The 449,984-nt window shown below is 43.7% G+C and overlaps 16 protein-coding genes across 40 annotated transcripts in view; 9 read left to right on the top strand and 7 right to left on the bottom strand.

The window, feature by feature from the left end:
* Nucleotides 1–48,183: 48,183 nt before the first annotated feature.
* On the top strand, nucleotides 48,184–60,536 carry LOC139588218 (plasminogen-like). The gene is made up of 11 exons (XM_071423717.1): nucleotides 48,184–48,232; nucleotides 51,040–51,175; nucleotides 51,813–51,919; nucleotides 52,964–53,078; nucleotides 54,119–54,282; nucleotides 54,847–54,976; nucleotides 55,099–55,217; nucleotides 56,677–56,839; nucleotides 57,696–57,826; nucleotides 58,656–58,815; nucleotides 60,329–60,536. The coding sequence occupies exons 1-11, from the start codon at nucleotides 48,184–48,186 to the stop codon at nucleotides 60,534–60,536; spliced, it is 1,482 nt and encodes a 493-aa protein (XP_071279818.1).
* A 7,359-nt stretch (nucleotides 60,537–67,895) lies between these two features.
* LOC139591550 (epoxide hydrolase 1-like) lies at nucleotides 67,896–77,198 on the top strand. The gene is made up of 10 exons (XM_071430241.1): nucleotides 67,896–67,939; nucleotides 69,248–69,271; nucleotides 70,173–70,386; nucleotides 71,186–71,366; nucleotides 72,166–72,396; nucleotides 72,770–72,899; nucleotides 73,220–73,434; nucleotides 75,295–75,403; nucleotides 75,743–75,862; nucleotides 76,800–77,198. Exons 1-10 carry the CDS (start codon nucleotides 67,911–67,913, stop codon nucleotides 76,999–77,001), a joined length of 1,455 nt encoding a protein of 484 aa, XP_071286342.1. The 5' UTR covers nucleotides 67,896–67,910; the 3' UTR covers nucleotides 77,002–77,198.
* A 1,829-nt stretch (nucleotides 77,199–79,027) lies between these two features.
* On the bottom strand, nucleotides 79,028–81,357 carry MAD2L1BP (MAD2L1 binding protein). Its single transcript, XM_071430252.1, has 2 exons — nucleotides 80,267–81,357; nucleotides 79,028–79,648 (listed from the first exon to the last, which is right to left on the bottom strand). The coding sequence occupies exons 1-2, from the start codon at nucleotides 80,450–80,452 to the stop codon at nucleotides 79,118–79,120; spliced, it is 717 nt and encodes a 238-aa protein (XP_071286353.1). The 5' UTR covers nucleotides 80,453–81,357; the 3' UTR covers nucleotides 79,028–79,117.
* Nucleotides 81,358–81,579: 222 nt separating this feature from the next.
* GTPBP2 (GTP binding protein 2) lies at nucleotides 81,580–92,321 on the top strand. Its single transcript, XM_071430200.1, has 12 exons — nucleotides 81,580–81,845; nucleotides 84,072–84,098; nucleotides 84,701–84,885; nucleotides 85,196–85,304; nucleotides 85,847–86,044; nucleotides 86,321–86,495; nucleotides 87,132–87,351; nucleotides 87,777–87,912; nucleotides 88,323–88,381; nucleotides 89,116–89,287; nucleotides 89,538–89,702; nucleotides 90,086–92,321. The coding sequence occupies exons 1-12, from the start codon at nucleotides 81,663–81,665 to the stop codon at nucleotides 90,281–90,283; spliced, it is 1,827 nt and encodes a 608-aa protein (XP_071286301.1). The 5' UTR covers nucleotides 81,580–81,662; the 3' UTR covers nucleotides 90,284–92,321.
* Nucleotides 92,322–94,397: 2,076 nt separating this feature from the next.
* On the bottom strand, nucleotides 94,398–104,023 carry POLH (DNA polymerase eta). 2 transcript variants are annotated; one of them, XM_071430180.1, is made up of 10 exons: nucleotides 103,742–104,023; nucleotides 103,509–103,643; nucleotides 103,175–103,416; nucleotides 102,745–102,914; nucleotides 99,438–99,541; nucleotides 98,476–98,595; nucleotides 97,723–97,846; nucleotides 97,027–97,092; nucleotides 96,198–96,361; nucleotides 94,398–95,415 (listed from the first exon to the last, which is right to left on the bottom strand). In XM_071430180.1, the coding sequence occupies exons 1-10, from the start codon at nucleotides 103,876–103,878 to the stop codon at nucleotides 94,548–94,550; spliced, it is 2,130 nt and encodes a 709-aa protein (XP_071286281.1). In that variant the 5' UTR covers nucleotides 103,879–104,023; the 3' UTR covers nucleotides 94,398–94,547. The 2 variants fall into 2 exon arrangements, with proteins under 2 accessions (XP_071286281.1, XP_071286291.1); XM_071430190.1 differs by having other exon boundaries at nucleotides 103,738–103,876.
* A 24-nt stretch (nucleotides 104,024–104,047) lies between these two features.
* XPO5 (exportin 5) lies at nucleotides 104,048–133,225 on the top strand. 4 transcript variants are annotated; one of them, XM_071430151.1, is made up of 33 exons: nucleotides 104,048–104,289; nucleotides 104,538–104,659; nucleotides 105,281–105,353; nucleotides 105,921–106,058; nucleotides 106,368–106,550; nucleotides 107,565–107,606; nucleotides 108,442–108,468; nucleotides 108,760–108,945; nucleotides 109,626–109,702; nucleotides 110,138–110,237; nucleotides 111,643–111,726; nucleotides 112,130–112,255; nucleotides 112,478–112,568; nucleotides 114,154–114,282; nucleotides 115,030–115,145; nucleotides 115,915–116,070; nucleotides 116,485–116,526; nucleotides 117,149–117,238; nucleotides 118,501–118,700; nucleotides 119,335–119,434; nucleotides 120,304–120,485; nucleotides 125,215–125,315; nucleotides 126,234–126,330; nucleotides 126,864–127,000; nucleotides 127,558–127,655; nucleotides 128,096–128,142; nucleotides 128,319–128,413; nucleotides 129,279–129,341; nucleotides 129,827–129,909; nucleotides 130,270–130,377; nucleotides 130,558–130,695; nucleotides 130,859–131,023; nucleotides 131,524–133,225. In XM_071430151.1, the coding sequence occupies exons 1-33, from the start codon at nucleotides 104,185–104,187 to the stop codon at nucleotides 131,662–131,664; spliced, it is 3,642 nt and encodes a 1,213-aa protein (XP_071286252.1). In that variant the 5' UTR covers nucleotides 104,048–104,184; the 3' UTR covers nucleotides 131,665–133,225. The 4 variants fall into 4 exon arrangements, with proteins under 4 accessions (XP_071286252.1, XP_071286242.1, XP_071286268.1 ...); XM_071430141.1 differs by having other exon boundaries at nucleotides 117,131–117,238; XM_071430167.1 differs by lacking the exon at nucleotides 107,565–107,606.
* A 1,246-nt stretch (nucleotides 133,226–134,471) lies between these two features.
* POLR1C (RNA polymerase I and III subunit C) lies at nucleotides 134,472–137,950 on the bottom strand. Its single transcript, XM_071430214.1, has 9 exons — nucleotides 137,828–137,950; nucleotides 137,674–137,745; nucleotides 137,319–137,426; nucleotides 136,653–136,785; nucleotides 136,429–136,548; nucleotides 136,073–136,225; nucleotides 135,759–135,908; nucleotides 135,111–135,227; nucleotides 134,472–134,787 (listed from the first exon to the last, which is right to left on the bottom strand). Exons 1-9 carry the CDS (start codon nucleotides 137,894–137,896, stop codon nucleotides 134,669–134,671), a joined length of 1,041 nt encoding a protein of 346 aa, XP_071286315.1. The 5' UTR covers nucleotides 137,897–137,950; the 3' UTR covers nucleotides 134,472–134,668.
* YIPF3 (Yip1 domain family member 3) lies at nucleotides 137,950–143,201 on the top strand. The gene is made up of 9 exons (XM_071430228.1): nucleotides 137,950–138,081; nucleotides 138,158–138,364; nucleotides 138,451–138,557; nucleotides 139,161–139,206; nucleotides 139,502–139,594; nucleotides 139,925–140,056; nucleotides 140,573–140,686; nucleotides 141,155–141,278; nucleotides 142,695–143,201. Exons 1-9 carry the CDS (start codon nucleotides 138,001–138,003, stop codon nucleotides 142,814–142,816), a joined length of 1,026 nt encoding a protein of 341 aa, XP_071286329.1. The 5' UTR covers nucleotides 137,950–138,000; the 3' UTR covers nucleotides 142,817–143,201.
* Nucleotides 143,202–147,728: 4,527 nt separating this feature from the next.
* Nucleotides 147,729–154,139, top strand: LRRC73 (leucine rich repeat containing 73). The gene is made up of 6 exons (XM_071430129.1): nucleotides 147,729–148,301; nucleotides 148,771–148,931; nucleotides 149,976–150,098; nucleotides 151,284–151,384; nucleotides 151,931–152,114; nucleotides 153,702–154,139. Exons 1-6 carry the CDS (start codon nucleotides 148,030–148,032, stop codon nucleotides 153,770–153,772), a joined length of 912 nt encoding a protein of 303 aa, XP_071286230.1. The 5' UTR covers nucleotides 147,729–148,029; the 3' UTR covers nucleotides 153,773–154,139.
* Nucleotides 154,140–155,420: 1,281 nt separating this feature from the next.
* On the bottom strand, nucleotides 155,421–195,654 carry TJAP1 (tight junction associated protein 1). 2 transcript variants are annotated; one of them, XM_071430106.1, is made up of 12 exons: nucleotides 195,476–195,654; nucleotides 194,432–194,506; nucleotides 172,696–172,790; nucleotides 170,543–170,596; nucleotides 168,275–168,433; nucleotides 165,211–165,239; nucleotides 164,393–164,554; nucleotides 163,716–163,782; nucleotides 163,226–163,255; nucleotides 161,872–161,979; nucleotides 161,094–161,177; nucleotides 155,421–159,412 (listed from the first exon to the last, which is right to left on the bottom strand). In XM_071430106.1, exons 5-12 carry the CDS (start codon nucleotides 168,398–168,400, stop codon nucleotides 158,096–158,098), a joined length of 1,923 nt encoding a protein of 640 aa, XP_071286207.1. In that variant the 5' UTR covers nucleotides 168,401–168,433; nucleotides 170,543–170,596; nucleotides 172,696–172,790; nucleotides 194,432–194,506; nucleotides 195,476–195,654; the 3' UTR covers nucleotides 155,421–158,095. The 2 variants fall into 2 exon arrangements, with proteins under 2 accessions (XP_071286207.1, XP_071286216.1); XM_071430115.1 differs by lacking the exon at nucleotides 163,226–163,255 and having other exon boundaries at nucleotides 195,476–195,653.
* A 10,018-nt stretch (nucleotides 195,655–205,672) lies between these two features.
* DLK2 (delta like non-canonical Notch ligand 2) lies at nucleotides 205,673–216,296 on the top strand. Of its 2 annotated transcripts, none has more exons than XM_071430094.1 (6): nucleotides 205,673–205,971; nucleotides 208,418–208,519; nucleotides 210,068–210,131; nucleotides 212,610–212,740; nucleotides 213,324–213,468; nucleotides 214,044–216,296. In XM_071430094.1, the coding sequence occupies exons 2-6, from the start codon at nucleotides 208,447–208,449 to the stop codon at nucleotides 214,819–214,821; spliced, it is 1,191 nt and encodes a 396-aa protein (XP_071286195.1). In that variant the 5' UTR covers nucleotides 205,673–205,971; nucleotides 208,418–208,446; the 3' UTR covers nucleotides 214,822–216,296. The 2 variants fall into 2 exon arrangements, with proteins under 2 accessions (XP_071286195.1, XP_071286185.1); XM_071430084.1 differs by lacking the exon at nucleotides 205,673–205,971 and adding an exon at nucleotides 206,114–206,270.
* Nucleotides 216,297–216,949: 653 nt separating this feature from the next.
* On the bottom strand, nucleotides 216,950–240,633 carry ABCC10 (ATP binding cassette subfamily C member 10). 3 transcript variants are annotated; one of them, XM_071430070.1, is made up of 22 exons: nucleotides 240,502–240,633; nucleotides 232,961–233,157; nucleotides 230,677–232,045; nucleotides 229,202–229,429; nucleotides 228,847–229,003; nucleotides 228,014–228,153; nucleotides 227,481–227,560; nucleotides 227,171–227,342; nucleotides 226,086–226,184; nucleotides 225,679–225,868; nucleotides 225,227–225,304; nucleotides 224,651–224,842; nucleotides 224,218–224,353; nucleotides 223,644–223,839; nucleotides 222,574–222,917; nucleotides 222,253–222,422; nucleotides 221,793–221,953; nucleotides 221,125–221,378; nucleotides 220,293–220,438; nucleotides 219,742–219,839; nucleotides 219,431–219,543; nucleotides 216,950–217,454 (listed from the first exon to the last, which is right to left on the bottom strand). In XM_071430070.1, exons 2-22 carry the CDS (start codon nucleotides 233,119–233,121, stop codon nucleotides 217,319–217,321), a joined length of 4,620 nt encoding a protein of 1,539 aa, XP_071286171.1. In that variant the 5' UTR covers nucleotides 233,122–233,157; nucleotides 240,502–240,633; the 3' UTR covers nucleotides 216,950–217,318. The 3 variants fall into 3 exon arrangements, with proteins under 3 accessions (XP_071286171.1, XP_071286162.1, XP_071286153.1); XM_071430061.1 differs by lacking the exon at nucleotides 240,502–240,633 and adding an exon at nucleotides 234,141–234,650; XM_071430052.1 differs by lacking the exon at nucleotides 240,502–240,633 and adding an exon at nucleotides 233,711–233,895.
* ZNF318 (zinc finger protein 318) lies at nucleotides 240,390–272,715 on the top strand. Of its 5 annotated transcripts, none has more exons than XR_011679648.1 (11): nucleotides 240,390–240,864; nucleotides 245,877–246,022; nucleotides 250,828–251,461; nucleotides 252,652–254,076; nucleotides 256,514–256,613; nucleotides 257,366–257,652; nucleotides 260,841–261,044; nucleotides 261,517–261,616; nucleotides 262,612–262,730; nucleotides 263,126–268,658; nucleotides 268,909–272,715. XR_011679648.1 is itself a non-coding variant. In XM_071430023.1 (10 exons), the coding sequence occupies exons 1-10, from the start codon at nucleotides 240,496–240,498 to the stop codon at nucleotides 265,868–265,870; spliced, it is 6,129 nt and encodes a 2,042-aa protein (XP_071286124.1). In that variant the 5' UTR covers nucleotides 240,390–240,495; the 3' UTR covers nucleotides 265,871–272,715. The 5 variants fall into 5 exon arrangements, 1 of the variants encoding a protein (XP_071286124.1); XR_011679650.1 differs by having other exon boundaries at nucleotides 263,126–269,040; nucleotides 272,404–272,715; XR_011679649.1 differs by having other exon boundaries at nucleotides 263,126–269,040; nucleotides 271,320–272,715.
* Nucleotides 272,716–278,611: 5,896 nt separating this feature from the next.
* On the top strand, nucleotides 278,612–295,643 carry FAM98A (family with sequence similarity 98 member A). Of its 2 annotated transcripts, none has more exons than XM_071430008.1 (9): nucleotides 278,612–278,797; nucleotides 278,993–279,071; nucleotides 281,981–282,129; nucleotides 283,608–283,742; nucleotides 286,606–286,790; nucleotides 288,209–288,289; nucleotides 289,597–289,713; nucleotides 292,104–292,271; nucleotides 293,771–295,643. In XM_071430008.1, exons 2-9 carry the CDS (start codon nucleotides 279,019–279,021, stop codon nucleotides 294,521–294,523), a joined length of 1,641 nt encoding a protein of 546 aa, XP_071286109.1. In that variant the 5' UTR covers nucleotides 278,612–278,797; nucleotides 278,993–279,018; the 3' UTR covers nucleotides 294,524–295,643. The 2 variants fall into 2 exon arrangements, with proteins under 2 accessions (XP_071286109.1, XP_071286101.1); XM_071430000.1 differs by lacking the exon at nucleotides 278,612–278,797 and adding an exon at nucleotides 278,816–278,887.
* Nucleotides 295,644–303,103: 7,460 nt separating this feature from the next.
* Nucleotides 303,104–361,912, bottom strand: RASGRP3 (RAS guanyl releasing protein 3). Of its 5 annotated transcripts, none has more exons than XM_071429966.1 (17): nucleotides 361,747–361,912; nucleotides 331,772–331,964; nucleotides 330,155–330,255; nucleotides 329,446–329,510; nucleotides 328,146–328,277; nucleotides 327,011–327,158; nucleotides 325,284–325,457; nucleotides 324,750–324,866; nucleotides 324,174–324,449; nucleotides 318,547–318,624; nucleotides 314,517–314,633; nucleotides 312,193–312,308; nucleotides 311,275–311,422; nucleotides 307,813–307,849; nucleotides 305,231–305,356; nucleotides 304,344–304,708; nucleotides 303,104–303,831 (listed from the first exon to the last, which is right to left on the bottom strand). In XM_071429966.1, exons 2-17 carry the CDS (start codon nucleotides 331,839–331,841, stop codon nucleotides 303,823–303,825), a joined length of 2,079 nt encoding a protein of 692 aa, XP_071286067.1. In that variant the 5' UTR covers nucleotides 331,842–331,964; nucleotides 361,747–361,912; the 3' UTR covers nucleotides 303,104–303,822. The 5 variants fall into 5 exon arrangements, with proteins under 5 accessions (XP_071286067.1, XP_071286073.1, XP_071286064.1 ...); XM_071429972.1 differs by lacking the exon at nucleotides 361,747–361,912 and adding an exon at nucleotides 349,116–349,294 and having other exon boundaries at nucleotides 314,517–314,630; XM_071429963.1 differs by lacking the exon at nucleotides 361,747–361,912 and adding an exon at nucleotides 349,116–349,293.
* Nucleotides 361,913–375,714: 13,802 nt separating this feature from the next.
* The window catches only part of LTBP1 (latent transforming growth factor beta binding protein 1), a 189,435-nt gene continuing 115,165 nt past the window's right edge, over nucleotides 375,715–449,984 (bottom strand). For 2 of the 8 annotated variants that reach the window (XM_071429915.1, XM_071429938.1), the window contains exons 10-33: nucleotides 446,543–446,665; nucleotides 444,825–444,992; nucleotides 441,771–442,004; nucleotides 440,833–440,855; nucleotides 439,667–439,769; nucleotides 438,989–439,087; nucleotides 436,805–436,930; nucleotides 435,525–435,650; nucleotides 434,728–434,850; nucleotides 431,735–431,854; nucleotides 427,544–427,666; nucleotides 425,389–425,511; nucleotides 420,538–420,660; nucleotides 417,900–418,025; nucleotides 411,482–411,607; nucleotides 409,167–409,310; nucleotides 399,212–399,394; nucleotides 397,838–397,924; nucleotides 395,362–395,490; nucleotides 393,878–394,018; nucleotides 391,403–391,573; nucleotides 381,324–381,446; nucleotides 377,897–378,046; nucleotides 375,715–376,643 (exon numbers count right to left, since the gene is read on the bottom strand). In XM_071429915.1, coding sequence (XP_071286016.1) covers nucleotides 376,474–376,643; nucleotides 377,897–378,046; nucleotides 381,324–381,446; nucleotides 391,403–391,573; nucleotides 393,878–394,018; nucleotides 395,362–395,490; nucleotides 397,838–397,924; nucleotides 399,212–399,394; nucleotides 409,167–409,310; nucleotides 411,482–411,607; nucleotides 417,900–418,025; nucleotides 420,538–420,660; nucleotides 425,389–425,511; nucleotides 427,544–427,666; nucleotides 431,735–431,854; nucleotides 434,728–434,850; nucleotides 435,525–435,650; nucleotides 436,805–436,930; nucleotides 438,989–439,087; nucleotides 439,667–439,769; nucleotides 440,833–440,855; nucleotides 441,771–442,004; nucleotides 444,825–444,992; nucleotides 446,543–446,665 — 3,164 coding nt within the window. In that variant the 3' untranslated portion in view covers nucleotides 375,715–376,473. The remainder of the gene's footprint in view (nucleotides 376,644–377,896; nucleotides 378,047–381,323; nucleotides 381,447–391,402; nucleotides 391,574–393,877; nucleotides 394,019–395,361; nucleotides 395,491–397,837; nucleotides 397,925–399,211; nucleotides 399,395–409,166; nucleotides 409,311–411,481; nucleotides 411,608–417,899; nucleotides 418,026–420,537; nucleotides 420,661–425,388; nucleotides 425,512–427,543; nucleotides 427,667–431,734; nucleotides 431,855–434,727; nucleotides 434,851–435,524; nucleotides 435,651–436,804; nucleotides 436,931–438,988; nucleotides 439,088–439,666; nucleotides 439,770–440,832; nucleotides 440,856–441,770; nucleotides 442,005–444,824; nucleotides 444,993–446,542; nucleotides 446,666–449,984) is intronic. The other 6 variants (XM_071429922.1, XM_071429951.1, XM_071429931.1 and 3 more) reach the window with 5 other exon arrangements.

Below are 449,984 nucleotides of genomic sequence, written 5' to 3'. Positions count from 1 at the left end.
GTGGAGCTGTCAGGCGCTGCCTGCGGGCGCCGCGGTCCCTGCCGCTGCTCGCTCCCACACCGCCGGCACACAGAGAGAGAAGAACAATATTACTGCTGAGAGGAAGATGGTTTCCCTCAGCAGGTGCCCGATCCCTGCAGCCATGCTCGCCCCAAGTGCGGCGCCTGCGGAGGCTGGAGCGACCACGGCCGGATCCAGGGAGGTGGAGGGCGGAGAGACCCCTGAGGTCCCCTTTGGGGGCGTGCATGGAAGAATAACCTGCTGTCTTTTATGTCTGCTGCTGACAGAGTAACTTGTTTGAATTTATGAACCTGGACTTTTTAAACCCTCCAGCAGCGCTGGTTATCAGCCTCGGACAGAGAACTGGAGCCAGGTTATCCAGCTGGAAATACAGAGAGGAAAATGTGATTTCCTTAACTGTAGGTTGGCTGGAATATCAATATCGTTATTAACTCCCGTCAAAGGCAGAAAAGTGCCAAGGGTCGTTTAATTGTTGGAATCGGCTCTCGAGGGAGCCTCACCTTCTGGGTTACGGGACTGGAAGCACAACAACAAACCCTGGCATCAGTAATGTGTACACAAAGCACATGCATCATTTCTGATGGGTGAAATTTGACCTTGGACTAGAATCAGTTCTAGATTCTGCATTTTTGCACCAGTTCCTTCATTAGCTGTACAAGAAATTTGCACCTTTCTAGTCTGATACCAAAATTCAGCTGTGAAGTCACTGTTCGTGAAATAAAGTTGTCCACCCCTCTGTCAAAGTTTAGGAAACAAATTCAACAGTCCCTTGAAAATAAAATAATTTTTCTAAAGCTGAAATACAGGATATACTTCTACTGTATAATCTTAATACTATCTATTATTTATAATCTTAATGAATGCATGCTTTAAAATGCAGTACCAGCTAAATATCATTATGCAGGAAGCCACTTAGACTCTTTTCTGTAGGTCAAGATACCCAAATCACCATGACCCTGATGATCATGACATTGAAACATTAAGACATTCAGCATTTACAAGAATTATTAGTTAAGATACAGCATTATCAAGAACTATTAGTTAAGATACCTCATGTAATGGAAAAAGGCAGTATTTAGCATGTTAAAGACTTTTGCTAGAGTACCTGAGCCCAAAACCATAAAGCAGTTCCAATGGCAGATACACACAATACATTCCCACTAGTCTGTCATGGTGAACAAAACTTAGAAACCATAGCTGAAGGTCAAAAATTCTGAGGTGCTAACCTAATAAATTAGTTGTCATCTCCATAAAAAGCATGCATTATCTAAGGTAAAGCTGCTTACTTCACAGTATGCATGTGTTCTTTGTATAATCACAAATAACAAAGAGTCAATGCTACAGATTAAATTTGAGCATTCTTTTCAGTTAGGGTTCATTGTCTCACACCATCTCTGCAGCTGTTTGCAGGGCAGAGACGTATTTAGCAACCATTTTTCAGAGATGTATTTAGCAAACATTTTGCTAAATGTTTCAGCTTCTTGGCTTCTTCTATCAAAACCGTTTTCATTAAATCTGATACTGCATTTTGCCATAGATGGGATGGTGTGGAAGTGGAGACATCCCAAGGGCCCTCGACAAAAGGAGAAATGGATACTGACCACTGCCACTACTTTCTGTAAATATTAAGATAGTTTACTGGAGTAAACTGGGGTTCACTGCAACCTCTCAAACAAGGTGGTCCAGAAGTCTCTTCCCTGTACACATTTTCCCCTTTCCCTTTGGAGCAACCCAGCATATTGCATTGCATCCCATTCTTGCAGTATATCACAGAAAATATCCTAGAACTACAGATATTGGCCAAGCAAAGCAAGGCTGTAAATTTGATACAGAATGCTTCTTTATCTGCAATTGACCATAGTGAGGAACTTAGCTCCTGGCATCAAGGAGAAGATTGTAAGAGAAGAAGTTTATGAATGGCCATACAGAGAACTTGGGAAGAAATTAAGAGATGCAGGAATATTTGGAAGTGATAGTACAGGAAACAACAGATGACATAAGAATCTCAGAGGCTAGAAACAGATAATATTTGGCAAAGAAAAAATTTCAAGGCAATACAGAGGTCTTAAAAAATTGATATGCAAAAAAAAAATTAATTATTTTTGCTTATTTTAAGGAATATCATATTTCAAAGACTTCCTGACCACCAGTTTCTGAGTCTAAACGTATCAATATTTCATAGGTGCATGGAAACTGATAAATTTCACTTTCACTCTGGTTCTACTACTGGAACAGAAGAAGGCACAAAGTTAAAATATACATCACAATAAGTATCATCTGTCTGTAAGAAAATAGAGTTAAAATATTAGAGTTAAAAAATATTTATATTAAAATATAAAATGGATTTTATTGTCTGATGTGGCAAAATCATGACTCCAAAATTACAGGTTAAGAAAACAAACCAGGAAACAAGTAACTGTCAAAATAGACAAACTAATTTCAGTTTAACTTCTGTTTTCAGAAGTTTTAGAAATAATTTTCTTCTTTTTTTCAGGAAACATCTGGCTTTATGATTTAGCAGATGCTCAATTGCTTAGGAATTGCTTTTTATTCTAGCAAGATGCCTTTTATTACAGTGGCAGTCCTAGAACTTGCAATAGAAATTTTAAATGGCAATAGCATCCTAATAACAAAAATAGGTCTTTGAAATAGCATTTTCAAATTTCTACTGCAACTACCCTTGAAATTTCTATTGATTCCTGGGGCATATATTCTGTTGTTCCTTTCTCCTCAAGTCATCACAGGTATCAGGCACAATTGTACATGCAGCTGTGCTTTTGCCATCTGCCATTTCTCCAGGTGTTTTCTATATACAAAAAGTCCTAATGAAGACAAAGAAATATTTGGTCCATGTAGGTAAATAAATATGTTTTTAAAATATATTTGAAAATTTTTCCCCTGGTACCTGTCACAAGGCAAAACTTCCAAACTTTTTTTTCACGTTATGAATGTTGCACAGAATAAGGCACAACTTGATTTTGGGTTTTCTTAAGTCAGTAAACGAAATCTAGTAATCAGATTTTTCTTCACTGTGTGAACTGCATGCAAAAAAAAATCAAATTCTTGACAAAACTAGCTTTGTACAATTTGTTTTTCCTTCAAATAAGTTATTTATTTTAATTCTAATAAAAGCTATTTAAAAGTAAGAGCTAATTTAATCAGACATTAGAAAACAGCCTGCTAGGTATAGTTAGTCTAGTTTTAGTAAAATGTGCTGAAGACAGAATATTCTTTTTTTTTTTGGTCATAGATTAGAAATGCTCTTCTGCAATGCAATGAAGAGTAAAACATGAACAATACCTGCATTTAATATCTAGAACACAACCTGACACCATTTCTTATGCAGACATTGCAGCTTGCATCTCCAGAGTCCAAATAAAATACCAAGATGTGTTTCTACCTGGGCATATGCAGACTCACTCCTCCATCCACAGTCTCGTTGTTCTCACAGAAGATCAGGTTGGGGGTGGCATTGAAAGAAACAGAACTCACTTTTCAGTGTTATCTAACCTGAGCTTTGCTGCAATTGATTTGAAGTGTGAAGCTGACAGAAATTAAGGAGTCCCACTGTATATAGCCCTGTTCAATCACCCGTTACTGCTGTGATTCATTCACTTGGGAAGCTGGCATGGGAGCTGCCAAAGCTTGTTCAGCAGCATGGTTTAACACCCGTGCTGTAATAGGAGCCAGCTAACTTGACGGAGGTGGAATATTTCTGTCTGAGCTCTGTCATCTCACAGGCTGCATGTCAGATTGCACAGGGCTCAATACCATTAATTCACCACTATTAAAGGAGAATTTGTTAGTAAGAGTACCATGAGGTCAGATACATTCCTGTGATTATTGTTTTATCACTTCAACTGGGCATTATTTTTTATGTACTTCCTATCCTAAAAAGCAACTCTATGTAGCACTGCCTCTGCATTAATAAAATGGCACAACCCATATGAGAGAAGTACAAGATCCAGTTGTGCTTAAAGCTGTATGCTTTTACTGTGCAAAGCTGGTCTCTGGGCCCAGTGTTTGTAAAGCTGGGCATAGCTAAACCCACTGGCTGCTCTTCAAAGGTACCAAGGCACTGGACTTAGAAATTATCTGAAACTGAAAATGTTGACACGTGTATAGCAGTCTGGCTACAGCAGTTTATATCTTCACAATAACTGATTTTGGACCTGTGAAAATCAAATGCACTGAATTCAGTACTACTTGAACTTGACTATCAACAACAGAGTAAGCTTGCTTAAAGCTAGCTTGGCTCCTGCTAAATCATATTTTAATTCTTCCCCCAGCTGTATAATAGACACACTCAGTGAGCAGCCATGGGGCATTTATAAACAAAACCAAATGCTTGTCTGCATTTGTGTTCACTGCATTAATTTCGTGTTCAAAGAAGCTCCAGTGAAGAGCTGGGGCCAATTCTTTGAAACCCTATTTGTAGGCCCAGAGCATATCCATCTGTCTTCTGTGTGTGCCTGACAGTGCAATTCAATGCATTGTTGCATGCAACTCTTTCAACTTTTCAAGCATCTTGCAAGTTTGACTAGTTGCTTATACCAAATTTTATAAAGTGATGCTTCTTATTTTCATCAGCCCAGAAAGCACCAAAAAAGTTCCAGACTATATCCTTTTAAAATATCTGGTTGTGCAGCTGAGATTCTATGCCTGCCTTACAGCAGCTGCATTATCCCAGCAGAAAACAGCTGTGAGATTTGTATCAAACTTCCCTCTCTAGGAAGACAGGAGCTGTCTCCTCACAGCTCTTTTTATAAGTGAGAGTAATCACAGAAAAGCAGTGTAACTGGCATTTTCCTTTACCCCAGCAGGTCCTGGCAGTTGTATCAGCTGGACGGAGTTATAAGCAGCCATGAGAAAATTTTAGTCTTCATTAAATGTTAATCCCTGCAAACACTTACATACACATCAGTTCACTTATATAATAGGCATACTGAAATCACTGGGACAACCCTGGGAGAACAGTTACTCATACATACAAATGTTTATAGGATTCATTTCCTCCTTTTGCTCTGAATCATCTGGAATAATGTCTTCCCCACAACTTCACAAGGTGAGTTTTGTGGTGTAATCCTGTTGATGGCTCAGTTCTGGTGAACATCAAAAGGAATTATTTGCTGCAAAGCCCTCCTAACTGGAACATAGTAAAATAGTATCTTAATCTACAACTCCCTGTTGTGGCCCATTCTGCAGTGCCTCAGGTTTTATTATTTTTTCATTTCATTTTTTTCATTACTTCAAAAAAGCTGTTCTCTCATTGTTAACATAATTATTTTCATCCTTCTAAATACTTACACAGCTCCTCCAGTACAAAACACTATAAAGAGGTAATTGCCTGCCATTGACATTATTTCGATGCTTTCAGAGCTTTTTATTCTCATTTGAGTCTTATTGGCCCCTATCATTATTTCTACAATTGATTTGTATTTCTTCTTCCTCACAGGAATTGATGCTTATTTTAAGGCACATCCATGCTAGGAGACATAGCACACAGCACTTGAAATAACTGTGGAATGATGTGATGTCATTTATATGCTGTCCTGGCACAGCAGTCTTTCCCGCTACAGCCAGTTGAGGAATCCAGATTATGACCTTTGTGTTAGGGAGCTGAGACCCATGTGATATTTTCTGCTGAGCTGTTTGTTTAAAAGATGGCTTCTCTCAACACCTTTGGGTGGATTTCTCTATGACTGTCAGGATACAATGGGCATTGATAAATTTTAGGAGTAGCTATTTTAATTCTTTATTTCAGTCCAAAGCCTCTCAAATCCACTGTGGTTGCTTTTCAGCCGTGGTGATAATCAGAAATACAAAGGGGTCAAAATTTTGTTGGTTTTTCTTCCTGTCCAAAGAAAATAGAATGAGATAATGTTTTGTTTGAGAACAATATGACCTTGCTGAAGCTGAGGGTCTGTAATTGCTTGGTTCCTCTCCTCTCTTGCAGGCTCAATGCTATGGCATGTTTGAGCCCTGCTTCTGCTGTTTATCTATGGATAGTGTGAAGTCCAGGAGGGAAATTTCTTCCACCCCTAAGCTCAGCAGAGCTACCAGTCAATTAGCCCTACTACTTGGCATAAGCATTGAGGCACTAACATAAAACAGACTAAACTTGCTTAAAAGGCTCCAGCTTTCCAACAGTGCATGGATGTTGTGGCACACAGAAAGGAGAAAATGGAGAAAAAGGAGAAAATCTTCTAGGAGAAAAATGCTGATCTGGAGATGCAGCACCCAGTTTTCAGCACGTTATTCATTCTGTAGTGTTGGAGAAGGACTCCTGGCTGGAGCATGCTTGTTCACCTGTTGGAAGCATTCAATATGGATCAGTTGCAAAACTTCATCACATGTTGGATAGCTATAACCTGCCTAGAGATGAGATCATAGAAGCATTGATCTTCCAGCTAACTCTTTAGATGGACATTTGGGCTATAGCCCATGTGTCTGAGGCAGTCATGGTCTTCATTAGGCATAGATGACTACTCACAGAACGAGGAGTTATGTATTCTATAAGCTGTGGAAGATGACTCTAATACATACTATATTTCTAAATGTACAGTTATGGTTAATAGAAGAATTGCATTGCTATTCTTACCTGGATTTCAAATGTCAACAATAATATTTCAGTTCAAACTTTTGCATTAAAATTTGTATTTGTACTTCTCTAAACCACCTCCAAATGAGAGCTTAATTCTGGGCTCCCTATCACAAAAGAGATAGAGACATGCAGGAATGAGTCCAGCAAAAGACCATAAAGGTAATGAAGGGTATGGAGCATCTGAGACCTGAGGAGAGAAGCTGGAAATGTTCAGCCTGGGGAAGAGAAGGCTCAGGAAGGATATTAGCAATGTGTATAAGTAATTGATGGGGCACAGTAAAGAAGATGGAGCCAGGCTCTTTTCAGTGGTGTCCTGTGAAAGGATTAGAAGCAGTGGATAAACCATGAAAAATTCTGTCTAAACTTGAGAAAAACTTTCTTTATTGTCAGAGTGGTTGAACAATGGCACAGGTTGCTCAGAGAGGTTGTGGAATCACCATCCTTAGAGATATTCCAAACCTGAGTAGTTGTAGCTCTGAAGTACCTGCTCCTGCTCACCCTGCTTTAAGCAGAGTGTTGGGATGAGGTGATCTCCAGGGGAACCTGTCCACCTCAGCCATTCTGTGACTGATCTCATAAATACTTTTGAATAACAAGCAATCTCTTAAACAGAAAGTTCCCTAGGAAACACAACTATTTAAAAGCACACAGCACCAAAAACTTTTGGTACTATTTATAATTTTGTTACCAATTGTGGTGATTTTAAATTAATGAATTTTTAATAAAGAACTATTGCTGGTAAGAATTAAGTTATTCTAAAATATATCATTTATAATGCTGTTAAGTAGCCATTTCTGCCAGCTAAATTGTAACTTTCTGTCAGAAGAAGTTCACACCAAATATGTGGGTGAAATCACAGCTTTGTGAGCACCTTCCTTTCCAAAGTTGTACCATTTCCTACTAAGGAGGTTTTACAGCAAGACCAATGATACTGCTTTTTAATTTTTTTTTATTTTATACTTGAACAACATGGATTGTTTTAAGAAACTTCTGAAAAACAAGTAACATTAGCCATGCTTTTGCATTTTAAGTTATACAAAATCCTGATATTCAAACTGTATAAATCATATACCATTGCATTTTACACGTCAAATGAACCAAGCCTGTCATTATTTGGTTGTGGTCAGCTTTACTGCTCTGCAGAGAGTGAATGTGACACCCATAATCATTTGTACAAAGCCAGATTCTGAAAATCTTAGACTCCTTTGATTTCAGCAGTTGTTTTTTCTCAGTGAGGTTTGCCCAACCAAAAGATAAATGTCTCTGTGCCATTCCCTATTCATGGCACTGTACTTCTGCTGAGATTTCTGATGTATTTTAATTATCACACCACCTGTATTTGAAAATAACCTGTAAGCACTTTTAGTGTGGCAGGTACAAAACATCTATTGATATCACCATTATTTTTCAGTTACATTTCATGCTGTGATAATTGCAGCTATTCCAGATCTCCTGGTTGTATCCACAATAGTCTGCCAACCACGGTGTTGAGGATGTTGAGTAAAAGGACTTAACTGTGAATGGATCTCTCTCCCTGAAGTAGAGCTCAGATAGCCTTCAGAAAGTGATGTTTTGCCTGCCTCATCACTTGTCTAAAAAGGATAAGGGCAGAACTATCAGAATTACTCTGATGTAATGCAGTGAGAATGAGTGTCCTAGAAAGTTGCAAGCTGTGGGTGTCACATCATCACAGAGTCTTGTTTCCTGTGAGCTGCCAAATGATCTTTATTTGAATTTAAAATATTTTTGCCTGAGAAAGCAGTAACAAGCAGCCTATTAAATATACCATTGAATGTCTTTCCTACTTGATCATCAGCATTTTGGTAACTTAAAGTGAACTAAGTTTACTTCACATTATACAATTTGCAATTTTTAGCACAAACCAGAAGTGAATCTGATTGCCAACTTCACATTCATGGAGCCTTGCATTTCTGCATAAATATGAAAGCTCAGTATAAAATGTTTGTGCTCATATTGGCCATCAGAGTCCTAGAAGATGATAATGAAAATGTGGCTGTGGGCATATAAAAATAATCTGAAAGTTACTATTTAAATGTACAGTTTGTGTACTCAGAGCCATAAGGAATCAGCCATCTTACCTACAAGATGTTTACAAAGCAAGTCTACTAGGTTTTCTAACAGCATCTTTGTAATATATTTCGTCCCTTTTAAATTTTTATTTTATTTTTATTTTATTTCATTTCATTTCATTTTAATTTAGAACTGTAATATTTCTGTTGTAGAATATGGGGGCATGATTAAGAAATATGTAATAAATACAATTACAGCCATGACAGGGCACATCTAAGTGGGGTATTTAGTGGTAGGTTCTGTTAGTAGTCATAGTTATGAGCAGAAGATATAAAAAGGATGGAACAGCAGAAACAAGAGGATGTTGTAGGCACTGCCATTCTGGTATAACTGGAGCCTAATCTTAACCTGGGTTAAGTATTCATTTAACAATGCTTGCTTGAGCTGAATTTAATTGATTTTTTTTTCAAACTAAGAAGTCTGCCTTAAAATAACTGATTGATTATTGTTTAGATTATGTAATTTATTATGATGCCTTTATGAACCACGCTTCTCACCTCTGCATATTGCTAGATTTTTTTCAGCTTCCACATGCTTGAATCACATAGCACTTTGTTCCAAAGCATTCTCCTTGAGAGTGATCTTTATTTCTGTGCAATCTGACAAGCTGAGAAAAGGTTTTCTTGGTGTATTTATAGTGAGGCAAACTGGCAGAGCTATGAATACAACTCCAGCATTGCTTATGAGCATAATTGAATCTCTTTCCATTGCAACATAAAACTATAATAATGTGTGCATTTTTTACCAGTATAACTACACCAATAATAGGGCTGCTACTGCCATACATTATAGACACCCATCATTAGCTTACTGTGAAAGTGTCATTTATTGTGCTTACAAGAAGGAAAAAAGTTTACTCTGGTCAATAAACAAAGTCCCAGCTTCAGAGCTAGAAAGATGCTTTTTTTTTTCTTTTCCAAGGGCAAGGGACTCACTTGCGTGGTTGAGCTGTTGAATGCTTCTCCAGCTGCATGCTTCCCATCAGCCAAATATATTATCAGAGCAGTACCCAGATTCTTTGCCTATAAACAAAGGCATGCATGTACTTTTTTGTGCCACTAGCGACCCTTGATGTTCAAGGTTCACATTTCCTTAAAGTGCTAGATTAGAAATTTTTCCAGCCCCCCCAGCCTCCATCCATATAAGATAATTAATGCTAACAATTTCATTCCAATTCAAGGTCTTTAAATTAAGCTGGTCTGATTTTCATTTTCTGTGTAAAATGGAAAGACACAGAGGCACAGAGGGAAATGCAATGTTTAGTATCTGTGAACGCCTTTGCAAAGGTAGGTAGGTATGCATTCAATCTGCATTTGATAGGGCTGAAGCTCAAACAGAACATTGGCAAAATCAAAGAACTACAAATTCAGCAGTGACTGGGCAAGAAATGCCCGTGGTTTTGCAGGAGGGTGAAGTTGCAGCAGGAGAGTGAAGTTGCAGCAAAAGGCCAGGCTTGTCCTGGGCCAGCTCATGTTTGCTGCAGGCTGCCTTGCTCCTGGCCTGTGGAGTGCTGACCTGCCAGGAGCCCAAGGGGAATTGTGCTGCAGAGCTTCTGCTCGTCCCTCCTTTGCACAAGGGCTCCGTCCCCTCCTCCGTGGGTCGGGGCAGAGCGCGTGGCCTGTCCCAACCTGACCTTCAGGGTGCTCTGGGCTGAGTCACAGCCACACCACAAACTGGCTGGAATCTGCAGGGTAGGGCACACACAGTGTGACAGGGAAGGGCTCTGCCCCTGGTTGGACATCAGCACTCAGCCACAAGAAGAAAGCCCAGAAGAAAATGTTCAGGGACTCTGGTTCTTACGTCCTGGCTGTCTAGAACACTAGGAGGAGCATTCAAGTTCCACCTGTTTAGGGAAGGTGTAACCTCTGACTTGGGCTGTCGAGCTGGCTCAACAAGCAGGAACGGGTCAGGGTGATGCAAGCCCTGCCCTTGCCCTTCCCTGCCAGACTATTTGTTTCCTCAAAGGTATCAAGCAAACTCCAAAGCTTTTAAGCTGGAGGGAGGGTTAAAGCAGCACGCAACCATCATTGAGAGCTGCAGGCAAAAATAGCCCGGCGTTATTTTTACAGAAATGCATTTAGTCAATTTATTAAGGCAAAAGGATGCCCCTGTAAAGTAAAACATGTTGCTCACAAGAGCGAGCAGAAATTATAACAGGTATTTGATGAACCAATAACAGATATTAGGTGCTAGGACAAATTTGTTAATTTTCAGCAAAGACCAGTTTGCAGTACAAAGGAATGCTGGAAGTATTTTATAAAAGAGAAATTTGCTAATCTGCACTGTTGAAAAGGCCAGTATATTACCCATGTATGAATTTGGTTTTGAGGTGTTTCCAGGAAAAATACAATAGTGAATGAAGGGTACTTTGTCCACAAAAATATATTTGCAAGGGCTCTTAGACATGAGAGAGTCACCAGCTCTTGTGACACTGATTGCTTAAAAATGGGTTGTTCCAAGGCAATGATGAGAAATGACGAGACAATAAACCATTCTTGCAGGAAGTCTCAGGCAGTAGCAACACTGGCCAAGTTTAAAATTTGCTGGGAGTAGAAACTGAGGATGTACTAAAACATACTGGGCTTAAAGTTACAACTGAACAAGCAACATATTATTTTCCTTTCACTGGACAAAGACCCATATTCTGCTTATGAACTGCTTTTAAAATTGCAAAACAAACAAAAAAAAACCCTCCCAAATGCGTCACAAATTAGAATTACTTGTACAAAACATTCATCAAACAAGTTCATGCAAATGCCTGTTGTAAGAATTGCTCAGAGTATTTGACATTTGTGCCGCAGAGTTCGTGTGCTGTGTGACACTGAGGATGTGTTTCTGCTCTATGAGCGAGTGCCTTGCTCAGAGGGCTGTTGCTGCTCTGCCGTGGGCTGTCAGCCCTGCAAAGAGCAGGCACTGAGCTCTCCTCACATCTCATTTGTGAAGACAAAGGAAGGTGGGAGGTGAATGGTGTCTTGGTCCTCTGCTGCTCTCTCTGCTTACTGTTTCCAGTTTCGATTCAAGAGACTTCAGCTACTTTTATAACAAACACTTAGGCAGATGACAAAGGAATTATCTTGCCTCAGAGCATCGGGAATAATTTTTTTTAAGTCACAGCTCCAGGAACTGTGTGAATTAGAGACAAATACAAATTCAGATTAAATCATTGTGTTCAGTTTTGTAGAATTGTTCTCGAAGACATGATCCAGAAATATTCTGAAGTTTCAGTAAGCAAACCAGAGTGAAAATAAAAAAGGATTTACATATACTTAGGCCAGTCTTTTCATTTTGGGGACCTGAATCATGACTTCTGAATGCCTGGATTAGCAATTCTCTATTTAGCAGTGACCAAAATATTCAAAAATAGCTTCTCACTATTTGTGCAGTCTATATTTATGCTTGGTAAAAGCCATCTAAGCTGCTAAAAAAAGAAACACAGACCTTGGCAGTTAGCAGGGCATGTCCACAAAAACCAATATGCAACATTGCCACTTGGGTCTGAAGTTCTCTTCTGTTGCCTCTCAGCAGCAGCAGCAGGACTGACTGGAGCTACTCTGAGAGACTCTTCCTCATCTTCTATCACTTGTCCTTTAAGTGTGATGCATAAAGCAACAGTATTGAAAGTGATTGCACTCCCAAAGGGCAGGATCACCAGGCAAAAACTTCTTTTTTTTTTTTTTTTTGAAGTGGAAAAAACCTGTGATCTCAGAAGCCACATATTTGGGAAACTGTGGGAGGTGTTCCTGATTGAGAACAGACCAGACAAGCCTTAACCACTTACCTGCTTTTTCTGCTCTTTTCTGACCAGGTCTGATCTATTTGTTGATTTTATCCAGTCACATATGTCTTATCTTTTAGACAGTTCATCCTTTGGGACAGAAACCACCATTTACTTTTTTTTTTTTAATAACAATGCTGGATAATCTGACTGAAGTTTTTCACTTGCTATACTGTAAATGTTAAATGAATAACAATTTTGGCCAATTCCAATTCTCATCTCGCCCCTTTTGGGCTATTGTAGCCCAAAGCTATAATAACCAAATAAAGCAATTTGGTCAGGCTTCTATCTGGAAGAAATCCTCATTCCAGAATACAGAGTTTTAAAGCTGACATCTGGAGTGATACAGGTAAGTTTTCTTATTGTCCATATGTGCCTCCTGACACATTTATGTACTTTAGAAGTAAATTAAGACTATTATGTTTAAAATGTGCCCCTCCTTTTCTGCTTTGTCAGCCTCTACACTACAGAAACTCCTTACAGCTCCTCCAGTACAAATCCCAAATATGTGTTCTTTAACGTCCAGAATCAGAATCTGTCCAACACTTCCTCAGAGCAGCAGCCAGCCTCTCCCACCTGAGGATGGCTTGTGTAAGTGCCAGCCACTCCCAGCTGCACCCCACAGGGCACCAGCTCTTCCCTGAGTGCTAGCCCAGGAGAGCAGGACAGACCACAGGTAGGTCCCTCACTGTATTCATCAGTGCAAAAAAAAACCTCTAAACCACAAACAAAAAATTCTAGAAAAAAAGGATTTACAGTGCTTTAATCATAACAGAGAGTCCTTGTGGGAAACTCTTTCTCCAAGATAAAACTGAGGAATATTGCAATACTCTGGCCTGTAAACAAGCCTGTGCCCATGCTGTTGCCTCAGAGACACTATGATGGACATTTCTCCATGTCTCATTTTCATTTTAAGTAACTTATTCTGCCTAGAATTCCTGTGTGTGCTTCCTTTCTAAAACTTGTATCATCCTGTTTCTGTGGTGCAAAACTCATATGTGATGTTATTTGCTACTTATTGCTATCTGTACATTTCTTATCTGTACATACCCCTATGAATATGTTACTTATACTTTAAAAGGATGTGTTTGTAAAATACACTGGCATGTGCAACTCTGGTAATGAATCTAAAGATGAACAGATTTAAAACTATGCCCAAGGTGGTTTGGATTACTGCATTTGCCAAAAGTAGCTGGCTGTGTTGTAATGTTTTAATAGCTCCTGCATAGCAGATTCTTGCACATTATTTAATAGTCCTTAACTGAACTTTTCATTAGGTGTACACAGGAAGAACATGGAAACATTCCTTATTTTTATCTGGAGTGTCCTCCAGGAATCAGCTACCTGATGTGGGAGAAATTATCTTAGAATCACTTCATATTACACCATAAGTGTATCAGTGAGAGGTTAAGACCTCACATTTATCCTGTTAGTGTTAGAAACTGCAATTATGTGTAAAATGAAAAATTATGCAGATTGAACTATGCAATGACAATGCAATGTGACCTGCCAGAGCAGTCCTGCATCAGTTCCTCCAAAGATGATCTGTAACCTGACAATCTGCACTTCCTTCCCACTTTCTCCCTTCTCTCAGAGTCAGCAAGCTGTGCCATCAACGAGAAACTGAAAAGCAAACAGACCTGAGCCCTGCAAGAAATAAAAGGGGATTTCTGTCCTTCTCTGAGTTTTGTCTCTGTAGAATTGAAATCCTGCCCTTCAGTCAACATTCACACCAGCTGCCTGGGTAACCATATGTGATGTCCCACACTTCCAAGACAATCTAAAAACCATAAGTAAGATTTTTTTCAGTTGAGTTTGTTCAACCTGATGCTGAGATATATATACAGGTATAATTATATACACACATATATATGTTTTAGCTATGTAGAAACCGCAAACTAGATATAAAGAACTGCAAAATACTTGGTTGGACTTTGTTTTGATACTTGCATATTCAGTAGTTCTGTCATGTTAAAGAAAGACAAAAATAATTTTATTAATGGGAACAGTTATTATGCTACTCAGTTGCCTAATGAAATGCTTTAGAGTGAAATGCAAAACTCACATGTTCATCCAGAGGATCTAAAAAAATGTGATTATACTAACACACAGTCTGTTTGTTAGTCCATCTTCCAACCCTGTACCCAGCAGAAAAAGTCACAGTGAACACAGTGAAAAGAACACAGTGAAGCATGGAAAAAATATGTAAAAGGTCCTTGCTAGTGTTACATTTGTGCATCTGTAGGGACAAGCATGACAGTTAGCCAAGAACCCTGAACACTCAATTTCTCCTTTGAGAGAAACTGCGTTCATGGGTTTTTCTCTACAAAGACGCCTCTGAACTTGGATCCTTTCCTCTGATGCTGAATGCCAGCTTGTTCCTTGAAAAGGAGGGGATTTAAAAGGTCATAAAACTAGAAGGACTTCTTCTGGATAGACAGGCAATTAGAACAAAAGGATATTTGCATCATATATAGAGGCAGAACTTCTTACTCTATTTCAGCATGTGCACAAAATAATTTTATTTCTGTTAAATAATTTCATTTGTTTGTAAAGCCCTTCTTATGCCCTAAAGACTACTCTCCATGTAAAACCAAATAGCTATTAGAATGGCAGAGAAGGCTTTCATCAAAGTTGCATGACTCATCTTTTTTTTTTTCATCTGCACTAAGATATGATCCAGAGAAACTGGCTGACAGTGTAGAAGCCTTCTCTGCCATTCCTGATATTTTGAAGTGTTTCCAAACTTGTTTGTAAATTTTTTGGCTTTACTGTCTGTGTTAGACCCCCTCAGTTCTCTGTCCCTTTTTTCTTTCCTGCTTATCCCTGGCAGAGGAGCAGCCTGAGGCATAGCTGGCTCCAGCAGCTCAGGCTCAGTGTAAAGCCCTTTCTTGCTCCTCAGTGAAACGGATGGATGGGCTCATTGGTTCAGCTCATTCACCAAACTCCCTGATCAGAGCAGCCTATCAGGCTCCAGGAGCTGCAGCTCTGTACTCAAACCAGGAGAAGTTGCACCTTTTTCTGTGTCCATCTAAATACATCACATGCTGAGCCCAAGTCATTTTCCTCCAACCCTATCACAAGACAAGTAAAAACCAGGCTTGCTGTGTGTTTGCTTACCACTCTCCAAGGAATGATTTGCTGCCTGACTTTTTATGGGCAGAGGAGCCAGCTGGGGCACCCCAGAGAGAGAGACAAGCATGGGTGAGCCATGCTGGGGCAGGAGCCAAAGGAGCAGCAGCAACAGGACACTGGAAGAAAAGACGATTCACAAAAGGAGACTGTGCCTTCCCACGCTGGGCTGCAGCTGGGGGCTCCATAGCCAGCGGCAGGGCCAGACGGAGGTGACTCACTGAGGTGACTCAGAGGTGACAGAGCTTGTCTCTCACAGTATCTGCCCTTCTGACCAGAGTTATTATGGATGACCGGCTGAGAAGAACAACTGTGGGGAATTCCTTGGTACTGATGGGAGCTGTGGCATTGTCTTTGGGGATAGGGAGACTTCACCTGCCTTTCCCCTTGGCTCACCAAAGCACCCTGCTTCTGCTGCAGAGCAGCACTGGCACCGACTCTGCCTGGTGAAGCAGTCCCTGTGCCCCGAGCCCGCAGGTTTTGTGTGGGCAGAGCACTCAGTGATCCATTGCTGACAAGCACAGAGAGGTGTGGGAGCTCACACCAGCCTGTGAGAAGGCAAGCAGACGTGTGGGAAGCAGTCACATCTCTGGCCATCTGAGGATGGCCTCATCCCTACCAGCCTGGCAGTCACACAGCCAGGGACTGACTGTATGGATGTACCCAGGCACATCAGTACCACTGCAGGTCCCAGCTCCCACTCTCCTCTGCTGCCTTAGTCACATCACTGTGCTCCATAAAGGAGAATGAGGTGAACTCTTATGATGAGCTGGATGAAAAGGTTATCATCCCAGCTGTCTGCTGCTGCCTCACCACCCAGTGCTTTTCCTGCCCAGCTCCCCTCTTCCATTACATTGCATGAGCAAGAAAACAAACCAGCCCGTTAATGGCAGAATGGAGGGGTGGGTCAATTGTGTGAATAATCTGAGGTGTGATCTAGTCTCAGGGACAGCTGAAACATTTTATCTGGCTGCAATCTAAATAGGTTTTATTTGGGAACAGCTGTAATGGCTTGAAAAGTGGCCATTTCCGAGCTGTCCCTTGCACTGCAGGGGTTGCTGCAGGTGACTGCTGCCAGTCTACCCAAGTGTCACTGGCAGCTTTCTCGCCTGAGTGCATGGCTGAGCCCCAGCACATGGGGGCTTTTCAAATCAGCCAAGCAGCTTTGCCCAGAGGCTGGCATGATGTGCCCAGGGCTCAGATGATGTGCTCTTTTAGGAGAGTGACCCCTCAGAGCAGACAGCTGAAAGCAAATGGTCCAACGCTGGCAATAGTATGTTAAAGCACCAAAGCTTTTTGTATTGTGAAGGTTAAGCCATCCTGTTTAACACTTTAAATTCCAGATTAGCTGAATTTTCCATGTACTTGGAAAATGAATATTTTACTAATTAATCAAAGTAGATTTAAAAATTAAAAATATTTTAAAATTATTTTTTGGTATATAAAATGGGGTTTTTTTATGTTTGCCCTCATATATCCCCAAAAATTTTAAATTTGCATACGTTAGATACATAAGAAAAGCTGCAGCAGACCATCACCTTGGTTTTATATGCCAGCAAAATCATCTCTCAATACAGAAATTATTTAAGTTCCTACTACACTGAGATAAGCTTGATGTAAGTAGCTGTAATATTGTACAGTAATAATATGTAAGCACTTCAGTCAATTTTTCTCAAATCCAGACAATATTGATATCTTCAAATAATCCAGTCTAGTTGCCTGTTCTCATCCATAGGATAACAAATACACATCCCAAACACCAGGGAAAGAAAAAAAAAAAAGGAGAGAAACAAAATTATTTTTTACTTCCCCTAAGATATAGCTCCCAGCCTAGCCTAAAGCACCTCTGATAATGCACTAGACCTTTGGGCTTCACAGATCAGGAAAGCATGAACAAGTACAAAATAAAGTTTTATGACCAGAAAAGGAGAACTCACTTTCTACTGAAAACACAGAGGTTGTTTTATTTTTAAGTTGAACTCAGTTCTACAGTGATCTGGACACAATCATAGAGGCTAGATACTTAAAATACCAACTGCTCCACATATTCAGTGGGAGCATGCCTTGAGGCTCACCAGTAACTCATGTAACCAGAACTCTCAGCAGACAGACAATACTTTTCATTTCTAAAGCTGTGAACAAGCAAAACCTCACTAATCACTAATCAAGGAAGCAGATAAGCACGTGTTGACACATCTGCCTTACTCTCAGGAGTGCAACAAACTCTGCTTTGTGCAAAGTGGGTCATCTGGAGCTGGGGTTCAGTGTGCAGGACTGGGGGTGCCATCCCACAGGGGTGTCTAGGCCAGGGGCACATGCAGAATACAGCAGCCCCCCTGCTCCTCTGCAGGCTTCCAGCAGAGATGGAAAGGTGGGTGGTATGGCATTGTCATAGGTGCTATGTAAGGAAGATGCACAGAGCTCTGCAAAGGGTGTAAGTGATCAAGGCTTTCCGCCTTGCCACTCTCTTGTTCCCTAAACTTGATCAAGATTTTTTTATCCTTTCTACTCCATTTTACCTCCAAGGCCCTTTCTCCTGCCATGCTGGGCTGGATGGCACCAAGCCCTGGGTCCCAAGCACTGCCAAGAGAACTCATAGCAATACTGATCAGGATGATAGTCACAATTAATAATAAACAGTTCTTTCAGATCTTGTACAAAAAAAAGAAAAAAAGAGCTACCAAAGAAATCAATAACCCCAGGCAAGACTGGAACCTAAAGAAAGTAAACCACAAAAGTTAAAAAAAACTTTTCTACTTACTGCATATATAATGGCCTGTTCCAGAATTGTGATGTGTCGAACGTATAACAGGGTCCAGTGGCTTGGGTGGAGTGGCAGAGGGTAAAAAACAAACTGCAGAAGCAGCAGAAACAGATTTAAAGGTCACCAAGCTCATTCACTTTGGAAAACAAGTGAACACTGCAACACTGTGAACAACACTGTGCCTACTGTCTGTTCCACCACTCCCCATGACTGCTATCCTACTCCTTTTTCACTGTCATTGCAATATATTTATCAGTGGAGAGCTGAGAAACATCAGATATCAGAAGGAAAAAATGCAGATTTGGGAAGAAAATAGCTTTGCCTACGTGTACATGGTGGAAGGAAGCTGTGCAGGTACTTGCACTCCATGGAGACCATGACTTCCTGCTGGCTCCGTGTAATGTCAGCCTGAGAATGTATGAAGAGCTGGGTACTGAAATGATTTTTCCTACCCTAATAAAATACATTTACAATGGAAGCTGTGTGTCTAATTTTCCGTTTACTTGTCTAATAAAAACCATTGTTTCCTTTCATGTTCCCTACGCCTGCTTTCATCCAGTGCTGGTTTTGACTGGGATAGAGTTGATTTTCTTCACAGTAGCTGGTAAGGGGCTGTGGTTTGGATTTGTGCTGGAAACAGTGCTGATAACACAGGGGTGTTTTGGTTATTGCTGAGCACAGCTTACAAAAAGCTGAGTCCTTTTCTGTCTCTCCCACCAGCCTAGCAGTGAGTGGGCTGGGTGTGCACAGGGAGCTGGGAAGGGACACTGTCAGGAGAGCTGGCCCCAAGTGACCACAGGGATATCCTGGGATATCCTGTGTTATGTGGAGTCATGCTCAGCATCTAAAGCTGGTGGAAGAAGAGGCAAGAGGCAACATTCAGAGTGATGCTGTCTGTCTTCCCAAGTGACTGTTACATGCGACAGAGCCCTGCTTTCCTAGGGATGGCTGCACACCTGCCTGCCCATGGGGAATGGTGAATAAATTCCTTGTTTTGCTTTGCTTGCATGTGTAACTTTACTTGTCAAGCTGTCTTTATCTCAGCCCACAAGTTTTCACCCTTTTACCTTGTGCCTCTATCCACCACCTTATAAAACTCCATTTCTGCTTTTTGAAAATGATGATATTTTATTCTGTGTATGGAGGTTTAAGCGCAGCAACTGGAGTGAGACCACAGGTCATACTAGCACAAAGAGCAGTGAATGTACATGATGTGTGAGCATGCATGTCAGTGCATACATGGTGTACATGCTGTGTGCACAGGTTTTTTCTGTAAAATATGTTTGCACATTAAATAAAATGTTAAGGCTTTTATAATTACTGGATACTGATGTCTTCTAGATCATCAAGGTTTCACATCTTCAAGTGGATGTGAAACCTTGATTTTTGTCTTGCTATTTAATGAATTTCATAGCATATTCACAGCTTTGTCTCTTATTGTCCTTTTATTGCCAATATTTCTGTCACTGCCTTCTTAAGTGTTTAGTCTTCTGCTTTTTATTTTGTGTCTGCACCTATTTTTTCACCTGGTTTTAATGATGCAGGAATCCTTCAATACACTTGCCAGGGTCAAACCTTTGCAGCCTCAAGAGTAGGATATATTCAAGGCAAAGCTATTGTGAGCTGTTCTTACTTCAATAACCAGTTACTTTCCTGGGAAGAGAAGGAAAGTGCCAATGATTTAGTTATCTGTCTCACAAGCTGCAAGATAAGAAAAAGATCTTGAATTTTCTTACATTAACTCATACCTTCCTTGTTACTCTGTTTAGCATTGCAGGCCAGTTCAAATTAGCAAGACACCACTCATATCATGAGAGCCATCCAGCTCTGGAAATAACAGCTACAGTGCTCTGCAATGTTTCTGTAACTTTGCAAATGAAAGCAGGTGAAAATCTCTCTCTGGGTATCATGTTTAAATTCTCCATTGCACAGCTCTCCTCTCCATCAGCACTGACATTTCAATCTTGAGTCACTCCTCTTTTTCCTTTCTGGTCCTTTTAATCATTCCAACAAGGGAGAAAGAAGTGAAGGGGAAAGAGAAGGGACTAGAGTCAAGTTTCCACATAAATTTAGCTCAGTGCAATGGGCTAGGAAATACCAAAGGAGTTGGAAATTAACTCAGTTAGAAACCGAATGCCTCCTGCCTACATGCAATGTTGTGGTTACCAGGACCTTTGTAATTTTTGAACTTGTTCTGTTAATGCCTTTTTTCCAAATAAAAATTCATAAGCAGCACTATTCCATGCATCCACAGAACAGCCCTTTCTTAAGGAAAATTTATGCAGATGTGTTGTAAGATCAAAGGGTGGGTTGGATCAGCAAAAGTTCAGTTTCAGTGCTTTTAAAAGCAAAGCCTACTTTAACTTCCATCCCTTTGGCTGATCCAAAGACCAAGGCAGATTCAGGAGCAAAAAATGTTTCAGTACTATCTTCTGCCCAAACTGAAGAATGATTTCAGATCACATGTCTGTACTTACACTGTATGGCTTTCTGCTGCCTAAGGACAAAAGGCTGCCTCCCACTTTTCTTATAGAATGCTCATTAATTGCAACAACAGTAAAATATTTTGTAAATTGGAGGTAGAACAATTAGAAGGTATATGGAAGGTATGCATTTTACTCCTCTTTTTGCTTTTTTTCCTCAGGAAATGAAAACAATTTGTGGAGAAGAGAGAAATTTTCATTGCTGTTACACATTCTGGAGTGGTGATTTTCAGTCCTCACTGTCTTGAGTAATAAACAAGGATAGTGAGCATGACAAATTGATATAGTTAAAAAGAGGGCACTATTGAAAGGAAAGAGTACCAGTGGAAGTTAGCATGTCAGTGTTACTATAATATTTGTGCAGCCTTAAAGAGCCTAAAGGAGAGCCTGAGAGCTCTCCTGATTCTTTGAAAGGAGAGGCTCTTCCTTATAGTTTCACATGATGCCTGCTACAAAAAAGAGCTGAACTTGTGATGTGTATGTGTGTGTGTGTGCGTGCGTGCATGCGTGCGTGTGCTTCCAATGGCAAAAAAATTACTTTCTTATGTTATTCTTTGTCCTCAGATATTATTACTGGATGAGGAATTGTGAAAACTTCAGAAAGATGTATGTAATTTCTCAGTACAGTACCCCAAGTGTAGAGTAAAACAGATTTTTTTTGTGAAGTTTGACTTGAGATATCTTGAAACATGAACTGAATTCATCCACAAATAGAAATATTAATAATATTCTGGTTTTTTAATATCAGCATGTATATTCTCAACAGTAGCAATTTACACAGTTATTTTAAAGAAATAAATGATGGGTGATAACATCAAAGATATTTCAGTAAACTAATCTGAGTTTTAAAAGTGTGCATGAGTTTAGACTTAGATGCCATACCTTAAGCAAATATGTTCTGGAGAAAATCTTTTTTGTTAAGCTCATAACAATGCTTTAGAAGAATCACACAAAAAGAAGTTATGTTACTTTGACCTGAAAATATTGATAAAGCACTACAAATAGACCAGCTATTATTCAGTTTCTCTTCTTTACACATTTACATTTTAAAATGTGGTCAGCTATCTGTACATTGCCAGTGATGATATTTTGACTACATTGAAGTCTGTGACAACTCCCTTTGATTGCAGCAGCACTTGGATGATCTTGTTTTCACGTACATATTGAATGAAACATAGCAGTAGTTAGTTCATTTGCCTGTTTAGCTTTTTTGTTTTGGTTTGTGAAGAGGAAAGGATATCTTACCAGTTAATGACGGGACAATAAAAGCTAAATAATAAAAAGAATAAAGCAATGATCAAAAACCTGTTTTGATAGTATGAACATGTCTGTAATATAGAAAATAAGGAAACTTTGTCAAAGTGTGTATGAGGGCTACTACTAAGGAAAACTGCACAAATGAATGCTCTATCAATTTTACATCCTGACTAAAGGCTTTGAGTGGCAAAGCTGCTTAGATATTGCGATCATCATAAGTAATAGCCTGCACCACAGGGCCTCACAGGTCATCACAAAAAAAAACATCACAGGCATGTACTGTCCTGTTTCAAGAAAATGTCAAAATGCTAAAACTTCTGAAGCAGCTTCTGAGAATCATCAAAGCCAGCTAGGTGACTCCTGCCTATAATGAAAAATATCTCTCACTCCTGCAAATATCTCTTCCTCAGAGTCTTTTCCTTTTCCAGGCAAGGGAAAGTACTTCTCCTTTTTGTTTTCTCAGCTGTCTTTTGCCACATGATTGTCAGTATTCTTCCCCCAAACTTAATGAAATGGCTGAAACATTAGGCTACCTAGTTATAAAAAAAAAAAGATATGTCAAAAAAAATAGAAAGGTAGCACACATAAGAGTCTGTAGCCATATATAAAAGCTTGCGTTATGGTAGAAGAGATTCTTCTTGACTGCCTGGTTCAAAGAAAGCATGTATGGTCAGCCCAAACCAATTTGATGAGAAATCAGTTCTTTCACCTAGTATCTCAGCAGGAAAAAAAAAAAAAAAAAAGTAAATTAAAATGCCCAAAGGTTCTCAGCTCTTCCCACCCCATTATTGGGAATATGGTGAGCATGTTGAAGTAGGATGAGAACTTGCTCAGCATATGCTTGGGAACAAATGGAAATGAAGCAATGTAACTATGTACACTGTAGGTGGATTTATCTGATCAAATGCAGAGATCTACAGGGTAGATGTCTCCTGACAAGTTCATCACACTAAGTTCCTTTTGTAGTCAATGAGAGAAATGAGAATTCCCAGGATGTGGCTCATCCCAAAGTAGACATATATGTGTAGTCAGACAAACTGTTTTGAAATATCTATTCCTCAGCTGGTTGGAAAGGGAATCTGAATGGTGACTAATTAGTTACAGACTAATTAGAAATCAGTATTTACCTAATATCTTAACTTTATCTAAAGTGGGTTGAACTCTACATTTCTTTTTTAGTACAAGTAAGATGCCAAAAGATTTTACTGTATATCCCCCAGGTGCTGCCATTTCACCTGACTGAATGCTGGGGCTCAGGAGAGGTCCTGAGTTTCAGAAAGTCCCTCTATTAATCTATCTTTTGGACAGTCCCTTCACCCTCCACTTCATTTTGGGTAATGTTTTCCCTCTAAAATTCTGAGGTGTCACTATTTGAACTTAGTAAGTAGGATTTTTTTAAAAATCTTATTTTGGTTGTCCATTCCAAAACTCAAGTCCACCTCTTCTATCCTTCTCTCCTACAATAGTGCAACTTTTTCTACATCAGTCCTATGAGAGGTTTGTTACCTATACTTAAGATATCTTTTCAGCTGTTTTAATTCAGAACTTTCTTTTTGTGCCATGACAGATCACAGAATCACAGAACATACAGAGTTGGAAGGGAGCCCCAAGGGTCATCCAGTCACTCTCCTGGCCCTGCACAGCACCACCTCAAAGAGTCACAACAGGTGCCCAAGAGCTTTGTCCAAACTCTTCTTGAGCTCTGTCAGGCTGTGCTGTGACCATGTCCCTGGGGAGCTGTTCCAGTGCCCACCCACCCTCTGGGTGAAGAATCTTGTCCTAACATCCACCCTAAACCTCCCCTGACACAGCTTCAGGCCATTCCCTTGGGTCCTGTCACTGGTCACCACAGAGCAGAGATCAGTGCCTGCCCCTCCTGTTCCCCTCACAAGGAAGCTGTAACTGCACTGAGGTCTGCCCTCAGTCTCCTCCGGGCTGAACAGACCAAGTGACCTCAGCTGCTCCTCACACAGCTTCCCCTCAAGGCCCTTCACCATCTTTGTTGCCCTCTTTTGAACATTCTAATAGCTTTATATCCTTCTTACATAGTGGCACCCAAAATTGCACCCAATGTTCGAGGTGAGGTCACACCAGTGCAAAGCAGAATGGGACAATCACCTCCCTTGAACTGCTGGTGATGCTTTATGTCTGCCTTGAGTCTTCCAAATTTAAATTTAAGCATATCCATCATGAAAACAGAGCCTCTTGAACATCTGAATATCTACCTACCCACTGCCAAAGAACTGCTAGTTTTGTCTTAATGTCAAGAAACCTCTGACACAGAACTGCTAGTTTTGTCTTAATGTCAAGAAACCTATCTTGCAGGCTTTTTTCACAAATAATATTTCAAGATTATTGACCATTCTTAGCATCCTCTCTCATTTCCATAACTCCCTTTGGAAATGTTATGTCAAAACTGGATGATCTAGGTACTAACCCTTCTTCAAGTTGTGAACAATCAGAGTGATCAGTCTCCTTTTCACACATTTCCTATACATCTACCTATTTTCCACTAAATTTTCCATAATTATTTTATCTGGATAAAATCAAGGCCTTTATACTGCCCTTTTCCCCCTGATTGCATCTCCAGCTTGTCAAGATAATGTGGAATGCTATTCCTGTCCTTGGGTGTGCCTGAACATGGCCAAGCTTGTGATCAATGTTAATTATTCCATCATACAGCCAATCCATGGAGACCCTAAGTGCTTGAGGGCCTGGCTAGTAAGTTTGACCACTGAGGTCAAAATGACAGGGCTATTGTGCATTTTGCAGTGTTTTCTGTCCCTCTTTCTAGAAAACTGCAGTTGCAGAGCAATTGACAAGTCAAAGGAGAATTAAACCTTATGTGCTGCTTTTTCTCCCTCTGGTGAACTGGTTTTCACCATCTGCCATGAGTTTGGTTCCCAGGTGGCACCTACCTCCCTAGACTAAAGCATCTTTCCTCTGTTCATGGAGCTAGGAACTTCCACAAGTGAAAGTCATTTTAAATAAGCCACTGGGACTCCAGGGAGTCAATACAGTGCAATACTAGGCATTGCAGGCACTTTCAAACAGCTTTCAGCACACACACTTCTGTTAGGAGATCCTATCAGAGAAGTTTAAGTTAGAGACTGCTTCCCAGTTTACCTCAGTCCTTGCTTTTGTGGTTTTTACCAGGTCTGAAAGAGTTAAAAGCAGCCTTCCTGCTTAGAGCAGTATATAGGAGATAAGATTTCAACATACACCATTTTACAATGAACTTTGATAATTTTTTTTTTTTGTATGATGGCATGATACAGCTCTCCAATTGCAGGGAAATAGATTGAAGGTCCTTTTCAGTCCTGTGTTCCTTATCATGTTGGTAAACCTTTTATAGCACAGACAATCAGGCTTGAACATGCAGAGACCAGGATTCTGCTCAGAGGCATTGTCCATGATTTTCAGCAATATTATCTGTATTTTAGTTAAGATAAATAAACATATTTAGTAAGACAAAAGCACCTTTTACCTTTCCCAACACCTAGTGCAAACATTTAAATGTTATTTTGTAACATCTTACATTCCAGGTCATGTTTGGAGATTAAAAAATGGAGATTGGAACAGAGGAAATTATTAACTTCATTTATCACACTTGTTTGCTGATGCATAACTCTGGTGGGAATCAATAAAAGTTTATGCACTCACACACACAGCTTCAAGCTCAGCCAGCTGGGCTGAAATAGGGATTAAGAAAGCTGTCTTTCTCTTACATTTCTATGCTCAGGAAATATTTATTTGCCCTTACATTTGAATTAGTAAAGTCAAACCCAGGTATTTTCACTGTCAAGTTTGTGAACTCACATTGTGATTTTCAGATTTCCTGACCAACTGCAGTCACTGCCAGAGCATCGGACCTATGGTAGCTGAGACTTACAAAAATCAAGAGTCTTTATTAAATTATTCATCTACTTTCTGAAAATAGTCATATATAGATTTAATGCACAAATATTAGTACTTGTGTTCCACATTAAAGACTTGTCAACAGAATCTGCAGATATAACTTTTTCGTTGAGGAATAACTTTTGGAGGTGCTGGCACAGGCATGAAAATGAGTGCCATGATCCTAACAAGCTGCTGCAAAATTCTCTGTGATTTAAGGAGGGGATTAAGATATAGATATAGAACCCAAGTACCACTAGAGTAGTATCAGGCTTGAGAAATTAGGGTGTAATCACACTGATATGAAAATGGCTGAAAAACTGTCCTATTTGGATACCCTGTTATGCATGGTCACTGCCTGGTTATCCCTTTATAGGTGCTTTTGGGGAAAGGATACAGTCTAGATGCCAGTGTGTCCCTGACATTCTTAGAATGAGACTTTCAAAAGTCTAAAACAAAGTTCTATTTGCTCTCAGTTAAAATGACACCTATTGAACACCATTGAAATGTGGAACTGTTCCTGTATCTGCTCATCTGTTGCTAAGAAATGTTTCACAATTTAGCAATCCTAATTTTAATCCTCCTTTTCTGAAATCCAAGCTTTTAAAAAGCACTATGAGTAAAGGCACAAAACATTCCCTCTTTTCTATGGCTACATGTTAATGAAGATTTCTTATTGCTTATAAAAATAGGACCAAAATAGACTTTAGAAGATTTTAAAATAATTTTCAGTTATCAAAATCTTGCAGGATTTGGTTTTTAGGGAAATGTAATTACCTTTACAAAATGCTAAGTAATCTGATAAACTTTTAAAAGCATTTATATTTTATTTAATTATATTTTATTATTTATATTTTATTTTATAATCTGTAAAAGTTTTGGACATTTGGGGTAAATAGTTCAGTAAACACAGTACACAATCATCTTTCATGTAGCATCAAAATGTATGTTTTCATTTAAACATTAAAAAGCCTATTTTGCTGTTGTAACTGCATTTTTAAGATATAGCAACAAGAAGGTAAATACATTTTGTACAATTCTGTAATAATTCAGAAATACCACGTGACAAAAGTATAGAAAAAGTTGTAAAGCATAGCAAGGATGTGCTCTGTGTACTTTGGGTTATTAAAAACTGTTATTAAATTTTATTATCCTTATTACTTCCAGTTATTGCAGTATTGTGCTGCTTAAATATCTTTGATTACCCCGTTTCATTTCTAAGAGAAGTGTCTGCAAAGCAAATAGATCCATTTTTTATTTTTGTTGTTGTCCTAATCAATTTTCCTGTGCCTACAATGGAATGGGCTTCAAACCACGATGATAAGTATTGCTGGTGTTTTGAAACCAGTTCTTTACATTTTTATTTTAAAATCCCTGTCAGACAGGTGTTTAAGCCACATTTTCCTTTTCTTGCTGCTGCTTAGAGATTCAGTTAATTCTCTCTTCCACTTGAGTATGCATCCCACCCAAATACTCTTCTGTTCAGCTTGAACCAGATAGAATGTACATTCTTTATGAGAAAAAATGAATGAGTAGATGAACTGGAACTATTTTGAAGCACACACAGAATTTGAGATTAGAGATTCAAAGAGTCACAGATGGCTCACAAATTCATTGCTTTATAATCCTGTAAGGGGCTGTCAGAGAAGTGTTCTGCCTCACTGTCTACATCCTTCCAAGGCCCTCCTTCATATCACATTTGATTAATTTATAATTTTGCATATATTTATCCTCATGGCTCTGCTGTGAGCAAGGCACGCCAGGTAGCTGCAAGTGAGATCTAAAATGGCATAGTGCAAAGTGTCAAGGCATTGATTGGGAAGAGCCCTCTGCTATGCACTAAGCTAATATTCATCTTCAGAAGCAATACTCTGTGCTGCTAAAGGCTCTGTCTTTGCCCTGCCTTCTCCTGTGTTCCTCACTACCTATTCCAGCAACTTTACCCTGTACCACTCCCAGGAGGATGAGCTTCATTCTGTTTGTCACCACTAATGCAAATGAAAGAAATAACATTTTAATGCAAATGCTACACGAGAAGCTGGAGATAAAGTCACATGTGTCAGAAGCAGCAGCAGAACAGCTTGAACAAAACAGACTATTGAATTTCATGTGTTTTCCTCTCTTGGTTTCAACAGGGTCTTCCTGTAAAAACAATACAACTTTAATGAATTTCCTTTCCTAAGTACTCTGTTAATATCTCTAATTTTACTTCATTGATGGTGGTGGAATAACATGCATGTTTCTGTAGGATCAGGGTTTGAAATTTGCTAAATATGTTACAACAAGTGCAGAATGTCAGTTAGGTAAGGCATATATAAAGTGATACTGATTCATCAGTGGTGTATTTTGTTTCACTTTATCTTCTAGAGTGGAAAAAGAAAAAAAAAAAAAGAAAGGAGGGGGCAGGATATTACAGAGGAATAAAAGACAGAATTCTGAAGAGGGTGCTGCGCCAGAACTGGGTGGGTAGCACAATCCACACATCAATGTTTGATCTTGTCATATTTGTCTAAATATTATGAGTGATCATTTCTGAAATATCCATTATTAGCATACTTTAAGCAATACTATACCATGGATTATCAAAGACAGTTGCTTTTTGCTGAGGTCAATTTATAGTGTATGATTTCCTCCACATACCTCTCACTCTGACTTTTATCTCTTACCACAAAAGTAAGAAAGACAAATATGCTTTGAAGAGACTGCAATTCACCCCATTTTGATTAAAATATGCTTCCAGTTTTGTGGTTCTTGTTCACGCAAAACACACACTTGGAAAAAATACCACTCACTTACACACCCTTAAATGAAGACAGGATTTTTTTGGTTAGGTAACAGATATTATGCAAGAAATGAAACTGAAATAGTATCATTCTATTGATGCACCTTTTTCTGCCAATATGTTGAGATTACTATATGAGAAGCATGCAAGAAGGCCTGTTTGCTCTTCAGGTGGACTCAAACAGGTATGATGTGTGTTACTGGAAAATTCTGTTGTTTAATTGGTTTCCTCTCTACATCTTCAAAAAAAAAAAAAAGTCAACAGTTCTTTATGTGAACCTCTTTTAAACCTTGTAGGTTAGAACAATAGGTATGGCAATGAAAGTCAAATAGCTGAACCTGCATGAAAATATAGAAATAATTGCATATTACTGTATGCAATTACTGTTGCATACAGTAATATAAAACTAAATAATAATATAAATAAATTAATTTATTTATTTAAATAATTAATACATTTCTAATTTAAAAAATACAGAAGAGACTGTTGAATTTCCTGTAAACTGTGGGTATGTGTCTGGTGGTTCTTCCAGGGCAGGCAATGGAGAGACTTTTTATGCCAGCTTATCTTATGGAAAAATATTCAGGCAAACACAGCGGATCCACAAGGGGACCATCCATTTTCTTGGCTTTCAGGTTGCATGAACTGAGCCACAAACATTTGGAAAAAATAAAAAACAAAAAAGCTTCACTTATTCTGTAATTATATTTTCCTTTCCATTACAAATTTAGAGATTAAATTTTCATTCATGTGGGGTTTAAAAAAAAGTACTGCAGGAAACCTGATGGGAATGAAAATAGACCATGGTGTTTCACAACTAGTCCTGACACCACACTGAATTACTGTGGCATCCCAGAGTGTAAACATGAGAGCAAGAAATATTTAAAAATGAAACAACATTCAGATCCTTCTGTGTTTGTTTTATTTTGAATCAGTCATTTGCTTTACATGTGAATTTAGAGCATTTTTATTGTTAAGACTAGATTTATTCATATGAATCACTAAAATGTAGTTTGACAAAGTCCAGTTACAATGCATAGAAGAAAGGACTTAGGTTTGGCTTCTACTAAGGATAGAGCACTTCTACTTCTCTGTGGCCTGTAGTGCTTCTTGTCATACCTTTTCCTTGTCTCTTATTCTCACTTTTTCCTGCTCTCTCCAGTTTTGTTTTTCCAGCTGACTTTTCACATTTTTCTTTTCAGCCTCTCATTCAACCTCCCTAATGCTACAGTTCTCAGCCTGGTGGAGTGGGATCATGTAAAAGTCTCTGCTAAAACTCTCCTCAGCACCATTGATTGTTTATTGATCTTTGTGCATGCTGCAAATCATTCTCAGCCAGGGGTAGAAAATTGAGACTCTATCACTGGGGCATGTGACGCTGAAGATTTAGAGTCTGCTGATTGACAAATTAGAGGCTTCTACTTTTCCTTTTAGCTGTAAGAAAATATAAGAATTTGTCATAAAAAATACAACTAAAGGTAGGTGGTAAAATTAAACTGCTGGACTCCAAATTTCTTATTTCATGTGGGTTGGGGGAAAGTGAAAATGAGGAAATTAAAAAAATGATTTTTTTTTTTAAAATCCTGGACATTAATGTCCTAAATCTTACTCATGAAAAATTTTATTTCAAGAAATTTTTTAGCTGTATGTGAAGGCTTTGCATACAAACAAATGCAGCATGCTAAAGTGAAATTGAAATGCAAGTGCTCCTGCCAAGTACCATCTGTTGCATGAAGTTGTTCCAGACACCCTTAAAAATGCCTTCTGGTCTCTGTTCTCAATCATTCCTGTGACTGCTTACTAATCTGTATGCTGTTTCTAACTCACTTTTACATATTTCCTAAATACTGAGGGGGCAGGGGGGATTTTTAAAATTTAAATAATAAATGAAATTAAGGGACTGATTTCTACTGTTCATTACACATGTTGATATGTCAATACAGAAATTTGAATTACCATGGGTCAGTTTCTTTCCCAGGAAAGAAATGGCAAGCCTGGAGCTTGGTAGATGCCACATTGTCACAACAGAGCAGTAAGGGGTTTCCCAAATGCCTATGTTTGGTTTGCATTGTTTGTGTTATGTTAGCCAGCTGCTCTTACTTTCCACACAATTGCCTTACAATACTTAAAAGTAGAGAGTATGTGCTGGATTTAAAAAAAATCATGTTTCCAAATATTAAATATGACCCTTCAGTTATTTTTTTCACAAATTGTGGACTAAATGTAAATGAAGAGGATCCCTTTAAACTGCCCTTGAAATTTTAAGAGTTGTCATTACTCTTCAGGAACATATTGAAGAACAGCAATTCAGACATATGGCAAAATAGCTGTCTACTTTCCAAAAGCATCTCTTTATAAATATTTGTGAGAACTGCAATAGCCTTTAAAGTGCTTTAGAGAGCAATAGATGGAAAAATTGAACAGCTTGTCATTCATCAGTGGCCTGGACTGTGTTTTAGATGGCAAAGTAATCACAATTTGTAGCAAGGCTACCATTAGCTGTAAACTGTAACAGCAACGATAAGACAAATACTGTTAATTTAACTGACTCTTTTTCAGCTTTCTCATCAGTCTTTTTTCCCCAAATCCTCCCCGTGTGTTCTGACTTCTTCCTACATAAATCTCTGTTCAAACCTGCCAACAACTCATGTCTTATTTTATGTTCCATCCTAAATCACTCTTTTCTGATCAACAGTTTTTTTGTGTGTATGAAATTATTCTGTTTGTGAAACTGTTGGAGGTCCTGTCCCTGTTCTGACTCAGGATGCAAAAATTAATTGAGCTCTTTTAATTCCTGGGGAGAAAAAGACCATTCCCCTCACTGTCCCACCCAGTGATTGCTGTCCTATCCAGTCATCACAGTGCAAGCTCATATGTGGGGAAATGCTCACTGAATTCATTATAACTATTGTTCATTGGGAGTCCTCACTCAAATTCACATCCATATGTGCTCATGTGTCCTTCAACCTAAAAATTATACAGGACTTACCTTTTGTTTTCTCAGTTTCTGATAAAGAAAAACCTTTTTACTTTTATGGCAAAATCCTACTTATGAAAAAAGTGGTTCCATTTAAATGGGAATTTAAAAGAAAAACAAAGAGAATTGGTTTCTACAGTTGCATCTATGTTCTCATGAATGTCAATAAGCAGGAATGCCACTCTGTGGGGCATCACTTCTCCAGTCAGAACATTTGCACAGCCGGTGGTTAAGGCTCTACCATCACTGCTGGGTTTTATCAAGAAAGAAGTGAACAATTGCCCTGCTCACTGAAAAGGCCCCCAGACCCTGCCAGCTCCCAAATCATGTCTTGTCACTCTGTGAGACCATGCCTGGGCCAGAGCTGTGCCAGGGAATGTGCTAACATTTGAACAGCTTGCACCATCACAGGACAGCATGCAGGTCCGGGCTCTGGTCACGTTTCGTTTACTTGGACAGACGTAGTCTTTGTCCCCTCTTCAACAAAGGACACCCTGACACTGAAATCATTACCAGCTGGGCTGGGGGAACTAGGATCATTACACAAACATTCCAGCATTGGGATGAGTGAAGTACAAGGAAAAGAACATAGATATTTATCTAGGGAGTTAGTGGTACACCCGGTTCTGGGCATGGACACAGATCACCCTCTGAGATGGGCTGTAGATGTTGCTGCTGAGGAGAAGATGGTCATTTGTGAAATTATCTGAATCAACAACAGAAAGTATGATCCTGGCACTGTGGCAGGTTATACCTGAGGTCTGGCAAGAGTGGCAGATGGTTTAGGACTAAGGAGAGGACTAGGGCAAGGGAGATGTCATAAGGCACAACCACAGATTAATGAAAGCAAATTCAGAAACAAACAGAAATCATAGTGCTTCCTCAAGTTCACAGGATTAAAACTCTCAATGAAGGGGAAGAGGGAGGTAAAATTATCTGGAAAAGGAAAATTCAGCTAACAAAAAATTCCCTTTGAGTACTACAAAAGAAAAATTTCTCAAACTTAGTCTTTCTTTTGCACACTTATTTATATGCATAATTATTTATAATTGCCCACCTAGCCAGTACAGGTACCACTGAAGAGTAGGAGGGAACAGAGACTGTGGTGTAGTCATTGTTGCCCTTTGGAGGATACATCCTCAGAATCTCCTCTAGAAAGTGGATTGACTGTAATGTGGGTAGATGGTGTGATAGAAAATGCACTAAAATAATTTAGGAAATATCTAGGTCACATTTCCTGATAGAAAAGCGAACTGAGATTCAATTCAAAGTTTCACACATATTCCTAACCTAATAGTGCCTTGCCAATAAAAACAATGAGTACACTTCTCTGGCAGTGAATTCCTCTGTTCTTCATCTCTATGAAGTTTTTCACCCTAGCCCACTGACAATGATAATCTTTTTCTATCCTTATTACAAGCCTGTAGAAAGTACATTGCTCTTAGAAGCTTATTTTTCTAATAATTTGATCTTGTCAATATATTCACTGACTTGCTGTACTATTGTTTATGACCGTATTTCAAGTTTCTGTTTGATTCTCCAAGAAAATTAAAATATTCTGTCAGTCTTTACAGTTCAATTCTTAGATTATTACTCAGGTGATACATGCTTTAGCCTTCAACTAAAATGCAAGAGCTGAAAGGTATGTACCATGCCTTGACCTTCCTTTTACAGCACTCTAGCTACATGACTGCACACCCCATTGTGCCATTCCTTTTTCTGTAACTGATCAGGATGACAGGCTGCAGAAAAGGACGGCCCCATTACATCCCTGACCCTAAATGAGGTAAAAGATCTGTCCAAAAATTTTTAGCCATTGCAAATCAAAAAGAATTGTAGAGACATGATGGGGACTCAGGAGCCAGAATCCCTTGTGCTCCATTGGTGATCCTGGGCAGACCACTTGGATGCAGAGGTCCAGACCAAGAGGTGCTTCACATGCCTGTGTGTAGGAGCATGAGCAAATGGGGTTCATGAGAGAATGAGTTTGAAGGGCTAAAATCAGCTCCTTTGACATTTTGTGGAAGAAATCACCTTCTCCTTCCTTGAGTTTTATTACATTTGTAAATTACATCCTGCAGTGCAGTGCCACAAGAGCACTCACTAGCTGCTGCTGAGCACCTCAGTGGTGCTGCCACCCCAGCTCAGGAGTCAGTATCTGCTGCAGATGTCAGAGCCCATGAGATGCCACACCTGAGCACACTATCTCAGACAAGCTGGGGAGTGTCTCTCCAGACTCTGGTAAGGCTAATTACTTTAGCTGCTCTATCTTGTTGATGTGGCTACCCTGCTTTTTACTCCAGAGCAGACTTCAAAGCTCTCTTAGGTGAATCACATACCTGGCAGAGACAAATAGAAGGAGCACAGGCATGTTTGTAAGGGAAGAAACACAGTCTGACTCAATACATTGTGTTTTCAGAAAAAACCCTGACATTGTTCTGTAAAAATATGAAAAGTAATGAAATTCATTGAAGAATGAAATTACAATTAAATGAAAGTCCAGTCTTAGCTTCTGTCTGTGTCTAGAGCTTTAATGCCCTTATAGATTCTTAGAATCATAGAATATGCTGAGTTGAAAGGGACCCAGCAGGATCACTGAGCCAAATCCTGGACCAGTGCAAGACACCCCAAGAGTCACACCATGGGCCCTGAGAGTATTGTCTAAATGTTTCTTGAACTCTATAAAGCTTAGTGCTCTGACCATATCCCTGGAGAGCCTGTTCCAATGCCCAACCACCCTCTGGGTGAAAAATCTTTTCCTACTATCCAACCTAAACCTCTCCAATTCAGTTTCAAGCCATTTCCTCAAATCACTGGTCACCATAGAAAAGAGATCTGTACCTGTCTCTCCTCTTCCCCTTGTGAGAATGTTAAAGAACATAGTGAGGTCTCCCCTCAGTCTCCTCTTTTCCAGGCTCAAGGAACCAAGTGACCTCAGCTGCTCCTCATAAGTCTTCCCCTCAAGGCCCTTCATCATACTCATGGTTGTTCTTCAGACATTCTCTAGTAGCTTAATGTCTTTTTTACATTGAGTACATAGAGTCAACAAAGATATCATGCTCCCAGCACTTGAGGCGAGGCTGAGTGCAGAGCAGAGCAGGACAATCCCTTCACTTGGGATTGTGGCAATGCTGTGCCTGATGCTCCCCAGGACAGGGTTGGCCCTCCTGGCTGCCAGGGCACTGCTGGCTCATGTTCAACTTGCCATTGACCAGAACTCCCAGGTCCCTTTCTGTGGCGCTGCTCTCCAGCTTCTCATTCCCCAGTCTATACACACAACCTGGGTTGCCCTATCACTCGTGCAGAATCTGGCACTTGCCCTTGTTAAACTCACACTAACTATGTGATAGAGAGAACCCTTCCCTGGCCAAAGTTCTGATATGGCATTCATTAGCCCTTGTCCAGCTGTGGTTATACATTCATTCCACTTCTGTGCCTCCTTTCTGCACATTACTGGTTACTGATGTACTTCCAGTAGCATATTTGCATTCTTTCTTGTTCAGGGAGACAGTGGAGAAATTTAGTTTTTCTTATCCAAGACAGCTTTGTATAAAATGCAGCCACATTCTGGGGTCTTGGTTGTGCCCTGCCAAAAAGAAACTTTCTGTCTTTGGACATTTCTTGGATTAAGAACGTGGTGGGAGGCAACTGATCCTGGGAATGGACTGCCCTCTCCTGGAAAGCAGTATGCATATTCAAAATATAAGATTTCAACTGCTACAAAAAATTACATAAAAATCGAAGGGAAAAAAATAATCCATTATAAATTAAAATAAACTGACATTCTAATAATTAGCCAATGAGATAGTTTGTTCCCCGCTTTCAGTATGCTCTGTATTTCAGTGCATTCTACAATAAAAACAGATGAAGCATCCATTTAAAACACCCCCTTCTCTGTGCAGCTGAATCTCTCACCTATTTCTAGCTCTCATAAAGTCTGTATTTGTTCTGGGTCCTTTGTGCTCTCAGCCTTTTTCACTGATCTATATTATTAATGGCCATACTTCCAGTTTTTTCTCAGGGACTCCCATAGGCTGTGAAGACATCAAGCTAAATTATGGGAGATGTTCTCCATTGGCAGGCTGTGGCTGTGAATGCCTTTTAGACAGCAGTATGTGGCTTTGGTAGCCTCCATCCCCTAGAACGTTTAGTATGTGGCTTTGGTAGTCCCCATCCTCAGAATTTACCTAACAGCCATCACAGCAACTGCCAAGCATGAGGATTATCTTCCCCTCCAGATGCTATGCAGGCTAAATAAAATAGTCAGCAAAGAAGCCTTCTGTTTCAGAAGTTTCTTATACTTGGCAATTGGCACTACATGTGATTTTTTCAGGGTCTGATTTGGTGCAAATGGAAGGGACTCTTCCTTCAGTTTTGTGTATGGCAAATTCAGAACTGTTCCTGAGTCTCAGCACTGGAGGACACAAGATCCAGTAATATATGGGGTGTCAAAGACACCAGTAACATATGGGGTGTCCATATGGGGTGTCAAGGACACCAGTAACACATGGGGTGTCCATATGGGGTGTCAAAGATGCCAGTAACACATGGGGTGTCAAAGACTTCTCCATTGGGCAGGTTGAGGCAAGTCTTCAGAATTGTTGTTGACAACCAATTACAGTGCAAAGCAAAAATGGTATCAGATCCTCAGTACCCACCTTGTCTCAGTCTGTACACATCAGAGGTAGGATTTAACTACCCAAAAAGAAAATGTTTGGGTCATTTAGAAATCTTCAGGTTCTTGCCAGCAAAAAAGTTACAGGATGTGAAGGAGATCCAGTTCTTTCTCAAGTGACAGCTGGAGCCTCATGAGAATTCCCTAGGGAGTCTAAAATAGTAATAGGTACTTTGCTTTAAAAAGTCATATCCCAGCTTATGGAAATAGTTTATATCACAGTGAGGCTGTGAAAGGTTGTCCCATTATCGGTTAGGATACATAAATAGGTTTTACTTCTTCATCATTTAAGACATGCAATAGAGGAAAAGAAAACAAAGAAGCTATAATGCATTTAATTCTTTGCCATGCAAATCAAAACTTGGTATAGTTATTTTAATATTTTGTTTTGCACTGGCACATTAATTCTTCAGTGCCTCATTGCAATGACAGTTGTCCCTGTGTACAAACAATACCACTCCTGGAATGCACCACAAGGAGCATTGCTTTTTTTTCTGAGAACATAATGAAGGATCATCTTTAAGAAGAAGACTGACAAGCTGTCTAGAAATGTCAATATGCCCAAAAAAACATCTGCACTCATAGCCCCAGGAGTAATTTTCACCCTGTGTTTAAGTAACTACTACTCTGGACTAGATTCAAATATCAAATGCACAAGACTTTCATCCTCTTGATCTTCTTGGAGAACACACAATATTTGGAAATTTTTTTTTTTAACTTTTCACTGAGTGGTGAATTTTGCTGTTTGTAACATTATTTTTTTTAATGCATTTTTTGTTAATTTCTCTGTAGAGTCAACAAAGATATCAAAATCCAGCCTGACTCCTTTTTTAATTCTTCGGCATCTGCTTTTTAAATTCCAATGGCCAAATTTTATTGCTTACAATGACATGTTTGGATAGAAGTGCACTATTTCATTGCAGTCCTAAAGCCAGGTTAGCTGTACAATATTATCAGTTAAGAAGTTGCTGCCTTTTATCCACTGTCCTCATTTGCTACTTCTGCTTCAGTTCAGTAGAGCTGAAAAAGCTTTTGAGCAAACCCCTTTGTTATTTCCCACATTGCATATTTTGTACAGATGAAAAAGAGCAATTGAATGGCTATTCCCTAAAAATATGTATAGGGGTTATTTACTGTAATAAATGCACATTTGTAGACTAAAAAGGCATAGGACAGGTGTTATTACCTAGTAAGTTTTCAAAGAAAATAAAAACCTAACACGTGTTAACATCTTAGCAAGAGCTAAGCAGATGTTATGTATCAGAGAGAACACTAGTGCAACAGTTCACTTTATAACTGAACACAAACTTGAAGTTTTTACCATTAAAGATTCCACTTTACACATGTAATATGCATTAGAGGGTATACTCAGGAGACTTTCATTATCTTATTTGACTGGATAATACTGTACTTTCAGCACTCCTATTATTAGAAGAGTAACAGTAGTTCAACAGGAATTTTGCAAGTGTCTTGACTTCATTAGCTCAAAAAGATGTAAGACTAAAAGTTCTTTCATTACTTGACTTACAAAGCTTTCAAACTCAAAGCATTAAGGCATTACAAAATTAATTATCTATATTACTCCCCTAAAAATATCACTGTTCTTTCATCTTAATTACTATGCACTTAATGTCTATGGTTTCACTCATGCTGTGCTTAACAACCTTACATGTACGTAACAGAAACTGGTAAAACTTTTAACTAGGTCTTTCAAAAACTTGCCTTGTTTCTATGCTGATTTTACCTCCCATTTTTACTAAAAGACTTATTCTAAGTAACAAACAGTGCATAAATACTCATTTTACTTCTCATATGAAAATCCTATAAAATGGGGAGCTTGAGAGAGAGAGGGATAAAAACCCAAACAACTCAAATAAATAAAAACTACTTTGAAAACCAGAAGAATTTGATAAAGGATGATTTACTTACCCAGGCAGTTTTTATTATCAGTATTTACAATTCAGTAGACAATTAGATTAGTTTAAGACTACTAATCTGATTTGGGTTTCTGTAATTTTTTTTTCACTCTGTTTGGTCTTCAGGGATGGTGCACTTTGTTATGATAGCCAACATACTTCTCTGTTATATACTGGTTTAGAAGACATAGGTTGCATAACTTTATAGTTTTTGATCTATAGTCAGAAATATCTTGCATGTCAGGTAAGATATTAAGGATTTTATACCTTCCTCGTAAAACCTTTCTCCATAGTAGGGGTACAGATACTATACCATCAGTAACTAGTTTATTATTAATTATTAAACTCATTTGCTAAATTCTCAATCTCACCCTTGCCTGTGAACTAAGTTTTCTAGTTTATCATGGTTCTAAATCTGAAACATACAAATATTTTTAATAATAATTTTCAGAAGTTGGTGGTGGCTTTTAACATAATCAAGATTTTTTTAAAAAATTAACTGATTTGTTTCAACCAACTATTGTACAAGAGTCAAAAAATTGTTCAAAATGCTGGTTTGCTCTTAAACAGAAATCTTTTTCAACCAGATGTTCTTGTTTAAAAAATTTTGTGTTAAATCCAGTCAGCAGTTTGGTGTCCTGTGTGTGAGAACCCTTGCATAAGGGAGAAAATAAGAATCTGTTACAAGTCCTGCTTTTCTTACAGGAATAATGAAAAAAAAATTAAACAACATTTCAATATTTCTAGATCATCTGTAATTCCAGGATCATATAAAACATATTGATCTCTGCATATTTATTATAAAATGGAATTGGTTATCTAGGTTATATTTTAGTATTCTGATTAAGCCTGTACAAAAAGACTTCCTTCAAAGTAAATAGTAAGCTCTTGCAGTGTGTGTGAACCAACCTGCTCTGTCTCACCCCTGTGCATCTCTTGATTCTCCTGCTACTTGTTTTATTGGCCCAACCTATTTTTACAGCTGGCATGGCTGTAAAAATTAGATGAGCTTTAAGGCCCAAGGAAGGACTTGCGTGCACAAAACTTGACTTATTTTTTCAACTGTAATAGTGAATCTAAGAGAAAAATACTAAGTCCACCTATAAATCTTGTCTTGCCCATGTTCTTAGACCACCATTACAGCATGAACAAGCAAATAAAGTCTTTTCTACCTTGATTTGCAAGGGGTGGAGCCCTGAGAATCAAAGGATTCTCATTCTCAAAATGATTCCCACATCCCCACATCTTCAGAAGGTAACTGAACAGACAGACTTTTTCCACCTTAATTGTTATCATGCAGTTAAGGTGACAAAAATACCCCAAAATAGATTTAGTTATGGAAGAGTTCACAGCAATACAGGTGCTGGCTGTGCCCTGCCCAGCATAAGCTGCATTTCTATATATGTTCTTTAGTCCTCAAGCCCTGTTTTTATGGATGTTTTTACTGATGCTGGGTATCTAAGCTTTCTAAAGATGATCTGGTCATAGCTTATCTATGCCTTTTTGCTTAAGATGTACATATATAAATTGCTAATCTGACCACTAAAAGTGTGCACCATAAAAGTAGATGAAAAAGCCTGGTTTTGCTCTGTGTGAGGAACAATTTGTTGAACAAGCCACACAGCTGAGCTGTTGAATTTTAAATAGTGTTCTGATCCAACTGCACACTCTATCTGCCAGACATATTATCCAGCAATACCAAACACCCTTGACTGTGAACAAAAGTATAGATGCTGCTTTAGTAGCAACCTTCTTTTCTCTTTTCTTCTAGCAGTAGGCAAGGTTGCTGAAAGAAAAGATATTTTTCAAACATAAGCAACAGTTTATCTCCCTGTGAAAAGGGTGATAAAAGCTAATATGCTTCCTGGAAGGATTCCCAAGATGGACAGCTAAATTAATTTCTGGTTCTCCAGATCAAGTGGGCTTGTTTTGCATTGTTAATGTGAAGCCTGGCTGCAGAATAGAAATCACATTTGCACAATGTCTCTGAACATCAAGGCCTCTTTCCCAGGGTACCTAAGTATGCATTGAATTTGCAAATGTGAGGCTAAATTTTAAAAAGGCATTTGCAAGTCCCAAAATCTGCAAGTTTTGCAGATGGTTGAGAGGTTGCACTTCTTTATCATTTACTGAGCACTCTGTCCCTGGATGTGTTCTCACACATGGAGGTTTGATTGCAGGGGAAGAGGAAAAGAAAACATTTTCTGTAACTGTCCCAAGGGACATCTTCTGGACTTGTCCTACCTCTACATAGGTAGGTATCTCCTCACTCTCACAACACGCAGCCAGTTTAGATCCTTTTTTACACAAATACCTCCTCTGGTGTCTCTAGCCAAGAAGCAACAGAGCTAAAGACTGGATTGTTTCAGTCTCTGCTGTTAAAAAAAAGCACAGTGTCTCAAGGAACAAATCTGCATCATCTCACAGTCTGAAACTCCAGAAGCAGGGGAGAAGCAAGAGGAGAACCTGGGCAACAGCTGCACAGAGGACAGAGGATTGTGGTGCTAAGAAGCTGTTTGGTAACTCATCAGGGAAGAACGTGGCATGACCTTACATCAGAAGAGGGAAGAGTACAAAAATAGTTCATTACAGCATGGAATGGCCAGCATGGCCTAATAAAAAGGGCAGTGGCTTCTGCTGTAGGAATTTAATGTCAAATAAAGTTGTTTCCAAGGAAAACAAGACTGCTATTGAAAGGAACTATATCCAAAAGCATGTATTCTACGGGGGTTTTAAAGGTGAAATAGTTTCAGCTCTTGTGATTTCCTAAAAACTTATCCTGTACATGAAAGATACTACTATTTTATTTTTCTAGAAAACCCAGTTGCCAACAACACAAACTAAGTTTCAGATTTGCTGGAGAGCAGAAGCCATAGACATCAGACAACCCTTCACACCTTAGTTACAATTGGACAAACAGTATATTGTCTTTGTTTTGCCAGACAACATTACCTGTGAACTCATTTGACTGCTGGCAATTGATTTTAATTCAACGTATGTTGTATATCAAACTGCACTTGTTTGGTATTTACTTTATGCTGGTGACTCTCAGTCACTGACAAGTGACCTATGACAGCATATGCAGCTGATCACTACCATGTCTGTCAGGGAGAAAGGAGAGGTTTGGGTGGGAAGTGTGCTTCTCAGATGAGAAGGAACAAGATTTCCCTCACAGGGAAGCTTAATTTAGGACAGAAAAACTGCAATATAACCTGAGAAATATGAAGAAAACAAGGTGAAGGTAAGCTATGTAGCCTATACAAAGTGTATGTAAAATATTGTCCAGCATTGAAGCTTGTTTTGTTCTTATGGGCAGTTTTGACATTTACTTGAAACCAAATAAAACACGTACTAATAGATGTCATAGCAGATTTTTATCTCTTTGCCCAGTGAAATGTCTCCACAAAATGAGTAAGTTCTTCCCGAGGGCTGTAAGAGGCAATTGCGCCAGTTTTCCCTGTGCCACTCCAGATCCCTGCACAGCACCATTCAGGAAAAGTCACAGTAGACGTAGGCACAGAAAAAAATCAGGGAAAAAGGTCCTTTGCATTTGTACAAGCAAAGATAAGAGGCAGTCAGGTGTTCTGAACTTTCAGTTTCTCTGCTGAATGAAACTGCATTTGCAGATTTTTCTCTACAGAAATGCCTCTGACCTTGGACTCTTTCCCGCAGAGCTGAATGGCAGATCAGTCTAGGGAGAAGTGCAGAGGATGGCATGGGTGCTAGATGGACTGAAATGAGCTCCTGTTTCCTCAGTTCCCTGTCCTGTAGCTGTCAGGTACCACGAGCCCTGGCTGTCCCTGCCCAGGCACACAGGGCTCCCCCATGCTCCAGGACATGGAGTGCTGCAGCAGGGCTGCTCTCCAGGTCCCCACAGCCCTGACCAGCCCTGGGCCCCACAAAGCCAGGCTCCCCAGGGATGTGCCAAATGTCCAGTGCTGGGGCTGCCCTGGTGACCCCCAGCTGCTGCTCCTATCTAGAGGTGGGGCAGACCCATAGGGAGTTCCTTAGGGAGCAAAACTGTTTTCTCCATGGTCCTTGCAGCAGCAAAAGGTTTGTGCCTTGCTGTTTGATTCCCTGCTCCTACCCTGGTTGTCTCCAGCCAGTGATCCCTGCAGCAGGGAGGGTGCAGGAGCCAAAGCATGGGAGGTGCCTGCCTGGCTCAGGCAGCTCCCCAGCACAGCCTTCTCCTGGCTGGCTGTGCAGACACCTTCATGCTCTGCAGGAGCTGCCACACTCCCTGCCTGAGAATAGTTCACAGCAGGGCTAGGAGACCTGCTTCTGTAAAGTCATCCTGGGGCAGGCTTTTTTAGGAACTAAATTTCTGGAAGTGAGCCCTTAGCCCAAGGTTTACCGTCTGCCAGGAGGGGATTTATCATCTAACATGTCAGAGCACCACCAGGTCTCTGGCTTTGTCTGTGGCTACTACGAAGATGTTTGAGGACCACTTGAAGGAGAAGGATAGACAAGAAAAACACAGTAAACATCAGGGATGCAGCCCTGGCAGCCCTTCTTGCATTGCTTGTGTGAAAGCTTTGCTGGGATAAGGAACAGCATGGCTGGTACAACTGAAGCACAAGTGAAGAGTCTCGGGCCAAATGTCACAGGGGTGGCCATAAGGCTGTGGCTCTGTAGGGGGCTATGAGACACTCTGAGCAGTCAGCACAATAATGTCAGCTCAGATACTTGTTATTAAACAGCTTTTTGAGGCACTACCATCATATCCCTGCTTGCTTTAGCAGTGCTGATATTTATCATTAATATGGAATTAATATTAATAATTTACATGAATATTAAATATGTGTATTATTTATGTGTGGTTTACTTGAAGTATTCTGAATATGCTTCAAACTTAGTATTGCATCCAGTTGTCTGCATTTCAAAAGAACCAGCCATTATATTTGCTATATTATGTAAACCTAACCCATCCATGCAGAGGAACTAGTAGAAACTATGAGGCGTGTACTATTCTGGATTGTACTATTATTTTTTTTGCAATTCTGCTATTTGATGCCTTGTTAATTTCCCACATGCTGTAAGATATGAAAGAACTATACTAAGGCAAAACCCTTTAGGTTAGACATAGGAAAATCTTAACAGTAAGGATAGTTGCTAGTTGCTTTCCTGAGAGGGGTGTCCTGGGAGGTTTTTAACCTGGGGTTAAAAGCAGCAGTCAGGAAGGATATTATAGAGTTGATTCTGTTTGAAGGAAGGGAGACTGATTAGGTGGCTTCTGGGGCTCATTTCTTCTTCAGTTGGTATAGGAAAGGGCCCAAACTTGGGCGTATAGACTACATTTCAAATTAAAGATTCAGTTGTTGGTATTCACATGCAGGGGAAGAAAATACAAGAACAAACAATTGCAGGAGGAAATGAGCTCTAGGCCTGCACCTCAAACCTTCCTCAAAGGTAAAAAGCTACAGCAATGTTCAGTTTTGAAAGGAGTTTTGCTTGGACAGCAGCTGCTTATGTGGATAAGGGACAAGGGCATCATTCCTCTGAGTACACTCCATGAGAATACTCAGTCCTTTGGGTGGGTCTCATTCATTTACCAATATGTTAGGGCCATATAAACTAAAGTATCAGTCTCTTATTTAGTAAGGTCATGTTAGTCAAGATGTTTTCCTAAAGTATTTTATTATCTGATAATGCTACTATCCAGCTATTCCAAGTGAAGAGCTTTCAGCAGTGCTGGGAGCAGACTGGTAATGCCTGTGGTGCTGAGAAGCTGGGTGTATGAGAGCCTGAGGCAGGAAAGCAGCTGCTGGGTGAGAGCCAGAGCCCAGTCTGGTGGATGCCAGCAGGACACAGTCTCCCTCCTCAGCTGCAGAACTGGCAGAGGCCAGGAATCAGGCCTAAACAAGTCTGACTTGCATCCCTCATCATAGCTGGGGGGCACCCCAGCTGAAAACAACAGAGCTGTCAAGGTGAGGTAACTCCAGAAGTTGCAATTATGTTGTGAAAAGCAGGGGCAAACCAACTGTGCTTGGTGTGCCCCTGGGGCAGAGGAAGCTGTCACTTGAGTGAAATGATGTTGCTTGTAGGCTCATACTGGAGATGTCTTGAGAAAGGAGATTGCTGTCTGTTCCCAGAGTGATTTGGAAAAGATTTTTCTTTCTTTGAAGCAAGTTATTCTGATCAGTCAGTCTTCCTGGAGCAAGGATTCAGTGTGCTGTACTTTTCCCAAAGGAAACCAAAGTGCTCTCTGAGTGACTGAGTGACAGACCCAGAGCACAGAGCTGCAGCCTGCCAGTTGAGCAGGGCATGTAGATATAACCAAGGCAGGAAATGGGCACAGTGCTGTGGCAATGCGAGCATTTCAAGAATCACAGAATATTCTGAGTTGGAAGGGACTCACAAGGTTCAAGCCCAACTCTTAAGTGAATGGGTCTGGAGTTCTGGAAATGTGATTCTTCTCTTCATGTCTGTAAGCTGAGTGTATCAGTGGAGAAGGAAGACAGAAGGTGCAAAAGCCATTCAACAGAGAAAGAAGCATTATTGGTAATGGCTTATGGAGAGTTGTCTATAGGTGTGCTGAGGAATTGTTTAGGTGTGACAAATCAAATTCACAGAATGAGAAGAAAAAGGCAATAAAAAAGACTATTGAGTTCAACCATCATGGTGTAAGAACATGTACAGATCTAAAATGGTCTGTCAGATGTTTATCAAACCTGTTTCTGAAGTTTCTAGTCATGAAGATCCAAAAACTTCCCCAGGCAAAGTTTCAGGTCTTCCCTGAGCCTCCCTTTCTCCCAGCTAAACACCCCCAGTTCCCTCAGTCACTCCTCACAGGAGTTATGTCCCAGACCCTTCACCAGCTCCATTGCCCTCCTCTCGACTTGTTCCAGGGCCTCAATGTCCTTCTTGCAGTGAAGGGCCCACAGCTGGACACAGCACTTGAGGTGTGACCTCACAGTGCCAAGTACAGGATGATGAAAACTTACAAGGCCTGTCTAAAAGCCCTGTGATCCCACTGACAGCATTGACTGAATCAGTGGTTGGAAGTAGCACCGTGATTAAATAACAAATCCTCTGCTCAGCTCTTACAGAAAACACACACTCCAAGCCAGTGCAGCAGAGCTGCATGATGTTCTCTAGCAAAAGTATAGAATGAGCAAGTGTGTACAAATCTTTCTTTCTCCAAGCTGAAAGCCAAAAGAACGTATTTTATAATTTGATACTGGACATTCAAATCCTTTTTTTTTTAATGTTTTCATTATTGTTCAGCTCTATCTGTGTTTTTCCAAATTAATTTTAAGAACATTATGCTGAACTTATTCTCACTTAATCTTACTTATTTGTTTTATCAACATTTATTTTTCTTTTCAATCTAGTAATTTCTTGTCCTTCTAATTTTCCTAATTTTCATTAAATCTGTGCTATTTTCTCACAAAATTGTGGGCTTTTCTCTGCTCCAAAGAGACTCTATTTTTCATTGCATCATAACCTTTATTATGTTTTTGAGTACCTTTCAATGATAATATTACATTTGGCTTTTTTCCTGTCATTCTTTCTCATTCTGTTTTTAATCTATTTCACACTTGCATGCTGTTTTTCCTACACAGAGTATTGCATTGAGAAAATAAAGCTTTTGAACCTATTTATATAAGTTCAAACCAATCAATTTGAAACCTGTTATATTAAGGTAGGAAGGAAAAGGGGAAAATGAGAAAGAAAAGCAAAGCATATTTGTGAACAACAAATTTCCTTATAAGCTTTGAGCTACAATATGAGCTAGTTTGTGGACAAATATCACCTGACAACGTATCCTGAGTGTGGTCTGACACTTTTTCCATGCTGGGGATTTGATGTCACTCACTTTTTCCAAAAGCTATCGTCTGCTGCACCCCTCTGGACATTGTCAGCACAGCACGTTCTCCAGAAAATCTCACACAGCCTGAAGTGGGATTGCAGAATAGTTTAGAATAGTTTTCATCAGCAAAGATGTGATTTTATTTGTTGTTATTAGAACATGGGCATAAAAATCTCTCTGCTTTTGATTGTTCTAAGATTTAAATTAACTCCAAGACAAAAGACATTTCCATGCTACTTGCTAGCAGATCTAGAGTGGTTTCAGACTTCTGCATCTGTAATCTATGGTATTTGCAACCTGAGGACAGAGCAGTAGTGCTGTCAATGACAGAAACAGCGAGGCTTGGCTTCCCGTGGTTCTTATACCTGCTCATCACGTCCCACTGCATCTCTTGGTAATCCCATTTCTCTGCTGTATTAAACTGGGGAATCAGGTCCTGCATGCCCTTCTACCCACCTCCCCCAAATGGTCCCCTAGTCCTGCTTCCTCCCATTCATGTCCCCATAATGGCTCTGTGAGCAGCTCCTGGCTTCCATGAGGACAGCCTGTCTCTCCCACAGCCATGTGGCCCTGGGATTCACCTATGCATGTGCTGACATGCTGCTTGGAGGGTACAGAGTGGCTGGCTGGCCAAGCAGAAATCAGTGGTGATTGCTTCCACCATGAGGGTCTTCAGAGAAATTTTGGGTTCTTTTCTCTGTTCAACCACTGATTTTCTGAAGCCTTGTAGGATCATCCCTGTAGGAATATCCTTCTGTCAGATGTGACACATGTTGAATGATATGCTCAAACCCTGACTGTGTAGGTTGGGATGTAGATGAGCTGTGGATATGTTGGCATATAGACACAGCTCAGCAGAAAACAGTTAGGACCAAAGACTTGTTCTCCTGCTAGTGTCACTCCTGCCTGTTCTCACTACAGGTTACACATTGGCTAAGAGCCCTCTGCAGTGTGACAAAGCTCAGGCAAAAAGCCCATTAAAAGGCCACTTCCCTACTGCCTCCTCAGCAGCCCAGGGTGCATGTCCCACCCGTGCCCTGGAGCCATTTACCTTTTGGCCACTGCCGTTACCCGGGTGACTCCCAGCGCAGAGGGGAATATGCAAGGCTCCCACCTTCCTCCCACCCAATCCCAGCTAAAGGCTACCCTGACTAGCCAGACAGGCCAGTGGAAACTCCTGAAGGCACTATGGCTGGCAATGCCTGGCTTGCCTTAGCTGAGCCCCATGGGGTTGACAGATGTGACAGATGTTGCTGAAATGCATGGGGCACCCTGCACACACCCTGAGGTCTGGGCAGACTTGAGATATGAGCAGCTTTGCCTGGAGGCCAAAGGCACATCATACACTGAACCTAAGTTATGAACAACCTCCCAAGTCATGAACAACAAAAACTAAACCAGAAACAGAAAAGGCCTGAGGGAAGTATCTTTTTTCCTCCAGAAAGGGCATGGGAGGGTGTTAAAAACAATTCTGATAAGACGTTAGCATTCTCAGGGTCTGTTTTGGGGGACTGACTTACACAGGAGCACAAGTCAGCGGCAGTTTCAATCTAAAGCAGTCCAAGTCTCTGACTGGAAATACCATTGAGACCTAAAGCTGAATACCCAGGACTATATAGAATTAGGTGTGTGGACTGTGTCTTGTTCCCATACTTTCCACCACTATGATTCTCATCTTTACCTTAACAAAGTGATGCCAATCAATCTGAGAAAAAAAAAAAACAAAAAACAACAAAAAAAAAACCAAACATGTCCCAGAAAAGAAGAAAGTGCCTTCACATTTCCCAGTATACAGTAGAAATTATTGAGCCTGATTTGGTAATCCATCCAATTCAAGGTTGTTTTGATAGCCACACCATGGCAGGGGGGGCACAGCACAGGAGAATGATTAACTTAATCCTCCTGTCTTGTTTGTTTGATGCTGCCTCACTCCAGTGCGAGTCAATAAAACTTTGTGCACCCACAGACACTTCCAGCACCCACCAGCTGGGCCAAAATGGGGATTAGCAAAGCTGCCTTTCTCTTCCTTTTCTTGCTCAGCTCAGGTAAGAGCCCTTTGCCTTCTGCTTGCCTGGTTGGGACTGGGGCCAAATGCTAGCAGGCTCTGTGTGGTGAAGGTAGGTCCCCAAGTCAATGTGTCACTCCTTTCCTGGACAACGATGGGTTTGGGCCTAGCTGGTCAGAAAGAGCTGTTGTTGAGCAAAGAGAGAGCTGTGGTTGCCCCAGGGTTGTGTTCATTAGCAACAGCAGAAGACCAGCTGCCTTGGTGCCTGCATGGGCAACTAATGGCCCCAGGCAAACCTTTCCCATGGCCAGAGATGTGGGCACCCTTGGGAAGCAGCCTGTCAAAGGCTTGTGCAAAACCCACAGCAGTCAGTCAGAAGTTAGCTCTAATTTCAGCAGGCTTTGGATCAAATGCTAAAGGTAAAGCTGTGTTTACTGCCAAGCATTGTTAAGCACAGTGATACTGATTTTCATCCTTTATGACAGGAGTTTTAAAGCTTTGAAATGGAATATTTTAAACAAAATTAAAAATTAACAGGCTTCTTTATATTCAAACAATTTCACATTTGCTGTTGTCAAACACAATGAAGTGTTCTCCCTTATTCTTCCTGAGGGCACTAGGTAGAAATTTACTCCCCAGTAACCTAGATTACCTTCTCCAGGAATATGTCCAGAATTCTTTCTTACAGTTCCAAAAGATGATAGGTGTTCCACTGATGGTAATATATGGATTTCAAGCTTATCAACAAATTCTGTAAATAAATACTCCATATGCTGTAAATATTTCAATCAGATTTCAATCAGATACCATACTCTCTTGTACTTTGAAATTATGTATAATTGCATGGCACTTAAATGACTTTTTAAAAGTACTGATAAATACATATCAGTACAGTTTTTATGAGTTTTTAATAGTTCAGGTCAGAATACCAGGGACATATCATTGTGTGATTGTACAAGGTGACAAAAGACAACTGAGAAAGTGGGGGGTTTTATTTGTTCATTGTTATCAGCTCTAGCTGACTTGCTCAAAAGTGATGGTCCACAACTGCCTTAAAGCCAATTTTTATATCTTCTGTGTTAGTATTGGTCAAATCTGGAAAGATGCTTATGGAAATTAAGAAATTTGTTTGTTCACATGCATTTGAATATTCTGTTCAATTATCCTATGCAATATCTGGGTTTATATAGATTTTTGTTGGACTAATATACTCTCTGATACATTTAAAATCTCTTATATTCTTTTCTTAAGTTTCCATTTTGCAGTGTTTTTAAGGCAACCAGCATCACCTTTTCTTTTCTATTATCTAAGTTTCTGCCAATCTATGTTGACTTTTATTTTATACATGTCATCCAAATTCCCACATATTTATTCTCAATCCAACTGCAATAATTTTTTTCTTATAGTCATTGAAAAGGAATAATATCTAAAGTAGAGCTCTTTGAAAAAATACAGAATTTTAAGATGAGTAAATAAAATTTGGAAAAGAGAATTTTCTTTTTCTGGTCCCCTGGAAAAGTGGCCTCAGTTAAATTAGGAAAAAATTCAGGAAAGGAAGCACTTGTCTATTAACTCCATCAGGAGAAATTAGTGGGCTAGGCTATTGGTGCTCTGCATAGCCCTACTGTAACAGTAAGACTAGACAGGGGAAGCCTCAGTGTCAGGGATTTCTTGAACCATGCAGGTTTTATAGCATTGAGCCAACTCTGCCCTCAGGCAATGCATAATCTTATTTTCATTAGTGGCCAAAATATCTTTTATTTTGTGTGAATCTGTGTCATATGGAGGTAGGTGATGAATGGCCCATATATCATGGGAATTAGTAACACTGGAGTGATGTTGCAGTGAATTCAGCCCTAATATGAGTGTGTAAATGAAAAATTCACAACATTACCTGTGAGCATGCTGTATAAAATTATGAAGTTCCTGCATCTGTCAATAATAATCTATATTGAAAAAAAATGAAATAATTAAACCATATGACCAATTAAACTCACTTGTGCAACACTGTAACCTGATGCTGGAGATGGAAATAAACTCTTGTAGAAATTAGAAACAGAAATATACAATCTTTTTAGACATAAAAAGAAAAAATCAATTAGGTGGTAAACTCTATTGTGAGCTACAGTATTTTAGAGGTGTGTTAGAATTATTAGCACGTAGATAATATAAATTTTATGCCTATGTCACTTTCAGATCTAATAATACTAACTGATTTACTAATTTAAAATCTTGGGTTAATTTGTTGCAACAGAGATGTAGCCTGACAATTTCATTACTAAGTCTGCTCAACCCATTGCAATAAAACAGTGGTGGGCATTGTAAAAGGCTGTATAGTAACTTTGTGATTGAGGTGTCTTGCTCTAGGGCAAGACATGTTGGGACAAACAGCTAGGCAGTGACCAATGAAGCTGCAGGGATTGCACAATTCACAGGTCATAATCTTCCATCCACCTAATTCGTGCTTCTCCAAAACCTTGATATGGGTATCACTTCCCTTCATCTTTCTCTGGTTGGTGTTGACACCACTTAGTCTCTCTCTCCATTCCCCCTCACTCTTGTTTCCCATTTTTTGCTTTTAGCTTCAAACGCATGCATAACTCTAATCAGAATTGCCTCTACATCTTTCTTCTGCCTCTTTCTTCCCATGACATGTTGCAGTCATTCAGCTGTGACTCTGTCAAGAGACAGAAATAACCGCAGAGTTTATCATCTTTTACCCAGAATTATGCAAAATAAATTGTCTTCACCTGTCCAAGCTACATGGAAAATGGGACTGAAATACAGATATCTTCTTAACTGCAGAATTCTCATTTGTAATGTCTGATTCCTTTCCTTCCCTTCTAGTGAAAGGAGATATACTGGATGACTATTCAAGAACAGATGGTGTTTGGATACTTACTCGAAACAAACAGTTTTACGAGACAAATAATGAAAAAGAATGCGCAGACAAATGTGAAGCTGAAAGAAATTTTACCTGCAGGTAATTTCTGTTCAATCTTAAGACTGTGCCATTGCGGGTGTCTGCATATCAATGATATGTTCCTACCTTTACTCAGAACCTCATCCCCATTCTGCTGCAGGTCTGCCTACAGCAGTGTCTCCCATGCTGTGCCTTTAGCTTGTGACTTATCTCCAGCCATAAATTACCACAAGATCAAATAAAGAGTGGATTTACAATGTACTGCTCATTTTATAGTAAATACTCAAGTTCCCATTCTTATCCAACATTACATGGAGAGCTGATTGACCCTCTCTAGCTGGATGCTGCTTTGTTTCACAAGAGTGCAAGGTTTCTAGTTCATTGTAGGGACAGTAACTAACCTGAGCAGCTAGGATGATGTTGATAATGTTTTGCCAATGCAGTTTCTAGTTCCCCACACAATAATTTATTCATGAAGTCATATATCCTGAATAAGTGAGCCACTTGAGAGTAGTAGATAAACCTAACCTCTTACTTGTCTAAAATACTGAGTGCAGTATCTGAAAGATAAGAATGAATATAAGACAGTGCTAGCAAATTAATAATTTATAGAAAAATACTTATAAGTTTAATAATTTGAAATTAATTTAAAATATTGCTTCCTATGTCAATATTGCTTCCTTCTCAATTTCAACAGGGCTTTCCTATTCACCAGGAAAAAGCTACAGTGTTTAACACTGGCTGAAAATGCTAAAATGACAGTGACATTTGCCAGCACAGACACAGTTCTTTATGAGAAGATAAGTATGTGTACAGTAAGACGTAACATATTTACTCATCAAGCCTATTCTAATGGCATCCTTCTGTTCCCTGCTGCAGTGCTGGAGCAAATCCCTCTCTAGGGCAGAAAACTAATAGAGAATTTGGGGGCCAAACAGGAAGAAGCCACATTACTAAAAATGCTGTTCAAGAGGGATCAAATACCTAGGCCTAGATCCATGGTGGTCTCCATGTGCCATTTGAACTGGGAAGTTACTTGTTGCCTTCCTCCCAGACCCAGTTATATAGTCTTCATCTCCTCTCCCTGGGTGTCAGATGTGTCCAGCTTTATTATTTAGACAGGCTAAAATAATTTAGGAGGAACCCGTTTTTTCCTAGCAGATTGGTCTCCTGTCCTTGCTCTAACATTTCCATTTTATATTTTGAGGTTTGGGGAGATTCTTCTTGTACAAACAAGAATGGGGAAAAGGAAGGGGAAATCAAGATCACTGCCCTCAATAACTGGAGATTTACAGTGTCTGTTGCCAATAAAAGCACCATTGACATGATTTGTATGCTCTGTCTTGGAATCCCACTAGAAAAACACCTGGGAGAGTCCAAGGCTAAGATGAATCAAAAGTTTGGGGTCCTTATGTGATAAGTGCATTTTGATAACTAAGTATTTTCTGACTTAAAGGGATAGCTGGATGACACCCACACTGCAGATATGCTTATGAACAATGCCTATCCAAGAATCCCCAGCTGCTGCTGAAAGACATTCCTATTTATCCCTGTATTATGATAGTATAAGCCTGCATTAGTTTGCACATCAAAAACTTGATATAGCTGTCCTCTTTACTTGATTATATAGCTTTATAACAATGCTTCAGAATGTCTATCTTTAGATGCCTAGTAGCTGTAACCAATTTATTTTAAAATACATTATAGAATGTTTGCAGGCACAAGAGGTTCAAAACATGAGTAAAACATGGTCCATCATGTACAGATGAGCCTCAGTTATATCTGCAGATTTTTGGTACCAATGAATGTTGTAACACCACTGAATTTACAAATTTGATTCCATTTCAGTTTACCTTATGCAGTGTAAAAGAGGGATTGGGACAGACTACAGAGGAACAGAAGCCAAGACTCAGAGGGGTATTCCATGCCAGAAGTGGGCAGAAAAAATGCCCCACAAACCAAAGTATGTCCCTATTTACATTTCTTTTTGCTGTTCTGAACCTTTTCCAAGTTTCCTCATCTTCATATATATACACAGATTTATAGTGCAAGTTATCCAATCCTGTTGTCAGGTGACTTTTAGAAATAGCTTTATCTTTACCTCTCTTGTTACTTTTGACTCTACTGCAATGATCTGGATAAGGAAAGGATGCACTGTCAGCTAGAGAAGTTGTGACTAAAAGTGAGGTGTCTTAAGCAGATTAAATGCTCCTTCTCTCAACACGATGAAGATTTTTGGTATTGGTAACAGTGGGGTCAGAATTACTCTCCTCTATATAAAGTGATATCTGTCCAACTCTAGGCTCCTCCTACCTGCCATACAGATAGTAAAAAAAAAAAAAAAAAGAGAAAAGTATCCAAGGACCAAATGGATCTGGCTAGGTAGAGTCTTCTCAGGGCTGGTTGCCATTGGGCTCACTGAAGCAAGTGGGGAAGCAGAGGACCTCTGTCCTCTCATCTATGTTGAAGTTTTTTAAAGAGAATATTTTGGTTTTATTCTAATTAAATACACTCGGATACTCTTGTTCAGATAATTTAAAAGTAATTTAGTCTTCTCTGGGAAGGTTGCTGTAGGAAGAAGCCTAGCTTCACTTGCTTCAGATCTCTGTGAGACCTAGTTGTGTTTGGTGGATAGTCTCTAGAAACACACAACTTATAAAGCAGGTCCACTAAGACAAACACATGACAGAGCCACAGGTTGCAGTGAGCGGATTAGATCAACTGGATGCACATATTAAAGACAACAATTGTCCTTTGAGACTGTCATTGTCCTTACAGGCTGTAAGCTCACTTGTTACCAGCAATTGGGGCTAGGGAAAAAGCTACTAATAATTGTAGTTAGGAATGATTTTTCAGTTTTCATTTATGGCTTACAATGGGAAACCAGTTTCTCTCATTTTTACTGTGAATGAATAAAATTCCCAGCTAGATGAGCAGGTTGAACTTTTCCCTTCCATGCCACTAAAGTACTGGCATTAAAATAGAAATTTAATACTATTACAGTTATACACCTGAAAAACACCCCAATGCAGGGTTGGAAGAAAATTACTGCAGAAACCCTGATGCAGATGAAAATGGACCCTGGTGTTACACAACAGATCCTGCCACGAGATTTGATTACTGTGCCATCCCAGAGTGTGAGGACCAGGTCATGCACACTGGAGAAGGTATATTTACTTTTCAGAGAAGGGATGTTCAAATCGGTAATATTATTCCTGCTACTTTTTTGTGCTTTATTTCTACAGATTTTTTCAAATTAGAATTTAAATCAAGATGAACTTAAGAAGTTCTCAACAGAGAGGTTGTTTTCCTAATTGGCTTGAGTTATCAAAGTTATTTTGTAAATATGGAAGAACTAAATTTGCTGATATTGTTTGCTTTATCTTTATCTGTCTTACTACATTTTACTCTACTGGCAGAGAACTGCAATGATCTGGATAAGGACTATATTGCTCTTACACTAGTAATTTATTTAATTGTAACAAGGGTAAAGACTGACCCAAGTGCCGTGCAACACACTGAACTCCCATTGCTAACAGTACATACAGATACATGACAAATTCCTCCCTGCAAGTGAAACATACTCAGAAGCATTACTGATTTGGCCAGGCTGTAATGCACAGCTTTCTGAACTCCTTTCATTGTTAGCTGGAGCAAACCCCACTTGTCCTTTCAGCATAATCCTCCATGAATAGGCTGCTCTGTTCCTTGCTTCTTTTCCTTCTGCCTAGCACCTCTGGGAGAGTGCATGCAGTGTAATGGCGAGGATTATCACGGAGAAGTTTCCAGAACAGAGTCTGGACTGGAGTGCCAGCGCTGGGATGTGCAAGAGCCTCATATGCATGGATTTATCCTGAAACAGTGAGTGACACTCAGCACCAAATTCATTCCCCCAGAGCCTGGGAGAGCCTGCCTGCAGACAGCCTCATTGCTGCACGTGGCTGTTGTTGACTCCCAAGTTTCTCTCCATTTTCAATGTACAGCTATCCAGAGAAGGATCTGAAGATGAATTATTGCCGCAATCCTGATGGTGAACTTCGGCCCTGGTGTTTCACTACCAACCCGAATAAACGCTGGGAATATTGCAACATTCCTCGGTGCAGTGAGTCTGATTTCCTGAGATCACTCCAGAGGGTAGCTCATTAAAATTATGCAGGGAGGGGAAAGAAAAGAAACCGCAGTTCTGAGTAACCTACAGGTATCTCTGTGAATCAGGGAAAGTGCACATAATTAACAGAATCACTCATTAAATTTCTATAATGTAAAATCATGTATGGTCAGTGAGGCTGAAGGTGTCATAAAGTGCAGTACGGCCAAAGATGTTACGGGAAACCATAATTTGCCTTTAACCATTTTATTTTTCATCTTACCTGGGAGGCAAGACATTAAGGTTAAATCAGGTGGTAGTTTACTGTTGATCTGCTAACTCATAGAAATCATCTAAATTACCATGTGGCTATACTGTGATATTTTATCTGGGTCTGATCTGCACAGCCAGCACTGCCTTTTTCTTAGCAAGGTATGAATCTTGAGAAACAGGTTCAGGCCTCAGGAGAAAAACCTGGCTTATCAGTGAGCTAGCTTAACCCATTAAGTTGAGCACACTAAATCTGATATTTCCAAGGCACTGAATTAAGAGGTAACATTCCCTATTGTAGAACTAGATTGCACTTCAAGAAAAAACAATTATAAGTGTGTCTTTTCTCTCTAGAGGTTGCTTTCTTATGTATCTGCACTTGCCAGTGCTCTAAGCAGTGGTGTGTGTTTGCTATATGTAGTTCTCTTAGCATGCTCAATTACTGATGACAGAATAACTCTTTATAGACTTTTCTATGATAAATTGTGACAGTTACCATAGCATTTCCATCCTGTGCATAAAACTTAAAGTTTAAGGAACATACCAACCTTTTAGGGTCATACTCATGTCCTTAGGGAATTCTGTATAAGTATTTGCTGTAAGTTCATTTTCCATTTGCCCTCTGCAGGTTCTGTGCCTCTGATCATTACTCTTGTTTTATTTGCTGTTCCCTACATGGCAGACCATCTCACTTTCTTACTTTTTTTCACTATTCCTTCTGTCCCTCTTCCCCAGTACACCGACTCCAGAGGTTTAGCTCTGAAGGCTGCTCTGCTTTCTCTCACAATTTCTTCTTGGTCCTTTCTGCCCTTCCACACTACCTGTGTGTATTGTATTATTGTTATACAATACTCAATAAAACTCCATCTCACTCAGGTTTACAAGACTGTGCAAGACTACTCACTGCCTTTCCTGCTCTGCTCTCAGGGGACAGTGGGCACAGAGTCTGGCTCAACCCAGCCAAGTTATTTACTGGCTGCTGTAAAAGGGCACACACAGGACATCCATCTGGCAGTCTGGAGGCCCATAAAAATGTCCTCTTTGATTTTAACATGGCTTTTAACCAGTGCAACCTCTGCTGAAAGAAAAAAATACATCTTCAACATTACCAAAACAAAGGCATTTATATATTTTTGAAAGCACTACTTAACAATATTTTCCTCCCCTTCCCTTTCCTTTTCTTTTTCTTCTTTTCCTGTAACAGTTACACCCCCACCAGTGTCTGGCCTGGACTCCCAGTGTCTTTCAGGGAGAGGAGAAGACTATCGAGGAAGAATAGCCATCACTGAGTCAGGAAATGCCTGTCAACACTGGAACACGCAGTTTCCTCACAAACACGGCTGGGTTCCTGACAGATACCCCTGCAAGTATGCTGAGCCTCATCATTCTAACAAATACCAAAGAACAGTTGTTCCCTACTAATCCAGATGCAGAGGCAAGAGGAGGACAGGTTTTCCTCATTTATGCTGTTAAGTTGTAATTCTCACTGTTTGTCAGTGCTCATTACTTCTGTTCAGGTCTTGCTCTTCATATTTTTTCTGCCTCCCTGTTTATTCTGATGCATTTTTCTCACTTGTCTCCTCCACATCCCACAGCAGAGCTATAGTTAGTTCACTACTTTTATGCTAAAAATCCTTTGGCTGTGTTTTGGCACATCTTCAATGCGTTACTCTTCTGAAGAGTGATGATCCAAGGACAACATACTCCCATACATCCTTGTGCTCCAAGGTCAGAGGAGCTGGGTTTGCAGAGCATTACTGATGTGCAGGAATAGCTGGAACTGACCTGGTTTATAGCTCTGTAGTTTAATCCTGCAAGTTTTCCTAGGGAGCTGGAACCCTGTAAGCTCTCACAGGGCAGAAAGCAGCGTGCACCAGTGCTCCTATGTACACATTCCAGCCTTGCCTGGCTCTTACTGTAATCTCAGGGATATCAGTGCCTTGTGTTTTGAAGTCAGCTCTTACTGCTGCATCTTGACCTCAACAGCAAGAGCAGAAAGTGTAAGCATCAGAAAAGTTCTTCCTATACCTTCAGCATTCAGACTGCGAAGTTAAAGACCATTGATTAGTCCCAGAGGAGTGATGCATGGGTTAACCAATCTCCAAAAGGAATAAATATACCACTGAGTTGAATTCTGCATGCAGTAGTTCTAATAGTCATGCACACAACTCTTCTGGATTTCTGTGACTGGTTTAAAGTCAGCATTCCTGTTTCTTGTTTAAGGGGCTTAGAGGAAAACTACTGCAGAAACCCTAATGGAGAGAAGAAGCCTTGGTGCTACACCACTAACAGCAACATTAGATGGGAATATTGCACAATTCCTCCCTGTGACAGAACAGAACAAGGGATTGCTGGTATGAATAGTGGACTGTAACTGAGATAAGGACTTTAAAACAGTGAAAGATTCATTGTTTCATATTATAAATGTGCTAAATCTCTTTTTTTTTCAGTCACTTTATCACTCTTAATGTTTGTCTGCCTGGCATGTTGCAAAATCTGCCAAATATTAAACTTTGAGTGGTTAGGGAAATACAGTAAAAGATACAAATCACAAGCGGAATTGACAGAAGAGTTACAGGATGAAAGATATTTATGTTTTTATATTCCTTTCTTTCCAAAGGTAGGCCATTTATAGCAAATTCAATGAACAATTAAAAGGTTTAAAGGGATAAAAAATTGCTAAACAAAATTAACTCCTATTTTTAGAAGTTAACCACAAATGAGGCAACAAGAGCTTTCAATGCAATTAAAAATCACATTGAAACATCCGTTCATGTAAGCACAAAATTAACAAGAAAGTCTTACAATCAAAAGGATAATAGAGAGACTGAAGTTTAACATAATGTCTGTTTGAGAAATATCATGGGCAAAACCACCAGTATCTAATCTTTGAGGATTTTGCATGAGAACTTTCTTATCTTTAATTCTGACACGTTCACTTACGCCAAAATGAAAGTGGTGAACCCTTCACTGAAAAACATCTAATGTAAGATGTTAAAACTGAAAGTTTTCTCAGTATCTTTGGAAATGCCCTTCTGCTGCAGGTGTGATGACTTCACTGGATATTGTCTGCATAAACGAGTCATTCATTTTGTCATCCTGTGTGTTTGAGGTTTCTTGTGCCTGCTCAGTAAGAACATTAAAAATACGATGCCAAAGACCAGTTTCTGTTGTTTGCTGCAGATGTGCCTGTACAAGCTCCCCTAGCAGAGGAGTGCTACCGAGGCAAAGGGCAGAGTTATCGTGGCACAACTTCTGTCACTGTATCAGGGAAGAAGTGCCAGGCCTGGAGCTCCATGTTCCCACACAGGCATATAAAAACCCCAGAGAGATTCCCGGACGCGTACGTTTATCTCACCTTTTCTCGCTTTCTCTGGCAATAACTGCTGCTGGTTGTATTATCCTTGCACAGCTATGCTTTAAAACACTGCTAGGGAATATATCAATAAAAGAGAACTTTTCTAAGATACAGAAATGTTTTCTGTTAGTCTCGTTTGTAAGAATTGTGTTTTCTTGTTATCTAAATTCTGAGTAAAATACAGCTGTGTCCCTTACTCTTAAATATGATCTTCTGCAAGCAACACCAGGAGACTTGCATTAAGAGACAAGGCATCTACTGAAATATGTGTTTTGTTTATGAATTTGAGACTTGCTGTTGTGGCCTTTCTAATGATTTAATCTGGGCAGGACACATCATTTATGATACAAAAAACCCAGTCAGGTCATGCTTAGAAATGCCAACTAAGTGTTCTTTGCCATTGGAATTGGGCACCTAGAATTGTGTGCACTGAAATTTCCCCTTGATTTATCCTCTTCAGATTAACAAACTGCACCAGGAATGACTGCAGCAGTGACAAGCTAACCAAAATCACTAATGTGCCAGTTTTGAGTAAGGGCAGGAGAGCAAAAGGATTACAGGAGCAATTGTGAGGAAACCTATCATGCTTAGTGGATTATGAGTAGGAAGATTGATACTTTTCTAATTTTTTGCCCTTTTTATGCTGTCACCCTAAATAATTTGAAATTTTCAGTTCTATTTTGGCAGAAAAAACTGGAATATCCTCAGAGGGGATGATATCTTTCAAAAACATTTTAGGAAATTAAAATCAAGCTGGGAAAATGTGGAATTTATGTGTTCTGTCATATTCAGAGAAAAAGCATTTCAGTTATTTTTTATTCTGAGACCATGCTGTGATTTAAGAGGGGGAAATACTGCAATTCTGCAAATTATTGAAAAGAGAAATTCTACTCCCCCATGCCCCAGCCAGAACAGACATGGGATTCCTCTCACTGAAGTCAGTAGAGGACTACCCCATTCAGTAGAAATGGGGTTTTGGGGTGTAAGAGGGGATCAATTGCATAAGCATTTGTTTGCCATTCTTCTGAATATGAGAAGGAACCTTTTAACATTTAAAAATTTTTGGAAAAGCCTAAGTTCCCCGCAATAGTATGAATTTTCTTGCATATTTATTACTAATTCACACATTCTGACAATTGTGTATGCTTACACACACCTACTTGTAAATTTTTTTTAATTGCCATGTAGGGTAATTATTTAGGTATTAGTACATTGAAATATTATAGCCAGATATAAGCCAGTAGCTGAATTGTTTCCTTATGCATAAATATATTCAGGATTCCAATGCACATGTGAAATACAACTCTTCACTAGCATCACAACCACTGATGTTCTTGCTGATAATAGGATATCTGGCCAAAAGTAAAACCAATAAATCTATTGGTATGTGCATCTACTATTTGTACATAGTAGATGCACATAGTACATTCTTTTGTCAAGATATTCCTGTGCTTACTTTCAGTCTTATGCAGCATGACTGTTGACTTTATTCGTGCAGGGATTTGAGGGACAACTATTGTAGAAACCCAGATGGTGACAGCAGCCCGTGGTGTTTCACCACTGACCCCAACACGATATGGGAGTACTGCAAACTCAAGAGGTGTAATGATCATGCACAAGAGCCTGCATCGAATGCCTCCCCTGGAATGATGGAACAAAACATTGGCTGGACTACACCCACCACATCTGGTAACAGCTGGCTATAAGCATCACCTCCTGTAGTGTCTATGGTAAAGGAAATAGCAACCTATCAAAATTATTCTTGAGTGTCATGGTTTAACCACAGCCAGAAACTAAGTACCATGCAGCTGCTCATTCATTCCCCCATCCCTTCGTTAATGGGAAGGAGAATTTTGAAAAAGTAAGACTCATGAGATAAGAATAGTATAATAATTGAAACAAAATGATGTGCAATAACTACAATAATAATAGTGGCAATAATAATAGTAATAATTGCAATGAAAACATGGGAGAGAGATAAAACCCAAGGAACAAAAGTGATGCCCAATACAATTGCTGACCAATGCCCAGCCTGTCCCTGAGCAGCAATTAGTGGCTCCATCCAGTGCACGTAATGCTTATGCATGTTGTTCTATGGGATGGAACATCCCTGTGGCCAGGCCAGGTCAGCTGTCCTGGTCGTGCTTCTGCCCAGCTTCTTGTGCACCTCCTCACTGGCAGAGAAGGGAAGCTGAAAAGTCCTTGAGTAAGCACTACGTAGTAACAACCAAAATATCAGTGTTATAATTGCTATTCTGATACTAAACCTAAAACACAGCACTCTACCAGCTACTAAGAAGAAAATTAACTCTATCTAAGCCAAAACCAGTTCACTGACTAGGCTTGCAATGTAACAATTACATCCCTCCTGCATCTCTCTGATCTGTACTGCTGCATTTTGCAGCAAGTGCTCTCTAGTTAGTATAAATCCTGTAGCCTATGTCATTTTACAGTGCATTCTGAAGGAATTCACCTTTTTCATTTAGGTAAACAAGAGGAAAAAAGACATTTCTAGTATTTCTCCAGCTGTGTGCTATTGAAATATGTGACTTTTATTATCATAAGAATTTTGCTTGTGTTGTGCTTTATGTTTTCAGGAGGGTGACCTTAGCTTGTATTGTTCAAAGGCAGATTTGTTTTTCAAAATTAGATAAATGAGGTTTTGCTCTGTCCTGTTTTGTTACTTCTTTAATTGACAGCTCACATTTGTCAAAGTGGTATGACATTTCTTAAAGTATAGTGGAGCTTTGCATGAGTTACTTATTTTGCAAATAAAGGTGGTAGGGCTGAACAAAAGAGACATTTCTAAATTGAGTTGGGTGCTCTTCTTACATGCAGCAGAAAAGAAGAACCTGTAGCAAAGTCCTTGGAAGCAAAAGTTGCTCCTTCAGTCTAATGGGCTGCTGAAATATGTTTCTCTCATGAAAGTGCTCACTGATACCAATTTAGCAAAAATCTTGAAGTCTTTCCTGATATTTGCAATAGGTTACAGAAAATGTTTAGCCTAAAGTTCCTTGATATCAATATATAATCACCCTGGATTTATGAATGGAAGTGTTAAAAATCATTAATTTTGTGGTGAATTTACTTTGGGAAGCATAGATAACTGTGGGGTAAGAATAATCTAACTTTGACTATAAGCAGGTAAATGCATGTAATTTGGACTTTCAAGGCTCAGAAATAGTTTCAGAAGCTCAACATTTCTGCATGAAGCCTAGGAACTGAGGTATACACAGCATTTTTTTTATCCTTAACCCACACAGTCAACCAGAAAAGCAGGAAAATTGTGTAAGGTAATATCTTACTCATATTAGCCCAGTGTTGTGAATATCCCACTCACCCAAAGCAAAGCCTGTAATATACTGAATATACTGTATATATACTGTAATATACTGACTTAGAGACTGTGGGCAGTGTGTTCATTGGTAGAGTCAAAAATCATCAGACACAGGTATTCATATCCTGCCATGCCTGCATTTCAAGGAATTTAAAGCATTCAGTTAAATTATTTGTCCAGATCACATAGATCGGGGATATGGAAAATTAGGAAAGTTCCATTTTTTTGTGTGTAATTGATCTCACAGTGATCTGAGGATGTACTCACACCCATGACTGGTGGATCTTCAGACCAAGAGCATGGCCTGGATGCTTAGAGACAAGGGGGTTTTCATCCCCAATTATTTTACTCCAGCAAGTCTAATAAAACACTTTCTCTCTCTACAGTCCTTGTGTCAGTCACATTTTAAAGCCTTTGGAACTACAATATTATTCCTGCCAGTGTTTTGCTGTTTGCATGGCTAGTGTCCCCATTACTAGAGAAGTTACTTCATACTCTCTTTTCCTCCCTAGGCTGAAGTTGGAGAACATCTGGTCTGCCAAGAGAAGAACGGATTTGTCCAATATGGAGTCACCTCTTGGGGACTGGACTGTACCCAACCATCAAAGCCTGGTTTTGCCCAATTTCCTGGTTTTGTTTCTTGGATCAAGAATGCAGTGGCTTCCCACTGAATCTGGATGCTGGCTAATTTTTCTGGAAAGTAGTCCCTGTGTCAGAAACAACATTCCAAGTATGGTTTTATGACTGGTTTTAAAAAGTATGTAATAATTCATACGAATTCTAAATAAATACCTCTATTGGCTGAGTGTAAGTAGCTATTGCAAAGCAGTAGCCAAGCTGAGCAATTGTTACTGTCTGTCAGAGTGTCCCAGTTGTACCTGTGTGATTCAACATGGTTGCATGTCACAGCAGCTGTAAGGCTCCTACTTCACCCCTGTTACACCCCAAATACTTAATCCAGGAATTAAATTGAAGGTTCCTTTACACTAGTTGGCACAAAGAGAAATCCCAACCAGATACTCTCAAGAGGTGAAAAATCACAAAAAAGCTCACTGGCAAAAGCACAGAAAATAAAGGGACCTTGGCAAAAGAAATAAATATGACACCATATTCACCTATCATAGCAGTACTTAGCATTTACTTAGCCTGTTTCACCTAGAAACCTTTAAAACTATGAGATCTTACATTACCCACAAAGTTCTGTGAAAGGAGAATTACGATAAGAAAGAGAGAGAGACAGAGAAAGAAAGACAGAAAGACAGAAGAGATTTAGAAGAACACATATGGAAACCTCCTAGGATTCCACTGGGGGTGAGATAGGAACTCCAGGAAGCTGGCAGGGTCCAGACCATATGCTGGCCCTGTGCTCCATTAAGCCTCCATGGATCTTTCCCCTGAGGAGAGACTTCCAGTCGCTTGGCCAGTCAGGGGCTGGGTTAGCACCACACTCCCATGTCAGTGATTGATTGATTGATTGATTGACAGCTCTGCCAGGGCTGAGGGGGTCTGGGGGCAGGGCAGGGCACCACCTCACCTAGCAGCACATAAGCAAGCATTTCAAGCATCCCAAAAAGTGGCTGAGGACGCTAAACTTACCCAGCCTCTGACAAGGATCTTGCATCTCAAAACATCAACGAAGACCACAGCACTGGGACCTTTCCGCTTTTGGTCTCATTAGGGTCCCATCTAGCAGGCAGAGTAGAAAGGAAAGAAGAGGAAAGCATATTGAAACTCATATAAAGGGCAATTGATATACCAATAAAACATAATTAACATCTTTTTATACAGTTCTTTTCCCCCCACCATCTCATGAATCCAAAAATCACAGGATAATCAGGCTCCAGGGGGTGAGTTCATGCAGCAGTCTTTTAGCACCTAAAGAAATCCAGCAGATCATCTGTGATTCCCTGTGCTCCTGGAGGCATCACTTTCCTACTTTGAGGTTTAGCATTCTCTAACATTAGATAATTCATACAACTATTTGTGATACTTGTTGGACTTGTAAGCCGAGTTCCAGAAAAAGCTTGGCGAATTCAATTTAGGCTACCTTGACTTTTGGTCTCCACAATCTTCCATGTCCAGGTATCCCTACAACCCAAACAAATACACATGTCCCAGATCACCACCCTTATTCTTCCCACCAAGCAGGTTTCAGGGAGATTCCCAGAACCTGTACTCAGGGAGAGAGAAAGGTCAATGGACATCATGGGAAATGACATACAGTACGATTTTACTACTAAAATGATCCAGACTGCCTCAGGGGTGGGAGTTAAAGAGAAAATAAAACTTATTCATGCCAACCTCCTCAGCATATCATTTTCAGGGTCATGATTTCAGACCACAAGCCTTTTCAACTTAACCAAGCCCTTCAGTGGCTCTCCAACTTAAATCTTTCTTTTAATCCTTCCCTGTCGACAGCTGGAAAGAATCAGAAGCTGGGTTAGTACGGCCTCTAGTGATTGATTGATTGATTGATTGAGAGCTCAGCCAGGCTTGGGGTCTGGGGGTGAGGCACTGTCTCACCAGAAGCAAGACCTGACCCAGCCACACACCCAGCCACACAGCATTGGTTTGAGACACTCAGCTCATCCAGCCTCTGACAGCCACCCCATATCTCCATACAACAGACCAGAACCCCCGCACTGGGATCTTTCCTGCTCCCATCTAGTAGATAGAGAAGAAAGGAAAGAAGAAGAAAGCATGCTGAAACACCTGTAGGGAGGCAGCTCTATTCATAAATCTAGTTAATATCCCTTTATGAAGTTCATTCCCTCCAGCAGTTCTTGAGTCCAAAAACTGCAGGACAATCAGGCTCTGTGGGGGAAATGCATGCAGCAATCTTTCAGCACCCAAGGAGTCAAGCAGATCATCCATGATTTCCAGTGTGTTCTTGGAGGTGACACTTTCCTTCTGTGAAGTTTAATATTATCTAATATTGGATAATTTACACAACTATTTTTGATACTTGAACTTGTAAGTTGGGGGTGGTTCCGAGAGGTTTTTTTGTCTGGGGCTTGATCTCTACATTTTGGAACAAATAACAATAATCTGGGACAAGACCGACAGGGTATCAGCTCCTTCTTGGGCACTGTTAGGAAGCCCACTTCCCACACACTTCCAGTACTTTGATCACATGTTGGAGCAGGGAGAGGGATCAGTTCTCCCCCCTCTAACAAGCTTAAAATTTTCATGCAACAGTATGAAACAGTATGCTTAAAAGACTAGAGTCCTTTACCATGTGCTTTCTCTTCAGAAAGCTTTATTTCATTTCCCCAGTAAAACCTTCAAAAAGTCTCTGTCCTTGTAACTTAATCAATTCTGTTGCAGGGTGTGGTATTATCACCTTCAGCTCTGTGGTTTGGTATGCTAATTCCTTAACAAAAGGGTAGGGCTGAGTGTGAATGTCCAAGGGCACATAGTGATTATAAAATCAATAATGAGAAATCAACCACATGCTAAAAAATTCTTGAGGGCGGTTTGAATGAAAATGGCTTGGAGAGTGCCTATGCACATCTAAAGTGCTATTCTGCACAGAAGCTTCGACCACCCCAAATTGGTCAGTAGCCAATCAAGCTTCACATGGCACCTCAGAGTGAGAGGCGCTGTGAGTAATAATGGCAAAGTGACCATGGTTCATGGCAGAAGGCAGTAATGGTGCCCCTTCACATCTGGAATATTTGCATCCAATGTCATCCATGACACATCCTGATGGCAATGTAGTTGTTCAAATCCAAACTCATGTCCTGAAGCCAGGGAAGTCACAGAAGTTGCAGCAGAAAGGACACCCAGGTTCGTGCAGTCTCAGAGTTGCTGCGCTGTGCTGCAAGGAGAGGCAGGCAGGCTGCACAGTACTCAGGGGTTGCAGCACAAAGCAACAAAATGGGAGCAAGTTAGCATCAAGAAGTAGCAATCATCAGCTCTGGAACCTGCCTGGATAATCAGAGGTTCTTCCAGTGTTCATGTGGAAGAACTTAGTACACATTTCATTTTGAACCATTGTTGACTCCCCAATTGTGGAGATCTTGGGAGTGTTTCACGTGCTTTTTGCCACGGAGACTGGATTCATAAACATTGGTAAATAACTGAAGGCATAAACATGAGTCACTACTTAGGCACATTACAAATGTTTGATTTAACAACATTTTGATTTAGGAAACCCATGGGGTTATTGTGGATTTTATGCAGTGTAAATGCTTCTTTTGCTATATACTTGCCTGGGAACATAAGCTGTCAACATAAAAAAGCTAGAAAGCTGTAGTTCATTTTTGTTCCTCTTACTCTTGTAATTCTCTCTTTTGTTTATAAAGCCTTCCACTAATGTATTTTATTTGGAAGCTTAATAACAGAGACAGCACATTAGAAAGAATCTTTAACTAGAGGCTTCTGAGAGGCAGAACAAAGCAACAGAAGGATGAATATCATTCTTTCTTGACTGTAAGCAAATAAAACCCTGGTGACAGTCTCCCTGCCACTGCCCTTCCACTTGTGGAAGCAATGAGAATAGTCCTTACTGAAGTACATGTTGAAAATGTAAAAGGCAAAATACTGAGCATGGTGCATAATATGTCAGTGATTCATCTTCCACTTTCATGTATGTATTCTTTTTTCCATACTGCTCTTCTGGTCACTTTCCCCCCACCCAATACTCCTTAGGCTTTGAACTCTCATTTACCCAAGTTGTCAAATTCCTATGAAAGAGAAGCCTTTATCCAGGACTATTTTACCAACCACAAGGAAAATGAAATCTCAGCACCTGAACTAAAACATAGCATTGATTTCTGTAAAAAATTAAAAACTGAACTTTTCCTTTATGTTTCGGCTGCTGCACATCATGGGTGCACCTGGAATGCAGCCAAGTGATGTACAGGTTGTGAGGGCCACCTGGAGGTGAGCTCATGCCAACACCTGCTCAGAACAGGTTCAGCTCTGTCAGACTGCTCAGTGCCTTGTTCCTGTCAAATTCGGAATGCCCCCAAGGGTGAAAATCCCACATCCTATCTGGGCCCATGTCTCAGCATCTGAATACCTCGGTGGAGGACTAATTTCTCCTCATATCTAACCTTAACTTCTCTTGTTACAATTTGGGTTCTTGCCTTTTATCCTTCACTTGCTGCTTCTCCGGGATGAGTCTGGGTCCATTTTCCCTCAGCTTCTCACTGGTTAACTGTAGACAGCAATAAGATCCCACCCTTTACTCTTTCGTCTCCAGGATGAAGATGCTTCTTCACCTTCCTCATACACCACATGGCCCAGCCAGCAGTTTGGTGGCCCTGCACCTCCAAAGCTGGGCCCTCTCCAGTCTGTCTTCAACCAGCAAGGCCAGAAGTGGCTGTGGCAATCCAGGTGTGGTCTCAGGAGCGCTGAGGAGAGTGAAGAATCCTTCCCTCAGGCTGCTGGCTGTAGATCCCGCCGCAGGGCTCTGTACGGGCGGCATAACCCAGCTGGCCTTGCTGTGGGGACGCGGTGCTGCCGCAGCCCGAGCCGAGGAGCTCAGGGCAGCCTCGGCAGGGCCGCTCTCGGTGTGTTCGGCATCCAGCGGCACTGGGGCACTCAGGGCTGTTCCTGCTGCATGCAGGGCTCGGCCTGGACGGAGCTCGGTTTGCAGCTGCACACTCGGGCCATAGGTGGCACTGAGGGACGATGTGGTTGCGTTGTCCCCGAGAAAACGTCACTGCGGAAGAGAAAGCCGGAGAGGAGAAGCTGGGAGTGTGTCGGAGCAGCGGCCAGGCAGGGAGCAGCAGACATGTGGCGGGAGAGCCTTCCAAACGCATGGTGAGATCTCCTCGGCACGGGAGCAGGGATCCAGACTGGGCTCCCCGCGCCCGGGGCTGCGTGAAAGCCCCGGGAGGGTCGTGGGAGAGTGGGAGCAGGAGCTGAGGTCTCCTGAGCTCGAGTGCGGAGAAGGTGCTGATCCACTGAGCCTTGTTTGTGTCAGAGAGCTGCTTCTGGCAGCTGGCTTTGTTAGAGCGGGGTTTAGTGCTGCTGCCTTGATAGCTGCTCTCACACCTCTGCTCACCGACCTCCCGGATGTAAGTGCAGGGGGATACTCCTACCTGTTGCATAAGCTATTTGTTCTTAGGAGCCCTGGTCTTCCATGCCTGGAAGTGATTTGAGGGAAAAAAAAACACGCATAGGCTGTTTCAGCAAGTGTGAGCAAATTGCCTTGGAGGTTACTGAGATATCCAGTACAGGCTCCAGGTTCTGCACTTCAGACAGCAGAGGGAAACAATTCTAGGGGATAACAAACACTCAGTGAAGTTGGTTTTTCATGGATTAGCAAGTCTTTTTCCTTTTTGGCATTTGTTTTGGGTTTTTTTCTCAAAGTACTATAATTATTGTACCAAAGAACTCCCTAATGTAGCTGCCTTCCGCAAGGCAGAGTAACAAGACTTGCTTCTATTGTTGCTAGATTTTAGATTGTGCTTTTGTACCAGAAGCTGCTAGGCTTAGTGAACCGAGGAGGATACTTTCTTTTCCTAGCAGACAGGGGAGACCTAAAGGCTTGATATCCAGTCAGGAGTAGCTAGAAGTGTCAAAGGTACAGCAGCTCCTTAAACTCTGGACAGGGAAGGGTCCACAAGCATCTGCTGGTGCCAGCCCTGCAGCACGATCAGCACCACGTGGCTGGGAGCAGAACAGCCCTGGAGCTCGGAATTGCCCTGCTGAGGCTGTGCACCTATTGCAACACAGCAGTCAAAGTAAAGGATTTTCTTGGCCGAAGTTACACAGCTGCTCACAGGATGAAACACTGCAAGGACACCAATGCAGCTGTTTACTGCCTTTCATCTAAGTTGTGCTGAAGGAGGGAATATTATGGCAACAAATTATCTAGTTAAAGCACAGCCCAAAAACACTGTCTCTTTGTACAGAGGCAGTGCTTTGTGAGCCCCTCTCTGCCTATCCTATCCAAAGAGTACAAAAAATAATGGCAGATGTTGCCAGGTGGCTGAAGAGCTTGTGATCACATCCCTAGGAAATGAGTGGTGCTGGCAGGGGGCATTTTTTGCACCATCCAGAAGGGTTGGAATACGACAACACTATCAGACTGTAAAGATCTTTCTGTTTTTTCCTTTTTTATAGGGAGAGCATCATGTCCCGGATCAGGTGAGTGGAATAGCTGTTCTATGCTGCAGTCTCCTCTTTTGGTTACAGCCCTGACTGGGGCACAGTGTCATCTCTTCTGTACTCTGGATGACAATAACAACAAAATCTTCACTCACAGCCCCCTTGCAGCCCCCTGCAGGAGCCCCCAACACCTCTACTAATCCCCAAGGGAAGCTGGGGAACTTGAAACAAGTCAGAGGGGTAGGAAGGTACACTACATTTAGGACTGCATGTCTGTCAACTCCAGCTCTGGCAGCTTGGCTCCCTCACCTCAAGTATGGCACCTTGCTGTTCAGAACAGAAACAGGGGCACCAGCAGACACTCCTTACTTGAGAGCTAGGGGGGAGAGCCAGGATTGCCCTAAGAGATGATTGACTCTGTAGGGCAGCTGTGTACGAAGCACTGGCAAGAGGAGCATGTCCAGCGCATCTAGCTTTCTTCAGCAGATGAAGACTTTTGTTTCTCCTCCTGCTTCTCAGCCCACTCTGGGAATATACAAAATCAGTTTTTATTACTGGACTGTTACGGTCCAGTAATAAAAGTCCAGCTGTTACTGTCTCATTCACTGCAGCACCTGCCTCTAAGTAGCTTGGCCCATATCCTATTGAACTTTGTCCCCCTGGGCATCCTGGTTCACAAGGAAAGGGACAAAGTGGACTTGTAATCAGCAAGTCCTGATCAGCAAGGACTTGAGACCCCTAAGAAGCCTTGGTAGATAGAACCCTGCCCCAAATCTTACCTGTGATCTTCAAAAATAACAGAAATAACCAATCCCTGCTGACTGCCTGGGATCTGGAGGTTTTTGTCCCTGCTCAGCCCCTATGGATGTGCAACCAAGCCTCAGCAAAAGTCCCTTTGACACTGCTGTTGTTGAACACAATCAATTTTGTGCCTCCCCAGGCCTTTTGACTACTCTCAGAAGAATGCAGTCCTGGTCCCTGTGGCCGCCCTGGGGGTTGGAGGGATGCTGCTCTACTGGCTCAGATCTGGACGCAAGATCAAGACTATTGACATGGGTGATGGGTGGTGGGGCGCAGGAGAAAGGCCCCCCAAAGGGAAAGAAGACACGAGCATCCGTCCCTTCAAGATTGAAACATCTGACAAAGAAATCGAGGTACAGCTGCCTGGGGGGTAAGGAGGGGCAGAAAGGGGAGGCAGTCCATCACCCACCCCACTGCCTCAAGGTGATGCCTTGGGGCTGACAGCAGGGCACTTCCATGTGCCAGGGCAGCTGCCCAGCTCCATTAGATGATGCTCTGGCTCACCATTCTTTACAAAGGGGATTTGAGCTCTGGTACATTGCAATGTCCCCTAAAGACTTTCTGAGACAGCAGCCCCTCTGTGCAAGCTGGGGCTTCTCCTGCAGAAAGGCCATGCTTTGAGCAGCAGACTTCACAGTGGGTCTGTGGATGGTGGAGCAGGGAAGGAGGGCATTGGGACAGCAGTGGCACCAGTAGGAAGCCCCCAGGACTGAGGGGCTTCCACAGAGGAAAGGGCTGTAAGGCTGAAGAGGGATGGTGTCTTGACTGAGTCATAGCTCCTCCATCCCTGCATGCCTGTCTCTATCTCACCAAGCAGCAGCCAGCAGCTCAAGGTGAGATTCTTATTCTCCCAGCCAGCAGTGCTGCCAAGCTCATAGCACCAAAAACCCTGAAGTGAGTTAGCAGCAAGCCAAGAATAGGACCCAGTTCTCCTGGATGCCCATGGGGAACTTGTAACCTGTAGAAAATTGTATTCCACATACAAACAATTCAGATGGTCAATTAGAGTATGGCACTTCTGCAGGAGGGCTTGTGGTGTCCCAGAGAGCAATACAAAAGCCAGCAGAGCCAGGAGAGCCTGTCTGTGCCTGCCCTGGCATAGGGCACATGGCAGCAGCTGGCCAGCCTGACAAGAAGGGCTCCCTTCCACAGGATCTGCACCAGCGCCTGGATCGGTTCCGCTTCACACCACACGTGGAAGGAGCCGCCTTCCACTACGGCTTCAACTCCAGCTACCTGCGGAAGGTGGTGGACTACTGGAGGAATCAGTTTGACTGGCGCAAGCAAGTGGAAGTGCTGAACAAATACCCCCACTTCCACACCACCATTGAAGGTGAGGGGGCCTCCGTGCCTTGAATGGGTCTCACTTGGAAATGCACAGCAAGACGGGGGAGATGTAAAAAGTGACGATATTTGAGATAACCTATGCATAACAGCTTCATGATACAAGTGAAATACAACTAGTGGAGGCTCTATTATTAATAACCTTATAGGGATTAAGTTCATTACACAGTGGGAATAAGATTAGGTCTGCTTCAAGATGGGCTTCATCTGGCTAACCCATGCTAACTAATGATGACGTGCTCTTCGGTGATTGCCTTGAAGCCACCTTTGAAAACTGTGAAATTTAGCCAGACTGAGGCTGGAATATCCCTCCCCACCACACAGTGGTTTACCTAGGTGAGCTTAGCCAGACCTTACATAAATTATCTCTAGATTAGGGTAGAAAGACTTTACATAATTGATCTCTATGTTAGGCTTCTATCATGCCCTTTTTCATGTTTCACCTTTAATTACTGTAATGTTTTTGCATGTATCTTACCCCCATTGTGCTGCGCATTCAAGTGCAGTTCTTACTTATATACTGTGAGTCCAGTTTCTCAGGAGATGGATGCTAATCTCCAGTGACCCCAATATCTGTGGCTGGGGTCAATATCTCTGTGTGTATGTAAAAAATAAGACAACCAATACTATGCCAGGCATCCCCTTTCAGCCAGGTATGTTCTTGCAGCGGGCTGATTGTGGAACTTCTGCTCTATATGCCACTTACAGTTTTGCCGCCCTCCTTCTACAGAATACCGAGCAGAAACTGGTCCCAGAGCTTTAATTTTTCTTTCTTGGATGTGTGGCAGGGATTGATATCCATTTTATCCATGTGAAGCCATCCTATGTTCCTCATGGTCAAGCTGTTCGACCTCTGCTGATGGTCCATGGCTGGCCCGGCTCCTTCTATGAGTTCTACAAGATCATCCCTCTGCTCACGGAGCCAGCCAAGCACGGCCTGAATGAGGGTGATGTGGTGTTTGAGGTCATCTGCCCCTCCATCCCAGGATATGCTTTCTCAGAGGCCTCTCACCAGAAAGGTAAGCAATGAAAAGGCTCTGTTGGAATTGCAGTTTTTGGAGTAACAAACACCTCAACTATCCCAGGCAGCTCTGGGCACTGCAGTTTGTAGTGCAAATGCCTGGCTCTTCACTAAGACCCATGTGGCTGAGGCTCTGGGGCTGGCTGTGGAGATTTGCAACACAATGGTAACAGGAAGTCAGGTCTGATTTTGTTTTCCACTGGATTTCTTTCATCTTGTGTTCACTTTCTTTCCAAGGAGTGAGGCAGGGCAGCATTGCACACTGTCCCTTCCCACAGCCCCACACACACGTGCATCAGTCAGGTCACAGTCTTTGGCCAGGGGAGGAACACTAGGACCAACGGTTCTCCTGTGTTTCCCTTTACCTACAGAGTTTGACTCCATAGCAACTGCTCGGATATTCCATAAACTGATGAACAGATTGGGCTTCAAGGAATACTACCTACAGGGAGGGGACTGGGGATCTCGCATTACCACTAACATGGCCCAGATGCTGCCACAGTAAGTAGCAAAGGAAATCAGTGCAGAAAAGCTGCCTCCAATTCCTACCCTACCTTCTGGCTCCGTAGTCCTACCTTCTGTTTGCCCTGCTTCTCATTCTCTTCTGCTCTGTTTCCTTCAGGGACAACCCCATCCTGTATATTCAATTGCATTCATATGCTTTGCACTGATTTCTTTTTAAATCATGATTAATCTGAAGGGCTTTGTGTATTTGATTCAGTCCAGTGTTTATCTCACAGCTGCAGTCAGACTTATTTTCTAGAAAACTTGGAGACAGAAAATTGTTTGATTTAACCCTCTATTCCTTAACTTACTTTTAGGTCTGTGAAAGGGCTTCATCTGAATCTTGTTTTCATCACCACACAAGGTTTGGGAAAGATGATTCGTACAATGCTTGGGGCTTATGTACCGTGGCTTGTAGGCTTCAGCAGGGAAGATGCTCGACGTTACTACCCTTTCATGCAGAAAAATGTATATGATGTCCTACGAGAGTCTGGGTACCTACACATCCAAGCCACCAAACCAGACACTGCAGGTAACGTACCTTCTCTGTATCCCTGTGAACATGCTACACTAATCACCTGTGGTACATGAAAACAAAGGGCAGCCAAATTTGAGAAGCAATGACTTCTGGTGACATGAGTGCAAGACTCATGGCAGTAATGAGTTTATGGGGATGAGAACTGTATAAAATGAAGGTAAAAGAAACCACTCAAGAAAAGATGGAGATTTCAAGTATATCTTTTCAAGGTCTTTTAAATAGCACACCACTTTCTTTGAGAATGAGCCCATTTCCATAGAGTCCTTCAAAAGTAAAACACAGGGTTCTGAAATTGAAGCTTTGAGAAGTAAATGGGGGTGAAAACAAGGAAAAATATCACAAGCAAAGAGGTGCAATGTGAAAGTTTCAAAAAGGTAGACAAAGTTCAAACACCTGAAAAGCCAGAATGCTGACGTCCTGGGGCCAGTGGATAAGGACTGTGAAGAAAGATACGGCTATTTCATAATGCTAAGAGGAACTCTTTGCATCAGTCCCCACTAGAGAGGATTCTGGGGTATTGCTTTATTGAAGTCATCTCTCATCAGGAAAGACAGCAGAGCTGTCTCAGGCTGGTGTCAGATTTGGACACCAGAGAACAAACAGTCCCCCATCCCAGCAATTCACCAAAGGAGAAGCAGCTCAAACTGGAACATCAAAGAATGCCTAGACTATTGCTTGAAGTGATTGCAAACCCCAAGAAATAAAAGAAGATAAACAATATACCAAGTGGGAGGGAGTTGTTGTGGTGGTGGTGTTTCTGGTTGCTTGGGTGTTTTTAAGGGCCAAAAAGTAAAGGGATTCACAAAAAAAAAAAAATGAACACTAGTATGTTTAGTCTCCCTCTGATCAGAAATCTGACAGAATTTTTTAAACAAGGAGAATTGATTTACAGGGGATAATATCACAGGGAAATCATGCTTCAAGAATCAGAGCTTTGGCAGAATCAAACAGCTGTACATTCACTAACTTATATAAGTAATTTATAATAATATTTTGTTGAGGCTCCTTCCCCAGAATTCTTAAGAAATTGAACTGCCTTAAGAAAAGAATTAAAACTAGTCAACATGAGAATCCAAGCACAGGAATAAATCCACAAGTTCCAGGGGAGGGAGAGAATCACAAAAATCTGTGCTGACATCTGTACCCTTTAAGAAGATCCTAACTTCTCTATGAATAAGTTAATAATTAGATGTAAAACTGACAGTTATCCAAGCTTTGGTTTATAAGTGACTGGTTAATAAAACCAGCCAAAAAAAACTGATATCAACAAAGCTCAAAGGAGTTTAAGTGGGTTCAAGTTTGGCTGCTCCCATATGAGAGATTCCATGAGTCAAGGGTAGTGTTCTCAAAAATCAGCTGGATCAAAGATTAGGGCAATTTTGCAAACTCTAAAAAAAAAAGAAAAGCAAAAACACAGAATCCATTATATTCGTGACACTCTGAATCTGATGTATTCTTGTTAGCCCTGTTTCATAAATATATTTTAGAATCAGAATACATACCATACTAAGCAGGATAATGCTCCCAAATATTTTATCTGAAATTTCTTTTCAGACTGCCATCTCTTTACATCTGATTGTGCTCCTTCTGCCACACATCACCAAGAAGCCAATGGAACTTCCCTAACTCCCAGCTCCTTTTGTATAGGAATTATCTGAATTTGTAGTGCCCTCAGATACAGCCAGAATTCCTCTGCAGGGAATTTGTCACGAATAAAGTACTATAAGGGACAGATAAATACAGACTCTCTACTGAATTCTCTAGAAAACTCTGAACTCTTCATGAAAGTCTAGTTTAACTTGCACTGAAGTATTGCAATGCCAGGCAACTGCAACAGCTCTTCTCCTCACTTAGGTTGTGGACTGAATGACTCCCCAGTGGGGCTTGCTGCATATATTATGGAGAAATTCTCAACCTGGACAGACAAATCGTTTCTGAATAAAGATGATGGAGGCTTGGAAAGGTAAGATGTTAGGTTATGATGTTATTTTGTGAGAAGTCTCATTAAAAGAATGACTGGTGGGAACTAATATGAGGATACAGGTAAGATACTAGCCTGTCAAAGCTGAAATTTAGGGAAGAAAGGCTGACATGACAAGCACCAGTTTAAACTTAGGGCAGACTGCCTGCACACTACTGCTTCAGCACCAGGCAGTTTTGCTCTGAACACACAGGTGCCAGCTAATCTGCTGCTTGAAAATAAGTGGAGATTAAGAGGGACAGCAGTTCTTCAGGGCATGAGCCCAGCATAGAGCACTGAGGAACAGCTTCCAGTTAAATTTCATCCTCTCTCTCTCAACAGCAAATACTCTCTTGATGAGCTTTTGACCAACGTGATGATTTATTGGGTGACATCCTCCATTGTGTCCTCAATGCGATACTACAAGGAAAACTTTTCCAAGGACCCAAGAATTCATAACAGGTAATTATGTGGCAAGTTGCAAGGCAAATTTGCAAATGAGGTTGAAACATTTGCCTGTATCAACAGTTAGATCACTTACAACAGCACATTTAACTCTGAGAAAAATGAAAGTCCAAATTCTTACTTGCTTTTGATAAATATAGTTAAGGGTCACTTTTCTTTTGAACCTATAATGCACACAAGGTAGCTTGCAGCCAAGACAATGCAAAAGACTTAAAGCACCAAGCAAAGTCTTGTGTTCAAAATACAAGTCTATATACTTATTCACCAAACAAATGTGACTTGTAGCCCAGTTCAGTGAAAACAAAACAGAAGATCATGGGCACACCTAAGAGAGAAGTATAAACTGAATTAGGAAGGCTACTGCTTGCTGCAGAATAAGCTAAGAACTACAAGAGTTAAGCACAAACCTGGGGTAGCAACTTGAGCAGTACTTGAAACCCAGCACCTTGTGACAGCTGGTTCATTAAGATGATGCTAAGAGAGGCTGACCACAAAATGTTGCTGAGCAGACAAGTAACTGATCATCTGAACAAGTGGGGGGAGTCTTTTTCTTGGAGGACTGAACCAGCCCCTTTCCTCTCCAGAGAGTCATTTATTATGCATTTGGTATCATATTCTAAAGCAAACAGGAGCTGGCTCATTTCTCAAAGAGGTGTGGTATCTTGCCATGTAGCACAACACTTATGAAAGTTAAACTCAGAGATGGGGAACATTTCAAGATCAACCTGTATGCAAACTTGGCTCTACTTTGCACCTCTACAGATATCATCTTCTAAAACTCAGTGATACCTGAATAGAAATTAAGCTCCTCAGTGTGCAGATCAGGGGGTGCACTGCACAAAGTGGGGAAACTTCAGTGAATGTGTTCCCAGAGACAGAGGTTTTTATAGACTTCCCCCAAGACTTGTTTCAGCAATTACCTTATGTCTTCCAGGGTTAGCGTATACGTTCCCACAGGGATTGCAGCTTTTCCTCAGGAGATTGTACATGTACCACGTGTCTGGGCAAAGGATGTCTACAAGAACATTGTCACTTACACTTACATGCCACGTGGAGGCCATTTTGCTGCCTTTGAGGAACCAAAGCTCCTGGCACAAGACATCATGCAGTTTGTCCGAAAAGTGGAACAGCTGTGAGCCTGCTGTTGAAATATATGCATAGAATGGAAACAAGTGGTTCTAGCAGTGGCAGAACCTTTAGACTGGATTTGTTTAATCCCTCAAAATAATCACATATAGAAGCCAGCATTTTATTTTGATAATAATTACAGTCCTGATTTTTAAAATCAATTTGTAATGTTTTCATAAGAAAAAAAACTTAACAAAAATCCAAAGAGCATCTTGTGTTCCTTAGTTCCCAGCACCCTATCATTGCTGCATTCATAGTTCAAGTATAACAGAATATGTAAACAGTTTATTGCAGTAACATTGCACTCAGCTGAGGAAGAGAGGTGAAAGGAACTGGCCAAGGCTTCTGTTAAACACTTGGGCACCTGCATTCTTAAACATGTGTTACAAGCAGCTTTGGTGGAAGCATAAAAGGTTTTCATCTCCTGAGCACAAACACTCCTACATTCAAGTTATATTTTTCCTTCAAGAGGGCCTGAGATTCCATATTCAAGTGGGCAGCTGCACATAAGGCAGCTTTCATCACTCCAAGTTTTTCCCCTAGAACAAGCTTAAGAAGCAGCTACTGCACACTGTAAACATATATTAATGGATACTACAGCAGAGAGGGCACTCTAGTGTTCTCCAAGCTCAAAAATTCCAAATTAAGTTCCTACTACTTCTATCATCTCATTCCACCCAAAAGGTCAAAGTTAAAATATGCACCAAGTGTAGAGGTTTACTTCAACCTTCATCCTCTTCTCAAAGGACTTCTACCACCCCATTGTGCATTTTTGACTAGTAACAGCAAGCACCCTCACTACCAAGTAGGCTCACCTTTCTCTTCAAGTGGGATGGAGTTATTTCAAGCTACTGAAAGCTCATTGCAGCACAGATAATAGCCCAGCTGACTGAAGACAATTCCAGCAGATATCTAGTTTAACACACTGCTCCCAGGGCTTTTCTCCCTGTCCTGTTCTGCAGTAGACACCAGCCCAGAAGAACAGACTCAAGTTCTGACTCTAGGTAATACAGTCTGACTAAGAACACGAATTTGGTAGGTAAAAATAGTGCTAAACTTGATCACATTCCCCTGATTTCTATGCATTTCAGGAACGTTTAAGTCGAAGTTTCTTCCTTGAGTGAGAGTAATCTTCCATTATTGCAGCAGCACTTCTAACTTTCTCTGAAGAAGGTTAGCAAAGAAACTGCTTACTTTTAATCTTATATCTAACCAAATTGCAGGGCTGTTAGGCAAAAATTAGTAAAAAAAAATAAATTGTTTACTGCTACCCTGCCTCCACAGTACCAGTCTCTTTCCATCTCCAAGACAGCACTAGTTACAAGATCTTTCAGTTGCTTACTTTGGAGTGTTAAGGAACAGAAAGTGAGTTATAGGAAAGTGTAATTTTACCAAATAGATGGACAAGCACTTGAGTACTCAAAGGAGGTGCACACCACGGCTGCTGAGGCAGCTTCGGGAGCTGCGGCTGTTGCTTGTAGAGTTGCCAGAGGGCCCCTTGAAGCGGCTCCGCCCATCTCCACAGCAGCCCCGGCAGCTCCAGCCCTTTGCAGAGGAACTGCCTTCATCCTGCCCCATTCTTTACTAGCTGGGAATAAATCCCTCTTCGGCAACAAGGTTACCTTTGTGTGCCGGTCCGGTTTTGCTCGCTGGTTTTCCTGCTGTGGGGAGCCTTTTAAGGACTGCAGGATTTCCTCCCAGAGTCATTCTGCAGGAAGTAACTTCACCTAAGACAGCCTATGGGTAACATGGCAAAGGCAGGGTCAGAAAACGGCGATATTAAAACTCAGGAGGAGATTGTATGTATCCAGGTCAGCAAGCACTCAGCAGGGAAGCTTTACTCCCGACACATTAATTCATCCCAGGTCATAGATCAGGTCCCTAAAGAATTAATTGCTGGACCTCTGTGCAACTGTGCCTTAAAGTGGATTTGCCTTCAACAACAACTCAGGAAATAAGGACAATAGAGGAGCACAGCAAGATACAGGAAGGCAGTAGACACCATGAAGAAAAAAAAAATTCAGGCAGACATGGTTCAAAAATACATGGTTACATTTGCTAAAATTAACACCTAAAGAAAAAAAAAAGTATTCAATATTCCAGTTAAATTTCTACGGAAACCATTCATTCACTAAAGCCTTTGAGGGTCACTGGTGCTTGGAACCAGACATAGTCCTCCCAAGCAGGTGCTGTGTGCCGTGGAGGTGAGGCACTGACGTGGAGGTCTCCATCACAGGACAACTTAATAGTCAGCTTCCTCCCTCGGCTCGGCACTTGGTAGTTGAGCTTGGGCCGGAACCACTCAACACCACAGTCACGGTGGCCCTGGACCAGGACAAGAGTGCCTGTCACAGGGAGAGCCTTAAGTTCACTGAAGACATCAGCAACAAACAGGCGGTGAAAGAGCTGGCGAACGCAGGGCGCGGTCTGGAGGCTCTCTTCAGCAGAGCCCTCACAGAACCCCTCCAAATTCAGCTCATAGAGCTCCTTGGGGTTCATGACGTTGCCTCCAAGTAGGAAAAGAACCCGAGGAACCAGCGTCAGACTAAACATGACTTCCAGGTGCTGGAACAATCCCTCCAGCTCCGTCAGCAACTGCTGGCACTTTCTGCTTGCTAGGCCCAGGGAATGTGGTTTCTCAATTCCATCTCCACCCTCGAAAATAAAAATTCACATTAACACATTTAGTTATAAACATATATTATACTCTGCAGAAAGCAGGGCCCATCCCAGAGAGTGAAGGAACAAGCAGTTTGTGTTCATTTTGAGAGCTACAGGTACCCAATTGAGGAAGACACACATCTTCTCCCAAATGAGGAGATGCAAGAAGAACACAAAAGCACAATCCATAGCTACTCAGTTAGAATCTGAATCGCGCTACTGATGAATTCCAATAGAAAGTAGAAGCCCATCTTTCAAAGATCAGCCACTCCTGAAATCTCTTAACAGTAATTTGTTTGGTTTTTGTTTAGAGGTAACAAAGCAGCGACATGCTTTGAGCGGAAAGCAGGAAACAATCAATTAAGAGCAATTTGTCGGCACCTTCAGCAGCCTGAACTTACCGCTGCTTTTGCCTCGTTTTGAAAAGAAGAGGTAACATTTAGAGATGCAGCCACAACAAGCTCTTTACTTTAAAATGAAAGCGCATTGCCGTGCGAATCCCCGAGCGAGACCAGGAGCTCACAAGCAAACCTCAAACGCCACGGCCCTCCCAATCCCGGCCCAGAGGCCGCCCCCGAGCACGGGTCGGACCCCGCGGCCTCCGCGCCTCACCTGGGCCGCCCGCCGGCAGAAGTAGGCCAGCTGCTCGTAGGGCAGCGGGAGCTGGTTCCGCTGGTGCAGGACGTGCTTCAGAAGCTCGCAGGCGAAGCGGTAGCCGCTGCCCCGGCACACAGCTCCCGGGAAGGCCACGGCCACGGCGGGGCTGCCCAGCACCGCCCTATCCCCCCGAGGCCCCATGTCGCTGCCGCGATCCAGGCCCGCCAGCGCCGGGAGCGAAAAACCCGTGGCACACACACCGCCCCTAACGGCCGCCGCGGTTTAAATGCCGCCGCCGCCGCGCAGCCTCACGGGAGCGGCGCACGGGCCGCGCCGCGCGATGGGCGTGGTGGGAGGCGGGGTCTCTGCCTAGCCCCGCCCCTCCGCTCCCCCGCCCGCTCCCGTCCCGGGAGCCCCCGGCTGAGGCTATGCCGGGACCTCAGGCTGCTTCCTGCAGTGCTGTCCGGGGATGGCTGCAGGAAGCGGCTCCGCTGTCCCCCGCCCCGCTCCCGGCAGCCCTGGCGGCTCCGCTGTCGTGCAGAGGAGCCGCCTTCGCGCTGCCGCGGGGAGGCGGAGAGTGTGCAGGGAGTGCCGTGTTTGGAAACATTGTGCCTGCCGCCCCATTGGGTGCTGCCTCCAGCACACGGCGAGTGGAGGGCGGGATGGCGAGAGGAGCCGTTCCGAGGCTGCTTTACAGGAACCGCGGCCACCTGCGCGGAGCGCCACGGAGGGTGTCGGTTGTACACGAACAATGATCCAGAGTCGCTCTCCCAGGGCATGCGGCGGGGAAAGGGAAGGCGCAGTGGCCGTGGAACTGGAGACTGGGAATTGAGGGGATGCGGCGCATAGCTAGAGGTTCTTTTGCTGTTCCGGCCGCCCCCTCGGTTGGATCTTAATGTGTGCTTTGGGATCGCTCTGTGTCGGGCTGCTACCTCTGCGTAGTCATGAGGTACCTCCAATGCCAAACAGCTTCGAAAGTGCCCCAGTTTCCCGAATCCAAAATGACTGATCGCTCGATGTCAATAACCAGGGAACCCGGGGCTGTGAACTGCGAAAGGGATAATCCACGGGCGTCCGCAGATCCCGGCGAGCGGGGCCCGGGGAGCGGTGGCATCCCGCGCGTTGTCAGCCGCGGTCGACAGGCGGCGCCCTCTCCCTTGGACTCCAACTCCCATCAGCCCCCGCGGATGGAACCCGTACGGGAGCGAGCTGGTTGCGCCGCGAGGCACGCCGGGAGATGTAGTTTCGAGCGGGAGGCGAGCGGAGCATTCTCGGCGTTGTGGGCGGGCGGGACTCGCTTTCCCGGGGCGCCGCGCGGCGGTCGGTGACGCCGGGGCCGGAGCCGGGCCGGCGGGGCCGGGCGGGGAGCGGAGCGGGCGCTGCAGGGGGCGGCGGGGCCGCGGTGTCCGCCATGGACTCGCGGGTGTCAGAGCTGTTCGGGGGCTGCTGTCGACCGGCGGGCGGCGGGGCAAGCGCAGCGCTGCGCGGGCGCGGGGGGCCCGCGCCTGGCGGCGGCGGCGGCTCGAAGACGAAGAAGAAGAACGGGCGGAGCCGCGGAGGGAAGGCCAACAACCCCCCGTACCTGCCGCCCGAGGTGAGCTCCGGCAGCCGCCGCGTCCCGTCAGCCGCGGAGGGAGGGAGACCAGGCCCGGGGCCGGGGGCCGCTGCCGCTGAGGGGCGGGAGGGGCCGGAGGTCGGTGCCCCCCGGAGCGGGTCGGTGCCACGGCCGGACCCCACAGGTTGGTGGAGGGTCTGGCTGGAGGTGCCGGCAGTGCTGGTGCGGGGCCGTGCCGGAGTCGGTCGGGTTGACAGCAGCCCTAGGAGCTATCCTGCAGCCCCGGTGTGCCCGCCTGCCCCGGGCTCTCCTCCGGGCCCTTCTCGCGCCCCTGGTGCTAGCGAGGTCCCTGCGGGCTCCACCGGAGCCTGTCCGTCAGTCGTATCGCACTGCCTGGCATCTGTCTGTGGGCGCTTTGCCGCCTGCCATTGAAATAGCTTCGGAAAAAAAGCTTTGCTCGCCTCGTAGTTCCAAACATCCCGTTTGCATCTCTCCCTCCCCGAGAGACGATCTGGTGGGTCTGAGCCCCTTTCCAGCTGCCAGACGGGTCCCGGTGACTCCCTTCCCAGCTAATTTGACAGCTGGTTCCTTCCATAGGGCTGCAGGTGCCATGGACAGAGGGTGCGGCACTTGTCTCTTGCAGCAGGAAGAAGTGGCATTGGTAGTACCGCGGATGTGTGCTCAGCTGGGGCAGTTGTCACCACTCTCATAGAACTGTCACTGTGGGCAGAATGACGTTGGCTGAGACTCAATTGCTTGGCCCCTGTCAGTGAACTTTCTGTAAAATATATAATAGCCTGTGCTGGGAGGGAGCAATTCCTCCACAAGGCAGGCCTGGGACTCTTGGGAAGATGTGAAAACAGCACTTTGCTACTGTTAGATCTTCTCCACGGGCAGGACTGTGCCCTGTAGCCGCAGTTTAGTTCTTGTTCCTTTCAGCTGGAGGCTGTAGAGTCCCCTGTGGTTTCAACTCAGCTTCCTGTTTCTGGCTACCCTGTGCGGTGTGTGCCCCAGCAAGTCGAGGCTTGTTTGCTTTTCTAGTCTCAAGTGCCTTGGAGAAGACCCACTCCCTTATTTAGATGACAGTGCAGTAGGTGAATGGGTTTTGCTTAGAACTGGAAAGCTGGTAGATGGCAAGAGAGGAAAACCTGCTACAAGTACCTTCGTCTCACAGCACAGCTCTGCTGCCAGAGAACTGAGCTGACAGTTGAGAACTTATGTTGGCCTTTTGCCACTGTAAGCACCGCTGTGGTTAAGAGCTGAGCTGGAAGGCAAGGAGAGGGCTGTTGCCTCTCCTGACATGCAAATAGGTATCCAGAGGAAAAGGAAGTGCTTACTGTTGCCAGCTCCATTTAGTCTGACAGAGTATGTGGCTGCCTGCAGGCTCTAGCCCTTTCTTAGTGGTCCTTATACTGAATCACTGGGAAAAATTACTTAAATATTGTATATCTAATTGTAAAATTAGATATTCTCTTTGATAAGCTGGAGCCTGTTTTGGTTGAATTGAGCTTGATGAGTACCCAGACCTTTCTGTTACAACCCGATCTGGCCTTCCCTGAGAAAGTACTTCTGAGCATATTGTGTACAGACAGTCCCAATCAGGTCTGGTTCTCCAGAACTTTGGCCAGTGACTAGCTGGCAGATGAGTCATTACCTTGCTTCTTTATGTCTGTAGTCCTTCCTTGCAGAGAGAAGATTCATAAAGTTGTAGAAGGAAGTCAGTGAAAAACTAATTGAGTGAGGGAGAGTATCATTGAGCAGGAGAGGAAGCAGAAGCTTTTGTTCTCAGGGCCCTGTTTATGTGCACATTGGAAGTTGCTGGATAGGGTGGGAGTGGGATGCTGTGTTTGACATTTTGTGGGTCATAGATGGCTGAGGGGGGAGACTTTAAATCATATGCTGGCCTGTAACTTTTAAAACTGGAATTCTCTCTTTTTCTGTGACTGTTAGACTGGCCCTATTCTTTACTGTCCAGAAAAAAATTTCCCCCTGGATAGTATTACCCTTGTGCCCCAATCTAGTTTTGTCCTTTGGTGTTCATGATGTGGGATACAAACAGCACAAACAAACAAACCATAAGGAAATTTCTAGTTGAGTGTAGGAAAGAATGGCAGAAGGCTGGGACCTAACACAGTCTCCTTCTGCCACTTTCCCTCTCTTTGAAATCTTCAGCACCAGTTTCAGAATATATGGGCAGCTGGTGCCTGTAGAAGTCCCTGTGGGCATAGCATCTAACTCTTCTGTCTTGTTTCATTCTCTGACCAGGCAGAAGATGGGAACATCGAGTACAAGGTGAGTCTTTTGAGGTTGCAGAAGGAGGTCTTCCTCCCAGAGGATTATTTTGCATTGAGTAACTTCACCAAAGACAGCCTATGGGTAACATGGTTAAGGAAGGGACGGAAGAGTGGACGCTACACTAAGGAACTACCATTCATCTTCTGTGTCTCTGTGCCAAGCTTTACCCAGTCTGCTGAGCTGGAAAAGCTTGATCTCAGTACTGATTTTTAGGAATCTCTTATAGTATGTGATGCTTATTGTATTGTTCTTGAGAGAGAGATGCAGATATCCCTGAAAATGATTTGCCACTTTCTTGTGGCTGCTCTGCCATTTGCACTTATTGGTTCCTGGATCACAGATTGGTCCTAGAGTGCTGTCTTTAACCCTGCAGCAGACAGGGTACAGATCCCTTTGTCAGGATGCAGGAAAATTCCTCTACCATATATTTGTACCTTTGTGAAACCCCTTCTCACCAGTCCCATGGCTTCTGTTCAGACACTGATACAGGCTGTGCTTTCTAGGGGTGGGTCAGAGTTGGGAACATTGCTTCACAGAATTGGGCAATGGGATTGCCTCTGCATCCAGGCTGTGACTAGAACTGCCCCTCTGTTAAACAGCTGAAGCTGGTGAACCCCTCGCAGTACCGCTTTGAGCACCTGGTGACCCAGATGAAGTGGCGGCTGCAGGAGGGCCGAGGGGAGGCCGTCTATCAGATCGGCGTGGAGGACAACGGGCTGCTGGTGGGCCTCTCGGAGGAGGAGATGCGAGCCTCGCTCAAGACGCTGCGCCGCATGGCAGAGAAGTGCGTGCTCCTTTTGTCTGCAGGGCCACCAGCGTGACTCCCTGGGGTCCCCCGAGCAGCTGGCAGCTCCATCCTACAAAGCCCCTGTATGACTGACATTCCTTCAGTCCTGAGGCTCATGAGGAAAGTTAGAGGGCTTCTGTCTAGAAGCTTGAGGCTCCTTCCCTGTTATCCCCAGCCTTCATCCCATTCACTTAGCTGTTATCCTAGAGGTGCAACTCAGCTATTATCCTAGTCAGCTGTTATTGCAGAGGTGTAAGAGCTGTTAAGTACAAATGTGTCTCACTCCTTCCTTATGTCTTTGTGGCAGGGTTGGGGCTGACATTACGGTGCTGCGGGAGAGGGAGGTCGATTACGACAGTGATGTTCCAAGGAAGATAACAGAGGTGCTTGTCCGAAAGGTGCCTGACAACCAGCAGGTAGGGACCTGTGGTTTGGCTGTCTTCTCCTGCTGGAGACCTAGAGGCTTTGTACGAGCAGTATGAGCAGCTTCCTTTTGGGATGGGAGCCCAAATCCTAGAGGCACTTTGTCATAGTTTGGGCCATAGCAGATGCTTTAAAGGGCTGCCAGAGGGAGGCTTGATGATAATGCTTCTTATCTCTAAGACTGTGATTGAGGCAGATGTCAGTGCAGAAGATTGCCTGGATCAGAGGTGAAAAATTATTTGGCTTCTATTGCAGTGGTTCTAATGCAGACCCATGTGCAAAAACGGAAGGATTTAGAGATCTGCTGCAACAAATAGCCTTTTTTGTGCTGTCAAAGCCTGATATGTCACATCTCAACTCTAGAGAGTGTATCATGACTGCTGGGCAGTGGTTTGCTGGGAGCAGAATCTGAGCAAGATTTAATTGCACATTGTCCCTGATGTAGGGAAGCTCTCTGAGCTGCATCTCCACTGCCCAGTAGTGCTTGTGCACTCAGTGGTTAAGTGTAATGATTTCTTTGTTCTTTTTCCTGTAGTTCCTAGACCTCCGAGTAGCTGTCCTAGGGAATGTGGACTCAGGGAAGTCAACACTATTGGGTGTCCTAACACAAGGAGAGCTGGACAATGGGCGGGGCAGAGCACGCCTCAACCTCTTCCGGCATCTCCATGAAATCCAGTCAGGAAGAACATCAAGCATCAGCTTTGAGATCCTCGGCTTCAACAGCAAAGGAGAGGTAAGAGAGAGCAGGTTGCTGAACTCAGAAAGCTGGAGGAGACTAGGATTACCCTCCTGTTAGACCTGTGAGTGGGACAGGAGGGAAGAGAGGTGGCACAGTTCTCTATACCTTAAGCTGAACCTGAGTGTTGGTTGTATGTTTGCAGCAGACACTGTTTCTTGCACCGATGGTGGATAATCTCTACTTAGTAATTCTGCCATCAAAGTGGATAGATAAGGGTTTTCTTTACATGCCTGCTGGGGCTGCCTCTCTCAAAAGCTCCTTATCCCTTAGGTGGTAAATTACAGTGACTCCCGGACAGCAGAAGAGATCTGTGAGAGTTCTTCCAAAATGATCACTTTCATTGACCTGGCTGGCCACCACAAGTATCTGAAAACAACCATCTTTGGCCTCACCAGCTACTGCCCAGACTTTGCCATGCTGGTGGTTAGTGCCAACACTGGCATTGGTGAGTGTTGCCCTGCCTGCATGGATTGAGTGCAACATGTGAAGAGGAATGGAGAATGGGGGGCAATGGGTCCTTGTGAGCTGTGAATGGCTTTCAGAAAAGTTTATTCATTTGTAAGCTTCTACTGATACCTTGTAAGCCAGTGTCTATGAGTGCCTGAGAGGGGAGTAGATCTGGGATCCTCTTACCAGCTGTAGACCACATTAAACTGTACCCTGGACTGAGAGGATTTGTTTGGGATTTGGGGCAGTGTTTCTCAGAAAAGAAAACAACTTTGAATATTCTTAGGGGTGCTGGATCCCAAAGTCTCGTAAAAAGGCATCTGGAATTCTCCCACATATATCTCAGACATTTTTGTAACTGTTCTCTGGCAAACTTTGGTCAAAGAATGCAAACAGCTGCATCTTTCTGAAGCAGACAGATCAGTCACAAAACTTCTTGGTAGTTTTTATTTTTCTGGACTGATGTTTAGTTTTGTTTAAAAGAATAACTGTGCTTTTTCAATGTATCATGAAGTAAGCAGTTACAGTGAAATCTCTAGAGTGGGCCCGTGGGATAGCCAGGAGACAGCTATCAGTATAAAGAAGCTACAGGGGTGACTGCTGCTGCACCTACACTCTCACTTGTCTCCTGCAGCGGGCACAACGCGAGAGCACTTGGGCTTGGCCATGGCCCTCAAGGTCCCCTTCTTCATTGTCATCAGCAAAATCGACTTGTGTTCAAAAGCCACCGTGGAACGGACAGTGAAGCAGCTGGAACGAATCCTGAAGCAGCCAGGCTGCAACAAGCTCCCCCTGCTTGTGAATTCAGACGACGATGCAGTTACAGCAGCACAACAGTTTGCACAATCTCCCAAGTAAGGGACTGTTCCTTTCTTCTGTTGGGAGCAGGCAATTCAGGCTGGGCTGCCATGCGGAGCTGGGGAAGGGTGAACACAGGGAAGGTGACTACATCTTGAACATCTCTGCTCCTTGTCAGGTTTCCTACCTAGGCATTCTCCAAGAAGGCATTTTCTGCTCCCAAGCTTTTTTCTGGGCTCTGGGAGCAAAGGCTGCATTAGAGTTACTTCTTCATGAGTAAAGTGTGTGTTGGCAAGGGATTGGTGCCTCAAACAAACATTGAGGCAGGGGTTACTGTGGAGTTGTATCTAGCCTTCCTGCTTTAGCCACTTTCTGGTACAGTATCCATCTTCCTGTGGGTCTCAGTAGATTCAGAATCCCAGAAACCTTCTGGAATTGTGCTGTGGCCTTCTGCTTATTTCTGTCTACTTGTGTCTGACAGCATCACCCCAATCTTCACACTGTCCAGTGTTTCTGGGGAGAACCTGGATCTCTTGAAAGTCTTCCTCAACATCCTCCCTCCACTGACCAACAGTAAAGAGCAGGAAGAGTTAATGCAGCAACATACAGAATTTCAGGTGGGTAAGGGTCATTTGTTTCTAGCACTGATACTGGACTTATTGCTGTGCCATGGGAGAGACTTTTGGGGAATTTGGACACCATGGGTAGAGATGTGGTGAACTCCTGGACTGTTGAGAGACATTAAAAAAAGGACTTGGTCCTTGATAAAAGCCTGATAGGCTGAATCTGTCGTAACCGTGAGATGTCTGTCTCAGGATACAATCATTTCTCTGGTTGATATTTAAAAGGAAGAGCTTTGTTCCTCTAATGGGTAGGTAGTGGGAGCTGGTGAAGCTCTGAGATGGTATCTGATGACCAGCAGAGAGATCACCTCCTTCCACCCAAGGGGCGGGCTCTTTGTCCTCATTCTGGAGTGCTGTTTCATAGCTGTCTATCTAAACAGCTTATTCTTGGTGCCTTGCTGCAGGTTGATGAAATTTATACGGTGCCAGAGGTGGGGACTGTTGTGGGAGGAACTCTGTCAAGGTAAGTGAGCCTAGGCAGATATGTGTGGATGTGAATGGTTGCTGGAGTTCCCACAAGGTTAGAATCACCTGCTGCAGAAGTGGAAGCCATGTGAGGCTCAGTTCTGATTGTTGCCACTGACTCAAGTGAGAGTAGAGCCCTACAGGGTGTTGGGAAGTGACATGAGCAGACCATTGGTCATGTGGTGGCAAGCAGACAGTCTGCTCTAAAGTTGCTGGATAAGGAATGTGTCCTGAAGCAAGCTGAAAGAAGGCATGCTGGAATCTAGAGTTGGCAGAGGTTAGGCATGATCCCAAGGAGTTGCTTTCTTCCTTCCTCAGGTGGGGGGGAGGAAATGTAAAAGGTAGATCCTCTGATTCCAGCAGGGGTTAACTGCACACTACCTCATGAAGAGGCAGCTGTCCCTCCATGTTCGGGAGCAATCAGAGCAGTCTGGCCATCAGCACACCCACACTGAAGGAGTGTCATCTGAGGTCTCTCCACCAGAAACAAAGCTGTGGCAGAGCACTGGGGATACAATGGCCCCCCTCTGTACCTGGGATTCATAAGAGTGCTAGTGTGACTTTCACTCCTGCTGTAAGAAATCCTGATTCTCAGCAGCTTTGTCTCCCTGTTAGTTGGTCCAGGGTAAGAGTCCAAAGACTTGGCCCTGGGGAATTTGTTCAGGTTGATCTTTGAGGGTGAAATGTCTTTGTCTCCCGATTAACTGTGTCCTGCTCTTCCACCCTGGGCAGTGGGATCTGCCGAGAAGGGGAGAACTTGGTGGTTGGTCCCACTGACGATGGGAAGTTCCTTCGGCTGAAAGTGTGCAGCATCCAGCGGAACCGCTCTGCCTGCCGTGTGCTGCGGGCCGGGCAGGCAGCCACCCTGGCCCTCGGACCCTTTGACCGCTCCCTGCTGCGCAAGGTTAGTCCTGCTCTTGCCGTGAGCAGGGCTGGAGGCTTCCCTAGGCATCCCCCAGTGGTAGGGTGGGAATGAAGTACAAATGTTTGCAGGAAACTTGCTGGAAGGGGAGGAAATGGCCAGGTTACAAATTACAGTGAGTACAAAGCTGAGAATGGGATGTAAGCCCAAGTCACAGAGTGGAGGTTTTTTTGTGGTTTTGGGGGCTGTTCAGAAGCAAGGGGACTGGTCTAAGCCTTGGGTTTTTCTGCAGGGCATGGTGATGGTGAGCCCAGAAATGAACCCCACCATCTGCTCAGTGTTTGAAGCTGAGATCGTGCTGTTATTCCATGCCACAACTTTCCGGAAGGGGTTTCAGGTGACGGTGCACGTGGGGAATGTGCGACAGACAGCTATTGTAGAGAAGATCCATGGAAAGGTAGGCCATGGGAAGAAAGGGGAGGAAGATGGACCTCCCTGTGGGGTTTGTTGGGTTTGTTAAGATTCCACTAGACCCTCTAGTAAAGCTGGGGTCTGCTGGTATTTTGAGTAGCTGTGTCCCTTCCTAGAGCAGACTTTATCCCTTTATCCTGCCCATTTGGTTGCTTTTCCTCCAAACATGTTAAAGAAGAGAGGTGAACTCTATTCTTCAGGGCTTGTGTCTTCCTGTCTCTTCTTATGTATACAGTAATGGGAAGGGCTGAAGCCTTGCAATCTGAAGAAGGCTGCTCATTTGCCTCATCATCTTACCATCCACATGTACCTCTGCCTGCATGCATCAGCTTGGGAGATGGGTCTAAGCTCTCCTGTTTTTCTTTTCAGGACAAGCTGCGGACAGGAGAGAAGGCAGTTGTCTGTTTCAGGTTCATCAAGCATCCTGAATACTTGAAGATTGGAGCCAAACTACTTTTCCGTGAAGGAGTCACCAAAGGCATTGGGCATGTCACTAACCTCCAAGCCATCACCACCAAAGAAAACGGCCTGGAGGAGTCCCTGGGGCCTGGACAGCTGAGCTTCTGACTACCAGTAGGTCAGAGAAATCTCCACTCACCAGCACCTGGGGAGAAGGCTGAAAGCTCCTGTGGCTTTCTGAGCAATGCCTGGAGCTGCTGCTGTCCCGTTCTAGTGTGGATGTCCCTCCTCTGCACTGTGAGATGGAGCATGAGAGAATTTCTTCCATTCAGTGCCATACGTGGGACAAGTTAAGCATGTTCTCCACATCGCCTGCAGCTTTCATTTGGAATAGATTCCTTCAGAATAGATCAGAGGTACCTGCAGACCTGGGCAAGCAAGTATTGGCTTTGTTTACTGTTTGAAATTGCTGGTTGGGAGGTGCAGCAACCTTGAAGACAAGCAGCAAAGGGATGCTTTTCCATCTCTGACACAAGGTCTGGTCCCATTTTTGCTGTCTGAGCACTGAGTTGATAACAGCATTCTCTCAAATGATGCTTCAGTACATCCTTCTGGGCAGGGGATGGAACAGACCATGCTACCCACATCAGGGGCTTGGCTGAACCTCTCAGAATGTGTTCAGGACACTTTTTAACCGTTTGAATCTTGGTTGGCTTTAATCTGCTGTGCGTCCATTCGTGCATTGGTTTTGCGTTACTCCAATCTGAGTGTCTTACTGTTGGACAGATGTCCTGTTCCCCACTCACATGTACACATTTCTTCAGCATCCATCTTTATGACTTCCAGGAAGCTGTGGCTGCTCTGAGTGGCACAGCCTCCTGACATAACATCATGAAGAGAGAGTTTGTACTTGGATCTGTTCCTTGCAGCAGCTGGACAGGAGGCCGTTCTGTGGAGCAGAGCAGGGCCCAGGCCTGTGCTGGTGTGAGCAGGTTGTTTCCATGGATGTTCACCTGAAGGTGCCATCTGCACATTGGTAGCAGTGGTTTGCCGTGGGCTCCCTGGTGTGGCTGCTCCCAGCCCACCTTGTTCCTCACACGCTTGCCTTAATGTGTGAGGAGGACAGGCTGCTACCTACACAAAACCAGGTAACTTCTGTTTTGACAGTGGCATGGTTTTATTTCTCTTGGAGCAAGAATTCCTTTCTTTCCATTGCCACCAGTGTTTGTTGTCAGAGGGAAGCTGATGTTGCCAGCAAGGACTCTGTATGTAGAGTGGAGCACTCTGTATGTAGAGTGGAGCACAGGTCTCCCACTCTGTCTTGCAGCTCTGCTGTGGAGCCTGGAGGGTGCAGCAGGGTCTGTAAAGCTGTACATAGGCTTTTGGTTTTATTGTTGACTGTTAGACCAAATGTGTCTGCTGTGAGCAAAAGGCCTTCAGCAAGCCCTGCTGGTTGGTGTGGTGGCCTGCTGGCCCTGACTGAAGAGAAGGCTGAGGGCCTGTGACAGCACTTAGACACCCAAGTGGCCCTTGTGCCATGCTGAGAGCAGTTCTGCTGCTGGGCTGCTGGCACAGGTGCTGCTGTGTGGGGCTGGGGGTCTCTGCACTGGGCGAGGCTGTTGTGGGGCAGGAAGACGGGGGCTGCACCCTGCCAAGAGCGTGCTGAGGTGGGGGGAAGCCTGGCAAGTGGTGGCATAAATGAAGGAAAGGCAGCTTAATAGTTGCAGGAGTGACGTGTCCCTTGGAAGGAGCACCTATCCAGCTGAAAACTGCTGCATCCCCAGCAGAGAGAAAGGAGTTGCCTGCTCAAGCAGGATCCCTTTTCTCCCCCATTCTGGCAGTGGGCTGGGTATTCCAATGACACAGTCTTTTCACCAATGCCTGCGAGAAGGACAGGCCCCAGCTGCCAGCAGGCTCTTCCCTTTGGTGCTAGTGTCACAAAGAGAGTTGGCTGGGGATGGGGGACTCCAGCTCTTTGTACTCTTCTGCACTGGTGTTTTCTGCCCCAAAGGGGGGTGCTGTGACCTTTTCTGAAACAGCTGATGGCTGGTCTCACCTCATCCCTGCCATCTGTGGCATGACAGCTGTTCTTGGTGCCATGCTCTTCATAATTGCTGTTTTGTTGTCTTGAATTTTTCTAATGCTGGGGATTGTCCCTGTTCTCCAAGCATCTATATAAATGTACAGAATAAAGATGTTTTATTGAGCTTGCTGGCTGAGTTGTACAATGAGTGAGGGTGGAGCTGGGCTCTTAGCCTGCTGCCCTTGGAGCTGGGTCACAGTTGGAGCTGGCTACCCTTCACCCATTCCTAAGCTTCCTGCGTTCAGCCCTATAAATACCACCGTGGTGTGGAAAGAATGCACGCGCTGCTGTTTACAACCCTGCGCTCCCAGCTTATCTGAGTAAGCCTGGGTGTGCAGCCTGAGGTGACAGCAGCCACGTCACCCTGAGCACAGCACTTTGGGCTGCCGTGGGCGGGACTTTGGGCTGTGGCAAGAGCCTCCTCACAGTCACAAATTCCCCCAGAGCCTAATTAAAGAGACGCTTTCTAGGGCACACATCTAACTGGTGATTTGTTTCTAAAATAGCTTCGACCTTATCAAGGGGTCATGACTGCCGTGTCTCCATGAGAACAGGTTGTTTCCTTGGGACAAGTAGAGGCAGAAAGGTTTCCCTGCGGAGATGACTTGTGACCAAAAGGATTTGCCTCTTCTAGACTTGTTTTTGTGTCACACAGTGGCATCTGCAGAGTCCAGTCCTGCCAGACACTTAGGAAATGAGATGTGCCACTGTCACAGGAGATGAGACAATCCTGCCAGACTGGTTCTCTTCACGTGAGGACTTTGGAAAATTTGTCACTTTGCAATGTTAGGACTGTCATTAGTGGGAGTGACTTCATAATTCCTTCCTCTACTTATTACCACAGCTGCACACACCAGAATGAATTTCTTGTTGTTCTTGAAATTTCATGACTGTGATGTCAAGTATTAGACTCCACTGACAATAATGCAGCAGCATCCCAGCACAGCATGTCTGCTGGAAGGAGAGAGCAGCTCAACAGCTGCATTTAGGATGATACAGTTCAGAAAACAGCATATAGATACACAGCTGCAGTTTGCATCAATTATCTGCTGCCTGAAAGGCTCTCTCCCCGCCTGCCCAAGGAAGGGAAGCCCGCAGCTGATGAAACTCCCTGAAATTCGATTCCTAACCCCACCCAGAGCTGCCTTGACGTGGCACATTCTTCCCCCCGCCCAAAGAGCCACGTTCAAATTATTGGCAGCAGAGCTTCTGGCGGGCTCCAGGCAGCTCGCAGTGTAGCAGAGCTGAGCCCTGCCAGGCAGCTGAGGGCACTTCTCTTGCCCTGGAGCCAGTCTCACCCTCTCAGTGCCTGCTCATACCCTCCATGATACTCTGCTTTGTTGGCTGTTGTAATCTGTGGAGCTCTGGAGTGGCCACTGTATTGTGGCCTATGGCTCAAGGAGCTGAAAAGTCATTTGGCAGAGCCCAGTCAGAACAGGTACCTGTCAGCAAGTTGTGTCTAGTATCACTCAGAGTCTGGGAGGAGGAAAAATGTGGTTATGCACTCTACACCAAACAAAAGCTTTCACAGTGTTCTTTGTGACTCTTGGCATGTTTTCTCTCCCTTCTAGCAAGGGCTCTAACAGTAGACTTGTTTATGTCTCAATAGCAATTATTATGAATTAGTGCAGAGTTTTCAAAGAGCCCACCAAAAGGTGTGCCTCTGCAGCAACCACTTCCTTAAATCTTTTATGACAGGAGTAGTCTTCCTTGTGTACTCCTGAGCTGCTGATAAGCATAATGCAATGGACTGCTACACAGAGGGAATTGTTAAACCATCTATAAAATAAATCCTGGGGTGTGGGAAGGAGGGAATAAAAATCACTGTCTTCCAGATGGAGGGGAGAAGGAACAATTGGCCTAAGCTATCACATATAAATTACACAGTAAGGACAAGGCCTGCAACTGCAGCCAGAGTAGAACCACGAGTTGAAGGTTTTATACAGAGTGATTAGACAGGGGTTCAAGCCAAGGCTTAGCTGGAGATTCCCTGGGATAAGCTGCTGCACTTACAGTAGCTGCTTTTATAGGAGGAACAGAATTACTGTGCAGTGATGGCATGCAAATACCTATGATAAGAGGTGTAGGTGACAGTACTGTGCAGCTTCTAGTAGCACCAGGCAGGCAGAGGCAGGCTTAGCTGCCACCAGCTAAACAGGCTACATCTACACAATTCATAAGTTCCAGTTCCTCTTACACTTGGGGTGAAGATAATTTACTAAACTTTTTGGCATTAAAACCTGGCAGGCAGTATAAAAACTTCAAACTGTATTTAAAAGCACCGATTCTTTAAAAACACTGATTATTTAAAAATACTGATTCTTTAAAAACACCCAGTGTGGTTGAGAGTTAAGGAGGTGAGGGCTTAAAGAAAAAATCTAAAGTTCTTGTCACACCTTCTTTGGGTCGTTTTGTACTAGATCCTGCTGGAGTCTTGGGCTTGTTCTTTGCCTTGGCAGGAGACCTGGAAGCCACAGCCTTTGCATTGGGAGCTGCTTCTGGAGCCATGGGAGGGCTGGGCTCCAGGAAAGAGCTTTGCAGCTCCAGAGCAAAGTGGTAGTCCATGTGCTCTGGGAACTCCCACACCAGCACAAGCTGGCCACACTTCTCACAGCGCTGCTGGTCCCCCGGAGAGGCAGGGGGCAGCAGGGCGAGCTCAGGAGAGGGTGGCAAATTCTGCTCATTTCCCTCCACAGCTGGCTGGAATTTCAGAAGGGTCCTGGAGCTGGGTGGAGTTGAGGGTGTTTGTGTGGCATCTGATGGCAACTTCTCCCGGCGAAGCCTCTTATACAGAGAAGTAGGGCTGGCATCGCTGGGATCCTGCTTCACAGGGGACTCCAGGTCACTCTGTACAGAGGCAAATCCAACAGGCAAGGCAACAGCAGCTCTCTCTTGCTGCTCTGGGGAGCTGGGCACAGCTGGCTCTGCAGTGGCAGCAGTGGGCAGGCTGGGTGCTGCCACTGCCTGTGACAGCTGCCGTTCTGCTGCCTTTTGGAAGAAGGACTCAATAGCACTAGCTGGCTTCTGCCGAAGCTCTTTGCTCGGGCTCCTAAAGAACTTGACCCTGGCCCTCCCACAAGACATGGAGTTTTGGCTGGTGGTGGCAGTGCCATCAGGCTGGGCATCACCCGTCAGGAATGTGGCAATGCCTGTAGAGAGGGTGACAGGCTCCGAGAACTTGCTTGCTGAGAGTTGCACTGAAATCAGCGGTGGAGACCTGCAAAGGACAGACCAACATCAGCTCAGACACCAGCCTGGAAAGCAACAAATCTTTTGAGGTAAGACTTCAAACAACACAAAACATTCACAGACAGGGGAACTGTAGTATCTGGCAAGGGCTGGGACAGATGTTTGCTCTGACAAAGTTAGTATTGCTACCTCCAGAACAGACAAAGCAGGCTGTGCTGGGCAAAGCAGAACCCCTCTTTCCAAAGCAGCAATTCCCAAAGGAAGGGCACTGGAGCAGGAGCAGCCAACTGCCAGCCTGGACTTTCAGTCCACTACAGGCTGAAGCTGCTCTAAGATGAGAGCACGTTAAAGGAGCAGCAGCCTTGTCAGAGTTTAACAGATGGGACCTTCTTGTCTTCACTGCAGAGCAGAAGGAAGGAAAGAAAATGCTGAAGGAGTTGTGCACTTTAATTTTTCTTCCTGCCCCAACGGCTTCCTCACAAAAGCTTTGTCCTTAGGATAGGACAACAAAGCTTAGCTTATTTCTTCAGCCCAGCAGGGCCAGGACAGCCTCACTTCAGCTGGACAAACCCCAGCCAGTGGCAATCCTAACTCCAAGTACAGAAGTGTCTCACCAGATGTGGGGCTCAGAAGAGGCCAGGCTGTCCTACTGCTTAAAGGTCTCTGCACTCTACTGTGAGGGTGCTGGGAATCACTTTTCCTGCCACTCAAATTAACTTGAGTTCCTTCCCAATAGGTCCCTGGCTTGTCCCATACCTCCCACATCAGAACCAGTCCTGACAGAGGTGTCCCACGTTGCCCCACACTCACCATGCTGCTTGGTGAGCCCCAGCCGCATTGCAGGTTTGGATGAGGGCGAAGGCGTCATTGCACATTTTCTGTGCGTCGTAGCGGGACAGGGCACACAGGCGTGACACGCGGGTGTCCCCTTGCTGGCGGATCACCACCATCAGCTGCCGGGCCACGCGGTGGTTCTGCCGGGAGAGCAGAGCTGTGCTTCCAGCGACTCCTGCAGGAAGGGGCAGGAACAGCCGAGGGGACTGTTCCCAGCCTGGAGCCCTGCCCAGCCCTCCGCCCCCTGCCATCTCCCGAGGGTGGGGTGGGACATGTCCTGCCCGGCCTGATTGCCAAGGGATGGGATACACAACAACAAGTGCTTGCACAGCTGTGCCACACAGGATGGGAAGCAGCTAGTCCTTGCTTTCCCTCAAAGGCAGCTCCACAGTTTTTTTGGCCCTGCTGCAGTGCCAAAGCTGGTGGATTGCTCCCACCCTGGCCTGCAGCCTACCGTCAGATAGCAGCACAGTGCTCCCTCTCTCTCACAGCCCATGGGCACACCTGTGTCAGCAAAGGGCTTGCAAGGGAGCAGCAGTGCAGCAGAAGGAAGGTGCAGTGGCTTTCAGATCCCTTCGTCCTAAAGCATGGGACAAGGACTATTCTTAACTCTGGAGTGTCCTGGGGCAAAACCATCCTGCCTGGCCATGTTCCTGCACACCTCTCTTCTTGGGACACCTCAGCACACAGGCACACATCTGTGGGTGAGCAGATTTCCTCCCCTCCCACATACCACCCTCAGACTCCTGCAAACCACTCATGGTGCAAATGTGCCTCCTTGTGTCCCTGTGCCTCCCCTCCTTACCTGGTTCCTGTCCTTGTTTAGTCTGGACTCCAGCTCCAAGGCCAGCTGCAGGAGCCAGTGCTGCACCTGGGCAAAGCAGGGGTAACAGACAGGTTGGGCCTCTGCTCACAGCAGTACCACAGTAAAAGGGGAATGCTGGGGGGGAATCAGACTGGAATGGACAGACTTTTGTAAGGCCCCATATCTGTAGTAGACCTTGACAAATCAGCCCAGCTGAGATTCAACACCGCAGGCAAGGACATTATAGATACCATACAAGCCCTGCATTACTACTAGACTTTGCCAAGTAACCTAGGTTCCCTGTCCTGGATTTCTCTTTCCATCTTCCTACATGGGAAGCGTACCCCACCTAATAGCTAAAGTGCATCCTGCCTCTTTCTTTGGGCTAGTTACCTTCCTTCTAACATCCATGCTCTTGAAGCTTGGAACTGTGAATAACTTTCGAACAGCACAGGCCCAGTTTTGCTCATGGAAGTTACAACCAGGATGGACCTCTTTGTGCAAGAGTTTGTCAATGCATTTCTGTCAACAGGGACTTCCAGAGCTCAAACCACCTTCTCACACTGAGCCTCTAGTCTGAGTTTCAGGGTATAATTGTGCAGAAAAGCAGCAGTTTTGCAAGCTAGTCTGTTTTTAGTATTCTTATCTTCTCCAGTGTGAAAGCCAAGCCTTATGCTAGATGTAGGCTTCTCCTACCGCCTTCTGTGTGGCCAGGGCTGACTTCCCAGGGAAATTCTTGCTGCAGCCAATAGACTGGGGCAGGTACCGGTTTTTGACAGGTTCCTCTTCAATTCCTCTGCACAAGTCATAGAGCCAAGACCTGAAAGCCACAGGGAACCGATGAGGTTAAGGCAGCTACAGACAGGCAGGCATCAATGGGCAGCAAGTCAGTCTCCTGCTGAGCCCTGCTTTCAACTCAGTGCAAGCTGTCACTGTCTCTCATCCTCAACTCTAGAGTCACAGCCACAGCTGAACAGGCAGGAGTCTTTCAGGCCACAGCTGCCTGTCAGCACAACTCCTCCACCTCTTCTCCTCAAGTGGCAACAGTTCACCAGTCTGCAGGGCTGTCCAACTGTTCTGGGCCCAGAAATTGTGTTTCTGGCTCCAGCCTGGCCTTGTAATTTCCTCTATGATGGAAATACTTGAGACTGTCAAGACTGCCCTCTTTCCAGCCTGCAGAGAGCCAGCCCTTTGACCCCACCCTTGGATGCCGTAGAGGAAGGCTGAGGCACTGGCTGACAAGCAAAATATGATCCTGGGGAGGGTGCGTGCCTGGGAGCAGGCAAGACTGGAAACCTGCTGTGGGCCCAATAGATCAATGCTTCCCAAAGATATCATTGAAGTTTTACCTTCCAACCTTTCCTAATCACAGCAGAACAAGGTTCTGTGACTGAAAGGAAGGCTCAATTCCTGCCAAGAGCCAAGTTGTGGTGAGTGGTTCATCATTACCCAGTTTTGTCTCCAAAATGTGTCTGGAGCTCAGTCTCACTGAAATGTGTCAGCTCCCCGATGTACTCCACTCCCAGGATGTCTGTGATAGCAGTGCCAAGCTTGCCTCCCAGGTTACGGCTACGGCAGAGAAACAAAGGAAAAAGCACACAGATGAGGCATCATGTGGACACTGTGACAAGTCTCATTGCAGCAGCTGTTCCTAGATAAGGACAACTAGAAGCTGCTAGGAACTAGCAGGACAAAAGGAACACCTGGCTCTTCTGATCATAGTAAAAGGACACATAGGAGTTGATGTAGGAACTGCTCCTTAGGTCCCCCAATTTTAGTGCTTCTCCCTCAGCTCCATCTGATCCCAAACTATGCTCTGAAGAATGCCTCACATACAGCTTCCTTCTTCTTACAGAGACAGGACCCTTTCCCACACATATCCTTCTCCATCCCTTGCAAGACACAGAAAGCAGAGAGCAGCAGTGCAGGCCTGGAGAGCAGGATTAGGGATCCATTCCTCTGGAGCAGCAGTGCTGGTAACACTTCCCTACACCAGGAAAAGTACTTGTGCACAGTGTGGATGCTAAAAAGCAAACCACATCTGCTCTCTGTGAGGACAGCTGTCAGTCACACATAGTCAACAGCTATGGCCTCCTTGCTTACAGTTGCTTCTGGCTTACACCTAGGCACCCCAGCAGACATCCTGAGCACAGCCTTACCCTGGGAAAGGATGCCCACAGGCTGCTGGTGGGATTATGGACTGTGGTCCGTTCACCAGCAGGGCTGTACTTCCCAAGCACACTCCCCCTGAACTGTCACTCACAGCCACAAGAGATCACTGGCAGCATTCCCTCTGTTTGTTAGGAGCATTGCCAAGCAGTTAGTGTGGAGCTGAGAGCCTCTGCTGGCTGCTGTCAGTGAGCTCCCATTGCTGTGCTGAGGAGAAGCAGCAGCAGCTCCCTGGTACTTACATGCTGCTGACGGGCAGTTGGCTGAAGAGCTGCGGCACAAACCGTGCAGACACCAGCGTCTGCCGGTTGGGCTTGTTCAACCCACAGGCCAGCTTTGCCAGTGTCTGTAACACAGAAAAGGGTGGAAACTCTGTTATTATACACTGTGCACTGGCCTAATGTGACTCTACTTAACAGCTTGTGCTACATCACCTCTAAGAGCTTGGAATAGCTGCTAGAAATATGTGCAGGGTGCACCACTGCTTGCTCTTAGGCAGTATCCACCTCATGGTGTGACATGCATTAGCTGCTTCCAGGCTTTAGTTCTGTGAATTGCTGGACTCCTGCTCCAGGCAGATAAACATCTTTCATCTGTTGTGGTTGCTATAGTTTTCCATCAGGCAAGCATGCTAGAGCTTCCACAGCATGCCCATGGTCCTCCCCCAGGCTATGTCTCTCACTATGCCTTTTTCCTTCATCTTCTGTGTTTGTCTTGCTTTTTCTCTATGTCACTATTTTAATCTTCTCTCTGTGAGGTCTGCAACAGCATAGTGCTGCAAAAGGAAACCTTTAAAATGCAGAATTGCTAGCCTGGAAGGGCTGCTCTCCTATACAGCTTCCTTTCCCACTCTAAGCTACCACAGGGTCAAAAATACACAGAGCAGCTTGAAGTGCACTTAGCTGGGTGTTTGAGGTTTTATTGAACAACTCTAATAACTTTCTCTTTCAGTGCTTTGCCACACATCCTGTAACTAAGCAAAATTTCTTGCCTGCCTATTGAGCTATGGCCTTTATTGACAGCCCATTTTACAGGCTTACATACATTTGAAATCATTTCTAGACAAAGTAGATCCCTTTTCAGATGTCCAATCACTGTTTTTCTTGTCTGGCTGGAGACTTCCAAGTTTACCCACCTCATAAAGTGACGTGCTGCAAGCGAAACCAATCACTGAGACTTCATGGGGAGAAATCATTTACTCTTTCTGACACCTTCTGTAAACTGCACATGCTGAAACAGGATTTGGCATTTCTACAAGACCACTTATATTACTGACTCATCCTGCTGCTTGTCCACAACTCCCGGCTACTTCCTGACTTACTGTGACTCAGCCAAAATCCTGCTGGTTGCTTTTTTTCTATAAACCACAAAAACAGTCAATGAGCATAAGAGGAGCATAAGAAGCGCTGTTTGGTGATTTCAGACTGACTCTAAGGTTTTTCAAGTTCAGAATTTTCAACTCTAATTTCATCTCAGAATTTTCACAGCCCAGGCCCTGAGCCCCATCTGTGCAACACCTGAATTCATACAGCTGTTCCCTCTCTGTAGGCTTCAGTGAAAATGCTGGCTCTCAGCAGACCTTGGACAGATCCCCCCAGGATCCCACTCTGAACATCCCAATTTGAGGGCACCTCATTTAACAAAGTCATTATGGGAAACAGTAATGTTTTCTTCAGCTACATGCATGCCCTTCAGACAACTTCAGCCACGTTGTCTGCTACAGTGTCATCACCAGGTTACTCAGCTCAGGGTGAGGTGTGTTGGAAACTTTAAGGTTGACACCTCACATCTGTAGTCTTTCCTGCACATTTGGCCACTTAGGCTGTCAAGGAGGGCACATAAAATGAATTGGCATGAGTGGTTCTTGAGAAAGCCATGCTGTTGTCCTTCAGGTGCTTCCTAATTTTTTGGTCTCATTCATCATCTGAGTTCCTGGTGTACTCTAACAAGGTACCTCATTGGGAAAAGCAGTTCCTTGGGAGAGTTTTCTGTAGAAAAAACACAAGGATAACACAGATAATCTTCACCTTGAGTTTCAGGCAACAGTTGTTGTAGCTTGAGAATGGTTTTTACTGACACAAATTCCCAGCAACTCGGTGGCAGAAGACCAAATTGGGGCACTGAGGTGAGGGGGGTTGCTTTTCCTCTTTCTGGTGAGTCAGCATTTACCCTGCTGGCCATGGGGATTTGGGTGATGCTCAGCCAGCTGCCAAGAGCAGCCACAGGAGCTCTTGGTGCATGACAGCAGCTGCAGAAACAAACGGACTTTGCTGACTTTGATGCTGTAGCTACAGAGGGTTTCCTGCTGGGTGGAAGGTGGGCTGGTTTGCTGAGAGCACTCTTCTGTTCTGCAGAAAAGGTTTGTACCCACCGAAGTGAGCTGGCTGTGGAAGCACAGCACAGTGTTCTGCACAGCCACAAGTATGCTGTGGTGATCTCTGCACTGTGCTTGCTGCTACAGATACACAGCTCTTCAGGGATAGCACAGTACATCACAATGTCCTTACTCTTTAAAAAAAAACCAACAAAACGCTGGCATAGGAAATGGAAGCTGGGAGAAGCTGCTAGGAATATCAGGAAAGTTCTCTGTTACTCTTGACTAAAGAAAGCAAAAAGGCAAATTGAACATAGCTTCCACTAGAAATTTCTGCACCAGTGACATTCCTCAGCTAGCTCATTTCTGCCTCACAGTCTCTGCTAGTTTCAGACTAAGCCAGTGCAGAACCAGTTCCAATCCCTGTGTACAGCTGGCAGTAGTACCAGCTGTTTCTGCAGCAGTCAATGAAATATATCTTCCTTGAACTCCAAAGCATCCATTTAGCCTTCACTTTCTTTCCTTTTTTTTTTTTTTAAGTCATAGCTTGCCTTTATAAAGTCATTACTGTATAATAAGCCCCTCTTTTGCAGAGCAAAAGGGATGCCTCAGCAAACCAGCCTGCATTTCACCCAGCAGGAAACCCTCTGTAGCTGCAGCATCAAAGTCCGTTTGTTTCTGCAGCTGCTGTCATGCACCAAGTGCTGCTGTGGCTGCTCTCGGCAGCTGGCTGAGCATCACCCAAATCCCCATGGCCAGCAGGGTAAACACTGATTCACCAGAAAGACAAAAAACAACCCAGCTCACCTCAGTGCCCCAATCTGGTGTTCTTCTGCCACTGAGTAAGTGGGAATTTGTGTCAGTGAAGCTGGCTACAGTGACTGTTGCCTGAAACTCAAGGTGAAGATTACCTGCTTTATGCTTCTGTTTTTTCTAGAGAAAACACCTCCAGAGGACTTAAACTCCTTTTATTCCTAGTGAGCTCTCTCATTAGGGTACACCAGGAATCCAGGCAGTAAATGAGGGGATTGCTGACTGCCCAGGCCACAGCTCTGGGGAAACAACTCCTCCCATTTCAAGATGTCTTATAATTTCTCTGAAGGTGTGATCACACATGGTTGCATTCCCAACTTGGTTCATCTTCTGTACAGGAGACTCCTAAGTATAAGAGACAATCTACAGTATGTCCTGACTCTGTAGCCCAGAAGATTCAGGCTGATGTGTTATGCACGTACCTTGTTGTGCGAGATGCCAGCTGAACACCGGAATCCAGTAGCTTCTTCCACTGCCACCCTAATTTCTTCCACAATTACTGCGCCCATGGTCAGCTGCAGGTCAGGACAATCTGGGTTATCGAAAGACAGCGACGCCAGCCACTCATCCAAACCACGCTGCCGCAGCTCCTCTAGAAAAGGGATACAAAAGGGATCTCAAGGGGACACGATATGGCACTTCTTGCTGAGCCCAGCCAAGGGACCCGCAGCAGCCAGTCCCAGCCAGCAGCCGCAGGCTTCCGTAAGCGCATTCCAGCCACAGGGAGGAGAACGTGCACCTTAAAAGCCATTCACTGCGGAAAACGCAGACCCCATTTACAAGCTCTCAATTGGAAGGAGTCAGAGCAGGCAGAGCGGGCCCTTCCCGGGGGGGGCGGGGGTCGGTGCGTACCCTTCCCGCCGGGATCAGCTCGGTGCGCGCCCTTCCCGCCGGGCTCGGGGCCGGGCTCTGCGGGCAGTCCCTGCACGAAGGTGCTGGGCAGCAGCGCGGCCGCCAGGGGGCTCCCGCGCAACTCGCGCAGCCGGTGGCGCGCGCTGCCCGTCAGGTCCAGGTACGCCTCGTCGATGCTCGCGCGCTCGATGGCGGCGAAGCGCGACAGCACCTGCATCACCTCCGCGCTGGCCTCCCGGTACCTGCCGGGCGGCGGGCACGGGCTCAGCCGCCGCCCTGCGCCACCAGGGAGGCCCGCGCCGCCGCCGCCGCCGCCCCCGGCCCCCGCTCTCACCGTGTGAGGTCCGCCTTGCCCCGCGCCTGCGGCACCCGGGCCAGCGCCAGCTCGGGGCACAGAGCCCGGGCCTCCGACGCCCACATCCCGCGGGACACGCCGAAGGCGCGCGCCTCGTAGCTCACCGCGATGATCCTGCCAAGACACGGAGGTGAAGCGCAGGGCGGGCCCGGCCCCGCGGGGAGCGGGGTGGGACGAGGAGTCGGGGTCGCCAGGGCGGCTCGCCTACCTACCCGCCGCCCTGCCATTCGGTGTACTGCACCACGGCGCAAGGGCGGCCGCGCAGCTGCGGGTCGAGGCGCTGCTCCACCTGCATAAAGAAGCAGTCCATGTCTACCAGGGCCACCACGCGCTCCCGGCCCCGAGACATCCCGCCACCGCCACCGGCTCCCGCCCGACTGAGTGAAGGATTGAATAACCGCCCGCTCTGTGGGGCGGAGAGCCCCGCCTTGGCCCGCCGCTTTGCGGCACCCGTACTTTCCTCGTGGGGCACGCCGGGAGTCGTAGTTCTCCAGGGTGCGGTGGGGCGTGCGCGTGTCCCCGCCGCGACGGTGCGCGGCGCCCGCGTTCTCTCCGTGTCCCCGTGTCCCCCAAGGCGCATGCGCGGAGCTGCGTCCCGGCCGCCCCGCTCGTCCCTCCCGTGGGTGGCCGGTGGCGCGCGCCCGCCGCCTCCGCCATGTCCGCCGAGCAGGTGAGCGGCCTCTGCGAGCAGCTGGTGAAGGCCGTGACCGTCATCATGGACCCGGCGTCCACGCAGCGGTACCGCCTGGAGGCCCTCAAGGTACGGCCCGGCCAGGGAGGGAGGGAGGGAGGGCGCCGGGCTCCGGCCACGCGGGCACCCCGTCCGCACGGCCCCGGGGCGGGCGAGAGCCTGTGCCGGTCCGGGCGTCCCGTGAAGTGCCGGGAGCCGTCAGCAGGCGGCGGGGGTCGGGCGGCCGCGTGTGCCCGGCGTGCTCTGCCAGGGCTGGGGCTGCCACCTCCTGCCCCGGTGTGTAACTGCGTGTGCGCTTCCCGGCCCTCCTCCCCTAGTTCTGTGAAGAATTCAAGGAAAAGTGCCCCATCTGCGTACCCTGCGGGCTGAAGCTGGCGGAGAAGACGCAGACGGCTATCGTCCGGCACTTCGGCCTGCAGATCCTGGAGCATGTGGTCAAGTAAGTCAGCTCGTCCCGTGCCGCCAAGCTTGGGAAGGGTCCTAGCCTGCCGCCACCCAGCTCTGGCGTGGGATCTGTGCCCATTCCGGCACCTCCCACCCCCGGGAGGCACTTTCAGGACGCAGGGAGTTTGTTCTGCAGCAGAGGACAGTTGCAGTCCTGCTCTGGATTTTTTTCTTATTCTGTAAAAGAAAGAGAGACTTGCTTTCCGGCAGGTTGGGAAGGTGAATTCACTGAGCTGTAAGACACGTTAACATCAAAAGATGAAAACAAGCACTGGGTTTCCAGTAGGTCTTTGCAGAGGTCTGTCGCTGGCCTCCTGCTAACAAAGAGGCTTTGTATTAGTTCAGTCCTGAGATTCCTTTCTCTGCCGCCTCTACAGACCTGATGCTTTGTGCTTTTGCTGCTGGTTCTGGTGTCTGTTGACCTCGGTGGGGCATGCCCATTTGCCAGCAGCAGTTTTAACTCAGCCCTTTCATGAAGGGATTGGGTGCTGGCAGAGGCAGGGAGGTGGTAGTGTCTCTAGTTTAGGTAAAGAAGCAATGGTTCCTTGAGAATTAAGTCAGAGATCCTTACAGATGTTTTGACTTGGTTTCTTTTTTGTTTATTTATTTTTAACAGATACCGTTGGAACAATATGCCTCGCCTAGAAAAAGTTTATCTAAAGAACAATGTTATGGGCCTCATATCCAGTGTAAGTACCTGCTCCCGCAGGCTGCCCTGAAATGTGAGAGCAAAAGTAAAAAATACTCCAGTTAATTAGCACAGAGGATCTGAATTCAGTTTTTCTTTTCATTGCTTTTTCACTTTGTGTCTCTAGTTGTTTCAGTGCTTTTCTCTGTCTTGTTAGGTGAACAGCTATGTTACCTCACATGGCAGGAAATTGTGAGGCTTGTATAACATATGTAGAGTATTTTTCTTTTCTTAGAAGGAAATTCAGTAGCTACAAATGTTCTTATCCTTTGCAAAAATACTAAAGCCGTTATCTTAGTTGTGTTTTCTCTGTTGTTGTGATTGCTGTCATGACCAAGGGACCTTCTTTTGAGGCGAATCCGTCTGGTTCCCAGAGTTTATTAGCTGTGGATACTTGGGAGCATAGGAGTATCATCTAAGGTAGTTGCAATGAAGAGCTGCCCAGTGTTGTGTTTTGCTTTGGTTTTAGTTTCTGTGGTTTAGAATGTTTGCAAACACTGTTTCCCAGGTCAGAGTTACAAATGCCTGATGCTTGCTGTTTTGTGTAACTGTCCCCTTTCTGTTACAGGGAACTCAAAGTATCCTGGAGGAGGAAAGTCACATTAAGGATGTGCTGTCTCGCATTGTGGTGGAGATGATCAAGCGGGAGTGGCCTCAGCACTGGCCTGACATGCTAAAGGAGCTGGATACCCTTTCCAAGCAAGGGGTATGAAACACAGCTGTCTGGTCTCTTTTGCTTGCTCTTAGGGTGGGGTTCATTCTTCCATCATCCTGAGAAAAATCTAACTCACTCATGGTCAAGTGAGACAGGTTGGTGATGGACTCAAAAATCCCTGTGAGATTAATCTATCTCGAGATGACTAGCAGGGAGAGCGACATCCTTCTGTTTTACTTTCTCAACATGAGACCTCTATCTTCATGCATGCTTGCTTTCTCTCCACATCTTTGAGCTAGTCTCTAGAAATTTTAATGTTTGGACTGTGCTGATGGAGTGTATTTCACTTTGGGACATCAGGAAACTCAGACAGAACTGGTGATGTTCATCCTCCTACGTTTGGCAGAGGATGTGGTGACTTTTCAAACTCTACCTACCCAGCGGCGACGAGATATCCAGCAAACCCTCACCCAGAACATGGAAAAGATCTTCAGCTTCCTACTAACTGCCCTGCAGCAGAATGTCAACAAGTACAGACTCATGGTAAGAGTCTCCTTCCCTTGGGTTTAGTTTGTGCTGGAAGCATTTAGGAATTGGGATGCAGCTGGCAAATTGTTGGGGAAGCAAGTGCAGAAACTGAAATCTGTTGCTGCCGCTCTGAGGTAGGGATCTGCTGTGGCCTGGGAAACTGGTGCTGATCAGAGAGACTGAACACACAAGGCTGATAGCATTAGTGTTGATACTTTGATTTTGCTAGTGTAAATGGCTTGAGTGGATTCATGCTTCATCCATGCTGTTGGAATGTGTGCTGGCAGTAGGGCTATACAGCTTAGCAAAATGAAGGTGTGGTTGTGGCAGAAACAGGTAATTTGGGATGGTTTATGTAACACACAGTGATTAAGAGATGCCATTCAGGAATCGCGTCTGCTCTCTCATGCTGCAGTCCTACATTTGAGGTGATGCACCAAAATGCATGAGTTTCTCATGTCTCATGTTTCTGGGCCTCTGGTCCTTTTCTCCAAGAGCTCAAGTCAGGAAGCCCTTTTTTTGCAAAGTTGCAGTGAAGAATGCTCTTCCTATTTTTGTGTAAACAGACTTCTTCCCCGAATTCTTACCTAGAATCAGAGATGTGCAGGTCAGTTACAATGGATGATGAAGGAGAGTCTCTACCCCCATCTGTTCCTGTGAAAAGGAAGTGGATTTGAGAGTGAAGCACAGTCGAGAAACCAAACTAGAAACTAGTTGCTTAGTCATATCTCGTATTCTTTTTTTCCATGAATTAAAATCCAGAGTTATACTAAATGTGAAACTGGGAAGCAATGAAAAACCCTTTTTCTCCGTGTGTTCTGTACACCTTCCTGATGCACTGTCAGGCAGAGCAACCCCCTATCCTGTAGAGCAGCCAGTTTTCTGTGCAGTTCATGGTGATGGGAGGGTGACCCTTGTGTGTTTTGTAGTCTGGTTGAAATGCATTTCCAGGTAAGGTTTGCATTGCAATGCTTGAGGCTCTGAAGTGTGGCTGCTTCCGCTAACGGTGGAATCTTTCTGATTGGCAAGGTTGGAGCACCCCAGGAACAAGAAGTCCTCACCTCTCCACAGGTTAGCAGATCTTTGGGCTATTTGTGCACAGGGTCGTTTCTGAGGGTTGGGTGTTCACCTGTCTGCACACAGACTGGGGGAGATGATGGATAGGTCCCCAAGCCCATAATAGTGTGCAGTGCTTATAAGTATGATGGATTAATAGATAAACATGTTTGTAAGGTGGGTCATATATGAGGTGTTTGGGACTCAAGCTGATTAAAAACATCACTGCAGTGAATAGGCCAGACCAAAAGCTTACAGTAGAAAGAAATACTTGTGGTGTCTTTGCAACTGAAAACCAAATCAAACAGTATCTGAGGGACTAGTTTGCATTAGACAAAAAGATGGTACAGGCAGTGCATTGTAGCTGTTAAGTGTCCTAGGCCTCAGAGTCAGGCTGTAAGTTGCTGCTCCAGCTCTCTCCAGCTGCCTTTCTGACCATGAACAAAACACCTTTTCAGACTTGAATCTTAAAAGCCACCAGCATCTTTTCAGAGTCTGGCTTTTGGGTGTAAGATGCTCTTAAAAGGACAAAAGCTTCTTTCCTGGAAGTCTCCAGGAAGTACCAAAATGCCTTTACTTCTTGTCTCCTGTGTCTCCCTGGTGCCTGCTGACTGGAGTGTTACCTTTTGGATGAGAAGGGAATTGTGGCTTAACTTGGCAATTCAGAGTCCTCTTATCTTACCTAGCTGGTGGCTGCAGAGGTGACTGTTGGCTGCAGCAATGTTCTGAGTGGGAGACTGTGATGCAGCCTCTTTTTTGGCTGTGTCCTTGAGGATAAGCCTGTACAGCAGTGGCTGGGTGGAAATGTGTGCTGTAGCTGTTACTTACCCTCTCTTATTTTCTTTTTCAGAAAACTGATTTGGCTCAGGAACCAAAGGTGAGTGGAGCTACATGAGAGTTAGCTCATTAGTAATTCTTAAGATTTAGGTTACTTAGAACTAGACTTTTCCTAGGCTTTTGAGTTGTTGCCTGCAGTTTCACACAGATGGATTTGTTCACACTTAATACAAACCCCTTGAGAAGAGACAAGTGAGGAGTGGCAGAAGGGTCCAAATCTCTCACTTTCTCAGGGGGGTTCTTGGTACTGTTATTTCAGGGAGTGGGTGGCTTTAGATGGGAATTGCTGTTTTTCTCTGGCTCTGACCTTGTACCTGCTCTCTGTTCACAGGCCCAGGCAAACTGTCGTGTGGGAATAGCAGCACTCAACACTTTGGCTGGCTACATTGACTGGGTAGCCCTAAGCCATATTACAGCAGACAACTGCAAGCTCTTGGAGATGTTGTGTCTGCTCCTAAATGAGCCTGAACTCCAAGTTGGAGCAGCAGAGTGCCTCCTGATTGCTGTCAGCAGGAAAGTGAGTTCTTCCTCTCTGACTCTTCTGGCTCCCTTTTATTATTCTCCTATATAATTCTTTAGACTGAGCAAGGCTATCTTTGCCTTTTTATCTGAGAATCAAAATTCAAATTTAGCTGATTCTGTTAAAGATACTTGGTGTGAATGTCACACCAGCACTATACACAGAGCAACCATTAGAACCCTCTCCAAATTCTGTGCTCACTTCTCCTTGCAGTTTGAACTTGGAGGTCTTCACTGACTTTTTACCCCCCACTTCCTACAACTGTGAAGTGGAAAATAGTGTCATCAGCTGTGTCACCTGGCAGCTCAGAGAAATGACAGCAGGATCTAAACAGGTGATTTTGACCCATTAATTCACAAGCAGCTGAGTGTCAAGGCTGAGTGTTTATCAGCTGCCTATAAATAATTAGCCAGTCTTCTGTGAATAAAAGATAATGTCTCAGGGTCAGTTTTGACATTTAAAGTTCCTGTGGTGGGATTGCTTGGAGACATTTTCTTAGATCAGATACCTTGGAATTTTGGAAAGTTTTTACTTCAGTCATATGTGGACTGTAAGCCCCTCCCTAGATGGAAAGAAAATTGTGACTCTCCTAATTTTGCTTGCAGATGGAAATAAATATTTATGTAGATGAGAATAAATAAGTTCTAATTGAAGCATGCGTTGTGTTTTGTGCGTAGGGTAAGCTGGAGGATCGGAAGCCTCTGATGGTCTTGTTTGGAGATGTTGCCATGCACTGCATCCTCTCTGCTGCCCAGTGAGTACCCTAGTGCTGCTGTGATTTCACACAATACTGCATACAAATGGCTTTGTAGGTGCAAAAGATACTGCTGCTTAAGCAAAGGAAGAGATAGGAGAGAACAAAACCACCATTTCTTTTGCAAAACCTGGAAAACCAGGGGTTTTTTTTTTCAAAACCCATAATTGAAAGACAAGGAGGTATAAATATCACAGCTCCCCGACTTTGTTTTAGCCTGAAGCTGATCCAGAGCAAGGACTCTTTCAAAGAGGCAATTTCAGAGGTTTTAGATGCCAATAAAGCAGTACTTCTTGATAATAGCAAAGAAAATCCCACTGTGATAAAATCAAATTGCTCTCGTCCTCTTTCTGTCTACAAGATAGACAGCAGTGTGGCTGTCAGCTACAGCATGAGTAACTGTGATCCTGTTTTTCCCCCTTCCCTCATTCCCAGGACAGCAGATGGAGAAGGCCTGGTGGAGAAGCACTATGTTTTCTTGAAGAGGCTTTGCCAAGTTTTGTGCGCGTTGGGCAGCCAGCTATGTGCGTTGCTAGTAAGTCTTTATTAATACCAACAGCAAACCTGGCAGGGCTAGTTTTTAGGGCTGGGGCTTGAGGCAACCCTGATCTAAGGTAGGACCAGGGTTCTCTCCCTGCATTTCCAAAAGGCAGAAATGGCTCTGCTTTTAAGTGGGTTAACTGTGTCCTACCAAGTCATAGGAATGTAGAATGGAGGGACCCTGATTGATGCTAGGGCTTTGCTGTCATCAAGAACCATTTCCTATAACCTCTGTAAAATGCTGAGCTTCACTGAAAATTGGTCAGGTTTTTAGCTGACTACTGCTACAGAAAATCTAGTCCAGGAAATTACTCTTCTATTGGAAGCCTTTTAAATTTCCCAATAAAAATAACTCAGAGAGTAGACCTGTCTGTTCTTCTACCAAGACTCTCTGAAGCTGAAGGAAGAAACAGGTTTTGTTCCTGCTGTTCATCTTTGTAATGCTTTGTGTCAATGTTGGGATGAAGATGCAAATTCATACTGTTCATGCCATGCTGGTGCTGAATTCCCACTCCCTCCATTCAGCTGAGTGCTTCTACAGTGAAGAGGGCAGGCTTGTTGAGAGATGTTATTTGTGAAGAGATTGAAGCAACCAGTCTGTAAAAGGGATAGAGCAAAGTAAAGTCTCATAGGGAGGGAAAGAAAAAAACAAAAACAACCTTTGAGAATTCATCCTTAAAATGAATGGACAGCATACCGAGTGCATTACTGCTTGCAGTGACTCCACTTGCTGTTAGGCAGTAGGAGCTGTTAATCCATAATGAAGTAATGAGATGGAGCTTGCTAATTCGGATTCACTTGGGAGAGGCAGCACTGAGCTGTACAATTTCAGGGATCTTGAGGGCACCAGATCATGTTATAATTTCTGAGAAGCAAAACCTTGAGTTTATGGCTCTGGGCAAAACTTAATTTCCTGACAAACTTCCAAGAAAGTTACTGGTCATGGATACCCATATACTAAATACACAAAATGGAGAAAATCTGGAGAAATTTAGTGAAATTATCTGGGTGTATTTTCCTGTGAAAATCATTGGTTTGAATTGTACTACTTTGGTACTGCTGTGTGGGTTTGACCCGATAGAAGTGAAATTGTGACTCATGATAGCAGCAGTGGTTGTAAAATTGGTTTTAATGGAGCTCCACTATGTGAGAAGTCACCTGTTACTCTTGAATGAGGGTGGTGGTGTCTCCAGCACCTCCAGGCTGGTCAACAGAACTTGATGTTCCTCGGGCTATACTGGTTTCAGAAAAAAATCAGTTGTTCAGTGTTTCTGTCTCTGCTCCTTTACAGTCTATGGCCTTGGATGTAGTGCTCCTGCTTTACCCTGAAACATACCATTTGTGAGCCCAGCCTGCCATAAAGTTAGTATTTTGTCTGAAATACTTCATGTTCCTCATAGGGCTCAGATTGTAATGTGGAAACGCCAGCCAACTTTGGGAAATACCTTGAGTCATTTTTAGCCTTCACAACCCATCCCAGCCAGGTATGTAAAGGGCTGAAAATTTCATGTGTGTCTGTGTGTGTGAATGCATAATTGAGCTAGCCTGTAGAAAACTACAGAACTTCAGCTGCTAAATATTGCTCTCTAGGCTTTCCATTTCAGCTGAAGGCCTGGAAGGCAGAGTGTTTTCTAGTCCATTACCACACCATCAGGAGCACTTCCTGACAGAGAACTGAGTAGAAAATGCAAAATTTGCAACCAGCCCTAGTATTAAAGATTTTTGGCTTTCTGGGAATTTGCAGTGTGCCTTCAATGTGCCTTGGCCTCAACTTAATAGTCAGTATAATTTGCTGTTGCTTTCTGATAGCAACACTTAATGTTAGCAGTGGAAATTCCAGCACTGAAATCCTGTTCTGCTTCTCTCTTTCCTCTCTTCTTCCCCCAGTTTCTGCGCTCTTCCACCCAGATCACATGGGGAGCCCTCTTTCGGCATGAAGTTCTGTCTCGTGACCCTTTGTTGCTGGCTGTTGTTCCCAAGTATCTCCGTGCATCCATGACCAACCTGGTGAAGGTATGTGGAAATCACAGGTGGTTTTGGGAAGGTGCCTGCTGAACATGGCCTGTGGTCATGGGGGAAGAAATGACATTTTTGTTGTGTTGTGGCCAAACATGAGCTCCAGGCTGCTGAGCACAGTTGTTATCTTGCTCCTTGCCTCCAGCCTTCATCTCCTTGAAGCTGGTGTTAGCTGTGATGGTTGACTTTTTTTCCTGACCTTTTCCACTTTGTCTCCAGGTGGGCTTTCCTTCCAAAGCAGACAGCCCCAGCTGTGAATACTCCCGTTTTGATTTTGACAGTGATGAGGACTTCAATGCTTTCTTCAACTGTAAGTTGCCATGACCTTTTCTGCATTCTGTTGTCTATCTGTCCTTCCTGCTTTTACTTCACTGGCTGAGCTTGGAGCCTAGCAGATTGGCTTGGCAGCTTCTATTTGTTTCTCAACTTTTTAAGTCTGGATCTTGGAGTAAATTAAGTTAGGATTTTCCTGGAGCAGCTCATGTGTTTAATTTTAGTATTTGCTGTTTTGCTGGCTGGTCAGATAGATGGCCTAATAGCATACTGGTGTCAAAGCACATGTGTCTTTTGGTCCCCTAGAGGAGGAAATTAAACAGCCTCAAGTCATGCTCAGGTTAAGAGAGGAAGGCAGCTTATAAAAGACTTTAGATGTCATTCCAGAAAGAATCTGTCTTGGTCCTGGTAGGAAGCTTCTGGTTTAGTACCAATAGCTAGAGCTGAGCAATTGCAATAGCCTAATTTAATAAGGATCTTAAACTAGTGCTGGATATTAGTGATTTTACTTTTTCTTTCATCTTCCCAAAACTGAAGTTGGTTCTCACTGGCTGGTGTCATTTGGTACTAACTTGGTGGGTGGGAGAATCCACGGAAGAAATTACATAAATTTTTACATTTTACATTTATGTCTAAAGATTTTAAGCGTTTCATTTTTATTGCTTACTAGATAGTTTTACTTATTCTAAGAAATCCTTTTGGATAGAAAATATAAAGTAGCTAAATGCACAAAGCCAGAATCTGAAATAGTTTTAGAGGGTTAAGTTATATTGAAGACATTACATATATAAGAATATATAACTAATTTGAAACACAAAATAAAATTACTTGGCAACGCAACTTTAATTAACAATGCAAGTTGCATTTGTGTAGTTAGCAGAGCTGGTTCTTTTGTGTGATCTTACACTGGAATATTTTGGAACAAGTGAAATTCTTGTTCTGTACTTTGTTTTTAGTATCTTTGAAACTGAAAACTAGGCAACTGGGCTTTGAGATCAAGTTTGTTTGTCATTAGTTGAATAATCTAGGGAAGTGTTTAGCTAAAGGAAGTGATAGTTATCTAATGGTGGTATTTAATCTCAGTATCTCCAGGTGCTCTGTAAGCAGCAATTGTTTATAGTTTGAAGCATATTTTAAATGAAGAATAGAGGCTTAATTGTGGTAAATTTGGTTGAGCATTGATGCCTTTTCCTGGTCTTAAAAAACTCAGAGCCAGACACTGTTAAGGGATAAAGGATTTTTACCGTGGGAAGGTAAAAGGTGCCACAATGCACCTTGGCAAAGTGGTGCACCAATAAGGATCCTTATTAAACCACCAAGGCAGAAACCCCTTATCCTTTAACCATGTCTGGCTCTCAATTTTTTAAGACCAGGAAAAGGCATCAGCATAGATTTTCATAATTCATACTGCATTTTAATTGTACCTTTTTTTAATGTTAGTATGTCATTTTTTCAGTCCGCTTAAATCACTTCAAAAATTGCCCATCCTGTTGTACCTGCTTTACTGGTTGTGTATCTGTGCCCACTACACAGCTGTTGCCAAAGCAGAAGTCCATAATGTTCGTGGCTCTGCAAAATTTGCAGCATCAGCTGGTTTCTTGGTGTGTGCTTTTTCCCTGCAGCTTTCCGAGCCCAGCAAGGAGAGGTGATGAGGATGGCTTGTCGTCTGGACCCTCTAACTGGCTTCCAAATGGCTGGTGAATGGCTGAAGTACCAACTCACAGCTCCTGTTGATACTGGACCCACGAACTGTAGGTTACCTCAAACATATTAGGGATATGGGATTTGTTTTTGTAATTAAAGCCAAGAAGAAATTTCTTGGCCTTTTTTTTTATTGATGTTGTTGGAATATTTTAAATGGTAGCCAAGACTCCATGGTAGATTTTAAGGATTTTAAGGTTTTTGCAAGTTAAAAGCAAAATGAAGTCAAACCCACCCCTTCCTTAATTTATCCCTTTGGAGTCTACATATGGAATAAGTAATGTAAAGCCTCCCCTTCTCCTTTCCTTCCCCCAAATCTCTCTGCAGAACAGGTACAGCTGTCCCTCTGATACAATTTTACAATTATTTGGGCCATTTTGTCTTTGTAACATATTTATTACTTTTGTTAGGGAAATTATGCCTATCTGGCAAATTCCTTGTCATTCTCTTTGCTTTCCCTGCTCTGAAGGAAGGCTGCTTGGTGCTCTGCAGAGTCACACCGAGGGCAGTCTTGCCTGCAGTGCTGAGTCTGGGCATGTGGTCTCCCTTCTTTTCCTTTCTGTGATCTGTTCATATTGCTCTGCACAGTACCTCAAAGGTTTATGCCTCAGGAGCCTTCACTTGAATTAAGCAAATCACACGGGATTACCTTAATTGCTCCCAGTGCATCCCTGCCAGGCATCTGCAGGGAGAGCTGTGTGCTTAAAATACTTGTGAGTGCTAAGGTGTTGCAGCACAGGAACTTACCAGGCTGCTGTTGAGGAGCGTGGTGAGAGCTCTGATTCTCTTCCTTTCAGCTAAGACAGGCGAAGGTCTCTGCTCCATCTTCTCTCCATCCTTTGTGCAGTGGGATGCCATGACCTTCTTCTCGGAGAGCGTCATCAGCCAGATGTTTCGAACCATGGATAAAGATGTATGTGTATCCCATGCTCCTGCCTTCTCTCCTGCCTGCTTCTGGGTCGACACCAGTGGGGTTTTGCAGTTCTCTTATCCTTGAGCAATTTGTAGTAGCTGGTTACCTCCATGCAAAACCCAGAATGTTTGGTGAGCCGTTCTCATGAGGAATAATGACCCTTCTTTTGATGACAACAAACTCATACTGTCTTAGTTTTGGACACTGTGGGATGAGAAGTCACCGGAGAGTGCTCAGGTGACATGCTTTTACATAGTGCCTTGCTAGAGGAGAAGAGATTACTTAAGGAAAAATTTCTTGAGTTTATTTAATTATCCTCTTTTTATTTCTAAGTAAATGAGAGAAACTATGCCCAGAGAGTAGGAGATAATTTCCTCTCTCTTGTTCAACAGCAGACAAATCAGAAGGATCAGTTTGATGTAGACTGACTTGATTTTTTTATTAGATTAAACTGCTCATATACTCATCAATCTAATCACAGTAGAGTAATTATATAGGTCAATACAGTTGGTTAAGCTTGAAATCTGTTGGACAATGTCAAGAGGAGAATTGGGAGACAGACTGAGAGAGGAAATTTGCCTTTCCTAGAAGTGTAAGCAATAGTATGGGGACTAGAGACTGACGTCTCCAGAGTGTCCTATCAACAGTGGCGATGCTGCTGTCTTTTTTGCCTTAGCCTTTTTCCTAGGTTTTGTAGGAAGTATGCTAGAGGTTGAAGTATTGAGTGTTGCCTCCCTTTTTCTTCCCTTTCTTTTTGCTATCTTTGTAGGAAATCCCTGTGAATGATGGCATAGATCTGCTGCAGCTTGTCCTTAATTTTGAAACAAAAGATCCTCTGATCCTGTCTTGTGTGCTCACCAATGTCTCTGCTCTCTTTCCGTTTGTCACTTACCGACCAGAATACCTCCCCCAAGTACTTTCCAAGGTAAGTACATGCAGACCCTGCTAAAATCATATCAGCTTTTTGTGGTGTAGGGCTCTTGGACTAAACTGTAGGAGTCAATCCTCTTGATGCTGCTGTCAGGGAAGGACTGTTCTTCATGTTAAAGATGGGAGAAACCAAGACTGAGGCTTGTCACAAGAAGAGTAATGTCAATTAACCCAAATTTTGTAGTTTTTACCCTTAAATCTTAGTATTAATTACATGCTCTGGCCATGTTTTATTTCAAGGCGTCACTGTATTGATGATTCATATTTCAGCTCACTCAGGGGTTCTTCACTGACTTCAGTGAAATTGCATTAAAATCCTTATTACTTGTTCCTTGAGCTCAAAGAGACATGAGTTCTAAATATTAACAAATGATACAGTTTTTTTAATTTTTCCTCCCTTTTCTCACAGCTATTTGCTTCTGTTACCTTTGAAGTTGTAGAAGAAAGTAAGGTACGTCTGAGTTATTATCTACTAATGAGTTGTAACAGTTGGATCAAATCATATTCTAGTGGAGAGAGCATCCTGAGTCTGAAGACTCTGCTGAAGTAGGCTTCTCAAGTATAGTTCTGCTCCTGAAAAAGCTGGGGGGTCTAGGTATTGCTGATCTCTGTGGTTGACATAGCCTACTAAGCTTTGGCTCACAAACTTAGAAGGGCACAGGTGTGCTCTAAGGCCAGTGCACTTAGTTCCCCAGTCATTACTGGCCTTCCTGAGAGTGAAATCCCTTCATTAGCTCTGGGTATTCTTTCAGTACTTGGCATAAATAGATGGCATTAAACCTGCCAGTTACCTAAGGAGTGCCTGGAGTCTTGAAGTAGTGAGTAAGAGCTATGGCATCCTCACTCCTGAAGTACAGCTTGTTTGAACATGGGCTGCTTGAATTGACTACTGCTTCAGAGGAAATTTGGTTAGTGCATGATTGTTTGGAGGGAGCAGGGCAGGCATGGAGATGTTTTTTTGATCTATGCTCAACAGTGCAGAAATTTATATGTAATGAATTTGTCTCTTGAAGATACCCTGCATTTGGCTGAACTTTTGTTTTGTTGCATTGAAGTTTGTTGTGTCTGTCCAGGCTCCTAGAACTCGAGCAGTGAAGAATGTCAGAAGGCATGCGTGCTCCTCAATCATAAAGATGTGCCGGGATTACCCTCAGCTTGTCCTGGTATGTAAATGCAGCTGTCACAAAGAGTCTTGGCCTCAGTTTCAGTTGGATTTTGTGGGATCTTCAACTTCCTTGGCTACAGTCTCTGCTTTCTTTGCAGGAGACATTCCTCCTGCACAAATGGCAAAGTGGTTCATTCCCTGTACTTCTTTTCTTCCCCACTGAAAAATTTTCTGCCTGAGGAATTGAATTGTAGATTGGTGGGTTAAATGTGAAAGGGGTGATACAAGCAGCACTGCATTGGTTTTATGGGAATGTTTGCTGAATGTCCATGTTATCACCTGTGTTGGTCTCAGTTAATTCCTTAGCTGAAGACTCTAGCATAGCTAATCACTAGATTTTCTTCTGTTACTTAAAATAATATAGGAAAAAAAGGGGAGCATTTGTTTTCTGGACGAGCTTGAGGATATTAGAAGACAAATACGTTTAAATTCCATGAGCTGTGTTTTGTTCATTTTTCTGAAGTAAACAGTCTCTGCATCCAACAATCTTTAGATGTGTTTCTGTGGAGTGGGACCTAGGATTATGGGAGGACCATAGGACATTGCTAGTTTAAACAAAGACATTTTTAAAGCATGTTAATTAAGGTAATTTAGAGGTTCCAGTCTGCATTCTGTAATTGGTGCTAAGAACTAATGGGTTGGTTTTTGTTCCACTTTATTGGTCCTTGAGCTATAACTATCTCTTTCCCAAACATCCTCAGTAGAAGAGCCAAGGACCCAGAGTTGCCCCAAAAGATGTTCAGAGGAGTTTGCTGAAGAGGATGATTGCTGATGTTTGTACAAAATTACGGATAGATATGGTGGCAACTGGAGAAGGAAGGGAGGAAGTGCAAGAATTCCTGTGGCACTCATTGTAACCATATGAGTTGTTACTTACCACAAGTAAAGAGATGGATGAATCCTGAGTCTGGCCAAAGAAGCAAGGTGCTTACCGTGAGCAAATAAAAGCATCAGAACTGTTTTGAGGTGTGACACTGCTGTAAGGGATAGAACTGCCTAGGGAGAGATTTCCTCTTATTTCAATCATTCTGGAGAGTTAAAGTAAAATAAATGCAGGATAATGATAGAGGGGTAGGGAAAAATGGAAGTTCTCTTAGACTGAACATGCAGAGAAATTTGAGTGTGAGGAGGAGATGGCTATGTTGAGAAAAGGTAACAGCCATTCTTCTCCAGCTGTACAGGACACCCCTTCTCTACCTCCCCCATGGCCCTCCTCCATACCAGATGCATGATGCTTTTCCACTTGGATATGTTTTCTAGCCAAACTTTGAGATGTTGTACAACCACGTGAAACAGCTGCTGTCAAATGAGCTCCTTCTGACACAGATGGAAAAGTGTGCTCTTATGGAGGCCCTTGTCCTCATCAGCAACCAGTTTAAAGACTATGAGCGACAGAAGGCTTTCCTGGAGGAGCTCATGGCTCCTGTGGCTGGCCTATGGCTCTCCCCAGAGATGCAGAGGTATGGGTTACTTTTCTTTCTGTTGGTCATTTCTTCTCCAGCTTAGAGCTGCAGGTGTTGAAGAGGTAATGCCCTGCCCAGTAAGGAAACACACAAGCCATAGGAGGGTGGTGGGCTGCCTCTTGACCTCCTCTGCTAAGGGCAGTGATTGTGATAATAGTTCTGCAGTTCAGAAACTGCCAACAGACTAAATGCTGTTTGCTGAAAATTTCTGGGTAAGAGTTGCTTAAGGTAATGAAGGAACATTCCCCAGCATGCTCAAAGCATTTGCAGAAAATAAGAAATAAAAGACATCCTTGCTCATCACCAGGAGAAGTGAAGAAGCCGAGTTCTTATTAAAACTGAGATGTCTTGCAGCTCTGGGTAGCTGGGCTTGCACAAGAGTTTTCCCAGAAGGGCTATCTTCATAAGAGATTTGAATCTTTTAGATGTCCACAGCCCAAGAGAACTGATAATGTTTGGAGAGTATACCCATCTCTGATGCTTTTCAGGCATGTTCCCATGTACAGGATGGAGTGCTACCTAGCCTCTCTAGCCTGCTCTGTATTTGTGAGGTGTTCATTGCCAGTGCAAAGCTCTGCTTAAATTGTCTGGTACAAACAATAATCCCATTGCTGTCTTCTGCTGCTGCCAGAGTCCTCTCAGATCCTGAAGCCTTTATATCCTACGTGGGTGCAGACAACAAAATTGCTGATCCAGTGTTGGAAGATCCTAGTGGCCTGAACCGGTCTAGAGTGAGTATCATTACCAGGAGAGGTGTAATCCTTAATGAAAGGAGACCTTCCTCCTTCCATCCCCATTTCTCTTGTGATTGCACACGTCTCCTGATCATGTACTTCTTTAGATTGCAGAACAACAGGCTGGCCTTTGCTCTTCTAACTACAATAAAGAGCATTCAGGCCATGCAAAATGACATTATTTATCAGAGTGAAGCAGACTGTTTTCTGCTCTTTGCTTATAATAGAGTTTGCTTTTTGGAGAAGCAATTCATTTGCATGATTTTTAGAAATATGGCACAGTGAATTGTGCTTTTTAAACCAGGCAGTATGGAAAACATTGTGCTCAGACTGGAGCACAGAATATAATTAAATTCATCTGAGGAGATTTGTGTTGAATTTTTAGTGTAAAGTCTTCACTTGAACAGCAAATGGAGTTGCTGTCCTCAGATCTGTAGAAGACACTGAAATGTAGTCCATAGAGTGATTTGGGGCTAATGCAGTTCTGTCATCTCAGAACCTGTATCTGTCCCAGCACTGCATCTTCCCTATGAAGGACACGAGGAACTGATGGTCTAGACCCTTACTTTTAGCAGCCTGCCTCGCTGCTTGCATGCTCTTGAGATGGTATGCATTGGTGCTTTGTCTGATAGTGAATTCCTAGGCCATCCTGCCATGGCCAGGGCTCTCTGAAGGTGATGGAGTACAGCATGATCATTTGCTGCATTTTCCTGGCAGCAAACTCACCAGAGTTTGTTCCTATCACCCGGTTAGGCTCATTCTAGAACATTCCCTTTGAGATGGGACAATGGTGTGTTTCTCTGAAAGCCTGTTGATTCAGACTGTGATTTGGCTAAGAAATCCTTTCTCCACATCTCTTGCTGCAGATAAGCTTTTGTGTGTACACTATTCTGGGAGTCGTGAAACGAGCTCGTTGGCCTGCTGCTACTGAAGAGGCAAAAGCTGGAGGGTTCTTTTTGGGATACCTGCCCAGTGGAACTCCAATGTACCGTAATCCCTGCACTGAGCAGGTCCTGAAGCTTTTTGACAATTTACTTGCTCTCATAAGGTGGGTCAAGTTGATTTGAAATCATTTCTGTTGGCTCTGAAAGCCAACCTGTGATAAATAAGTGGAATGCTCAGAGCATGGTTTGCCCAGTGAAGCCAGTGGGAATAGTGCTGGTGCCAGTGCCCAAGTACTGTTCCTGACTGCTCACAGTGGGGAATGGCACTGTGCAAACTGGTGCCTTCTGAGTGTTCATTGGCCTGGCCTGCAGGAGCCATCAAAGCTAATGGGAGCCACTGCTGTAGTTCTACCCCCCAGTTAATGATTTCTCAGCTAACATCTCTGCTCTGCCCTCAGCCCCTACAAGGCCACCTCTCCCGTCACCACCAGGGCAGTCCCAGCTCTCATCGCATCCGCTCGCGTTGTTCTCTCTTCAGTGTTAAATTAAGCTGGCTTGGCTGACCGTGAGCAGCAGCCTCCTGAAGCACTGTCTGCTCTTGCAATCAGTGGATGCATACTCTCAGGCTGTTGCTACCATGCAGTGCCTCTCTGCCTGTCACCAGTGGTGTGTCAGTCTGGGGCAGCAAGAGAAGGCAGAAAAGGGAAATCCTGAAGAGCATAGTTCCCAGAATTACAAAGGAGAAGTCTCTCTCAGGGCAACTCCTGACTCTGGGAGTTTGCCAGACTTATGGGACAATTTTGTGAGATAACATGTTACATACTTGAAAACTCACTGCTCTCTCCTTGGCAGGGGCCTCTTGAGAAAAAGTGTTTTCAGATCCACTTGGATTTTTCAGCTCCTGGGTTTGTAAGGGAAGGGGCTCTGTTGCCTGAGCTCTGTCTAGTCAATTATGTTTAGTAGTCACTGAGCTCAGGAATGTGCTGCTTCCTGAGAGAAGCAACATGCTGGACTGTTGGGACAAGCACATGCTGTCTTGGCCCACACTGGCAGTGTTCCTCATCCTCTGTAGCACAGTGTGTGGTACTTTGGCCAGTGACCAGGTAGACCTACAGACTTGTGCTTGAAGTGTTTTTGCCTTTTATCCTGGAAGGCTGAAGATCCTATTGATGAGCTTTTGGGAGAGGTTAGGTAGAGTTGTCCTGAGTAGTGGTAGCCTCATGCCATTTCTTCCAGTGCCTGCCACGTGTCATGTTGTGTGAGAGCAACTAAACCAGTGCCCAAGGTCTGAACAGGCTGCAACAGACATTTTTTCCTTGTGCAGTCACTGTTCCTCTCAGAACTTGTGCCTCAGTAAAATCACTTGGGATCCCTGTTGCAACAAGCTTAGGAAACTGTCATCCAACTTCTGTCACCGCTTCTGTGAAGAAGCAGAAACTCTGTGCCTGGATTTTAGCACCTCCAAAAGAACACAGGAGCTATATTCTCTATCCAGGATATAAAGAGGCTCCATGACTGGTTTGGTTTTTTTTTAAGATAATGCATCTGTGGTGTTCAAGCATCTCACCTGCAGACCAAAATATTTTCTGTATACATGATAGTAACCTGTACTTCACTCAGAGGAATCTGGGCTTTTCTTAAGCTGGATGCTCCAACAAGAACTAATGAATGATGTATTCAGAACAGTGGATCTTTATGCTTCATATTTTTCCATTGCTGCTGTTGGATATATAGGCCTCTCTTTGACAACTGCAAGCTCCTAGTTGTTCAGTGCAAGTGTTGATGATGATGCTTAAATCTTTTTGGCAAAGCTGGATCTTGTGCTGTGGAGATCCTGTTGTGTTCTTTGCTGACTTCAGGTGCTTTTTCCATGTATGTGGTCCTCAAGCCCTCTTTAATATGGATCACACAGGAGAATATGGAATCTGTAGCTGCCTGTCAGCAGGCAGGAGGTATGGGGATATGAGGAAGGCTGCCTGGCAGGAAAGCTGCCTGTTTTTAGGATGCTTCAGGGATGTAGTTACATTACTACCTGGGGATGGATGCTTCTCTGAGATCTGTGCCATGAGGCACCTTTCTGTATGGATAAGCAGCATCCAGTGTTGCCCATGTGCAACCCTGGGACAGAGGTATGGAAGTCCCTGCAGGCTGTGTGGGTTCTGTGTGAGCAGATGTGCAAGTAGCAGTAGCATGGATCCTGCTGAGCAGCTGGACTGGGCACCAAGTCAGGCACCAGTGTGCTAACAGAGGGGGTTTCCAGGCTGAGCAGGTGCTCTCTGGGTAGTGTGTGGCATTCTGCTGCTGTGTTAGCAGACAGAGGCAGTGAAGCTGTTAAGCCATTGGGCCTTTGCCAGGGTAGTAAGTAGCCTGAAGGGAGGTCGTGGGTGAGATCAAACTGAGAAGAACGAGGTAGTCCAGGTAATGGAATAATAAAGTAGCTTTGAGTGGCATCTTATTGTGCCTACCTGTATTTGTATCTGTGTTGGTAGCTGTGTTAAATGAATTATTTGGAGGTTGCTTTATTAATCACTGCTTGCAGTTTTCAGAGTAAGATTCTCCTGTCCTCTGTGGCACCTCATTTCATTTAGGTGTTTTCTAGCTTCTGGCTTAAAATGTTCACTCCTGAATTTAAACCCAAATCATGATTTTCAGCCACCTTGGTGCATTTCTGCAGTCAGTAGCTGCATGACCTGATTGGTGCAGAGCCTTTATTGTGCTGGGATTTTGCTCATGTTTTGTTGCAAATTAGGTGCTCAGGCTCAGCAAATGCTTTACTTAGACAAAGGCTTTTTTGGAACTCCTGATGATGAAATGCTGACATTGCTAAAGCATTAATGCTGGTGAAAGAATTCTTGGGTAGACATGGATGCTGTAGGCATTTTCATTGTAGGCAACTTTGGAAAAAGATTCTTCAGTCATGGACTGTCCGAAAGGACTCATCTTCTGGTTTAGAAGCTGTTCTCTCTAGGCATCAGATACTCTTTCTAGCAGAGCTGTGACCATCACTGAAAATTCCCCAAGTCCTGCCATATCCTTTGCTTGTCTTTTTTAAAGCATAAATGTCTCTTGAAATTAGTTTGTTGTCCTGTGTGTGGGGTGCCCAGGAGTGCTGATAAGTCTCAGCTGGAACATGCCTTGGGGCTACATCATCATACATGAGGGCTGTTGGATGCCTTTTTAACTCCCATAGGGAGTGGGTGGTTGGCCATCTTCTCTCCATTCCTACTGGGAACTTGCTAAAGTATTAAGAGAGCTTGCCCTGTAAGTGGGCATCTGCCTCCCAACTCTCCAACTTAAGAAAACGCTTCAAGGACTCTGGAACAACTAAGGACCATGACCTCCAGGATATGGCTGTCTGGCCTGTCCTGCTGGAGTTAGTGCTCTGTGATTTCAGGGTTCACCTTTGCAATTGCAGTCCCTGCATTTGCCCCACCTGCCTTCTGCCCAGCATGAGGCAAAGCCAACACTGACATGGAGTGGACAGGAGACATACAAGAGATTATTTTAGTGGATAGGTTTCAGGATAGCCTCAAGCAGAAATGTACAGCTTTTTGAGTCAGTGGGGCAGCATTAACCAGTGTGGAAGCTGGGCTGTTCCTTAGCCCTTTTTGGTAAAGCAGAATCAGCTTGTGCCCCTTTGAGGCCTGTTGCATGGTATAAGATCCAGCCCAGAATGAGAGTATGAGTCATTAAGAAGTCATTTCTATAGCTCTTTCTCATGAAGTTCACATACTTGCCTTCCTCATGTGCAGTGAGCAGGGGAGTATTTAACACTTGCAGAGAGAAACAGGCTAGCTGTGGTTTTGGAGCTTTCTGCAAAGGCAGGCAGACATCACTGCATCACAGTTGCCAGAATGATGAACATAGACCTTTAAAAAAAACCCCAAAACCCAATAATTACTACATGAGTGAAAGCTGAGACTCTGGAGAACATCCTGAGGTCTGTCCACCCTCCCTTCCCCCAGCCATTCCCATGTACCCCCTGCTTTGGGAAACGCTGCTGAGGGGGAGATACTGAGTTGCCCTTGATCACCTCTAGCAGCAGGTACAATGGCATTGCAGTTTTGGAGGAGGCTGCAGGATTTGTGCTGTGTGCAGCTGGCGACACCCAGAGTGGAGGTCTGAGATCTCAAAGGAGAGAGGTAGGTGAGAGAGACACCCCTGCCGAGTCCAGCTCTGAGTGTCAGTACCCTGGCTGAGAGAGGGGACCCATTTTGGCCTGGATGGCAAGAAGCAGCCACCCATGGCTGAATTGGTGGCCCTTGCAGACAGCTGACAGTGGCCACTTCCTATGATTTGGAACTGTTCCCAGCTGGATGTGTTGTCCAGGGCGCAGGTGTGCCTGCCATGAGTAACATCTCATCAGACTGATGTTCTCACTAGAGTCTCTCCAATCCCACCTGCCATTCTGGGGGCTGTGACCCATCCCTGAGGGGCAGTGTGTGTATTTTGGAGCTGAAGCAACCCCTCCCTCTGCAGGGGCCTTAGGTGCAGAAGACCTTTTGAGATGACAGAATCCGTGTCTTGTCAGTTTTAAAAATACATTCTCGGATCCCTTTGGCCAAGCTAATAAGTTGTTCTCAGCATCATCTGGAGAATTGCTGGGAGTTTTTGCTGCCGGTGCTTGCAAGGGGTGGGATGAACTGAAATAAGTGGAAGGGGCAGCCAGGAGATTCAGGACATGAGGTGGTGTCACTCCATGTCTCTGTTGGGTCAGCTTCCCCAATATTTTTGCAGGTGGGGAAGGGGGATCCCATGCACATGTGCGTGGTCTCACCTTCCTCATCATCTGCCTCAGAAGAGCTGTCCACAAGCTGAAGGAGAGGATTCCACTGTCAAGGGCAAAAAGGGGTTGATTTACATGAGTATAAACCAAGTGCTCTTCTGTTTCAGGACTCACAACAGCCTCTACACGCCAGAGATGGTGGCCAGGCTGGGGGATACATTTGCAAAGGCCTTGGACATGCTGGAGGTGGAGAAGAATGCCATTCTAGGTAAGAGGCTTCTCTTCAGGAGGAATGTGTGGGCAGATTTTTAGAGATATTTGAGTTAGTGATCTGTCCATAACAGTGGAAGTGAAATAGGGCTGGAGCTTCTTCATAGTATTTGCAGCTCAGCTGTGATTTGAACCAGCTGAAACTAAGATATAAATAAGTTACTGGTCTCAGACACATTGGTTTCTTCTGCATGCATTGTAGGGTACACTACCAAACTGCTTATCCCATCTGTGGGGTGATGGTGGTCTCTGCAACATGGCATTTCAGGCTGCAGAGGCTGGAGGGTGCTGTAATTGTCTGCCTTTGAGCAGAATTATTGCTGAGAAGGAGCCCTGAGTGCTGCTGCAGAGACCTGTCCTGGAGGGCAAGAGCCAAGTTGTGCAGTGTGGCCCTGGCTTTTGTTTCTAGACAGCATATTAGAAAGAGGCCTTTGGAGCCTTCTTAAAACAGGTTTGAGCTTGTGAACACAGAAACCTTTGCAGCCAAGCAGAAGTGGGTGGCCCCTGCACATAAAGCAGCTGGGCCATGATCTCTGCTCTCAACTTTTTAATATCATAGTTCAACAGTAGCGTGTATCCTGGCAAAGAATACAAACCTGGAGAGATGAACTATTAGAGGAGCTGCAACAACTGTCGGCTTTGCTGCTGACTGGGTTCTGACAGCTCAAGTAAGTTCTACTTCAGAGAAACAAGGCAGCTGCAACAACCTCAGTGGAAACACCTCTGCTCTGGGTGCAACCATCCTGAACCTGGCTGACCTCTGACTTTCTGCCCCAGGGTTGCTGCACCACTTTTTATTTGGCTCTTGCCAAGAGCTTCCCTTGCTGTTGCCAAGCTGGCTGGGGCCTGCCCATCATGCTCTGAAGGTGCACCGTGCTCTCTCATCAATGTAACTGAAGCTTATTCCTTCCCACAGGTCTCCCTCAGCCTTTGTTGGAGCTTTATGACTCTCCTGTTTACAAAACAGTCTTAGAAAGGATGCAGGGCTTCTTTTGTACCCTCTATGACAACTGGTAAGAGCACCACATCTCAGCACAATGCAGCACTGCACAGCCAGAGCAGCAGGTTGTTGTGGGGTCCTAGCTTCCTTTAGAGTAGACCTTTGATGTGAGCTGTATCTTGCAATACCCAAGTACAAGCTGCAGTGGTGGCATATATACAGTGGTTGTAACCTGCCACACAGACATGGAACAGTCTGGAAAAAGTACCTCAAAATGGTGATCTGCTTTTAGCTCTTCTGCAGTTAGGTAGTCAGATTGGAGCGCTTCCCTGATATCCTGATCTAGTTTGTCTCTTTTGCCACTCCTCATTATGTGTCAGAGTACATCAGCACTTGAAAGCACCTTGTAGTACTTAAATGCTTAATTCATTGTCCCTCTGCAGGTATCCCAGAAAAAGAGATGCTGTGCTGAAATTCCTCTGTAGTATTTGTTTAGGAATGTGACAACTGTGTAGTCTCAAGATGATAGTACTTGTAGCCTTTGCAGATCAGAGACAGGGTACTTGTTATCTGGTAGACGAGTAACTAACTTGTTTTTTGTTGAAGTTTTCACATCCTGGGAAATGCAGGCCCCTCCATGCAACAGGATTTCTACACTGTTGAGGGTCTTGCCACCCAGCTCCTCAGCTCTGCTTTCAACAACCTCAACAACATTCCTGATTACAGACTGCGGCCCATGCTCCGTATCCTTCCATCACTGTCTCAGGCCAGCTTGGGAGGCTCTGAAGACATAAATTTAAACCCTGCATTGTTTTCAGTATGGCCAAGACAGAGAAGGGTGATTGAGGAGGCAAACAAACAGGGATAACCTGGTGTGGGTGAGGTGTGATGCTAGGAGGGCACAAGCGGAGTGAGCAGTGTGTGGGGTCAGAATAAATGCCAAGGATTTGTGTGGTTCTGGAGGCACTGTGAGAGGTGAGCAGTGCCTTCTGAGGGGCAAGGAGGCTTGGATAGTGAGGAGCTTGACATTAGGATGTGCTTCTCTGGGAGATCATGTGGGTTTCCCAACCTGCTTTCATTTCAGCTGGGAAGTGGGTGCTAAGCACCTTTAACTTTCTCAGCTGAACTCTCAGGGAAAGAGCTGAATAACGGATGTTCTTGCTGTTTAGAGATGCCACTTGTTAATTCAGGGCTGTGAGAAGGTGGCCTTCCAAGTGCCTGTCCCTTGGCCTCCCAGTGGAATGGGCTGCCTTGGGCACAGCTGGCTGTGTTGGATCTCTTCCTTAACCGGTCTGTGCAGGTGTGTTTGTGAAGCCCTTGGTACTTTCCTGCCCTGCAGAATACTACGAAACCCTTGTCTGCCCCATGCTGGGACCACTCTTCACCTATCTGCACATGGTAAGAAATAGCTTGTTCAGTGCCTGTTCCTTGGCAGCCCTGACTCCTGTAGCAGCTGGCAGCAACGTGTGGGAATGTCTGTCCCTACAGAGCCAGCAGAGACGAGGGCAGAGCTTTGATGCTTAATGATTTTGATGATGTTTAGAGGGGCCTTTAAAGTGTATTGAGCCCTGGCTGTTGCACAGCATCCCATGCTGTCAGTTCAAACCTGTGGACATGAACTCCTCAACCTGCAGCCCTGATAGTTTTTGGGTTTGTTAATGGGGTTTTTTTGCATGTCCTCTCATTTTCATGACAGCTCATCCACATTCCAGCACACTTGGTACCAGTTCTCCTGCCGTTCAAAATGACATTTAAAGCTCTTGTGCTTCTGCCAGCAGATATTGCTTGGGTCTCTTTGCATTGTGTCCAGATTTAATCTTTCCTTCTGTCTTGAACAGAGGTTGTCCCAGAAATGGCAGGTGATCAACCAGCGAAGCATGCTCTGGTAAGCTTCTATCCCTTGGTACAAAGAGGGAAATGGGGTCTTTTATGTGGCCCTTTGCCCAGGGGCAGCCCTGCTAGCAAGGGCTGGAAGACACACTGGTGACTCCTTCCCTGTGTTAGGGTGGAGGGGTACTTAAAGACATGGGCTCCTGTCAAACTAAAACCTGTTCTCCTCAGTGAGGATGATGCTGCAGATGACAACCCTGAGTCTCAGGAGATGCTTGAGGAACAGCTGGTCAGGCTGCTGACTCGAGAAGTCATGGATCTTGCCAGTAAGTGAAATCAGATTAAGTCTCCTGAGATATTTGGGAAGTTTTCCCTGGAGTGGACAACTAATGTGGAAGTTTTCCCTGGAGTGGAATTCCTAATGTGCAGTAAACCTAATTAGAACCATCAGTAGAATGTAAAATAACCATGAGAATGCAGATGTGATACAGCCTGCCAAAATCTTTGCTAAAACCTAGTTTTAGATAATTGAAAACCTTCAGAAGAGATATTCTTCCGTTTTTTAGCTTTTAGGGCTCCATGGTTTTGGCAACATTCCTGTAGGAATCCAGTCCTGCAGAGAATTGGGTTCTCCCATTCTGTGCTTTGGAACCCTGTATGGGACATGGATTTGTGGACAAGCCAAATGTAGAGCAGTTTTGTTGCTGGCAGTTGCCATGTGTCTAACCAGACATAAGGGAGGAGTCTGTCCCCCAAAGCAGTCTTCCTTCTGTTCCCTTTCTCCAACAGAATTTTTGTGTCAGCGTGGCTTTGTACAGGAAGGCTGGGGAAATTGATTCCATGGAGATTACAGATCTCAATCTTCTGTCTCCTTTCTTGACTGGCCTTTTTGCTTTAAGTCAGTGTTCTTCTTGGGTTATGGGTTTCAGATGGTTTTGCACGTTCCTGGTTCTCAGTAGTAGGAAGCAAGCCCTCCCACTGTGGGGAGGTACTGTGGGTGGGGTGTTACAGCCTTCCAGGTAGTGCAGTACTGAGCTTTTATACTGGGGTTTCTGATTCTTCAGATTACCTGTAAGAGCTGGGGGAGCTTGAAGCAGCTGTGAGCCCATCAGAGTCTGTAGGATAATCTCTGCATGTTCTGCAGTAGCATCTTCCCTTTTCTGCTCCTCTGACCTGCAACTGTTTTTGCAGCTGTTTGCTGTGTTTCTAAGAAAGGTGTTGAACAGAACACTACTGCTGCTGTAGATGGAGATGGTAAGTAAATGCCTACCTTTGCCTTTCCTGCCCCTGGTGTACACCAACACTGTTCCTTTCCTGTTTCTTGAGCGGGAGGCTGGGATGATGCTGGAAGTTTTGCATCAGGGGTATAGGCTTGGAAAGAAGCCTTCAGCTCTGTCCTGCCCAGCATGCCTGGGAGCCATAGAAAAACCCAGTCTAGCCTTGAAATGAATGTGCTGCAGGGTTCACAGGTGCCATATTGGAACAGCTGGTTCTTAAGGTTCTGAGAATTGGGCTGAGGAGCAGAGGGGGATGTGAACACTTTCCCAAGAGCTGAAGGTAGCCAGTTGCATGCCCCTCCTGCCCCACCAAGGGTGGGTGCTTTTTGCTTGAAAAGATGTCCTGGGTAAGCTGTGCCAGGACACTGATTATGTGTGCTGTCTCCTGGCTCCCAGCTTAGTTCTTGCAGCCTCCCTCAGTCCTTTGGAGGCCACATTCACAGTGCAGCCTTTGCTCTGCAGATGATGAGGCGATGGCCACGGAGGTGACTCCCCCTGCCAACGCAGAGCTCACCGAGCTTGGCAAGTGTCTGATGAAGCAAGAGGTAAGAGGGTGTGCTCTGACTGCCACCATCCTTTCTCTGTACTCTTTGTCACACTTGTCTACTCTGCAGCCAGACACTGCTGCAGAGATCTAGGCTGCTGGAGTGTTAGGAACATGTATGGTTTCTAAGGGCCTTGCAGAGGCCACAAAGCACATGGGGTTGGGATCCAGTTATAACACACAGCTACAGAGCTTCATCCCTTCTGGGGAAGAGGCCCTGGATATTCAGCCCTCAGGGTGCTCCCTGATTCTCAGAAGCTTCTGCACATTCTCTGGATTGCTTCTTGGCTCCCATCAGGTTTGAATGCTGGAAGTAGAAAATAGTTCCTCTGACTGGTTTTCCTCTCTGACTCCTTTTCAGGATGTTTGCACTGCAGTGCTGATCACTGCCTACACATCCCTGTCCTGGAAGGACACCTTGTCCTGCCAAAGAACCACAACACAGCTTTGCTGGCCACTGCTCAAACAGGTACCTCTGGGAGGAAGAAGGGATTAGTTCTGGCAGGGTTGGAAGAGAAAGCTCTCAATGTTGTGAGAAGTGTGGCTGCTTCACCGCTGGGCGCCTTCTCCCTCAGGAAGAGCAAGCTGTTGCAGAAAGGTGGTTATGTACCAGTATCTTGCTTCAGTGCTGACAGTGCTTCTTCCCCAGGTGCTTCCAGGAAACCTCCTTCCCGATGCTGTGTCCTGGTTTTTCACAAGTGTGCTCAAGGGCTTGCAGGTGCATGGGCAGCACGATGGCTGCATGGCAGCTCTTGTCCACTTGGCTTTCCAGATCTACGAGGCCTTGGTGAGAAATTCTGTTCTTCATCCAAATGTGAGGTTGAGGAATGTGAGGGGAATGGTGAAAAGTGATCCCATGCCTAGTGGGTAGGGGCAGAGGAATTACTGGCCCCAGTGAGGGCCAGGCTGTTACTGTGGCAGAGCTGTGTTAATGGTACTTCTCCATGCAGCGCCCTCGCTATGGGGAGCTGAAGGCAGTGATGGAGCAGGTCCCAGACATCCAGCTGGACTCTTTGGAGCAGTTTGATTCAAAGCTTCTCAACCCAACACTGCAAAAAGTGGCAGACAAGCGCCGGAAGGATCACTTCAAGCGCCTCATCTCAGGTTGCATTGGGGTAAGTGATATCCTGGAGGAATATTTCACAGCTGTATGCTGCAGAAGTGATGGGGTAGCCAGCCTGCCTCCTCTCATCAACCACCCCCCTTCCCAGCCAGGAGGCTGTTGCAGCATGTTCTTAGTGCTTGTTCTCTTCACCCTGGAGGTCCTGAGCAGCCCCTCCAGCAATGGCCTCTCACTAAGAGGCAGCAGATGGGTACCTTGCACAAGGGTGCCCGGGGAAACAGTGTTAAAATGTTTGGTTGAAGCTGCTGGGTGGACATTGGACTTCTGTGAGGATGGTGGTGATAGAGCCTTTGACATTGAATTAGAAGCTGGGGAGCTGGTAAAGGTTACCTCAGGCCAGGCCTGAAATTCCTCAAAATGCAAGCACAGGGTCTGGGCCTAGGGATTACTCAGAACCTGGGCTCTGCCTCTGATGTGCAAGCAAGCTGCCCCTGAGCTGTGTGGGGGTATGAAGACAGAAATGATTGATGCCTGCCTGTCTGTCCTCTGCAGAAGCCCATTGGGGAGCAGTTCCGCAAGGAGGTTCATATCCGAAACCTTCCGTCTCTCTTCAAAAAGGTGAAGCCATCACTGGAGACAGATGTGCTAGAAAACGAGGATGGAGAGGGCTTCAATGTACTCTTTGAACCCTGAGCCTGGGATGCTGCAACCATCTCCTCCCCTACCTTTTAATTTGTCTCTCCTCATAGTAAGCACATTAGATTCTCCTTGTCACTGCCTCCACAAGCATTGTCTGAATAAAGCCCCTTACGGGTCCTATTCCCTTCTCTTCCATACACTGGGATGGGGCCTGCAGTGGCATTTGAACCAGTCAATATTAAGCTCTTCCTGTGACTCCTTCCCTTCCATTGGATGAGCATCTTTAGACCTCTGCTTCTCTGCAAGGTGGGAGCTGAGTCCATAGACCTCTTCAGGGTAAAGCCTGTCATCTTGTAGCCTCGGGTCACTCTTGCTCCACCTCTTCAGCCCTTGGGGTTTAGGATTAATGCAAAAGGCAGAGTAGTGTGCCATGTGAAAAGGGGCTACCCTAATCTAATCTTCCTCTGGGTGCTAGTAGCCAGGCTTTGTAGGGAACACGTTGGACACTCCTGTCATGCTTATCAGCACTTGTCCCTAGCGGACTGCAATTCTGCTGAATCCGTTTCGCTCCAGGATGCTGAGCCTTGGGCTGAGGGCTGCGTGCCAGGAAGCCTAGCAGTGCTCTAGGATCTCCTGTGAGATCAGCCTTTCTAAGGTGCAACTGCTCTCTAGAAAGAGGCAGACACTGTCATATATATACATATGTATGTATAGATATGATCATACAGCTTGTTCTACCCAGAGCCAAATGGAAGGCTTTTACTTTGTGCCAGCCTTTCTTGGACATCTCTCAGGGGGAGCAGGACATATTTTTTCTTAATATTTTTTTTTTCATTTTTCCATGCCCTGTAGACTAGAACTTGGCCAGCACAGGGTAGATAAAATCTGGACCAATACCTGAAGTACCTGCAATCCAGAAGGGATCTCCTTGCCCTGTTGCAGTGGAGGTGACAGTAGCCCCTGTTTTTACCCAGTCTGGTACTTCCCAGAGAATTACATGGTGGGGCAGGAGGGGTGGGCTTGATACTGCAGTTTACAGGGGGGAGCCAGGTCAGAAACTGGGTTTTAGATTGTGGTGGGACTCTAATGAAGCCACTCCAGTCTGCAAAGCTGGTTCTTCTTACATGACAAATACTACACAATCTATCCTAGAATTAGCCCAGGAGCTAGGAGGGTCTGTCCAGAGCTAGCTGGCAGTTTTGCCATCCAGGAGACAGAACAAGTAATAAACTGTGGTAGGTGGAGAAGTGATGTCTCCACATGGACAGACTGGACAAAAAGGCTAGTGTTGGGAGGTGTGGGAGTGCAGATAGGAAGAGCAGGCCTTGGCCATCCACTCACCCTCCTGCCCCTGCTGTTCCACCAGCACCCTCCACTTTCTTCCTAGCCTCAAACTTTTTTAACCTCTGAGCTAACATGGCTCCTGGCTCTAGCAAAGGCTGGGTGTATTTATTGTGTTGTGATATTTTTAACATTCTGTGACTTCATGCTAGACACAAGGGGTTTTTGTAAAATGGATTTTAAACCTTTTTTGTAGGAATGTTTAAATCCGAAGCTGTCTCTGAACTGGTTGTGTTACACCTGAATGTCAGTAAAGCTATTCCAGTTTCATACACATGGTGTCATGTTTCATTTTTATTCTTTCATCTGTTTCAATAAGATCTGAGGCCTCTGGTCTGACCAGACTGCCTGCCTGGAGATTTCTCAGCATTCCTTATTCCAGTTACCAAAAAGGGGGCACCTTTGCTGGTGGTTAGTACACTGTCAGGGAGGGGGTGAACCATTCTGGACTATATAGTTTAATTAGGTGAGGGGGAAATTGCATTTTTAAAGTATTTATTTGTCACTGCTAATTTATTTTAATTCTAGGTCCCAGCTTACAGCTTCAGGGGTATGTGCTGTCAAAGCAAAACCCTTAGGCTTTTCAAGGGTCTGTCCCATAAGCATGTGAAGCAATAGCACAGAGAAATAGATAGATAGATAGATAGATAGATAGATAGATAGATAGATAGATAGATAGATAGATAGATAGATAGACAGACAGATAGACAGACAGAGATAACGTGTGATAGGCACATGCAGCATATGCCTGGGTCTGTGGCATGGCATGGGACAGGTTGGGTTGGAGCCAGGATGCCAAGTGTACCTGCTCCCTACAGCATGTTCACCCTAACAGGATCTTTACACTCTAAGTAATCCTACCCCAAGGAAACAGAACTTTCATTCTACTTACTTGCTGAGGTCTAGCACTATGGTGTGCTTTGACTTCAGCAACTGGGACACACCAATACTCCAAGACATTTTCAACTCTTAATACTCAACCATGTTGCTCAATGCCCCATCTAACCTGGCCTTAAACACTTCCAGGGATGGGGCATTCACAGCTCTGGGCAACCTGTGACAACTTGCCTCTATCCTCATTGTAAAAAATATCATGTTCAATATAAGCCTACCTACCTTCTCAAGTTCAAAACTGTTGGCCCTTAGCCTGTCGGTACAGACCCTGGTAAAGTCTTTCCCCATGCCCCCTTGATATACTGAAAGGCCAGAATAGGGTCTCCCTGGAGCTTTCTTGTTCTCCAGCTTCTCCAAGCTCTCTCAGTTTCTTCATAGGAGAGGTGTTCCAGTCCTCTGACAGTACAGCCTTTTCTCTGCCATATTAACTATCCCTGAGCTGGTCTGAAACACCCACGAAACAGCCATGCTCTGTTAGCAGCTCGTTAAACCGCACTGACCTGCTGTGAAGTGCTTTACTATGCTGCCATCAGTCCTCCTCACTGCTGTTACTCATCTTTAGACATGCTGCCACTTTCTTCTCCATGTATTGTGGTTTCACAATTGTGAATGGCACAGGAGACAGCTTTTAAAAAAATGAACCTTTATTTCAGTGCATCTTCTCACTGTGTTTCATTACCAATAGAAAAATCCAGAGATAGTCCTTGGACTCCTGGCAAGCTCCTAACAAGCCTCCTGCCTATGGAAGAGGAATTCCCCTGGAGGCAAGTGCAGGAAGCCCAGAACAGCAGTTCAGGTTTCTGCTTTCCCAGCTACAGCCTGGTCACTCCATAGACACAGAGTCCAGCTCATTGAGGAAACGCTGACACTTTCCCATCAGGATCTTGATGGCTTCACTCACCAGCACATCTGGAGGCAAGATACCCGTCGACTCCACAGAAACTGCACAGAGACACAGACACAAGTCAGCAGAGCTATGAGGCGGCCTCAGTCTCCATGCACCTGGCTCCATGCTGCTGTCCTTCACCTTCCCTTACACCTCACAGCAACAAGCCAGATCTTCACAGCCAGAAGCAGCTACCTTTGCCAGCAGGAAGCACCAACAAATTCAATTTCCAGATTCCCAAAGCAAGCAGTTACCCATCGCATTCTGAATGTTTGGATGCTGAGGGTGGGAAGAGGCACAGAGCCAGCCACACATGCTGGCCAGTCACTGCTTGTTCTCACAAGCCATGTCAGCACTCTGTGGAAAACGGGGCACTTACAGATGTAATGGTTCCGTACTCTTGCCAGGCGCACAAGGTTTTTCAGACCCTCGTGTCGGAAAACTTCTCTGCTGAATGTGTCCAGACGTGCATTGGCTACTCTTGCCACCTTTTTTCCTAAAGGGAAGATGAAACAAAATGGGCAAATTGCAGCAGGTGGGTGCCTTATGGATACACCACATGCTTACCTCAAACAGGCACTCCCCCCTCACCAAAGGCTGGGAGACACCAATATCAAGAATTAGCATATACCCAACATGAAACTCCAACCTGGCAGGAAAACCCAAACACTAAGCCTACATGCACCCCTGGAAGGACACAAGAAGTCTCCACACTCAGCTGCTTTTCCAGCTCACTAGCAAGCTCACTACCCAGTGTCACAACTGAACAGCACTGGAAGCTGCAGTCAGCAGCTGCAGAGCTCTGTGGACAGGTATCCAATTTATTTCAGGACATCCCTGTTCATCACCCAACATGTGTGCACATGGCAGCCACTCATCCATAAAACCAGGCTCAGAAGAGCATGAACCATTGATCAGCAAGGCAACATCATGATGTGGTTTTGTCTCTGCTAAGTTTGGCTCTAAGCTCCAATCCTCTCTACTAAAGCTCGCAAGGAACGAGGCACTTAGCACAGGAAAAAAGTACCATTGATATTCTGGATCTCAATGACCCCAGGGGAAAAGCACTTCTGCAACGTCTCAGCTGCCTCATCCTCAATAGGCTGCAGGAGAGTAATGTCAGGAAGCAGTCGATAGCTGGCTGTGGCCACAGGAGAAAACTTGGCATGATCCTTACCTGTATGAAGAGTTAAGAGTGAAGAATGAGAGCAGGCCTCAGGGAACAAGGATGCTGGGGCCTAAAGTTCCAGGGGAAAAGCCAGTTCTCCACCCTTCCCCATCACACTACAGTGCCCAAGCACTCCCATTCCTTGTCCCACTGCCCCAGGAGCCAGGACTCACCTATTCCCTTGACACAGTGCATAAGCACATCTATTTCCTGTCCGGGTCGCAACAGTGCAATGAGGATGTCATCGTGAACAGGTCGGAAGTCAGCATCTGGAAAAAGGTCTGTCTGATTCCCCAAGGGCACCCATGTCATGTGTTTACTGTACACTGCAAAGAGAAGCCAAAAGCATCAGCCAGCTGCTGCCTCAAAGCAGGTCACTCACTTGTACAAGACTGGAGATAGCAAAAAGTAAGTTTAGCAGAATGAAATCAACTCTCCCTGTGAGCACACAGGGCTGAGAAAACAGCCCAAGTCCTGTCTTCCAAGACCAAAAAGAAAAAACAGCACCTATTTTTAGGAGCAATCTCACCTTTATGATTGAAATAGAGTTCATCGGGATCAGATGATTCCTTGGCAGCCTGAGGGTTTCGTTTGCATTTGATTTTCAGCTGAAACTGCAGAGTATCAATTTCAGTGCCTTCCTGATCTCCTGGGAAGAAGCATAGGAAATCACACTTCTGCTCAGTTTACACGACCCTGATTTCCTACTTGGAGAGAAACCTTCAATATTTCTATTCTATTGAAGCTTCTCACCTTGGTTTCTGTACTCAAAGAGCCGGGGGTCAGCTCGGATAGGGATGAGGCCCAACCGATGAGCCAGAATTTCATCCTGCACAATGGATGTGTTGTTGTACACAAAGACCTTCTCTACAGCCATCGTTGGCACCTCAGGGAGACAAGAGATCAAGTCAGCCTAAGACAATAGCTGAACTACATGCCAAGAGATATCCAGCTCAAGTGTCTCTCCTCTCCCACAAATAACTGCCATGCAGACTATTTTGAGTGGTATGTCTGCCAAATCAGGCTATGCAATATACCCTTACACCCCATCTACACACAAACTCCCATCCCCGTTTTTTCACACAATCTATCGCAAGAGATGAAGGGCAGGAGAAAGGGCTTTGAGGCATCCTCAACCTTTTAGTACTTGGCAGCATTATGTGGCTTCTGTTGGGATGGCAACACAGCTGTGTGAAAAAGGCTGACCCGCAGCCACCACCAACAGCACCTAGGACCAGCAGGCGGTATCGCCCATGCTGCTAAAGCCCTAATTCTCTTTGGGCTCCTGGCACACACGCGGAATGAACGTGTGCTTCATTCCAAAACCCGCAGCTGTCCTCAGGGGCTGGCAAGGCTGGGCATTCCACGCTCCCTGTCAAGCAAGTCGTAGGCGGGCACCCCTCAGGTGAGCACGGGTACCTCGGCGAGCAGGATGCGGCGGAAGGCGTTGGCGATGGCGGCGTCGATGCCCACCATGTCGAACTCCAGGGTGTCCTCTTCCTCACGGATCACGTCCACGCGGAACGCCTGCGGGAGCCGCGCACCGCGGGTCAGCCGCCCGCAGGGCCCGACCCCGCACAGCCACAGAGAGCCCCGGCCGCAGGGCCCGACCCCGCACAGCCACAGGCAACCCCGGCCGCAGGGCCCGACCCCGCACAGCCACAGAGAGCCCCGGCCGCAGGGCCCGACCCCGCACAGCCACAGAGAGCCCCGGCCGCAGGGCCCGACCCCGCACAGCCACAGAGAGCCCCGGCCGCCGGCGCCGCTCACCCACCTCCTCAAAGCGCCGCTGGTCCCAGGCGTCATCGTAGCCGGGGTAGTTGCCGGGGAAGTCGGTGGTGTGGACCTGCGAGAACAGGGCACAGGCGGGGCCGTGAGGAGCTGCGGGCGCCGGCCGCCCCCCGTCCCGCCCCGCCGGGCTCGCTCACGTTGCGGACGCCGAACTCGCCCAGCACCACGCGGTCCCGCATCTCGTCCGTGGCCCGCCGGGCCGCCATGAGGGCGATGGGCGGCGCTCCTGGCCCTGCCTGCGGCTCTACGGCCGCCGTCACATCCGGCTCCCGCCCATCCGGGCCAGCGCGGCGGGGCCGGGACGGGCATCATGGCCGCGCCGGGGGCGGCGGGCGGTGGCAGGAGCGGTGCCCCCGCCGCCGAATGGGGCGGCTTCGAGGACAACATGCAGGTGGGGCCGGGCCGGGGGCGGCGGCGGGGCCTGGCGGGGCCGAGCGGGTGCTGACACCGTGTGTGCCCCGGCGCAGGGTGGCGGCTCCGCTGTCATCGACATGGAGAACATGGACGACACATCGGGCTCCAGCTTCGAGGATATGGGGGAGATGCACCAGCGCATGAAGGAGGAGGAGGAGGATGAGGCGGAGGGCGAGGCGGGCGCCGGCGAGGAGGAGGACGGGGAGTTCCTGGGCATGAAGGGGCTGCGGGGGCAGCTGGGCCGGCAGGTCGCTGACCAGGTGAGTGCTGCCCCCCGCCTGGCCCCGGCCCCGGGGCCCCTGCCTGCCTGCCCGCCCGGCCGCTGCCCGCTCCCTTCTCTCTGCAGATGTGGCAGGTGGGGAAGAGACAAGCCTCCAGGGCCTTCAGCCTCTACGCCAACATCGACATCCTCCGGCCCTACTTCGATGTGGAGCCCGTCCAAGTGCGAGCCAGGTGGGCAGCCCCGGCGCGGGGAGGCAGCGGCTCCGTGCCTGCAGGAGCCTGGCTGCCAGCTCCGAGCCAGCGAGCAGCAGAGGGCTGGCAGCCCTGCAGGAAGACTCACATATGGGCAAACACATTGTGCGTTGTCCTGCTCGCCTTAGTGAGGTCCCATGGCTGGGCTGGCAGCCCTGTCACCTGGCATTGCTGCTCAGGGCAGGAGAAGGGGCTCTTTTTCTACTTGGCTGCCTTATGTGGTTTCTGTTGGGTTTGCAACACAGTTGTGTTCAATAAGGCAAGGTTTTGTGAGCCTTGTTGAGGAAAGTTACCTTTCCTTCCTGCTGTTCTGTCAATGATCTCTCATCCCTGAGTGGGTTCCTAAACATTTTCATCGAATCCGCCCCTTCTCAGCAAAGTTAACCCACTGACAGTAAGGTTTTCTTTCTTTAATGACCTTGACTCACCCTTTAGAAAGAATCCTCTGTGCCTCAAGGCCTGTCAACACAATAGCAAGCACTGGTAAGGGGTATATGGCATCTTTTACTTATGAAGCATTTTGTTAACTATCCTGTTGTTCTTCCTGCTCCTGTTGTCATTCCCTGTTTTCCTGTGAGGCAGACTGCTGGAGTCCATGATTCCTGTGAAGATGATTAATTTCCCACAGGTGAGTTCCCTTTTGCTGAATCAGACTCCATGGCCAAGTGACTGTCCCACAGGCACCTTGTAAAACTTGCCGTAATCCATATTATTAAGGACTGAGTTTCTTAGGTGTTCTTCTCCCTGAAAATGTTTGTAGCTCCTTTCCATGGTTGTTCCCAACCTCAGTGTGCTGTCACCTAACCTCAGGTGATAACCTGGGTGATAAACTCCATCCAGTGCACTTCTCACATCGCCTGTGGTGGGGACCATGATATTCAGAGGCTCTAACCAAACTTTCCCTCACCTGTCTCCTGCTGCAGAAGATTGCAGGCGAGCTGTATGGACCCCTCATGCTGGTTTTCACACTGGTGGCCATTCTTTTGCATGGAATGAAGACCTCAGACACCATCATTGTACGTCGAGTTTCAGTGATAAGTGGTGGTTTGACTGGGCTCTGGGTTGCTGTACTGACACTAGAAAAGGGGAGGAAACCTCTTCTATAACTGAATAAGCATCTTGCTGAAAAGCAGATTGATTGGAGGATGTTGGTTTGGGGGTGGGAGGAAAGATGTACCAGAAACTCTTGACACTGCTGCTGGGAGAGCTTGGAGCGTAGGTCCTGTGGCCCCCTGAATGCTGCTGGCCACCTATTTGATAATTCCTACAAAGTGTCTGGGACTCTCAGGGGTTAATTTGGGTGCTGGCAGGTCACTGTTCTCCCCATCTTGATACTGTCTCCACAGAGGGAAGGCACACTGATGGGCACAGCCATTGGAACCTGCTTCGGTTACTGGCTGGGCGTCTCATCTTTCATGTATTTCCTGGCATATCTGTGCAATGCCCAAATCACGATGGTGCAGATGCTGTCACTGCTGGTATGTACTCATGGAGCTACCCTTTGATGTACATTGGCTGTATGGTGTTCCAGAACAAGCTTTTCACAAAGAACAGGAAAAGTCTTTGTAAACTGCTGGTAACTGCAGGTAACTGCACTGTAATAACCCAGAATTCCAGGATGTTCTTCTGACCTGCCCCATCCCAGGCACAGCAATAGTACAAAGAGGCAATTCCTTCATGCAGGTCTCCTGCTTTGCACTTCCTGATTTGAGAACCTGGTGGTTAAAAGCCAGGAGACTCCAGTTTCTCTGGGATTGGAGGATCTTTCCTCTGTTTCCCACCTTGTTGCAATCTCTGACACGCCTGTGAATCCTTCAGATCGATTATCTGTGTGTGAGATGCCGTTGTTGTTCTGGTTGACTGTTGGGCAGTGAATGAGTGGTTTGTGAGGCTTTGCCATGGTGAAGTGTTGCAGGAATAGGCTGTTCTGCTCTTCATCAATGGCCCTTTGTGTGGGACTGGTGCTTGTAACATGGACGTTTTTGTTTTGTCAGGGCTACGGTCTTTTTGGACACTGCATCACTCTCTTTGTCACCTATAACATCCACTTCCACTCCCTCTTCTATATCTTCTGGTTGGTCATTGGTGGACTCTCTACACTACGAATGGTAAGGGACAGGCAGCCTGGGGTCCTCCTCTTCCTGGGACAGAAAAAGGGAGGGAAGTGGAGTTTGCTTTCTGTTCCTTGGCCTGGTGGTTCATTTCACAGCCAGGCAAACTGCTGTGGAGAAAACTATGCTCCTGCATAATTTGGCCACTGGTGTATGGAGGTGCTGCTTCCATTAATATCCTCACCCATTCTAACAGCTACAGGAGGTTCGTTTACTCCCTTACAGCCCTTGCTGCTGTGGAGAGCCATGCCTGAGCATCCTGAACTCTCGGCAAGACTGGGCACATTTCACCTACACAAAACAGTGCCAAATTACTCCAAATTTGTTGGTGAAAACTGCAAAAAAGACTTAGTGCAGTGTTCCTGCAGATTCTCGCTGCCTGACCTGTTCTTCCATGTGTTCCTGACTGCAGTGCCAGAGGCTCAGGTACAGGTGCCCTGTCTCTGATCAGCTCCTCTCTCCTAGGTTGCTGTGTTGGTGTCACGCACCGTGGGACATACCCAGCGGCTCATCCTGTGTGGGACTCTTGCTGCTCTGCATATGCTTTTCCTCCTCTATCTGCACTTTGCTTATCACAAGGTGGTAGAAGGTAAGCAAGGGAGATACAAAGACATCCTGTTAGATCCGGGGGAAGAGAAGTTGTTTTTTCTCTCTCTGAGAGAAAGGATGGACAGTTGAATCTGCCCTTAGGGCATCTGTGCCAGTTTCCAACTCTAAAATCACTACCACTAGCTTTTTAGAAGAAACTGTTCAAATAGGGCAGCAGGTAAACATTGGGGTAGTTACTGTGCACTGAGTTTTAGCACTTAAGACCCAATTTGTGAGGCAGGACCCTAATTATTTCCGCACAAGTGAAGTGTAACAGCACTGACTGTTCTTTCATGCAGATGTCCAGGCCTTTCCTGAATATTGTTGAAGTCAGGTTGCTTTTCTCTGATCAGGAAATATGTTATAAGTGTTTTTCCTTCTTTGTTTAACATCTTTCTGTATCTTCTACTATCTAGCAGATAGTAGAAGCTGTATCTTCCCCAGCTGATACTGTTAACCAGGCCATGCATGTTCACGTCCTCCTTCTATCTCTTCTTCTTTTCTCTTAACAAAGTCTCAACTTCCTTGAAAAAAAAAAAAAACACCACAAAGCAAAATTCTTCTCCCACCCCATCTCTAGAGAGTTTCCAGATCCCTAAATATCCCTAAATATGCAATTCTGCAAGTCTCTTCTATGAGTTTAGGCAGCCAGACCCATTTGTGATATTTCTGATAAATCTTCATAATTAGCTTAATAGCATTACAAGTCCTTTTGGATATAAATCTTGTCTTTTCTGAATCTGTTCTTATGGCAAAGGTTCTGATCTGCAGCTTTTTGGCGGATTAAATAGAATAGAATATACTCCAAGCAATTTTCCTCAAAGCACTCCAAAACTGATTATCAGTCTTAAGAGGGTAATTGACAGAGACTTGAGGACAATTGCATTGGTCTGTGTATTTCCTGCCAAGCATGGTCTGTGCATTGCGGTGACAAAAATTCCACATTGCAGCACAGCTGCAGCTCCTGATGTGAGTCTGCAAGTGTATATATCAGGATGAAAGTGACTCTTGGTCTAAGAGCGAGATCTGTGCTGGGATGAAGTAGAAACAGGATTTTATCAATTTCCCTCAGCAGGGCAACATCTCTGGCAGTACCTGCATTCAGGTCAAATGGCAGGGGACTGGATCTGACACTCTCAAAGCAAAAGGGTCTGTGTTCCTTTTGGGAACATGCAGTTTTTCTGCCCCGAGCACAAGCTCTGATGTGTATGTACCCTGTGGTCTCTGGATGGAAGTGTTTACTCCTGTTCAGTCTTTGGGGCTAGATGTCTCCTCCCATTGCCTGCAAGTGCTTTGCCTGTTCTGAGCCTTGCCACCCTCAACCCCTACCTGGACAGAGAGGAAAGCAAGAAGAAATGTGCTATCTATTATCATCTGAACTAACTCTTGCCTCTCTCCCCTTTTTTCTATTCTCCAGGTATCCTGGACACATTGGAAGGACCCAACATGCCGCCCTTCCAGAGAGTTGCCCGAGACATTCCAGTTGTTTCCAATGCTGTACTGAACACAACAGCCAAAGCCATTGCATTGACCCTCTAGTTTTACAGACTTGGACTTGCTTCCTTCACTACTTTTGGGGCTGCATAGGGCCACAGTAACCTGCTGCCTGTTAGGAACAGGACAGAACAGCAAGAAGACAACTTGGTTTTGTTTTCCTGGACCTGTCCTCTGCATTAAGGTTTTGGGCAGCTGAGTGGACTCAGCAGAGGCGAGTCACACCTCAGTGACTCAGAAGAGCTGTACTCTTCCCCCATCCAGGTGTGGGCTATCTTGAATAGAGTGGTTCTGTTGCCTGCATGTTTAGCTGGGATTTCCCAGCACAGTTTGTTCCTTAGCCCTCTTTCCGCTTGCTGATGTAAACTCCAGGAGTATCTGCCCTGTTCCTGTCCTGAAGAGGGAAGAATTAAATTGATGTTGGTGCTGAGTGATGTCTTATGCTTGAGCCTGCTTGTCTAATTGGGAGCATGGTGTTTGGGTCTCTGTGCCTTCATCTGTCCTGTCCTAGACTCAAAGCAGGATTCTTTGCAATTTTCTGCTGTCCTTCTTCAAATGTTCTGTGAGACATGTCCTGTTTTGGGCACCTTTTTCAAAGGCATAGTAGTTCAAAAGGCACAGGAACTTCACTTTCTCTGGTGATTTTCAGGAACAGCACAGTGTTTAACCACATGCTATTTCTTGTCATACTCCCTATTGATCTCTCTCTCTTCACTTGGTCCGAGCTGCTATCTCACCTCAGCATCCCTTCTGCTCTGGATGTCAGAAATGTATCTGTCCCCACGCTTTCACTATACCCTTTGTTCCTGCCACCCTTCTGCCATGTTGCTCTGTGGGACATGCAGGGCAGCACATTTGTGCATGGTTTTCAGTGGATATTTCTATTCGGAGGCCAGTTCAGCCCACCCTTGTGCTGCTGGCCCTCATGTCTCCCAGCCATGGGACTGTCACCTCTGGGCAGGAGTGGCATTCTGTTCCCCAGACACCCATTCTGCTGTGTGCTGCCTGGCTTTTCAAGCTGAGTCTAGGCCTTTGTTTGAAAGGACTCTTGGGGCCTTGAGAGTCTCTGGCAAGCTTTCCTCTGGTGTTTCCATTTAACAAAGGGAGAAGTAGCAGAGTGTGTAATGGAAATAGAGTGGCCATATTAATCTCCAGTGTATTGATGCAGGAAATCTCCAGTAAGGATGGGTAAGCAGAGCAGCCCAGTCTAGGCTTACCTGCACTGCAGTAACTCACAACTGAGTAGTTCAGCCTTCCCTCACTGCTCGAACTTCTATTGGTCTGCTTTCATCTTTTCTCTCCCTGTGGTTCTGGATGTCTGGGGGAGGAAAGCCACCCCTCAGAGAAGGTCATCTTTACACTTAGGCAGAAAAAAACCCAGGATATGGCCCTTTCCTGGTGTGCCCACAAGTGCACAAGGCAGTATGTCAGAACTGCACTGTTTGGTCCTTTGTTGATATTAATGGGAGAGGATGCAGCTGTAGTGGCATTCAGACTAGTGCCAAGGTGCAATGAAAGAGAGGAAGACAGTGCCAGCTACTGTGATCAGGTTTTTCATCTGCTTCAGTTGAAAAAAATGTCACTGGACAGGACTTGATTATTTTCAGTCACAGACCTACTTTCCACTATTTGTTTATTCCCATATTCATAATTTGTCCCCCTTTCAAGAGCAAAAAGCTTCTCTGCTAACACTCACACGTATAACAGACAGGTTTCCTCACTCTCTTCTCCCCTGCTGACCCCCCTCCTTAGGAAACATTTTGTCTGAAGCACTCAGAGCAAGCTACTTGGGGGAATTGTTAATTATTTTGGCTAGTAGTCTCCATGGGGTTTTTTGGACCAATTGAACCACTTAAAGCTCCTAGAATTTCTATTACTTCAAAACTTGACAAAATGGAAATGTCAGTTTGTAATGCTGCTTCTGGTATTTCCCTCTTTATATCTCCATGGGAGGTTGGTTTCTAATTCCAAGTTCTTGCCCTGGCAGCCTAGAATGGATCTATTTTTCTTGGTGCAAACTCTGGAAGTACTGGCAGGGGGGAAGGAAAGGAGAAGGAGACAATTGTCACTGGAGTAAGTTCAGCTGAGAAAAAAAAATCATTCTGCACCAATCTTGTACCATTGCTGATTTATGACACAATTGGAGAACAGCTGTGCTCCCTCCTGCACTGAGCCACTCAGCTGAACCAGAGGGGTGAAGCTGTGCCCTGTGTTTTCACTCAAAGCACAGAGAGCAGTGAGTAAACTCCTCATGCTTCCCCTGAGCAGCTTGTGTGTTGTGTCAGCTGGGGACATGATCAGGGTGACAACCAACCACCCTCTTGGAACCTGTGGGGCTTGCTCTGCTCCAGTTCTTCAGCCCTGATTAATTCTTTGTGCAGCAGCAGCTGGAAGCTGAACTGTTCTTTACTGCCAGAAATTCAGTGCTCGGCTGAGAGCTTCAGCATTGCCTTTCACTGACAGAGAAGGACATGTTTTTTCAGAGAAATGCATGCATGCTGCAGTTCCAGGGAGCATGCTGAGCACGCAGGCTTAATGAAGTCCTTGTGGGAGGGCATCTCAGTGCTTACTCAAGTCCTCTAGTTAGCAGAACAAGCCTTACAACCCTATCGTGCAATACTATCTCTGTCTTTGTTTCCTGCCACAGCTCTTGCAGCAAATCTCAAATAATTTTTGCCCTTCTCCCTTGCAGCAAATCTGAAATAACCCACTCATCGTTTCCCCCTTTTGAATAAAGGTAGCTCTGTGTAAGCCCCTCTATTAAATATGGAACAAACATACAAAGCTGTCAGATTAGAAAGAGAAAGCTGTATATTAAAGCTGAAAATTAATATTAAAGCATCTATGACCTCCTCTTCTCCTATGCAGTACCTGAGTGTCCAACTCTTCTTACAGTCTATCCTTGTACTAATGGTCACCTTAGTTGTGATTTTGGGTTACAGGTGGGCTCTTTATTCTCCCATTTGTTTCCTATGTCTACTCTAACTGTAGTTGCTGTTCATCCACTGTTTTTCTCTGTTTATGTGTTAACTCTCAATGCCATCACTCTTTCTGCCCCTGGTAGGTAAACAATAAATGACCTTCCTCATACCTGCTGCTAACTGCACATGACAAGGAAGAAATACCTAGTTCTACACAAAATAGCATTGCCAAAGTCCCCTCTTCATAGCCCTGCATTAGGTTTGGTGAGCCAAAGCTTTGGACCATTAGCTCCTGTGCCACTTTTTCAATGAATTGAGCATAAAGTAGGTGGGATACTTGTCTCCTCAATGTGCTCTGGCTCCTGACAACAGGCAGTGAAGAGGCACTAGAGCATCTTCATCAATGTTTCAGGACTGCTGCTGCAATGGAAGTGGGACATGTCCCAGGGGCTCTCCTCCGAGCACCTCTCTAATAATAGTCTGTTTAAAAAAGCGTGGGTTGAGTAGTGCCTGGAGGTAATTGAGAGGTGAGTCTGAGTGTAGCCTTCTAGTTGACCTGCATGCAGTAGCAGCAGCTGGGATTTTCTTGGCTACCCCCTGGCTATAACTCTGAAACCTCTGTCCCTCACCATCCTGTAATATGGAGGATTGCATTCTCACCTGGGTCTTTTAATGTGACCTTAGAAATGAGCTGCTGCATTTCTGAAAGCCACAGTACCACAGCTGTACCACATCTGGATGCTTGCAGCTGCTGCTCATATTGCAGCAGAGATGAAGTGCGAGGCCAGTGGTCTGTTCTTGGTGTATCTTGCAGAACAGTATCAAGGTCATGCATCTCTGTGCAACAGAGAAAGAAAGTGGAGGCTGTGTAGGTACTCCAGAGAGCAGCCACGGGTTGCTCAAAGGGCGTGGTGATACCCACATTGCGAGTTGAAGCCAAAGTCTTAAAGCTGCTGCTCCCCTTACCTCATCCAGGACCTAACATGCATCCTCAGCTCAGGTGATCTGCTCCTCCATTTCAATGGAGGAAAAGTACTCCATATCCCCCTCCACACCCTATTTTTCTCTTCCCTTTCCATCCCCTCTCCTGGGCCCTGGCCTGCAAACCAAGCAGAGGAGCCTGGTTTTGTCCCAGTGTTACCCACTGGGCTGGAATTCATTTGAGCACTGCTATATGCAGCAGCCAGATTAGTTACGTGCAGAAAGCTGCCTACTTAGGCGGTTTAACCTAATTTCCACATCACTGCCTTCCTTTTTCAGCTCAGTGAAGTTGAAAACGCAGGGGCCCCGCTTCCTATTTCTCTCCAAGTACAGGATTACTCAATGGGGAGAGAGGGGACAAATCCCTGTGATCCATACCTGTGAATTAGCAGGAGGTGGGGTGCGCCCCATATACCTCAGGTCAGGCTGAGGGCAGAGGCTGTGTGCTCAAGGATAAGGAAGTTTGTGGCCCTTCCCCAGCTCCCCAACTTTCACCTCCAGGCAGCTGCCTCCAAGCACTGGCTCTTGCACACTCTGGGCCATGAGGAGCAGATCTGACCTCACCACTAAGTCATGGGTCAAGGATTCAGGTTTAGTGAGTTTAAGTATTAAAGGCAACTGAAGCCATGGAACACCACAATTTCTCGGATCAAGCCCTCAGAGTGCACCAATTGCTTGGGCCCCTTTCCCCAGGTGGGAGCAGGGCTGGCATGGAGAGCCTTTCCCAGGTGCTTCTTACACACTCCCTCCCCTCCTGCACCCCAGTGTCGGGGACCCAGCCGGGCCGACCCTGGCCCCGCCGTCTCCTCAGGGCAGCGGGCAGGTGCCAGCGGGCGCGGCCGTCGCCCCTCGCAGGCTTTGAGGGGCGTCGGGGCCCGGGATGCCGGGCGGGATGCCGGGGTGGGATGAGGGATGCCGGACCCCCCTCCACGCCTGCTCCGTCGCTCGGGGAGGCGCTGGCCGGGCGGGGAGGAGGGCCCGGAGCGGCGGCCGGGGGAAGGCGGGGCGGCCCGGCAGGTGCGGGCGGAGCGGGGCGGGGACCCGCAGCGCTGCCCGGCCCCCGCCCGGCGCTGCGGGGCGGCGCGACCCTGCGTCCCGGTGCGGATCAGCCCCGCCGATGGCTGCCCTGGGTCACACCGACCCGCCGGGCGGAGCGGGGCGGCACGGCGGCCGCCGGTGAGGCAGCGCGGTGCCGCCCCCGGGGCCGCGGTGGGCCGGGCCGGGACTGCCCGGCAGCGGCGGCGGCAGCAGCGGCGGCGTTGCCCGCCCCGGCCCGCAGCGCGCAGCGCGGCTGTCCCCCGGCTCTGCCCCGGGCTGCGCGGCCCCGGGATCGGCGGCGCTCCGAGCCGGGGGAAGATGCTGCCGGGGTCTATCCAGATCTCCGGGGAGACGCTGTCGGGGGCGGAGATCCGAGACATCTGCGAGAGCCTGCGGGAGAACTCGGTGCGGCTGCTGTCGCTGCGGGGCTGCCAGCTCTCCGAGCGGGACTTCGGGCACGTCTGCCGCGGGGTGGCCGAGTCCCGCTCCCTCGCCCAGCTCAACCTCAACCTGGGCATCGTCTCCAACATCAACCGCGTCAAGCAGCTGGCCGAGGCCCTGAAGACGAACCGCTCCGTTCAGTCCCTCTTGTGAGTACAGTGCGGCGGGGGCTGCCGAGGGCGTCCCGGTCCTCTCCTGGGCGGGCACGGCTCTTTCGGGGGACTATCAGCTCGGGGCCAGTCCCTGAATTTGAGTCTTGTCGGAGGGAAAATGCCCTTGATGCTGCGGAGGATAAGCCCCTGCCCATCACCTGGCCGGGAGGGAGCCACCTCTGCCCCCGCCGGCTGGGCACGGCCCTGCCTCTCAGTCTCGGTCCTCCAGCCCCGTGGTGGGGCTGCCCCTACAACGCTGGCATCCCCTGCGCCCCTCGTCCCGGCCGGGAGAGAAGGGCCACCGTAGCGACCAGCCCACCCTAGCGACAGAGGCTTTCCAAAGCTTTTTGTCCACTTGGGGTTAGTATTTGTCATCCACCCCATTTTGTCTGCTTCTTCCTCCCTGTCAGGTTAGTTAGCCCCCAGGAAGAAGGCTCCGTAGTAATTTTCCCTTTTACCTGCACAGCCTCCATGGGAGTCCCCTGACAGATGCAGGCTTGGCCCTCCTCAACCCTGCTCTCTCCATCCACCCCTCGCTGGTGGCTCTGGATCTAGGAGACTGCATGCTGGGTGATGAAGGCATCAACCTTATCTGTGGGCTCCTGCCGCCTGATGGGGCCAAGTCTGGTAAGCACCAGGGGCTGTGGGCTGCTCAATGACTGGTGGAGCTTTCACATAGATCAGATGTATGCAGCACTAAATCCTCAGGCCTGGAGGAGGCAGGCTCTATGGTTTGCCAGGGCTAAGGATTTCTTTCCCCTAACTTAAGAAAAGCAGATAAGCCAAGCAATAGACGAGTGGTTCCCTTGGGCAGGTTTGGACTTTCTGCTACTGATCTGTCCTGCTGGCAATTTGGAGCTCAGGGACTAACAGGTTGCTTCTGGTTCATGTCAGCAGCATTTGAAACTGGAGGAGAGGATAGCTTGGACTTGGAATTTATTATTTTGCATTTGTGTGTTGATAATCACTGTAGATAAATATACTGTGCGCCCCTACCTCAGCACTTAGCTTTATTATCAGGGCCTGGGAGTTGTCCCTGTTTGTGGTGCATTCCATGAGTGTGTAGTTGCATGGTCACAGCCTTCATGCCAAGGCTCAGGTCTTTCCAGGGAATGATCTTTGGTGGTGTGACCCACTCAAGCTGAGAGCTGGCATGTGCTGAGGTAATACCACTCCTTCCTTCTGACTCTCCAAAGTGCTTTCCACCTTTTCCCAGCACCTCCTCCTCTGTGTGCGCACAATGCCACTGATGCTGTTATCTCTGCTGGCCACCCCTCTCAGGTGCAGGCTTTGGAGCCTACTGTCCCTGTTATCCTCCCTCCAGCCTGTCACCTCATGCCACCTTCTTTGTCCAATCAGTTGTCTCACACACCCCTTGGTTTCCATTGTGTTTTCCATTGTGTTTGCTATTTAGGGTAAGCAGGATGCAGGTTGGGAGGGCAGATAAATGGGGCAGTTGCAGCACAGTTAGATGAAGGGCACAGCTGAAGGCAGTGAAATATTGCACTGATCACTGAAATATGTCGTGACAGTTGTCAGAGCAAACCAAGCCCTTAAGCCCTACAGAGTACAGAGGACACAACCCAAAGCTCTTCTGGTGAGCTGAACAAGTCCTCCTGTGACTGCTCTGGGGACCCTAAGGTTCTGGTTTGGCTTCTCTCTCTTCTCCAGGCCTCAAAGAGCTAACACTGAGCGCCAACCCAGGCATCACAAGTAAAGGCTGGGGACGCCTGGCCATTGCAGTGGCTCACAGCTCACAGCTCCGTGTGCTGAACCTGGACTACAACCCCCTAGGTAAGCTGGGGGCCAGGGAGGAGGAGCACTCCTGCCTCTCAGCGTTTGTGTGACCTGCACCAGTGGGGGGCCAGGGACCAAGCTCTGGAAAGGTGGTAGAGCAGGATGGGGAAGTTCCTTGCATAGGTGCCCTCCGTTCCCTAGCAGCAAGTTCACCCTGCCAGGCACCTTCAGCTCTAGGAGAAGCCACAGTCACTGCTCTGCTTGTGTGAGGTGGCCACATGCCCTGTGGGGAGGTGCAGAAAGGAGGCTGTGCCTTGCCTACTCCACTGCCTTTGTCGTCACGTTTGACCCTCCATGTCTCCCTTTTCCCTGAAGCCCTGGGTGCTGAAGCTGGCTTGGCAGATGCAGTATGTCCCCGCGCTCCCCCCTTCATCTTCCTGGGGGAGCAGGGAGGAGGAGGAGGAGAGCCTGGCACTCGTTGCCATAGAAACAAACTCTCTCCTGCTCTGCTGCAAGGTGGTGAGGAGGAGATCCGGCCGTGCCTGAGCATCAGGATGACGCTCCCCTCCTCAACCTGTCTGCCAGCAGAGCCTCCCCCAGGCCCTCTTCTCTGACCAGGTACCTCCTCTTAGACAGGAAAAGCCCCAGGTGTTACTTGACAGCAGGCTGGGTTTTGTTCCAAGAGAAGGTGTCACGGTTGTATGGCATCTTGACACTCAACAGAGAATGTCAGAACACATTCTGAGTCTTATCTCTTCACCAACATCAATTTTCAATGCTCCTCATCCTGCTGCATCCCCCATCAAAGTCCACCCCCTTTCCAGGGAGGCAGTCTGCCAGCTGGTGCAGAGTCCTCTGTCTGACTCCAGCCTTTCCCTAGACTGAAGTATTCAGCTCCTATTCTGTGTCTGGGATGCCCTTACAGGGACTGTTAAAGGCCCTTGCCTCCTTGAGTAGGAAGGAGATTTGGGGAGATATGGTTCTTTGGGGAATAAAACCAATCTCACAGTGTTCCCCTGATAATCAGTGACTGCTCCCATAACCACAAAATGGCGCACCTTTCCTTGTCTCTTTTCTCCTTTAACAGCTTTTTTCCCACCATGAGGTAACAGATTTGGAAGGTTGTCTGATGGCAGAAATACTCAGAGGATGTTCCCATGGCAGCCTCAGGTGCATGAGGGCATGTGGCATTACAGAGGGAAGGCAGGCTCTGCTGACATCCCTGGTGTGCTCCTCCCACAGGTGACCAGGTAGCCGGGATGCTCGCTGTGGCTGTGGCCTCCAGCCGAACCCTCGAAGTGCTGGACTTGGAGGGAACAGGACTTACCAACCAGTCAGCTCAGGTGAGCAATTCACAATTACCCTACAGCATCACTGACAGCTCAAGGGCCCAGGGCTGGGGTGTCTGCAGAGGCCCCAGGACCCACACCTGCCTCCAACCACACCCTGGAGTCTACAAGCACCCCCTTCCCTCCCTGCACCCAGGGGGGTTCTTGCTTTCCCCTGGCTCTTTTCTTAGAAGAAATGAAGTTGGATTTTTGGCTGAGAATCAGAACTAAATCTCTGTGGACAAACACAGGCCAAGGTTCAGTTGCACAGACTCTCAGATCTCCAGCTTCTAGTGGTAAGAGGGAATGGACCTGGATGTGTGACAGGAACAGTGTAGAGCAGTCCCTTCTTCTTTAGATAGAGCCAGAAAATCCAAACTCAGCTCTTCCCACAGGAAGATGGGAAGTCTTCAGTCTCTCATAAAGCCTGATGAAGGGAGGTCAAGGGAAGGCAGAAGCAAGGAGAGGGGGGCTGGAATTCACAGGTAGACAAAGCACTGACACTCTTTCTGCTCAGCCCTTGTGATGCTTGTCAGCCTTCTTATCTTACTCTCCCCCTAGACCTTGCTGGACATGGTAGAGAATTACCCCACAGCCCTACGGACACTCATCCTGGCAGAGAACAACATTAGTCCTGAGCTGCAGCAGCAGATCTCTGATCTTCTCTCAGAAGGCGAGGAAGAGGAGGAGACAGAGGTCCATGAAGTCACAGCCAGGGAGAAGAATCCCTGGATCTGCCAGAACAGTAAGAGCTCTGGGAGTGGGGGGTAGGAGCTGAGGGGCTCCTGAGGTGTCAGGTGTTTCCAGTGGCACTGACCTCTTGCAGTGGGGTTGGTGAATGCACCTGTCCCTTTTCCCCATGAACTGGAATACATAAAATCTCCATGGAATGCATACAACCTCCATGGAATACATACACCTCCAGGCATGACCTTCATGTTAAACAGCGTTGGCTGCGCCTCTCTTGGAAAGGCAGCCTCCAAGGACAATGCGGCTGCTGCAAAGAGACTAAACGGTACCTCTGAGGCTTTTTTCTGATGCTGCAGAACGAAATCTCAAAGTCTTAAAACTCAAGGGCAGGAATATTAAAGATCTTGGGAGCCTTTGCCAGATATCCTAGCCAAAACTTGTGTCATTCCTCACTGTTTCCAGAACCTCTTTGCAATCTGCACAGCATCAGCTGTTCCTATATCTCTACATCCCAAACATGTGAAGGGTTAGCCAGGTGCCACTGTCTGTTGCGTGTAATGGAAAAAAGGTGTATTACAGAGATAGCAGTAGCCTGTTCTGTGTAGTTTGCATATATGATACTGTATTTTGTCATGCCTACCTTGTGATCCAGCTAGTTTGAGGGTTTGCTTTTTTTTACCTTCATTTGTCCTTCACCCCTCACAGTTCTCATATCAGACTACCAGTAGACAAGCACAACCAATCCTTGAGCCTCAAAACATCTGGATCCTCATCTATTAAACCCAGAAAAATAATTTAGTGACAGTTTGGCCAAGTTTTGGATCTTGCTTACAGAAATTGATTCCTGAAATAGAGATGCCCCTGCAGCAGTTTTGAATGTGCAGAACTGCTACGAGAGATCTCCCTTCCACCCAGGAAAAAACAGGGGTTTTTTTCGGTTTCAAAAGGCTTCTGGATGGGAAACTGGTACCCTGCTAAGTTTCTTACTTGCTATGCAGGTCCATTCTCCTTGCAGTTGATTCACTTGCTGTGGGGAGAGTCACAGTGTTCCTGGCTGTGGCTCTGAGCCATGGCAGAGCCAGCAAGCTGCCCTCACCTCCCCGAGGCAGGCAGGCGAGGGCTGCACAAACCCTCCATTCATGCAGTGCAGAAAGTCACTATTTCCAGGCCTCTGCTGCTGTAACATGGCTGATTGCCCACAGCATTCCCTGCTCTTGGGAAGGCAACACCACCACCCTGTGTGGCATTGGCTGGTTTGCAGCCTGAAGCCTGCCCCACCTGGACACTGTCTCTCTGCTGAGAAACACTCGATGAGTGCAGATTTAAAGGCCTGTGCAGGGTTGGGTAAGGGCACGGCTGGGCCAGTGCAACCAGGATCACCTGCATGTCAGGGGTATTCAGACCTGCAGTTCCTCTGGCCTTTTGCTGCTGTCTGTGCTTTCTCCCCCTCCCCAAAAATCAATTCTGTTCTGCTGTGTAGCCAGAGCAGGCCTAGCTCCCACTTAATCTCCCACTTCTCTCAGCAGTTTTCTTCCCACCCAGCTGTGTTTTAATTCCTCATCCTCACCTCTGGATCTGGAGTACAGCCCAGCACTCTCCGGCAGCCTGAACGGCTCATGGTTCTCTCCCTCTCTCCACACAGATTCCAGCTCCCAGATGGTCCTGATGACATCAGGCCTCGGTGACAGCCTCTTAGCAGAAACAGAAATGTAGCTGGGCTACCCTGCCTGCTTCTGCCGAGGAGAGCGCCGTGCTCCGCCAGCCCCAGCCTCGGCTGGGCTCCCCAGCCCTCTTGTCACACATCTCAGCTCCTGCCGATGCCTCCCTGGGCTCTGAGCGCAGGAGCCTGCTCCAAGCGAGTCTCTACACACGTCTCTGTGTCCTCACACGCCTCCTCGGCCGCTTGTGATTGTCCCCGTCGCCGCATGTGTAGCTCACGCCGCCCTGCCACCCCCACGCCCGGCTGCGCCCGCAGGGCGCTGGCTGTATTTATTCAGATGTGTATAAGAGATGTCCTTTCTATCGCTTGTACTGCTGTCGCGGTGAGACTTTTATAAAGGTCACAGATGTGGTGGCACCACTCGGCAGCGTCCGCCTCCGCCACTGTGCGACCCAGGGAGGGCGGGCGCCGGCAGGGACAGGCCGGGCCCATCTGGTAAGGGCAGAGAGCGGCAGGGTCTGGGGGGTGCTGACAGCTACCGGCAGGGACGGGCAGGGTCTGCGAGGTGCCGACAGCAACCGGCAGGTGCCAGGCGCGGGCAGACGCTGTGGGCCCGGCCAGGCCAGGCCCGGCCAGGAGCCGCGGGCCCGGAGCGCCGGCAGGGGGCGCCAGCCCCTCGCCCGCCGCCTCACGGCTCTGCCGCGCCTCCCGACTCGGCGCCGGCCCTGGGGACAGGTCTGTGACAGCCCAATTTTCTGTCCTCCAGGCCCTCCCTCGGGCCAGGAGAAAGCGGGCTGGGCTAATCTAGCTCTGCAGGGAGCTTGACACCAGCCGTGCACACCCTGGTGAAGGCTTCAGCCCGCAGTAGCACCATGGATTGCGCTGCCTGTGCTTTGCCAGGCGTCCTTGCTGACAAGGAAGATCGTGTTTCAAGGCTCAGATTAGGCTGGAAGATTAAATTGTGGTAGCAGCTGCTACTCAAGGGAACAAGGAATAAAATCATTAATTACGGGGACAAAGAAACAAGACACTCTTTCTAGTGTTAGGCTTGCATGTAGCCAGCTCAGAAAGGCACAGGCAGCCTAACTTGGGAGACGGAGGAAAATTCATCACAGCCCTGTGACCTCTGCAGCACCCTTCAACGTGAAAAGGAAACACTTCCAATTGTCTGTATCAGAATCCTGCAGGAACTCTCTACCTCATGTTTGGAAGGCTTCCAGACAGGGGTATGTCCAGTCACCCCTGATCCTCCCTCCTCACATAATACTGAATCTAGAATTATAAACCTCTTAGGAACCCCAGCAAGGGGGTATGGTATTTGGTTTCTGAAGTGAAGTGGTACTCTCAGATGACTCCAAAAGCTGGGACTCCAAGAAAACCAACAGCTATTAAAAAGATTAGCTACACCTTATCCTATGCTAGATGAGAATGTAGAGGTCGGCCAAGGCAGATCAGCCAGTACAGCCAGCAAAATACGTGAAATGGGGTCGGCAGAATCTTACAAGTAACACTGAGGGCTGCTTACAGCACCAGCTCACAGATCACAGGATTGCTCTCTCTGGACAAGACAATGGGTGGCACGCACAGTTCAACAAACTTGGGACACTGTACCATGAGTAGCTAGCTCTACACCTTCACATGCTCAGGATCATTCCAGTCCAGGTCTTAGCCACTATCAAGTACAATATAGCCATTGCCATCTACTTTTAAAATAGTTTATTTCTGGTCTTAAAATATACATCAGTTTGAAAATCTCAGAAAAAACCCCCACATTAGTTACAGATTAACAGTCTGGAGTTGGGACACTGGAACTCAGATGGGCTCAAGGCCCCAGAGCCAATACTGCTGGAGGTGGGCAGGAGTGCAGAGGACACAATGCCCACAGGTCAAGAGAGGGCTCTGCTGCTGCTTGAGGCCACCAGTCCCCCTCAACCTCTGCCAGCATCCTAATGCTGCAAAGCACAAGTGTCTGGTGAGGTGGTGGGCATACCTTTGCCACCCCTCCACTTCACTGTTTTGCTTTTCAGTCTACCTTGACCAAAAGCAGAGCGAAGCCAGCTCTGTTCAGCATCATCAGCACCAGTTACCTCAGCAAAAGAGTTCTGTCCACTGACCAGCATGCCAGGGTTCAGGGGAGATGGGGCTGAGCCCTGGTGGGCAATGCCTCCCCCACTGCAGGCCACCAGCAGCCTCAGAGCCAGAGCAACTCAGTGAGCAGCCAACCCCAGGTGACATCTGTGAGGCAGGATCTGGCAGCTGCTGCAGATGCAAACCCTCAGCAGTGCTGCAGAAGAACAAAAGAAATGCAGCAGTGGAGTGGCTGATGGCAGCAAACACAAGGACAACCCCCTGCTCCTCCACAACTGGGACAGGGGAGATAAACACTCTGCAGGCTCAGAGGAGGCTCCCACTCTCAGCCTGTCTGCACAGCAAAACACTGCAGTGAAATACTGAGTCCCACTTCCCCACCAGAGGGTGGCATCCAACTCTACAACTGTTCCAGGTGGGAAACAAGGTGAGTGGGAAACAAGGCAGCAGCTCTGCCTAGGGTACATAAAACAACCTACACAGCTTGCCAGAGAGGCCTGCAGCTCCCCTTCACTGGCCCTGGAGCCTCCAGGCCCAAGCTGAAGCCCTGGCTGGCCCCAGCTACAAGCTGCAAGCCCTTTACAGACAGGGGTTTGGGGAGGGGAGCAGGCCCCCAAGACAGCTCTAGGCTGCAAATCTTGATGCAAGCATATGAACAGATGCTCCCTCCTGGAGAGAAGGATGCTCTCCTCCAGCCTAATGAAGAGCCCACATGGTGTAGGGTGAGAGGACAACACAAACCCAACTCAAAAACCAGACAGCAGGCTGAGGGCAGGGTTGAAGGGGCTGTGGTGAAGGGAACTGGGCTGTTCTCTGCCCTGCACTCCCATGGAAGCCAAGAAACACCAGACAGACAAGGGCACAGGACAAAACTAAAACAGGAGGCCTGGGCTTTGTAAGCCCTCAAAAAAAATACCTACATCTACAGACCTCTCCCCTTCCCTCCCCCCCAACAAGACACTGAGCACACAAGACTGAGAGGAAAAGTCACACAGTATCACACTACGCTAGGAAAAACACGCAGAGAGCCCTACCCAGGAAGGGAGGCCCCAGAGAGGCCCCAGAGCCTGGAGCCCCCCAGAGAAGGGGCCGTGCAAGGAGACCCTGGTGAAGGGCTGCTGCCGAGCCATGAGGTAGTGCATCTGCAGGGAGCAGCTCCGCAGCACGCTGCCCTCGCATCCCTGCTGGCCCTGCACCAAGCCCTTCCCAGAAAATCCGGTAGCATCCTTCACGCCTTGCTTGCCTGGGGCAAAACCTTGTTCTTAAATCTGCAGGGGTTTCTGCAGGCTGGAGGCCAGGATGAGAGGGAAGTGCAGCTCTGATAGCCGAGACTCCTCAACACACCCTCAGTGCAGGCATCAGACCGGCTGCCAACGGCTGTGTCTGTTTATGCGGGGTGGGGGAAAGAAAAAACAATACACCCCAAAACCAAAGGCTTGGAAAGAAGAAAGAAGCCCACCCAAGAGCAAAGCATCAGCACCGTTCAAACAAAACAACAGCACAGAGAACAGGGGAAGAGGTGTGAGGGAGGAGACACACAAACACAAACCCCAGAGCCCAGCAGGCACTGCCTCCCCAAACGACCTCAGCAAGCAGCGCCCATACCCCACAGCACAGCACCAGCCCCTGTGCATTGCTTCAGTGGGGACCAGGTGCCAAGCCCAGCCATGGAGACACACGACAGTGACCTGCAGAGGCAGATTCTGAAGACCCACCCAGTGGGTGGCTGGGGAAAACAAAACCAGGAGGAAAATGAGACACCAGCAATCCCAGCTCATCCCCACGGCACACAGCCATCTGCTGGGAGAGTCCTCGTGCCCCACTCACAACCACTGGGGCTCCCAGGGAATCGGACACCACCACACAGGCACTCTGCCCTGTTGGCACAAGTTAAAAAAGAGCAGAGCAGCTGTGGGGAAACAACAAGAGAGCACCCAGGGCCTCAGGTACCTGAGTGGGAAGGGGGATGAGAGGAAAAAGAGGCACAGGCACCAGGACAAGGGGTACCAAGAACTAGCTCTGGTACAGGCACCAGTGTGAGGCTGTGGAGAGAGCTGTGTGTCAGGGCAGTGGGTGTGCTTCTGCACACTGCGTGTGCTTGTACTGAGGGTCTGAGGTGCCAGGCAAGGGAGATCCCAGCTCTTCCAGGTAGCAAAAGAAGAGAATAAATATAAAACCTCAGAGCAGATTTCCCCTGGGAGGAGGGTACTAAGGGAGGCTTCTCCCTCAGGTGGACTGATGGGGGGCATCCCATAGCTCTGCTAAGCATGGCTGGTTCTTGCTGTGCCTCAGGTGAGAAGGTTGCCCTGTTCCTGGGCTTGTGTCAGACTGTCTTTGCGATGTAAGTGGTGCACCCCCATCCTCTTGGGGCTGCGGTGCGGCCGACTGAAAGGAGGCTTGACCCTGCCTTCTCCGCTTTCCTCTTGGACACCTCCTTGGCTGCTCTCCTTGTTTCCCTGGAGCAGCATTTCTCTCTCCTCAGCCGGGCTCTCAGGCAAGCCAAGGTCTACATAGTCCTTGTGCTTCTCTGGTGAGGGGCTTTCAGGCTCAGCAGTGCCTCCACTGCTTTCAAGCAACAGCTTCTGGGCTTCATCCTGGGAGAAATCTGTACCATAGTCTGAGGAGAAATGGCTCCTGCGGGCTCTGGACTCGGTGCTGTCTGTGTCCACGCTTGAGTCCCGGCTCACGGTCCAGCTGCAGCTCTGAGCAGACTCCTCACCATCCGAGTAAGCTGAGGCTGCCCTACCCAGCTCCTGCATGGAGCGGCTGAACCTCTTCTGGAGCTCGGGGGCCGTATCACGGCTGAAAGCCGTGCGGTTCATCAGCACTCGCTCCGAGGTGGGGGGTGCCTTATCCACAAACATTCGCTGCCAGTTAGCCAGCAGGTCCTCCTCAGAGCTGGCAGAGCTGGCAAAGGCGCTCGGGATTTGGGGAGGGCTGCTGAACGGGCTGCTCTGGGAAGAGCCGTGAGCCCTGGCTGCTTTAGGGGACTGCTGGCAGGAACAGCTGGAGGCTGAACGGTGCCCTTCGGAAGCAGGGCTGCTGGGGAGTGTCCGGTGCCTGTCACAGCTCTCATCTTCGCTCTGCACCAGGCTGAGGGAGATGGCCTGGCGTGTAGCATATGTACAGTTGGGCAGGGGGCTGTTCTTTGGGATCCTTACCTTGTCCTCAGAGAACTCAATCACTTTGCGCCCTGGGTACATAGGATGGGGAGGTGAGGGAGTAGGGTATGGGCTTAGCTTCTCGAAGGCAGGCACCTCCTCAGGCACGCTTTCCACACTACTCTGTGGCTTGCAGCCACCATTCTGCTGTTTCCCCGCATCTCCTCCCTCCTTCCCCATCTGCCCTGCACTGTTGCAGGCATCAGGAAGGGCTCCGCTCATGTCCACATGCACAAAGACATCCTCAGCCATGGGACAGCTGCCACTGCTAGACTTGGCTGAATTCAGAACCAGAGATTCTGGTTTCTCCAAGACTCTGGCGATGACTGAGGTGGGCACAACATCAGATGGAGCCAAGGTGTGGGCTGCCTCTTGGCCAGGGCCTGCAGACTCCTGCGCACTGTGCAAATGCTTATTCACCATGTCCTGCAGCTCATAGGGAAGCTAGGGAGAAGGAAAGTGACATTAGAAGGGGGCTGCTATGCAAGTAATTTAGTTTCATATAATCTACTTTTCTAACCAACCTACATGTGTATTTTGTAGTCATTATCTTGACCCTAACATTCACCTACCTTGCCTTCAGAAGAGTATCTTTTTTCAAAGCAAACCTGCCCCATGAGTGACTAACAAGGCTCTCTAGCTGTCACAGCAGTCATGCTTCTAGGCCATGGTTCACAGGCCCCATGTGGCAAAGCAAACAGGTAAAGACAGCACATGGGCTCAGTCTCACATGCCTGTGAGCACAGAGAAAAGGCCCAGCCAGCACATGCACTAGGGGTCTATTGATCTGTGGAAAATCAGCGGGTGGTTGCACTGAAGTGACTGTACAGCCCCCACTGCTGAGATCCACAGTGCTCCCTGAATGCATAATTGCAGCCATGCTGCCTTGGCAGCTTGCCCACAGACCAGGATCGATGCCTTCCTGTGTTCTACCAACTCCAACACGTCACCCCGCTCCCTCACTCTCTCCATTTCAGAGAGACAAACATAGGGCTTATTACCAAAGTTGTTGGACTGGGGTCTCACCAGGGGGTAAGCACTACCCCTCATCCTGCAAATGGGCACTACTGCTCTCCCCACTGCCCTGCCAAGCTATCCTCACCTGGGTCACCACAGGCAAGTGAAGCACGGAGAGCGGAGGTCCCCAAGCCACTCAGTGGCACAGCGAGGTCTGTCCCATCACAGCCAGAAGGAAACTGCACCCACATCTGGGCGTGCAGGGCACAGTGCATAACAGCAGCTGGGTGTGAGGCAGGCTGTGTGCACAGCTGCTCAGCACCAAACTCCCTCCAGTGGCAGCCACGTGGAACACAGTGCTTTGGGGGGCAGAATTCAAAGCTCTAGAGAGGGGGGACAGCTGGGAGAGAGGTCAAGGTTACCTCAGCAGTAACTGATACACTGACCTCAAGAGTGCTAATTTGAGACACAATGGGGGAGGGTGACAAAGTGGTCACCTGCTAAGTTAAAAAAGACAAGCATGTAGTTTTGCTGAGAGGAACACAAGAAGGGACAGAGACTAGAGGTATGGCAAAGAGAGAGCTGGGCTAAGGGCCTGGACAATACTTTCAACTAAAGAATTGATGCTACTAATGCGAAAGGAGATGAGAGCAGGATGAGCTAAGCTGCCCACACCCTCATCCCTCCCCACAGGGGGCAGTGAGTTGGCACCAGCTTCTCCTGCTCAGAAGGCCTAGAAAACCCTGACTGCTGCCTCACGCATTTCTCCTCAGAGTAATAAGTGTCATCGGGTCAGACTACTGCTGCTTCTTATGAGCAGTATGGCCCTTGCATGTGGCCAGGAGAGGAAGGAAAAAGGATGGAGCAGAGTAAGAGAGAGGTCTGTCCTCCTGCCAGCTACCAGCATGCACCCAGCAGACTATCAAGTTCAAGGTTATTGTGCTCTTTATAACAGCTCCTGGCTGAACTGTGAAATGAAGCTCTCATGAAAGAGGAGCTGGCAGAAGCTCTGTGCTGCCTTCTCAGTAGGAGTGGGAATAGGAACCTCCCCCCACCTCTGAGACTGAAGGATGAGAGGCCAGCAGCCCTGTGGAGAAAGCTGGAGAAAGCAAAATGCAGTCAAAGCCCATGAGCCCTTCTTCCCCACCTCAGCAGGATTACTACTCACATCAGCAAACTTGTGGTTCCTGAAGTGCGACTTGTTACACTTGAGCAGCTGTACTGCAAGGTTACAGTCCTGTCGATAGCGTTCCTGCAAGAGAGGGCACAGGTGTGCAACACTGTCAGACTTGCCCAAACTCTTACCCAAAAAGGCACCAACTGACCAGATACTGTTTGAACAGAAGCCAGAAGAGGCATCTGATGAATCGTTCATGAGGGCACTGCCATTCCCTCTTCCCTATACTTTTATGTATTTTCTTACAACTCAGCCACGGTGTCCCTTTTAACTCCAGTCCTTGTTCCTGGCTTATCCTCTGTCAGTGTATCAAGCCCCACTCCCTCTGGGGATTTTAAACATCCCCAAAAATCACACCGTTTCTCTCCCATCCCACAGTTCAGCTATATCTAATGATGCAAACAGACTGGAAGGAGTTGAGAGCAGTTAATAGAGACAAGCACTGGATCCAGGAACTTCTATATTAATAGTGTAGAAAAGGCATCAGCTCCCTCCCAGCTCTGGAGTGAATGACCCCTCCTTAGGTACAGTCCAGACTCAAGTCAAACCCTAAGCTCAAAAGAGCAAATATATCAAACTTGAAGATCCGTTCTTCCCTGTTCAACCCCTCGTACCCTCCTCTGTTTGTCTGTCCCTGCTATCCTGTACAGCTCCTGCACTTCCATACACACTGGAGTCATTCATGTGCTCCTTTACACTAATGACTTTGAACAAAAGGAAAAGCCCACACCTCACACAATTTCACAGCCATTTGCAGACTGACACTTACATTGAGTTCCTCCAGCTTATTGATGGTGGTTTTGGCATCAAGCAATTTATTAGTGAGCTCTACAATCTCCCAGTCCAGCGTCTTGCGGTCCATTTCCGCCTTTTTAATCTGAGATGCAAGAACACCAGGTTTAAAACTCCCTAGCACAGAACCTGGCTTTACCACCCACCTCAGCCCAAGCATAGCAAAATGACATGTTCAGCTGGGACACAAAAAAACTTCCAGACAGACAGACAGACAAGGGAGACAACCCTCTTCAAAGGAAGGTGATTCCAAAAGCCAAATGGGACCAGCTGCTCTGCTAGCTACAGAGACAAGAGGTTGAGTCAGAATCTCCTTAACGCAGTATCTCTTCTTGCAGCACCAGCATGTTTCCTCTCCACCTCTGGTTCCCATGGTGCCTCACAAAAAGCTAGTGGTTTTGAGCAATCAATCTCAACCTGACACTGAAAGCAAAGACCTCTGAGATTGTGACACCCAGCCCTCCTTCCTGGGGGGGCTTTCCTAGGGAAACCGAAACAAGAATACTGCCTGAAAAGATCCAGCAGTCAAAACTGAATGGACAAAAGGGGGGAGGAACCATCTCGCAAGAGTTTAAGCCTTGCTCTAGTAAGTTAAAGGACCTGTGGCTTCATTTGAATTTCAGCTAATGTCCTCCATAAAGCAGGGAACCTTGCCTCTTCAGACTCCCTAACAGTTCAGGTACAGGGCTGCCAGAGACTCAGAGGTAACAGCAAAGAGGGACAGCAGCTCAGAACAACCAAGCTGTCGCTGTCTCAAGAAGTTCTTCCAAACCGCCCAAGGGTGCTGTGAGGCTGTGACCAGCAGGGCCAGCTGTGCATCACAGGTACAGCACAGCAACAGGCAAGTGGATAGGGGAGCCAGTACTTCACCAGTATGCAGTCTCTTCAGGCACCAGCACAACGAATAATTGGTAGTGAATATTAACCCAAGAAATTCAAGTTCTAGAACCAAAGAAATCTCATCCTGGGCTACACAGAGGCAATCAGCACCTCAGCTATTTGACTTGCCTGCTCACAGCTCAGAAAGGGAAGGAAAGGGAGCAAACAAGGCTCACAGCCATCCACACCTTATGCAGTGCTGCAGCTTATGGGCACCACTTCCCAACATGTCATGCTCCAGCTGGCTCAGAGTCAAACACTCTTAAGATGGAGCCCTGCAAGCTAGGACCTGCTGCATCTGCGGGCAGCTGCTGGATACCAGGTGAGCCCTTGGCTGGACGAGAGCTGGGGCCCCTCCATCTGAGATGGGGTATGTGGGATTGACAATGAGACCAACAGGCTGAGACACGTAAAGAGGAAAAAGGAAAAACACACAAACGAAAAGACGCAACTGCAAAAATCCAGCTTTGGCTGAGAGAGGCCTGAGAGGTGAGTGCGCCCAGAGTGTGCCAGCGGCAGCGTGGGGAGGAGAAAGAGAAAGAGAGGGGGAGGGAGAGAAAAGAAACAGCCATGAGTGTTATGAATGCACACAACAGACATACACGCACATTGGCTCTGCTCTGACTGCCCCCGTCCTCCCAGGATGACCACCCCGGACACATCCCTGGCACTTTGAGAGGGACTGAAGCAACATGACGGAATACCATGCAATTATGTTGTGAGGAACCAAAGCTCTTGTGCATGACCAAGTACAGGCTCAGTAAATCAAGAAAACCACTCATGACACCAGCCAGAATGGGTAGTAGATGATCATGGCCAGAATCTCACCCCTCACCCACTGCCACATCTGCTGGGTAAGGACAGGACCCCTTCCCCCATCTGCTCCTAACACAGACTGGTCTCTTCCACCTCATCTCTCTAGTGACTTAATAGGGCACTCACCAGGGCATGCAGCTTCTCCTCCAGGTCTTGGTTGGTTCTCTGGGAAGCAGTGTAGCTGTTCTGCAACCTATAGAAACAAGTTTGTATGCTTGGGAATGGATTTCAGGCACCTACTCAAGTTGGCTCCATAGGTGCCAAGAAAACCACCAACTCCAGAACTCAGAAAGACTGCTACTAAGACAACCAGGCATATTAACTATGCCTCTCCTCTGACACATGATGGCTTTCAGACCCCAAATTACTGGAGGCAAGATGAGGCTGGCAGGGTGAAAGGATCCTGCAGGAGGGGATGTAGATGACTTTGGAGGACTCCTCTGAGCTATGTCTATGCTCATGCCAGTGACTGGCACTGATTTTTAACTGAGGTACTTTTCAGGTGAAGCAATGATGTATTTTCTTGCAGCCACCAGTGGCTTTTTTTGCACGCATGCTTACATCCAACAGATGAAGAACTCCCTGTCATCAGCCTTTCATGCTGGCAGCATTCCTACCCTGTACCTGGGAAGAAATAATGGCTGCAGAGCCTTTATCTCCCCTAGAGCCTGGAGGTGCACCTTTTCAAGGATACAGCACACCTTTGATTTGCACAACAGGGCACAAGCTGCTCACACCAGCTGAGGGAGTCTTTGGTGTGAGGAATCTTTCTAACTCTAGCCCTCTCATTTTCTTTGTCGTACCTACGGAATTTGTCCTTGAACTTCTCCAGCTCCTCACGGTTCTGGCCCAGTTCCATCTCCAGGTAGTCCTGACCTGACTCCAGTTCCCTCTCCATTGCCTCCATTTTGTTAGTCACGTATGTCAGCCGTCGGCGAAGCTCCTCATTCTCATGCTGCAGTAGCCTGGGGCAGGAACCAGGAGCAAGGAACCACTGAGTGCACAGGGAGGATTCCACACCAGCACCCCCACCCCACTCGCCTGCACCAGGGCCCAAGAGCCCTCACAGGGGCCCCAGGAAGTCAGGAACTGAACACTCAGGAGACTCCAATGCATGAAGCAAGAGGTACATCTCTGTCAGGACAGACAGACAAACACTCTTGGAGCAGGGGCAAAGAAGTACATGCCAGCCGGCCAGCCATGGCTCCCAGCTCCCTCTTGGGTTACAGTGCTTGCATAAAGACAGATGAGCTGCACAGCTCCAGTGTCCCTCACTGATGAATGAAAAGCAATCAATAATTTATCCCAGTCCAGGATGGATGAATAGAAGGGAAAAATCCTCTCTCCATCTCTGTTAAAGACTTAATCTACTTTCTTTCACACCCACCAACTCCTCTGCCTGCACCTGCACTGGGGATCCATGTTCCCTCCTCCTCCAGCGGGAGGGACATGCAAGGCACAGACCAAAGCTCTGCCCACACGGCCCCAGGAAGACTGAAGATCTGAGAGGAGCCTGCAGGGCCAGTCAGCTTCACTGCACAGGTGGCACAAGCAGGATGTGAGGAATCAGCACCCACACAGTTGCAGTATGACAGGCATAAAGGGGGAGCAGGACACTTACTTCATCCTTTCTGCATCCGTCAAGGGTTCCTGCACAGGGAAAAAACAGCTGTGAGATTCTTTTAGAAGAGGAGTTGGTCTCTCACACTGTCCTAAAAGGCAGTCTTGGTTGCTAGACCCTAGCTGTGACTCCTTCTCCCCTGCTCTGACAGTTCATACTAGGCAAGTTTAGAACTACAAGGATTTGTACCCACTGCTCAGCTGTCTGATACCAAAACACGCTGTGTGCTCTGCTTCAGGGTAGAAGACTAGAAACCACCACACAAGTTAGGTAACTTTACCCTACCATGGTGCAATCTCAGCATCTCTTTGGTAACATCACCACCTTAGCAGGTCTTTCAGCTTCCTCCACATCCACAGCTGGTGGGCAGCAGGAATCTCACAGGCCAGCATACACAGGATTCACTAGTCACCACAGCAATCACTTGTGGGGCCCTGAAGCCCCACAAAAATCATGAGTGAGAATCATTTGGGAGCTGAAAAATGTGGCTACCAATTATATGACCCAGATTGTGCTGCAAAAAAAGGTTTCTTTCTGCAGACCTGAAACCAGCCACTGTAACTATACTGGGGTAGCAGAAGAAACACTAAAGGTCAGGAAAGCCTGTAAAAGAAAATGTTATGGGCAAGATCCCCAGAGACAGCTGGAGCAGGGCCCTGCAGAACAAGAAGGCAGAGAGCAGTGACAAGAGCACACAGCTCAGCTATTCTGAACTCTCTGTGCTAACCCATGAGATGGCTGCTGCCTGCCAGGATGGCTGGGAGATAATTAATTAGCAGTAGAAACAACTTTTTTTTTTTTTGTGAAAGCCAAGACTCTGACCATTCTAACAAAGTCCAAACTGCCCATGGATTATTTCTGGTGGTTGATACCAGGAGCACTTCACAAACCCAAGTGCAGCCACGCTTCAGACAGTCTATTAAGTGTCACAGTCAGCTCTGGGCTGAGAGACCATGTCAGACAGTCAAGCTGCTAACAATTCCATAAAGTACACCATCCCAGTTCTGGCCCTAAGACATCATGAGGCTGCTATCTTCATTAATTCACACTTTAAAAGAATGGTCTTTAACACCTGCATACACCCTCCTGTTCCTAAGGGCAAAGCATCAATCCATTCTTTTCTTACCTCCTGACTCCACATGGCAATCAGTTAATTCACACAGAATTATCAAGCAACTGCCTCCCCTGCCCCCACAAATACACAAACAGCAGATGATAGTGACAAGGCAAAGGGGATAATGTGATTCTTATTAATACAGGGTAATGGCATTGCCTCAAAGCAGGCTACAGAAAAGAGGAGAAAGCTTAAAGGACCTGAAACAGCCATCATACAAAGATCAAGTACCCTGAGGCAGACAGGCACAGGGCACACACAAAGCACTAGGAACATCCCAGCACCTCCTGACAACGGAGCTGCCTGCACACACCTACTACTCAGCAGCCTGAAGGGCCTCAAACCAGCAAACAACTGGGAAGTTTGCAGTGGGGAGAAAGCACCAGTTTCTACCTTCCTTAATTCTTGGGGCCAAAGGGAAGCTGGTTACTCCTAGGAAGATATACCCAACCTCTAGCACAGCCATGAGTGGCATCCACAAGAGAGCAGCCTCTGGTGATTAAGCACCCACAACATGAGGCCTGCTCTCAGTCTCTGCCCTGGCATTCCAGACTAGATGAGATCCAGGTAGGGGTTTGGCCTTTGTGAGAGCCCTGCCTGCAAGTCGGTGACCCTGGCACCTACCTTGTTTAGTGCCAGGTTGAAGGAAGGGGAGGATCTAGATGGGGTAGGTCCCTCCTCCCGACTCCAGCATGTTGGAGTGGAGCAGGATCCTTTCTCTGGGTAGTTCGGCTCCACTGTATGCTTCTGCCCAAGCTTAGCACACTGATGGTGTGGCTGTATTAGCTGTGAACAGGGACTGCTTTCATCCCTTCTGCCCTCTGCACTGCTTTTCCAGGAAGACAGTGAATGCTGCTGCCCAGAGGATGTCCCTGCCAGCCCCACGTCTGCCAGCTGCTGCAGCTCATACTGACATAGATCTACTACCCTTCTCTCCAAGGAAAGGGGTTTTCCCTTACTGTCCTTCCTCCCAAGGGCAGGTTTCTTTCTTAGTCTGGAAGCTCTCTCAGCTTCCTCAGCATATTTTCTCTGGCCCGAAGCCAGTCCCAGCCCCTCACTTTTCTTTTCTGCTTTTCTTCTGCTTGGGCAGGGGGATCTTTCAGTTGCATGCTTGGTTTTGACCCCTTTTAGGCGACCTTCCCCTTGGCCTTCTGGCACGGAGCTTCTGGGGAAACGGGGAGAGTTCTGGTCTTGTTCTGCTCCCCTGGTCTCTCCCAGTGAGCGCAAGCGGCTGGGACTCAGCACCCGCTGGGTAATCTCATCCAGGAATTTGGAGAACTGCAGTTTTTCCTCTGTGAGCTTCCCCCTGCGCTTGACAGAGCCAGCGGCCCTGCTGCTGCTTTGCTCCAGGGAGCGCTTCTCCCCAGGGCTGAGGCAGAGCTCAGGATCACTGTATTTGCGTGAGCCACGACCGTGGCAAAGCGTCTCTACTGAGCGGGACTTGCACAAGCTCTCAGGGCATGAGCCAGTCATGTTGGTCTGCTTCAGGATCCCTTTGAGAGGCAGGTGTGTAGAGGAGATACGAAACTTCCTCGGTGTCAGGACTTCAGGAGGCTCTTTAAATATAAGTGAGCGTTCCAGGCTTCTGCTCTTGAAGGAGCAAGTGGGATGGTGTCTTTCATCTCCAGACACCAGAACTGTCTCCATGCTACGGCTCACAAATTTGCTGCGGTGCCCACGACTGCGGTTCGGGCACCGCTTCCCACTTCGCTGCCCCATCTTCCCACCACGCTGAAGCGCTGGAGAGGCAGTCTGGCTCTTGACGTTCAACTCTGCTCTGCACCCTGCCACTTCCTTCTCACTGCTGGACTCCAGGGACCACGATGAGGAGAAGTTCAGGTTGCAAACCTCAAACCCCTCTGCCTGCTCGAGCTGGCCTGCCTCGGTGTAACTAAACCCTATTTGCTGGTGCAATGGTGTTAAGCCCTTTGTCACCCGGCAAGTTGTTACCTGACTCTGCTCAGCCAAGATCACTCCATCCTGGTCGTCACGAATGATGGGCACCTCATGTCGGATTTCGCGGTGCTGCGGGGGCGCCTTGCGGTAAGGCTTCTTTGACGGGGCCGTGCTCGACATCCTCCCACCTGCGTGGCTCCCAAAGCGGGTTACCTACCAACAGCAGAAAGGGCACACAAGACAGAGTCACGGCTGCTCCATCCAACCCTAGAAGTGACCCAGCAGGAATCTGGCTCCCCTGGAGTCCCAGAGCAGGTCCCCATGCAGAGTGCTAATAGAGCAGGTAAAGGATGTAGCCACAAGCCTTGAGCAGCAGCTGCAGGAGAGGGAGCAAAGTAAGAGGCAGCTGTGTCCTTCTCCCAGCTAGTGAGAGCAGAGGGCTGGCACATCCTCTCCCCCCTCTACACACGCTCACTCACGTAGCTGTGTGTCCAGATTATATATAGCAAATGAGAACAGACCTCACAGCAGCATATTGATTAGGCTCTTTAGGAAAGGCCTTTTTCAATATGGAAACTGCAAGCCTTACAGGCAGCACTGACAGCTGGAGCAGGAGTTATTGATCATGTCCTGTCACTGTCAGCAGGGACTATGTGGGAGGAGACTTTAGCCATTAAAGAGCCCAGAATTTTTTGGCTTACACTGGGACCAGTGCAGCAGACCACAGGAGATTTGTTAGAAGGAGAACTGATTACTCTGGCAGAAAAGACAAAGACAACCGCCAAGTCACAGGTGGCATCAAATTAGGGAGTAGCAGTTTTGACCCCTTGGTACTTAAGGCGAGATTCTGCAACACAGAATCACAGAATGGTTTGGATTGGAAAGGACCTTAAAGATCATCATATTCCAACCCCCCTGCCATGGACAGGGACATCTTCCACTAGACCAGGTTGCTCAGAGCCCCATCCAGCCTGGCCTCGAACCTTCAGGGATGAGGAGTTCACAACCTCTCCAGGCAACCTGTTCCAGTGCCTCACCACCCCTAGAGGGAATAAGTGCACATACGTAGACATGCAGCTGTACCACTAGTGGAAAGATTAGTTCCTTCACCTAGCTATGCTGGGATTCTTCCTGCTGCAGGAACAGTACAAGAGCAAAAAATAGGGTAGAAGAAAAGCAGCTGTCTTGTATACAAGACAGCTTTCTTTCCATCTTCTAGGTCTGCAGTTGAGGACAGGAAGACTTCCCTACAAGCAGCCAAAATGTCAACCACTCTGTTGTACACAAGACAAGAAGTCTCAGAGCTATCAAGCAAGTGCTGCAGAGCCCAATTCCAGACTTTTCCCAGTGACAACATATGCATCATTCATAGCTGTCCTATATTTGGAGTAAGTGCCCAATTCTCATTCCCCTTGCAAGACCCTTACACCCAGCAAGCCCAGCATCTCTGCAACCCTCAGCACCTGACCTGCAGACCTTCAAAGTGCAGGCAGGACCTGTGTCCACTCAGATCATCTCCTCTCCCCACTTCCACAAGCAGGGCCACACAAGTCCCTTTTGCATACCTGCAGTTGATGGCTGCCACGGGGCCTGTGACCCAGCAGACTTCATTTGCTTTGTATGTAGGACAGTGGAGTTAGATATGGTAATGGTCTAACAGAGCCTTGAGAATTCTCCCCAGTTCTTATCCTCAAGAATTCTCTCCAATTCTTATCTAGCTGCCTCTTTTGATACCCAGACTGAGTCCCCTGAGAGGAAGGCAAGTGGGAGGTGTCTGCACCAAGCACAGAGCAGTCCCAAGCCATAACAGGCTTTACACTTCACAGGTACATTTGCAAACCATCCTTCACTCTGCTATAAACACAAGCTCACAGAAGTTTCTCAAACCTTTCCACAAACACAAACAACTTCCTAGGACTAACCTGTAAATCTCTCCCATCAGAATGCTGGGAACTTCCCCTTGCTGCAGTCATTCCCTCAAAGTCCCTTCACCTAAAAAGACTCAAGTAGATGCAGAGATCTCTAATATCTTAGAAAAATTACATCCATAATACTGAATGCACATTTCACTGCATCCCTAAGCGAAACAGATAGGTCTGTGTTGTGGTGTTAAACTGCATCAGGTCTGATTTGCTGGGAAGACATTTCTCTTTTTCAAAAAGAAAAGCCAGAAGAAGCTTTGTAAATGGCCCGCTATCAAACAGGTGGTCTAGGGGACTCTTCTCTCAATTTCTGCCAGCCTAAGGACAGGAGATGTGCATGAAGATATGCCCAGCTGAAATCACAATCATTTCTCTAGTTCATAAGGACATGAGCACTTACCAGCCTGGGCTCAAATTCAAAGCCTCATGAAGCCAGGACACTCACTCAGATAACCTGAAGAAGAGAAACAAATAGCTGAGCATCCACCAAAACAGCCAGCTTGAAATCTCATCCCACAAATATGTAAGGGATAGGGAATATTTATAGCCAAGGACAACTGGGATGGCCACCTCATTCCAGGTACCTGCCTAAGCCCACATCAGATCTTCTGAAAGAAAATGAACTTAAAAATACCTGGCCACATGGCCCAGCAAGAGCTGGAAAGGCACATGGCAAGGAAATGTAAAGGCACTCAGGCAACTGGAATAACATAAACTCAAAATTCATGAAGCAATGGCTTCAAAGCAACACTGGTTGCAGAAACAACTAAACAAACCTCCTCTAGAATGGGACCCTCCCAGCTAATCTTCCCTGGCACTGCAGAGGGATGCTAACTGTGAAGCCTTCGGAACAGAAGTTTGGTGATGCTAATAATTATCTCACTCATCCTTTTAAGTCAGTGTTTTTCACCCACAAATGAGCTGGCAATTATCAGGCTCTTGTTTAAGGCAAAACATTTGTGCCTAGAGCTGTGATAACCCACACCTCCACAAGGGAGAGGAAGGCAAGCTACCCTCTGATTGCCATCAAGCAGCATATCATACTCTACCTTGCTGTTAACAGGCTTCTGTAAAATATCCAGCCAACCATGGACACAAAACAGGTTCAGAAACAACATTCCTCTCTGGTCAAAGCCTGGGGTATTTAACTGGTTTTGCCTGGGATAGAGTTAATTTTCTTCCTAGTAGCTAGTAAGTGTTGTGCTTTGGATTTCAGATGAGAATAATGTTGATAACACACTGATGTTTTAAATGTTGCTAAGCAGTGTTTACATTAAGGCAAAGATTCTTCAGCTTCTCGCCCTATCAGTGAGTAGGCTGAGGGGCACAAGAAGCTGAGAGGTGACATGGCCAGGACAGCTGACCCCCACTGTCCAAAGGGATGTCCCACAGCATATGGTATCATGGTCAGGATACAAACCAGGGGGAAAGGTGGCCCACAGGCCACTGCTCAGGAATTGGCTGGGCATTGGTCAGCAGGTGGTGAGCAATTGCTCTGTGCATCCCTTGTTTTGTCTATTCTACTTATTTTATTATGATCCCCTCCTTTTCTATCCCATTTAACTGTCAGTATCTCAACCAACAAAATTTTATTTCTTTCCAAAATCTCTCCCCATCCCACAGAGGGGTAAGAAGTGAGTCAACAGCTGTGTGATGCTTAGTTGCCAGTGGAAATCAAACACAACAGGTACCCATCACTACAAGAACAGAATTGGGTTAATCTGGGTTAGTCAGCTGTAAGGGAGTAGCTTTGTAGCCATCACTCTGCCACTGGCATGAGTAAAGGCTTCAGTAAAGCCTTCCTTTCCCTGAAACACTACTGCTGCTATGTTACTTTTTCCATGTCAGTGGCATGAAGCCCTGGGAGGTGGGACAGGAGGCAGGGTGGAGCAGATATACACACGCAGGGAGAGTCAGACTGAAGGTGAAAGGAACAAGCAGGCAACCAGGACCATGCAAAATCAGGTTCTGCCAAAACAAACTGAAGAGGTGCCCCAGTGCTGGCCCTGCCCCAACAAGCTGTCTGGCTACTTTCCTTGCTACAATGCTGGAGTCGGGTCTCAACTAGCACACGGAAAAACAGCTTCACAACAGTGCAACTGCTCTGTGGGGCAAACTGCAAAGTATGATGGGATAAGGAGGGAGAACGTGCACCTCCAGGAGGGATCAGATCAGCATAGTTTGAATCTGCTTTCCATCAACTCCCAGCAGAAGGTGGTTCAGCATCATTGCATAACCACCAGCCACATGGCAGACAGACAGAGGTTTCCAGGAACAGCTGCACCCATGGGTCCATGTATGTTTCCATTGCAGCTGTGCTCAGAACGAACTTGCCAGGGGCCTCCCTGTCTCTCAGCACACTGTTCCTCAGGCTCAAACAGAACTCTCCTGCTTCCTACCCTAGAGGCAGTAACTATGCTACCTGCCATCTCATTCCCACTTACCTGGAAAAAAACCCAGGATTTGAAATCTACCCTCATGATCTGAGAATTTCCATAGATAGTTAAAAACTCACAGGGCTGCCAGACAACTTTCCCTCAAACAAGGACTTACAGATCCAAAGTGACGACGTGTCCAAACATTTCTGGTCGTTTGTCTCCGAATCAGCTTTCTCCTGTCAGTATTCCGCAGCATCTGGCCAACAGCTCCTGAAACATGAGAAAGGAAACTTGGTGTCAGTCACCTATCAGCACAAAACATGGAAACAACCAGGCATGCTCAGAGCAACCCATAGCCAGGTGACAGGGCAGAAGTCAATAGCAAACTGCTGCACCATCAGACTATCTAATGCCAGGTAAAATGGCTTCACTGTAAAAGCTCCATGCCTTCACTGTATCCCAGAAAGCACAGCTCTTTTAGCCATCTCTCCACCGAGCAGGATGCCTGTGCAGACCAGTAACTGACCTTGGAAAGGCAGCTGTTTTTTCTCCAGGGGTCCCTGCTTCCCCACCTGCATTCCTGTCCACCATCAAGAATCCAGTCACTGTCATTCTGCTCCATCCACTCTTCCACACCAACCTAATTTTGTTTTGCAGACAACCCTGCAGTGAACAGCACAGCAAAGGCCTCCTCATCTACAATACCTGAGCATCTCTTGCTAGCACAGTGAGAATCCCGAGGTGGTTCAATTCACCACACCTCTGTTCAGAGAGGAGCAGATACTCTCTGCAGAACAGATGGACCTTGTGCTCCAAGGCAGAAATGGATATAGGTAATATCCAGAAATAGAAGAAGACACTAATTCTGCTCATCACACTATTCACAAGTGTCTCTCTGAAGGAGCTTGCTGTCAAGTCCACATTAAGACTACCCTGCAGAAGCTCAATTTTAGCCTGGAGCTACAGCAGGAGGCAGCTCTTCAGCTATTTTAATTAGCCCTGTAATACAAGAGGAAACTTAAACTCGTGGTTCTTTTTATCCTTTCCACCTCTCATCAGTAATGCTCCTTGACATTTACAGTCCTCTTTCTACCAGTCTATTACCTGCAGTAGGTCCAATTCTATTGTCTTCTAGCTATTACCCACTGTTGTTCCAGTAGGATTTCTAAGATTACTGACAATAACAACTTCACTGGATTGGCTTACAAGGGCCACAAGGCTCACACTGACAAAACACACACAAACTCTTTCTTCACAGGGACACCATGTCCTGGTTACAGCTGGCACAGAGTTAATTGTCTTCCTGGTAGCAAGTACAGAGCTGTGGTTGGGATTTGGTATGAGAATGATGTCGGTAACACACTGATGGTTTAGCTGTTACTATGCAGTGCTTACTCTAACTCAAGGAATTTTCAGTTTCTTGTGCCAGTGACAAGGTGCATGAGAAGCTGGGAGGAAGCATAGTCAGGACAGCTGACCAAGCTCAGAGGGAGCACAGTCAGGACAGCTGACTCAAACCAAGCAAAGGAATATTCCATACTTAATGGCATCATGCTCAGTACATAAACTGAGGAGAGCTGCTGGGAAGGGCCAACTGCTGCTTAGGAAGAGGCTGGGCATTGGTCAGCAGGTGGTGACCAATTGCATTGTGCATCCCTTGTTTTTCTTGGGTTTTATTCCTCTCTCCCTCTCTCCATTACAACCTCTCGCCATTATAATTGTTATTATATTTTACTTTATTTGAATTATTAAACAGCTCTAATCCCAACCCACAAGTTTTACTTTTTTCCAGTTCTCCCCCCCATCCCCCTGGGGGCAGAGGGGAGAGTGACCAAGTGCCTGCATGGTACTTGGTTGCCAGCTGGGATTAACCACAACGCAGTGACAGAGTGCAGCTGCACAGGCAGCACACAAACCTGACTCTAGCTGACTTTACCAGAGAGCATCCCTAAGTGTAAAATCCACTTACAGGGTAGCTCTGCTCTCTGTGTGATCTGAGAAAGGCAAAACCTTTACCACACACCACAAACAGATGTCATCTCGCACAGAATTGCTTAAGACAGTTCTGTGGGCCCTGTACAGAATAAACAGCCACTTGGCATGCATACAAAACCACACCACCACCCATGAGCATTGCTTTATCTTCAGTAACAAGACAGAGACAGAGGTCCCTGGCAGAGAAAGGAAGGTTCAAACAGGAATGCTTTGGACAAAAAGGGCAAGAACAAGAGAAATAAAAAAAGGCAACATTTATAGGCACCTAGTGTCTTCCTCATATTTGGCAAGCCCCTTGAGGCCTGAGGTAGCCAACACTTTGGTTCTAAGATGCACACAACTTCTGCCTGCTTGTAGTTGCAGCAGCTGAACACTCCCTTCAAAGAGGCAGAGGACTTTTAGGCTTTTCTTCATCATCACCTTTTCTTGTGTTGCCTTTTCTGACCTTATAAAACAGCCTTCTGACCAGTGCTGAGTGTCCCTTCCTCAAGGGAAATACAGTGATTATGATGCAGATGCAGTTTCTTATTTCAGGTACTGTATCACCTTTCCAGCTTTTCCTCTTAACAGCAGCATTTCTTTAGCACTGCTTTTTACTGAGAAAGATAAACTTGCAATAATGTAAAAATACATTCCATAACACAATCACAGTTACATTTGTTTCTAATGCAACACCACAGAAAGATTTTTTTTGTGGCTATCAGAGTCAGCACACTCCAAAAACTTGCAGGTACAATACCCACAAGTAACAAAACCAAATGTCCTGTGACACATATCTGATCACCACAGTTAACCTGGACTATTGCTCTCTGTGGGCCCACCTATATTCTGCATGCCTATCCAATACAGGATATTGGCACATCCTGCTTTAGGAGGTATCAGTATTTCCTGACTAGCTTCATGAAAAGCAAACACAAGAGAGTTTTGTCTAGTTGCCTTCCTGTGCTTATGGACAGAGGAAACTTTAGATTTCAGATGTCTCAAGCCAGACTACCTGAGAAGCTGCTGCAGAAAGCCTGGCCAAGACAACTAACCAGGGAGATGGACAATGCCATAGCTGCACCAAGGGATGTCTGTCCAGGACAGGAAAACAAGCTGTGGGAAATTAAAAACAGCACCTGTAGACTGCTGGTGCCAAGCACAATAGAAAAGGACTGCAAGGTTATTAAAGGGCCCTTTAACATTTAATGAGAAAGATCTTTTCATTCAGAGAAGGCATCTCAAAAGAATGTTCAGATCCATTCTACTGCTGGCTATGTTGAAGCTCATTTTAAAATAAAAGGATGACAGCTCCAAGTGCAGACTCACATCTCAGTTCTGCCTGTATGTTAATGCTCAGGATTCAGAGCTGAGTAATAGCATTATAGTGACTCTTGGATTAAAATAGAATTTCAGGAGGATTATTGCTCATTCCTGCTTTTCCATACCAATTGACCTTGACTGTTAGGCAGAAACCTCTGTTCTCTGCATGGGAACAATTCCAAGAGCTATCAAGAAAAAGGGATCAGGCTAGATGTTGGACAACAGTCCATGTAACAAGCCCTACTTAACACCTAACACATTTCCAAAGAAAATGAAATCCCTGGACTCCAGTCATACATAGTTCCTGTTGAATGGAAATACCACAGGACATATCATGTATCAGTCACATCCACTGCACCATGCAGAATTCTCTTAAAAATTATCAGAATCACACTTTTCTTACAGTCCTGCTCTCTCCTTCCACAATACAAAGATCTCAGTCCCCATAATTCAGTTGCACTCCACACCCTTAAATGTGCATTTTATTATCTACTCTCTGCTGTGTTAAGAGTAGCTCAGCTTCCCTAATTCTTTTATAGAAGCGAGGACTGGTCAACATTGACCAAGAAATGCTAGCATCACTAACATGTAACTGGAATAGAATGCAACAGCTGATTAACATCTGAACAGGAACAGGACAGGAAGCAAAGGACCAGAATTCAATCCCCAGAAGGAATGTTAATGGAGAATAAAAATACCCAGGGGAGATTTTGACCAGGAAATGAGCACCAGCTTTTTAATACATATAAAACATAGAACCACCATTAATGACTACACCTGAAATTGCACAAGAACCAGCTCAGCAAAAGGTCATTTACCAAGCTACCTTTAGCACAGACAGCTACACCAAGGGCTAATGACAGCTTCTCATTCAGAACTGCTGACACACCACAAGCGTGTTTAGTTTGTTCAGTGATCCTTCCAACTCTCACAAGGTACTTTAGGCTACAAACTTTCAGAGTCTCTTCATCTTAGCACCCTGGGCTTCATGTCCTTCCTCACTCTGTCTTCTTTCCTGTTCTTTTAAGATTTCCCATGAGAAGACTTCTGGAGTACATTGCTCAGAAATTTAAAGAAATACCAGAACATTAGATAAAAACTCATGGAGATTAGGAGAACTCTCAAAAGTTTCTGGGAGTGTCTAGACCCAGCTAGAAAAAGTAAATCTTGATACTCTAACAACATGTATCTGGATAAAGCTGATACTTCATAAGAGGGAAATTTGGGAGTCATGGCCTTAAACTTTCTCTAACACAAGCAAGGGAATAGCTACCACAAGCAAACATTTGAAGAGAAGTGGAAGAGGGGGATTTCTGTCAAAAATCATCATGCAGGAATTCCTTTCCCAGACCTCTGTCATATCCTGTGCTGTGTAGGAGGGGAAGAAGAGGGGGAAAATTCATACATTGCCTTCCCAGAGCATAAAATCATAAGGCATTTAATTAGGACAAGGTAGATCAGCTTAACGTTTTCAACTAATGAAAGGCAGATTCTCAGCCCCTGTAAGTATTCCCTGAGTCCCACACAACCCCCAGCAATATCAGCAGTCCTCTTGTTTCAAACTTTAGTTCAGAAGCTCTGGGCAAACGGCAATCTCCACCTCTTCAGTGCCAGGAACTGAATGTCACTGAGCTGCCACTCTAGCACAGATACAGTAATGCCAGAGAATGCTCCATTGCTGGAGCATTCAACGCTACACTTGCCACAATCCACTCTCCAAAACGTGCCCTCTGTCCGAGGCTCTCAGTGATGCACAGATGGCTGACACACTACGCACTATCTACACAGTGGGACAATGGAGCAGAGCACATTATTTGCATTATTTACAGAGGACAGATGGACAAGTTGCTACAGTGACCTAGCCTACAGAGCATCTGCAATGCTGAAGAGGCGCTAAGTCCAGCCCTAATGCTTGCAGGTGCTGACAAAAACAAATTCAAGAAATAAAATGGCTGTTTACAGCAGTCAGCTTTATTCTGAAATGCTATCACTACAACCACACTTGCAGAGTAATTCACATGCCAGTTTTGTTCCCACAGAGCCTTTACCAGCAAGCAGAACACAAGATGTATTGACTAGATTTATCCTTTTCAACCAGAAAGAGAACTGACATCTGCAGTATTTACTTATTCCTTGGCCATAAGTTCTGTATGTGTGTAAGTCACCACAAATAGCAGGTGGCACATACTGTTGGGAGACAGACCAGGAAAGAAACAGCATCAAAATTGGGTGACATTTATTTCAAGCTATGGATGAAGAACAGTAGCAAAATTCAGCTCAAACCTGCTCAGCCATCTGAGTTTTTTCAAACATTAAACATTTGTGCCAGGTTTTAAGATGTTGCTTTTGCTGACTGAACAGACAGGACACTAACCACATTGCAGGTACTTTTATTGGTAGGCAGAGGACAAAACTTAACATTATAGGGGTCTCACATCTGCTCTAAATAGAAAAAGGCCTCACTTACAAGGAGGATCAACCTACTTTAATTGAACACTACAGCTAAGAATGACAGAGTTGTACAAAGGCTACAATGATCAGTTCACCCATCCTCCACCAACACGCACCACAACAGGCTCTTTCATTCCATGATCACATGGCTGCAGCCAAACATGACAGACTGTTCAGCAAGTAATAAAAAGGATCAGCTTTTTCCCCAAGGTCTTGTCTACATATACACTGTACTAAATTAAATTGACTTTGAAAATAATATAAAGCAGTATAACGCTCCTGGGCAAATGTTCTTAATTCAGTTTAAGAGCACTTTACATTGAAACAACTTAAGTTAAATAGATAGATACAAGACACAAACTAAATTAAGGATGCCTATACAGGAATGCTACACTAATATAATCACAGCTGTCTCTAATCTGATTAAGTTAAATCAGTCCAACTTCCCTGCAATGGCAAAATCCTTACTGATATTGATGTTAACCCTTTTTTGCACTTTTCTACTCCCAAAGGTTTTGTTGGTTTTGTGTTTGGTTTGGGGTTTTTTGGAAGAAAAAACCCCAAACCCACAACAGTGTGGCCTCTCTCACAATCAAAATAAGCTAACTACACTATACAAGGTATATTAAGACACTAAAGGTATTGACATATAAATGTCTTGAAAGTTTTATTAATCCTATGCCAAATAAACATCATAACAATGCTCAGACCAGTGCAGCTTAGTATTTTCTCTACTTTCCTCAAGCAAGATGGAAAAGGTGATCACAAATGCTCACACTGTACACTGTTTTCCATACTCCCATACACAGCTTTTGCTTGCTGATGTCCAGCATCCCTGAGGCAGTTCTGGGAAGCCAATGGTCCCCACTTGCCCATTCCTAAGGGTATGGCTCACCAGCAGTTTATCTGAGCCAACTGGAGTGTGGAGTTAGAGCACGTTACCTAACTGCCCCAGGCACAGTCTCACTACTGACCCTCCTCTACCAACATGTTCTCCTGTTAACTGTGGGGCAAGCACAGACACAAACCAAGTGCCAGGTCACAGACCTAACATGCTACAAACTCACACTCTAACATCATCTCTCATCTCCTCAGTTCCCACAGCATTTCCCCAGGAAACATATCTGTCAAAATTAAATTTCAACAATTCTAAAATTAGTAGTGTTCTTTCCATTCCTCATTAAAAACTATTCGAACTCTTCCCCCTGGATACCAAAATTAAATTTATCTTCACTCTCTTGGCACTCTTTCATCTCTACCTGCTTTTTCAATTGTGTCTCTTCGAGCTTTCCAGTCTTCTTCACATCCATACCAGCAACACAATCATTTCTCTCTCCTCAGGGCCACCTTCCACTGCTGCCTCTGAACTACTATGTGTACAACTAACTTCCTCTTCAGTGCAAATTTTCCAAGTTTAGCACAGAAAGACATCCTCAAGAACCTCTCAGAAACCCTTGAAGAGAACTAAATCCCTCATTGGCCTTCAGAAACTAAATTGTGCCACAACTTCGAATAAAGTGGTGAACTGTCACTTGAGTACACAGAGCAGCCCTGAAATCAACCTGAATTGTAAGTTTTTTTTCTTTTTTTTTTTTTTAAAGAGCTGTTTTGAAGCCCAGACCACATGGCATCAAAGATTGTAGGTATACAAAAGTTTGGCTGCTAACCTACACATTTTTGGTTTTATAAGATTTAAACTTCAATTCTCAAAGGGTTTCAGATATATTTTTGCAATAAACTGGTCTTAAGTCTCAGCTTCACGCTGATGTAACTATACAGTTATGTGGACCCACACCAAGTCTAGGATTCACTGTCACCATAAACACATGCAAAGAAGGTAGGAACAATTTCGTTTCCACAAGTAAGTAGAGGAATTGAGGCACTAGGACAAAAAAACAGTCTGCTGCACTGGTTTTTCATTAAGTTGCAAAGTTAAAGAAAAACAGATTCAGCTGTCATAAGAAAGATCTGCAAAAAAAAAAAAATCAGCAAGACAGTCTTATTTCTTGCACTTAAAACAAGAATGATCTGGGATAGAAAATAGAGAGGAAAGTCTGCATGAGCTAAACACCAACCTGACAGCAAATGAGTTGAATAGCTGCAATTCTTTATAAGAACAAATAAAGCAGCAGCCCTGATCCAGTAGTAGAACAATATTTGTACTATACTCAATTTTTTCTGCTGCTGGGGTTTAATCCCAGCAAGAATCGTTTTGGTTTAATTAGCTTTTCCCTAGCAGATGGTCAGATATGAGAGGCAGAGAATGGTACAGGCTTAACTGTTGGGTGATTGTGCAGCTGCATCTGTAGCTGAACAGTTAAGCATGTCCAGGGGTCCAGCTGTAGCTTGCATGACACAGGCCATCTCTGCCATTAGCCAAATGTCAGCTTCCTCTTTTTCCAGATTATGTATCAATCAGAGGCACATCCAAAGGCAGGCAAACAAATTATATGCAGCTTCACCACCATCCCCTTTCTCATACAAAATCCTCAAATCTTCATTATCTGGAAGTCCCCCTTTCTTTGATGACAGAAGCACATTCAGAAGCATTGCCATGGGAACTCGAGACATCCTCTGTGCTATTCATCAGAGAAGACCCAGCACAGAAATATTTTATGATCTCTGTGGCACTGAATACATACAGCAGTCAGCATAATGAAGTAGAACCAGTGACACCAGTGTTGTGTGAGGACAGCAGTGGGGTGCTCTTCAACCAAGCTGCCTGAACCTTGCATCACCTACAACGAGCAGTAACTTGCTGTAAACTGGCAGGGAAAAGCAGAGCAGCACTGAGAGATGCAAAGTGATGTCTGAGGAGTAAAACTATCCAGCCAAAGGGATGAAAGAAAAAAGGGGTTATCACAGCCCTTTCCCAAAGCTGATTATATCCTGGACCTTTCTCTTCCCAGAGGTTACAAGTGGTATTGCTACTGACTCCTTGGCAAAGCAGGATTCCTACCAGGCACAGAGATCTCCCACTTAACCCATGTCACAGGCACTGCGTACTTTGGAGGCTAAAACAAGTATTCCTCATTGATTTCCACTCAGCCTCTGTATCCAGGCACAATGCTGAGTGTTAGAGCATCCACTCCTGTACACACTGGCAGTAGTCATCTCAACAGGCAACAAAGGCAAACAAGGAGATGGCTTTCATATCCATGCTTTTGGCCTAGCAGATTCAGAGCCTGAGCCAGGGGCAGGAACAGGCACAAAACTTGTCTCAACTCTGTCAACAATACAGCAGCATGGCTCCTGAAGCAGCATGTAACCCTGGAGCTTCTTCCCTCTTTTTTGTGGTGTGGTCCTGTAGTTAATCTGCCTCAGTTTGCCTCATTTGTTTGGTTTGGGTTTTTTGGTTTTGGTTGGGTTTTTTTAATGGTTCTCTTAGTCTTCAGCACCACTGAATTACTGAGAGATTTCATTCTGAGTTCAGTCACAGAAATACAACATGGCTTAATCCAGCTTAGGAAAAACAAACAGATCCACCCATCTATCTTTCACTGATGACCTGTGTAAAGCACGCAACTGACTGCAGCTCCTCTCTCCCTGCTCCCCTGGGCTCCAGTCACTCCTTTTAACAGCAGGACCCCAGCCACAGCAGAGGGGACTCACACCTCCACCCCCTGCCCTGCACAGGGAAGCTGCCTGTCACCAGCAGTCATGGCCTGCACTGCTTGTCCTTCTGTACATACTGTAGTGTACCTCCTAGTTCACCTTCCTCCCTTGGAGGGGGATAACCACAGATTCCCCACTTGTGACCAAGTTGGGTTGCTTCAGCTCTTCCCTCAGACACAACTTCTCTTTGTGGCAGATGAGTCAGAGAGAGTTCCCATTAACTGCCTCCCTCCACATCTGTCATCATTGCTAGCACCAGTGCTGTTATTCAGCTGAAGCTAATTATGAGCATTAATTGTCTCAAGGGGCAATTGCAGCAAAGGTCCATCACTTCAGTTTTACCACAAGGTCAGCTTCTCCAGTCTACTTCACATCCCCTGCCTGGCATTGCTCTTGTAAAACTGAAATGCCTTTACCACTGTTGTCCTTTGGGATAGCATAAGTCCATTTACTATTCTAAGGTTAAGGAAAACCACTCCTTTTTAGTAATGCTAAACACACAATCTCCTCCCCTACCCAGGGCTCCCTCCTGTAGATCCCCCATAAATAAACCCTATGCAGCTCTTCAGAGAGCAAGCAGGGAATGAGAAACAGTTGAGCTACAAGTGAAATCACCTATCCTCAAAGGGGCTCTAACTGAGGACTAATAAACCCCAGATATCTTAAAGAAAGCAAGCCACCACATTCCAGGTACCTTTTTTTGTCAAGCATCAGACAAGAACCCGAAGAGCCAGTAGCTCACTGCTAAGGTAAGGGCAAAGGCCACGGAGGAATGCCAGCACATAGCCAGGCAGATGTTGCACAGGCCAGGTGTTTGCTCAGTAGTGAGCTGTTCACTCACGCCTCAGCTTCGTGCAGCTGCACGAGCGCAGCTCTGCTGAGTCTGTGACTCTGGACTAAGGAATGTCTCAACTGGACACCACATCTGCTGCCGGCTCAAGGTGCCCAGGATCAGACCAATTCCCAGTTTTACCGTCCAGCCGTAGCAGTGCCTTCTGCTCTCTGTTCCACCAGGGGGAGATCTAGCTACTTGGGAGGGTTACAGCTCTAGCCAGAGCAACACACTGCCCGGATACAGGAGCACAGAGGCCTGGATTCCTACAGCCTTGCAGTCCAGAGCAGGGAAGCCAAAAAAAGGACTTAGTGACTTTCTCTCACAACATATTAAAACTCACTGACAGGATGGAAAAAGGCCAATAATCATCTGTACTTCCCCCTTGGCCAACATCACATCTATTTCATTTTTGCTCCCTCACTCCTTTCCTGGCAACTGGAAAGTGTCAGCAGAAGCAGTATGTAAACAAGAGATCCATCTTTGAAGCCATAGCCCGTATTGCATGACAAAGCTGAAACAGGCAGTATGGCAATGATTATACACACTTACATGTTCTATCAGTAACCTGATTTTAGACTTATATTTTGCTACCACCTCCTGTTGCTGCAGGGCATACTGTCCAGCCTGCCACTACAGAACAGAGGAAGGAAAATGAAGATACAGACAACACACTCTCTCAGCATCCAAGCCCTAATAGTCACATATGGAGTCAGTGGCAACTAGTTTGAAATGAAAAGCACAGTTTCCATGAAACCAAAAGAGAAGAGATCCCAATGTGAATAATTTCCAACTGTTTCACAATGCTATGAGCCTTGGAACAAGTAACATTCCCTTAAATACCTATCACTGAGATCCTGCTTTGAAAAGTGACACGGACTTCTGGAGAGAGCGTGACATGGACCCCTCTGCAGTGAGCTCTGCGGTAACTCATGGGGTGAATGTGGCGACAGCTAAAAAGCAAAAACTAAGCTATACAGCCAGAGAACTTCTGAGAGCAAATTCTTTCATTCCTGCTACTACCTAAGGATGGCAGTAGGGAGGTCTTCTGCAGAAGACTAAGTTTAATAAGGAAATGACTGGCAGGTCACAGAATTTCAGGCTACTAGAAATTGCCAAAAGGGAAACTGCAGAGGATCCAAGCAAATGGGGTAATGAACAGCCCAGGGCTTACCCAGAACACAGAAGATGATCTGCTCGTACTTCCACAAGCCTCTGTGCCAGGCAAATGAAAGACTTGCATAGAGGACAAGGACGGCTTGCATGATAGGTGCATAGCAAACTAGTGACCATTTGTCAAAACAGATATCATGTCAAGGATCCCAAAATAACAGCTACATCCTGATCTGCCATCCTTCAGCAAACTTCCTGTCCTCAGCTCTTGGGGTACCAGCTAGAAAAAGAAAGATTTTCCAGAAGAAGTTGGAACAGAAACAGAACATTTACCCACTGACTGGGGGAAGCACTCCTGCCTGGGTTAAATCCCAGAGTCATTCCATCTCCAGGCAGACATCTCGTGCACTGAGCAGCGAGCTGCATAGCACGAACCACTCAATCATCTACTGATTGCCAAGAGCACACTGGCTGCAGGGGGGACCAACCAACCTTAATTGGCCTTATCGGTGTAAATTAAACCCTACAACACACCCAAGCAAACAGTCAGTTCCTTTGGAGAAGCAGGCATGAGTTATTTTGCTGCAGCTATAAAGGAAACATTGCTGCTAGGACATGCCCCTGGAGTGACTGTGCCGCTCAGCTCTCCCGGTGCATTCCTGGGGTTGTTTAGCATGGATTCAGCTCCAGCCTTTCCACAAGCAAAAAGTCTGAACCCTGAATGCCATCTGCAAACACAGCCAGACTCCACCTCCTGCATGCCTGCAGGCCACCAGGTGTGGCCAGGAATGGCACAAGCTACACACAAAATACACCTTTGATGTGGAGCTGAAAGCATGTAGCCACGGGGCATGAACAGCACGCCGCCCGCCGCCGTGCTGACTCCCACTGCAGGAATGCGGCTGCAACCACAGGCCAAGGAAGGCAAACACATTGCATTCCTCATCAGGCAGAGAAGGAAAACAAGTAGCAAGCCCACACACCCACCCTGCTGACACCCGCCATGCTCCCTCCCCACACTGCCTGCACAGCCACTGTCAGGACCTCAAGGACAGCTTCAGCCCCGAATTCATTTGTGTGAGGGTGAAGTTCTGCCGGCAATTTCTTGAGCCAATGGGACAAGAGAAACAGAGCAAGGCAGGAGAGTTCTCAATTGGGCACGCAAGCCACAGGGAGAAGTGCTGTCACCCGGGCTGGAAAGTAGCCACAGTCCAGGGCAGGAACAGCTCTGTGCACTAGCCTGAGAAGGGAATTTCCCTGACTCTTCCTCTAAGACAAGGGACAAATATAACACTGAGACCTCTTGAGCTGAGGGGACAGGGCTGAATAAGAAGTTGACTTTGGGGAAAAGGGATGCTTGGAAGGATCCAGGTTTTTCTCTACCCCTAGAAAACCATTCTACCTTAAGTCAAGTAGCTTTTCTGGGATGGAGGCATTTCTTCATTACCCCAAAATCCTTCTGTAAATGCTTGTCTCCACTGCCCACACACACAGATTTGACCTTCACTGTACAACATTCTTCCACTACAGCACTGACACCAGGTCATTTCAGTGATCAAGAGAAGAAAAACTTAATGTACAAATATCCAAGACATCAGGTAACCTCTTATCTCAGAACCTCATCATTTTAGAGCTGCAAAGAGACTCTGTGCTCTAGTCAGAAAAAACATTATTCCTCCTTCATACGGCACTCCTACAAATCCTAAAGCTTTCCAAAGAATTCACATTCTCAAATATGAAGTTACTCTGAAGGATGCCTCAGATGTGAAACTGTCAGCAGAATTCTCAAGACTATATTGTGAACTCCCCAGATTCACACTGTGAATCTGCACTTACTCCGTGCAACATAACTAAACAACCCACTCCTAAAAACCTTAAAAATCCATCCCAGTGCTAAGGACTAACTCTGAGATTCAATAGCCGGTGTTCTCACAGCACCAAACAGGAAAACCAACACTCTCAAGAGCACTGCAGCAGGAATATATCTGACTTGAACCTAACAGACACGAAACAGTGTCAGGAAATTCAGAGAGAACCAATTAAGGGCTGAAACACTGTAACCTCTAGGGAACCTCAAAGGGGAAAGATCAATGTAGCCATAAGCTCCACAGACATACCCATGCATCTAGCAGGCTGCTGGAGCAGGGATGATTTATAAGGCTTGTGGCCCAGCTGCTCCACACCCCACATGTGCATTTCAAGGCCCTCACAGAGGCAAATGATCTGATATTAAGTAACAAGACCAGACCAGACTGAGGTCCAGTAGACTTTCTCATGCCTGTTGAAATTCAAGGCCTCAGGCTACCTGTTCACTTCACAAACTGCAATAAGTCCAGTACTTGGAAGAATGAGGCATGGAAGGCCAAATTTACCAATAGATTTATATCCAAAGATATAAATAGAAGCCCGGCAGGATTTACAGATTAGGTGTCTAAATCACTGCATGCAGGAGAATGGGCTTCTCCCCTTCTAACCACTCCATACCTCTCCAACCCCAGCCACCAAAAGAAAACACATTTCAAACAGGACAGAAGCCCCTGCTGTCCTACACATTGCCAAGGGCCATCCCTGTGCAATCCACTTCGATGGCGACGGCACCCGAACTCCACCAGTCTCAACAGTGCAACCTGCAATGGCTGCAGCTCTCACAGAATGTAGGTCTGCCTGTTTCCCAGAATAGGAGCTGCCTCTACAGCCTCTCCTCTCCCTTCCCCCACTACATCTTTGCTTTTCATAGACTCAATACTGTTTCAAGGTACCCTCATCCTGCCACCGGTGGGTGGGTGAGTGGGGGAAAGGGGCCCTTTATAATTGTAGTGTTGCAATCTGCCAGCCCGGCCAGGCAGCCTGTTCCCGCCTGCACTGTATTAAATACCTTATAACTGATTACACCCCCATGGGGCATGATTAGCAGTCTTCAGAGAACAAAGTCTACTTTCATAAGAATAAGAACAGACACGTACTGCTAACCTACTACACAGCTGGGCAGGTGAGGAAACAGGGAAGAAAGGAGGGTGTGGGGGGGGGATGAGTTAACTGTACTAACTCTATTCCTCTCCTTCCCTATCGTGGCTGAGTTGAGATTTCCACTGCCCTGAACAGTAGTACCCCTCAGACCCACACCTAACAAAAGCTCATAAACAAACTGTTGCCCGTAGAAGTCAGGCAAAGTCCTAACCTGGAGGGGCAGGGCCTCAAGGCAAAGAGAATTGAGCTTTCCTCTGGGTGACAGCAATTCCTTCACATCAGTTCCCAGGGAAAGGGAAGGGTGAATTCCAACTTCAGTATCAAAAACACGGAGAAGGAAGGAAAGCTTAAAATACGATCACATATCCACACCCCTCTCTAACCTCTGTATACATCTGAAAGGTCTACATAAGTAACAGCAAAACATCTAATTCAATCTGGAGGTTAACAGCTCTCCAGGTGAGGATTTTTTTCTTGTGGGGAGGAGAGGAGGTAGCAAAGAGAAGGAAAGCCCTCTCCATCTGAGATAGGTAATAGGGATCCCCAAACATACACAGTTCATATGCATTGCCGCAACAAAGACCCAGCTCAATGGAAACTCAGCCAATCTGACATGAAATGACCTACAGCTCATTAGCAAAGTGCCTTCCAAATCTCAAAATGCCCACACAAACAGCCACAAATATATTTGGTGCTATCTGGCCTCCATCTCAGCAGATGACGCCTTTCACCAAGAGCAGTAAGAAATATAAGCCTAGGATCAGGCCTTCCAGCTACTCTCCCCAAACCTCCAACAGAAGCGAGCACAGCAGAAAGCTCCAGGAACATGGTCTTACTTGAGAGAGAAGCCCATGTAGAAGCTTCAATAAAATAGTAAGAAGTCTCCTAATTGTGTTGTATTGGAAACAAACACCTGCTTTACCCAGAGCCCACTGTCTTTGCCCATGGCCCCAAGGATGCTCATGGTACAGTCTGGAAGCACTCACGTTCAGCTGATGCATATAGAGGGGACACCCTGCTGACACATTCCACCTGGATTCTTACCAAACCCACCCAAGAAAGAATTCCTTAATGAGTAACCAACCCAGCTGAAAATGATCTACTCATATGTGCTTTACTCAGCAGCTGGTCCTTCAGCCAGCACACAGATCTCTGAACTGTACTGCCTAGTCCCATCTGTACAGCAAAACCTCCATATTCTTTTTATTACAGCAAGACTTGAAGGTACCACTTGACTTTGGGCTCCAATGTACTTGCCATTGATATAAAGCATCAATTCATTTAGAGTTATATTACAAAACAGAATGTGCTTTCAGGGTTTGGATAAATGGAAGCTTTCACCATAAACATGAGTTAGTCATTAGAAGCTCCAGGAGGTAATTTAAATTATCGCAGCCAGCACAAAAATAGTTTTCCTTTGGGAGCTGAAGTTGCAAAGCTGTAGTAAATCCAAGTGGCACAGTAAAACTTCTTATAAAAGTTTAAAATTAGTTGTGAAGCCCCAAATGGCCTTGCATATCATTTGATTCTGCTACCGTGGGCTAGCAAAAGGGAAATCACTCTTCACACTGTAAAAAAAAACACTAAAAAACTCTATCATCCTTCAGCTCCTAGGAGACAGAAGAGGTAGGCTTACATTTTGTGTCTCTATATATATGTGTAAAATACATAGAAATAATAAATCTATAAATAAAATGTTAAACCCACAGAACTAACAATGACTTGTTCAACCCCACACAGTGCTGGGCAGCTATCAATCAGGCTTCAGAGCTCAAATTGGAGCATTGCAATCCAACGCTCTCTCCTGGCTGCTGCACCCCCACAGATACGCTGTACCCACCCCCATTCCCAGAGTAAATTGCCCTCCACTGCTGAGAAGCACTCCTGCTATTCCAACACTGGTATTCACCACCAAAGCAAGAGACCCTAATTTAGCCCCGCACGGGCCTTCTGCAAACTGCTAATCCCCCCTCCACAGCTGCTTCTCAAATGTACGGGCATGAGCAAACCATAAACGATTTATGGCGCGTGGCAGGAAGGCTCCTGGCTCCCTGCGTAGGCGGGGCTTTGGGACAAGATCATGCTTGGACTAATGTTTATATTGCGAGTTGTCAGTCAGGCAGTAAATCACCTCTGGAGCTGCACAATAATACAGCCCCATCCAGCTGGGGCCTTGATGACACTGAATTCTGTTCTAGCTATTTCACTTACACCTGGGAACCTATTTGCAAAGGCATCATCTAATCATGGAAAAAATGAATATGCTTATAAGTAGAATCTACCAAAATTCTGCAGCCCAGAAAGGGTGATTTGCTTTCAGGAATCAAACCAAACTGGTACGAGACGTGTGCCAAAAATGACTCTCCACATCAGTCATAGAAGAAATTGGATTGAGTGCCTACACAAACATCTAATAACAGAGTGTATCTCTAGCAAAATGCAGTTACCTGAGACAACCCTTCTGAGCAAAGTTTTCATCTCCCACTATTCACATAACTGTAGTGTAAGCGATGCTTAAATTTTAAAAGTGAAATAAAGATATTTTGCATACTTTAGTGCACAAGACACTTTCTGCTCAGAAAAATAAATGCACTTAAAAGCAGGATGTAAGCTTGAAGTCCATTCTCAAGAAAGGTTACTTAAAACAACTTAATTTTAAGCACAAACATCCTGTCATTTTCCACTTTTTTTCCCCCACTTGAAAATGCTTTTCATACAATACACTGGGTGAGAATCTCCCACCAATAAAAGAGAAGGGAGAAGAGTTCTCCATAATGAAAAAATTATAAATAAAATACTCAAGGGGAAAAAAACCCAGAACAGTAGCTTTAACTGCAATCACTATTCAGTTGTGAGAGACCAGATTTCAACTCATCTCCCTAGAATATTTTTAATCTTCCTGCTGGGCAGCAGCAGAGTCATCACTAATGAACACTAAAGCTGCAGGAAGAAATCTGATGCAGGAGACAGAGCAGCAAGGCATCTTTGAGAACTGCAGAGAGCTTGTGAAGTAAGACATATGCAGGTCCAAAACCAGTTACTCTAAGTAGCATATGCCAAAATAATGGTCAAAAACCTTACAGCCACAACAATTATCTAATTATTACCTTGGGAAAATAACTTATATTCTTTTGAAACAAATGCTATAAAGTAAAACTTGCCTAAGGTTTTTTTATGAGTCTATGTGTAATTCCTCAATAGTTAGAGAGACTACCTTATCTGTCCCTTTTGATTTCAGAACCAGTTGTGCATGAGTGTTACATTAACACAGCTGGACAACTGAGACTGTAACACAAGAGTAAGAAAATCCAGTTATAATTCCTATAACATTCCCAATACAAATACAGAACTCAACCAAAGACATAGAAGTTGCTGTGGGACTTCCAGGTCTGAATTTGCTAACCCTTAAAAAATCAAAAATTTAAACCAGTTCTCTCTTGCCACCAGAAGCTGGTCAGATGCTTTCTGCCTAAAAATCAGTCTAAGCCTTGCAGGAAAACTTACTTTCCAATCCTGACCATTTCACTTTAACAGCAATACAAAACTTCCGTGAAAGTCAGTAACTGTTTATTCTCAGCTGTTAGCCCTGCCACAAAAGGGTTAAGGTCATGTGCCCTAAAGCATATGTTGTTCCCAAAGAAGCCCATAGGGCCCATACCAGGATCTTGTGCTGCTGTCTTTGCAAATACACAGACTCTTTCCTTCAGCTCCCCTTGCATTTAGGCAAACATTACAAACACACAGCTTTTTCATATACATATTTTCATGCCACTGCCACCTATCTTTATTAGCCTATACATCAAATTGAATTTATACCTACTTGCAGCACTGATGATTCTCCTGATCCTCAACAGATTGGACATGAGCACAGGACACAAACTGTCTTCACAGACATTAGTACATTGAGGCTCATGCTACAACATACCAGAACTCACTTGAACAGCCTTAAAGCCCTGCCTTTCAGACACCTTACAGACCAAAGTCCACACCAAGACTGCAACGTGGAGAGGCCAAACTCCACACATTCTTTCCCCTCTTATAAACAAAGGGAAGAAGCAGCAAGTGCTCTGCCTGACCACTCAGCATGAAATGACAATAGCTGCAGTCTCCATGTTTATCATAAGACAGTCCTCCTCTAGGAACCACACTATCTTTCCACAGACCCTGCTCTTCACCAGCTTAAAATCCTCAACTACCAGGACTAATCAGAGCAGCTGCAGTGCTTTGTGGATTTGTTCTTTGGTTGGTGATTTGTTGGGCTTTTTTTTCCCCTAATGCAGTTACCACAAAAAGCAAGGTCAGTGAGCAACCTAACATAGCACGTAAGTGATTCAATACCTTGCCCCTGACACAGACCAATACATTAAGGTGGTTTAGTAGCTGGAGCAAGAAGCCTCAGTGACAATTATGGAACACACTGCCATTTCTTCAAAATGTTAAGAGATTGGATTAGGTCTGAAAAATATACCTTCTAAAACAAGTTCTTTAACTACAGCAAGTCTGAACATTTCCACTCCTAAGTGCTTGATCTTTCTGAATCCCACTCAGCTCTTAGCCTCAGCGCTATTATGTGGTAGTGAATTTCCACAGATTAGACATCATGTGAAAATACTTTAAAATCATTATTCAGTTTGATGCCTATCAGTTTCACTGAATTGCATTCACCTCAACTGAAGAATACATTCCAGCTCCTTTACCCCTGCACAGCAGTCTTCCTTAGGCTTGGCACCCAGCATTGTTGAAAAGCAGAGGAAAACTGAGCCCACCCAAGTGATGCTTATACTGCATTCCAACCATTGCAAAGCTATTCTCACACTCCTACATGGTTTTCCACGCCATTTCCTTCCTAAGAGCAGCTTGTCCCAGGAGGACACTCCAGAGAGGCTGGCTCATGTCATTCCAACTACGAAACATCCTGCAAGCTGCTGCTTTTGGCCCTCTCTGGCTGAGCATACTTGGAATAAAACCATACATGAACATCCTGACAATGAAGAGCACGGTTTCTGAGAATGGAACAAACAACTAAGAGAAAACTATCCCAGAAGTCAAAAATATTCAGGCAAGGTTAGATGTGAGCAAAACAAGCAAACAGCTCCTGGGAAGGCAAAAACGTGAGGTCTCAGAGTGCCCACTTGCCTTGAACAAGGCAGGGCCTGACTTGCACTCCACAGCAACTTCACCATGCCACAGAATACACAGGACAATGGATCACACAGGGGTCTGCTTCATTCTGAAGTCAGAGCTTGAAATACCCTTCTCATTTCTCCTCCACTGAGCTTTACTAAAGCATTCAACACCACAGTATCTAAGCATCTACACACTTATGGGTTCATCCTCAAATCCCTAGTAAGACTGGTGTTAGTCTTTTCCAAGCAAAGAATGAAGAGTAAGAAAAGTAATGATCTGAACACAATAAATCTGTGGCAGAAATGAGGTATCTTTCTGACCATAACATCACCCTTCCCCTCCAACCAGCTGTAAAGGTATTTCAACTTTAAAAAGTAACATTCTTCCTACTACAGTTACAGACTCAGCCAATCTAGATCTAAGGAAAAGCCCTCAGGTAGGGGAACTGGCAGGGAAACAGGATGGATGATTCCATGCCCTAAGGCATTTGTCCTGTTTGCATAGGTTACACACATAGTTCCTCTGCAGTCCTGCGTAAAAGAATCTCAGAGAGCATGGTATTTACCTGTGATCTGAAATACACACTGCTGGCTTGAATGCCAACAAGCACTCTCTCTCCACAGCTCAGGGTGTCATACAGAAAGGAGATACCTTGCCAACCAAAAACCCTCTAGCAAGGAGATGAATATACCCAGTTTCAGGACCTTAAATTTCCTCTCAAAGCATTAATCAAGTCAAATGGTCAAGAAAATCTGCTCTATTATGAGAATTCCAGGTCCTGACAAGCCCAGTAAAAGAAGCAAGATGAATCAAAATGGTGTCAAGCCAGATCCTCATTTATTAGCAGAGGAATCCTACCCTCAATGTCCATCACATGCAGGCTCATTTGAGACCTCTACATGTTGCACTTCCCCCAGCAACACGTAAGGCATAGAGTTCTGTTGTCACTCTGTGCTGGAGAAGCGAGGCCCATGACAACAAATACATAATACAGTAAATTAGTCAGGACATAACCTCCAGAACTGCTTCTTGGGTCTACACTGTAGATGTGGTGACACATGGAAACCTCAGAATCCAGTTTTCAGTGGATTCTCCATAAAACATGGCAGACATTTTAAGAAGTTAGGGAGCTCACCTTCAGAAAAACCATCAGGCTCTAAGACTCACAAGCATCTAATCAACTACCAAAAAATACAGTTACATTTTACTAAAACTTGTTTTCTTTGCTACCTCTCAAATAGCTTGGCTTTCTTCGCCTTTTTAAAAAATTTTATATGCCACAGCAGCTGCCACAAGCCCTTTTTCCAAGCCAGCTCTGATATCATTCAGACCAGCAAGCCAAACAAAAATCATTTGTCCATCTGACTTGATTTGCTTTGCTCTGAGACAAGAAGCAGGCAGACTTGCAGAAGACTACACCTTCTTCAAGGCTTTAGCCTATCTCCCTGACAAGCTATACCATGACTGTATTTAGGGTGGATAGCAGAGATAAGAACTGAGGGTTTGTTGGCTGCAAAGCAAGCGACTTAGCAGCAGCCAACAAACAACTTGAAACAGAGTGGAAAAGCACGCAAGGTCATCTTTAGTTCAGAAAGCTGGTTTGGAGAGTGAAGAGGCAACAGGTCTTGGCAAGTAACTCATCCCCTCTTGACCCAGTGCCTTGTTAATATTAAAGATGAAGATAACCATGGGCTGCCCTTTGGAACTCCACTGGCCCTGCTGAAATGCATTCACAGGATTCCAAGAGCACTGGGTGCCTGGGAAGGAATGAAAAACTCCTCTTGATACCACAGCTAAGACCTGGTAGCTGAAGTGCTGATTTAACACCCAGAAGCTAAAACACACTGTATGCAAAGCACTGCTGGGATGGATATAGGTGCTTTCTGCAGTGATCCACTGGGAAGTGAAGAAGAGAGCAAGGAGTTGTTATAAAGGTGATCTGACAGTGTACAATCAAAAACCAGCTGCTGGGTACCAAACAGCTGCTCCTCTAAACTGGATCTCAACAGTGAGCTCAGGTACATCTGCACCACCCATCACAGGAATAGCTAAAATTTGTGTGGAAACAAATAACCTGACAGAACAGAGGGCCACCAGAACCACCTAACTTTGACACTGCCATTATTGCAAGAGCAGGATCACCAGAAAGGATTTCATCTGGATTATGGCTGGGCAGATCCCTTGTGAATGATACAGACAGCATGGCTACTTTGGCACTGATAGAGCACATTAAAGATTGCTTTCCCAGATGGCATGTCAAGAGCACTGGCTTATATCTTTAACTGAACCTTTCTTTCCAGAAGCTCTTGCTGAATTTCTCAGGGTCACTCCCATTTCACTGACACCCCTGGCCTCTCAATTCTGGCAATACAGGCCTACTATGATGCAGAGAACACCACAAAGAAGGCCACTGTTTCAGGTATGTGGTTTACATGTTCTCAAAAATTCAGGTAGTGATACAAAAAGAACACAGTCTGACTCAGCATTAGATCATTCCTGGCTTTCTTACCTGCTCTCTGAAGATTCAGTGAGGATTCATGGCTTCATTTTATATAGGCCCTTTATCCCAATTCCTTCTCCAAATCTGTAAAACAGAAATGCATAGCTCTGAAAAGTTTTCACTGGCACAGAACTATCTTCCTGTGATGGATGATTCTTTTCAGTGGACAAGATCCACCTGGCATCTCTCAGATCTAGGTCATTCTCAGCCTTGGCAGATTTGTGTATCATTTCCACACCCTGATGCCTACCAATGCAACCTCATGCACACCCAAAAATCTGTGTATTAGCACTCAGCCCTTTACTCTGCTCTAGGCAGAGTGCTCAAGCTCAGAGCCAGAAGCAGTACAGCATTTACTATTCATCTGTTTTCCTTTAAAGTCTCCCCATGTTCCCAGAGGCTGCACACTGGTTCTACAGGGGGAAGCACCCCTTGCACTAGAGAGGATGTCTAGGCTGGCAGAGAATTTCCCATTAACCCTTGCCGAGTCTGACACCAGAGGAATGCTGATTCTTCCCTTCCAACCCGGCCTCTGCCAGTTACACTCCGGCTCTTTAACACTGGCCCAGACTTGTTCTGCTTTGCAGCTCCTACTCCCTGCAGAGATGTTGCTTTTTCATTCCCCACACCACCTAACTCTCCATCACTCAGAAACAGCTATACTCTGCATGCACCAGGTTCTGCCTGCCGATCCCGTGCTTGCGCTGCTCCCTGACACGGGTCTCTTCCCGGGAGGAAGGGCTCCGTAACGCCCTGATGGCTGAGGCAGTGGCATCACCACCCTTCCCCACGGAGCCCGTCCCTTCCCTGGGGCCTCGCCGTCCCCCCGCACCCGGCCCCCGCCCGGCCACGGTGCGACCCGCCCGAACCCGCTGTCTTCGGGGAACTCTACAATTCCTCGCCACACACGTGGACAGAAAGGCCCACCCCGCTCGCTGGGCACCGTCCGAAGCCCGCAGAGGCCCAGGAGCGCAGGGGGCCCCGCCCGGGGCTTCATCCCCAGCCGGTCGCGCTCCCCGCTCCCCGCCCCCGGAGCCCCAGCCCGGCTCTGACCCGGTCGGGCTCGGCTCCACCAGGGGTCCCAGTGACTTTGCGGCCGGTTCGGCCTCGGTTCGGCTCCGCCTCGGGCCCGCTCCAAACTTTGCCCCCGCCCGGCCCCGGCCCCGCTCTCTCGCCTCAGGCCGCCATTTTGCCGCGGGGCACGCCGGGTAATCCGGCGGAATCCCCACGTCGCGGCGCGGCTGCGTCATCGGACGGCACGCGCGGGGGGCGGGGCGGGGCGGGGCGGTCCTGGCAGCGCGAGGGGCGGTGGGACGGGACGGGACGGGACGGGACGGGACGGGAGCTGAGCTGAGCTGAGCTGAGCTGAGCTGAGCTGAGCTGAGCTGTCCTGTCGCCGTCAGTGCCGGGAGCCGGGAACCGGGAACCGCTCCTACCCTTTCCCGCCTGCCCCGGGACCCGGGAACATCCTGAGAGGCGGTGGGATGGGAGCTGGGAACCGCTCCTGCCCCTTCCCGCCTGCCCCGAGAACTGGGAACACCCTGAGGGGCGGTGGGACGGGTACTGCTGCTGTCAGTGCCGGGGCCCGGGAACCGGGACCCGCTCCTGCCCCTTCCCGCCTGCCCCGGGACCTGGGAACACTGAGGGGCGGCGGGATGGGAATCAGGACCCGCTCCTGCCTCTTCCCGCCTGCCCCGGGAACTGGGAACACCCTGAGGGGCGGCGGGACGGGAGCTGTCGCTGTCAGTGCCGGGGGCCGGGAACTGCTCCTGCCCCTTCCTAAGTGTCCCGAGAAACGACCCGACGGCCTGGGGCGTATCCCAGCCTGTCGCTAGGGAAATAGAAACCCAGTCTTGGGAGCAGGTGGAGAGGGAGGCAGAAAGGTGGAGTAGTAAATGGAGAAACCCACCTGAAACGCCCCAAGGACAACTGCCTGCTTCTTAAAGGAGAGGTGCTGAGGACAGCGTGTGCCAGGCAAGAGCTAGTCAAACCCTGACACAATTTGTGAATGTGCTTTGGAATTTATTTGCAAAATCTTCCACTGTGTTGTTCTAATCTTGGGTCTTTGAAAACTCAGTACATTTTAATTTCTAACCAAATCATCCCATTTATTCAACTCTGAGCGCAGACAGGTACTTTTTCCATTGCTTTTCATGCCCAGTCTGTAGACTTACTCACCCACTGCTTCCATTTCCTGTTATCCTTTCTTTCACAAACATCTCATGAATTGATGATTCACACAGTAAACAATGGAGCCTAGTTCTGAGGACATTTGCCCGGTTCAGAAAAGTCCTGATAGAACTTACATGATGTTCTTCAGGGTACAGCTACATTTACAAAGCCTTCAGATTTACATTCAGGTAGTACCAGGCTCACAGTACTGCAAACTCTGCCCAAATGGTCTCCTCTCTTACACAATAAAAGACAGGTGCTCAGCAGGACCCCAATTCCATGACCTTGGGAATATTGTCCAAAAACGTCTGCACCACACCGCGCGTCAGCCAGGGATATTTCAAGAGAGCCTTCGGTACTTGTGCCCCCATAAATTCTCCAAATCCTCCCTGTGCTGGAGTCAGATAACAAGCAGAAGGACAATGGCTCCAAGAATCCAGGCTGCCCATCTGCTCTGCACTTCCAGATTCTTGCTTCCACAGCGCCAGCTGATGAAATTTTCATAGCTGATGAGGTTTCTCATTTCCACCGGGCCTTGCTGCCCTGGAGCCTTCACAGCTGTGGTCTGTTCAGGTTTCCGTGGGTGAGCACTGATAGCAGCAATGATTAGAGTACTTTGCTCTCTTTTAGTGATTTGTCAGAGTAGGATCTTCAAACTTTTGGCAAGTCTAGGTGAAATAATCCCTGAATGAAGAAGAGAGGCTGATTTTCAGATGGTCTTGTCATTGACTGCTTCCATTAAACTCAACTCTTCTCAAAATCAGATGTCAAGGTCAGACCACCAAAGGGAGACAGGAACTCGACTTGGGCTGGCTGAGCACCTGCTCTGAGCACCAAAAAACACTCTTCCCTCAGATCCCAAAGGCCTTGGTTCCCAATCCTGCTTCCTCTGCACATACATCCGCCTTGCCTTTCCCCATATCCGGTATGCCTGTGAGCTGGACTCAGCACTGCCCTGAGCCTAGAGCTGTGACATGATGCAGAAGCATGACGCTGGGTTACATTAGATTCATTTGTACAACACCATTAATACCAAAGTGCAGCTCCCTGCTAGAGCCAGTTGCTCGCTAAAGCCTCTGAAGTTCAATTAACAAGCACCAGGTAATCTAACACTTGACTCCCAATAATCCTTTTATTTTAAGGGGCCTCTGGCGGATGTAAAGCCCTCAGCAAACAGTCCTGGAAGTACATTTGAGATTCTCTCAAATACCAGCTGAATTTATGACCCTTAGTGAAGAGCAGGGAGGAATCTCTTCAAAATACTTTCCAGCTGGCAGCACTTTATATAGACCCTTGTAACTGAATAAAATGAACCCCTGGAGGGGCAGGTGCCACCCTGTGGAAGGACAAATCCCTCTAAAGTGCCTATGGTCTTGGCTAGTGAAAAAGAAGATGCCAGAAATAATGTCTCCCCACCAGAAGAAGGCAGTGCAGGCTTGGTCCTCTCAAGTTTTCCATCAAACCTGGTCAAGTGAGGAAGATGGCGGGTGCTGGACAGCCCCTTGGTGGCTGACTTGGAGGCTGTCACCTGCCTGAGAGTTGCCGTGGTGAAGGGACCCCTATGAAACACTTGCCTCCTCAGCTACTTCTCTAACTCCAGTTGCACAGAGGATTCCCCAGTAGACATCAGCTGGGAAAGCCTCATAGGCAAAAGATGTTTCTTGGATGGATGAGCCCACCAAAAGACCAGAGACTTAGTTTAAGCAGAGTTTTCACTCTGGGATAGGCCAATACAAGAGGAGCTCAGCACCCAAAACTAACAGCATTTCAGGAACAATAAGATCAGTGAAATACTGCCAGCCTGTGACAGTCAAACAAGTCTGTGGATGCCGAATTGGACAGCCAAACACATTCTGCCAGTATGCCTGGAGCATACACCTACCAGACAAATACAGCCAACCCGCCAATAAAACAGTTGCTAAAAACATACCCACGTGTATAGTTCAGGCCATCCCACCACGTAAGAGTGAGGGCTGGGACTCAATTTTGAGTTTAATAGAGATTCAACCCTCAAAAAACCACTGGAGTCTTTTCACAAGCAAACACGTTCCCCAGCATCAGTGCCTGAAGAACAAAAGTGTGCTGACCCAACCCAACCCAAAATGCTGTTTGTCTTATGGGACTGCCCAAGGCACCCACTGTGGCTGGGATGTAGCTGTGCTGGGCACTGCACAGAAAGACAAGCAGACACAATATCCTGCCCTCAAGGCTTGAATCTCTGAATCTTTTGAATCTCTCTCAAAGCACCTCTGTGAATATGAAACGGAAGATGAAGGCAGAACTGGGGAGCAATGACAAAAATCCACCATTGCAGCACCCGGATGCTTGGCACAGCTCGGTGGTTTCATGCCATCACAGGTTAGAGCAGAGCACGAAGCTCACACTGGTATTTCAGACATACATAGGGGCACTTTCCCCCAGCCTCTGTGCTTGAAGGATACGCTGCCCATCAACACTTGCCCATTACAATTGCTGCCTATGCAAGTCTTCTATATATTTATAAAGGCGTGTGTATAAAAATAGAATTAAATAAATATATATCAGTGACCCCTACTGGCCATTTCTAACTAGCCACAAAAAGCCTCAGTGAGCTCTTGCTGAGGTGCAGTATTTTGATGTGAGGCACAGAGCGCAGAGCCTGGCAGTGGTGTGTTCGTGCTCTCTGCACTCACTTTGTGCTGGCTGCATCACTCCTGGGGGCAGACAGCTGAAATTGGGATTTTCTGACCTCAAGTATTTGTTTGTGGCATCCCACTCATTTCTCTGCTCACCGCCAGCTCCATGCCACGATCCCAGCTCTCGCACCGAGATCTGTACAGGTGCCTCCAACTCTTACTCTGCACAGTTGCAGGGCTCTGCAAGGGAACAGGTATTGGGCTGTGACCTTATTCAGGGTATTTTTTCCAAAAAAACTCAGTTCCCAGCTGGAACCCACACCACAGCTCCTCGAGGTCAGCTCCCTACAGAAGGAGCTGCCCAACACTGCACAGTTTCTCCTCCTGGCAGCCTCACCTTAGCCTCACCAAAGCTCACTGTAAATTCTTCACCCCACTGGGTGCTAAATCCAGCATGAGTGCTGCTGTGCAGCAGAGACTGAAGGGCCCTCCTGGATCAGTGATTTACTTTGGTGAAGGAGTGGAGAGAATGTGCCTGACAGGCAGGATGGCTGCTCCAATGGAAGGCAAAACCCTGTGGGAAGCAAAGGCTGGAGTCACTGTGTCAGCCTCAGACCAAGACTCAAGGGGCTCTGCCTCCCTTCCCCTTCGTCAAAACTTGTTTAGCTTGTCATGCTAATAAAGTGTTTGAAATGAACTGAGTTAAAAGTATGTGGAGAGGAAGGGGGAGGATGCCTCCTGGAGCGTATGGGGAGGTGGCAGAGGGCTAGGTGTAACACCAGCTCTCCTTGGTGTGTGCAGGCAGACAGGGCTTCATCCAGGTTTGGGCACAGAGCTTGCCATGTGCAAGGGGAGGACACTCCACACGGGGGTGCGGGGGTTGGCACTTCACCACGGAACACAAATGGGGAGGGCTTGATCCCCCAAGCCCTCTGAGGCAGAGCAGGGACTCGTGGACTCTTATCATGTAGACACACATGGCTGTGTGTTGTCTCTCAAAAAGCCAAAAAACCCTTCTGTGTGGCTAGCATGCGCCTCCAACTCACAGAGACTTTTTTTTTTTTCATGAAATCTGCAGCACTGCTCTCCCCGTGGAGCTCTTGCTGTTTATAGGGACGGGTCCAGGCAGGCCAGGGAGGAATTACCTTTCCCTAGGACACGCTTGGTGCTTGGCTGAACACACCGCTTCTCGCTTCACGGGAGCTGCTGAAGGCCAAGGAGACAGTCAGTCTACAATTAGCCTCCCTCCCAACACTCGTCCACATCCCCTGGGGCTGCTAATTATGGACTCCTCTGCAGCCAGGGTTCAAGTCTTTCTAAGCACAGGCCACAGTTTCATGAAATGACCTTGACATTCTCTGCAACAGGCTCTCCTGCCAGGTTTCACTGCAAACACCAAGATATGCCATCCCCTGTAAACACCCAGGAGCAAGCTCAGAAGCAATCACCAAGAAAGCACAAAAGATTTGCTTCAAGAGTCTTCCATTAAATGCTTGCGTGCTCCTGGTGAGATTAAGAGGTTTCATTGCTAGAGCTGCCAGCTGGAAAGGCAAAGGGAGACTGCATAGCTGGAGATGGGCTTTGAGGCACCCATGGGTGTGTGCCAGCAAAGGGAAAGCCTGGCAGACATCTCCTTCCCACTCCAGCCCTTCCAGAGCTCCTCCTGGCAGCAGGAGGCAGGTGGGGGGAACGCGTACACCCCCTGAATCAGTGCCCTTGGGAGAGCCCTGACATTACCTATTGTACATGCACCCAGAAGGAAGCCAGAAATCACAGGGCAAAACAAGATCCTATACCTTCTCATGAACTCCTGAGGGTTTTTTGAAGGGGGTTTACTCAGCCTTTTGAGCTGTGGGGACACAGGTAAAACCTCTTTTCTCTAACTGCCCGCCATATATACATCACTCTCCTTTCCCCCCTCTTCAAGTCTAGGTATTTTTCTTCTAGTATTTATTCTTTCTTTTAAATTTTTTTTCCCCTGGTACCTTTATCTTGTCTTGGATTGAAGTACTGAGGGTGGATTTGAGGAATCTGTATCTCAAAATAATGTGTGACTTAAGCTTACTTTTGCTGCTCCTCACAGCAGGTTTGAAGGCTGTAGGGTACTGAACTCAGGTCCATCACAGTGACACATGCATTCTCCCACATTCAGAGGATCTGTTTCAGTGGAGCAGTCCAGCAGGCAGTCAGATTTTAGTCAGTCCCAACAGAGCAGCTGCCTGGAGGCCAGTGGAGAGTGCAGACCACCCCTCAGGAAGCAGCAGCCCTGGTGATGAGAACTCCCTGCATCTGGCTCTGGGAGGAGGAGAAGCAAGCTGATGATCAGAAGCTTGGATGGAGGCTGACACTTGGCTTGGAGCAGCTGGGAATCACCTCTCCAGGACATCTCACAGGCACCACCAGGGCATCCACAGACTTCATCCTGCCTCGGCCTTGCTAATGGTAAATGTGTGCACTGGGTATGCATGGATGATACCTACCCATGCCAGCATCCTTTGTCTCCCAGGGCTGGGCCTGCATGGCTCAGGGAAAGGTACAAACATTGCCCTGCACAAAATTACTGCAGAATGTGCCCTTGTGGAAAGCTGCTCCTTATACCATCACCTAGAACTTGTCTTCAATGCCCTGGAGCAAGAGGGTTTATAGCTCTTTGGAGTTCATTCCTTTTTATTCTCATTGTCTATATAAATATCTAGTCAGGTTTTTTTAATGAATGCCTTTTCTTCTTACCCAGTGGCAATGAGTTCACTGGATCATCAGTGTTTAGGATGAAAGTAATTCTCCCTGTCATTCATTCGGATTGCACTTTTTTTCTCATTTTGCCTTATATCCTGGCAGGTCACAAAAGGAGGAAATAAAAGAAGCTCATGCCAAGTCTAGGCAGTGTTCCCAGATACTCTGGGGTCACAGAGACTGTGATATTGGACTTGGGCAGCATTTCTGGAGGCTTTGGGCAAATACAAAATACATCTTGGGGTAACCCAGGATGGCTACTCTTAGTGCACTACTGGAACATAGGAAGGTGAAACCAAGGGCAGCTCCCATTCCCTGAGGCATCCCTTGCACAGCCACCAGGCCAGGGGAATTTGGTACCTCCTAATGGCATTTCTGGTGGTCTCAGCCTAGGAAGATTTGAAGAGTTTTTAGAGGCTTAAGAGCACTTTTGCCACCAGAGAGCAAAACCTGGGGCAAGGTAACACCAGGTACAGTCACCAAGACCACAGCTTGTCCTTTTCTCCATCATTCCCCAGATATGCCATCACTTCCACTGTTGAGTTCATGCATCACTTTCTGCCAGCCTGGCCATGCTCCACAGTGTGGCAGAGCATCAAGATGGTGCAAATAGCGAGAAAAGAGCCAGGAGGTTTTCTACCTTTAACTCCCACTCCCTCCCTGCTTCTCTTTTGCCTGCCCCCTCCACTTCCCCGCTGAAGGCACAAACACCTACTGCCCATGGAAGCTATTCCTAAGCAATCCCGGGCATCTGGGGAATGAGGCTCTGAACAAGTATCAGAGCGTGTGTGTGCAGAGAGTGCACACACATGCACACACACACACACATGCACAGCCACGGTGCTGCTGCAAAGTCAAATATAGACCTCGTGGAAGGGAAACAATGGCTGGGGTTGGGTTACATGGCTGTAGGGCCAGCGAGCTGCTGTTTGTTGTGGGCTGGGGTGGAATTGGAAAAGCAAGGGGGGTGGGATGGGGGAGAACATTTGTTTTAACCTAGAGACCCTGGGCTGGTGCTGTGCGTAGGGCGGAGAGGGTGACCCAGAGCAAGAGCTGAAGAGGATGATCATTTGAGTTGGCAGCTCAGAGGTGTTTGCAGTCTTTCTCCAGCTTCTTTGTGCTGTTTTTCTGCCTTTCTTGAGGAATTAAAGTGAGCAGGAAGGGGTGAATTTCTCTGGGCTTCTGCACAGGGAAGAGTTTCTGCTCTGGAGAAGGCTTCTTTGTGAAGAAGAGGCAACATTATCTGTTTTCTCAGCCCATCTGCTTCTTGTCCCTGATGTCTGGCTGCCTCCAAGGTGCAAGTTCCAGACTCCGGAAGAAAGGGAAGCAGCTTCAGCTGGTTTTGACAGGTAATTCTTCCCTCTGTCTGTGAGTGGTGACCGTTTGTTGGGATGATGGTGGGGGAGGGAGTCTTCATCTAGCATGCATTGGAGGGAAAACCATGACAAGAGGTTGCTCCAGTTCCCACTCCAGGTCCCTGCTTTGTGGGATTTCCTTCACTGGAGGGAAAAGCCATGGAGGGACTCTTATGGCTAGGAAAAAATCCTTCCTAATTCTGATCCAGCAGCTGTTCCATCTGAGACGCCTCTAGGGATGGCACGGCAGGGATCAGAGCCTAGTAGAGCAGGGTATAAGCCAACCACAGGAATCCCTTCAATGCCCACTTCTTGGGTCTGCAAATAGAGCTGCTCTGAATAAATAGTACTGGGCAGTCCACGGACTGACACAGCGAACCTGAGACACAGGATAGTGCCTGGGAATGGGACTGGAGCCCTTTGGTGTGGAGGAAGGAGTGCATCCAAGGTTCATATTGCATGAGTCTCTTCTCCCTCCTCTGTACTCCCCTTTTACTCCCATCCATCCCCGCCTGCTTCTCTCTGTGATACTCACATTCAAAGCCAAACCTCAAGCCACAAAACACATAATTTCCTCAGATATCCCACCTTCTGAAATCCCACCCTGGATTTTGTTCTTCATTCCCCTTCCTTGGAGCTCAGATCTTCAGCAACCAACTTTATCTCCTCAGCCTGGACAGCCCTGACTTGCTGGTACATCTCTCACCTCCAAGAGAGGCAGCACAGGGAGAGCCAGGTGTCCCATTCTGCTGGCTGCACCCTAGCCCCATCTCCCTCTCTCACAGTGCTCGTGCTGCGGGCGCAGATGCTTACGGATATCAGCATGTGCCAGGGTCCCTCCGCAGGCCCCCTCCTCTCTGCCCATTCAAATGTACACACAGCATCCAGAGGGTTTTCTCAGGCATGTTTAAGCAAGTGAGGTTTAAGGGCACCGGGGCATGGCTGTGCAATGACATTGCAGTGCAGTGCGGTCAGGACCAGGGCAGATCCCAGCGAGGAATGCGGGAACAGATGAGGATGTTGCAGGAGGTGGTGCTCTATCTGACACAGTTAGTGAAGGTAGTAGGATGCCAAGGAGGAGGTGAGGGTGAGCAGCCTACACTCAGTGTTGAAGGTGTCACCAGTAAACCTTTGGCCTCCAACCATGACTGGCAAAGAGGCAGGGTATTGTGGGTGTCAGAGCAGAAATGTGGATCATTCCAGGTCCTAGAGCTGTAGTGATGGAAGGAGAGGCTGTATGGTTTTAAACCAAGTACCAGAAGCTGTGCTTTGCCCTCAGCCTCCCCTCTCCTTTTTGCTGTAATCTCCAGACATGGTAGGAATCAGGGCTCAGAAGCAGGCTGAGTAGGGGATGAGAACGGATGTAGAATTACAGGAAGCATTTCAGGACAGAGCTGGTGCACATCTGTCTCGCAAATTTCCGAAGAGCTGATGGAGCAACCTAAGCAGGAGGTTTGGACTTCTCTGTCCCTCTGTCTATGGGGTTATAGAGACAGGAGGAGGAAGAGGGCAAGGAAAGTAACAGGGTTCCTGGCTGACAGGACAGCAGGAAGGAGGGAGGAAGGAGGCAGCTCCTGCAGAGGTAGGCAGGGTGGTAGGCCCCCATTTTATCGCTCAGTCAGGTTGTGTTGTCCAGGCATGCCAAGGATGAGCAAGGAGGGGTCCCTTCTCAGAGCTGGCAGAGACCTTGGCTTTGATGGAGTTGCACCTGGGCTCTTACTGGGTCCTGGGACCTGCAGAGCTACCCATGGCTGCCACAGGGTGCTGACAGGGCTGTCAGGAATTGCAGAGAGCTGGGGGGGACTAGAGAAGGCGAGAGCAGGGAGAGGTTAAGCTTTGTCTAATGAGATGAGATGGAGTGTGAAAGCATCCATTAAGTGCCTGTAGGACATGGTTCTTCCTTCCTGGTGAAAAAGAGCAAACCTTGTGGGATACAGGGGTAGAAAAGAGCTGAGTGATGTGAGCTTGTAATCTAATTAAGGATTGCTAGGACCTTTGAAGGTGACGGCTATGATCTTGTCAAGCAGCAGAAAGGCCATGCAAGGTGAGGAGGAGAGCAGGCAGCTGTTTCATCTGAAGATGTGGCAGTCCAGATCCTCTCCCACGGTTGCCTTATTGTTCCCTATTGTCCACTGAAGTGCTGATGTCCACATCTCGTGAGTGGCAGCGAGAAAAATGCTGGGGACCACAGCTTCTCTGGATGGCTTCCTTTTTGGGGGGTGACTACTACAAGCTGAACCTTTATTTTAAGGATGGGGCTTCTTAATCCTACAGTGGAGGTGTTTTAGTGGACCCCGGGGACATCAGGGAGGGGCTGCAGGAGGTGGTTTTGGTTATTCGTATTATTTCACATAATCTGAGCGAGACGAAGGCTCGGATCATCGCGCACCTATTTCCGAGAGGGGCGCCAGGCTGAGAGGCTCCGTGCCCCGCGGGACCGCGCCCCAGCCCAGGCGAGGGCGGCGAGCGCTGCATCCCCCGAGCCCCGGCCGGGGGTACCCCAGCGAGGGCGCGCCCCTGCGGGATCGCCGGCCCGGGCACCTCTCGGTGCTCCGCGATCGCTGCTGGGGGCCGGGGCCGCTGAGCCCTCGCAGCCGCGGCTCCCCCGGGGCGGTGGGGGCGGGCGGGGCCGTGCCGGGGTCCCCCCGGCCCCGGCGGCGGGAGCAGGGCAGGGGTGAGCGGGCAGGGGTGAGCGGGCAGGGCGGGCCGGGCCGGGGGCTGCCTGCGGTTTGGGGCGGCGGGAGGCGGGATGTCCCGGGGAGGGAGCGGGGATGTGCAGGCACACGCAGCCGCTGGCAGGCGGCCGGGGCTGCACGGCGGCGGCGGCGGCGGCGGCGGGCGGAGCGGCGCGGCACACGCGGCGGCAGCTCCCTCCGCAGCCCCGCGCCTCCAGCCCCGCCGCCGCCGCACCGGGCATGGCCGCCCCCCGCCGCCGCGCCCCGCGATAGCCCCACGAGCCGCCGCGACGCCGAGGTGAGCAGGGGCCGGGGAGCCGCAGCGCCCCAGCCCCGCCGGGCCCCCTTTCCCCGCCGCCGCCCCGGCCGCAGGGGCACCGGCGGGGCTCCGCGGAGGGTCCCTCCGGGGCAGCCCTGGGGTGGGGTGGGGCTGGGGGAAAGGCGAACCCCCCGTGGCCGTGCCCCTCCGGGGGGCACCGGGACTTGGGGTGGTCCCGAAGCCCCGGGGGGAGGGGGTCGGGGGGACAGGCGCAGCGAGCCGCAGCGGCGCGGCATCCCTCGGGCTTCCAGCCCTGCCCCCGGAGCCCAGCCCGGAGGGGTCCCGGTAGCCTTCAGACTTGCAGCAGTGCCTGAGAGCCCGCGTCCTGGGGATGTCCCTGGTAGTCCCCAAGCGCACAGAGGTCCCTGATACCCTCGAAAGGGAGGTTAATGGACTCGGGGATCGTCCTCGCAGCACCCGGAGGTCTGGTAGCCCCCAGCCCGGCCAGGCAGAGGCGGACGAGTGGGACGGAGGGAGCTCCCTCGCCCGCGTCCGTGTGACCCAAAGCCAGGCCTGCCCAGGTGCAAGCTGCTCACTCCTCTCCCGGGCACCAGCTGCCAACCAGGATGCCGGGGTCCGGGTCGAGGTGCACCTCTGCCAAGGTGCCGCGGGAGCAGCACCCACGGGGTGACTAGGTCAGGAGGCCTGAGAGGCTGTGCCTCGAGTGGGGAGCTGTGGGGGAAAATCAGCCTTTGCAATGGGGAAAACACAGCCTTTGCAATGGCATATGATCGGAGCTTGTGCTTCTCACAGTCCTGAAGGAACATGATACCACTCTTGAGCCCTAAATTATTTTATAAGTTTCATAGCAATTGCTTCGCCCTCCCGTGAAATGCAGCAGCTGTTTGCCACTGCCCAGTATTTAGAGGCAGGAGGCAAAGGAGGGTCCTGCAAGCATGTTGTCAAAGGGACTGTGGGGAGGGAAGATGCAGCAATCCATGGTGGGATTTGGCTGGGGCAGTGGCAGTAACATCCTGTAGCCCCTCTGAAAGTGCTGCATCCTTAGTTGGTGGTGGTTTGTTTGCTGGAGAGATGCTTCAAGCAACATCATTGCTTTTATGGGCTATTTTGTCCGGTCCAGGGAGGTGAAGCTCTTAGCAGGGACCCCAAAACCTCTTCCTGCAATGTATGTGTATGTGAGTGGGAGGACTTATGTCCCCATCTTAGAAGTCTCTCACACAACTATGGACCAAACATAACCTTCCAGAGCTGAAGAGTCAAGCTGAAAGTGGAATGGCCCCTGTTCATCACACCCACGCAGCTGGGTAGAGTCTGCTCCATACCTTCACCATTCTCTTAACAGAACTGTTTAACCCCTCCCATCTCATTACAGTAATATATTTATGATATCACCCTCGAATTTCCTGCCCTTAACAACCCCAGAAGGCTGGGAGGGAATGAAGCGTTTTTGGAAAGTATTTAATGCTACTTCAAGAGGGCAGGAGGCGGTCGGAAAATAGATGGGTGCAGGAACCTTGGGCTGACGGGGCTCTCTGCAGGACAGCTGAGGAAAAGGACCACACCTAGTGAGAGATGTGTGTTCACATTTCCTGCCTGGGGCTGCAGCCCCGCTCTAGTGCCTGTTGATGCACTCTCTTGCTTGGACAGTGAAAGAGGGCTGCTGTTTTGTGCCTGCTCCTCTGCTAGATCCACTGGACTCCCTGCTCTGCTGCAGGGTTTGAAAAGCAGCCTGGGCACCGTCAAGAACACTGAGCCCATCTATTCATGCAAATGTGCACAGGAGGACCTTATTTAACACAAAGCTGAAGTGTCCCAGATCTAGGGAGGGAAGGTGAAGGTCCCCACAGCTGGGTGGGTGTTTCTGGGTTTCTGATCTCCTGACAGCAGCTACTGGGGCAGATGCTCCAAAGTGTGCTGTAACAGCCTGAGCTATTACACAGGATTGAGTCTGCACTCTAGGTTCTCCTGTACACACATTTTCAAAAGCTTTTTAATTCTTAGTGCCCCAATGCTGACTTAGAGGAAGGAGTCTGGATGGAACAGAGGGGAATGTGGTGACAAGGCTGTATAAAACTGGATGTTTCAACTCAAACTCCCAGGCAGTAGAGAGGACCTGTGGTGTCAGCCAAGGGATTTTCCTGAGCTTGCTCTTTTTCTCTCTGTAGGTGTTCATCTCGGTGGGGCCACACTGACCATGCTCAGGAGCTTCTGTCTCCAGCTCATGTCCTTGATTTGGATCCTCCTGGCCCATCACCAGCTTGTGCAAGGTGAGTCTCTGTAGACATGGGTTCTTCTCTTTCATATCCATTTTTCCAAACCTGTCCTTGGCATTCCTGAAGTCTCCTCAGTTTCCCATGCAAAATCGAGATGTTCTGACTTGGAAAAGCAGAAAATGCTGCCTGGTTGTTAAATCACCTGGGGTGTGACACTGGAGGCACCTTAGAAACTCTCGCCCACAGGGGTGGCAGTGCCTGAGCAGACTGACAGAGACATCCCTGCTGCTCTCTCCCCATTTGGTTTGGGAACCCATTCACCCTATGAGCTTGCTCAGGGGAAAGAAGGTCCCAAAAGTGAACAGCTAACCCTGGATCCAGTGAGACAAAATCCTTTCCCAAAGATTAGTTTGCTCTATCCCTGCTCTAGATAAGCAGCGAATTCCCAAAGCCATGTGCCAGGAGAGATGGTTACAAATAGGAAAGGTGGCAATACCCAGGCTTGGGGCTGAGCAGTCCCAGGATGCTGCTCCAGCTCCATAGTGACTTGTTTAAAGGAGGTTCTGACCCTGTGCAGTGGGACCTGCTGCTTCACTGCAGCAAAATTGCATGCACAGGGGATTTCTTCCCCTGCTCATTTTCCCAGGCAGCACAAAATGCTGCTTGGGTAGCCTGAGCACATCTCAAGGCATGGGGGCTTTAATCTGTTTCAGTCCAGGCTGGAGGGGCTCAGGTAAGGACATTCACCTCCTGGGCCTGGCCTGCACAAGATTTGCACAAGTCTTCTGGAGAAACCCCCTGCTTCTTGACATCTGCTCTAGTTCTGCTGCTCATGGAGCCAGAGTGAACCAGCTCCTCTGTGGAGCTAAGATGCAAGCAAGTGATGGGGAAGAGGGGAAGGTGGAGATGAAAGGGAACACCTGCACAAAGGAGAGGATGAGAAGCGGCACAGAGAGGCCATGGCTCAGTTACAGCTTCTGTGGCTTTTAAATAAATAAACAGAACCGGATACCTGGCCCCATGTGAGGCCAAGTCCTGCTTCCCTGTGCTGGAAGGGGAGTGCTGGCAACCAGGTCCCAGAAGAGGACAGGAGCCCCTGTCAGACTGCTCAGTGCCAATAGCTGTCCTTGGAGACAGCGACATCCTGGGAGGTGAAGAACCATTCTTTCCATTTCCATCCTTGGCCCCTTTGTGCCCCTTGCAGTACTTGGCCCTGAGCTTTCCCACCCCACTTACTGCAAGACCGGGGTCCCAGGTGGGTCAGTCCCTATTACACAGGTTGTCTTAATGCACAGGCAACCCCAGCTCTTGCCCAGAAGGGCCCAAAATTAAGGGAGGCAGCAGAGAAAAGGTGGGGAAGATAACCAGAGGCTGGGTAGTTTTAAAGCAGAGCCCCATTTCTCAATAAAGACAGAGTTATAGACAGTGGACTGTGAAATCTTCATTTCTTGTGTGACATCAGTGAGTGAAAGGAAGGTGCCCCACCTTACAGTTTGGGGACAGGTAGGGTGAGCACTTGAGGAAACACCCAGGGCCATGGAAAGATCTGGAATAATCTATAGTCTCTGCTTAACCCAAGTTCACATGTCTCTTGTCTTGTAGGGGATGACTGCAGTGAGCGCTGCAATCTTGCCCACGGGTGCTGTGACCAGGATGGGAAGTGCAGGTATGGCTTGTCTGGCTCTCTGCTGCTCCTGACTGTGACTGCTCCCCTTGATACTGTGTCCCTGGTGCCTACACCCCTGCCCAGAGCTGAAGCACCTCCTCCTCCACTCACCCACATCTGGAACCAATGACTCTGCTCTCTTCTTACCTGACACACTCAGGAGTGAGAGATTCCTCTAGCCTTTGCTCCAGTGCCTCCCTGCCCACCATCACACACAGAGCACTGTTATTCTGCTGAGCCCTTTCTGTCTAGAGGGAAGCCTAGGACAGCCTGGCCGTGCCTGGGTGATGGGAAGCAGCCTTTAGGCTCAGATATGATGAGGGAAAGTCATCAGGCAGCAGAGCAGGCATGAGGGTTGGCCAGTTTGCTTGGCCCCCTCACTGACTGAGATGGAGGTGCTCTCCCCCGGGCATGGAAGAGAAGGCTTCCAGCCATGCATATAACTGAGGGCCTCAGGGGTCCCCTCTCAGAAGTCTGAGCTGTGGTGGAGATCTCTGGATGTTTTTCATAAAAGGTTTACCAGTAAGCTGTGAGCTACAGCAGCAGAAGTGCATATGTGGTACTTGGCATCCCAGCTCCAGCTGGTGCCCAGATCCTGCAGGGTCAAAGCTCAGAGCCTGAGCCTGCACTTCAGCTTGGGAAGCACCCATATAAGTGCTCTGGGCTGCCACAGACCCACTGCCTGTTGTCCCACTGCAGGGCCATCTGCAGCCCCTGCTCTACAAGTCAGCACCAGGGGGCAAAGGCTGGCTTTGGGCTGGCTGGGACACCTTGGGTGCAAGGGGACAGACTACTCAATGCCACCCCTTTCTCCTCACCAGAGCATGGTCAGTCCCCTTTCACAGGACAGCCCCTGGTGTCACACCACCACTTGTTCTTGCTGACTGCTGCACTGGGGAGTGTCCAGCTCTGGTTTGGCGGGGCCCCGTTTGCGCAGAGCTCCTCCCTGAGCCCCTTCAGCAGCTGTGGCTGCCTGGGGGAGCAGGATGCTGCAAAGCCCAGTGAGAAAGGCCACATGTCACCATGTGGCAGGTGTCCCAGCTGCAGACCTTTCTGCACGTGAATTGCTGCTGCTGATTTCAGGCCTCCAGAGCATTTACTGAACCCTGTGGCTTGGCAGTACCTCAAATCACCTCAAACTCAAGGAGACTTAGCTGCTTGCCTTGCCCCCTTCCTGGCAATTTTTAGGTTGGCCAGCTCCCTTTTGGAGAAGTGGAAGAGTTGATAGCACCTGCTCCTTGCAGGTACTGGGGGGTGGGTGTATCCACATCCCTCTGCTCAGGGCTGTCCAGGTATGAATGTAATTCCCCAGAATATACCAGGCACATGGCATCACCTCCAGTCTCATAGAAAAGCCTCTAATTAATATATGTGTGTGTGTGTATATATATATATATATATATATATATATATATATATATATAGACACACTTTTTTTTGACCATTTTCCTCACTCCTTATCTCTTTGGAACTACATACAAGTGACCACAGCCAGCCCAGGTTTGAAAGTGCAGCTGTGGCCCAGCCCAAAAAAATTGCAGTCACCACACTTTGTGCTGAAATGAGCCCCAGCCATGAAAATGAACCCTTCCTTACTCTAGAAACTGTGTTGTTTTTGTTGGGTTTCATTTTGTGCTGGTTTGAGTATATCTTTTGTTGTGGCTTGGTGCCACCTCCTCTCAGCTCTCATCTTGTTATCACTTGCTTTCTGCCTTGGAGCTGGCAGGTCTGAGGGATGCCTGCCACGGGAGCCATGCAGCTTGGCTTTACTTAGGCATTGCCACTGCCCTGCTCTTCTGGGGCCAGAAGGCTCCTTGTGTGCTGCAGGTTCCCCCATTGTGCTGCCCCTGTGAGCTGGCTGAGGAGTCTGTTCTGTGCACCAGCCATAGCAAGCAAGGTTTCACTGCTGGCTTACAGTGCACTCCAGACAAAAAATGATACACATTATAATGCAGAGAGGAGCAGTGAAACATACAGACCTCAGCAGCCTCTTGTCCCTTTCCCTCAGGAAGCTCAGAGTTAGGAATGGGCTTCTCTCTGCCTGTCAGAGTGGCTGCCTGCTGTGGGAGGCATAGGAATTCCTGAGCAGGGGTGTATATAGAGTGGCTGGTTGGAGGAGAGCAGAGGGATGTGGGCAGTGAAAGTGAAGCTGCTGAGCTCTGCTGCTGGCCACTCACCCACCCTGGCTGCAGGGGGTGTCTGCTCCTGCTCTGTCTGCTTGCTTCTTTGGGCAGATGAGATGCCAGTACTTACCTCTGGAGGAGGGAGCTAGGAGGTCCATGGGGCCTTTGGGAAGGTTTCCGAGCACTGCCGTACCTGTAGGAGCCCTGCACAGCGCACAGACAGCTTTTGTGCAGCCCCTGCTTGGATTTGATTTGATTTGATTTGATTTGATTTGATTTGATTTGGTTTGATTTGGTTTGATTTGATTTGGTTTGATTTGGTTTGATTTTGGTGCTTTGCCCTGTCCTTGTGCAGGTGTGACCCAGGCTGGGAGGGGGAGTACTGCGAGGAGTGTGTGCGCATGCCGGGCTGTCTTCACGGCACGTGCCACCAGCCTTGGCAGTGCATCTGTCACTCTGGCTGGGCTGGCAAGTTCTGTGACAAAGGTGAGTCGTGGGCTTGACATCCCTTCCTCCGGTGCCCAGCACGCCCTCATGGATATGTCAGCCAGCGTAGCCAGAAGCCACCTGGGTGATGCCGTTTTGGCTGCCTGGGAGATGGGATGTTGCCTGGCAGCCACAGCTGGGACCATTCTCTTCCTGCAAGAGGTCAGACTGCTGACACGTGTTCCCTGGCTGTATGGCAAGAGCTGGCATGACACTGGCCAGCCTCGGGAAATGGAGCAGATGAACTCATTGCATTTCCCATGCTGCATCAGGACTCCAAGCAGCATTCCCTGCTTTTCCCAAGGCTTCCTGCCTTCAGCAGGTGGCTGGAGGGCTCCCCTTCTCCAGCCCCAGGGACTTGTCTGTACCAGGGGGTCTCCACTGGTCAGACAGTTGGCATGCACTGCATCTTCACAACCACACAGGCACTGCACTTCTGTTGCTGCATGTGCCTATTGGAGGGGTGAAGAGAGAAGCTCCAGCCATTTCTCCATCCCCAGGGGGTTTGGTGGGTTGTGTTTGCATTGAGTTGGCCACATCAACCCTCTTGTCTCCCTAATTCACACCATTTTTTTCCCCTCAGACATACACATCTGTGAACACCAGTCCCCCTGCCAGAACGGGGCACAGTGCATCTACGATCGAGATGGGGAGTATTCCTGCTTGTGTCCAGAAGGTTTCCACGGGAAGGACTGTGAGATGAAGACAGGGCCATGTGAGAAGGCAGGGTGAGACACAGACACCATTAACTTTGGGTCACACACTGCCAAGTGGAGGCCCAGCTTGGCTTGTTACCTGTGAATTTCTGTACAGTTATGGAGTTAAGCCAAAATCACCTTTGGCTTTGGTTTAGCAGCGTGCAGTGCACGGTCCCACCAGGAAAAGGGCTTTGTTGCAATCTGAACAGATTCCTGTCCCTTTTGTAGGAGGACAGGAATCTGTTCATCATGCGTGGGACATCCTATCTCCCAGGCAGCCATACTGCTGTAGGCATGATGAGCTAACATCCATGATGCCTTTGGGGAGCATCAGGAGGGCATGTTTCCTCTTCAGGTCATTTGGCTGAAGACCTTCCCTGGTGGGTGGTGGGGCTGTGCACAGCCAGAGCCTTTGAGGAGCTTTGAGGAGTGCGGCCTCTCACTCAAGGAGACAGAAACTCCTACCCAGTCTTCTCCTAGAGATAGCTGCCCACACGGAGAGAGCTGGACACACTGACCATGCAAGCAGCTCTGTTTACCTCCCTGGGGTAGGGGAAGCTGCTTGGTCTCCAGGGCCATGACCTATCCTTGCTCTCTCCACACAGGTCTCCATGCAAGAATGGTGGGCAATGCCAAGATGAAAATGGCTTTGCCAGTAACTTCACCTGCCGGTGTCTGGCTGGCTTTGTGGGGGCTCTCTGTGAGCACGACGTGGACGACTGCCTGATGCGCCCCTGTGCCAACGGGGCCACCTGCCACGATGGCGTCAACCGCTTCTCCTGCCAGTGCCAGGTGGGCTTTGAGGGGCGTTTCTGCACCATCAACATCAACGACTGCGCCAGCCAGCCCTGCAAAAATGGGGCAAAGTGCTATGACCGCATCAATGACTATGACTGCTTGTGTCCTGACCGTTTCACTGGCAAGACATGTGAGATCTCCGTCCCTGAGCCCACCTGGTCTCCTCCCTACCACCCTGCCAACCATGAGAATGCTGGAGGCGTGAAAAGCACCACAAGTGAGACGCCGGGAGTGACGCAGCCAGAGCCCATCAGGACTGTGGTCACAGGGCGGCGTGTGGCCAACCACAGTGAGAAGGAGCCGGGGGGAGGGTTGTTGAAAATCTCTGTGAAGGAGGTGGTGACCCAAAGGGACTCAGGGCTGAGTGAAGCCCAGCTGGTGACAGTGCTGGTGTTCGGGGTGCTGACAGCAGTGCTGGTCCTCATCACTGTCCTGCTAATGCTGAGGAACTGGCAGAGAGGCCGTCAAAGGTCGAACTGGTGCCAAAGCCCTTCTCAGGCTGCAAGAAAGCTCCAAGACCAGGAGTGTCAGGTGGGCATGCTCAACACCATCTTGATTGAGCCAAGGAAGACCACAGAGCTGTGAGCTGCGAGGACTCTGAACCAGGCCCTGGCAGGTCATCGTGCTGGCAAACCCCTTGAACTGCACCCTGCGGAGCCACACCGGCACCCACTGGGCAGCGGGGAGGGGCTCCCAGGGCAGCAAACACGTCAACAAAACCCTGGGTGTTGAGCATTGGTGTGATGGCCCTGCCTGGGTCTGAGCTGTCTCCTGTCTGGCTGGCTCAGCTGGCACTCATGGCATTTGAAGGCAGGGCTGTGTTGGGCCAGCCCTGCAGGGGAGCAGTGGTGCACTGCCTGCAGCAGCCCATACCACACAGGCACCACTGTCATCTGATCCAGCTCTCAGAAACAGGACAGGTAGTGCTGAGGAGGGCACAGCCCTCCTGCAAGCCCAAATACTGCCAGACCCTTTGTAACTCCTCTCTGTGACTACGAGAAGGGGATTTATCCTCATTTCTGCTGGTGTTGGGATGCTTCTTCTGGGGCCTTTGATACAGTTGTGGCTGCATGGGTCTCCCTGCCACAGTACTGTATGGGGTAGTTCCTGGCTGTTTCTGGAGGCTGTCATTTCAGATGCCATGTCCCTAGGGAGTGAGCAAACACCCTTGCTCCCTGGCCTTGTGGTTCTGTGAGCCAGTTCAAAGAGACTTCAAAAATCATTGCAGGTCTCATGCCCTTCTTCTGCCCTGGCTGATGCACCCTCCTCTTGCTGTCAGACTTGGGGGTTGCAAACACATTCTGTACTTTCCTCCTGATAATCCAGGAGTCTCTCTGACTCACTTACTAAGCCGTCCTTTCTGGTATGGCCACAAATGACCAAGATCCTTTGCCTCTGCAGTGTGCACTTCTGCCTCACTATTTGCTCTCCTCTGGGCCTGAGCTGGTCCTTCTCATATGTCCTCATAGGTGAAGCTGGAGAGGGACAAGGCTGTGCTGTGGCTGGTTCAGGAGCAATACAGGATCCAGGTCCTCCTTTCCTCTCCCATTCACTCTGAGGCAGGCAGCTGGCTCTAACCTCAAATCAGTCACTGCAGCGTTCCTCAATACACCAAAGGCTGAACTCCCCACAGTGGATGTGAGCCTGGGATGAACACAGGAAGCAGACACAAAACTGCCTTCTCCACCTTTGCTAAAGCATGGCTGAGAGGCAGCAGATGGTCAGGTCACTTAGCCTTTGTACAAGATCTGTTCCTGCCTGTGCTGGTCTGGTGTGCAGCATAAGGACCTGAATCTCTCTCCCAGGACCAGGGATTTCTGTGCCTCCTCATGGGCATGAATAGCTAAGCAGTGGGGCAAAACTCCCCACAACCCAATCCCTACTACTGGCTTGTAGGGTTGCAGAGCTGGGTCCAAGGTGGTGTGAAGTGAGCCAAGTGACTGCTCAGGCCAGGAGTGAGACCTGGGAGAGGGGACTGGGGCTTCATCAGAAAGATTATTTTTTTAATACATGGATGGATTATGTACCTTTATCAAATAAAACAAGTACAAGCTCAGAAACAGTGTATCAGAGAATCATAAAACAATTTAGGTTGCAAGGGACCTCTGAACACCAACCTCCTGCTCTCAGCAGATCCAAGTAGATCAGGTTGCTCAGCAACTTGCTGAGTATCTCCATCACTTCCCTCAAGAAGGCAAACCCAGACTGTGGCACAGGAGTTGTCCTGCCTTATTCTCCATCTGCAGGGATGGGGACGGCTCCTACAGCTTCAGGGAAATGAATGGCACCTACCCCTGGACAGCATAGCAAAGGTGTGGGCTAGGCATTTCCTTAAGAGTGTTGGGAAGAAGGAGTCCCAGGTGCCTATGGCAAAAGCAAGATCCTAAAACTGAAAGCAGCTGTGGGTTTTGTGCAGCGGGGAGCAGGGCAGGAGGGATCGAGAATTTCCCTTGAGGGAGTGGTCTTCAAATAAACTAGCCTTAGAAGCCTTTAATGCAATTGCATTCTAGCCCCTCCAGGGAAAGGCCTTCTCCACTGAAAACCAGAGGAAAAGTAGCAAGGTCCCTGGGTGCAACCTTCTGGGCTTGGAAAGGTCTTCTGGGAATAGCAGAGGTAGGTAGGGCTGTCTTCATGTAGAGAGGGCACCACTCTTGTATCTCATAAGGAAATAAGTGTCTGGTGAGGAAAAGGGCCAAGGACCTCAATCAACAGCTTCACAAGGATATTACCACTTTATTTTACATTGCATACATCAGACTAAGTCTCAAACTAGGAGTTACTGATTCTTCAGTGAGCAGAAAATCCCTCTGTGATCTCAAAGGGAAGCCTTGGAGGGGAGCAGGATCCCACCAACCAGGCTTGCATAACACTGAACAGCAGGCCACATCTTCCCTATTAAAGGAAAGGCCACAGTGCCATGCTCCTGTCCCTGAGGACACACAACTGCTGCCTGCAGGCAGGAATAAGCCCCTCCCTCACCTCAGCAACTCCTGGCCCTGCAGGGCCAGGGCTGGTGTCTGAGGTGTGAGGAATGCCAGGCACCCAGCTGGAAGGGCTGCCTGGGCTGAGCCCAGGAGGGAGATCATTGCTGCCTGCTGTGCAGGAGGTGCTGGAACAAGGAGCCATCTTTCTGGCTGAGGTGGGCGGGTGAATCCAGCTCTGCCACTCTCCCAGCCTGCATCACCAGCACACGGTCCGAGTCCAGGATGGTGTTCAGCCTGTGGACAACAAATGCCAGGACACACGTTGGTTGGATCTGAGGAGAAGCTCTGGATACTGCTTCCCCTGCTGTTAAGGGCGGCCCAAGACATGGCCAGCATCAGGAGCTGTGCAGGATCTCCCTCTGCGCTCAAGGCCACAGTGCAGTGCAGCTCCCCAGAGAGCCTCTGCTCACTGCTGAAGTGCAGCACCTCTTAGGAGAGCACAGTGATGCCTTCCAGCTGCTGGGCATGGCAGGGCACCAGGAGCACAGAGGGAAGTTCTGTGGGGGGGAGATCAGGGCATGCCTGATTCTGGGGTTGCACAAAATGTCTCCATCCCCGCAGGGGTTAATGAGTTGCTTTATTTGCCCCAACATTTCCTCACCTGCCACCTCCCAAGGGCAGCAGATATTGTGCATCAGCTGTTATTCCTCTGCAGTCTAGCACCTTTGCTTATACTACCACCACCACCAGATTTGTACTTGCCAGACAGCCAACCACAGGACCCACTGCACACATATGTGCCTAGGTCTGCCCAGACTGCCAGCAGAGCAGCAGCCTCTGGCTCTGGATAGGAAACACAGGACAGCAGGAATGTTTTTGCAGTCGTGCATCATTCAGTGTGAAACTACAGCCCTGTGAAGCTGCAAATCACAAGGAAGACACTACACAGGATTTGAGCAGGTAAAAGGCATTATGGAGTTCAAGACTCTGGTTACACCTTCATCTCCAAGAGAGTGCAGGCTGCAGTACTAGAAATTACTTGGAGGGGAAAGAGACAAGTCCAGAGTCACCTCCCATCCTGGATTTTACCCAAAGCTGAATGGCATGGAAAAACCATGGATACAAAACAACCCCATCATCACCTCTCTCTCCTTACTGCTCTCCCCCATTGCTCTTCATCCCAGTGGAAAAGGGGCTGGGGCCATCTTCAACTCAGTCTTGCTGCTTTGCCTTCTGCCACTCCTTCCTCTGCTGTTTCTCCTCTTTAATTACTCCCCCATCAAAGGTGGCCTCCCCACACCCAACCCAAACATACACGTCAGCCCACAGTGCCCTTGCACTTCTACTTTATTTATGCCTAACATCCCTAGAGTAGGAACCACATTCCCTTCACACCCCTCCTGCCTCCCTCCTACATAATGTATTTAACAAGACCCACTTGATTCACTTGCCAGGCCCAGCCCACCCTGCCTGTCATCCATCACTCCCACTCCTGTGCAGCAGGACACCAGCCTCTGCCATCTGCTCATTTGATTTTTATTTTTGTGGTAACCTCTGTGCTTTGAAAACACCCTCCATACAATTGCATAACCCTCCTCCAAAGGCTCCTCCACTTGGCAAGAGTAAGAGCAGAGAACACCACCTAATGCTCATCCATCCTTTCTCTGCAGTATTCATGTTTTGCCCTCCTCCCTCTGGCTGCATCCATCCACTGATTCTACTCCTAATCTCTCTGATGGGAGGCAATCACTGTTGTCCTGTCCTGCCTGGGCAGTGTCTATCTCACTGGCATAAGGTGCAGGCTAGAACTAAAACTCAAAAGACAGAACCATCCAGGAGCTGGCTGCAGCCCTTTGCTGCTGGCTGTCCTGCACTGCCCTCTACTGAGCCAGGGACACCGGCTCCTCCCCTGTCTCCACATCACCCCTTTCCATAGGATAGCTCTCCATTACTCCTCGCCCTAATGTGGCAGAACCACAAGGAACGATTCACCTGCCCTACCAGCAGGCAGTGCCCAGGAAGAGAAAGCTGTGATATGATGCTTCATTTTGCCTTTTGCTGACACCAACTTCTGGGTACAACATTTTCCTCTTTTCACATCCAGTTGTTTCAGCACCCAGCAGAAAAGGCAAAAGGCAAGATCAAGCTTTGGCACATAAAAAACTTTATCACAGAGACCTCCATGCTCAGCTTGAGGCCCAGGCATGGCATGTGAAGCCACCTCTCCCTGAGAGTGGCAGGATGATTTAGGCACCGAGGTTCTTCCATACCTGTGGGCAATTGTCAGAACAGTTTTGTCAGCGAAGCGCTGGCGGATGGTCTGCTGCAGCAGCTGGTCTGTCTTCTGATCCACGCTGGCTGTGGCCTCATCGATGCACAGCACCTGCCAGGGACACAGAGTGAAGGCAGCTCCCAGGCACCACAGCAGAGCCCTCCCTCTCTGGCTAGAGATAGCCTGAGAAGTTAGCACGGGATATCTGTTCCCATTACACCTTCAACTCTGCACACTCTCCTCTGGTGTCCCCAGGCAGCCACCAGCAGGTCACCCTCCCCCTTGCTGTGATGGGGGCAGGGCACTCACCTTGGCCTGCGTCAGGAGGGCTCTGGCCAGACACACCAGCTGCCTCTGTCCCACAGACAGACTCCTTCCCCTCTCTCCCAGCTTGCTGTCCAGTCCACCTGCAGGGATCAAGATCAGCAGTCACCTGCATCACCTACACAGGGCCCCAGATAGCTCCACCAGTCCAAGGTTTTCCCAGTAACACACAAAATCCCAATTCTGCTCAGGCCCAGGCCTTAGGAACTGGAGCCTTTACACTTAGACACGAGCAACATCTGGCACAGTTCCCTTAGAACTAAGGCAGGGCTTATCTCTCAGCTGCTCCTCTAACACCCACTGAGGCCTGATCTCATCAGCAAACTTCTGCCACCCAATCCATCACCTGCCAGTCCATTTGCCTCCAAATGTCAGGTAATGCCACCGGGTCCCACAGACCTGTTCCCACACTGGTTCTAACCTTGCCTAAACCCCTTCCCTACTGCATCCACCTCAGCTCCCTGCCTGAGCTAAGCCCTTCCCTCCTCTTGCAGAGCCCGCACTCATCAGCTGCTTCTCGCTGGTTTCCATCTCACCCATCTGAGTAACAGCATCCCACAGGTGGCACTGCTCCAGCACCTCACGGAGCTCAGCATCCGTCCGTTTTCCCTGGGGATCCAGGTTTTCTCTGATTGAGCCACTGAACAAAAATGGATCCTGAGGGATGATGGCCAGCCTAGATCTGCAAGCAAGCAAACAAAAGCTGAGGGCTCATGGGATAGGTTCTGCAGAAAAGCAAAGATCTGCTACTTCTTTTTTCATGGGGTGTCTTAGAGCAATGTTGTGATGGCCTCGACGAGGGGAGAGAATGATGTATCTGACTTTATTGATATTAGAAGGTTAATTTATTACTTTATTATACTATATTATTCTATACATCTAAAACTGAATCTGCCAAGCACTCAACTGCACACACTGTACTGAATCTCGTGACTGTCACCCGACAGTACCAACATACACACACACACACACACTCTTGGCCCTAATAGCCCAAGGAAACAAAACACCATGACTTTGCATAAACAATCTTCATGTTGTATTCTACTTTTGCACAAACACAGGCACAGCAAGTGAGATAAGAATATTCTTGGGAAGAATTGTGCCTTGCTTTTCTCCGTGAAGAGAAATATGGCTACAATGTCTTAGTTTGCTATGAATCTTAGAGGCACAGAGACATGGGTCACATATTCAGCCTGGTTTCCTTAGCACAACTGTCGAGAAACAACAGAGAGACTCATAAAAAGCTGCCACAATCAGAGAAGAGGGGGCCACAACAGTGAGTCCTTTGCTCCTCACTCTTTACTTTGACATCCAGCCACTGACAGCTCTCAGCCACCATCAGCTACCCTTCACTCTGCTCAGCCATACCTCAGCTCCTCCAAGCCCACTAGCTGGCTGTCAACACCATCAAGGAGAATCTGGCCTGATTTCATCTCCACCATACGGAAAAGGGCCAAGAAAAGGGTGGATTTCCCAGAGCCTGTGCGACCCACAATGCCCAGCTTCTCTCCAGGGTAAACAGTGAAGCTCACACCATCAAGTGCATTAGGCAAGCCTGGTCTGTATCCCAGGACCACCTGCTGGAACTCCACAAGCCCCTTGCTTGGCCAGTCAGCGGAAACCTAAGAGGGATACACAGGTAAGAAAGGGTGTGATAATGATTGATTGTCATCTTCAGCATCACCTCCCCACAGTCCAAGCCCCACCCTTCCCTTTAGATGGTTGCTTGGCTTCTGAGAAGAACCAACACACAGCCCAGTCCTACCTCCAGCCCACTCCTAGGCTTGTTCTTCCATCACAGCTTCTATCTAGCACTCGTTCTGCTTCCCTACTCCTTCCCATCACTCCCACCTTCACCAGTTCCTGCCAGAGATTCAGCCTCCCCAGGAAATACACTAGTAAAAGATGAGTGGTCAAGGTGGTTTCTGTGGTGAGGGCCCTCCACCCATTCACTGGAACCCTGTGATCTCCCTGGGGGGCAAGCGCAGGGAAAAGAGCCAGAAGATGGGCTCCTGAGAACACATTTGAGCTTTTACCTGGACAAATTTATCCTGAAGCTCCATAGGGATGTCTGTGGTGTACTCCTCTGTCCGCTCCACACTCACCATCATCATCTCTGTGTGAGTGAAACTGTCAATGAGGCCTGAGAGCAGGTGTGTGACAGACAGGGCATATGAGAGTGCCAGGCCCACAAGTCCTGTGAGGACAAAAGCATAAGCAAGAATGTTAGTGGCAGGGAAGGAGCTGACATCTGGGCAGAAAAAAAAAAAAAAGGAAAAGTCACAACTCTGAAGTCTTAGGGTCACACTTGAGGTTGGGGACACACAGGAGCAGAGACAGGAATGGAAGCACAGCATTGTGGGTGACTTGCTAGCAAGGAAGCAGGAGCTCTGGATCTTACCCCAGCGTAGGAAAATGTGTAGCTCTGGGCTGGGAGTGGAGGAACCCCTTGGGCACAGCCTAGGAGTGGACATAGATCAGTCCCTGGCAGCCTACCTGGATTTCCCAGCTGCTTCTGGTGCTGGATGATGGCAATCCCTGCTATAGCAGTAACCACAGCAACCCCAATCATCTGCAAGCGGATGTCCAGCCACTCCATCACTGTTTTGCTGGCAAAGAGACAGCGCTGGTTCTGCTCCAGATGCAGCTGATTCTCCAACTCAAACCTGTCAGGCACACAACAGAGGTTTGCATCACTCAAATTCGTCTCCTGTTGCCCTGGACAAAGGGCATTTTGGCCATCCTATAACCAGCCCCACAAGAGGAAGGCCTTGGCTCTGAGCTCTGTCTCTCTGGGTGCTTGTGCTCCCTGCTCACCTCTTTGTTGCCCGCATGGCTCTGATGGTGCTCAGTCCCGAGAGGGTCTCTGAGAAGTGGGTGTAAATGGGAGACAGGGTGATGCTGTGCAGGCGCTTCAGCTCCCGCGATGTGAATCGGTAATAGCGCTGGATGAAGAAGTAGACTACAGCCAGAGGCAGCAAGACCAGACCAATCCAAGGGAGGCCATAGGTCATTATCACCAGCATGCCCAAGAGCCCGTAGATGTTGGCTAGGAAGATGTTGAGGATGAATGGCAGGCTGTCATCCACACAGTACAGGTCTGAGGAGAAGCGGTTCAGGATGCGGCCTGTTGGTGTGCTGTCAAAGAAGGTGACTGTGGCCTGGCAGTAAGGGAATCAGACAGTAAGAGCCAGTCAGGTGCCGTGAGATCCAACCACAGAACAGTGTGCAGGAGAGCAGCACCAAGGGGAGCAGATAAGGCCACAAGGAGGTGGCCACCACAACCCACTTCCTTACCTCAGCCTCCAAAGCCAGCATCCACTAGCAGCCAAACAACTCACATACTGTTTGCATGGAAAAAGGAAGCACTCCCTCTGTATTGAATGGCTGACAGCTACTGAGAAAGCAGGCACTCAGACACCATGATGGCCCAACAGCAGCAAGGCAAATCTAGCCTCTAATCTGAATTTCCAATCTCCTAATCCTAACTCTAGCCTGAGGACCCAAGGAAACCAAAAACATAAAGTTAACTGACATATGCCAACATCAGCCCCAGATCTTGCTTAATAACTCCTTCCAATCTCATCTAAACCTGAACTCACCATCCTGTAAAAGCTACTTTGACTTGACTGGCTATACATCTAAGGCTAATGAGTGAACAGATGCAGGTGGGAGCCGTAAATCATCCTTCCATGGAATGAACAGGACACATTTTGAACCCCGCTCATTGGCCCCTTGTGCTGGCTGTGGTGCAGCCCTTTGGAATACAGTCCTACCAGCCAATACCAACAGAAACCTTAATCTATCTCCCACACCCGTACTCCCAGCTATGAGAAGAATGGCAGCTTGCAGGAGCCTCAGCCTGCTCTGGACTTTGTGCCCATTACCTTTAGAACCCTTTGGAGCAGGCGGTTGTGAATGACAGAGGCAGCCCGGAGAGCACCATAAGCAAAGAGGAATGCCCGAATAATGGTGAACAGGGAATTGGCCCCTGCAATGCTCCCATAAACTATCAGGTAGAAATTCACATCCACTGAGCCATTGGGAGAGGCTGGGGTCTTGTCCAGATCTTGAATGGGGGAACTGGAAAAAAGGAGGAAGATTATGAATCTGCCAACATCCTCCTGACAGTAAACTTACAGACAGGGCACGAGAACCCAAAGAGCATACTCCAGGGGAAATCAGGATACTTTAGCCTGATACTCCTGTTACGCACCTTTGGCATGTTGGGACAAATACTCTGATTACTATGCAGCTAGGGGTCTTCCATCAGCCCCAGACAGAAGCCTTTCTGGCACATTATCAGGTCAGGGATTTTGATTCTGTTTGTCAAGGCAGCCACACACATCCCCTGAGGTGAAGTAGTCAGTTTATCTATCCCTGCTCTCCAGGATCTTCACCCAAAATGCACTTAAGGTCATTTCCTGCTCCCTTTGGTACCTCTGGACCATATTTACTTACACAAGCCCAGCAGTGGAGAAGAGAAGCAGCTCTGGGGAAGGCAGGGAAGCTGAGCAGACCATCACAGAGGTATTTGCTGTCTGGGATATGCTGGAGATCCAGTATGACAGCCACCAATCCGAGATATTTCTAGATGCTGCAGAGAAAGACAGACTATGTAAAGAGAAATTCTGCTTCTGAATCAGCAAATATGAAGCTGAAGGGGAAGCTGCTGGACAACTTTTGCATAGTCTCACTGCCCAGTAGTCTTTCCCCTGTCAGTAGCAGAGCAGGAGCAAGTGAACAGCCTTGAGGGCAGCAGCAACACCGCACTGCTACAGAGGTGAGTGTTCAAAGCCCTGGCATCTTTCCTTCTGGACTCCATGCAGCCAGGGAATGAGACGAGAGGAGAGGAGTGTCTAAAGAGAGATGTGCTGCTGGGTCACTGCCTCACCTTGCATGAGGAACAGTGAGAAGAGGATTGATATTGCTAAGCAGCTTCCCATTGCCATCCAATAGGCCTTGTACACCTGAAAAGCCACCGCCCCTTCTTTCTTCTCTTCCTCCTTGTGGATGAGATTATGGTTTTGGGTTGGTTCTTCTGCCTCTGTCTTTATGGTCTCTTCCTGTCCCTGATTATTAGGGGCTGTGGGTATAGATGCAAAAGTAAAGGTCAGTTCAGTGTTAAATTCTTCCTGCAGCTGTTCCTAAATGTGAACAGAGCAAGTCTAAACTATGAGGGACACTTTTTTTCCCCTCCTCTCTCCTCTTTCAAGACAGGTGCACCAACCCTGGCAGTTCTTCATCCAAAACTGGACTACAAGTGGAACAAGAGGTTCAAATACTACTCCAGACCAATACCCAATGATATGTGGGCCTTCTGTCCTTCTGTGTATACACCACCCACATATCAGCACTGCCACAGCAGAACAAGATGATGGGAGTTCTGCTCTAAAGCCATCAGGTACAGGTTCTGTCTGGAAGGTCAGCTGTGCTGCCCCAGCTACCCTTAAGCTCATCAGGAACAGACCTTCATCCTTATCCGACTTGTCTGTATCCTTGAACTTGGGGAAGGCTTCAACAAGTGGCAGGATATCAGTTGGTGTGCCTGCAGAGAGAGACATGCAAATTCTTCAGCATCTGTGAGGAGCAGGTGACAACTTTCCACCCTCTCACAGCCTCTTGCTCTGAAATGACCCAGTTTTGTTCCCTCATAATATTCCCTATGTTGTACAGCAACTGTACCATTGAAGGCTCCGCTCCATTCAACCTGTTACTCTTTCTGCCTTATCAGCTCCCCACATCTAGAGCTGTCCTGTTTCATCCATACATCTGCACATCCTCTTGCGCCCCATCTTTGCATATATGCAGTGTTCTCAGTGTGCTCTTTTATCACTGGACTCCCCACTAGTCAATCCTAGTCCCCTCAAGCCATTCCAAGACACAGGCACAAGTGAATGCCTGAGAAGACAGACAGTGTACCTGTCTTAACTATCCTGCCATTGTCCATCAGCAACAAGGCATCGGCCTTCTCCAAAAACTCTGTCCTGTGAGTGCAAAGGACCCTGGTCTTATGTTTGAGAACTCCGAAAATGCATTTCCACATAATATGTTTGGCTACATCTGCATCAACAGCAGCCAGAGGATCATCAAGGAGGTAAAGTTCTTTCTCCTGGGAGGGGGACAAAAGAAAAAAGGATACAGCTGCTGGCCCTGCTGGAGCAGGCAGTGCTGTACAGAAAAGTCCAAGCATCTCTGTGTGGCAGCACCTTTAGGCTAGCACAATGTGCTTTAAAGACATGCTGCCAGAACTGTACAGCTGAGTGCTTCCAGACTCTTTATATTTGACTTGGCAAGATCTGCCACGCAATAATGCCCTTGTTATTTACCTGGTAAACAGCTCTGGCAAGGGCTATTCGAGCCTTCTGTCCCCCACTGAGTGTCACACCATTTTCACCCACCTCTGTCTGGTCACCTGCTGGTAAAATCTGAAATATTCAAGAAAAAAATTTAGAAAGGGACAAGAAACTGCTGGGGACTCAAAACCAGGATACATGGGCCCCTCTCCAGTCTCTGGCAGTAATTTCTAAGGCTGACACCTTACCAACAATTAAACAATGCACCAATCTATGCACTGGTTCTACAGACAACTGGCAAGGTTTATTTATGCAACACAAATCTCTGACACTCCAGAATAGGGTGGTCACATCTTAACTACCTATTGAGAGCAACTTCTGGTCCAAGGTAATTGCACACAGTAATTTTCTGTGAGAACAAGGGCTGTGTCTGCATCAAAATTATGTCAGGGTCCTTAAAAACAGCATTGCAGTAAAAACTACCAGTTTTCAGTACCTGGAAATAAGTCTCCTCTCAGTTTGGTAGCATAGGTGTATTTTACAAAATCTCAAATAAAAATCATGCCTTTACAGAGTATTTATAGTTCCAGCCAAAATAAACAGGAGCTGCTAAAGCTTGGTACTTCAGAAAATCAGAAATTAGCTTATAAACTGGGAGAAGGCTAGATTCCTATATATACCATATGTACAGCCAGGTTTACTGGCTAATACAGTCATAAACCTCAAATTTAGAATATATGTCAAGAGCACTGACTTAGCCCTTCAAAACCCCAAAGAAGTTGCTTCTGATCCTCCCCCCAAAAAAGCATCAGCTGCTGACAGGTTCTGCCTGAAAAACACAACAGTCATCAGCTCTGCAAGAACAACTCCTTTCCCCAGCATGAAAAGCTTTTGGCTCAGCAGCAGAAGAAACCACCCAAAGTGCTACAAGACTGACTTCACACCTTAAAGAAGTATGGGCACACTAGGAATGGTGTGGGCTTGGTAATCAGAGCAACACTGTGTGATGGGACATTGGAGCAGCAGTCTGAAACAATAAACACTGATCCCATGAGGCTCAGGATGGATGCAAAAGCCTGCCAAGAAGGCCCAGGCAGGTTTCCAGCCTAGGCACTCACATTTAGGTCCTCAGAGAGGGCACAGGCCTCCAGCACCTCCTCGAACAGCCTGGCATCATATTCCCGCCCAAAAAGGATGTTTTTGCGCACAGTGGTAAACTGTATCCAAGGCTCCTGTGTGGCCAGACCAAATCCTTGCTCCAGGTCACAAACATACACTCGTCCACCTTGTCTGCAAGCACAACAGAAGTGGGCATAAAGGGCAACAAAGAAAAACAGCTGGCAGATCCAAATTACCCACAAGTTGGGATAGCACTGGACAATTCCCACATAGAGGGACCAGGCAGGGAAAACTCTTTAGGCTACTTACTTAATGAGCTCTCCAGTGATGGCTGCAAGCAGAGAGCTTTTGCCAGAGCCAACCTTCCCAACAACGCCCAGGAGCATTCCCTGCAAAGGGAAAGGAAAAGAAGCAACCTAATGTTCTAATGCAGGGTAGCTTGTCCAGATTTCTTGAGCCACACGTAGGCTGTAAGGAAGCTGACTGCTAGGACCATCTCATGTTCAGCAGTGCAGCTGGGTACAGTTGTCAGACTCCTAATACGACAGGACACAGATTTGCAAGGAGTGTTAACTCTAGAGCCCTGCTCTGTTCCCTGTCCAGTTGTCTCCAGCAGCAATAGTAGAAAGCAGAGAGAACTAGTTAATCTCCTGTCTGTAAGGCATGGATGCTCTCTAGTGCCTTTCAGCCTTTCAGTGTCTTGTGTCGCTTGACCTAGAGAAGATTTTGATGCACATCTCCTAGACTGAGGAAAACATGCCATCTCTGCTCCATTATTTCTAGTTTCCAGTATTTTTTTCTCGAATGCATTTTTCTCTATTACCTCCCATGTCCTTGCTCACCTTTCTCACTGACAGGTTCTCGATGTGCAGTTGCAGAGTGCCTGTGGATGAGGGCTGCCTGGTGCTCTCCTCCTCAGCTGGCACCCATGAGAAGTCTGCACATTGCATCTCCATGGCAGTAGCAGTATCTGAAGGGCTATCTACAAGTGAAGACCCGAACAGCAAAGCATTGCTATGAGAATACCAGAAAATTAAAGACACCTGGCATCACAAATATCATCAGCTTTGTTCCCAAATGCAGAGACCATGAATGAGGCACTGCATGATGCCCCTAACCCAACAACAGAATGAGACTCTTGCCTACTGACTTGTCCTTAAACTTATACATCCCTTCTTCCAACCCTTCTGTCTCCAGCTCACACCAGACACATGTGGCTGTCAGGGAGACACTGTAATGATATAACCTGGTTTTATTATTGCTGAAGGTAAAAGAATGGCAGGGAGCTGGCTAAAGGCAATGAAAGAAGGAAAGGGAGCTAATACGGCTTAGGAGAGGGGCAGCCACTCAAGCCTTTCTGCCATGTGAAGCCATGTTTGTTGGTGGCTTCAGTGTCAGAAGAGCTTTGGTCAGAGGACAGAGCTGCTTGTTCTACTTGGACATTAACGGCTCTGTTGGGACAAGCAGTGGCTTATGGTTGGTAAAGTGGAATGTTACAGCCTTATCTCCTGCTTTCCACAGAAATTAAGAGAAATGTATCCACTCTGCCTCTACCCAACTGAACATCCTAAATCACAGGGTGACAGCCAGCTGCCCTCCAGCACTGCCCCTGGGCCTTGCACCTCAGCTCTCTGCTCTGAATGTCTGCTGATAGCTCAGATTCCTTAACCATTACCTAGGGCATAATAAGCTTCCAGGTCCTGGTCCATGAGTTCAAAGAATTGCTGGATTCGATCCAGGGAAACTTTGGCCTCCAAGATCCCATTCAGCACCCATGGGAAGCTGTTAAGGGGTAGAATAAGCATCCCAACAAGGGCCAATGCTGTGAACACCTGCATGGGTAAGCAAACAGCCATGAGCTGGAGCTAGCAGCTCCCCTGTATCCTCCAAACAGCTTCACCAGTGAGAGCCTGAAGAGCTGTGGAGAGACATGGGCTGGGTTTATTTCCCAGAGAAGATGCCTCAGCATTGCAGTTCCAGTGTAGACTGTGTTCTGCACAAGTTTGAAGCTCTCCCTACTACCTACTCACCTTTGTGGCAGTGAGCTGGTGACCCAACAGGACATAGGTGACAAAGATGGCAATGGAGATAACAACAGGGAGTGCTGCCCACATGTACACACACAAAGCATCCAGGTAACTGATGGCCCGCAGCTTCTGCAGCTCTTTAGCCCGGCAGGATTTTATCCTGGTGCTGAAGTGCTGCTCCCAGGCGTAAAACTTGATCACCCGAATGCCACACAGGAACTCTGTCATTAGCTGCAGGCAACAGAAAAGAACATCAGGCAAACAGTGCCCAGCCAACCTGGGCTGTGCCTGGGTGTGCAGCTGTCTCCTGCTAAGGGTCAAGCTAGAGATGTCAGGAACCATCTATTGCTAACAAAGGCATAAACCTAAGTGACAACTATTGGAAACTTTGTGCTCATCCATCCCACCAGCTTCTTCATCCACCCACGCTGTGCACAACCAAGAAAAAGGCAAAATACTACACTACTTTCCAAGTGAAAGATAAACAACACAGGTGAAGGGATGTGTGGAATTGCTAGCTCCAGCCTGGATACTATTCACTTGACAGTGCCTTGAGATAACATCTGACTCTCGGGACTGGTCCTGCCCTGACACAGCTGGTCTGTATCCAGAGCCTGGCTGGCTCATTTCCAGAACTCTGGTGTCCCTGCAGGATGCAGTCCTCTCATTTCTGTTCTCAGGTCAGCATATGTAGAGCAAGCTGACTGTGTCTCTGCCCAACATTAAAGAAGACTAACAAGAGACTTTATTCAGCAAACCAGTCTTACAACAGTTGGAGAAAGTTCAGCATCATCAGATACAACTCTAGTAGATGCACCTACTGTTGGGAAAATATGTATTTTTAAAGCTGCCAACAGTTCTGGCAGGGAGTTGACATGAGTTTCATGCTTCAAAGCATGAGTGAAACTGCTGTCCCCTCAACTTAGAGATACAATGCTAAAAGGTGGGAATCAAATGTGGAGAGGAGAGATGGCACTGCAAATAGGAGAAAAGCAGTGGAAAAGATGACTGAGAGTGCCAAGCCTTGAGCCATATAAAATTACATCCATGATCATTGCCCTTGTCCAGACTGAAAGCCACTTCATCACTGATGGCATCACTGGAGCAATAGGATGGATGCAAACCTAGAGGAAGTCATTGGGAGTCTGACCTTTACTACACAGAGAAAAGAAACTTGCAAGGGAACCTAAATTAGTCCAGGGGACAAGACAAGCATTAAAGGTTCACGATCTTATGGGAGGTGAAACTACATCACCCTGAAACACTTTTGACCAAAGTGTGTGTGTGTGTGTGTGTGTGTGTGTGTGTATGTATGTGTGTATGTGTGTGTCTGTGTGTGTGCCCCTTCTGGCATTTTTCTCAACAGCTGTGATTCAATTAATCTGCTTTGGACCATGACTAAGTGGCAAGAAGCCAATGTTCTGGGCCAAACAGGGAAAAATTACAAACTCAGAGAGACACCCCTGCCCCTCACCCACCTTAACTCGTGTATCCTTGTGTTTCAGCATCTCCTCGTTGTTCACCATGATGCGGTTAGCTATGATCTTGTTGATGGGCACTAGCAGCAGTGCCAGGGCCATGCCTCCCAGGAAGGCTATCCCCACTTGCTGGTACAGGAGGTAGAGGGTAATGGCAAGCTGGACAGGCAGGCTCCACAACTCATGGAAGCTGTAGCAGAAGTTGACCAACCTATCGGTGTCCGTGCTCATGAAGTTGACAATTTCCCCCACAGTGAAGCGGGCAAGGCTGGTGCTGCTGACGCGCAGAGCCTTGCGGTAGATGGCGGAGATGACGGCAGCCCGCACCATCAGAGCCACCTTGTTCATCTCATACCTGAACTGGCTCCGCAGGAGAGCGCCCAGGAAGGAGCCAGCAAAGAGCCCAAGGGCATACAGAATCCCATGGCTCAAGGGCTCCTGCCGTGACTCCATGAAGTTCACCAGCAAGTTCAGAAGCAGAGGACCTGAAAAATCCAGCAGACTGTCAGCCAGCTTGAGAAGTCCAAGGGTGTAGAAACGAAACCCGAAGGCCGCGTGAAGGACTGACAGGAGGCGCACAGCTTTCTGGGCATGGTGTGGGCTGTCTGGAGCACCACTGCTCCCATCACCTCCAGCAATGATTGGGCTGGTAAGAGACTCTGTCTCCTCCTCTGCTTGCTGAAGAGCTGCCTTCTTCTGCCAGCAAGAGTAGAACCGGTCGCAGACCCTGGCAGCCTGGAGCTGGTGAGGAAGCACATAGACGTCCTGTGGCTGGTTCAGCTTCTGCTGGTAGCCACGCTTCATAAGGGGGTTCATCCAGGTGTAAAAGAAGCGGGAGAGCCAGCTCTCACCATCCTCTGCCACTCTCTGCTGGTCAGGCTCTGGGATCCCTGGCTCTGAGACGGGCTGGTCCTCTTGCCAGGAACAATTGATGGAGAGGAAGTCTTGCCTGGCAGCAGTGGGGAAGAGGTAGCTGACCACATAGGCAAGCAGAGAGGCCAGCTGCAGACACAGAATGGTGAACCTGGCGGAGGCACCGGGGTGGGCAGGGGACCAAGCTGTCCCCCTCTGGCAGTACCACAGCAGGGTGATGATGGAGGAAGGTAGGGGTAAGAGAGTGAGGAGAGCCAGGGCTGCAGGGCCCCTGGTAAAGCCGTGAATGGATCTGTGGAGCATGAGAAGAGCAAAGCCGTGCACCAGCCATGCCAGGGCAGCGGTGCCATTGGCCAGCACTTCCAGGTACACGGGGCCCAGCTCCTGCTGGGAAATGGTGGCTGGGATGGTGTCAGCAAGGAACAAGCCAGCAAGTATGAAGGAGGTAGCGATTCTCCACCCCCAGCTTGGCCTGCAAGGCACACCAGAGCCAGACCTTGAGGAGGAAAGAGCAGTGAAATAAATTACAGTTGGAATTCCTCTACCTCTCCGTCAGTACTGTCCTTTCTTCCTCTCCTCTTCCCCATGTTTATACATCCACTCCTACTTAACCTTCTGGATACACCTCCCTAGATCTGTAACTTTTTCTGATTGTAAGCATTGCTAAACGACATCAGGTCAATATAGCCCACTCTTTGGTCAACACCAGAGATTTAGATGCTACCAAAGAAAAGCATTTCTTTACAGAAATTTGTTTGCAAACTATGATATTTTGTGGTCAGGTCAGACTCCAATCCTTGAGGATTAATGCAAGAAAAAGTATATTTAACCTCTTTAACACAAATTTTGGATGATGAAATTCCCTGCATCACATCCTTGATTTCTTTGTCAGGTATTTTTTCTAGAAACGTTATTTTTATCACTGTGAGTTTCAGTGATGCTGTACTTGTAAGGTCTATAATCTATTGCCCATCAAAATACTTCATTATCACTGGATTCTTTGTGGCCTTTCAGTATCAGTGAATGTTGTCATGTTTAGAAATTTCAGAAGAGGGTAAAAAGAAAAACAATTCTGCATTTCTCTAAACTCCTTATTGCCTTATATATATCTTCTCTGCCACTTTGGATTTATATCCTCTACCACAATACTCCCAGTTTCCCCAGTCCTCACTCACTGAAAAAGTTTCTAATTACTTTCTGTGATTTTTTGCCTACAATCCTCTCTATTCTTTCTGCATTCCTTTCTGTACACTGAATTAAAATGGATGCTGACAAATATAATAGCATTATAATATTGTGCCCTTCCCTAATTACATATTCAGCACGTGATAGGGAGATACAATTTCCAGCCTTTCCACTCCACCTCCAGTCCTGCATAGCAATCAAGAGCCAGACGAGTCAGTTGTCATACCTCGGAGTGCCAAGGAAGCAGGCACTGACCACTGCAAGGATCACATGAGGAATCACGCTTAGTGTCAGCTGGTTAAAGCAATGGCCAACGCTGCCACGAACCCACAGAGGGAGTGGATCTTCTGGGCTGGTCCCACACAAGCTAGCCAGGATGTTCTCCATCCTTTGCTGGTAATTCAGTCTGAGAGACAGGATGTCCTAGGGTAAAGAAAAAGCAGCATGAGGTAAAAAACATAAGAACTGCAGCCCCAGTCGAAGATGGAGTGACGAGTAATTAACAGAGCTAGGAGCAAGTTCCTGGATCATAGTCCAAGCCCGGCTATTGTTCACTCACTATCATATAATCTACTTAAGAAAATGATCAAGGGCCAGCTGAAAATAAATTATCTTGTTTATTCCCTTAAGTCACCCCAGGACTGCAATGCCCTGTGAGTTTGAAGCTTTCTTATTTTCAGGTTGATTTTTTTTTTCCCATGGCAAGTTTATCCTCTATAAGTAGGATAAGGAAGTATTTTCCCGTCTATGGATTGGCATGAAAAATATTTTGAGCTGCTTAAACAATAACCTATTCATTGTATTTCCATGTTCACAACACTTCCCACCAAGGTACTCCTTGAGGCAGCGTGTAACATTAAACATCCCCCAAACGGCAAGGGAGGATGCTGGTGCCCATCCTGAAGCAGGCGGTACCCGTAAGCTACACCCGACTGGCTCGCCCTCTCTGTGTGCCGCCCCGCGGACTGAAGCACACCTGGCAAGGCCTCGGCTTTACAGGGATTTCTGCTCACACCAGCCCGTCCCATCTCCAGCCCGGGGCCGGCCGAGCGCCACGGGCCGGGCGCTGCACCGAGCTCGGCGCAGCGGGGGCACTGCAGCACCCGGGCACGGCAGCACGCCGGCACGGCAGCACTCCGCCACAGCGGGGGCACAGCGGGGGCACTGCAGCACCACGGCAGCACCACGGCACACCGGCGCTCGGCACAGCGGCCCTGGGCACAGCAGCGGCCCTGGGCACAGCAGCGGCCCTGGGCACAGCAGCACCCCGGCTCGGCTCAGCAGCACCCCGGCTCGGCAGCACCCCAGCAGGGGCCTCCCAGCCAGGCCGGGGGCGGCGCTGAGGCCGCCACGTGCCCGGGCCGGGCGCGCCCCCCGCCGTCCCCGCCGCCCCCCGGGCCCGGTACCTCGGCTCCCCGCGGCGCAGGGCCCCGCCCCCTGGCGGCCCGGAGGACGCGGCGCAGCCCCGGCAGCGGCGAGGCGAGCCCAGGCCGGAGCAGCAGGCCGAGCTGAGAGGCAAGAGCGAGCCAATGCAGCACGCACAGCCCGCTCAGACTTCCACCTTCCGGTTAAAAAATATAAATTACTCAAACTAAAAGCTAGGCTCCAGCCATGAACGTGATTTTCCCCAAAATTCCTCTAGTTCTGTCCTGGTGATCACATCCCTCCCTTCCTTCTCCTATGATTTTTGGCTCACAGCATCTGAACTGTTTGCACACTGTGAAAAACGCCAATCACTTGTTTTTAGAATTTTAAAAGTTTAATAGTAATAAAATTGTTATAAAAGTAGTAATATAATAAGAGTAATAAAAATTTGGACAATTAGGATTTAGGACAATATGAGACAATAAAAACAAAGCATTACGGAGAGTCCAGGTACCTCTTTCTGGGCAAAATAAGCCCAAAAAAAGACACACGTTAACAGAGGATTAACCCTTAAAAGCAATAGCCTGTTGCATATTCATACATCTCATACGCTTATGCATAAATTCCATTCAAACACAGGATCCTGTCTGGTCAGTGTCAACTTCTTCCTCTTAATCCTGATGGTATCTTCAGGGATGAGGGAGGCAGGAAGAAGTTTGTTTCTTCTGATAATGGAGCAATAAATTCTCTTTCTCTGAAAGATTTAGGTGTCCTGTGGCTGCTGTCTCAGGTGCGAATACCTCATTCCTTTCTTTAAAAAAAGTATCTTACATAGTATAGTTTCTATTTTAACATTATGTTATAACCTAAAACTAGAACACACCTCTTAAGAAAATTAATACAGTATAACTTTCTACATAACACATATAATATTCATTTTAATATTTGCAAAAAGCCAATCATAAAATATGCATTTTTCATACACACTGACAGACACTGGATGCACATTACAGACTTGCAGTGTCACTGTGTCAACCAGGACGGGAATATTTATGGACCACTGTGTTACCCAAACATCAGCAGGTATAGCCCAGGCAGTGCTTTTACAGGTATAAATTTACTTTTACAGGCACAGCATTCTTTGCTTGTAAGACAGAAGACTACAAGATGAAAATAACATTACTATAAGAGCACCTTGCCAATAACACATCGGTCTACTCACAGTGGCAGAGCTCTCCTGGCATAGTGAGAGATCATGATGTTAACCTAACACAACCATCTGAATAACACAGGGTAAGCAAATCCTCTCTGATTCACCTGTGTTGTGTTCAGTGACTGTCTGGAGCATGAACACACATGCAAGCAGCACCCCCAAATGTGACACTCATTCTTTACTATAAGAGTATGTTGCATTGGGGTGGGGGGAGTAAATGCACAACTTTCCAGATGAGAGAAAGCAAACTGGAGAGGATATCCAGCTCCATCTGCTCTGGACTATTATACAGTAACAGGAGGGTGCTGTAAATGTCACCACACTACCTAGCAATTTTAGCTGCTACTGGTGATTTTTATAGCAGATGATCTGAGTGTTTCAACTGTCCCAAACCCTTCCTCAGTGCTCCTGCCAGGGAAAATAAGCATATAACCACCACAGGTAGAAAACTTTACTTTCAACATGCAGCTCACCAGAGATACAAAAAGCATTCTCTGAGCTTGGAGTGTTATCAGTGCAGTGCTGAGGAAGGAAAATATCAGTGACCTTCCAGAGAAAACAGAGCAGTCTGGCTAAGGGAGTGTGGAACAGCAGCTAAGAGCAAGAGCTCAGTGGCCACACTACTCTCTAATCACAGCTTCCTTGAAAGGAGCAGGAGAGTGCATTTTCTGCAAGGCCCTCTCTCCCCCTCCCTCCTTGTTTAATAATCTTTTCTCACATGCCTGACAGCAATCTTTGTGTGTCAGAGTTACAAGGTTGCCTTTACATGACCAAGCTACTCACACTGTACACTGTATTTGGCCAGTCTGCTCTTTTCCACAGGTCATCCAAAGGTTTCTAGACTTAACTTTCCTGAGGAGGCCTTGAGAGTTGAGTTTTATGTCCTCTCCGCTCAGGGAAGCTTCCCTTCAATGAAAATGCTGTGAAAGCAGCAAACTCTCAAAACAGCAAGTAGGGGTTGTGTGAGGTTGAAGCACTGAATTGCACACAAGTGAAGCTGATTTCAGATTTCATGGTTCTGATGTCTTATTTCCAAATGAAAACAAACAAACCCAAACAACTTAAAAATGTCCAAAACCAACCAGATACCCTCAAAATACCCACAACACCAACTACACAAGTACTTTCCACATCTTAAGATACCAGAGAAGTTCTTGGATATCAACAAAGAACAACCTTTCTCCCCTGAACTAATCACTCTCAGAGCTTTTCCATTCAGCCACTCTGTATTTTAGCATTCTCTTTTTTCATGTGCTGCATCCTGCTTGCTCATCTCTCCTAAACTCTTCAGGTTCAAAACCATGAACTTTATCACTTCACCTGAAGGATGGAAAACTTTCACATGCCACAGATTCCTTTTTGGTCCAGACAGCATTGCCTGCACTCATATGGGAAAACAAACACAAAGGGTATTAAAAAAGGAACTACAGGAAAATACCAACTCACCTTAACTGATCTGAAATCACTTTGCCTGTTCTGCGTAAGTGCATTTAAATAGCATCACAGCAAGAATTTAAGTAGACATTCCTCCTTTTCCACCTTCCTTTTGGCTATTTCTCCTGCTCCTGAATATTGCTGCCTACACCATCTACTGCTACATATCTGACAGATTTAAGATGTGCAGGCACGTGGAGTGGTGGCTATATTGCATACAAAGTTCCTTGCACACTATAAATAATCATACACCTGGCAATTATTAAAAAAATCAGAGCATTCAAAATTCAAAAAAACCCCACCAACATTAGGTTTAATTTAATCCACCCCCACAGGCCATGCAGGCCAGATTTTATTCACTATTATCCAGAGTTTTTTAATGCTCTAGATGGATAAATCCCCAGTGAGGAAGCACTATCTGGCAAAGGGAGACTGCCCCCCCTTTTCTGATGAGTTTGTTTTGTAACAGATTACTTAATACCAATCCCAGGACTCAGGGAATCAGTGTAGGCTGCATGCCCATTCCACTTCCCAGCTATAAGTAAATATTGAGCTGAAACAGAAGCCAGCCTAGACAAGCCTTAAATTCAGAATTATCAACCTTGTAATTATAGCTGTAAAATCTCTGAAAGCAATTGTCTGTTTGGATGTGTTTTCTGTGCTCCCAGCCAGGACTCTGCTATCAGCTGAACCATCCTCAAATTCCATGACGACACAGCCGAGGAAGGTTTGATTACTCGGCTCAGTCCAAAATTTTTCATGAACACGCTGATTTGCCTGGACCTGAAGGCACAAGATAGATATTATGCCCTGTTTTCCAGGGAAAAAAATTAATGCCAAGAAGACAGATGAGTATCTTCTACTGCATCTCCTCATGAGAACACCAATTCTGTCATAGAAACACAGAAATTGTCTTTGTTGTTACTCATAGCCAAGCCATTCCACATCAGATGGTTGTCTCATGCCCCTGGATCTAGTCTTGACTCATACAAGAAGGTAAAAAATCACAATTAAAATTTTTTACCTTGTACTGGTCTGCTTCTTAACCTAATGGTTCAACCTGAATTAACTTCAATTCTGATTTCTGTTTACTTGTTTATACAAAGCTACTCCTAACTTTTCTTATTCTGTTCTTTCTGAATACCATTTGCTCCCCTTTGTTATTTGGGGCCTAATGAGAATTCAGAGATACCTTATTACCCCAACATTGACCTCAGCATCCAATTAGCTAAAACCTCTCCAAGCAGCAGCTAATTGCAAGTTCAACTATGAGCCTTGGAATTCCAAAGAGGAGTCCAGGAGCTGAACTTCTACCAGAACAGACTGACTGGCACCTCTGTCATCCAGTGAGAGCCTAGAGCACCAGTTGCAGAGATGTTACATAAACCTCTGCAAAGCAGGTAAGGACCTTGCCTAACTTTTTCAATCCCTGAGACAAACTGTAGTGCTTCCTCTTCCTAAGATGTGAGAAGTCTCAATTTGCTCTGCACCATAGGGCTCAGATTTCAGTACTGATTTTAGGAATAATTTAACTGGATCCCCACTAGGGATGCTCAGTCCCTTTAAAAACTTAGCTTTGTAAGGCATGTGGTTAAAAGATGATACTACATCTAGTTGGAAATGAGTTTATAAATTGCAATTATAAATTGTAATTGTAGGGCAATGCTCAGTGAGATGACAGGGTGCTAGAAAATGTTAATGAGCACTGGTCAGTCTCCAACAAATAGAATGTTTCTCTTAGGAACTCTTTTAACATCACAACACAGAGGATGTTTGCTTTCTTTCTACCACTTCTCCCATGAGCAGTTTTCTTATTGGTGTGCAGATAAGACACTTTAATGAACTTTCTCTTCAGTTTTTATTATCTGGACTTTTTCACCTTCCAAATGCCACTAAAATCTATGATCAGAAACCAGCAGAATACCTGCTGTAGACCTCCTTTGGCTATAAGGCAAAAAAGTTAGAAAAAATTATTTTCTGACATTTTGCAAAGCTTTTAGGTATTAGATGCCCAACTATTGTAGAAAACTGAATTTAAAAATGTTTTGCAGAGTTTCTTAGGTTTGTGGCTTTTTACTTGTCCATTTTAAAATCAAACTATAGTTAAAAACTAATGCTGTTAACATCAAAAACAGCAACAGCATGGAAGAGATGTCCAAAACCAAACAAGTAATTTTTCTCACACTTTTGATCACACGCAGCTATTTTTATTTACTTCAGTTGGTCAAACTGAGTGCTTGATGCAGACACCTGACACTAAGGCATGAAAACATGTTCCTCCTTTGAATAAAGTAACAGAACATATTTGGGTAACAGTATATTCCTTACAGGGATAAGCTACTTGCATGTGATCTACCGCAAAAAAAAAAAATAGAGGGGAAGTTCCAAAATACACATCAATTTTGTGGTTATCTCAAAGTGTTTTGCTTCTCTGGGTGTCACTGAGTCTGTTGCTTAGGGTAGTTAATTGGAACAGGCTGAGCATCCATTGGTCCCACAGGAAGTAGATTCACAGCCTGCTGCACATCCTCAAAGATGAAGTCCTTATCCCAGGAATTCTTAGTTGAATTAAGGTCGCTGAGGGACACTGCAAGCCTTAGGACAGAATGGAGGTGAGAAGAGGACAATGGTAGCAGAAAATAAGTCTTTAAATAGCTCATGTTTATTTTGATGACTGAGTGCATTTCCTGAGCCTGGGTAGTGATGCACTCATTCAGAAAATCTTAAAGGGGCTCAGTTTTATTACAATTGTAGTAAACCACTCCCAGCAGAAATATCTTATCAGACAGATCATCATCCTGCTGCTCTTTGTTGCTACTACTTATAAAATAGCATGCTTCAAAATGGTGTGATGTTCGAGCAAATACATTTCCAAACACACAAGCAGAATTGCAGCCAGAAATCAACTGGCTCTTCAAATAAAATCCCTCACATGTCATTCAGCTAAGAACAAATTACAAATCAAGATATAAAAGCTTGTGGATTTTGGAAGTGAAGCTGAAGAGTTTTAGGAGAACCTTCATTTCTCTATCACTTCTTTTGACCGCTACCCCATTTTAGTTAATTGAAAACCAAAACCCCCTTCCTCTCTGGAGACAGCCCCAGAACAGAGTAAGAGAAATGTTTCAGCCGCGGCAGAAGAGTCGCAGCTGTCCCGGCCGCTGTCCCGCAGGAAGCGCGGTCGGTGCTCAGGTAGGAGAGGGAGGAGGCGGGAAGAAGCCATTTCCTCCCCTGCCATCCCTGCTCCCGGCAGCCCAGAGCACGGGAGTTGGCTCAGGAGTTTTCTGAGCTGGAGGCTCAGCCTCGGCACCCCTGATCGATCAGGCAAGGCTCGCTTTGCAACACACTCCTGCTTGAAAACAACACCACCTGTACCGACCAGCTCCGCAGCACCGTGCGTGCGCGTAGGGGAGCGAACAAAACCCAACAAAAACAAGTAAACAAACAACCGAAAAAAAATCCCAAACAACAAAAAACCACCAAAGCCGAGCATGCCCCAGTCACGGCCGCTGGGGCGCGGAGCGAGGCAAAGAGGAGCCGCACGACCGAACACAGCAGCAGCACCTCCCAACTCCCACCCAACCGCCGGCCGCCATTTTGTGAGGGCGTCCCCAGGCACCGCCCCCCCCCCCCCGCCCGGGCTCCCCCTCCCCCGCCCGGCTCGGGAGCGCGCAGGGCGGCGGGGAGCGCGCACGCCGGGGGGGGCCGGGCCGGAGGAGCCGCGGGACCCCCGGGCCGCTGGCGCCATCATGTACCGCTCCAGCAGCGGCCGCTCCGGCCCTTCGTCCTCGTCCTCCTCCCACCGGCTGAAGGAGGGCGGCTCGTCGGCGTCCCGCGCCTCCCGCTTCAGCACATCGGGGCCGGGGCCAGGCCACGGCCGGCCTCCCCCGCCGATGCCCGCCGCCGCTTGTGCCGCCGCCTCGCCGCCGCGCTCCGCTTCGCCCCGTCCGCCGCCGCTTCGCCGCCACCGCTCCCCATCGGGCCACCGCGGGCCCTGCCGCCGGTCCCCGTCGCCGCACCGCAGCCGGAGGTTGCCGTCGCCGCCGGGAGGAGCGGGGCTCGGCGGGCCCCGGGGCCGCCGGGGCAGCGAGCACGGAGACGGCGGCAGCAGCAGCCGGGTAAATACTGCGGTGCACCCAGGGGGCTCGGCGCGGGCCCTGCCCCCGCCTGGGCGGCTGTCAGAGCCCCTGACCCGGCGCGGCCAGATCCTTGCAAAATTACACCGGCCCGGACTCTCCCTGTGCTGAGGGAGAGCGGCAATTTGCCCCTATTCCTTAGAGAGCCAAATGGGGAAAAAAAAATTATTTCTATTTTAAGTGATGTTTTCCCACTAGTTTCCATTGCGTTTTTATTTGTCTTACTGGCTAGAGCCATTTTAGAGAAGGTTCGAAGATGATGCTGTCTTTTCGCTAAGGCAGAGGATGTCATTTTCCTCCATTTAACACATTGGGTTTAGTGTATAAATATCGTTTAACTTACGGGAATATAACTTTTTAGACAGCATGTTGAATGAGTACTTTGTCTGAATTCTTCCTGCTGTCACGGCGGGTGTACAAAGAGGGCTCTTACTGATTTATGTCTTTGAGAGGGATTCTTTGGTAGGCACCGCTTTGTAGCTGGGGCTGTACACAGGGTCTCCCAGTCTTCTCACTTTGTCTTGGCAAAGTCTGATTTGGGCAAGCGGAGCTCTGTTTTGGTGTCTGTGGTGGATGGCATCTTGGATGCAGACACCTTCGTCATAAATCAAAGTGTGAAGTTTTTTTTGGTTTTTTTTTTGGCGTGACTTTTTTTTTTTTCTTTTTGCGGGATTGGCTCACCTAGATTTTGTCTTCTTGCTCCTTGGTGCAGTGATTGTTTTGTCTGGTGATTCTGAGCTGTGGTGTGTAGAAAGTTCATTGTGCATTTGTGCTACCGTGAAGAAAAGATTTCCGTATTGGGGTACTCTAGGCAGTGGTTGCATGGTCACTCAATCCAGCACACGTGCAGTTGCAAAGAACGGTGTACTCGCCTTTCCCTCTTGCTTTGCAGTATATTCTGCCCTCTCCCGTGTGCTCAGACGTGGATTTGTGAGTGGCAGGGTGGGCTGATGTGAGGAAGCAATGTAGCTGAAAGTCCAACAAAAGTGTGTTATCTCCTGGTCCATTGCCTGATGGGACTCTCCCAAGGGAGAATGGGGATTGCCCTTTATCATGGTGATACAGGTTCTTACCGGATTTCTTTGGAGCCGCAGCCATAGAAGAGGTCACGGGTGATTGTAGCGGCATTAAAATTCAGGTATTGGTGTTATTTCTTACTGAAAGGTGAGTTGCCCTGGAGATGCAGGAAGATAATGTTATCTTGGACAGTTAAGCCAAGCCAGGCTATGAAACTTGCCTCTGGCCATTTGTTTTCACCTGGTATTTCACCCTTATCTCCATCCTCTTTAGTTTCCTTTGTGTACCCTTGCAAATTGCATTACTAATAATATCCACGATGAAAATAAGTAGTTTTTAAAGAGGAAATGTTTTTCTGTCTGATTCATGTCAGTTTGTGTTGTGGCTTGATGGACAGTTGCATGTTCACGACTGATGGGTGGCAAACCTGGGATACAGGACAGAACTTTCTTAAGCTGACTTCATCAGTCTCCCATTTCATTGTATCCACGATAGGCTGTGAACCCGTGCTGGCTGTAACAAAACTTTCAATGCTGCTGACTGTGTTGGTAGTCCAGACTTGGAGAAATTTGATCTAGGAGTTTATTACTAGAAGCCTCCCATTCCCTCTTTGATTGGGGGAAGGCCACCAAAAATGTCCACTTTACACGAACATTATTTTTGACAAACGCTGCTCTTCATGTGTTACTTTACACCCTCCTGGCTCAAGTTAAATCAGTCATCTCAGCAAATTGTTACAGATTGATGATTTTTTCTTGCCTGTTGAAACTTCGGAGAAGGATTGAAAAACTATTTATCCTAGAAATTAGGCGGCATTAGCAGGTTATTAGCAGGTTAGCTAATGCTGTACTGATGAGCCAAATGGATTTTTTGTTTATTTACAGGATTACTGCATTTAAGGAAAGCCCTTCTGTAGGAAGCAATTGTCACAGTAAGAGATCTTGAGACAATTAAATAGAGTTCTTCAACCTATATTGTGCTGACTCTTGCGTTTGGTAAAGCCCGCTGTAAGTAATTCTTAGAGTGTAATATCCACATTTTTTCCATGGAAGCTTTTGTTCCCCAACAGGTGTTTGACTGAGAACTGACACTACTTCTTCTTCAAAGTGATGTTAGAAAGCATAAAATACGTATTTAAGTTTGTTTTATTTTTTAAGAGTACTGTTTACAAAAGTAGTGTTAATTAGAGAAAGATAAAAGCTGGGATTATGCTGTCATTTTCCAACGAGTGGCACTAAATGTGATGGAAACAGAGCAGACAGCAGATATGTTGGGTTATCATGACTGGTCAGGGTAAAGTTTTAATTAAATTTTTAGGATTTTATGACTTAAGACTCTTCAGAAGCTTGAGAATATGAAATGTGCAGATGTGGGAAGTTACACAAATATATTAGTAAGTGGGATTTTGGAGCTGTCACTGAGAGGACATGAATTCAGAAGCCCGAGGAAGAGGAATTTAGGTTGCAATGAGGAAGGAAGACTTGAAAGAGGGGAATATATGCATAAGGGTGGGAGATGTAATATGTAGAATGAAGACACTGATGGGATAAGGGCATGGGGTTGAAATGGAGAAAATAAATTTGAGTACAAGTTCCAGGTCATTGTCCCTATCCTATATATGAATTGAGGTATGAAAGCAGCAGCCTCAGAGATTTCTTACTAAATTTTCTTATTTCTGGGAATTGTTTTGGTTTGGTTTTTTTGTTGTTGAGATTTTTAAAAAAATTATTATTATTTGTGAGATGGAGTACATGCATTTCCAGGTTACAGCATTGTTGCACAGTTTGTTGTGCATAACTGGGTGCGGGCAGTGGAGCCCTGTATTGGATGTTGTAAGTAGGGATGGTGTTAGTTTCTTAATAGCTGAGGAAAACTGTGGTGATTGGAAGAACGTGGAATGACAGCAAAGGTTTGGGCTGAGTACTGAGAAATGTAATGGAGAGGAAGGTCAGGGCTTTACAGTGAGAGATTTTGGCAGACTTTCATTTGTTCTTGCAAGGCTGACACATGCTGCTTTTATTTATCCCTGCTGACCTGCGTGCTTGTTCTTTTTAAAGGTTTGTTTTAGCTTCTTTGCTTTCTTGTAAGAAAATTGGCTGAGATTAGAGGACTGGAGCATGTGGGGTCAACAGAGGATGGAGAAATGACAAGCAGGTATGCCACCTGTTCAGTAATATGGCAGTGGTAACTGTGGTTTAGGTGGCAGAGCAGGAAGGAAGAAAAATGCAGTGCAGTGTACACATAGGTATGACTAGTGGTAGTGTTCAGTGCTCCAGACACAAAAACCTTTTAAACGTGGAGCTTCTCCAGTTTAAAAAAAAATATAAAAAAAATCATGAAGTTCAAATATTTACTGCCCTAACTGCTGTCTCTGGGCAATTTGTGTAGATCAGTCATAAGCAATCCAAACATCCCAAACATTCTGAATGTAAACTATTTCTTTCCTTTGCTCAGAATTTGTTCTGAGATGTAATCATCACTTCTCTGTCTTCAGTGGAGGTGATTGTCATTTGTATGCCCAGTCTTGATGATGAGAAGATGGCCTTGAAGATAGTAATTTCTTGAGGCAGCCAGCAAAATTCAGTGTTACAATGGGCACAAGTCAGAATGTGTTTGTATGAGACACATGCACCTTGAATATGTTGTTTCTCAGCCAGGCTGTTGCAGGATCAGGGCTGGACAATTGTGCTGGACAGGGCAGTTGGTCTTCAAAAGTAATTAAAGTGTGTTCTGATAAATGCTGGGATTCAACTTAGTGAACAAAACAGAAATCACTAATATGTTAGCTTAGAATAAAGCTATATGCCCAATGGATTCTAGTACAGATTTGTACTGCAAGTGAATTTTATTAGGTAAACTTGTAAAGCAATTCTTTTGCTTTTGTTGGAGATTATGTACTGTTCCTTTGGTCTCTTGGAGGATTGAGCTGAACCTGCTGCATGCTCTCAGGGTGGATGTGGACACTCAGTGCACCTGCTGCTTGCTACTGCAGTTTTCAGCAGTAAAAGCGGTGTGCAGTGCATGACTGGTTTGGCAGAACTGAAGCTGGTTCACTGCTTCCTGTTAGGCAGAATCTATATTGTGTTGGTTTAAAAAAGCAAATCAAGTATCTCTGTCTTTAGGCAGTCTCACCTGTTTTTTATGGAACTCCCCTTAACTCTGATCAGTTCTGTATTCTGGTGCTATATTCTAGAATAATGTGAGGCATAACTAGTTAAGCATAATTTAACAGTGATGGTGTTTTGTGTACTGTGTATGTGTACAAAGGAAGGTCTGTGTAGAGGCAATGAGCTCAGGTCTTCTCTGCTGTAGGTTTTTCCAAGGCAAATTTATTTAGTTTACTCTGGTTTTCTTTACCAGCTTTAAATAATGATAATGGGAATTTTAGACACCTATAGAAGGTGTTTCTAGTGGCATTGGTTTTTAGTATTATGTTGTGCTTATCTGCTGAAAGCAGCATGAGGTGAGGAAAACTGGTAAAAACATCACTGCTAGGAAAATCTTTGTTTACACTGGTTCATGTTGTTACTAAAGTTGTAAAGGGCCAGAAATGCAGACACTTTATTCAGAAATTCCTGGCACTGTTTTTTATGCAATATTTATTTAGCTGCTTCTTCTCTACAAAGAAAGGAGAACAGCAGTAAATTTGGAACTTTGTAACTTTCTCTTTGGTTTTACATCTTCCAAAATGGGGATTTATGAAATGTATTTTTGAGTTGAAAATTTTTAGGTAATTTCAATATGGAGCATGTTGTTAGCACCTGGGATGAGAAGTTAAATGCAGTCAACACCCTCCCCTTTATTTAGTAACTAAATGGAATTGAAGTATTTGGAACAGTTGTTCTTCTAGTCTGATTTTTTTAATTGAGCCATCTCCCCAGGTCGAATTTATTAAGCAGAGCAGAATCACTTTCCTTTCTGTGGCTGAGATTAAAATCCCCTGATTGATGGGCTTGCACTCTCTCTTCAATTTACAGAGGCGCTCTCCGAGTCTCCGCTCTGAGTCTTCCCTGGAGCACAGTTTGCGGATTACTGTTGGTAATGACCGCTATTGCATTGGCACGCCGGAGCGAAGGAGGCTGCCTGATAGACTGGGCTCACCAATTGATAACCTGAGTGACAGGTATGCTCCTCTGCTCGTGGGGATTCACCTGGGTGAAACTGCGTGGGAATGGCTCTGTTGGATGAGATCAAACATCTCATTAGCCCACTGAATGCCTAGGGAATGAGGGTAAGCATGTAGTGGTGCTTCCCAGGAATATTTCCCCAGCCTCTTGCAAGTTGTGGTACAGAGAATTCCTGAACAAAAGTCTCTGCCTGTGTAACTCTAAACAGATAGTTCTTCAATTTTGTCAGCTGCTTCTAAATCCCATATAAACTAAGCATGCACATGATATATTGCAGAAGGGTATGTGGTGTCAATCCCTCCAGTGCTTCCTTCCCCTTAAGGGTGGATGTCACATGGAGACACTTCATTTGACATTTCACTGCTTCAGCCACCTTCTGTTTCTTATGAACCTACCTAGTCCTTACTGAAAGGAAGGTTGTTTAGTATAAAGATGGTGTAAAGCTTCAACTTCCCCATTTAATTGTCTACTTTCCTGTTTTTTGAGACTAGTCTAGAAGAAAACTCTAAAGCAGCTTGAAGGAGATTATTATTTTGACTTTAAAAACCTTGCAGAAGAGAACATAGTCAGACAGTCTCATACATTATAAAGGAAGTGTTAGAATTCTTAGGATCCCTTGACTGAAATTGGAGAGAAACAGTTAATGGAGAGAATTCTTTTGTGTTAAAATACTTCACTGCTGTGAAGAGTGAAGTGTAAATATTAGAAATAGAGTTAGGAGCTCTTTGCCTTCAGTAGGAGAACCGGTATAATCTGGGGAAAGAAAATCAGAAAACTGTGCAAATAATTCTCTTTGTTTTGAATTGCAAAATTAAAGATGGCATAGCTTGTGCCCTGGAGCATACAGTTGCACTTTCAGGTCAGGGATAAGCATCCAGCACAGCAAAAACCATTACCACTTCCATTTTTGATGCAAATATCATCAACTGTTAAAAAAAAATGAGAGAGAGGGAAGTGAGCAGAAGAAATGAATTTCCTGTCTTTCTCAGGTATAAAGTTAAGTTTCAGCAGGTGTAGAAAACCAAGTGAGAGTTTGGGTTTTGGTACTGTCACTTTTATGCCTTTACCTCAGTTCTCCTGGCATCAGTGTTTGATTTGTAAATCCCCTGTGCAGTCTGCAATCTTGTAAATGAAATGAGTATGTATGCTCAGGGAGAGTACAGTGGTTGGAAGGAAAAGGAAGTGATATGTTGGGAACTGGCACTTCTCTGGCAAATTAGGTACATTTGAGGGGCAGTGGATGGTAGTATTTATCCCATTGCTTCATGTTCTCAGGTGAGATTTTAGATTTAACCTCTTCTGTGGTGCTGATGCATGGTTAGAAATAACATCAGGTATAGTGCAGTTTATTTAATGTAAGAGTGAGAAATCACAAAAGTTGACTTCTCTATTACAGAACCCATAGATGCGAAACAGAATGGTAAGAATAGGCTCCAGAGAAGGTTTAAAAGTGACAGATGAGTTAGAATGAGAAGAAGATAAAGTGAGACCATGTAGAATTTAATCATTAAATGACTTCCTTGTATTTGTAGTGTAAGTATGCAAGAACTTCATGTTGTTACATTTGGTTTTTTTTGTCTAATCTGTGCTGGCTGCGCTTTTCTGAGTGTTGCCCGTTGTCCAGAAGCTTAAAGTATGTGACAACCAAGTCACCTGTTAGCTTTTCCTAAATTGTCTAGGTACTGCTTCTGAATTCTAAGTTTCTTCACTGCTAGCCATTTTATTTGTTTTCAAAAGACACTTGGGTTTTGATTAAGAACATTGTTTATCAGGTATTTTTCATCATGTATTTTTTCCCTTCCCTGAGAGGCTGCCCTGGTACTGGGACACTGACTTTGTCTATCACGGGGCTGTAAAATGGTCTGTTACTGCTTCTATCACATTTTTATTTTGTATGTGGTACATTCTTACTCTAATTAAAAATAAAAAAGACAAAAGAAAAAAGTGTTTCCTAAAGTATTTTGACGTAATTGGAGCAAATAATTCTGAATTTAATTATTCTCAGCTATTTTTGCTAACTACTCTACTTTGATATTTCAAGCAATCGCTTTGACACATTATTCTCTGTAATTTACAGGGCCTTGGGATGGTAGAGAGATTCATTAGTCTATAAAGGAAATAAAATACCAAAGGAGAGAAATCAGGGAGGCTTTTAGAGTCTCCTGCAGCAGTGTATGTTCAGGATGTCTGAGGAGACTTTCTAAGGGTGTTTGTTCCCATGCAGGTCTGTCCTAAAACATCTGTAAGAGCTTGCCCCATGTTTCTAGGGAAGCTGGTCTCCTGCACACGTCTAAATAGGCACACTGAATGCTGCTGGACTGTGAGGTCAAGGTCACCTAAGCAGCTTCAGCTTCCTGCTTGGACCAATAAGTGTTTTTTTTGTCTTCCAGAACCTCAATCTGTCAAAGTGAAAAATAAATCTTTTTCTCTCTCCCCATCTTCCATCTGTACAGCTCTCAGTATTTTTAAGACATTCTACTACTATCTGTGCTGGCACAAGCTCTAGAGAGCATCCCACCAATTCTTTCATCTGAGGTTAATACAAAAGATAGACCAAATCACTGCAGAGACTTGGTCTGCATTAGGCTGTGTTCTGAAATAGCGTTTTTTTGGCATGATATCAAGAGTAACAGTTGGCTGGAACATGAACAGCTCATCTGACTCCCTATTCAAAGACTGTGTATTAAAGTGGAGTCCTGTGGATTGCTGACAGCAGAATACCACTATTTATTTCTATTTCTGTGTATGTGAATAAATACACCACAAAGTAAATTACCTTACACTAGTTGTAGGTCTCTGAGGCAGCATGTATGTGTAGCCTGTGGTCTGTTTTCCATCTCTGAAACTGCAAATTCCAGTGATTCATGGATTCTTTGTTGGTGAAGGAATTGGGATGGTCACAGTGGTACCACCTTGTATCCTCTCTCGAGGATGCAGTAGCTAGTAGTGAACATCACTGGCTGAAAGCATGCAAACCAGTTAAGAGGGATGTAACTCTATTGGACTGTATGCACAGAAAACATGTTTCAAAGATTTCTGTAAGGAAAGAAATAATTTTTCCCACAGCTGTATTTAATTTTCAGGTTTTAAATTTGCATTTTAGCTGTTCAAAGTGTATTTGGAATGTCTTGCTAGTTTTAAATACAGTACATTTGCTGTTCCTTTCTTTCCAAAGTATGATTAAAAATTCCTGTGCTTTGTCACTGCAGTCAGTTTGAATTGTAGGCAACAGCTGTCAGACATGCATCTAAATAATTTTATTTGCACAAAAATCAGCTGAAGGTATATGGTGAAACATCTGTTACTCCATCAAGTGCGTTCATGCAGCTTGTACAGGTTTAGCAGGCTCTCAGAAAACGTGCCACTGGAAATAGACATACCTTTATGTAGGTGGTGAAACCAACATTTATTTATGAAATTTAATTTAGCTATTTGTAGATGTTTTTGTGCTTTTGGAGGAGGTGGATATGTGTAGTTTGCTGAAAACTGGAAAGATACCATGTAATACAATGGGTACAGGTGCATGCCAGATTTGTTTTATAAGATGTGTTGGACTGATAAAGTACCTAATAAATGCTTTGCAATGATGCAAGGTAAAGTGAAGTTTTGTGTTGATTTTGTTCTTAAATATGCATGTGTAAACTATGAAAATACCCAGGAAAAAGACCTTGTCTGTGCATCTCTGCTATTCTTTAGTCTGTTGTGAAAAACTGGGGCTGTAATTTATTTGCAGATTTTTTTGACAATGTCTTCTGGCATGACTTGATTTTGTCCCTTCTCAAATCTATGGAGGGACCTTTTGGAGTAGGAGGAGGTGATTTTTGTGGATTCAGGCCATTATCCATAGTTTATCTCAAATTGATTCACTCAGGAAAGAGTCTTCTGTCTCATTGATGTCACTTAGGGAGCACATTTTCTTTCTTGGACGATCTTGCTAGATTTTGAAATATCAATAAGTAAAACCAGCAGATTATAGCTTTTAAAGTGGTTTGGTTTGTTTCTGCCTTATCTGAAGAGAAGTTGCAGAAAAGTTTTTAGGCATCAAGGAAAAGGCCTTAGCCAAAACAGTATCCCTAATTGTAGGTGTCTGTAGGAGTTGGTCCAAAAGTAGATATTCCAAGAGAAGAAGCTGGTTATTCTGATGTTGTGACAGTTGCACCATCCACTGTAATAATGCAGAGAGGCTGGCACAGAAGAATGGTACCATTACACTTAATCTCCTTGGTTTATGGATACCAGAAACTGTGCTTCTTTTTAGTTATGGGGTTCATGTGATTAGTGACAGTGCTGTCTGCATATCTGTTGCAAAAGTAAATGTTGGTAGAATTTGTGGTCCTTGTCCACAGCTGAAGATAAAAAAAGGATCTGGTTGCATTTGCCAGTGTGAAACTGAATTATACCTTGAATAATTCATAGGAAATCTGACCTTGGCATCTGACTGGGAGAGGCGAGGAAGGGGATTGTGGTCTGAAATATGATAGTAAGGGTTTTTTAAAATGTGTAGTCTCTCACATTCACAGAAACTAATCCATCCTATCAATTTTTCAAGGCTCTAATTCCTCAGTATGAGTTGAATTGTTCATGTCACTGCATTTGCAGGTAACGTCCTAGGAGGGATGTACAGTACCATTAAAAAGAATTCTCCCTCTCTACCCTGCATTTTAAGTACATAAAATGTTGGTTCTGTTTAGTAAGAGAGATGTTATTTTGAAACTGGTTTGGAAATTTCTTACCCTTGAGTAGGAGTAAGACTTTATTTAACCTGATTCAAATACTTCTGTTCTGTGTTTCTCTCACACAGGGATGATGTGGCTGATGGTCCAATATTCACTAGAGGCCTCACGTGTCCTCGCAGCCTTGAGAGATACCCAGCCCATGAAGATCAGCCTTTGAGTCCCTTCATCCCGAGGCACAATGAGGACTACCGCAGCCGAGATGTTTTCCTGCACCGCTCAGATTACAGCCCGCACTACGGCCGCCGGGAGGAGCTGCCTCGCGCATCTGACAGAGATGGTGACAAACTGAGGAGATCCCCCTACCCACTGAGGGCAGAGGAGAGGGGCCGAGAAATAAAGCGCCCACGGTATGAAAAGGATGAGAAGATGCATGGTGTGAGCGCAGAGCATCAGGGCTTCTCATCAGGAACGCGGAACTACCGCAGGCGAAGCCGCAGCCGGAGTAGAAGCCTGAGCCCGTCATACCTGAATGAAGAATTCCGAGAGCTTGACCGTGCAAGGAGGAAAAGAGAAGAGGAAGAGCGCAGCAGGAACTTGAATCATGATGTTTCAGGCACTGGCTACACCATCCCTGGCTTGACTAACACACTACAGACTTCTGAGCCTCGCTATACATACAGGCCTGAAGAAATCCCACCCATGCCCAAAAAATCTATCTTGAAGAAACGAGTAGAGATGGAAGTAGAGTCTGCTGTTCAGGTTTGGTCTCTTTATGTCTGTCTATGTGCTTCTACTTTCCAAAACAGTTACTTCATGAGACAGAATGTTAGTTTGCTTTCCAAAATACGAAAGCCAAATCTTTGTTTCCCTTTCCTTAAGAGGACAGGTATCTTTCTGCAGGGCTGTAAAAGTTTGAAGTGCTTTAGAAGCTTTAAATGGTTATGGCATTTAATCAGGAATCATATATATATATACACCCCTATATAAATATATATATATATATATACACACACACACCCCCATATATATATATAGTCTGAGACAGAATAAAATGTCTCTGTGGAAATTCAACCCATGATGCAGAGATCTGGGCTAGCTTTCAAAGAAAAACTGGGTCTCATAGTCTCATAGTACCACAGGCAGTCAGGATATTGATTGAAGCTCTTCCCCTGTAGCAGTGTCTCTTTCTTGTCTCTTTATAGACTTAGAGAACTGCCTAATGCTTCTTCAGTACCTCTGTTTGAAAACTTTTAAATTTCTTAATTTTTTTCCATTTGAACTATAGGCTGGGATCAGGTTTGGAACTATAGGTTTGGGACTTAATTTGTACCAAACCTATACCAAATTTGATTCTCCAAATTAGAACAATGCACAGATAAATGTCTGTGACTACTGTGATAAACTGACTTTTTGTGTTTTAACGCATCACTTTGATTTGCCTGTTTTACTGATCAGTGTTGGTTTGATAGTGACATACTTATCTCAGGAGTGCTCAGATACTGAGCATCCCATTCCATACCTATTACTGGAAATGCTCTTTAATATGGCATTAATTATGAATATCTGAAGAAGTGACTGAGAATAACCTCAATGCGGTAGTTTTTATCTGACTTAAGGTATTGAAATCCTATGTGACTATGACTAAACTCAAAGCATATCCAAAATGATGTAACAGGGTTTCAGTTTTTCATTTTCAGTTCTTATGCTTGCAAAAAGTTTGAAATATAGTTGTGATTTTGTGTGTTCTCTGAGATAAGCATTCATTGTTGGACAGGGCATTCCAGAATCATCGGGCAACTTGGTTTGTAATCTTCTGTGTTCTCTTTCAACTGCATATTGTCTCTTCTAACACTTTTATTCAGCTGTGAACTGAAGGAGAAATGAACATGTTCCTTTGTTCTGTGAGGTGCATAGTGCCTTAGAAGTAAATAGTATCTTCTCTCTTTCAGCCCGAGGGCTTTTCAAGCAGTCCAGCCCCCAGCAAGGATCTTCCTCTTCTTTCTAGTCAGTCTTCTTTGCCCCAGAGCAACGACGTAGCTCCTTTTGCTTCTGAAGTGGAAAACTTTCTCAAACGGTTTAACCAAGGCTCTCTTGTGGAGGCTTCAGACAAGGAGTTGCATGAAGGTTTGTGTGAGTGGAACCCACTCTCTGGGCCTCCCAAAGACACTTTGATATTTGAAGAGAAGTTTGGAAGCTTCTTAAGTCACAAAGAAAAAGTAGAACCCAAGTCAGAGCCCACCGATCGCCATACTGACTTCCTGCTGCCTCATGAGAGGGCCAGTCAGGATGGCAGTGGTTTCTCCCGAATTCTGGGCATGATGGCTGATTCTGTCAGTGCTCAGGAGAAGAGGAGGCGTAGCTTTCCTGACATTGAGGACGAAGAGAAATTTCTTTATGGTGATGAGGATGAAGAGACCAAAATTGAATCTCTCCCCATAGAGAAGCCCCCAGTGAGTTGTGGCAATGAGATAATAATACAGAAAATGAGCCCACCTCCTTCTCCTGCTCCAGCTGTCAAGATGGATCCTTTAGAAGAGCCAAACGCAGAGTACGCAAAGATCCACGACTTGCTCAAAACCATTGGACTTGACATTGGTGTTGCTGAAATTGGCAAACTGGCTGTCCGTACCCAGGAGCGCCTTCATGGCAAAAAGCTGGCGTCTCGTTCTCCGGATCGCCGCTCCTCGGAGGCTCGCAGGCTGGACGCCTGGGAGCTGCGCCGCAGCCGCAGTGACACTCGTTCTCCTGAGTCAGGCCAGCAGCGTTCAGCGTCACCTCCGGGCTCCTTCCCACAGCCCAAAGATGCGTCCTCTCTTCACAAATCAGACTATGCTAAGAGCAACCCAGTGGGACAGGAGATACCTCCACACACACCAGAACAGCCTCTTCCTTCTGTCTCTCTCATTCCTTCAATTCCACCAACTCCTGCTAGTTTGCCACCTACACCTACTTCTGTTTCCCAATACCAAATTCCCAACTATTCCCACTACACTGCTGCTCAAATTTCCCAAAACTATCCCCCTCCCACAATGGCTCCTCCAGGATATGATGCATATGGGCACTATATGGCATATGCAGCCCCTGGCTGGCCTATGTACCCCCCTGCCCAGCAGCCTAATCCTACGCTACCAGAAGCTCACGGTCTTCTTACTATGGCCATGTCAGCGAACCCCACGCGTCCCAATCTCCGGGTGATTGAGACAGTCTCTCTGGGAAAGGATGTCCCTGACGTAAAAAGAGATGGTTCTGTGCTTGTTCAAGTCCCTACCACTCCTTCTCATTCCAAAGCACCCCTTCGTCTGTCGTCACACTCTCTGAAAAATACCACAGAAAGGATGTCGGATGAAAAAAATCGGGCAGCTCAAAAGCAGAAGGTATGTTAGGAATTCTGATACTTCAGATTGTGTTGGATTGCATGATTGGTGGGGTAGAAGCTTTTTCTCTAAAGGTGCACTTTTTTTTTTGGAGTTGCTTCAGTTTAAAAATAGTTCGACCTAGTTTACTCCCGTGAAATATCCCTAAGCATTTGTCTGTAATATTCAATGACTCCTGTAAAAAATGCATTTTTAAATCTCCCAAAGTTGCATGCCATTGGCTATGACAGAACAGATGGAATCAAATACAAAGTTTAATTTCTTTGAACAAGCCAAAATCTTAGAGAAAACACATGCTGGCCACAGTTTGGCTTTATTTTGCTGAGATTTAGATATTGAAATACCTGAAGATATCTGGGGATATGTAAAAATCTGAAGGGACAGTGTAAAGAAAATGAAATGGCTTTTTTTACTGGTGTTCAGTGGCAGAACAAGAGGCCACTGAAACACAGGAGGCTCCATCTGGACATGCTACATTGTACAAAATACCACAGTTATATCTGTATTAGGCATTCTTTAATACATACTAAAGGGTATCATCATTCACCATCACATACAATCTTCCCTCTACATTTATATTAATTCTCTTACAAAAATCACAAAACTAGAAGAATTTAGGGGAAACTACTTGGAGGCTCTGACTCCAAGTATGACTCCAGTTTGGGTCATATGTATTAGTGTTTTCCTCTTCTAATTATCTTGGTTTGTACAATAATTAGAAAGTAGTGGGGAAGAATGTATTTTAAAATAGGAAACTGTAGTTACACAACTGTCAAAGAACTGGATGATTCCTAAAAGTTGTTTCAGTTTTCAGACTGGTGTCCATTTGGTCGTTGTTGTTAAAATAAGAGCATAGAATTATTTGGGTATGAGAGGACAATTAAAAATCATCTCGTTCCAACCCCACTGCCACAGACAGGGACACATTCCACAAGACCAGATTGCTCAGAGCCCCATCCAACCTGGCCTTGAAGACTTCAGGGCTGGAGAGTCCACAGTCTCTATGGGCAACCTGTTTCCATGTCTCACCATCCACATTGAAAAGAAATGCTTCCTTTATATCCAGTTTAAATCTACCCTATTTTAGTTTGAAACTGTTGCCACTTTTCCTGTGACTACAGACCTTGGTAAAATATCTACCGATTTTTCTTTCAAGCCCCCTTTAGGTATTGAGGCTGCAATATCATCTTTTATTATAAGAGCCTTTTCTTCACTTGTATGAAGTGCTAAATCAGCAAATAAGTGAGCTTCCACTTCTTGCAGGAATAATAATTTCTTCAGCTAACACAGCTGAAATTTTGTTCTTAATGTAATTTAGTACTTTTGGAAGAGCTCTCTTGGCTTATGGTGTGTGCTTTTCTCCTGCCCTGACATACCTTGGTAGCTCATCTGTGCATCTTGGTAGAACTTCTAAGGCTTTATCTGCACTACAGAAATCTTTGTCTAGGGCTTAGTCCACTGGTTTTTTTGTTGGGATGGTTTGGAGTATAAAAATTTGCATGTTCCACTTGATGCCCCCATACTGCAGAAAACTCAGAAGGAAAGAATGGTGCTTTGATGATAAAAAATAGCATACAAAGCCAAAATAATAATAAAAAAACACTTCTTATGTTGTTTAAGATGTAGCTTAACTGTGTTGGTAGAACTACTTCAGGAAGGATTCGGGGATCCTGCCAACATTGACATTGCTGTGGTAGAAGTGATTGTCTAGGGAAGTCAAGATCAAGGTGACTTGTTTGTTAAGGGAGGAGTCTGTAGTAAGCTTTAAGAGCCTTGTGAAGGTAAAAAAAAAGGGATTTGTTTCTTGAAGAATGAAGCTGGAAAAGAAACTGAAAGAACTTTTCAGGTTTCATTTTAGCATATTGCTTTGTTTCCTTCTATGAGAATCAATGAAAACCAGTGAAAAAAGGATTTGTGAGCTCCTCATGCCACAGTTTTTACCATATTGAACAAGAAACAAATTTCATCCTGATGTTTTGTGTCAGATTGAAGCAAAACCTAACTAACAGCTAAAAGGAGCCAGAGTCAAAGCAGGAGGCAAGGTGAAGGGCTGTGTAGGCTGATGGAACATGCCAGCTGTAGAGATTCTGCATGAGTTTTGAACAGCCATTTGTCTTTGATCTCGATTAGCCCTGTAGATGATAGTCAGCTGAGCCTAAGGGCCTTGGGAAGTGTTGCAACAAACAGAGCAATTTGGAGGAAAACACTGCCCAAAAGAAAAAAAATTGCCTACAAACTGGGTTTAAGCATGACCACACAATACAGTTACTTACAGATACAGAGGGAGAGGTGTATTTATTGTGTTAAAATACTCAAGAACATTTTGGGAATACTGAGCAGTGTTCTGTGTCTGGAAAGCTGAGGTCTTCCTGTTATTCTTGCAAGACTGTTTAACTTGGGAAGAGAAGAAAATCCAGACACCTTCCAATTTATTTAGGTGATAGAAGAGAGAGAAAAACTGAAGACTGATCGAGAAGCACGGCAGAAGAAGCTTTACTATCTCAAGACTGAATTGGACAGGCTTCGTAAACAACAAGGTAAAGTGCATTACCACCCTCCCAGCCCCTGCTTCTTTTTTCTCCCCCACTGGGATGTGTCACAAGTCTTGGTATCTAACAGGAGAAGGAGAACCAAAATAAGAATTGTCCATAATGTATTTTCATGCTCCTGGCAATGCACAACTCATGAAAAAGGAGTGACCTAGTTACTATATTAAGATCAATTACATCAAAATTTGAGCAGACAGTTGCTCTTGCATCTTCTTGCCTTGATAAGCTAAAGGAATTGTACTTTATGCATTTTAGTGCTTCTTTAGAAGAAGTGAGAAATAGTGACTGAAGATGTTATTGTGCCTTTCAATTTTTCATGAATCTTATCTGGAGATGGAAAAGTCCTCTCTCAAGAGAGCTAATTTTTTGTGTCTTTAAAACTTGTTTGGTCCAAGTAAATACTTAATTCTCTCATCTTTGGAAAATGATACTTTCAGGTTAGAACAGGCAATTTAACTTTTGCTTGTTTGGCACACAGGGAAGTAGTGGTGCTAAATTTATACTCGGGAGAATTATGGTGCCTCTCTTAGGGTGTGTATTATGATAATCCTTATGGATGCACATCATGCAGATTTAGTGATGCTGTACCTGAGAGTCAATTCCATCTTTACAACTTTATAGTGAAGATTTAGCCTTAATATTTTGTATTAGTATTTTACTTGTTGCTGGAATTATTGTACAGATCTAAAGTCAGTTTTCCTCTTGCATTTCTGACTCTTCTGCTTCCTTGATTGGCTCAGGCGAGATGTTGAGGAAAAAACGTCGTGAGAAGGACGGACACAAAGACCCCTTGTTGGTTGAGGTGAACAGACTACAAGAGAATATTATGAAGGAAATTGCAGAGCTGCATAAAGAATCTGATGCAGCTGACAAGAAGCAGTCTGAGCTTGACAAAGTAGCACAAATCCTGGGGATTAACATATTTGAAAAACCCCGGAAACCATCTGTGGAAACTAAAGATTCCTCGGAAAAGAACAGCAAGTCAGAAAATGCAAAAGTTGTAGAGAAAACATCTTCCTCCAACAAGGTAAAGTCTTCAAGTTTGTGTGCTAATGATTTTCCCACTAAGAGAAGAGGGCACTGGGCAGACAGCTGGTCCCAGATATTTATTAAAGGATCATTTGGTGTCATTTGTTACCACATCTCATACACTGGCTTTGATGGTGCATGCAGGTGAGAGTTGATGTATCAGTGTATATAATGTCCCTCAGGTTTTGTGCAGTTCAGCACCACTTACTGTTGTTGATATTGCTGAGGTGTTGGTTAAATTGAACAGTATCATGAGTGTATATAGCTATTTGGTCTCAATACCATGCCAGGGGGACAGACTTCTTTTTTCTCTATATAATTTCTGTCATGGCCTTTCAGACCATATAGGAGTGTTTATAGCAACAAAGCTCTCTCAAGTTGGGAGCATTGTTGGTCTTCTTACTTGGTAATAATAGTAACAAATCACAAGACTTAAAGATGATGGTCAGCATAAGATGTTTTTTATGTACACATGTTCTCTCTTCAGAAATGTCATTATGCATCAGTATGGTCTGTCTGGTGTGGTCTGTACTACTCTGGGCTGGATGTACCAGCATTCCAGAAGATAGTTTTACTTTGAAAGTAGTATGGATACTACCATTTGAGAGGTTATGCTTGTATTCAGGAAATCAATTATCTTGCTTTTCAGATGTTTATTCGAATATGTAACAGAAATAGCTAATGCGAAATTGTAGATTAATTTTGTGTAGATCTTAGCATATATATTTTTTGCAGAGAGGAAAACATTAGTAGGGTAAGAGATATAAGAAAAACTGATATGGCACCTCATCAATTTATCTGAAGGGAGGATGTCAAGAGCATGGAGCCAGGTTCTTCTTCTCAGTGGTGCTGAGCAATAGGACAAGAGGCAATGGGCAGAAACTGATGCACAGGAAGTTCCAACTGAATGTGAGGAAGAACTTCTTCACTGTGTGGGTGACTGAGCACTGGAACAGATTGTTCAGAGAGGTTGTGGAGTCTTTTCTCACTGGAGATATTCCAGTACCATCTGGACACAATCCTGTGCCATGTGCTCTGTGATGACCCTGCTTGAGCATGGAGGTTGGACCAGATGACCCACTGTGGTCCCTTCCAACCTCACTCATTTTGTGATTCTGTATTTTCTCCAAAGCCACTCAAATCTGTTTATCCTGTAAAATTTTCTTTATGCTTTATTGTGGTCTGAGAACTCATTAGGTATCTTTAATTTAAAGACTTGCTTTTGTTTTTTTTTGTTGTTTCTTGAAACATCTCCGAAGTTTACTGTTCACTTACTTTAACAAATTGTTTGCTTCAGTCACCACTTCATAAAACTAAAGTAGGCAAAAATGTTTAAGTCCTACATTGCATTAAGTTATATTGTTTTCTTTTCTTGAGATATGGCATGTGTGAATATACTTCTCATTATTTTAATTTGCATTGTCTGTGTCGTCCAAACCCGTAATGACTTGATCTCCTTTTCGTAGTTCCTTATTTTAACATGGAAAATTGTGAGTTCTGGACAGGAACATTGAGTATTTTCATACATATGTAGGCACATGGGACATGGCCTTCAGCCTCTACAGAGCTACAATTCATGTTGTAGTTCTGATTAACTTTTTTCATGAAAAGAAGGATGGTGCTGGCCTTTCAACACTGAGGTTGGTTGACTCTGCCAACCTGAGGGCAAAAGCTTTTGCCTTTCTGCTTATTTGCCTTTCTGCTTATTTGCAAGGCACCTTGTGGTCCCTTGCTGCTGACCCTGTGTCTGTGTTGTAGTTATACAGTCAATGCAGAGGTAAAGCCAGTGTCACTGTGCTAAACAGACAGATCACCCTGTCTGGGCTCTAAATAGTAGCAAATTATAGAGGCATCTTTGAGCTGGGGTAATGCACAAACTGGAGTTAAGAGTGGACTGTCACCTGTCTGTCTGAGAAGTATTGTATTTTTAAAGTTTTGATTGAGATAGTATTTTTATAGGTCTATGTCTATAAATAACATAAACATTGATGCTTGTGTGACATTGTGAACATCCTTCCATGCACCTCCTGCAGATCATAAGCTGATCTCATTGTTCAAGAGAATGTCTGCTATGTTCTTGCTGACAGAATATGTGCAAATATTCCTGAGGTCACTTCTTATTCTGCTACCAAGAACTAGAATATATTGGGATATGGATATCTGTGGGGTGCATAGTGGCCTGGCTGTCTCTTCATTCTTTGATTTACAGTGCATGTTGTGGGGGATGGTGTTAAGGAATTTAAAGTAAGGCAGATGTTATTTGACAATTTTGAATCTGCTTAAATAAATTTGTTCAGTGCTGGTAGTGAATAACTTGGAAATCATGCAACCAACTCGAGTCTGCTAAATTAACATGCTGTTCTTTCCAGACTGCCATGCAAAATGATAACATTTTGGACTTTATGCCATTGAAAATGTAACTCAGAACTCAAAATACATCTAGTAGTATTGTAATCTAAATTACCAGGGCTCATTCATGGTATATTTCAGGTAATATTTGTTTTGCTACAAGTTTAGTTTGGTATTAATTTTGGATAGAGTCCTGAAATGTCTGTATATCACTATATGGCGTCTTTCTGTACAGATCAATGTAAGTGCAAACATCACATGTTTAAATCAGAAGATCCTTCGCCCTATATACTTAGGTAATTAACAAAACACCATCTTTCTCTTATTATTAAACAATAAGTTTTCTGGAGAGTTTAGGAACACTCAATCTGATAAAACTGATGGAGTTAAATACTTTTAGTCACCTGATTTTTGCTTCCTTTTCCATTCTGCTTTCATCCAAACTACTTTTACAGTAACTTCTGAATGCCTCTAGGGGAACTATTTGAGGTCTTCTGGGCACTGTTTGGCTAGTATGGTAAATTGGAACTGTTATGTGAAACCAATAAAGTGGGAAGGGTGCATGCCACAGGGAATTTGTTCATTTGGTTCCTTGATTACCTGCAACCATCCAGCCATTACATCTGGGACCCTTATTGGAACCTCTTCACTGCAGCCACGCAGCATCTTAGTCGGCAATACCAGCTCTCTGAAACAGTGGAATTAACCTGGGCGCTGAAAAGCAGGTGATATATTTTTTTTGTGTGTATGGCTTCTGCTGGAGGCAGGTTCTGAATTTTAGAGCATTTTGTCTGTCCTGCCTTGTCTTAGAGAAGTGTTTCCTTCTGTTCAATTTAGGAATCAAAAACTACTAATGAAAAATCGAGAGGTAGAAGCCCGAAGCCAGCAGAATCCTCTTCACAGTCCTCCAAACATCCTTTCCAGTTGGCCAATATTTATGAATATTATGATGCAGGGAACCACTGGTGCAAAGACTGCAATACCATCTGCGGGACCATGTTTGACTTTTTCACACACATGCATAATAAGAAACACAGACAGGTATGTTGCAGGCTTCCTTCACTAAGTGCATTTCATATTGCTATGAATATTAACACTAAAACATACATCACAGAACTACATTTTACAAGAGAACCTGAAGTAATAACAAACCGAAGAAGTAACTTATCAAATTCTTTTCCCCTAATGTTGGACTTGAGCAGTTGTACAGCTACTGGTGTATTCCAAATAGTATAAATGGGGCCTGTGTTCAGTTTGCTCAGGTTTGCCGCTTGTGTTTCACATGTTTACCTGTTCTTTGCAGTCATTTACATTTTACACTTTTCACAGGTTATCTTGTCATTGTAAATTGCAAAGTGGGAGGGAAAAGCGAGGGAAATAAGTTGTTGTAAATATTTGCACGTTGATTTTAATGTTCAGTGTTCTAAAAGGATATTAAAAAGGAAAAAGACAAGTGTACTTGCCTTGCTAGTGTAATATATGAGCCTATATACCTCTGTCACTGTGCAAATAGACCCTGGATCCTTACAACAGACCTTGGGCTTCGAAGACCCAGAGTGAGACCAAACAAGAGTCCATAAAACGCATTGATAAGATAACGGTTCCTGCCAAAGGTATGTTGATTTTTATTAACTTGGCTATCATCCCTCTTTGCCCTCCAGCAAGTCCCACTTGCTCAGAGAAAGGAATTTCCAAAACTTTACCTTGGTATATAGATACTGTATTATTAGGAAAAAGGCAAATTATTTAGTTTCTTGACTGTTCTTGTGTAAAAGGTCTTGAAGCGAGAGTGTAGGAAAAGTGTGGTTTGTTCTCATTTTAGAGATTAGTTTTTTATTTTGAATACCAGTTGTCTTTCAGTGTAGTTCTGAAATAATTTTTGCCAACATATTAGAATTCAGAGCATGACCACAATAGTTGGCAGTATTTGGGTAGAGCTTGCACAGTATTCCACACAGTCTTGTAGCAGACTTTTTCATTCAGTACATTTTTAGCAGAGGTCTCCCTGAAAATTGACCAATGAGTACTTGTTGTAGTGCAGATACAGAGAATCTGAGACAGACATTTGGAAGGAGCTGTAACTGAGTTGAAAATTAATATAGGATTTAAAATATGAATGTCTAAAAGGCCTGCCAGTGATCAACTCATTTTATTAATCTGTTACATATTTCTGGTAGTGCCCACTAAAGAAGAATCTGCAGTGTCTTAGATAACTGTAGCAGGTTCTGTAGGCACAAGGGTGCAATCTTCCTGAACTTCAACAAAAATATTTGTGTTCTGTTTATAAACCAGGTATTTAGTATTTGAGCAGACTATACCAGAAAGATGGAAAATAGATCAAGGCTGTAGGAAATGTCAACCTACTTGAATACTCAGTTACCTTAACATGATGCAGAGCACTTAAATCTTGAACTGTAGTAATAAACTTCTTCACTTTGCATGTTTGTTCCTGGTAGTGGTGGTTCCTATGATACTGTAAGGAGACCAGCATTAACTCTTCCAAAAAGAACATTGCTTGAGGTTTTGCTGTTGTTCTTTGACCAACTTTGTTAAGAGCTTGGCATTTATTAGGTTTTGTTTCTCTGATAATTTTCTTTGGCCTTTTCAGGCTCTGAGTTTCTGATTCCCATCACTGGATATTATTGCCAGCTCTGTCATGAATTTTTTGGAGATCAGATCTCAGCAGAGCAGCATGTGAAAAGTCATCCCCACAATGAGAAGTATAAGGTTGGTAACTGATGTGCTAGGAGAGAGACATTCCCTACCCTAGCTTCTGTTTGTTCTGTCTTCCTTTGCTGAAGAATGACATTTAACTTCTTGGAGTATATGTATTTGGTTATCTTCACTACGTTCTACTGAACTAAATAAGCAGAACTTCCCACTACACCAGTACATAGAGATATTTTATCTGCATGAAGCTGAAACAGTGTACTGTAAAGTGACAGCACTGCTGCAAGCAGTTTGTAATACCTCAGTTTCTTGGTAGGAAAAAGTTCCCTATTCTCTTAGTGTTGAGATGGCACTTACTGAGCAAGTCAGAATTGTCAGAGAGCTGCATTTATTTATTTATTTTTCATGGAAATGAAAATTGGTGGCTAAAATGTTGCTGTTTATTTCCACAGAAATACATAGATGAAAACCCACTCTATGAAGAGAGGCGAAATCTAGACCGTCAAGCTGGATTGGCTGTGGTTCTGGAGACAGAGCGCAGGCGGCAAAATGAGCTGAAACGGAAACTGGTTGAGAAACAGAAGGAAGAGAAGGATGAGAAAACCCCAAAAATAATAAAGAAGGAGGAAGTAAAGAGCAGCCCAGAGTCAGGAGAAGGGAATAATGAAACTCAAGGCAAAACAGATTCTTCTGGGCGAAAAATGGGTATTACGGTAAAGCTAAAGAAGGAAGAGAAGGCAGAGGAGAAGAAAGAAGAAAAGAAAGAAGAATTGAAAAAGGAATCACCAAGCCAGACCTCCTTTGGGAAATTCAGCTGGAAAAAGACTGAGAGAGAGGATAAAACCCCAGGAGCTGTTGCAAAGGAAGAGAATACAGAAGGAAACAAAGAGGAGAACAAGTGTCAATCTGTGAAATCCCACATAAAGCCCATTGAAATCAAGCTGTCTGGGAAAACTGTTATTCCACACACTAGCCCATGGATACCAGTTGTTTCTACACCAACACCAACAAAAATTCTTCCCAATTTACCAGTCCCCACCATGATTTTCAGGAAGTCCAATACTCCAACAGTTAGTAAACCACCGCCTTTGAACACCTTTTTATCCATAAAATCCTCTGGAACTACCACCAAACCACTGCCAGTGGTAAAAGAAACAAATGCAGATCTTCTGCTGCCTCCAGATATCATATCAAAAGCTTTTGGAGGAGAAGAAGTAATCTTAAAAGGCTCAGAGGAGGATTTGAAAGCAGCAGAGAAAAATGAGTCTTCTCAGCCTGCAGATAGACTACCTCCACCTCATGCTCCACCAGCAGTCCAGCCAGCAGCTCTCATCCCCGCAGATGAAGTAGCTCCAGGTGTGTCAGAAAGTGACCAGACAATGTTGGCAATGCCTGTGAGACCACCACCACCTTCAACTGCTTTCAGTGAACAAGCAAAAAAGATAGAGAAACGAAATTCTTGCTTGGCCACAGCCAATGCTAAAGATCTCTATGATATTTTCTACAGTAGTGGTGGAAAGGGTTCAGCTGACAGCAAGCTTGCAAGTTCTGCACTTCCAAATGGAGAAAACCCTAACATAACAAAACCTGCAGATTCATCTGCAAATCACAGAACAAATAGTAGCTCATCCTCGTTGAAAGAGGATTCTGAGACTGTGGATTCCTCACAGTGTAATAATCAAGTGACAGGGAGTTTGGTTCCTGTTGAAAATCAGGCTGAAATGAGCAAGAAATCACTTCAGCCTCACCTATCAGAAATGTCAGTCACAGAATTACCAGGAAAAAAAACTGTTTCTGGTATCCAGATGCCTGCAGAAAGTGGACTTGTTGATACAGGAGGTGGAGAGCAGGCAGGCTGTCTGGAATTCTGTGATCTACGGAAATCTGAGGTCCAAGAGAAGGCTGGACAGGAAAATGGAAATAAAACTCCAGTTACAAACACAAATGTTCCTGGTACCTTGGAGACAGAGACAAAAGACTGGGAAATAAAAGCAGTAAAGCCTAAGCATGGTCTACACACAAAGACTTTGTTACCTGAGACACAGAGCGAAATTAAAAGTTTGGGAAATTCCCATTTGGTAAAGTTAAATGATAACTGTAGAACTCACTCAGAAACTGATAGTCCAGACTTGCTCTGGGGCACTTCCAGAACTAGTAATGGAAAAGAACAGATAGTCACAACTCATTCTTGTTCTGAAAGTAGTTGGGATCTATCAAATACTCCAAATCCAGAAATAAAATCTGGTTCTAATGAGGTTGATGCTTCAGAACTGACAGAGGGACAGACAAAAACTAAAAGTACCCTATTAGAAGCTCAAGAAAAAGTTAAATCTAAACCTTTGGGCCATACAGTGTTAGATAACCAAACCCAGAAGCAGGGCATTGAACAGTTAGTCAATACCTGCTCGAACATTGCTGAACTCAGATCCAATCTAGAATTAGTAGCTGAAAATGAAAAAAAATCATTAGGACACACTGGATCTGATGCAAGATTAGATAATTTTCTTTTCAAGAGACCATCAGAGGATGTGAAACACATGAAGACTCCCTCCCAGAAAGCAGATCTTGAGTTGAAAAGCACTGATTTAAATCTGGGAGACAATAAGGTAAAACATGAATGTTTCAGCATCCTTTCAGAAGGACTTTTAAAGGAAAATACAGAAGAAGTCACAAAAATAGAAACTATTGCGTCCATTAGGCTAGAGTCCAGTAAAGTTAAAAACGTGGGCATTGACAGAACAGTGAATGAAACAGAGATTACTGATTTTACTACATTGACTTCTGATAGTTGTGAAGATAAAATTTGCACACGGATTTCTCAGAAACCTATGCTGCAGCCTGGATCACAGACCTCAAATAGTGACACTACAGAAGTGGTCATGCCAGTTCTAGAAATGCAGGGCATTTCTCCTACGTCTGAGATACTTGTGCAAGTGAAGGAGAGCAAAGTTGGCACTGTTGAAATGCTGTCTCTGAGGTGTGACAGAGGCAGCACAGAAGGTCAGGCTTCTGGGTGCGTGGAAACTTTAATGCCTGGGCTCAAAGAAACACATGGGAAGGTGGGTGGCTCAGGAGGCAAGGGAATGTGCACCATCCTGAGCAAGAAGACTGAGCAAACAGAAGCTCCTGACAGTAGTTTGGAAGCTACAATGAAATCAGGAATTTCTGAAAGCATAGCAGAAAGCCCAGTGGGTTGAAGTAAACCCAGCCAGTCCCAATATTTGAGGAGCCAGAGCTGGGATTATGTATATGGTTTTTGTTTGTTTTTCTTTTTGTTCCAGCTGAGAGTTTTGGGTGTATTTTGCATTCTGTGGTAGGACTTGACTAAAGTGAAACGTACATCATAAGAAGGCAGTCACATACTTTATTCTGTACATAATTAATTGTGTAAAATGTGTTTTCATGTGAATTTTGTTGCCAATTTCTTTTCTACACTCTGCTATTAAAATGGAATCTCGTTTATAATGCGTGCGTCTTCTTTATTTTGGGGGCTTTTACTCTTTGACCATTCCTGGTGAAAGATTTCCAGCTCACCCAGTTTGTGTCAGTAGCACCATGAGTAGCCCAGCTGCTGAGACAAGCTCAAGAATAGCAATTTAGAACTGAGGAAATGGAGACTTGCAGAAGAACTAAAACCCAAAATTTCTTTGAACTGTAATGCATGGGTTCGATTACTTCTGTTGTTTTGAAATGCAAGAATGTGTTCAGAGTCGATTTTGTCTGTTTATCTGTCTCTGTGCTTTGTAATTCCTGTTGTATTACATCTGTACTTAAGGTGTTTCAGTGTATTGTATAAGCACATGTATGGATGGCACATCACTAAGCAAGGGGAGAAAATCTGTCCCGACTGGCTTTTGGAGAAGAAAACTAATCGGTAAGGCTCTGTGGCCTGACACCTGGACCAGACATATTGAGGTCACTTACGTGATTTGAAATGGGCTTTCTTTCATTTTATTGTGATCCAGTAACTATTTGTGTTAAATCATTTAGCAGCTGACCAGCTCTGAAGAAGTAGAAGATCAGAACCCTGGTGTCAGGAATTGGACTCGCTTCATGTGATACAGACACATGCATGCCTACCCTGAATGGTCCTTGAGCTATTGAGTGTGATGATTCTCATTTGTATAGCTTGTAAAAGACTAAAGTATTCAATGTGTTTCCTTGGATAAATATAACATTTTTATTTGTAAATTGTTTAAAAAAATAAACATATGGAGGTCAACAAGGCTTTCTTCTTGGTTTTCTTTTTTTTCCTTAACTCAGTAAAAGTGGTTTTTTTTTCAATTAGTTTCTGACTCCTGTAGTAGTTGATAAAATTGAGAAACTGTAGAGGATGAAGATACTCAACAGTTAGCCTGCTCAGTAAAAACCAGTTTATTTCCAGCTGAAGTCAATGGTAGAACTACTGTCAACATCGTCAGTGGAAGTCTGCTTGGAGTCCTGAACCCTGTGTAAAACCAGAGGTGGGGCATCAGGGAGGGACCCCAGCAGAGCTTGAATTTCTGTAATCACTGCCTGCACATGGACCTTTGGAGAAGGCAAAATCACCATTTGTCTTCGTTTTCCATGACTTGTATGTGTGGAAGGTATGAAATGTTTCTGAGTCTTGCAGTGTTTTCATACAAGAAATGTAAGAACTGTCTAAGCTGAATTTGGAAATCTGGTATAAATGGTCAAGTCAACAGTAAAAAAGTAATTAAGAAAGGAAGAGAGTTTTGAGAAAATCTCTGAGCTGGTTTTATGATGTTAAGCAGTTACTGCATTGAATATAGGAAATCTTTGTTAGTATTGTTGCCCTACTTTCATCAGATAGCTGATTGACTGTCAAAACCAAAGCAAGCAAGGTTTGAAATGCTTTGATAGTTTAAAATGGAGTTGGGCAATGAGTAGAGATTGCTTAAATCCTGATTTATAAAAAAGTCCTTTGTAGTTGCTTCTTGGTTTTATCCTGTATTTTTTATCATACACTTGAGTTTGTTTGTTTACATTTGACAGATAAATTTTCCCCCTTGTTTTCTTTCCAATTTTTTCAGTAAAGTGCTTGGTCTCTTGTAAAGAGAGGGGGAAGAGGAAGGAAGGGGAATTGATTTTCTTACCTGCCTCGTATTGAGAGATATAAGTGCAGGGAAGGGAAATATTAAAGGGAAGGCTGAATTTTTCTAGAGTTCTGCACTTTAGATAGTGTTGTTTTGTAATACGCACATGCTTTCTGGTTAGTTTCCTTCTGCAGATTGGTTTTCATGAAGGTTTCAGTGCATACACTGGCAAACAGCAATCTGGACAGTCTTCAGACAACCTTATTTAATGCTGTGTTATCTGTGTATACCTTAATTTTTAAAATTACCTTTTATTTTTGAGGAAAGGACAATATAATTCTGTTATCCTTGTTCTGTGCTCTACAGTTGCTTCTACAAGTAGTGGTTGTGGTCAGTGCTGAACGTGGCTGGCCATGAATGGAGAGGAGCTAGTGCCAAGGGCAAGCAAGAATTTTGCAAAGGAGAAACTGGAAGTTGTTACCCCATATATGTCTAAAGCTTTCCAGAATATGAATTTTCCTGTGGTCCAAATTAAATACTACTTTTCTTCATGCCCTTTAGTCTATCTCTGAGAGGAGGTAGGGCTCTTTATTTCTGGAAGGAAGATTAACTTGGTCTCTTTTGGGGAAGAAGTAAACGGTAATCCTTGAACCTCTGGAATGGCCAAGAACATAATAGGTGGTGTAGGTGATGACATCTAGGCAGATTGGCATACAAGAGGCATTAACGCTGTAATTTCATGAAATGGCATGTATTTTTATTTATGTATTTTTTCTTTTTTTTCTTTCTTTTTTTCCTGTTTTTTTCCCTGTGGTTTCCAGAGGCTTGCAGTAAATGATTTATCCACTGTGCTCGTTCCCTGTGCTGACAGAGCTGTAGCATAGTGCACTGACTGGGAAGCCTTATTTCTAGGCTGGCCTTGGACTCTTCCAGATCCTCAGGAGGAGGGGTGAGTTAATGGGGATTTACTTGTCTGTTTGTATGGTGCAATACATTATCTCTCCTTCCTGACATACTTCTCTAAAAACTGCACAAAGCACAAGAAGTTACCTTTTTCCTGGTTTTCAGAAAGCTTCTGATAGGAAGGAAACAAATATAGTTTGAATGTTTCTATCTTTACTTCAAACCAGGCACAAATACCTAGTAAATTTAAAGAAGAGTGGATTAACTCTTAAGTGATTTGATGTTGTAACCTTTAGTTTGTCATGATGGAGGCTGGCACATCCTTTCTCCTGCATGAAGTTTGTTGGAAAACCAAGCTTGATTAAGAAGCAGTGGGAGAAGAGAGATAGAAAAGCTGCAGTCATCCTATCAATCTGTTTTAAGGCCAGGTGGGTTTTTAATTCATCTTCCAGTCTCTTTGAATGTACGTTTGGAAAGGAGAAGAAATCTTCAAATGTTTTAGGCAAAATACAGTAATTTTTCCTGGGGTAGTCAGTTGGGTAGGTAAACCTTGCTTCTAGCTTGCTGGAATCTTGTCTTTGACTAAGTTTTAACTAAGCAGTAGATAGGCTTTAGGGGGGATTTTTTGTTTGGTTTAGAATTTTAAATAGCGTGTGAGCAGGGAAGAAATGTAGCAACAATCATTTTGTTACTAAATTTTTTCCAAATGTATTTGTGCTCTAGTGGTAAAAAGTATAAGAGATTATACTTTATATTAGTAGATTAAGATATGAGGTCTCTGCTGTTTGACAGAATTATCATGCTGTTTCTGGAATCATCATCCCTGGAAGTATTCAAAAGACATTTGGATGTGGCACATGGGTCAGTGGTGAACACAATGGTGCTGGGTTAATGGTTGGATTCAAACATCTTAGAAGTCTTTTCCAATCTTTGTGGTTTTATGATTCCTTAATTTTTGCCAAGGGTGGAAATAAATGCCTAATTCTTATCTAAGAGAAGCTTCACAAAGAACTTAAACTTTCTCATGGAAACAGTAGGGAATGTGGGCAAAGGTCAATTATTTTTTTACCCTGGTAAACCCCAAACAGTTTTTAGAAATACCTGTGAAAGTAAGTGATGGTAGCAGCAAAAAACCACAACCATCCACCAAACCAGTGCATCCCAAAGCATGACAGAACTGTATTTCTTTAGTGTAGAGAGCAAGAGGAGTCACTTGAGACAGGTTTTCATGTGGTGCCTGATGTAATACTGTGCTAGTTTATTATTATTATTATTATTATTACTATTATTATTGTTATTATTATGTTCTCTCAGAACATTACAAAAGGTTAAAGGGAGCAAAATTATTCTCTGAGACAGACCTCAGTCCTTTTGTGCCTGCTGGGTTATGTGCAAACAGCCTACGTGCCAGCAGTGTGGGAGTACAAAGCAGCCATAAAATTTATTTCACTTGACTCCTCTCTTCTGTCTGGCATGAAGAAGAGGGAGATGCTAGTTCTGGTTGCTAGACGATCCTTTCTGTCAGCTATTTTCAGACAATATGGATGTATTCATGTTTGTAACCAACTTGAGCAGAATAGCCCAGCTGCAGACTGTCTTAGAGCAGAAATCCAAGGCTCCACAGTTAGAATTAGTTTCTGGGTTTTGTTTTCTGATCCCACCTCCACCTCTTCTTGGGCTGTCATCTTGCTTGTGATGAGAAGGCTGATTACTGTATGTTAGCATTCTAGGCTCTGGTAAAATGAGTCAAGCTGCTGCTACAATTCCCGTGAAGCTGTCCATCAATGGTGGATGCAGACAGCAGAGCCATTAGAATTGGTTGGGCAGGTGGTGGTAATAGTTGAACACCTGCAGGAAATAAAAGCTGCATCAGAGCTGCTTCAAGGCAAACAGTATTCCCTTTTCCAGCAGCCTGACTGAAGAATCTTCATTTTACAGACAGTAGAGCACACAAGATAATGTTTTCAATTCTTAATCAAATACAGTTTTTCTTCAAGAAGCTGCTTTTGTGGGGGAGTTTCAGCCAGAACCTAAGTAACACTGAAATACTACAAGCCATTTGTGTTACCACCCTGTTTAATTTCCTTACATACTTTAGATGAATGTAGAAACAAAATAATGCTTTAGGAGCCATGGTAGCTGTGGTGGATGAAAAGCCCTGTAATAGCTATCTGGTAGAGAAATTATAGGGATGGTCTTCATATCAGATCTCACATTAAGCTGTATTCATATCCTGTCAGAGATGAAAAAAACAGGAATTAAATGTAAGTGCCAATAATTAGATGAGAGGAGTCTTGTAGCTAGGCACCTGCAAGATGGGTATTTAGACATGCTTGATTAGTGGAGAAAAAAAAAGTCCATTAGCAAAGGAATATCTGTCACTGCATTTTCTCTTAAGAACTGAAGGCTTAATGCAATTAAACCCATTTAATGCGTTGCTTTCCAGGTACTGTTTAAATTTCATGTTCTCTGCTAGTTAGTTTCACACATTATATTGCTTCACCAAGGTGAGGGAATGGTTCAAAATCAGTGTGTCCCTGTCATATCCAAGCTAGGGTTACAAAAGTAATTCACACTTCTGTTGTATGTATTCAGTGGAATGAAGTCATGCAATGGATTCAGTTTGGCTGGGTGAAAAAAAATCCCATATTTGCATTGCTATAGTCCTTCATCATTCACATTTGATCTATCTGGCATTTGATACAAGATACAGGCATGGACGACCTGCCTCAAGCTGCTACAATGTCTACAGAAGAGAGCTCATCCAAGATAGTAAGTGTAATTACTTCTCCAAGAGTCGAATTTGTGCTTCAGAATACAAGAAAGGCTTACAGGTTGAAGGTTTATTTCAGGTTTGTAAGATGAAACCTTACGCTTTATATGTTTAGCATCCTAGACTAAAGCATCAAATACATGGCTTTTAGTTATCCTACTTCCTACAAATCCCTTCTCCTAGTGAACTGTCTACCTTCACAGTGTTCATTGACAGCTGTTTTCATTTGTATTATGCTTGTGTTATGACCTATCCCTGAAAGTGGGGTAACTGAGGTTCTTGTTAATAATACATCCCTTGGGGTGGATTAGAGTGAAATGACACTAAATTACCAGTGTGTATATGTATATATCTGCCAGGGTTATTTCAGAACAATTTGGTTGTCAAGGATAGGTGGTATGTAGGTTTGATTATTATCTGTAGAAACATAACAATACAGACATAAAAATAACATTCAAGAAAATGTATAAAGAAAAGAAAAAAGAGAGAAAGGATAGGTGAAAGCCTCAGAAATTAGTTTGAGGGCACTTTGGGGGTCTCTGTGGTTTATGACACCTTCTAAGACATGACAGCTGCCTCTCATGACAGCCTATTTTATGCCCTGTCTTGAGGGATGAGCATGAGGCCTATGTGTGAATGTCCCAATGCCTCCCCAGCTACCCCACTTCCAAAGGGTCTTTTTATCACCCTTGTCCCTCATCTGGCTCAAACCCCAGCTGTGCCCCCTCTGCACCTGAGCTGTGATGATGCACATCACAGCAAAAGCAGCCAAGTGGCTGACTGTCTGAGTCATTGTCCATTAACATTCCAGTCTAGCAGCTTGACACATTCCTACCAGACCAGCTGTTTAGCTATTGAAGGGTTTTGCTGCAGAGGGGAGGGAAACAATTAAAAGGGCCTAAGATTTGGGATTGTAACAGTCAAACCCATCAGATGCTTCAGCAAGTGGGATTTTAGGATGAACATCTTTTGCTGTAACAAGTCTTTCCCTCTTTGTATCTTGGATTACTTTCCACAGGAGCTAAGAAAATGTCATCTTGAATTACCAGACTTCTGGAAACCTGTTCTGAGAAGGTGAGTGCAGATTTGCATGACTGGAATGGTATCTTTTGCTCCTCTCTTTGGAGGGCACATGCTTTTTCTTAATATTAATGTGACTAATCAGTGAAACTTTCTCTATATTCTTACTGGTTAAACCAGCTGGTCATGGGTATATCTCTAATTTAAGTTCTTTTGCCAGCATCCAAGAAGACTCTGTATGTGTGGATTCCTTTCTCTCGATTAAATAGTGTTATTTTTAAAACAAACATTAAACTTTTATGAAATTATACTCATTCCTGAGTGTTGTTGGTTTAAAAATTATTCTCTAAAGAGGATTTAAAAAGTGCAGTCTACTACGAGGTATTAATAGTGGCAAGAGAGGGTGCTGGATTCTGAAGCTTCTTGATTCATAGGGCCTTTCTGTATCCCTTGGAAAAGCTGCTTAAAATAGGGAAAAAGGCTTTTTAAAGCTCCTGTCTCTATACTTAATTTGGAATCTTGCAGCTATTTTTGAACTCAGCTACCCTGTTAAATTATTCATGCAAACTTCTTTGTCATGTGTTCACAGAAGTGCCTTGTTAACTCTTGTCACAAGTGTTTCATCTCAAGGGAAGTGGTGTTGTGTTTCACCAACAAAAATATCCTGACAGCAGCTGCCAGGCATGTAAAAGAATAAAGACAGCCAGTGCTTATTTTTTCCCCCAAAGATTTATTATAACTGTTGATTATTCTCGAAAATCGTGTGTGAGAGATCACTTTACAGTGTGCAGATAGATTCATCCTGCTTTATATATGACTAAAACCCCACAAACTAGCTTGTTGCTGCTGCTCAAGGAAGAACATTTTAGAAATTCTTATTTTTGCCACACAAACTTCACACAGTCAGTCATACCCATGAGTATAATACTAAGTATTGAATTGTCAGCTCTTAGCCTGTTGTGTTATAGATCCACTTTCTCTTTCTCCTTCCTTAATTGCTGCTGCAGAGGCTGACTGATAAACTAATTACTGTAGCACTGATATCCTTTGGCCAACAGAGGTGTAATCCAGGGTGGATTCAAACAGCCTGCCTAGAAGGGATGGCCTCTACTTTAATCATAATTAAAACATCACGGCAGCAGAGATCCGGCTGCTCCAGAAAATATTCAGGAACATGGTCTGTACAGCTAGTGAAAAAATTATTTGCCACACAAAGGCTGCATTTTAATCGTGTTCTTTAGCAGAAATGACCTCTTGCCTGCAGCAGAAGTGTTGGTTGGAGTTGATAAACCTGGTAGCCCAACAGAAGTGAAGCTGCCTGCATCTTTGTCTCACCAGGTCCAGGCAGCATGAAGGCTGTGTGTGTACTCCCAGTAAGCACACAAACACACCTGTGTGTGTGCACATGGCCAGGCACACAGACAAACACATAGAAAACCAGAAAACAGCACTTCTGCAAATGGAAACAGGACTAATGCCATTTATCAGTAGAAACTGCTTTCTTGTAACTTGATTGGAGGTCAGGTGTTGCCATGCCACACCCCCTAAGCCCCAAGCTTGTCCATTCCCAACTGCCCCAGGTAAGGGATACATGTGCAGCCTTTTTTTTTACCTGTCCTAGACAGCCCCACTTGTCTGATGGCAACAATACAGGGGGAAAAGGGAACTATGGGGAGAACAGAGGACATCTAAACCACAATAACATAACTATACATCACTAAAGCCTTTCTTAATATTCACACAATAGTTAATTTTTAATTGTGAGAGCCAGTCATCTCATCCATCTATAACAGAAGCACCCACCGGCTGTGGATCTGCTCAATAACCAACCTTGGGCAGTCCCCCTGCCAGCTGGCCCTGGTACCCTCTGCTCTCTGATCCTCTCAGGCAGAACCTCATGGCACAGCAGTAAGGACTGAAGAAAGTCCAGAGAGATGAAAGTAGTCAAAAGGTGGGTGAGTAGTAGGGGAAGTGTCATTTGTCATTGTCCTGCTCTTGGTCTTTCATGGTATCTGCTTTCCTTCAGTATCACCAGCAGGCCTTTTGGCTAACCAGAGCATGCTCTGAGCCAGAACTGGCATTCCTCAAGAGCTGGCAAATCCAGCTGGCAGACACTGGGCTTTTAGCTGCAGCACAGAGGCTGGATTCTGTTGCATCCACACACTGAAGAAGCTGCAGCATCCTCAGGGAAATTAGTAAAAAAAATTGATTTTGATACTAAAGTGCTTAGCAGCACTTCGCTACTCTGCACCTGGTAACACTCATGTGTGTTTCATGCTGTTCTGCAAGTACAGATTTCATATTTCATGTCTCTCTCATGGGATTTTTGACAGCCACAGAGCCAACCTGAGATGGGGCAAGACCTGAGGTGGGGTGGTGTAAACTATGTGAAAATAGTTAGTCTGTAATGAAATAAAGCCTGCCTTAGAGTTGTTGGTTTTGGCTAGCTTTCCTATGGAAGTGAGGTTTAAACCATCAGGGTGTGTCTTCAGTGACCTGGGCGAGTTCAACAAGCCTCCTCCACACTGGTGCCAGGTACTTTTGGTGCAAAGCTGAAGGAGGGGCTACAGCCTTACTTTATTAACTGTGAGAGAATATGCACAGGAGGAAGTAGTTTATCTTCAGTCAGAGCTCACAGCATCTCAAACACCAAAACCAATCAATCACAAAAGGCAAGTACACACGAAACCAATTGTCTTTGTTTAATGACAATTGGCATCCAAGCAGGGGAGCACCTCATACCTCTCAGAATAAATATATCTCAGGCCATACATGGGCTGCCAACTTCCTTAACCTGTACTAACAGCCTGGGAGCACCTGACCAATATCCACCAGACACAGCCCCATCCCTCCAGGGCTAAAGGGGCCAGGAGGGGTTTACAGGGGTCCCATGAAGAGGAGAGCAGCAGTCTGGGCTGGTTTGCTTCTCCCCATAGGAGAAACCAGTAGTACCTGGCTTTTCCAGTGGTGGCACAGTGCAGGGAGTCATGTATGGCTCCAGCCAGGACATTGCAGTCCAGCTGCCTGAGGGACACTGGACTCCCAGTCCTCCAGGTCTCTGTGAGTGAGGGAAGTAGGTGTAACAAACCTACCCCAGGGAGAGAACAACCCAAGGGGAGCTGAGCTCAGTTCTGCAGCTTGACAAGTCTGCAGAGCCTTGTGTAGCCTAAGGAAATCTACCCCAGTTACAGCCCTTCCCTGAGCCAAAAGCCCAAGTGGCTGCTGCTTTCAGAAGTAACCTGTCTGCAGATTACTCTGCATCTCACTGTGCAACAGCAGACTGCTCAAGACAATATAATTTTGTTCAAGAAGCACTTGTACTCAAAAACTGTCCAGTGTCAAAATTAATTTCTTCTAGGGGGGCCAGGATGCTGTACAGTGGCCATTCACACCTCCCATGCCTCCATAATTTGTGTGGTGAAAAACCTTATGTAGATAGGAAAAGAAAAAATCACGACTGATAAGAGACAATGACAAAGCAAAGCTCTCATTCCTGTCCCCAGGAGAAAATTGTAGCTGCCTGCTCCGGGTTAGCATCACACCTCCAACTGTTCTTCTCCCCAGCCACAAAATCCGTATGTTTTTCAAGAAACTGCTGGTCCTCACAGCACAGAAGGGACATTAAAGCAGTTATGGAACTGAGTGATAAGACTGGAGAAAATGCCTTCCAAACTGTCCCTACCCTGCAGTGTTGGCACAACTGAACCAAGAGAGAAATACATTTATTTGTTTCAGAAGGCAGATGTCATCAGCTGGGTGCCAAGATGAATATGACCCTTCTGTGCCAATGCTTATCTGAGCAGTAAATATAAGATGACAGCAAATGTCCTCATGAAATTAGCACAAAATCCTTGCTTCTCAACGTGTGCAGATTCAGGAGTGGACACAGGAACAGTGTCAATGTGTCAAAATGAATTATTTCATGTACTGCTTGCTCCTGTGAATGCTTTTAAACCCTATAGAAAAGAAAAAAAAAGGTTCAGAAATAAGGGCTAAACATTTTCATGACCGTGAGCAGCTGAGCAGGGTCAGACTGGACTTACTGCCCAGATTTGTACACTTCCACCCGTGCAAGCAAGGTGAATTCAACCATTACATAAAAATAAAAAAAAACCCAAAAGCAAAACAACAAAACAAAAACCAAACAGAACCCCCCAAGTCAACCAAACAAGCAAAAGGTCACAAGCTTTAAGCAGCAGTGTTGAATTTGTGAGGAAAATCCCAATTGCCCAGATCTCCAGTTTAGACTATCCACCCAGGCAAGGCTCCCAAGCACAACACCTGAGATGCTTTGAATTGAAAATGAATGGATTAAAGGAAAATCAGGTCATTCTCCCAGCCCAGCAGTGATTAAGCAGCTTGCCAGAACTCTTTATTTCTTTTCTTTTTAAAAAATTGAAGCAGGCTGTGGCTACACTGTACTAACCACTATGCAACTAGAAGCGATTACACAAAGCAGAATGCTTGCATTATTCCTTTGACACTAAGCTTTTAGTCTTTAGGAGACAATTTTCCTCCAAATGTGTAAACTGACATGTCTTTAGTAGTAGAACTGGTGGCTAAGATCCCTACTCTTTATCCTCCTTTACCTTCAGGCTACAAGATCCTTCATATTTTGAGTGCAGCTTTTCTGCTTTGTGCCTGCCAAGGGCAGTTTCGTGAAGAACAGGACTCCCTGCAGCACCAGCTTGCTGCTGGTGACAGACTGGGATCATTTTTGGCACTAGTGGTTTTGGCTTTCCCTAGCATGGTGTAGTCATCCCAACATAGCCTTTGGTCCGTGCCTCCTTTCCTGCCGTGCTTTCTGTGGGTCTGCTGTGTCCCGGGCAGGCGGGCAGGGCTGCAGGGAGCGGGCGGGATCATCCCCTGTGGCCCAACTGAGCTCACTTTCCTGGGCATGGATCTGCACCGACGTGCACGGCTTTCCCTCTGTGAAAAACGCCAATCACTTCTTTTTAAAATTTTAAAAGTTTAATAGTAATAAAATGGTTACAAAAATAACAATATAATTAGAGTAATAAAAATTTTGGACAATTTGAAATAGGACAATATGAGACAATAGAAACAAAGAGTTATGGATGTCCGGGTACCTTTTCCTGGGCAGCATAAGCCCGAAAAAGGACACACATTAAAAGAGGATTAACCCTTAAAAGCAATAGCCTGTTGCATATTCATACATCTCACACATGATGCATAAATTCCATTCAAACACAGGATTCTGTCTGGTCAGTGTCAACTTCTTCCTCTTAATCCTGACGGTGTCACTTGCCCGAGCGAGGTGGGAAGAAGTTCATTTTTTCTGATAATGGAGCAATAAATTCTCTTTCTCTGAGAGATTTAGGTGTTCTGGGGCTGCTGTCCTAAAGGACACTGCGGGTCCTTTCTTTAGAAAAAAAAAAGTATCTTACATAGCATAGTTTCTACTTTGACATTATGTTATAACCTAAAACTATATTTAACACACTACTTAAGAAAATTAATACAGCATATCTTTCTAAGACAACACATATAATATTAATTTTAATATTTGCAAGAAGCCAATCACACAATACGCATTTTTCACACCTCGGAGCATGCTGAGCAACTGGAAAGAGTGAACGCTGTTACACCTCTCCCCTGCCTCCCGAATTTAAAATATTTTTTAAGGAAGCCTCCCCAGCGTCGCTTCCAGGAGTTTCTGTGGTCGGGCAGCCTCAGCCCGTGCAGCTTTGCCTTCAACCCCCCTGAACGCCACGGCCCGGCCGGGACACTCCTGCAGCCCGCGCCGCCAGGCCACGGAGCAGAGGGAGAAACGAGACCCGCGGATTCCATTTAGTAATTGAACTGAAAAGGCTTCCGGTTATTGATTTTATTATTTTATTGATTTTATTCGGCACCCGGCGCCCCTGGCGAAAGGCTGTGTCGCGCGCAAGGCATGCCGGGATTTGTGGTCCTGGCCATGAGCGGGGTCCTGCAGGGTGGGGACGCACTCTCGCTCCCTGGCGCGGTTTGACCCTTCCGCCGCCCCGTCCTCTCCCCGTGCCCCGCCCGTTGCCGCGACGCCGCTGGCCGCAGCACATTCCTGCGCGGGCTGCGCGGCGGGGAGGGAGGAGTCCTGCTTCCGGGTCTGCCCGCGCCGGCGCCTGAACACAAAAGTGAGATTCTTCGTTCGTCCCGGGCTCCTCTCCCACAAAACCGGCCCGTTCTCCGGCCTCGCACCCGTGTCCCAGTTTAGCAATGGTGCTCCGCTCGGCGGATAGGCGGAGACCGTCGCGGAGGGAGGTGGCGCCCATCAGGCATCGGTGGAGGCGGCCCTAGAGAAGCCGGGTGAAGAGGGAGGCCGGGGGCCTGCGGCGCCGCTCTCCCCGCCCTGAGATGCCAACCCGGCAGTCGGCGGCGCAGCTGCGAGCGTGGTGCGTGGGGCCCGGGGAGCCGGGCGGGCATGGGCGGCGCGGGGACAGGGGCTGCGGTGCCGGGAGCCCTGCCTCGCCGCACAGCACGGGGTGAGAGCTGAGTCTCTCCCACGAGGCTGGGATGGGCGAGAGGAGGGGGGAATGGCGGGCGGTGGGAGTGTGAGTACCGGTAGCGCTGAGTGCCGTGTCGCGCAGGTCCACCCGTCGTGCCCCGCCGCAGGATGGAGTTCGAGCTCCTGGAGAACGATGTGCTGGAGTCGCTGGAGGACCTGGGGTACGTGTCCGGGTCTGGGGGTGCGGGGCGCTCCCCGTGCGGGCCGGGAGCAGAGGGCGGCCCCGGCACGGCGCCGCTGTCCGCACCGCACAGGCGGGGCCGCCCCGCTCCGGAGGGCCGCGCCTGGAATGGCCGCTTTCGGTCAGAGCCTCCCCCAGAGCCGGGCTGGTGATGGTGCCCCATGGCAGCTGGGCTGGCTTTTAGCTGCACGGCCTTGTCCAGTGAGTCCCTTCTCCGTGCGAGCTGATCCCCCTGATTCTTGGATGCCATCTGGTCTCTTGCTGCTCTGTTCTGCACAGCGGCCCTAGCTGAGGGTGGGACAGGATAAAGAGATACGTCAGACAATAAGAAAACTTTCAGGCTTCATGGTTTTTTTTGGGGGGGGGGGGGGAAAGAGTAAAAAGAATTGCAAATGAGCAAGTGTTTTTCTTCTTTACATTTTCTCAGGGTAATATAGCACAGGAACCTTTTGCTGTTACTGACCTGTTACTTTGTCAGAGTCAGGAAAGGTTGCATAAGTATGAAAGGGAGAGCGTAGAGAATACGTCCTGCTTTAAGCTCCGATGTCTGTAAACTGTTGAGAGTTCAGAGGACAGGCAGCTACAGTTTCACTTCTCCTGCTGGTTGCATGCAAACAGCTGTATTTACTGACGTTGGCCCCATTCCCATAAATCACTGTGGCTAGAGTCATTATGCTCCAGCAAAGATTGTATTTCCAGGCTAGGTTGGTGGTGGTAGTTGCAAAGCTTGACAAATAGGCTTCTGTCTTAGCAGGTATTTCTCTGACTGAAATGTGAAAAGGCAGCTCTGCCACAATGAAAATATTGAAAATTATTGATTTTAGTGATTGGCTTCTTTTTTCTGTCATATGTTTAAAAGGATACTAGTGGCTTGAAGGGATTGTGATTTGTGCAATTATAGACAGAAGGTGTTGTTGACTTTTGGCATAAATAAGTAAAGCAAACAGTGAAAGTAGTTGAACAAGTAAGTTATATGAAGCACAGTTGGCAATAGTGAAAAAAAGAAAATCTGGAGGATGAAAGACACGAGACCTCAGCAATATTGGTAACAACTGGGAAAACTGCTGCATGTGTCTAAATGACTTCTGATCCTTGGTGTCTGGAAAGACTGGGGTGTTTGAGGCTTTCTGCTTTGGCAGTAGCTCTGTGGTCTTCATGGTTCAGCTCATTTTTTCCCATCAGATACTGAAGATATTCCTAATATATCACTTGATTTTTTTTTTCTCATAGAGAGAAATGTTAGAGAGCTCTCATGTTAGAGAGCTGTTTTTTTTTGTAATTGTGCTCGGGGTGTTCAGATGGTGGCCTCTTGTCTTGTGCATCAGTTTGTTGAACTGTTGAAAAAGCAAACAGATGGGATAGCACAATGTTACCAAAGAGAGCATAGCTCTGGAACACGTGCCATTGGCAGAAACAGAAGGAAAATGCTGCTTGCAGTTAGGAATCTGCAAGTTGGATTATTGGCCAGATTGATGTGTAGCTGAAGTCATAATTATAAGAAATAACACACTCAAGATATTACCTCTGTTAAAGAAGAGGTGCCTCTGGAGGTTTTGAGCAGGGACTTAAATCACAGTCCTGCCAAAGCACAAGGCTTGCCATTGCTTCCTTTCTACTTTGACCTATAACTGGATGCTTCTGTTCTGAGCCCCAGCTGTTCCCAGACCTACACATGTAGACCTGAGATGTCTGTGGGATGGGACTGGAACTTGCTCTGATTATCCTCTTGAAGTGTCTAGCTTGCTGTGGTCATGCAGTAGGGCTTTGAGATTACAGCTTCCCACCAGCTGCCAGTAGATTAACTGTGGCACCAATCGAGCTGCTCTGTGAGGTAAAAGTTATTTTTGAGTGAGGCTTCTTCATCTTCCTTGGCTGAAGTAACAGGCCACTACAGTAAAGGCCAAATCCTTTGTCTGTGGTATTAAGCACAGGAGCAGAGTGAGGAGAATTACATTTCAATTTGAGATGCTTTTTTATTGCTGAGGTTTGCCAAGAGTTGTCTGGACTCGTTGGATTGTTGTGAGGTAGTGGGTGACTTTACCTGGAAGTTTCCAGGAGAGATTTCATTTGGTTATGAGCACTCTTGGATGTCTGTCTCTTTTGGGGGCAGTATATCAAAATAATATTGTACATGTTTTTCCTAAAATACTGAGGTAAACTCTGACTTGAGCTTCTACCTGGTTGATAAGGCAGCCTTCTCCCTACTCTTCATTCTCCCTCTGAGAGATTATCAGTACACAGATGTCCTAAAAGCTATGTTTTCTAAGATCTCATCTATAAACTCATGCTTTCTTACACTAGGTCTGATTTTTGGCTTATTTCGCTTATGCAAAGAACCAATTCCATTAATTTTTCTTGTGTATATTTAGGGAGGTTGGTTTTCCAAGAGATGATATTTTTATGCAGATCACTTTTGTAATATTTCTGTCAAAGGCTTTGTTTTGTAAGGAGCCCTTTCATACATGATAGGAAGTGACAGAAAAGATGCACTTGTTCAGCAGTAATTATCCCACATGGAGAGCTCAGGAAGGATTCCTGAGGACTGCAGTTGCCCTGGATAGGTCTGTTGTCAGTAACATCTTCGGGAGGTGGAGGCAGAGAAGTTGCCACTGTACATGGTAACATTCTCCAGGAGGAAACCTCTGATGATGATATTTTGTGGCACAGTCTCTGTGATGGTGAGTTAAGGTGCACACAAATTCTGAGTTTGCTCTGATGTTTTCAGTGTGGTTCTTGCTACAGTTCAGTCCAGGAGTCACCATTCCATGAGATCAGCACTGCAGATGTGTTGTGGTTGTAGCTCTCAATATGTATCCAGCATAGAATAAATCTGTCCAAGGACACTGCTCACAGCAGAGATTAATAAACTGTGCTTTTGTTTTCCCTCAGTTACAAAGGTCCCTTGTTAGACGACGGAGCGCTGGCTCAGGCGGTCTCCCATGGAGCCAGCTCCCCTGAATTCACCAAACTCTGTGCTTGGCTGGTGTCTGAGTTACGGCTCTTCTGTAAACTGGAGGAGAACGTGCAGGCAACCAACAGTAAGTAGTCACAACTCCAGCACAAACATGCACTTAGTGTGTGCTCCTGCATGCCACAGAGATTAGGGCTGGCAGGGCTGGCCATATCTCTTGTACCAGGGAGTGTTGCCTGCACACTGCCAGATTTTGGATATTTTCCACGTCAAGTTTGCCTGATGAACAGCCAGTAGAGATTGAAACAATAGTGGTGATCAAAGAGTCTTTCTTCTGAAATTAGCTTTTTATGTTAATTTTTCAACCATATTGTTTTTTAAAGTTCTTAGATGGATTTAGGGAAACATTAATGCTAGTTGGGTTTTTACTAGATTGTGGGAATACTTTTATTTCAATGCTTCTGTTTGTAATTTTGATGTCAGTAATACTACTGTTCAAGGTAACATTCTTGTGACTACAGTAACCATATCTTCTTTTTAATGTTAGTTCTCTTAACTCTGTGCTTGCTATGAATTTTTGGGAAGGAGCCTGAAAATGATTGTTTTTCATTTTGGTAGAGGAAGCAAACTGTAGCCTTCAGAAAAAAAAAAAAAAGTTAATTTTGGTCAGCTAGTCCTGACAATCTACAGATTAAGTTATTAAATTGGTGTGATAACCCACATTCCTGAGTATCTAATATATTAACTCATAATGCCTTTATGAGCTTAGCTTTATATTTACTCAGTGGCCAAAGGTTGCTGCCTTTTACCTCAGCATCTGTTACTTTCCTTTCTCTCTGTTTTTGACATATTCATTCTTTCTTCTTTGAGTGTATTTCATTTAATTTCTTTCTCTGTAACAGCACAGTATCTGACCCCTTCTAGTAGTACAAGGTTCCTATTCTTTGTTTTATGTAAAAACACAATCCAGAAGTCTTCCAACACCTATCTTAAATTCTTTAAACACAAGTGACAAACATTTTAGCTGGAGTACCGTGAAGTCCTACCTTCATTTTGTATGTCTTGAGTTTAGGAATAACAGACATTTGGGGGTGAAGTCTTTTTCCAAAAGATAAAAAAAATGTTATTTCTCATCACTGTTTTTTTTAACCTAACAAATTCTGATTAGTTTCAGTAATTTTTGACAGAAATATCAGTCAAAAGTTTGGGTTATGTGACTTCCTTATTTTTAAAGGATATTGATATGAAATAAAATCAGTTGACAAATGTGAGCTTACAGAAAAAAGTGAGAACTCGTAAGCCACATTTATTATTCACAATAGTTTTTAATGTCCCCTTTCATTTTAGAAGTTGCCAGTGTCTGTCTGTTGTAACTTGGAAAAGCTGTCAGTGAAACATAATTTTATATTAATGGAGCATATCATGGATCCAAATAGGTTGCAGTGTCTTGGAGGAACCCAGGAAACGCACTTGGCCTCCATTAAAAATGGGACTTAACTTACTTTGCTCGAGTTGCTATTTAACATTTTCTTTTAAAATAGCTAATTCATTCTAATCATACCCCCTATATATTAGCAGTGAATGAATTATTCTTTTCTTTCTAAGGTCCAAATGAAGCAGAAGAATTTCAGCTTGAAATGAGTGGGCTGCTGTCTGAAATGAACTGTCCATATGCATCATTAACATCAGGAGATGTGACAAAACGCCTTCATAATCAAAAGAACTGTCTCTTGCTGCTTAGTAAGTTAAAAGGGTGCTTGCAAGCAAACCTGATTTTCTGCAAGATTTATAGTATTGTTTCTTACACTTAATGAGATACTGGTTACTTTATCACAATGTACTACACTGTAGTTACCTGAAAATATGCATTATTTTTACTGTCATTTACAGCATCAGAGTATTATACTTGTGGGTTTACCAGTCAATATGTACCCAGTATATGAGGGAAAATAACATAACCTTTTTGACATTCACGAGCAAAAAGCCTGTCCTATCACTTCTCAAAAGACACAACAAAGAGGGAATTATTTGAAGACTTCTGCCAGAATTTAGCCACTGAACTCTACTTAGCATGGTTGTAAAAATGACGACTAACATCAGATGCATCATAATTTTAGAGGCTCCCAGTGTGATGACTTGCAAGGTGCAACAAAACTTGCATTTTCCTACACTGACAGCAGTCAGAATTGTTATGAAGGAGAGAATGTTTTATCCCAGCTCCCAGTTCTTTTGATCAACATCCTTAATAAATAGCTTCACTGTTGCTTTCTGCTGATTGAAAGGAAATTAACATTAGCAATGGTGACGTCTTTCCTTTTCCACTTGTCAGATCTCAATAGCTGAATTGTTTGCTTTTCCTCCTTATGAAATGTTAGAGGAGAAGAAATAGTACTTGAATTTGTAAAAGGTGTGTCGTATTAATTCACATTACAATAAAAAAAATGTAAGCTTGAGTTAGAAACTGTAGTACTAATTTTAACCTAATTTTAAAATCAAGATGTAATGTTTTATTTGCTTCCTCGGTTGCTGCTGATTCTTTAACTTTTCAAAACAGAAATTTAGTTCTGCCTTCTGAGATACAAGAAATTATTTACAGAGTAGGTTCCTGTATTTCAGCAGTAGGAGAAAGATGATTAGACTTAATCTGAATATTTCTTATAGTATGTTTAAAAATGTCAGATGAAGTGAGGTAGTTGTTTCATTTGAAATAGTTTGTTTGAGCTACAATCTTCTCTTCAGCTTGTTTTCTGTAAGCCAAGCCATTCAATAAATTTGGCTTGTTTGTGACACACAGTTTACCCCAGAGGTCCTTTGGGATGTACATTTTGGTAATATAAGGCCGCGTTCAGGAGCTGAACTCTGGTATCCCATCTGGCAGGAATGCTGTGTTTACTGTCAAATGTGAAATTGCAGTAGTGCCAAATTCCTTTTTAGTGTCCCACCATAGCAGCATACTTTCTTTAGCTGTTTTAAGTGAACTTATTAGGTATCCTCTTGTATGTGAGCCATAAAACTAGTTTTTTTCAGGAGAAACAGGATAACCCTCTAGTGAAATGTCAGGGTATTTTACATTTTAATGAAATGCAGCACAGTTTGTCGTTTGGAAGATGTAGCAGTATTGCTGGGAGATGAAAGCACCAAATAAACCCAAGTAATTAGGATTGATTGTCCTAATGTACAGCATCACTAGAATGCAATGTTAGGCACTAGCATCTGCAAAACAAAAAGTACAAGAGATTCAGGCTGGTTCAGAAAAGTTGTGCAAAAAAAGAATGCCTATCTAAAGAACATTCATCTTAGTGATAGACTTTAAAATTTCTGTCATTGTTTGAGGAAGTTAGAAGATAGCTTAAATATGAACTCTAAATTTGAGACAAAATTCTCCTGCTAGTTTCTTTTCTAGTAGGCCTGAAAAGTGTAAATAATTGAAAGTTCAATGTGAGAAAAACCTGTATAAAGGTTGCTGAAGAACTTACAAAGGATGCTTCACTGTTTTACATATTCTAAGAATTTTTTTATTTATAAGGTATTCTGTATCTTCAGTAGACGACATTCTAGAGATCATTAAAATGCTGTGTTCTTTTCTTAATCTTTTTATCTGTCCCAGTTTTATAAATAATAAGCTTCTTTTGTATATCTGTGGGTTTACTTCCCTGCTCACAAGTGTCTGCAGTATTAGTTTTTCTTATTTTTAGAAGTGTTTATGTATGTTATTGCTATGGTCACTCACTATGATTAATGAGAAAAGTATTGTTAAACTTGTGCTTTTTTTAAAATTCAAACCTTAATCTTGTGACACCCACAAACAAAGGCTGTTTATATAATTGTAAATTTATATCACTGTAAATAACACCTGATGCTGAAATTCTGGGCATATACTGTGTTCAGAAATTGTGATTTAGATTTTTCTCTTTTTGTTTGGTGAAGGAGTTACAATGTAATGGTAGGCTCTCACAGTTCTGATATTGAAGAAAACTTCAGCTATTCTAGCTTCTATTTCATCAGTTACAGCCTTCCTTTCTGAAGTTATTGTAAACATGAATTCTCAATAGTACTTCTCAGTGGGATTATTCTTCCACTCTATATTTTGTGTGGGGAAGTAGAGGAGATTCATCTGACATTTCACTTCTCACTACTCGTTACCTTCCTTGTTTCCTAGAGCCTCAAGAAGTGCTTGCTTGTCTACCCTAAAATGCACATCTCAGTCCCTCATCATGCTTGTTTCCATGTTCCTAATTTCCTGTCTTTACTGGGCAAAACCTGAAGGAAAGGAGCTGTGCTCTGTTGAACTCTGGGATTAATACTTGCTGGAATCATAGGGATTTTTTCCAGGCTTTAATTGTACTAAACCCGTCCTCTGTTTGTTGTGTTTCTAGCACTGAACTCAGTAATTGTAAATATGAGTGTCCTTAAAGATACAAGAAAATTTAAGATACAAGATATCTTGAAGATATAAGAAGTTTTGTAGATACAAAATTTCTAGCCCTCCTTCTATCTAAAACAGTCAATTTGCACATTTGTTGGTTGTAAGCACTTGAGTTTTCACTGGCTCTAAAATAAGTCTTTTATATCTGATGGTCAAATCTAACTTTTCTTACCCCAGCATACCTCATCTCAGAACTGGAAGCTGCCAGAATGCTGTGTGTGAATGCCCCTCCTAAAAAAGCCCAGGAAGGGGGTGGCAGTGAAGTCTTTCAGGAGCTGAAAGGCATCTGCATTGCTTTAGGCATGTCCAAGCCTCCCGCCAACATAACGATGTTCCAGTTCTTCAGCGGAATTGAAAAAAAAGTAAGATCCAAAGGAAGAAAATTCTGAATATTTATGATGTTATTGTTTTGATGGAAAATAGTGCTGCTACCTGGGTGAGATTTGCCTCTTGTGAAACTCCAGTGTTTGGATTGTGAAGGAGAGTTGAGGTGTTTTACTGCATATACAAAGAGTCAGAATTTTGAAAATTATTTTGAAGGCTTTTTCCATGCCAAGGCATGAGGTCAGGGACTGTTGCTATCATTGCTTTTCAGGGTGACTGCTCTAGGTTTTGATGCCACCACTTGTTGCAGAAGACATAGAAAATGCTAATCTTAGGCCTCAGGAAGAATGTTAAAGAGAAATGTTTTTCAAGAAATACACCTAAACAAATTTGTATGGGAACCTAATGTTTTAAAGATGTTTTGGTTAAAAGGTGGTGTAACAAAAGTAAAACTTAACACCTTCTCCCTAAGACTTCATAGTTTCTTGTGATTCCATTTATTTTTATTCCTTGCATATGTGTGTTCTCCAGGCTTTTGTAATTAAAAAAAAAAAAACAAACTTCTGAGTAACTTTTATAAATCAGAGAAAATAAATGGAATGGACTGTTCCAAGGGCTGGGGACAGAAAACTTTTAAATCACATGTAGTGACTTAATTTGCAGGATAGGGGAGACTAGAACAGCAGATAGGGAATGGCAGAAGACAGCCCTTAACTTTAAAGAACAGATATGGGTCCCTTCCAGTGCAGAATATTCTGTAATTACAAAGCTCCCCAAAACAGTGCTCTTTGAAGGCACTTAGGTTTAAAATCTTAAATAAATTTGGCTCAGTATCATTTGAAAACCAGGTCACTGAATGTGTTAGGTCACATGCTGGAATGAACAGGTTGGTGGTTTTTTCCCAAACTGCTTTGGAAGTTTTTGCCACTGCCACTCCATTACTTCCCCCTTGAAGTCCTAAGAAATTTTGAGATGGGATAGATAATTTGTGTCCGATCTCCTAAAATGCAAGATAGTTAAAATTTCATACTAAAGATTTTTCTCCTTTTGATTATAAAGAGGGGTCCTTCTTTGGATCATTTTACATTTTACGTCATCTTAAAATAAGCTTTTTGATACAAACGTGGGTTCTTTTATGGATTAAAGAGATGATATGTAGAATAATCCTTATGGCTTCAAGAGTAGCAGTACCTCATGGTGTCTTTGTTTTTACTGCTGATCTATTCTATAGTCCCTTATCTTAATTTTTAAATAATTATAGCTGAGAGTACCAGAAATCTAAAAACAATTACTTTCCAGAAGAAGTGTGCTTGGCTGTCTGTTCCAGAGAAAATAACTTGATATTGGAGGTTGCAGTGTCATGCCTTTCACTGTCCAACAGTCCTCTCCTTTAATTAGGATCTTGAAAAACTAATTTTTTTAGCCAAAGCTTATATTTTTATATGTCTCCTAACAGCTGAAGGAAACTCTAGCAAAGGTTCCACCTAATCATGTTGGAAAACCTTTATTAAAGAAACAACTGGGACCAGCTCACTGGGTGAGTAGTTGCAGGTATTAGAGCCCATTTCCCTTTTCCAAGTGTACAAAGTATTGATCCTGTGTGTTGCAAAATGATTTTTCTCTTTCTGAAGACAAGAAGATAATTTCTTGCAGTATAATGTATATGTTGGTGCAATAAATGTACAGCAACTGCTAAGATCTTAGACTCATGAATCTCTAGGTCCAGGTGCAGGCTAAACTTTTCCAAAATCAGAGACCTGCAGTGGTGGTGCTGACCAGCATGCTTGTGCAGTAGCTTAAACCTTCCTCTTCTGCCCTTTAGCAGCACTGTCTGTGTGACCTAGTCCTGCTGAGATGGTGGCATGTCTGCTTCTGGGGCTTCTTTTTAGCTAAGCTGTGGGTCTGTTCATGATGTCCCCCTCTTTTTGTCACTTGGAGTAGTCTGCTTCCTTCACAGCCTCTCCAAGAGGCAGTGAGTATGCAGGTAGGAGCTGGGAGAGACATTGTACACCCAGGCTGCAGAGCTGTGATCTTTTCCAGCTGGGATTTGTCACCTGCTGTACTAGGAGCCTGGTGCCTGGGTTAGTCACTGCTGCTGCACCAAGCTCAAAGCTATGGCTGCTGCTGCAAGAATTCAGGTCTCTCTTGTTTCTCTAACTTCAGGCTGAAGCACATCTTCCCCCAGCAGTCTGCTTCCTTCAGTGCTTGTATTGTTGAGACTGAAAGTGGGCCCTGCTGCCCTCCCTCCAACCAGGCCTCTTTAAATATACATATTATTTCTCTAATGGTGCATATCTCACCTGCTGCTCTAACTAAACCACTGTCTGCTACCAGCTGTTTCTCATGATTATTTTTTCCTATAGGGCACTTTGTTGTTTTGGCTGTATGCAGACTATGCTTCAATCAGGATTCTCTTGCAGTACTGTACTTACTTTCAGTCCTTTATCTTTGCTCTATCTTTATCCTTAAGCTTTCTACTTTTTAAGAAGTCACGAACATCCTGTTTCTTAGGAGTTACATATGCCCCTGCTTCAGCTTGTTGTCTATAGTATCTTCTCACCTTTGTCTCTCTGTCCTGGTGGATGTTGAGAAGTGCCTCAGCAGTGTGTGCAGTTTTTGTGCTGTTAGAAATGTTAGAAGGCTGAACATGAGCCATGGAATCTTCAGGAAAGTAACGTCAGCAGGCACAGCTTGGCTGTGAGTCCATTTGACAAGGTAGATAATTGCAATCTTAAGACATGCATATTATCTCTGTGTTATTATCACTGTCTCTCTCTTCCATCCACATAGTTTATGAAGTAGAAACACTTTAAACTATAGATTGTTTGCAAATTTTTGTTTCAGGAAAAAATTGAAGCAATTAATCAAGCCATAGCCAATGAATACGAAGTCCGAAGAAAACTGTTAGTCAAACGTTTGGATGTTACTGTGCAATCCTTCGGCTGGTCAGACAGAGCTAAGGTACAGAAAGCTTGCTGTGTTGTCCTGGCTGATGGTAACCCTTTATAATAAGTATCTCTGGAAAACTGCATCATTGTTTTGTCCTTCATGAGTTAGAAATAATCATGGGAGTTGTCTGGCTTTGTTTTGATTTTCTAGAGAGGTTCATGACAATGGAAGATGAGTAAAAATATTTTACTTAAAACTGTTGGATTCTAAACCAGTCTATAAAATGAGAAGTCAGATTGTGTGTAGCTACACACCAAAACCACTGGAAAAAGTAGAGGTTACTGATCCAACTGTGTTCTGGGTACCATAATGTGAACTATTAAGTGCTGTGTCTTGTGATGGTAGAAAAGCACCTTCCTGTTGACCATCCCTTATCTTACTTTGTGCTGTCCGCAGCAATCAGATTTCCTTAACTCTAAGCGTGTGTGCAGTCACAACTCCACAGATGCACATGAGAAAAGCTGCTAAGGCACTACTTGTTCTTACCTTATAGACAGAGTAATGCTTGATGTGCCTCGTTTGTCTTTGAACTGTGCAAGTGGCTGTGACATGAGATCTGTTCTCCGTTGTGTACATGGTACATATTCTGCTTTTAGAAGTAATTACATGATTTCCCCATTTCCTATGTCTCAGAAATTACAGGATTTAAAAAAATAGTACATACAATTTAATTTCCAGGACTAAACCAGATCTGCAAACATAGTGTTAAGTATACTGCTGACAGTGTTTGAGACAGTTACTAGTGCTAAACTGTGACACATAGAATCACTGAGTGTTTTTTCTTGATAAGTGTTTTTTCAAAAAGCAGCTATACTTTAATAATAAACTGTGACCTTGTTTCATCTGAGTAGGACTTCTACTGGTGTACTCTCTATTAAACCTTGTATTGTTCAGGCTTTTTAGTAGATGACTGAAGAACTCCCTGATGGTTTAAATATTTTAGTAATGAATAAAAATGAGCAAAAGTGAGAATTATGTTTTAAAAACAGGGATTTCTAATTGTGTTACAGCTTTGGCATCTTCATCCATGTGGTTTTGTGTTTTTTCCTAGGAATTCTCAGATACTTTAGAACTTGACTAGTTACACAAAATATTTTCACCAAACCCACAAATATATGCATTTATATCTATTAAAATGCAAATTTTTTTTTAAGCATAACAATACAAATTTGGAGAATGTTGCTGTAGTATTCCAGACACACAAAAGAGTTTGTTTTAACAGTAACTTTTAGAAATATGATAATTTTTTTTTAATTTGAAAATTATCAGAATATAATTGTATGACTGAATAGCCACTTCTCCAGATAGTGGAAAAATCAGGTAAAAAAACCATTGCAGTCTACTATTAGGGATTTTTTTTAACTTAAAATTCCAAGTTTCACCTAAAACAGTATCACAAGACCAAATTATTGTGCTCAGAGCTCAGTCAAACTTAGCAGGGAAAAACACACTAGTACTAGAAAAACGCACTGGTGAATGCTTTTGCTTCTCCTACCTTTAGCCAGTGCCATATTCCAGTTTTCTGCCTTTGGATGGAAAACAAGATTTTTTAGGATTTTAAAATGTGCTTTTAAGTTTTTGCACTGTTAAGATATGTTGGAAAACCTGATTTGCCTGTCCCCACTGCCATCATCTGCATTCAGATGGCAGTGTGGTTTATCTTAACTGCATCACACACTACACTGTTGATGACTGAAGAGAGATGTAACTTGTGTAGTAACTCATGTGTGGTAGCACAGATTTCTCCTGTGTCTCAGCTGGAAAACTTTTGAGGTGTTCAAGAAAGCCAGAGTGGTTAATGCTGAAAGGCAGTAGAGGAAGAGACATTGCATACAAGGCAAAGTTGAGTGTAGGATCTCATTTCTAGCTCTGCCAGGCCTCTTGGTGCCTTGTCTTTGTGAAGAAGCCCACTTGAGTGAAGAGTGAAATGAGTTATCAGGGCTTTTTCTGCTGATAAGTGCTGGAGATGGGGTGATACTGGCCCAGCTGGAATGGGTGCAGGTCAGGGTGAAGGCACAGAATGGGATCTGGAGGCTAAACACAGATGTGTTTCACTTGCAGTGTCTTCTGGATTTTAGCAGTAATTCATGTAACTATATGGCACACTTCTGTTGTGTGTTGGCCTGGAAGTAATTCAATCTGATGTGTATGTTGAAATTGTCAGCTCTTTGGTGTCTTGGCATTTCAGTCAGAATTGTGTTTCCTATTTACTTAAGAAATTAATGTGACAACTGCTAGTTTGATTGAAGTAATCCTCAGTTATAAAGTGGTTCTCGCTGATTTTATATTAACTTTTTGTTCTATTTGCACTAGTGGCTTGTTATTCAGTGCTGATTTGATTCTTTTCATGAGATGTCCCATTGCTTTAACTGACTGGGTTTTATTTTTCTTTGCTCCGACAGAGTCAAACAGAAAAACTGGCTAAAGTCTACCAGCCAAAACGTGCCCTCTTATCTACTAAGTGCACTATATCAATTGCAAATCTCTTGGCAGCTCGGCAGGATCTGTCCAAGATTATGAGAACAAGCAGTGGATCCATCCGAGAAAAGACTGCATGTGCCATTAATAAGGTACCTTTGGGAACAAATGTTGTGTTCCTTTTAGGAATATTTAAGTAACTTGAATGTAGTAATAAATCCTACTTTTTTTTCAGGATTGTAAGTGAATTTGGAAATAAAGGATAAGAAACTTGGTGTTTATGTATTGCAGATAATGCATCAGTGGATTATGGATAGTGCAGTTTCAGCTTTTGAGGTTCACAGTGTCCCTTCTTTGGGGCAGTAAAAATTGCTGAAATACCTTGGATTACTTTCAGTGGGAGTAGGCCTGCTCTGTTTTACCAGAATTACTGAAGCCATTACCCTGTTGCTACCTGATTCTGTCACCATATCTAAAATAGCATCTCCATAGTAACTCTGTTTCTGGTCTGTGTAAATAGAATGCACTAAAATCACATTTTAGGCAAGACCCCCACAAATTAGATTGCCCTGAGTACATAAATAGATTACAGTCAAGTGTATAGTTCTAATAATGACACAGGAGAAACATGACTTAGACAAAACAATTTTGCTTTGTTTCAAAAATTATGATTTTACAGGAGTAATAGGCTCAAAAAGTATACATGCTGAACTTGCAGCTCAGTAGCTATGTACAGCAGCATACTTGGTGCTTTAAAATTGTGATGATAGGTGCATGCTCTTCTACCTTTTGAGTACCAGCTGTACCTCTGGTAAAGTTCTAATTGATTTAGGAGGGAATAGTGGTGTGATTTGGCCACAGCCCATCCAACCCAAATAATTTCTGCACCTTTTTAGTGTTGTTGGTGTGAAAGAAATTAAGTAGTAAGACAGGTTGACCCTATCATCAGACTGTATGTCTGCAGTACTGCCCTGCTGCTGATGTACAATCTGTTAACTTATCTCCATTATCAATATTAAAAGTTTTCTAAGACAGTAGCATAAAATAGCAAACTAACCTACTTCCATTAAAGTTCCTTTGTTATATTGCTTCAAAACTTCAGGCAGTACAAATGTCCTGTCCCATTTTGCCTTGCTAAATTTTAAGGTCACACCATCCTTAGACAGGTAAAGACCTCTAGAGTTTTGTTCCACTCTGATCAGTGCTCACACCTGTCTGTTGTTAAGTTTCTGCATATCCTCACTGAAAAATATAAATTTTTGCCCTTTATTTACCAAGTCAGTGGCTTCTACAGGAACTCAGAGCACTAGTTAGGAGAGAGAGTGTGTTACATTGTACTTGTGCTTATTTGAGTTTAGCACTCTGCACTAATAAAGAGTTAAGTGAAAGACTGTTGGGGCTGCCCATGGTGGTGTGCCTGCTGTTTGAACTCAAAGCACTGGTCTCCTGACATGTCTTGTTAGCAGTGCTTCAAGTACTAGATAATCCCTGTTTAACTTTGACTGGACACAGAGGTCTGTCACATTCAAACACAAAACTTGCCTGGATGTAAAAACCTTGGAGTGGGTGCTGTCTGTGGTGTGTCTCAGTAGATGTGACTCTAGTGTGAGGTATCACAACTCCTATGGCAGTTTTCCCTTTCCCTTTGCAGGTGCTAATGGGCAGAGTGCCTGACAGAGGAGGAAGGCCCAATGAAATTGAACCTCCACCTCCTGAGATGCCACCGTGGCAGAAAAGACCAGAGGGTGGCTCGCAGCAAGGCGGTGGCAGAGGAGGCAGAGGTGGCTACGACTCTTCCTACGGAGGGCGGGGAGGTTACGACCACGGGGGTCATGACCGAGGAGGAAGAGGAGGCTATGACTCATCGTACGGAGGGCGAGGAGGTCACGAACAAGGGAGCCATGATCGAGGGGGACGAGGAGGACGTGGTGGTTATGATCATGGTGGCAGAGGAGGAGGAAGAGGAAACAAGCTTCAAGGAGGCTGGACAGATGGTGGAAGTGGTGGCTACCAGGATGGCGGCTACAGGGAGAGCAACTACAGAGATGCAGGTTTTCAAGCAGGTGGCTACCATGGTGGTGGTGGCTACCAAGGAGGAGGCTATGGTGGCTACCAGTCGTCTTCTTATTCTGGAAGTGGCTACCAGGGGGGTGGTGGTGGTGGTGGTTACCAGCAAGACAACAGATACCAAGATGGTGGGTCCCACAGTGATCGAGGGGGTGGCCGTGGAGGAGGGAGGGGCGGCCGTGGCGGTCGCGGTGGCCGAGGAGGTCAAGGAGGCGGCTGGGGGGGCAGAGGTGGACAGAACTTTAATCAAGGAGGGCAGTTTGAGCAGCACTTCCAGCATGGAGGTTATCAGTATAATCAATCTGGCTTTGGACAAGGAAGACACTTCACCAGCTGAGGCTGCTAAAAATTTACACTTCAGCAGAGCTCACATAATAGAAACCTGGTTTCAGAGGCCTGACTTAAATGCTGCTTGAATTAGTACAGGTTTGTACACAGCAGGTAGAAACTCTTTGGGTGGGATGTTTTGCCTAGAGCAAAGCACAACTTTGTGTAGACCTCTCCTCCCCACCCACCTCTGCCTGTCTGAATGAAAGATATTGTCACTACCCCCTGCACCCTAAACATCAACTAATAGACATGCTTTTTGGATGTTGGACAGGTTCCCTCTGCTCAAAACACTTTTGTTCTAAATATGCCAGCTGTGTTTGCCTTCTATTTTGATTTGGAGAAATACCAAGACCTGTCCAATTTGTCTGTTATAGTATACACTAGAACTTCTGCATTTTTCCCCCCAAATCATTGTTGAGTTACACGTTCTAAGCCAGTCTGGAGTGTTGCTTTTCTTCTTGCTGACCTCTTGTTTCAGTCACGATGCTGTTACAGCGCGTGTGTGCGCGCACAGGGAACTCTGACAAACGGGGTTTTGTGTTATCTGAGCTCTACTATGGATGCCATGTTCAGTAGCCTTATCTCCTGCTAAACCACGTTTTCCCACCTGCTCAACAATGAAGACTGACTGCCGCCAAAATCTGCAAAGATCATTTCAAACTAAGCTAAATTGTGAACCGATAGTGTGTGTAGGCCTGTAGTTAGGTGTAGCAATTCAAACTGACCTGCATCCATCCAAAACAAGTTGCTCCTCCTCCAAACCTAATTTTTACTTGAAATCAGCTAGAAGAAATGACAAACTGAAGTTTATTTTATTTACAAGTTAAATACCACTGGCTCAGCAAATCTAGGGCAATTTGTTTTGGGGGTTGTCTTTTTAAAGAAATGCACTACGGCCTGGGAAGATTAGTTCCTGCCTGGAGGAAGCCCTTTTATTATTGCTGCAGAAAACAAAACCTGGCTGAGTTTGGTGTTCTAATGTTTGGGTTTTTTTCTTTACTGAAAGCCACATAATGCTTCTTGCTGGGTTTTTTTGTGTACATAAACATTGTCAAAAAGCTGTGAAAGAAAATGGCTGAAGGTGTGCTGTTGTATAAAAGGTGAGCAATAAAAGTATCTGTATGTTCTGTTTGCTTTAGTTTCTTTTCCTTGATAGTAAAAAGCAGTTGCTACTGTGGCTGGGAATTCATGGGGATTTCTGTCTTCTTCATCTCTTTTTTTATTGTAACCTATTTTATATTTTGTAGTTGTCCCAGCTGTACCATGCATTCTGCCCTTTGAGGGGCTGTCAGAACAGCAGCAGGTGGGAGGAACTGATCTTCAGTTGCTCTGACTTTGTTCTGTTCCTCCCTCTGACCTGGTGTAGCAGCTCGTAGTACTCTGTTGCTGTGTAAAGTTATGCTTAGGCTCTGTGAGCACGTGTCTCCTAGGTTATGCTCCTGCATGCCACGTGAACTTGCTTTGCTGCTTCTGGGAGCTTCCTGATGCTCTGCAGCCTTGTGGAAATGTAGGTTCGTGCTGCCATGCTCAGATCACTGTAGCAGAGGCTGTGATGATGGCAGAGTCTACCTGTTTTTTCCTTGGGGATGAATCCAGATAGATGCAGGCAGGAGGCTTACAGTAATGCATGAGTATCTGAGAGAATCTCTCTAACACTGGTGTTGCTGTAATATAAGGTAGTCGTGTAAATAAGCTAAAAAACATAATTTAGAATTGATTTGCCTGTATTTCATGCCACAGTCAACCTGAAAATCTGTTTGATTTATTGCAGCCACTAGATGCTGCTAGTGATTCACGGGTTTGGAAGGAAAGGTCCCTGAGAAAGGCACTTGGGAATCTGACTTAATGGCTTTTCTCCTTTAGTGTTTCAAATAAATCTAACAAGCCTGATGAGGGAAAAGCTTTCTGTATTGAATTCAGGTCTTTGAGAATCACTGATACACATCTATCTGTGCCTAACACCATTCAAATTATCAGCATCTAAAACTGAATGCTGCTTCACAAAGGTTTATCGATGATTTCTTACAGCAGCAATCTCCAGAGAAGGTGTCTCCCCTGTAATGCTTTGTCATAAGCATTAGGTGGTGATGAGCCGCATTCCTGCAAAAATAATTAGTGGGGCTTTTTTAAGAATTAGGGTTCCTACAGTGGGGTCAGTCCTGGACTAGCAAATGCAAAGAGGTTGACAAATTAAAAAGAGCCTTTTGCTGGGAATGTAATCTTTTCAAGCTGACAGCTTCTGCTTTTCTTCACAGTCCTCAGTGTAAAGAGGATGGTGCTTTCTGTCAGTGCATTAAGAGTGCTGTAAACTTGTTCCTAGCAAGAGGGAACTCAGGAGGCTCTTCAGAGAGCCCCTGCTGGAGTTACATCAGTGCCTTCAGAGATTGCTTTCTGTGCCAGAACTGCCAGTTCCTCTGCAAGGCTATAGCTGTTGCTGCAGTGCAGAGTCTCACCTTTGCACACTGTGACATGGTGAATTGATGCTGGGGTGGGGTAGGAGCTTCCCCTTCCTCCTCCCAGATAGCTTTTTCTCATCTAAATACTCCTCCTCCTCCTTCTTCTTCCAGGACTTAGGCCAAGTCCCAATTTATTCCTGTTTGAGGGGGAAAGTTAAAAAAAAAAAAAAATCAGAAGTCAAAACCAGGAGGCTTTACTCTTCCAACAGGAAAGAAAACACTTTGCTTCTGCCAGCTGTTGTTGTTTTTCCTTACTCTATTGTTTCCTCCTAGTGTGCTGTGACTTCTTTGTTCCCCAGAGAAAACAAGCTTTGTGTATGTGGAGAGAGCAGCTTTGATTAATGAAAGCAAACAGCCACTGCTTTGTTATTCTCTGTATGACGCTCTGATATTTACAGTTTTCCAAACATGATTTCTGCACTGCTGCACTGGGAGGAATCTCTTAAATAGAAGCTGGGAGAAGTGAGATGGGTTGTGGATGTTATTAGACTGTGGTGGATTGGATATGCATGTTTGATTTCATTGTGCATCATGATCAAAAGCAGAACTCCAGCAGATTAAAAAGGCAAGTAAGCAAGCCAGGGGAACAGTGTTCTTCCTCTTGGCCTTCCTGTTCCTTGCCACTCTTCTCCCACAAGCTGTAGGCATCTTGTTCTGTTTTTTCCATCTGCCTTTTTTTCTCTAGCAGCTTTTGTTTCCTAAAGGCTTCACTTGCATTGCCTTTCCATTCCCTGTGTTAGGATCACTGTCTCTCAAGCATTGTCACTGTGCAGTAACATAACTATGGGGAGAGGGGGGCACACTTGCTTCCCACATCAGGTGCATTACTACCTGACTTGGAATACCATGATGCATATGCACTGTAGTCATAGTTGAATTTTCCTTGCAGGTCTGAGGAAGAGATAAAAATTGATTTCTTACTGTGAGTAAAGGAGTACCACAACCAGGGAAAGTGGGTCAAACTGAGCTTGCATTGTACATAACTCACCCCAGAGAGCCTTTTGTCTTGTAGCTGTTCCATGAGTAGTTTTCTCTTTAGCTGGCTGGTAATTGCTCTCTTGATGAGATTCTTCTACTTCAGCAGCCAAAATCCTGAAGTGTGTAGTTCCATGGTGATGTGCCACGATGGCTGATGGCCCCAGAGGGGCTCCTCAAGCTATGGATTTGGCTTCTCAGCCAGAGCCTGTGGGTAACCTGCCTTAAGGCTTCAGCTGTCTGTCTCCAGGAGACTGTCACTTGCATCTGAATTGAGGAAAGTGGCAAGTGCCTCAACCAGCCTCAGGCTCAGTTAGAACCTAGAGGCTTACCAGTCAACTGTCTAAGATAGAAATGGGGAGAAGGGAAGCAAGATTCATGGCAGTAGATAGTTATGAGAAGTGGTTGGAGCTTGACAAGTCCTGTGGTGTAGGAATATTCCCTGACAGGTTATGCACCTAGAAAATGAAAATTAAACTGCTGAAGTGGAAAGAATGCAGTGGGGAATAAGGATTATCACTGGGATCTCATGGCTTTCGAGTGTCCAAAAGGCTTGTGTCAATTCTTGTGGTACTGGAAGTTGATTCAGCTCCCTGTGAGGTTAATGAAGACCTGCAAACAAAAGCTCAGGTACCTTTTTGTTGCACATAATTTAGTCTTAGTTCTGCCATATTTAGACTGCAGTAGAGAGTCCAAGTGTTGTTGACTGTTAGGCTTGTGATTCTGCTCTCTCTGAACTTCTTATTTCCCTGGACAACAGGAATGATATGGATGTATCAATGCATTTTTAAGGTGTTGAACATGATTTAGCAGTCCCAAGCAAGCTGGCTAGTGCTGAACTCCAAGTTTGCTTTATCAAACCCCAAGTTTGCTTTTCTAGCAAACCCTTAGACTACCTAAGTCATAGCAGTGTTGTGATTGGAGAGCAGTATGCCAAGGTGTTTCCCCTGTGTAGGCTCTTGGCATACTCATGTCCTTGCTTGGTTCAGGTTATGACTTTTCAAGGGGACAAAGTCTGAAAAAGCAAGTGCTGTTACCAGCTGTAAACATTGCCTTCTCCCCTCCTTGGCTGAAAATAAGTCACAGCTCTAATGGCTTGACAAACAAGGAAAGAAGGGAAAAAATATTTTTCCTTTGTGTTTACTTGGTGCTTTTTATAGCTCTGACTGCTGTCAGTGTCATTGTTTCCCCTTTATTGTCCAGTAATTTCCTCTCTTGTCCACGTGGGTCTTTCCCACAACACAGGAGAGAAAAACAAGTACAAAAAGTAGGAAAACACTATTGTAAAACCAAAGAAAGAGGGAGTCTGCCTGTGCTGTGGGCAGGTGGAAGGTCATAACTCGTTTTCACACATGGAGCAGAGATGAAGGTGATAAGGCCTCTTTAAACTTTCCGGCATTAGCTCCACTCATGGAAAAAGCAGACTTTTTGGCTAAATTTCATACTGCCCCAGCAGTAGCCTTTTGCTGATGGCTTTTCTGTCTCCTAGGACCAGATTGTCCACAGCTGTAAACAGCACTTTAAAGTGCAGTGCACGGATTTTCCAATGAGTTTACCCCGTTGGCTGCAATGCTTTTTTTGAAAATCCAGATCAGTGCTGATAACTCAAAAACTTTTTCCAAACTTGCATCCATTTCTGCAATGACCCTGCCAGCTCTTTTGTCAAGGCTTTCTTGAGAAATACTTGGAGCTATTTTTTGTGCTATATGGATATTTTCATCTGTTAGTAGGCTGATGTTGAATGAAGCAAACCTTGATTAGATTTTCTTTGTGCTATAATAGTCACAAAACAAACAAACCCTTGTTTCTCCTGCCTCTAAAAATCCTTCCTTCCTTCCTTCCTTCCTTCCTTCCTTCCTTCCTTCCTTCCTTCCTTCCTTCCTTCCTTCCTTCCTTCCTTCCTTCCTTCCTTCCTTCCTTCCTTCCCTCCCTCCCTCCCTCCCTTCATTGAGATCCCCTTCCATTCTTGGTGTCACATAGAGAAAGAGGTCTCTTAGTGTGTTTCTTCCTGCATTTACTCTTTGTCTGTCTTGTTATTTGTGTTCTCTGTTTTTGGTGAGGTTTGTTTTGTTTTGGGTTTTTTTGGGTTGGTTGTTTTTGTGGAGTTTGTTTTGTTTTGTTGGTTTTTCCCAGCCTCTGTCCAGTATACTCCACATGCAGCTTTCTTTCATGTGAAATCTGTATTTCCCATACAGTTGCCTAAAGCTTCTAGAACTAGTGTCCAAGGCTGCAAGGATCCTCCTGTGGCTGCACAGCCAAAGGCTTCTGGGCTTCCCATGAGGAAGACCTTGGGGGGGCATGTAGGGGATGCTTTCACTTTGACTTCTGTAGAGGAGTCCTTGAGCAACAGTCCACAGAGGTGACGGGCTGTTTAATTTTGAAAAAATGCTATGCAGCTCAGCTCATCTGCTGTACTGAAAGGAAAATGGCTCACCTTCCCCAGCTGGGGAAAATCCATGCTTCAGACTAGTTCTGGTCAGCAAGTATATTCTCCCTGCCCAAGACTTCACCTGCCTGAGGAAGGTGCCTTTGAGAAGATGGCTTCTGTCTAGGAAGATGTTTCTTTGTAAAGCTGGGTTTGTTCTTTTAAAGCCTAAAAGCTGAGTAGGACTGGGTGTGGGGGGCAGAGGAGGGCAAGACTCTGGGGAGGTTTAGAGCAGAGGAGAGAGCTGGGGTTCAAACCTGACCTTGCATTTCCCTGTGAGAGAGCCAGATGTCCCCCTGACTCCTTGAGAAGCACTCAAGCACTTCATAAAGTTGGAAGCAAAGCTGAATCTCTCTTATGTGCAACATGAGGCTTTGCAGAGGTTTTAAACAAGCACAGAAAGTCCTAGTGGGTTTGGCTCAAACAGCCAAATAATCTCTTACAGGGTCTATCCAAGCACTTGCATTTTTCACCTACTCTTATTGCTTGTATTCTTTGGCATTTGCAGACCAAGCTGTAAATAAGGTTTGACACAATCTTCCTTCTTTCCTCTGTGTGGTGTTTTGGAGAGTTTGTTTCTTAAACAATCCCTCAGTCTGCCCCCATGTTTTTTAAAGGATCCTGAGACAGGAGAGAGAATGGATGGGGTGGAAGTATCCAGCATCATTTGGGATTGTATCTGACTTTAGCTACTTCATTAATCCAGCCTTTTTGTCATTATGACACACTTTCTCCTGGACACTCTCCTGGAATTGCTGTACTTCTAGCAGGCAGGATTTCACCAAGACCAGCAAAGACACATAGATCAGGCAGGAACTCTGATGGCTGATGCTTTCTGCATTTTGTTAAGTTAGAGCAAACAAGAAACTCTTTGTTCCTTCGCCTAGATTGGGTAACTAAAATTGCTTTTGTGAAAATAAGTCTTTCCCCTGTTCAGAAAAAGATGTCCCCTTGAAATAAGAAAAGAAAAAGATTTTCTAAATTTCCTATATTCAGGCCTCCCCACAGGGGAAAAAAAAAAAAGCTCATAGCAACTTCTTAAAATGTTTGTTCAAGCCCTGTGAACTCTCCCTACTCAGATTCTTGTTGTGGACTAGGAGATCCACATTCTGTAAACAGCATGTGAATGCTTTTTTAATAAATAATTACATTTCTAAGATAAATCTATTCCTTTCTGGGCAGTGAGAGGTGTGTGTGTGAGAAAAATGGCTGCATTTCTACCCAGTGTCTTTCTTGTTTTCAATGGCCACGATCACTTGCTGCCAACAACACACTCTGTGTTCCCCTTCCTTAAATGCCTGAGGCAAAGGGTTTCCAGCTGTAGCAGGTACTTGAAATTTTCACCTATTCCTTCTCAATTTCATGAAGAATTTCAGGAAGAATTTCTTCATGGTTGGGGTTGTTAAGCATTGGAATGGACTGCCCAGGGAGGTGGTGGAGTCACCATCCTTGGATGTGTTCAAGAAACAACTGGATGTGGCATTTAGTGCCATGGTTTAGTTGACAAGGTGATTGGTCAAAGGTTGGACTTGCTGATCTTAGAGGTCTTTTCCAACCTTGATGATTTTGTGATTCTCCTCGGAGGCTGCAATATTTTGCTTAGCAGGATCAGTTGTGTGGGCCTGCAGACTATCCTTGATCTGCAACTGCTGCTGAGGTAAGCATATAACTGACTGAAGCTTCCAGGCTTGCAAGGATTTATTGATGAGATGAGTAAGTCAAGAGCTACAAATAACTTTTAAAAGCCTGCAAGAAATGAGCTGAGGTCTACAGACTAAATGCTGGTCAAAACTACGTGATGTTAAGAATGAAGTTGCTCTGAACATTTCATTTATAGAGCATTAAGAGGCTTATCTGAGCAGCTCCATCAACAGCCTGGATGGTAACCAAATTTCTCTATTCAAATTCTCCAGCAGAGCATTTTCACTGTGAGCAAGCCGGGCACTGTAACGGTAGCAGTGGCAGTGACCCGTCAGCTGACCCACCACAGGAAATGAACACCATGGGTTTGCTAATGCTTGCTCTTTGCCCACAGCAGCATAAGAATGAAGTGTGCTTCTGGCCCTCATCCTAGTTTGGAAACCTGAAGAGTGCTTATTTCTCTTGAGTTTACAACAGTAAAGAGAATGGTTTTAAAATTTTTTTTTTTGTCTCCACAGATTTACCATTTACTATTGCTACTGGTTGTGCTGGAAAACAAACATGCAGGATGCACACCTGAGCAGGTATCAAGTAGTCCCAGTGCAGTTTACAGTCAAATTACCACAGAGGAGTGCAGCTGTCAGTTTTGTGTTAGGGAAGTCTATGAAATTACTCTCATCTTGAAAGTTTATAACATGTTGAAGGGTGCAATAACTTGGATTTTGTAGGACATCTTATGACTGGGTTTTAAATCAGAGCGTGTGCTACATATGCACACTCCCTACCCCTGTTTTTGTGGGGAGATGGGATAAGAAGACTAACACGTGTGCCAGTTTTTCAGGTTTGAGCTTTGTGGTGTTTTGTTTTTATCTCTTTTTCCAGATGAGCGCTGTCCTCTTTCGATAACTTAACAGTTCTGGGAAATGCAACTTCAAACCAGACCATTATAATTCAGGTGCTAGATCCTACCTTAGCAATCTGCTGATTTGGAGATTGCTCTTCAGAACATTTAGTCTTAACATGTACAGCTTTCTAACCAGAGAAAAGTACCAAACTCACATACATACATGGACACAAATACACACACACATAAAACTAAAGTGTTTATTGCATGCTAATGTTACCATAATCAGTGCTGGCAAAAATGACCCTTCTCCATAGAAAAACACATAGTGTCTTGGAATTCCTTCACTCTCAGCCAGCTGCTGCCTCTTTGAAGGATTCCCCAGTCTGGGAACCGATATCACTGTGCTGAACACCAATATCTTCACTGCAGCAATGTAAACACGGCCAAAATTCAAAACCCCAGGTGCGTGAAGAATTTCAGTATAGAGTATTTTGTGAGAGATTTTTGTTTGAGATTTAGTCAACACACACACACCTACTTCTTTCCTTAAATGATCATGACAAGCCTCGGGAAAGGAGTGTTATTGAACAAACTTGGATGCTTGGCTTCTGTCCTCACCCTTGCTGTTGCTGGCAGACATATTGAAATGATGCAGTGCCTTTAAAGAAGGCTGAATATATCCTCACTGGCACATAGAGGAAGTTTCCATGGAAGTCATACAAGAGAAAACACGGAGCACAGAGATTCATTCTGCTGTGGCTGTGCAATATTCATCGAAATGGCTTACTCGTGAGAAAATAAATAGTGCCTTATAACACCTTTCAGCTAAGAAAACAGGGCAATGGTTGGCTTTAAAAGGATGAGGTATGGGAACACTCCTTATGGCCAAATGTGGTCTGTGACAGTCCATCAACACTTGCTGTAGTTGTCATCTTTAGCTTTCTGTGCTTCAGGGTGAGCAATCAGCTATCCTGCAAGCAGAAGAAAATAAGCATTTACATGCTGGCAGAGAAGGTCAATAAAAGCATGAGGCTTTGGAAGCATAAACTTTATGGATGACAGCAACAGACATCAGATCAATACCCTGCCCTGGCCTGGATTCCTGTATTTGTCAGAATGGTAATTGTTGTGGGTGTTGCTCTCTCATGGAGTCCTGAACTGTGCACTGCAAGAGTACAACAGGACAAAAGGTGGCCAGATGTCCACCAGGCTACTTTAATGGTATTCAAAATGAGAAGTACCGACTACTAAAACGCACACACTGACAGCAGGACCCAAACTGCCACTTATAGTGTCGTAGCACACGTGTAGTGCAGTGTAGAAAACAGGGATCTATGGATGATTTAGCATTCTTCTGAAAGTGACTCTTGTGCAAGAAGCAATGACAAATTTGAATGAAAAAGCACCCTGAAATCCATCAAATAACCTTATGAGACTTCAGACTAGCAGATTTTAAACTGCCTTGGCTTCTTCTGGAACTCACCTCGGATTCTTGTGTTTCTGGGAGAGTTTCTATTCCATTGTGATCCTGTATGTCTTGTTGGGCCTCAGCTTCTAGGTCCACATCAGCCTGCATGCTGGGCTTTTCATTCTCCCACTTTGCAAAGCCTTTGCTCTTCCCAGCTTTTCCGTAGAATTTGGACTTCATTTTGGGGAAAGTGTGGGAACCTGAATCATTCCAACCTGGCTCATGCCAGAGTGGTTCTGTCTGTGTTGCTTGGCTGGTGGTCACCCGCTGCAGCCGCACGGAAATTTTCCGTGAAGAGCCAGTGACGAGGGTGATAGCTCTGCCATCAAGGTCTTGGTGTTCTGCAGCAACACTGGGAAATTCAAATACTTCATCTTGGACTGAAAGAGAGGGTGGAATTGTTTTGTTTAAGTATTCTGCTTCAAGGTCTTTACAAAAAGTTAACAAACATGGGGGAGGGTGGGGAGGTAACCCCTTGTATGAAGCAGTGCTATAATTATCAATATCCATGTGCTGCTTGGAAACTGTTTCTGACACTGTGTGCACAGATCTTATTGTCTCACCATCTGTATGCTCAGGGCATAAGGCAATGCTAGAATTGTGCCCTACGTCTCCTTGCTCCTAAGTGATAAAAAAGGAGAAATACCATTTCATTTCTTTTCAGCTGGGATAGAGGTGCCAGTAAGGAGGATAGTGAGCCTTAGGATACCAGAACACTAAAGCCATCGCTGGAAAAAAAGGACGCTGTAATCTGAGGACTGAATACAAGCCATAGTGCAGAAAAAAGGACAAGTGCCTCTTTGTGTGTTGATGCAAAGGAAAAATTAAAAATGGCAGCAAGGACACTGGCCATTAGAGAGGATTCCAGAAATGGTTTAAAACAGGAAGAAAAGTGTTCTCACCTGGAGGCAGAGATGGACTGCTAGGAAGAGACCCATGGTTGCTGCCTACTGAAGTTCCTCTGGAAAATTTCCTGCATGCCAGCACAAGCAGATCTCTGCATTGCTTGTGACAGTTGGCACCGCAATCTGTAAAAAAAGGAATTGTCAAGTCATCAAATGGAAAGCCACAACTATCTGTAATCCCTCAGGGCTATTAGCAGGCAGATACCAAGAAAGGACTTTGAAGGAACAAAAAGTTTGACAGAAGTTGTGAAGGGTGTCACAGAAATGGATCATTTGGTGTGAAGGGCATTACAAAAAAAAATGGATCATATCCATGACAGCCATTAGTAGAAAAATGGCAGCAGAAGACAAGAGGGAAGATGATATTTTAACAATAAAATAGTCTCAAAGAAGAGATGTGGAATGATATGATCCTGTGTATGCCCTACATAAAACTTCTGCTCTTCTGCTCCCACCAAGAGGGGGGTTATTTATTTGGCTGGCTTTTATCTGACCCAGCAGGGCCCATTATAGTAAGCAGGTTTGGTTAGAAGACACCAGAGCATCCGTACCCTGAGCATCTGAAAGGACTGCTGGAGGTCAGTGTCGACTACTGTAAGTTAAAAATAGTCTAAGTAGCTCAGTAAGCAACATTAGCACATGAATGAGCTCTGTGGAAGTTATCATCCACTCAGAAAAGACTTTTTGAGTACCTGCACTCCAAACCTCTGCTGGGATTTAAATCACTGGATACATCATGACTAGGTACATTTATCTGAAGTGTGGCTGGAGTATGGATCTTACATGCAAGAAATGGCTGAAGGGTGGAGAATGTGCCCCAAACACAATCTTGCTCTCCTCTATATCCTTTTCCACTGTTTAAAAATTCCCATCTCCCTTATTTCTCTTCTGCTGCTCCACAGCCCGACATTTTGTTCTAGGTGAGCATTGTCAAGGTTTATTTAATTTATTTAAATATCAAGCATTTATGGCTCTGCTGTAGGAGCCTCTCTGCTCAGGGCAGCAGCACTGGCATGATGGATGAGAGTTCTGCTTTCTGCCAACACCTTGTCCTTATGACTAATGCAGCAGCCCATGCCCAGCTCTGCCCTTCTCTGCCTCAAAGGTAACACACTCCCTCAGATACACTAAAGATCTCTCTTGAAGTGCAGGACTCCTTCTATCACTTGCAGACTATGCAGTCTGGCTTTTATCTCATTACTCACAGTGCTGGAGTAAGCAGCACACCTGGGAGAAGGAACTCCCTCCCTCCCCCTGCTGTGTTCAAGCAGAGGATGGCAGCTCTGTGCTGAGGGCAGAGTTCATCTCTAATGGGTGTCACACTGCAGTGATGCTGGAACACAGAGCAGCTGGTAGCTGCTGCAACAAAGGCAGCACCCTCACACTTGTTGACCACTGAAGGATCTGAATAAGCAGCTCTGCTCTCCTACTTTCATGCTTCATTGCCTGTAACTTTGACTTTACAGAACCACTTTTGCTCAGTCTCCACTGGGCCAGTGCTACAGGCAGTGATGCAGGACAGAAGCTCAACTTTCAGATCTCAGATTGAGTTTACAGCTTGGTGTGACAAAACTTTACCTTCCTTTCCTCATCCTACCAATAAAACTATAGACTGCAACCAGCCCTTTCAGAGCTTCTAAGATGATAGATAAGTAATCAGGAATATCTGAATTGCATATGTTGATTTAGCCATGGACATTTTTCCCATCCCACTCTGAGGAAGAGAGGTTTGTGGCTGGAGAGAGAGAGACAGGAGTATGGTGTATCCTAAAAAAAATTACTGTGAATTCTTTTTCCTTTTCCTTGGAGTCTATGTAAGACTAAGTGAAAAGAGTACAAATGTGAGTCTTCCCCTTTGAATAACTGAGAGGCAGCTACAGCTATGAAAATCAACAGTGCCCTTCAGCCAGAATTGGGCTGCTTGAGAAACAAATAGGTCCAGGATTTAAAAGCCAATGAGGACCACTATAATGCCCTTTATGGTCTGACCTGCTTAATAGGGTACAAGTACTGCATAAGAAATTAAATGTTTATGAAGGCAAAGGAGAGGGATGTAAGAGCTCTAGCATTTTTTATGAGTTGAGTGTCTGAAGAAGGTCTTGGAATGAGACCTGCTGGGCAGTCTAGGAAATAAATATTTCTCTATTTCTAGCTCAGCCGCTATTAAATTGCATGTAGGCTTCACTACAGGTGCATGGATGTACATGGATGTACAAACTGTTGCCAGCAGACTTTTTCCTGACCCAAGTCTCAGGGCATATATTTCAGGATCTCTCAGTGTTAGGATAAGAACACTTGGTTTTCCAATTTACAAGGTCTTTACTGGTAGAAAGTTACAGCTCATGGAATCAGGGGCTGCTTTGGACCTTTATCCCACAGAATCTTTGCATTCCTACTGCATTCTAATGCAATAATGTGCATTCTAATGCAGTGAAACTTCATAGTGCTCATGGACAATACAAAATGTAGATGCAAGATGTGTTTGAACACATGCCATTTCAGTTAAAGGTATGGTTGACTAACTTGTACTACAACCCACCACCCATAGCTTGAAAAAAATCCTTGTAGTATTTATTTACCTTTACATTTGTAGCCTTGTTTGATTATACCCCAGAGCTGCAAAGAAAGACAAAAGAACGTCAAGGAATCAGAAAAGAAAGCTGGAAGGAAAACAAGGTCACAATGAGGAAGTACCAATGGCTACAAAAGCACAAACAGGATACAACTGCTCTTAACACCCTTCCTGTCAGGCAGACCTCCCCCTCTAGTTGTGATAAGACTTGTGTGGCTTCTCCTTTACTTCTGCTACTTACTTGTAGTAATGGGACTACCAGAGAAGGAGAGACATAGATGACTTTTGCTTCCAGGAATGGGTTAAAATGTGTTATCATATCAAGCTCAATGAAAACAGCAGAGCACACTCTGCTTCCAGGCTCCCTTAATGTTATCTGCAGGAGAATTTCCTGTGTATGTCCATTCTCCAGATAAATCACTGACCCAAAACATTCAAACAAAGCAGAAAAAAAGACCACTGGGGACAAAAACTAGGTTCTTGGTTCCCACTGGCTCCCAGCACACCTAGCCACAGCAATCTGATTTGTGCACCTGCCTTTTCCAACTTAAAAAAACCCCAACCCAAACAGATGAAGAATGAAACAGGCAGAAAAGCCACTAAATTCCATCTTTGCCTTCCCTCAGAAGCTGTTCTTGTCAACATACACTTGCAACTACCAAATGCTAAACATCCAAGGGCCAGTGCGTGTGGTCCCACTTTTGGGAAGCTCTCACTGCCACATGAGCAGGATTGCTTGGAAACAGGGAAACTCCCTAGTAAATTGTTTTCTATGTACTCAGCAGCACTGTATCTACAGCCACGGCATTATAAAAACAAGAATTTCCACTCTTGAGAGGCAGTGAGAGGAAGGAGCAGTTTTTCTAACTCCAGCATAAAAGGAAAAAAAACTGGGGACTCTGATGTTTTTTTTTTCCTGAACTCATTCACCAAGGAGGGTGAGCACATCCAGGCAACTGAAACTGTGTGTGGCTCATCACCAGATCTCTAAGTGTCCATGCACAGAGAGCAGGGGGTGAATATGGCCATTAAAGAAAGGTTCAAAAGGAAGAGATGAAGATCATTATGAATACAAAGGAAAGAGTAAAACAAACATAATGGAAAGATTCTGGGTGAAAAAGAAAACCACCCCACTCATTGCACAAAAGAAATAGCAAGCCAAAATGGGCTCTGGAGAGAGCAGAAACAGATTAGACAAGGTAGAAGAATGGTGAACAAAAGAACAGAAAGGACAACAGTGGAAGCTGGGTCCACAGAAGGCCTGTGGCTTATTCTTTTCTTGCTAATGCCATTTATGTGCACAGCAAATACAGCTGCTGTGCTCAGGCAGCAACAGGGGAGCACCCCAGTCCCTCCTGAAAAAGCAGAGATGACCTGTATTCTCAGATTTCTTGTTACTTATTTCATTTAAGCTCTAATCTGTTCCCACTGAAGGCCTCTCTAGTCATTCCTCACCTTCTTATCTCTGTACCTTCCTCCCCCTCAAATTTGCCACTACTGTTGTGGCTACACACCGCAGTGGAAGCTTAGCTGAAGTGTCATGTCATGAATTCTGACCTAAAGCTTAGAATGTGTCTGACACAGCTCTGCTGCCAAGGTAAGAGGATCTGTGCAAATTCAGATTATAAAGCTTAGCAGGACGGCCGGTCACCCACCCTGCCATGTGGTGCAACTCAAGCTTTGGGACGGAACTGCGACTGGCCATGGGCATATCAACTTTGTGCTGCTTAATGGCATTAGGTGTTAGCTTGACCTTCAGCATTTGTAATATTCTAATAACTGTGTGCATTGCACTGTCATGTCAATTCATCCTGCTGCATGGTCAGTGCACATTATTTTGACTGTGAATCAGTGCATCAGTTTGAAATTGGGTTTCCACCCGTGGATGAGTAGCACTGAAATGCAGAACAAATATGCAGCAGATCCTGTAGTTGGTTCCTGTCCTATCAGCCCAACTCATCCACAGAACAATGCCAATGACTTCAGTGAGCTGACAGGAAAAATGACCTTATTTCCATTTCCTGTACAACCCCTTACTCGTTTGCATTCCTGCGCTGGATGTAATCAGGGAGACATGAAAAATCTAACAATGGCCAATATAAAAATTGAAGTAGGAGAAAAATATCTGCAGGAGAGGACATTTCAGGGCAGTCCTTGGGCCTCACTTTGCTGTGGAAGCCTTCCAAACATGCACCGAGTGTCACGAATGCAATGACGTCTTCCCAAGGCAGCCTGGAACAGCAGGCTCAGGCCCCTGCCCCGTGGGTCTGCTGGAGCTGTCAGCCTGAGAGCCAGCAGCACACTCCTACGTCAGCACTGACCATGTCACCAGAAGCCAGGGCTTCTGCAGCTCCAGCGGAAATAGGCGGAATTCCTTCTTGCCCGTGGTGTTAATCAGCGGCAGCGGCTGCGGCAGGGGCTTCAGGCACCCAAGCAGAACTGACGCGTCGCAGAAGATGTGAGTGGAAAATGGGAGCATGGGCTAGAGCAGGAACACCAGGGTGGGGCTGAAAGGAGGCACATTTTTGCACTCTGCAGTGCTGCTGTTGCTACTTTCAACCATCATGAAGAAATATTGCTTAGTGGAAAAGATGATGGAATAAAGTTATCTGTTCTGGAGAGCAGGACAGGGCCTGAGTTTACAGGCTGTTATGTGAGCCACACACAAACAGAGGACATGGCCCTCTGCCCTACTGCTTTAGCTGCCTAAATGTGGACATTTGGTTTCAGCCAAGTGTGTCCATTAAAGTAACTTCGATATCACAGTGATTCTTTACTACATTTGGTTTGAAGTGGAATACTTAGAGAAGGTTTACAAGCAACACAAATGTCCACAAAACCAATCCTTTCACAGATATGTAGAGAGCACTCTAATAAATGACATCTGGTAAGTTATGGCTGAGAGAAAAAGCAAATTAAAAAAACCCACTCCAACTAATAAATTCTAAAAATTCTTATTGTAAAAGTGCTGGCAGCACTTTTGATTTCTTTACCAAATTAGAAGATCTGTTAATTCAATAGGGGGAAAATTAGGGCTGTTACAGCCATTCAGAGAATTATGAACATATCTAGGTTGCCATGTGCAATTTCCTGAGAAACAACAGCTTTTGCCTCATCTACATCCTCTGCTCCAGACATCTATTTTCCCTTGAGCTTGTTTACATGGGAAATCAAGCCAAATTAAAGAACTGAAGATAAACCAAGTAAGACTATTCATATAGTCTCTCACATCCTTTAGCTAACATAATTGTCTCCCCCCCAACAGAAATTCCTACAAACAGCAGTTTTAAGAAACCACTAAATCAAAACTGGATAGCACAGCTACAACACAAGTAAATGTTTTGTGCTTCTGAATGCCATGAGATAGTATTATGAGATACTTTAGCAATGTAGGGAGCCAGCTCCACCTTATATACTTTAAAAGCTAAAAGTTGTTTTTAAGATATGCTATTATTGAAATCATACTTACAAATCCTGCACAGTGCTCGCAGAAAGTTGGTTTAAGATATGTCATTTCCTGAAAGTTATGAATAAACCCTGGTCCCATTTTACACTGAAACTGTGATTTAGCTCTCAGAAAGTAAGCCATCATTTCTTCTTTGCTTATAAGACCATCTCTGTAAGGGAAATAAAAAGTAGAGTAGATCTGTCACTGCTCATGGCACTGAAAAATTTGGCGTTTTCTCACTGCAGAAAGCATGCAGCACACAAAGCACATCCTTTGAAAGAGCTGCAACAGTCCTGGAAGGAAAAAAGCCCTTACAGCCTTTGTGGTTCTTATCTTTCTTTAAACAGTAACACTGAACCTTGTTATCTCACCTGTTAGTGGTAAGATAGCACAGACCAGGCCACTAAATGAAGGAACTTGACTTACTGCTCACACAGAACAAGGTTATGCCTCCGGCTGGCCACCAGCCTTCACAGTCAAAGAGATTCTGGATAACAAGAATAATCAAGCCCAACTGGCTAGGAAATGGGTGATACATATACATTCTAGGGTGTTTGTTACCCCCTCTCTGCTGCATGCACTCATTTTCCATGTGCTGTACAGAACTCATTTGTTTCATCAGTTTGATGCTTGGCCTGAGCAGAGTATCTCCACCGTAATTGCACAGTACTCTAGGGTTATGAGTCAGTCCCAGCAGGAATTTGTCATTAAGCTATTACATAAATGATTTTTAAATTACCAGGTAAAGCAGGACTCCAACCTAGGACTTAAAGAACTGACTGGAGTATAAGAATTTAAATGATAACAGAATTCGGCTTTCAGTAATCTTGTCAGACACAAGAAATTTGGGAGCACTGCTTCTTCAATATATGTATTTTCTGAATTTTCAAATTGAGGAAAAGGGGAAAAAAGCCACCACAAAGAGATATCCAAGCTTACTGGTCTTTGTCCAGTACACAGAAAGAGTCCAAGAAGGGGAAGTTGGCAGCTATACTCTCAAAGTCTTCCTGAGATATATAACCATCATGGTCGTGATCGTAGTTCCTAAAGACAGACTGGGGAGAAAAAAAAGATATTATTGTACTATTATCTAGTTTATCCTGAGTCTATACCAGCCTCTTCAACAATATAATTACATGTAAACCAGTGTTTTATTCAGCTATTCAGATGCTCTGTTGTATCTGTTTTATTCCTTTTATTTTCCTTAGTATTTCAAGATGCATATTATTTGACTCTATGGGAAAAGTTGCTGATTTTTAAAGGAAACTTGACATCAGCATTTATCTCGTGATGATCCTCCACATGTCTTCACACATAATTATTCTTACTTTACTTTTTCTTCTTTGATGGAAATGTCACTAAAATTCTGCCCCAGGTGATGACATATTCCCTTTGCTTCATTAAGTATACTTTTTAATCATAAAAAAAAAAGGAAAGAAATAAAACAAAAACAACAGCAACTTTCCCATGAGTATTTCAGATGGTTTTGGCTTCATTTTTCTCTCAGGTGGTCACCTCTACTCTGCCACAGTACTGTTTCAATCTATTTTGTTTACTAATATTTTGACACCCCAATCATGAGCAATTTGTGCCTAACAACCATTCTCTTCCATCAACCCACCCCAACCCACCACTAAGTAAAAACAGACATGGAATCAAATTTAAATGTCACATACAGTGATGGGTGCCCTCCTTAGCTGCTAAGGAGTCACTGTATTCTGTCTTCCTGTTTGCAGAGATGTGCAAACATCTCTGGTGTTGAAGCCATGTGTGATGCTGATGGGAAAAACATGAGTATCAAAGTCAACATAGCTATCTGAGAGGCACACAGGAAGTACAGGCTCCTTCACTGGATGAAAATGTTGTTGATAAAGACATTACATCAATATACCAAGACCCCTGAAAGGCATTTGTAGTGTCCCTGTCACTAGGGACACTACATCTGTTTTAACAAGAACCTTATGAAACCCATTTCTATGAAATGACTGGCAGACCTCAAAAAAACATCACAAAGACGGAACTAAAACACAAACCCAAGCAGTATTCAACACTTTTTGTAATAAAAACAATGGCTAAAAGCACAACTCAAAGCAGCAAGTAAACAACAAATACTGGCAAAGTGAAAACAGTTGTAGAGTGGTGTGAGCCTTTTAGTAAGCTGTATCCATAAAAGCCCCAAACCATGTTTTAATCCTGTCAAACTCAAATCACATGTCCTGAACCGGGCCAAAATTGTGGAATGTGGAACTGCAACTCCCTCAACTATAGGAACAAACATAAACTCCCACCCAGCACATTCTGGAAAGATTAAGGAATTGTGGCAGACTTCCTATTTAACAAGATATCAAAGAGAGGTTTGGATGTGGAGTCATTTTTATCAACACATATGGCACTGACAAAAGCAATTCAAGAACAGCATGTGCATTTCTGGCATCCCACATTAGAAGAAAAGTTAAACTTTTTTTAAAAAAGGTCATGTACAAAAATAAACAACAAGTTATATTTGAAATCTGGGTGAGAGAACTGAAGAGTTTGTTTAGGTTATCTTAACAACATAACCCCAATTAGTGATCTGTAACACAAACAAAATCAGAATTTAATAGCTCCTCCCGGAGATACTTATTAATTTGTAAAAAGAAAAAAGTTCCGTCTCTCCGAAGGAATCTGGAGGTGTTTAGCTTTGTTTACATTACCTAGCACAACACATCACCTTCCAAACTGGAGCTAGAAGATCTCAGCTCTAATTCTGACCTTGTGTTCACATTTTTAAAGTGACACCAAGACAACGCTATCTTTACCATACATAACGTGCTCTGGACAGTAAACTAACAGCAAGCTGAAAATCAGAAATAGAGTTTCTAGAAAAGTTCATTGGACCTATTAATGTATGAGACCTTGTTTCTGAGTTGCTTTCTTTTCAGCTGAGGCTATGTGGCTAGAGCTGCAGAAACTATGTGGCTAGAGCTGCAGAAAATAAACTTGCACTCTGAATTTATATTTGCTAGACAAACCTATTAAACAGCAGCCAGATGCTTCTGAAAGTCTGCTCCTTTGCACCCAGAAACCTGTTTACTAGTCCCATTGGTGACTGCAGGAATGAAATAAATATTTCTGAAGGTATCAGTAACGGCTCAAATTTGTTAGGGTATGTCTGAAACTCACCCCAACCATAACAATGTCATTATAAGCTTGAAATTGATTGTAATGATGAAAATATCAAATTCACCATTCTCTTAGACCAGTGTAATGTTCCAAATACTTACATCCACCAGTTTCCGGATGTGCTTGTTGATGACTGTGGGGTCAGGTTTAGGTACCACTCCAGATGCCCACTCCAGTGGCACTACTGGCTTGTTGGGGGTGGTCGGGGAGGTAGGCTGCTGAGAGATGGATCAGAACACAAGGATTTTCAAATCTGAATTAAGAAGCTGAATTTCCCAGGAAAAGCAGCTCAAAATGTCAGAGCTACAACGGCAAACTGCTGGAGTGCTCGTGCTGTAAAAATGTGCTCAGCAAAACACCAGGCAAGGTTTTAAAGGGCTTCACTAACAGCTTCAGTTAGGCTCTGTGCTCCACCTTGCAGCTTCACTGCCACCACCCAGGGAGCTCAGAAGCAAACCCAAGCAGTCTTTCCTCACTGACATCTCCAGAGGGTTCAATAGCAATGAGACTTGAAGGAAGGGGGAAGGAAGGAGGGTCTGTAGGGTTTGTGAACACAGTGGGCATCAGAAATAGGTAAGCCCAGAAACCTGCTTTGCTCCTCTGTAAAACCTCTGAGGAGTTCACCACAGTCTTCCCTCAACTCCCTGCTGGAGGGACCCATGCCCTGAAGCCACACAAGGGAGTGCCTCAACCAGAATAAGTTCATGCTCCTGCTCCATGTGCCACCAGCAGGACAGCAGGATGCAGAAGCAGGGCAGAATTGTGCTCAGCAATCCTGCTGGTTTCCAGCTGAGATGTGCCAGGATGCACAGCTTGATTCATCTAGGCAGCTTGAGTAGAAAGGCTCTAACCTTTGACTTGTTCTGCAGATAACACCAGCCAGACTATTTTATTTTAAAAATGTCTTGGTCTTGACAGAACAGTAGCTGACAGCTCACTGGATGCACAGACTTCACAACCTGACTCTCTCCACACCACTACAGTGCTTTGGGAGTAGCTCTGGAATGTAGCTCAGATTCTTCAAGTAGAAGAATCTAGGTTTGTCCTAGAATATAGGACAAACCTGAACACATTTTCAGGTAAGGATTAATAAAACCCAGTTAGCATGGACAATGCTGCAAGACAAACTGGCCTTTCCCTGCATCTGCACTGGACATCTAGCAGGTGAAGCTGTGTCAAGCAGAAAAAATTCAGAGTGTTTTGGATCAGAAGGGAGAGGGTCCACAGTCGGAAGGCCCCTGTGTTAGCTGATGAGAAAGAATCTGGATCTCATTTGTCTTGCTCTGAATTGGTGTGACTTGAAAGGGAGACAATTAAGACATGTAAAGATGTTACATGTATGATTGTGTACAGCAATGGTATTGTAGACTTTGACATCCAGATGAGAAATGGTCACAGGTTCATATTTTACTGTGTTTGGTTGGAAAAGAAAAAAAGGATTTGTTAGTGGATTGCTTTATTAATTTAGTTTTTCCTTTTTCAAGTGTTAGAACAGCTTTTATCAACACCTTGATAGATTTTGACCCATACAAATGTGCACAAGTAAGTTTGGGAGGAAAACACCCCTATATGAACAAAATTCAATTTTCATAAGAAGTACAGTGAACCTGAACATCCAGCTCTATCTGCTGAAAGCACGGACTCAAAGCATCCAAATTAAAAGTGTCAGTGTGATGCTAGACTACCAAGACCTCACAAAGAGCTTTTAACATCTGCTGGTCTCAGTGAGAAGTGGCAGAAAGAAACTGAATTCACTGGAGCCTTCCTCTTATTTCTGGGCTATTTCATTTGAAGTCTCATTCAATTTTTATGGTTTTTTTTGACAAGTTGCAATGAAATCTTCATGTTACTGACCACTAACCAAAGGGAATTCTTTGTTCTTCTATTGCCCTCATAGACTCAAATGAACAATGGTGATTTTATTTATGTATTTGAAATGCATCCTATGAGGAAAGGTGCTAACTGGCTGTCCAGTGACTTCCAAGCTGAATTTATTAAATGTTCCAGAACACTGTATCTGGCCATGCAGTTTGTGATTCCCACTGTATCTCCCATTTATTTCACCAGCACAGGGACCGTGGTATTGTAGACTGAGAAAGCATTTTCAGATGTTTGCAAACATCTATGTATTTTGACATTGAAGTGAATTCTGCTGAAAACAAAAAAAGTTACCTAAATGCATCATGAGTGGTATAATTGCACCAGGCAGAGTTGTCCTCTAGATAATAGCTGTATTAGTGACAACTCCCAACAAGAAGATCATTAATGGTTGTGGAAAAGCAGGACACTGTGACAGGGAGGTGCTATACTACAGCTGGTGGTCATTCCTCAGATTTTTTTAAGGCTGCTGTACTAACTGAAGGGTCTCCTCCCAGTTTCAGCAGAAGGAAAGTCTTGCTCAAGTCCCTGTTGACAGCAGACTGATATGCTAACAGATCAGCTCCACTTTTGCCCGAAAATGATTGCAGCAGCATGAGGCATTTCCTCCAGAGTGCACCTGCATGGGAGTGGTACCCACATAACAATAAATCAAGGAGCAGTTGGAATGACATAACCATGCTGTCACGTTGCCTTTGACAAATTTTTCCACATACAAAAGCCCTACAGATCCTTTCCCCTGTGTGCTTTGGCACACCATCAAAGAGAAGAAAGCTTCAAATAGTCCGGCTGCTGTCGATTCAGCTGCAGCTTTTTACCCATCAGGGTGCTGCCATAGCTCAATGCCACTGGCTGTTCATTGATCCTTATGCAGAAGTCTCCCACTTTAACTGGTGGGCACTGTTAAAGTTCCCAGCATTGTTTATATTGCTTTTGTCCTGCTTAAAGCAAGGCTGGAGATCAAAGCAGCAATGTGATAATTTTCTTCATTTACGGTAGTGGTCCGTCAGTCCTTCCACAGCATAGGGCTGTGACATTTCAACTTTTCTGGCAGTAATGAGAGCATGAGGGACCCAGAAGGACTGAAATAAACAACTGCTGTGGTTAAATCATACCCAACAAGGACTGGAGACTCAGTAATGAAATTTCAAATGTTCAAGCTGAGCTAGTATTGACTGTAGAAATATTCATTAGTTTCCTTATCATTGCTCATAATACATCACTGGGAGCACACACATAGTCCTCAAACTGGTCTCCAAGAGTGATTAACAATTTTAAACCTCAGAGAAGCCTTAAACTTGGAAATTTAAAGGTTCTGCTTCCTTTCTGGCTTTTAAGAATGCTTCAAAACCTTAAAAAGCACTGGAATGCTTCATGTCAGACTCCTGGACCCTGCTCTCATCCTCTGTGAAGATTTCCAGCCACTCTCAGCTTCTACTGCTGTCAGACTTGAGAGGGCTCAGCCTGAGAGCATCACAGGCTGGATATGAAAGGTAATAAGAATGTTGATACACTGAAGAAATGCTTGGAGGAAAACAGAGTCCCCAGCCTTTGGCAGCAGAAGAAAATGAATAATTAATACTTGAAGTGGAACTCAATTATTAATTGTGAGTAATAATATTGAGTAATAGCTCAACTATAACTTATGAGGTTTATCTGTATTCTTTGACTTTCAAAAATAAAGAAAAATGCATGAATGCAGCATTATCTTTAGTTGCACATAACCAAATAAAGACTAATATCTATTCTCATCTGTTTAAACATTGCTTGAGAGCCCAAGATGCAGCCAATTATACCTAAGCAAACAGTTCTAAACTACTACAGTAATTATTTGCCTTGCCTTAAACAAACCTTTTAACTCAGTGCTGTTTTATGTAACTGCACCAGCATACAGAAAATCAGCTAAGGGTCACACAATAAATAATTTATATAAACTTATAAAGGATTATATATCTAAAGCAGAACTTTGTTTTCCAGGACTTGCAGAGGTTTTGTTGAAAAATAATTAACAGTGACATCTGGCATGTTCCACTATTTGTTTCTCCCAATATGCACTAAAATAAAAGCGCATATTGGGAGAAATAAATAAAACCTAGTTTTATAAATAGTTCCTGTGTTTTCTACACAAATATAACACTAAAAATCTTTATATATATATGAATAAGGAAACACATTAACTGTCACTTAAAAATGAAATCAACTGCATGCAGACAAAATAAGCAATATGTCAAAAAGCAGTAAAAAATGACATACAGATTTGGAGTTCCTTGGCTCCAGCACCAGCGAGAGCTTGTAGATGTCATCCTCAGTGTGGTAGAGGTCCAGGGACAGCTGCATGTAAGAAAGAATGGAAAACAGTAATATTTACTAGACTGGGTTGGATATGACAGGATTTTAAGCTCCCACTGAAGGCAAACACAACATTTTGCTACTCTGAGTTCAGGAGACATGCCAAAGCCTTGTGCAGCTGCTGGGGAAGTGGATTTGCCCAGAGTGAAGACAAGCCAGGCTGTGAAGAACACACTGCTGCTCATGTCACTGCACCTGAGGGCTGGCACCAGCCTGACCCCAGGGGTGAGAGGAGCTGCATGCTCATGCACACAGGGACATGGGCTCCAAGGAGCACCCCTACACAAACCCCTTTCTTCTAGCTGCTCAGTGCTCATGAGAGATCTCAGAGAAGCAGCCTGGTGAATGCAAAAACTTCAGGACAGTAGTTGTAGAGGGGCTAAGTTGGAAGGATTTCAGATTTTATTTTGTTCCTCAAGAAGGGTCATAGGAGTGCAGCTCTTCTACAAAGATCAGCCCATGCAGCAAATGTCTCTTTGGAAAGCCCTGGTCAGACAGAGGCCTGGGAGAGGCAGGCTGGGTTTGCCACTGCTGGTGATGCAGAAAAGTGCTCCATTGAGAGCAGTCCCAGTTTAGCCCAGCTTGGCCTGCTCCTGGTCACCTCTCAGCAAGTCAGGCAAATTACCTTCCAGCTGTTTCTAGATAAATGAAAGATTTGTCAATCATGTTCTCATTCTTTTCCCTGGAGGATTTATTGAGGAAAAAAAGAAGGTACATAAATCTACTTGAAGTAGGATGAATCTGTTTTCACTTAGGCAGCTGGGGTCTGCACTGATCAATGTCTGCAGTGAACTCCTCCTCCTGTGCAGTGATGCAGGAGAAAGGTAATCAACACTGTAGCTAATGTTTGACAATGAGAGGAAACAAACATTGCATGTTTCCTGTGATCATGTTCCTGCATTAACTGGCTTTGAAGGATTGACATGATTTGAAGTTATCATCCACCTTGCAAATCCCCAGTTAAGCTAAGATTGAGTTAAAAGGATTTTTTGCTGTTCCCAAGCAGACAGATAGAATTACTACTGACTAAATGACTGGAACAGAAGGTTATTTTTAGAGAATCTGAAGTGCCAAGTAAGTAGCAAGCAGGACCAGTGACACCTACTGAAAAACCACCTCCAGGAACCACCCTCTTTTAGGTGCAATTTTGTGTGATGAGTAAGACACAAGTTGTGTCTTTTCCCAAGATAGGTTCCCAAAGCAAACACATGGCTTTAGAGAAGTCTGGAGATCACATTATTCATTTTGTCCAACTGAAACATTGCTGATTTTTGCACTTTGTAATTAAGGGCACAGTGAAAGCTGTGCATCCTGCAGGTTCCTTTACTCAGCCAGCATGCTGCTGTCACAGGCTGAGGTAAGGACCTGTCCTAAAGACAGAATTGAACCAGTAGGTAGGTGCTGTAATAAATATTGATCATGTGGTGAGATGTTCAGTGACTGCACTCTGAGGTTCCTTGGTGGAACACAAGCAGCACTCCGGTGGAGTGCATGATGTTATCAGGTCAGACTGGGAGAGCAGAAATGGTACTTCAAAAGGTGTTGTCTGGTTCCTGTGAAAGAGCACAGTTTTCTCAGCAGGCCAGATGAGCTGGGTGTGGATTTGGGAGTGGAAATGTATTAGTATTTATTGAGCAAGCTCGTATCTCTCCCTCCCTGAATTATACAACCTTATCTTAAGCAGTGGACATAACTTCATTAGGCACAATGTGCAAGCATGCGGTGGACAAGGTATTGTCTAGGTCAGAAGTTTCATACATTAGCACAAAAATTACAAGCATGATGATTATGTTATGTAAGCATTAATTTTATATTTTATTTACAGTTTTGCTACAACAAATAAAGTATAATAAGAATTTTCCTAGAATAAGCTTTAGAGTGAGTGGCAGTTTCTATTCTAGTTTGACTATCATTGCTGTCCTGTTTTTTTTCTGAGCAATTTGGAGGGGCATTGAGAAAGGTAGGGGAGTGATCAGAAACACATGACTTTTTTTTTTTTTTTAAGTGGAACTTACTGAACACAAGTTAGGGAGGGTGTCTTTCAGTTTGATTGTTTAGGTAGTTCTCATTCTCTTCACCAGATTGTACAAATGCCTGGGACTTTCCAGTCATTTGCATATAGTCTCAGAACAGGTTAGATAAATAGATACCGAGAGATAAAAATAGCAAGGAAAAAAGGTGGCACCGAATAAGTTTTAACACAGTTTGTATAAATACGCTGTGGTCTAGCTGAGAAACTGAGATCCACTTCCATTCCACAGAAAGTGATGAAACATGTACCCACAGGTTTTTATTCACATTGTGAAAAAAACCCCAAACCAGTGCACAGCAGGTAAGGTTAAGCATCCTTACCAAATGTAAGTTTTCTAAAGGCAAAACTGTCATTAAAGCTGTTTTTCCTCTCTGCTGCACTGCCCAGCTTGTGTTTAGGTCCTCTTTCACTGCATCTTAGCTCCACATGGTGCAGAACCAGCTACAAGGCTGGGTGAAGGTGGAGCAAGCATGGCCAGTAAGTCAGGAAAAGAGGAATAATCACAGACTAAGAGCAATCATGCACTAAGAACTGAGTCCATCTTCCTGTGACATACTCTGGCTCACTGGCTGCTGAATTGTAACACATTTACTTCACTTGCCCATGTAGCTCAGACTCATTTACTGAGCCCAAGGCAGGACTTGCATCCCCCTCAGCTTTTGTAGTCTGGGCCAGTAAACCTGGCAGGTGTCCCTGCTGTCCATACACCAAAACTTGCCCTTGTTGGTGACATGCTAACTTCCATGCAAAATTCTGGCTTCTTTCAGCTGCTTGCTCAAAGCTAAAGTTCTTTAGCTTTAGCTCATAGCTAAAGTGAGCTGGAGGCTGACTTTTTATGCTTACAAAAAGATGAGGTGGGGCGGAGGGGTGTGGGGATGGGTGAGAACAGACTCTAAGTTTGTGTGCAGACATTTAAGGGATGAGAAGACCAACTTTGCAAACTGTTGACCATTCAGCAGCTACCACTGAAACCAAGAGTCCTCTTGTTCCCCATGAACCCTTTTGATCTATACTCAAAACAACATATTTAAAATGCCTATAAGCCCCTTGAGGAATTGGCCTGAAGTTTATTACCCACCTCTCATCCAAGCATCTAACCCAAGTTCTTACTTCATAGCTCCTATCAAAGTCTCCCCAGACATCACCATTTCCAAGCCACTTGAAAGGTATCAACTCCCTTAGAGCAAATTGGGCTCTACCACTGAGGAAGGGGAAAACCAGGCCAAATTCCCACATGGCCATGAAATGCCCATTTTATCTTTCTGTGCAAGTTGTTGGACTAGCAAGCCAGAACCCAGTGAGTGACTTGTCAAGCAAGCACAGGCCTGGCACTTGCTAAGTGTGGTGTAAAAGGCAGCACTGGAAGGGAGGGAGGCCAGGCAAGAGATTTACACATTGCTTATCAGGACAAGAGACCAGCTAAAAGCTTGCCCAGATAAAAGCTGCTCAATGGCAAAAGAGCAGAAGGGAAGAAACAGTTGGGTCAGCCAATTCACACACAACTGAAAAGCATTCTACACATTTATATTTATTTACTAGATTTGAAAGGGAATTTCTCTAAATAAGGTAAAGATGGAAAACATTTTTACAGTTGACGTTAGAGAGATAAGACCTAGCAATAAAAGGAATTGTTAATTCTTCACGCTCTGAAAACTGAAGATGATGTAGGCAGCAGGGGAGGCTAAATCTACTAATAGACCATTTGCACATAGCAAGGTCAACTGGTTTTAGTTGTCAGTTGTTGTCAGCTTTGGGTTGCAACCCTTTTCTTGTCCTCTTTCTCTGAACCCAGCCAGTGATTTAAAACTTTTTTTTCAACAAAAAGATAGACAGAAACATTTAATCTACAATATAAATCCATTATTTCTATTTAAGAGACTAGCATTAAAAAAAAAGTATTGATTAATATACACTGATAAGGACAAAATCTACTTACAGGAAGAAAAAATGAGAATATTCATAATTTGGTATGTATCAAAATTCTGATCCAGGAACTTTTGATAGAAATTTGTTGTTTTTTCCCTTTCCAGAAGTCACCATTTTAAACCAATACTCTCACACAAGTAGGTACTTGATCCACAACTACACTTCCAGTGACTGATGTGAAGACAGAATTACCCTGGAAAGGTTTTAGGTTTCCCACACCTGTCTACCTTATTTATAACCCTTGATCAGATCTGGAATCAACATTTCAGAATGCAACTTTGCTTTTTTACTATCAGGTTGGCTCAACTGTAACAAAGTCAGCAGAGTTATATTATGAATGAATGCATTGGAGTATCACAAGTGAGAAAGTACCCATCATGAACTACATTACTTCTCCTAGTAAATGGAGTACACTGAAAGAAATAAAAAAATACAAATAAAATCCCTGTCATCTAGCTGAAAACAAAGAAAACAAGGAAAAAAAATTAAAAATAGAAAAACAGATAAACTATGTGAGCTCAGGCTGATACAATGATAAACATATGAAGACTTGCAAGGTCTTAAAAAAATCTTAGCTTTCTGCTCCTTTTGGAAAACAGGCTGTCACCAAGAAGACAGAACAGCTAATGAAAGTGGTAGCAGCAGTTCAGCTTCCATCTCTCACTTCACATTGTCTAATTTCTATCCTTTTGGACTCACTTTTTTATTACTCAGTTCCTCAGAGCCTGAGGTTCCACTTCCCCCTATTCAAAGCCAAGCTTGTAAGAAATGACCAGGAAGGGAAAGAGTGTCACAAGAAAGCAGCTCTCAGTCATTACAAAAACAAAACAAGACAATAAATATCTACCTTTATGGTTCAAAATTTAAGTTAAAGGATTGTTGCAGGGTTCAACATCTGGTGCCTGCTCTTTCCTGTCCCACTAATCAGGATTAAGACTTGTTCCCAGGTTGTTCCAAACAAGGCACAACTGAAGGAGGTTTTCCAGCTTCCCCAAACTTTCCCAGCCCTCATTGCAATGTAGCCATAGGTATATCCACATCAGCCTGGTTGCTCCAAGATCAGGCTCATATTTGTCAGCTTCCTTAGTGTAAAGCTCTGTACCTGATCAGTCCCAGTATAAATCCATCACATTTTTATTTACTGGACAGGAAGGGTATTGTGTCACAAGGAAAGCACAGGGGAGCAAATTGGAGTGATGCTCAGGCTGGAATTTCTCTCATGTGTTGATGCCAGCATGTCTCCCAGTAGTTCCAGAGGAGACATAAACCTCTATTCTAAGTAGTCAGAACTGAGTTTTACTTCTTCTAACATAAATACAGCCCTCCATCTGTCACTCTTAAAAGAGGTAATTTATAAAAATCCTGTTGCTGCTTCCAGCCATCCCATACAACTGTACTAAAACCCTTTGATTTTCTTAACACCTCATGTGAACCTGTTTCTGTTTTGTATTTTTTCCCTTTTCTTTTTCAAAACTGAGATTAAAATATGCACTTAACTTCACAGATATGAGTATTCCTACTGACACTCAACATTTGAATCACAGCAGTGAATTGAAACATGCTCAATACTTACGGTTAGCAGGTTAATTAAATCCAAATTGGGCTCTAAATGATGAGAAGCAGTTTGCAGGGAAACCAGTTCACTCAAGGTGATGGAAAGCTGCTGCATTTTCACGATGTTAACTTTGTTCTCGTCTATCCAATCAGGAAAAATGACATGGACAGCAATCAAGTCTTTCAAATGGACTCCCAAGATAGGAATTTTGAAGCCAACACAGTCAGCAAAAGCCTTGCGGTAGTTGCAGTAGTTTCCATTGGAAGAGACCAGCTCTGTCATTTCGTTCCAGTCCTACAAATAGCCAGAGAAGCAAGTCCCTGTGAAAGCATCCATTGCATTTCCTTAATTTGTTTTAAATGAACACAACTCTAGTCATGGTGTCGACAGTGTTAATTTCCTCTCTGGCACAGGCAATCAGCCAGGGGATCTCTGTGAGCTTATCCTGCTCCATTGAGAGGAACGCAACCCATTCCTTTCAGGATGCTCTGCCATGATCCAAATATTGTGCTGGTGAGACACCTGCACTGCAGAACCCATCAGACCTCAAAGAGGTGATGTTCACCTCAATATGTATTCTGGAGTCCATCATACCTTTGTGACTTCTGAGGACAGGTGAGAATGAGTCTCTTTCAGGCGAGAAATAGAGCTGTGGCTTAGACCTCCCACCACTGCCATCAGTGTGTTGAAGTTCTGGAGGTGAAGGAGCTTCTACAGGAGAGATTAATCATGCATAATTGAAAATTAGTGAAATACAAGCAGCAGCTACTCAAAGTCATAAACAGCAAGTTAAAGGAGACAACTCATCATGGCTAAAGCACAAACCAATAAGCCAGGGCACATAACAGAATGGCTCCGCATTTTGTTTTTTAATTATTGTAGGTCCAGAAGAAACACACAATAGTGATGGTTGCCAAGTGGAATAAAATAAAGAAAAATTATTATAAAGTTATGTCTGCTAGTTAGAAATTGCAGGCACACCACACCTGAACAAATAATCTCCAGTGATGCTGAACAGGCTATTCACTGAGGAAATCACACAAAGAGCATCAGCTGATTTGTTAACTGTAATCTCCATTTATATTCCTGCTTTGTACCGGAAGAAAAAGATTCTTCTGCAAGTCTTACCTGTGCAACGTTGATAAACTTTGTGATTACTTCTGCTCTTTGCTGGGGTGTTGGCTTGCTGAGAACCATGAGCTGGACCCATTTAGAGATACCATTAAATAAAGCAATAGATCTCTCCAAAGTAGGATTGTTTTCCAAGCAGCCATGGATCACATAGCTTTGGTAATCTGTGAACTAACAGAGAAAAGACACTTGCAGTAAAACAGTGGACAAACTGGAGAATCAAATTGAAACTTTGATGCTTTTCTTTCTAAAGCTTCTCTTGTTTAGAAAGTGACCATGATTCAGGGTCAGCAGAGCCTGCTGCACAACATCTCCTCCTTAAAGTCTTTTTGCTGTTGTTTTGGTGTGGCTTTTCCTTAAATGTCAACTTACAACTTGTTTGTGTGTCAGGAAATACAGAAGCCTGCAAAATGAGTGTGATTGCTACTTCCATCTTTCCCATCATGTGCTCAACACATTTTATTCTGTGTAGTTATATTTGACACCTTCAAGCCACGGTACTCTATAGGATCCCAAAAATTAAATTTCCCTGAATGTTTGAAAAACAGTTTTCAGCTGTCCCTTAAAGGGAGGTTTTCAGTAATTTAGGACATCATTTTAGCTTGTGTAGGGAGTTGCTAGTAATGACAGACAAGATGGGTTTAGCTGATCAAAACCAGCCTGCTAGAAAAACATGAGGGCATATACTCTAACACAACAGATGCTTGTCTCCTAGCTGCAGATAGACAGTAGTTCAGTTTTCAGATAATTTAATTTTTTTTGTTATAGTTAATGCTGCCCTTCCTTCTCCCCCATTTTTTTAAACAGGTAAAACCAAACACAGGATTCAGACTAATCATATTCTGCAATTACATATCTTTGAGAGAACAAGTGGTACAAGATCAATTAACTCTTGCTGGTTGCAGAGAATCATCTCTGACAGCAAAATACAAGCTGAAGAATTAACAGAGAAACTAGAAACAGCAAGGAAAGAAAAGAAAGTTCATTGCAGATTTGAGTTTTCTTCCTGGAATCCCCAAGGGAATTCAAATGCATCTTAAATCTAATTAGAAATCCATGCCTTTTTTCTTGTCCTTCCCTCCTTCTTTGAGGTCAGCATTGCATGGATCACAGTAGGGTGTTTTCCTATGATTTGAAGTCTAGAGTCATTAACCTTTGAACATTATTAAGCAACATCAAAAGTGATTCTATTTAGACTGGTCTCAGCTCCTCATTGATCTCTTTTTCCTTCCTCCCTTGAAACAAACAAAAAACTCATACATTTTTCTTAGTTTGGGAGTTTGATTTCTCTCATGCTTCTGAACACTTCTAAAAAAGTCTCATTTGTCATCCTGAGAACTTACTGCTTCCATTTGCCACCTGATACAGTAACATCACGTGACCCTTTCATATGGATATTTGCCAGCAGAAATCAGCATTTCTTTTGCCATTTGTCTTACTCATTTGTTTTGTTTTAGCTTCAACTTCAGTTTTCATCCACTTTTGCCTCTTGCCCTTGTACAATCCTCTGTGAAAAGAAGCAACTGTGCCTGAATTTCCCTCAGTGTCAAAAATCATCAGGCACAAAAAGGTCCAGGAAGTGCATTGCTATGTATATCATATGAGAGAGTATGAAGATTCACTACACTGAAATGCTGAGAAAAAAAGTCACAAATGTGAAACCATGTGAACATTCTTTAAAGACAGGCTCCTAATTGCAAGTGACAAAGTTGTGGGCTACTTACAGAAATTCTCCTAAAAGATTTATGCTCCAGAAAAGTGAGATGTTCAGCTAGCTCAATGGGCTCCAGATGGTCAAACAGCAGGCAGGCTTTTCCTTTCTTGGAAATCTTCTTCCTCTGTGTAACTCTTCTCATCCAGTCATAGGAAGGACTGCAACAGAATAGGAGTAAGTCTCAGTTCTGTTTGGGTGTATGTCACTGTAGCCCAGAGCTGGAATGTGTCATGTAAAACTGACCACAGAAGGACCATGAGACCTCTGCCCTGTGACATCCAGCACATGACAAACAGAGTGTAACAGAAGAGTGTAACAGAAGCTGGGAGTTTTGCATGCACTAGTCCAAGTGATAAATGATAGCAGGTCTATATCACAACAAAAGGACAACATTTTCTTCCCCATGATACAGGAAGCCATAATTAAAGATGATGTAAAATACAAGAACAGCTCAAAGAATTTCTGATGCAGAATAAAAACATACTTGAACAACATCTAGGATTCATTTTTCCTCTGTAAGTCCACAGGTCCCTGAAGTAATGGAACAACAGAGACAGCCAAATACTGTGAATGTGTCATATTTTAAAAGAAAATCTACAATATCAGATGAGATGCAAAAGCATGTCTAAAAAATGATGTTTAAAAAGTAACTTTCATCCCAGCTTGTCAAAGAAATAGTAATTGTAATCATTTTGATGTAATGCAACTACATATGTGAATGCTAAAGATTCTCCAGGTAAATAATAGAAAATATTGCAAAAAACAAATTACGGACGAGAAGACGAGAAAGCTTCCCTGAGAAGATCTGAGATTTACACAGGATGCCAGTCACTATATTGTTTGCTTTTTTGTATGAAAACTTGTAGAAAAAAGTAATACTAATCACTTAATTGGCTTGTGCCTTGTCAGAAAAATAATTTATTTCCTATTTATATGAAAAATTTACATACAGGTAGGAATCTTCTCCTTACTGTGTAACTCTAACTTCAAATTTTTAGTAGCTTCAAATTTAAAGACAATTTTGCAAGTGCTGCACTTTTTTTGTTCTCTCAAGATCAAGATGGGCTTTAATATTTTTGTACTTTATACAGAACTAGAATTCTGCTGTTCCAGACACAAAGATGTCCTTGGCATGACATCCTTACATGCTGGAGATATCAATGAGATGGATGTGATCCTCGTATCCAAGCTGGCTGGCTACTTCTTGAAACTCTTCAGTCAAACGAATCAGCCCAAGGTCCAAGTTAAACTCAGCAGGAAATTCCAAAATCCAGTATCTGAAATCCACAGACAGCAGTTAAGAGATGCCCAGAGACTCAGGTATAGCATTCAGTGGCTGCATATATTTTACATGCATTTTTTTTCCATAGGACTTATTTCAGGTCCACTGTTTAGAGAGAGAGAGTGAACTCAGCTTGTTTCTTATGTAATTATTTGTGACGCTGAAATGGCAAAATGCCACTTTATCTTTTAATTTTTTTTTTGCTTAGCTCACAACAGCACAACAAAGCAGCATTCCATTGAAATGCTAAATTAAAGTGGTATCTCAGGTGACACCCACAGAAGGCACACAGAGTGTCCTGCCTCAGGCTGCCAGGACACCCAGATAACATTTGCAATTAGTCCCTGTCCAAGTGAGACAACTTTGTCTGCCCAGAAAAGATTTTCCAATGAAAATGCAAACATGCATTTGAGTGGCAGTTCCACCAGGATAACTGTGTAAATCAGGTGTAAGCTACATAAACTTACATGTAGAACATGCAAGCCCCCTCCTCTGTGTAAGGGAGAGTGGAAAAGGCTTTATCAGCTCCCCTCATTTTCCTCTCAGTGATGTAACTTCACCCAAAGGAAGGGGGAAAAAGCTTTTGTTTGAGTAAAGCAATTGATATAATGATTAGTTAAAAACTCACCCTTTCTCTTTTACAGAGAAATGTTCCTACATCAGAACAGCCCAACACATGAAAGCTTTCCCATGGAAACAAGGTCAGAGCAGCTGCTGCAAGGTTTGGAACACACCCAGTGTGTAACAATTTCAGCATCACTAACACACTCCTGTCACCATAAATTATGTAGGGATTGCAAGGGATTGCACGAACTGAAGTCTACAACCCAGAGACAATTTTCTTCTCCCACACTAAGTTACAGCTGGGAGCAAAATGTGTCTCTCCTCTGTGTGGCACTGAACTTGTCACTCTCTGAGAGGCTGATAAATCATAACACTCATGAGCCAGATAAATAATAACACAAGTTTTCTGTCAGCTTTTTAGCTTGATGCAGTTAAGTGTCTTAAAACTGTATGGCTCAACTTAATTGTTTTAAACACATAGAAATTGCCTCTTCACTCTAGAATGGAGACCAAGTAAAAAACCCAAACGAACAAAATTACATTGATAGTATTAACAGAAGCATAAAACCAAAATGCTAGAGGACCAGAAGTGCATTTACCTCATGAAGTAGCAGATTTTCAATCTGAATTCATTGCAGTTCTCCCCGTCAGCATCTCTGTAAGTATGTCAGCTAAAGAAACCTTTGTGTGCCTTGACTCAGCAATGTTGGTTTTGTTCACTGGAGGCTGATACTAGAGCAGCTGAATTTATCAAAAAGTATCAAACTTTTCTTCTAGAGATAACAACATTATGCCTTTGGTATTTCATTCACTTTCACAACATCATAGGGGACAGAGACTATTTCCTGGCTGCCCCTTTTTTTCCTCCTATCAAAAATGCCTCTATTCTACAATTCTGAATATTCTGCTGCAAGGCTTCTTGCCAGCTCTGGCTAACCAAATATGATAATAGTTATGATAACTGAGTTAAGAGGTATAAATGACATGTAGGTAGTTAGATATCACTGAAAATTCATAGTACTCAAAGGTCAACCTGCTGTGATACACTTGAAAAATTATCTTGGCCTCATATTTACAGTTATTCAGTTGATGCACAGTTAGTATCCTTGTACATATGTAGAAAACCTACAAAGTCTTTATGTATGAGCGTAAAGAAGCTCACAAACTCCCAGCTTTTAGGCTGAAGAAAAATTCACCTCTGAACCTTGTTTGTCATTAATTAATTGGCACATTTTTACAAGCAGTCAGGAAAACAATCTGCTTTTGACACTGCAATGCCAATTTGCAGCACTTTGTGAAAGGATATGTGGACAGAAGCTTGCCAGCCAGCTCTGTGGAAGGCAGATACCACCGGTGCATTAAAAGAAAGGTTCTTGGCAAATGGCTGGAGCAGGGGTTTCCTTTGTCATCTGCAAAAGAGAAACAATGAGTTAACCCCACCATAAAAGGGGGAGCTTTTACTCTTCAAGCACAGTCAGACAAAAAGGATCAAAAGTGGAAGTGTTGGCTCGTTATCTATCAAAAAGGTAGAAAGAGCACCAGAGCACAAAAATGCCCCTTGAACAGCAACTTGCTAAATGCAGTGAGTGTTATTTAAACAGAGGAAAAAACCCAAACCAGTTCAGATAACAGGCCACAGCTAAAAAAAATAGGGCATGGGCAGCACTGTGCTAAACTTTATATAAAGACAGTGCCAGTAATCTAAGGGACAAATCCAAAATTAGTCCATCAGGAGGGGCGAGGATGATTTATGTACAACTACAACCAATATTTATTTTATTGCAGCTTTTTAGCTTTAAGTTAGCGGTTAAATTATTTTTTTAAATGGATCTGCTTCAAGGAATTCAATGTTAAAGCAGCACTAGCACCTCACAACTGTGCCCAGGGTCACATCTCCAGCTGCCCAACAGAGATCCTTGTGTCTTTGCAGTGAAGCCACTGGAACTACACAGAGTTATTCCCTGGCAGACTGGCTGACCATCAGTCTCCCCCAGCATCTGCAATGTTGGATTATCCTGTCTGTCACTTTTTTTGGAGACAGCAGATGATGTGATGTATGAAAACAGGAGCCACACATGGACTGTGCTTGTCAAGAGAGTGTGTACACAAGAGGAGACACTATTTCAAACAGACATGTGCATGGGCTCTGCTAATAATTAAATGAAGTTCTAGAGCAACCAGTTTGATGGTGGCCTACAGAAATGGAGGTATGGGATTCACTGCAGGAAGGTCTGTCCATCCATCAATTGCTCAGTCTCTCACCTTTAGATACTTGTTTCTCTCCACATGGCATACAAAATTAGTACTTCCTTCCAATCAGAATCTGTCCTGCATCTCCAGGGAATCTAAATGTAGCTTTGTGAATCAAAGCCCTGTTTGAAAACACTTAAGCCCATCCATGAACTCATTTGACTGTAATGTGATATATGTCATGATTAATGGTGTTATGGACCAAGGTCTTTTTCATCACTTCTTTCCCTCAGACCTGGTACATCACATTTTTATAAGAGTAAAAAGATTACATGAGCCTTAGGTCATATTCTTACCAATTATTGCATGATGATTTGGAAAACCTTTAAAAAAATGACTGGTCAAAACCACAGCTGTGTAACCACTCAAGACAAAGATCAATGCCAGAAATAACTCATTGAATAATTCATCTAAACATTTCTCTTGGTAAAGGCCAGCATTGTAGAAACCACCATACCCACAATTGTGCATTATCTGTATTAAGAAAATTTAATAAAGTATGCATGTGATTAAATTTCTGGCTTGCATGATTCTGGGCCAAATTGAAATGTGGAAAATTTTACAGAACAGAAATGTTCTTAGCCAAGAGAAAGACTGGCTAAACCAGAGAACAGCAAGATTTATATTAAAAGATTAATTTCAATAACAGCAAAATAAAATAATGAAAGAGCATACCAAACATTTCAATACAAGTGTTCAAAAGCTCATCTAATGTTGCAGCCTTTCCAAGAGTGTTTGACCCCATTGTCTTTTAATCGTTGTCAAAAAATAAGAGACATTTTCACCAAGTAGAAGGATGCTTCTTCAAATGCCCAGCTTTTTCAGTTTATTTTGTTGGTTGCATTCTTAGCTGGACTTCAATGAAAATCTGAAGAAAGTAAAAGAAATCATAATTATATGACTATATGGAAGAATGCTTACAGTTCAACTCATCTTTTCTATAAACTTCTTTTTCCCCCACATGATACAGAGCATGTGAAAGCTTGCCATAAGCTTTCCCTACATTCCAGCTTGTGTTTCTAAGCATTGTCCAATTGTTTGTGCACTAGCACAAAATAAATCCATAGCTAGGGCCATAAAACAGACACCAGATGGCAAATGAGGGCCTGCATGTACAATGACGCACATTTTGTTCAAGTCATTCTATTTACACTTGATAAGTCACTTTTTGTTAATAACCCTGCTTTTATGTTTTTAAGCATAACCATTTTTCCCCCTGAGGTTACTGGTTCATGATAATGCTAATGGTCTTAATTGGCATAGACCACATAAGGTGTTTAATGAAGTTCATAGGAGGCAATTTTTCAAAGGACCTTAAGGTCAGCTTTTTAAAATAAAATAAATCTTCCCACAGTAGCTAGGCAGTCACAGAGACATAAACACATACAGAAACTTCTAAATTTTATTACACGTCTACTATGCATTTATATATCAAATATCTGTTTACCTGAAGATGCACTGAATACTTTGTTACAAGTTTTCTGAAGTACTTTTATAGGTTATATTTAAAGAACAAATCAGTACTTTATTATCTATCTGTGACTAAGCCCCACTACTGCCTGATCACACCAAGCGTTTGAAATGTGACAAACAAGTACATCCAGCAATTTATCTAGAAAGCCAAGAGTAGAACTGAAATAGTCCTTCAAGTGAAACTACAGGAATTTGGGAAATTCATTTTCAGAAGTCATTTCCCATAACATCAACTTTTTAAAGCTGGTCATGCAAAGCACTGATGAAGAATATACCTGCTGTAATTCACCCACAAATACCAAGTTTTCCCAACCCATTGTAACACAGATCTCACACTGCAAAGCCTGCAGTCCTGGTAGGACTAACATTCTTCACCCTTCTCACAGAACCACCCTGACCCCCTTGCCACTGGCCAGGGTTACAGTGAACACAGAGTGACACACTGAGCTGTGTCTCTGCTTGCAGCCCTGCAAATGTCACTGTGGCCCAGCCACCCAAGGGACACCAGGCAGTGGCAGCTTCACTGTCCCTGCTGGTGCTACTCCAGCCAGGCAGCTCACACCACAGCACAGGCAGGAGTGCTCCTTCTCCAGCAAAAGCAGGGCCAACACATCCTGACACAACTCCCAGCTCCCAGAAAGAGGAGAATTCCCTTCTCATTCAGGGTAGCTCTGCACTGCTGATCATGCCCAGACTGGCCTGCAGCTCCATCAGTGAAGTGTCTCAAGCTCCCAGGCAGCCTTGGCATATGTGAGCTGCTCATTGCTGGCCTGTGCTGGCTGCCACCTGCACCTCATCTCCATTTAGGACACCACTGACTGGCCAGGGGTGCTCTGGCAGCACAGTGCACTGCATCCCAGCACCTGGAAAGTGTCCTGCACTGGACACTTCTTTATGGACCCAGAGTCCTGCAGTGCTGAGCCTGTTTGAAGCATGCAGCAGTGTTTTGCTTGGAAGAACTTCAAAATATTCTATTCAGCCAAAGATGCAAGTCCTATGAGGAGCAGCTGAGAGAGCTGGCATTGTTTAGTCTGAAAAAAGGTTGACTGAGGGGAGACCTTACCACTCTCTACAGCTGCCTGAAAGGAGCTGTTAGCAGCTGGGGCTCTTCTCCCAGGGAACAAGCAACATAATGAGAGGAAATGGTCTCAAGTTCCACCAGGGGAGAAATTTAGATTGGATATTAGGGAAAACTTCGTCACTGGAAGGCTGGCCAAGCACAGGCTGCCCAGGGAAGTGGCTGAGTCACCATCCCTGGAAGCATGTAAAGGATGAGTAGATGTGGCACTTAGGGACATGGTTTGGTGATGGACTTGGCAGTGTTTTGTTAATGGTTGGATTTGATGACCTTAAAGTTGTCTTTTCCAACCTAAACAATCCTATGATTCTGTAGTATTATTTTTAGATGTGTTCCCACAGCCAGGTTCTTTCTGGTCCCATCCAGCACTGGATTTAGACACGACACTCTCTTCTCTGAAGCTGAGAAGATCCTAGAGGATGTTAGCACAGCTCATGGAACAGGGAGTTTCTACCAGGCAGTGCACACACAATGCCTCAGCCCAAGCCAGCCAACAAGAAACTTGATCAGAGAGGTGCAAACATTAGATCCCACCCCTCCTAGGTGGAAGGAAGCACTCTCCTCTGAATTTGGTGGTGCAGGACTCCCTCTTGAAAGCACACGCCTGTTTCTCTTGGAATTACACAGAGATGCTACTTGCAATGAACCGAGGGGAAACTAAACTAATCCTGTCACACAACAGCAAACAGAGCATGCACTTAAGAAAAAGGGGAGGTGAGTACACAGTGGTCCTTGGCTTCAAGCCTGTGTAGCAGGTGGTGCCCAACAGGCTGGCTCTGGGGCTGGACTGGGCAGCCTCAACCCTTCCTGCTAGAGCTGGGCTAACACTGGAACCCAAAGCTGTGTGACGTGAACAGGAGAGTGCAGAGAGATGTGATTCTCTCACCTGCTGGTCAGGCCACAAGAGCTATGGTTACCCTAGGGTTAGTCTTTCTTCCCAAGACTGTTTCTGTATTTAAAACGAAAAAATAAAAAAGTAAGCAGAGCATTTGTTTGGTTTGCTTTCAGAGTTAACCAGCAGCTGTGCCGTGTTTTTCAAGATCACAACTTGTACACGTAACTTTTGCTAGAATCCCCATGTTTTTCCTTTTTGACCAGACCCAAGTCCTTCTCTAAGTGCTTAAATAACTGGTGTAATTTCCACAAAGCCAGCTATCTAGCTCTTCCAGATTTATCTGACTTAGGTTTTCTTTCAAGAGGAGAAAAATAAAATAATTTGCTGTTTCAAAATACCTTTTAGTCACTGCTTCAAAATTAAATGGGGAAAAACTATTGTATTTTCTGTCTAAGCCTAGAAAATTGTTGAGCATGAAATATAGGAGTGGAAGAGATTTGATCTGGCTTTTAAATTTTGTTGGTATTCCCATCATCCATAAAATATAGCACAGGAGAGTATCATCTCTGTCTTCCACTGACAACAGTATAAAGGCAGCCACATGGTAATCAACAAATAATGCCCTGGGTAAAATTGAAGGTTTGGTGTTTTTCTTCAATTTTACAACAACTACTTAAGTAGCAGACACCTAGATCCTGACAGAGCTGTCCTCCCAAGCAGCCTATCAGATCACTAAAGGTCAGAGCATTACTATAATGATGCTTCTTAAAGAAAATAAAGCGTTTCCACCAAGTGAAGAACTGGCTGGCTGGGTCTGAGTCAAAACCTGATATCACATCTCTTGACTGCAGACTCCAAAACCCACAACCATTACATCATTACTTGTGTGATCAAGCACTGCTGTTCTACTAAAACAATAAAGGAATTGTCTATAACCATGCCACAATGGTATCCAACCACACACCAGCACCTGTAGAGATGAATGAGTAAAATGAAACCCTAAATTTCATCTACATAAATTAAATAAGCTATATTCTGTCAACAGTTCAGTGCAAGAAAGACACAAAATTAAAAATAAAATAGAATCATCACAAAGTATTTCTACAAATAAAAATTTGTAAACGTTTGAAATATGTGGCAATTATTAAAAAATTGATTGCCAAAAGTACGGTTGGACTTTCAAATAAAGATAACTTTGAGAATCTCTGCCCTCAGCTGCTTTGCAGCATAACACTGAAGTATCTTATTGCCATCCAGCTATTTCTGAGAATAATTGCCCACTAGAATGAAACAAATAAATATTTTCCTTATAATGGAATTATAAATCTGATTTGGTTTACTGTGATTGACATGGGCTGTTAAGGACACAAGAGGCACACAGCCCTCCACAGCCATCCATTCTCATTTATTTATCAGGCCATTTGGAATGGCAATCTCCCCTGCAAGTCTTGCTGGTAACCCACCTCATGCTGGGAAGGGATAATCAGGAATAGGTGAAGACTGCAACAGCAGCAATGCCACCAGCACAGACCTTAGCACTCACTCAAAGCCAGCAGCTTCTTCTCCTTCATTTAGGCCATAGAAACAACCACAATATCCCTATGAACCAAGTCATGGTGTCAGGCATGTCATGCTTTATTTTATGCAATATTTCTATCATGGGATGTGCACTTCCTCCCTAGAGAGAAAGCAGAAACAACTGCAGTGATGTGCTCAGAGGTTAGAAGCTTGCCATGGACTGAACTACAAATCATAGAGCTCCTTCCAAGTCCTGCCATCACCCCAAGTGCCACATGCACGTGGTTCATCTGAGCAGATGGGTTTCTTTAGCACTTTGTGCAGTGTAATTGCATTTTGTGTTCAACATTTTGGAAGTCTTGAGATGGTGCTATTGTGGACTGTCCTGATAGGTTACTTGAAACATATATGTAGGCTGTGAGCTCTTGAGACAGATGTGGTCAGGTGCAATACATTAGTTTTTAGAAGAAAAAGGATACCCTGGCAGCAAACTTGTAATCTTATGCAAAAGCACCAAGTGATGTAAACAGGGTGGGCAGCATGAAGCCAAGGTTTAAATTGGTAAAACCAAAAGACTTTACTTCTGCTGCTGGAGGCTATTAAAGGGGGGGTCCACACCCACAACCTACAGCAGTTTAAATAATATTAAAATGTCAAGTCTGTGCAAATCCATGGGTGGGCACTCCATGTGTGGATTTCAGGCAAATTGTATCGGTTACAGGTGCAAGCTAAATCAATAAGTCAGTTTTAAATAGGCTTAAATTTGACATATAGGGTAATATTTATTCAGCTAAATTAAACTCAGTCAGCTTTTTAGTCAGGCCAAATTAAATGTACCTGTAGTATTTCCCCCATTTATTAAAAGTGGGCTATTTTCCTTCTAATTAAAGACTTCTAATAAATAGAGGCACATGCAAAGAGTCCCACCTTGATACAGAGGCACCTCTTTGGGTCCCAGTTTATCCATAAACTTTCCAGATGCCTGCACACATAAGACTTGTATTCTTTACAAGATTAGGACATTCTTGGGGCTTTAAATAAGCCAGACCTCCCCTCCTCCAAGCCTACACAACACATCAGTGAATGCTTGCATTAAACAGCTTCCACCTGGCAGCTGGAGAACTGCTAAGTGGGAGCAGCTCAACAGGGAAATCCAATCAGTAGCAGTATGCAGAAAAAGAAGTTGAGAAGAAATCATGAGTCTCATGAGAAAGTTTAAGGGTACCTTCCTTTGCTACACCTCTTTCCATTATTCTGACTTAATCACATCCAGGGCAAGCTCTTCAGGACAGAGGTCACCTGCTACCCTGTAGGTGTAATGGAGGCTCTCACAGTAAGACCCTTTCCTGTTATTAGTCTCCACAAATATTAGTGTAATTACCATAATAAGAATCCCAGCTGGGATTGCACCTTTGCCTCACAGATGCAAGCAAGACATCTGTTTGGGCTCCAGTCAGCACAGACCTTAGGTTGCCTACTGTGTGGCTCCTGGAGTTTGCTCTCTCCCAGCAGTTACGTATTTCTTGTAGCTGGGCAGGACCAGTTTATTTATTACAGTGCACACAGCTCTATTTCTAGAAAAGTCCAACCAAGTGACACAGGGTGTGTGTCACAGACTCTTCTCCAGGGTGTGACACCGGGCAGGGCAGAGAAGCTGGGCTGTCAGGCAGCCCAATGGCACTGCCTGTGCCCAGCCCATGACCTCAGCACCACGCGCAGCTGGCTGCAGGACGGCACATCTGGCTTTCCAGGGACCTTTGTTGCATGGAGCAGGGACACAGAACAAGGGACACATTGTGGCACTGCTCCATGAATGCAAGATGCAAGTCTCTCTGTGGGCAGGAGAGGTGTGAAAATGGAATATGGGAGTCCTGGGCTCATCTGATTTCCCAGGACTCATTCACCTTTGTTGCACACCTTCAGATGGTAGTTACACAGTAAACCACAGCAACTGTCTGCAGCCTATTGCTTTGCTTCACATTGTTTTTTTTTTTGTTTTTTGGATCAAAGGGGAACTTCAAAAGACACTGAACAACAGAGTGGGACGTCTGTGATTGAGAAGAAGGTAGGAGAGGTACTCTGCTGGTGGCTAGCTGAAGCCAATCCTTTGGTGAGACAGCCACCATGCATGAGGTCAAGGACTGTCCTCAGCAATTTCTCTCCACTGCTGCTCCCTTCTCACTCTGTCCTGTGCTCCAGCATGGGTTCTCTGTGGGCCACAGTCACTTCAGAAGTGCACTTGCCCTTCCATGAACTTATCAATGGGCCAGAGGCTCTTCAGGAAAGTACCTGCTCTGCCACAGAGCACCTCTCTGTCCTCTGACCTTATTACTCCCTCTCTTCTTCCCTCCACCTGGCCATTCCCTTGTTTTTTCCATGTTTCCCCCTCCTCAGAATTTTCTGCCTTTTTTTTAATATGTTTTTCCAGAGGTGCCATGAGCTTGGCTGATGATCTCAGCTGCACAGGGTGCCTTGCAAAGACAGCTGGAAATGGCTGTGTCTGACACAGGGCAGCCCCTGCCTTCTCCCTCAGAGGCCTTTCCTGCAGACTCTCTGCTGCCAAACCCTTGCTATTTGCATCCAGTTTAGCCTCTAAGGGATGAGCACTTGTGCCTTAGCACAAAAGTATTCATGTTACAAGTACTCGAAATATGTTTTATTATGCTTAATTTTGAGAGAAGGATCCACTAAGCTTAATATATACTTTCACAAGTCACCCAATGGACACAGAAGGGTACTACAAGCCATTTCAAGCCCTAGATATCTAGTCTTCTATGGAAACAGAGGTTAAATTAATAGGGCCACAGGTAAGAGACCAAGGGGATATATGGATCCACTACCATGGAGTACCCAGGTGTGTGTTCAGACCCACACACAGAAGACCATGGGGTCTGGTACAAGTTGATAAATTAGCATATGGAGTACAATGCATGCTGACCTAAGATAAAAAAGAAGCTTACAGAAATCATGAGGAATGGCAGTGGACAGTCACATGACCAAAAACTTTCAGTAATCAGAAAGTCACTTGATTAAGGCTTGTGCTGCTTAGATAGCATTTTGTTTAGCATTCTTCCTGTGAAACATAACCAAGAGGATTTCAGAGACAGCAGAACACCTCTACCACCACCCCCCCCCAGGTTTTCTCGATTATAATTCACCTAAAATGATAGACAGCTTAATAACTGGATTTGTAAAAACAACAAAGGTTACATTCCCAATTGCAATACTAGCATTTTATTGGATTGGTTATCTAGCATACTTTAGGTTTGTCCCATCCACTTCTATAGTTGTTTCCTGTATTTATTTTGTTGGTATTTGCCTCTGTAGTTTAACTCCAGCTAATAAATGGCAGGAAAATCTGAGCAGACATCCTTGGTTTGTTCCAATACTATGCTGATGACATCTTCCACTTTCCATAGGTCAAGGTAGTAGAGTTACCCAGAATGCATCAGGTTAAAAGGGAGAGCTAAGGAAGACTTTAGTTTGTTTTCAAAAGAAGAAAACTCCCAGCCATATTTCTCAGTAGATTTGTCATGAAAATTATTTTGCTACTCCCAGTAAAGTTACCAATATCAGACATTTGATTAACATGTGTGACACCAGGGGATGCAGCTCTTCTGAGAATCTTTGTGCTTCAGACACATTAGAGATCTCTAGCACCGAGGGAGAGGACAGCAACAGTAGTAAGAGTTTCACACACTCCAACTTGATCTTTTTTCAGAAGCCAAGCAAGACACCATCAATGCCTCCTACAAGTTATGCTACTGCCTGTAAGCCTTCTGAGAAACTCTTGGCAATTACCTTTGCTATTCACAGACTTGCAGAGAGCATCTTTCAAGAGTAGGTCTGCTTTGTTAATCTAGTCAAGTCAGGGTTAAAATATATTTTATCAGCATATATTCATAACTTGTTACACTGTTACATGCCTATAATGAGGCTGGTACTGCCCAAGAAAAAAGCAATTATTTTAGGTATTTTAAAAAAACATCTGGGGAAGTAATAAACCCTTCAGTTCTGAAAGACAAACCCCCAGAATATTTATTACCATATATCTGTTACAAAATATTTTAATATTTTATTATTGTTTACCTTAACCAGCTATGTTCTCTTCAAGACAAGCCAGAAAAATCACATTTATTGTTTAGATTACTAAGAAATCCTGGGCCCTATCTGCCTAGACTTTCTTGTATGTTCAGCTTGAAAATCTACCACAACACTTGCTATGTCTTATTTTTAACTAAGCCAAAATTTTTCAGTAGCAGCATAGTCCCTATGTAGTGACTTCTTTCAAGCTGTGAAATATTCCAAGAGTTAGGACAGTTTTAGAAATCAGCACTGCTTTTATTTTCACACAACTTTTCAATCAATTTTAAGGCAAAGAGGAGTCATAAGAGCATGTAACTCATATTAAAACTCAGTAAGTTACCAAGGTATCAAGTTCTTTTCTAATAAACCCATAGCTTCTAAAGAATTTTTTCCCTTAGAAAAAGCTTTTTTCACTCCATATAATTCTATAATTTCCAGTTGTTTCCCACTGTAGACTAATTACTCATGGAACAGTATTTTCTGGGCCCTACAGTGGGAGACTGCCACCCTGCAAACATCAGTGCCCCCTTTCTAATGATGCCATAGGAATTGCAGACACACATGGAGCTGCTCAAGCCCACCAAGCTCTACAGGTTTCTGCTGGCTTCCCAAACAGTAGAGATTATAGTTAAGTGTCCCAAAAAGTAAAATTTTAAAACATTCTCCCTCTTCCACTGGCCATCTCTGCAACTATTTTGTATGAAGGTAAGAGAAAAGCATTCTCTGCAGTCACAGATACCACTGGGGAGAAATCAACACCTCCTACTTACCTGCTATCATTTTCAGCAATGATCATATTTGATTTCTCCCTCTTTCTGCTTTCTGACCTTTCCCAAACTGAAGAACAACTGCAGTTACTGTACACGTACTAAAAGCAAGGGTATCACCTTGTGAAAAGGGGAGGTTAAGTGCAATGTTCCATTTTTTCTTCTTCAGTCCTGTTAACCCTTACATTCCCTCACATCTCTCCCAATGAATTCACAATCTATACCTACCCTAGAGTGAGGAGTGGCCTCCCTGTGTAGTGAGAGCAGTTTTGCTGCTGACCTTTCCTCCTGTGACTGCAATCAAAACCTAGATTGGCTTCAGAAATGTCTCAACCACGTATTTACAGCCTGGGAAGTACTTATCAGCGCAGTAAATTGAAGGCAGCAACTGGTAAAACAATACAGGCAGGAAGAGGCTTTCAGAGACTTAAGTAATGGGAAACTGGATGTCTGAGATGGAGTAAGACAGAGTTAAAAGGACAGAGGACAGGACAGAGCTTTGGCTGCTTTCACTCATTTGGCTGTTACTGTGCATTTGTAATGGGATAATCCTTTGTTTTCCCTTTGATGAGTGCAGAAAGTGGTTCACATGGAACTGCTATTTCCCACAGACCTGCTAACAGGTCCCACACTAGGAGTGTGGCTGGGCCAGCTGCTAATGGCCACAACCCTTCGCAGTCCCTGGTGGCAGCTGCCATCCATTGGGAGCGTTGCTCTTTAGGGAGAGAATGCCAATGAAAAGAGCGCTAGGGAGAGGTAACAGACAGCATGGGGCACACAGAGCTGCTGTGTGACCCTTGGAGCCCGTGCAAATTGCTCTCTCCTGCACACTCCCACGGAGGAGGGGTGCCTGGCTTGGGTGGTTTTGCAGCTGCAGAAGTCACCAGTGCCTCACGACTCACGGGCAAGCAGCTGTAGAGTGAAAACAGCCCCGGGGTCAGGAGAGATCCAGTATCTTTCTTTTTGGAATTCTGTCAGCAGATGCTGGGCATCAAAATATGTAAGCAGCTTCTCACCCCTAGTTATTATTTTTGAGTTTCCCTTGGGAAGATGGGTGGAACAATGGCATCTTCAGATTTCTTAATGGTGAAAAGAGAGCATTTTAAACATAGGCATACAGTGCTTCTTGGGCCACTTCAGAGTTTTTCTAAATACTAAACCTCCAATAGAGAAGAGCAGCAAAGAGATTATTACCTGGTTTCAGTGTGTCTGACTAGATTTTGTACTCTTTTTTTTCGGAGGTAACAAAGCAACCATCAGTGAGCTGACAAAACTTTGTTTCCTCACAAGCAATCTACTAAGAAACATGCACTGGTTTGTACAAGCACGAAGAAACAGCAAACCTCTAAAGCTGTTTATGATACAAGAAGTCTACAGAATACAGGATATGAGAACAGTGTCACCACAGTACAGGATATGAGAACAGTGTCACCTATATTCCTATATCCAAGCTCTTGGGCCAGAGTGAGTTTTATTAATAACCACATACCTTCCTAACAATAAGACAGCTTGCAGCCAACAAGTTAAATGCCTTCTTTAAAAAGAGTAACCTAAGAATGTACTGTATATAAAAATACACAGAACAGCAAGACAACTTGAAAAAGGGGAAGGAGCAGTGTGAAAATAAAATCTCAAAGAAAAAAGAGGAAAAGCATCTTTAAAACAGTTCCTGCTTTAATAAGTAATACTTCAAACAAGCAACTTTGATATTTATTTTGCTAATACTATTTTGGCAGTTATATATTTATGGTATGAAAGAATATCTATCACAGGATTGCAGCTACACAAATATCCCACTTCCACAGCCACAGAACACACTACTGCCATAGGACTTCAGAAAAACAAAGCTTATCAAAACCTCTTGGTTAAGTTTGCCAAGCTCATGCCTTAAGATCCAACACTGTAATTCTTTAAAGCTCATGTATGCTAAGGATTCACCATTATTTGAAAAGCAGCAAGAGCAGTTGCTGCAGCTGTAACAGCTGAGAATCACATTCTGCACCCAGTACACTTTTGGTGTGGTAGATAAAACCCTGCCAGTCAATTGGCAGTGTAACAACTTTGCAGTGGCCAGTTCAGACCATCCCAAGCAACTTGAAAGACTCTTATTGAATTAAACCAAACCTGTTTGTTTTGAATTCATACAGAACACTCATAACTCTTTACTCCTTAGCATATAACCATCAAATTTAAGGACCTTATCAAAATTTCCTTATGGATCTGCTAAACTCCAATAATTCTAAAAAAAAAAAAATCCTGTGGCTATTAGTAAAGCTAATATCAAGTGAAAAATATGGTCAAGTAAGGGGAAGAAATTAAAGGATGAAGGAGCTGGGAAGATATTGATTTAAAAGCTGATTTAGAGGCTTAGGGACTTGTTTTTCTTCCCCCAGTATTTCTCATTGAAAGACTGGCTGCTGTTGCAGTCAAGCTTTCAAAACACCTTGGTCTTTTTCAAGCTTACTTACAGGAACACACTATAATTCTATAAGCAGTAGTATAGCAGGTAAGCATGCTCAAGTCAAATTCTCCACCAATTTCTAATTCAATATCATTAAATCAGTTTGAGTATTCAAAAAGGAGATGGTTTTGAAACACAGACATGAGGTAAACTTAAGATACATTCATCTGAAAACCATGACTCTTATTTTAGTTCTGCAACATGAGCTGACAACTAGATCCAAAAGGAGGATTAAGAGCCCAAATCCTGGCTCCCTTTTACAGCCTGACTCCATGGGTGTGTTTCTCAGCCTGGTCTTTCACTTCTCACCTCCTCACCCCAGAAGGTGTCTGTCTAGAGCTTGTAACCACTCCCTGTACTTTTGATATTAAAGTCTGCACTTTTGATATTAAAGTCTGAGTCAGTAACATCAAGAAGCTCCCTACTTTGGTCACTCCTAAATCCTTTTGGGATCTGTACAGACGAAAGTCCTCTGCCTTGTCTGTGTTAAGCATCCTTTAGTCACACCTAACATGTCAATCCCACGCTACATAGGTGCAATCATGATGCCCAGATTCCTTTTTCCAAGAGCTCTGAACACTCCTTAAACACAGGATCAACTCTTCCAGTTCATGGAAGGATTCCAGACCTCACCCTATCTTGGCTGAGACTACAGAGGAGATTCATCATCCTCAGAACCTCAGTGTAGTTCCATGTTACTTGAAATAATGAAGTTTCTTTGGTCTGCAGGGAGCAAGCAAGCAAGAGCATGACTGTGTAATTTAAGGGGATGAGCATTCACTCAGGAGGGGGGGAAAAGGTGAATTCTAGTTCCTGCCCCAATTCCCACTTAAGATAAAAATATACAGACAGTCATAAGGGCAGGGCCTGGAAACCAAGAGTTTTAGGAAGGGTGGCAGCTGTTCCAGGAAGTATGTGTTCATGAATTCAGCAAAGTAGAACATGAGTAACCAAGCTAAAGCAGGCAAGACATCTTTAGCAGAGGAGATTGTTAGTCTTTTAAGGAAGCTATTTCATGAACAGTGTGATAAGGCTGGAATGTCATGGCTATTCTGATTTGGAGGATACATCACTATATATCCAGATAGTGAGTTGACTCAAGCCCCAATTCAGCAAACTTTTTCTGATGTAATTTTCCCCACTGTAATCAATTATGTATTTGCATAAGCTGGGTTTTTTTTCCTTCCCACTGGAAACACCAGAAATTTCCAAACAAGCTCTGGGCTTGAATAACGCATTGCTGTGAAACAACCAATTTACCAATGTGTGCCACATGAATCAGCACCAAGATTATGGATTGGGTGAATCTAATTGAATTATGGGTTATGAAGCCTTTCTGTAATAATGCTACTTCAGATTAGGGAAATTCAATTTGTTGAGACCAGAGTTTAAGCTGGAGAAATGTTCATCTTTCTAAAGAACATGAACAAGAACACAGCATAATGACAAAGAATATATGAACCTTTGATCATGTGTCAAAGCCTTATCAACAGGTTTAGCAAGCAAGCAAATATCCCCCATACAAGCAATGTTCAGTCTATTTGATCATATCATGTATGACTTAAATTCCAGTCTCTAAGACTGATTTCTATGTTGAAAATTTTCAACATGTTTCAGGCATGAGGAGTAAAATATACTTCAGAAGTAATGGAAAATCCTTGTTCATCTTGGAGGTCCTGTTCCTGCACACACTTGCACTCCAGACCCCCTTGCACATGCCCATCACTGCTCTGAGTGGAACAGGTTTCCATAGAAGGGGTTGAAAAGAGAGGCAGTTTTAACAGGAGTGGAAGGAGTTGTATATGGAAATGTATTGATATATATAACATGGAATATCAATATATGTATATATCAGCTACTGTATATTAAGCTTGGTATGACTTTTGTGGTAGTCCAAAGCAGACATACTCCTGAATCATTAATATTAAATTTGTGTTAATTTAAGGTGATACAGTTATTTTCTCTTTGCAGGAACTAAATATATGAGGTATCTGAACAAGAATAGCTCAGGTCTCACTAATTTTGCAGAAATTATTATGCCTGGCAGGTTCTCAAGATGCTCAGGCCCACTCCCCTTGCCTGAGAAACTCCAGATCATTAGTAAGGAGCATATGCATAAATCACAGGTGGGAGAGTACTCTGTAGAGAGAGTCAAACCATTTCACTTATTTGAATGTGGTCAAGGGGAGCAGTTATTCAGAGAAGTGAGACAGCAGATGGCCACCAAAACAACCAGAGTAGTTCTCAGGGGTAATTGTATTTTCTGCTGAGCTGTAAACATCAGCCCTGTGGGTATTTCCACCCACCCACACGTTGATCCTGACCTCATACACACTTAGAGGTTTCTGATGGGATCTCTCATGAATTCAGCCCAGCAAATACCTATGTATTTGCAGGATTAGACTTTGTAGCTTAACTGGACTCACCAAATCTGTTTTGTTGATGTTGATGGTGCTTGTAGCTGTTAATCTTTTACATTCATTACGAGAGAAAAGCTCCCCCCCTATTAGAACACCTCTATTCTGATGGTCAGGTGGTTTTTAGATATGTTATACCAATAAGAAAACCATTTAATGAAAAAGTACTACTTCACTGGCTATTCACATTGAATAGAAAAAAACACAGAGAAAAGCAATGAAGAGTGAAAGTCAGAAGACCTGAGAATTTGTTTCAGGCTTTTGATTCAAACTCTTAGGTATAGAACCTTGCTATTTCTGACTTGTAAGGAAGGGCCAACTTGAAAACAAATTTATCAAATTCAGCAGTGAAAAGTGAATATGCCATAAATACGTTAAAAGAAGACAGTGCAAGTTGTTTAGAGTACCTGCACAAATGTATTGTAACCAGGCCTGGGTAGCTTAGGAAAAAAGAAAATGACACAAGTGCCCTTACAGTATTTTTAAAAGTAGTTTCCTCTCTTTATTCAGAAATATCCTGGGAGTGGCTCCTTGGTACAATGGCATTTTCAACTAGAGAGAGGGGCTAGCACAACTGCAGCTGCCTTTCAGCTGCATGTTTTGATACAGAGCAGAAATATACCCATTCAGAGACCTGCCAGGCTGCCCTGATCATTTCCTCAGAGTAAAAGATTTAACAGGAACCTTATGACACTCTCAGTGACAAGGGTCTGCACTGAGCTTCTGCACAGGGACAGCAGTGTCCCCACTATTACCCAGTCTCCTGTGCAATGTAATAAAAAACCATCCAGGATGAACTTTCAGTTATATATTTGGCTTTCTAGAGACCCATCAAGGGGCAATCCAAGGGCAGAGCAAAGAATGCTGAAATTTAATTACTGTGCTTCATGCCTATGCAGACCTGCCTGACTTACATGAAGGTAATGGGGGTGTATATTCAAGAAACTGAGCATTGTTTTTTATGAGATCAGGAAATTATAAAATAATGTAAAAAGGGTGTGGTACAGAGGTTGTGTTTTCTGCTCAAGTGCAAAATCAGTGTGTGCCCCAGTGGTGTTCCATGTCTGGTGTTGCAGTGACAGATATTGCAGTTAGAATTCCTGAGAAAAGCCAAAAAATGAGAAGAGCCTGAAGACTGCACTTATTTCTCAACGTACACTGGCTGTGTTTAACAGTAAATATTCATATCAAAATGAGTTAGTGATAAGGATTGAAACAGTTACACTCTTGAGAATCTTGTGATGATCGGGTTGTCCTTATTTTGTGGACAGAGAATTTAAAAGTCTCATCATGAGTCCTGAATTTACATTACTGTATCAGAATCAGATACAGTAATGACAGCTGGAAGCTGTAAATAAAGCAGGGTTTTTTTGTCTTAAATTTTGCAGATCCAAGTGTTGAGTTATTCTTCTTGATTGCAAATTACCTTTATAACCAACAGTAAAGAGGCACAAAACTGAGTTCTCCCACCACATTTCTTAGAGACAGTTCAGTTATCACTGTAAGAAGATGTTTTCAGACATTATTACCTGAAGGCAAGCTCCATAGTGCACTTATCTAATGTTTACTTTGCAATCATGATGTTGCCTCTTTTATATTCCACTTAACTCCCAGCTCTGCAGGAGAATTAATCAGCTGCACAAGAGGCACACATAGCTGGCTCCCAGTCCAGCTGGTGCAGAGCCATATTATGGCTTTACATCAACCTGCTGCACCAACCCTGGCACAGTGGTTCTGGAGAAGCAGGGAGGAAGAAGTAACAGCAGGTATGGACTGAGCTCATACCTCATATTTTCTGGTGGATTTGGGGTTTAAATTAGGTTTGCAAAAAGTCCTGGGCAGTTTGCTTAACACAGAGCACTCATTACAAATACAAAACGCAGTGGCTGGAAACAAGCACACCACGGCATAATCTTACTCAAAATCAGAATTCTTACAGTTCTGAAGAAAAATAAACTTATTCTGGGATCAGTAATAAAAAGTGACAGGAAACAAGTTATTCTCCCTGCCCCACATGGAATGGAGATGTGGACAGGCTGGAGGGGCCCCATTGCAGCCAAGGTGCCCAGGGCAGCACGGGTTCCTGACACAGCACCAGGCACCTCAGGACCTGTGGGTCTGCTCTGTTAATGGTGTTCCACAGTATCCCTGTGGGAGGGCTGCAGTGTGCTTCAGCTCTTTGTTCAAAGGCAGTCTACCCTTGGAGACACAAACAGGCAGGAAGCCACACAGACTTCTGGTTTTGTGAAGAATTGAAACCGATTGACATTTTCCCATAAAATTTCCAATCAACTGTCAAAATCATAAACTATAGTTTAAAAGAAAAGTCTTCAAAGAGAAATAATGTTTCACTTTCTTATGAAAGAAATATTTGAACAGCTTATTCTCCCCACCTTTAAAGGAGAGACTGCATGCAACCTGTCAGTGTTTACTCTTAGACCTTCCCCAACGGGACCCCACTGCTCTGTCTGCCCCTCCTTAACCTTCCCCAGAGCACCTTAGTCTTATCACATATCAAGGTCCATCACTCATTCACCTGCTCCTGTTCCTCCTAAGTCTTCCTCCAAAGAAACCTGATTCATCTCTATGTAAATAATTGATCAAAAGTTCCTTTTTATGTATCCTACACTCTGGTTTTGAAAGAAAACTTCAGACTGTAAGAGTCAAAAATTATCAGACAGGGACATCAATCATTCATGAAGCAAAACCACAAAACATGCAAGTACCCAAAAATAAATTGAGTTAAGAACTTGAAGAAATTTAGGAGACTCCTTCCCTGTTTTTTGCAATTTTTCAATCTTCACAGTCTAATTATTCATTATTATTCAGAATGGCTCAATAGTATCTTATTCAGTACATCTTCAGTCTTCCTGCATTTCTCTACTGGTACATTTCCTTTAAAAAAATCTCTCCATTCACCCTCAGAAAGTAACCAGTCACAAGCAATTTTGCTCAGATTGATTGCACTGTTTTGAGGGAGTACCTCTGTCAATTCCTTACACTGGTACTTTTAAGCCGAACACTGAAATTTCTCTATACTCAAGTTGCATCCCTACCTATTGACTACCTCTACAGGGAAAGGAAAATACAATCATCACAAACAGCCTCCTCCCTCCATCATCTGAGTAAATGAGCACCATAGTCCCTTCCTGGCTAGCACGAGGGCAAAACGCCGTACCTGCCTTGTTCCCGCAAGACCAAAAACAATGCTGTTAATCACAGGTCAGAAAAACGCAGGCAATCTGAGCATGAATGACTGCTTATCAATGAAGTTTCAAAAATATGCTTCACTCTTTCAAGTATTTTTATGAAAGGTCTAGGATGAAAATGGGAAAGCAGTGACAGTTTAGGAAAAAAAAATCAAAAACAGGGAAAATCACTTACTGTACTTGGTTCTGCAGAGGTATTCAACACAAACATCACCCTTCCTTGTCCAGCTGCCAAGTGCTAAAGCATGAAATGAGCAGCTGTTTCCTTCAAGCTGGGGCTGTGTGTCTTAACTAGTCACATGCCCCTCCTGATAAATCGCACTGCCGTGCCAGGAGGTTAGAATCTGAAGATCATTATTCCCCCTATTAGAAAATCCTTTTCATAATAGCAGCCTTTGCTGGAGCATTTGACTGGAACACGGCGCTGTGTGCTCCATAACTTCTGGTTTTTTGTTGGTAGGGTTTTTTTTAATGACTAACACCAAACAGTAGATAAGCCTTAATCGACAGTAGGGGCAGCACAAGTGGAAAGTTAAACACAACCCTGTTGATTGCTTCAGGTTTTTTCTGACTTCAGACTTTGCTGTGTTTTAATGCAGGAATTTAAACAGAAACAGTAAAATTTAAAATACTGTTGCATTCTTAGTGTCTTTAATACCAGGCCACTCCAGTGATCATGCAAAATACATGAACAATCCCACTTTTGGGGATTAGTTGTTCTTAAGGGTAACATTACTATCTTTTGTGTTTGGACAGTAGAATGGTCAGTATTAATAAAGGAGATCATTTTAATTTTGGCATCTGGCACTTTTACATAATGGATTTTGTGGCTGCATTTGGCCAGACATTGTATAGTCAGGCTGAGACAGACCCTTTAAGGTGAGGACTATCAGTCTAAACAGAGAGAGCAAAAAAAAGCTTCCTTATCCCCACGTTCCCAGATGTAGGACAAATGAAGGAGAAATGCTGAAGTCAAGAAAGGAACAGATTTTGATGGAATTTTCCAGGGTGATATGTAGTCACACATTACTGAAATTCAACTGAGACTTTATGCTTAACTCCCTTTAGCTTGGTCACACATTTAAAGATATTTAGGTATTTAAGGACAAAGGCGTACAGTCAATGGTATTTCAAGGGTGAGGTGCAAAAGATCATTTTCTGAATTTCTGAAATTCCCATCCCACATATAGGATACACTGTGCTGAAACCCTTGCAGTACTGCATACTGGCAAGATTGAAGGTACACAGGCAATTGTCCATCAGGATATGGTGTGGTAATGGTATTTTGATGTTTGGTAAGCAATCCAGATCCTGCAAGACGGCACAGTCTCATTGGATTACAAAGGGCATTACAGGGCATTTTTCTGAAATACAAACTGCACCAATAGATAGTGCTGGAACCAAGATTTGGGCAGATTAAGGGAATTTCTCAGACCTAGGTGCCTGTTTGTAAAATTGTTAAAATAGAATTGCATATCTAGCTGGCACATTTGTCAGAATCCAATGAAAGCCAGCAAATCCCTGAAGATGAAGTCTGCAGTGACAAAGGGTAACTCGGGTCGCTTCCTTTGACCTTACCCAGCTCTTCATATTATATAAACCAGCACATGGTTACAAAACCATGCAGCCAGCAGTGCTGCCAGCATAGCCTGGAGCAGGGAAGAAGCCCTTGTGCTAATTACCCACGCCTGCCTTTGTGAGCTTCTCCTGTTTCTCAGGGAAACAAGTTTCCAGAGAACAACGTCTTGCCCTGAAGGAGCTCTCCCAACCCAGCCAGGCATGGGTGTATGCAGCTATGGGGAGGCTCCTGTCCCAGCCTGGGGGCAAAGGAGCTCTGGGGATGGGGTTCCTCCTCAAAAGGCTTGAGCTTTGCATGAGACCTGGCCTCCTCTTGGCCTGAGTGAGGTCAGTGCAGAGGGAGGAGGAAGGCCTGGAAACAGGGAATGTTTGCTGCAGGTGTGTCCTGATGTGCAGTCAGGCTGGGCAGTACCTGAGCAAGCTGCTCCTCATGTTGTCCTGGGAGACTCTGGGAGACTGTCCCAGGGCATGGGGCTCTGTGACCCAGCACAGCTGCTGAGGAGGCTCTAAAAAAGGAGGCTGTAAAAATGATGAATTTAAAAATGAAAAATAAACCCACGAGGAACGAGTTCATTTAAATTTAGGCCACCGGAGGAATGGCAATTTCCAAAAGGGAGTGGGAGCTGCCCTGGCAGAACTGAGTTGGAAGTTCCAGCAGACCCTGGCCATGGACTGCAGAACTGGATATAAACTCCTGGCCTCGCTCAGAGAAAGGAGAAGGCACTCACTGTGCTTTAAGGCACAGCCCATTGAACAAATCAGTTATTCTTGATAAATGCCATTTCATTTCCCCTAAAATGCACTGAGATCAAAGGTAACTTTACATGCAACTTTAAAATTAAATTAAATCCTAAATTTCTTTAGAACTTTGAGCAAAATTACTCCTTTTTGATACTGAAGAAAACATGACTGAAATGTGTTTCAAAATAATCTATTTGTCCACAAATACCATTTTTATTACTTTGCCCATTTCTCTGACTATGCAATATCATCTGCACTCTTTTACATTTATCAGCAACCATTCATATAATTGATTAAATATTGGTTGTACCTGGGCCATTTGAAATAGCAGAGAGCACAATGTCATCACTCTGCACTGAATAGCTGGCTCCATTTGGTAGCCATGCTCCACATAGGAACATAATTTGATGAGAATGACTGAATGGCAATATTCCACAAACAGCTTGGGATACACTCCCTAAAAAGAAAAGTAGCCTTTGTACTTTCTGAAATGAGTAGAGAAATAAATTAATTTTTATGGCTCTGAAAATACTACCGTAAACTGCGGTTTATGTGGGAAAAAGTTTATCTATCCTCATGCTAGACAGACAATTTTAAGTCATTGTGAAACAGAACAGGGAAATAATTCCTGAAAATAAAGGTCTTTAAAATTTTGTGGAGGTTTTCCCTTTTTTCTATTCTTTCCTGTTTTTTTAAAAAAATACCAACATACAAAAGATCAGGTAGTTAATGCAGCTACAAAACATTAAGTGTTGTGTTCTTACATCTATCAGATAGCATCTTAAATATGACAAAAGCTTTGCTGTGTGGAATACAACTGTATTCTGCCTTCCCTTTCTGCTGAGAAAACAAATGAAGACTGGACTGAAAAGGGTACATTTCTTTCTCCATGGACATTCATTTGCAAGTAGGACACGATGATCTTTGTGGGTTCCTTACAACTCAAAAGATTCTATGATTAATGCCTCAAATAAAAACTGAGAGATGAACACAGATTTCTCAGTCATGCTGAAATGAGACATGAGAAGTACTGAAAAGTCCATTTTAGTTTGGGTTGAGATTAGGAAGATTTTTGCTTTTACTGATGCTGGATAAATGGGTCCAGAGCCTCTTCTTATGGTAGGAGAGGCTTTATTTCATGGCTTTTTAAAAACTGTTGTTTCTCTTTTTTTTTTTTTTTTAATGCACTTGGCTATGCCTTGTTTGTGTCATTTAATTAACTGTAGGTGTTTTAATTTAGAAATTGCTCACTGATAGAGAGCTTATCTCAACATCAGTGCTTTGATACTGTGCAGAATTTTGAACTATAGAGTTATTTTCTTCATGTGGCAATTATGGACCTCTGTTCTGTGGGTTGCCTGAAAATGTCTCTTTTCTGTTAATATGATCCTCTGGAATTTATGGAACAGGTGTAAGACTCTCAGTGGACATAAATGTCAGGTTATACTAACTGCAAGTCTGTGTTGCTAGGTTTGTTTCCTAAATGGCTGCACTATATTAGACTTCAGTATTTTAGAGCATAGAGAACTCAAAGCTAACAGAGAAACTGCCTGGTTTGCTGGTCTGCCTCACTGTCCCAGATCTTATATAGCCTTCACTATCAGCTGAAGTGAATGAAAGCAGACCATGGAAGCCTTCACCAGACAGGATGCTTTATAAATACCTAAGTCTGATTAAAGGGGCTGCTATAAATAGTGCAACAGCTCTTACACACAGCTTCCAGCTAAAGGACATATGAGGGGCAGATCAGATAAGAAATTTTGCTGAAAATACTGCATATAAGGCTCTCAACCTTACATTGCTTTAAATCAGTTTTAAACATTTATGGGCTATATTACATCCCTAGCAATCTAAGTCAGTTCCAGTTCTTCAGTGCAATGCTCTAGGGGGCACAGGAGTACTGCAAATGCCCAGTGTACCTCCCCTTTCGTGCCCAAGGGTACACACAGTAGTCACACTTCCTCTAAAAGAGTAAGAGTTGAGAGGATAAGTTATCAAATTAGGGCATCCCTGGATATGAGCCCTGATATCAGTCCTTCCTTTATATCATCAATTAAATGTCATAAGGGAGCCTAGAGCAATGCTTAGAGTCAAGGCTGCTGGTTGCTTTTCATTGGAAAGCAGTGCCCTTCACTGATTTAAGTATATGAGAATATAATAATTTGAATGGAAGTTTGATATGCTGTGTACCCATCTGAAATTCAGAGCTTGTGAATTAAGCTAAAATATCCAGTAACTCTATTGTCAGAAATTATGGATGGAAAAAATTGTTGTGCTCTGTTAAACATGTCTTTCAAGTTGAACAACAGTAGTAGTTCTAGTCTATGAAGTACAGACCTACTTTTTGACTGCTCAGCTGCACCATGGCAGGCAATGGGGGATTTTTTTGTTGACCTAGTAAACATTCAGCCCAGCTATAAGCCTCTGACCAAGGTTTTCACTTGTTATTGTGACTCCTGAATTCTCTGGGAATTAAGCCACTCTGCCAGTAGTCTGTGCCCTGAGTGCTTCTTATGCCATGTTCCAGAGGGGCTCTGCCTTGTCCTCTAGGCTGCCTTTCCACCACCTTTGGATGGCTCCTAGTTTTCTCCTAAGCACTTGGTCTGCTTAGTGGAAAACCCAGAAGCAGTATGTCTGGAATGGAAGGGATAGGATAGAATAGAATGGAATGGAATGGAATAGAATAGAATAGAATATCTCAGTTTGAAGGGACCTGTGAGGATCATCTGTTTGGATGAACATCATCCAGCTGTGAAGCACAGACCTACAAGAGTAAAGGAGAGAGGATCCAGGAGGCAGAGATGGGAGGTGGAAGAATGAAGCTTAAAGATAAAGGTGGAAGGCAGCCTTTTCTCTCATGTACATTACTGGTCCCTCCTTTTCCTCCTTTCCTCCTCTTGATGTCCAGATTGGAATCTGTACACTGGTTTGTGGAAATGCTGTGCACCCACAGCTGCAGGTTAATGGGAATTGTATCTTAACTTTTGTGATATTTTCTTTAAAGAAGTATAGGGAGATACTAGACTTCAGGGATTACAAATTTGGCATGAAAAATAGGGGATGGTCTTATTTTTTCTCTATCTTTGGTTCTCAGATTTAGAAAGGGGATGACAATGACTGATGGGATGAATGAAAACCTCAAACCTACTCAAACAAAAATACCCCCATCCACAAGACAACCCTTATCACACTTATTCCTGCCTTTCCAAAGCCCACAGTATTCACAGAGAAGCTGGAAATTTATATTTTCTTCCTTATATAGACATGTGTAAGAAATTTTAATTATTAAAATTGTTACAAAAATTGTAAGAGCACTGTTCTTTATTTCCAGTTCACTTTACTTGATTTTGTTTCACCTTGAAGTACAGAGATGGAATGAAAAATAAAAGTTGTTCTGCACTGTGAATGCTAAAGCAGGCTGACATTTCCCTTGCTAAGAGATAGGGTGAAATTGTGCCATGCAGTGATAGCAGGCACCAAGGACAGCTTCTGTAGCAGTGACAATAGACCCATGATTACAAAAAAAACCCAAAAAACCAAAGCAACAAAAGCTCTTCATTGTCTGTTACCAACTACATTGAATAGTTATATTCCACAGGGTGGATATGCTCATTTCAGGAACAGAGCTTGAAGAGTGTGTTCCAGTAATTCCAGACTTAGATACAGTAGCACAAAAGCACATCTGTCATAAAGGGTTTTTTTCCAATACTGTCTAGATTGAAGATTTCTAAACAGACTTGTGTATTTGGAAGAGATTTGTTCTCCAGGTTTCTCCAGCCATCCTCATTGTGAGTGATGTGCTGAACAAAGATGGGACATTGCTGTAATGTTGAATGTACAGCAGCGCTCAGTTTTTGTTGTCTTTTCTGCATCTGGTAACTTTGAGCTAATCAGTACTTCCTTTACCATTTAAAAATCTCCAGAAAGTATGGGTTTTTTCCCACACTTGGTGGAAACTAATACAAGTGACCAAGAGTATAACATCAGAGCTTTTTTCTGAGTTCTTCATGACATCCTCTCTCAGACTTTAAATGAAATTATAGTTGCACAGAAAGTTTTCAATTCAGTGAACAAATGTTTTAAAGTTTAAAATGCACTTATTTTTGTTTTACTGAAAGTACCTAGCTTTCTGCATTTTACTTGTCTCTCCTATTGTAAGTTCAACTGCTGTCAACTTTGTCTTGAATAAATAATTTCTGAGAATTATGTTCACTCAAATTTTACAACAGAGAGAATGTTATCTGCCAAATTTGTGCTACGCCTGAATAGTGAAAAACTTTTTTTTTCACCTTAATAATTTTGACAAACATGTTGTCACCACTGCTGTCACAGTGGCTCTTGCTTTGGTCAGTCAGTTTTTCCCCAGTGATGCAGCTCAGGCTGGTACTGAGTAAGTACCAACTTAGAGGTGCCAAGCTGCAGCATGACACAGTCCATTTGCATTGACATGGCAAGAGTGGAAACAATGGAGACTGCTAACAGACCCAGAAAAGAGAAAAAACCCAAGGCTATTTCCTTCTCTCTAGAATAAAAACCTGACCTTTTTTAAACAGTTTCTGTCAAAATACTAAAAATGAATGCACTGCTTGCCTATGAACAGTAGCATTTTTTATGCACTGTATGTAAAATGAGGCATGGACCACAAATGCCTACCCTGACAGAGCTGTCAGGCAGGATCTCCACTTAGTCCCACACACAGCATGTTTATCAGCCAGACTCTGTTATCCAGCAGCCTGTCTGAAATCTGCTGCAAATGTCTCAGGGTTCATGCTCCCAGCTTACTCTGAGATGAGTGAATTTGCATGCATCTGTGCCTTCCTACTAGGCATGAAGTATTCAGTGCAAAGACAAGAGAGAGTCTATTGCTTCCATACTCCCTAGCTGAGAGGAGATTTGCTTATTATAGTCACAACACTTAATATTTTGTATGACAGAGCCCCTTGGGGCCAAGGTCTCTATATATAACTGCTGGATTTATTACACTTGTTTTACTCTGGGGCCTTCTCTGCTGTTAGTTCCAGTTCAATTTCTTCTAGTGTTATAAGGCCATTATCCTCCTCTTTTACATTTTTACTGCTTTTAACTATTGCTTAAGACAGTTATTCCTAATGGAATATATCTGAATGAATAGAAGGATATCAGGGATGTGCTGGGTCCAGAATTCCACACAGGCTGTGTTTCAGTATGAAACCACAGCACTATATGAAGGCTGTATGAAAGTTCTTTTTTTTAAGAGAGAAAGAAGAGACTACCCATGCTTGGGAAGGAGGTCAAGCAGCATGGAAAAAATCAGCATTAATCCACTTCTCTCTCTTGCCTGTTCCCATTTATGAAGTTATGAAGCATATTTTGTAGTTCAATTGAGACTGAATTTGATTTTCCTTTTCCCTTTAGTAATGACCTCATCTTTGAAGATTTATCTTTGTCTCCAGCCTTCCAAGATAATTGTGGTATGGTAATAATCCAAAACAACAATGGAACACTATGCTGGAACACTAGGCTGGAAAAAAAGGTGTGTTAGAATATAAAGAATTCTAAGGATGCTGAGCTGTCTAAACAGAGATGTTGGTACACGTTACTTTCTATTCTTTCTAACCCAGGTGAATTACAGCTCTATAATGTAAACAGTCATTAATCAATTAGTGAGATCATGCTAGATCTGTTAGCTTGACTTTAACTTCTTTTGTCCAGCCCCACCAATGGAGTTATTTGGTGCATGGCTGGACCATGCAGGCAGAGCAGACTGCACACAGTGCTCTGTGTCACACCATAACTGCTCTGGCTGTTCACTGCATTTCTGCTGTCTTGACCAAGTGGCACATCTTCATTGCAATACTGGCAACAGGGTGGCCACTTTGCATTTTCATTTTCCTGGGGCTGTGTGGTGCTGCACTACAGAACCATTAGAGCAGGGCTGTGTTTTGCACTGCACAGTTGTTTGAGTCCTCAGAGTTTGCTGGGGACCGTTGTGACAACTGAGTCTGCAGCCCTTACTAGAGAGGGGGTTGGGAAGGGACACTGCAGAGATGACATCCAGGTGAGAGCAAGTTGCTGCAGGGAGTTTAGGAGAAGAGCAGAGGACTGAATCTACCTCTACATAAGGTAGAGTGTTTGCCATTTCCCTCTGCTGCCAAAAGCTGGGGAAAGCTTTTCCTTCCCCCAGGGTGCCCCTCTGCTTCCCAGGAAGTACTATACTAAGTAACAAGGAGATTACCAACCCTGAAACTCAGCTTACATAGGAAGAAGATAAAGACAAAAATATTTCTCAAAGCCAATTTTTTTTTTTTTTGTAACCTAAGATACGAAGATAACTGCATGGTTATTGACCAGGTGAACTTGTACTCCAAGACAGTCTTTCTTGTTCCCCCTCTTTTTTTTTTTTGTTAATATCATATATTGTACATATCCTTCAACATCACTGCTGCTGCTGTGTGTACATGCAGCAGAAACTCACTGCTACTAATCCTTGGAAAGGAGAGCCCAGGTCAAGTCTCCCACTTTTTCTCATCTGTTGTTCAGATAATAAGTCTTTTTAAACTGCCTAGGTGTGACCAAGTAAGAGATTTGACAGATTCATTCAAGATGTATTTTTCTATTTGGTTAATGTATCTATGTTTCATCTGTTTCTGAACAATGGCTCCTTATTTTGTACCACAATTTGCTGGGGTGAATGAGAGAACTTCAGGTAAAAAAATATATCTGCACTTTGGCATAAAGATTGGTTTTAAAGAAGCTTTTTTTAAAATCCTTGCTTATGCAACAGTACTTTTCTAGTCCACTAGAAGAGTAGGAAAGCAACCCAAGTGAAGTTAATGGCTTTTTCTGATAGCACAGAGGCTTCTGGGAGAAACAGTCCATCTTCCATACACACATTGACCTGCACCCTTGTGCAGTAAGTTGGTGCAAAGCCTGCACATTTAATTCCTGTTTGAGCTAAAGGATTTGTTGGTCAAGTCTCACTGTTGTGGGTCACTGCTCATGCGTGTAGAACATTGTGATCTTCCCCTTAAACTTTTATCCATACTCTTCTCTTGTAAGCAGGGAAGCTTTTGGGTTTTGGATAAAAGAAATGGTGAAATTAACATGCTGTGTTTGTAGTCAGACTAGATGATCTAATGACTCTGCCAGGCTTTAAATTTTATCAGTCTGTTGAAATAATTTTGCTTGAAATCAATGAGACTGCCCATACGCTTAAATTTAAGCACCTGCATAAACATTTTCACGAGTCAGGATGTTATTCAGCACATAGTTATGAGCTAGGTGTTTTAGACATTATAAAAAAATATTTGTTAACACTAATATTTCTGTTGTGTTGGGCAGCTGCATCTCTTTGGAGAACTATTTTGATGCTGTCCAATATGGAATGTTGATTTCCTAATGTGTTTTAACTGGGATTTTTTTTGGTGTTCCCTCTTCCCCTGTTCTGTTTTTTGAGTGAGACTACTGTAGACTGTACATGTGTTCTTGAAAAATCTTGCTTTGACTACTCCAAACAACTCCCTGCTCTTTTTTTTCTATAATGTTAGTGGGCCTGACTAAATGGTGACTCTGCATACAAAGCTTCCTTGTAACAGTGTCTGGTAGAGTGGAATAAGGGCCTAGAGAGAAATTAAGATACTTACACCAGAGCAATTGCATGAGGAATAATAAATCTTACTAAAGCTGAACTAGCTTTGCAGGAAAGCATGGCATGACTTGTCACCCAAAGTGCATTACTTTTTAAGTCATGAGATTTTTCTTCAAGTCAGTCAGATTTCCTGGAACCAGAAATCCATACTGCCCACACAGTAGTGACAGCTGACTGTGGTATTTATTTGACAACCCTAAACCTCTTTAATTACCTGGTAAAATAATGTCAGGGTAGGAAGCATGTGAACCTCAACTTCCTTCTGGTATATCAAATTCTCATATTTAATTTTTAGCTTGGAGCTTTAATAATTGCAGCTCTGTTAGTACTTGTGAACACTCTAAAGTGTTTATGTAGAAAGAATCTCCTGCAGAGTACTTAGACCCTAGCAGGTGGTAAGATTTTATAAGGTGCTGGGGTGTAAATTTCATTCTAAGCCTTCTGAAATCACAGAATCCCAGAATAAACTAGGTTGGAAAAGACCTTTGAGATCATGGAGTCCCAGCCTGTGACCTACCATTACCTTATCAGCTAAACCATGGCACTGAGTGCCTCATCAAGTCTTTTTTTAAACACCTCGAGGGATGGTGACTCAACCACCTCCCTGGGCAGCCCATTCCAGTGCCCAATCACTCTTTCAGTGAAGCATTTTTCCTCATGATTCTATCTTCAGGACAAAACCCTCTGTTTGCAAACTTTGAACTCATGAACATGTGAACTCTTGCAGTTTAGAAACACATCTTTATATGTGTGTGTTTATTAAGAGTATTAAGTAGGGAATTTTCAAGTACCATCTGTAATATTTTTTCCAAAGACAAAAGTGAGAGTGCATCAGTACGTTTTTGATCACCTTTTCCTGTAAACTACAACAACTGGCTGATTTGTAAATGATCTTCTCCTTAGAGCTAAGGAAATGTATCTGTTTTGCTACATTCATGCAGTGGTACCAAGCTTTTATAAAATGTGGTGAGTCCTGCTGACCTGAATAAATAAATCTGAATGATATGGCGTGTACTGTTTAGTTGCATTGTAGTTGTATTGTAGTTGCTGTGCAGCTGGCATCTCAGGGAAATGGTTGCACTTATTCAACACCAGAAATTGCAATGTTTCCTAAGTTTTTAAATTAAAATGCTCTTTTTCTGTTTCTGCTTAGTTTTTGCACAGGGCAATCAGTTACTGAAACTGAAAACAAGGAATGCTACCTGCACTGGAGCATGCTATGCTAGTTACTCAAATTGCACTCTAAAGAGCTTTCTCTTGCAAATATCTGTACAAGCTTCTAGTTTTACTGCCATTTTAGTCTTCACAAGATCAGGCTTATAACCACCTAGAACCACTGTAAATTACTGAGAATCACTGTAAATGCTGAGTACTTTGAAATCAGACAAAGAAAGGCCTGATCCTTTCCATGAGTGTTGGCTCTCATCTGCTTCATTGGAGCTGCTGCTTGGCACCCCTCTGGTGTTTCAGGGTTTCAGCAGACTGCTGCTGTTTACAATTGTCCTGTCGAGGCTTTTCACCTACATGGGTGACATCCTGCCTTGCTATCTTCACAATAGCAGACTCTAAACATAATAGCATCCTATGGGGATACAGTAGAATAACAACACATCACACTTCCTTTGTAGTCACCAGCAACTTTTTACCATAAACCCCTAATCCTAGACAACATCTGCATAAGAAATTAATCATCTGAACAGCATATGCTTAGAGGCAATGTGTTAACCCCAATAAGACTAATACAAAGGTTATTCTCATAGAATAACCTTTTCAAAGAAGATAAAAATTGCATGATGAAAACCTGAGTCTGTTATTCTACAGCTTCTATTCTGCTGCCTCAAATCACAACAGTCTTTCCTTCGTTAGAAGTGCGAAGGACATGCTGAGAGTCAAAAAAATCAAACACTATCTTAAAAACCACAATTTTTCCATCTAAAAAGCCTGTCTTGTTGATGGTGACTCAGTGAATTAATATGGTCTGTACACTGATCTATCTTAGAATGGTGCTTTTTACACACTCAGTCATGATAGTGTGATATTGTGTATAGTATCTGAAAATCAGCAGATTAGAAATTTCCACTCATATTCTACTGTCAGTTTAAATTAGACCTCAGAATGACAGCTTGTAGTATTGCAATGCAAGCAACAATGAATACTATATCTTGATTTGATATCTATATGTAGTATATTTTTGTATATATGCACGCACACACACACACAAATTACTTGTCACAATAAATTCTAAAACTCTAGAAACTTTCAATTATTTTAATTCAGGCTAAGGTCCTACCTTCAAGTCTACATCATAAGACTAAATTATCACAAAACTTACATTATGTACATTTTGATGTGTTTCTATATTCCATATTAACACATCTAGAATATATATATCTTTCATATACTTCTTACTTTCTGATAGCACAGAGACTTCTGGGAGAAGTCTCTACTTTCTTATAAAGATATCTTTCATATACTTTTCTCTCCCTCTGTCTTTCTCTAAATCTATATTTTTAAATGAATGTAGAGTTAACATCATATTTTCCTTTGGGGCATACATTTGCCATAACATTTCTCAAGTACTTAATCACAATCTGCAAGATGAACACGACACAAGTCAGGAAAACAGCAGCTATGTCATGGATTTATGGCAAAGGTTTCTTTTGCTTAAGAGAAGTTCTGAGGAGTCCATAAGTGAATTCAGATTTCTTTATCTAAAAATCAGATATCCTGTCAAACATTTAGCTAAAAGTCAGTTGCCATTCCTTCTCCAAAGATCATTCTTTTTTGGTTTACCAGCCTGGCCACACCTGAAAAGAAGTGGAGCATGCAGCAAGCAGAAATGCCAGAAGGAGGCACTTACCTTGATTTGACAGGGATCCAACTTGCACCACTGTCCTTTTTCAAAGATTTCTTCTCAGGACCTCGAGATGCTGAGGTGATTTGCTCCCAGCAGTGTCCTGCCCATGGCTCTCCCACTCAGCAGCCCTGGCAGGGCCCTGCAGAGAGAAGCAGGATTGTGCTCTGATCCCTCCCAGCAGCTTCACTGGGGCTGGGGCTCCTTTGAGCTCAATTAGTTCGAGATTGTTTGGCTAAATGGCAGCCACACTTCCTTCTATTCTTTCCCAACTTAGTTTTCCTGCCTCCAGTGTTGCTTTTTCCTTTCTTTGGACTATAAATAGGCCTGTCACAACACAGTCTATAGCAGTAAGGAAGGCAGGAAATGCATTTAAACAAAGGAAAGATCTTAGGGGGTTTTGCCCTCCCCTGCCAATATAAGTAAAATAATTTGATAGGGATTGTTCTGCAGACACAGTTCTCTTTGCATGAGGAAAACACTTGTTCAAAAACATGCTAGGATGTCATCTTTTGTGGTCCACAAGAAAAAATAGGGAGGGACAGCAGCAGTAGGCCTTAGTCTCTTGAGTAATTATTACTTCCTTAAAGGATTTCATTATGGTTAAATATTTGAATTTCTTTGGGATTGGAGTGTTGGAAAAAGGATTTTTTTTTTTTGCTTAAAAAAGAGGACAAAATTGGCTAACATGCTTTAAGAAGACAAAATATGTCTTATAGGATGTGCAAATCTTCCATGGTTAAGAATGACATTATAAAGTCTATGAATCTTCCTCTTGTCTGAGTACTCTCTTCCTCAGTGGAACTTCTCTTGCAAACTAGAAGTGTTTAAGCAAACTGTGTTTACATGCAGGGAAACAGAATTGCTGCATGTATTCAATGAAGATGGTTGTGCAGCCAAACCTCTCAGAAAGCAACTATGTTGAAATCCTCAAATATGTTCCATGAATTAATTTGAGAAAAAGAATTAATTTGATACGCTTTTTTTTAAAATCAGAACTTCCAATATAATTTTTTTCAGCTCAGTGGTCTTAAAAATACAGACCAAGCTTCCAAGACTCTTTCAAGCTTGAAAAAAGAAATTAATGATTTTCACATTATACTCAGTTAAGATGGGAATATAGTGTAGTATTTATCTCTTTGCCCTATCCCAACATTTTCTGTTGTCAATGCCTTTCCTTCACTTTATATAAATTAAGTAAATTGCTGTAAAAAACCTTTGTGCTGCTTTTTACATTGGTAGTTTTTATGTTAGGATAGCTGTGTGTTTACTGAAGACCCTAATGCATGGTTTGGAGTTGGTGATTATTTAAGTGGGAAGGTAGAGACTTGAAAGAACTGTTGCTAAGTGGATGAAAAATGTTTCTTCTGTTTAAGAATTGTGTCTGAAATACACAGATGAGGGGTCACGCTGAAAGTGGTGAGAGTTAAGGACCTGTGGCACTTCAGGAATTCGGAGAATGTTAAACCTTTTGTTTCAGACATTATGTATGCAAGGATCATGATTGTTAGCCAGTATGCTGTTTTGTATACAACTAGTAAATCTGTGTTAACCTTAAGCAGACTACATGATGCCAGAGCAATTTATATAAAAGTCATCTTCAGGAAAGTGCCTGCCTTGTTGAAAACTTTGCAAAGATCCTGTCTGCCATGAGAAGACTGTGATTGTTCATGAAAAAGAAGAGATATACTAGTGGTGTGTGAATAAACATTGTTGATTTTTTGAGAATTAATAGTGACCCAGGACCAAGGTATTCCTTGAAAGTGCCTTTTAAAATAAAGATAAACCAAAATGGAATGTTTCAAGCAAAACTCCTTTCAAAATCAAGAATTCAATTTATAGAAGGACCTGACAGTTACCATATTTATGGTACTTCTTTCTTGTGTTAATAATCATATTTAGGAGAAAGCCTTTGGAGGATGTTGATTTTTGCAGATCATGTCCTACAAATCTAACTAGAGAGAAATATATTTCTTTGTAGTGAATAGTGGATCAAATACCAACTTCAGCTGAAACATGGAACCAGATTTTGCTTAAAAGACTCTGCCATGGAGATGACTGAAGGCAAGCTGCAGTCTTTCTGGCTCTTTGGGACCTCAGACCAAGGCTGAGGGACTGGCAATGTGTAAAGGTTAATTGAACAGCTGTGGAATAGGCCTTACTAACTCTGTTTCTGCAAAGCTGGTCTCCATGGTATAACAGCACTGAAATGCAAAGCTGCTTAGCACCAATAAACTCACACATACCTTTATTCAGCTGGAGTTGAGTTGAAATCTTAAATCCTCTCAATGAGTTACTAGTGGTTACAGACTTGAATTTACATCACACATGCTCTGTGTGCTGCTAGCACCAAGCAGTGCCAGAGCCCAGGAGAGGCTTAGTCTGGAATTGCTACTTGCCTTGTGCCAGCACTGTGCCAGCAGAGCCCAGTTGCACAAGACTGCTTGCACTGATTTTGCTGGTAGCTTTTCTTTCAAAACCACACACATATTTTCTCAGTGTCATTCAAAACATCTCTAAACGTTAAAAATAGATTGCAAAGTTAAAGCAGAATTACTCTCCTCAGTTGTTCTGACTTTGCACACTGGAAGATATTTTCACCCAGTGTGCAAACTCTCACTCCCACTTCACCGTTTCAGTCTTGAGGAGAATCTGTCCTGAAAGAGTTTTCACTACAGCCTTTGCCCTGGGAATGGATCAGGTAGCTGTTGGAGCCACAAGTGAGCTTGGAGCAGGGTGAGAAATTGTTGCTCAGGGCAGATGTTGTAATGTGCAGTGAATTTTTCCTGTGTCAAAGCTGAAGAGATTTATTTTCTGTCTGTCTCATTTTTACTCTTCCTTATGCATTGACCTCTAGGACAAACAGTGGCTGCATGAGCAGATACAGGGTAACACTGTGGTGTCCAGAACTTTTGGGATGTACATGGTCCCCTGGAATTCAAAGCAGTTCATTTACATTCCGTGCCCTGAAAATACATGCATGTGTGCATGTGTTACAGACATAAACAAACTCTTTCTTTTCAGTGATTTCCTGTGTGCAGATGCAGCTTCTCCAAAGTAAAGAGAATCATAAGTTCCTCACCACAGGATACTTAAGACTGAGTTACCACATGGCAGCATGACAAAAGCACTGCTTTTTGCTGGACATCCCAGAAGGGCTTTGCACAAACAATATTGATTTCTACCACAGAGCACTAAACATGAACTACTCACTATTCACTACCACTATTCATCTAAACATGAATTTAGATGCATTGATATGATCTCCCCTCACCACTCCCCCACCCCGATTGCTGTGCTAGTTTTAACTCTGCATCTGGCTTTTAACAATTAGAATGCTGACAATGGTATCCAAATTCCCATGAAAGTTGAATATGGAAGATTTTCAGCACAGCTTCCAAAATAAAAAGCTGAACTACCTGAACCTTCCCCTCTGCTTTTATGCTGCCCCTCCCTTGGGCTGCTGAGCAGCATTGTGTAATGCCACTCTTTCCACTGACATCAGTGGGAATGGGTTTGACATCAATTCAACAGGAGCAGGGAAGCACACTTTAGTGCCTGTAATTCATTAAGTAGCTTGAATTCCTTATTCTGTTATTCCTACCCCTCTTACCTCTGCAGTTGTCTCCTTCTTGCCTTCACATTTCACTGCCTCGTGGAATATGTTGCAAGAAATTACATAACTTTTCCTGGTAAAACTATACAGAGGCAGAAACAAAGAGCTAGTTTTTATCTTCTATAGCTCTTGTTTAGTCTACCTGACTTAACACCATGAAAATCACTTGCCTCAGTAATACTGAGTAAAGACTTTCCTTTTGATTTCTGATTCTGTTAAACACAGATGGTCTTTCTGGAGTGCAGCACAGGCTGTGGGCCAGATCCCCAGCTTCTACAAATTGGGGTTGCTCCATAAGCTTCAGTGGAGTGACACTGATTTGAGCTGCCTGAGGACTCCTGCCAATTAGTTTTAATGTATCTGTGCCAATTCACAGCAGCTGAGGAGCTGTGGGTTTAAGGGCCTTTCTAATTGTAGCTTATGTTCACTGTATAGATTTATTGGTTTTCTCCCCTCTGCCACTCAAACAAATCATCCAAACATAGACACATCCCAAAAGATCTGCTGCTCACAGCCATGGGGCAAGGTGAAGAAATGTTCATGGTGCTCTTAAAAAAAGGGAGGGAACCCACAGGTCAGACTCAGGCTGTGTGTCAGCATACAAGTGACAGACTGATGGTCTGCCCAGGGTGCTTGTGGCCTCCTGAGTGTAGCATAGCTGGGGGCTGTAACCCCTTATGCCATAAGCTATCTCTCTGTGCTTTTGATGGGTTGTGTGGTCGTGAATGGTGACCACAAAAAGAATCTAATTTATTCTTCACCTCCTTGCTTACCAAAACAGAATGCATATTTTTTCATTCCATATGTTAAAGAACATGCCTTAAACCTGATGGCAGCATAATAGTGAAGATTAAAGTTAAAACTTTGCTTACAGAGTGTGGAAATTCTTAAGGCCCAAACCTTCTGTACATCCCCACCACCTTTCCCTGTGATTGATTTCTCTACAAACAACCAGAAGTTTAAAGTTTTTATGGATGTGGTGACACCAGCAAATATTATCTCCATGATATTGATGGGGAAATAGAGTAATTTGCCAAAGGTCTCACAGGAAGTAATACTTTTATTTGGAAAGCTTATGCTGTTTGTTGTTCCTGCTTTTAATCTTTTTTTTTTAATTGTATTTTGTGTTTTTCCTGTTCCGTTTTCAGTCACATCTTTATATTCAAGGTTCTTTGTGTGCTACCTCTGTCCTGCTCAGGGTGTGTGTAATTTGGTTTGCTTCCAGACAGCTCACAATTTCATGTTGTTTCCACTTGTAAAATTGTCATATAAGCACCCATGTGCTTTCTTTCCCCCTGTCTGAAAAGCTGCTACAAACAACTGCCACATTACAACACTGTTTGGCAAAACTCTCCTTCGTGCCACCATCCTCCAAAAATGTCAACACTGTTGCTGCAGGGCAGCAGGTGGTGTTTTGTTCCAGGAATGTAAAAAGGGACTACATAATATTTCAACAAGTTATTGGACCATCAGAAATTATCTCAAACAGGTTCTTCTGGTAATGCCCATCTTTGTGGGTGGTGTCTCTGCTCTCCTGACTGCTCAGGATGCCGTGCCAGAAATCCCCATTCCTGATGGCATCCCGTGTTTGTACAGGGTTGGCAGCTGCTCTCACTGTTACTAGTGTTATCTCATTTATTTGCATGCTTTTTCCACCTCTGTCCATCTTATTTTCTCATTTGATACCTCTGTTGAGTGAAAGTCTTTTTCACAGCACTTGGCTCAGCAAGGTGCCTGTTTTTGACTCCCAAACACTATGACTCAAAGGTATTAGTAATGGGTAGATGACCTCAGGCAGTCCTGCACTTCAAACTTTAGATCTTTTCTACTCTTGCATTTATTATAATGTGTGTCTTTTAGAATTGAAGTTTCCAAGGAAAAAAGTGAGAAAGCACGTAGCAGTGACAATTTTTTTCCTCCTTTGTATATAATGTATTAAAGAAAGAGTGATAATATGTTTTACAGCTAATGCATCCCTGGCAAAAATACTTCCTACAGGAATCAGTTGACTTTTTCATGGTTGGTAGAAGCTTGTGTATATAATTTTACTTATCCTCAGAGTCAGATATAGATTAGGGAAGAAAATATTTTAAAATGGCTAAAATATTTCTGCTTTTTGTTTGGGATATGGAATTAGGTTCTCATTTACATTAGTTTCACTTAGTTATAGTTCATTGACCAAGATGAATTACTTCCCCCATATGTCGGCATGAATTTATTCTCCTGGTTTCCATTACCACTACGTCAAGAGGTGAAACCAACTGCTGACCAAACATTTTTGGATTTCAAGGTGTTGATTTCCTGCATCTGCCAGAACAGGGGAGACAGGTCAGGTTAAGTTGTGCTAAATGTCCTCGTGTGAGTTTATGGAAAGATTGCAGCCCAAGTCTCTTTGCTGCCATTTGAGGTAGGGCAGCCTGTTCTAAAAGGCTTGTTGGGGTATTGCTATGCAGTTCTTTGTTTTTGGAGCCTGAGTCATGCTTATAAAACTTGTGCTCTCCTGCTAGAGTGGTGGGTTGAACACCAGAAATCCTACCAGAACATGTGTGAGGAGGGGAAGTGACTAATTTGATTGCCACAAGGTGACATTTCTTCAGCGCCAAATCTCTCTCCCTTGCACCTGTCTTGAGAGCCGATGACTGCTGCAGTCTCCTCTTCTAAAAGCGAGAGGAAGAGGAGCTCCACCACGATTCCCATCAAGGGCTGCCATAGCTGTCACCTCCTGGCTGGTCCTGGCTGGAGGGGAGCCCTGCCAGGACAGGACTAAGGGCAGGGAGAGCCCCAAATCACCAGGTTTATTCAGTGACATCAAGGATCGCAGTGGATGTCTGTTTTGTTATGTTGGGAAGATGAGTGTCTGCTCCTTTTTCCATTCAGGAATTGTTCCAGAGCAGTTAATGCTTTCCCTGTCTCCTTGTCCTGCATGTACGAGCTAGATTTACACGAGCTAGACCAGCTGTTCTCAGCCTGGGCTAGGAATTTTTTTATGCAGGGAGACTGAGCAGTTTATTTTCCATGCATCAGGAAGAGCCCTCGGAGTGGGAGTCAGCTGGACTTGTTAGGAGACAACTTCTACCTTAGGCTGCTTTAAAAATAGCCATTGTTTCACTTAATTGATCCGCGGGAAACTTTCAACTTCTAGCGCGCTTTTCTGCTGATTTTGGGCTCAAGCTTTTCCGTTCCAGCTATGTGCTTCTTTTTCCGGGGCTTCCCCTTTCTCCCGGTGCAGAAACACAGATTCTGCCCTCTTGGAGCTGTTTCCACTGCTTGTCTCTCGGAGCTGGGCCTTTTCTTACCATTCCTTTGCGGGGAGCAGCGGGGCACAGCAGGAGCTGCGCTGACCTCTAGTGACAGGTCAGGAGGACAGAAAGCATCTTTGCTGCTCACACCCACCAACAGCAGCTTCCCTCGGAGCATCCCCCTTTCCTGAAGCGTTCAGCCCAAACAAACCCTAAGGGCTTAATCTCTCCCACAGTATCTCCAAGCCTTTATAATATTTGCTTAAATTTCTGTCCAGTTGTTGAACAGCTGGTGTCGGACTCAGATCTGCTGGCTGTGCAATGGCAGAATTCTATTAACTTTTATTAATATTTATTAATTATAAAATGAACAAATTTTGCAAGTTGATGATACCTCATTCCATTTATAATCCTACAATAAAATTATTCATATGAAGATAACCCTTGAAACCCAGAAAAAGCTTTAAAATCCTTGTTTTGACTCTTACAATTTGCCTTTTTACTACATTTCAGTCCATATGTCTTGTTGCCAACAGGGGACTTGGAAGGGTTCAGTGAGATACTACTTGTTATGAAACAGAGAGAAAAAGCTTATAATTAGCAAATATCTCTAGGGTTGCTAGATCTCTTTCAAAAGGTTTTAGACACTTCACGCCTCACAGTTTTAAATGGTTTTAATTTTTAAAATTTTGAAGTGTTAGAAAATCACCTATAAACTGGGAGCAGAGTTACTCCCTGTGTGAGTCACTGAAGTCAGTTGAGTGCACCAAAAATCGAGTTGCACCAAAATGAGGTGGGACAGTCTTCATATTAACACATACTGTCAACTGTACTTGTACAGAAGAATGAAGAGATGACAGTGGAAATCACAGGGAACTAAACCAGAACTAAATTAGAAGTATAAGGGAATCAAAATGTGAGAGAGACTCTGCAGGGACCTTTTGTTTGGCCTGCCCAGGAGGCCAGTAGACCACGTGCAAGAGGCTCTTGTTCCAGGTCCTTGCCCTTGAGTCCTGGTTGCTCCTGGGTCTCTAGGACCTGTTTTGAGTTAGGTGTTTAGACAGGGAAAATAGCCCTGGTGTTAGAGTCTCCTACAGTACTGTCCTTGGGGTACACGTTTGCAAGTGTTTTGTTAGGTCTCATGTGTGGTAGATGTGTTTAGCAAACCCTCAAACATAAACTGAATTTTACTGGATGAGGTAAGGGCCATTTTGGCTAAAAACAGTTATTGCTGCCTTCTGGTGAACTAACCCAATACCAGAACTATTACCAGATGCAAAATTAAAATATATGTCTGAATGCACTATGCACTCAGCAGTGAAATCCTCAAAAGCTCCCTATCATCTGCTTTGGTTTATCTCCAGTGTGCTACAATGAACCAACATCACAATCAGCAATACAGCTAATATAGTTACTTTTTTTCCTTAGCAGCCTAAGGGACTTTAAAAATAATAATTCTCCTTTAAAAAAAAGAAAAAAGTATAATCATGAGCAAATGTGAATGAAAATTCTGTGTTCATTCAGCTCACTGTTGTGCAAAGCAAAGGATTTCCCTTTCCTGTCTTATTTTTGAAGCTTCCTTATTCTATGTTTGCTGTTCAGCTCAGTTGGTGATGCTGCAGGCCAAAGAACAAATTCACTGCTAAAGGCATGTTTGAAATTTCTTGCTTATGGTAAAAGAAGGACAAAGATGTCCCATCTCTCTGGGTAGTTTTGCTACTTGGTGGTGGTGGCTTCTGTTCCTGTGAGGAGAGGGATCACTGTGAGGAAATGATCGGTTTACCTTGGCGGAAGGTCTTCCTGAACACCGGAGAGCAGCTATCAATTTCACCACATGCCAAATCTTTATTTAGAGCCTGAAAACTGCTTTTGTGGCCTCCAATGCCAACAAACAGGAAGGATGGGATACATGAGATGCTGAGGCTTTGGATCATGAGCAAATGACAGGATGTACTGGAGGCAAAATAGCAAAAGCAGGACTTCAGTGCAGACAGCTCCTGGAAAGGGGTATCAAATGAACAGAAAGTGGGGAATGCCCTTGTGCCCAGAGATGAGCTGCAGCAAGGACAGGTATGTCACATCCTGAGAATAGTGCCCACTCACAAAGTTACAGGGACTGCCCTGATAACAGTAAAGTTTCTTTCAGTTTTAGCTGAAAACAGACAATATCCTGCTGGGGATTTTGGAACACATCTTACCCACTCTTCTGGGCAGCTACTGCCTGGATGAGAAGTGGCAGAAATTGAACTTTTAATGTGAAAGAAACAAAAAATCTGCTTAGCTGCACTCAAAACTTTTCTGCCAGAGACATTCCTCATTAGACGCACATGGTGGGATTTTTTTCAATAGAGTTTGGCACAGCCTTTTCCCTGCTCCCACTGGAATCCATGTAGGTGCCACAGGTTTCAGTGGGAGGAGAGCTAAATCAATACAGAGTGCTTTGGAAAAATGCAGCTCAGAATGGATCCTGGCAGCCTGAGTAGATAGGGATTGGAGGTGATGCTGAAATTGTCACGTAGAAATTTTCCATGCTGGCTAGCATTATCCTCTCCATCCTCCTCCGCTCAGAGCTAATGGAAAGCAGTGTGTGGCAAAGCATGACTTGAGGGGAAGGGAAAGGGAAAGTCAATGTTGAATAAAATAAGAATACCCTAATTTCCTCTCTCCTCTGTGTCTTTTATCAGGACAAAAATGCAGAACTTCCCTTCTTCCTGAGGTTGCCACTTAACTCTTGAAGAACATACGGGTTAATTACAAGCAACAGAGCACATTGTGCATGCTGCTCCTTCTGGATGGGATTCTCCTGACTGGGCTGAGCAGGCTGGTGCTCTGGTCTCTCCAAAGTGCACCTGGCACATGCTCAGGTGTGGGAGAAATAGGGGAGGAGGTCATGTTCCCTCTGTCCCCTTACCTATCTCATTTAAGGACAGGCAGCAGAGGCTGCTGTGCCAGGTCACAGATCTCATGGAAAAATGTAGCTTTGGGGACATTTGTAGCAAGGGACCTCTGGAGGTGCCTAAGGCAATCTCCTACCTTGGGCAGGGCACTTGAGAGTTCAGTGAGAGCTCAGTGAAATTACTCAGCAGTAATTTCTCCAGTCTAGAGGGGAAAGAGCAAAGTGAGCACAGACCTCAGATGTACGTGGGACAAAACACCCAGCCTGAAGACTATCAAAATATCTATCTGGTGATCCAGTGGTCTTGAAGGAAACCTGACACAGCTGACATCCGGCATTTCTTTGGTTTATGTCATTCTTTCCCCAACAGGTATTAAAATCTCTTACTAATACAGCTTGTCACAGGATAATCCTGTTTCATTACATGTTCTCTTGTTGGCACATGGGCACTGAAGTGGTAAACATTGGTGAGGAGCAAAGTGGTCTTTGGATTCAAGATCTTGCACAGCTGTGCCAGCTGTTGAGGTCGTGCCCCAGATGGGTCCAGATTTTCTAGTCCTTCTGTTGTGTGAGGTTATTGCTGCAGCTGAAAGCAGTGACAGTAGGCCAGTCCTGCAGCAGCCCCTGTTACTCTCACAAGGTGACATTGTCACTCATTGAGAAACCTTCAGCAAGTGGCTGGTTCTCCTCATTCCCTCAGTTATTCTGCTTCTCTTTTGGATGCATCGCGTGCAGCTTCCCTAGGTAAATTTCAGATCTTCTGATAGAAAAAGCTATACAAATACCAAATAATTACAGAATCAATCAGTTTGAAAAAGACCTCTGAGATCATTGAGTCCAACCTGTGATCAAACACCACTATGTGAACTGGACTATGGCACTGAGTGCCACATCCAGTCTTTTCTTAAACACTCTCAGGGGCAGTGACTACACCAGTCATGGTGTCAGAAGTGAACAGTAGCCTCTGTTACACACAGCAATTCACCCCTTCTTTGCTTGAATGGCTCCTTAACAACTCCCTTGGCCTGCCTGGTGTTAAAAGAGGCCCCAGCATGCACTAACTGCCCTTCAAAGTGGGTGGCATTGTTAAAAGAACAATACTGTAGTGTCTTCTACAGGCAGCAGCAGGGTTCCTGAGTTTGCCACGCACTTTGAAGGAATGCACTGTGGTTTAATTGCTGCCCAGATCAGGCCTGTGACATGCTCTAATTGGGTCTGTCACCTTTCTTTTTGAGGAATTAGGAAAGTGCCAAAGCCAGGAGCCCCTCTGTTGCCAAACTCAGATTCAGCCCACACGAGGGTAACGATCAATGTGAGCTAATAGATCACGACAACTCCTTCAGAGCCTTTAGCATTCCAGGACTTCTCTTAGTTAGGAATTTACTTGACTATGTCAGTTGCCACTGACTAGCTGAATATTTGTCATCACTGTGAGCTCTGTCTCTTGGCTCCAAATTCAGCTGTTCAGCTGTGAGAGTCTTTTCTCAAGGAATGTTAGTGTTCACTATGATAGTTTTAACACTGGCTAGTTTTTTCACTGAATAGCATCCCAACATGAAAGTATCTGTACATATCAAATATCTTTCTAGCTGAAATACACATAACTCCAGTTCCATAGTAACTTCATTCTCATTAGCACAGCAGTATTAAAAGGGAACTAGCAGAATTCAGTTCTACCATGTCAGCAATTTTATTTTTTGTAGCAAGGAAATGTCTGCCTGAAAAAGGGCTGATTTTTTTAAAGGATCCATATGGATATATAAAGTACTGGTGCCATTTGGTATAAATTGTAATCAGTTCCAGATTCTGCTGTACTCAGAAACTTGAATCATGGAACTGTACGTGGTGGTTTCTGTATTTTGAAGGCTCTCACCTAAACCGCAGCTCTTGTAACAACTAAAATGGCTACACCCATGGTGTCCAATCCCTTGTCTTAATCATGTTAAGAAAATGTTTGTTTAACTATGAATCAAAATTGTATTCCTAAGCCCTGCAGCTTTTCAGGTGAAATGACAGAACCAGCCTCACTGTACTGGGGCAAAGTAGGTGGGCTCCAGAGGCTGAATTTCACTTAATTCCTCCAATTGTGGTTCCTTTGTCAAAGCATTTCTGAAGGCCTGGAGCCAGGCAACGTGGAATGCTAAGCACTGGGATGTAAGTGGGATTTAGGCTGCTTGGTCTGCCCTTGGCTCCCTGTGTGTTTTAAGGCATATTAGAGGTACAAAGAGGTGGAAGGGAAAGGCATGAGCACGCACAAAGTCTGCTGCCTGCTTCCACAGTGTCTGCGATTGATAGAAGTGTGTGGCTGTAACGAGCACATGGCTATTGAACCAGCAGAATGTTTCAAGCTTCATTCAGGGCTTGGGTCAACTGCTGCCCTCTTGAAGTAGGTAGGGGAAATGGAAGATGGCTGGACAAACCAAAATGTTTTTTGAGAACTGCTGCCAATAGAAACTGATAGGCAAAGAGATAGTTTAGGTTTGCTGGGGAATTTGTTTTCCATGGAACCAGAGCTAGCACAAGCCATCACTCTGAACCTACTGGTAGCTTTCAATGCTGTGATCAATTTCAACCATGTCTATAAGGCAAACTAGAGCAAAAGGCCAGCACAACCTGATGTCTGTGAACTTTGATGAACAGCTAGAGACAAATAAGCCAACTAATCCTCCCTGCTGAGAGCATGGACAACATTTCGTTTGGCAGCAGTTGTGCCAATGCATCTGCATCTGTCAGCCTGTCCTGGCACTCACACCTGCAAACGGGTGCTACCTGTGTATGGACTGATGGAGTACTGGGATGCTGAAAATCTGAGCCTGGAGTGAGAGCTGCAGTGGTGGCTTGGGGCCCCAGGCTGTCGTACAGAGATGAACACAGCTGGATATGGAAGCAGGAGGAGGTGGGAGTCAGGAGAGCACTGTCTTGTCTATGAATTTTCATGGTGGCTGAAAGCAGCCCAGAGCTCATCCTGAACCCAGTGGAAGGCTGTAACTGTGACCTTGCTCTTTATTGAGGATTAACCTCAAGCAGGACAACTAAGAGCTCTTTAGTTACAGCATTCACTAAAAAGACTAGACCTTCCTTCCTTCTTCCTTAACCACAGCAGGTAAGCAAGGATTATTTTTGTGAGTCTAATTATAGACCAGCTCTAGTGTTTGTGATCCACCTCTTTGACTAGAAGAGTAACTGACCCTCCACCCTCCCCTGCCTAATTCTAGAAAAGTAAAGAGAGTTTGGCACCTCAAAAGTATCTCTTCCTTAAAGATCCCTCTTTCCAGAGTTTATTGAGAATGTTTTACTGCATTTTGACATTATCTCCTCTAGTCCTAGTGTCAGGTTCCAGCAGACAGAGAGAAGCATCCTGGGAAGGACAGATGATACTGCACATTTACAGTCACATGGACTTCAGTAAGATCTACTGTAGTGTGCAGAACTGAAAGGGATGGAGCTTATGATATTTTTGGTTCTGTGGCTGACCTGAATATTGACTCACTTTTAAAAATCTCAAGTTATCCTTCTCCTTTTAATGCAGGGCATGTCTAGAAGACACAGCAAAACATTTCATTTGAAAAATATGAAAAGGACCTATTTCAGGATTTCTGAAAGAAACTCTTTCACTCTGGAGAAGGTCAAAGTGAAACATCTGTCAGTCTCCTAATCTCTCTCTCCTTCCACTGAAAAATAAGAGCTGATGGGAAGGTACAGTTCATCAAGAAAAGGAAATTCTCCCCCTTCTCCTTAGTATTTCTGAAAACCAGGCCATCATACTGTAGAGTGTTATTTGCAGATTTAGTGGGAAACATGCCTAAACCAGGAAAGAAAAAAAAAATTCCATGTGAATCAGCTTCCAAGTCAAACAGTTTCTGTAGGTCTGTGTTTGAAATCTTCCCCCTGGAAGCCTAACTTCAGGCATTAACTAATTCAAGTTCTGGTCTTGTTAAAACAGAATGAGAAGGAAAAACCAGCCAGACAACTCCCTAAGACTGTTCTAATGTAAATTAAATCTAGTACTGAAAGGCTGATTCTTGTAAACACCTGAGGGCTGATTTTTGTAAAACAAACACACAGAAAAAAAAAGCGGGGGGAGGAAAGGAACCAAAATTAGTAAATAGTACTTTTTTTTTCTAAAAAAAGGTGATTTTATTGAGTTTTAATATACAGCTTTAATATGTTAGGGTAATCATACAAGATCTCTCTTGTGTTCAATTTACACATTACAATAGAGATGTGAGCTAAAATCTTTTGGTTTAATGTACAAAAGGAATCCAATGTTGTCCACTAGCAGCTTTGAACTTGGCAAGAAAGGTTCTAAAGACTTTAAGTGCAGTAACAACCATAGAGGATACAAAATGAATATAAGGACTTTTCGCCAAGGTATATAAACATTTGAAAACAAATGGTGCCTGCTCCACAGGGCAGACAACTAGCAAATTTTAAAAAAAGTCACTGACCAATGTTCCAGGGAAGGAGGAGCATCACCCTGTGTAACAGTTCTTATAAGATGGACTAAGAATATCTGTATCATAGAATTTGTACTGATCAGAAAAAAGGTCTGAAAAGAAACAGTAGGCAAGGAAATGAACAATCAAAAAAATGACTTAGTAATATAAAATATCTCCATCACTATTTAAATGCCAAATTAATCAAGCAATAGTAAAAAAAATCCAAAACAAAACAAAAAAACATAAAACCAAAGCTCTTCTGTTTCAAATAACAGCACTGTTTTTGATTATTTTCAAAGATTTTTTTTTTTATGAACACACTATATACTTGTTTCTTTCATACAGAGCAATGTGTCCATTTGGTCTGTCACTTCAGTGAAGCTGATAAACAACCAACCCATCACGTCTCACCTTTGATACATTTTAACCCTTTTCTCCCCTTCTGTTTGCTACTCTGGCGCCTTCTCTCCTCAAGTTAAATACTTTTCTTCCTTTTCTTTATACAGTGCAGAGTATATGGGCTTAGGATGTGGAGATTTTCCTCTACTCCAGTTCACTCTCTGGTTCTGAGTTCAGTGGTGTGCAGTAGTTTGGCTTGTCTGAAGGCACATACCCTGGGAGACACAAGCACTTGTAGGACCCTTCTGTGTTGATGCACTTGGCATTCTTGCAGAGGGACATCCTGTTGTTCAGCTCATTGCACTCATTCACATCTGCAAAAAGGAGACATCAAAAGACACATGTGCTTGAGTCTGGTGTGTAGTTAATACTCATTTAGTTCCAGCATTGTTAGGACCAGAACAATCTGCACAAATGCCCTGGGAGCTTTATTTTCAGTTCCGATTGGGTGGAATTAGGCTGGGCCAAAAGCCCTAAAAGATGAATTGGGAAGAGGTGGAAGTTATCATAGGAAATCAATAGGGTATTAAAGGGCCTTAAACTGTTAGATTACCAAGTCCAAATTCAGCCCAGCTGCACAACAAAATTAAGTAACCACTTACATGTGTTTATCTGATGACTGAAAAGTGACTTTTGAGAAAGAATCTTGAAGTTCTCAGCATAACATCTGTACTTTACCAGGTGAATACTTTAGGAGCTGCTGGTGCTGTCAACTGAATCATTGTGAGGACAAACCACCTGCACTCAACACCACACATCTTAGGTCTGACATACACAGCAGCTTTTCTTGCTAAGGAGGCCAGCTTGTCATAAAACCCTGAAGATTACAAGGCTCATAGGCAGCTCCTCCTCATAGAGCTGGAAGATTTCAGCTGTGTGTCACAAAGCAAAATGCTAAACAAGGTTAGTGCAGACCTTAAACTGAAATAATCACACTGTTTGTACTGGGCTTCTACACCGAGGGGTGGTTTTGCTTCATCTTCTCACTGACATTTGGTGTTCCCATGTTTAGTTGTTTTAATTGAAGATATAGATGGTCTTGGTTGGTGAACATGCAGATTTACTAGTCTGAGAGTGAGAGAAATAGTTGAGTGTGTTGACTGTTGAAGCCTGTGAAAATCAGGGGCCAAACTTCAGCAGCTGGTTATATGCATATTTAAGCAATCTCTCTGAATCCACTCTAAAAATCCACTCTTAAAATCACTCTTCTGCTCTGGATCCAGTTCCATCCTCCTAGCTTACTTGAGGCCTTTGAAAAAAATTTGGTCTGTACATTAAAGTCTTGATATAAGTTTAAGCTTAATTCCAAAAATGTGCATCTGTTCGCTTCTACTCTCTTAACGGGACACAGCTGTAATGACCAAGATGCACTGAGAAACACCAAGACATTTTTGTAACAATAATTACTAGCCTTTGCAGTGAATAAAACAAAGCTTGGATCTTTAATACAAGTCAGGTGATCATCCTTAAATCCTTTGTTCAAGGCCTCCTAAGGGGAAGTGAGTAAGTAAACTGACAGACCACCAGGAGATAACAGGGGATATTACAGGTGATAGGCTATCCTCACCAACACAGGTCATTTTGGCCATGTCCAGGTGATAACCATCAAAACAGTCACAGGTGTAGCCCTCCTGGACTCTCACACATCGGCCATTTTCACATCCATTCAGAATACCACATTCCTCTGCTTGTAGCTCCTCAAAGCTGTTCAGGAAACCTGGGAGGAAAAATAATTGCAAACAGGCAGGTTACAAAGATATTGAATCAGTATACCCAAATATATAGTGGGAGACTGAAATTCTCTCAGAAGTTTACTGGAATGTGACTTGACTTTGCAGAAAATAGGTCAGCTCTAGCAGAGCTGCACCATCTGGAGTTTTAAATGTACCAGAAAAGTGCTGTGATATGTTTCAAGATGGAAACTGAATAACTTGGTTAACTCTTAAGTTTTGTGTTAAAAATCTGTGATTTTTTTTTTTGTAGAATGGAAACTCCATAATTTCTTTGTTTATTTTTTAAAGGGTAAGTTAGTGTTTTCTAAATAGCACCTTTTATTTCAATTGTTTTGTTTATCAGCCTTTAAGGAAACAAATGGTCACGCAATTTGGGAAAGTTTCTTAAAAGAGGATTGTAGAAAAATAAGGTGTGTGTGTAGAGGGGTAAGAGATGCACTATAATTTATCCAGAAGAAAACATATTAAAAAAAAATCAATCCCAGCTGCCATAAGGAAAATAAGAAGAAATCAGAGACTGCTTTCCTGTTGTGGTTTTTTGTTAACAGCCCTTTGGCTTGTGCTTCAGTGACTGGTGCCAGTACAAATACCTATAATCTACCAATTCCTCCTTGTCATAATTCTAGATGGTGAGCAGTCAAAGCTCAAAGAGTTGAGCTTTTTTTTTTTCACCTCTTATACAAAGAGTTGTCTTTGTATTCAGTGGTTTGTATAATGCTTTTTGGGCTCCCTGCCTTAGGGCTTTTGTGACAGTTATGCTTTTATATATAAGGAAGAATTTATACTTACAAAATTATTTTACATTTTTAAATGTTCAGAGATTGTCTCTAGGACTGAACTGTTCCTCTAAGTCCTAAGATTTTTTTCACTAGCTTTCTGCTCATGGAGCAGTGATGTAACAGGACTGCAGATGGCAGCCCATCACATCAAACAGACTTCTGTGGAAAAAGCTGAGAATGTTTGAGTCATAAGTTTAACAGCACAATGAGTAGAGAGGGGAAACTGGAGCTGGAGTGGAATAGAGTAGGATATATCTCCCCATCTGTCCTGTAACAGGTAGTGGCTCCTCCAACAAGCCAGCAACTTATTGAAAAACTGTTTACTGATTCATATTGCAACAGCTGTGATACAGTATTTGCTAAGCTACCTTGGAATATGAATTTCTCCCTTTCTTATGTTTTTTCTCTTGTCTTTTCTTATTTACTCCATCCTCTCTTGGTCCTTGAGGCCCTCTTTTCTACTGACCTGCTTTTTCCTTTCCTATTCTGCCCTTTCCATACCTTCTTCCATTTAACTTCCATACTGCCATTTCCACTCCACTTCTCTTGACTACAAGTACTGTTCCTATCCTGGATTTTCTAGCATGGTGGGCTTCTGAGTAAGGATCAAGCTGGTCAGTAATAGGCTGAGTGGATTCTGAAGACACTGAACACATAATGTGAAGAAAGTACTTGCTGACAGATGTCACATCTCAAGAACATATATAATACAAGTGCACATTACATGGGAAACATTGAGGTCTTTTTCATGAGCCTTGTAAATCACTTCTCAGTGCAATAGTATTGAGGATATTGAGCATTGTCATGATGTAGGTAACCAAGTTTCATTACTTGCTGGAGTTCTCTGGCAGAGCTTGTAGAGAGCTCAGGAGAGACCTTTAAAGTAAAAACCTTTTCTAATTTAGAAAACAGTGCCAAGAAAGGCAAAGGTGTCCTCCCAAATACACAGGTATTTTTTAAATTAAAAAGCCCCTCATAATTTATTAGAAATGTAGCTTATATGTAGGCAGATAGGCATGTGCATAAACTTATGTACACACATATATATATTTTTTCTCTCCCTCTCTCTCTGTCATGAATTCAGTATGTTGTAATTTTAACCAGCTAAAACTAAAATATGTATCATTCACAGCAAGTTCTACTTCACAAAATATACTCTAGTTCAAAACAGCTCAATAGGACCTGTATTGTAATTCTGAGGTATGTATTTGCTTCTGTAGAAACTGATTGCACAATGACAAATACTGCACTGAAGTACATGGCCCTGCCATGGGATGGGATGTATTGCATTCCTCACACAGCCTCCAGCAGGATTGTGATCCTGAAGTCTCTGATGCCCCATCTGGTTCAGTGATAGGATGGGAGAAAGAGCCATGAGCTCTCAAGCCTCTGTCCCTAAGAGTTTGGAACTAGGTGATCTTTAAGGTCCCTTCCCACTGCAGCCATTCCATGGTCTCAGCTGTGGATTCAAAACTTTCCACAATTTATCATATTTATTTACCACTAAATTTTATACCTTGTTTACATCTTGTGAAATGCTTCTTTCCAGATTAACATTGCTTAGCCAGTCATTGTTCTGGGTTTTCATGGTGTAATCAGTAGTTTTCAGCTGTGTGACATTTCAGTTACACATCAACACTCAGTAACACTGACTGGGGAAGAACAGAGTGGCAACTTGCAGGCCATACATATGGTAAAGCATGAGAAATTACCAGCTCCTTCTGATACTTCCACTTTTCTTCTCTAAAACTGTGTTGGAATAAATAATAAAAATTGTGTCTGGACCTGTACAGGGCTGCCTGATTTTGAGGAAGATGCTGAAATCTGTAAGCATTTATCTCATACAAATGTTAAAAGTGAGCTGGGCCTGACCCAACATAAAGAGCCCTGATATTCCTCCGGTACAAGCGAGATGCTGTGTGCAATCCCTCACACCCTGCTTGGCAGGCCAGAGCATCCAGCCTCAAGTCCATACATGTGGGTATTCTCTGATCACACTGTGCTGTACATGTTCTCTGTTGAGCAAGAATGACTTGCATGCTCTCATTTCACCCATACAAGTTCTGCTGGGAAATCATGGAAAGATGAAGAGTTTTTTTTTTTTTTTTTTCTTCTAAATTTAACACACTCTGGAGAAATCTGTCCCATGCTCCAAAGGAAAATCAATTTGTGAGAAGGAAAATTGGCAAGCCTTTTGACCTTGAGCTGTAAAACTGTTGGTAAACACAAATTTAGTACACTTGGCACAAACTGTTTCACTAGATTAAAAATGAATTGTACCCTGAGCCCAACTGGACTCTCATACAAACCTAGCTCTTGAACTGGAACACCTGACTGAAAGCTAGTGTCCTAGGAATAACTAAAGCATAAATAGGCCACACTACCCAGAAGCAAAGAGAAGAATGAAACTGGCTACAGGGAAAAAAACCCTGAAGTAAAAATCTCATTTCGAGTCTTTTACATAACAGAGACTCTTGCTTACGGTCTTCAACAAAGTATGGATTGGTTTCTGGAGTGTAGTGCTCCTCAAAGTCAACCAGAGCATCCTGTCCATATGGCCGGCGAGATCCTGGAACGGGAATGTTGCACAGCTGGGCGTAATCCTCTGAGGGGGGGAAAGAAAATAAGATACAAAAGTAAACACACTTGTAACACAGGCTGCATTACATTAGTCCCAGTGAGCTGTGGTTCATGTTTGCTGGAAATAAACTTTTCTTCCTAGAAACGCCATAAATCTGCAGAAAAGAAAATTTCCAGAAAGCATTCTCTCTTCAAGAAGGATGTCATTAACATGTTAATGAGCCAAATATATACTATTAAGTCATAATAGGGATAACACTAGGGATAGATTTGAGTCAATAACTGTACAAAAAGTTATAGGTCAGGTTCTTCTTCTCTGCATGAGAAGCAAGAGCTGAGGGATGCTGTGTATCCCACTGCTGATGCACTTCTCTCCAGGGCAATCTCTGTTTATACTCCTCGTTCTGTGGAACAAAGGCTATCCCAGACCATCATGGCTGCTAGCAGAAGCCTCCCCAAGGGAAGTAAACTGGGGCAGGTACAGCCAATACTTCTGGCACTATCAGCCAAGCTGCAGAAATCAGAGTGAAAATATTTCTAGAATAGCCCACACTTATCTACAAACTGTATCTTAAACCCACAGGATTAAAAGTGTAAGTGCTGTTCAAAGTCTCCTTGGCTATGAAGCTCAGAGCATGGGGAAACACACAGGAGAAAGAGTTACATCTGATTTTGTGCCTGTCTCTAAAAGCTGAGCAACACAAGTTAAGACCAAAGCAACTTATCATTTTAGGTGTCAGAGTCCATGTTTGAAATGCTTAAGCAGAGTTTGACTCTTATAAATCAAATAAAAATTGTGTCAACTCTGTTTCTACTACCCTTTACTAAAAGACAAATAATGGAATTTATTTGAAAACAGAAATATTGTTAAAATAGAGCAACCCAGGTGCTCCCTAACTGTTGCTACACTCTATTCAGCTTCTGGTTCTGTGAAGATTGCCTGGTGTTCTGAGAATCAGGCAGAGAAAGGACGGGAAAGAAAAACCACCAAAAGAGAGGGAGGAAAAAAAGCCCTAAGCAGATACAGAATCCAAGAATTGCAGATGGTTGCAGAGCCAGAAACCTCACGCTGTGTAGAACTGTCCCAGACAGCAAATAGTTGGATAAGTCCAGACTGCCTCTAGACAGTACAGAGCACAGCCCTACTTGCTGTCCAGCACTGTAATTTTATTTTTACAGGTAGTATCTCCTCCACCTGGAACGATTTTATTTTGTACTGAAAACACCAAAGTGTTCAAATAGTCTGTTTGAATTCTGTGGTCAACAACTTGGCCCTTTGAGAGCACAAGACAGAGCAGTACAGGCAAAGCTTGTCTGTGCACACCCAGAGCTGCCATGGCTGGCAGTACAAGTCTGCAGCATGAACTCCCCAGAGAACTGAAAAATCATTGTAAATCCCACCACATTTGCTGCAAGAGCAAAGTGGTTTCCTTTGAGGTATGTCCTCCAGAATATATTTATATACAGTAATAATATCCAAACACCACTTTTCTCTCCCAGAGAACAAAGTACACTGCCCAAGAGCAACATCCCAGGGCACAGGAAACAAAGCCAGCATGGCAAAATAAACAACATATAGCAAAGGTTACTTACATCCCTGACTGCACAGCTTCCCACTGAGATACTGTGATAATGAGCACAGTTATAAGAGTTGTCATAGGACCAGAAACACCCCATTCTTCCATCCCCACATCTAACCCCAGATTAACCTTCCTGCATGGGGACAAGTTATCATCTCAGAATGATCCCTTCATTCATATGGAATGGACACACAGGAAAGCTATGCAGAATAGTAAAAGCACTTTCTCACAGATGCCCACAAATGTTCTTGGCAAAGGAAATCTGTGTTCTACCACAAAATACTAATTCATCTGGCTTGTGCGGAGGAAACCACCACATAAAAAAGTCAGTGAGAGGCAAAGGGACAAGACAAGCAGCTCTTAGGGATCACTGCCTCTTCCACGTAAATGTGACCTGATGGGAAGGGCTGAGCAGAACCTGTATACTGGCTTCCCAGATTACTCAGGGCTAATTTTGCCATTAGTGATACTGGTAGTTATAAACAATGTTTTAGTTCTGAAGAAAGCAGTTGGAACTTTTGAAAATCCATACAGCTGGAGCTCTCATGTACATGAGAGTTGTGTAGTTTGATGATTGTGCAAGACTATTTTATATTGCATGTCTGCCAATGCAAAGTTGTTCAACATCTAAGGAAGAATTAAGAAATGTTGACAACAGAAACTTTTTTCCTGCCCCACTGGTCCCTCAAAAATCAAGTTCTGAATGTCTGCATTTTTAGGTCTTATACCTGTAATACTCTCTTAATACTGTATGTTCTGTTTAGCTGTCCAAGGAGTATAGACTAAATCTCTTGTCTTTTAAATTGTGTTGATTCATTCACTAGGTGCTCGGGCAATAAACCCAGAGGGAGAAATAGCAACTCACCTAAGAAACCAGTAGAAATTCAGGACCAATAATAATGGTAAGTTATCTATTTCACCTTTCTCAGCTTATCTTTTTTTTTTTCCCTTTTTTTTTCCCCAGGGGAAAAAAGGGTGTGCAGAGAGGAGAATTCAAAGACTGAAAGGTATACGGGGGGCCACATTCTGGAAAGGTCATGAGAACTGGTGTTTTGAAATAAGGTAGACTTGAGACTTGGATCCCTGACAGAAATGAACCCATCAGAGTGCCCCTGTGGAGGATAGAACAAGTTACAGCAATGACACTTTCTGTTGTTTTAAACTTTTCCCCTTGTTATGCTATGTTCTTAGAGTTCAAATTAAAAATAATGTATTTGGGGTCACTGTGATGTATGCTGGTCACAGTTTCCCAGGGGAGGGAACTACATGAACGGAGTGCTGTAAGATTTGTGGGTGAAAGCATGACTGGTGCACAGAAACTTGCAGGCAAGTATTCAAATGGAAGAAGAGCATGACATTGCCCTAGGGAAATGACTGACAGGAGACTGAGATCAAGAAGGTGGTGAGGGGGCAGAGACCAAGACAGAACATGTAACTATCCATGAATGACAGAAGCATTTTAGTTGTCACAGAAATTATCGCTCACTTTGAAATGAATCTTTCAAGTAAAGTTGAAAGAAAATACTCTATAATTCACAATGAATGAAGAAATCTTTTTTATATAGATTTTTTCTGTACAGTCATCTCTTGGCTGTGATCAGGGACAATATAACTACAGTTCAAGAGAAAAAAAAACCCCTTTGTTTTTAATATAGCTTAGTCTACATTGGTCCATGTGTTTCTAAGTTTTTCTCATAACTTGCAAATGAAGCATAGAGACAGCTTGTTGTATAACTTAGGGTGTCTATTATCAAAGGAAGCTGATGTATGCTTCCAAAAATGTAAAGGATTTTTTTAAAGTCAGAAGTATTGCCTATTAAACAAGTGTTAGGGGATTACATCTAGACACACACATGTGTACTGGTACAGATGTCAGCTGTAATTGGTGATGAAAGCTTGGCTGACAGAGATGACACAATATAAATTGTATGGACCAACTGGCTTTTAGGTTCTTATTAGCAGAAAGGCAGCTGTGCAGATGTGCATCTAATTTGCATATAGAGTTGTAACTGAGCAAGCTCTTGTGAGTCTTACTTGTACCCAGAGGCCTAAAATTCCTAATGTCAGAAACATTATTCCATATTTCATGTATTTAAAGCAAAATACTATATAAAAAGCTTTTCCTGACACAACCATGAAACAACTACTCCACAGCCAGTCCAGCTCCTGCCCATAAAGAAAGCTTTATTTCTGTTCCAGCTCCTCAGAATTGTCACCATCACACACACAGAAGAAGCCAAGACTAAGAAACCAAACCAGATCCTTCAAATTATTTAAGAACGTAACAGTTTCAGCAAAGGTTCTGGACATCACTCTAAACTGGTTAAGTTTATGCTGTCTCAGGACACTGCATCATATGAGAACTAAAGCTAATGGTATTTCTGCTCTATATTTAGATTTGCTATTTGACAATTTTGAAAACTTCGTTGATGCTGCCCATGGATAGATGCTAAGGTTTGCAGTGGACAGCATTGATATCTATTCTACAGCACAAGAAAAAGTTAAGGGTGTCAGTCTTTAAGGTTATTTTTATTAGTTAAGAAGGATGTTTATATCCTCTCATGAACACACTCTAAATGAAATACCTGAAAAAGATTCACAGTGGATGTAAAGCTCTTGCTAAGCTGAAATAATTACCAAATTGATTGTCTCAAAACCTCTTGGTGGTGACCTTTTGTTCCACTACTAATGCTTTTTAAGTTTCCTAAAATGATCTTGTCATTCCTTTTGCTCCAAGTAGATAGTTAGAAGTTGTAGTAAAAGTCAGGTTGTTTCTGACACAACTTTGCACATGGCTTTCTGACTCCTTGCTGATTTCCATGAACACTTGGAATGTGAGGTTCCATGAGAAAGAACCTTTAGCCAAAGCTACTCTGCATGCCTCTCCTAACCTTCAGAAAAAGCACTGAAACTCTTCATCAACAGAAATTAAATCAGCCAAAAATCTGCACAACCAAACACAAGAATTTGAATATTCAAGGCCCAATCACTGCAATATTTTAAGCCCAGAGGACAGAATCCATTTGACCAGATTCCTTACCACAAAGGAAGGAGCCACAATGCCATCCTAAATGGAAAGATGAGCAATGATCTACAGAAATGAATCCAGTGCCTCTCTGCTAATCTTTACCATCCCAAAAGAGGAGAGATGAAAACTCATCCTTTACACACATTGGCTTTCCCTGTACTTCCAGATCTTCATGAGTGACACTAGCCAGAACTTAAAGGGAACACTATGTTCTCATAATATGGAAGCTCAGCCCAGAACTTACTCAATGTTTACAAAGGATACACAGAGTTCCTTTGCAACAAAAACGCAATCCAAACAATCTGTTCTGCCAGAAATGGGCAGAATTCAACTCCATGTAGGCATCTCTGAGGATCTGCATCTGAATTAGCTGTTCATTGTCCATTTTAAGCCATGGAAAGAGAGAAACACTTCTAGGACAGCATCCCATTGTAAAGCACATGTCTAGAACAGATCAGGGGAATATATTGCTCAGGGTGCTGATTTATCTTTCCTGATGGAAGGAAAAAATGGCAGCACTGATGTGGGTTTCTGTATAAAAACCACAATAGGAAATTGTCCAAGAGAAATCCTACATTATACAACAGCCCAGGTGATCCACATTACCCACTACTCTCAGTGTTCTCCCAGCATGGGCTTTGCAAATGGTAAGGTGGAGATAAAGAGAAACTTCAAATACAAATACTGCAGTTTTTTATGTGATTTCTAATCCCACAGAATATCTGAAACGTCTACTGACTGGAGATCTACCATTGTCTTTTCTGCAGATCTTCTAAACATAAAGTGGTTCCATAAAACCCCACAAAGTAATAGAATTCAAAGGTTAAAGAGTAGAAAAATTATTTCTAAGGATACACAAATAAGCAGGCTGATAAACAGAATGCTGGTGCCTCTTCCAGGTGCTTTAGAATGTGTTCATGACATTATCTTAGTACTCAAACCAACAAAAAAGTCTAAGTTACAGATGTAGTAATGTACCCCCACTCTCAATAGTTATTAAAACATCTCCTAAAGCTGCTGAGTCCCAGACCTACCTCACCCTGGTTTACTGTATGAAAGCTTCTCCAGGCTACAGCTACAGAAAAGAAATTACCTCCTTAACTGACTGACATCTCTTTGGTTCAGGGGCTCCTAATACCACCTTACAGCAACTTCAGGTGTTATTGAAGCAGAGGTGGTGCTGCACTGCAATAGCCTCAAAACCATCATTTTGCAAAAACAAAAATAGACTGTCTCTGTAAATTAAATGCTGACCCCAGCACACCACATCACTCAACATTTGATGTTGATGATAGTTCTATCTCCTCTCTTCAAGTTTCCTGTAACCATATACCTTGCCTAAAATCCATCCCAGTCCCCTAAGGGTCTCACAGGAATTTCTGGAGTCTCAGAACATTTACAGTTCAGGTCCTACAAAATCAAGTTAACTTGAGGTGTATATGGCTTTATTTTAGATTTCAGATTTTTTCAGTCTGGGCCAGTTGCTCTGTTTTCTGGCATGGAGGCTTTGACCCAGCTGCTAAACCTGTTGGTGCCTGTCCTACTATCAGTTACTAGACCATGGACTCTGGATGGAGAAAGTTGGGCTGGTAGGCACTAACAGTAAATTGACCAAGGACGCAGAATTTCCAAACGCCAGGCATCCAACATGTATTTTTTTGTGTGGGTGCAATGAAGAAAGGATGATTTGCTGTTGTTTTCTAAACCAAAAAGTATCCAATTTTCTAATTTTTGTCAACTGGTCAATTTCTACAGATTGCCAATGACAAACCTAAAATAACACAGAAGTGCTTTAAGAATAACTACAAAACTTCTATTACTGTTCTTTGGGCAAACACAGACTAATGGCACTGTGAGCTCAGAGAGAGTACATTTCAGTAGTCAACATTTTGGTATTGATGAAATCTGTGAAAGTCTTTATCCGCAATGATGATATACTAAGATAATTGAAATAATTAATTACAAGATAATTGAATGTAATTGAAAACAACTTCTTTACTTCTCCTGTTTGCACAAGTCAGATGTACTCAACCACAGCACTACAGCTCATGTTTGCAGTATTTTGATCAGGACTTTGAACCAATAATTTGAGTTTGTTCTCAATGTTGTCGCCGAAATACTTACCAGTCTTACTGTTGTTAAGATGTTGCTGTTGATATTCGTTGCAATATCAAAAAATGCTACTTATTTTTGTCTCAGTCTCTGAATGTTTGGAGTGGAATTTGTTTAATTAAGCACTGCTTATTAGCTTTTAGAAACAGTAGCAACCATGTAAGTTCTGTTTTCAGGCTGATATAAGATTGTATTTCTTTTTGCTTAATATGGATAAATTCTTACAAGAGTGCTCTATCTTCTCACTGGTTTTATGCTGGATCCTACTCAAACAGCATATTTAAATCTTGTCATGAAAAAATGGAAGCACTTTAAAGACAAGTTGGGTTACAAAAGCTAGAGGTTATTTTTTAATAAAGCATTAATATCTTTAGAAGGGACTTGCAAAAGTATCACTTATGGTGATAGGCCTGTATTTCCTTCTTTCTAAGGGTGGTGACTAGATCTTCAAATACAATGGGACTATAAACAAGGTGAAAGGAAACCACAGATCTGTACTATGATCCAACTCCTTTCATGGTGGAAGTCTTGTGGTAATAATGCTTTTCACATCGGCACGTCTGCTTTAACATGTGTTAAAAATCTTCAGAATGCCCCTAAGTGGGGAAAGAAGCAAACACCTTCAGTAGTAAACCCAGCCAACACAATACCTAAGTATTTAAAAATGGAGAAATTCCAGGTTCCCCAGCCAGGACCTGAACCTGTGACCTGATGGCCTGGAGGTGTGAAAGCACTCTCCTGAGCCAATGATATCACTGTAAGGGCTACAGACTGAAGACATGTCAAATGAATCATTTATTCAGTTCAGTCAGCTTCAAATTTTTCTTGGTAAATGTTCCCGAACACAGAGAAAGGCTTCCAGGTTTCTGTGTGGGTGAGTGCACATGTGTGTGAGGACAAATGAGCACATACCATATCCACTAAAAATATGAGAGCTTGCATGTTTGTTCTGACATAATAAACATTAACTGTGCTTTTCTTTTTAGCTATGTTCCAATCTATAGGGATAATTTAAAGTATTTGGGATCAAAGGGTATGCCTCAGTTTCAGTTAAAGCAGATACTTCTCAATGCAAATGAAACCACATAAAAGTTATCTTGCGTCCGGAGGGAGAAAGATTTTATTATCCAGCATAATGTTCTTCAGCTTTGACTAAGGATCATCCAACTGACGTTTAGGATGTTATCCATTGGGAACCTCCATGTAATTTTTAAAATGAATTTCTCAATTTCCTTCATAGAGCTATTGGGGATTTATACCCCACTGTTGGCACAGAATCCAAAATCCTGTGTTATTAATGATCAAAATACATCTAGTATTTTCAGACTGAAATAGTTCCAATTTTTTTCCTGCGCTTTTGTTTAAATTAAAAGCTTCTGGGAATCCTCCACGATTGTGCTCTAGAGGAGAGTCTTAGAATTTGCAGTCTTTGTTCTGCAGCTATGTTTGAAATTTTTCATCTTCCCTTGTGAGGCAGGTTCTCTTTGCCTGACCATGTTGGTGGTCCTTATCTCTTTTTTTTCAGATTTATCCTGCTTTAAATGTAACTAGCTAGAAATCTCCAGAAGTAAATCTTATACCTAATTTAACTCTCTCTAACAGGAACAGCTTTTCTTTGCTCCTTCAGGATTGCATGACACAGATGGGACACTTTCACCATGTGATGAACTTTGTAAGAAGAAAAACTCCTCTAATCTGCTCAATCTTTCCACTTGAGGAGTTCCAGGCCATAGTAACGATTCCTGCTATTAGCTCTTGCCCTGTATTTGTCTTTCAAATACAGGGCAACATTACATTTCTTTCCACTGCATTTGTTATTCTAGCAGGTATAGTAATTTGATGTCCTCATGTAAGATTTGTTCTGACAAAGACATTTCAAAGATTTCCAAATCTTATAAATCAAGTTGCTGTCATGTCCATGTTTTTCTTCTTCAGTCTCTTCCTGGGGTAAGTATCAGCCAGCAGTTACTCCAGCCAACATCATCAAAATCAGATGCTTTTTTTTTTCAGTTGCTGCATTTCCAAAGCAAACTCAAACAAGTAAAGATATCTAAGAACAGGTTCAGGGACCTTGCAAGTAAATTATAAAAGCATACAACCCAAGCAGACAGAAACAGCCTCTCTACATAGTTTTTTAATTCCTGGGTTTTTCCTACAAGTAAAACATGCATTGCTTTAGCCACAACATTTACCATTAGAGTAACAAAGGCCCAAGTGAAAAATCCAGGAATGTTCACAATAAAATGCTTTACCAGTGCAGGTTGGTATTCCTACATGGAAAGATATGTCACTGAAAGACACATTTATAGTAAGAAAGCTGCATCCAAACTAGGCCTTGGAACAGTTTATACCGGGTGGGGGGTGGGTAAGAAGTTTGTATCATGCCACCAGACTGTGTAACCAGGGCTGATGTATCTCAGGCAAAGCCTGACATCTACCTATGCTGCTTCCACTAGCCCCTTCTCCAGAACCCAGAAATAAATCTGTGTGTCAAAGACATGTCTCTCTGTATCCATTCAGCTTTTGTAGTCACCACAAGTAACACCTTCTACCTGAAACTACCTGAAATATCACAGAAGAGTATCTGATTTCCAAACATGTAAACAAAATACAGTCTTTTCAAAATACAACAGCCAGCTTTCTTTTTAACACTAAACGATTGTATTTGCTGGGATGCCCCAATGAAGGCAGGAATGATGCATCTGACTCCATGTTCTCAGAAGACTGATTTAATACTTTATTATACTATATTTTATTAAAAATACTATACTATACTAAAGAATACAGAAAAGATACTTACTGAATGCTAAAAAGATAATAATGAAAATTCATGACTCGTGGAAAAATCTTTCCAGAGTTTTGACATGGTTTGGCCCCAACTGGCCAATGAGTCATAACAACTCACACCAGAATCCAATGAAACAATATCACCTGTGGGTAAACAATCTCCAAACACATTCCAGAAGAGCACAACACAGGAGAAGCAAATGAGATAAAAATTGTTTTCCTTTTTCCCGAGGCCTCTCAGCTTCCCAGAAGAAAAATCCTGGGCAAAGGGATTTTTTCAGAGAATGTGAATGCCACATTAAACTATATTTCCTGGAAATTCTTCAGTCCTTATTGGTAACCCATTTCTCTTAACTAGAGGGGCCAGGGGTTTTTTGTTCTTTTTCATGTTACTGGTGCAGGTACAAATGCAAGGGATGAAAGCAATGGAGTGTTTCAAGCACTGTTGGAGCAGTGCTGTGTGTGTTTCCTTACCTGACTCCTTCATGGGACACAGGGCGCACTGCATGCCCCAGGCCTCCCCGTACAGGCAGCAGCACTCCGTGTACGTCGTCTGCTTTCCAACCAGCGGGCGACTACAGACGAAATCGTCACTTAGGTGCTGCCAGCAAAGGTCCTGGTAGACCTCAGCTTCCTCAGTTTGTTCTGATGGAGAAGACAGGATTAGGTCATTGTCACAGCACTGTTATTTAAATAAGCTGCTGGTATAATGATAAAATTTGTAAATTTAAATAAGAAAAATAACTCAGCTTTACAGACTTTGCTGAATACAAATTTAAGCTTAGAAGTCATGACCTTTTTTAAGGTCATGAGGTAGCTCATCCCTTGAATGTTCAGCTTTGGAAAAATCTTAAAATGTCCTGAGTTGTCACATTACGCCAATTTAAAAGCACATTGTGTTGGATATCCAAAAACCAGATCTTTCTAAATCATAGTCATTGCTGAACACTTAACAGGGATTCAGCTCGGCTCCCATGGAAGTTAACAGAGCTTGACAAAAAACAGCATTGGGAGAGAGGTGAATGTTTGGGGAACTCCATCCACACAATAGATCTTTAAAAGTTGTTATTTTGCTTTTCTTATATTGCAATCAATGCATCTGAAAGAACTTTTACAACTAGGGCAGAGCTGAACAAAAATTTTACATGGTCTCCCTGGGAGACTGGACAAATACTTGGAAGACAGAGTCCCATTAACTAAACAGACAAACTACATCAGTCTCAGGAAATCCCCTGAGCTGAAAATAGCTGGAGGCTGAGAGAGTGCTGGGGAGGGTGAAGAGAAGTATTGTTTATCTGCCCTCCTGGTCTCCAATCATCCACTTACAGCTATTGTTAAAGACAGAACACTGCTGTGAACTACTGTCACATTCTTATGAACATTAACAAAAATCTGTATTTTTGTCAAGGCTGGAATATTTCAGAGGCATAATAGTTTTGACACAGATCTCAGAAGAAACCATTCCCAGTCCCAGCAAGTTCTGATCACTGCTGATCAGAAGGAGAGGAACTGTAAACTTAATCTTCCACTTGTAATGTAAAAACCTCAGCACAATAGTCTTGTGAAGACATCTGCAAGGTTTTGATTTTGTTCCAACACAGAGTGAAAAATAAGTGTTGTCACAAAGCAAGGTTCTGTTTTGTCTGTGCATATCCATTTACTGCATTTTTACATTATGCATGGCTGAGTACAGAACCGAAACCTCACTCAAGAGCAAAACGGAGTTCTGAAAGCATGAAGGTGATCACAGCTTAGATACGTGTTCTACTAAGAGCTTGCCAGAATATGCAGTGAAAAGCAGCAGTGGGTCTCTGCAACTGACTCCAACTTCTGCTGGCAGCAAAAGAACCAGCCTGCCCCCTCCCTTTGTGTGTGAGGGGGACATTGCCAGTAGCAACACAAGGCTTGAGTGCTCTGTGCTGGCTGAGATGTTCACTGCTGTGTCAGCCGAATGTCTCATGACAGAAGACCCTTTGGGCTCTTGCATTCTCTTCACATCCTAGATGAACCCAAAGGACAATCCTGCTCTTGGTTTGTTAAACTGAAGATTGAACAATAGAAATGCTGTGGTTCTTTCACAGTTTCACGCAACAGGGCGACCGCATTACTCCTCAAAATCTTAGCCTTACAATTTGGAGTGACTAAAGCAGGCATTCAGTCTGTATTCCCATTTCCTTTTACAGAAGCATCTCAGGAAAATTCACTGCAAGTTGCAGGAACCAGAGGTCTGGATTTATGGCTATACAGTGCCAGCATTAAATCAAACCCATTGTAACACTTCTGTCGAAAATATGAGTGGCATAAACAAAGCTGTACAGACTGCATAATGCTCTGGATTTCTGAGAGGTTTCCAAGAATCTCATAATATCTAACTTTTTTTTTCTGAAATAATTGTCTATTGGAATTAAAAGCACACACAAAAATGTTACTTCGACACTGACATTGAAGCCCACAGCTTGAAACTGTGAGCTCAATGTACCTTCAAAGTCAATCAATTGAAAGCACACATACAATTTTAGCTATTTACTCCTATATCCTGTCATTCCTGTTTTTATTTTACTTTGGTAGAACTGAATCTCGAGACTTAGCCTGCAGCCAAACCCCAGCCTTACTGAGACAGCAAGCAGGCTGTGCCTCATTACCTACAAGGCTGGACAAGGCAGACGCAGAGCTGTTGAACTGGCTGAAGACTCCTCAGCCCGAGCCTAATCTCACAATACTTCCAGCAATGTCCTGTCTGTATGGGCAAAGTGGAGCACTGTGGAGTCCTACATCACGGTGCCTTCTGGATCAACAGATGACGGTCCAAGCATTGCCTTCCAAAATCCTCCAGAAGAGCAGGCTCATCCAAGGATGACCCAGTCTAAGCTTAGACTTTGGGTCTGTAGCCATGTCAGCACCACCTCGTAGAGGTGTACTCACTTCAGTAATATGTATAATGGATCATACCACTTGAATCTGCTGGTCTGATGCATCGCTTTTCTGTTGCGTCCAAAACCATTGGGTGTGTACAGAAACAGTTGTAAGATCCTTCTGTGTTAATGCACTGGCCATCAATACAGCTGTTTGGGTCCTGACATTCATCCGTGTCTTTAAAATGGAAGGAAATGTATCAAGGAAAGCCAGCACAAAGTATTTGCATTGTGTTAATCTATGTTTTTATTTTCCTATATTAGGAGCAGACTTCCCTGCATGCCTTCTGTAAATTACCACAAATACCCATTGCTGGCAAAAAAATCCTGCCTGTGCCCATGGAGAAGGACAGACATCTGAAGGATGCTGACCTCTGATCCTTAAGTCTTATGGAGCTAGTACAGAGAAGTACTTGGGAGGATAAAGAGGCTTGTTGTAGGGGTTGCAGTGCCAGGAATACCCTGCACTCAGTATAGCTGCTACTGCTTCCCACATTCCTCTCCCTTTAGGACAATACCAGCAGGCAGGTGGGCATACTCTTAGTGATTTCTTGTGAGCTTGTTAGAAGAAGAGATCACCTTACCTAGCCATGGTAGTTATTTTTCTTAGTTTGTCTTGGAAAGCAAAAGCTGAAATTTAGCTCAAAGGGAAGAGCAGGCCACTTCAGATAAATTACATGTAGTCAGCTAAAATCCCACCCTTTGTAAAGAATAATCATAGAATCCCAAGGTAAAAGGCTCTCTTATTGCAGTTGCAAAAACTGCTTCCTTTCATTATGCTATTCTGCACATTATACATGGTTCTCTGCTTACAAAGCAAAAGCCAGGGTCATGGTCATAAGTAATTTTCAGTTGAATACCAGAACCAAAAGAGTACAAGGTTGTGCAGGCTAAAATGGTCTTATCAATGACCTCAACTGTAATTTCACATTGTATATTAACTCCTTGGGGAAAATAGGTGTCCTTGAAACAAAAAAAAAAAAAAAAAAAAAAGTCTGCATTAATTTGATTTAATAAAGTAAACCCAGAACACTTACCAAATGAAAGGTGAGCTTCAACATACAGGCTTTCACTGCTCACCTCAAATACAAAGAACAGAAGGCTAAACTGTCCCTTGGCACAGTGAAGCAGCAGTGTGCATGTAAGGAGGGAGCCCCCTCTGATCACTTTGTGCTGCCTGCATTAAGGCTGGCACCAGGTCTTGACTGTGCACTCAAAGGAGCACAAAAGACTGTTCTGGAGATGAAAACTCCTGAGAGTAATTTGCTGAAAAAGAAGGCAAATAAAGCAAACCCTGCTCTACATGCCACAGCCATGTCATCCAGAATTGCTGCTCAGCCAAGCAGAAGGAAGGGAAATGACCCAATGCATCTTACAAAACTGCTACAGGAGTCCAGAGGCCCAGTGTTTCTCCCCTTACTGGAAATGCCACAGTTGTGATGGGAATCCTGCTATAGGAGTCTGCTTGTTTTGCCCATCTGCATACCATTATAGTGACAAGACCACTTTAAATAAACTTACCAAAGCACTGGAGCTTAACAGGGTCATAGTATGTGCCTTGTTTGCAGTAGCACTCATAACCTGGCTGCGTATTCAAACAGAAGCCGTTTTTACAGATTTCTTGGCCAAAGAGCTGGCATTCATCAGCATCTGGGGAGAAAACATGAAGGCTGTGTTACCATTGTTATTATGGTGCCATGTAGACAAGCAAGATAGAATAAATCCTATACACTTCTCTGTTCAAGCAAACTTCAGTTTAAAGAGAAAATCCCAGGAGCACAGATATCCACAGAAAAAAAACCCCTCAGACAACTGGTATGGAAGAGGCTATGTAGCCAGAATGGAAATGGAAAACTTGGTGGACCCTTACTTCTCTTTGTCAGAATTAAGTCCCATGGCACAGAGAGACTGGAAAAATCTGCAGTTTCCCTTTCGTTCCTTTGGTACCACATTGCTCCTAACTCCAAGCAAAACAGATGAACAATATAGCCTGTATTTTCCCATATAATTTGCTTTACTGAAGGTGTTCCTACCATGGATGTAATTTAAGCACACCATCTGGTTACCAAACTAACTAATCAGTTATGCTTATGGATGGACTCTGTGACTACTCTTCTCTTTGCATAGAGTTTGGTGACTCTGCTGTGCACAGTAGGAAATCTTCCTATCTGCACTGCTCATGGCTTTGTTGCTTAAAGCACAACTTGAGTGCAGCCTTCCCCCTCACAGGACCAATTGTGTCTGTGGCTGAACACTGGGTGGCAATCACTACAGAACTAGTGATGGCTGAAAAAGAGAATCTACCATGCTTTCAAATGAGGCTAAACGTGTTCAAGGAGGTTTCATGGAAAATATATGCCAGCTCATATATTGCTTTTCACAGTTGTACACATTTTTTCCCAGTCTTATATTTATGTATTTGTTACTGTTGGAATTCCATTCACTTCCTTTTTTCCAGCCTACTTTTCATTTGCTAGACCTACTTAGAGCCAATCTGTTAAAGCAAGGTTTGCAGTGAAAATGGCAATAAAAGGCACAACCTAAAGTAGGTCATTCTTCTCTCAATACCAATTGTTTTAATTCACTGTCTTCTATATATTTACTCCCCATTTATATTCTGGGGAAACCATAGATTTTATCCCAAAGCTATTATTTCCAGCTGTACAGTAGTTTTAAAGGGAAATCATTCAAATGTTTGCTTTTCTCCAGAAGAACTGAAAGATCTAAAAAACTATTTATTTTTACATCCACTCTTCCAGCCACTAAGTGGCTACAAACATTAAATATTTTGACTGTTTAGCAGCAAGAATAATGCAAAGATTAATAAAAAATGTCGTGTTCACATCTGTGGTTTTCCTGTGGAACACGAATTTGTGTCTGGAGAAAAATGGGAGATCCTGGAAGCAAAACCAAGGAAGGCTACCAGGCTATTCACTTCTGACAGATAATTCCAATAAGAAAACAGGAATTACTCCTACAAGCAGAAGCTTGTGGACAAAAGCAACAGTAACATTTAAGTTAGTGTAGCAGAGAAAGATCACATTATGAAAAGAGCACATTAGTAAAAGTTATTTATCTGTTTAGTGTTTGTCCTTTGTGCCATTCCTAACACAAATTTACTGAAAAGGGAAAAAGTCTTATTATGACAGGGATTTGAGGAAGATATTTCCAGGTGGACTATTTCAGTATTTATTCAGTATACATTTCAGTATTTATGGCAGCTAGAGATATCACCAACCCTGAGGTAGCACAAAAACAACACAGATTTTATTTGAGACTAATTTGGATATGCTTCACACACAGCAAGTTCCAAATCCTCATTGTGAATATACACAGAAATCTTAGATCTCTAAAGATAAACAACCCCCTTAAACAATCCCTCAACAAAAATACTCTCAAAGACTTTAAGACGAGCTCTGTGACAGTCTTAAAAATTATTAATATTGATGGCTACTTCTCAAAACTGAAAAGAAATTTTGCTGATCTCACTTTTCCTTCTTGGTGATGACAGCTCCCTCCCAACTTCTATCACTCTGATTTCTTTACTACCACTGGACTACCAACAGTAATTATTCTGTGAAGGTTTGTAATGAAAATATCGTTGCTGAACTTCTCTTCAGTTTTAATATTCATTCGCCCTTGCAGGCCAAATGTTCAACAGAATTCTCTCCTCTCTTCCTGCTCCTCATACATATATTTACAAATTTAAGCTGGCATTGTATTCCATATGTAAATAAGTATCTGTGGTTTGTGGTCACAGCACCTATTCTCACAGCATATAGCACTTAGTACAAATTAAACCAGAATATTACAGAGACTGTGTAATTAACATTCTTAACAACCTGTAGAATGATTTTCAGCAATGTTTTGCACTACAAACTGTTTTTATCACCTAATAAAATTTGAATTAGTATGCTTACATTCCTGGCTCATATTTCTAGTCAATCAACTACCAGAACTTCTGAAATAATTAAACTTAATACAAGTCAGTACTGACCTTTGTAATTCTGAGCAAGAAGCCCGTAAGATGATTCTCCAGAGGGAATGAAACCTTTTCCTTCAGGACACAAGTCAGTAAATTCAGCTGGGAGAGAAAGAAAAAAAACTTATGTTGTTAAGAAGAAGGTATTCACATATGTAGTGTTACATGTATTTCAGGGTACTTTGAGATATTAGCCTTGTTTACATCTATCAGGCAATCATACACACCTTTAGTTTAATGGGGGATGTTAAATGCCACAGCCTGACTTGCCCTTGCTCTCAGTTTGCAGAGAAAAACCAAACCTCACTAGGGTGCCTACAGCATCACACAGCTCCAGGCAAACTCATTTCTCTTGCTTTTTGGCAGGAGAATGTGGCCCTTACTAGGTTTCATGGTGCACTGCAGTTATAACAATACCAGTAGCCAAATTACATTAATTAAAGCTAGCATGGGCCTCTCTGAGCTACGCTGCAAGCTGTAATCTAGGCATACTCCAACTGAGATACAAACCCCTGTCCACATTCTTCAGTCCTCACACAGGCAAAACACTAATTGACTGCAACAGGAGAACATGGTGTGCATTACAGAGAAAAATTATTTCAAGTGTCTTGGAGACTATACAGAATCAAACAAACCTATCCAAGCAGAGAGGCCCCTTCTTCATTTTGCTTTTCATTTCAATTTGACCAATTCTAAGGTAGCTAAAACAGGAATTAAACATGATGATGCATTTCTGTGAAAAGTCATCTTTAGCATTTAATCCCAAGGTTTACGCATGTTCTCTCTTATGTGATTTTTTTCCCAGCTGGATTCTGAAATTCAGCCATCCCTGTTTATGTTTCAAGTACTCTTCAAAATTTGTGACAAATATCACATGGCTCTGTTTGTCTAATTTAATATTTCGAGGTTATACAATGGTCTGCAGAGAACATTATTAACTGATGTTCTGTAAGTTGCAAAATGTAAAACTAATGCCATAATATATATTGGTAAGCTCTCGTGCTGTAGAAACAGCACTACAAAGAATAGCTGCAGTCTCAAAAATATTATAATGGTTACCTTTGTTTTCCAGCTTGTGGAAAAAATCTAAAGTGTTACCATAGCATCTGGAAAAAGCTCTTGTGAGAATCCGTATTTGCCTAAAATCACTGTTCAGTAACAGGCTCTTTTAATCCCTAGGGCAAGAGCAGAGAAGCCAATGGATTTACACCAGGTACAAATTATTCTTATCACCCTTTCCTCTGTAGAGGGTTCCTATGGATAAGTCATGACTAAATACTAAAAAATATGGGATTTAATGGGCAAGCCTTCTCTAAAGGCAAAGCAAACTCTGTTAACATAAACACGATGCTTCAAAAGCTTGCAAAAGGACAGAAGGCCTCCTCTTACCAGTTCCAACGACAGGGCATGGGAAGATTTCACAGTTATCACCCCAGCCAGCACCCAAGGTACAGCAGCATTCCTGTTTGGTTACGTTGGATGTCAGCACGTTGTCACAGAAATTGGCATCATTCAGATTGTAGTAGCACTCCTTCTTTCCATCTTCCTGTACATCAGCCTCTACTGGCACTTCTAAGGTAGAAAAGAAAACGTAAACCACACAAGATGACACATGAAATTAGTCACTTTTCCAGGAGGCCAAAAGAGCAGAGAAGAAAATGGTTAGGTACAAATTTTGGTTTAACTTTTTGACATTAGAAAGAACGATGGAAGTCGATGACTTTCCTTTGGCTTTTTCAGACCTGTTCTCCAACTTGACCATAAAAGGATTCCTCCACTTTGCACTTCCATCATTTTCAAGCAATGCATGAAGTACCTACTCTCATGTTCTGCTACTAATGGACATGGCCAGCTTTTGACATATGCTCTTCACATACAGAGGTAAGCAAATATTACAACCTCATTTTTTCAGATAAAGGAGTGAAGGCATGAACTGAAAAGACTCAATTTTCAAAAGAATGAGCATTTACCGCCCCTTTTAATTTCATTGTGAAAAAGCACACTCCACATTTGAATACAATGCCCTTTATGATTTTTGCAAAAGTAACTTACTGACTCCACGGTAAGCAGAGGAATATAATACAGATGTCAAGTTAACTGACTCTGTGTTTAACTTTAAAATAGCAATCCAGCCAAGAAAGCAGATTTATTGCCTTAAGCACGGACTGGGTCCTCTCACAATATTTATATGGACTGAAGGCAAAATAGTCTGTCCCATAGATCCAATAAATACCCTATTACTATAATAGTCAAAGACCTTTCAAAAGCAAGGCACTCCTAAAATACCCCAAGAAGCAATTTTGAAAGAAAAACCTATTTAAAGCTTCTGTGTTTGCAGAACTCTGTTTACCTAACATTTCACTTCACAAAAATTATCATCAAGGGCTCAGAAGTGTAAACTACCGCATAAAATTGTTATTCACCCTTGATCAATATGAAAAACTTTTCACAGGCCATCAATAAAGTCATCAAGTTCTAAAATTTTGTATGCTCACATTTATCAATCAAACCCAAAACTTTATTCAGGAATTTAGATAGATAAATCTTGAGGCGACTAGCTCATTTCCTTTTTATCCAGGGAAATTCTTTATGCTTAGTACTTAACAAATGTTTAAGTCACAAAAAACCTTTTAAAATTATTCCATGTTGGCTGATTTCTCACTCTTTGAGATTTCATTGTTTTTACCCAGGCTCTTGTACAATAAGGTCAGCATGAGACATTTCTCAAGAAACACAGCTATTGAGACAGGAATCAGAACCTCTATTTTATAGAGTGGCAGTGCATTTCAAGATGCTACTGCAACAAATGTTGGCTCCATGGTGCGGCAGGAAAACTGGAACAGAGCTGCTACCAGAGACACGGTGAGATGACTCGCACAACTAGGGCACTGCAATAAACAGCTGTAAACTCTTGAGAAGGGACAGGCAGGGAAAGAGAGGCTGTGGGGTAGCCCTGCGTGTTAGCGAGTGTCTCAGTTGTCTGGAGTTGAATGATGATGATGATAGGGTTGAGTGTTTATGGGTAAGAATCAGGGGAAAGGCCAACAAGGCAGGTATCGTCGTGGGAGTCTGATGTAGACCACCCAGCCAGGATGGAGAGAAGAAATATTCTATAAGCAGCTGGGATAAGTCTTGCAATCCCTGGCCCTTATTGCTGTGGCAGACTTCAGCATAGCAGATGTCTGATAGAAAATACTACACAGCAGAAAGGAAGCAGTCTAGGAGATTCCTGGAGTGTGTGGAAGAGAACTTCCTGACATATCTGCTGAGGAAGCCAACCAGGGGAGGTGCATCACCCGCCCGTCCTTCTCTGTTCACAAACAGCAAGTCCTCTGAGGCTGTTTGTGAACAGATAAGGATGGGTGGGTGATGTGATGGTCAGAGGCCATGGCGAGAAAAGCAATCAGGAAATGATAGTGATTATGACTCTTTGGAAGTGAGGAGGGGTGCTAGCAGATCTGCCACCTTGGACTTCCAGAGGGGAGACTTTCACCTCTTTAGGAGACTGGTTGAGAGACTCCGTAAGGCAGCAGTCCTGAAGGGCAAAAGAGTCCAGGAGTGCTGGATGTACTTTAGGAAGAAAATCCTGAAGGAGCAGGAGCAGGCAATCCCCCTGTGCCGAAAGATGGGACAGGAGGGAAGATGAACAGCCTGCCTGAACAGAGAGCTTTGGCTGGAACTTGGGAAAAAAAAGAGAATCACCTCTGAAACAAGAGGCAAGCAGCTCTGGAGTGGGCTTTAAGATCTCACTTAAAAAGTGTTTTTGAGGTGGGAGCTTGAAGATAGTGATGTCTAACAAATGCTGAAGGAATTAAATTAACTTCAGCTCTTGCTGTTTCAATCCAATCACTGCCCACCCACACTTCCCAAAGCAGATGGAACAAGGGAACTTTACTGGGCATGCAAATACTAGATCCATTTGGAGAAAAGCAGATTTAAAAATGTCAGCATGGGTTGCCTATTATTGCACTTCAATAATATAAACATGTGTAATAGTTCTTTTGGTTTCTAATTAGACACAGACAATTGGATTTACTTCTATTTTCCTCAGAAAAGTGACTTCAATTTTGGGAGGCTAAGGGGTTGGCAGACACCTCCATTCAAATTTAGTATGATGTTGCCACCTACAAGGCTTTGCAGTTTTGCCAATATAACTAAATCATACATTAAAGGATACACCCAGCTGGCTGCTTATTTCAGCTTTGTTACTTTAGCCTGTGGTCAACCCTCATCTGATAATTACAATTTTCCATAATGTGTTGAATTTCATCAATTGAGGTGGTTTTGTGGTATCAGTTGCTATCCAATAGGAACTATATTAAGACTATCATGTCACAGAAATCCAGATGAACTAAATCTGCCATTCCAAGGTGAGAGAGCAGTACTTCAGTCACCAATTTATACATTTTCCTTGGCCATTTGCCATCTGCCTAACTGAATTAAAGCCAAATCTTCATTAGAAGAGAAAGTGTGGCTGTTTTCATGCTGCTTATCAGAGAAAGAACACCAGAAGCTGCCTTGGAAGGAAAGGGATATGGTCTCATCATGTCCTTGTTTATTCCCATTTTACATATCATGTGCTGGTTTCTCCTCCCATTATCTGTTCAGCAGCTTAAATGGCTGTTGTTTACACAGCTGTGAGTGAGGGTTAGTCAAGAAGGTGTCATGAATGTTTGGAAAGCAAATGAGACACAAACCTTTTTTTCTTTTTAAACCAAGACCAGTCTATGTCTACAAGCTTTTAATTTCTCTGTCATAGATTATTAACCATTTAGTAAACAGGCTGTTTCTGAAACATACCTAGTGATTTCACTAGGTATGTTTACAAAATATGACAGAAAAGGAATACTTATTTTTTTGTATCATTGTTTCTGTTTTTTTTTTTTGGTTAGAAAATGTAAAATATCTCTATATCTAAGGCATGCCGGTAAAGGAGAAGAATTTTACCCTATTTTTGATATAACTGTTCTATTAACAGCCTATGAGAGGAATTCTGTGTAGTTGCTGCTGGATTGTATTCTGAAGTATTTCTTAGAAATAGATTTATATACCTTAGCATAACCTTAATCCTACAATATCCTTAGTATACGTTTGATGCAAAAACATGCATCAGTAATATAGGATTCAGTGGATAATATGGATTAGCATATGCTTAGACTTCAGCATACACTGAAATATTTGCCTCAATAGTGTTCTGTTAACAACTGTGATCTGAAGAAACCAAAACATAGACAGGATCTCAAATACTGCAACTATGTACCAACAATGCTTACAGATGCAATCAGAAAACTGGTTTGCAAAAATGAAAAATAGTCATTATAACTTCACGACTTCTAAAAACTCAGCAAATGATGACTCCGAGCAAACAGCTTGAGTAAGAATTTGAGTAACAATTCTCACTTTCAGAATCTGATTTTCAAGAAGACAGTAAAAGTATATTGGTATGTGCCTATTATCAGGGTGTACTTGTTTAGATTTCTCAACTGACTCCACACATGACAAGCTAACACATGCATGTACAGTGCATATAAATATACCTGCATATACACAATTCAGGAACTAGTGCAACTGATGCACACATAAAACTTACAGCTAAGACTTCGTCCACAGACAACTGAAATTCACTTAACAATAAGAAACCCCATAATGTTTAGGAATTTTAGAATCTATACTCATGCACCAAATTTCTAGCCTTAAGGAACCTTATGGATCAAATTTATTAACTGTTACTTGGCAGCCTCAAATTTTTTGTGCTGGTGGTTGGTTAGATTACAGGGGGGATTGATTTTGTTTCAATATTAATCAATCTAGAAGGGACTTATGGTTTTGGACACCAAAACCATGATTTTGACTTATAAATCCCATCAATTACTGTTAAATATATTACCATAAATAACTGGTTGTATTTCATGTAGCCAGGAGAAAGCAACATCTAAATTAGCTGTAGGTACCTAAGTGGGCCCAGGTACCTTAGTGGAGATCTCCATGGTGATCTGTCCCTGATGCCCCCCAGGACACGGTTGGCCCTCCTGGCTCCCAGACCACTGCTGAGTCTTGTTCAAATTGCCATCAACCAAGACCCCCAGGTCCCTTTCTGTGGCTCTGCTCTCCAGCATCTCATTCCCCAGCCAGTCCATACATCCAGGGTTGTCCCATCCCAGGTACAGAATCCGACACTTTCCCTTGTTGAACTTCACACCGTTGGTGATTGCCCAGCTCTCTGATTTGTCAAGGTCTCTCTGCCCTCAAGGGACTCAAGAGCTCCTCCCAGTTTTGTATCTTCTGTGAACTCGCTCTGTATCCCTTCCAGTCCTGTGTCCAAGTCATTTATGAAGATGTTGAAGAGCACAGGGCCGAGAATGGCGCCCTGTGGAACCCCCCTAGTGACAGATCCCCAGTCTGATGTCACCCCATGCACTGTAACCCTTTGTGCCTGGCCCATGAGCCAGTTGCTCACCCATCCCATGATGTGTTTATCCAGCTGTGTGCTGGACATTTTGTCCAGAAAGATCCTGTGAGAGACAGTATCCAAAGCTTTACTGAGATGAAAAAGATTACATCAACTGGCTTCCCTTGATCAGCTAGGTGGGATACCTTGTCAGAAAAGGGAATCAGGTTTGATAAGCAAGACTTTCCCCTAATGAAGACATGCCAGCTGTGACCAATGACCATGTTGCTTTTCAGGTGTTTTTCAATAATTCCCAGATTAATCTTCTCCATAACTTTACCAGACACTGAAGTGAGACTGACAGACCTGTAGTTGGCAGGACCCCCCTTCATGCCCTTTTTGAAAATCAGGACAATGTTTGCCATTTTCCAGTCAGCTGGGATCTCTCCATACTCCAAAGACTGCTCAAAAATGATTGAGAGAGGCCTCACAATGACATAAGAGGCTCTTAGAGTATTCTTGGTTCAAACCCATTAGGTTGCAGAGGCTTACAGGGATCCAGATGGAGCAGCAGATCCTGCACAAGTTCAGGGTCAGTTTATCATTCTCATACCATGGTCCTCCAGCTCAGATGAACAAGACCCCCTTAGCTTGTGTTGAAGACAGAGGCAAAGAATGCATTAAATGTCTCTACCTTGTCTGTGTCCCTGTTTGTGAGGTGACTATCCTCATCCTGTAATGGGCCCATGTCATTTCTGTGCTGCCTTTCTCTATTAGTGTATTTGAACCCCTCTCCTTTTTATTGTCCCCCACAGTAATAGCCACCATCAACTCCAATTGAGCTTTGGCCACGCAAATTTTCTCCCAACAGTGGTGAGCAGCATCTCTGTATTCTTCTCATGTTATCTGACCTTCCTTTCACTGGACATATACCTTCTTTTTTTGTCTTAGCTCCAAAAGAAGACCCCTGCTCAGTCAAGCTGGTCTTCTGCCTCACCTGCTTGTCTTTCCATGTTTCAGAATTGCCTGTTCTTGTGCTCCTAGGCAGTGGAGCTTAAAAAGTAAGCAGCACCAAATGGACCCCCAACACCTCCAAGAGCATTTTCTCAAGGGACCTGGCTAACTAGCTCCCTGAGAAGCCTGAAGTCTGCTATTCTCATATCGTCAGAGCTGAAGCTGGCAGTTTCCTCTTGTCATGAGATTTTAAACCTGATTGCTTCATCGTCTCTGTATGCAAGACAGACATCAATCACCACTTCAGTCACAAAACCCTCCTTGTTAATTAAGCAACAAGTCAAAAAGGGCATCCTTCCTAGCTGGCTCCTTTAGTACCTATACCATGAAGTTAGCATCCTGTTTGAGCAATCTTCTGAATCTGTTTGTGCCAGCTGTTTGATGTTCCTAGTTAACATCTGGCAAGTTGAAGTCCCCCCAAAGGACAAGGGAAGTTGATTGGAGGTTTCCATTAGTTCCTCAAAGAAAAATTCATCATTGTCCTGGCTAGGTGGTTTAGAGTCGAGTCCCACGATGACATCCATGTTATTTGTTTGTCCCTTTATCCTTACCTGGAGACTTTAAACCATACCATTGCCAAACGTAAGCTCCACACATTCTAGCTACCTCACTGCCTCACCTGGCTTGCCTGAAGAGTCTGTAAACATCCAATGTGGCACTCCAGGCATAGTTTCACCCTACCAGGTTTCTCTTATGCCAATGATGTTGTACCTCTGCAAGCACTGCTATTGAAACATTTCAAGTTTTGGCATGCCACCCCAAATCATACTTGTTATAATCCTCAGATATTCAATGTCCATTAGAGCTCCTGGATTCAATGTTATGAGACCTGTTAGTAGTATAATAGTCTATATGAGTAGTTCAAATGCGTACTACACCTTGCCACAGTTAAAACCACAATATACTTGAACTTATTATTATTATTTATTACTATTATTGATTATAACTTGAAATGCATAGAGATTGGCAGTTGCTAGAAATTAATCACAAATAGCTTTATATAGTTTGTTAAAAGAATAATTGGTGGTTCAGAATTATTATTTCTATTTCTTAATAGAAAGCATGCATTTTTTTCTCCCTTAGGAACAAAGATGTATAGAACAGTAGATTTTCATCTCCTACAGAATAAAGTTCTTTCTTCCTTTATCTTTTCTTATTTCTGAAACATTTCCTACATTTTATGAATGGTAGGGCAGAGAAGAGGGGAATGAGACAATTAATCCTTGCACAATTTTTTTTGCACTTTTTCGGGTTTTTTGACTGGAAAGTGACAATAGGGGCTTAAATTCCTGATGCATACACTGGGAGGATTGTTTCAAGGCACAGCTAACAACAGACAAATTTCCAGCAAGTGGAATCTAAATAAAAGGAAGTCTTGAGAGCCCTAAGGGTAAGAAAAGCGTGAACAGCACTCTACAAATCTATTGGACTTTAACCACATGTAAGAAAAGTCCCAAATTAAAGTAACATTTGAACAAATGTCACCTATTTGCACTTCATACAAGGGGAACAAACACTTCTTTATGCACAAAAATAAAGAATGAGAAATAAGCAGGAGCTGGGTGAGCCAGCCTGAACCATAGATATCTGTAACAGGATAACACAGATTAAGTTCTTCCTTTCTGCCTTTTAAGTTGTGCCTTCCATAAGCATGGTGCACACTAATGCTGACAGATGATGTCCATATGCACCATGGGAGCTCTGGAAGCACCACGCCTGACTTGAGTATGTGGCTTGTCAAAGCCAGAGAGGATGTGTGGCTATTCCAGCATTCTTTGCAGCAAGAATAGTTTATAAGAAAAACTAATAACAGTCTTTTCTCCTTTTACTTTGGAAGAAAAGAGGAGAGTAAGAACTCTATTCCAAGTACTGCCATTTTGCCTTACTCTAGTCCAAGACCATATGACGTAAAGTACTTCTCATTAGCTCCTTGTGGTTTCCTATGAGAGATCTTGATGACCTTATCAGAGAAGACACAAAGGCAAAGCATGTGTTTTGTTAGAGCCTGACAAAATCTGGAGGGGAAGGAAGAACAGTTACTTTCCAGACTGATCACAGCAAAGCTGTGCTCACTGCTGATAGCATCATGGAATTAGTACTGACAGTAGAGTATCCATCTGTTGAAAGCACAATCAGTCATGCTGTGTTCTTCATCCCCATCCTCCCCACAGTAATGTTAGGGTATGTCCTCAAATGTCCCTTGGATGTGAGTTCTTTTTACATGACTCAGGTCCTGTGCTAAGTTTTTAGTTCTAATTTCATCAGCTAGCTGAACTCTCCTGAGTACTGCCTCCTCACAGGCCCAAAATATTCATCAATCAGCTGTTAATGATATTTCACAGGCACTTCTTGAGTGCTGCTGAGTGCTACACTCAGTGATCTAAGTATTTGTGACAATTAGGTCATGGATATTTCAACCCTCTTTACAAGTCTGAAAGATCACGAGTGATAGGAGAAAACAGCCACAGCCTGGAAGCTGTAAAGAGAGCATCCTGGCCAAAAAGCCAGTTCCTCTAAGGCTTTCCAGAAGCTACATCAGCCTGCAGTGTAAGAAAACAAGGAAAAACCACCAAGATTTGCCTTCTGAAAAAAGCTATGCAAGTAAATCCTATCATTTCTTATACTCTGTTCATCCTCCTGTGGGTTTGTTCCTTTCTCCAAACTGGATCAGTGTAGAAATGTGAAGGCAGCTTTAAGAGTTCTAAACTATTTTTCAATTAGTGTATTTCCAGTAGCATTTTCAACACCCAAAACACTTTATAAGAAAAGCTCAAAAATCCAGTACAATGGACTAGTAGGAAATGGACTAAAGCAGTAAAGCAGGCAAGGACACTTCAAGAGAGACTGACAACAGAGGTAGTTTGACATCAATGTAGTGGTTTGGGTTTTTGCTTTCCCAACAACCTTCTCTTAGGACTCATATTAAATCTAGATAATGCTAATAAGATAAGACTATTGTGCTGATTTTGGCTGGTACAGAGCTCTTCACAGTGGCCAGTATGGGTTTGTTTTTTGGATTTGTGCTGAGCACAGGGTTGATAATATAGGGTTCTTGTTATTGCTGAGCAGGGCTTACATAGAGCCAAAGTTTTGCTTTTTGTTCTGCCACACTGGTGATGAAGTTGGAGGTGCATGGGAGGTGGAGAGGAGACACAGCCAGGACAGGTGACCCAAACTGACCAAAAGGATATTCCAGACTGAATGACATCATGCTCAGGATATAAAATGAGGAGAAGGAGGAAGAGAGGGGATGTTTGGACTAATGGCTTTTGTCTTCCCACATCACTGCGACGTGTGATAGGGCCCTGCCCTCCTGGAGATGGCTGAACACCTGCCGGCTCATGGGAAGCAGTCAATTAATTCCTTGATTTGCTTTGCTTGTGTGGGTGGCTTTTGCTTTCCCTATTAATCTGTCTTTATCTCAACCCGTGAGAGAGCTTTCTAGGGGAGTGAGTAGGTCGCTGCTTGGGGCTTGGTTGCCATCTAGGGTGAAACCACAACTAAATATAACTCCTGGTTTTAATAATATACTCCCTTAAAAATTGTCCAAGCATACTAATGGGTGTTCATAAAAGTTTGGACAAAAACCAAAATCACTCAGGCCATAGACTTGATTCCATATCAGATTTCATTCATACAGTACAGTCAGCGAGACTATTTACTCTTACCTGTAGTAATTGCTCAATATTACTGCCAAGCCTGTTGATGTATAACATTTAAAAGGTGCTTCTGCTCTATTTTCCCTGCTAATGATTCACTGACAACATATTCTGTCCTAGAAAACCTCCTCTCATGCACACACTTTCAAGACAATGACAAAGTTTTCAATTTTTCTGCTGTAGTTAAAGCAACACCAATACTGCAGAGCCAGCTTTGCCTTTCCAATGGTTCAGCATGCAGTTGAAATCATGCCAAGCATGCAAGAATCCACTGGCAGTTTACCTGGTGAGGTACGGAAGCGACACTGTCCGGTCATTGGATCGTACTCCTGGCTTTCATCGGAGCACAGACACAGGAAAGAACCATCAACATTTTCACAGAGGGCTTCGCCACATACTCCACTCAACATTTCACATTCATTCACATCTGGGGAAAAAATCCAAAACAGAAATCAATTGAGACCACCTACCGACTGATCTTTTATCTGCTGTATCTGTGCCAATACTGTCTGCCAGATTACAGATGTGATCTCTGGGGAAGAATTAAAAACTCACTAATACCTAAGTGGATTCATAAACAAGTAGTAAGTCCTTTGAAATAAAGACCCCTGAAAGTTTATAGACTATTCGTGTTGATTAGGTGCTGATTCTAGACCAGAACACAGTTTTTTTGATGCTTTTCTGTGTATTCTTTTATTGGGATTTAAGACTCAGAGTAATTAAATTTGTTTTCTTATCTTTGTCATCAAACTTTCACTAAACTCAAGGAGCAAAATGAACAGGCTTTGGTGAGATTCAGACTGCATAACAAAAAAAAGAATTCATTTTCCTTCCCAAAATACCATTTTTCTTGTAAACAACCACCAAACAGAGAATTCCGCAGCCCCATTGCCACCATATGTCTACACATGGACTCACAGGCTGCTCTGGGATCCACAGAAGTTGTGCCCAGGTCACCCAGGGACCCCCACTGAACACTGCAAAATTCCTCCCTCCAAAAATTCCACATATTTTTAACTTAGATTCCATATACCTGCTAACTAGCCAACCTGAAATTCTTTTTTGACTGATAGAATTGTCTGTTGTTTAAACAAGGACCAAATACTACCAAGATCATTTAACTTTATTTTCTTTTTAGTTGCTAACGTCGACATTTGAAAATCTACTTCTAATGCAAGAATCTCATTAGTAGATAGAAATTATGCTGATTAGTATCAGAAATAGTAATTTCTGTATCACAATTCAGAAATTCCTATAACTGAGTGTGGTCTAACTTGTGAAGCAGTATTTCATCCTTTTTACCTCTTGCCTATCAAAATCTAGTTATCTGAATAAATGTTGATTTTTGTGTGTTTTTATATAAATATGAATTTTAACTTAGAGTTTGCTTGCCTTTAAAAAATGCATCCAGATTTTTCTTTATCTTTTTACTGGCTTCCTGTCGTAGGAGATAAGTCTTCTTTGGAGAACATGGCCTAGTCAGGAACTAGTGACTTGATTTTCCCCTAAATTGTTTTGGATGATAACTGACTTCAAAATTTAAAAGAGTATTTTATACTATACACTATTATACAAGAAAAAAAACCAAAAAAACAAGCAAATGTAGTATTTTGTGGTTCAGAATTATTTCAGTGGGAGCTCAAAATTAAATTTAGTTTCACACCATCCTTTACTTTCCCATTTTATTTTTTACTTTCTTTGCTTCATTTGTTTTCATCCATGAAAAGTCACTGTATGACAAAATATACCTTGCTATGCAGCAAAGTAAGTGTCAAATGGCATAAAGAATTTCGTAACAAAACTACGTAATATATTAGAAAATGCATACAAACACTCTGTAAAACTTCTAATTCCTCCTCTCTGTTACCAGTAAATGTGTTTCATCCCGAGTCTGGCTTGAAGAAATTGCTTAATGAATACCTCTCCTTGATCTGGTATTAATTTTATATTACAAACTTGTGCTGCCTCAATTCTCCAGCCATCACTATTAACAACAGATCTGGAAACCTATTAGTCACAAAAGAAATGCGCACAATTTATGCATCTACAAAAATCTCACATCATTTCAAGGTGATAGGTGTCTTTCCTGGAGCTGGAAGCTAATGTCAAAATCTGTTTAAACACCATATGCCTCGGGAGGTGCCATCTAATTCGGCCTGGCTGTGCCACATTCCAGATGTTATTTCCTGCAGGGGGTAGTGCAGGGTTCTGGTTACTCAGCTAAGAGACTAAACAGATGTGGCACTTAAATAGGCTAAAATATTAAATTCATGCTATTATATTTGTGAATGGTTCTGACAGGCACAAACAAGGAGGTTTCTTGGGTTTTTTAAAAGAAATAAAATAAGTGGTTCAGCTTATTTGCTGCTGCCTTCTGTTTGCCCTAATAAAAGGTATTCATTAAATAGAAAAAAGTAAAGTTTCCATTTGGCACAAAGTTCAGTGAGTAAAGAAGAGCTCAACCCTATTTTACTATTAAGTGGCATAACTTTAATAAAAAAATGTCCTGAAAACAAAAATGTGAAATGTGTTTTGTTGGAATGCTGTTTTTGCTCCCTTGAACTTTGCAGCAGTGACTGCTAGCACCCATGAGCTCACCTGTACAGCCTTGCCCCTCCTGTGTGTCCTGGTAGCCCTGGTAACAGAGGCAGCGGTAGGAGCCATCCATGTTCTCACAGAAGCCATGAGTGCCGCACACCGTGCCGTTCGTACACTCATCCACATCTGCAGGGAGAATTGCAGCATCAGAGAGGCTGTGTGACAGCCAAAGGCACACACTGACTGAGTGCAGAACACCCACAGATGGGCCACTTTGTAAACAGATGCAGCTAGGCCTCGACACATTGGGAAGGAACACAAGGACAAGACACATAAATTAATGGAAGCACACAAACAATTTAAGACATTCTTTCAGTGTTAGCTTTGCAGTAAGTGTGTCAGCAATGGGCAGCTGCCTCCACCCATCTGTTTCACCAAACGTGCCAACCACAGCATGATGTTACATACTACAGGCTAAGGCATAGTTTAAATAATTTCTCTGACTGACTTATAGATTCTACCAGTGCCCTATTATACAGTCAACAACACAAGTGAAACTGAACTCACTGCGCCTACAAAAAAACTTCAAGGGTATAGCTACATGCCCTGCGCAGAAGTGCTGCACAGATTTCATTCTGGCTCTCAGCACAGATCACAGTTTCATAGTGTTAGTGGTAAATATCTGTGGACTGAGCCTTCTGTCTTAAGTCCTGTAAATTTACACATACAAGTCATCTTGCTCAGGTGCACAAAGTAATTCCAATGCCAGAATGTTTTCTCTACTGGTCTTTTCATTTGTAGTTCCAGTTTTTTTGCCTTACAAGTAAGTCACTTGCACGTGTAAGTTTGTTCTTTGACTCAGCTGCCCATCAAATTACAATGAAGCAGAGCTGCTTGTGGCAGACTGTGGTTTATTTTTGTAAGTGTGTTATAAGTGCTAGGAATGCATTATTTTTATCTCCACTCAAAGTAAGACCTAAACCCAAAGCCCTGGCCATATGTGGTCATCAAAGATGCCATGAGGTGCTTTTCAGGAGGAAGAACACTAGCTGTGAACCTGCCAGGATACTAGGATTTCTAAATTCCTTCTGCTTTCTATATTCCTCTGCAGTCTGAAAGAGAGAAAATGTTGCTGTATTTCTTTCCTAAAAAACATTAAGTAAATCTGCTGCTTTCCTTCTGCACATTTCCTCAAGGGATAATTGCATTTTAAATGGGGAATAAAGTGATTTATCTGATGCTTGTTCCTATCATTAATTCTGCACATTTTGGTAGCCCTTCATGTGATGGAGCCTATCATCATTTTACCTCCAGTGAAGGCCTTTGGCACTCCCTGAACTAAAGAACTGTTGGGACTGAATCCTGCAGTGCCACAGAGAGAAGGCTTCTCCAAACAGGTGAGCCTGGTGCTTTTCTGTAAGGACAGAGTAGGGCTCAAATGTAGTCCTGCCTACTCCTCCAGCTCTCCACAGCTGTGTCAAACAAAAACCTAGAGAACTCAGCAAAGATGCACTGCAGTCTTATCCTGACAGTACTCACCGACCAAGGACTTTTTTACTTTTAAATTGTGATTTATGCTCAGCTGAAAGGGAATTCTTGGTCTTTGAACAGTGTGGTCAAAGCCCCCCAGGCTACCAAAATTTGAGCAGCATGTCATTACCATCCATGCCTGTTAACTCTTCTGCTGCCCTCCTGCAACCCAATTCACCTGCACAAGCTTTGTGTGCCTCAGGGACTGGTGTTTTTGGGATCTTGAAAACCAGCTCCACCTGTGCTGTGGTGGAGTCTGAACAGATCTGGAATCACATGTACACTTTTAAAAAGGCTAAAAAACCTGTCTGACAATTTCTGTACCAATGGAACCAACTGTTAAATTTTAACATTTTTCTCAGAAAGGCATGTAGTTTCATGTGAGGATGTTTAAGTGATTGAAAACTCACTTCTCCTACTGAACTGATTCATTGGTTAACAAACTTCAGCCCACATATGAAATGCAGGCAAAAACTACACATACTAAATACACCAAAATCTAGGAAACATGTATGAGTATAATTGATGGTTATAAAAAAGTACTTGCAGATGGAACTGGCAGAAAAATTTATTTGGTTTGTAAGTAAGTTTTGTAGTAAAGGTTTTAATGGTCTTTACATCATGATTTATTAAACAAAGAAAAAATATTCAAGGCATTTATTTTAGAAAGGGCTATTGTATTTGGCAAACAATACAATAGCCAGTATGCTTATTCTCAAGGAATTGAATACAAAAATTTGGATGGTTTCTGGATATTGAACATATTGAAACCTACCACAAGTCCCTCCTAGTAGAATTAATTCAGCAAGGCAAATAAGCAACTTATCTGTGTTAAAGACTGTCAGAGGTGAAGGGTCAAGAAGTACCTTTTATACCTTTTCCTTTTTAAGTCCCCAGAGTGACAGAATTATAAAAATATGCATATGGAGTTACTGGGAGGAAGACAATGGAAATTTTTTACAGTTGTGTTTTTCTGGTCCCTTCTTCTTGCTGCTGTATACTGTCCCTGCATAACATATTTGCTATTAATAGTCTCATGTGATCAGCAGAGTTTCACATATCTAGTAAAAAAATCTGAATAATCTGTCTCTTAATCAGAAAGCTCTGTTAAGAAAAGGAATTCAAAATGAGTAAACAATGGTGACTTGACAGCCTGGAATTTCAAACAGACAATAACACAGTGTTTGTGTTTTCAGTGAACAACTAAGGTTAAATAAGAAGTTCCTGAGCCATGGGACAGTTCCTGTTAAAAACCTATGCAGAAGAAACTACAACTGGAGATTTTAGAATTACCCAAATTACAGAACTCTTCTTACTTAAAACCTAAATGTTAAAGGAAACAGGGGAATGGTTCATGCAGCTGGATCTTCACAGGTAAAACAAGGTAATTGGCTAAAAAAGCCACAGAAACAAAACTTGTGATTGTAGCAAGTGTCCTAATTCAGTATATAATACTGCCACAGAAGACAGGTTTTTTTCTAAAAAGTACAGTCTGAACATCTTTCAGTGCATGGGATATTACAGAGAAGGTCCAAGCACCAAATATTTTTCCTTGTCTAGACAGTTCACTCAAAGGACTCTTTTTTACAGCCGGAAAGGACATTTGTTTCTTTAATCACCCCATAAAGAGTGAGGCTTGTAATCGGCAATTCTCTTGCTACATGGAAGCAAAGTCAGGGGAAAAAACTAAACATGAAACTAATATATCCTATGTCTATAGAGTGACTAAAGCAGTTCTCTGTAATTAAAACTTATTTTGGAATCATTAATCAGTGCTGCCTGCTTTAAACAAAAGGCAAGATGTTGGCACTCACGCACACTTTTGTGCAGTTCAACACTGTGCTCCTGTTTTCTGACAACCTGAACAAGATGAAGGCAACCTCCACCTCAAGCATGATATTTAAATCTCACTGAAATCTACTTACACGGCAATATGTCTGGAAGAGGAACTAGTTTCTAAGACAGGCCTGCAAAGTGATTAGAGCAGCAGAGCTATGATTCTGAAACTTCCAGGGCTACCTATAACATGCATCCATAAAAAGGAAGAAGTAGAGGTGGGAGAGCTCTGGTGGGATGAGTAAGTTTTTTTGGACTGCCTGCTGTAGCAGTGAGAAACCAATGAGAGACATCTGGGATGGGACATGGAGACAAAAGAGATGCTTGAGGCAGAGAAGCTTAATCATCAGAGAACCTCTAACTTGAGGCTTTGCCAACATATTTGACTAGTAGCCAGCTGGGTAAAACACCATCTTTACATGAACCCCAGAGAGCTCAACAAGAAACTAAGGAGCACTCAGAGAGACTCCAGTTCAGAGAGCCTGGTGCAGTCAAAATTTCTGAGCCTGGGGCCAGGCTGCAGTGGAATGTCACTGCTGCAACAAAAGTTTGTCTACACCTTAAAAGAAGACACAGTCTCCACAGCTGTTCAGTTTACTTTGGCCAATGGCCACAAAAACTCCATACCAGAACTAAACCACATGAGGATCTTAAATGTTTTGTGCTGTTGTTGTTTCAAACTTCAAAAAAACCCAAGTCGAACTCATACAAAAAAAGTCTGGAGATACGGAAAATCTGCTCCCCAGGTTCAGAGAGGTGTGTGAATCCAGGAAAATTTCCTCAGGTTCTTCCTCTGATGGTATAAACAGTTATTCTCACTCACTTAACTAGAATTAAATTCACAAAGGCACTTAGTGTAAAGAACAGTAGCTCCTGCGGCTGGAAGCCACACTCTTTCTCAGTATGTCACACATTTCTTTTGTTTTGTTCTGCCTTTTAGCATGAAGCTGACACCACTACAAATATTGACACTGATGCCATCAGTGCTCCCTTAAAATGAGTTTTTTCAAAACTATGGAGTTTTTTTATTAAAATGACAGAATGGAGAAACTAATTGTGGTGGAAAAGGAGCGCTGCTGCTTCAGAGACTAGAAGTACCTTTGCTTAGCCAAGTTATTAAAATACTTTTCCAAGTGCTGAATATAAAGTCTGATCTGTATTCCATACACAACACCAATTACTTGTGAAGCATGCTCAACTGGTTTTGTACTCGTTTTACTCGACATTAAAAAGTTCCAAAACTAGTCACAATCCTGGAAATAAGATCTTGTGATTTCATCTTTCTCTATTTAGTAGAAGTTTGGCTTTTTTGTTCTAATGGAGATTAACTTTGTGTTACTTCATCATATATGATAGCAGCCTTTCCCTGGAAACTGCTATTTTATTAAATGTCAGAGATGCAGAGGAGCTCATTGTTTCTGGTACAGCTCCTAACAGTAGATGCTAATGACTTCAGATTTCTTTTTTAAATTGTGTTCCTTTTCAGTTGTGCTTTTTTTAATTTCTGGGAGTTTGCTTTCACAAGGTTAATAAGCATTCTTCTAGCTTCATTTTGAAATAAAGTGTTTGCTTTCTACAAAGAGAAGGCTGTTTTCTTCTCTAGCCACTTTTCCCCCTTCTTTTATAGCTATGCTCAAGAGTGAGGCAAAACACCTGCTACTACTTTTCTTGCAGAGCAATTGAAGATATGTGGCCATATCCTTCCCAAATATTGGGTGAAATGTATACATACTGATGAAAGAATCCACGAACATGCTTTAGAATTATCCCCATTACTTCCAATCATAAAATACTGCCTCCTCCATGAATCAGTGGAGTTACTCAGATTCGCTTTCTCTAGCCTACTTGACCAGGCTTTTGTCTTGGCAGTAAGAGAATATTTCTTTCAACTAACACCATGATTACAAAATGAAGTAAATGTTTAGAGAGAAAAAAGCACTAAAGAACACTGGAGAATTTTTTATAATTACCAATAATAACTAAAACACAAATGGTGTGTTTGATGTTATGCTATATCTAAATATACAGCACTTATTCCCTGACATCAAGCATAACAGTGTTCCTGCCAGCACAGTATTTCATTTCACGAGAGATCACATTACTAAATACATGGCAGGTTATATGCCAGCTTCGGTAATAAAGCTGTAAGGCTCATTTTCCTCTGGTATAAGCAGGGAGATGTAACAGTCAGACACAAGTTTCAGTGTACTTCATCCACCAAAGGACAAATGTTTTCACTATAGTTCACCAAGTGAACTATGAGAAGAATTGGCCTGTGAAAACCAATCACATATGGATTTACTGGCCTATAATTTGGGAGAGAGAATGTTGCTTACTTTTTGGGTGCTTGAGATCCCCTACCCATTGGTTCTAAGACTGAGCTCTCTGCTCAGTGGTTCCCCTCAGCATGCATCCAGGTGAAATACTACCATATTATTTTTCCCCCTTCTGAATTTTTCCAACAAGCCTTACTGCCTTGAACACTCCTCTCAACCATAAGAATAGCCATTCTTCATCTAGTTAGGGGAGAGTTTATTTTCTATCAGCATCACTGACTTCACAAAGCCACATACTTTCTTGGTATCACTGGACACAAGTGTCCTGTTTTAAATTCAGTGCAGGAGAGCAGCATCACTTGCAAACGTGTGTACACCATTAGCAACAGGATATATTTGCATGACATAGCAACATAAAAAACATAGTTACCCTTAATTCCAGGCTCCTGGTTGATGTTTCTATAAAGATCTAATTACTGCTATTTACTCCATTTCTGCCTTTTCAAAATGCCTGAAGTTCTATAACAGAACTACTTGATTTCACTACAACTTCTCACTAGAGTTACTACTCCATTACTTAATCTGTATATTTTAAATAAAAGTTTGGACAAGCAAGGTTCTGCTGTCTTCCATACAGCAATGAGAACATTCAGGTAGCTCAGGCTTGCTGACAATGCACTTAAGCTTCAAATTAGATAATCCTGAATATTCATGCATGTCTTACCCACAGAAATTTAAGTGGCAGATTTCAGAGTTAGTAGTGACTGACTGACTACTTTTTTCACCCTCCTAACAACAGCAAATCAATGGGAATGAATTATTGTAACTCGTCTCACCTTCACATGTTCTGCCATCTGCAGACACAGAAAAGCCCCGCTCACATATGCACTGGTAGGAACCATCCGTGTTTAGACACTCTCCATGTGGTGAACAGAGGTCAGATCTCTCACATTCATTGATATCTGAAAGCACAGAGACGTTTAGAGCTTTACAAATCATCACAGCCTTAATATTATGCCTAAATTCAATTAGTCTTAAAAGCAGCTTCTATTTCCACTGGCCTATGTAAATCGCTGTGTGAACGGCTCATCTTCCAGAGTAACCAAAGCTCCTGGGATCCTTCTTAAACTCTGTATGGATGTCAATATGTTCTGCTGCATCATACTCTTGCTACACCACTCTGTGATGAGGATAAGCAGAGAGTGACTGGTGGGAAATCAGCATAAGCACCACCCTAGCACACATTTCTTCTGTGTTACAGGTATTCTCAGCCCCATCTCGGTTGCTGCACAACAGTCAACTTTGGTGTCTGACTCCACATGTTACTAGCAGGTTTGGAGCTGCATCTTTCCCAGAAGGCTGATTTTACATAATTTAAAGCCAAATGCTCTGTTTTGCTGATGGGGAGTGGGAATGATCCCAAAAGATTGCTATATAAGAGCTTATCAGTCTCTTTTGTTTCATTCTATTTTTAACTTAGGAAGCATTTTTCAAACTTGTGAGTCTGATAAACAAGTATTTCCTTTTGATTGATGTCTCATGTGAGCAACCAAATCTGCCCTCAGAACTTGAGGACTTTAATATTTCATTAAGGTACTACCACTTTTATATAAATCATCATTCATGTTGTAGTTGTACTTTTGTATTTTTTGCTTTACAAAAGCCCATTAAGAAGCATTCAGTATCATGCTGAAACCAAGCACAAATTTACAAACAAAACTGACTCATGAGGCTTATTCATCCCTTATCCAAACACTAGAATTTCTCATTCTTAACTGTACCTTTTTCTGCTTACAGCCATCCAGAATGTATCAAAGTAGCCAGCAATTTTGATATACTACAGAAATTATGATTTCAATATCACCGTCTCAAGACCATGATATCCACTATAGAATTTTCTCTAGCTGTAAACTGATTCTAGCCTATGTGTAAACCTTCCAACCAATGTCCTGAAATCATGGCCATAAGAGGAAAGAAAAGAGGCAGGCAGCTCGGGGAAGTTGTATCCGCATGAGGTGCCTAAGGAAAAGTAAGTGCACTGTGCTGAACACAACACCTACATGTACAAAGCTTTCTCTGAAATCATAGCAAATGCAAACCATCAACTACTTCCTGAAGCCCTCTGAAAGTTGGGAATGGTGGGAGATCAGCAATGACAAGGACAGTATTGTACCTTCTCATCCTGTACTCAAGATTTAGCTGTCTTAAAACTGCCAGAAAAATACTGGAAACCAAGCCAGCTGTTACACAAGGTAGAATGATGTATTAAAAGGCAGGAAAACAAAATTACCAGTGTTAGGGAAATTGAGTATAATACCTCTGAAAGAGCAAACTGCACATTCTCAAATTTTGGAGTCTTTTCAACTTTCTCCTTACCAAAACGCATATCCCCAACTTCTAGTCTAGTCCAGATTCAAATTGCAGACACTGCACTCTGTGATAAACTTGCCAGTTTAATTCAATAGCTCTCTGTTTGCACTGTCTGTCCCTTAGCTGGCTCATAAGTGCTTTCAGTTTTGTTATATTTATCCATTTAAAATATGAGGCATGTATCTACTACTTTAGATGGCAAAGTGAAGAGATTAGAGGGATATCAAAGCTGCCACTGATTTTGGCTTGTGGTCAATTCTCTTTTATCTGCTAAAGCAAGGTCTAATACAGCACTTCTGTATGCTGAATGCAGTACTTTCTGAATTAGAAAGCAGTCACATAGAATACCCAGAACTTTTACAGGGAATTTAGTGTTTGTTGCAGAAGATCTTCAGTGTGGATGAGCTGGAATCCAGTTCCTCAGCTCAAGTCTAAACTGTGCATAAGTGAGCAGCCAAAACAAAGTCCAGTGTTCTGGTCCTTCAGCCATTTAGAACATGAACATGTTATCACTTTCCAGCTCTAATACCATAGTTTCTGTCTCACAAAAATGGTGGGCAAAAGTGATGAGGCATGCCTGGGTGTTGTGCCAACATGAAGATGGGATTGTTCAGAATGAAAACCTAGGAAGTGTTTTCCTGGGTTTGGCAATGCTGACTCAGTCTCAGATAACACATTTTCTTCATCCCCACCCATCCTCCACAAAGTACTGCAAGTGTTTTATAGAGGCAATATCTAATGTTACTTAATGCTAACAATGCAGCTCTTGTTGTTACAGCTCTGAATCACAGCACATAGAATGTTCTGTCAAAATAAGTGTTTCCAGAATTTGGGAAAAAAAGCAGCACTGCATCACTGTTAGTCCTAACACAGATTCTCTTTCAAGTTATGAAGGCTGAGACTTCAGTGTCTTGAAGTAATTTCTCCGCATATATTTACAGAGAGAAGAGAATGAATGAGAATAGAAAATAAGAAGAGTAAGAAAGTACTACAAATGATAAATGAGTTTCTCTTCCTTAGCATGGTCTGTGACTATCACAATTACACTTACAAACCTGCACATTTATAATAACGATCCAGGTATTTTTTACACCTACTTCATACCTTGACATCCCCTATTTGCTATCTGCTGGAAACCATCTGGACAAGTGCATTTGTAGGACCCTTCAGTATTTATGCAGCTTCCTCTTAGGCAAACATTGCTGTCTTGAAGGCATTCATCAACATCTGAAATGAAAAGGCAACTGAATTATTAGATGATGTCAAAATTGATGAAACTTTTAATAGTTTCAACATAACTTGAAGCAACTGTGTGCATACATGGAAATCAAGTTTACTACGCTTTAGGATTCTTTGTTATTTTCCTTTCATTGTGTCATCAAACTTCTCGTATTTCTAGAGGGCTTTGAAATTTGAGTTTGTATGTGATTTATTCCTAGCAAATATGACTCATCTGCCATCTGCATCTCTCACAAAAGCACATCATAACAGTAATGCAGTTAAAAAGAAATCCAAGCAGCTGCACATTTAGAAGACAGACACAAAAACTACCTACTAATGCAAATTTAAAATAGCCTTCTTTGGACATGTTTAAGCCTCCACATAGAAATCCCTGAGCTGGGAGTGACCTGACTCAGGCATCCCCCTGGGAGTGGGCAAGCCCAAGCAGAGCTGGTGTGTCACAGCAGGCAGGACGTGCCTGGGGAGCCTGCTCACACCACAGCCACGTGGGACAGGACCACACTGTGGGCACTGCTGTGCTAACAGGCAGCTTTCCATGCGGCTCCTGAGATGCAACACAGCCATTTCACAGGTTTTTAGCAGCTGGGTCATGCAGCTGCATGGCTGCTTTTGCACAGTGCTGCACCCCAGCCATAAATCCAGCTACAGAGTCCAGGCACACAGGATCTTGTTTCCCAGCTCCTATACACCATGTTCAGGATCAAGCCTCAGGCCTGTACACTCTGCCCTAGTGTCTCAATATCCATGAGATAAACGGCTGACACACAGCAGGGAAAGTTTCAGGATACAAACTAGACACAAGATAATCAAGTATTTCAAGAACAGGACACTGGCACTGTCTCCACCTAAAGTCTTTTCTTCCCTTAGTCTTTCAAAGGGCTTAAAGGCAGCCCAGTGGAGGAACCAGAGTACAGCTACTCTGGGTACAGGATTAAGTCAGCAAGTGCAGACATTCCAGTGACATTATACAGCTTTGGTTTCACTGCAGCTAAATATCACAAGGTATTTGGTGCCTGTGCCTTTAAGTTTTAAAAGCAAACAGAAAGTGAGAGAGTTAAATTAAAAATACTGTCTCATAAGCAACTTCCCTCAGCCTCCACAGAGCCCTACCTAATCATCTACCCAGTCTATTGCTTTGATAATGTAGTTAGCTTCCTTTGAAAAACAGTAATCAAAGACTTTTCCCAGTACCTTTGATTATTCTGATTTCTTAAGTATGGATTTTAGCTGATTAGAATTGTAACTTTTTCCTGTGCTGCAGGAATGAATAGCAATTGTAATTGAAAAGAGGACATGACCTCATTTCTACATTTATCTTTGGAAGCCCACACTATATCATTCTCCTTGGGATTTAATCTATTTAATAAAAGTAAGAAATAGGGATAGCTCTCTTACACAAATGAATGTTATTGAAGATAAAATTGCACTTAATGTTGACAAAGTTATGACCTTTAGATAACCACATGTTTTATAACCATTTTCAACTGCAAAATAAATTGTGGCTTATTTGAAAAGCAATTCATTTTGACTAAAGCATGAGAAAAATTAATTACTCCCTTGTGCTAAGTTAATGCCAAGTCTCACAACAAGAAGGTGCCTTCTGCCAAATTCAGTAAAATTGCATTATTTTCCATATAGGATGCAAACCTCCCTCTCTCTGATGCAACTCTTCATAGACCCTATGAGTGCTGCATGAGAATCCCCAGAAAAATCAGTGGCAATAACTCATTCTTAAGGCATTCAGTGCTTTTTACCACCCTTTACACATGCATGTCTTGAACATTTTGGCTAGCAAAATCTCTGAAAGCTCTAGGAGAACAGCAGAGACTTAAGCTTCAGACTTTCTTGCAGTAATGCAGGTTCTTTGAGATGTACAGTCTGTATGTAAGTCCTGTTGGAGCAAATTCCCCTCCCTTTTGGCTAAGACAAGGCCTCACAGGTGCCCTCACACTTTGTGCTCCTTCTTACTCAGGGCAACAATGAGCAGAAAGTCTCAATGTCACTTCATCTCAAGAACAAGTTGCTGAATGACAGACTAAGGCAGAAGATAAACACACATGTGGGTGTGTATCTTGAAGATATACTGCATGTATAGTTGTATACATTGATGTATGCCAGTTATTTTCCAATAACTTCTATTCTTACACAAATAAATCACTGCACAAGGGCTTCCAGACAAAAACTTCAGCCAGGGAGTTGGAAAAAGCACAGCTGAAAATGAGCACAGCATAATTCTGCTGAATTCTGCAATACCCCTAGAAGTTTGCACAAGTTATAATGATCAAAGCAGCAAAATGCTTCTTGCATGCAACATCTTTAAGAAAACGCCTGCACCAGAAGAAAACCTAATTAAGCAAACACATTTCTTGCAAGTGGTTTGCTAATCACATTTGTTTTACAGCATCACACATTTTTTGGGTATCCTCTGATGTGACAAATGTCCACACCTGGCTCTTCGAGAAACTGGACAAAATTTGAACCACTTTGTTCTTTCCAGACAATTGTTCTGTGCTATGCTCACAGTTTTTGTCATCTCTTTTCTGCTTTCTCTGTGAAGTGTTATAAAACCTTGAGGTAAATAAGCTAATCCAAAAATCAGAGGCCATTATGTGGAGAAAAACTGCATGTCTTCTTAAGGTGATTTTCTCTCTAGATTCCAAGGTGCAAAAAGTAGTCTATAATATCCTGTACTTCAGAAAATTTTGAAGGGATATAATGAAAGCACAGAAGAACTTCTTCCACTTCAAGAGATTAAGTATTTTTGCAGGACTTGCAATATTTACAGAAGTCTTCAGCGAACAAACCATGGCTACAGAAATTAACCATTCTGTCACTGGGCGGAGAAGCTGTAAATTTGGTTCCAGATTTTTAAATTAGACAAATATCCTGGGGTAAGGGAATGGTTTTACTCTTTTTCCTTGTTTGATACAACCCCTCTTCTTTTGCCTTGACAATGTCTTAAACTATTTTGTCTTGAAAACTGCCTCTGAGCAGAAGTAAGAGTTAATGTATGGACCTATTGTGACAGGCAGGTGATGGAGAGCTGCAACAGCTACCATGAGTTCTTGGGCTGTTTGAAAAGCACCAAAACAGTCTGAAGAGAAGTTTGAAATTTCATCTGAAGTCTTATTAGAGCAAGTTAGATTAGCAGTTGTCACAAATGATACCATATTATCTGTTCTGTCTTCGGGAGGCAGAAGGACCTGTGATCCATTACACCGCATTTTTCTTTGATTCTTGACAGGGTATCTCCACATCTGCTGCAATTCATGAAGATCTTGAAGCCAGATGAGAGCAAAATTATTTGATGCAAATTTCTAGTCCATTGCATCATCAGCCCACATTTCTTGAAGCTGATGCAAGAGATGCTGGTACTCAGCATGAATGATGAGAAGAGTGTGTTAAGTTCTTCCATGAACACATTCTCCAAATAGCTCAGGACCAAAGAGTATCAGTGTGCTGAGGAGATTTTATAGGATATCCTAACTCTTTGTTGATGAGAAATTCAAGAGTTGCTGTCACTCATGGAATGTGGACAATCCAGTGTAATCAGTTATGATAAAGTCTGTTACAAGTCTGTCTTGAGCAAACAGCATTTGGTTAGCCCAGGGGGAACTGCTCTTCTGCCTGCATCACTTGAAGAGGAGGATTCCTGACCTATTGCTGTGAGGGAGAAGGTGAGGACTGCCTTCCAAGTGCTGTGTGGAGGATAACCTAGCAGCAGAACACTGTTTGGTAGAACAGCTGTAAGAAGCTGTATCTTGCAAAGTATCAGCAGTAACAGAAAGCACACCAGAGACCAAAAAGCTTTTATGAGCTAATGCCCCATGTACAGTGAGACCTTAACAAATGCTTCTTAGCTACTTCTCCCTGCTAGTGTGAGATAAGAAAGCAATTGAGATAGAATCTTTCCTGGAGCTTGCTGGTAAGTAATCTTGCATTCTCAAGGTGACCATGAGTAGTGCAGCAGATGTACCATATCAGATGGTAGCCAACAACAGAGAAGAGGGAGTAGCTTTGAAATGCTTCAATAGAAAAAAATATCAGCTTGCCAATTACTGGACAATTAAATTGTTTTACTTGAGAGATAAGAGAATTTTCTTTTTTCTATAACACAGCATTTCTTGCTACATACATTGTACGTCTTTCACTTCTTACTTTTGTTTTTGCAAGCTCAGTACCTAGACTGCATTTTGAGACAGTGCAAGCTGTGAACTCCAATAGATCCTGCTGCAACTTGTCATCTACTAAATGCTTTTCTTTCATGTGCACTCTTGCCAGTGCACATGTGTGATTGTGGTGGTTGGCTGCAGGTTCCCAAAACCAGCTGGAGAAGAAGTTTTAACTAGCAGGCCCCCATGAGAATAGCATATACTGGCAGAAGCTTTTGTAATACAGAGCCTCTTGTCAGAACTTAAACAACAAGGTTTGGAAAGGCTGACTTGTTCTTAGTAATAATATCAACTGGTCTTCCAATCTTACTGTTGGAAGCACATGTCTGAACTTTTTGTATGTGGAAAGATGACAGGGACTATTTCGAAGAATCCATTAAATATGTGGCTGTGTTGGTGGGAACAAATGGTTGGCAGTGTAGAAAAGAAAGAGAAGAAACATATATTTCTTCTCCATTCTTAAAAGAGTTCACTCCTATATCTGAAATACTCAAGATCTTATTGAATAAAATTAGTCAGTAGCTGAAGTCTCTAGGCTTACCTTCACACTGATCTCCAGTAGATGACAAGGAGTAGCCTTGGCTACAGATACATCTGAAAGATCCTTCTGTGTTCCTGCAGCGTCCATTTGTACAGACTGATCGCTGCTGGCATTCATTAATATCTGCAGAGACAGTGAAACTGTTACACATCTGAAAATACCAATTACTCATCAAATGGTACACAGACCAAGTCTGAACAAAACAGCAAAGCACAGTATCAGTATCCAGTACTGCTTAACTTGTTTGTGTTTATTAAATACAGACAATGTAATGCATAAAATTATATGAAACTGCAGACTGTGTGTTTTCCTTGAGATGACTGTGTTCAACATTCTCTCCTGTAACACCAATTTATCCCTCATGCACAATGGGGTACACACAGACTCACAAATATACACACATGCTGCCTGAGAGCTGCTTTTGTTTCTGTTATATCTGGCAGAGGTAACAAGTCAGCCGCTCCAGTGAATCAGCAAAACCCACAAAATACTTTCCAGCAGGATCACCACCTTTTAACAGGGTGTGGTTTTCAGATGCACTGACAGGCTAATCCCCTATTAAGTTAAGGCTCCTTGAAATTCTTGCCTTGTAGCAGTGTTAATCATCTAACTGTGTAGAAATGTCTCTTTGCTTCCACAACACTGCTAATCCCTCTGCGCTTCAGTTCTCATAAACTGGGGTCAGCCTGAGCTAACAGATGGATTTGAACATCAAACTTATATTTTCCTATGGAAAACTCAAAGTATTGGAGGCAAGTGGCACTTTGAATTCAGAACATAGCACATGCCTTGTCTGAGCTAGGAAGCCTATTTTTCCTCTGTTATTTGCAAAATATTCATTAAGAAGCAGTGTTTAAATTGACATGGTGAGTTCTTGGTCACTTCTAGCATTTTGGCACAGCTGAATGTCTTTTTGGAAATACACTTCAATTCAAACAGGAGAATGTTACTCAATGAGGTTTTTCAGGTCTGTGTTATGGCTGAACAGTCTGACCTCTGCAGTAACGGTTCCTTGCAACCACAGAAGTTTAGAATTTAAGGATCACTGAAATCTGTGAGGCTCCATGAAGCAGCTGGGCATGTGTACGGGTCCTTACTTAGAAGGGTGCACTTTAAGAAGAACAGTCTGCACATGCCAGCTCAGCTTGGCAAGGGCTCTTTTCCATGAAAGGCTCAGAGGAAGCAGTCAAATTTTGTCTACATATTTTCCCCAAGATCAGTCTGCTGTGTGTCCTGAAAAGCACATTTAACTCACTCAAGACACTTAACTTACACTGATGTTTTGTTTCAAACTTCCTGACAAATTTATATGAACGATCATTTAGTTTTACTGTATTATTTTTAGCACTCAGAAGTCTGAAAGTGTTTGGTGCTGTACAGAGACACTTAGGGAAGGCTGAGGGAAAGGAAAAAGAAGGAAATCCAACATCTGACAAGTAACATGTAGGTTTCTGTGCACTTCCGCAGCCTGGAGACACTGTCTCAGATTTTCATCATTAGGGAAAAGTTTCAAGTACCCTCTAGTTAAGGAGAGGAATATTCATACCTCCTGTACATGCTCTAAGTTCTCCCTCAGACTACTTCACCCTAATTTCAGACCTAATTTTGTTCCACTGGAGCAGTCCTGATGGGAATTTTAGATGTGGAAGAAACATGGAAACTGACACTTTGGAGGCACAGGAACTGTTCCTAGAATACACCAGCAAGCTCTCTCTCTCTCAGTGTACTGCTGGAAATACAAAGACACCAGTGCAGGCAGGGTTAACTGCTCAGTGATAACTGACACTGCTGGGCTCCAAAGGGCAGCAGCCTAGGTTTTTTGATTTCACTCACCCACATGGTAGGAAAAAAAAAGAAGTTAGAAAGAAAAGCAAAAGCCACTGTTCTTAAATCTCTGAAATGCCAGATATGACACAGATTTTGCAAAAATCCCAGTTTAGCAATATAAATATTACTACATGTTCTTGACTGGCTTGATAACACATCTCAAGATCTACAATGTGATCATAGAAACCATAAAATGGAAATACACATTCTTACATTTCTGTGTTTTCAGCATCAGTGTTATACATTTAAAAGCAAGATTAAAAAATACATTAAAAATATTATCTAAAAGGTAACTGCAACCTTATGAATTTTAATAATACTTTCTTACCTTCACACTGATCCTTTGATGCAGAGAGTTTGAAACCCTGGGCACAAAAACACCTGAATGATCCCTCTGTATTTTCACAACGTCCATTTGTACAGTGACTGCCATACTGACATTCATTTATATCTGTGAAGAGAAAGGAAGTGCAAGAAATTAACTGGGGTACAACCACCTTTCAGTTGAGCTTGGGAATATATTCAAATCACATCATAAGCATGATTCTTATTCCTGAGGAATTTATTTCAATGCGATTTTAGCACTTCATGCAGGTCCCTTTGTAAGGCTACTCTACATACTCATCAAGTAACTTAATTGGATTATGCAAAATCTCTCCTCCTAGTCACAAACCATCCTTTCTTTAGAAGGACTTGAAAGCAGCTTTTATTTCCTATAAACTATCCCACAGACATCTACTTTAATCCTTCTCTGAAAGGTATTAATTAGATGGGCCACTTTCTTTGGCCAACATGAAAATTGCTGTGTTGCTACTTAAGAGTATATTCCAAGAATTCCTTCTGAATGCAATTTGTATAAATCAACAAAGCAAAAAGCAAACATAAAAATAAAATAAGAAACATATTTTGCTATAAATCCAGCCAGAATTAATTCTGTATTCTAAAATAACAACTAGAAGTGGTTTTCACAGGAAAAAAAAAAAATTTCAAATTTTATTTTGTTCTTTCGGGGTTGCAGCAGTCAGAGCGTGTCCTTGTTTTACGGAAAAATGCTGTATTTTTTTAAATTTCACCGATGCAGGAAAAGAACTACCAATTATCCTGTCTTTTGCCACCACAAAGCACACAAAACCCATCAGCATAAAAAAGTGCCAATTATTTGCAGCACTGGAGCCATTTAGACAGCTGTAGCACAGGGAGAGCTAGAAGATTCGATATCTTTAAACCATCATCAGAACCCTTTTAGCTATTGTGAATATGTGCAGTAACTATTTTCCTCACATATATTTAGAGGCATGGCTCTTTGCAAGCTCCTGTACCACCTGCCTTTGACAAAGCCCATCTTTTCCCCAAACACAAGCAAAATCACCATTATCATCCATATTCCCAGTGACCTACAACTCTCAGTTCCTCACTTAAGCCTCTAGCTCTGTAAATAAGATGTCCTGCTGCAGCCTGGCCAAGCAGAAGGAGTGACAGACATCTTTGGAGATATGACAGCACAGATCCACAGGTGCTGTGCTATGGTATTCAGTGGTGCTGCTCCTCATTGCTTTCTCCAAGGCTTATTTCCCACTCACTAGTGCTGCAAAATGTGCTTGCTCTACAAAACACAATCTTTGCTCTCAATGTACATGATCAAAGCTCTAACTGAAGAATCTGTTCAAACACAGAGAACCCAATTCAAGCACACAAATTTCCAACCAAACAACAAAACTGCTTCTTACAGATTCACTTTCATCTCCAAGCTGTTTGACAAAGAAACCTGGAATACTATTTCTGATTTTTGGATGGGATTCAAAGATCAAGAGACTTCCACATAAAGCCAACAGAAAAGCCAGGAACAGAACTTAAATTTTCTGAGATGAAATCCAGAGTTATAACTGATTCTGTTGGTGCTCCCTACAGTAGGGCTAGAGGTATTTGGATTAGCTCTGCTTACCACTGTATTAGTTTTGGTATCTTCTAATGGGATCCTTAAAACTGTACAATTTGAATAATTATAGTTAAACAATGCAGCTTCAAAATCCACCACAGTGATAGCCAGAAGGATGAAGTGATCTAGAAAGTTTTGTCAACCTACTTTTTAAATTTGTTCATCAATACACAGAAGTGTGCTCTAGATACATCATGATATCTGACTTTATTTGAACATGAAAATGTGCAGAGAGAAAAATACAATAAAAATTAATCAGTGGTTGAAAGTAAACTTAAAAACCAATCAATTATTTCAAACAGTCTCTGTACAACACAAATGCACTGAGGGATCTGGAACAGTGACAATTTCAAGACAATGAAGAGTCAGGTGGTGCAAGTGTCCTTTTCCATTTCTTCCAACACGCACCGAACACTCCCACCTAAACTCAGTCTACTATCCCACCTAAATGTAGTCTACCCGAGGTTGAAGTGAACTGATGGACTTGGCCTAATGGAACAGAAGTGGCTATGTTCCTGGCTTTAAATCCTGCAAGATTACAATATAAATGGCATCAAAGACCTATCTGTAGGATTGTTATACTAGATTTTCTATGGCATAAAGTACAGGGAGAGCAGTAAAGTGAGGTAAAAAAATACTGAAAACAACACTGTGGAAAAACAGAAGAGCTGCAACTGATCTAAACTAACAGGAGAAACAAATGAATTTATGGAACAATGGATTTAAATATCCTTCACAGATAACGGGAAATATTTTCCTTTTTGGTGTATTTAAGTGGTGCCATATTGCAGAACTACAGATTTAAGAAAAAATGTCTGCATTACATTTTTTAAAATATGTATGGCTCATTTCCAACATGATGTAAGCCTAGGATAAACAAAAAACGGACTGATCACATCACTAATGAAGTGAGTAAGAATGCCTAGGCTTAGAACATTTCATAAGACAAAGGAAAAAAGGAAAGCTACATGAAGTAATACAAGGAAAAAAATTATCACTTTAAATCAAGACATATTCCTTACATGACTTAGGTCTGAGCAAAGAACTGACTTCTCTCGTTTCCCTCCTACTATCCTGGTTAACAAGAATGAAACAACTGAAAGTTTTGTCAGGGAATTTTCAACCAGGCTATTTCCATAAACAGGTACAGAAATAAAGCTTAATATTGGGAAAGAAGGCAAAATTAGGCCAAAATTTTTACAAAAAAAAAAAAAAAAAAAAAAAAAGGAGTTAAGTAAGAGCACTCTAACAGAGTGCCACAATCTTTGCAAGGGCACCAGGAATTCAGGCAGGTGGGCAGGAATGAAACAAAGATCAATGTGGAGTAATTAGTGCAAAAAGAAACCCATTCATTTGTGGTAAACATTTTCTAGCTTGTTACAACTCCATTAAAATCCATGAAATTACTTGAGAAATACATTCCTCCACAGTAAGTCAAATGACAAGACCAAATATGCAGCTATGACATGGCAGATCAGACAGTATGACTTCTTCAGAAAATAGGGTAGTTGAAAACGGTGTAATCTGCACAGCAAAATTGATGGTGAGGTTCTGACAGCCACACCATTGGCTCACTGCAGCTTGGCTCTAATCTTGATCCATAGATCAGCACCACACCTGCAGCTGGAGCACAGCAGATCCCAGCCACCAGAGCTGCTTCAACCAAACACTGCTCTTGGACTGCTTTGTGAACTGAGCTGAACCACCTAACAGCACTGGGAGCCATTACAAAATAAGCCATGGAAGTACACTGACAATCACATGCAAACACCCTCTGTGTAGGTTACTGTACAACTGTCTAGGCAACATGGTTATTCCAACAATCACAAATTATAGGGCATGTGATACATGGAGTGGGCAGGAATATTCGCAACAGATAGCAGATCCTTCACAACTGATGCTAAATTCAAGTTTCTGGTAGTGACCCAAAAAGTGGCACTCAAAACTGCAAAAAGATTATTTCCTTTTGCACAATGGATTAATTTGTTCTTTCCCACCTCTATTTCAAATAGTCAAAACTGATTTTGAAAAAAAAAAATTAATCTAACATTTAGAAACAAATCAACAAAAGTAAAATGTGCGAAATCTGTCCTAAAACCCTAACCTAAAGTTAGACAAGGGACTTCAGGATATGCTAATGTTTTGCTAGAAGTACAGGTAATAAAGGAGTTTAATTAACATGCTCCGTGAGCAAACTCTCATATTCCACTGAAAAACCTAAGTTGCACTGATGTATTAGCACTCACTTGTCTTTCCATTTCCAAACAACTGCCTATTTATATTTCACTGACAGTACATCCCCTTTCTATTCCGTATTTTCTATTGCAAGAGTTTTGTTTTGTAATGATATCATTTGTAGTCTAGATTCAGTGCTCATTTATCTACAGTAAAACAAGATTTCCTCTTAGGTACTGTGTCTGAGAACATAAAGTAATTTCAAAAATCTCATCTTTTCAGTTATTCTTGCATGAAATGGGGACCCAGGGCACAGTGATGTCATCAGGTCGTAACACTGATTGAATATGAAACACAGCACCTCAGAACAAGGACTACAACCAGAGAGACAAAGAGCACTAAACATACCATGGCACTGTCCATTCCAGCCTCTGAACCCCACTCTGCAAGGAATGCACTGGTAAGAGCCAGGAGCATTAAGGCACTGTGCATCTGGACAGGTAGTTGGAGTCAGGCATTCATCAATGTCTTCAAAAGAGAAGATAAAAGGAAATACCGGTCAAAGCCACAGTAGAACACTGAACAATAATCTGGTTACTCTGACTCTCCTCCTGAGATACTAAAGCATTCAAATAATTGTGTAATTTATCTGGTAGAGGCACAGGAAAGAACAAGTTCACACATATTTGTACCAGCAAAGGGGCATCTCAGAAATAGAGTAGCTCATAATACATGCAACTGAATCTGAATTCTCTGTTATACTAAAAATCTTTGGTAGGTCTTCCAGAACATAGAGCATATCAGATTTCTGGCTACCACAGGTAAAAATAACTTTCCTTTACTTTACATGTTACTCCTTTATCATACTGAAGTGCCTGAGATTCTTTCTATGGTAAGACTTTGGAAGTTCATTGGAACAACAGTAAAACTGTAACTCTGGCTTCCAAAAGCAAACCACAATTTGTTATTTTCCAATGCTGTAGAGTTATTCAGGATGCAAGTGCTATTGGGACTAAAAACATAATTGTGTGAATGAGAATCAAAGAGGTTTACATGGAGTAAGGAGTTAATTTTGTCTGAAAGAAGGCACAAGCCACATCACTGAGGTTGGCAATGTTTAGGGTGAGAGAGGGACTTTCTGCATCAGGTAAGGTTCTAGACTGCCCATGACAAGAAGAGATAGGTCCTGAAAAAGTCATGGAACTCATGTTCAGGCTCTGAGCCAGAACAACTTCTTATCTTGCCACAAGGAAACCCAGACATCCAACATAAGCAATCTAAAGGAGACTGCACACAGAAAACAACATTAAAAGACAAGTTGCTGTTAAGTGACCAATGATCAGAAGATTCTGGAATTAAAACTGTGTAGGCAGCCTCCTTGCAGTCTGCTCGCATGTGTGAGATCATTTTATAATATGGTATTTAAGTACACAATAATTATAATCTTTCCCATGAAATACTTCCTTCATGCAGTGCACAGAACTAATTAAATTGTCAGTCACCTTTAAACTCAGGTTCCTAAGCTTCCATCCTCTTCCTGCCCCAGGCCTAGCAGTTTTGTCTTCTGCAATTAAGGACTGCTACTTGAGCACAGATCATAGGGAGGGAATTCACTCCTAGTTTTGAGAACAAGCTCACAGAACTCAAGGAGCTCCCAACACTCATAATTTAACTGGACAATGCTCCAAGGTTGAGAGAATTGAATATTCCAGCTCCAAACAACTCACTGGATGTAGGCAAATCACAATTGTCCAGCTTAGAATACTTTCTCGTAAAAACACCAATAGGCTTCTTCAGCTGTTACAATGCACACCTGCAAAAGTTTCTCATTAAGCTCCTGTGGGAGTTTGTTGTTTTTTGGTTTTTTTTACTTAATTAACAAAGAAAATTACACTTCTGCTGTAATTTCTTCTCAGAACTGTCTGGACTGTGTCTGCCTTCAGAACATGAATTATGTATCTGGTTCAGAAATTTTTAGTCAAAATAAAGTCTAAAGGCAGCAAAGCATAAAAACAAATCACAAGAAGATTCTATAAGAATTCTTCATCCTATGCAAGGATGCTCAGCTGTGACCACAACACTGTTCTACAGAAACAACAGAATTTACAAGAACATCTATGCACCCTTTACATTCCCCTGGCTAGGCCTGTGACACAGCTTATGTGAGTACAGCTTGAAGGCAGAATGAGGATGGGGTGAGGAAGTGCAAGTGAGGCCTGAGTATTGTGTGCAGCTTGGAGGATTCTTGCCTTTGTTTTTGAATTGTGGAGGGGGTGGAAGGAAGTTTTTTGTGAAATTAGAAATCTGTCAGTAGAGGGATGACATGGTGCAATGATTCCCCAAATGTGTCATTTCCTTGGTTTGATGGATTAATGTAGGAGCATTTTCCCCTTAAGCAATCTTAAATAACTTTCAACAGAGAATTTGGTTTCAGAAATTACATTTTGTTAAGCTAAATTATAGAGGACTACCACCACGCTATTTAAAATACAAGTTAATAACAAATTTGATGTAGTGTAAGTCTGATTTCTAGCCTAACTGAATTAAAGATTCCCTAGTCAGAGAAGATTTGCAAAGACTAGTTTTAAGAGTGGAGTTTGTGAAACATTTAAATAAATAAAAAAAATTGGAATAAAACTCTTTTAGCATTGCTCAGAGCAGCAAATATATCCATGGCAGATTTAAGTTGCTTATTTTCCAGGCAACCAAACTGAGCAATTTTATTCTATCCTATGTAACTTAGACTAAAGCATAAACAAAATCATGTTTAAAATGAAATGATTTCTTGGGGTTTTTAGTTCACCATTCAAGTTGAAAACAAAAAAAAAAAAAAAAACACCAGGAAAATAGACCAAAATATCACACTAAAAAGAAATGTGAAGCTTTGAAGGTCAGATGTGCTAGGATCTCCTGCAACATGAAATATCTGCTTGATATGGATATTAAAAAGTCAACCTATCATTTGCTACCTGATATAATATAGGAAAAGTTAATTTCTTCTTTTAAACAAAAACTTGGCAAGCAGGTAAGGACTAACAATGAAGTTAGTGATTCCATGGCAAGAGATGATAAAATGGCTGTTCCAAGATGGTTCTGTACACAGTGGGGGAACTCCTTTACAGCATCTTAAATTCAAATAGCAGGAATTGAATTGCAGTTCCAGACACCAAATAATGACAAAGATTGAAGAGTACTCACAAAGGCTTCTTGTTTAAGATTGCACCCTCTGAGATTTATCCCTTGCAGCTCAAGCTGCAGTGCAAAGCCTCCCTTTAATAGAGGGAATGTTAATCATTCCAAACAGCAGTAGTTTGGCACTGGTTTTGTGCTATCAATAAATGGTGCCATGAAGTGCTGTCAGTATCAATCATCATCACCACCAGGGAAGAGTCCAAACCTACCTTCACATTCCCCTCTCCTGTTCATTTGGTAGCCACTATCACAATATTCACATCTGTATGAGCCAAGAGTGTTTATACAAAAGCCTTCTCCACAAGTGTGAGGTCTTGAACATTCATCAAAATCTGTAGATGACAAAGAGAAGTTCAGAGAAGTTACTTCACCATCAAAGTATCGAATGCTTGGATCTCCTCAAAACTCTGCTTTAACTAAACACTAAGTAGTAAGTTTGGATTTTTGAAGCTGTTTGCAAGCCACCTCACTGCTTGTAATCAGAGAGACAGTGAGTTTGAGAAACAGCCAGCGTATAGAAGGTGGCCTGGGAGCATCCCTATGGCTGCAAACACAATGTGTGCTGCTGCATCTATGCAGTGCCCAAGCCAGCACTATCCTAAAGCAGACCACAGCCCCTTCAGGCTGTTTGTGCTGCTTTGTGAAGTCTGTGGCTGTTTGCAGCTGTATTTAAAAATATGGTTTGTTTCAGCTTCTACTCATTGAAAGTGTTCAATATTTGTATTTTATAAAGCAGGTGTTTTTACTTATTGGTAGTTTTCCTAAACAATAATATACTGAATAAATTCTTGTTTTTCAACAAACATTCTGAAAAGGAGTATCAGCTAAACAGGTGCTTTGCTCACCACAACACCTGGTGAGAGACAGTGAAATATACTTCCAGACATCAGTTCAGTACCACTGATATTGAGGAAAAAAGAGTTGAAAAGGGGACTTTAGGAGGGTTTAGCTACCTTCTTGAATAATTTTGATACTTTTATTTTCTATAAAGGGAACTAGTTATTACCAACGCAGTCAGTTCCATCTTCACTGGCCATGAATCCAGCTTGGCAAATACATAGGAAACTTCCTTCTGTATTTTCACAGCGTCCAAGGGAACAGAGATGTGGTGCCTGATCACACTCATTAATATCTGTAAAAGAAATGAAAACAGAAGACTACAGAATAATGTATATAGCTGTGATTCTTTTTTGTGCATTCTGTGCCATGCATTTGAAAAGACTGATCTTGTAATTATTTTAACTATTGGAAAAGGTATATATGTTTTCTCTCAGAGATGAAAAAAAGATGCATTAAATAGTTTTGGTTGGAGAAAAATGCTCTTATTGGCTTACACTGTAAGAATATCGCATCGGCCTGAAGAACGTGACATGATTACAGTTCAAATCACTACACTGTGTGCAACATGAGCACAAGCTGCAAGCATGGAATGTTAATAAAATTTGGATGAAATAAAGGGATTCTAAGTTGCTATTTGGCTGTGTTGCATAATTTATTTTTCAATACTGTAGTTGCACCTGACAGTATGTGTTACAGCGTGAAGCTGCTGAGCTTTGGTGGCATGAACATTTTATAGCATATAATCTGTAGATACAATACACCCTTTCTGATCCAAGTTACAGAGGAACCAGTGTAGTCTGAATGAAGAAAAGATACCAATACAGCTGCTTCCAAATCTGAAACGGCTCATGTAGGACTCCTTTGTGCTCTGCCTTATGTTCATCAGAGAATAATCATCATCTAGAATTTACTAGCTTAAAAGGGGATGGAGACCTTACTTTGCAGATCTCTCACTGTGCTTCTGGGTTGTTTATGATATACTTTCTCTTTTCAGTAGCAGGCTGGAAGGAATGACCTAACAAAATGCCTGGAATTAGTCTGCCTGCAGAGCTGGTAGCTGGATAAACCACTGTGAGAAACAGGCACAAATTCATTCTTTTTCTAAACACAAGTGTATTTCTTCCTAGTAGTGTGACTTTTAGGTACCTAATACACAGCTGAGAGGAGATGGTCTGCCTATTTCTTTTTCTCTCACATCACAATCGGAGACGTTTTCACTCCTTTTCATTAAATTCACACTAATCTTAGAGCAGCTAAAAGGCTGTACTAGAGACTACCTCACAAATTTTATTTGGCATAGGAAAAAAAATCCTTGTAGTCTGAAAGTATTCAACAGAGGAAAGAACGTCTGACTGCTCTGAAGAGATTTCCCCTAACCAGATTCTACCAGATTTCAAGCATTTCATAGCATGGTTATATCAGATTTTTGAAAGCATCATTTCATACCAATGCACTTTGTCTGCTGATCATTCAGTTTGTACCCCTTGTAGCAGATGCAAGTGTATCCCACAGGCAAATTAACACAGTGTCCTGCTCCACAGATATCAGGATTAACTGTACATTCGTTGATTTCTAAGCAAACAAAGAGAAATTTAATGTTAAACTTACATCGTTCAGTAAGTGCACAATATTCTGTAATCCAAGTAGAAAGCTCAGGCATGAAAAAAACTGTAAATCAAGTTTGCAACTCCTGAATTTCTCTAATGGATACCTTATCTGGAAGAATCTAGAAACCATCTGCGCTTCTCCTAGTGACAATCTTATGTGCCATCCAAGATCTATAAACCAGTACATAAAATTTAAAGTAAAATGAAGGTAAGTTAAAATAAATAAGTATATATGGCTCAACCTTTGCATTGCACATTAAGAAAATAACTGCAGTGAGTTTCTGATTACAGTGGGTATCCTGATTTATAGAATACTCATCTACTAATGGCTTGTATGTATTTTGTAAGATAAGGAGATTCAGATATGGGGCAACATTGAATGCTAAATCCTTACAGTAGTTTTAGAAATTCCTCAAGTATATGCGTTACTGCAGAAAATACTAATGACTGTCTTCAGTTGCAACAAACTAAGGTTATACTGCAGTATGGAATTGTAATTCCTAAAAAAGAAGAAATTAACTGTAAAGAAGAATTGTTTATCTAGACTTTAGAAGCAGGTCACATTTAAATTTACCTAAATTTTAAAGTACAGAAATAAGGCACTCAAAAACTTCTCAGCCTAAACTGCAGTCAATTTTCTAAATCCTGTTTAGGATTTTGTCCTACAAATCTTACAGCACTTTTACTTTATTATCTCTGAACAACATTTTGATTTATAGCACACAGCAATTTCTAGTTCTACTAATTTTCCTGAGGAAATAAAAAACAGAACATGGAAAATTATCATTTTCTTTTTACTAACTGATGCGAGCTCCCAGCAAGGTAACTTTCTCTCCTTGTAAAGAAGCTGGGAGCTGGCTGGTAGAAGGGGCACAGTCACAGAAGAGCTGACTTCCAAGTTCTACTTTGATGATCACAACTATTTGAACCTTTGTATGGGATTGATAAACTGTAATTATAGCAAACTGAAGGCAGCAGTTTGCTATAATTACTGTAAGCAGAATGCTTACAGACAGACAGGATACTTTCTCTACTCTTAGAGTACATTCCAGAGGATTTAACTGCAGACAGAATCCTACAAACAACTGGGTGATTTAGACCCTGCGTGCATTGCATCAAATCAAAAATCCATTCCTGCATGAAGGAAAGCCATTTTGAAGAGTTCATTTTTTAATAAAGTATGTGAAATTTCTCCCTCTGAACGGAAACCAGGAAACCTCTTTGTAGGCCTAAATATCTCTACAATATACAAGAATGCATCTTACAGTATTTACCAGGATATTGCAAACACTTCAAAGCACCTGTGTTCATTCTGGTTCATTCTAACCAATGTGAATTGCTCTCATGTATACAAATATGGTACGTTCACCTTTTGGCTTCTAAATGTATGGCAAAAGAAATTTTGATGTCTTTTTGACACAGCTGTCATTTAGACAAATTTCAGCTATGGCAGGTGCATTACTTGCATTTCTGTTATTTTCACTTCTTGACACATAGATGTAGATGAGGCAACTCTAATACATTAAAAAAGGATGAAGCACAAACATCAAAAGAAGATTTCAAAACAGATCTTATAGTAATGTCTCACCTGCTTTTTGTAGAACATTCTGATCTACATCCCTTGAACTCTACACCCCTCAATGAGCATCATCATGTATACTTCATGAAAACACATGCAGACTGTCTAACAACCTGACTTGTATTCAAGAAGTATTTAGTTCTGGACTTGCCTTGCAGATCTGCAAAGAAAGTCCAGAAACGAATCTGAGGTGAATTATTAATTTTATCTTCTGTCCTTTACTTGTGGACTCAAAAATGGCAGGTACATCCTGGAGGACCTGTCCTGGCTTTCTTGATAGTAGAAAGCCTCATTGTTGTGCTGTTCTGCACTTTCTCCAGAATATTCCTTCTGTTCTACACCATGTTCTCTTCACTATGGTAACTCAGCAACAGCACAGAACAATAGTGTCAGAAACTCAGCAATTTCTTAATTTATTGCAGTTCTAAAAGAGAAGTACAATACCTGTAACTTGAGTAGGTGCAATAACTTGACTTGCACTGGAAGTAGAGACTTCGGGAGCAACTTCAACAGGCAAAGGAGGGGATGTTTTCTCAATCACTACTGTGTGACATGGAATGGAAATCAATCACATCCAAAAAACCCACCTTAAAGCATTCGAAAACCACAACCCTTAAAGAACTCACACATGAATAAGCTAGGCACTATAGAGATTTTTGTTTATTCTGCTTTGACCTACAATAGAAAAAAACCCATGTAATTGAGGTTTTCATCTTTCTATTGCTTGTGAAAAAATGCCACTGAGTTGCTAAAGAAAGCAAACACAGTTGCAAAACTTTTGCAGCAAAAGTTATGCATAAATCTGCAAAGAGCCACCTAAGCATAGTTTTCTCTGGAAAGGAGTACAAGGCTTCACCTCTGCTGACATTAAAATTCTCACGCACATAATCCAGGATACCACTTCTTCTTAAAATATGTCTTTATCTCCTAAACAAGTCACTAAACCAATGCAAACCTCTCAATTCCTCCTACTTCTGCTTCCATGATTTTTTTTGACCATGGAGAAATTGCTTTCGAAGCTCCAATCATTTTTTCATTAACTTCTGCTAGAATTGCTACTTTCCCATTCTTTAAGAACTGTAAGCACTCTTTAATACAGAAAGAAAAGATGAAATAAGTTACCTGGAAACTGTGGATGCAGGTTAATTGTTGAAATTCCAGGAGAAAGCTGAGGCTGCCCAGGCTCTAGATAAGGCTGCTTTTCTTGATCAATGGAAGCTAATTCCTAGAATGATAAAAAAATATAACATTCTGAAAACATTCTCTAAATTCATAGCTACCCACAAACTCCTGGCTTGAGACACTGCTAACGTCCTCACATGAGTGGCTTTTGGTAGTGGATCATTAATCACCACCAATTTAAAACTGAATGAACATGGAATATATATATATGTGTGTATATATATATTTTTATATAATAGAATAAAATTTAAAAGATTTTACTTGAAGCAGCTATTTCCTAGAGCTTCTAATTGTATCTTTGGCTTTGTCCCTCCATAATTCTCCCATTCTCTGGTCTTTAATTGCTTACAAATAGCATTTGAATGCAGTTCAGCATCACACAAAAGTTATACAATCACATCTAGGTGTCTGACAACTGGGAAAGGTTCCTTCTTAGCTACTGAACCCATCATCTTATTTTCACAGAAATGTTATATGCTTGTATGTCTGTAAGAAAATTAAATGGAGCACAGCTGCAATTACTCACAACAAATCCCATTATCTCCAGCACAGAAAACCTGAAACCTCCAGAATGGGGGACTTCACAAAGATACACACTTACTCTTCTCCAATGAACACAGGACACTCAATACAATGAAATTAACTTAGGCACTAATACCAGCCTCATAAGCAGGTCTCACAAATGCTTCTCAAAGCTTCATAGCGTTTCTCTCTGATTTGTTTTCTCTAGCTGTTAGTATCTGTGTCTTTTCTTCATACTCTCCGCATTTTTCAGTATCCTCTTTAAAACAGTCTCCAGAAGGGGACAGAGCAATATGTACCAGACCCTCCAGCAAATGTCTCTAAGAGAGGTTAAAGTAAAGTAATCTCTTTCCTGTACCTCACTACCTGCCTGTTGTTGTACATTATAACAAAACGAGCTCTTTTTGCCTCTGGGTTTGAGCAGTAAGTCCACAGTGACTTGTTTGTACATCATAAATTCTAAATCCTTTCCCATCTGTTTGTACCTGATAAATTCTAAATCCTTTCCCATCAATTCTAAATCTGTATCCCATCTCATGTATGGTCTGCATTCTAATTTCTACATAAATTGCATCATGTTTTACCTGATCAGGAGCTGCAGTTGCCACTAAAATCAGAAAGAAAAAAAGAGAATTAATCAGTTTTCACAAAACATTTTATTACATATATTGTCACATTTGGAAGTGGTTGTCGCCATCACACAAAAAATTCAGGCTCAAACCTCATTCCAAACTAGTGGAAACATGAAATCATGTTCCTGAAGCAAGTGTAAAAAACTAACCTGAAAATCAGAATAAGATTATACACACCATCTAATGTTTATTTACTCAGTATTCAGCTCCCTTGTAGATTTCTCAATTGTTTACCTTCTTCCTCAGAAACAATTTCACAAGCATACAGGTTATTAACTTACTGATGAAACCTTTACAATTCCTTCCAAGGGATATCAACATCTGTAAACACTTTAAAGGTAAATTATTGTCATAATGATATATATTTTTCCACTAACAAATTTGCAAGGATTTATTGCAAAAGAAAAAAAGGTTTTAAAATTTGTCTTTTCTTTAGACAAGTAAGAGTAGTTTGGGGTTTTTTCCTCCACAAATATGACTTTTTTTCTGGGAAGGAGTGGTAGAAATTTCATATAAATTCTTATTTTCCATTGCAGCTTTCCTTTTTAGAATCCGTAAATATATATATATATATATATATATATATATATATAAAATAAGTTTTTTAAGTCTTCCAAAAAGACTTAAAAAATATGTCCTATTTCTGATCATACAAATGATTGAGATTAAAGCAGTCTCGCTCTCTCTCCATGGTCTCAGCACCTGGCAGGACCTACCCACAGCCTGTGAGGAGTAAATGCCGTGATGCCACACACTGGGCACCACGGAATGCTCTGCTGTGGGGAGCGGCGCCTCTCGGCCCTGCACTGTCCGCAGCTGCCACGCAAAGAAACAAACCATGGAAGACACATGCACAGAAACAGAGAAAGACTAAATTCCCCCACTCTCACCTTCTTGTACAGCCATCTCAGTCTCACTTTTCTGTGAGAAGGTCAGTGCCTCCACTGGCTCTTCCTTTGCTGGGAGAGGTGGAGGAGAAGTACCTTTAGCAACAGGTTGAGTAATCGGGGTCTTGCCAATGGCAGGTGGCTGTACTCTAACTGCAGGGTGATGATATAGCTTGTTTCTGTGAGGGCCAGAAACCGTATAACCCATTCCACCAGGGCAGATTTCCTTAAAAGCAGCTAGATTTGGGATGGGAAAATATTCCTTTTAGGAGTCTAAAAGTGCAATATGTTGACATAGTGGAAAATATAATGACTACCACTAAAAAATTTCATCTCATATTGTATATACATATTTACAAAAAACTTCTTAAAGAGAAGCTATGCATAGCATGCTAATACGATTGAGCATTCTCCCAAAAGCATGTTCTGGCTGTTTTTCCCAGGAGGTTTCCACTCCAGTTTACCATTTTTCTTTAGTTATGCTTATCTGTCAATATAACAAGATTTTTTAAAATTAATCCCCTTCAAACAGTATATCCTTTCTGTGTGTTAATTTAAATGTGCAAGTAGTTTTTATCATCTATATTGCATACTGAATGGAGATCACTACTGCTATAATTTTCTTTTTTGTAGAAATCAAAGGGAAAAAGCTCACCAGCCCTGTACTATAGGAGCAGAACACTACCAACCAGTATCAACACTGATCCACAGGATCCCACCTGACTACATCAGAGGCCTCATAACAGTCCAGATCCAAATTCCACTGAATTGAAAAAGGCTGGCTAAAAACAAGATGGGGATCATAAGAAGCCAAACCACTACTGGAAGAGAGGGGAAATAACCTTATTTATAAAGCTGCTACAGAAAAAGTTAATTAAAGTCAAGCTCTATCTCTACAGGTGCTCTATATGAGCATCATGTTTTGCAGTTCTACTGGAAGAGTAAAATGAGAAAGAAATGCAAGTCAGTCTTCCTCCCCATCAAAGAGAATAGTTATAACCCTGTCAGGGTCAGGAGACCTTTAGGAGTCTTGAGGGAGCAGTGCTTCATTGTCCTTATTGCTCTAGGTAAAGCCATGTTGGGATGAAACAAAAAAGATTTAGTCTCCTGTGTGGGAATTCTTATGGCAGCCTGAGGGATCTGCCAAGTGGGGCATTGGTATGTTCACAAATCCTGTTTTGAACACATCAGGGTTTTAAAATGAATTAGTATCTAAAATAAAAGCACAAAGTAGCTAAAAGCTCTCTAGAGATGAGTTAAACTATACATTAATCAGTATGCATTAACTGCACAATGTGTTCTGATAGTGTCTTAGTAATAGAAAATATGAAGGGTGAAACTAATTAAATTGAGTGGATTCAGAATAAGGAAATACTTTTTGCTGGGACATCTAATATCAAAACTTGCCATAATACCCAACTGAGGGTGGGAATTCTGGTCAAAAGAGTAAGACAGAAAATTTGATGTCTGTCCCTTCAGATGCATACTTAGGACATAGGAAATCTTGCTTCAGGTCATATTCTCTCAAATGAAAACTAGAAATGTGAGCCTTATTCTACTACAGCTCTGATAAGATCTCTCAACACCTGAGCATACAAATCTGGCCTCTCAGTGTCTCTTTAGGAGACTATTTACTTTGTACGAATATTTTAGAAGCTTTTTATTTCAGTCGCTTTTATACTAACATGGGATGCTGCAGTAAATACATTACCCCCTTCTGGAGTATCTCACTTTCACACATTTTTCATAGAAAACTCTGAAACATTATCAATTTAACCTGTTACAGAAAGGAACATGTTTTTAAATCATGCATGTAGTCATTAAATGGGAAAAGCTCATCAGAATTTTCTAAGAGATTACTAAAGTTTTTTCATTGAGAAAAAAATCACTAAAAGAACCAATTCCATATGATACTCAATATATTTTTTGTGAGTATATATAGCAGTCATATAAGGATGTATTCTGTGCTCCACTATACACACTATTGGGCATAAAGCCTCATGCAATATTCTCACAGATGTGAAACACCTGCATTTAAATTGCAAGTCATCTCATAAGAATAGATTTTTTCTCCATTAAAAAGCCATAGAAATATTATGCATCCAAAAGTGAACTGGAGTTTTAAATCCTGATCAATGATCTAGTGACCCAATGGTCATGCAGGAAACAGTGGCTTTAAAAATCTATTGACATGCTCAAAACTGTTGGTCACTTTCATTTCTGTAAGTCAAACTTCAGAAAGTAAGGAATCTGCTCATCATATCTCATAATATCTCTGATAGTAGCTCTGGATTTCCCAAAGCTAGCTGGTTTGAAAATGTAAATCTTTACAAATACTTCAGAGAAACACATGACCTGTATCATGACAGTGACATCTGCAGCAGCAGCTTCAAGTAAGCACAGTGGATTGTCACTACAAATACCTGGGCTAAAATACTCAAGAGACTGGACATCATGTATATTACAACAAGCAATGATGCTTCTAAAACAGATGCTTCTAATTTAATATTACATTTGGGAAAAAAGGTAATATTAAATTGATTTTGATTGAAGACTCGATGGGCATTTCAGTTTTAAGCAACATCAGTGAATAAAAAGTACTTGAAAACAGTGATTGGTATGTGGTATCTTAATCTATAACCCGCCAAAGTGAGAGTAGTGACCAACAGGCTGATGTTTTTGAACTCCTTATATATTTAAATAACAGCAGAGCTCCAAGGGAACACTGATAATACAAGAGAGCTTTATGTATCAAGTAAGGAATAGCACATTCCTCAAAATGGATGTGAAGGAAGATGAGAAAGCTGAGACATTACCGTGCATATCCTACTAAGTGTAATACAAACTACATCCCATGTTGCTCTGTAACTGAATTCTCAAAAGCTGCCATCGTTTCACCACAGCCTTTAACAACTGAAGAGTATTAACTACATTTTGGGTTACTTTTCCTCTATCTAAAGTATATACTCTGGTGGTTGTTTTGGTTTTTTTAAAAGCGTTCATAACAAATTAGGGGGCAGGGGCCAAGAGGTTGTATTTTTAGTGGGACGTGCTTACCTGTTCCTGGGAGTGGACACTTCTCACAGTGTGGGCCCCAGGCTTTGCCAACACTGCAACAGCAAAGCTGCTTGCTGAGCTGAACAGAAAGAGGATGCATGCACTGCTTTCCTGCACTAACAAACCGGTAGCAGGGTCCTTTCTCTTCAGCAACTACAGGGTTATCAGCTGCAATGAAAGTGGAAGAGAGGATGGTACTGTTCACATGAAAAGCAAAACAGAGAAACACCACTAGATTTTCAAAACCACTTAAACAGATTAATATTCTGTCAGCAGAAGTTTTATTTCAAACACCTATCTCAGATGAGAATCACAACATTAAAAATTCTTATTTTGCATCAAACGCTCTGAATTCCGGCTTACTCTAGATCAAGGATAAGAAATATTTGAAAGAAAAACAACAACAACAACAACAAAAAGTAACTTGAAAACCAGCAGTTGCCAAGCTGCCACAATAAAGAGTGAGAATCGTCACTCTCACTTGCACACAGCTGCTGAAGATCAGGCACTGGCACTACACAGTTGTGTCAAGCTGTAAAGCCGAAGGAATGTCCATCTATAAGCAGGCTATGTCAATAAGTCTGCAAAAGCTTTAAGTAGCATATATGAGGTTTTTTTTCATAAAAGAGACAATTACACATCAACATTTTGTTATGCTTAGTTTTAATATGGAAGAGACAAAGGCCATAAACTGTGATTAGTATAAGGTAACAGAAAGCTAAGGTCCATCCAGCTTTCTAATTTATGCATCCATATTAACATAAAATTAACACTTCTGGGTAACACGTTCACATAAATCAAAAAATACAGACATCTGATTTTCAACATGACATGTGGAAGCAAAACCAAAACCCAACAACCAACTCCTTTCTTCTGGTGTTCAACTGCAAAGCAGTATGAAGTTCTTCAAACTGCTGAGAAACTCTCTCAGCAATGGAGTGTTATTAACTAGTAGCATAAGATAGTTAAGGTAGGAAAAAAAAAAAGAAAGAACTCACCTATGACTTGAGACTATATTTTATAAATGTAAAGATAGCTCAGAGAAAACTTAGGATTATAGCTATTTTTCACTTGTACATATTCTTCACAAAAAAAAGTGAAAAAATTAGTTGTTCTTTACATTGTCTTTTCTTCTTGCAGAGGTCATTGATTGTAACCAAAGTAAAAGCTACCTAACAGAGGGAAATATTTGCATTCATGTCATTCACAACTTTTTCTTTCTCCTAATTATCTCTTCATTTTTAATTCTTCTTAATAAAAAGGAAAATGTGCCAAAGACCATCCTGGGCTAAACCTTTATTAATGGAAACAACTGAGATCAAAGCTGCAGAGGTGGAAAAGGGGAGAGCAGGACACAAAGATGATTTTGGCTGAAACTAGCAGAGCGGGGAGTGAAAAAAAAAAGTGGAAACTCCAGGCTACTGAAAAATATACATGGGAGCTGGAGATGGCCTTGAAGATTTGGTGACAAGAAAATCAGGAAAAGATAGAAAGGATCCTGGGCAGCCACTGGTAGAGACCAAGGTTTCCAGGACAAAGAAACAGAAAAGAGGCAGGAGCACTGAGACTGAGTAAATAAAGCAAATAAACTGAGAACATGAGTTGGGGACAGAAAAAGAAAGCTGACAGATGAGAATAATTGGGCCCAGTCAAATAAATCTTCATCTGAAATGTAACTAAGTATCTAATTTGGTACTTTGATTAGCAGTATTACTTACGAATGCATCTTGAGAGGGTAGGATCTGGCACAAATCCCACTTTGCAGGTACATCTGTAGCTGCCCATGGTATTCAAGCACTCACCATTAGGGCATACTCCCTGTAACTGACACTCATTGATATCTGTGGGAAAATTGAAAAAAATCAGATGCTGAAACATGTACTAATATTTTTCTTTCTTCAGAAGTTCTTTTTTTTTAAATATATGAAGGATAACTGTTACAAGTTAACACTCTAATCCACACTTTTCCCCATACTGACATGTGATTTATAATCCTTCAAAACACTGCTGAGAACATAACAGAAATAGTTCTATTTATACATCATTCTTAAGTACTCTGAATTAGAAAAACAAATACACTTTGACTGGCTTATCGACCCTTCTTCTCCTGACTAGATGTTTGCTTGCACAGCTCAACACAGCTCACAAGAACATTCAAAGAGACAAGATTTCACCAATCTAGTATATTTTACAAAGGGTAGAACACTGCTTGCCACATTTAATACAGTTTTTATTAGTATTTATATTTAAGAGTGCTCAGTGGTTCATTATGCTGAAAGAAACACAATGCAAAAATATCTGTAGCCCAAAGGAACTTGATGGCAAGAACATGCTTCAGGGAGCACAGAACACACCTGGCATGGAAAGCATTGCAGCTGTGGCAACAGCAACACAACTTCTTAAGAATTATGTCGAACAAGAGCCAGCAGTGCCCTGGCAGCCAGGAGGGCCAGCCCTTTCCTGGGGACATCAGGCACAGCATCACCAGCCAGGCAAGGGAGGGCATTGTCCTGCTCTGCTCTGCACTGGGGCAGCCTCACCTCGAGTGCTGGGGGCAGTTTTGGGTGCCACAATGTAAAAAGGACATTGAACTGTTAGAGAGTGTCCAGAGGAGGGCAGAAAAGATGGTGAAGAGCCTTGAGGAGTAGTTGTTGATGAGCAGCTGAGGTCACTGGGTCTGTTCAGCCTGGAGGAGACTGAGGGCAGACCTCAGTGCAGTTACAGCTTCCTTGTGAGGGGAACAGGAGGGGCAGGCACTGATCTCTGCTCTGTGGTGACCAGTGACAGGACCCAAGGGAATGGCCTGAAGCTGTGTCGGGGATAAGTTGTTAAGTTGGATATTTGGAAAAGATTCTTCACCCAGAGGGTGGTTTGGCACTGGAACAGGTTGGTTCCCCAGGGAAGTGGTCACAGCACCAGCTTTTCAGAATTCATGAAGTGTTTGAAGAACACTCTTGGGCACCTGGTGTGATTGCTGGGGATGGTGCTGTGCAGGGCAGGAGCTTGACTCTATGATCCTTGTGGCTCCCTTCCAACTCTGTGTGTTCTGTAATTCTGTGAACTGCTTTAATAAAGTTTGCTGTTACTAGGCCACCTGTGCAAGTGTTGCTTTCAGGGTCTGACTGAATAATCCTCCCATTCCCCAAGCATTCGGCCTCAGGTCTATATCACACTCATGGTTGCATTTGTAGTTTACTTACTCTTAAAACAGGACCTGTCTAATAATCATCTGGATACCATCTGGAACCATAAGTCAGCCAAACTAGGTTTTTATTTCAGGAGACAGCAACAACATAGTTTGCACTGATAATCCAAATGTCAAAACAGTAACAAAAATAAAATTTTTAAAAATCCTCTAATTCACAATTATCTGTGTCATAAATGGCGATCTCCTCTTTCAAAAAAAAATGGGAGAGTAGATTGAAATAGACCTACCTTAAAATATTTACATTTATTATTTTTCCATCAGACTTTTACTCTCTATCCTCAAGGCTAGGAAAAAACACCTACCCTGCTGGGTAAACAAACTTCATGTGGAAGTCAGAAATTCCAGCAAGTTCTTTAAAAATAAGATATTAGTGATAATTTATCTAAAATATATAATATTTATTATCTTTCCTTTTAGCTTTTATAATACCAACCTCATTATATTTGACCTCATTGTATGTTGCTTTGTAATTCAACACCATCACTCAGGGTAAGAGGTTGAATATACAAAATGTAACAGATGTGCCAAAGTTTGCATTTGGAAACCTACAGAAAGATTCTTTCTTCTTCATTTTTCTCCATAAGTTTGGCTACCTGTCCCATGACACAAGAGTGTATAGTACAGCAGACTGTGGCAGTTGCCATATCAGGCACATTTTTTTCCCAAATACTGTGTTGAGCTTATCCCTCAGCTCTTCCAGTGCTCTACCTAATATAATATCTTGACACCACCTGGATAAACTTCACTTCTATGCACTTAGCTACATGTGACAAGGAGTAATAATTTATATCCTAGGACTATGGATGAAATGTGATGGAAACCACATGAATTACAAAGGATCAGCTCTGCCTCAAAGGAATTTTCAAGTGAAATTCCCAGACTATATGGCTTTCTGACCTCAGAGGGAGCGGACTATTTAAAGAGGAGAATGCTATAAGAAAAGAGCAGAAAAAACAGTTGAAATATTTTTGTACAGTAGTCTACTTTTTGTCCCGTCCAATGTTTAAGCAGGATGACATCCCATATAAGAAAAGGAGGATCTTATTTAAGGATTGCATTAATACAGAATATTTATCAACCTAGACATTTTCAGATGTACTTGAATTTCATGAAGTTTCTTCATCTGACTAGGTTCTTTCTTTTACCCTGAAATCTCAAAATATGATCGAAGGCATCTACACAGTCCCAACTGATCCCAGAAGAAAGATTATCACTATTCCAATATCTTTATAATTTGTGAGTATTAAAGAAATTAACTTAAATCTTAACAGTTAGCAAACTAAAGATATTATTGAAACATCCCTAAATAGAAACACAGTGATGCTGCTGTAAAGTTGTTGGGAGGAAAGGACATATTACTAATGTGCTATTTTCCAAAATTAGGCTCAACTAGGACCTGATGGAACAAAATACTCTGAAATATCTAGAAGCTAATACAAAGAAAATACTGGAACACTCAAGAACCTTCTATTGAATTTTCTCTCTGTTTGCAATTTGGGTTGTCAGATCAGTCTTCAAATGCTAAACCACAAAATTATTCTACTTGCTTTGATAAAGCATTTTCTCTGATGTCAGAAATAAGCTAGAAGAGATAGTATCCTTTACTCTGAGTACAGGAAAAATGTCATTATCTAGGTTCATTTCAAAATGAAAATCCTCAACACAATTACACAAATACACAAATTACATATACACTTATGAACAAAAACCACATACAGATTTTGAAGGAAGAGGAAAATCACAGGAGAAATTGATACACATAATGAAAATAATTTCTCTACTTCCTACATTGTAATACCCAGACAATTTCAAACAACTTTCTCCCTTTCCAAATTCTCATTATATGTTTTTCTTTACAGGAAAAGTAACATATACGACTGGAGGAAAATGGAAGCTGTCTGCTAAGCGACATACATAATGTATCACTGTTTTGATGACTTTTTCTGGAATTA

The sequence above is a fragment of the Agelaius tricolor genome, unplaced genomic scaffold, assembly GCF_023055355.1.
Source record: "Agelaius tricolor isolate 1412-34295 unplaced genomic scaffold, bAgeTri1.0.p SCAF_1, whole genome shotgun sequence".
NCBI lineage: Eukaryota > Metazoa > Chordata > Aves > Passeriformes > Icteridae > Agelaius > Agelaius tricolor.
The sequence above is the reverse complement of the archived record's forward strand: the minus strand, read 5'-3'. Positions and strand labels throughout refer to the sequence as shown.

Bases quoted from the DNA above. Each gene is read 5' to 3' on its own strand.
- LOC139588218 (XM_071423717.1), top strand. From the start codon at position 48,184: ATGGGGATTAGCAAAGCTGCCTTTCTCTTCCTTTTCTTGCTCAGCTCA. The intron at 54,283-54,846 runs GTATATTTACTT...CCTTCTGCCTAG, and splicing joins GGTCATGCACACTGGAGAAG to CACCTCTGGGAGAGTGCATG. The intron at 54,977-55,098 runs GTGAGTGACACT...TTCAATGTACAG, and splicing joins CATGGATTTATCCTGAAACA to CTATCCAGAGAAGGATCTGA.
- LOC139591550 (XM_071430241.1), top strand. From the start codon at position 67,911: ATGTGGCGGGAGAGCCTTCCAAACGCATG. The intron at 71,367-72,165 runs GTGAGGGGGCCT...GATGTGTGGCAG, and splicing joins CTTCCACACCACCATTGAAG to GGATTGATATCCATTTTATC. The intron at 73,435-75,294 runs GTAACGTACCTT...CTCCTCACTTAG, and splicing joins CACCAAACCAGACACTGCAG to GTTGTGGACTGAATGACTCC.
- MAD2L1BP (XM_071430252.1), bottom strand. From the start codon at position 80,452: ATGGGGCCTCGGGGGGATAGGGCGGTGCTGGGCAGCCCCGCCGTGGCC. The intron at 79,649-80,266 runs GTGAGGCGCGGA...TTTATTTTCGAG, and splicing joins TCTGCCGGCGGGCGGCCCAG to GGTGGAGATGGAATTGAGAA.
- GTPBP2 (XM_071430200.1), top strand. From the start codon at position 81,663: ATGGACTCGCGGGTGTCAGAGCTGTTCGGGGGCTGCTGTCGACCGGCG. The intron at 81,846-84,071 runs GTGAGCTCCGGC...TTCTCTGACCAG, and splicing joins CCCCGTACCTGCCGCCCGAG to GCAGAAGATGGGAACATCGA. The intron at 88,382-89,115 runs GTAAGTGAGCCT...CACCCTGGGCAG, and splicing joins GTGGGAGGAACTCTGTCAAG to TGGGATCTGCCGAGAAGGGG.
- POLH (XM_071430180.1), bottom strand. From the start codon at position 103,878: ATGTCTCGGGGCCGGGAGCGCGTGGTGGCCCTGGTAGACATGGACTGC. The intron at 96,362-97,026 runs GTAAGGAGGGGA...CTCTCCCGGCAG, and splicing joins TAAACAAGGACAGGAACCAG to AACCACCGCGTGGCCCGGCA. The intron at 95,416-96,197 runs GTGAGTGTGGGG...TGTCCTTTGCAG, and splicing joins GGGGCTCACCAAGCAGCATG to GTCTCCACCGCTGATTTCAG.
- XPO5 (XM_071430141.1), top strand. From the start codon at position 104,185: ATGTCCGCCGAGCAGGTGAGCGGCCTCTGCGAGCAGCTGGTGAAGGCC. The intron at 104,290-104,537 runs GTACGGCCCGGC...CTCCTCCCCTAG, and splicing joins ACCGCCTGGAGGCCCTCAAG to TTCTGTGAAGAATTCAAGGA. The intron at 126,331-126,863 runs GTAAGAGCACCA...TTTTTGTTGAAG, and splicing joins TGTACCCTCTATGACAACTG to TTTTCACATCCTGGGAAATG.
- POLR1C (XM_071430214.1), bottom strand. From the start codon at position 137,896: ATGGCGGCCCGGCGGGCCACGGACGAGATGCGGGACCGCGTGGTGCTG. The intron at 137,746-137,827 runs GTGAGCGAGCCC...CTGTTCTCGCAG, and splicing joins GCGAGTTCGGCGTCCGCAAC to GTCCACACCACCGACTTCCC. The intron at 135,228-135,758 runs GTACTTTTTTCC...TCTTCCCTTTAG, and splicing joins TGAGATCCAGAATATCAATG to GAAAAAAGGTGGCAAGAGTA.
- YIPF3 (XM_071430228.1), top strand. From the start codon at position 138,001: ATGGCCGCGCCGGGGGCGGCGGGCGGTGGCAGGAGCGGTGCCCCCGCC. The intron at 139,207-139,501 runs GTGAGTTCCCTT...CTCCTGCTGCAG, and splicing joins AGATGATTAATTTCCCACAG to AAGATTGCAGGCGAGCTGTA. The intron at 140,687-141,154 runs GTAAGGGACAGG...CCTCTCTCCTAG, and splicing joins GACTCTCTACACTACGAATG to GTTGCTGTGTTGGTGTCACG.
- LRRC73 (XM_071430129.1), top strand. From the start codon at position 148,030: ATGCTGCCGGGGTCTATCCAGATCTCCGGGGAGACGCTGTCGGGGGCG. The intron at 150,099-151,283 runs GTAAGCTGGGGG...CTCCTCCCACAG, and splicing joins CCTGGACTACAACCCCCTAG to GTGACCAGGTAGCCGGGATG. The intron at 152,115-153,701 runs GTAAGAGCTCTG...CTCTCCACACAG, and splicing joins TCCCTGGATCTGCCAGAACA to ATTCCAGCTCCCAGATGGTC.
- TJAP1 (XM_071430106.1), bottom strand. From the start codon at position 168,400: ATGTCGAGCACGGCCCCGTCAAAGAAGCCTTACCGCAAGGCGCCCCCG. The intron at 164,555-165,210 runs GTAAGTGTCCTG...TTCCTGCCCCAG, and splicing joins ACGGATGCAGAAAGGATGAA to GCTACTGCAGCATGAGAATG. The intron at 159,413-161,093 runs GTGAGTAGTAAT...CCTTCTCCCTAG, and splicing joins GGAACCACAAGTTTGCTGAT to CTTCCCTATGAGCTGCAGGA.
- DLK2 (XM_071430094.1), top strand. From the start codon at position 208,447: ATGCTCAGGAGCTTCTGTCTCCAGCTCATGTCCTTGATTTGGATCCTC. The intron at 210,132-212,609 runs GTATGGCTTGTC...GTCCTTGTGCAG, and splicing joins GACCAGGATGGGAAGTGCAG to GTGTGACCCAGGCTGGGAGG. The intron at 212,741-213,323 runs GTGAGTCGTGGG...TTTTCCCCTCAG, and splicing joins TGGCAAGTTCTGTGACAAAG to ACATACACATCTGTGAACAC.
- ABCC10 (XM_071430070.1), bottom strand. From the start codon at position 233,121: ATGGAGAACATCCTGGCTAGCTTGTGTGGGACCAGCCCAGAAGATCCA. The intron at 228,154-228,846 runs GTAATGGTTAAG...CTTCACTTGTAG, and splicing joins GGAAGCTTATTATGCCCTAG to ATAGCCCTTCAGATACTGCT. The intron at 224,354-224,650 runs GTGAGGCAGTGA...CTTTCTCTGCAG, and splicing joins CTCACTGTTCCTCATGCAAG to CATCTAGAAATATCTCGGAT.
- ZNF318 (XM_071430023.1), top strand. From the start codon at position 240,496: ATGTACCGCTCCAGCAGCGGCCGCTCCGGCCCTTCGTCCTCGTCCTCC. The intron at 251,462-252,651 runs GTTTGGTCTCTT...TCTCTCTTTCAG, and splicing joins AAGTAGAGTCTGCTGTTCAG to CCCGAGGGCTTTTCAAGCAG. The intron at 261,045-261,516 runs GTATGTTGCAGG...CTGTGCAAATAG, and splicing joins ATAATAAGAAACACAGACAG to ACCCTGGATCCTTACAACAG.
- FAM98A (XM_071430000.1), top strand. From the start codon at position 278,827: ATGGGCGGCGCGGGGACAGGGGCTGCGGTGCCGGGAGCCCTGCCTCGC. The intron at 288,290-289,596 runs GTGAGTAGTTGC...TTTTTGTTTCAG, and splicing joins AACTGGGACCAGCTCACTGG to GAAAAAATTGAAGCAATTAA. The intron at 292,272-293,770 runs GTACCTTTGGGA...TTCCCTTTGCAG, and splicing joins CTGCATGTGCCATTAATAAG to GTGCTAATGGGCAGAGTGCC.
- RASGRP3 (XM_071429966.1), bottom strand. From the start codon at position 331,841: ATGGGGTCAAACACTCTTGGAAAGGCTGCAACATTAGATGAGCTTTTG. The intron at 324,450-324,749 runs GTATGATGGACT...GGCTATTTGTAG, and splicing joins TGTCCTCAGAAGTCACAAAG to GACTGGAACGAAATGACAGA. The intron at 314,634-318,546 runs GTATGTCATTTT...TCCATCTCTCAG, and splicing joins AGCCAAGGAACTCCAAATCT to CAGCCTACCTCCCCGACCAC.